This window comes from Podarcis raffonei, chromosome Z (assembly GCF_027172205.1).
Source record: "Podarcis raffonei isolate rPodRaf1 chromosome Z, rPodRaf1.pri, whole genome shotgun sequence".
Taxonomy (NCBI): Eukaryota; Metazoa; Chordata; class Lepidosauria; order Squamata; family Lacertidae; genus Podarcis; species Podarcis raffonei.
In genome coordinates, this window is record NC_070621.1 from 2,590,428 (window position 1) to 3,042,758 (window position 452,331).

Below are 452,331 nucleotides of genomic sequence, written 5' to 3' on the forward strand. Positions count from 1 at the left end.
GGCCTCAATTTAATCCTTTAATTGCAGAGCAAAATCAGTGAAGGGGAGATACTGCGTTGGCTCCTGGGTCAGTTTCAGAGCAGAAGCAAAGGGACTCCAGACCAGCTTAAAATATTTACATGGGATAGGAGATAGATGTGCGATCTCATCTGTATGTTAATAATCAATATGATAGTATTCATACCTGTTGAGAATATTAAGATCCTAATGACTAATATCAATAATATAAGCAATCACGTAATCGTTGCCGTACACTTTAAATGTTAAATTTTAACAAAACATAACACAATGTATATCTCACAACAACTTTGCTGTATTTGCACGAGGTTTCACTTATGAAAACCTAAAAATGCAACTGTCCATATTGCACTGCCAAACTATCAAAATGCAGAAGCAAATGTTCGTAAAGAGTTGGAAATTTTTGGAACTGCTCAGTTCACGACAGAAGTTCGCAAGCCATTATTCAGAGTTGTGTGTGCACTGAACATGTAGTATAGATTTTGTTAAGAATTACATAAAATATATGTATGATAGTTGGGGCCCCTTCCGGACCACCAGGCCCCAGTAATTTGTACTGGCTCCCACCCACCATAGACCATGATGCCACCAAGAGCTTTGCCGCAAACCACCTGTGGCTTCCTGCCCACTGGCTGAAGACCTACGCTTTGAAGGAAATTGAAGTTTTAAATGCTTTAAATTTGCCTTCATAATATAATTTGGTGTTTATGCATTTGTTTAGAGTTGTGACCTGTCTCGGGGGCATTCCCCCATCCCTCTTGCCTGAAAACTGATCTATAAATTAATTAAATATCTATAATCTGCCCAGTTTGAGGATTAATTTTTTGGCATAAATCTGTTATTCTTGGTGAAGCCAGAATACCTTCTTGCATTTGCTGTGAGCGTTTCTGTTATCTGGGATGTCTCCCTTAAAATGGGGCAGTCTTTGCAGATGCAAGATGCAATAATTATGGACAAATTAATGACGCATCTAAAGGGAAAAAATGGACTGGTATAAAAACCTACCTACTATACAATGTGGCATGTCTGTAAAATAGATATGCAATGTCCAATTCTGTGTCACTAGTAGGTAAAGGTAAAGGGACCCCTGACCAATTAAGTCCAGTTGTGGCCGACTCTGGGGTTGTGGCGCTCATCTCGCTTTATTGGCAGAGGAAGCCGGCATACAGCTTCTGGGTCATGTGGCCAGCATGACTAAGTCACTTCTGGCGAACCAGAGCAGCGCACAGAAACGCCGTATACTTTCCCGCCGGAGTGGTACCTATTTATCTACTTGCACTTTGATGTGCTTTCAAACTGCTAGGTTGGCAGGAGCACTGCTACTAAAAGAAAAGTAATTATTTCTTTATTACAAAGGTCACATTGCTCTTTTTAAAAAATAGTTAACAATCCCAAATTTGAGGTACATTTCACATGTTGGCCCATAATATACCATTTTTCTGTAAACACCATCAACCAGAAGCGCTTTATATGTTCTCATGCCCACTACCTGTGAAATGTGGTACCTACACTGTTGCAACCTCTCCTGATGTACAAAGTTTACTATCATATTTTGCCTTTAGTTTTTTTTTTTTAATCCCACTATTCTAGACTCTTTCCAGGATCTGGAAGTGGTTCTGTGTTTTTTTCCTGCTGTGTTCATCTCTGTAAGAAATATCAATAAAACATGTAATAATAATTATAATATTTCCAGAGCAAGACACAATCACTATAAATAAAACATATAACAAGATGCAGTGAGTTATGTGAAGCAAATAAACTTTGAAACAGCAACAGCAGTAAAACTCATGGCTCTGGTGAGGCAAGCAGATCCACCTCCACCTGGTGGAGGACTGGGAAGGAAAACACATTTTTAACTGGCTCAGCAGCTCAGCAGCACTCTTAGTAAAGATGGGGTCATCTAGTGCAACTCCCTGTAATGCAGGAATCTCAACGAAAGTATCTGTGACAGACGACCACCCAACTTCAGTTTAAAAACTTCCAAGGAAGGAGAGTCTACTACAGGCATCCCCAAGCCCAGCCCTCCAGCTGTTTTGGGACTACAACTCCCATCATCCCTGACTACTGGTCCTGTTAGCTAGGGATGGTGGGAGTTGTAGTCCCAAAACAGCTGGAAGACCGAGTTTGAGGATGCCTGGTCTACTACCTTCCAAGGGAGACTGTCCCACTTTTCCATAAATGGCTATAATTTGCCCTTTAGACCTAGTGCAGTGGTTTTGCAGGTCAACAAGCAGCTTTAAAAACCACTTTGTTGGAAAGTGATTGTGGTTCTCTGTGGCAAGGAGCAGATGCAGCAGTGCATTACATCTGTGTGTTCCTGAGGGGTTGCTGGATGTGCTAGGTCTGTTGCAGCAAAAGAGTTTAGTGGCAGCTTAAAGACCAACAGATTGATTGTGGCAGGAGATTATCCAACAAAGTGGACTCTAGTTTATGAAAGCTGAAGCCGTGATGCATCTGTTTGGCTGTTAGTTGCCACAAGAGTCGGTCACAAGGCTGGAGCCACCAGTTTTAGGGTGCCTTAACAGAGGCATAGGGTTTCACCCAACGCTAGTCCTACTCAGAGTAGACCTGCTGAAATTAATGTGACAAATCTAGGCCGGTTGATTTCAATGGGCCTACTCATGAGTAGAACTTAGTTGGAGTCAATCCATTGTGTTCATATCATGAGAGATAAGTTTCCCTGCTGCGTCCTGCTCTGGTCTGGACACCCCATCTTTTGAAGGACATTCACCAGCTAGAGTATGGCTAGAAAATACATCATGGAGTGGCTGGTCCAGCGATGAGGTGTGAACTGAGGTATGGTGATGCAGGATGATGGATTGATTGTTAAGCCGCTCTGGGAACTGTAGTTCTGGGAGCTGCATTTGAGTCATTTTAGGCTTTGTTGTTTAGTCGTTCAGTCATGTCCGACTCTTCGTGACCCCATGGACAAGAGCACGCCAGGCCCTCCTGTCTTCCACTGCCTCCCACAGTTTGGTCAAACTCATGCTGGTAGCTTCGAGAACACTGTCCAACCATCTCGGCCTCTGTCATTCCCTTCTCCTTGTGCCCTCCATCTTTCCCAACATCAGGGTCTTTTCCAGGGAGTCTTCTCTTCTCATGAGGTGGCCAAAGTACTGGAGCCTCGGCTTCAGGATCTGTCCTTCCAGTGAGCACTCAGGGCTAATTACCTTAAGAATGGATAGGTCTGATCTTCTTGCAGTCCATGGGACTCTCAAGAGTCTCCTCCCGCACCATAATTCAAAAGCATCAATTCTTCGGCGATCAGCCTTCTTGATGGCATTTTAGGCTTAGTGATCTTATAAGCAATGTGCAAGGGCACTCCAGGTTTGTGTGGGCCTTTGAGCAGCAGAGTATAATTCACCCCTCTGTTGTTCTGCTGGCCCTGCTGCTCACTGTGTTAAGTAGACCCCCACCCCAGACCCCTGCCCCAAAGCCTAGCCCTGGCAGTGCCATTCAGGGGAGTGAGGTCACTGTCCTCCATGCAGCTGTCAGGCACTAAAGTGCTTTATTTGTGTGTGGGTGGTTTTTTTTTAAAAAAATCATTTTATAATGCATATGAGTGATAACAGTGATAACAACAAAACTCAAAAGGTGAGAAATAAAACTCCAAAATACAGTGAATACAGTCACATGTGGCGTTAAAATAGCAAAGTCCAAGCAGAGACTATCAATGGGGTCTGATTATCCAATCTAGTTCCACATTTGCCAGGATTGTGATGGGGCTTGTCTTGAAAATTGTGGTTCCACTGTATGTATAATAAAGGAATGCCAAGCCAAAGCCGTCATGAGGGGCTTTCTAATTCAGAAAAACAGCCATCAAAGAAAAGAAAAAGAGAAAAAGAAGGAGGAGATTTTAGTACAGTTAATGGAGAATGAAAGACAATTAACTATTAAGCCAGGTGATGAGACTATAAAACAAAATATAAAGTTATTACAAGCCCAATTTTCTATGATAGTAAATCAGGAGATTGAGTGGAAAGTTAAAATGTTGAAACAGAAGAGTTTTGAATCTGCTAATAAAATAGGGAAATATTTGGCCTGGCAACTAAGAGAAAGGAAAAAACAAAATATGATCTGTAGGATAAAGGATGGAGATAAGATAGTGGAAGACCCAAATGAAATAAAAAGGTTGTTTCAGAAATACTATAAGGATTTATATAAAAGAGGTAAGGAGACAGGCTATGATATAGAACGCTATCTGAAAGAACATCATTTACAACAGATATCAACCGAAGAAAAAGAATTATTAAATCAGCTGATTACAGAGGAGGAGGTAAGGAAGGCAATATCAAAGATGAAAATCGGTAAAGCGCCGGGGCCAGATGGTCTGACAGCCAAATATTATAAAGTATTAAGTGATCAAATAAGCCCAACCCTATGTGAAGTGATGAACAATACTTTAAAAGAAGGGAAGACCCCGAATACCTGGAAGGAAGCCTATATTACATTAATTCCTAAAAAAGATGTGGATGCCTTAGAGGTGAAAAACTATAGGCTGATTTCATTATTAAATAACGACTATAAACTGTTTGCGGATGTAATGGCAGAAAGATTAAAAAAAGTATTAAATAACAGAATCCATAAAGATCAAACGGGCTTCTTTCCAGGGAGACAATTGAAGGACAACGTAAGAAATGTGATAGATATCATTGAATATTTGGAAACCAGAACAGACAAACAAGCCGCTTTGATTTTCATTGATGCCGAAAAGGCCTTTGATAACGTTTCTTGGTGCTTCCTGACAGAAAATCTAAAAACGATGGGGCTGGGTGAAAGATTTAGAAAAGGTATAGAAGCTATCTATAATGAACAAAAAGCTAAGCTAATAATAAATAACTCGACATCAGAATTTTTTGACATATCTAAAGGGACTAGACAAGGCTGCCCCCTGTCTCCTCTGTTATTTATAACAGTACTTGAAGTACTTACTAAGAGACTGAGAGAGGCAGCGGAAGTGAAAGGGATTAAGGTAGGGACTAAAGAACATAAGATAAATGCTTTCGCGGATGATATTGTATTAACTCTAGAAGACCCAAAAAATAGTATGAAAGAAGCCTTGCAAAAATTTGAAGAGTTTGGAGCGGAGTCAGGCCTCAAGATTAATAAAAATAAGACTAAAATGTTGACCAAAAATCTAACTAAGGAAGATATTGTAGAACTAGAGCAAAAGATGGGAATTATGACAGCAAAGAAAGTGAAATATCTTGGAGTGTGGATATCAGCGAAAAATATTAACCTATATAAGGATAATTATGAAGTCACTTGGAAGAATATTAAGAAAGATTTTGAAATCTGGGAGAGATTGAGGTTATCTTTTCTGGGGAGGATAGCAGTTATCAAAATGAACGTTCTCCCCAGAATGTTATTTTTGTTCCAAACCATTCCGGTACTAAAAGGTCTAAAGCAGTGTAAAGAGTGGCAAAGAGCTTTAGCGAGATACATCTGGCAAGGCAAAAGACCACGAATAAAAATGAAAATATTGGTGGACAAAAAAGAAAGAGGGGGATTCTCTCTACCGGATCTAAGTTTATATTATGAAGCGGCGTGTTTATTGTGGCTGAAGGATTGGATAAGATTGGAAAATAGGGACATCTTGGACTTGGAAGGTTTCGATAACAGGTACGGGTGGCACTCGTACCTGTGGTACGAAAAGGTGAAAGTTCATAGAGGCTTTCTAAATCATATTTTTAGGGGACCACTATTCCAAGTATGGGAAAGAAATAAAAATATATTGGAAAGGAAGACACCTTGGTGGATTTCACCAACAGAGGTGTTAACTATAAAAAAAATAAACATGGAAGGGAAGAATGCCACCTATGAAGAACTAACTTGGAAGACAGATCAAGGGATTAAACTTAGACCATATGAAGAGATCAAAAATTTATTTACAGGGTGGTTGCACCAAGTAAATGATCTGCTAAAAGAAGACAAAAAGAAAGTAGGATTTGAAGATAAAAAATCTAAATTTAATGTAGAAGTTATAGAAGGTAAGAACAAAACACTGTCAAGGATGTATGATATTTTGCTGGAGTGGTATACAAAAGATGAGGAGGTGAAGGAGGCTATGACTAAGTGGGCGATAGATATTGGATGTAACATCGACTTTGAGAGGTGGTTGGAACTATGGAACAAGAATATGAGATTTACGGCATGCACGGCACTAAAGGAAAACCTGTGGAAAATGATCTACAGCTGGTATCACACACCAGTGAAATTAGCGAAGATTTATAAGTTGAAAGATAAAAGATGCTGGAAATGTAGAGAGGTAGAAGGTTACCTCTACCATATGTGGTGGTCGTGTTGCAAAGTGAGAGGCTTTTGGGAATTGGTTTATAATGAACTTTAAAAAATCTTGAAATATACATTTCCCAAAAAGCCAGAAGCTTTTTTGTTAGGAATGGTCGGTAAAGAATTTAAAAAAGAAGACAAGATCTTGTTTCTATATGCTACGACAGCTGCAAGAATTATGTTAGCACAAAATTGGAAATTAGAAGTAATACCCAACATAAGTGATTGGCAGGTTAAAATGATAAATTATGCTGAGCTTGATAGAATATCAGGAAGATTAAGGGACCATGACGAACAGAAATTTCATGATAATTGGAAGAAATATTTAATGTATATGGAATCTAAATCTCAGGTGACACTGGCGGGGTTGAAATAACTCTAACAGCGGGAAAGGCCTATGTAAAAGAGTTAAAAAGTACGCGACTATATAACTTATTCGATACTTACCAAAGGAGTGGAGGGAAGTCCAAGGCTCAGTTGAGACTAACTCAGTTATGTATTTTATTTATGATTTGTGAAGTGGATATAATTTGTATAAGTTATGTGGTGGATTTTTTGTTTATGTTTTTCCTGGATATATGTGGAAATATGAATAAAAATTTATAAATGAAAAAAAAAGGAATGCCAAGCCAAAAAGAAAGTGCCTGGAGGTCCTAGTCCTTGTCGGGAAATCCTACTTTAATAATTGGAAAAGATGGTAAAAAGGTAAAGGTACCCCTGCCCGTACGGGCCAGTCATGTCTGACTCTAGGGTTGTGCGCCCATCTCACTTAAGAGGCCGGGGGCCAGCGCTGTCCAGAGACACTTCCGGGTCACGTGGCCAGTGTGACGAAGCTGAAAAGATGGTAATATGGAAAAACTAGTTACGTAATAACAGGTGTACTGATCTTGGGCTAACTGGTAGATGAGGAAGGTGAATTTTATACGCGCGATGCTCTAAGAGAAAAATACCATCCGTCAGAAGTGGCCCAATGGCAATACTTGCAGCTACAACACCTTTTAGTAACTTTGTTTGGCCTGGTGACCTTTACAGCGTTTGAGACACTTGAGATTTTGGACCAATTGGATAATTCATTTGAAACTAAAAAGCCAATAATTACTTTTTACAGATATTTATTATCAACAAATCAGTTTGCTATGCAGAGTTTAAGAAATGATTGGAATAAACAATCGGAATGTTCAGTGTTACCTAGACAGCGGGAAAATGTCTTGGCTTTGGCATCAGACGGATTGATGGAACTTAAACTAAGACTTATACAACAGAAAATACTATTGGACTGCTTACATTTGTATAAGAAAGGAATATCTAACGTATCTCATTGTTGGAGATGCAATATGGACAATGCTTCTCTGAAACATAGGCTTTTACCGTGACCCACACTTACTAAGTTTTGGGAGAAAGTTCTGGACTATATGAGCAAGATTCTATGGGGGGAAATAGGATTTTCAGAGGTAAATATGCTCTTGGACTAAGGTTACCAGATGTCCCTGTTTCCCGAGGACAGTCCCCGGATTTACAAATCAGTTCCCATATAAAAAGGGATGCGGGTGGCGCTCTGGGTTAACCACAGAGCCTAGGACTTGCTGATCAGAAGGTTGGAAGTTCGAATCCCTGCGACGGGGTGAGCTCCCGTTGCTCGGTCCCTGCTCCTGCCAACCTAGCAGTTTGAAAGCACGTCAAAGTGAAAATAGATAAATAGGTAGCGCTCTGGTGGGAAGGTAAACAGCGTTTCCGTGTGCTGCTCTGGTTCACCAGAAGCGGCTTAGTCATGCTGGCCACATGACCCGGAAGCTGTATGCCGGCTCCCTCGGCCAGTAAAGCGAGATGAGCGCCACAACCGCAGAGTTGGCCACAATTGGACCTAATGGTCAGGGGTCCCTTTACCTTTCCCTTTTACCCCATATAAAATCCTATCATTCCTACTTGAAGTTGAAAAGTGTCCCCTGATTCATTGAAAAAAATCTGGTAACCTTATCTTGGACTATACAGTATACCCATTGTATGGAAACTGACAACAGGACAGTGAAAATGGATTCCACGTGCCCTAATGGCAGCCAAGAGACTGGTATTGATGAACAGGGAGAATAGAGATCCATTTCCCCTTAATCAATATCTTGAAAACATGACAACATTGGCAACATATGAACTGACAGCTTATAGACACACTTTCTTTGGATAAATACAATGATATTTGGAATTAGTTTACACAGAGTGTATTAGATTATTGACCATTATATATGTGGATTGGGATAATAAGAATATTAATGTATGGCAATGTAGCAATATTTCTCACCCACTCTATCATTTTATAAATGATTCCCCCCCCCCAATAAAATCTGCGGCTCCTGTTCATCCTGCTGCCGAAGGCAACTGCCCCACTTTGCCCCATGATCAAAATCTTTGACTGATCAAAAACATTCAGTATCATTAATAGGCATCAAGGTTTGGGCCACCAGCCTAAGTGTGAAATACCTGAAGAAGTGTGCATGCGCACGAAAACTCATACCAATAACTAACTTAGTTGGTCTCTAAGGTGCTACTGGAAGGAATTTGTAAATTTAATTTTATTTATTTTGTAACTGTGAACTACCTGTATCAGGAGGGCTCATGGGGTCTTTGCTGCCCACTTTACCGTTTCAAGTTTTGCCAGCTCAACATGGTCCTAGGCAGAGGATGGGCTCCAGCTCCTTTGCTTCTGGTTCAGAAGACCCTTGCGAATTATTCAAAGCAGGGAGGCTTATCCCCCCCCCACCTGCACTTTGGCAACAGCTGCAGTGCCACCTGCTGGCCACGCTGGGTCATTTCCTTTCTTTATTAGGAAGACGCCTGCTTCTTGGGAGAAGGGCAATGACAGGCCTAGACAGCATCTTGAGAAGTAGAGATGTCACCTTGCCAACAAAGGTCCGTATAGTTAAAGCCATGGTTTTCCCAGTAGTGATGTATGGAAGTGAGAGCTGGACCATAAAGAAGACTGATCGCCGAAGAATTGATGCTTTTGAATTATGGTGCTGGAGGAGACTCTTGAGAGTCCCATGGACTGCAAGAAGATCAAACCTCTCCATTCTGAAGGAAATCAGCCCTGAGTGCTCACTGGAAGGACAGATCGTGAAGCTGAGGCTCCAGTACTTTGGCCACCTCATGAGAAGAGAAGACTCCCTGGAGAAGACACTGATGCTGGGAAAGATGGAGGGCACAAGGAGAAGGGGGCGACAGAGGACGAGATGGTTGGATAGTGTTTTCAAGGTTACCAGCATGAGTTTGACCAAACTGCGGGAGGTAGTGGAGGACAGAGGTGCCTGGCGTGCTCTGGTCCATGGGGTCACGAAGAGTCGGACACGACTAAACGACTAAACAACAACAACAGTTGGGAGAGTAAAAATCCATTTGTGGATGCACCCTGTACATGAATCACATGACCATCCCACCCTTCCTCAAAGGAGTCCAAGGCAGAGTGCATACCGACCCCCCCCCTTTTAATCCTCCTAACAACCCTTGGAATAGGTTAGGCTCACAGGTAGTGATGGAGTCCTGCAAAGAGCTTTATGGCCAAGTGAACCAGGGTCTTCCTAGTTTGGCCATCTAGAAGAAGAAGAAGAAGAGTTTGGATCTGATATTCCGCTTTATCACTACCCAAAGGAGTCTCAAAGCAGCTAACATTCTCCTTTCCCTTCCTCCCCCACAACAAACACTCTGTGAGGTGAGTGGGGCTGAGAGACTTCAGAGAAGTGTGACTGGCCCAAGGTCACCCAGCAGCTGCATGTGGAGGAGTGGGGAAGCAAACCTGGTTCACCAGATTACAAGTCTATTGCTCTTAACCACTACACCACACTGGCTCTCCTAGGACATCACTGTGGCTTTTCTCTTCCTTGCCTCATATTCCCATGCCCCAATGTGGTGCAGTGGTTAGAGTCAGACTAGGACCTGGAAGAGGGCAGTGTTCAAATCCCCGCTCACCTTGACCCGCTTTATTTGTAAGCTGGAACAGACCTCAACAGCAAACAGCTCAGCCGGCCTGCTTTTATAGGCAGCCGGCTGTCAACATTGTAGCAACAACAACCCAGCGTTTCCCGCCTAAATTAACTGTCGTGGACCTGAGTGAAAACTATCTACATGATATTCCTGGTGGCCAGGGTGAGAACTTCAATACATAACACCCCTCCCCACCGAGATAAGGCATTAGTTACAATCATAGTGGTTCCATTACATACAGCAATACCCTTATTGGTTTCAGTAAGGCACATAAGCATATTAATTGACCCTATTCACCATACAGTTTACATGTACAGTTTGTCCAGTGAACATATTCTCTGGGCGCTTGGAAACCCTGCTGGATTGCCGAGGGCCAAGTACCAGAGTCCGGGTGACCTTCCGATTCTGGCTGCAACCAAATGTGGCATTGACCCTGAGTTCCCTGGCTCCACTGCTGTTGAAGGAACTGCTGCAAGCGGACTCGGCAGACGGTCAGGCATGGCGGTGGTCTGAGTCTCTGGAGAGCCAGGCAGACCCACTGAAATGGCTTGGCTCGGCTCCATGCCCTCAGTTTGTGAGGAAGATGTAGGTGGAGCCTTGCCTTCCATTAACGACTGCTCTGGAGCTGGGGCCACAGTTGGGGGCACAGCGGTAGTGTGACACGAGCTGCTGGCCTTGTGGATCTCCTGGGCAGAGCGTTCGGCAGCTTCTGAGGCCAGGGCCTCCTCAATGGCTTTCTGCAGCGTGAGGTTTGGCTTGGCGAGGAGACGCCGTTGCAGACGGATGTCCCGGACCCCGCAGACGATTTGATCTATCAGGGCATCATCTAAGTCTCGAAACTCGCAGTGCATTGCAGCCTGTCGGAGGGCGGCGGTGTAGTTCTTAATTGACTCCCCCTCTGCCTGGTTCCGGTGGTAGAACGCATGGCGGGCAGCAATCTTGGACGGCTTTGGCGCATAGTGGTTGCAGAGCTTCTCTTGAATGGTGTCCCATGGTGTTGCCTGGACTGCTTCAGGCGCAACCAATGCTCGGGCCGTCTCGAACACCTCAGGCTCACAGAGGCTGAGGAATAGGCCCCGCTTACGCTCCTGTGTTACTTCCATCAGCTTGTTGGCTTGGAGGTAGCAGTTGAACCGAGCAACGTAGGAGTCCCATGATTCAGAGGCTGGGGCAAATGGCGGTAGAGGCACGAGTGAAGCCATGTTTCCGATGCCGGCGTGAAGGGCGATGGATGGAACACAGTGCTCTAGCCAGAACCGTCAGCTCTGAATTGGTTCTGCTCTGTGATTTTGCTCAGTATTTCAGCTCTATGATTCAGCTCAGCTCAGAGGGTGGCTGCCTCTGGCTGTGCTCTGATGTCCATCGATCCCACCTTCGTCGCCAGTGTTGAATAGTGAGTAGACATAGCAGACGACGCAGCAATTTCTCCAAAGCAGCTCTTTATTTGTAACCTGAAACAGACCTCAACAGCAAACAGCTCAGCCGGCCTGCTTTTATAGGCAGCCGGCTGTCAACATTGTAGCAACAACAACCCAGGGTTTCCCGCCTAAAATAACTGACTTGGACCTGAGTGAAAACTATATACACGATACCCCTGCTGGGCCAGGGTGAGAACTTCAATATATAACATAACCTAGACACCAAAAGGAGACAAAGCCCCCTCCAAGCAAAAACCTAGTAGGACCTAGGGCATTCTGTAAAAAGTTTCAGTTTACTTTTCTTGTTAGTCCAGACAAGGCAGACATCTCCTCAATTTTAAATTGCAGCGGCAAAAAGCTGCATCCTCTAGCTGGTACATTTTTGCAAGAGCTGCTTCCTCTTTGCATACCCGCCAACATTTTTCCGCTGAAAATAGGGATGTCCTATTTATTCTTATTCTTACTCTTATTACAAAGGTACCTTAGTTCTCAAAACGCCTTGGTACTCAAACAACTTGGAACCCAAACACTGCAAACCCGAAATTAAGCGTTCCAGTTTGCGAACTGTTTTTGGAAGCCAAACATGCTCTGTTTTGAGTGTTACACTTCTGATTTGAGTGCCATGCTTCCGTTTTGAGCGTTATGCTGAGGTCTGTCTGTTTTTGCTATTTATTTTGCGTTTGTGTTTTTGTGACTCTTTTTGTTTTGTTTTTGTGACTGTGTGGAACCCAGTTCAGCTACTGATTGATTGATTGTGTGACTGCAGTAAATGGTTTATTGCTTTCATTTTATGGATCAATGGTCTCATGAGATAGTAAAATTCATGTTAAATTGCTGTTTTAGGGGTTGTTTTATAATAATAATAATAATAATAATAATAATAATAATAATAATAATTTATTTATACCCCGCCCATCTGGCTGGGCTTCCCCAGCCACTCTGGGCGGCTTCCAAAAGAATATTAAAATACATCAAACATTAAAAGCTTCCCTAAACAGGGCTGCCTTCAGATGTCTTCTAAAAGCCTGGTAGTTGTTGTTCTCTTTGACATCTGGTGGGAGGGTGTTCCACAGGGAAGGCGCCACTACCGAGAAGGCCCTCTGCCTGGTTCCTTGTAACTTGGCTTCTCGGAGTGAGGGAACCCCCAGAAGGCCCTCGGTGCTGGGGGTGGAGACGCTCCTTCAGATATACTGGACCAAGGTCATTTAAAAGTCTGGAATGGCTTAATCCATTTTGCATTACTTTCTATGGGAAAGCGCGCATTGGTTTTGGAACACTTTGGTTTTGGAACGGACTTCCGGAATGGATTAAGTTTGAGAAGCAAGGTACCACTGTATTATTATTATTATTATTATTATTATTATTATTATTATTAGACTACTGCAATGCGCTCTATGTGGGGCTACCTTTGAAGGTGACCCAGAAACAGCAATTAATCCAGAATGCGGCAGCTAGACTGTTGACTGGGAGTGGCCGCCGAGACCACATAACACCGGTCTTGAAAGACCTACATTGGCTCCCAGTACATTTCCGAGCACAATTCAAAGTGTTGGTGCTGACCTTGAAAGCCCAAAACGGCCTCGGTCCAGTATACCTGAAGGAGCGTCTCCACCCCCATCATTCTGCCCGGACACTGAGATCTAGCACTGAGGGCCTTCTGGCGGTTCCCTCCCTGCGAGAAGTGAGGTTACAGGGAACCAGACAGAGGGCCTTCTCGGTAGTGGCACCTGCCCTGTGGAATGCCCTCCCTTCAGATGTCAAGGAAATAAGAAGCTATCTTATCTTTAAAGGACATCTGAAGGCAGCCCTGTTTAGGGACGATTTTAATATTTAAAGCTGTATTGTTTTTAACACTCGATTGGGAGCCGCCCAGAGTGGCTGGGGAAACTCAGGGTATAACTAATAAATTATTATTATAATTAATATATATTATTATTATTACCCCACCCATCTGACTGGGTTGCCCCAGCCACTCTGGGCAGCTTCAAGCATATATAAAAACATAATAAAAAATTAAACTTATTTAAAAACAACAACACAACTTCCCTATACAGGGCTGCCTTGAGATGTCTTCTAAAGGTTGTATAGTTATATCCTTGGCTCAGGAGTCACATAACTCCATACCCTCCAACATTTCTCTGATGGAAATAGGGACATCGTAAAGAAAAGCGGGACGTTTCAGGATCAAATCAGAAACTGGGACAGCTTTTGTAAACCCAGCACTGTCCCTGGACACTTGAAGGGTCTGTTTTGCACATAGGGGTCCAGCCTTAACAAACTCTATGGTCAGAGGCAGCGATGCTTCCAAGTGCTGGAAACGCAGGAGAGGAGAGTGTGGTTGTGCATGGGCCCTGCTTGATGGTTTCCCATTGGGGTATCTGGTTGGCCACTGTGGCAAGAACAGGGTGCCGGGCTAGATGGGCCCATTTGGCCTGATATGGACTCAGGGAGTTTTTAGTTCCCTGCAGCTATCTGTTGCCTAGGGCGCAGGAAGCTGCCTTATCGGTTAAGTATACCTGAAGGAGCGTCTCCACCCCCATCGTTCTGCCTGGACACTGAGGTCCAGCGCCGGGGGCCTTTTGATGGTTCCCTCATTGCGAGAAGCCAAGTTACAGGGAACCAGAGAGAGGGCCTTCTTGATAGTGGCACCCGCCCTGTGGAACGCCCTCCCATCAGATGTCAAAGAGAAGAAGAACTACCAGACTTTTAGAAGACATCTAAAGGCAGCCCTGTTTAGGGAAGCTTTTAATGTTTGATGCATTACTGTATTTTAATATTTTGTTGGAAGCTGCCCAGAGTGGCTGGGGAAGCCCAGCCAGATGGGTGGGGTATAAACAATAAATAATAATAATAATAATAATAATAATAATAATAATTATTATTATTATTATTATTATTATAGACGAAACCATTAGTCCAACTTGCCTAGTATTGTTTAGTCGTTTAGTTGTGTCCGACTCTTCATGACCCCATGGACCAGAGCACACCAGGCACTCCTGTCTTCCACTGCTTCCCGCAGTTTGGTCAAACTCAGTATTGGCTCACACCAATGTGGAACTCTTAAGAAACTGCTGCTATAAAATGCCCAGTTCACAGGTAATAATTGGCAGTGCTGCAAACAGACTACACCTCTCTAAATAGAACACAAGGCGGAAAAAGCAGGCAGTGATCTCCCAAAACTTGCAACTCCTTCAATCATCCAAAACCCCCCGAAATACTCCCAAAAAATGAATACATCTTTAAAATATAACAAATTGGGACAGAGGTGCTTGAGGGTGCTGTACTTTGGGGGTCCCAGGTTCACACTGACTCGATGGGGTCTGAGATGGATGTTTCTCTCAGCTGTAGAGATAGAAAGGGGGTGTTGACCCCAGGGCCTTCTGCATGTGGAGCAGGTGCTACAGCCCTCTCCCTGCTTCTGATAGGTGTTGTCTGCCTTTGCTGCAGAGCATTATGGGGTCTCAGGAAAAGCCACAGAGGCCTATTCTTGCCTGTTTTGTGGTTAGCCTGACTGACGCCATTTTGCTTCTGTAAAAAACAACAACACACTGCCTGCTTTAGAATTTAGGAGGATGAGCCATAAAACACGTGAAGACCAGATAATGTTTCTAGGAGATTTTCAGGAAAACCTCCCTATGTCTGGACACTGTCCCTTTCAAGGCAGAGTGTCCTGTTTCAATCAGCCTAACGAACCCGAACCTCATAAGGGGGGAAATGAGGGGGGGAGGGGGAGAAAAGGCTTATAAAGAAAGTAGATTTTTTTCCTCAGTGCGGCATTTTCCATTCCTTTGTTTGGAACATGTTTTTATTGGGATACTGCCGGGAAGAGGGGGCATCAGGCAGGCCCCCAGCTGGCTCCAGCCACCGGCTGGCAGCCAGTCTCCCTTGGAACAGCATCAATCAGCGACACGAGCCTCAGATATGTGCACGCTCTGTCAGCAGAGTGTGTAAATCTTCTCACAGCAGAAGAGGCGGACAGAGAAATGTGTAAGCATAATGTAAGCATTTTATTCAGCACAGTTCAGGAACAGAGGAAAACATGTCTGCTTCCCTTCGTCTCCAGCAAAACAGCAGTAACACAAAAGCTATATACAATCGGAAGTTCCCAGCAGACTGTGCTGGAAGTAAACAGGCATATGACTCACAACAGCCATGCCTATACCCTTTTAAGGTGGAACGGAACAATATCCTAACAGTTTGCCCTCTCTTTTACTCAACTGAATAAAAAAGGGTTTATTGGATCTCCCTTGTTTTTGGCTCTTACTGACTTTATGCATCAAAGACAGCTCAGGTCTGAATAGCGAACCCAACAGTACTTTGGCTTTTCATCCAGACTTGGGACATTTCCTTGTGACATCAGTCTGAAACATTTGTCGCCCTCCCCTGGGATTGTGACACAGACACAGCTCTGCCCACGGTCATTGGTGGTCACGATCTGCCCATGCGATGCCCACCCAATCAGAAGGCCACACAGAGCCAGCAGGGCAAGGAACTGAAGATGCCCTCCTCACACAGGAAAGGGTGGTGAATGGGACTTGGAGGGCCAAATAGGAGGAGAGGAGACCAGTCTAGGAGGAAGGAAAGGGCTGTTCCTCAGGCCCAGCCCAGTAGATTTATATATAGTCAGCAGCAGTTTCCACAGAGTCATGAGGTCGTGTGCCATGGAACAGAGGAAGCTGCCTTATGCTAGGTCAGACAATTGGCCCATCTAGCTCAATACTGGCTACACTGGCTGGCAGCAATGGCTCACCAGGATTTCAGGCAAAGGAATTATTTCCAGGCTTGCCTGGGCATCTTAGATAAGAGACAGTTCCTAGCATCAGCTCTTTAAGAATGTACTTAAAGATGCAACAAAAATTTTGTCCAATAAAAATTATTTATTATTCTGATGAAATGGACTGTGATCGATGAAAGCTTATAGCATAATAGATTTGCAAGTTTTTAAGGAGACACAAGACTTGGTTGCTTTTGCTGAAAAGCCTAACGCAGCTAATCCCCTGGAAATTATTGTTTTATTTCTCTTCTCCCTCCCTCCCCTGGCTAAGCACACACTAGATATTGATCAGGCATGGTGGGAAGATAAACAATACCAACGAACTATTTATTAATTGGATTTGGTTATCAGAAAAGGTATCTGCAGCATGACCCATAAATTTTAATTATTTTTTAGTTTAAGTTTTTAAATTATTTTTATTTGGGGTGCTTAACAAGAGTCCATTTTTCTGTATACTTTTCACGGTTTGAAGGAAATAGAATTATTTTTCACATTTTCATTGTCCCAACTGAACTCAGTAGGGCTTGCTCCTGACTAAAAAGAGGCACAGGTGTGCACTGGCCAGGCCCAGCGGCTGAATTTTAGGATTTTGCTAACACTGGATATTTGGGACACATCTGCTTGCATGTGAGGAGTCACCCACATCCACATTTATTTTAATTCTTAAATGAAATTATTTTAATTTGTGACAAGGGGAAGTCTACAGTTTGGGAAACTGCCAAAAAAACACACAAAAGAAAACGGGAGGAGGGCATCTTGATGGAAACTGAGGCAGAAATGAAGAAGAAAAGCAAGTGTTTTGAGGAAAATGAGGAAGAATGGAGGAAGGAAAAAAGTCCCATGAGGGAAATTGAGGTAGAAAAATGAGAAAGAGGAGGAGCTAGCCGATCTGACTGGAAGAATCCGCGATCAGAAAGAAGAGGAATATCAAGAAGCAGTGGCGTAGCGTGGGTTGTCAGCACCCGGAGCAAGGCAAGTAATTTGCGCCCCCTAACCCCTCCGCACCGCATGCCTGGCACCGCCCCCCCCTCCACAGTGGGCGGCGACCTGGCGGCTCAGATCGGATTCGCACAGCCAGCACTGCAGTGAGAGAGAGTGAGTGAGCCAGGTAGGGGCGAGTGCGCCCCCCCAGATGTTGCGCCAGGTGCGGCCGGCCCCCCCTGCACCCCCCACGCTACGCCACTGTCAAGAAGAAAGACTGGAAGAAATTGAAAGACTATTTAGCTAAATATTGTAATATAAGATAAGCAGAAGTCACTTGAAAGTATCAAATAGGCCTAGGATTAGAGTAAGAATGAACTGTAAAATACTATGGATTTAGATAATTATGAAAAGAGAAGATAGTAAATTGAAGGAGTTAATTTGAGTAGAAAGAGAATATTGGATCACAGGGTGATTCAATGAAACTCAGTAAGGGGGGATTCGAGGAAGTCAGTTAACAATGAAAATTAAATTAGGTCTTAAAGTAATAGGTGTTTATATGTTTGTTTGTTTTTAGTATTGTATTTTTTTCTTTTTGTTACAAATTTGGAAAATCAATAAAAAAATTAGGTGGAAAGAAGAAAAATGAGAAAGAGGAAAGAAAAAACTTGAGGGAAACTGAGCAAGATTTTTTTTAAAAAAATATGAATGAAACTGAAGTGGAAGCAAACTTAAGGGACGCTTAAAGCAGAGAGGGGGGAAGGCATAGGAAAACAGGCAGAAAAAAACACATGGGGAAACTGAGGCAGAAAGAAAAAAAGTAGAATGCGCGTCGAGGTAAACTGAGGCATAAACATATGGAAGAGGAGGTGATGGGGAACTGAGCTGACTAATAATATTTAATGCAGGCAGGCGCTTTAAGGGGAAAAGGTGGAGGCTGCGCTTGAGGGCGCGCAGGCTCTTCGGTTGCGCGCACGTCGCCGCAACAAAGCCACAAAGAAGGCTCCCACGGGGAGCATGCTCAGTTTCCCCAGTGCCGGCAACGGAGGAGGAGCGAGCAGCCGAAGACGCCGCCACCGCCGCTAGCCTGAGGATGGAGATGCCGGTGGGAGACGCAGACGCCGCCCCCGCGCGCGAGGAGAGGAAGGCGGCGGCGGAGGAGCAGCAGGAGCGCAAGGGGGCGGCGGGGGGTCCGCCGCCGCCGCGGCCGGAGGGTCAGCCGGTGGGCGTGGAGGGGGCGGCGGCGGCGTTTCCAAGAAGAGCCCCTGGCACTGCGCCCTCGGCTCGGGCAGGTGCCGTAGCGCGCCTGGGCTCTGCCGGGCGCCGGGGCGCAGCGCCCAAGGAGCCGCCGCCCAGGAAGAAGAAGGGTCCCGCGGCTCCGGGGCCTCGGCCGCACCCGCGCAGGAACCCGCGACCCGTAACGGTGGACAGCTCCAAGGCGCGCACCTCGCTCCAGCCGCTCAAGCGCAGCCTCAAGCTGCTGCGTTGGAAAGAGGTAAGCGGGGAAGGGCGCGGGGAGAGGACCCAGCACCCCCGTGCCTTGGCCTGGAGGGACGCCCCCTTCCCCATCGCAAGAGCAGCTCCGCAGCTGGAGCAGACCGCGGGTAGAACGGGACTCCAACTCCCATCATGCCCCGCCGTTGGCCTGGCAGGCAGGGGCTGATGGGAGTTGGAGTCCTGGCGCAGCTGGAGGGACGCAGGTTCGCCCATCCCTGAGCCGCCGCCCTAATTTTGGGGTGGGCAGGCCGCACGGCATGAGGATCTGGAGGGGGACTCTGATGTGCAACTCATTGCCCACAGGCACTAAGTTTGGCTCTTAGATGACTTTGGACGTATAATAATAATAATAAACTTTTATTTATATCCTGCCCTCCCCAGCCGAAGCCGGGCTCAGAGCGGCTAACAACGGTAAAATAATACTTGGTTGGCCATTGTGAGAACAGGATGCTGGGCTCAGAGGCGGAGCTAGCTGCTCCAGCACCTGGAGCAGTGCAAGCTGGGCACCTGGGGGCGGGGCTAGCCATCCCAGGGGGGTGGAGCGATGATGTCACCCCCTCTCAGGGGTGTCCCCCCCAGATGGGCTGCACCCCACTTACTCCGCCAGAGGCTAGGCTGCATGGGCATGATCCTGAAGCTGGGCTCTAATTAGTTTATTAAATTTCTACACCGCCCTTCATCTGAGGACCACAGGGCAGTTTGCAGTATAAAAACAGAAAACCCCCTACTATAATAGCAGAACCCCCACCCCACAATTTAAGAGGACGGAGAGTAAATTAAGCTTATCCCCACAGTTGCCCCCTCCCCCATTGTGTGTTCAGCTAACACTGACTTGGTTCGTTCCATGCTATGATTTATTAAACTATGGTTTATATGATCTTCTGAACACTGTGCAGCGACTTTTAACTATGGTTTGTTTGTTGCCAGCCAACCAACCAGGATCTGAAAACCAGAACTTGTTGTTAAAGTACAAACCTTGGTTTGTATTGACCGTGGCTTGGCAAATTCATAGTGTACGCCAGCCTTCACCAACAGCTGGAGGGCACTGGCTGGGCAAAGGCTGATGTCCACGCAGCTTTGATTATGCATCAGTTCCCTGATTCTGAAGACATGATCTGTTTTCTTTTGTGCAGCGGCAACACAGTCTAACTTTTCTGATGTGGTTTCTCTTCTTCCCAGTAAACAAATGAACTTTGCAAGGCTCCAGGCTCTTCCTGGAACACATCTCTCTCTGCATTTAAGGGGCCTGGCTAAATGTTTAGAACATCAGCCCCTTGCCACATGGCCAACGATGATGGATGCAAGCAAAAGATCTATCTCAAAACTCTGTTTTGGACTTCAGCTCCCATCAGCCCCCACCAGCATAGGAAAGTTGGGGAAGTTTAAACTGGGCACGTACCAGGACCTCCTGGTGTGTGTTGCGTTTTGCAGCTCTGTGTCAATTTCACCTTGCTTTCCTCATAATGTCTAGATGAGCACAATGCTTATTGTGACATCACTGCACCGTCCAATGCCTTTGACCTCACTGCTGGCAACCAATGAGGCAGGAATGGACCCCAGCTAAATGGTGCCTTTCTGGTTTTCTTTTTTTTTTTATAATAATATTTTATTAAGTTTAACAGTAAAAAGATACAACCAAACAGAACAGTAAAAACACAGGAAAAATATAAGACACAACAATACAAGCTTTCACAATACATAAAATACAAACATTTAACCTAACAAGGAGGAAAAAAAAATCAGTCAACACACAAAAAATAGAATAGGAAAAAACACAAATCACTCTTTTCTAATTCATCTTTTGTTCCTTATTTTCCTGACTTCCTCACGCCTCCCTTTTTTATATCCCTTTTTAACAGTTAGTTCAGCAAATTCGTATCCTACTACTTTGTCCTTATATATTTTACCTCCCAAATTTATAATTTATAATTTTTATCTCTTGTTACTAGAACCCCTTCATTTTATTTCAATGTCATCAGCATTCATACATTTTACAGTACTTCAGTAAATAAATTTTAAATTTCCTCCAATCTTCTTCCACCAACTCTTCTCCCTGATCTCGGATTCTGCCAGTCATCTCAGCCATTTCCATATAGTCAATTACTTGCATCTGCCATTCTTCCAAGGTGGGTAATTCTTGTGTCTTCCAATGCTTTGCGATGAGTATTCTTGCTGCTGCTGTAGCATACATAAAGAAAGTTCTATCCTTCTTTGGCACCAATTGGCCAACTATGCCCAGGAGAAAGGCCTCTGGTTTCTTCACAAAAGTGTATTTAAGTACCTTTTTTATTTCATTATAAATCGTCTCCCAGAAAGCCTTAATCCTCGGGCACGTCCACCAAAGGTGAAAGAATGTACCTTCAATTTCTTTACATTTCCAACATTTATTATCGGGCAAGTGGTATATTTTTGCAAGCTTGACTGGGGTCATGTACCACCTATACATCATTTTCATAATAATCTCTCTTAGGGCATTTCATGCTGTAAATTTAATCCCAGTGGTCCACAACTGCTCCCAGTCAGCAAACATGATATTGTGTCCTATATCTTGTGCCCATTTAATCATAGCAGATTTTACCATTTCTTCCTCAGTACTCCATTTCAACAGCAAATTATACATTCTTGATAATATCTTCGCATTGGGTTCTAACAATTCTGTTTCCAACTTTGATTTTTCCACCTGAAAACCAATTTTTTTATCTTGATTATAAACCTCTCTTATTTGAAAATAATGTAACCAGTCTCGCACCTTCTCTTTGAGCTTCTCATAACTCTGCAATTTCAGCTTGTCACCTTCCTGTTCCAAAATTTCACAATACTTTGGCCATTTTGCCTCCATATTAAGTTTTTTCATAGCTTTCGCTTCCATAGGTGATAACCACCTTGGGGTTTTGTTCTCTAAAAAATCTTTATATCTTGTCCAGACATTAAATAGTGCTTTCCTGACAATATGGTTTTTGAATGCTTTATGCGCTTTAACCTTGCCATACCACAAATATGCATGCCACCCAAATACATTATCATAACCTTCAAGATCTAGGATGTCAGTGTTCTCAAGAAGTAGCCATTCCTTCAACCAGCAAAAAGCTGCTGATTCATAATAAAGTTTAAAGTCCGGCAGGGCAAACCCCCCTCTGTCTTTAGCATCAGTAAGTATCTTAAATTTTATTCTGGGCTTTTTGCCCTGCCAGACAAATCTAGAGATATCTCTTTGCCACCTCTTGAAAGAGTCCATCTTGTCAATGATTTGTAATGATTGAAACAAAAACAACATTCTCGGCAGTACATTCATCTTAATGACAGCAATCCGACCCAGCAAGGAAAGCTTCAAATTCGACCAAATCTCTAAATCTTTCTTCACTTCTGACCAACATTTCTCATAATTATCTTTAAATAAATTTGCATTCTTAGCAGTCATATTCACCCCCAAGTATTTTACCTTCTTTACTAATGTCAGATCTGTCTCTTTCTGAAACCTCTCTCTCTCCATCGGTGTCAAGTTTTTCTCCAAAACTTTAGTTTTTAACTTGTTTAACTTAAAGCCTGCCACATGACTAAACTCCTGGATTAATTCTAAAGCCCTCTTGGTACTAGGTACTGGCTCTTGTAATATCAATACAAGATCATCTGCAAAGGCTTTAAGTTTATATTGTTTTGCTCCGACCTGAATACCATGAATCAGCTGGTCCCTTCTTATCATATTTAGCAAAACCTCCAGGACCAAAATAAAGAGCAGTGGGGAAATTGGGCAGCCTTGTCGTGTCCCTTTCTCAATTTTAAATTCTTCTGTCACTATGTTATTAACTATAAGTTTAGCCTTTTGTTCAGAATAAATCGCACCTGTACCATTTTCAAAATTTTGTCCAACCCCCATCCCCTGCAGATTTTTCTTCATAAAAATCCAAGAGATGTTGTCAAAGGCTTTCTCCGCATCTACGAATATCAAAACCGCTTTTGTATTAATATTCACTTGTAACTTTTCCAAAATGTTAATTACCGTATTTTTCGCACGATTGGATGCACCGGACCATAGGGCGCACCTAGTTTTTTTGGGGGGAAATAAAGGAAAAAATTTTTCCCTTTATTTCCCCCCCAAAAGCAGGTCAGGGAAACCGAACCAGGTCGAGGAACAGCGGGATAGTGGCGCTGCGCCTCCCTGCTGTCCCCCGAGCTTGTGGGGCTGGCTGATGTCTGCCCGGCGTGCGGGGCGCTCTGCTTCAGGGCGCCCCGCCCGCCGGGCGGCAGGCTGCTATCCGCAGCTTGGGGAGCCTTGCGGGGAACTCCTGCAGGGCTCCCCACGCTGCGGATGTCTGCCCGGCGCGAGGGGCGCTCTGATTCAGGGCGCCCCGCCTGCCGGGCGGCAGGCTGCTATCCGCAGCTTGGGGAGCCTTGCGGGGAACTCCTGCAGGGCTCCCCACGCTGCGGATGTCTGCCCGGCGCGAGGGGCGCTCTGATTCAGGGCGCCCCGCCCGCCGGGCGGCAGGCTGCTATCCGCAGCTTGGGGAGCCTTGCGGGGAACTCCTGCAGGGCTCCCCACCCTGCGGATGTCTGCCCGGCGCGAGGGGCGCTCTGATTCAGGGCGCCCCGCCCGCCGGGCAGCAGGCTGCTATCCGCAGCTTGGGGAGCCTTGCGGGGAACTCCTGCAGGGCTCCCCACGCTGCGGATGTATGCCCGGCGTGAGGGGCGCTCTGCTTCAGGGCGCCCTGCCCGCCCGCCGGGCGGCAGGCTGCTATCCGCAGCGTGGGGAGCCTTGCGGGGAACTCCTGCAGGGCTCCCCACCCTGCGGATGTGTTCCCGAAGCGCCGGGCGCTCTGCTTTCAGGGCGCCCGACGCTCCGGGAAGCAGGCTGCTATCCGCAGCCTAGACATCCCTGCGGGACCTCCCGCAGGGTTGCCTAGGCTGCGGATGTGTTCCCGAAGCGCCGGGCGCTCTGCTTTCAGGGCGCCCGACGCTCCGGGAAGCAGGCTGCTATCCGCAGCCTAGACATCCCTGCGGGATCTCCCGCAGGGTTGCCTAGGCTGCGGATGTGTTCCCGAAGCGCCGGGCGCTCTGCTTTCAGGGCGCCCGACGCTCCGGGAAGCAGGCTGCTATCCGCAGCCTAGACATCCCTGCGGGATCTCCCGCAGGGTTGCCTAGGCTGCGGATGTGTTCCCGAAGCGCCGGGCGCTCTGCTTTCAGGGTGCCCGACGCTCTGGGAAGCAGGCTGCTATCCGCAGCCTAGACATCCCTGCGGGATCTCCCGCAGGGTTGCCTAGGCTGCGGATGTGTTCCCGAAGCGCCGGGCGCTCTGCTTTCAGGGCGCCCGACGCTCCGGGAAGCAGGCTGCTATCCGCAGCCTAGACACGGCTAGCGGAGCGCTAATCCCGAAGCTTGGGGCTGCGGAGCTCAGCGTGCCCCAAGCTTCTGGGTGCCGGCAAGGTCTAGACAGCTAGCGGAGACCTTGCCGGCACCCAGAAGCTTGGGGCGCGCTGAGCTCCGCACGCCCCAAGCTTCGGGATTAATGCAGCGCTCCGCTAGCCGTGGGAGAGCTGGGTCTCCCACGGCTAGCGGATAGCTTCCTGAAGCCTGGAGAGCGAGAGGGGTCGGTGCGCACCGACCCCTCTCACTTTCCAGGCTTCAGCGAAAGCCTGCATTCGCTCCATAGGACGCACACACATTTTCCCTTGCTTTTTAGGAGGGAAAAAGTGCGTCCTATGGTGCGAAAAATACGGTACATTTCTCATATTATCAGATAAATGTCTAACAGGGAGAAAGCCAGCCTGGTCTTTATGTATCATTTCTGCTAAAACTTTTTTAAGTCTTTTAGCCAAAATATCAGCAAAAATTTTGTAATCCACATTAAGCAGGGATATGGGGCGATAGTTCTTGAGTTGTGTCTTCTCAGACTCATTGTTAGGTATAAGTGTGATGAAGGCTTCTTTCCACGACTCCGGCGCCTTTTTCCCCTCCATGATTTCGTTGCAAACCTCCTTTAGTGGTTGAATCAAATAGTCCTTCAAAGTTCTGTAGTATTTGGAGGTTAATCCATCAGGCCCTGGAGATTTTCCCAGTTGCATAGTCTGTATGGCACCTTCTGATATTTTAGAGTTCAACAATAATTTATTTTCTTGAGAAATTTTTTGTAATCCATTGGTTTTCAGAAATTGATCAATTTTAGTCTCTGTCTGTGGCCCTTGTGTATAAAGTTGTTTGAAATATCTCTGGAAGCAGTTTTTAATCTCCTGTGGGTTTTGTATATTCTTTCCATTCACTTCAAGGTTAGTCACAGTATTTAACTTATGTTTTTTCTTCAATTGCCATGCTAGCAATTTCCCACATTTGTTAGCAGATTCAAAAGTCTTCTGTCTCATCTGTTTAATTTTCCATTCTATCTCCTGATTTGTCATTTTCATATATTGTGCTTGGTAAAATTTGATCTCTCTCAAGATTTCCTGCGACTTTGGTTTAACTCTAAGCTTCTTCTCTCCTTCATTTATTTTTTCCAAGATCTTTCCCTTTTTCTCTTCTTGAGTTCTCTTTTTTATTGCATTGTGCTGAATCAAGAATCCTCTCATAACGGCTTTACTTGCGTCCCAGATTACCCTTTTTTCCACTGATGTCTTCAAATTTATCTCAAAATAGTCTTTCACCATTTTTTGGGCCTTCCTAATAATTTCTGGATCTCTAAACAAGGTGTCATTCATCCTCCATCTGAAGGAGCCAGTCAGTGTTAGTTTCATTTCCAGTTTCACAGGGTTATGGTCAGAGCAAGTTTTGGGGCAGATTTCCACCTTTCGAATCTTTGGAGCCATTCCTCTGGTTATCCAGATTTGGTCAATTCTTGTCCAGGTCTTTTTGGCTTCAGAAAAGAAAGTCCCTTCTTTACTTAGGGGGTTCTTAGTTCTCCAAGTATCAATTAAATCCATATTGCCTGTCATTTCAAAAAAAGATTTTGGTAGTCTTCCATCTTTTGTTAATATTTGTCTGTCTGACTTGTCTATGTTTGTCGATACCACTCCATTCATATCTCCAAGCATAATGATGTTATAATCCATAAAGTCCAACAACGTCTCATGCAGTTTCTTAAAGAATTCTGATTTCCCCTCATTTGGTGCATAAACACCTACTATCAAGAATTTCTCTCCTTGGGTCTGTATTTCAATTGCCACAAATCTTCCTTGTTCATCTTTAAAGACAAATTTTGGGGATAAACTTTCTTTCGCATAGCTCACCACTCCTCTCTTCTTAACTTTGTCTGATGAAATGAATTCTTGACCCAATCTTTTGTTAATCAATACTTTCCTATGTGTTCTAATCACGTGGGCTTCTTGCAGGCAAATCAAGTCCAAATTTTCTTTTTTCAACAAATGAAAAATTCTTTTCCTCTTGTCAGGGGAGTTCAGACCCCGGATGTTCCAACTTAGTGCTTGCAGAGACATTGTGTTGTTATTCTGTAGCCCCTCCAACTGCTCCCGTCAGTTGTTCTTGATCAGTGGGTGGTATTGCTTTCTCTGTTTTTTCCAAGCCTGATGGTGGGTTCCCTATGTCCAGGACTCCTGGTCTTAATGTCTTCAGGTCTTTTTCCGCCTCTTTCTGTAGGTCTTCCTCGTGATAGTTCAAAAATCTCACTTTGTCTTCCTCTGATCTTATCTTCACTTTTTTCTCTTTATAATTGAAGGACAGACCCTGGGGGAACTCCCACCTGAAAATAATGCTGTTTCTTCTTAACAGTTGGACTAAGTCACTGTAGTTAGCTCTCAAATCCAATAGGTGCTTTGGTATATCTTTGAAGATTTCGATTCTCAAATCTTCTATCTCCAATGGATTCTTGTAATGGAGGCTCAATATTTTGTCTCTCTCTTCTTTAGATCTAAGTGAAATCAAGCAGTCTCTCACTTTGTTCTTTCTTCCCCCTTTGCCAATTCTGAAGGCACTCACTATCTTGAAATCTTTATCTGACTCAAGGCCCCAAAATTCCTCAAACTCCTGTGTAAGAAAATCACACAAATTGCCTCCTTCCACGTCCAGTACTGCCCTGATTCTTAAATTGTTCTGTTTGTCTCTAAGTTCAATTAGAGATAGTTGGGCCTTGTGATCCTCCAATTGCTTATTAATTGGAGATATCTTTCCCTCTATCTCCGTCACCTTCTCTTTCGCTTCTTCAGCAATTTTCCTTGTCTCTTTAGATTCCTGGAGCAGCCGGTCAATAGCCTGTGTATTGGAGCTGATGGTTGTAGTGTTTAAATCAATTTTAGCTGACAATTTTTCCAAAGCTCCAAATATTTTGTCAAGTGATGCATTTAATGTCTCATCAGGGCCTACTCCCTTTGTTCCTGTCTGCCCAGTATCCTCTTTTTCTGGGAGAGATGGAACTACTATCGACTGTCTTCGTTGCTGCTGCCTAGTTTTTATCCCTGTAGATTTTTCCTGGGGTTTATCCTGATCCATAACTTTATCTTAAAGTCCCAAGGTCGTTCTCACAACTTAACTTGTTTTGTTATGAGAAAATCTCCAAGCCAGCTGCAGTGGAAATTCCCCAGTTGTATCCCAATCCTCCTCTAGGGGAGCACAATGGCAACAATGTTCTTTTCAAAGCAACTTTTGTCTAAAGGCAGCAGTATCTCTTTTTAACTTTCCAATTCTCCCATAGAATGGCAACAGTTGCAAAGGGGGTCCTTCAATTCAGTTCAAATGCAGGTTAAACACATAAAATTACAATGTCTCTAAACGGTGCAATACTTTCCACTTTCCTGGCAGGCCAATATCAGGGATTAAGTGGTGGTCTCTTCTTTCCTTCCACTTTTCCCTTCAAAAAGTACTTCTCCCCCCCCCCCCACTCTGAAGGGGGGTTCTTAGATCTGGCATTAAAATTAAGTCTTTTTAATTCAGCTTTCACGGTTCTTAGTTCCAATAGTCTTTGCTTTAATACTGTCTACAAAACTGGAAGACGGACTTCCTTTTTACGTCTTCCCCGCTTCAGAGCCAAATTCAAGTTCTTTATTCCGATCAAAGGAACAAATCCTTTGATCTTTCCAACTTTAGAAAATCTTACTCACGGGTTGTAGTTTAAAAGCCGAATTTCAAGGAAGAAAGGACAGCGCTCTCCGGCAACAGCTGCAGCGGCTTCACTCCACAGAAGTAGCGATCGACTCTCAGTGCCGCACCACCCCCGTTCCGCTCCGGAGCCCCTCGCGGGGTCCCTTTGCCACTTGGGGGGACACTTTTGGCACCCGCCGAGTCCCACGGCTGCAGGCTTCCCCCGCCTGCGGTTTTTTGAAGGGTCTCTGCTGCGCTGTAGCGGATAGACCCGATTTCTGTGGAGCTTCTCCCTCGTAGTTAGAAGGAGACCGCCATTGCCGTTGGCGCCACCTCCGGAAGCCCCCTTTCTGGTTTTCATTGTGTAGCCATTGACCAGGAGTAGAGCAGAGTCCAACCCTTGCAGAGGTACCCAGGAACAAACCTGGGCTGTTTCCCACCGCTTTTTCCTGCAAACAGAGTGGAAACAATAAAAAATTGACATTCCTCAATTTGGCTAGTACTGAAGCCATTCATCATGCCGCTGATTAGTTTTATTTATTTCTTAAGAACCTATGAAGAGCCTCTGCTGGATCAGGCCACAGGGGCCCAATGTAGCCCAGCATCATCTTCTCACAGTGGCCAACTAGATGTCCACTGTGGGAAACCTGCAAGCAGGATGCAAACACAAGAGCCCACCGAGGATGATGGGTCAAGCAGAAGGGTCTTCTCCGTCCCCCTCCATGAATTTGCTCCATAGAACTCACGGTGGCACAAAAGGTTATCACCCTCCCCTTTTTATCATTGGGCGAGGAGACCCAGGCCACACACTGAGCTTCATGACTGAGTGGAGACTTTGTTTTGTTTTTTACCATATTTTTTATTGAGTTTTCCATATCACATTTCATTTTCGTTATGTAAATCCATAACTTAAAATATTGCTCAGAAAGAGCATCAACCTCCCTCCCTCCCTCTGACTTCCACATATCTTTGACAAATCCGTCGCATTTCTATAACCACTTCTTTACCTGGTATCAATCCCCCCCCTTCCTTTGGTTTCTCCCCCCCCCATAATTTTTATTAAATTTTCCACAGTTGTAACAAATATTGCAACAAACATTGCACAACCAAAGGTCAAACCAGAACAAACACACACAAAAAATACATCAAAGAAAAACAAAAACAAACAATAAAAACGAACTTAATTGTTTAAAAAACCCAACCTTATGAACATGTTAATTGACTTCCTCTAGTCCCTCCCTTCTGAGTTTCCTTGTATCTGAATGTAACAGCTTTCCAATATCATTATTAAACAGCAATATTCCAATTATAATCAAATTTATTCACTTTTCTTACTGTTCTCAATCCCATTTATTTAATTAAATCCTAATTTAGTCCTAGGCCTATTTAGTACTTTCAAGTAATTTCTAATTTTTTTATATTACAATATTTATTCAAATAGTCCTTAAATTTCCTCCAATCTTCTTGATGTTCCTCTTCTCTCTGGTCGTGGATTCTTCCAGTCAGGTCGGCTAGCTCCAAAAAGTCCATCATCTTCATCTGCCAATCTTCCACTGTTGGTAGTTCTTGTGTTCTCCAATTTTTAGCTAGTAAAATTTGAGCAGCCGTTGTGGCTTACAAAAATAATTTAACATCTTTCTTGGGCAATTCCAAACCTGTTATTCCAAGAAGAAAGGCCTCTGGTTTCTTAATAAAGGTATATTTCAACATTTATAAATCTTCTCCCAGAAGTCTTTCACCTTGGGACAGGTCCACCACATATGAAAAAAGGTAGCTTCTTTTTCTTTACATTTCCAGCAAAGACTATCACTATTGTGATAAATCTTTGCTAATTTTACAGGGGTTAAGTACCACCTATACATCATTTTCATAATATTTTCATTTAACATCATACATGCAGTAAACTTATCCCCTTTCTTCCATACCCTCTCCCAATCCTCCAACATTATATTATGTCCCATATCTCTTGCCCAGTCAATCATTGCCAATTTAACTTGTTCATCCTTTGTATGCCACCCCAATAGCAAGTTATACATTTTAGACATATTCTTGACTTTGGTATCTAACAACTCCGTTTCCAATTTTATCTGTTGCAAAACCATTTCTCTTATCAATCTTATATAATTCATTAATTTGATAATATTGCAGCCAATTCACTTTATCTTTAATTTGTTCAAACGGTTTTAATTTAAAACCTTCCTGATCCTCTAACAATAAATCTGAGTATCTCAACCATTTATTTTCCATATTTAACTTTTTTTGGGCCTGTGCTTCCATTGGCGAAATCCATTTGAGTGTTTTTCTTACTAAGAGATCTTTATATCTGCTCCATACATTATATACCTGGTATCAATTTTTAACATTCACCCTCTTATATGTAAATTAGCTCCTTAATTTCACATTACCAAACATTTCATGTTAACGCTACAAACGTTTTCAAATGTTTACAATTTTCTTTCAAATAAAGTATAAATTTGCTCCAGTCCTTCTGAAACAGTTCATTGCGCCGATTCTGGATCTTCCCTGTCAGCTTTGCCAACTGACTGAGTGGAGACTTTAATTGCACTCCAGGATTTTGTCCCCTGGGCCATCCAGGCAACGTGTTTTAGGGAGGGTCTCCTTTCCATAGAAGAGTACAGCAAAGGGGTATTTGGTTTTGTATTTATTTATTTATTTACCCATTCTTTATGATCACACTTTCATCCAAGGATGTCGAATAACTTACAAAAAAGAAAAATCATTCAGTCGAAAATCTAACAATAACATGCATCAAAATCATCCTCCTATTAGATATATATAACAGTATATACTTTTGTCCCTACTCATTTATTCTAATTTTCCCCCTTCCTCCCTCCCCTTTAACCCCTCCCTCCAAAACTTTTTCTCTCTTCAGATCTTTAACCATGTGCACAGATTATTCATTCTAATTTGGATGCTTGGGTTGGCTTCCTCCCCTGTGCTATCCAATTCCTATAACTTGTCCATTTATTCACAATCTTTTGACATTTGTTTTCCCATGTATCTTCCGTCATTACCTGTTCAAATATATCAGATTGTATATATTCAAAAACACAGTAATTCCGTTTTTCCATTGTCCATTTATCTTTTTCTTTCCATCCTAATGCAGTAACAAGCATACCAGCTAAGATAATAATTTTATACCAAAGAGTATAGATAAAATAAAAATGGATAAATAGAAAGAATTAAGTACGAAATTCCTATTGAAATGGCATAGAACTGGCATATATAGTTAAAGGATTGAGTTCTAAGTGTTGGCATTTTGGTCAAGAGTTAGGGGTATATGCACATATGTGGTGGGAGTGTATTTGTGAAAAGGAATATTTGCAAAAGATTATAAAGGTTATTTCTGATATGTTTCAGGTTAAGATAGAAGTCAGTAGAGAAATGCTTATCTCAGGAATACTGGGGAATAGTAAAATAGAAAGGAAAGGGGTATTTGTCATCAGTGCCCTGGTCTTGTGTGTTTCTGCCAGACAGACCCTGATCTGTATGGCTCTCTGCCCTCATTCCTGGCCCCCTACCTGGGTTGTTCTTCCTCTGTGTCCCTGCCTTCCTCCTCTTGTCTGTACCTGTGTTTTTAAATATGGTTCTCATTCTAGCTGCTTTGTGGCTGGACCTCTCCAGTCTGGCTGGGCCTCAGAAGCCTGGCTGCCTTTGCTGTGGTCAGTAGATGTTGCGTCATCAGTAGCTGTGATTCCTGCGTTGCAGGAAGATGGACTATCTAGATAGCCCTTGCGAGCCCCTTCCAACTTTGCAATTCCATGAATGTAATTCCTGCTCATGTCTTTGGCAACACACAAATCGCTGGCTGCTCCCTTGAATACCCACGATTGCATGAGAACCTATACAAGTTCATAAGCAAAACTGACTTATTTATTTCAGGGGTGGGGAATCTGCAGCTCTCCCAAGTAAGATTTGGTTCCCTCTCCCTGCAGCCAGCATGGCCAGTGGTCAAGCATGAGGGCCGTCGCGACGCACAGGCCTCTGTTGGGCCACAGACTTTTTATTCTAGTTAGCTTGGCCCCGTTGTTTTAGGAAAGGGGTTTTGTTTTATTTCTTGAGCACTTTGGACCTGCCACCTGCAGAATTTCTGCACCAGAGGGAAATGCCTTGCTCCCTCTTTTCATACCTTGCCCTGCCCAAGATGGCGCCACGGTCGTGAGAAGAGCCCGGCTGCACCAGAGTTTCTCCCAGGGGCCACGCTGGGGTCCCCCCCCGGCAGGACATAGAGGAGGCAGCGGCCTTCGCCCTCTCCTGCTCCCCAGCAGCTGGCAATTGGTGGGATAAAGGCCTCTGAGCAGCCAGGCTCTCAGCAGCACCCGGCCCCACAAGTCACGGGACTCCAACTCCCATCATGCCCCACGGTTGGCAGCACTGGCTGGGGATGATGGGACTTGGAGTCCAGCAGTATCTGGAAGGCCCCTCGTTCCCTGTCTCTGCTTTATAGGGAAGCAGAACGGAGAAGGAAAGAGCAGAGGTGGAAGGCACCCCAGAGGTCATCTAGCCCAACCCCAGCAATGCAGGAATCTCGGCTAAGGTTAAAATGCAATCTCATTTTAAAAGTAGCCCATAGATCAAAACCATAAGGGGACGGAAACACAAGGGTCAGACTGAGTCCAAACCAAAGGCCAGGCGGAACAGCTCTGTCTTGCAGGCCCTGCGGAAAGATGTCAAGTCAATTTAGTTATTGCATTTACCTTTTCCTCCCATGAGCTCATGGTAGTGTACATGGGTTCTTCCCCTCATCATTTTATTCCCACAACAATCCTGTGAGGTAGGTTTAGTAGGAGAAAGAGAGAGGAGAAGGAAGACCGGCCCAAGGTCACCCAGCTGGTTCATGGCTGAGTGCGGATTTGAACTATGGTCTCCCATGCCCTAGTCCGTTACTCTAACCACTACACCACATGATTCTTCAGGTTCGTGTCATCCCTGACCTTTGGCCGTGCTGGCTGGGGGCTTGGTGAGAGCTTGGTGTTCTACAAATGTGGAAATACTCCTTTTTCTTTTTTATAATTGTTGCCACACGCTCAGCGCTGTAGAAATTCAATATGATGGTGGTGGTGATGATTGCTGCTGAGTGCTAGGTGTTGTACAAACATTGAAAATGCCATAGTGAGGTTGCATGGCGTGTTTGTGTAGGGGGCACACAGGTGCCAAAATATCTGATGGAACACATCATGAGTTCGTACAGCCATCTGCCAGGGATTCTTTATCTGTGGTTGAAGGGGGTTGGACTAGATGACCCCTGGGTCCCTTCCAACTCTACAATTCTATGATCCTTTGAGCAATAGCTACCAGTTGCCATGAAAGTTCTATTAGGAGCAACAGGACCTCTTTCTTTCACGAGTTCACACACACATAGGAGGCAACACCTTTTGTAAAATCATGCACCATCTAAAAATGAAGGAAGTGTACCTTTTTCTTCAGAATTACTGTTTTCAGTCATTTATGAGGATTAATTTAACTTAACCTACTAAAATTTCATTAATTGGGTGAGAACCCTGGTAAAAGCATCTTTTTGTCTAAAGCTATAATCTCCTACCCTCTTCAGAATTTAAGGACATACGACAAATGCTGCTGGATAAATAAATAATAAATATTTTTTTATTTATACTCCACCCTTCCCGGTTCAGAAAACCGGGCTCAGGACGGCTAACAACAAATTTAAAACACTTAATTGATGCAACAAAAAACAGCATAAAATACAGTATAAAATGTGAATAACAATAAATTCAGAATTCAAAAGTCAATTTAGGGGGAAAGTCCATCCAGTAAACATTAGATGATCACCAAGGCTAGCTGGCTAAATTAGTCCTACTTGGGCAAGGAGACCAGGGGAGAATTAGCTGTGTGATCCCAGAGCGGGTAATCTTCACAAAAAGGGGAGGGAAGGAAGGGGAATAAAAGATCAGGCTAAGTTCCAATTGAAAGCCAGGCGGAATAGATCTGTCTTACAGGCCTGGCAGAATGGATGAGACCAGTGACCTATTTGGCCCCTCCAGCATCCTTTTCTGTGAGAGGCCAACTAGGTGCCCCACTGGGAATTCCACAAACAGGGCATGAGCACAACAGCAGCACCCCCTGCCCCCCCACACCTGCTTACGACATCCAGATGCCCTCCATCTCGAACAGAGAGGCTTTGTGAGTAGTAGCTACTGGTAGCCTTATCCTTCATCTGTTCAATCCTTCCGTCGGTGCCAGTACCACTTCTGGATAACTGAACTCAGCCATTCTTCATTCAGGGCAGATCCAAAACACTGTCTAATGCATAAAGGTAAAGGGACCCCTGACCATTAGGTCCATTTGTGGCCAGCTCTGGGGTTGCAGCACTCATCTCGCTTTATTGGCCGAGGGAGCTGGTGTATAGCTTCCAGGTCATGTGGCCAGCATGACTAAGCCGCTTCTGGCAAACCAGAGCAGCGCATGGAAGCGCCGTTTACCTTCGTTCCAGAGCGGTGCCTATTTATCTACTTGCACTTTGTGCTTTCGAACTGCTAGGTTGGCAGGAGCAGGGACCGAGCAACGGGAGCTCACCCCGTCGTGGGGATTCGAACCGCCGACCTTCCGATCTGCAAGCCCAAGAGGCTCAGTGGTTGAGACCACAGCACCACCCGCGCTCCTAATGCACACTCCACACCACATTACAAACTTTGCAGGTCTTAATTGGGATGTTTGTACATTGAAAAGCCAATTTTTTAAAAAACAAAATCATAAGAGGAGCCCCTAGGAAATTATTGCCTTGCAGGGGGCTGGACTAGATGACTTGTAGCAATTCACTATTGTTGCAGGGACAGAGTTTTTGTGACAGTTTTAAGGTGCCTCTAGTGGATTGCCATTGCTGCTTGGGGGTAAAAAAATTTCTGGTGCCTAATACAGTCATACCTCGGGTTACAGACTCTTCAGGTTGCATTTTTTTGGGGGGTTATGGACCCACCGAAACCCAGAAGTGCTAAATCGCGTTTTGCACATGGGCAAAAGCGCCAAATCGCAACCCACACATGCGCAGATGCAGCGCTGCAGGTTGCAAACGCTGCGGGTTGCGAACGTGCCTCCTGAACAGATCATGTTCGCAACCTGAGTGTCCACTGTACTGAATTCCTCAGAGCAGGTACAGACTTTAACCTGAACGGACTCAAATTTGTGTTTTTTTTAAAAACCAAAAACAAAATTACGGACATAATACTTTCACCTCCTTTGGGGCAGCAGTCTGTCTATCTATCTATCTATCTATCTATCTATCTATCTATCTCTATCTTTCATTTCAGGAAAAGCCCCTGCCCCACTTTTATAGAAAAGCCATGTATTCCTCTCCACACAAATCCTGTTCTGACAACTTGAAGTGGCCCTGATCCTCAGCTCAGCTCGAACTTGTTGTAAATGGATGCTCTACGAGTAGTATTATTCACGTACTGCTGTGGAATTTGTGGGGTAGGGGCGGGATCAGGTTTTGGGATGCTGTTTTCACCAAACATTTCCCTTCAGTTTCTGATATTAATATTTGGCCAGCAAGATTCTTTTTAATATGCTTCCTAAAAAATGCCTGAAGCCATTCTTGCAACTTTACAGTGAGTGTCGGTGGGGAGACATAGCAGTAAGAACAAGGTCAGTTAAAATTGGATTTTGTGCTAACGAGATCGGTGTGTTTGCATACTGACTTGCTGAAGTCATTTGCAGAGGTGGAAACAGAAGTCTCACCGGGAATTATGTATGCCGGTGTTAATCAGAACGGATAACACTTCTGAAAAGTCTGCTGAACAAATCCCTTTTGGAACAAGATGACACCTTCATCTGCCATGTTATTTGCATAATATCAAGGAATTAGCATAATTAGCCCAGAAAGCAGAAAATGCTTTGCCCATTAGGGTCCTGTTCTGTTGTATCTGGAGCACAGAGCGTGGGGATTTAATGATGCTGACTTTTTTGGCCTGAAGGGGGAGCCCTTGACTTTCTTATGAGATGCAAGGCAGACTTTGTCCTGGTCTGGAGCCAAGAATATCAAAAATTGCAATTTTGCAACATCCTGCTTGGGCCTGGACACCATTTTTAGGTTGGTTAGGGATGTGCATGTTTGTCTGCATCCATTTTCCCCAACCGGGTGCTCTCCATATGCTTTGGACAACAGTTCCAAATAGCCTTGACCATTGACCGTTCTGGCTGCAGCTCATAGGCGTTGGCTGATGACTCTGCTGGACTAGATGGACCAGGGGATCTTCTTGTGTTCTTAAGAAGTGATTCCACATATCTGCAATGTTGTCTCTTCTGCTTTTTGGTTTTGAAAAGCTGCGTACCAGTTGCAGTATACCACAGTGGCGGCGGCAACAATGGTGATAGTAACTGAAGGCTCCTTGGGGCAGGGACCTGTCTGGGTTTTGTTTTGCCAAGGCCGCAGCGGCTGAGCATGGCTGCTTGTGGTCCCATTGTGCTTGGGCCGAGAGTTTCACCTGGTTGGGGTCTTGTGCAAAAGCTTTAAGGGAGAAGGTGGGTTTGCGGGAGGGGAGGTGAAGAGGAGGTAGGTTCTGTGAATGGCTCTCTGGTCGTAAGATGGCAGCAAGGGGCGAGGTGGAAGTGGCAGAGGATGTGTGAGAGACCAGGGTTCAAATCTGTACTCGGCACGAACCTCATGGGGTGTGTGACCTTGGGCCTCTCTCAGCCTAACCAACCTGCCAGAGTTGCTGTGAGATAAAATGAGGAGCAGGGAGGGCCATATAGACCACCTTGAGCTCATTGGAGAAAAAGGTGGCATATAATTATTCGGGAGGGGGTGAGGGTAAGTAAACAGGCAAGTGGGTGGGGCCCTGTGAGACATTTCGAAGAGCTCAGGGTGGGGGGGTCTTGGAAGACAGACGGAACAGCTGACGGCTGGGCTTCCTTTCTGGGTTTGCTGTTGCCATGGTTACAGCGGCATTGTTTCACTAACACAGCTGGGCAGCTATGCAAACAGTCAGGTCCCATAACTCCCTGATTTCCTGGTGTGCGGCTGGCTGTCCCTCCCCCCCCCCGCCTTCCTTTCCTGTTTGTTCCTTACCTTCTCTGGAAAATAGGAGATCTGTTTCACGTGTTTTTGCCTTTCGCTCTCACCTCCACGACACCCTTTCCCCCCAGGGGACCCATGCGTGAAATGTGCTGCTTTAGCTTACGGGCTGTACAGGTGCGGTGGAGAATCGGGCCGCGCTGCAACCAGGGCTTGCAAAAAAAGAAAAGAAAAAAAGACGTGGCTGGGAGCAAAAGTGCCAGTAACCAAAAGCTGCTTGCGGAGGAGCTAGCTTTATCTTCCTTGTTTATTTACAGTGGTACCTCTGGATGCGAACGGGATCCGTTCCGGAGCCCCGCTTGCATCCTGAAGTGAATGCAACCCGAGTCTGCATGTGTGCGGGTCGCGATTCGCTGCTTTCGCGCATGCGCGTGACGTCATTTTGAGCGTCTGTGCATGCGCGAGCGGCGAAACCTGGAAGTAATATGCTCCGTTACTTCCGGGTTGCCGTGGAGCGTAACCTGAAAACGCTCAACCTGAAGCACATTTAACCCGAGGTATGACTGTATTGTATTTCTAGCCTACCTTTTCACTCAAGGAATTCAAGGTGGCATATACCCCCCCTCTTCATTTAATCCCCGTAACACCCTTGTGAGCTAGGTTAGGCTGTGAGGGGCTCAAGGCCACACCCAGTCAGCTTCATAGCCAAGTGGGGGATTCAAACTCAAGTCTCCCAGTCGTCCGACTAACCACTGGCTCTCTTCCTTTATGATAGTCTTCACCAACCTGCTGGTGAGCTCTGTTTTATGCATACGTGTGTTTGTGGTGTATGCATGGCAGGGTGGGGGTTGTCGGGGGCTCTCTTTGCATGTACTCGTGCAGGGGCTCCCAAGCTCCTCCATCTCCTTTCCCCAGAACATTTGACAATTGTTGAGGGACCTGGACGACCACTTAACATTTTTCCTCTGCAAAGGCAGCCTTTCAGGAGGAGCTGGAGGAAAACCTTATTCCTGTGCCTTTTCCCAGAATGCTGGCACAGTGCAATGACAAATTCAGCTGGTGGCTGCTACACACCAGAACAAAAGCACCTGTAAGCAGGGCCTCTTTGTCAGCTGCCCCTGAAGCTCTGCAACCTTTCATCAGAAGTATGAAAACATATCCCTTTCCTTGGGGTTGAGATGTGGCTGCAGAAACTCTTCCTCTTCAGCATTCTCTCAGCTAGTTTTCTTAAATCTTGCTGCTTTTCTTTTTAATTTTGTTGTACGTCTGCCAGGGTGATTGTCATTGCTTTGAGCCTTGCAAAAAATGAATTAAAACAGAGAAGCCTACCTCCTGGCATGTGCAGAGTGCCTTTCCTTCAGCCCTGGACAACTAGCCAATAACACACCGTATTTTTCACTCTATAACATGCACCCAACCATAACACGCACGTAGTTTTTAGAGGAGGAAAATCCGTAGGCATGCCACTCGTAGGCATTCCCTCCATAACACACACAGACATTTCCCCTTACTTTCTAGGAGGAAAAAAGTGAGTATTATGGTGCAAAAAATATGGTACTCTCGTTATGGGTCAGGGAAGAAATTGTGGCTTCCTGGCAGCCTCGGCCCACCAGTTTAGGGCTTTCTTTAGCCTTTGGCTTGTGAACAAACTCATACACTCTAAAAATTATTTGCACTGTAATGAAGTCAGACAGGTTTCCCCTCCCTGCTCCCCCACCAAAAAGGTGTCTTTTGTATACCTTTAGCCAAGGTTCTTTTTTTGCCTTTAGATTTTTTTGTTTTGGAGAAAGCTGTTGTAAACAAAAACTGCTCCCTTATGGGGTACCCAAGAGCCCTTATAGAGTCCTTTGTAGATTCTCCATCGGTAGGAGAAAATAACAGAGGCCAACCAGAGAATATTGAGAAGCAAAGCAACTAGTAAGCCTGATCTTTATTAAAGCTCTTGCAACAGGGTGCTCCCCACACACGCAGGAGAGGAGAACCCTGAACCATGCGCACAAGCCCTTATATAGACTTTTGAACTGCTCACCTCTCCATACATCACCCAAACCATCCCTCCATACATCATAAATACATCACAGAAGGGGTGTAGCCCAAGACCACCTCCAGTACATCATACATACATCAGAAGCGACTGTCTAAAACAGAATCCTGAGTGTGTTGTTTATCTCCTGTCTGTCAGGTTACCTGATTGGATTACCTGGGCATCCTGGCCACTCTTTTGTTATGATAACTACCGGTACTCAATTCCTGAATCCAGGCCACAGGCTCACCCTATTCCAGGGGTCAGCAAGGCTTATCGGGCACGCTAGATCACTCCCGCAGAGATCCTCCGTGGGCTGGGCCAGCGCAGCGCAATGCCGGAAATCGCATCTGCACATGCCTGCGGCGCTGGAAATTGCTTCTGCGCATGCCCAGACGCCAGAAAGCATGCTTGCGCAGAAGCGATTTCCAGAGCCGCAGAAGAGAGTCCCTGCGCTGCGCCAGTTTAGCCCAGCATGTGGGGACTCGCCAAGCGGGTGGCTCGTGGGCCGGTTAAACCCCTATTCATATCTTATATGTGCCCTTGAGACAGGATTTGTGAGCAAAGAGACAACTGTGAGGTTCCCCATTTCTTTCGACCTTGCAGAGAAATATTTGAGGTCAATTTGGAAAAGACAAATGGTTTTAGGACTTTTTCCGTGGGTCTCTGACATGTCGTCTGTACATTTATGTGTATGCTTGCTTGGTACATTTAGGAACATTTACTTTATATATATATGTAAGACCTTGAAATTCTTGTAACAAAGCAAATGAAAAGCAGCAAACAAATGCAGAGCTTGTAGGGCAGCAGCTGAAGAAGGAACAAAAAGGGTTTTCTTGTGTGAGTTTCTTGTGGCTGATTAGCTGCTTTCTCTGTGCAAAGGTCAGAGGGGGCAGGGCTTCTGTTGAGGTAGGTGATTAGCTGTGGGAGGAGCTTGTCAGAGCTTGTAGGGCAGTGGCGCGCGCCTAGCGGCGCGCGCAGTTTGATCCATCTTTTAGATTTAGGGGAGCTAGTCTCAAACGTTTGTTGGGGGAGATATAGGTTTATTTGGGGGGATTTATTTGTCCTGTCTTCACACTTTTTATGATGGAGGACCGCTGTAGTCACCCCCAACGACACCTTCTCAAGATGGAGGGTGAGGGAACAGCTGCAGTCGCCTGTGGTTCCTGCGCAATGTTTGCCATCTTGCCAAAGGTTGCAGGCAGCTTTACCTGCAGCAATTGCATGTTGATTGCCCTCTTAAAAGACAAAGTCCAGCAACTGGAGGAACGTGTAGCTACACTCCAAAGAATTAGAGAGCTGGAGCTCTTCTTGGAAGCAACAGAGCACACCGTCTCCACCAAGGAGGAGACAGGGGACTCCCCTGAGGAGGCTAGTTCACCAACACAGGAGCCAGATATATGGAGAAACGTGACTCAAAGAAGTAAGAGGCCCAGGGTTCGCTCTGATTGTTTAGAAATACGCAATCGCTTTGAGGTCCTTTCCCCTAGCATGGAAGACGAAGAGCAGACTCCATTTGAGGATCTCTCCCTCATTACAGTCGATCAGGTATATGAAGACGAGCAGCAAAGGCAGTCCTCAGGGAATGTGCATGCGACCTTGGAACGGACAGCTCACGGAAGAACCCCGACCAGACCTAAGAGGAGGCGTGTAGTGGTGATAGGGGATTCCCTACTGAGGGGAACAGAAGCAGTGATCTGTGGGCCTGACAAGATGTCTCGGGAAGTGTGCTGTCTCCCCGGGGCCAAGATCCAAGATGTAACTGAACGACTGCAAGGAATCATAAAACCCACTGACAAATACCCCTTCCTCTTGGTTCATGTGGGAACCAATGACACCGCAAGCAATAGCCTCCAGAAGATCAAAAGAGATTACGAGGCTCTGGGCAGGAAATTGAAGCAATTAAATGCACAAATTGTCATCTCATCTGTCCTCCCAGTTGAACGACGTGGCCCAGGGAGAGAGGGAAAAATAGTGGAAGTGAACAACTGGCTTCGCAAATGGTGTAAACAGGAACGGTTTGGATTCTTAGATCACGGAATGCAGTTTCTTGAAGATGGACTTCTGGCAAGCGATGGGCTGCACCTCACAACGGTTGGGAGGAATGTTTTTGCAAAAAATCTCAGAAACCTCATCAGGAGGGCTTTAAACTGACTAATGTGGGGGAGGGAGACAGTGCTCCTGAAGGTAGGAGTCTATCAATTGATGATCATCCAAATGTCATAGACCGAATGGAGCAAACAGCATGCAGACCTAGTGGTGGGAGGAAAAAATCCTTAAATAAGAGACACGGGGGAATGATTAATGGACTTCAATGTCTGTACACTAATGCGCAAAGTATGGGAAATAAACAAGATGAGCTTGAGCTCTTGGTACAGCAAACTAAATATGACATAATAGGAATCACTGAAACCTGGTGGGATAAGTCCCACGATTGGAATGTAATAATGGAGGGATACAATCTATTTCAGAGAAACAGACCAGACAAGAAAGGAGGAGGAGTGGCATTATATGTCAGGGATGTGTATACCTGTGAAGAGATCCAAGATTTAGAACCTCAAAGCCAAAGTGAGAGCATTTGGGTCAAAATTAAGGGAGAGAAGAATAACAGTGACCTCATTGTGGGAGTTTACTATAGATCCCCAAGCCAAACGGAGGACATAGATGATGCCTTCCTGGAACAGATGGCCAAGCATGCAAAAGGAAGGGAGATAGTAGTAATGGGGGACTTCAATTACCCAGATATTTGTTGGATGTCAAACTCAGCCAAGAGCATAAGGTCAAACAGATTCCTCACTGGCCTTGCAGACAACTTCATTGTCCAGAAAGTGGGAGAAGCAACAAGAGGAACAGCCATTTTAGATCTGGTCCTAACCAATGTTGATGACCTGGTTAGTGGGGTAGAAGTGGAAGGATCATTAGGCGCGAGTGATCATGCTCTTCTGAAGTTTACTATACAGCGGAAAGGAGCAGCCAAGCATACTAGGACTCAATTTCTCGACTTTAAGAAAGCCGACTTCATAAAACTTAGGGAAGTGCTTGGTGAGATCCCATGGACAGTAATACTAAAAGGAAAGGGAGTTCATGATGGTTGGGAGTTTGTTAAGAGGGAGATAGTAAAAGCACAACTTCAGGCAATACCAATGAGACGGAAACATGGAAGGTGCCTAAAGAAGCCAGGGTGGCTATCTAAAGAACTTTTAACTGAGTTAAGATTAAAAAAGGATGTGTACAAAAAATGGAAAAGGGGGGAAACCACCAAAGAGGAATTCAAACAAATAGCCAGCACGTGTAGACACAAAGTCAGAAAAGCTAAAGCACAGAATGAACTCAGGCTTGCTAGAGAGGTTAAAAGCAACAAAAAAGGCTTTTATGGGTATGTTCGTAGCAAAAGGAAGAACAAAGAAACAGTGGGGTCACTCAGAGGAGAAGATGGTGAAATGCAAACAGGGGACACAGAAAGGGCTGAACTCCTCAATGCCTTCTTTGCCTCAGTCTTCTCCGATAAAGAAAACAATGCCCGACCTGAAGAATTTGGAGCAAATGATTCAGCAGAGGAAACACAGCCCAGAATAACTAAGGAGATAGTACAAGAATACTTGGCTAGTCTAGATGTATTCAAGTCTCCAGGGCCAGATGAACTGCATCCAAGAGTATTAAAAGAACTGGCAGATGTGATTTCAGAACCACTGGCAGTCATCTTTGAGAATTCCTGGAGAACAGGCGAAGTCCCGGCAGACTGGAGGAGGGCAAATGTTGTCCCTATTTTCAAAAAGGGGAAAAGAGAGGACCCAAATAATTACCGCCCAGTCAGTCTGACATCAATACCAGGGAAGATTCTGGAGCAGATCATTAAGCAAACAGTCTGTGAGCACCTAGAAAGGAATGCTGTGATCACCAATAGTCAGCATGGATTTCTGAAAAATAAGTCATGTCAGACTAACCTGATCTCGTTTTTTGACAGAATTACAAGCCTGGTAGATGAAGGGAACGCAGTGGATGTAGCCTACCTTGATTTCAGCAAGGCATTTGACAAGGTGCCCCATGATATTCTTGTAAAGAAGCTGGTAAAATGCGGTCTTGACTTTGCTACCACTCAGTGGATTTGTAACTGGCTGACTGACCGAACCCAAAGGGTGCTCATCAATGGTTCCTCTTCATCCTGGAGAAGAGTGACTAGTGGGGTGCCACAGGGTTCTGTCTTGGGCCCGGTCTTATTCAACATCTTTATCAACGACTTGGATGATGGACTCAAGGGCATCCTGATCAAATTTGCAGATGACACCAAACTGGGAGGGGTGGCTAACACCCCAGAGGAGAGGATCACACTTCAAAACGACCTTGACAGATTAGAGAACTGGGCCAAAACAAACAAGATGAATTTTAACAGGGAGAAATGTAAAGTATTGCACTTGGGCAAAAAAAATGAGAGGCACAAATACAAGATGGGTGACACCTGGCTTGAGAGCACTACATGTGAAAAGGATCTAGGAGTCTTGGTCGACCACAAACTTGACATGAGCCAACAGTGTGACGCGGCAGCTAAAAAAGCCAATGCAATTCTGGGCTGCATCAATAGGAGTATAGCATCTAGATCAAGGGAAGTAATAGTGCCACTGTATTCTGCTCTGGTCAGACCTCACCTGGAGTACTGTGTCCAGTTCTGGGCACCACAGTTCAAGAAGGACATTGACAAACTGGAACGTGTCCAGAGGAGGGCAACCAAAATGGTCAAAGGCCTGGAAACGATGCCTTATGAGGAACGGCTAAGGGAGCTGGGCATGTTTAGCCTGGAGAAGAGGAGGTTAAGGGGTGATATGATAGCCATGTTCAAATATATAAAAGGATGTCACATAGAGGAGGGAGAAAGGTTGTTTTCTGCTGCTCCAGAGAAGCGGACACGGAGCAATGGATCCAAACTACAAGAAAGAAGATTCCACCTAAACATTAGGAAGAACTTCCTGACAGTAAGAGCTGTTCGACAGTGGAATTTGCTGCCAAGGAGTGTGGTGGAGTCTCCTTCTTTGGAGGTCTTTAAGCAGAGGCTTGACAACCATATGTCAGGAGTGCTCTGATGGTGTTTCCTGCTTGGCAGGGGGTTGGACTCGATGGCCCTTGTGGTCTCTTCCAACTCTATGATTCTATGATTCTATGATTCTATGATTCTATGATTTCTGCCCTCACCTTTCTTCCCCCAATGCTGCTTGGATCGGCTGGTCTGCTTTGTGGTGCTCTGTCTCTGGAAGAGCCGGCGCTGTGCGGCGGATGCATTCCTTGTGCCTGTTTCAGAATTACCGTATTTTTCGCTCTATAACATGCACCCGACCATAACACGCACGTAGTTTTTAGAGGAGGAAAATCCGTAGGCATGCCACCCATAGGCATTCCCTCCATAACACGCACAGACATTTCCCATTACTTTCTAGGAGGAAAAAAGTGAGTGTTATGGTGCAAAAAATACGGTAATCAACTTGTAACTGGGATAATCTGATTTGCTATGCTGTAGTGGGAGGGGGGCTTGTGGATGCTAATATCACCGACTTCCTGCTCTGGTTTTCCTGGTGCTCAGAACTGGCTCCAACTTCCATCTTTCCATGGGGTTGTATAATATATAAATGCAAACTCTCCCACAGCCTCCTTCCCTACAAACCCTCTTAAGTGCTGAGATTGGCAGAGGGTGCCCTCTTGGTATTCCCTCTACCCTTGCAGGCTCAGGGGGGCGATTACCCAGGAGAGGGCCTACTCTGCGGTGGCCCCTAAGTCAAGACCACAGAGTTGCGCTTGGCTCCTTCATTGTGCGGCCTCCGAAGGATGCTGAAGACGCAACTCTTTGCCCTGTGTTTTAATGGTGGGACCTGAGGGCAAAGAAGGGTGTGTAACAGACAAATAAAAATTAGGAGTGAAACTCTCCCACCTCTCCACTCTCAGAGCTACAGTTCCCAGTGTGGTTTTAACAATCCCATCCCTCTTCCCAGAGAACTTTGGGAACTGTAGCTCTCAGCACCCTTTCCTTCTAAGGGAGCCTGCTCCATCCACTTCATCGTTTTGGCTGATCTTTCTTGATCCTCTTTCCAGCTCCACAGTATCACTTTTGAGATTACGCAAGTCTTCCAAAAGCAGTCACACCACAGACTTAATGATCCTGTTCGAGGGAGGGTTCTGGATTGGGGCGATAGTGTTGGGAGGGAGGGGAAGGATCTCACCCTTTCCTCCTGTAGTGCTGAAGTTTTCTGTGGGGGAAATGGTGCAAGAGTAACGGTCTAACTTGGGTCAGCAAACCTTTTCAGCAGGGGGCCTTTTCCCACTGTCCCTCAGACCTTGTGGGGGGCCGGACTATATTCTGAAGGTGGAAAATGAACGAATTCCTATGCCCCACAAATCACCCAGAGATGCATTTTAAATAAAACCACAGATTCTACTCATGTAAAAACACCCTGATTCCCTGACTTTGCACAGGCCGGGTTGAGAAGGCGATTGGGCCAGATCCGGCCCCTGGGCCTTAGTTTGCCTACCCATGGTCTAACTCTCCTGCTGTGATAGCCTGGGAATCCGATTCAGAGGCTGAACCGGAGGAATCCCAGCCTGCACAGGAGTCCCCGCCTCCAGGGCCGGCTGAACTGGGGCAGGGCCTTGGATCTGAAGCACCGGCACCTGTGCCGGATCCTCAGGAGCAGGCACCAGGTGATGGCTCCGGAGGTGATTGAAGACACAGTGCCTACAGGTGCGCCTCTCCCAGCCCTGTCAGGGGAAGGTGAGTCTCCCCCTGGGTCCAGTAACCCTCCAGCCTCTCCTGAGCTGCAGAGGCTCAGGGCAGAGAGGCGGAGGGAACTGGTTTCTCCCAGGAGGAGTGCTCTCCTTAAGGCCAGGAGAGGCGGATCCCCTGGGGGCCGGGGCCGCCCCTGGCCTCAGAGAAGATAAAGGTGAGGCAGCCCGGTCCCAGGTTGCGGGAGCAACGTCGTTGAAGAGCTGTTTCGGCCAGCACCCTGTCCTGTTCCTCGAGAGTTCCTGTCCTTGCCCTGCTCCTCGCCCTGGACCCCACTTCGCCTGTGGAGGACCGTCTGCTGACCCTCGACTCAGGTCCTGGACCTCGCCCCACGGTAACCTCCCCCAGGGACCAGCACACCTGCCCTTCCCTGCCCCAATCCTGGCACTGCCATCCTGATCCGAATCACATTTTCAGCTCAACAGTTTTCCTCAACGAAGCTGCATTGCTGGTCTCAATCAAAGTTTCTTAAAAATAAAAAAGATTTTATTGACGTAAATTAAACTGAGGCAATAAACATAACAGAAGTACAAAACAACAACAGCACACTATATATCTGGAGGAGACTTAATGTTAGGTTGGGAGAGAGAGTACAAGGGGTTGGAGTAGATCACCCTGTGGATCCCTTCCAACTCTACAATTTTATGATTAGGAAAGACAAATCTCATGCCATAGTAGGGGAAAGGGATTCCTGTGTTGCCTGAACTTTAGTATGTGAAATAAAATCCCACCAAAGAGCACAGAATTTTTCAAGGACCCACAAGCCTTTGGCAACACATAATTTATGAGGTTTTGGTTTTTATATCAAAGCAAAAGTCACAAGTCCTTTAAAGTTTTCCATTTGGGGGCAATTGAGGTTCTGGCAGCTGCTAGCGTCCCTGTAGAGAGTTCCCGAGAGCTGAAACCTTTCAGTCGATCAGTCCATAGATTTAGTAATAAAAGCTGTGGTGAAGTTGAAATAGGTTGTTTACGTATTTTGGTCACTTCTTGACAAACCGCTGTCCAAAATCTGAATACCTGTGGGGCAGTGTCACCACAGGTGGGAAAAGGTTCCTCTTTCAATTCTCCCCCCCCTTTTTTTGGGGGGGGTAAGCTCATCTGTGTAGTAATAGTGTGAAGTTTGGCTCTTAGATGACTTTGGAAGTATAATAATAATAATAATAATAATAATAATAATAATAATAATAATAATTTATTTGTATCCCGCCCTCCCCAGCCGAAGCCGGGCTCAGAGCGGCTAACAACAGTAAAATAATACAGCATTCTAAAATCTATTCATTATAAAATCAGTTCAAATCAAATTAATGGCAACCATCGGGATAGAGTTCTGTGAGGATTACAGAAGGAGGGGGTCAGACTGCACCTTGGCCAAAGGCCTGGTGGAACAGCTCTGTCTTGCAGGCTCTACAGAAAGATGTCAAGCCCCACAGGGCCCTAGTCTCTTGTGACAGAGCGTTCCACCAGATTGGGGCCACAGCCGAAAAAGCCCTGGCTCTGGTTGAGGCCAGTCTAACCTCCCTGTGGCCTGGGATCTCCAAGATGTTTTTGTTTGAAGACCGTAAGGTCCTCTGTGGGACATACCAGGAGAGGCGGTTCCGTAGGTACGAGGGTCCTAGGCCGTATAGGGCTTTAAAGGTCAAAACCAGCACCTTAAACCTGACCCTGTACCCCATCGGGAGCCAGTGCAGCTGGTATAGCACCAGGTGAATGTGATCCTGCAGAGAGGACCCCGTAAGGAGTCTCGCCGTGGCATTCTGCACCCACTGGAGTTTCTGGGTCAGTCTCAAGGGCAGCCCCGCATAGAGCGAGTTACAATAATCAAGCCTGGAGGTGACCGTCGCATGGATCACTGTGGCCAGATCAGGGTGAGAGAGGTAAGGAGCCAACTGCTTAGAGACAATTCGTTAGAAAAGGAGAGTAGGGTTCGATGAAACCTCCTGTTCAGAGGCAGTATACGTTTTGAGTACCAGCTGCTAGGTAGGAGATATCCTGTTGGGCCAATATCCTGCCTCTGGGCTTTTGGCTGACCAGGATGGGAAATGGGTTATTGGAGTAGACGGACCTTTAGGCTGCCTGCTTTTATCTATCATGTGTGTATCACATTGCCTCCCTCGTCTCTCCCAGTCTAGAATAACATTTCCCGCCCCCTGCTAACCTAAAAAGACAACCCCTGCTCTTAATTCCTTACCAAACTGTCAGTGTGAAACACTTTGACAAATGCTGTATATGAGAGGTGTCCTGCCAACATATTTTTTCTTCCTTGGTAATTTGAAATTGGCATTGATTTAAATATTAGTTATTAGTATTTTTCACTCTATAAGAAGCACCAGACCATAAGACGCACCTAGTTTTTAGAGGAGGAAAACAAGAAAAAAATATTCTGAATTTCAGAACCCAGGACAACAAGAGGGATCGCTGCGCAGCGAAAGCAGCGATCCCTCGTGCTGTTCTGGCTTCTGGGATAGCTGCACAGCCTGCATTCGCTCCATAAGACGCACACACATTTCCCCTTACTTTTTAGGAGGGAAAAAGTGAGTCCTATAGAGCAAAAAATACGGTACTTAAAAAACGAAGATTCCAGGGGTGTGGGAGAGCTACCTGATGCTTGCCTCCAAATCTGTATTCCTCGCGCATTTGAAGAGGGCGCGAAAAGGGTGGGATTCCATCCCTTGGTTGTTTTCCTGAGAATTACACATTTTTGCCTCACTCTCCCCAACCTTTCGTCTTCCTGAGTAAATCCATAACGAAACGAACCGGAGGTCCTCCTTCCTCTCTTGTTGACTGTTGTGGGTGTCATACTTGCTCCATTAAGCAGCAGAGGAAGAAAGAATTTCCCCAATTAGCGTGCTAATTAATTTCAGACACCCCTCCCCCCCTTTCCCAAAGCAAGTTGCCTTCAAAACTAAGGCTTTTTAAAAAGGCATTCTTGGAGATACGTTTGCAGAAAGGATCCTCCTTTCCCTGCAACCTCCCACCTTTGCCCACAAAATTTCCATAGTAAGGGGGGGCGGGATAACTGTAAACAGCCAGGGGGTGTTTTAAAATGTTGTTGCTCCAGTGGTGAACATGCTTTTTTGCAAAAAGGGGTGGCAGTGAGAATGAAGGTGCTCTGTGCTGCTGCCTCCTCAGAGAAGGCCTGGAAACAGCCTCTGCATTCACCCTGGGGAAACCGTTGCATCATAAGTCTGGCGTCTGTTGCAATACACCTCAGAGTGTTCCAGTCAGTCTTGGGGGCACAGGCTTCTTTGTCCCAGGGTGGGGACATGATTTCAAGCGGGGGGGGGGTGAACTGGAGGGCAGCAAGCTTGCATCAGTTTAACATTCCCCCAGGATTAAGTAGCTGCACCGGTGAGGAAGGTTTTCATTGCCAAGCCAGCGAACCGGGGCAACAAGGGGTTGCGTTTCCCTCTCTAAAACCTGGTTGGGGTTCTGGGGTGTTTCTGTAATACAGCAGAGAAGCTGAAACGCCATTGCTCTGATGGTGAGCGGTTAACTTTTGTTCCTTAAATTGGAAGTTTCTGTGCATGTCTTTATTTTGGTCTATTCCATCTTCAAGGGACACGGGTGGCCTGGTGGGTTAAACCACTGAGCCTAGGACTTGCCGATCAGAAGGTCGGCGGTTCGAATCCCCACGACGGGGTGAGCTCCCGTTGCTCAGTCCCTGCTCCTGTCAACCTAGCAGTTTGAAAGCATGTCAAAGTGCAAGTAGATAAATAGGTACCCCTCTGGTGGGAAGGTAAACAGCGTTTCCGTGCGCTGCTCTGGTTTGCCAGAAGAGGCTTAGTCATGCTGGCCACATGACCCGGAAGCTGTCTGCGGACAAACGCCGGCTCCCTCGGCCTATAGAGCGAGATGAGTGCGAAACCCCAGAGTCAGTCACGACTGGACCTAATGGTCAGGGGTCCCTTTGCCTTTACCTTTATTCCATCTTCAAGCACTCAGCTTCATTGGATATGCATAATACCAGAATTTGGGGGGCATCCAGTGAAGCTCTGGTTGGCCACTGTGCGGACAGGATGCTGGACTAGATGGGCCATTGGCCTCATCCAGCCGGGTTCTTCTTATGTTCTGTGTCCTCACAACGACCCTGTGGGGTTGGCCCAATATCACTTGGTGAGCTTATGGCTGGTGTGGCGGCGGGGTTTTTGAATGTGGGCCTCCCTAGTACAGCTTTCTCCATATGGGTGCCTAACAGGTATTTTGGATTGCACCAGGTTGGCAAGATCTGCCCAGGAGCAGCCAATGTGTTGTTGGATTCTAGCCCCAGCCACCCCTCCCCAAGCCAACATGGCCAAAAGTCAGGGAGGGTGGGAGCTGTGTGGTCCAGTGACCACGTTGGCTTTCCATGTGCTCGGCAACACAGTTACTGCAGGTTTCTTCCAGCCTATGATTAAAAAATAAATAAATGACTGCCAATGCACCAAATTTCAACCCTGCAATGAGAAAAGCTGAATTCTGAAGCCCTGTGAATTGGGCAAATGTGCGTCTCTTCCACCCTGCACTCCTGTATTTCTTCCATGAGAACTGAGCACAGTGTTGTTTCCTTTTGAGGAAACAGGCGCAGGAATCGGAGGATGAAAGTATCTCCCCGATCACAGAGAAGGGGTGATGTGCCCACCAGTCCTGTTAACTGTCTGCTCAGAAGTAAATCCTGTGTCCAATGGGGCTTCCTCCCATGTAAACGTAGGCAATAGAATTGCATACTTAAATCGTTTCTAATTTATGCATAGCATTCACTTCAAAGTTGTATGTACCTTATCTCTTCTTCCTCTTGTGCTTCGCTGCAGTTTCCTTTTGGCCGCCGCATTCCCTGTGACATCTACTGGCACGGTGTCTCGTTTCACGATAATGCCATCTACTCGGGCCAAGTCAACAAATTTCCAGGTAATAGTTTTATTTGCGTCACTCATTTAAAAGAAGCAGTTGTACAAGGGAAGAGGGGGGAGCCCTTTGTGGTGTTTTCTGTCTGAAAGGTTGTCTCATGGGAGAAGGAGCAAGCTCCTAGGACCAAAACCAGCTCCATTAATTAGATCCGCACTTCGTTTTTCCTCCATTCACCTAACGCTTCTTCAGTTGACCCTCTTCTCCCTTAAAAAGACCAAACCGTTTTATGTGTACAGTGGACGCAGCGTCCGCAACCTGCAGTGGCACTTCTGCGCACGCACGGGTTGTGATTTGGTGCTTATGCGCAAAGCATGATTTAGCGCTTCTGCGCATGCGTGACCGCTGAAACCCGGAAGTAACCCGTACCAGTACTTCGGCGGTCCGCAACCCGAAAAAACGCAACCTGAAGCATCTATAACCCGAGGTATGACTGTAACTGGAACTGTTCTGCCAGATTCCTGGCCATGTATAAAACCAACACTGAATACCAGCCTGCGAAAACTTGTCCTTTTCATGCACGATTTAGCTCCTGGCTGGCATTTACCGCCTCTTGTCCAGGGGTGCAAAACTTCAGGCCTGGGATTCCTCCCCAGGCTGTACCCCCTTTTCCCCTGGCTGCCCCTTTCACGGACCCTGATCTGCACCTTTCTTAAGCGGACGAGAATGTGTCCCTGAGCAATGTCTCTTACTTGCTGGGATAAGATGGAGCACAGGGAGGGGAGCATGGGTGCAGAGGCTAGCCTGCTGGTTGGTCAATGGTAAAATTTTCACTCATTGCCCAAAATGCTGTGGTAGCCTAAATTGGCTCTCATACTGGAAGTGGCCACACTGGTCTACCCTGGCTGCTGGTGCCCCTCAAGGTGTCAGTCATTGGAGAGGGGGTGTTTGTGTGATTTCCTAGCCAGTTTTGGTGTATTGGTTAAAGTGCCAGAGTCAGACCTGGGACAGATCAGGGTTCAAATCCCCACTTGGCTGTGAAGCTTACCTGGTGTGGCCTTGGAGGGGCCAGTCACTGCCTCTCTCAGCCCAGCCTACCTCACAAGGTAGTTGTGAGGATTAAATGAGAAAGGGGAAAAACCACATACACCACCTTGAGACAGAAACACAAAACATGTAGTAAAAGCAAGAACAGAACAGAACAAAACAAAACAATGACCACCCCCACTGAACTGAACTGCGACAATTCTAGTCTCAGAAGGAAAGCTCAGACAGGTTCCCCCCCCATAGATTATTTTTAAAGAGAAGAGGGGGGTTTTAGTCAACCTTTTCCTAATATTAGGTCTATCAAACTTCTTAAAGCTCCCTTACTTCTCCTTTAATCTCTACCTGAATCCGGTTAAGTAAGAGCTAAGCGCCCAAGATATTGATTCATCACAGCTCTCAGCTCTTTCCGTTTATTGCGTTCTGCAAAGAGCTGTCAGGCTTTGCTCCCTTGGAATAGAGTTGGCAGGAAGGCAGCTCCCCCCAGTGCCAAACTTAATGAAACTCTGAAGTTTGGTTTCTCTGCTAGCTCTGACGATCAGCCAACTTGGCTGCCTCTTCTCCCGTAGGAAAGAAAGCTCTGTGGCAGGATAGGTGTTCGGTCCCTGCTTTCGTCCTTGCATGGGGTAAGCAAGCAAGCAGCAACAAAACAGGATAGTATTGGGCAGTGTCAGCCTCTGGCCAATTGGGCAAAACCTTCCCCAATAGATGATCATGTTAGATGACTTACACTGTTGGGATGCAGCCAAGGAATCAGGGGCAATTTGCAGATCCCCAGCTGGTTCCAGCCCACTGGCCGGTATCCAGTCCTTGGATCAGCATGAAACTGCGACCTGAGCTTCAGCAGTCTTCAGAAGCTGGGCACGCACACTCAGCAGAGTAAACGCACAACAGAAGTGGCAGGAGAGGCATATGCGAGCATATTTGCAAGCAGTTTATTCAGCATACATCAGGACAAAAGGAAACATGTCTTCTCTCCTTCATGTCCAAAGCAAGACAGCAAAGCAAAAGCTATACACAAACGGAAGTTCCCAGCAAGCTGTGTTGGAGTGTAAACAGGTATGTGACACACAACAGTCATGCCTGTTCCTTAAGGTGTAACGGAAGTATTCTAACATACACTTGGGGATTCCTTAGGAAACGGTTGGCAGCTGGTGCAGAATTTGGTGACCAGGTTTCTCACCAGGGTAAGACATTCTGAGCACAGAACGCCTATTCCTGGCCTGACCGCACTGCCTGCCAATTAGTTTCCGGGCCCAAGTCAAAGTGCTGGTTTTGACCCACAAAGCCTTATGTGGCTCAGGACCCAAATATCTCAAGGACTGCCTCTCCCCATATGACCAACCAAGGCTCTGCAACAATCTTCTGAGGCTGTTCTCTGTGGACCTGATCCGTGGGAGGCCTGGAGGGCAGCAACAGTCAGTGGTGGTTCCCTTCTTGTGGAACGCTCTCCCCAGGGAGGCTAACCTGGACCCTTCACTACATATATTTTTAGGTGCCAGATAGAAACGTTTAATTTTCTCTAGACCCATTGGCTTTTAATTATCTGTGGCCTTCTTCGGTGGGTGGGATGTTTTAAACCTGCCTTTTAAAAACAGGGTTGTCGTTTCAATTTTTCTTCATTAATATGCTGGTTTTAATGTATGTGCTTGTTTCTTTTGTAAGTTGCTTCAAGTTTTATTTTATTTTTAATAAAAAAGTGACCAATACCTTTAAATAGCAACATGATCAGAGATTGGAGGGCATGAATGACAGCTGAAAAATTGAGCAGGAAAACCGTGTGGCGTTTGCTCCATTGTGGCGTCCTTTGTCATGCAATGCTGTGCATGTCTACTCAGAAGTAAGGCCTCTTTAGCTCAATGGAAAGTGTGTGCATTCTTACAGTCACTTCCTGAGAGAGAGGTTCCGCTGCATTCAGCATAATGTCTCCTGAGTGCAGCTTTTTCTAACAAGGTTTCTGCAGGCTTCCTGGATTATGTGTTTGATGAGATTGATGAGTGTTGCCCCCCCCCCAAAGCACCCAGAGGCTGCTGTGTAAGCAAAAGCTGCCTTAGCACAGCCATACCTTGGTACTCGTACACCTTGGCTCCCGAACGTCTGGAAATAAATGTCGGTTTTCAAACATTTTTTGGAAGCCGAAGATCTGACGCGGCTTCCTCTTCAGTACAGGAAGCTCTTGCAGCCAATTGGACACTGCACCTTGGTTTATGAACCGTTTTGGGAGTCGAACCGACTTCCAGAACAGATTACATTTGAGTACCAAGGTGCGACTGTAGCTGTGCATGGGCTTTGAAGCCTTTGCAAAATAAAACAGAGGTCACCATTTATTATCTTTTGATATTCTCAAATAATTATTATCAATAACTATCAAAAGTTATTATTATAAGTAATGCAAGAGGTGGTTGAAGGTAGAAGGCTCTCCGTCATTGTAAGCAGAAATTGGATGGCTACCTGTCAGGGGATTTCTTAGCCGTGATTCCTGCATTGCTGGGGTTGGGCTAGATGACCTTGGGGTGCCTTCCACCTCTGCTCTTTCCTTCTCCGTTCTGCTTCCCTATAAAGCAGAGACAGGGAACAGGGGGCCTTCCAGATCCTGTTGGACTCCAAGTCCCATCATCCCCAGCCAGCGCTGCCAACCGTGGGGGATGATGGGAGTTGGAGTCCCGTGACTTGTGGGGCCGGGTGCTGCTGAGAGCCTGGCTGCTCAGAGGCCTTGATCCCACCAATTGCCAGCTGCTGGGGAGCAGGAGAGGGCGAAGGCCGCTGCCTCCTCTATGTCCTGTCAGGGGGGGGGGGATCCCTAGCGTGGCCCCTGGGAGAAACTCTGGTGCAGCCGGGCTCTTCTCACAACCGTGGCGCCGTCTTGGGCAGGGCAAGGTGTGAAAAGAGGGAGCAAGGCATTTCCCTCTGGTGCAGAAATTCTGCAGGTGGCAGGTCCAAAGTGCTCAAGAAACAAAACAAAACCCCTTTCCTAAAACAACGGGGCCAAGCTAACTAGAATAAATAAGTCTGTGGCCCAACAGAGGCCTGTGCGCCGCGACGGCCCTCATGCCTGACCACTGGCCATGCTGGCTGCAGGGAGAGGGAACCAAATCTTACTTGGGAGAGCTGCAGATTCCCCACCCCTGAAATAAATAAGTCAGTTTTGCTTATGAACTTGTATAGGTTCTCATGCAATCGTGGGTATTCAAGGGAGCAGCCAGCGATTTGTGTGTTGCCAAAGACATGAGCAGGAATTACATTCATGGAATTGCAAAGTTGGAAGGGACTCGCAAGGGCTATCTAGATAGTCCATCTTCCTGCAACGCAGGAATCACAGCTACTGATGACGCAACATCTACTGACCACAGCAAAGGCAGCCAGGCTTCTGAGGCCCAGCCAGACTGGAGAGGTCCAGCCACAAGGCAGCTAGAATAAGAGAACAATAATTAAAATCACAGGTACAGATAAGAGGAGGAAAGTGCTCAAGAAACAAAACAAAACCACTTTCCTAAAACAATGGGGCTAAGCTAACTAGAATAATAATAATAATAATAATAAATTTTATTTATATCCCGCCCTCCCCAGCCAAAGCCGGGCTCAGGGCAGCTAACAACAATAAAGCAGTACAAAAGTACAGCACAAACAACACTCTAAAATCATTCATTATAAAATTAATTCAAATCAAGCCAATGGCAACCATTGGGCCAGAGCTCCGCGAAGATTGCCGAGGGAGGAAGTCAGGCTGTGCCCTGGCCAAAGGCCTGGCGGAACAGCTCTGTCTTGCAGGCCCTGCGGAAAGATGTCAAGTCCCGCAGGGCCCTAGTCTCTTGTGACAGAGCGTTCCACTGGATCGGGGCCACAGCCGAAAAAGCCCTGGCTCTAGTTGAGGCCAGCCTAACTTCTCTGTGGCCTGGGACCTTCAAGAAGTTTTTATTTGAAGACCGTAAGTTTCTCTGTGGGGCATACCAGGAGAGGCGGTCCCATAGGTACGAGGGTCCTAGGCCGTATAGGGCTTTAAAGGTTAAAACCAGCACCTTAAACCTGATCCTGTACTCCACCGGGAGCCAGTGCAGCTGGTATAGCACCGGGTGAATGTGATCTCGCAGCGAAGACCCCGTAAGGAGTCTCGCTGCAGCATTCTGCACCCGCTGGAGTTTCTGGGTCAGTCTCAAGGGCAGCCCCACGTAGAGCGAGTTACAATAATCAAGCTTGGAGGTGACCGTCGCGTGGTTCACAGTGGCTAGGTCAGGATGAGAGAGGTAAGGAGCCAACTGCTTAGCTTGGCGGAGATGGAAAAATGCCGCCTTTGTTATAGCTGCAATCTGCACCTCCATGGAAAGGGAGGTGTCGAAGATTACACCCAAACTCTTAACGGACGGTGCTGGCACTAATTGCGCCCCCGCAAGAGATGGGAGTTGCCCCCCCAATCCCATATCGTCCCGTCCCAGCCACAGGACCTCTGTCTTTGAAGGATTTAGCTTCAACTGGCTCCCACGTAACCATCCAGCCACAGCTTCCAAACATCTGGTCAGTGTGTCTGGGGCCGAGTCAGGATGGCCGTCCATCAACAGATAGAGTTGGGTGTCATCGGCAGACTGATGGCAACCCAGCCCAAAACTCCGGACAAGCTGGGCGAGGGGGCGCATAAAGATGTTGAAAAGCATCGGGGAGAGTATCGCACCCTGAGGTACTCCACACACCAAGGAGTGGTGCGATGACAATTCCCCCCCAAGCGCCGCCCTCTGTCCCCGACCAGAGAGAAATGAATAAATAAGTCTGTGGCCCTCCAGAGGCTTGTGCTCCGTAACGGCCCTCATGCCCGACCACTGGGCAAGCTGGCTGCAAGGAGCACATTTGGAGGAGCACCCTTGTCCTAGACCCTTGCTCACAGCTGCCCTTCTTCCTCAGGCATGACCGAAACGGTCCGGAAGATCCCCTTGACCCTTGCCATGCGGATGATGCAGGAACTGTTCCCCGCGGAGTATGACTTCTACCCACGCTCCTGGATCCTGCCAGAGGAGTTCCCCATTTTTCTCGCAGAGGTGGGCTGTCCTCGCTAAGGTCTTTGAAATTTGAAAGAAGTTGGTATTTTAGCATGGCACTGCCCAGTTTGGAACTCTCTGCCTTTTGATACCAGGCAGGTGTCTTCGTTCTACTTCATTGTTCGGCGCTTGCAAAAAGCTTCCTTTCTTCCAGCTTGCCTAGATATTTGGAATGCTGATGTTACTGTTTTTAGTTTATCACTGATTTTAATTCTTTAAAGTGTTTTAAATCATTGTTGTTAATTATTTTTATCGACAATTTTCTTGTTTTATCTTTTTCTGTGCCAGCCAGCCTGAGATTTTATTTTATGATCAAGCAGTGTGTACGTTCTTTGTCTCCCCCACCCCAAAGAATTTTGGCAGCCATGGTTTGTTTCTCATAGGGCTACAGTTCCCAGCACCCTTAGTCAGCTACAGTCCCCAGGGTGAAGCCATGTGCATTGAAGTGGTGCTTTAAATTTATTGTGTGACTGTGACCCCTTTTTTCTGGGCTTACAACTTGGAAAGGGTGGCTCTGGCACCACCTTCCCCTGGCCCTTTGCCCAGGTGCACCTGAACCAGAATGCATTGTGGAGGGAACCTTTTACTCGCCTTTCCAACTGGTGTAGCCCCCAACTAAGCACCACTGCTTCCACAACCTAAGGCCTCGTGGGCCAGATCTGGCCCAATTGCCTTCTAAATCACCTTCTTACCTCTCTCGCCCTGGTCTGGCCGCAGTGATCCATGCGACTGACACCTCCAAGCTTGATTATTGTAACTCGCTCTATGCGGGGCTGCCCTTGAAGCTGACGCAGAAGCTCCAGCAGGTGCAGAATGCCACGGCGAGGCTCCTTACAGGGTCCTTGCCGCGGGATCACATTCATTCAGTGCTTTACCAGCTGCACTGGCTCCTGGTGGAGTACAGGGTCAGGTTTAAGGTGCTGGTTTTGACCTTTAAAGCCCTATGTAGCCTAGGACCCTCGTACCTATGGGACCGCCTCTCCTGGTATGCCCCGCAGAGGACCTTACTGTCTTCAAACAAAAACACCTTGGAGATCCTGGGCCACAGGGAGGTTAGGCTGACCTCAACCAGAGCCAGGGCCTTTTTGGCTGTGGCCCCAATCTGGTGGAACGCTCTGTCACAAGAGACCAGGGCCCTGTGGGACTTGACATCTTTCTGCAGGGTCTGCAAGACAGAGGTGTTCCACCAGGCCTTTGGTTTGGACTCAGTCTGACCCTTATGTTTCTGCCCCCCTTACGGTTTTGATCCATGGGCTACTTTTAAAATGAGGCTGTATTTTAAATTGCATTTTAATCTATTTTGTTGTTGTCCCCCCCCCCTTTAAATTTTACTGACATTAGCAGCCTTGAGCCCAGCTCTGGCCAGGGAGGGCGGGGTATAAATAATAATAATAATAATAATAATAATAATAATTATTATTATTATTAAAAAAATCCGGTCCGCGGACGGTCTGGGAATCAGTGTGCTTTTACACAAGTAGAATGTGTGCTTTTATTTAAAATGCATCTCTGGGTTATTTGCGGGGTGTAGGAATTCGTTCATTTCCCCCCCTCCAAAATATAGTCCGGCCGCCCACAAGGTCTGAGGGACAGTGGACCGGCCCCCTGCTGAAAAAGTTTGCTGACTCCTGTTCTACGATATCTTCCCCACCCCCCTCACACCTGCCTTGGTAGAGGCTTTGATTTGCCTCTCTGGAAAAAAATAGGCAGATGGCTGATAAAACACTGCTGCATATGGTCCTCCGTCTGTGTTTGAGGGGAAAGTACTTCTTTGTTACTAAACATGACATTTTACGCCACATTCCTTCTCCCCCCCTTCTTTATATACTAATGCGGAGACAGTGTAATGAAACTGCCTGGAAGGTTCCTGGGGTGGGATATCCTGGGAACGGCCCTTTGCTGGTAGTTTGATGGTGCAACCCCACTTTCCACCCCACCCCTTAATAAAATAATGATTCTGGGTGATTCCCAAGAGTCCCCCCCCCCCAGTTAGCCCCACTTTCTCAAATATCATGGGGAGAAGGGGGTGGGGTGGGGGGTCCCCTGTGAAGAAAGTTTGCAGTTTTGGGGGCTTCTTAGTTTGTAGAAACGGTTAATGACAGGCGACATGAGAGTAGCTTCCATGCATGGGGTGGACAAAGTGGACAGAAATAATAATAATAATAATAATAATAATAATAATAATAATAATACTACAGTGGTATTTCTGTATGCGAATGGGATCCCTTCCGGAGCCCTGTTCGCATCCTGAAGTGAACACAACACGCGTCTGCGCGTGTGCGGGTCAAGATACGCCACTTCTGCGCATGCGCGTGATGTCATTTTGAACGTCTGCACATGCGCGAGCGGCGAAACCCGAAAGTAACGCGTTCCGTTACTTCTGGGTCGCCGTGGAGTGCAACCCGAAAATGCTTAACCTGAAGCAACTTTAACCCAAGGTATGACTGTAATAATAATTTATTTATACCCCGCCCATCTGGCTGGGTTTCCCCAGCCACTCTGGGCGGCTTCCAACCGAATATTAAAAACAATACAGCGTCAGACATTAAAAACTTCCCTAAACAGGGCTGCCTTCAGTTGTCTTTTAAAAGTAAAATAATTGAAAAAGGTTTTTCCTAACACTAGAACTCACGGGCTGCCAATGAAGCTGAATGTTGGGATATTTGGGGCAGAAGAAAGAAACTCCTTCACACAGAGAGAGTTAAACTATTATGGCATTTGGTCCCACAAGAGGCACCTGTGGCTTTAAAAGAGGACTGGGCACATTCATGGAGGAGGCGGCTATTGATGGCTACCAGCCACAATGGCTATGCTTTGCCCGCAAGAGGCAGCCATGGTTCTGAATGCCCATTGCTGGGTACCTCAGGAAGGGAGAGAGGGCTCTTGCCCTCGGGTCCTGCTTCTGGGTTTCCTGTGGTGGGCATGTGGGTGGCTGCACTAGATGGGCCCTTGGCTTGATCTGGCAGGCTCTTCTTACTTCATTTTATTTATTTCATAAAATTTACAGACCACTCGATTGTAGAAAAAACTTGAGGTTTACAAAAAAGATTAAAAGGTACAGGTAAAGGACCCCTGACAGTTAAGTCCAGTTCCAGACAACTCTGGGGTTGCGGCGCTCATCTCGCTTTACAGGCCGACGTTTGTCCGCAGACAGTTTTTCCAAGTCGTGTGGCCAGCATGACTAAGCCGCTTCTGGTGCAGCGGAACACTGAAACCAGAGCAGTGCACGGAAACGCCGTTTACCTTCCCGCTGGAGCGGTACCTATTTATCTACTTGTACTTGGACGTGCTTTCGAACTGCTAGGTGGGCAGGAGCAGGGACCGAGCAACAAGAGCTCACCCCGTCGCGGGGATTCGAACCGCCGACCTTCTGATCAGCAAGTCCTAGGCTCAGTGGCTTAGATCACAGTGCCACCCGTGTCCCTTACAAAAAAAGATAAAGCAGTGCAATTATCACAAAAAGATTTATAACCATAATTTAAAACATACAGAAAGTTTAGACAGCAGTAGAATAGATTCAAGCAGATTAAGACTCATACAAACTTTCTAAAATGTGGTTTGCGCTTGTCTAAATAAGAACGCCTTCAGCAGGCACCAAAAAGAATACAGGCAGGGAAAGTGTCAGTGCTGCCACACGAAATGATCAAGTTTTTACAGATGTTCTGTGGCCATTATGTGTCAGGGCCCATTCCCTCAGTTGAAGCGGTCAAGCGGGCAAGGCAGTCCCGTGGGTGAACTGGTCCAAAGTTAAGGGCTTTATATACTCACAGTGACACCTTAGACGCAACCTGGTTCTCATGTGCTTTCGGGGAATGTTCCCTGTGACTGCTGAAGTAGCCTCAGGTTCCACACCCCTGGATATCGTTGCAGAAATGTGTAGTGGCGCCCAGTATTCTAAGAACGGCAGCAAATGCTGTTCCCTACAGTTGCCAGCATCCCATGAGTTGCAGTGCCACGCAGTGGATAAGAGTATCTGACTTGGTTTGGGAGACACCTGGGTTCAAAGCCATGCTCTCTGCCTTGAAGGTCACCTTGGGCCTGTCACTGTCTCTCTGCATGAGTGTGGCAATCACACAGGGTCCCTGGACGTTTCACCGTCTATTGATCCCTGTGCCACCACTTGATTTCTTGCTGTCACTACCCAGGCCCCACCTGGTACAATACTGAGTCCAGTCAGGGTTAAATTGGAACAGAAACCTCTGTGTATTTATTGCAGTTTAACAAGCGTGTGGTTACATAAACGGTATCGGTCAATTACAATCATGGGGTGCCTATCCAGACCTATAACTTCCGCTATCTGCTCTTACTCACTAAACCACCTCTCAGATATTTACTTGTCTTCCTAGACCCTAACTGTTCCTGACTCAGCTTATTTCACTACACTAACTCAACCTGCCCACAGACTCTATCCCAATTCACTCCCACTCCAACCAACCACTCAACTCCCAACGAACTCAGAGCTGCTTTTATAGTCCCTCTGACTCCACCCCCCTGGGTTCTGATTGGGTAACCTGTTTAACTATTTCACCTCCAGCACTCTCATATGTTAACGTCACAATGACCTACCCCACACGGTGGTTTTGAGGATAAAGTGGGGACGGGCTGGGAGAGGCTGAAGTATATACACTCACTGGTTCCCAAGGTGGGAGTTAACTGCCTCCTAGGATTACCTGCATGTACGTGTGTGTGTGTGTGTGTGCGCGCTAAGAGGCAAGGGGGTGGCAGAGGGCGATTTAAGACTCCTGCTAAGTGACTTTAAACCAGACATTGGGAAAACAGTATCACTTCATCAAAACCCATCTGTTGCATTCAGAATTTACTGAACAGTGAAATAAGTTTCTAAAGGTGGTACGCAAGACTAAGCAACAAAGCTGGTATCACTGGACCCAGTTCATCAGTTTCATTGGCTTAATCAAACCAGATAGTTTTAATTGGATTTTGAATAAAAGTGCAATTGATTGTTTGGATTTTATAGTGTTATTATCTTCCCTAGTGGGTCGTGCAAACTGCTATTCAGAATAATGCTTTCTAAAGAGTAGGGCAGCAGGCCCTGGGGACGAGTTCATGGAACCAAGTGAGTGGGGGCCTGAGAAAGGTTTGGGAGCTACAGGTCACAGGCATGCTTTATGGGAACGAAGGAGGGGGCCTTCCCAGTGGTGGCTGCTCCCAGACTTTGGAACTCCCTCCCTAGAGAAACCAGACTGGCTCCCTACTTGCTGTCCTCCTTGTTCTAACAGGCTGAATGCTTTCAGTGAAAGGGCTGTTTGTTGGCATCTGTCTGTCTTGAGAGACAATCGAGTGCCCCTCTGGCGGTGAAGACAAACCTCTGTGTTAGCAGCACCAAAGTGACCTCTCCGGGCAGTAGGGCTGGGCAGTGTGTGTGTGGAGGTCCAGGCTGGGCTGTCCATACGACAAGACCACCCCCTTGACTTTGCTGATGTGGTCCAAAGGAAAGCAAAGCAAGATGTTTGGCACAAGCTTGGCTGCAGGAGTTGCTGGAAGGAGGCGTGCAAGGCGCCATCCAACCATTTAGGGACTGTATTCTGGATTTGTGTAAGCTTTACTCCTGAGCCCACAAGGCAGCAGAGGTTTAGGATCAGAGTTTTCTGTCTCCTAGATGGGCTACCTTCCCAGGTTGACAAGCTCCATCTGCCCCTTGGCTACTCTCACCTGGATTAGCCGGCCAGTTGAAGCCATTCCTGGGGTGTGTCCGCTGTCACAGCTTCTAGGAGCCACAGGTGAGAGCTGAGAGCAGGGTGGGGACCGAAGGGGGACAAACTGCCCAGAAGGAACATGACATGTTCCCCACCAAAGGTACTACCCCCCCTTAACACCGCACAAGCCCCAAAAGGCTGGTGCCATGCTATTTTTATTGTAATTATCTATATGGTTTTAATACAACACACACACACACACAGACAGACAGAGTAAGCCTGCAATTTATGCACATTATGTATTCAGATCCTGATCTGATTTTAGGATGTGTTTTAATTGATTGACTGATTTTATGTTAATGTGTTATACATTTGATGTTAGCCGCTCTGAGCCCAGTTTTAGCCGGGGAGGGCAGAGTATAAATTTATTTACTTATTTGTTTGTTTGTTTACAGTGGTACCTCTGGATGCAAATGGGATCCGTTCCGGAGCCCTATTTGCATCCTGAGTAGAATGTAAGACACGTGTGCGCGGGTCGCGTTTTGCTGCTTCCACTCATGCGCGTGACATCATTTTGAGCGTCTGCGCATGCGCGAGCGGCGAAACCCGGAAGTAACGCACTCTGTTACTTCCGGGTCGCCGCAGAGCGTAACCTGAAAACGCTCAACCTGAAGCACATTTAACCTGAGGTATGACTGTATTTATTTTATCACATTTAACTTGTGCATGTTCAGCTTTACGCACTTGGCAATAATATAAATAAATAAAATAAATAAATAAATGAAAGTGGGTCAGAAAGGGGTCAGGAATCAATCCCCCCCTTTTGGGAATTATAGGGACAGAACTACCTAAACTGTATAGAATAAGGTTACCAGACTTTTTTCAATGAATCCGGGTATACTTTTCAACTTCCTACTAAATAGATGGATTTTGCCAGGGGGCTGATTTGTATATCTGGGGACTGTCCCTGGGAAACGGGGACGTCTGGTAACTTTACTATAGAAACTTATTCATGTATGCTACTATAGCGGCAAGAATGCTACTCTCCCCAAAATTTAAAGAAGCAAAAGTCCTAGCAAAAGAAGAATGGGTACAAAAACTTATGGAATATGCAGAAATGGCGAAACTTACCAGAAAAATAAGAAATCAAGATAACAAACTTTTTTTATATAAAAGAATGGAAATGGTTTATTGGATGTTTACAAATAAACTGTAAGCAAATAAGAACATGGCAGGATTATTGTAATAACCTGTAGTTTCATAAGAGTATATATTTAAAGTAGATGAATAAATGAACAAATTAAGTTAATTTGGATATTCAGAAGATACTAAAAATAAATTTAAGGAACCGCAGAAAGAGGGGGAAGTCAAGTTTTGAAATGTTAAAATGATGGTGAAATTAGTGAAATGTATAAACTTGAAAATCATAAATAAAAAATTCAAAGAAAAGAAAAGGGGTCAGGAATCCATGGAAAAAGACTTTGGGAATCCCTTCCACCATTGAGCCTTATGTATTTTGAAAATACATCATTTTGGCTTCTGCAAAATCTACCATATTGGCCCGAATATAAGCCACACTTCTCCCCCAAATTCCGACCATGAAAAGTTAAAGTTTAGCTTATATTCATGCCCTTACAAAAATTGGCTTTTTGATCAGCTGTGAGGTGACGCACTGTTGCAGGGAGCCATTCAACTGATCTGCGGCAACTCGGGACCACATGAGCTCTGGGCATGCCGCAGAAGCCTATCAGCTGTGAGGTGAGCAGCGGCTGCCGCCCACGCAAGGTTTCTCCTACGCGCTGCAACCTCTGGTCAGCTGTGAGGCTGTTCCTTTACAGCTGGGCAGCATCTGATTACTGTATTTGGCAGTGGACGACCGCATGCGCTTCTGTGGTGAGAGTGTGCTTGTTTGGGAGAGGTGCTTGCTGTGACCCCCTTTTCATTTGGCCCCCCAACCCTCGCTGGGGAAGCCTTGTGTGTGAGTGTGTTCCTTGTTGTGTGATTGTGCTTTGTTGGGCGGGTGCCTTTCAGAATCCCCCCCTCCAATTTTAAGGGAGCAGCTTATATTCGGGTATTGTCTTTTTTTCTCCTCCAGTTTTAAAGGTGCGGCTTATATCCGGGTGCAGCTTATGTTTGGGCCAATATGGTACACCCCTGGAATGTCAGCCCCGAGTAAGTTGTGGACTTAGTCAGGGAGAGAGGGTAGGTGGGTAGGTAAATTCTCCACCCCCATGTTGTGAGCTGTTCTTCTATCTGTAAGCTGCCTTGAATCCTTGCCGTGGAGAAAGGCAGGGTATGTATGTATGTATTGAATAAATGAGTGAATGAAATAATTTATGCCAATCTAGGACAAAGACGTGGGTGGCGCTGTGGGTTAAACCACAGAGCCTAGGACTTGCCGATCAGAAGGTCAGCGGTTCGAATCCCCGCGACGGGGTGAGCTCCCGTTGCTCGGTCCCTGCTCCTGCCCACCAAGCAGTTCGAAAGGACATCAAAGTGCAAGTAGATAAATAGGTACCACTCCGGCGGGAAGGTAAACGGCGTTTCCGTGCACTGCTCTGGTTCGCCAGAAGCGGCTTAGCCATGCTGGCCACATGACCCGGAAGCTGTACGCCGGCTCCCTCGGCCAATAAAGCGAGATGAGCGCCGCAACCCCAGAGTCAGCCACAACTGAACCTAATGGTCAGGGGTCCCTTTACCTAGGACAAAGAAGGGATAGGCAAAATGTAACAGACATTATTTTGCCTTCTTGCTTCCTTTCAGGTCCAGATGATGAAAGAAACCAACCCCAGGTGGAAGCCCATATTCATTGTGAAACCTGACGGTGGGTGCCAGGGGGACGGAATCTACCTCATTAAAGAGCCCAGCGACATCCAGGTGACAGGGAGCACCCCTTTGCGACCTGCAGTGGTCCAGGAGTACATGTCCAAGCCCTTTCTCATTGACAATCTGAAGTTTGACATCCGCCTTTACGTCCTGCTGAAGTCTCTGGACCCGCTGGAGATCTACATTGCCAAAAACGGGCTCTGCCGGTTCTGCACGGAGCCCTACCAGGAGCCGACCCACAAGAACCTCCACCAGGTCTTTATGCATCTGACCAACTACTCCCTCAACGTCCACAGCGGGAACTTTGTCCACTCAGACAGCGCTAACACGGGCAGCAAACAGACGTTCTCCAGCATCCTGAACAGGTTGTCCTCCAACGGAGTCAACATCGAGGAGCTCACGGATGAAATCATATCGCTGGTCATCAAGACTGTTATTGCCATGGTCCCTAACTTGAAAGTTTACTACCAGTCGGATATTCCTGCCGGAAAACCAGGGCCTTCTTGCTTCCAGGTGAGCCAAGACCTAGACTAGAGGGCATTTGAGGGTGCGTAAGAACATAAATGACCTGCTGGACAGGCCCAGGGGTCCCCTGCCCTAGTGTAGCTTCCTGTTCTCATGGTGACCAGCCATATGCCTCAATTGAGAAAGCTGCAAGTAGAATTCGAGCCCTCTCCCTTCCAGTGGTTTCCAGCAACTGGCGTGCAGATCATTGCTGCCTCCAACCATGTAGGCAGAACATAGCTATCATGGCTAGTGGACATGGATGGCCTTGCCTCCTCCATGAATTTGTCCGATCTTCTTTTAAAGCCAGCCAAGGTGGTGGGCATCACTGCCTCCTGTGGAAGTGAGTTCCACAGTTTAATTCTGTAATGTGCATTTTCTTTTATCTGTCCCAAATGTTCCAAGAAAATCATTCAAGGCAACAGAAGTTCTTGCTGACATATCCCTCGTCAACAGATACTGCCTTGGTTTGTTTGTTCATTTTCAGACTTGTTATTTTTATAGAGGCTTGTTATTTTCAAGCAGACAAGATATAAGAGCATAATCAATTGCCATGATTCGAATCAATACACCCTGTCCAGAATCTATCCAGGGCACATGTTTAATGAAATGAAAACCTAAGATGAGCCTGCCATATCAGGCCACGGGGTGTGGGGTTGCGACGTTTGGCATCTAGTCCAGAATTAATCTCTCTTTTGTGCATGCATGCACATACATGTGCAGGCAGAAGGTGGCCAGTTGGTTTCCACACTTTAAAATACCAGGAGAAATAAGACGATGAGACTCTGATGGGACTGGACCGCGTATGTCGCCTCTGAGCCACAGGTTGCCTACCTGTCATCTAAATGGCTAAGATCAGCCTCCCTGAGCATGGTGCCCTCCAGATGCACAGCGCTGACGAGGACTGGTTGTAGCATGAAACATCTGGTGGTGACAACAGGATCAAACAGACCTTGCTGGCGGCTGCATCCCTCACCACAGTTGCCCAGATCCCATTGGAGAAGTGCCATGGCTGGAAGGCATGTGAGGACAACTAGGACCAGGAAAAGTTATTGGGGAGGATCTTGCAGCTGCCATATGTCCACCACTTCTGAGCTTCAGCCCGCCCCCCTCCTGGGGTGCTTGAGACAAGATTCAGAGTTGGGACTCCATCCCACACTCTTTTAACTACCCTGTTTTTACTGTTAATATTGCAGTTTGATTTATTAATCGCTTTCTAAGCTGCTGTCTGGGGACGCGGGTGGCGCTGTGGGTTAAACCACAGAGCCTAGGGCTTGCCGATCAGAAAGTCGGCAGTTCGAATCCCCGCGACGGAGTGAGCTCCTGTTGCTTGGTCCAGCTCCTGCCAACCTAGCAGTTCGAAAGCACGTCAGAGTGCAAGTAGATAAATAGGTACCACTCCGGCGGGAAGGTAAACGGCATGCGCTGCTCTGGTTCACCAGAAGCGGCTTAGTCATGCCAGCCACATGACCCAGAAGCTGAACGCCGGCTCCCTCGGCCAATAAAGCGAGATGAGCGCCACAACCCCAGAGTCAGCCACGACTGGACCTAATGGTCAGGGGTCCCTTTACCTTTACCTTTAACAGCCGCCAGAGCTGTCTCAAGGTGATCCGCACATAAGATCATTAAAAAGAGTTAAAAGAACAACATATACCGTATTTTTTGCCCTATAGGACGCACCGTCCCATAAGGCGCACCTAGTTTTTTGGGGGGGAAATAAAGGGGAAAAAATTATTTCCCCCCCAGGCGCAGGGCAGGGGCGGGGGAGGCCCACCCAAGCTTCCCCCGACCCCAGCCCCCAAACAGGCAGCTCTCTGCAAGCCGTGGGAGCCCAGCGCTGGCTCCCGCTGCTTGCGGAGCGGTCCGCGAAGCCTGGACGTGCTAAGCTCAGCGCGCGCAGGCTTCAGCATGCAGGCAACTCTCTGCAAGCAGCGGGAGCGCTCCCGCTGCTTGCGGAGAGGTCCGTGAAGCCTGGAGAGCGAGAGGGGTCGGTGTGCACTGACCCCTCTCGCTCTCCAGGCTTCACCGAAAGCCTGCATTCGCCCCATAGGACGCACACACATTTCCCCTTCATTTTTGGAGGGGAAAAAGTGCGTCCTATAGGGCGAAAAATACGGTACATTTGAAATCCCAGCAGGTGGACATCCGTGGTAAAGAACCATTTATCCAGCTGGTACAGCCTATTGGAACAAAAATGTCTTCCACTGTTTTTAAGAAGGTTCAGATAGTGCTTGTCTGTTGTATGTTTGGTTGTAAGTTGTTTTGGGTTGCCTTGGGCAAGATAAAAGTGACTAAATGAATGAATGAAGTAACAATAATATCTCGACAGGAACTCACCATTCCGCAGGACAGGGGCAGCCCCACTAAAAAGTGCTGTTCCAGGTTACTGCAGGGAGAGTTCCTGAGATCTTTGGAACTTGCAGGAGAGACTTTACTGCAGGCTGCAATGATCTCTTGGGTGTATAAGGGATAAGGCAAGTAATCCGGCCCTGAGCTGTATAGGGAGTTATATGTCAGCACTAATACCTTGAACTCAGCCTGGTACTTCTCCAGTTTGCAGACACAAGGGAACAGCAGTGGGTAAAGGCCACCAGGAGGCTTGGACTGGGCTCCTCGTTTCCAAATTGTGGAAATCCACGCCAAGGTCATCAAGAGACTCTTCCTCCAGACAAAAGGCTGCAGTCTTCTGACTCCCTCCCTCGCCCGGCTTGCTTAAATCAGAAAATACATTCATTTTCTCTTCTGTTTTCTTCTACTTGTTTTTGCCAGTGAGGGTCAGGATGAGCAGAAATCTCAGTATCTCCTCCTGACCTTTGCAAAATTGCAGTTCATGCCATCCTGACCAGAAGACAGCTGTGATTATCTGAGCAGGCTGTGTCATTAAAGCCAAGAGGAACTGCCACAGTAACCATTTGCCAATTAGTGTCTCAGAATCTGCAGTCAAAATACTGTACTGTGGAGCCTGTCTCTGAGCAATCTCTCTCTCTCCGCCCCCCTGCCCCTTAGCTTCTCCTTCCACCAGGAAACCACCTTGTTGTAACCATAGCACACCTTGCTTTTAGCAATCTATGGTAGCAATCTTTGGTGGGACACTATAGGCTACGACCGATTAACGTGCATCTGAAAGATGTGCAATCACACGCAGTGCCAAACCCAGAAGTGACACAAATTTGACACTTAACACGTCACGAAAAGGGCGGAACGGGTGGGGTGCTCTTATATGAGCTCTGCAGATACAGGTGAAACTCGAAAAATTAGAATATCGTGGAAAAGTTCCTTTATTTCAGTAATTCAACTTAAAAGGTGAAACTAATATATGAGATCGACTCATGACATGCAAAGTGAGATATGCTTCTACTTCTCAGAGGTTCAATCTTGCTTGATTTGCAATCCTTGTTTCGATGATTTCCTTGAATATTTTCATTTTCTGAGATTGTTAATTTGGGGTTTTCATCAGCTGTACGCCGTGATCATCGCAATGATAACAAATCAAGGCTTGACCAATCTCGCTTTGCATGTCACGAGTCTATCTCATATATTAGTTTCACCTTTGAAGTTGAATTAGTGAAATCAATGAACTTTTCCACGATATTCTAATTTTTCAAGTTTCACCTGTATGTGTGGGGGGCCAGGAATGGAAACCCTGTGCAAAATGGCCGCCATCTGTATAGCAGCAGAACAGCCTGCTTGTCCCTTAGGAGAGGCCTGTTGGTTGCTCTTAGCCATTACAGTTGTGCGTTGCCACCACAGTCGGAGGCAGCAAGTGCTTCTGAATGCCAGTTTCTGGAAACCGCAGGAGGGGAGAGTAGTTTCTCATGCTCAAATTCTGCTTGCAGGTTTCCCACAGACATCTGGTTGGCCACTGTGAGAACAGGATGCTGGACTCGATGGTCCTCGTTTGGCCTGATGCAGCAAATTCTTCTCTTGTTCTTATTTTATTAAAAGCGTGCCCTGGGTAGATTCTGAATAGGGTGGGTTGATTTGAATCAGGGCAATTGACTGAGCACTCACATCTTGCCTCTGTGTTAGCTTTATATCTTGTCAAGTTTGAAAATGAAGAAACAACCCAAGGTAGCGTAAATCAGCAGTTTAATCAGCGAGTGTATCAAAAAGGCTGATTCAATGGTCAAACCAAGTTTCATTTCATTCATTTAAATGGTCAAAGGTCTGGAAATGATGCCTTATGAGGAACGGCTAAGGGAGCTGGGCATGTTTAGCCTGCAGAAGAGGAGGCTAAGGGGTGATATGATAGCCATGTTCAAATATATAAAAGGATGCCACATAGAGGAGGGAGAAAGGTTGTTTTCTGCTGCTCCAGAGAAGCGGACACGGAGCAATGGATCCAAACTGCAGGAAAGAAGATTCCACCTAAACATTAGGAAGAACTTCCTGACAGTAAGAGCTGTTCGACAGTGGAATTTGCTGCCAAGGAGTGTGGTGGAGTCTCCTTCTTTGGAGGTCTTTAAGCAGAGGCTGGACAACCATATGTCAGGAGTGCTCTGATGGTGTTTCCTGCTTGGCAGGGGGTTGGACTCGATGGCCCTTGTGGTCTCTTCCAACTCTATGATTCTATTCTATGAAATTTGTATGCCACTTCACATTTCAGCAGAAAACTTAAGTGGTCTAAAAATCCCTTTACAAAGGAGTCAATACAAGACATATAATACCATCCGCATTCAAACCAAGCAATACTACATCTCCTTCTGCCAAGCATAGGAATAATTCCACTTTAAGTGACGTAATTAAATAAATCTCTAAACCATGAATATTAAGCAAAACTAAGAACTACAGAAACAAATCATATGCAAAAGATAAGAATATATCAAAGTACATCAAGATGAGCTATAGTTACAATATATAATGACATAGAATAATAGAATCATAGACATCTCCATAAATATTCCAAAAACCTGTACCATTCTCTGTTTGTGCAATGCTTCTCCCCAGTAAGGCTCGCCTGGCGGCTTCATTATACGCCTTTAGGTTCCAGGTGAAAACGTTCCTTTTCAACCATGCCTTGGGCTGATTGACATCCTATATCGTGCCATTTGTTCTTTTTGTTAGGTATTTTATGTTTTATCTTGTAATTTTATGCTGTGAACAACCGGAGATCTTTAGCTGACGGGCAGTGTACAAATTAAATAAATACAGTGGTACCTTGGGTTAAGTACTTAATTCGTTCCGGAGGTCCGTTCTTAACCCGAAACTGTTCTTAATCTGAAGCACCACTTTAGCTAATGGGGCCTCCTGCTGCCGTCACGCCGCCACTGCACGATTTCTGTTTTTATCCTGAAGCAAAGTTCTTAACCTGAAGCACTATTTCTGGGTTAGTGGAGTCTGTAACCTGAAGCGTATGTAACCCGAGGTACCACTGTACAGCTATCTTATTTCATTTATTTATTTAATAAAATGTAGGAAGAAAGCTGTTTACTAAAATATATTACAAAAATAATTTTAAACCCACTTATTGCTTTCCATTGATACTACCCTATATATATATGTACCGTATTTTTCGCTCTATAGGACGCACTTTTTCCCCTTCAAAAATGAAGGGGAAATGTGTGTGCATCCTATGGAGCGAAGACACCATAGCCCCGCGACCCTCTCCCGGCTGGAGAGGTAACGTGCGGCTATGGCAGGAGCCTCCATAGCTGCGCGTCACCTCTCCAGCCAGGAGAGCGCGCGCGGGGCTAAAGAAGCCATAGCCCCGTGATCCTCTCCCAGCTGGAGAAGTGACGCGTGACTATGGCAGCAGCCTCTCAGCTGCGCCTTTCCGCTGCTCCCTGACCTGCTCTTTGGCGCTGGTGGTGGGCTTCCCCCCGCCAGCCCCAAAGAGCAGGTCGAAAGGAACCTGAAGCCTGGAGAGCGAGAGGGGTTGGTGCACACCGACCCCTCTCGCTCTCCAGGCTTCCAAGGTAGCCGCCTGAACGCACCTTAAACGGCACCTTGTTTTAGAGTGGGAAAACAAGAGGGGGAAAATTCTACCACTCTCTGCGCAGCGCTTCCTGCCGCTTCGCTGAAGGGGCGCTGGGCAGAGAGCGGAAGAATTTTTTTTCCTTGTTCTCCCCCCTCTAAAACAAGGTGCATCCTATTGTCCGGTGCGTCCTATGGTGCAAAAAATACGGTATATATTCTTTAAATGGTGCAAACCTGATAATTAACCATATTAGAGTATTTCTTTACATTATGCCAGAACTTCCTCAGCTGGCGCCGTCCTGGTGTTTTTAGGCTCCCAACACCTTCTGCTTTGGGCTTAATGCTAAGCCACAAACCATCACGGTTTGTTGCTCATGCTAAGAGAAGATTGAGGCAGGAACCACCTGCCCATTCGGGGTAAACCATTATTAATTACGTGTGAGGTGTGAATGCAGCCATTTTATCCAGCAGAGGCAATGATTCCGTTTAGAGATTAACTGTAAGGCTGATTCTGAAAATGCTTAATGTCCAGCATAAGGGAGTTTGGAAATGTCTTTTTTTAAAAAAAAAAAAAGCTGTTGTCTCTTGTCTCAAGATTTTAGGGTTTGACATTCTTCTGATGAAAAACCTGAAGCCGATATTGATGGAAGTCAATGCTAACCCCAGCATGAGAACTGAACATGAGAAAGAGGTGAGTTTTTAACACTTGATTGGAAGCCGCCCAGAGTGCCTGGGGAAACTCAGCCAGATGGGCGGGGTATAAGTAATAAATTATTATTATAAATTATTATTTCTTTCAGCCTCAGCTGGGCTACTTTAAAGACTTTTTTTCTGAAAGGCAGAAGCTGGCTGTGGACTTCAACAGCTCCTGCCTCCCCTCAGGGTGCCACCTCGCTTCCTTCCTCATAATAATAATAATAATAATAATAATAATAATAATAATAATTTTTATTTCTACCCCGCCCTCCCCAGCCAAGACCGGGATCAGGGCGTCTAACACCAGGTAAAAACAATTGATTAAAATACAACTTAAAAACAAGATTAAGTACAACCTTAATTAAGTACTCCTTTCAGTAGGAACTCAAATCAACAACTTTTTGGGGATGAAAACGTCAAATCTTCACCACGGCCAACTATCCAGACTGGTCCTATGTGGGCCAGAAAAAAAGCCAGGGAAGTCCCCAAATAGGAGTTCCATCACAGAAGGAAAAAGGAAAAAGGAAAGAAAGAGGGGAAGGGAATCAAGTTGATCCCAAGCCAAAGGCCAGGCGGAACAATTCTGTCTTACAGGCCCTGTGGAAAGAAATCAGATCCCGCAGGGCCCTGGTCTCATGAGACAGAACGTTCCACCAGGCTGGGGCCAGTGTTGAAAAGGCCCTAGCTTTGGTTGAGGCTAATCTGACTTCCTTAGGGCCCGGGACCTCGAGGGTGTTGCTGTTTATGGACCTCAAGGTCCTCCATGGGGCATACCAGGAGAGGCGATCCTGTAAGTACGATAACAATAACAATAATAATAAAATTTATTTATACCCCGCCCTTCCCTGCCAGGGCTGGGCTCAGGGAGGCTAACACTGAATATAAATTACAATAAAACGTAATAGAAGAAAAAGGAAAATGCAGCCTCATTTTAGTAGTAGCCCATAAATCAAGACCATAAAGGGAAGAAACATCAGATATTCACCCAAGCCAGCTATCCATGCTGGTCCTACGTGGGCCAGCAAAAAAGCCAAGGGAAAATTTATATACCAAATCAATCAATCAATCTTTATTACGGTCCAGAGACCCACAAATCGTTACAAAGCAACACACAATTCATACAGCCTACCTCCAGGTTAAACAAGCATTTTGTTCAAAAGATAGGGATCATTGGTTTTTGGAACCACCGATAAAAACTTTGCCACTGCTAATGTTCTAGCGTTTGTCTGATCTTCCAATAGGAACCTGACATAGCGAGCCTCTGATTTTCCCGGGAAAGGTAATATCCAGGCAAGGGTAATATCAGTTCTACCCTGGCTTGCTCATATTTTGCACAGTGCAGCTAAACTCCAGACCAGATGTTGCAGACCTGCAGCTGGATTTCCTGCCTCTTCTCTTCAAAGCAGTCATGTGATGTTGGAGGGGAGATGGGACGGGGGGAGGTGGGTTCAGTTGGATGCTTCCCCCCAACAGGAAAGATAAGGACTTGGAAATTTGCAGCCTGATCTCTTTTGGGTTTCTGTTTGGAACAGGGGGTGGGAGGATTTGCACTGAGAAGGGGGTGCTGTGGTCCCAATCCAGTTTGCTCCCCACAGCTGCTTTTAAACAGTAACTTAGAGAGGTTGGGGGAGGGATCTGGTTTACAGATCTCTATCCCACCTGATTTGGACTCATATTCTGAACCACAACTTGTAAGTGAAGCCTTTACTACGCAGAACTGCAGCCACACTTAGGGAAGACCTTTCTGGAATTCTCACACAGGGGAGATGCACCTGGGGTCTCCCAAGTTGTTATCTTCATGCAATAGATAGAATTGTAGAGTTGGAAGTGGACAACCAAGGATGGCTAACCAAAGCCTCCAGGGAAGTAGAGTCCATCACCTTCTGAGGTAGTCTGTTCTTTCCATCAGAAAATTCTTCCTAATGTTTAGTTGGACCCATGTAATTTGTAATTTTGACCCATGGGTCTTCTGGTTTGGACCCATTATTTGGTCCTCCCTTCTGGAGCAGCAGAAAACAAGCTGTCTCTATCTTCCATGAGGCACAGTGAAAGCCATTCAGATATTTTATGATGGCTATCCTATCACCTCTCAGCCTTCTCAGTAGCAACTGAAGAGGGTTTCTTTCATTCGTTTAATTCTCCCAGGCCTTTTAAATGCACCTTTGATGTTTGCAGGTTTTTTAATTATCATTTTTGAACGCTTTATGGTGGGGTGGTGATTCTTTTAAAAAAAAAATGTTTGTAAGCTGTGTTAGGAACTTCATCATGGAAGATCTGGCATTTTGTTGATTTTAAATATTCCTGCACTGCCGTACAACCAATGGAGCGATTTACCGTAAAACCATGCCATAAAATAAAATTTCAAAACCATTTGAGGAAGACAGGCAAGAGCAGATTGGAGGCAGTAGCTTTTTAAAACTTTTAAAAGCCCAGAGAATATAAATTCCTCAAGCAATAAATACCCATCCTCTATGGCTTTTGGTTCTGTCTTCCTTCCCCATCATCCTTTTTAAAAAAATAAATAAATTGTAACCTCATTGGGACAGTGGCTGGCCATTTATTTCAGTGTGCAGCTATATTGATCAGAATACAGAACCTTTGAGGATTTGCTACTGTTAATGTTGGGATTCCTGCTAACTTTGTATTATTTTGAAGTAGTTCAAGGTCTGCTGGGTGAAATCCCACATGTTAAATGCAAACAGTTCCGTGTGCTGGCTCTGGAAAGCTAGCGATGCTTGAGCGAGATCTTGGGCGGCTCTGCGAGATCTTGCAAGAGTATCCCAGAACTGGGCCTTGTCTCCCCAGCAAGGCAGAGAGCTTGAAATCTCTTTTGGTGCCAGCGAAACCCAGTGTGAGAATAACTTTGAAGTGCACTGCCTTGCTTTCAGAATTTCAGCCAGCCAGCCAGCTGGCCAGCCTGCCTTCAACTGCATATGGTTGAATTCACACAAGTTAAGTGCAATCATATTGTACTGCCTGCCCCAGCCCTCCCACTGCGCTCCTGGTAAGGAAGAACATGGCCAGAGTGCAATCTATACAGGCTGTAACCAGCCAGGAAAGTGGTTGAATAGATCTAGTACAATGGATCAGCTACACCCAGGGAAATTATTCACCTTTCCCATAAAAGGTTGGATTTTTCTAGGCTCTGCAAAACACCACACCACACCCACACACACCATAGCTGTCAAGCGTCCCTTATTTGGCGGGACAGTCCCTTATCCCAGCGCCATGTCCCGCTGCTGTCCCTTATTGAAGATGTCCCTTAAATAAGCTACTGAAGGTAATGGGGCCCTTTCTATGTCCAGCCGTCCTTTGTCAACAACAAATTGTTGCTGTTTTTGTGTGTTGAATATATGCTATATGGTAATTAATGGACCTAATAGGTATTTAAAGCCATTTGCACACAACAAAATATGTATTTCATCAAAGTAATTGTTGATCCCTTATTTTGGCTGCTGATCCCTTATTTTCGAGGCTGCTGGTCCCTTATTTTCAAATCTGTAAGTTGACAGCTATGACACACACACACACACGCGCGCGCGCGCGTGCACACACACACACACACACACACACAGGAAGTTGAACAGGAAAAATAAGAGACAAGCAGCTTTTGCTCACAGTTGTGCAGAAGCTCCATAAAAGTGTATGAACAAAGCATGCCTCTTCCCAGCACGGAAGTAGCTTAAGGGTGTCTAATACAGAGCAGTGAGTGCGCCTCTGTTGTGTGTTTGTTTTTGTAGGCTGGGAGCAAAGCAACACTGTAGACCAGGCTAGGGAAACTCTGGCCCTCCAGAAGCTATTGGACTCCAGTTCCCATCAGCCTCAGCCAGTTGCATGGTCAGGGATGGAGGAAATTGTAGTCCATGAGCATCTGAGAATCCACAGGTTTCCCCATACCCGATACAGGGAGAATTTTGTCATTCATCAGTGTACGTTATTTGAATCCAAGGTTTCTCCGGGAGTCATTGAGTACATCCGAAGCCCTGTTGATGAAGCAGTCAAAGTCTCTGTCATCCGGGACACCCTTCGGCTAGTGGACCCACGCAAGAAAAGGAAGGAAAAGACATTGTAAGTGTGTATTGATTTCATGTCCATTATCAGATTGTATGTCTGTTATTTGCGGAAGGGAGTTGCTTTCTCATATTAGAGTTCAGTGACCAGGCAGTCAAAATTCTGCATCAGGAGCAGCTGGATTCCTCAACCTGCACAAATGACCTTCTCTGTAACCTTTGCTGTTTTGCATAATACATCCCAGTTCCGATTTTAGCAGGCCTTGCACAATGACTTTCAAGCATATCTCTGCAATCCTAATGGCTAGTAACTTTATTTTTAATGGAAACATGAGATTCATTGGGAGTCTGCAGACACCTCCAATTCTGTTGCCCCCTTCCTCCATGCTAGTGTCCCCTAAGGTGTGACATACATACCATAGCTATCAACCGTCCCCTATTTGGTGGGAAAGTCCCTTATCCCAGCGCTGTGTCCCGCTGCTGTCCCTTATTGATGATGTCCCTTAAATTTCCCGGGTTTCAAAGGAAGCAGCTCCTCTCCCTCCCTCCCTGCCAGGGAGGAGGGAGGCTCCAACTGTGTTGCTTGGCTGCGTTGCTCACCCAATAAGGAGTCTAAGAACGACTGGGGGGTGGAGCTTGCATGCCTTGTGCTGATCAAATTGGCCGCGTTGCCTGGGGACTCGCCTTTGCTCAGCGCTTCCCAGCGGAGAGGTGACGGTGGTTTTCCTTGCTGCATCCCCTTTGCCGGGTTGCTGCGCCGTGGGAACCACTGCTTGAGGGTTCGTTTGGCTGCTGGCTGGGCTTTCTGCCTTTGGCTGGGAGGGGCTCAGAAGTTGAACATACCTGTGCTCTGAAAATCCCTTATTTTGGCTGCTGATCCCTTATTTTCAAGGCTGCTGGGCCCTTATTTTCAAATCTGTAAGTTGACAGCTGTGGTACATACAAAGCTACTATAAGTATTATTGCCGTGAGCTTTATGTGGGGCTTCAATTGGTCTTAAACGCAGCAGCCAGGTTGCTCACTGGTGCAAGGTGGTTTGAGCATATTACACCACTCCTGGCCCAACTGCACTGGCTGACAGTTTTTGGGCCCAATTCAAAGTGCTGGTTTTGACCTATAAAACCTTAAACAGCTCAGGACTGCAGTACCTCAAGGACTACCTTTGTGTGCCTCTTCCATGAGAGGTCCAGAGGGTGGAACATGAGAAGGGGCCTTTTGTGGGGTGGCTCCATGTTTGTGGAATTTCTCGCCCCAGCGAGGCTTGCCTGGAGCCTTCACTACATACCTTGAGGTGCCAGGAAGAAGCAGCTCTATAACCAGGTCTTTGGCCTTTAACTATCTCTGGCCTTTAGAAGTGGGTTAGATGTTTTAAATGCATTTTTTTTTCTCTCTCTGCCTGCCTTGGTCTTAATATATCTATGTGGGGTTGTTTTTGCAAGTTGTTTTGGGTAAGATACAGCGACTAACAATGAATAATAATAATAATAATAGCAGCACCTGCATTTCAGAATGTACAGTTATGCTGTTGCTTGGGAGAAAAGGGATAGGCAAAGGGGATGGTTCCTTCTGCAGCCCTCCATTGAAATGTTTGGCGGAATGAACCCTTATCTGCCACAGCAGCAGCCTTCCTTTGGTCGCAATATTGAAATGGCTGCACGGGAGAAGGTATGGAATGTTGGTTTGAAATTCACAGCATGTTATACACCGAAAGAAATTTATTTGAAAAGGATGTACAGGTGGTATTTATCTCCTAGCAGACATGCTAAGATGTATAAATCAAAATCAAATTTGTGCTGGAAATGTAAAGAAAAGGAAGGTAATTTCTACCATATGTGGTGGTCCTGTAAGAGAACAAAAGCTTTCTGAGAAATTGTTTATAATGAATGGAAGAAAGTGTTTAAAATAACTTTTAGTAAAAAAACTAGAAACTTTTCTTTTAAGGACAGTGAGTACAGAAACAACAGCATCAACAACAACAAAAATTGAATTTTTATACCACCCTCTACCCAGAGGTCTCAGGGAGGTTCACAGAACAAAATCAAAACATAAAACCACAGAATATATAATCAAAATAAAAACAACAACCCAATAACCCCCCCAAAAAACCCCACATTTTAAATTCTGAAGAAGCTTAGAAATTTGTTTATGAATGCTACAACCATAGCCCAAATGGTATTTGCCCAGAGATGGAAAGAGGAAGCTACTCCAGCCAAGGAAGAGTGCCTGATTAAATTGATGGATTATATTGAAATGGCAAAATTAACGAGTGCAAAGAAACCAAGAGGAGAGAAAAAATATTAAGGAGTGGAGAATATTTGTGGAATATGTGAAAAACCATGGTATGCAACTAAGTGCATTGGTAGGGTCAACTTAAATCAAGCAGTTAAAAGTATTCTCAAAATTAATTGTAGAATAATTCAGAAATGGATTAAAATGGAAAATGCATGGTTAAAAATTTAAATAAGAGAAGAAACCATAAAAGTGGGGGAGGGAAATCTGATATGTATTTGTAATGGAAATACGAGATGGTAAGATGTGTATCTGTAAATTCTTGAAAACTGAAAACAAAACTTACATTAAAGGGCTGCAAATGGCCAGCTCTTTAGATGATTTTTTTTAAAGCATCAGTTTTGCTGTAGAGATTGTTTTGCGGTCCTGCTCCCCTCCTTCCTTGCCGCTCCTTCCACCCATGCTACGTTTTCATTATACTCACTCCAGCTAATATTAGAACCAAGAGTCTTTAGTAATTTGCACTTTCTGTTCTACATATTTTTGACTCTTGAAATCCCGCAGCAACAGATTTGCATACCCATTCAGTTTGAAGGCCTGACGGCAGGCTGGTGAGGAATTGCTCCTCTCATCCTGGCTAAAATGTGTGAAAATTGCATGTAGACATTACTCCCTTGCTTGGGGCAGGGGGGTGGGGAATAAACTCAGGCAGCCCTTGTGAAATCCTCCGCAATTCAGAGGCGAGCAGGCACAAAACAGTCTTGGGTGGAACTCAACAGACCATACAAAGTGAAATGTCATCCTTCCAGAAATAGCTGCCAAGAGAAGCATCTCTCTTTCTGGGTGCCCTGCTAAGACAAATTGGTTGCAGGCCAATTACTGTGTATATTTCATGCTGGTGCAGCAAAGCCCACCCCAGCTTGCCCCCCAGGATCAAACACACGTATGAAGAGCCCTGCTGGATCAAAAGTCTAGCGTCTCTTCTCCCACCATGCCGAGCCAGATGCCTCTTGGGAAGCCCATAAGCAGGGCGTGAGTTCAAGAGCTGACCCCCTCTGTCTTCCTTAGTGTTAAGGACATAAGCAGAGGCTTGTGAGAAAATGAAAAAAAATAAATTGGGATATGATTTACAACGAATTGAAAAAACTGTTTAAATATACTTCCCCCCCAAAAAACCCCAAGAAGCCTTTTTGCTGGGGTTGATAGGAGATGAAATAAGAAAAGCAGACCAGAGATTATTCATGTACGCCACAGCTGCTGCCAGAATCTTAGTAGCCCAAAAATGGAAAACTCAGGAAATACCAACATTAATGGAGTGGCAGACAAAAATGGTTGAATATGTGGAATTAGCAAAACTGACCCACAGAATCTGCAACCAAGGGGAAACAAAGTTCAGAAGTGAGTGGAGTAAATTTCTGGAGTATATACGTAATAATTGCAGAGGTTTAAAGGCTCTAGTAGGATTAAAATAAACCTTATGATATGAACAGGATGATGTTAAGAATCTGTGAAAAATGAAAGATTAATATGAAAACCTCTGAAGGGAGGGAGGGAAGTCTGTGCTCGACAGAACGTTGAGAAAATAAGTGTACATAGGATTGTAGAACATTTAGTGTATTTATTTTGTTTTGTTTGTGTTAAAGAAAACTCAATAAAAAGCATTTTTTAAAAAAGGACATAGGCAGAGGCTGCTGGATCAGGCCAGTGGCCCGTCTAGTCCAGCCCCTTGTTCTCTCAGTGGCCAACCAGATGCCTTTTCTGGGAAGTACACAGGCATGGCATGAGCCACAGGATTACTCAGCACCCCACCCAGGTGGCTTCCAGCAGATGGTATCTGGAAGCTTTCCTTCCTCTGACTTGTGAAGATGGAATGTAGTCATTGACAGCCTTCTCCATGCATTTGTCTACTCCGCATTTGAAGCCCATCCATTTTGGTGTCCACCACTGCCTCCTGTTGGAGTGAGTTCCACAGATTTACTATGCTCTGCGATAATAATAATAATAATAATAATAATAATAATAATAATAATTTATTTATGTCCCGCCCTCCCCAGCTGAAGGCGGGCTCAGAGTGGCTAACAACAATAAAAGTAACACAGCATTCTAAAATCAATTCATTCTAAAATCAATTCAGAATCAAATTAATGGCAACCATTGGGCTAGAGTTCTGTGAGGATTACAGAAGGAGGGGGTCAGACCGTGCCTTGGCCAAAGGCCTGGTGGAACAGCTCTGTTTTGCAGGCCCTGCGGAAAGATGTCAAGTCCCGCAGGGCCCTAGTCTCTTGGGACAGAACGTTCCACCAAGTCAGGGCCAGTACTGAAAAGGCCCTGGCCCTAGTTGAGACCAATCTAATCACCTTGCGACTTGGGACCTCCAAAGTGTTGTCATTTATGGACCTTAAGGTCCTCCATGGGGCATATACCAGGAGAGGCGGTCCCGTACGAGGTACTTCCTTCCTTTTATCTGTGCTGAATATTCCAGCACTCAGTTTCATTGGTGGTCCACGAGTTCCACTGCGGTGAGAGAGGGATAAAAGTCACCGTTGCCGGGAAGGTGAGTGCAAGTTAGGTCAGAAAGGACAGTCTAGCAAACTTGGAGGTTCCTCTCTCGATCTTCCTCAGGACAAGATGAATTGCATCTCAACACTTCCAGCAAAAAATCCCTTTGTACTGTTTCTTTGCCTGAAATCTCCCACCCTGCCCTCCCCCCAAACTGATTTTTCTCTTCTGGGGAATAGATACGGGTTTTAGATTCTGTTTTCCTTGATCTAATAAAGTCCTGTGGCCTGTGTTGACATTGTAGGCAGTTGATACGCCACTATCCAGTAGGTGAAGTGTGTAGATAGATTTGATTTGCCACTAATTGCCTCCTCAATTAAAACAAATGAAGCATCAGAATGAAAGTAAGGATTTTAAAGATACCACCCCTAAAGCTTTTCACAGTCGTGAGAAATTAATGGCTCAGAGAAACATTCTGATGCCCTTTATAGAAGCTGCATATTGTTCCCTAGCGATGTTTATCTTTTACATTGAGTTAATAATGCCCTGCTTTGATCTCCCCCCCCCCCCCAGTTGCACCATGCATCTCAATTCTCTCTGAAAGTGCTTCCAGATCTGTCAGGAGCTGCAGTGTGATTTATTTTTGGATCACCAATAAGGGATATAGGAATGAGAACTCGTGCGGAGAAAGTGAATAGGAATTCCCCCCCCCCGTCCCCCTTGCATAATAGTAGGACTCTGGGTTATCCGACTAGCTGAATGTTGGAAGGCGTAGGGACGGTAAGCTGTGGAATTCAGGATATAGTGATGGGTCACCAACCTGGACAACCGTGTTGTAAACAAAATCTGCCCTTTCCCCCTTATGGGGAAAGAGCCCATATAGAGTCCTTATATAGGTTCCCTATTGATAGGAGAAAATAACAGAGGCCAACCAGAGAATATTGAGAAGCAAAGCAGCTAGTAAGCCTGATCTTTATTGATCTGTTGCAACAGGGTTCTCCCCTCACACACAGGAAAGAGGAGGATCCCAGAACAAAGGTGTGCCTGCCCTGGAGCCCAAGACCACCCCTCCATACATCATACATACATCACAGAAGGGGTGGAGCTCAAGACCACTTCCCAGACACATCATACATACATTACAGAAAGGGCTGTCTACAGCAGAAATCTGAGTGCTTTGTTTACCTCCTGTGTGCCAGGTTACCTGTTTAATGGTCGCTTGATTGGATCGCCTGGGGAGCCTGGTCAGTCTTTTGTAATGATAAATACTTAGTTCCTGAGCCAGGTCACAGGCTCACACCCTATTCATGTCTTAAATGTGCCCTTAAGACAGGATTTGTGAAGGAAAAGACAACAGGGAGAAAACATTTGCTCAGTTTGGGAATCAAAATGGTTCCAGGTCGGTCTTCCTGTGCTGATCTATGTACGTGCTTGGTTGGTATATTTATGAACATTTAACATATCTAAGACCTCAAAATTCCTATCACAAACACCCCACCATCCCAGGGAAAGATGCAGGATTTTCCCTTCTGAATGAGAAAGCGTCCACTCTCCTGAAAACTCTCTTCCTTCCTGCCAGGCGGGTGAGCGATGGGTGGAGTCGCCAGCTCTGCAGGCGCAGCAAACTACCAAATTAAAACATTGCAAAAGTAGGATTTAATTGCTGGCGGTTTATTTGGAAGGCGTCTGGCGTGCGCGTACACAGAGGAGAAAATGATGCTTCAAGTTAGATTTCTGAGGCTTAAATGGGGGAGGGGAGGGGGGCTTTGCTCCCTTTCCTTCCTTTTTTTTTTTTTTGCCACCAGGCATTCTGCCTGCCTGCCTGGTCTTTAATTGGAAGCTGCGTGTATCACTTTTGCCTGCATACGCTCCAAACGGCTTTTGAAGTGCCTTCCTCCTTCTTCCCAGGCTTTTTCCCTTCAGCACTAATGATTCTGCTTCCCTGTCGCGTCAAAAGGAAATATTTGAGTCTTGCTTTATTAGTGCTAATTAGCCCAGAGAAAAATTGGGAGAGGCTTTTTCTTCTTCTTTACGAATAATAATAAGAGTAGCTTCTTTGGCCACCCATTTCTGTCACTAAAAAATGTTGCACTTCCCTTTTTTTTATTCCGTGAGACTTGTGATGAGCGTTTGGAAGTTCCTTGAGTAAATTTGGAGGCAGTGGGGAGACATATATCAAGGTTGTGGAACCACAGGCCAAATGGGATCTCCTTGTAGCTTCACACTGGGCAGAAGAAAGTGTTCCTCCTCCTCCTCCTTTCACAATGCTAGATCTGAAGCTGAATGTTGGAAGATTTGGGACAGATAACTGAAAGCCCTTCTTTGTTCAGTGCATAGTTAAACTGTGGAACTCACTTCCACAGGAGGCAGTGATAGCTGCAGCCTCCCCTCATCCCCTGCCCTGTCCTGGTTCTGGTTCACTTTGACATTTGGTCTGTGCCTCAGATAGCTTTTAAAGAATTGTTTAATAAATAATAATAATAATAAAACTTTATTTATATCCCGCCCTCCCCAGCCAAAGCCGGGCTCAGAGCGGCGAACAACAATAAAAGCAACACAGTTCACATAAAATCACAGTCAATAAATTGAAATGCATTCTAAAATCAATTCAAAATCAAACCAAAGGCAACCATTGGGCTACAGTTCTTTTTTTTCTTTTTTATTAAAGGTTTTCTTGATTTACAAAAGTGTTTGCAATGTCTCTCTTGTATCCCACCCCCATGTAACATTCTTACAAATCAGTTTCATTTGTTGAGACATTAGGAAGCAAAGGGGGAAAGAGGTGGGGGGGGGGCTAGAGTTCTTTGAGGATTACCGAAGGAGGGGGTCAGACTGTGCTTTGGCCAAAGGCCTGGTGGAACAGCTCTGTCTTGCAGGCCCTGAGGAAAGATGTGGTTTATCAATGCCTGCCAGCTATGATGGTGAATTAGAACCTCCATTGTCAGAAGCAGTCTACCTCTAAGTAGCAATTGCTTGGAGGCAAAGAGCGATGGTGGCTCCTGCCGGAATGTACCTGCTTGATGTAGCTGGCTCATTGCCGTTGGAAATCAGATGCTGGATTAGATCAGCACTGGGTTTCCTTTGGCAAGGCTTTTCCTTGGCCTCAACAGAGGAATATCTTGGAATCAGAATTTGTGCTGGGAATGTAGCCTTGTTCCATTTGCCTCTGGAGCCTGTTTGATTAGAAAAGTATTCTGCGTAGAGGGGGAGAAGCCCCTGCCTCCATGTCTCCTCCTGCAAATCCCGCCCTCTCCTGCAAATTCTGCCTTCATCTCTTTTCACAGCAAGAAACACTCAAAGGAGGAAGAATAAATGAGTAGTGGATGTTTCTTCTGCATTAAGGGGAGGCTTCCCCTCCCCGCCCCCCACCCCATTTACACAGTTAAGGCGATAATGCTGTCCCTGCCTCTTACATTTCAAGCATAATTTATTCCTTAGTTCTCAGCCTTGGATATGCAGCAACATTTTGCAGTTAATGAACCGTATTACCTCGGGGCTCCCAGTGCTGTGATCAGGCTGGCTCTTCCTGGCTCCACTCCCCGAAACTGGTGTTGCTGTTTTCTCTGCCGCAGAATATAGTTTGATCAGAATAAAGCCTGGCAGAGCAGCCCAGACCACCATACTGGCACTTCCTTCACTACAAGGGGTTGGACTAGATAACCCTTAGGGTTCCTTCCAAGGCCATAATTCTGTGGTTCCCACCTTTCTGGCAGGATGATTTAATCCAGCCTTTGCAAGCCCAGTGGCCCCCTCCAGCTGTTTCAGGCTACAGCTTCTGTCAGCTACAGCATCTTACAGTCGTTCGGGTAGCACTGCACACCTCCTCTCTTTCAGCAGAGAGTTCTTGTCCCTTCAATCTCAGATAAAGCACTCAGAATTTGCCTCCATCAATTTTATCTGTTGCGGATGCTGAACAGCTTTTCTCCTTCTCTCTTAAGACTAGAGCTTGTAAGCTTCCCATGAATCTGAACGTTGGGAGATTCAGGACAGAGAAAGGAAAGCAGGGCATCATTAAACTGCAGGTCTTGCTCCCATGGGAGGCAATGATGGCTGCCAAGAAGGATAGCTTTAAGGAGGATTGGACTATGGCTGGCGGGTGGCGCTGTGGGTTAAACCACAGAGGCTAGGACTTGCTGATTAGAAGGTTAGCGGTTCGAATCCCTGCGACGGGGTGAGCTCCCGTTGCTCGGTCCCTGCTCTTGCCAACCTAGCAGTTCGAAAGCACGTCAAAGTGCAAGTAGATAAATAGGTACCGCTCTGGCGGGAAGGTAAGCGGCATTTCCGTGCGCTTTTCTGGTTCGCCAGAAGCGGCTTAGTCCTGCTGGCCACATGACCTGGAAGCTGTACGCCGGCTCCCTCGGCCAGTAAAGCGAGATGAGCGCTGCAACCTCAGAGTCGTCTGCGACTGGACCTAATGGTCAGGGGTCCCTTTACCTTTACTAGCCGTGATGGCTGTGCTCTTCCTTCACAGTTTGAGGCAGCCATGCTTTTGAATACCAGGTGCTGGAAAACAGCTTTGGTTGGAGGTTTTTAAGTGGAGGTTGGATGAGCATCTTTGAGGCGGAATTCTTTAGCTGTTATTCCAACATTGCAGCAGGTTAGACCAGATGTTTATTAGGATTATGATTGTGATGATGATTAAATTTTATTTATACCCCGCCCTCCCCTGCCAAGACTGGGCTCAGGGCAGCTAGCACCAGGTATAAAAACAATTGATTGAAATACAACTTAAAAACAATATTAAAATACAACGTTAAAATGAAGCCTCATTTCAGTAGGAACTCAAATAAAAAACTTTTTGGGGATGAAAACGTCAAGTCTTCACCAAGGTCAACTATCCAGACTGGTCCTACATGGGCCAGAAAAAAGCCAGGGAAGTCCCCAAATAGGAGTTCCATCACAGAAGGAAAAAGGAAAAAGGAAAGGTGTGGGGATCAAGTTGATTCCAAGCCAAAGGCCAGGCGGAACAACTCTGTCTTACAGGCTGTGCGGAAAGAAATCAGATCCCGCAGGGCCCTGGTCTCAGGAAACAGAGCATTCCACCAGGCCGGGGCCAGTGTTGAAAAGGCCCTGGCTCTGGTTGAGGCTAATCTGACTTCCTTAGGGCCCGGGACCTCGAGGGTGTTACTATTGATGATGATGATTAATTAAATTTGTATGCCACCCTTCATCTGAAGATCACCGGCTGGTTCACAACATAATACAAAAAGAAAACACAGAATACATAGCATGGCAGCTGCTGAGCCTTTGAACCCTTTTGTGCTTACCACACCGATCTCAGCATAACACTTTTATAACGGAAAACACCCCCCAAGCTTGAGTTCTTCATTCTTAAGTGAGAGCCAGGACAACGATGACTTTCCCATCGCCTGAGTGGCATCACTCACTGTTCCCCGGTGTGACAAGCATCCTTCAGGTGTGAATTTAGCAACCTCTCCAGTTTTTCATTACCTCCACTTTGTAAGCGGCTTTAAAGGCCCCAAGAAATACCTTCATCAGAGGCAGCTGTCGAGGCTGCCTGGAGATTAGAGTGAGACCCTCTTCCATTAAGTATAAATTAACTTAATCACCAGGTATGGGAGATAAAGCAGCGTAAGCATGCTTTCCCCAAAGCGTTTGTCAAAATTAAAATTCTATTTTGAAAACTCGGTTTGTCTTTTAAACAACTTGGTGCTTTTCTCCCCTGCAACCCGATCAAATAATAGATTATGTATGGCTGCATTTTATTTTTATTTTTGCAGAATTGGAGTGGTGGGAATCTGGATGCATCTGGAGCAATAAAGTGCAGGGGGGGCACTTGTTTACTTTATTTCGTAAAATCTATGCACTGCTTGATGTACACCAAAAAAGTATACAGTGTGCAGTCAATAGGCAGGGAGTTCCAAAGTGCAGGCACTGCCACACTGAAAGATTTGAGTTGTTACAAATGTGGAACGGGTTTTATGTGGCACCTGTAACAGTGCAAGTTCTGCCAATCACAGTGGTCAAATTCCTCTCCCTCAGACTCACCCTTGAAAGCTTGGATGACCCCCAGGGTCCTGGTGCAGCTGGCTGGGTTCCCTCCCCAGGTCCACGATTGGGCATCTCCTAGACCTCCCCCAGACCCTCATCCTGATTAGACGAGCCCCTCCAAACACTTTCTTGAAATTCATAGCAAGTAGCACAGAGGTTCACTCTTGCCCACCTGTGACCTGTCTGTGGTCTGCATAAACATTCCCTGAGGTGTACATAGAGGCTGTCAGCAACAAGGTTTTGCCTTCAGTGCAGTCTTCTCTGCAAGAGAAGCGAAATGCTGTCTTAGCTGAAGGGGTGGGCATCAACAGGGGGCTTTAAGGGGAAGAGGATTGTGCGTTGGAAGTGAGAGCTGGACCATAAAGAAGGCTGATCGTCGAAGAATTGATGCTTTTGAATTCTGGTGCTGGAGGAGACTCTTGAGAGTCCCATGGACTGCAAGAAGATCAAACCTATCCATTCTGAAGGAAATCAGCCCTGAGTGCTCACTGGAAGGACAGATCCTGAAGCTGAGGCTCCAATACTTTGGCCTCCTCATGAGAAGAGAAGACTCCCTGGAAAAGACCCTGATGTTGGGAAAGATGGAGGGCCCAAGGAGAAGGGGACGACAAAGGACGAGATGGTGGACAGTGTTCTCAAAGCTACCAGCATGAGTCTGACCAAACTGCGGGAGGCAGTGGAAGACAGGAGTGCCTGGCGTGCTTTGCTCCAGGGGGTCAGGAAGAGTCGGACTCGACTAAACAACAACAACAAAGGGAAGGAGGGATTCAAATTAGAATGAGGGAGATTCTGACTATACATCAGGGAGAATTTTCTGTTTGACAGTGCAACAGACTCCCACGAGAGGTGGAGCATTCTCCCTCATTGGATGTGTTTAAGCGAAACTTGGGAGGCCATCTGACAGGGTTTATTTAGCTGTGGTTCCTGCATTGCTGGGGGTTGGACTAGATGGCACTTGGGTTTCCCAAATTTACAGCTCTATGATTCTCTTGGCAACAGGGTGGCGGAAGAAGTAATTTGCCCACAGTTCTTGGTGGAAGAGAAGCTCTGTGCTGTGTTCACGGAATGGGAACAGACCAAGGTCTGGAAGGACAAATGAAGAAAAAATATGAATTTGTCTGGGTTAATTAAATGATATTTTATTTAGCCCAGGAGTTCTGTGAAAGTCTATTAAAATTGTCCTTTGAGCTAGTTCCTGATGTAAGCAATTGTATTAGGATGCAAACATGATATGTCTGCTAGCTTGCTAAATGGCACTCTCTTTATTCCTGAGTACTTGTGCTTCCTGGTAGAAAAGGCAGTCTCATTTTTTAACCGGACTTGTGAGGGAGCTAGAAAAAGGTGTACATAAGTCATGAAAGGTAAGGGTTAGGGTTGTTTTTAAGAGGCCAGCTACAAATATTTTTTAAGGTTTCATAGCTGTTAAAACATGTTACAAATGGAGCAAAACAGCACTCAGCTGGAGAGTTCCATCTGCAAGATGGCAGTGAGTTGTGTCTGGCCCACAATGCATGTCCAAGGGTGTGAGCTGGTGCCCACAGTAGTCCAAAGTGTAGAAAAAAATAAGTAAGTTGATGAAGGAATTGAGCAAATGCACATCCAGTTTATAGATGACACTGAACTGGGAGGGGTAGCTAGTGCTGCAGAAGACAGAATGGGGATTCAAAATGACCTTATAACACACTGGAGAACTGGGCCCAAACTAACAAAATGAATTTCAATAGGGACAAATGTAAGGTTCTGCCCTTAGGCAGGAAGAACTGGATCCACTAATAATAAGATGGGAACACCTGGCTTACTAGTAGTATATAAGAAAAGGATCTACGGGGCTTGGTGGATCACAGACTTAACATAACAGTGTGGTGGCGGCAGCAAAAAAAGCTAATGCTATTCTAGGCTGCACCAACAGAAGTATAGTGTCCAGATCAATAGAAAAAAACAGCACTGCACTATTCTGCCTTTGTCAGACCACACCTGGAATACTGTGTCTAATTCTGGGCACCACAATATTGGAAGGATGTTGACAAGCTGGAAGGTGTGCAGAGGAGGGTAACCAAGTTGATCTGGGGTCTGGAAACCAAGCCAGGGATCTGGCACTGGTCTGTCTTGAGAGACAATGGAGTGTGCCTCTGGGGGTGTTGTCAAACCATTGCTTTAGCAGTACCAAAGTTACCTTCCCAGGGCACAAGCCTGGGCAGTGTGTGGAGGTCCTGGGCAGCCCAGGTGACAAAACCCCCTCTTTACCTTCCTGATGGGAGGAAAGCAGAGCCATACGCTTAGCATCAGCTTGGCTGCAGGAGTTGCCGGAAGGAAGCATACAAGGTGCTACCCAACCATCTTAAGGACTCCACTCTGGATTTGTTTAGGGTTTACTCTTGAGCCTTTTCTTCTGAAGATATCCCACAAGGCAGCAGAGGTTTAGGGTCAGAGTTTTCCTGCTCCCAGATAGGCTGCCTTCCCAGATGGACAAGTACCATCTGTTTTGGACTACAGTTCCCATTATCCATGGCCACTGGCCTGGGGGTGATGGGAACCGTACTCCAAAACAAATGGAGGCCACCAGGTTGCAGAAGCCTGCCTTATAGGCTGACAGTGGCAGGTAAGCCAATCTACAGAGCCCGTGCATGAAGGTGCTCCACAGGGTCAGTTGGTGCAAGCACCATGCTTTGCAAAAAGCCTCACTTTCACATAGTGCATAGGTTAAACTATGGACCTCCCTCCTGCAGGAGGCAGTGATGGCCACCAGCTTGGATAGCTTTAAAAGAGGATTGGACAAATTTGTGGAGGGGGGATAGGCTATCAAGGGCTACATTTGGAAGCAGCAAAGCCAAATGAGTGGAGCTGGCTCTTGTGCTCAGCTTCTGCTTGCCAGTTTCCCATGGGGGCATCTGACTGGCCACTTTGAGAACAGGATGGTGGACCAGAGGGGCCCTTCACCCAATCCTGCAGGCTCCTCTTGTATTATTAACTTGGCTGCTGGCGTCTCCAGGCAGCACTGGGAATTGTCCCATGTCTGAAACTCTGGAGAGCTGCTGCTGGGTAATACTGATAGTACTGAGCAAGGTGGACCAATGATCTGACTATGTATAAGACACCTAACCTAAAAAAGGTAAAGGGACCCCTGACCGTTAGATCCAGTGGTGGACGACTCTGGGGTTGCGGCGCTCATCTCACTTTATTGGCTGAGGGAGCCGGCGTACAGCTTCCGGGTCATGTGGCCAGCAGGACTAAGCCGCTTCTGGCAAACCAGTTCTGGGCACCACAGTTCAAGAAGGACACTGACAAACTGGAACGTGTCCAGAGGAGGGCAACCAAAATGGTCAAAGGCCTGGAAACGATGCCTTATGAGGAACGGCTAAGGGAGCTGGGCATGTTTAGCCTGGAGAAGAGGAGGTTAAGGGGTGATATGATAGCCATGTTCAAATATATAAAAGGATGTCACATAGAGGAGGGAGAAAGGTTGTTTTCTGCTGCTCCAGAGAAGCGGACACGGAGCAATGGATCCAAACTGCAGGAAAGAAGATTCCACCTAAACATTAGGAAGAACTTCCTGACAGTAAGAGCTGTTTGACAGTGGAATTTGCTGCCAAGGAGTGTGGTGGAGTCTCCTTCTTTGGAGGTCTTTAAGCAGAGGCTTGACAACCATATGTCAGGAGTGCTCTGATGGTGTTTCCTGCTTGGCAGGGGGTTGGACTCGATGGCCCTTGTGGTCTCTTCCAACTCTATGATTCTATGATTCTATGAAACCAGAGCAGTGCACGGAAATGCCCTTTACCTTCCCGCCGGAGCAGTACCTATTTATCTTCTTGCACTTTGATGTGCTTTCGAACTGCTAGGTTGGCAGGAGCAGGGACCGAGCAACGGGAGCTCACCCCGTCGCGGGGATTCAAACCGCCGACCTTCTGATCGGCAAGTCCTAGGTTCAGTGGTTTAGACCAGAGCGCCCCCCTAGTCCCTGGACACCTAACCTAGGTTGCCATTAATCTGAGGGGAAGTGACCATGGTCTGGTTTAAGAACCATTTTCTCTGATATGAAATATCCTAAGTGTGCTCTGCATATATGTGAGCCTGCCTCACAACAGCAGCTTGAGCCTCTGTTTGGCTTTGAACTTTACGGTTGCCGTTTGGGCATCTACCCGAGGCCCCCCCCCCCATGAAAATCTCAAAGCCTTTAATTAGCAGTTGGAAATGTAGCTGAGGGACCGAGAAAGGGGGTGGAGGAGGAAGTGCATTAGCATAAAGATTAAGGCCACTGAGACTGAAGAGGATATTGTGCAGACATGGAGTGGGGGGGGACACATTAATAAATTAGTAATCATGTATAAAAGATAAGCAGTCTTTGGGATTTTCATAAGCTTTGTTCAAATTGATATTCCTCCCTCTCCCCACTCCAACCTTCCTTTCCCTTCCTCTAAAAGTCATTAATATTTTCTCTGCTGGTGATCCCTTCTGAAGGGAGATCTGTCACAAGCTGCAAAATTAGAGAAATGAATGTATTGGGGTCAGACATTAGTATGTAAACGAAGTGCTGCTTTTTATTCCGTGTGTCGCTGCAAGCCCTTCCGTGTGGTTTGACCTTTTGCTCGCTTAATCTGACTCCGCTGTGCCAGTCAGACAATTTAATTCTATGGAGCAGACACACCCTCTCTCCCTGGCCCCCTCTCTCCACTTCCAGGCAGGTCTGCTCCAGAGGATGTGCCCTCAGTTGTTCTGCCAGAGCAAAAAGCCACCACTGATTCTCAGCAGAAGCCCCCAGAGCACAATAAGGACATAAGAAGAGCCTCTCGGATCAGGCCATGGGCCCATCAGCTCCAGCTGTCATGGTCCGGTTCACGGGTGATCAAAGTCCCGGCTGGGGACGCCAGGACCGGGGGCAAGATGGCGGGGTGGGAGCAGGAAGGGGAGTCTAGCCAAGGGTCTGAGAGCCGGGAGTCAAGAAGCCAAGGGTCCGAGGGTCAGGAAGCAGGGAGTCAAGGAACCGAACGCAGCAAGGCAGGGAACGTGTTGCTGTGGCAAAGAGCTGAAGGGAAATGCTGGCCTTATATCCCTTCCCAGCTCTTGCCACCAGGTGCTGTGAGTTACCAATCAGCCTCACCTGTGAGGCCGCGCCTTGCCTTGTCAGAACAAACTTAGGAAGGCCCCAGACCTGCAAAGTCCTATTGGTCACAGGGCCTGGCTCCTGCACGCACACCTGACACCAGCATCCTGTTCCCATAGTGGCCAACCCCAGATGCACCAGTGGAAAACCCACAAGCAGGAGCAGAGCAGAAGAGCACGCTCTCCTCCTGTGGTTTCCAGCAACTGGTATTCAGAAGGATTGTAGCTAGTAGCCTTTGATAGCCCTCTCTTCCTCCATGAATTTGCCTAGTCCTCTTTCAAAGCCATCCAAGTTGGTGGACATCCCTGCCTGCTGTGAGAGGAAGTTACACAGTTTAACTACATGCTGCATGAAAGAGGATTTTCTTTGGTCTGCCCTGTGTCTTCCAACATTCGATTTCATTGGACGACCACAAGTTCTAGCATTGTGATAGAGGGAGAAAATCCTTCTCCTCTCTACCTTCGCCATGCCATGCATATATTTTTTAAAAATAAACTTCTGTCATGTTGCCTCTTGCTTGCCTTCTCTCTCAACTAAGAAGCCCTCATGGGGCTCCATCCCCTTAGCCGTTTTGGTCTTCCAGCTCTACAGCATCCTTTGTGAGATGAGTGTACAGAGTATTCCAAATGCAGCCACACCATAGATTGGTATTTTGGGAGTTTTATTTTCAGTTCCTTTCCTAATGGTTCCCAGCATGGAATTTGCATTGAACTTCATTTGAGAAAGGTTTTCAGCTGGAACTCCCAAAAGCAGCATATGGTAAAAAATGAGTGTTCAGCAGACACAGCAAAATAGTATCAGGAAACAATAATAATAGAATTGGAAAGGGACCCCAAGGATCACCCATTCCAACCCCCTGAAATTCACTATTTACAGCTGGAAATTTCCCAGCAGATGGCCGTCCAACCTCTGCTTAAAAACCTCCAAGGAAGGAGAGCCCACCATCTTCTGAGGTTGTCCATACTGCTGTCTAACAGCTCTTGCCCTCATAAAGTTCTTCCTAAAGACTCTGTCCTCTTGCTATGGATTGTCTCCTCAGTGTGGATGTTTAACTGAACTCAGAACCAGGCCTCCTTCAGTCAAATCCTATCCTCCTCCCTATCTCTCAACCTGAAGCCTGTCTAATATCTCAAATGAAGCCTTTTCTCTTAACCTGAACCTTTTGTTGTTGTTGTTTAGTCGTTTCCGACTCTTCGTGACCCCATGGACCAGAGCACGCCAAACACTCCTGTCTTCCACTGCTTCCCACAGTTTGGTCAAACTCATGCTGGTAGCTTCAAGAACACCATCCCACCATCTCGTCCTCTGTCGTCCCCTTCTCCTTGTGCCCTCCATCTTTCCCAACATCAGGGTCTTTTCCAGGGAGTCTTCTATTCTCATGAGGAAGCCAAAGTCTTGGTGCCTCAGCTTCAGGATCTGTCCTTCCAGTGAGCACTCAGGGCTGATTTCCTTCAGAATGGAGAGGTTTGATCTTCTTGCAGTCCATGGGACTCTCAAGGGTCTCCTCCAGCACCATAATTCAAAAGCATCCATTCTTCAGCGATCAGCCTCCTTTATCGTCCAGTTCTCACCTGAACCTTAGCCCTATCTAACTCTCCCCCTCAGAACCGGCTCCTTTTATTCTCCCTCCCAAAGTGCTGCTCCTCCCCCTTCTGTGGTTGGCTGGCTTTGTAGCCAATCAAAGAGAGGTTCCAGCCCTCTGGTGGAATTTTAAGGGGAGGCTCTAGCTCATGGGTAGGCAACCTAAGGCCCAGGGGCAGGATTCAGCCCAATCACCTTCTAAATCCGGCCTGCAGACGGTCTGGGAATCAGCGTGTTTTTACATGAGTAGAATCTGTGGTTTTATTTAAAATGCATCTCTGGGTTATTTGTGGGGCATAGGAATTCGTTCATGCCCCCCCCCAATATAGTCCGGCCCCCCACCAGGTCAGTGGGACAGTGGACCGGCCCCCTGCTGAAAAAGTTTGTTGACCCCTGCAGTCTAGCTCCGCTTTCTGTCACACCCAGCCTTGCATGAAATGGCACCCAGATGTGTTCACCCCTTGTTCTCCTTGGCTGTCCCAGTCTCAACTGCATAAATACTAAATAATTCCACTATGGGGAAAGAATTAAATAAAATCAGCACCACGGTATATGATGCCTCCAGCAGAAACAGAAAATGTACAAAGCAAAAAAATAAATAAAAATGTTTTGATGAGAGTGATGAGAGTCGTAATAGGCTGACTGAAGTCTCTTGCAAAACTTTAGAACATGCTGGAGTATTCAAAGGGAATATCACTGCCTTGTTAATTTTATTCAGTGTGCAGTTCTATAGGTGCACATATTTTCAAGCCATATGTTGTCGTACCCTTATCGCACTACCCCTCTCTTCCCTGTCCAATATTGGTTTGCTGGCACCTGAGGGCAAGGGGCTGTCAATATATTTTGAGGGGGGTCTTTCTTTCATGTACTTTGGTGCCTCAGGTGCTTTACGGTTTAAAATAAAGCAATATTTGCCAATATATAAATTGCTTTATTTTAAACCATAAAGCGCCTGAGGCACCATAAATCACAGACAGACTACGAGATAAAGACAACAGTGACTTTGAAAAAGAATGGGAACCATTTATATTATATCTGCAGAAACAAAGAAAGTCTATAGACTTGATGGCAGGATTTAAATAAACATTCACATCATTAGTATTAGAAAATGTGTAGAATATAGAGAAATAACATGGTGTGCTTATTTTCATTTTTATGTTTTTAGGTTAGATGTTATTGTATAGGTATGTTATTAGTATCTTTTCTTTTAGGAGGTAGCAAGGTGGGCGAAAGGAAAAACCAACCAGAAGCGGAAGTTGGGGGAAGCCTAGGAGGGGAGGGAAGAAAGAATGAATAGAAAATGTTATGGATATGGGATGTATGTAATGAATGAAAAAGAAAACTGAATAAAAATAAAATAAAATAAAGCAATATAATTTAATTACAGGTAACATAATCATCATGTAGGGTAAGGCCAACAATGGCTGGTCCCAGGGAAGCTGGTGGAAGGGGCCTTGCTGTCTCCGCCATCTCCCTGAAGCCCATTTGTCCTCCCTCAAAATCACTCTGATAGAATTGCAGAGTTGGAAGGGGACCACGAGGGTCATCTAGTCCAACCCCCTGCTATGTAGGAATATTTTGCCCAGTGTGGGGCTCAAACCCACGACTCTGAGATTAAGAATCTCATACTCTGCTGACTGAGCTATCCCAGCTTAAATGTTTTACTGCTGAAGAGCTAAGCCTCCAAATTTCACTTTTAAGTAAACTCCACAGTACTGTAAAAGCTCTATGAACACTGATAGCACCGGTTAAACGACAATGTCTGGGTCAAAAGGAAATTAGGAGGTTGGTTTTTATCTTCTGTCTCAGAGCCACACTGAACAGGTTTGTTTTTTTAATGAGAGTTATGTTGGGACCTGGGATTCCTTGGGAAGAATGTCACCAACATGACTCAGTGGCTCCCTAAATGCCACAAGATCGAGGAGGAAATGTTTTCAGGTGGGATCTATTTTACCTAACAGTTGAGGAAAGGGTGGGGGGAATCCACATGTGTGGTTTTTAAACAGAGAATTTAAACATACCCCCCCTTTAAGAATTATTAACATCCCAATTAAAATCTGGCTTTATGGATTTGCATGGGCGCCCAGCCCTAACCTCCTTGGTTATGCAGGCTTTGCGTAATGAGCTGCGTCCAGAAAACACCTGAAGTGATGCAGCGAGTGGCCCTGCGCTTGCCAAAGCAAATTGGCTCAGGCTCCCTCCCTGGTTCAGCCTCAGCACCTGAATAGTCAGGCAGCTGTGAGATGGAACAAACCCCCCCCCCCCAAAGTGATATACAAGTGCCCTCCCTGCTCACGACAAACACACAAAGCATTTGGGAGGAAGGAAGACGTGAACATTGTGGCTCCATCTTGGTCGCTTCGAGGCTGGACTGCTGCAATGCGCTTCATGTGGGACTTCCCTTTATCAGGGGGCTTCAGTTAGGGCAGAATGCTGCAGGAGTGAGGCCTTGTCAGCATTTAACACCTGTGCCTAGAGATCCGCACTGGCTGCCCATTTGCTACCAGGCCAGGTTTAAGCTGTTCCCATTATTATTAATATTATTACAGCTACGACAGTTTTTTACCCAGCCTTCACCCAAGGCGAGTGACAACAATTAATTAATAACAGCTTTCAACTACTTAAAATCACAGAAATATTAGTATATAAAGACCTTAACAACTTGGGACCAGTTTACTTACGAGATTGCCTTACCTCACAGGCACCCGCTTGACCGCTGCCATCTGCAGGAATGGCACTATTACAGGTGCCACAGAATACTCGATCTGCATTTGTAAGAAATCCACATTTTATTATGTTGGTGCCATCGTCCTTTGGAACTCCCTGCCTATTGATATCAAGCAGGCGCCTTCACTGTACTCTTTCTGGAACCTACTGAAAGTGCTTTTGTTTAGGCAAGCCTATTCAGACATGTAGAGTGTTTATGTGTGTTTTAATATGTTTTCAGCTTATCATTGATTTTAATTATTTGACATTTTAAATAGCTGTTTTTACTGTTTAATGTTTTCTTCTTTTTTTGTAAACTGCTTTGAGGGTTTTATTTTGGGTGGGGTGTTGCAATCCAGTGGTAAATAAATTTTAGGGAAAAGCTAAATAAAATCGCTACCTGCCTTGCGGTTGGTGCTGCAAGTGAAGACCTCTCCCTTACCCTAGTCTTCTGACATGACATGTGGCACGTTGACCGCTTCCTTCCCTTTTGTACATATTCAGTGAGGAGGGGCCTATTCCATAAAGCAGCAGTACCCAGCTGTGGTTCCCTCCAGATGTTTGTTGCACTCTTAACTTCCATCCCCCCTAGTCAGTGTGGCCAATTGGTCAAGGATGGCAGACACTGTGATGCAGCTAATTGTGGAGAGTACTGTATTAGTTTCCATAAAGCATTATTAAAATATTTATAAATACTGGCCAGGCTTGTACCCCAGAGACGTCACTTCAGTGCTGCTAATGCAGCGATTTGACATCACCTCTGGAGGCACATTCCATTGTTGCTCGAGACAGATGGATGCCAGCAACAAAAGTATAACGGTAGTTGTGCATATTTATTTTCCCCAACATCAATTGTTTGGAAACCCTTTAGGTATCAAGCAGCTAATAAATTTAATAAACAAATGACTAAATACAAACATGGAAAGCAGATTTGCTACAACCTTCCCGGTGCTCCATTGGCTGGGCCTGCATTTGTGCAGGCTGACACTGGCGTAAGCCAAACAGCAGGAATCTTGACCACAAACATGCCACAGATAGCTGGAAGGCCTGATAGATGCTCACAGGTGTGTTTTTATTTTCAAGGGCCTTAGCAATGGCTGAACCGAAGGTTTCCTGCTGCCGCCACCACCCTTTTTCTATTGCATGAAATGCTTTCTGCTAAAGCCTGAGCAAATGTTTGCACCCAGCTTCTCTCCTAAGCCCTTGAAAATTAGTTTTTAGGGTACTGAACGCCGGCAAGGGTGTTAATGTATGGATATGGTCGCTTCTCGGATGGGATCATGGCAGTGGCAGCCGCGAGATGGGAAGCAATGAAGATGCATTGATGCAATCTTTGTCTTTCTGTTTGGCCTGCAGGGCTGAGGCTTCAGAGGCTGAATGGGAGAGGGAGAATGATTTGCTCGAGGAAGGGTCCGTGGAAAACCCAGAGCTGGGTGACAGCAAGACCTCAGAAGCCAAGTTCCCTTCCATTTGCCTGAGGGAGGTGTATCCGAAGTACGCAACGGAATTTGACTATCTGCGGCTGGTCGACCGGATTGCAGCTTTGTTCATCCGTTTCCTGGGCGTGAAGGGGACAACAAAATTGGGACCCACGGGCTTCCGGATGTTTATAAGGTGAGCGGGATCTTCTGGAATAATTTTCCAAAGGTAACTCTGTGTTTGAAATGCCTGGATGTGGTTCCCCTTAAGATCAGAGATAATTGTAGAGTTGGAAGGTACCCTCAGGGGTAATCTAGTCCAGCCCCCTGCAATGTAGGAATCTCACCTGAAGAATCCTTGATGGATGGCTGCCCAGACTCTGTTCAAAAGCCTCCAAGGGAGGAGAGCCCACCCCATTCCAAGGGGGCCCGTTCCACAGTCACAACAGCTCCTTCTGTCAGGAAGTCCTTCCTGAGGTTTAGCTGGAATCTTGCAGTTTGAATCCGTCATCAATAACATGGTCCACTAAGAACAGAGGGAGTGCCTGGCCAGCCACCAAGACCTGCACCCTGTTCCCGCTGGACCAACCCAGTCGTGGTCAGTTGTGGTCAGTTACGCAGCACATGGAACTCCTGCAGAAGCAATGGCTGCTGACCTAGATGACTTTAAAATAGGGTTACCAGACGTCCCCAGTTTCCCCCGGATCTGCAAATCTATCCCCGGACAAATTCCGTCCCCAGAATGTCCCCTGATTTGCAATTCTGTTCCCGGGAAACGTGGCAGCGGCAGCCTCAGCAGCCCAGAGCCAGCCTGGTAGCGCAGTTGGTTCTGGCTGGCTTCAGGAGCTGCTCACGGCTGTGGCGCCCGCCATTCTTCCTCTCCGGAAGTCCCCATATGATGTGTCTTGTCAGCCACTGCTGAAGGGGAACCGGGGACGTCCAGAGGTACAGATCTCCTTCCCCCTTCCCCCTTTGTTTTGACTGATCGGGGGAGGCTCGGGAGTCACGGCTGGTCGGCCGTTGCCCAGTTTTTAAAAAACTGCGCATTTAGTTCATGGTGCCATTGGGAGTTTGCTCTGCCCCCCTCCCCCCGGATGATTCCCTCACAGTTCTCTTTTCCTGCCACCAGGAACAGCAAGATAAGCAACAGTGACTTCAGCATGGCTTCCGCAGACATCCTGTACATTGACATCACCAAGAAGCGGTATGGCATCACTGCTGATCAGCGAGATGCAGGTAAGCCCTCTTGCATAATTCTGGGTGCAGACCTTTTGGGGGTGGTGGGGGGTAGGGCAGGGTAGTGCATGTGGATATATGTATTTACATGGAGCGTTTGTACCCTGCTCCTCTTCAGCCAAACAGCTTCCCAAGAGCAGTTTGCATACAGTCAATCAAACTTCCTCATGACTCTTGCAGAGAACCCTTTTTTTTATTGGGTTAAAAATTCACTGAAGCAATGCAGGAGGCCTCCCTATCAAAGTATTGTAGACCCAAAGTCAGTAAGAGGAAATCATAGAATTGTAGAGGGTCATCAAGGGTAATCTAGTCCAACCCCTGCAATTTTATTTTGGGTGCTGAAATGGAGGCCTGCTGAGGGTTAGTGTCCATATCAGGTTTCACTTTCTCCTCACCATCAACTCCCCACCCCTCAACTCCCCTCCCCCAGAGCTCCCCTCCCCCAGAGCTGAAATTTGGCTGAGGCAGGATCCGTATCCTGATGGCAGGAGTGAAATTGCTGCTGCAATAAGTTTAGAGCAGGGGTCAGCAACCTTTTTCAGCTGTGGCCCAGTCCACCATCTCTCAGACCATGTGGTGGGCCAGACTATATTTTGGAGGGAAAAAAACATGAACGAATTCCTGTGCCCCACAAATAAGCCAGAGGTGCATTTTAAATAAAAGCACACATTCTACTCATGTCAAAACACGCTGATTCCCGGACTGTCCGTGGGCCGGATTGAGAAGGTGATTGGGCCGGATCCTGCCCCCGGGCCTTGGGTTGCCTACCCCTGGCTTAGAGGAAATGCCCAACTTCTGAATTTCTTTAGTAACTAGTGGAATTGATGGGCAACTAGAGCAAGAGGAAGCTTTATTTCCCCCCTGCGTTTATTTCTACAAGCAAGCATTGCCATCTGGCCTGTTGTTAATTCGGGATTAGCGCTTGGTGAGAGGTTTTATTTTCCTTTCCCCTTTTTCCATCCTAAATTTTTCTGTGGATAAGCAGAATCTGTTGTTTGTGGAGTATCGCTAGCACAGATTTTTGTTTGTGCAGTATGTTTATTGGCATCATATGTCGTCTTCTTCTCTTTTTTTGCTGACTGGGACGGGTGACGAGAAAAATATTTATTTTGTGCTGCATTCAAGGTAGCAAGAGTTCCTCTCTTTCTTCCCACCCCTCGTCCTCCTCCTCTGAAATCCGAATGTTTACTCTTCAGCCACACAAAATACATCTGGTCCACAAATTGTCCTGGCTACAAGCCACTTCCAAAGCAATTTGGGGTGGGTGAAAGGGTAGAGATGAAATAATAATAATAATAATAATAATAATAATAATAATAGTGCTCTGGCACATTTCCTTCTACCAGTTGAAGTACTTTCATTGTACTGTGCGCCATTAAAACTATGGGGCTGGCTCCCAAGGGAGGCAGTGGTGGCCACCAACATGGATGGATTTAAAAGAGGATTGGACAAATTCACAGAGGAGGAGAGGGCTAGCGATGGCTCCTAGCCATGTTGGCTGTGCTCTGCCTTCCCGCTTGGAGGCAGTAAATGCTTCTGAATACCAGTTGCTGGAAAGCACACAAGGGGCGAGGACCCTGGAGGATCCTGCTTGCGGATTTCCCATAGGCATCTGGTTGGCTGCTGATAGAACCGGTGGCCTGAAGCATCAGGCTCTTCCTATGTTCTTCTCTGGCAATGCAGGTGGAGTTGTCAGGCATGAGGCAAGGGAAGTGGGGGCAACAGGTAGGTTGCCATTTGCAGCCCAAGTGCTTGCTGTACATCGGGGAGGACTGTGTAGAGAGAGTCTCTCCCTTTAAATTCCTAGGAGTTTATCTCAGTGAAGACCTTACTTGGAAAATCAATACAACCCAGATGGTTATGAAAGCCCAACAGAGACTCCATCTCCTCAGAGTATTGTGGAAGAACGATGTCAATCAACATCTGATGATCTCCTTCTACCGGTCCACAATAGAAAGTGTCCTTTCCTACTGCATCACGATGTGGTACGCTGGTTTGACATCACCTGATAGGAAGTGCCTACAGAGGGTGGTGAATACAGCACAAGATATTATGGGCTGTCCCGTGAATCTGCTGGATGAAACAGCGGAAGAACGTTGCCTCAGGAGAGGGAGGAAAATTCTCAGGGATGATTCACACCCTGGCCGGCACTTTCTTGATCTCCTGCCCTCAGGCAGAAGATATAGAAGCATGATTAGTTGCACCAACAGTGCTATTCGTGGGCTGTTAGGCTGCTGAATGAAAAGATAACAACAGGGCAACTGACTTTCGGGTTTGGTGGGTGTGCGTCAGTAAACGAGGGGAATTAAGACTAAGAGAGCTGAGTGGGGGGTGCTCGTGTAGTCTCACTGTATACAAGTTGTACAAGTGACAATAAAGTATTTCCATTTCAATTATATCCTTGCTCCGTAGGAAGACAAGCCTTGAACAGCGTCACACTGAGGGCCCATAAAAGAGGGACACGCATGAAGAGCCAAAATGAAAAACCCACATTTGGAAAATTTATTTTGCAAGGGGTTTCTCTCTCCCTCTCCCCCCCCCCCTTGTTTTTCTGTTCCCCGTCAGGTTTTTAAAATGTGCTCCGGTTACCCGATGAACGTTAACAACGGGAAGCCTTTAAATACTCCATTTTGTGTCTCTTGTGCCGATTTAATTGCCAGGTTTTATTAAAAAATGTAATGGATGGGCTTTATTTTAACATCCATGAATAAGTTTTCAGTCCAAGGAGTTGGGAATGGAAATTAAGAGTGAGTTGGGATGGGGGGGGGTTAGGTGAATACCCCTCTTTCCCCATTCCCACGTCCATGCTCTCCCTAGAAGCAGAAATAGGGGGGTGCTTTTAATCCACAGGCGCTCTGTGTGTGTGTGTGTGTGTGTGTGTGTGTGTGTGCTGAGGGTGCTAAGCCGGCAGTGGGGGAGCATTCAGTTATTCTGCAAAAATAACTTGGAATATAAGAGCCCTCCTGGATCAGGCCATTTAGTGCAGTATCCTGTTCGCACGGTGGCCAAACCCAGCAAACAGGTCCCCAGCGCAAGAACCATCTCTCCCCTCCTATAGTTTCCAGCGACTGATTTTCTGGGGAAAAGGTGAAATATAAATAAATACAGTGGTACCTCTGGATGCGAACGGGATCCGTCCCCGCAGTTGAACACTTGGACATGTATTAAGGTAATTTCTCCATAGCGGCTGCTGCTTGACTGAGGTGCTGCAATAAAACCACCAATAAGCGATATAAACCAAGACAGTGCAGAACGAAAACCTCGGGAGATTTCTGACGCTTTCTTTTCCCTTTTCCTTCCAGGGATGGACTTGCACGCTTTTGTAGAGGCGATTTGCTTCCTGGCACAGAGGAGGTACAAGTCCCTCTCCCTGCACGAGCAGGTGGAGCTCCTCATTGACTTCGCGGAGTGCAACTTGGCTGCCCAGGACAAGAAGCGCGCCAGCTGTGACCAACGCGTGGCCCTGGTGACTTGCCACCAGAACAGGCTCCACCTCCGCCCGGCCACCGACATGCTGGTCAATTACAGAAGCTCCCGCCCATGAAAGACTGCGCTTGCTGATACGGATTTAAAGGGAGGTTTAGCCCACATTCTAGTCCTTTGGGTGGAGTTAATCTCATAGCCTATCTCGTCCTCCCATTTTTTATTTATTACGTCTGGGGCGGTTTGTGGGATTTGGGATTGCAGATACCATCGCTTTGCCGTGTCCCTTTGTTGTTAGGAGGAGGTTTTTGAGGGTGCGCCGAGCCCTGGTGGCACCCTCAAACCCTACTTTGCCGGGACCGTGTCATCTTTTTACTCAGACGACATGGAGCACACCGCCATTAGCCTCCGCAGTAGACCGGAAGTCTAAGAGGGCATGTACAGTGGTGCCCCGCAAGACGAATGCCTCGCAAGACGGAAAACCCGCTAGACGAAAGGGTTTTCCATTTTGGAGGTGCTTCGCAAAATGAATTTCCTATGGTCTTGCTTCGCAAGATGGAAATGTCTTACGAGTTCCTGCGGGTTTTTTTCCCCTCCCCCCCCTTTTCCCCAAGCCGCTAAGCCGCTTATCAGCTGATCCGCTAAGCCACTTAACAGCTGATCCGCTAAGCCGCTTAACAGCTGATCGCTAAGCCGCTTATCAGCTGATCCGCTAAGCCGCTTATCCGCTAAGCCGCTTATCAGCTGATCCGCTAAGCCCGCTAATAGCGCTAATCCGCTAAGCCGCTAATGGGCTTGCTTCGCAAGACGAGAAAACCGCAAGACGAAGAGACTCGCAGAACGGATTCTTTTCGTCTTGCGAGGCACCACTGGTGGTGTGTTAGCCAGGGCATTTGGGTGTCCCCTAGTTTGTCCTGCATTTCTTGTGTTGATAGGGGTTTGTTATTTTTGTAGAAGTCTGTTAGGTGGTATAAGCCTTTGGTTTGCCAGGTTTTAAATCTGGAGGTTTTGTGTTGCGTGATGGAACAGCTGAGTCACTTTCTGACTCTCTCACAAGTTTGCTGCCTCACACTAACCAGATGCAGGTGCAAGACAAGCACACCTGAATTAACCCTTTGTTTCCCTTCTCTCTCTCTCTCTCTCTCTCTCTCTCTCTCTCTGCCATAAACAGACAGGGCTCTCTTGCACCCCGGGCTGATCACACAATGAACTGACACTGGAGGATGAAGAGTCCAGCCTTAGCCTCGCCTCGCCGGAAATTCTTCAGTTTGCCTGGAATGAGGGAGGGGAGCTGGCTGCCCTTGAACTTCACACGGTGGGAGGGGTGGGCTTTGGAATTGTGCACTAAAATTAAAAATTAAAATCCTATTTGGTTTACTCCTATTTTCTTTAAAGTAAACTGGTGTAGATGGGGAGGCTGCCTGTTCAAAGTTTTGACTTTAAACTTAATATTTATATGGAAGAAGGGCAGATGGGGTGAATAGGGCCTCACTTCCACTACCACTTTTCCCTAAATGAAAGCTTTTCATTTAGGAATGTTGCATTGTGCACTCAGCACAAACTCATGCATTTGCATGGTGCCTTCAAGGGGATGTGGGATATTCACAGACCCCAAGCACAGGGAGTTAATTGACTCCTCAGCTTCCTTGGGTGAGGATTGAAGTCCACCCTTTTATACCGGGCACCTAAGGGGTTCCAGGACTCACACAGGGGCTCTGGCTGCTCATTTTCAGTGAGAGGGACAACCACCCGCCACCTGCACAAATCTTAGAACCACAGAATGGTAGAGTTGGAATAATAATACTAGTAGTAGTAGTAGTACTCCTCAACCCATTATACTGGGCAGCTTCCAGTATATACAAAAACTTCTTAAACATTAGAAACCTCTGGATACAGGGCTGCCTTCAGATGTCTTCCAAAAGTTGTGTAGTTCTTTATTTCCTTGACATCTGAGGGGAGGGCATTCCACAGGGAGGGTGCCACCACCAAGAAGGCCCTCTGCTTGGTTCCCTGTAACCTCACTTCTCACAATGAGGAAACTGCCAGAAGGCCCTCGGCGCTGGACCTCGGTGTCCGGGCTGAACGAGGGGAGTGGAGATGCTCCTTCAGGTATACTAGGCCAAGGCCATTTAGGTCGTTAAAGGTCAACACCAACACTTTGAATTGTGTTCGGAAATGGACTGGGAGCCAGTATTGATCCTTTAGGAGCAGTGTTATATGGTCCCAGTGGCTGCTCCCAGTCACCAGTCTAGCTGCCGCATTCTGGATTAGTTGTCATTTCTGAGTCACCTTCAAAGGTAGCCCCACGTAGAGCGCATGACAGCAGTCCAAACAAGAGATAACCAAAGCATGCACCCCTCTGGCGAGACAGTCCGTGGGCAGGGAGGGTCTTAGTCTGTGGACCAGATGGAGCTGGTAAATAGCTGCCCTGGACACAGAATTGACCTGCGCCTCCATGGACGGCTGTGAGTCCAGAATGACTCCTAGGCTGTACACCTGGTCGTCTTCCCCCGTCCGCCCAAAACAGTACTTCTGTCTTGTCAGAATTCAACTTCAATCCATTAAAGACCTTCCACCCACCTCCAGACATTCACACAGGACATTCATTGCCTTCACTGGTCTCTGATTTAAAGGAGAGGGAGAGCTGGGTATCAGCCATATAAACCCAGCCCAAACCCCTTGATGATCTCTCCCAGCAGCTTCATATAGATGTCAAAAAGCATGAGGGAGAGGACAGAACCCTGAGGCACCCCACAAGTGAGAGCTCTGGGGTCTCATCCCCCAACACCACTTTCTGGACACAGCCCAGGAGGAAGAATCGTCTCCACCCCCATCATTCAGCCCGGATACTGTGGTCCAGCTCCAAGGGCCTTCTGGCAGTTCCCTCTAGGCAGAGGGCCTTCTCGGTGTTGGCCCCCATGGGATTCACTCCCATCAGATGTCAAGGAAATAAACAACTATCTGACTTTCAGAAGACATCTGAAGGCAGGCCTGTTTGGGAAGTTTTTAATGTTTTATGTTTTATCATGTTTTTAATATTCCGTTGGGAGCCGCCCAGAGTGGCTGGGGAAACCCATCAGTGCCCCCAGCTCCCAACCCCCCCTAGATACCATGGTCAATTGTATCCAAAGCCGATGAAAGATCCAGCAGAACTAGGAAACAGCTTTCACCTCTGTCCCTAGCCAGCTAGAGTTCATTAACCAGCGTAACCAAGGCAGTTTCAGTCCTGGGATGGGTCCCGAATCCCAATTGGAAGAGTTGTTCAGCAACCACCTGTTGAATCACTTTGCCCAAGAATGGAATGCTTTTTTTTAAAGAAGTGGTTGAATAATCACTTCTTTAAGGGGATCCAGGAAGACTCCCTCACAGAGGGAAGCATTCATCACCCCCACAAAGCCCATTGCCCAGCCCTTCCTGGCTTGCTGTGTACCTGCTCCTTCAGAAGGCGTGTAACCCCACCAAGAGCAGCAACCTCCCAGCTGGTCTAGGGTTTCCTGTAAAGTTCGTCTTCTGCTTTCAGTAGCGCTTCATCTGTATGACTAGTCCAATTGAAGAGTTTTGCTGCCTGATAGTATCTTATCAAGTTTGGTATTCCAGTGCTTCCATAAGGGGGTTGGGCTAGATGACCTTTGGCAGTCCCTTCCAACTCTTCCAATTCTATTATTTGTGAGCCAAATGTGGACTCTTTGAAGGCCCAGGCCAAGTGTACAAACCTGTAGCCTCCAGATGTTGCTGAACTACAACTCCCATCAGCCCCAACAAGCATAGTCAGTGCTTGTGTTGAAGTGAGCAGTGCGTGGGAATATTAGTTAGCCAAAGCTATTGACTGCTGCCCAGCTTGCCCACCCCACCTCCCCAGTTGAGACTTTCCACTTTGGATGGCTTATTGCTTCAGCATATTCTTAATTAAAATAATTTGAAGACTCTGCTCCTTTGCAGCTGGATTAAGACTGCACTGATCCTTTCATAATTGGACTTAAAGCCATTGTTGTGTATTTGGGAACCTCCCCCCCCCCACCCCAAACTGATTTGTTTCATTGTGACCACACACACCCCGCCCTGCCACCGCCTCCATGAAGATGCAGAGTGTGCTAGATGAAATCTAGTAATCCATAGAAGTAAGAGACATACAGGTGAAACTCGAAAAATTAGAATATTGTGGAAAAGTTCCTTTATTTTAGTAATTCAACTTCAAAGATGAAACTAATATATGAGATTGACTCGTGACATGCCAAGCGAGATATGTCAAGCCTTGATTTGTCATCATTGCGATGATCATGGCGTACAGCTGATGAAAACCCCAAATTAACAATCTCAGAAAATTAGAATATTCAAGGAAATCATCGAAACAAGGATTGCAAATGGAGCAAGATTGGACCTCGGAGAAGTAGAAGCATATCTCGCTTTGCATGTCATGAGTCGATCTCATATATTAGTTTCACCATTCAAGCTGAATTCCTGAAATCAATGAACTTTCCCACGATATTCTAATTTTTCGAGTTTCACCTGAATCCCAGAATTGTAGAGTTGCATGGGACCCCCAAAGGCCATCTAGTCCAAACCCCTGCAATGCAGGAATCATGGATAGAGAACCCCTGGCAGGTGGCCATCCAGCCTCTGTTTAAAAACAGCCAACCAAGGAGTACCCACCCCTTCCCGAGGGAGTCCACTCCACTGCCAAACAGCTCCTATCATCAGGAAGGTCTTCCTAAGGTTTAGTCGGAATTGCCTTTCTTGTCATTCGGATCCACTGGTTCGCGTCCCGTCCCCCCCACTCCAGAGCAGCAGAAAACAAGCTTGCTCTGCCCCCATAGGACAGCCCTTCAGGTGCCCCTTGTTCTCTTTCCAGGCTCTGTTCCTGTTTTACAGCTGGGGGGAACCCCAAATGCATCCCCCCCCTACTTTCCATGCTTTCCATGTTTGATGTATTACAGTATTTTAATATTTTTTGGAAGCCACCCAGAGTGGCTGGGGAAGCCCAGCCAGATGGGCGGGGTATAAATAAATAAATAAATAAATAAATAAATAAATAAATTAAATTATTATTATTATTATTATTATTATTATTATTATTATGCTAGGAAAAGATGTACCTGTTGGATTTTTGCCTGTTGGGCTTCAGGCCTCTCTACCTGCTGTCTGGGAGGAGGGTCCCATATTCTATATTGCAGATTGTGCAAGCACAGCTGCAGAGCCCACCAAGAAATTAGCAGGCATTTGTGCAAAGTACGGCATATGATATATATATATTGGCAATTACTATAATTAGATCAGCTAGCTAATTGGTACCTGTAAGCATGAGAAGAGGGAGGCCCATTTTGCTGTGCCAGAGGAAGGGGAGGAGAATACAAGAAATAAAGTTTTGGCTGCTGCCTGGGATCCAGGCGTTCCGATGCCTTTAAAAATGGTGGTGAGAATTTCTGCCAGCAAAACTTCTCATGACATGGTGATGCTGTGGCAGGAAAATAAGCACAGTTGCTTGCCTTCCACCCAGCTTTTTAAAGGCCCAGAGTTCTCTTGGGCCTGGACACTTGAAGACAGATCCCCTGCGTTGTCAGGGGGGTTGGTTTAGGGTTGCACTGAACCAGCTCCTAAGCATTTGGTAAGAGCTGGATTATTGTACGTCATTTTCCTGTATGGCTGTCTGGGGCTGATGGGAGCTGTCATCCAAAACATGTGGAGGGCACATGGTGAAGGCTAATCTAGGACAGTGGTTCTCAAGCTGGTTTCTTGGGGGGGTGGGGAGGGCTTTGGCTTTCATTTTGAAAAAAAGCTAGTCTCTAGTCCCTATGAATATTAATATGTGGGTGAGCAGTGCATGTTGAAATTTCAGAAGCCAGAGCTGCAAATATTTTCAGCAGCTGAAGGTGGGACATTTTCTGCCTTTCTGTGATGAGCAAAACCTGTTTCACCTAATTTATTGTTTGCTCATTTTGCAAAAATGTATACAAATTGCCTAAGGCAGCGCTTCTTGGGCCCAGAATTTCAGATTTATTTCATGTTTGAAATGCAGACACCCAGTTCTGTGAAAGTCTGTGGAAATGACATTGCCTGGAATGGATGTTTGATTTCTTGTCTGCAGTATTTCTGGCAACTGCAGCAGAAGAGAAGCCTCAGAGCTGCTGCTTAAGAGCTACATGAGAAGAGCCCCCAACCCATTTATTCTTCCCAAAATCTTGTTTCATATATTCTTAAAATGTATTTCCTTAAATGCTCACTATAACGTTTGCTAATCTGTTTTTTGACACTCGAATGCAGGACTTAGTGTGGCTTGACAGTTGATAACTGGCTGTATTTGACAGACAACACACAATGGTATTAGTACTGGGCAGCATTTAATAGAAGACATCCAATGGCAGTTAGTATTTGACAAGTTTGGACACATTGTCACATTTGACAAATGCCAGGAGCAGATTAATTGAGAAAATGCTGGCAAATCTAAAGCACTCAGCCTAGGAGGTAAAAATTTCATGTTCAAGACGGAAGTTTGAGTTTTTCAGCTTTTGCTGTTTCACTTTAAATCTTCAAACCCACACTTTTCACAGCACAATTCAGTACCGTATTTTTCGCTCGATAACACGCACCTGACCATAACACGCCCATAGTTTTTAGAGGAGGAAAACAAGAAAAAAAAATTCTGAATGAAACAGTGGGTGTATCATTTTTGTGCTTCATGCTGCGGCCACAGACATGTGATTTGACGGTGAGTTTGGGGTAGCCCAATGCAAAGATCCTGAGGATCCATGTGGATCCATGCTTTGTAACCACGTTTTTGTACCATTGCAGCCCCAGGCAACAGTGGGTGCGTGATTTTTTTGGTGCAGGCTGTAGCCATGGACATGCTATGTGATCTGATGGTGAATTTGGGGTGACCCAATGCAAAGATCCTGAGGATCCATGTGGATCCATGCTTTGTAACCACGTTTTTGTACCATTGCAGCCCCAGGCAACAGTGGGTGCGTGATTTTTTTGGTGCAGGCTGTAGCCATGGACATGCTATGTGATCTGATGGTGAATTTGGGGTGACCCAATGCAAAGATCCTGAGGATCCATGTGGATCCATGCTTTGTAACCACGTTTTTGCACCATTGCAGCCCTGTTTTTGCATCAGATCATTGCTATGTGATCTGATGGTGAATTTGGGGTGACCCAATGCAAAGATCCTGAGGATCCATGTGGATCCATGCTTTGTAACCACGTTTTTGCACCATTGCAGCCCTGTTTTTGCATCAGATCATTGCTATGTGATCTGATGGTGAATTTGGGGTGACCCAATGCAAAGATCCTGAGGATCCATGTGGATCCGTGCTTTGTAACCATGTTTTTGCACCATTGCAGCCCTGTTTTTGCATCAGATCATTGCTATGTGATCTGATGGCGAATTTGGGGTGACTCAATGCAAAGATGCTGAGGATCCATGTGGATCCGTGATTGGAACCACGTTTTAAGTAGGGAGGGAAGGAAAAACATAGAAAGGATAAGGAGCGCCGAAAGGGGTGTGCAGAGAGGCAGCTGGCTAAGAATGCAGGAGAGGGGTTTTACCGGAGGGAGGAAAGGAAGGCAAAAGTCCCCCCCCCCCAAGCCAACCAGCTCTCTCTCTCTCCCCCCCCCCACAACCTGCATGTTGCCTTCGAGTCCCAGACGCAGGCAGCTCTGCTTTCCACTCTGCTTGCCTGGAGGGGAGGGGTTTTCTCTGCTCTTTGTTCCGTTTGAGCAAACACAGTAAGGAAACAGAAGCAGGTGGGCAGTAAGACCCTGAGGCAGAGCTTCCTCCTTTCAAGGCTTCCCTTCTCCGGACGATTTGATATTTGCCTGATTTTTGCCTTCACTCGGGCTTGTCAGCTCCAGGGACCACACATTCGCTCAATAACACGCACAGACATTTCCCCTTACTTTTTAGGAGAAAAAATCTGCGTGTAATAGAGGGAAAAATACGGTATGTATGCAAACATTCTCTTAATCTCTGGCCCGCTGATAATGGGTTCCTTAACATTTAACCTATTGACCAAGCATCATCATCATCATAATAGTAGTAGTAGTAGTAGTAGTAATAGTAAATTTATTATTTGTACCCCACCCATCTGGCTGGGTCTTCCCAGCCACTCTGGGCGGCTTCCAACAAAGATTAAAAATACATTAAAATGTCACACATTACAAACTTCCCTAAACAGGGCTGCATTTAGATGTCTTCTGAATGTCAAGTAGTTGTTTATCTCTTTGACATCTGATGGGAGGGCATTCCACAAAGCGGGTGCCACTACCAAGAAGGCCCGAAAGCATGGGGAATAGAATATAATTTCTTAGCATCAAGAGCAAGAAAAAGAATGTACGTTCTACAAAACACCCTGGAATGCATTAAATTTGCCTTCTACTCAACCGTGAACTGATGGGTTCTTCCACGGTGGCCTCGTTTTGTGGTGGTTTGGCCTTTATGCAATGGATTCATATGGCAAATAAGGGGACCCTGACAAACATTAGGAAGAATTTCCTGTGGGAATTTGCAGTCAAATATAACTGGCAAGCTTAGGGCTCGTTAATAATAATAATAATAATAATAATAATAATAATAATAATAATAATATCTTTATTGTCATTGCCCCCTCTCAGGGACAACGAAATTACTCGACTGCTCCATAAAAACACTAATTAAAACAATACAGTATAGTACAGCAAGGAAGATTAGATGACTTTCAAAGTCCAGGCTTCCCATTCAGGGCTGAGATCGCTCTGGAGAAGAAGCTGTTCTTAAGACGGCTCGTTCTTGTCTTCATCGTCCTGTATCTCCGTCCCGACGGCAGGAGCTCGAAGAGACAGTGACCAGGATGCGATGGATCTTTTACTATGTCCAGTGCCTTCCTATGGCACCTTGTGGCATAAATCTGCTCTAAGGTGGAGAGTGGGCAGCCAACAATGCTCTCTGCTGCCTTAACAACTCTGCACAACCCCATCCTGTCCTGGGTAGTACAGCTTCCGTACCACACACATAAGCCATAAGTGAGCACGCTCTCAATGGCACAGTGATAGAAGGCAAGCAGCAGTTTCTGCGGAAGATGGTTTTTCCTTAGAATTCTCAAAAAGTACAGTCTCTGCTGCGCCTTCTTCACAAGCCCCCTTGTGTTGAATAAAGGGGTTAAGGCCACAGAGCTGTATTCCTAGACTCAGGTCACACCCGTCACCTCCAGTGAAGTAGAAAGTGCAGCTTCTTCCTTTACTCTCTTCCACGTGAAGCTGACCATGCAACACACGTGGGCTTGATCTCTTCAAGCCCAGACCACATGCTCAGAAGTATATTTCTGTATTTTGTAACCCAAGAATTTTCTACCTGTGTTCTTGCTGCTGCATGGAATAACACATGAACCTGGCATTTGGAGTTTGTAAGTAAAGCATTTAAACTTAATAATGGTGTGGTCTGTTCATTGTGAGACGTATAGGAACAAGGAAGCTGTCAGTGAATATTAAAAAGGCCCAACAGCCTATATTCCTAACACTTCACTGACACTACATCTTTTGTGAATGGGGTCTCTTACTGAATAGTGTGTTTAGCCCTGTCCTTTAGATACAGGGATCCAGCCAAGTCTTTCATTAATGATGGGTGATCTATAGCTACCCTCCCCACATACTTCCAACTCTGCATTTCAGTGATTCTATTATTCTTTGTGAAAATGTTTCCTATGGTTAAAAGACACAACTGGGATTGAGAGGTAGCTCTCTCCACCAATGCCAGTTGGCTATCTCTGCCACCTCATGAACACGCCACAGTAGGGCCTGCTTTACAGATAGCTTTATTAACTCGGCTTTAATTAGGTTGGAAACAATTATTAAACCATTCTAAATTCGCCAGGGGGCGGTTAGAATTCCACAGAGGAGCTTGGGGCTTAATCCACTGTGAAGCAGAAGAGGTGTGTTAAAAACACTTTCCATGGACTGAAGGGTTTGAAATATCCCCCTTGAGGGCACTTGATTTCTAAGAGCCACTGTGATGTGGTGGTTAGAGTGTCAGACTATGGCCTGGGAGAACAGGTTCAAATCCCCACCTGGCCACGAAGTTCTCAGAAACTGACTAGCAGCAGTGGCATAGCGTGGGGGTTGCAGGGGGGGCCGGGCGCAACATCTGGGGGTTAGGGTTAGGGGGCGCAAATCCACGGGTTAGGGGGCACAAATTACTTGCCTTGCCCCGGGTGTTGACAACCCATGCTACGCCACTGACTAACAGTCATTACAGTTGGGCCAGGATTTGGTTCTTGTGTGGCCAGAAAAGACAACCACTTCTTCCCCCTGGGAATGGCCTCATTCTGGCAACTGGTGAGGTGAGGGTAGCCCTGGATGTTTCCTCTTACAGGCCTCGCTCCCCACCTTGCCTTCTGCAACCCTCTCCCCTCTTTTTTGCTCCACGGTCTCTTATGTCTGGCAACAGTGGTGCTTGGGGGAGAATACGGGATTGGTGTGGGAAATGTCAGTGTGATAAATCAAAGTGAAGTGGTATGCTGTTGCGGTGCCACTTCTCATTCCTTCCCTTGCATGGCGCAGGCCAGGGCCATCCAGTTAACACCCCCCCTCCAGCAGCACCTGAGAGATGTGGGGGTGAAGGGTGGTGGGGTAAGAGGGGCTCTTAGCTTTTGTTTGTCTTCAAGAGGAGGTGAGAAGCCCACAGACCTTTGGTCTTTCTGCCTAATACAGTGGTACCTCAGGTTAAGTACTTAATTTTTTCCGGAGGTCCGTTCTTAACCCGAAACTGTTCTTAACCTGAAGCACCACTTTAGCTAATGGGGCCTCCTGCTGCCACCGCGCAGCCGGAGCACGATTTCTGTTCTCATCCTGAAGCAAAGTTCTTAACCCGAGGTACTATTTCTGGGTTAGCGGAGTCTGTAACCTGAAGCATCTGTAACCTGAAGCGTCTGTAAACTGAAGCGTATGTAACCCGAAGAAGAAGAGGAGTTTGGACTTGATATCCCGCCTTTCACTCCCCTTAAGGAGTGTCAAAGCGGCTAACATTCTCCTTTCCCTTCCTCCCCCACAACAAACACTCTGTGAGGTGAGTGGGGCTGAGAGACTTCAGAGAAGTGTGACTGGCCCAAGGTCACCCAGCAGCGGCATGTGGAGGAGCGGAGACACGAACCCGGTTCCCCAGATTACGAGTCCACTGCTCTGAACCACTATACCACACTGGCTCCCAGTGTGGAGGTACCACTGTATGCAGAAAACTACCTACCTACCTACCTACACACACACACACACACACACACACTGGCAGATGTCTCCTCCCTTCTGGACAGAGATCAATGATCCAGGAGTAAAGATGCATTGAGGGGAGACATCTTTCCCGGGAGTTGTAGAATTGGACCACATACTGCTTTGATCATAATGGAGTCAGACGCAGGCAGTAAACAGAGCGGCATCTGGATTCCAGCTAGGCTAGGCAGCCCCAGCCCCTAGACTTCATGTCTTTTTTCCAATTGGCTTTGGGGCCTGGGGCTGGCAGCCTGCCTGTTGGATATTAGCAGCCAACCTATTTCCAGTCACCCCAGGACAGGATCCTACGTGCTGAGAGCAATGATGAATTATTATGGTTCCACCCTCCCCCAACCCCCCCGCAAACACCTGCCAGATGACCGAACAGCCTGGCAAGATGTTGACATCGGAAACTGTTTTGCTACCAAGTCAGACCACAGCTCTGTCTAGTTCACTGTTGGCCACACTGGCTGGCAGAGGCTCTCCAGGTTTCAAGTGGGAGTCTCTGCTCATGCTATTGGGGGCTACAGCTGAGGCTTCCTGCTGGCGCTCTGCCCTTTCCCAAAATGGCTGACTGTGGCATAGGCACCAACTCTTAGGGGGGCCCACATGTTTTCCTAGGGCCGCCCCATGATTCAGAGGGCAAACATGTAGCTAGCTGTGGTATGGCTCAGTGGTCAGTGACTCCTGCTGATGCTGCCGCCACTGGCTGGGGGGTGGCTTCTCCCGTCTTTCCCTTGCATGGCGGCGGGGGGGGGGACAGGACAGGGGCCCCTGAGGCCAGACTGCCGCCACATTCAGCTCTGCATGATATTGCGTGCATGACATCATGACATCGCATTGGGCCTCCACAACGTTTTTGAGAAGTTGGTGCCTCTGCTCAATGGACTTTCAACAGAGGCAGACTTGGGCAATCTTTCACAATATGAATCATAGAATAGAATCATAGAATCATAGAGTTGGAAGAGACCACAAGGGCCATCGAGTCCAACCCCCTGCCAAGCAGGAAACACCATCAGAGCACTCCTGACATATGGTTGTCAAGCCTCTGCTTAAAGACCTCCAAAGAAGGAGACTCCACCACACTCCTTGGCAGCAAATTCCACTGTCAAACAGCTCTTACTGTCAGGAAGTTCTTCCTAATGTTTAGGTGGAATCTTCTTTCTTGTAGTTTGGATCCATTGCTCCGTGTCCGCTTCTCTGGAGCAGCAGAAAACCACCTTTCTCCCTCCTCTATGTGACATCCTTTTATATATTTGAACATGGCTATCATATCACCCCTAGCCTCCTCTTCTCCAGGCTAAACATGCCCAGCTCCCTGAGCCGTTCCTCATAAGGCATCGTTTCCAGGCCTTTGACCATTTTGGTTGCCCTCCTCTGGACACGTTCCAGTTTGTCAGTGTCCTTCTTGAACTGTGGTGCCCAGAACTGGACACAGTACTCCAGGTGAGGTCTGACCAGAGCAGAATACAGTGGCACTATTACTTCCCTTGATCTAGATGCTATACTCCTATTGATGCAGCCCAGAATTGCATTGGCTTTTTTAGCTGCCGCGTCACACTGTTGGCTCATGTCAAGTTTGTGGTCAACCAAGACTCCTAGATCCTTTTCACATGTACTGCTCTCAAGCCAGGTGTCACCCATCTTGTATTTGTGCCTCTCATTTTTTTTGCCCAAGTGCAATACTTTACATTTCTCCCTGTTAAAATTCATCTTGTTTGTTTTGGCCCAGTTCTCTAATCTGTCAAGGTTATGAAAGCCTTATATGAAAGCCTTATAAGGTGTCAAAATTTGGTGTCCCAAATGGATCTTCTACATTATGGATCTTCACAATCTTGCAAAACCTCGGCTCCCTGGTGGGGGGAGGGACTGCCTGCACAACCTTGAATCCGGCACTGACCTTCAACATCACAAAGAAGGGTGCAGGGAAAGGTGAACAAATATTTATGCTCTTGTATTTCAGGGTTTGCTTTTTCCTGTTTCCATCAGACTGCAACACTGCATCTCTTTGAAAGGAAATAGAGACTCCTTGCATCTTTTCCTTTCCTTTTCCTTTTTTTGAAATATTTTTATTAGTTTTTACAAGAACAAATTTAAAATAACAAAGAGAAAAAATCTCAAAATCTCATGACTTCCCCTGCATGGGTCCTTAAAATAATTTTTCTAAAACTACATATCATTACATTCTCCACAGTTTCCATCTCTCTAAATTATCCATATCTTTTGTTTTTTTACAAGTTATTTTTAAAGTCCAGCTAACTTTTTTATTTGTTTACAATGGTCTCCAATGTAAGTTATGAATTTCCCCCATTCATTATCATCTTGATTCAATGCATCTCCCAGTCAGTTTTGCCATTTCAGCACAGTCCAGCAGTTTGGCTTCCCATTCTTCCCTAGTCTGAACTGTTGGTTCTTTCCATCTTTGAGCTAGTAGCATCCTTGCAGCTGTTGTCACATACATAAACAGTCTTTTCTGGTCTTTTGGGATGTCGAAAGCTGTAATTCCCAACAGAAAAGCTTCTGGGGATTTTTTTGACAAATGTCATCTTAAACATTTTTTTTCAATTCATTGTATATCATTTCCCAAAAAGACTTTGGTATCTTACATGACCACTACATATGATAAAAGGTACCCTCCAACAAATATTGGAGCTTGCTCTATACATTTTAGATAACTTAGTAGGAGATACCATCGGCACATCATTTTCATATAATTTTCTTTCAGCGTACAATCCTTGGGTGCCAAAAAACAAAACAAAACAAAACAAGGGACCCCCTTTGCAAAGTTTAATACAGTTGCTGTTAGGTAAAGGTAAAGGTACTCCTGACTGTTAAGTCCAGTTGCGGACGACTCTCGGGTTGTGGTGCTCATCTCGCTTTACTGGCCGAGGGAGCCGGCGTTTGTTCACAGACAGCTTCCGGGGCTGGATAAATTTGGTTCAGTGCCAGTTCATGCCAAGTAGGTTATCCTGGTGTAAAACAGAGACAGGGAACCTGGTGTTGGACTTCAGCTTCTGCCAACCCCATCTGACATAGCCATGGTTGGGGATAATGGAAGATGTAATCCCAAACAGCTGGAGGGCCACAGGTTGACCCACCTCCCTCACTTCCCTGTCTAAGCAACTCACGTGCTACATTGTGCAAACCGTCTCTGCACAATGTTCATCTCAGGATTGTGCCCCAGACCTCTCTGCACCCACATTGACTCACCATACATGACATGTCTTCCCCTAAAGAAACCTGGGAGCTGCAAGTCATCTCCACAGACAGAGCTGTAATTCCCAGCACCCTTAACAAACTACAATTTCCGGGGTGGGTGGGCATTAAAATGTGTGGTGTGTTTGCATCTTAAAAGCCTCTCCTGAGCGCCAAAGACCCCTGGAGCTTTCTCTTTTCTGTTTGGCCACATCCTTGCTCTAATTGACTAATAATTTACACTAATGGCCCTGTCAATTGAGTGGGGAAGGTGTGTGTGTGGTGGGAGATAGGTATGGCAATTCAGTGTTAAGATATTTGTCTTCATTACCCAACAAAAACAGCACCTCTTTGCCTCCTCCCATTTAGATGGGGAGGGGGGAAATCCTTTCATCCATTTGCTTCTAGGCCCTGGGGTGTCCTCTTCATTTCTTTGCAGTATGCTTCTTTAATTTATTTCTAACAATGTTTTTATTTCTGGGAGTATTTCTACAATTTAATTTGCTTGTAGGACATTTCCTTTAGTGTGTGTCTGGGAATGTTTCTAGAGTGTTCATTTGTTACTCTCATGTTACTTTCATTTGTTTCTGGAACGGCCCTTTCACTAAAGATGTTTTCTAGCGTGTACCTTTCCACTTGTTTTGAGGTTTCTACAACGCACACAACAACAACAACTTTATTATTTATATCCTGCCAATCTGGCTGGGTTTCCCCAGCCACTCTGGGCAGCTTCTAGCAAGCATAAAAAGCATAAGAAAACCATATATAAAATCATTGGCTCCCAGGACGTTTCCAAGCACAATTATAAAGTCCTAAAGAGCCTCGGTCCTGTATACCTGAAGGAGCGTCTCCACCCCCATCGTTCTGCCCAGACACTGAGGTCCAGCGCCAAGGGCCTTCTGGTGGTTCCCTCATTGCGAGAAGTGAAGTTACAGGGAACCAGACAGAGGGCCTTCTTGGTAGTGGCGCCTGCCCTGTGGAATGCCCTCCCATCAGATGTCAAAGAGAAAAACAACTACCTGACATTTAGAAGACATCTGAAGGCAGCCTTGTTTAGGGAAGTTTTTAATGTGTGACGTTTTAATGTATTTTTAATCTTTGTTGGAAGCCGCCCAGAGAGGCTGGGGAAACCCAGCCAGATGAGTGGGGTACAAATAATAAATTATTATTATTATTATTATTATTATTATTATTATTGGAAAGTTTTTTATTTAAAACATCCATACAAACACAGAAAACAGACAAATAAAGAAGACACAATTCATACATACCCTAACTTCCAACACCCATAACTTCCCTCCACTGCAACTCGACATCCTTAATTCCTAGAAATTCATCTATCATTGCATCTTTTATATATTACTTCTCATATATTCCTTACTATTTATTAATTTCATTTATACTTTACATACCTAGTTCATGCATGCCAACATATTCACTTTAGAACAGTGTTTTTTCATATAATCTTCAAAACATTGCCATTCTGATTTTAGTTTTCGATTTGTCTGATGTCTTATGGCTGCTGTTAACTTTGCAAATTCTATGAATTCATTTATTCTGCATATCCAATCTTCTTTTGTAGGTATAATATCTCCTTTCCAATTCCTGGAAATAACTAATATGGTGAGAGGCTGTGCCATATAAAAAAATTGTTTTCTTTTCCTGTGGGATATATTTCCCCAATATCCCTAATAAATATGCCTCTGATTTTTTTCTATGGATATTTTAAACATCTTTTTAAGCTCTTCATGAATACTTCCCCAAAATTTCTTAATTTTATTGCAGCCTCACCAAACATGAAACATTGTCCCTTCAAGCTTCTCACATTTCCAGCATAGATTGGACTTTAACTTATAAATCTTGGCAAGTTTAGATGGTGTCAAATACAGTGGTACCTCGGGTTACATACGCTTCAGCTTACATACGCTTCAGGTTACAGACTCCGCTAACCCAGAAATAATGCTTCAGGTTAAGAACTTTGCTTCAGGATGAGAACAGAAATCGTGCTCCGGTGGTGCAGAGGCAGCAGGAGGCCACATTAGCTAAAGTGGTGCTTCAGGTTAAGAACAGTTTCAGGTTAAGTACGGACCTCCGGAACGAATTAAGTACTTAACCCGAGGTACCACTGTACCACCTATAAAACATTTTCATCATATTCTCTTTGTTGGTGTAACAGGCAGTGAACCTGATGTCTGAATTAAAAAGTCTCTCCCACTGTTCTAATTGAATTGTATAGCCGATATCTTGGGCCCATTTGACCATTACCTCCTTTACTTTACTTCCTCTTCTTTGAGGTTCCATTCTATTAGTAAGTCATAAATTTGAGATAGCAATTTCTTATTATTTTTTACCAATACCGTATATAATTTAGAATCCTCCTTTCCAAATCATCTCTGTCTATCCGAATTAAATACACTGTTTAACTGATGATACTGAAGCCAATTGGTTACATTATGCCTTATCTCTTCATTCTGGTTCAACTTTAACTGGCCTTGATCTTCCATCAGTAATTGCCTATAGGTTGCCCAATTCCTCTCCATATTTAGTTTTTTGATAGCCAAGGCTTCCAACGAGGACAGCCACCATGGAGTTTTGTGGTTCTAAATGTGTTTGATATTTGGTCCATACTTTATAAAGAGCATTTCTGAGAATGTGGTTGTTAAACCCTCTGTGGACTTTAACCTTGTTATATTCAAAGTAGGCCTGCCACGCGTATCTATTACTGTAGCTCTCCAAATCCAAAATATCCGTTTGTTCTAATAAGATCCAATCTTTTATTTGAAAATAATGCCTGAAGTGTAGGTGCGTTCCCACGAGGCAAAACACAGTGATGACAGCAAGAACCTTTATTGAACCACATGACTGGGGAACAGGGGCAAAGCAACTGCTTATATACATACCTGAAAGCCTGGGCCACTCCCACTCCCAACATGATTGGCTGTCTAAAGTTCCAAGCTGTGAATCATGACTCAAGAGCTCAAGGGCCAATGGCAGGCACCCAAATCCTAAAATGTTCTGTGATTGGACATCATGTATCAAATCAGAACACAGCAGCTCAGAATCCTTAGTCCAGACTCAAGCTCAGGCAAACACAGACCACTGAATACATAGCACCTTACATTTCTTTCTGGAATGTTTCATCCATTAGTTTCCAAGGATGTTTTTAGAATGGCCCCTATCATTTGCTACTCAAAACATTTTCTAGAATGCCCCCCCCCATCTCCTTGCTTCTCCCACCCTTTAGAATGTGTAATGGGGTCACATGAAGGACCAGATTTATGTATAGGCTAAGTAGGCTGAAGCCTAGGGCCTCTAGATCTAGGGGGCCTCGCCAGCCTGCCCGCTCCCCAGCGCCGCAGACAGTCTTCCCTTTCCCAAAATTTGAAACCCAAGACTTCATGCAAGGGCATTTCTCCCCCATTTCAATGACATTTTGCTTCAAAAGGAAAGGCGGACTTGGACATCTTCTTCCTCCATAATCCTCTAAGGGAGAGGTCACGTACTCAACTGGACACCACCCTCCCCCATAGTCCTTGGGATATACTCACATGACACACTCTGGCCATGTGGTGCTATAACCAGCACCAGGTAGTGAGAAGTGAGGTTACAGGGAACCAGGCAGAGGGCCTTCTTGGTAGTGGCGCCTGCCCTGTGGAATGCTCTCCCAGCGGATGTCAAGGCAATAAACAGCTATCTAACTTTTAAAAGACAACTGAAGGTGGCCCTGTTTAGGGAAGTTTTCAATGTCTGACACTGTATTGTTTTTAATATTTGGTTGGAAGCCACCCAGAGTGGCTGGGGAAACCCAGCCAGATGGGTGGGGTATAAACAATAAATTATTATTATTATTATTATTATTGCTGTTGTTGTTGTTGTTGTTTTATTTTATTTTATATTTTATTTTATTTTTATTATTACTACAACACAACCCACAAGCCCCACATCATGTCAGGTTGGATAAGAGGGCCATCACCCGGCTTTGCAACGCAGCCCTGCTCTCCTACCGCAGACTGTGGTGGCAGCGCTGTGTCCCAGACAGCAAAGACTTGCTCTCATGCATACGAAGTGGATTGCACATCTCAGCGAGTGAAATTAGGAAAGCATGATTGATGTTGATGAATCTGGGGCTTGGGAGGGCTCTGCAGACCCTCCCCCTGACACTCTGCCTGCTTCTCTCCTTCCAGCCACCCCTTTCTCCCTAAACATACCCCTTCTCTCCCCCCCCCCCCACTCCCTGCCTGGATCTGTCAAAATGATTTGCAACTCAGAGTCTCATTCTTCCCTGCTGACAACTCCTCTCCATATGACGTGCAGCCGGCCTGGAGACTAAGGAGGCAGGGAGGCCTCAGCTGGCAGAGAGCGCTGCTGTCAAAAGCTGAGAGCTGTGCCTGTGCCACTTAGATTTCCAAGCGTGCTGGGCTTTGTTCTAATGAACCTGTAACTGAGCCCCAGCCAAAGAGAGTTTATTCAAATCAAGGCACTCCTGAAACCCACACTTCGAGATGGCTCCATAGGATTCCCGTGTAGGATAGCAGTCAGAATTGTAGAATTCTCCCATCAGCAGCCTCAGTGTCTGCGAATCCCCTGCCCTACACCAGCTCCACTCCCTTCCTCTTCTCTCTCTCTCTCCACCTCCTTACCACTGGGTTTTGCCAGAGACCCAGCAGAGCCCAGCTGAGCCCACTGCTTTGGGGCAAAGCAGCTGGTCTGTGTGCAAACCAGAAGGCGTTTGGAATGACCTTTCTCTGCCCATTAAGAGTTAATATCCCTGGCCAAATGCACCAGCCCTTTGGCTCAGTAAAAGGCAGGTCCTCTGTGCTTGAAATTCTTTCTCGGTGGTTATTTAGCCTTCCTAGTGGGAGAAGGAGCTGTTTACAGTTTCTGGCTCTCATGAAGATTTGAAAGAAAGGACCGCATCTGAAGATAGCAGTTCCTGGAGCGAGAGACACTCACCATCAGCTTGGCCATTCCAACCCTTACATCTGTTGTCTGTCTCAAGAGCCAAAGGAGGGCGCCTCCAGGGGTGAAGTCAAGCTGCTGGGGCAGGGGTAGGCAACCTAAGGCCCACGGGCTGGATGTGGCCCAAGTGCCTTCTCAATCTGGCCCACGGATGGTTCAGGAATCAGTGTGTTTTTACATGAGTAGAATGTGTCCTTTTATTTAAAATTCACCTCTGGGTTATTTGTGGGGCCTGCCTGGTGTTTTTGCATGAGTAGAATGTGTGCTTTTATTTAAAATGCATCTCTGGGTTATTTGTGGGGTGTAGGAATTCGTTCATCCCCCCCCCAAATGTAGTCTGGCCCAACACATGGTCTGAGAGACAGTGGACCGGCCCACAGCTGAAAAAGGTTGCTGACCCGTGTAGTGGAGAATCACAGCGCCTGCTTGTGGCTGCTGAGACTCATAACTTGTAACTGCTGCCTCCCACATTGGTTTTTTACAGCCTTCCCTATGTTGCTCGGCTACAACTCTCATCTTGCTTGACCATTGGCCATGTTGGCTGGAGATTGTGAGAACGTGCTTACCGTATGTTTCACCCTATAAGACGCACTAGACCATAAGACGCACCTAGTTTTTGGAAGAGGAAAACAAGGAAAAAAATATTCTGAATCCCAGAAGCCAGGACAGCAAGCGGGATCGCTGCACAGCTTGCTGTCCTGGCTTATGGGAAAGCTGTGTTCAGCCTCTCCCGGGCTCCCCCAAGAGCCGTGCTCTCTTTAAAGAGCACGGGGAGTTTGTGTGTGCGGCTCTTGGGGGCTTTTCCCCGAGGAGGGAGAAGGGCAGCCCTTCTCCCTCTTCGGGGAAAAGCCCCCAAGAGCTGCACACATGCTCCACTTGACTCTTTAAAGGGAGCGCTGTGCAGAGCCTCCTGCCTGCATTTGCTCCATACAACACACATACATTTCCCCTTACTTTTTAGGAGGGGAAAAGTGCGTCTTATAAAGCGAAAAATACAGTACTTATTTATTACGATTCTATCCTGCTTTTTCCACCAAGAAGATCAAGGTGACATGGTCCTCCCCCTCCTCATTTAATCCCCACAACATCCCTGTGAGGTAGGTTAGGCTGAGAGGTCACCCAGTGGGAGCTTCAGGTCTGAGTGGGAATCTGAATGCAGGTCATCGTCTGGCACTCTAGCCACTACCCTGTGCTGGCTTTAAGTCCAAAAGTATATAAAGGGATATAGGTTCCCAAGCTGCGCCACAAACCATACATACTAACAGCAAACTTGTTCTCCCAGCACCATTCTGATTCAGCCAAAATGATGCCCCTCCCACACACACAAGAAAAATGGATCATCATGGACCTGGGGTACAGGGTGAGAGAGAAGAGACAGGTGGGGAAGAGGGAATGGAATAGCATCCCTTGGACCTGGAACAGGAGAATGCCCCCTGGAGAAACATTTTGTGGCTGGTCCTATTTTACTTCTTTTGTTTCTAATGTTTTGTTTTCTGCAAGCAGAACCCCAGCGCAAGAGGGGATGACCCCTCTGGGAGAGAGGGCAAACCCAGAAGTCTCCTAGTGCTTCACGTGGGCCTCACTTCCTCTCCCAACCCAAGCGCCCTTGCCAACATTTTAGGGAGTCGCAGGCAAACTTGCAGGAGGTTCATTAGATGCTGGGAAGAATTAGCACCTGTGCCTCATTACGAGTGACATAATAAGCTCCTTGTAGGGTTGCAGGAGTCAGGCTGCTGACATCAAAACAAGCCAAGCCACTGGCAGCTAGGAAGACGTTGCCTTGCTGGGCTCAGGAAGCCATGCAGAGCCTGTGCCAAGAGAGGAGCAGACGGCTTGGTTGGCACTGGTGTGTAGTTCCTGTGGCTAATGCCAGCCACCATTTGGGGTTACTCGCAGACAAGTTCCTCTCTCTCTTCTTCATTGCTTGGCTCTAGGCACATGAGTTCTGCTCCAAAGACAAGGATTTCCACCAAAGGCAGCCGCCCCTTTGCCCTCCAGTCCAGGGGAGCACCAGGACTTCTGTTGTGTCAGGAGCTGAGTGCCATAACCCAGGGGTCCCCAAACTAAGGCCTGTGGCCGGATAAGGCTTGAGGGACTCGTTTATCTGGCCTGCAGTGACCCCCACGGCCCGCTGCCCGCTCTTACTGGTGCTGTGCTGCGCAGCTGCCCACTTGCACAAGCGTTATTTCCAGTGCACATCCGGGTCAAAGGAGGCCCGTGCACATGCGCACAAGCTATTTCCGGTGCTCCTCTGACCCAGAAGTGAGCCGGAAATAGCATGTGCGCATGCATATGGGCACGCAATCCCCGCCCTCTGGCCTGCCGTGCAATCGGCGCTGGAGACACTGGCCCTAGGCGCGGTAAGTTTGCTGACTCCTGCTATAACCTGTAGAATAACAGAGTGGCAGAGCTGGAAGGAATCCCCGGAAGGGTCATCTAGCCCAACCCCCTGCTGTGCAGGAGTCACAGCTGTATGAACGACTGCAAATTTGATTGCAGCTGTTTTAAAGCAGGTGTTCAATAGCTGTCTGTCAGGGATGCTTTAGCTGTAATTCTTGCACTGCAGGGGGTTGGACTAGATGACACTCAGGGTCTCTTCCAACTTTACAATCCTATGATCAAGTAGGCTGCTGCTGCTGCTTCCCATTGTGTAGCTGCTGTGTCTTGACTGTCAGAAATCGTGTTGAAACACCCTTCCCCTGCAAATGCATATGGTTTGGTTCACTCCCAGCCGTGTGAAGAGGCTGTTAAGATCCTCAGGGGACCGAATCCTTTGCCTCTTGGCCACCTATTGTTTGAGCCCCACTTTGGTTTGGGAGGCTTCACCTGGGCTTTCCTGAAACCTTTTCAGGGTTAAGAACTAGAAACTTTGTTGCTGTGCTTCGTTTTGACATAAAAGCAAAACCTGGAAACCACGAGTTTAAATTGTGTAGCTCTCCTGTGCACATGGCATGGACTGTGAACCCCAACCTTTGGATAGTTTTAAAAAGCACAATTTGTCCTCAGCTCATGTTTGTTTCCCTTCTGTTAGTTGTTGTGGATACCTGATAACCACTCCCCCCTCCCACTCTGCCCGCCCCCTTCCTATGCAAGGTCAAGGTGGTGGAGGAGGGAGGGAAATGCCCCCATTTTTGTGTGTGGGTGTATTTGGCACCATGCCATTGACACAGTAATAGCACATCAGTGGCACATTCATACTGGGCTGTCGGTGTATCATTCGGCCTTGTAAGTTGTTTTGTGATGCTTCCCTGATGTTGCTGCACAATTGCTGTCTGGAGGGACTGTGTCGCAAGAAAAGTGGCACAAACGCTCCCAGAATATTTGAGGTACAAAAAGTTACAAGATTTCCGTAGGAATCCTGTTTGCTTGCTCCAAGCCCCTGCCTTTTCCACCATCCATGCATCTCCAACTCCATCGGCCGGGTTTTTCCAGCTGCACTAGACAGAACGGACAAACACGCTTAGGAACGTCAGCAACTAAGCAATATATCCACAGCTTGAACAAATAATATATAGAGGCAGCATCCACTTGTGTTCAGTGTTAATGTGTGAATGAAGGTACTCCTGTATGTAAGAAGAGCCTGCTGGATTGGGCCACTCGCCCATACAGTCCAGGATCCGGTTCTCACAAATGCCAACCAGGTGCCTCTATTGTAGGGTTACCAGACGTCCCTGGTTTCCGGGGACAGTCCCTGGATTTGCAAATCTGTCCCTGGACAAATTCCGTCCCCGGAATGTCCCCAGATTTGCAAATCTGTTCCCGGGAAACGTGGCAGTGGCAGCCTCAGCAGCCCAGAGCCAGCCTGGTAGCACAATTGGCTCTAGCTGGCTTCAGGAGCTGCTCGCTGCCACCGCCACTGCCGATGGGGAACTGGGGACGTCCGGCAGTACAGATCTCCTGCCCTTCCTCCCCTTTGTTTTGACAGATTGGGGGAGGCTCGGGAGTTGCGGGTGGGCAGCCATTTCCTAGGAGGGGCGCAAGGCTCGTGGTTTCTCTGTCAGGCAAGGTGCAAAGCCCTTCTTTTGCACCCTGTGAAACATAAATGCACAGCTTTTTAAAAAACTGGGTGACGGCCACCAGCCTGAGCCTCCCCCAGCCAGTCAAAACAAAGGGGAAAAGTGGCAGGAGATTGGGGGAGGCTCAGAAGTCACGGGCAGGCAGAGCACAGTTGCCCAGTTTTTAAAAACCCCAATCTCCTGCCCCCTTCCCCCTTTATTTTGACTGATCGGGAGAGGTTCAGGAGTCGCAGGTGGGCAGCCATCACCCAGTTTTTTAAAAAACTGCGTATTTATGTTTCACAGGGTGCGAAAGAAGGGCTCTGCACCTTTATACAATATGCATGTGTGCCTGGGCCCAGGGTCTTTTGCCTCACCATCCCCACTACTGACTTTTTGCTGCTTCTCAGCTAAAATAAAATAAAAAGTGTCCCCAGATCCATTGGAAAAAAATCTGGTAACCATACTCTATTGGGAAACTTGCAAGCAGAACACGAGTACATGAGAACTGCACCTAGAACTGGCTGTGGGGAGTGCAGATGAATGGGACACAGCCATGGGCAGCTTGAGGAAGCACCATCCACCTTGGGGCTGCCCATAAGAAGCATGTCTAGAGTGAAAAACTGGTGAAGCTCACTGTTTCACAGAACGTTGAAGAGTGAGAACCTGGAGGCTGAGGGGGTGTGTCAGAAGGAAAATGAATTGGTATTGATTTATATATATTGTGTATTTTAGTAATACTTTAAGTTGTCTGTTGCCGTTTCAGTTTTTTGTACACTGCTTAGAGCTAAATAATAAAATAATCAGAGTTCTCCCATGGTTTCCAGCAACTGGTATTTGGAAAAATTGCCACCTCCAACTGTGGAGGCAATGCAGAGCCAGTGTAGATAGTAGTCACCGACAGCCTTTTCTTCCTCCATGAATTACAGTGGTACCTCGGGTTAAGTACTTAATTCGTTCTGGAGGTCCATTCTTAACCTGAAACTGTTCTTAACCTGAGGTACCACTTTAGCTAATGGGGCCTCCCGCTGCTGCTGCATGATTTCTGTTCTCATCCTGAGGTAAAGTTCTTAACCCGAGGTACAATTTCTGGGTTAGCGGAGTCTGTAACCTGAAGCGTCTGTAACCCGAGGTACCACTGTAGTCCAATTCTCTTTTAAAGCCACCCAGGTGGTGGTGATCACTGCCTCCTAGGTGAAGGAGCTCCATAATTTAACTGCACCGAGGGAAGAAAAACTTTCATCTGTCTTGAATCTTCCAACACTACACACTATGCTTCATTGAGTTCCAGTATTGTGAGGGAGACAAACTTTTCTCTCTCCTCTTTTTCCATGGCATGCATAGTTATAGAAACTTCTGTCCTGTTGCCTCTTACCTGCTTTTTCTCTAAATAGAAAAGTCTCCAGCACTGCCCCTTTTCCTCACAGGGGAGTTGCTCAGTTCTGTTTATTTCTGTTGCCTTTTTCTGAACCATCCTTTTCAAGGTGAGGCAACCAGAACAGGACACAGCACTACTCCAGAAGTGGTTGCCCCATAGATTTGTGTGCTTTTCACCCCCCAAGATTGGGGTGTGGGAGTTCTTAAACCAGCCACTTCCCAATAGTCTCTGACCAACTCCCTGCGTGACAGAGAAGTCACAAAAAATCATGGGCCAAAGGCCAATCCCTCGTCCCTGCAGCTGACTTTGGCGTGAAAAAGCACCCCACAGAGAGAATCTTGGATAAAATAGCTAAATAAATCTTTAATATTTTCTAATTGCAAATGTACATAAATTGCACACTCAAATCAATTCATTATCCCCCCCCCCGACACCAACTATGTTCTCTGTACATTATTACACAGTGGTGGTTCTTTTTAAAAGAGCATGAAAGAGATTTGGCCAGCCTGGCTCCTTACGTTTCATATTATCAGCATCAATACTTTTTTTTTTTTTAAAAAAAACATACTTACAAAAATTTTATTATTATTTGCTTTGTTTCCTTTGTAAGAGGGTATAAAACATCATTTTAACTGCTTTTTGATAGGAACTAGGATTAACCTAAGCAGATATACAGAGATAAATTGAGAGAGGGGTATATTTTCAGACACAGTGATGCAGAAATGAAAGGGCAGCGGTTGCAGGGGGAACCAACCTAAACAGGTGGACGCGGAGACTTGTGAATATTGGTTGTCAAAACACAGAATGTTTACAGCTCACACAGACCTGGAAGGGTTTGTTCTGGAGTTGCTGTGTAAGACTGCTCAGTCCATCTTCCTTGCATTGGGTTCTGAACATGTATATGCAATAATTTAAAGGCTTGCCCTTTTGGTTCTTGCCCTGTTTTAGCTAATCAAGAACACCTTCCCATTTTGACTCCAATTAGAGGGCTTTCAGTTCTGGGATGCCTGCCCAGGGACTATTCAACTGGAAGCATGTGGGGGCAGAGTCCTTCCAAGCAGCTCATGTGACAAGAGACCTCACCACTTTTCTGAACTTGGCCTAAACTGGACTAAACTGTGCAGGTTAAGGACCGGCTTGTTGGGGAATCTTAAACCCAAACCATTCTGCTGTTTCCTCCTGCACTCTGGCCATGGGTGGTTCTGGCCTGTGGAATAGCTTGGGGTTTTTTTTTTGCAACAGGGGCAGACAAACCATGTTTCAATGACAAACACACAACAGTTCTGCTGGATTAGCTGCTTTCTCCAGCTGGATTTTGCAGTTTGGTGGAGCAGGTAGAGAGTAGTTGAGGCTGCCTGTGAAGCTGGATAAAGTGGCGGATGGGCACTATTTCCTGCTGCCCCCATGGAAATCAACCAGAAACAGACATGCCCCTGGCGCCTGTGGGCTTTCCACTTGTTCCAGAGCAGGTGAGATACATCTCTGTCCGGTTCCCTTTTCCAGCGTGCAGCTGTCCTTCCCCTTGAAACAAATCGGGCAATGTGCTTGTGAGCTGGGTTGTACATAGTGGCACTCAACCAGATCAGACTCTTTCTACTGTCATGATTTTTTGTTTGGTTTGGTTTTTGGTGTGTTGTTTTTTTTTACACAAATGCAACCTCCTGCCTGTTAACTGTAGTACCCAATTTATGGTGTGTGTGTGTGTGTGTGTGTGTGTGTGTGTGTGCACATTGCGGAATATCTGGCATCTCCACCAAATTCCATTGGAGCTACAGAGACAACCTGATCCATCTGCAAGTCAAGGCTTTGAAGCAGGGCTTGTGTGTGGGTAAAAGCAGATTATGAGAATCCACATTGAAAGATGCATTGCACCATACACCAGATTTACACCAGGAGTGGCTCCTGATCGAAATACGTGAATATCTAGGATATATTATTTCATGGTGGGAGTTTTGTTTTTTTGCATGTGACCTCTGAGTTTGCTTGCTCTCCCTTATCAAACCACCAGCCACAATCCCCAGGGCAAAAGCAAAGATGAGGCCAACTTGTGTGTGGCTCCTGTTTGTTCCTTGCCTCTTCCAAGCCATCCATGTCTCCACTGAGCTTGCTTAGCCCAGATGGGTGTTTATTATGGGACAAGTGCAGGAAAAGGGTGACACTCCCCTCTTTTAGGCACTACTCAAAGAGGACATAAAACGGCATTGAAACAAGATCCTGCATTTTTCTCCCATTTAATCCAGATTTCCCCTTTTGGAGGATTTCGCAGGCCAATAAATAATTAAATAATTAAGTAAATAAAATAAATAAATAAATGGTGCCATACCTCAATGATTCACCTGCAGATTAGGCCCTGCTCAGAAACCCCCCTTGATCTCTTGCAATCTGGAATTGGAGGCTGGATTGGAACAAGGAATCTCATTTCCCCTCCCCACACTCCCAAGATCCAGTGGATTCCAAAGCCAACCACTGAGGGCAAAACTAGGAGCTGGGGTTCTACCGCCCATTAAGAGCTACAATGGCAATCTGAACTTGGTTGTTGTGTGAGCCCCATTTCCACACCACTGTGTACGTAGCCAGTAACAGCAGACTGCAGATCTTGGCCAAAGCAGCCACACCAATTGGAACTGAAAATTGCTTTGTACAGTCGTTAGGCAAAAATGGCACATTTTACAATCACACACTCGAGAACAGAGAAAAGAGAACCTGTACGATTTCTAGTCATAAAGATCTGTGTATTATCATCATCATCATCATCAATAATAATAATATTAATAATAATAATAAAAAAGACTTACAGATTGTTTGCATTATATAACAAGTTCTTACAGCAGAAAGCTCGAGAACGAGGAAGAAAGGCTCCAGGGCCATGTTTCTTTTCTGCACGGTGGACGCACACTGTTGGGGGGGGGGGCAGAAATTAAGCCGAGCAGGGCAGGGGGAGTGGCGGAAGAGTGTTTGGCTGGTGGCAAGCTGCTGCCCCTTGTGCCTTTTGCACAGCTTTAGGAAGAACAACAGGATCCGCCAGTGGAAAGCCCCAAGAGAGAGGTTGCATGGAGTTTGAGATCTGTTTGCTAAGGCGCTCTGGGCCTTTCTTCTCGGGCCTGAGGGGGGGGGGCCGGGATGACTGCAAACTGCTGGGAAGAACCGACCCCCCCCCCCAAGGACCAGCTTCCTCTTCTGCAGGAAAACCAAACCTGTTAAAATGACTTCGGAGAAGGAGCAAGTAACATCTCCATTGAGCACGAGAGCTGTGTCAAAGGGGAGTGCCAGGAAGAGCGCAGGAGAGGTCATCTGTTAAGCTACCATGGGCATACACCAACGGACGTATTGACCTCTGTGTGCAAGCACAGAACTGGAAGATTTGGGTACTAGAGGTGCCCAGGCAACAGGGCCTCTCCTCCGCGAAAGACCCCCACCCTGCAAACCTAAACCAACAGTGGTGGGCCATGGGCGGGGGGAAGTAGCTGCTCCAAAAGTGCCTATAGGGACCACTCCCCACTAGAACTCCTCCCTGGCATTTTAAAAGGTGCACATTCAAAATGTTTACAAACCCCACCCCCTGCCCCCACAAAAAGTCTCTTGCAAAGAGGGGTTCCTGCCAGGGGTGGCACATCCTGCATTTAAAATCTTATACTGAGAACCTTGCAATACCTTCCACAGGACTCATTATTTGGACAGATCTCATTCCGGGACATGAACTCAGACAGTGCCCTGATCTATTAAATCTTTTCCCCATCCGTACAGGTGACTTGGTGGCATGTTTTTGGTTTTTTTTTTTGCGGGGTGGGGGGCAAGTATAAGGAGGCAGGGAATTCTTAAGGTTCACACATTCAGCGGTGCTTGTTTTATGCTAGTGGTTCATCCGCACCCCTTGCAGAGATCAGGGTGCATCAAAACAAGCTGATTGTCTGAGGCTGCAGACTGTTCGGGCCCTTATGGACTCATGGGGCATAGTAAAGTAGGGCTGCAAGTTTTCAAATTAGATTTGAAACTCCATCTCCTGTGGGGCGGGGAGAGGGGAGAAGTTCGTTCTTGTAACAGTCCACGTTTCTGAGGGCTGGGTACAAGGTTTGTGCTGGACCTATGGGCTTGGTGCGTGGCAGCTCAAAACCATGTTGGAGCCACGAGGAATTCAAGGAAGTCCCAGTTCTTCCAAGACTGTGTGTGCATGGAACACGTTCTCTTTAAGAGGGGCTCCTCGGCTCCCCTACGCTTTGATCCACCCACCGCTGTGACGGATGGGCTGATAAGGCGGTGAGGAATCCTCAGGACTAAGCACCAACAAATCAACCCACAAGCTGGTTGGAGGTTAGTAAGCACAGCACCCGCCCCCTGCCATGATGCTGCTGTGACCCCTTCCCTGGAGGGCAGGGGTTAGTTAGGAACCACTAATCCTGGGCTGATGGCGATCCTGACAGGGGGAGACATTTTTCAGAAGCTGCCGTCCTTGCTCCACTCCCCATTAAAACAGGATAGTATTCCAGAAACTGGACTGCTTGGGGTTTATTTTTTGGACTGTTTTTATTCCTAACGCAGACTGTGGAAGAAAAGAGATAACAGTTACCGATCTTCATGCTTCTGTGAGGCCGGTTCCCCACCCCTTCATTGTCCACCTCGTCCGGCTGTTTAGCGGCGATGCCATCAGCAGCAAAGGCTTCACGCAACACAACCCTTTTCACTAACAAACCTCCAGAAAGCTAAACTATGCCAGAAAAGAGAGAGAGAGAGAGAGAGAGAGAGAGAGAGAGAGAGAGAGAGAGAATGTGTGTGTGCGTGCATGAGTGCAAGTTTGGGGTATGTGGGAATGCTGCCCATCTGAAGTACAACCACCACCCTCGTTCAGGTGAAGGACCTCTGATGCTAAAGTGTAGCCGAGAGAGCTTCTTGCAAATGGGTACCTTAACCTAAGTTGGCAGATCTGCAAAGAGGAACATGGGGTGTTGTTGTTGCATCGTTTTGCATCATTAATGGCACATCATTAATGCCTTGATTTCCCCACTTGTCAAATGAAGAGATTGGGGAACAGGCAGGACGGATCTGCCTCTACATATTCTACATTGCACTTGGCCCTGCACACTTGAGTGTCTTGGGAGTCTTCATAGACATGTTTCTCTTATAGTTTATAGACAACTAGCGGCAGTGGTAAAGGCTTCCTGGTCTTCTGGCCCTGCCACATCTCAACAACCTCATGACATGCTGTACAGTGCCTTGGCCCGAGTCAGGCCATGTGCCAGTCTAGTTCAGTACTGTCTGCACTGATTGGCAGCAGCTCTCCAGGGTTTCCTTCCCAGCCCTACCTTAGAAATGTTTTCAGGGGCTGAAACGGGGTGTGCTTAACATACAAAGGAGATGTTCTGTCCACTAAGCTAAGAACTAGCTTTCCCCATCCATCTGCTGATCTGCCAGTGAATGAACCCAGAACCTCCTGCTTGCTCTGCCAGTGAGCTACAGTCCATCACCACAAGTGTTCACTGAGTTGGCACAATCTGGAGCAAGACAGGCAAATCTCTGCCACCTCCCAGACTTTTTGCTCCAGTGTCCCAGTTTTTGGTCCAGCGATTCTGGACCACAAGGGAGCCCAACTGAAGCCTCAAGCCAACTGAAGCCATGCAGAGACTCAGGTCAGACATGGGCATTGCCTGGGCAGTCAAGGCTGGCATAAACCACAATGCTAAGGAAAACTTCTGCAGTGTGCAGTTTCTCAGAAAGTTAGCCCTGTCTACAAGGATAATTTACTTTCCCAACGGTATGCAAGCCCAAGGCAGCTTAGCCAGCGAGAGGGAAAATGTACCCAAGCTGGCGAGTGAGTTTGTGTGTTTGTGGGCAGGTTATGGCTTGGTGCATAGCCTTGTCTCCAGCATGGCAAAGGGGCCCCCAAAACGAATGGCCCAGCCACCCTCCAGCAACTTTATACATATATTAGGTATGTTGCCTTAGGAATGGAGGAAGCTGCTATAAACTGAATCAGACCATTGGTCCACCTTGCTCAACACTGCCTGTTCTGACTGGCGGAGGCTGTCTCCTGGCCCTACATGAAGATGCCATCGGGATTGAATTTAGGACCTTCTGCATGCAAGAAAGATGCTCTCCCCCTAAAGCAGCAACTCTCCAGGCTCTCATGCAGAAATGGGCCTCTGGGGTCATCTATCACCTAGCCCTTTGGGAGACGCCACTGGGTGACTGGCCCGGGAACCTTCTGCATACAAAGCAGGTGCCCTGCTACTGAGCTATGAGCAGTCTGATCACTGGCTACTGCAGAGGTCATTCTGGAGCTCCTTTCAAGCTCACTGTGATGGCTGTGTGTCCCACCCCCCGCCTTGTGTGGAGGCATGGCTTGAAGGACACCTTCCGACGCCTGTGTGGCATTCCTACAGGTGGAGCATAATCTGGAGGTGGGGTTTCCATTCATCCTTCCTCTCTGCCCTCCTGGGGAATGACCTACACCTGTGAGGAGAGGCCAGGGCGAATCCCAAAGCAGAGGCGGCAACGGGCGATGGCCAGCAGCGGGACGCAGCTAGAGAGAACACCCCAGCGCGGCAGGGCGGGGCTCCCCAGTGACACAGCTGGGCCAGTGGCGGGCGGCGGTTTGGTCCTGCAACCTTTCGCACAAGTCCTGCTAGCTTGTCCCTCGGCCTCTAGCGGGCTCCTGAGGTGTGTCCTTCAGGAAGTAGAAAAGGGCGGTGACTCTCCCCCTGCAATGATCTGCTCCGCACGGTCGATGGTCTCCTCGTCCCTCGAACTCGGGTTCGGGCTGGGGGGACGTCAGGGCTCCCCGTCTTTGCCGAAAGAGGGCTGTGGGGTTCTCTCTGTCCTCCCCCGCTCAGGGAGGGCCGGTGGGCGGGGAGGAAGCACCAAGCACCCTTGCAACGTGGTGGCTCACCCTTCCTTCCTGCCGCCGCCGCCACCGCTGCTCTCTCTGCCCGGGCTCTCCTCCTCTCTTTCTCTCCTCCTCCTCCTCCTCCTCCTCCTTCCTCCTCTCCTCTCCTTCCTCTCTCCTTTCCTCTCAATCTCCCTCAGCAGCAGCCGCCAACTCCCACCGGGCTAACAATTGCTGCTGTTTCGGAATTCGCCGTTCTCGGTAATCTGCAATTTAGTTGGGTTGGTAGGGGAGATCCCGTTACGGGTCTGCGAGCTGTACCTCTCTTTCAGCTGGGTGAGGGCGCTCATGAGCCGGGCATTGGCTGCGTCCAGGGAGGCAATGCGCTTTTCCTGCAGCGGAAGGGGGAGAGAGGAAACAAAACAGAGAGAGAGGGAGAAAGAGAGAGAGAGAGAGAAAGAAAAAAAGAGACCAGCATTGGAACAGGGGGAGCTGCCTCTCGCCCAGTCAGATCTGGGGGTTGTTTTAACCATTCAAGTTACTGTCCATCACTGCCTCCTAGGGAAGCGAGTGCCATGGTTTAACTCTGCATTGCATGAAGGAGTCCTTCCTTTTCTCTGTCCTGAATCTCCCACCACTCAGCTTCATTGGATATCCACGAGTTCTAATGTTTTGAGACAGTGAGAATAGCTTGCTTCTCTCTGCTTTCTGCATGCAGTACAGTCATACCTCATGTCACGTTTGCTTCAGGCTACGCATTTTCAGGTTGCGCCCCGCGGCGACCCGGAAGTAACGGAACAGGTTACTTCCGGGTTTCGCCGCTCGCGCATCCGCGCAAAAAAATGACACCACGCGCATGCGCAGAAGCGGTGAATTGCGACCCGCGTATGTGCAGGCGCAGGTTGCGTTCTGTTCAGGTTGCAAACGGGCCTCTGGAATGGATCCCATTCGCAACCAGAGGTACCACTGTATATGATTTTATACACTTCTATAATTTTGTTCAATTTTGTTCAATTTTTCCTTTTGTTCAATTTTTCTCTAAACCAAATCCTGTGGCCTTTCCTCATTTTGGGTGTGTGTGTGTTTCCCTCCATCCCTTTGATCATTTCTGCTGTTCTTTCCCAGATCTTTCCCAGTTTTTTGAGGTGAGACCACCAGAACTGCACACAGAACTCCAAATGCAAAGGTTTTTTTTAAAAAAATAAAAATGCAGGGAGCGAGGAAGCGAAGAGGAGACTGAGCAGGCAGGATGGGGAGAGATCTGCATCTCACCTCTGTGTGTGCCTGTGCGCACACACTCCAATGTGTATATAATGGCAGCTCAGTGTGTGAATATACTTGCCAACTGGGCCACTGCTGGCATATGGCCCCTGGAGATGCTGGAAAGGTGGTAAAGCGGCCCTCAGTCTCCATCACACAGACCATTAAGAGTCTGAAAATTCTTGAACTGATGGACAACCCCAAGCTGTGTGTTTGATACTTGTTTCCTTCCTCCTCCGTTGTATAAGAGAGTTGGGGTGTGGATGTTGGTGGGGCAGGGGTGGCCCCTACCCAGGGAGCAGGAAAAGCAGAATGCTTGTGACAAGGGGCCACAACCTCCCTCCACTTTCTCTACCTGCCTGTGCACAGAGTGTGCCCAAAGCCCTTTGCCTTGGGCCAAAGCCATCTGCAACAGGCTGATGAAGATCTCCCGGAGACTTGTCTGATTTTCGATATTGAATAGTGCCCAGAGACTAATTAAAGAACCAGCCAAGCGGTGCCTTTGCATAGGCCAGCAGTTTCTCTGATTGCCTGCTAATGGCGCAGAGCAGCAAGGGAGGGCCATGTCTTCGAAATTAGAAGCTGAACAAATCCCCAGAGCCTGCTCAGATAATAGACTCTCTCTCCACCGTCCCCAGTGCTCTGCCTGCAAAACCATTCACCAATCCCCTGCGGGGAAGGTCACAGCCTCCAATCCGGGCCTCTGTGTAGCCTGGCGGGCAGAGACAGAGCAGGCAAAGATTTCTCTCTCCCGTCGCTGGCTAAATTTACAGCTGCTAAACAGCAGAGGAGCATGGCCAGGTTTGAGAAGCTGGCAACCCAGGCATGGAAACGGCCATGGAAGCGTAAGGACAACATCCTGTCCTCACAGCAGCCAGCCAGATGCCCCAATGTGAAATCTGCAAGCAGGACCAAAGCACAAGAGCAACACTGTCCCCTCCTGTGGCTTCCAGCAACTTATATACAGAAGCACCGCTGGTTAGTAGCCAGCAAGGTGTTGTGACAACTCTGGAGCTGCTTGGTGCTATAGGACCAAAATGTGTGCCTTCCTGGTAGACAGGTGCTGCAGGAGACCTGTGGCAGCTCCAGGTGAGCTTTGCTTGCAGGCACCTACCTGTGCGTCTATGATCTTCTGCTTGGAGTCCACAGCTGCCTGCATTTCTGCGTGATCTTTTTTCAACTCCTCCTCCACTGACATCAGCCTGTTGGTGGAAATTTTGCAATAGTTTCAAGTCTGACTGTCCTCCTTTGCTGGTTTTTTTTGGGCAATTTATAACCCCCACCCCAATTTGTGGCTACAAGCCTGGAGCAAACCATCGAAGCAAGGTTGGAAACTTGCTTACGGCAAAAGGGTAGGAGGCTGAGGACTTCTGGAGTGTGCTGCAGCTGGATCCAGCCAAAGGCTCACTTAGCCTGGAGCACTCGAAGTGGGGACGAAGGGAAGGGGCAACGGTAGCGGCTGAGCCAATCTGTGGATCATCAGGATGAAAGCCTGGAATTTCATCACAAACCCAGGAGGGAGGGGTGGGGGGCTGTCCCATGGCTGATGAACCCCACTGCACCTGCAGAGGGCCTTCTCAGTGGAGGCACCTGCCCTGTGGAACACCCTCCAAGCAGATGTCAAGGCAATAAACAACTATTTTACTTTTAAAAGACAACTGAAGGTGGCCCTGTTTTGGGAAGTTTTTAATGTCTGACGCTGTATTGTTTTTAATATTTGGTTGGAAGCTGCCCAGAGTGGCTGGGGAAACCCAGCCAGATGGGCGGGGCATAAATATATTGTTGTTGTTGTTGTTTGTTGTTGTTGTTTCCAGATATCCTTGGATTATTCCAAAAGCCTATACCCCGAATTTAAAAGTGAAATGAATTATCAAGGTAGCATCCAGCATAAAAAAACCTATGGACTAGAAACTTAGTTATGGTGTTCTAAATAAGGGGTGGAATTCAGTTTATGAACCCCTTCAGAGGAAGCTCCAGTGGGGGCGGTGTGGAGGTGGTGGGGTTTAGGGAGAAACACCAAACAGCAGACAGGGAGCAGTGGGGGGAGTGTGTCTGGCAAGCTGAAATGGTTGCCTGCATGGAATGAAAGCTTTAGTGTGATACTGAATTCCTCCACAAGTTTATTGCATTTGTATCTCACCTTTTTCTCCAAGGAGCTCTAGGGGGCGTACCTAGTTATCGCCCCTATTTAGTCAGGTAGGTTAGGATGAGAGATGGTAGCAAGCGGCTCAGGGTCACACTCTAGTTGATTTCACTCATGGCCAAGTAGGGATTTGAGCTCTGGTCTCCCAGGTCCTAGTCTGACACTCTAAGCACAACACTGCACTGGCTCAGGTGTGGTGCTATGACCAGTTTAAGGCTGGTGGGGCAAGAAGGCTGTTCAGTCGTGAGGCCAGGGAAGCCCCCTCAGCACTTGAGCAACGTGTTGGCTAGACTAGGGAACTGGGTGTCAAATCGGCAGCTTTATACTGCCAGGGAGAACCTGATTGGCCAAGCTGCAGGACCACTCCCGGGCCACCTGTGGTGCTGCAACACAGCAAAAACCAAGTCCTCACAGGTCCTAGTCTGACTCTAACCCAGGGGTCGGTAAGGTTTACCTCACCTGGGCCAGGTCACTCCAGTGAAGATCCCTCTGTGGGCGGGATCGTGCACCTGCAATTTCCAGCGTCTGCACAGACACGATTTCCAGAATCTGTGAATGTGCAGACGCGATTTCCGGCCCTGCAGAAGTGAGTCCCCGCGTCACGCTGGTTTAGTGCAGTGCGCAGGGACTCACTGAGTGTGCAGCTTCGTTTGGGGGCAGGTTGTGGGCCGGTTAAACAACCTCCGTAGGCCACTTGTGGCCCATGGACCTTAGGTTGACCTTAGGCCCGGGGGCTGGATCCAGCCCAATCGCCTTCTAAATCCAGCCTGCAGACCGTCCGGGAATCAGTGTGTTTTGACATGAGTAGAATGTATCCTTTTATTTAAAATGCATCTCTGGGTTATTTGTGGGGCATAGGAATGTGTTCATTCCCCCCCAAAAAAAATCTAGTCCGGCCCCCTACAAGGTCTGAGGGACAGTGGACCGGCCCCCTGCTGAAAAAGTTTGCTGACCCCTGCGTCTAACCACAACACTCAGGGCCTTTCTCCTGTGTGCATCCAGCTGGGGTCTTGAACGGTTTCACTGCCTGAGGTGAGACATGAAGCGCCTTCCCTGCTACCATTGCTTCCCTTACCTGGGTCGCACAGTAGCGCCCACGATGTAGTGATGACAATGGCGGGTTTTGGAAAGATCTCGCAGAGCGCGAGAGAGATCTTGCTAAATTTTGGCGACATGTCACAGAGCATGCACACTATCTTGCGAGATTTAGGCGAGATCACACAGAACGCATGTGAGATCTTGCAAGATCTCACAAAGTGCATGGAATATTGCAGGGTGCAAGAGATCTTGCAAGATTTCAGTGGGATCTCATGAAGCGCACGAGGCCTTGCAAGCTTTCAGTGATAGATGGCGGAACAGAGGGGGTCTCACCGGAAGCCACCAACATGGCTTTGCCCATGAGGTTCCGCATCCCAAGATGGCTGCCTCAGCCTGTCTCAGGCTGCTCCTCCTACCTGCTGATGATGCCCTTCATCTGGATCTCTTTGTCTTCCTGCTGCCGCCGCAGACGCTCCTCACTCTCCTCCAGCCGCGCCTGATACTCCAGCACCAGCTTCTGAGTATTCTCCTCCTGGCACTTGAAGCGAGCTTCGTACTCCTCCAGCTTCTTGTTCGAGATGCGCAGCTTGTCCTGCAGGACCACCACGTCCTGCTGATACTGCTGTTGTGCAGGAAACATGCAGGAGAAAGGGCTGTGAGCACCCTTGCCACCCATGGACTCCCCTGCTCCACACAGCATGGCGGGGCCCGTGCCAGCAACCACACCCACCCCGGTCAGCCGCTCAAAGCCCTTCTGTCTCTGCCCAGCCATCTCCTCCAAGCCACCACTGGAGCAGCGCCACCTGTCCACAGGTACGTGTGTGTTTTGCACATTGGAAAGACTCCGTATGGAACCGTATGGAATCATGGGATTGGAAGGGGCCTAGCGGGTCCTGTAGCCCAACTCCCTGCAATGCGGGCATTTCAGCTTAGTGTGGAGGAAGACAGGAGCAAGGCAAGTCATAGTGGGAGGTGTGTGTGTGTTTTGATTTCGGGCACTTCTTCCAACAGCGGTCTACAGTGGGTGGGTGTGGAGAGGCAACACACAACCTACACTCCTCCAGATGTTGCTGGACTACAAGAAATCTGCTTCCAGGCCAGGTTCAAGGTGTTAAAGGTAAAGGGACCCCTGACCATTAGGTCCAGTGGCGGACGACTGTACAGCTTCTGGGTCATGTGGCGAACCAGAGCAGCGCACGGAAACGCCGTTTACCTTCCCGCCAGAGCAGTGTCTATTTATCTACTTGCACTTTGATGTGCTTTCGAACTGCTAGGTTGGCAGGAGCAGGGACCAAGCAACGGGAGCTCACCCTGTCGCGGGGATTTGAACTGCCGACCTTCTGATTGGCAAGCCCTAGGCTCTGTGGTTTAACCCACAGCACCACCCATGTCCCCAAGGTGTTAGAAGTTAGTATATAAAGCCTTTAACAACTTGGGCCTAGTTTACATGCAAGATTGCCTTACCCCAAAAGGCACCCACTTCACTGCTTTGACAGGGAGAACTGGCACCACTACAGGTGTCACATAAAACCCAATTGTTTAGTGTGGCAGCACCTGCACTTTGGAACTCCCTGCCTATTGATACCAGGCAGGTGCCTTTGCTGTATTCTTTTCAGTGCCTGCTAAAAACATTCCTGTTTAGACAAGCCTTAGCCTTTTTCAGAATTTTCTCTGTGTTTTAAACTATTGTAGTAATTTTTTCTTTTTCACAAACTGCCTTGAGGCTTGTTTCTTTACAATCAAATGGGGTGCAAATTTTATGAAATACACATGCTGGCTCCTAGGAGCTGGATTCCCTTATTTACCTAGTCTTGCTTCCCCAGTGGAAACAGGGCATTAAAATGGTTCCACTAAAAAAAAAAAGAGGAGCAAATCCTAATTTTGTCCAGCACCCTGCAAACGGGCAGTTTGCTCCGGATTTTAATCTTCTCTGCCTCCCCACCCCAACAGCCCACAACTGCCCTATACAGCTGAGATATGGAGGATTGAAACCACTGCTGCTGTTTTTTTCTTATTTATGACTTTAGTGCTTCTTATCTTTTCTGGTAAACCGCTTTGAGGCAGTCATGTGGTGCGTAAATTTCATGAAATAAATGAATGGATAAACAGCATGCAGGGGTTTCCACTGACTCAAAGCCTGCAACACATGCGTGTGCACATGCCATGTGGTCGTATCAGGATTCTTTTGCTGTGGGCTTTATTTGCTGTGCTTTATTGACCCGTGCAAACGCTGTAGGAATCTCCACTGAAAGAACTTTGTGGAAGCCCTCTCAGCATTCCTTTCTTACAGGGGTTCCAGCAATGAATAGCAGGGAGGGACTGGTCAGTCTCTCTCTGTGTGTGTGTGTGTGTATGCACAAAGGAACTGAGACAGTGCACAGCCATGGCAAAGGTGCCCACGCGCATCCGTTTTACGGCGCCACCCTGGAATTCAGGAGAAGTGAAGAGCTTTAGTGGCAGTGGCTCAGCAGCAGAGCATCTGCCTGGCATGAGGCTCCAGGTTCAGCTCCTGCAAGGATCTCCAGGTAAGGCTGGAAGCGACTCCCCCCTGAAACCTCTGGAGGGCCACTGCTGCTGCCCGTCAGTGTAGGTAACGCTGAGCTAGATGAACCAAGTGCCTGACTCAGCTTCCGGCACCCTCACAAAGAAACAAATGAAGCTGCGGACGCCGCGGAGGAGAAACTTCTCACCTCTCCCTTTTAACTGGGCGGCTTCGGGAGAGGCAGGCAGGAAACAGGTGGGAGGCAGAGAAGGAGGCGAGAATTGGAAGGCACTTGTGCCAACCGGAGAGTATGGTTCCAGTGGAGACAGTGGCAATGAGGGTGGCACTGGCAGCGAGGCAACAGTGGTTGCTCCCGTGCCTGCTCTCCTCCCGTCCAGATCTTACCATGTGGCACAGCTGTGGGAGGTGTGTCTGTGGGGCAGGGAACGGGGCATGGATTATGTCAATGGCGCCAGCAAGGGAATGACAACAGCACAACAGAAATGCAGGAAATGAGCAATGCCAGGCTGGGATTATAAAAATGCTCAGAGCTGCTCTTGTCAAGGCAAGACAGGCCCCTTCTTTGGGGGTGTGGGCTGGGGAAGGAGGAGGGACATAACCTGCTGCCCAGGTTCTCTCTGTAGGAAGGACCTCTCCAGATACAGCTGGGAGTCTTCCCTGCCTGAAAGCCTGGGGAGATGCTGCCAGCCAGTGTTGACAACGCTGAGCTGGCCAGACCAATGGTGTTTATTTACCTGTTTCACTTATTTATTGCTTTTATATCCTGCCTCTCTTTCTCCAAGGAGCTCAAAGTGTCTGTGCATGGCCCTTTTCACTTAATTCCCACCACCAGCCTGCGAGGCAGGTTAGGCTGAGGGGCAGGAACTGCTCTCCTTGGAGAACAGAAAAGGGAAGAGACAAACGCAATAGGTAAAGTGGTCAGGGAGGGTGGGAGTGGCAGCCTGAGGTCATCAGGAGGGCTGCAGGACCTACACCCCCAACGCCCTGCCCTACATGAAAAGCAGTAGTGGGCAAGGAGCAAGGGCCACTGCAGCCTTCAAACGGCACAGGCGGGGGAGCGGATGTGTTTACAAAGGCAACTGTCTCTCCCTCCAGAGAGGCCACTTCTGCGTCCTGCCCGGCGTTACCTTTTCCCCTTGGCCGAACTCCTCTTTATTCCGGATCTTATCCCTGTGCTTGGGTTCTGGGTCACTGCTCTCCTCTTCTAAAAACTGCACGTTCATATTCAAAAGCCAAGCGGCTGTGCGGTCCAGGGCATTGGGGTTCACAGGAGAAGGGGCCTAAAATGAAACATAGAACCACAAGCGAAAAGAGGGAGTGGAGGGGGGGGGGAGAAAAAGAAAAAAGGGGAAACCGGAATGGACATGAAGCTAGAGAAAGACAGAGAGCACATGTCCCAAATACCCAACACTTGGGTCTTTGGTTTAGTAGGCAGTCTTCCTAGAGCCAAGCCTTTACTAAGACTTTAGACTGGAGGGAAGCTTCACCTGCCAACCTGATATGGTTTGTTTTGAGCCTGAAATGGTTCACACTACAACCGCATTCTACGCAGGCTTTCTGTTGCAAGGGTCCTGTGTACACACACAAATGCATATACACAAAACCATCCTGCCATACAAGCACCACTAGCCTTCTGGGGCCAAGTGGGCTTTGACGCTCCCCCAAGTGATGGCAGAGCGCTCAAAAGCTCTTCTCACACCAGGAAATCTCAACAGGGAAAAAAGCTCTCTCCTTTGCTTGCGTTCAGCTCATGGAATTTCTACCTGCGTATGGTTGAAATCATGTGAGTTAAATCTTCTCAAGGTGTCACCGCGCTGTGCTTTGAACATTACTTCTGGCCCAACTTCATCCCTGAATGAGAAGGCTGCCCCTCCCAAGTCTGCTCCCCATATTTGGAGGTGCTTTTTACAGAGGGACAATTTCCCCCACGACAGTGGACAGAGCTAGCAAAGTTTTATTAGGAGGGTTTTGGGGTGGGGGTGCAGCTCTCTATTGCTAGAAAGAGGTACTTTAAATGTCTCATATCCCCCCCACCCCAATGTAATGCTGTTCCAGGGCATACCTGGAAGAAATCTTGCCCCTGCGCCGCCCCCCCATGACACAATGATGGGAAAAAGAAAATGACAGATGTGTCAGAAAAATAAGGTAGCAGCGGCGCTAGCAGGTTTACTGCATAGAGACCTACTGCCAGTACCCTGAACCCATCAGGAGATTTGGGTTCTCCCTCTCCCAGATTTGCCTCTGAAATTCACCCCCCACTTCTTGAGCTGAAGAATTTTGAAATCTGTATCAACGACTTATCTTCAGCTCCCTCTACCCTTATCTCTCTGCAGCTTCCCTAAGAAAACAGCCAAATCTGTTTTGTGGCTGAGCTGACCTCTAAAGGAGAAACAACCCTGGCTCACAGCTCCTGCTTGCAACCTCCCCACTCTGGGGAGCGAGAGGCACTGTGGATGCTCCCAACCCACCAGCTACTAGCAGACCTAGAGAGAGTGGATGTGACTGAGGCCTTAATTAGCCCTCAAATAACAATTAACATGGTTGAATTTGAACAAGGAGCTTCATTATTTATTGTGTTCCCAGCTAATAGATGAGGGGATGCAGATGAGCACCAGGAGGGGGTGGTGGTGGAGGAGAGATTATGGCACCAGGCTCAGGTGCAGGTGGGGGGAGGGCTTGATCCAACCACTGACCCCTTTCCAGCTGTAGTTTCTGGTCAAATGGGGCTGTTTGGAACGACTCCAGCAGCTTGCAAGTCCCTGTTTGAGCAAAGGTCACAGCCTTGAGAGGAAAGGATACCAAGGGGTCATCTAGCTGGCTGGCCTAGCGTGGCAGCTCCTCTCACCCGCCCCTTCACCTGCTCTGGGCAACGCTTCCCAACACCCTCAACCAGTGTGCATGTGTTTCGGCTGGGGAGGGCACAGGGAACGACCAACCTGCTCTCAATTTCTCTCTAGCTTCGGTCGAACTACTCCAACCAGTGGTGCTTCTCTGCCGCACACGGAAGCAGCAAGATCGTGAGATGGCACTGGATTTGGTGTGGCGTGGGATGGGGTGGGGGAAGCCGGAACATTTATGGGCAAAAGCAGCAGCTGGATGGCAGAGCGAGATGAGGAACAGCCTCCCGCCCCGAACCACAGACCTGAGATGGTGCAGATTCTGGCTGGAGAAGCGAGGTCCTCAGCCAGGTGCCCTCTCTGCCACCTCTCCCCAACCTGCTCCTCCTGCCACGCCCGCACTGACCTGCTTATGCACCGTTCGCTGCTTCATCTCTGGGCTGTCTCCCTTGGAGGAGGACGACTGCTGCCGGAGCCGTGCCCCGCTGCCTGGCCAGTCGGGCGAGGAGGAGAGCATGCCGCCGCTGGAGGGGCGTGGGTACTGCATCGTGCTCAGCAGCGAGGGCGGCGTCCGGCCCCGAGTCACTGGCGGGGGTGGTGGGGGCGGGGGCGGCTGGTCTATCCGCCTCTGGGGCCCCCCGCTGTTCTGCCGGGGCATGGTGGGCTGGCCACCCTTGTCCGAAAGCGAGAGTTGTCGGCGGGCCAGCTCCCCTGCCCGCCGGTTGAAGTCCTCAGTTGCAGCAGCAACTACAGCGGGGTTGCCAAAGCCGTGCTTGCCCACTGCTGCCAAGTCCTCACTGTTGCTGTGGGAGCTGAGCGAGCTGTGGCACTCGGAGCCCGAGTCCGCCAGCCCACGAGGCGAGAGGGGCAGACCTGCTGCCATCTGGTACACAGGGTTCTGGAAGGAGAGGGGCGCCAGGAGCTGGGGCCGTCCGGGGGTGCCCTCTGTGCCGGGTGTCGTGGGGGTCTGGCCTGCCCGGCGCACAGTGGCCATGGCGGCCACGGCGTTCTGCTGAGTCCGCGTGCCCCAGGGACCCGGGGCCTGCCCGATGGAGGGGGGCCCATCGCCGAGTGGGTCAGCCGGCCCCGGGAGGGCAGCCACACCATCCAGAACCCGGCTGTCCTGCAAGTCCACCATGGAGAGGCTCTTGCTGCCGTTGGACATCTGGACGTCGGGCTCATTGGCCTCCGAGTAGCTGGAGCTCCGGGCGGGTGAGGGCTGGGCCCCCGCAGACCTTGTGACAAAAAACAAGTCCTTGTTTTCAGGGGTTGGAGACGGTAACCGTGTGAAATCTATCAGACTGTGGGGGAAATAAAAACGCATAAGGAGAAGAAGGAGAGGAGGAAAAGAAGGAGACAGAGAGAGAAAGAGCTGTGGTCGCTGCACGAGAGGCAGCAGCTCTTTCACAGGACAGCAAGCAAGCAAGCAAGCAAGCAAACAAAAAACACCCCAGCGCCATCAACACTCATGCGCCCACGCAGGCTGTTGGGAGGGCGGACGTCTCCTGGATGTGGCACGCCAGGTGGGAAATGCTGAAAGGGCCACGGCTTGTGGCCTGGGCACCTGCCTTGCATGCAGACGATCCTGAGCTCCATCCCCAACTGGGAATAGGGCTGGGAACTGCCCCCTGCCCGAACTCTGAGGTGCTGCTGCCAACCAGTGTAGGCAGCACTGACCCTGGTGGAAGTTTCCTATGGTCCTAGGCCTCCCCCTTCGTTATGACTCCTCCCTTATTTTTCTGGTGGCTGGCAAGTCAGCCTCCGCCCCCGTTGTGCTGTTAAGGTTCTGTGCATGGGTGCAGCATCAGAGGGGAAGGGGGCTGCCAGCACCAGGTACCGCAAAGCCCAGTCACGTCAAGGAAAAGCACTTCCAGGATTCTGCCTTCTGAGGCCACCTCCTTCCTGGGAATATACAGAGTGTGCCGGGCAGGGAGCCTCTTGGCTTTCATTGCTGGTTGTCAACTAGCTGGCGGGGCTACCTGGCCTGAGGGGGCTGCCCACAGCCCAGCTCAGGCACAGGGATGCTCAGCAGTAAAGGAGAGCCAGTGGTAGCATAGCGGTTACAGCAGTGTTTCTCAACTTGGGTCCCCAGGTGTTGCTGGACTACAACTCCCAACATCACGCCTAGCTAGCAGGACCAGTGGTCAGGGATGATGGGGGCTGTAGTCCAACCACAGCTGGAGGACTCAAAGTTGGGATGCACTGGGTTATATCCCCACTTGGATATGAAGCTTCCACTTGGGTTATAGTGTCAGCGGGAGATCAGGGTTTGAACTCCCCACTTGGGCCACTCACTGTCTTCCTCAGCCTAACTTACTTCACAGGGTTGTTGTGGGGATTAAAATGAGGAGGGGGGGCATCCTTGCCACCTTGAGCTCCTTAAGAGAAAAAATAGGCAGCGTACAGATGCAATAAGTGAGAAAATAAAATGAGACACTCTCAAAGAGGATGGAGATTCATGATTTTCATTCGTTATTAATATGTTTCGGTCCAATAAAAAGGCTTTCCTCATGGGGGAGGGCGTCATGTAAACAGCTCAGAAACAGCTGTTTTTAGAGAATCATGGAGTTGGAATGGACTCCTAAGGCTCTCTAAGAAGGAGTCTCCTTGTTTCATTCTGCCCACTGGATGCTTCCTAATGCCATGAGCCATAAAATTATTTTATTTTATTGGGGAGGCTTACAGTGTTTGTTTTACAAACCAAGTTATGTTTATCTTAATGGCATGCATATTATTTTGTGTATACAGAGAAGAACAGCACTGGGGAGCTGGAAGGGACCTCAAGGGTCATCGAGTCCAACCGCCTGCAATGCAGGAATTACAGCTAAGAAGCCGGCCTGTCTAGATGGACGCTGCCTGCCTGTGCTGGGGAGCTTGCTCTTCCCCAAAGGCATCTGGGGCTGGCTCACCCTGCAGCAACTCAGGGCTCCGGAACCATTATATTAAGAAAGCCTCTTGTTCTGCAAACCGCCATGTGGGTGAACAATTGATTTTCAACGACGGGGAAGAAAATGAGTTTTTGCAACAGCTAATGCTCTTAAGCCCAGATCAAAGGTGGGGTGGTTTTACAAGGGTGGTTAAGAGCATGCTGCTTTGAGATCCAGCCTTGTGCATCGTTTAAATCGTCCCCCTCTCCCCACTGATTACAGAGAGAATCTTGCTGCCGCCGCCACCCCTCTCCGATTGCTCATCTCTCTAATTAAACTCATAGCTTCTACCTGAAATTTATCCATTTCGATGTTTTACATTTCAAAACGAGGAGATACGCAAGGCGGCAGAAACCTTTAGCGGGCGAAGTGTCCATCCGCCATGTCCACCTTTTAGCCTCCCCCCTGCCCATGGCTGTCCCCCACCCCCAGGATCCTTCACGGCTGCCTCAGCCAGCTTTTCCACAAAATCTCTCCTCCATTCGCCTGGCAGGGCTCATCTCTGCTCCACCCCCACCCCCTGCCCTTGCCCGTCCTTACCCAGATAAGTCGTTCTCGATCACCATCTTCTGCAGCCCCACAGATATGCTGTTGCTAGCGTTGGGCGTCGAGGCAGCATGATCTGCTGTGACGGAGACTTGCACGCAGGACGGGTTGCTGAGGGCCGAATTGACGTCCCTCAGAATGCGTGGCAAGGGTCCAAGCTTTGTTGCTGTGCTCTGGAGGAGTGGGGAGAAACACAAGCAGGGTCATCACTGATCATGCCTATCCTAGCCACACAACCACATCTAGGCAACATGATGACCATATACATATACATGAAACGAGGTACCAAACTTTGTACTGTTTCGTCACTGCATACTACATTATTCCATGAGAACTGTTCCACAGCATTTGATATTTTCATTTATATACATTCATTCAAAATAAGATGGGTTTGTGAAGCATTCTATATCCACCCACTACGCTGATGAAGAATTCTACAAAACAGTAGTCAATATCCGGAATCACTGTTCAGTGCTGGACATCATTGTTGAATACACAAAGCTTCACAGCTTGTCTTCCACCGTACTAAATTTGGTACCTCACTTCATTTAAAGATTTTTCAGAGACTTTGAGACTAAAGATTTCATTTTGATTTTTTTGTGATTTGAAGGAATTCTATAAAGATTGTCTATTACGTATGTATATGGTCATCGTGTTGCCTAGACATTGTTGACGTTCTTTTTGCAACACAGGGGTTTGTTTGGATACTTATCCTAGCCACACAACAGAGAGGCTTCCAGTTCCGTCTTCAAATATTTTGTTAACTGGAGTCCACTATCAGCTTGACACAAGGGGTTCCCCATATGGGGCTTGAAGACTCTGAATGCCTTAAGATGGAAACCAGGCATTGGGGTTGGCCCTTCCCCATCCACACATGCAAGACAGATCACCCCACTCCACTGCTCCACTTCCTCCTTTCATGAGAATGTGATAAGAGTGCTGCTGGATTGGGTCCAGGGACCATCTAGTCCAGCATCCAGTTCTCACAGTGGCTGACTGAGTGCCCAATCCTCTTTTAAAGCCACCCAGGTTGATGGCCATCACTGCCTCCTGTGGGAGGGAGTTCCACAGTTCAACTATGCCCCTCATTCACCAGGCAGAGATGCACCAACCAGATGGGCATGGGAAGGCGAGTGTGGTTGGGGGAAAACAGCCTTAGGTGTCAAACTGAGACCTGTGCCATGCCTAATTATGCCAGTGGGTCAGATGACAGTGTCATGTAATAATAATAATAATAATAATAATAATAATAATAATAATAATAATATTTATACCCCGCCCTCCCAAACCAAGACCGGGCTCAGGGCAGCTAACACCCAATATAAAAACAAATTGATTGAGATACAACTTAAAAAACAAGATTAAAATACAACATCATTAAAACATTAAAATGCAGCCTCATTTCAATGGAAACTCAAATCAAAAACTTTTGGGGGAATGAAAACGTCGTCTTCACCAAGGCCAACTATCCAGACTGGTCCTACGTGGGCCAGAAAAAAGCCAGGGAAGTCCCCAAATAGGAGTTCCATCACAGAAGGAGAAAGGAAAAAAGAAAGAGGGGGAGGGGATCAAGTTGATCCCAAGCCAAAGGCCAGGCAGAACACAGGAATACAGCCTGACCACAAAACTGGTGAAATATACTCAGAGTCGCAAAGTGATTTCATGCTCTTTATTCAGCTCATAGTGGTGAGGAGGAATGAATGAAAGTCCCCTCAAAGTATCTGCTTTATATACATTATTTACACAACGGAAACATGGAAGGTGCCTAAAGAAGCCAGGGTGGCTATCTAAAGAACTTTTAACTGAGTTAAGATTAAAAAAGGATGTGTACAAAAAATGGAAAAGGGGGGAAACCACCAAAGAGGAATTCAAACAAATAGCCAGCACGTGTAGACACAAAGTCAGAAAAGCTAAAGCACAGAATGAACTCAGGCTTGCTAGAGAGGTTAAAAGCAACAAAAAAGGCTTTTATGGGTATGTTCGTAGCAAAAGGAAGAACAAAGAAACAGTGGGGTCACTCAGAGGAGAAGATGGTGAAATGCAAACAGGGGACACAGAAAGGGCTGAACTCCTCAATGCCTTCTTTGCCTCAGTCTTCTCCGATAAAGAAAACAATGCCCGACCTGAAGAATTTGGAGCAAATGATTCAGCAGAGGAAACACAGCCCAGAATAACTAAGGAGATAGTACAAGAATACTTGGCTAGTCTAGATGTATTCAAGTCTCCAGGGCCAGATGAACTGCATCCAAGAGTATTAAAAGAACTGGCAGATGTGATTTCAGAACCACTGGCAGTCATCTTTGAGAATTCCTGGAGAACAGGCGAAGTCCCGGCAGACTGGAGGAGGGCAAATGTTGTCCCTATTTTCAAAAAGGGGAAAAGAGAGGACCCAAATAATTACCGCCCAGTCAGTCTGACATCAATACCAGGGAAGATTCTGGAGCAGATCATTAAGCAAACAGTCTGTGAGCACCTGGAAAGGAATGCTGTGATCACCAATAGTCAGCATGGATTTCTGAAAAATAAGTCATGTCAGACTAACCTGATCTCGTTTTTTGACAGAATTACAAGCCTGGTAGATGAAGGGAACGCAGTGGATGTAGCCTACCTTGATTTCAGCAAGGCATTTGACAAGGTGCCCCATGATATTCTTGTAAAGAAGCTGGTAAAATGCGGTCTTGACTATGCTACCACTCAGTGGATTTGTAACTGGCTGACTGACCGAACCCAAAGGGTGCTCATCAATGGTTCCTCTTCATCCTGGAGAAGAGTGACTAGTGGGGTGCCACAGGGTTCTGTCTTGGGCCCGGTCTTATTCAACATCTTTATCAACGACTTGGATGATGGACTCAAGGGCATCCTGATCAAATTTGCAGATGACACCAAACTGGGAGGGGTGGCTAACACCCCAGAGGACAGGAACACACTTCAAAACGACCTTGACAGATTAGAGAACTGGGCCAAAACAAACAAGATGAATTTTAACAGGGAGAAATGTAAAGTATTGCACTTGGGCAAAAAAAATGAGAGGCACAAATACAAGATGGGTGACACCTGGCTTGAGAGCACTACATGTGAAAAGGATCTAGGAGTCTTGGTTGACCACAAACTTGACATGAGCCAACAGTGTGACGCGGCAGCTAAAAAAGCCAATGCAATTCTGGGCTGCATCAATAGGAGTATAGCATCTAGATCAAGGGAAGTAATAGTGCCACTGTATTCTGCTCTGGTCAGACCTCACCTGGAGTACTGTGTCCAGTTCTGGGCACCACAGTTCAAGAAGGACATTGACAAACTGGAACGTGTCCAGAGGAGGGCAACCAAAATGGTCAAAGGCCTGGAAACGATGCCTTATGAGGAACGGCTAAGGGAGCTGGGCATGTTTAGCCTGGAGAAGAGGAGGTTAAGGGGTGATATGATAGCCATGTTCAAATATATAAAAGGATGTCACATAGAGGAGGGAGAAAGGTTGTTTTCTGCTGCTCCAGAGAAGCGGACACGGAGCAATGGATCCAAACTACAAGAAAGAAGATTCCACCTAAACATTAGGAAGAACTTCCTGACAGTAAGAGCTGTTTGACAGTGGAATTTGCTGCCAAGGAGTGTGGTGGAGTCTCCTTCTTTGGAGGTCTTTAAGCAGAGGCTTGACAACCATATGTCAGGAGTGCTCTGATGGTGTTTCCTGCTTGGCAGGGGGTTGGACTCGATGGCCCTTGTGGTCTCTTCCAACTCTATGATTCTGTGATTCTGTGATTCTGTGGGCTGCACATGATTGGCTAATTCCGGAATTCTACTGTAAGCCAATCAGGTTGTGGATTCACTTCTATCTGGAGCATGATTGGGTAGTTCCTGCCAACCAATCATACTGCTGCATTGTTCTAGGACCAATCAGACTGCTGCATTCTGAATCCTATTGTTCTAGGACCAATCAGACTGCTGCCTTTTGGATCCTATTGTTCTAGGACCAATCAGACTGCTGCAGTTTGGATCCTATTCAACTCGGTACATAACAACTGGCAAGAACCAGTTAAGGAGGAACATAATGGTTGAATGTTAAGAGTGAGAATCAACTCCAGTTAAGATACAAGGAGGGTTCTGCATGTACAGTAAAAAAAATGGGTTAAGTGTTTCCAAGGAATGAAAGGCCCCCCAATCACCTGGAGGGCACTAGTTTAGGGAAGGCCTGTTTTCCAGACCGTCCTGTTTGAATAGAGGATTTTGTTTTGACTTTTTTTTTTTTAAAAAAAAGGAATATATTTACTTAACATTTAACAACAACAGCCAAGAATGTAGAACTTGAACTGGCAAAGACCAACTTAAGTTAGGTGCAAATAAGCTATGGTTTTTAAGAAGCCTGCAAACTCTGGCCATAAAAAATGCACCTAATTTTGTTCGCACAACAATGTGCCTGGAGGACGGATTTGGCATGCAAATTCTGCTGTCAAAGTCAGAACTCCTTTTCGTTCCTGAGTTTCATGTTTTCAGCTTGCCTGTCTTTGCTTATAAACATATCCACAGTTTTGTATGCTGACTGAGACTTTCCTGACAAAGAAGGAATGTTCGAATGCCGACGTACGTACTGCTCACTGTTGATTTCACATGATTATACACTGCATTTTTAAATTATTGCTTTGGTGGGGTAGTTTACTGGTGGGTGGTTATACAAATTCAACAAGCCAGCGGGTACCTGGTCCAGCTGAATCACAACTTCCCAGAGCAGAGAGTGTAAGGTGGAGAGTTCACGGCCCAGGTCAATGTACCCTTCGAAACCGGCCGTGTTGGATAGAGTCTCTGGGTTGGAAATCTCCAACAGGAACCGCTGCATGTTGGTCCACTCGTGCTCCAGGAACTGGTTCATGAAGGACATGTATTCTTCTTTGCTGCCAAACCTGTTACGAACAAAGCACATGAAGCGGTCTGGTTGGCCGCTGTGAGAACAGGGCGGTGGGAGAAGAGAAGTCTTTACATCTGACCCAGCGGCCAGGCTCCCCTGATGTTCATTAAGAATGGAACCTCCATGCCCAGAGGCTGTCTACCCATAAATACTGGTTTCTAAGGGATCAGGCAGGTTCTTGTCCTCACATCCTGCTTGGGTGCTGTGGGGCTAGAGGGGCCTTTGGTCTGTCCAGCAGTCAGGCTCTCCCAGTGTTCCTACAAGACTCAGATACAACCCACATTGAGTGGGTCAGCATGCCACGATGGCAGAGCCAACTAGCCAGAGTTTGGGGTGTTGCTAGGTACATCAGAGACTTGGAGTAAAGACGCACAGCCCAAGTGAAGACGGTGAACAGGTGTGTTTCCCATCAGAGCCGTGCTTTTGCAGACCACCCACCCACCTTGCAAGCAACGTAAACAAACTTGGTGATAGCAAGGGGAGCAGGAGAAGATCCAGTGCCTGGTGCAAAACACACACCAACAATGCACCTGGTTGAGGTGCTAATGTCTGGAAATAAAGCTACTTCTCCTGTCGAGCCAGTGATGGTGTAGTGGTTAGAGCAGCCTTTCTCAACCTTGGGTCTCCAGCTGCTGTTGGACTATACCTCCCATCACTCCTAGTTAGCAAGACCAGTGGTCAGGGATGATGGGAGCTGTAGTCCAACAACAAAAGTTGAGAATCCCTGGATTAGAGAGTGCTGTGCTATGACCTGGGGGACCAGGCTTCTAGCCCCCACTCAACCCATGAAGGTCTTGGGATCCATCTAGCTCAGTATTGTATGCACCAACTAGCAGCACTCCTCCAGGGTTTGAGACTGGGACCATTCCCAGCCCAAACTGGAGATGGCCCAGATTGAGCTTGGGTTCTTCTGCATGCAAAACAAAGCTATGATCCTTCCCCAACAGGTAGGTAGGAAGCCGCCTTATACCATGTCCAACCATTGTTCCACCTAGCTCAGTACTGCCTACACTGACTGGCAGCAGTTTCAGATGGGGATCTTTTTCCAGTACTGTCCAGAAATGCTGGGGATTGAATCTGGGGTGTCCTGGGTGCAAAGGAAGCACTCTCCCATGGAGCTGGGGCCATAACAACACAAGAAGAGCCCGCTGGATCAGGCCAATGGCCCATCTGTTCCAGCATCCTCTTCTCACCTGTGGCCAACCAGGTGCCTGTAGGACTTGAGTGCAAGAACAACTCTCCCCTTCTGTGGCTTCTAGTACCTGGGATACCAGAAGCATTGCTACCTCCAGCTGTGGCAGCAGAGCAGAGCCATCATGGCTAGTAACCCTCAATAGCCTTCTCCTCTTATATCTCTGTGCTGTTGGGCAGCAGAGAGTCTGTGGATCTGGAAGCTGATGTGGGGGCTGGGCGGGGTGGGCAGGGGCTGCCAGGAGGTGGGCTAAGAGCTGGATTTCAGCCTGAACTGCTTTACGACTGACCCAACCAAATCCAAATCACTGGCCTTCCAGATGATGTAATTTCACCCCCTTCCACAGACCAGGGACGCCCAAGGCCTTGACAAAGTCACCTTCACTGAAAAGATTATTGGGCGGGCGGACAATGCCAAATTAGACGGCCGCGTTGGCAGGGAGGATGGCTGGCCAGCAATTTGAGCAGGTGGGTGTACGAGTGAGAGAGAGATGGTGGAGGAGGGCTGATCCTGTCAACTCATGCGACACAGATGCAAGTCTCCTCTGTTCCAGCAGACCCCATCTTAAGATGCTTTTGTCAGCAAACTCACTCACTGCTGCTACTACCCTCTCTCTGTCTCTCTCTCTCTGTCTCTCTCTCTCTCTGTGTGTGTGTGCAGAGATTCTCTTTCGTTCGCTCTCTATCTCACAGCTCAGGATAAGCAGCTCAGAGCTCCTGAGCAAAGCCAGTGGGGAGATTTCTGACATCTTTCCCCCTTTGTTTCCACCAAACCTACAGGCTTAGTTTAGAAAACTGACAGCACGGCTGTTTCCCTCGCCAGAGCTGATCCTCCTGGTTTTAGGGGCTTTAAAAAATCACAGTGCAAAGAGGTGTATGTATGCAAGGGGGGGGGGAAGCCTTGTGCAGAGTGTGGGGTCCTATCCTGGCTCCATTTGTGAGCTTGTTTCTATCACAACTGGAGAGGTAACTGCAAAAAACAAACCTGGTCACCCATTTCCTCATTGAATTGTGCTAAAAAAGAAACACCGTCCCCCGCAACCCCGCTTTAAAGCTTGGGGTGATGTGGGTGATTTGCCTTACTGCAACTGTGTTGTGATCAGCCATGACTCCTGCATTGCGGGGGGCTGGACCAGATGACCCTCAGGGTGTCCCCCCCCCCAAACTCTATAATTCTATCCAGTCACTTAATAGAAAGGAAGAGGAATCCTTATCCAGCTTTCCCTCCCTGTGCAGTTCTGGGCCAAAGGGCTGGGTTGCAATAATAATAATAATAATAATAATAATAATAATAATAATAATAATAATAATTCTACCCCACCCATCTGGCTGGGTTTCCCCAGCCATTCTGGGCGGCTTTCAACAGAACATTAAAAAAAAAAGTTGCTGGAGCATCAGATGCAACTCTCACTTTTGTACAGTGGATTACATTCCAGCCGTGCAGAAGGCAGAGGCTCCCGTGCACCAAAAACCTCCCCACCCAGGCAAACAGGAGGCATTGGCACAATTCAAGGACTCAGGGTGAGCCTGGAGCAACGCTACTGAATGGGTGTGGACTAGGGAGAGGGTGTGTGTTCTGGAAGAGGGCCAAGGGCCAGAGAGAGAGAGAAAGGCCTGGATGGCCACATTCAGCTCTCTGGCCTGAGGTTCCCCACCCGAGTTATGATAAGTCACAGCCCCAAGAAGACCCCTGTTTGGTACGATCTCAGATTAGCAGAGCTGGAAAGTGTCTTTCCCAAAGGCCTTTGGAGAAGCAGATGGAGAGCAGAGCTGCTGGTCTGACCCTACAAGCTGCGGGATGAGTTACTGAGTGCAGAACGCAGCTGCCTGAGAATCTTAGCTGTTTCTTTTCCTAATTCAAGTTTCTGGTCCTTATTGTTGCCAAGCGTGGAGACAGACAGCCAGGTCGTGCAGCCACAGCAGTGACCACAGGAGGAATGACCACTGGGAGGAGTGCAGAGAGAAGGAATGCCATGGTGCATCTGCAGCAGCACAACCAGACACCTTCATCTGCCCCAGCTGCAACAAAACATGTCTCTCCTGTATTGTTCCCCACAGCCACAACAGGCGCTGCAGCCTGCCAATAAGCTGGACATCACCTGCAAAGACACACTCCTCCACTGTCTCCTGAGACAGACGGATGCCAACAACTGTTGCCAGTTGAAATTTAAGAAGCCAGAAGGGTGCCCAGATGAGATTCATAGCATTTGGGGCAGAGGGAGATGAATCTGCAGATTGGGCAGATTTATAGCCATTTATGTGGGCAAAATGGTGAACCTTGGGAGTGCTCAGCCTCCGGACCTAAGGCAGCTTCCCGGTCGTTTTTAAGAGAGAGAGAGACGGAGAGAGAGAGAGAGAGGAGTTCCTGGGGAAAGGTTTACTTTGCAAAGTTGGCCAGGTTCTGCGTGACCTTGGCGATCAGGGTCAGGGTGCGGGCTGTGCGGTCATCGGGATACTCCTGGAGGAGGCTGAAGAGGGAGGGCGACATGATGGCCGGGCAGAGGAAGCGGAGGAACAGTGAGGCGCTGATCAGGCGCTCACTGATGTCTGGGCGGCCGCGGCTGCTGCACTCCTGGCGCCACGAGGCGAAGACCTCCTTCAGCTCTCTAGGGAAGACGCTGCAAAGAGAGACAAGAGGAGTAAGGTGGGTGCACGGCCTTTTGCTTCCCCTGGAGGGAAATCTTTTTTTGGGGGGAGAAGCACCCTCTGGTGGGCTCCAGAGGGAAGGAAAAGCCCCCCTCAGTCCTCCTCTAGCACAAATCAAATCTGAGCTCCCCCAAAATATTTTAAAATTTCTTCTATTCTGGTGCTTGCATCAAAAGTATTTATTATTTATTCCCTAAAATTCATATACCCACTTTGGTGTGCAGAAAATACTTCAAAGAGGTTTATAAAACAGCATGGTTATTGGTAAAAGAAAACAAAAATATTCCAAAAATTAAAACCAACCATTAACCAAAAACCACATCAGCGATCCTATACAGTCATACCTCATGTTACGTCTACTTCATGTTACGTTCTTTCAGGTTACGTCCTGCGGCGACCCGGAAGTACCGGAAAGGGTTACTTCCGGGTTGCGCTGCTTGCGCATGCGCAGATACACAAAATGACATCATTCGCAGAAGTGGAGAATCACAACCCGTGCGTACGCAGATGCGCCGCTGACGGGTTGCGTTCTTTTCATGTTGTGAACGGGCCTCCAGAACGGATCCCGTTCACAACCAGAGGTACCACTGTATATCTTGCCAGGCTTTGCCTAAACAAAAGGAGTACAGTAGTACCTCGGATTAAGAACTTAATTTGTTCCAGAAGTCCGTTCTTAACCTGAAACTGTTCTTAACCTGAGGTACCACTTTAACTAATGGGGCCTCCTGCCGCCGCCACATGATTTCTGTTCTCATCCTGAGGCAAAGTTCTTAACCTGAGGTACTATTTCTGGGTTAGTGGAGTCTGTAACCTAAAGCGTCTATAACCTGAAGCGTCTGTAACCCGAGGTACCACTGTACAACAAAGGTGCCTGTCTGGTGCCAATAGGTAGGCAATTCCAAAGACCAACACCTTACAAACACAGAATGGGAATTACATGACATTTGTAACAGTGCAAGTTGGAATGGGAAGAAAGATTGGCTGCTAATCCACACTGGGAAACTAGCTCTGGGAGGGGAATAGAGAGTCTCCTATCAACCCCCAACACCCTTAACCAGCTGCAGCTCCCATAATTCCTGGGGGGTGGAGCCACGACTGTTCAAAGTGGTACTGAAGTGCTTTAAATCTATGGTGCTAAGGTGGCCTCAGACTTCAGTTCCCACCAGCGTCAGTCAGCACAGCTCTATGCTGGCGGGGGCTGATGGGAGATGTAGTCCAAAGTACCCAAAGAGCACCGGGCTGAACTAAGCCACAGACAGGGAACCTGCAGCCTCCAGATGATGCAGGAGCCCAACACTCGTTATCCCTGCCTACTGGCTGCTGGGAGCTGCAGTTCTACAGCATCTGCAGATTCTACATCCCTGAGCCAAAAACAGATAGCCATTAAAGCCGGATCTAAATGATATTTGCTTCCTGGTAGTTCCATCTCTGCCTCTTCATCGTGCAAAGCTCTAGGCTGCAGTTTCCCCTTGGGCTAATTTTTGAGGCTTTCTTTAGATTGACTTTGCAGTAGCCCAACCTTCTTTCTTTTTGAAAAAACCGAAACCAAAACAACAACAACAAAGCAAACAAATGCTAATTGTGTGATGGAACTCAGGGTCACCCAGATGTCCCAGAGGACCAGCTTTCTCTGTTTGGAAACTGCAGGTAAGCGCATATAGCCAAGGTGTCACGAGATGCAGCAGCAAAATCTCTTGCAGGCACTGGCTGGTCCTGCTGACTGCCCTTGCGACCAGGGCTGCTGCCAACTCTTCAAATGATCTCTGCTTCTGTGTCTTTCACAGCTACTAGCAGGGATCACCAGGTAAAGACTCATCCTTGCATAGGGGAAGGGTTAGGATTAGGACCTATCCCCCCCCCCCCGGCGTCTCAAGTTGCTGTTAAAAGTACAAGAGCAGGGCAGACTTATTTTTCTGGTCAGTTGGCAACCTACTACTCTCTCCCACATCAGGTCCTTTGGGAGCATCACACATTTACTGCCATCTCTGTAGTTGCCCTTCTTCAGAGAGAGAGAAATGTGATTACCTCTGAACATGAAGAAAACACACCCCAACCCCAGTTGTAAGCACCTAGATGTCATGGTCACACAAACACACACATTATACATCTGTGAAAACCAATACAGTCATACCTTGGGTTACAGATGCTTCAGGTTACAGACTCCGCTAACCCAGAAATAATACCTCGGGTTAAGAACTTTACCTCAGGATGAGAACAGAAATGGCGCAACGGTGGCAGCGGGAGGCCCCATTAGCTAAAGTGGTGCTTCACGTGAAGAACAGTTTCAGGTTAAGAACGGACCTCCAAAACGAATTAAGCTCTTAACCCGAGGTACCACTGTACAGTGGATGCTGGGGTTGTGAATGTGATCCGTGCAGGATGCAATTTTGTAACCCACAACATTCGCAACCCGCAGCTGTGCGTCTGCGCACGCATGGGTTGTGATTCGGCGCTTCTCCGCATGCGCGGCCGCCAAAACCCAGAAGTATCCTGTTCCAGTGCTTCCGGGTTTTGGCGGTCCGTAACCCGAAAAAACCCAACCTGAAGCATCTGTAACCCAAGGTATGACTGTAGAAGGGCAGAGTTAGTTCACAACGAAAATTAACTTGCTGATTTACCTATCTTTTGCCAGAGGGAAGGTGTTTTTTGTTTTTGTTTGGTCACAAAGCAGGGGCAAAGGGGATGTATCCCCCCCCCCGCACCAGGGCTCTCACTTCTAGCACCCCAAAGCACCCCTTTCCACCAGTCCCCGTCCACTGACCAGTACGAGTTGATAATCTTGCAGAAGGCCAGCTCACAGCACATCTTCAGGTTGCTCTGATGCTCTGGGAGGTCTGAGGAGGAGCATTTGCTGGGATCCACCTCACAGTTTTCATCCGATTCGTACAGTGCCTTGATGAACTCGCCTGAAAGCACCAGGAGGGCAAGAAATAAACAGATAGATCATAAGGAGAGCCACAAGAAAACTGAGCTTTGCAAACTTGGAATGCAGTGACCTGATCGGCGCCCTTCAAGTCAGCAGGCAGACGGGGACTTTGCTCTGCTTTGCTACTCTCAATATAATCTTAACAGGATGGATCGAGTTCAGGGTCAAAACCAACAAAACCAATCTCCGTAGCAACAAAGGTTAAGGTTCTGCACTTAGGCAGGAATAGCCAGGTGGACAAATATAGGATGGGGGATACCTTCCCCCTGTTTCTATTTTATTTTTATTAGGTATTGTAATTAGGTGGCATGGAAATACTTCCAAGAAACAAACAGAAATTCACCAGAAAAAAACAAAAGCAATGTACAAAAACATATACACAGCCATTCCATGGGAGAGCACAGAAAGCCTAAACTTCAGCAACAAAGCACAGAATTTGGCTTCCTCAAGAATCGCAGTTCAGGTTACTAGTTCTTGTGGCTGGAAAGCTGTACTTGAAAGGCTGTGGGCATCGGGACTCTTGAGATTCTGCAGCCAAACAAAGGTAAAGGAGCAGCAGTTTGTTTTTTAGATTCCCCGTTTCTTTTGTCGCTCATGCCCTTTCTTGAGAAAAACGCAACCGGCTTACGAAAAAGCTCACCCCAACTTCTAAGGTCCTTGGTGCAGAGATATTTGTTTAATAAAATGTATACACGGCTTGATTGTAAAGGATGGGGAAACCCTCATAGAAGTTAATAATAATAATAATAATAATAATAATAATAATAATAATAATAATAAAGCAATGCAATTATCAATAAATGCAATTATCAATAAAAACAATTGTGCTGCAGCATTTGGAGCAAGCGCAAGGAAAGCCCCACAAAGAGCATATTGCCTCCCTTACCCACCATTTTGCATCTGCTGAGTCTGTGAAGCACACCTTTCATCAATGATGGGATGATTGTAAACACTGCCTTGCACAGGTGTGCTCAGGCCAAGAGGTGTGGATATAACCTGGACAGGTGTGTGTGTGTGTGTGTGTGTGTGTGTGTGTGTGGAATCAGGTAGGAGATTCAACTGCAGCAAACCTCTGCAGAAAGGGTTATTTGCAGTTTTAGGCTCCTAATGACTTTTGGCTGTAGGCAAGTAAGGAGATTATAACAAAAGGCTAAAAGACCAGGAGATTACTGGGGGGGGGGGCAGAGGAGCAGAGCTTGACAACTCCTGCCCCAAACCCACCCTGTTGCCAGTCTGCAGGTCTCCTGTCTGTGGTAAAGCACACTGGTGCGTCACAAGGGCCCTGTATGGGTCTGCCTTTAAAACCTTACAAGTAAACAATGCAACCCCAGTGGTCTCTCCTTGACATGCTCCTGGGCTGCATGCAGGAGCTGACCCCCCCAAATACAAAATCAGTTAACCCTGCCATCACCCATACGGAGTCAGAAGTAGAGCGATCTAACTACTAAAGTGCATGTGCTGGCAGTCTTGAAGCTGGACTACTGCAGTGAGTTCTTTGTGGGGCTGCCCTAGGGCCTGGTTTGGAAGCTCCAGCTGGTGAAGAAGGTGGAGACCAGACTGCTGATGTGGGCATCTGGTTCACAACACGTGACACCCTTGTTAAAGCATCTGCATTCGTTTCCCACCTACTACCGAGCCAGGCTCACTGATTTGCAAGATCCTGAACAACTAAGGTCCAAGGTACCTGAGGGATGGCCTGAGCCCTTATATCCCAGCTCAGTCACCAAGATTACCTGCAGGGGGTGTTCTTTGCCATTTCCTGTGTTGATGAGGCTCATTTGACAAGAAGAAACTGAGCCTTCAGTGCAGTCCTGTGGAACTCTCTGTCACTAGACATTCAGCAGGCACCTTCTGCTTCAATCTTTTAAACGCCTGCTTAAGCCCCCCCCCCCCATTCTGTCAGGCTTGTGCAGGCAACCAAGAAGACATGTTTCCACAATAGCTAGCCAATTTATGATTTCTGAAGGAGCATCTCCACCCCTATTCTTCTGCCTGGACGCTGAGGTCCAGCGCCAAGGGCCTTCTGGCGGTTCCCTCACTGTGAGAAGCAAAGTTACAGGGAACAAGGCAGAGGGCCTTCTCGGTGGTGGTGCCCGCCCTGTGGAACGCCCTCCCATCAGATGTCAAAGAGATAAACAACTACCTGACATTTAGAAGACATATGAAGGCAGCCCTGTTCAGGGAAGTTTTTAATGTGTGACATTTTAATGTATTTTTAATCTTTGTTGGAAGCCGCCCAGAGTGGCTGGGGAAGCCCAGCCAGATGGGCTGGGTACAAATAAATAATAACAATATTATTATTATTACTACTACTACTACTACTACAACTTGTTCTCATGATTTTCATTAAACCGTTTGATATCTTTTATGAGTAAAGGTAAAGGTACCCCTGACCATTAGGTCCAGTCGTGGATGACTCTGGGGTTGCGGCGCTTATCTCGCTTTACTGGCCGAGGGAGCCGATGTGCAGCTTCCAGGTCATGTGGCCAGTAGGACTAAGCCGCTTCTGGTGAACCAGAGCAGCACACGGAAACGCCGTTTACCTAGGCTCTGTGGTTTAGACCACAGCACCACCCGCGTCTCCTTTTATGAGTCCTGGTATATTAATCTTTTAAGAAACAAAATAAATAGTCGACATGCGTTAATGTTAGGCTTTCCTCCAGCATGAACGCTCTTCTGACTGTGTCTGTTGAAAGAGGCATGTAGGTTGGATCTTAGCTGCGTAGCAAGGCAGAACACCTGGGAGTAGCTAGATAGAGCCTCCAGGCTAAGAGGAAGGCTGCCTCTTACTCTCTGGTACTGGGGCACAACAGCAGCTTGCCTTTGCACCTGGTCTGGAGGTTTTCCTTTCGGGTGACTGGCTGGCTATGGCTGAATGCTGAACCTGGTTGCAGGTCGGATCCAATAGCCAGAGGTCTTCTCAGGTTCTTTAAGTAACACGTAAACAAAACCTCCATTTACAAGGGCAGTCTCCCTCTGGATATCAACTGTTAGGCAGCAGCAACAAGAGACGGGGTCTCTTGCCTCCATCCTCTCCATGAGAGATTCCCAGTCATCAAAGTAGCAGGACTCTGGGCCACAGAAACCTTTGGTCCAATCCCCTGAAGCAAAGCGCCTCTTTCCCAGAGGAAGAAAACTACCGAAACTGGAAGGCGGATTTTGGCACACACCAATGTAAGGAATCAAAGAATTGCAGAGTTGAAAGTGAGTCCCCAAGGGCCATCTAGTCCAACCCTCTGTGACTTCTGGGTGGCTGCACTACAGCGGGCAGACGGCAAATCTGACAGCTCTGTCAGATTCAATTTCACAGAGGGTCGGGGGAAGCGCACCCCCCAAAAAACCTGAAAAGGGTCTTTGAGGTGTCGAGAAGTCCTGCAGTCCACAAACAGCATCTCTGAAGCCCCAGTCTCTGCCTCCGTGCCAAAAGGTACGGGGAGTCGGGGGGCGGGGTCACGGTGAATGCTGGCGGGTTAAGCAACAGCGCAACTCTGTGAAAGTGAAGTCTCCAAGTCAGCCTTACAGTGGTCCACTTCTCAAAAAAAAAAATAAAAAAAAAATCCAAGCTGATTGCAAAGGTGAGGAAAATTAATTTCATTAATTCGGCAAGAGCGGTAGGATTAAAAGGAATTCCACTCCTGCCTATGGCTATTATATTATGCATGTGAAATCTTACAAGTAAAGAGTCTATGGACTTCCCGGCTGGAGTTAAAGCTAGCTAATTAAAAGACTATACATAGCTTTCTTAATAACAATCTTGATATTTCTGAGCTTTTTAAATACTGAACTTGAACTAAGCCTGACCTGAACTTGAGACAGTATTTAAACTTTGACTTGAACTTGAACTAAAGACTGATTATAATTTTATAAAAATGGAAGATACGCTTTGAATCCATGATTTTAAAGACATATTTGGCTGGATTTCTTTTGAAGAGACTTTAAAGATTGATAAGATACAGACATTGTGGATTAACTGTTCTAAAAGACTCTGGATGGTCAAGATTTAAGATTAAAAGAAGAGGACTATATTATTTACATACAATGACAAGACTGCCTTGGATTTAAAACTAAATTTATACCTTTAAAGACTTATCTCTGCTGGACATTGAAAACTACCATTGTAATTAAGTCCCTGGAATTTGGATCTTTACAGGCTGATTGGAACTGCGACAAATTTGGTATTATTTTTATTTCAATCATACATACAGAAAATTAGTGTAAAAGACTTAAGTCCTTTCTTTCTTTCTTTCTTTCTTTCTTTCTTTCTTTCTTTCTCTTTTCTCTTCCTTAAAGTTATACTTTTATGATATTGTATATTCCCTGATTTAAATTAGGTTCGCACTTACTTTACTGTTGTTAACATTTGTGTAAAAGCTGGGTGTTGGGAGGGGGTAAGAACAAAGGGAAAGTGTAACGAACTTTGTAACTTTCCAAGCTCAACGTAGTGACCTTGACAGGTGGTGATTAAGATTAAAATAGCCGTTTCTGCTGGGAAAATTCTTGTTTTGAAATTTGACTGCTAGAGAGAACAGACAAGTTGCGAGGAAGTTAAATCACAGCTAAGACCTTATAAATAAAAAGTTAAGTAAAGATATGGCAGCGAAGAGGCCTCTGACCCCAATAGAAGGCAGAAAAGCCTCAATACAAGAGGGTAAATCTAAACTTGTGGAACTATTTGCAGAATTTAAAAAGGAAATGGGTAGTGAAATAAAGGAGGCTGTGGGTGCATTAGCCACCCAGATTGAAAAGAATACAAATAGGATGTTAGAAGCAATAGGCCAAATTAAAGATTTGAATGTGAGAACTACAAAGGTGCAAACGCTGTTAAAATGTATGGAAGAGAAAACAAAACGAGTGAATGAAGAGGTGAAAGGCCTGAAAAAAGATCAGGAAAATTAAAGACAGATGTAGGTGGAGTATGTACAACCCAATAAATGGTTTGGGATGCTTTAGCTCAGGCACCCCTAACCTGTGGCCCTCCAGATTTTTTTTTGCCTACAACTCCCATGATCCCTAGCTAACAGGACCAGTGGTCAGGGATGATGGGAATTGTAGTCCAAAACATCTGGAGGGCTGAAGGTTGGAGATGTCTGCTTTAGCTGCTATGGAGATGAGACAGAGAGAAAATGTGGTATGGCTGAGGGGAGTCCCGAAAGAAGATGAGCAGGATCTAAGAGAATATCTAGATGAAGTGATGGCTGAGTGGTTGGGAATTGATAAAGGAGTTCTGGATAGCTCAGTGGATAAGATTTACAGAGTTAGATCCAAAATAGCAAATATTAGGAAGGTACCAGGGGATTGCCTGGTCTTTTTAAATTCATGATATTTAAGGGATAAAAATTTCCAAACCAACTACACTAATAAACTTCAAATTGATGGAACAAATATTCTTTAATATTAAAGAAATCCCGGCTGGTCTTCTTAAAAAACGCATTAGTTATAAATATATAACCGATGCTTTAAGAAGAAATGAGATACGATACAGATGGGAATTCCCAGAAGGACTATCCTTCACTTCTAAGGATAAAAAATTCAGATCTAGGGATTTGGAAGATGCGGATAAGTTTTGGAGGAGATATAGTAAAGATCTTGGAGAAGTGGGATAATTACCTGAGGGAGCTGTAGGAGAACAAGAACCAGAAGTATCACAAGAAAGTATAGATAGCCAAGAAGAAGAAGAGGAGAACAAAAAAGAAAAAGAAAAAAGGTAAAAAAGAACAGAATGTAATAACAGAAATAAATATGGCTGATTTGAAGATATTAATTTGGAATGTAAATGGATTAAATAATAAAACAATAAAACGAAAAGGAATAGAATTGAACATGTAATATTAGATATACGGTAATTTGCTTGCAGGAAACACATGTGGCTAAAAGACATAGGAGAATTTTGATAAATAAGAGGATAGTTGGAATTTATGCCCCAAGGAAAAAAATATAAGGAATGTTATTGATATTAATTGAATACTTGGAAGTAAGAAATGAAAAACAGGCAGCCGTGATGTTTATTCACGCTGAAAAAGCATTTGATAATGTTTCATGGGCCTTTACGCGGAAAGTCCTGGAGGAAATGAATGTCGGAGAGCTATTTAAAAGAGGAATAGAAGCTATTTATTCTGAACAGCAAGCAAGATTAATAATTAACAATACTCTTACAGAAGAATGCAAAATAATGAAAGGGATTTGACAGGGATGTCCCGTTACCATTATTGTTTATTCTAGTATTTGAAGTACTGTTGAGAAATATACGGACAGATGAGACCATTAGAGGAATAACAGTAGGTAAGAAGTCATATAAGTTGAAAGCATTTGCTGATGACTTGGTGATCACGGTGGAAGACCCTATGAATTCAATATTGAAAGTGTTAGAAAAAATACAGGAATTTGGACAAGTATCAGGTTTTAAACTGAATAAAAACCAAACCAAACTCTTAGTTAAAGATATCTCAGAGCAAGATAAAAAAGAGATACAACAGAGGACTGAAATAAATGTATATAAAAAATTGAAATATCTGGGGATATGGTTAACAGCAAAAAAATATAAATTTATTTCAAGACAATTATGAAAAAAATATGGAAAGAAATTAAAAGGAATTTAGAGATTTGGGGAAGAATGAATGTGTCTTTATTGGGAAGGGTTTCAGTAATTAAGATGAACGTATTACCAAAAATGATGTTTTTATTTCAATGTGTTGTTGGAATGGGATACTAAGGATGAGGAGGTTAAATGTGTTATGATAAAATGGGCATGTGGGACTTAACATTCAAATGATTGATTGGGAAAGATTATGGAAGAATGACATGAAATTTACAGCCTGTATTTTAGGTAAAGAAAATTATATGAAAATGTTACATAGATGGTACCTAACTCTGGTTAAACTGGCAAAAATGTATAAAACAAGAGATAATAAGTGTTGGAAATGTAAAGCAGTGGAGGGCACTTTTTACCATGTGGTGGCAATGTAAGGTTATAAAGAAATTTTGGGAAATGATATATAATGAATTGAAAAAAAATGTTCAAAATAACCTTCGTTAAAAAACCAGAAGCCTTTTTATTAGGTATCATAGGACTGGACATACCAAAAAAATCCAAGACTTTGTTTATGTATGCAACAACGGCCACTCGGATATTATTAGCACAATGCTGGAAAGAAGAGGACGTCCCCACTAAAGAAGATTGGCAAACTAAGTTAATGGAATACGCAGAAATGGCAAAATTAACCGGGAGAATTAGAAACCAAGAAGACAATAAATTTTAAAAGGAATGGGGAATGTTTATTGCATATATACAAAAGCAGGGGATACAAGTTAATACATTAGCAGGATTTTGAAAAATGCTTGTAATATAAGGTATAAAATTGGAAAGTAAAATGAGGTAAAGAATTTATGGACATGCATGAACAATATAGAACAAGGGAACCAGGGGGTGGGATGGAGGGAAGTCAGGGGATTCTAGTAGCCCCATATTTTGGATTCAATGTGGATTGTCTATATAGTTGTTTTAAGATTTTGATGTATAGTATTTCTTTTTCATGGGATGTTTAGTTGTTGTAAAATTAATAAAAATATGATTAAAAAAATTAAAATAGCCCAACCCTCTGTAACGACAGGAATCACCGCTAAAGAACCGGAGGCAGGTGGCCATACCTCCAGTGAAGGAGAGCCCACTACCTTCCGAGGGTGTCTGTTCTACTGCTGAAAAGCTCTTACTCTACTTCCCAATGCTTAATCAGAATCTTCTTTCTTGTCTTGAATCCACTGGTTTGGATCCTACCCTCTGGAGCAGCAAAAAACAAGCTTGCTCCACCTGCCATCTGACAGCCCTTCAGATATTTGTCTCTCCTATCAGTCTTCTCTTCTCCAGGCTAATCATCCTCAACTCCCTCAACCTTTCCTCACAAGGCTTGGTTTCCAGGCCCTTAATCACCCTGGCCGTCGTCCTCCACACACCTTCCAGCCTGTGAACATCCTTCTTAAACTGTGATGCCCGGAATTGGACACAGGACTCCAGGTGTGGTCTGACCAAGGCAGAAGAGAGTGGTGCTATTACTTTCCATGATTTGGACCCTAGACTTCTGTTGATGCAGCCTAGAATAGCATTAGCATTTTTTGCTGCTGCATCACAGTTTGGACTCGTGTTAAGCTTGTGGTCCACCAAGACCCCTAGATGATTTCCACATGTTCTGCTAGTAAGTCAGGTGTTGCCCATCCTATATTTGTGCATCTGGTTCTTCCTGCCCAAGTGCAGGACCTTACTTCCATCTCTATTGAAACCCACCTCTTTGGTGTGGTTCCTTAAGACTATTCTTAATTATCTGTAAAGCATCGAGGCTTCCTGGATCCTGGCCCCAAACCAGAAAGCTTCTGTTGATGAAACCCAGAGAGGTACTGACACTCCCCATACCTACCTAAGGCATCTTGCAAGTACTTCTGCCCCACCAGCTTCAGGTACTCCTCGATCGCTTTCGTGGCGAGGGTGTTCTCTCGGAAAATAAGGTGCTCATTTTCGCCACATCGGTCCACCTCGGACATCATGAGATCCGTCAAGAAATCCTGGAGGAGGAGGGAAAGAAGGGTGGGTGGTAAGTTAGGTGAACAGCATCTGCAGAGCAGGAGATCTAAGGATAATGTCCCCCAAAATTCACACCCTCCTCCACTCCCTGCCTGAATTAACAAGCTCTTTACATAGAAAACTTTCAGAAGCATGAAATATCCTCACATTTCTGACTGAGTTCTGCACAGGCTTCTTGCTGGGAGGGAAACCAGTTCTAGAGCAGTAACTCATTCTGAGCTCTTCAACTCTGCAGGTGCTATTTGAACGATCCAACAACACAAAAACTCAGTAGAGTTACCCAGCAGGGTCAGGCTGGAAGACAGCAAGGCAAGTGCAGAAACTCATTCAGAGATGCAGCAGGCAGCCTCTCCATGTAGATATGTGCTTTGGGTTCACAGCTGAACACAAATCATTCACTTTGGGCATTTCTGCTCGGTGGCTTTGCTACTTGATGCAAGATCAGGCAGGAGATAAGACACTGAGAAACATGTCACAATAGCTGCCACAGGATCCCCTTTCCTGGTTTGAAAGCCTGGCAGCAGGGTTTGAGGGGCTCTCAGACGATAACAACAACACAGTGGTACCTCTGGTTGCGAACAGGATCTGTTCCGGAGCCCAGTTCGCAACCTGAAAGGAACGCAACCCGCGTCTGCACACGCGCGGGTCACAATTCGCCAATTCTGCGCATTACATCCTTTTGCGCGTCTGCGCATGCGCGAGTGGGAAAACCCTGAAGTAACCCTTTCCGGTACTTCCGGGTCACTGTGGGACGCAACCTGAAAAAACGTATCATGAAGCAAACATAACAAGAGGTATGACTGTATAATAATTTATTATTTATACCCCGCCCATCTGGCTGGGTTTCCCCAGGCACTCTGGGCGGCTTCCAACAAAATATTAAAATACAGTAATGCATCAAACATTAAATGCTTCCCTAAACAGGGGAAGTCCAGCATCCTCCTCTCACAGGGGCCAAGCGCACACCTCAATGGGATGCCCAAAAGCAGGCACCAGTCACAAGAAAGTATACGTGCAAGGGAGTGATCTCTTTGGTTCTCCATTAGGGATGTTTGCTCAGAGAGCAGCAGTTAGGCCTGTAAGGTTTCCCTGGTGTGTCCGCACAATGCAGAGAAACTCAGCAAGAGCTTATTTTTGAAATGACTTCAGAAATTCACATCCTTCACCCTCAAGCACACATTATGTTGATTCAGAGGAGGATGCGGCTACAGCAATGGGATTTCGGCCGTGCTGCATCCCCCATCCCAACCAGCCCTGTCCTTCCTCCCAGCCAAAAACTTCCAAGTGACAAGACCAGCCAAATCCTGAGTTTGAGGATATGCTGTAAAACTCCATGTTCCCAAGGTAATTAGTATGTTTGGGAAGTGACAGGGAGAGCCAAGGTTAGGGTCTTCTAACTGAGAATCAGCACCTTCCGGCAGGCTGAGCTGCGGATCAGAATTGAAATGTACACTGAGATTGGGGAGAAGGAGGTGGCCAAGCAGAGAGAAACCAGGTGAAGGTGCCCCAGAGACCATGGCAGAAGTGCCTGGAGAGAGAGCGGTTAGGCAGCATCAGGCAATGCGTTTCTCAAGAAGCTGAGAAACAGCTGGGTCAAAGCTTCCTTTTCCAAGGGAGAGCTGAACTCCCTTGACCAGCAGAGTAACTTCAAAGCTTAGTGAGCAGAGAAAGAGAAGCTCTGCTACTTTAAGGGCTGGGGGGAGAGATTAACGCTCCCCAAACTGGACTTTACCACCTCCCTAGGAAGAGATGCATGCGATGCAATTTACAAACTAGCTTGCTTCTCATTTGGCTTCCCTGTTTCCCAGGGTGTCTTTCCAACTTGCCTAGCAAAGCTAACCCTGTCTCCAAAGTTTGCATTAAGGTTTCAAATCCAGCCAAACTGAAAGCTTTTCCTTCCCTCACAGAAGCCGAATGGGAAACATTCTGACGGTTTTCTTCCCTGAGCGGCTAGGAAAGTTTGAGGAACTTTCTGCTCCATTTTGGGCCAATGTCCATGGCATTGCCCACCCCTCGTGCAATGCAGCTGCTCGATTCAAGAAGTGAGGGGCTTGTTAAACCTTTGAGCATTTCTCAAAGGACAATATGGGGAATTAACACCCAAATACTAGTACTAAGAGCCAATTTGCAAGGAAGAGACAGATGTAGAAATCCTTTGGAGGGATCCCCACTGCATTCCATTCGAAGTGTACCTCTCCCCCCCGCCAAGTTTATTTCATTTTACTATCCTGCAATTTATTGGCAGCCCATCCGCAGACATTTTCTGGTCGATTTGCAGGGATGATAAACAAATACAACTGCAATAAAACCATAACAATTTGGGGGGGGGGGTGGAACCAAACCAGCACACTAGGTCTGCAAGACCAAAGATGGAATTGGCTATCCACAGTGCTGACTGGCTCCCTCTTTCTATGCTGTCACAGAGAAGTCTACCCTGCCCCCCCACAAAGAAGATAGTCATCGACTATTGCAGCTGGAGAACCCCTGACAGAAGACCACTCAACAACCTCTGTTTAAGAAAATCCAAGGAAATAATAATAATAATAATAATAATAATAATAATAATTTTTTATTTATACCTTGCCCTTCCTGGTTCAGAAAACTGGGCTCAGGGCGGCTAACAACAAATTTAAAACACTTAATTGTAAAAGCAGCATAAAATACAGTATAAAAACATGAATAACAATAAAATTCAAAGTTCAGCAATCAATTTGGGGGAAATCCATAGAATAAGCATTAGATAGTCACCAGGGCTAGCTGGCTGAATTGGTCCTGCCTGGGCCAGCAAGGAGGCCAGGGGAGAATTAGGTGTGGGGTCTCAGAGCAAGTAATCTTCATAAAAGGGGAGGGGGAGGGAAGAGAAGGGAAGGGAAATAAAAGATCAGGCTGAATTCAAATTAAAGGTCAGGCGGAATAGCTCTGTCTTACAGGCCCGACGGAAGGAGGTTAAATCCTGAAGGGCCCTGGTCTCATGGGACAGAGCATTCCACCAGGTTGGAGCCATCACTGAGAAGGCCCTGGCCCTGGTGGAGGATAGTCTGACTTCCTTGGGGCCCAGGACCTCTAAACTATGGTTATCCATGGACCTTAAGGTCCTCTGTGGGGCAGAGCAGGAGAGGCGGTCCCGTAAATACAAGGGCCTTAAGAAAGGAGAGCCCACTACCTTGTGATGGAGTCCATTCCACTGTCCAACAAGAATTCCTTTTAGGGAAGAAGTCTGTGGGAGGGGGCAGACTGTGCATTGCACAGAGGGCTGGGCTGGATGAGACTTTGCTAGCCTACCCCCTCCAGATGTTGTTGTGACGGCAACTCCCATCATCCCTAGCCAGCACAAAGGCAGAGGCTGGACTAGACTATTTGTGGGGTCCCTGCCAACTCAACACGTGATTATTTAGTGGCTGAGACAGTGCTTGAATGCCTGCCTACCACTTTAGCTACCCTTCTCCAACCTGGTGTCATCCTGATGTTTTGGACTGTAACTCTCACTAGCTCCAGCCAGGATGGGCAAACAAGGAAGGGCAAACATCTGACCGAACTCCCATCATCAGCAACTCTTGGGCCATGCTGGCTGGGACTGATGGAAGGCCAGCAATATCTGAAAGTTCCGCATTCCTGCCCATGAAGATAGTATCTTAAATACTGTTCCATGCCACTCCAGTCTCAGAGCAGTGAGAGAATCCAGGGGTTGCCTTTGTTGCAGCTCTTGCAATGCAGCCCATCCTTTTGGGATGTGGATGAGGATACTGCAGTGGCCAGCCAAGGCCATCTTCTTACAAAGAAACTTCTCTGGCTAGTTCAACAGTAGGATCCTCTCTTTGATTCTAACCCTCCCTGGGTACAGGACCCCAAGAATTGGAAGGGACTCATGGCATCATCCAGATTGACCTCATAAGCCCAACAACAATAATGAAGGTAAATATAATAAGCTGTTTCACGCCTAAGAGGCGAGAGAGCGATGTCAGAGAGTAACGTTGCAGCAAAATTATATTCCAAAGCAAAGAACTGATCGGCCTCTGTGCATCCTCTCCCTGCATAAAGCAGTTTCTGGGCCATACATGGATCGTGACCATAGGCCCGGTGTCCTGCCTGCCTTCCTTCCCTTCACTCCACACCCCACCATGAATAGCAATGCAGGCATAAGTAAGAGGAGAAGAGTGATTGGAGCCTTCCTAAACTCAACTGCAATCCTCAGAGGCTTGGGAAGATTTGCAAAGTTAGCAGATTTTATTAGTAGCTCGGCTATTAGTGACGGAATGGGTTATTAGCACTTAAAGCGGTGGAACGTTCTTGCCTGGAACGTGGCAGCTGCAAGGCTCTGTCTCTCAGCTCAGAAAAGATTAGCAGATTCCTGATGGTGGCAGGAAAGGTGACCTCGCTCCGCCCCCCCGCCACTCCCCATCTTTCCAGTCCTTTATTAACCCCAGTTCAGCAAAGCTCAGCAACGCATTAATGGTTTGTTTACACCAATCCTGGAAGTGTGGGCTGGCGCACACCAGCAGCCTGCAAAACGAACCCTCCTATGCGCACAGAGGAGACAATGACCTTAATGGATTAGAGAATTGGGCCAAAACTAACAAAATGAATTTCAGCAGCGAGAAACAGGAAGATGGAAGGTTCTGCACTTAGGGAGGGGTAGCCGGATGCATGATGAATACAGGGTTTGGGGCACCTTGCTTGACAGCAGTATGTGTGAAAAGGACCTAGGAGGCTTTGTAGACCACAGGCTTAGTATGAGTCAGCAGTGTGATGCAGCAGCAAAAAGAAGCTAATGCTATTCTAGGCAGCATCAACAGAAGTGTCCTGATCAAGGGAAGTAATAGTCCTGCTCTATTCTGCCTTGGTCAGATCACACCTGGAGTCCTGTGTCCAGTTCTGGGTGCCACAGTTTAAGAAGAATGTTGACAAGCTGGAAGGTGTGCAGAGGAGGGAGGCCAGAATGACCCAGCATCTGGAAACCAAGCCTGATGAATTGGGTATGTCTAGCCTGGAGAAGGGGATGCGGGTGGCGCTGTGGGTTAAACCACAGAGCCTAGGACTTGCCGATCAGAAGGTCGGCGGTTCAAATTCTTGCAGTGGGGTGAGCTCCCGTTGCTCGGTCCCAGCTCCTGCCCACCTAGCAGTTCGAAAGCACGTCAAAGTGCAAGTAGATCAATGAGAGCCAGTGTGGTGTAGTGGTTAAGAGGGGTAGTCTCCTAATCTGGGGAACCGGGTTTGCGTCTCTGCTCCTCCGCATGCAGCTGCTGGGTGACCTTGGGCCAGTCACACTTCTTTGAAGTCTCTCAGCCCCACTCACCTCACAGAGTGTTTGTTGTGGGGGAGGAAGGGAAAGGAGAATGTGAGCCGCTTTGAGACTCCTTAGGGTAGTGATAAAGCGGGGAATCAAATCCAAACTCTTCTTCTCCAAACTCTTCTAGGTACCGCTCCGGTGGGAAGGTAAACAGCATTTCTGTGCACTGCTCTGGTTCACCAAAAGCGGCTTAGTTCTGCTAGCCACATGACCAGAAGCTGTACGCCGGCTCCCTCAGCCAATAAAGCGAGATGAGCGCCACAACCCCAGAGTCGGCCACGACTGGACCTAATGGTCAGGGGGTCCCTTTACCTTTAACTTTAGCCTGGAGAAGAGGAGACTGAGAGGGGATACGGTAGCTTTCTAAGAGCAGGAGCTGTTCGACAGAGGAACAGACTCTCCTTCATGGGTAGTTTTAAGCAGATATAATAATATAATAATAATTTATTATTTATACCCCACCCATCTGGCTGGGTTTCCCCTGCCACTCTTGGCGGCTCCCAACAGAATATGAAAAACCCAACAAAACATCAAACATTAAAAACTTCCCTAAATAGGGCTGCCTTCAGAAAGTCAGATAGTTGTTTATTTCCTTGGCATCTGATGGGAGGGTGTTCCACAGGGAGGGAGCCACCACCAATAAGGCCCTCTGCCTGGTTCCCTGTAACCTCACTTCTCGCAGTGAGGAAACCGCCAAAAGGCCCCCAGAGCTGGACCTCAGTGTCCAGGCAGAACGATGGGGGTGGAGACGCTCCTTCATGGCCCTTGGGGTATCTTTCAACTCTACAATTCTATTATTAAAAGGCAACATGAGAGTCATATTCAAATACCTGAAGGCCTGTCACACAGAGGATAGAGTAGATTTGCTTTCTGTTACTTGAATCGCAAGAATGGGCCTTTTCAGTCGTGGCTCCCCGACTTATGGAATACTCTCCCCAGAAAAGCATACCCGGCTCCATCACTAGCCACTCTTATGCACCACAAAAACACACATTTTTTCCAGGCAGGCTTTAAATATTGTGACCTTCTTTAGTGGGCAAGGTGCATTATGACAGCTTTTTATTTATAGCGGATGTTCGGGTTGCGATTCGGCGCTTCTGCGCAAAGCGAAATTTAGCACTTCTGCCCATGCGCGACCTCCAAAACCCGGAAGTAACCCATTCCAGTACCTCCGCGTTTCGGCGGTCCGTAACCCAAAAACAACAACCTGAAGTGTCTGTAACCCGAGGTAGGACTGTATCTGGATGTTTATAGCTTTTGTTCTGCTTTAGTTTTAATTTCTGTATTATACTGTAAGTCACTTTGTGTCTCCTTTTTCTTTTAAAAAAGCAACTAGTAAGAGGAAGAAATAATAAAATAGCATCACAAAAGGATTTTGACGAAACCTTAGGAACAACTTAGCAATGATTCGACACTGGAAGAGAATGCCAGAGATGGTGGTGGAGTTTTTAAGCACAAGTGGGATTGAATCATAGAACTGTAGACCTGTAGAGCTGGCAGGGTACCAACCGCCTACAATGCAGGAATCTCAACATGTGATCCCTTACCCAATTTGAAAGCATATTGCATGGTCACCTCACTCAGGGGCTCCCTTCTAATCCCAGGGTTCTGCTGGGTGACCCCTGAACAGTTAAGATGTGATGGACTATGCAGAATTGGATAAATTAACAGGAAGGATTCAAAACCTGCGGGCCCAGAGATTCTTAGAAGACTGGAGTAAATATACGAATTATTTGAAAAGTAATAGTAATGAACAGATTACGCTAGTTGGACTGCAAGAAGTTTTGTAAGGAGGACTATATGAAATATTTCAAGAAAGACTATGAGGAGAATTATTAGTTGATGATTATTAAGAGCAGAAAATCATCAGAGGTGAAGTCTAAAACAATGTATAAGATAAGAAGTTATGTTATGCGACTGTTGGAAATGATATGTTAAAAAACTAACTAAACATACATAATATATATCAGTTAAGATGTGCAGCAGTTATCGCATGTAAGACTATTACCAGGGAGAGACCAGGGTTTAAATCCCCACTCAGACACGTGAAGTTCAGTGGGTGGTGAGCTTGGGTGCCTCTCAGCCTAACCTACCTCACAGGGTCGTTGAGGGGATTTAAATGAGGAGAACCATGTTTGCCACCTTGACCTCCTTGGTGAAAAAAGGTGGGCAATAAATTTATGAAGGTGGGATATAAATGCAGTGAAAATGAGAAGCAGACGACGCAGGCCCTTCTGCCCCAGTAACAAGTGACCAGCCAGCAGATTGACTGTGAAGTAATAAGGTCTCTTCTCATAAGCAATCCTGATTAATGAGATTGACCTATCCTTAAGAGGCTTTCACTGATAAAGGTAATATGATTAATGTGTAATTCAAAGATCGTTCTAAAGCCCTGTGGGAGAGGAGGAGCACACTGTCTCTGCGGGCATGGGTGGGGGGTCATTACTGGCTGAAATGGGTTGCAAGCTAATCTGCAAATATGCCCCAATCGCTCCCCCCCCCCCCCCGGGATTGATGTAAATAAAATACTTAGTGTAATTCCTTGCAGACAGAACCACTCGGAGACTGAGACAGAACATTTAAAGCACTATGGTACCATTTCAAATGGCAGGGGGAAGCAATGGCCTTTGAGCCCTGCCTGCAGGTTTTTATACAGGCACCTATCCTGCTATAGGAGTTGCCCACGGGACCTCGTTCTGATCCAGTAGAACAATCCTTTTAGCCTTACGCCTTAAGCAGGTGTTGTCGCAAATGGGAGAAGGGGAAGGAAAGATGCACATCGGCCTGTGAAGAGTCCGTCAGAGCAAACAACGTGTTTGCTCCAAGATGCTCAACTAAGGAAGTCAGACTATCCTCCACCAGGGCCAGGGCCTTCTCAGTGATGGCTCCGACCTGGTGGAATGCTCTGTCCCATGAGACTAGGGTCCTTCAGGATTTAACCTCCTTATGTAGGGCCTGTAAGACAGAGCTATTCCGCCCAGCCTTTAATTTGAATTCAGCCTGATCTTTATTTCCCTTCTCTTCCCTCCCCTTCCCCTTTTATGAAGATCACCCGCTCTGAGACCCCACGGCTAATTCTCCCCTGGCCTCCTCGCTGGCCCAAGTATTCAGCCAGCTAGCCCTGGGGATTACCTAATTGATCTTTGATTTTTGAATTTTATTGTTATTCATGTTTTTTATACTGTATTTTATGCTGCTTTTATAATTAAGTGTTTTAAAGTGTTTTAAGTTTGTTGTTAGCCGCTCTGAGCCCGGTTTTTGAGCCGGGAAGGGTGGGGTATAAATAAAAAATTATTATTATTTTAATATTACTCCAATTAAGAGTTGAAACTGCTCTGGAAGGGATGCTCAGATGTTCTTCCTCGTGTGCAAAACAGCATGGATCAGGGTGGGTAGAGGAGGAGAGGCACTCACACTTATCTCTGGAGCGGCCACTCACCAGCCTGCACCCTCTTCAAACAACCTAATTATTGCCTGGAGGAGGGCAATGCTCATTTGTGTGTGCAAACTCACAAAATTGATTAAAGTCATAACTAGCTAGACTAACTACTGTTGTAAAAACAAAAAAACAAAAAGCAGATTTGTCTCTCTGGGTGGATAGGGAAGGAAGTGGCAGCAGCGATGGTGGTGGTTGTTTAGTCATTTAGTCGTGTCCGACTCTTCGTGACCCCGTGGACCAGAGCACGCTGGGCACTCCTGTCTTCCACTGTAAAACCACGTGGCAGCAGCCATGGGCATGTGGCTCAGCAAATCCGTGGACAGGCTGCTACGTGGTCAACACTCCGGGGTGGAGGGGCGGTGGGCTTCCTTGCGATGTGGAGGCTGTGTGAGAGAGCCACCATGCAGTAGCATTTAGCATCAAACAAGGACCTCAGTGAGATCCAGGTTCAAATCTCCACTGGGCCATTAACGAAGATCACTGGGTGACCTTGGGACAGTTGTGCCTTTCAGCTTAACCAACTCCATAGGGTTGCAGTGGGGATTAAATGGGGAGAACTATTTAAGCCACCTTGAGCTCCTTGGAGGAAAGGCGGCCTTTTCCCATCTCTGCCGTATTAAGCAGTTGGTCCCTTACCTTTCCCGCCCCGATCTGGCCACAGTGATCCACGTGATGGTCACCTCCAGGTTTGATTACTGTAATTCACTCCAAGTGGGGCTGCCCTTGAAGATGACTCAGAAACTCCAGCAGGTGCAGAATGCCGCGGCGAGGCTCCTTACGGGGTTTTCTCTGTGGGATCACATTCATCCAGTGCTATACCAGCTGCACTGGCTCCCGGTGGAGTACAGGGTCAGGTTTAAGGAGCTGGTTTTGACCTTTAAAGCCCTATGTTGCCTAGGAGCCACGTACCTCTGGGACTGCCTCTCCTGGTATGCCCCACGGAGGATCTTAAGGTCCACAAATAACAAGACTTTGAAAGTCCTGAGCCCCAAGGAGGTCAGATTGGCCTCGGCCAGGGCCTTTTCAGTTCTGGCCCCGGCCTGGTGGAACGCCCTACCGCAGGAGATCAGGGCCCTGCGGGATTTGACCTCTTTCCACAGGGCCTGCAAAAGGGAGCTGTTCCGCCTGGCCTTTGGGCTGGACTCAGTCTAACCCCCCCCCTCATTTTTTTTTTAATGGATATGGGATTTTGTATATAAATTTTCCCTCAGCTCTTTTGCTGTCCATGTAGGACCAGCATGGATAGTTGGCCCTGGTGAATATTTGACATTTTCTCCCCTTATGGCTTTGATCTATAGGCTACCACTAAAATGAGGCTGCATTTTAAGCTGTATTCTAACTTATATTATAATCATCTGTTTTTGGGTTGTTTTTTTTAAAAAAATGTTTTTACTGTACAGTGGTACCTTGGGTTATAGACGCTTCAGGTTACAGACTGTGCTAACCCAGAAATAGTACATCGGTTTAAGAACTTTACCTCAGGATGAGGCGGCGCGGTGGCAGCGGGAGGCCCCATTAGCTAAAGGGTACCTCAGGTTTCAGGTTAAGAACGGACCTCCAGAACAAATTGAGTTCTTAAACTGAGGTACCACTGTATTTATATTCGGTGTTAGCCGCCCTGAGCCCAGTCTTGGCTGGGGAGGGATATAAATAAATAAATAAATTTATTATTATTATTATTATTATTATTATTATTATTATTATTATTAAATGTAAACAACAGCAACAACAACATGGTTCTCCCGCAGTTGCAGCCGCCTCACGCTACTGGTACTCGTTTTCAGGGGCTCAATGTGATTTCCATGCAGCCAGGAAAGCTGGGTAATAAGGGAGGTGCCAAAGCCAGGCCCTCTCCCCCCGGCTGCTTTTCATGGTGACGCTTTAGAAAACCCACAAGAGCCCATCTCACGGTGGTTAACGAGGTGCCCCAATGCGAAGCAGAGAAATAGAAGCTAGTAGGAAAAGGACCCACATCCCAGCCAATGAACCAAAATTTAGGACAAAATACATGCATTCATAAAAGTGCACTTTGAGAGAAAGCATGCAAAAAAGATAGGTGCATTTCAAAAGATACCGTATTTTTTGCTCTATAAGACGCACCAGACCACAAGAGGCACCTAGTTTTGGGAGGAGGAAAACAAGAGAAAAAAAATATTCTGAATCTCAGAAGCCAGAACAGCAAGAGGGATCGCTGCGCAGTGAAAGCAGCAGTCCCTCTTGCTGTTCTGGCTTCTGGGATAGCTGTGCAGCCTGCATTCGCTCCATAAGACGCACACACATTTCCCCTTACTTTTTAGGAGGGAAAAAGTGAGTCTTATAGAGCAAAAAATACGGTACTTCAACACCAGGAATATAGGCGGGAGAGATACCCTTAGTGCAACACCCACCCTCAAAAGCACTAGGCGGAAAGGTTAGTGCCCCAGAGGAAATGGGGCAAGAGATCCCAAAGGACATTGAAGAACAACAGTCCTTGCCTGCAAGCTCACAAAGTGAGAAGACACAGACACAAGTGGAAAGGGAGGGAAATGGTTTGTAAGCAGCCACTTGTGTGTGGTGAGCAAATTTTGCCCCCAAGCGACCAGAAGGGAGCCTTCTTAAAACCTGTATCCTTTTTGGCCAAAAATTTCTGGGTAGAAAACAGATAGTCCTATGGTCCCCGGTGTGTGCCTTATTTTAGTGGATGCAAGGAAGACTGAAGTAACCAGTTGTGAGGTTAATGTACCGTATTCTTTGCACCATAACACTCACTTTTTTCCTCCTAGAAAGTAAGGGGAAATGTCTGTGCGTGTTATGGAGGGAATGCCTACGAGTGGCATGTCTACGGATTTTCCTCCTCTAAAAACAACGTGCGTGTTATGGTCGGGTGCGTGTTATAGAGCGAAAAATACGGTATATACAGGCAAAGGGAGGTGCCTTTTATTGAGGCTGTTTATACCTAGATCAGCATTGCTGTGGAATCATAGAATTGTAGAGCTGGAAGGGACGACGAGGGTCATCTAGTCCAACCCTCTGCAATGCAGGAATCTTCTGCCCAACGTGGAGTTTGACAGTACATCCCTGAGACTAAGTGACTCATGTTCTACCAGCTGAGCAATGTTGGGCTATGTACCATCTTTGACCAGCAGGTGTTCTTCCTTTATCTCAGGGGTGGAGAGCCTGTGGCCTTCCAGATGTGGCTGGATCCCAACTCTTCAGCAGCAGCAGCAGCAGCAGCCAGCAAGGATGATGGGAGTCACAGGCAAACCACATCTGGAAGGTCACTGGTTCCCCATCCCTACTGTCACTGCAGATGGACGCTGGGGACCTTCACTGCATGCAAAGGGTGTGCACTCTGCAAGTGACCCACCAGCCCAGCTCCACCCTCAGAGGTGCCTTACAGAGAACCACACATGTCAGCCAACATGCTCAGTCAGTGCTGCCTTGTCTTGACTAGCAGAAGTTCCCCAGGGTCTCAAGCAGGCAGGTAGTTTTTAGCCCCCCTGGCCTGCTCATTTCCCCAAAGTCACCATACCTTGAACCCATGGCTTCCTGCATGCCAAAGGCACCTTGCAATCTTCCCCTGAGTTATGGGTCCTCTCTATGACCCAGCAGTCTGTCCAGGGTCTTGGGCAGAGAAAGAAATCATCCCCATCCACGAGAAAATCTGTACTGGGGGCTTCAAATCTGGAGGTTTCAAAACCTTGAGATTTGAACCCGGGGCCTTCTGCATGCCACAGCAGGTGCTGTGCCACTGAACTGAAGGAGAAGGGAGGCTTGGTGGAAGTCTACCTGAACCCATCCCAAATGCATTTAAAAATGTGCAGTGGATACTCGGGTTGCGAACATGATCCGTGCAGAATGAAAGTTTGCAACCCGCAGCGTCCGCAACGGCGCATCTGTGCATGCACAAAGCTCAATTTAGCGCTTCTGTGCATGCACGACCGCCAAAACCCAGAAATAACCCGTTCCAATACTTCCGGGTTTCGGTGGTTCGCAACCCGAAAAAACACAACCTGAGGCGTCTGTAACCCGAGGTATGACTGTACATGACTCCTTGCAAATGGGAGTTTTCCCAAGACAGCTTACAACAGAATCTCCTTTTAAAGCCAATGTCTAAAAGAAAGAAGCTTAGATCAAAAGCAGCAGCATAAAACAATTCCTAATCCAGTATTGCAATGGGTAGCAGTTACAACCACCTCTGCAATGCATCGCGTAACCCAGAATGATGCCTTTTTGTACCACTCTGCCGTTGTGGAAACATACAGTTCCCATAAGCATGGCTTTCTGGAAGTACGTCCAGAATTGCTTCAGGAATAACTCCTCAGCAGCTCCTTCTGACCACTGGTCATGCTGGCTGGGCTGATGGGAGGTGGAGTCCAAGAACATCTCAGGGGCTACAGATGGTCTAAACCACCCATGATCTAATTAGTAACCACTGAAAGGAGGGTTCACAAGGCACCACACCACAGAACAGAACAGTGAGAGCTGGTGGTTCCCAAACTTTTTCAGTCCCCGCCCCCTTGGTTCCATAAACTCACCCTCAGTGCCCCCTACCCTACAAAAAGCCTAATTCAGAATAGCGCTTTGTGCGACCCACAAACGAAAATAGTAATAACAAAATTCAAAACAGTAAACAGTTAATTGCACATTTATTCAAAATCCAATTCAAACTATGTAGTTTAACTAATTCCACAAAACTGATGAACCTGGTCCAGTAATACCAGTTTTCAAAGTGTGATAGTTGTTTATACCTCTGCCCCCCCAACTGCTGTCCCCTTGCCTCTTAGCACGCCCCCTAGGTAATCCCACTGCCCACTTTGGGAACCACTGGTGTAAGTGGATGACGGGGGCTAAACAACTGTTGGCAAGACCGCCAAACTCAAGGTGGATCACAGCCTCAGGCATCCAGCTGCAGCACATGTATGGTTGATGAATGTGCACGAGAACCTCACGCCCGTCTCTGAGCACAAGCGCGCGAGAGCCTTACCTTGGCCTTCCCTGTGCTCTGCAGGATGTGGACAAGGGCTGAGGCCATCTCCTCCTTGTTCTTCACACTCAGGACTGGCTCCAGAACTGAGCAGAGGACCATGTAGTTGTTGGTGATGTATTCGGCAAACTCCTTGTACATTTCCATGGGGAGGATGCTCATGCTTTGGTAGCGCGACTTGATGCGGATCATGGGGCCCCCAGACTTGCCCTTGCTGGGGTTGGGTGTCACCACCGGGTACCACTTCTCCACAAACTGCCGGCCCGTGACGGAGCCCGCTGGGATGCTGACCAGCCCAATGAAGTTGGTCTTGTCCTTCTTCTTCTTCTTGTCGGTCTCCTTGTACAGGTGGACCGTGATGCCCCTCAGGGATGGAAGGTTGTTGAACTCAAAGTGCTCCCCCCAGAAGACATTGTCCGTTTTCAACTTGCATGTGGTCCGTGCGTAGAGGACCTCGTCCAGGCAGAGTTCGCAGAGGTACTTCTTCTTGGCCGGCAAGTCTTTGGCTTCGATAATCCACACCTTGAGCATATTCTCCACCCGCCGGCTGTTGTCCTAGAGAAGAGATGCAATTGGGGGGGGGGGGACACAGTCAAGAAGAGAGCAAGGATGCGCAGTAAGAGCATAAGGCTCCCAGGACATTTCCGAGCACAATTCAAAGTGTTGGTGCTGACCTTTAAAGCCCTAAACGGCCTCGGTCCAGTATAGCTGAAGGAGTGTCTCCACCCCCATCGTTCTGCTCGGACACTGAGGTCCAGCTCCGAGGGCCTTCTGGTGGTTCCCTCCCTGCGAGAAGCAAAGGTACAGGGAACCAGGCAGAGGGCCTTCTCGGTGGTGGCACCCGCCCTGTGGAACGGCCTCCCGTCAGATGTCAAAGAGAACAACAACTACCAGACATCTGAAAGCAGCCCTGTTTAGGGAAGCTTTTAAAGTATGATGCATTACTGTATTTTAATATTTTGTTGGAAGCCGCCCAGAGTGGCTGGGGAAGCCAAGCCTGATGGGTGGGGTATAAATAATAAATTATGTTTATTATGATTATTATGATTATTATGAGAGCCTGATGGATCAGGCCAAAGGGGCCCCATCTAGTCCAGCACCCTGTTCTCACAGTGGCCCCCAGTGCAAAACCAGGACCTGAGCACAAGAGCCACACTTTCCCCCTCCTGTGGTTTCTAGCATCTGGTATTCAGAAGCAGTACTGCCTCCCACTGTACAGAGCCAAGCCGTGGTGACTGCCAGCCATCAATAGCCCTCTCCTCATCCATTAACCTGTCCAATTCTTTTTAAAAGTCATCCAGGTTGGTGGCCATCACTGCAACTATAGGTTCCATAGTTTAACTACGTGCTGTGTGAAGAAGGACTTTCAGCGTGTGGGGGGGGGTGTTGGGGGGGAAGCAATTACCCGCTGCGAGAATTGGAAGAACGAACGGCTTCATTATTTGCAACGTGCTAGAACAGAAAACCAATCCTTAATTACATTTTTAACTTTTAAGGAAATTACTGGCTCTTGGGAATTTGCATAATAACCCCCGCTTATGCTCGTTTCCCAAATATCACTATGATTTCTTCTCTCGCTGGCACCAATTTGCAAGAAGAAAGGAGGGCTGAGAACCTGTCTCTCTCTCTCTGTCCTCCCCCCCCCCTAACTACACATGCTTCACTTTCTAAAAAACCTATTTCACCGCTTCCAATTTGGCAGCCAGGAGAGCCTCAAAATTAAAGGGAAAGGTTTGGGGAGGTGGGGCACCCTAAGAGAAAAGAGAACAAATCGTAGACTAAAGAAAACTGTTCTGCAGGTGTTCCCTCCGCTGTGCCACAATTTCTCCACTGGGCTTGAGCAATGGGATAGTACTGCTGGCTTTTCACATCAGGTACCAGGGACTGCAAATGCATAAACACAGCCCCAGCCCCCCAGCCAGCAAGCAAAAACCCACCCTGTTTAAAAGGGGCAGAGTTTCGAAAGAAAAGGCAATGCCTATAAATGCATGGGAGGTCATACTTAAGGATTTGCATGAGCAAAAATGGTGGGCAGGTGGGAGGGAGGACCCTCTTGTCGGGCAGAAAGTTGCCCAAGCCTTGGTGCCTTTGACAACAATAATTATCTCAGCCTCTGGCCAAGCTGGTTGGGACTTTGTGGGAGTTGGAGAACATGGTAAAGGCTGGCTCATTGCATATTGAATACCACAACTCTCCCCCAGGGGAAACTTTATGAATGTTAAATTTATGCATAATCCATGAACGACACAATTGCCCATTTTAAAAAAGAACAAGAGGAAGTAACCTACAGGACTGCCTCTCCTGATATGCCCTGTGAAGGACCTTAAGGTCCATAAATAACAACACTTTGGAGGTCCCAAGCCTAAAGGAGGTTAGATTGGTTTCAGCTAGGGCCAGGGCCTTTTCAGCACTGGCCCCGGCCTGGTGGAACGCCCTACCGCAGGAGATCAGGGCCCTGCAGGAATTGACATCTTTTCGCAGGGCCTGCAAGATGGAGCTGTTCTGCCTGGCCTTTGGGCTGGACTCAGTCTAACCCCCCACTCATTTTTATTTTTTGGTGGAACCCTTCATACGGGATTTAGTATATAAATTTCCCCTCAGCTCTTTTTGCTGGTCCATGTAGGACCAGCATGGATAGTTGGCCCCGGTGAATATTTGACATTTTCTCCCCTTATGGCTTTGATCATTTTAAACTGTACGTATTCTAACTTATATTTTAATCAACTGGTTTTTTGTTTTTTAAAATGTTTTTACTGTATTTATATTCAGTGTTAGCCACCCTGAGCCCGGTCTTAGCTGAGGAGGGCGGGGTATATATAAAATATTAATATTATTATTATTATTATTATTATTATTATTATTATTATTATTATTATTATACGCCTGCAGCCTGCACTACTCTTGGCAGTTATTTTAAGAGGAACTGGATTGGTTCTGCCATCTATGGATACGTACCTGGGAATAAGAGCATAAAAGAGCCCTGAGGCTGGAGTGGCCAGCCAGACGCCTCTTGTGAAGCCTAAAAGAAGGTCCTGAGTGCAACAGCAACTCTGCCCACCTGCAATTCTTCAGGGGAAGACTGCCTGCAACTATGGAAGCATAGCACAGCCACCAACTGAGGTCCAGGGAACCTGAGACACTGCCTGAACTTGAGTATCACTCATTCACTAAGGTCATTCACAGGAGCGTCATTGTTCGCTCCCCTAGTTGGCAAGGCTCATTTGACAGCAACAAGAAACAGGAGTTTTATGGTGTCCTCGGCCCAGTCCTGTGGAACTCTCTGCCACTGGAGATTCCGCAGGATTGCCCAATCCTCTTTTAAAGCCAAGCAAGTTGATGACCACCACTGTGTCCTGAAGTTCTACAGTTTAACTATGTGCTGCGTGAAGCTGCTGCTTAGCTGGTACCTTGTTCGGGTGCACAGCACGGCGCAGATTCTCCATCCACTTGTCCCGCTCCGCTGCAGAGCGGCAGGAAAAGCATTTGCTCCCGGATGACGTCGTCACCTGGAAGAGAGGAAAGAAGAGAGAGTTTCTTGCAAGCTGACCCAACCTTAGGAGCCACGGATCTCTGCGCCATGTGCCGTCCTTGTAAGACCCTGCCCTACATTGTCCTTAAAAAAATACATAAAAAATTAAATGTTACAGAAAAAATGAATAGAAAAAAAGAAATAGAAACAATACATAACCATACATAAAAACATTTTATCTACACAATTTTCCAGAATGCAAACTAGAAAAGAAGAAAGGCAAAAGATAAAAGAAAGAAACAAGAAAAAAATGAAAAGAAAAAATACTTTTCATAATCAATTATTCCAAATTCATACTTCAAACATTACAATATTTAAATCCTAGTTAAAATATTATAAAAGACTTCCACCGCATTCACCACACGTCTCTTGGTTATCTATTTCACCTTTACATCTGTTCTTCAGTCACTTCCTTTCCTTAAATTCTTTCATAGTCCATCTAATCTTTGTATTCTCTGTACTGTATTCTTCACAAGGTTAGTCTAAGCACAACCAAACTTTCGTGTTTGATCCCTGTTTGTGTAAATATTCATTTAAGCATTCCCATCGTTTCTGTACCATAGTTTTAGATTTATGCCTTATTATATCCGTCAATTTTGCTAACTCCAGATACTCACATAGTTTACTTAACCATAGTTTACTTAACCTACATTGTCCTATGTCGAGAAGTGGATGATCCTAGATGGCCCTGCTAATTATACCATCACAACTCAGAACTGCCCTAATGTATTGAAGCACAATTCATAGGGTCAAGCAACAACCAGCCATGTGCTTCTAGGAAGCTCAGAAGGAAGGAATAAAGGGGACAACTCTCTCTTGTTGTTTGCCTGCAGCATCAGGGGTAGAATGCCTCTGGATGGAGAGGCTCTGCTCTCACAGGGAATGATTAACTCCCCAGTATGCTTGTGATAAGAGAGCTAGATGGACTTTTGGTCAGATGCATCAGAAGGGAGTTGCTTCCCTGGATGTGTATTTTAATGAGCTGAACAGAGTGTGTATAACTTTACCAGTGCTTATCTTACATTTTGCCTGCTATTTTGTTAATGTTGTTAATATCGTTTTATAGATTATTAATGCTGTATTGATTTGTCAATCATACAAGACGACTTTTGCTTTAATTCTGACGCTTAGTTTATTTCTTCAGTTGTTGCTTTGTTAACAGTGTTTTATGGCTTGTAATTGCTTCACTGATGATTTGTTAATTATTCCATATGATTTATGCTGCGTTTGTGATGTTCTGTTATGCTCTGCCATGCTACTGTTAGCTATTGTTTGTAAGCCACTTTGGGATTTCTTAGAATGAATAGCGGCACGGGAATACAATAAATCAAATCAAATATCAAACCACTGCATGTCCCAGCTTGGGGAAAGGAAGCAGACAGCTGATCAGATGGTTAACGAAGGAGGAGTCAGGTTCTGGGGTCACGATGTAGCAAATCATGAGGCTGGCACAAAAGGAGAGCTGGTGGGAACCTGAGAACAAGACCCCCAAACCCACATGGCCAATGGGTGGCCAGTGAATGAATGAATGAACAAACGAGCTGTGAGGTGGATTAAGGCTGGGTGAATTAATGTCTGAGGGTCTTGCAGTGATTTCATAACTCAGGGTTGTGGACCTGGACCTGAGTCTCCCCAGTCCTAGCTGGACACTCTAACCCAGGTGTGGGGAACCTCAGGCCCCAGGGCCCCAAATGCAGCCCTCCTGCTCTGTCTACCAGGAACTCGAGTCTCCTCATGGGCCCCTTTGAACTTTTCATGCCTTTTCATGTCCATTAAAGCTTCTGTGGATGGAGGACAGAGAGGGGTGACTAGCAGGGAAACGGCATCTATCGCCCCACCCACTATTGCCTCTGGCCCCACCTACCCCTGGCAGGTGGCCCCAGGAAGGCTGCCCAGAAATTAATGTGGCCCTCGGGCCTGAAAAACATGGCCCCCACACTGCTCTAACCTCTGCACCATCTTCAAATATCTCAAGGGCTGTCACATGCAGCAAGCTTGTTTTCTCCTGCTCTGGAGGGTAGGATTCGAACCCATGGCTTCAAGTTAAAAGAAAGGAGATTCCAACTAAACATCAAGAGGAGTTTTCTGACAGTAAGGGTTGTACGACAGGGAATGGACTCTCTTGGGAAGTTGTGGACTTGCCATCCTTGGAGGTTTTAAAGCAGTGGGCGGATGGCCATCTGTCGTGGGTGGTTTAGCTGTGTTTCCCGCATTGTAGGGGGTTGGACTAGATGACCGCTGGGGTCCCTTCAAATTATACGATTCTATGATCCATTGATCCATTATGCTTTCAACAATGTTACCACTTTCGTGTGTGTGGTTTTGATCAATAATATACACACTTTAACTTATATTGGGATTGTGTTTTAGTCAAAAAGCTTTGGAATTTGGTTTATAAGGAAATATGTGGATTGTCTCTTGCCCGACATCAATACTATAAGATATTTTTGACAAAGGCAAAACCATCCTATCATCACAAGAAATGCTCTAACCAGCCAACAACAGTATACAAAAAAGAAGTGTAGATGAGGGGGAGTTGCACACACAAAATACATACAGAGATGAAAATAGTACCTTGCCCAAAAATTCACCTTTAAGATCACAACTTGATGTGGGAATGTGGCAGGCGGCACTTAAGCCAGGGGGAAAGAAATAGTGGGGGAGAAACAGAAATATAAATTGATCCCTGCACGGGTTGGGCTAGATGACCCTTGGGTTCCCTTCCAACTCTGCAATTCTATGACTCTTGGGTGTACAATGGAAAATCTGAAACAACAACGATGGGGGGGAGCTCTTTCACATGCCCAGGCACCACATAGATTAGGCACATTATGCAATGGGCGGGGAAGCCCCAATAAAATGTATACTGTAATGAAGCCCAGGCTGTTATGTGTGTTTTATTTATTAATAAAGTTTTTTTTTTTAATACAGGTATTAGTTTGCCAGGCCAAAATTCAATTAGTGCAGTGAGGAGGGAGGAAATCATTAGTTTCTCAAATCTAACTCATTTTGCCTCATTATCCTTGTTCCATGGGTGGGTGGCTCTTCCTACAGGAGGCAAAATCACTCTGCAATTTTTGCTTGCCGCCTGAAATGAAAGCAAGGTAGAGAGGAAGTCTGGAAGGTGTTTCTGCTGCAAGCCAAGCGCCTTATTGAAATGCAGAGCCCAGCCTCTCTCAAGGACAGTCAGGAGGGTGGCATGGAGAAGCAAGAGGCAGGGAGGCGCTAAGGGCAGTGGTGACATTATGCTTGTGATACCAGGGCGGGGGAGAGCTGTGGCGAAGCAGCGAAGCACCTGCTTGGCATGCAGAAGGAACCCGGTGTAATCCCCAGGTCTGGGAAAGACCTCTGCCTGCAACCCAGGAGACCCAGATAGGTCAAGGGCTCGTCTTGGTGGAAGGAAGGCAGGGTTTTTCAGCCGTAACTCAATGGAAATCAGTTCCGGCACCTCTCAGGTGAGCACCATTGCCATTGTAAGTAAAGATGAGTTCCACCACCTCTTTTTCTAGAAAAATAGTACGGGTGGGAGGAGGCAACTTCATTGGATGCTGCTACATCAGCCTGTTACTTGGAAGCACAAGGGCTCAAATCTTGGTCCATTTTGTGGGTGACAACCATAGCTGAATGGTATGCAGAAGGGCCCCAAGGTACAATTCCCCACTGGCATCTCCAGGTAGGCAAAGGTAAAGGGACTCCTGACCATTAGGTCCAGTCGTGGCCGACTCTGGGGTTGCGGCGCTCATCTCGCTTTGCTGGCCGAGGGAGCTGGCGTACAGCTTCCAGGTCATCTGGCCAGCATGATTAAGCCGCTTCTGGCGAACCAGAGCAGCGGACGGAAATGCCGTTTACCTTCCCGCCAGAGTGGTACCTATTTATCTACTTGCACTTTGATGTGCTTTTGAACTGCTAGGTTGGCAGGAGCAGGGACCGAGCAGCGGGAGCTCACCCCGTCGCGGGGATTCGAACCGCCGACCTTCTGATCGGCAAGTCCTAGGCTCTGTGGTTTAACCCACAGCGCCACCCACGTCCCTGCATCTCCAGTTAGGGCTGGGTAAAGACTGTTCTGAAACGCTGGAGAGTTATTGCTTCCAGCCAGTGTAAGCAAAACAGACAGAGGGATCAATGTTTGACTTCCTGTCTTCCTGTGGAGCAATGCGCTCACCTCTGGAGGTGGCAGGGGGCAGCAGGAGGCCAGGAGTGATGGGAGGGAAGGCTGGAGGCTGCTTTGTGTCCTCATAAGTCAGGGCAAGCTTGTGGATGGAAAGAGCAGGCAGAAATCCTGCACAGTTTCTGCAACCCAGATAAATTATGCAAACGGAGGCATCTGCATGGATGCGTTTTGCAAAGTTCGGAGGACAGCGGAAGGTGCAGTGCGACAAAGCTCTGCAACTGGACCTTACCTCGGAAAAGAGTTCTGCTCACTGCACCCTCCCATCACCACAAAGCTCCCCCCTCCACGCAGCCCCAAACATGCACTTTGAGCCAAACAGTCAGACTGCCTGCGCCCTCCCGGTATTGCATGCGCACTCAAGGAGATGCCAGGGCTTGAACCTGGGACCTTCCGTATGCAAAGCAGATTCTCTGTCCCTCTACATTCCTTCACCATACTGAATCAGACCACTGGCCCATCTAGGCCTACACTGCCTGCACTGACAGGCAGCAGCAGCCTACCTGGAGATGCTGGTGGTTGAACGCAGGGCCTTCTGCAAGCAAGCCTGATGATCAAACATTGAGCTATGGCCTCGGGTCAGACCATTTCTCCACCTAGCTCAGTCTTGGGGGTCAAAGGGCACATGTCGAAGACAGGCACCCAATTTCACCCTGGTGTGAGAGGATCACGCCTCCGCCCTCAAGGCAGGGAAAGCGCAGCAGCAAGATGTCCCTCCAGCCCCACTCTCCCTGGTCCTCAGAACAATTCCTGCCACCCCCATCCTGCCCAAATGTCTTTGGTGTGTCAGGTTAACTTTGATGTTTCTCCCCATGAGGTCGCTTTCCAGGACGTCAGTTCAATTTTGTCTATTCCTGATGCTTTTCCTTGAGTGTAAGACCATCAACCGGGGATGCGGGTGGCACTGTGGGTTAAACCACAGAGCCGAGGACTTGCCGATCGGAAGGTCAGCAGTTCGAATCCCCACAACGGGGTGAGCTCCCATTGCTTAAGGGAAATGTACAAGTCTGGGAGGGCAGGGACTGTCTTGTTCTGATTCTATGCAAGCTGCCCAGGCAGGCTTTTCGGATGGAAAGTGGGGTACAACCCCCCCCCCGGCCCCGTGATAAAACAAGCAATACATAAGTGATTGTCATGGCTCAAAATGAACATAAAAGCAACCCTGTTGGTTCAGGCCAAAGGTCCACTGAGTCCAACCTCCCGCTTCCCACAGGGGTCAAACTCTCAGGAGTGCACACCCACCCACCCCGAAAGCAGGGCATCCAGCCAGCAGCCTTCCTGGATGTCAATGGGTGCGCCTTACCTCAAAGCAGAAATCCTGCCCCAGGATGCTGCTATGAACAGGCTTAATGACCACTTCTTCCTCCATGCTGAGATCCAGGGCCTCCACAGCGCTACTTGGACTGAGCAGTGACTCGTGGGAGCGAGATTCCTTCAGCCTGGGCATTAGATGGGATCTGGAGGGAGAGGAAGGCAAGAACAGTGAGGATCAGAGCCACACCCTTCCAGCACCACGGAAAGGACCAAGCACCGCTTTTCACAATAGCCCTTGAAAAAAGAAGTGTCAGATTGGACCAACAGCACACCTGGATTGTATTTAGGAATGTAACAACCTGTGTCACTATTTATTTATCAAATTTCTATACTGCCCATCATCCAAGGGTCAGTTTACAATACCAAAACACAAAAACACGTACATTGTACCTGGTCAGACCATTGGCCCCATCCTGCTCAGTATTGTTTACCCCAGGCTTCCTCAATCTCGGTCCTCCAGATGTTTTGAGACTACAGTTCCCAGCATCCCTGACCACTGGTCCTGCTAGCTAGGGATCATGGGAGTTGAAGCCAAAAACATCTGGAGGGCCGAGGTTGAGGAAGCCTGGTTTACCTTGATGGGCAGTAGCTCAATATTGTCCGCCAGGCTCTCCCGGATTTCCGGCAGGGGGTCTGTCTCAGCCCCACCTGGAGAGGCTAGTGGGGCTCAAACCGGCGACCTTCCCTGATCTACAGCCCTTCCCACCCATACAGGTCGCCAAAGTAGCTCACAAGCGTAAAAAAAATGAGATAAAACAATAGGATTGGGTTAAAAAGCAATAAGGAAGAGCAACAAGCAATCAGCACCATTGTAAACCAAGACTCTGAGGATCAGAGATTTTAAATAGAATAGAGATCTTAAATAGAAGCCTGCTAACACATTAAATAGAAGCCTGCTAACTCAAAAAAAAGCTCAACAACTTTGGTTGGCCCTTTGGTTGGCCCTCACGGCCCTTCATTTCACCAAATCTGGCCCTCTTTGGAAAAAAAATTGAACACCACTGTATCTAATGAAATGCGTTGGCTATACAGTGGACGCTCGGGTTGCGAATGTGATCCGTGAGGGATGCACGTTCGCAACCCGCAGCGTTCACAACCCGCAGCACACGCGGCTTGCAATTTGACGCTTCTGTGCATGCACAAAGTGCAATTTAGCGCTTCTGTGCATGCGAGACCGCCAAAACCCGGAAGTAACCCGTTTCGGTACTTCTGGGTTTCGGCGGGTGCGTAACCTGAAAAAACGCAACTTGAAGTGGCTGTAACCCGAGGTATGACTGTATTAAGGGCTTGAGAGAGCACCTTCTCTCTTTGGAAGCCGAAGTAGGAGGGGCTGCCAAACGCAGTTGGTGGGGCTGTGTGGGGCTTGGTAGGTCACAAGCCAGGGTGGCTCACGGTGCACCCTTGCATTTAAGCATTAGCCAGGTAGCCACAGGTAACCCAGAATTGCGTATGTGCAGGTGAGTGAGCACACAGAGAAGGGAAGAGCACTACGTCCTCTCTGGCAGAAGGAAGGTGTGTGCACTCCATTGCTCCACTGGGCTAGCAAACATGTTTGCAGGCTACTAACTTTCTTGGGCTCATGGTCAAGGCTGACTGAATGGGACCTTTGGTCATGCGAGATCAAGCAGGGAATTCAGGGAAAGGAAAGGCATATTTGAGAGGATCGGCAGCAGCTGGTAGAAACTCCTTCCGGAGAGAGGTGTGTCAGGCACCTTGATTATTCGCCTTCCCGCAAATGCCTTTTGACACTTGAGGAGTGCATATTTTTTAGAACACACCTTATTTTTTGTGATTGTAGGCTGTTTTAAACAGTTTCTAATGCTGTGTTTTAGTGCTGCAACCTGCCCCGTGACCTTAAGATAAAGGGCGGGTAATTAATAATGATAATAATTTTACATTCCTGAGTTTGAATGGAAATCTGCTAAAGATAGTTGTGTGATCCTTTCCCGCCCACAGACAAGGAAAGGAAGCCGCTCCAGAACATTTCCCGCCCCTCATTTCTTTGGACAATGATGGGAATAATTTTAAGTCAGCCACAACAATGCAGCACAGACAAAATGGGCATTGTTGAGGTCCTAGAGCAGCTTAAAAGAAAACAAATACTCGGGGTGTCTTGGAAAGGAGCAAACCAACTGTTTCCCCCTCGTCCCTCTCTTGGATCATTGGAATGGGTTGTAAACTTGAAATTAGGGCTCCAGGGATGATGCAGGAAGTTGAAGGCACCCCATAAGGAGGAAGGGAACACCCGGCAAGAACAGAACTTTATGGAAGAGCCATAACTCAGTGGTGGAACACCTGTTTTGCATGCAGAAGGTCCCATACACACAAAATTAAGACGCCAAGTACCATCATCACAAATGTGTTCCTATTTTCTTATTCCCCAAATGTCTTCCATTCTATTCTATTCTATTCTATTCTATTCTATTCTATTCTATTCTATTCTATTCTATTCTATTCTATTCTATTCTATTCTACTAGTGCATTGCATTCCATTTCCACCCTACCTTTTTTCTGAAGCTGGCATATGTTAGGTAAAGGTAAAGGTAAAGGTAAAGGGACCCCTGACCATTAGGTCCAGTTGTGGCAGACTCTGGGGTTGCGCGCTCATCTCGCTTTATTGGCTGAGGGAGCCGGCGTACAGCTTCCGGGTCATGTGGCCAGCATGACTAAGTCACTTCTGGCGAACCAGAGCAGCGCACGGAAATGTCGTTTACCTTCCCCCCAGAGCGGTACCTATTTATCTACTTGCACTTTGACGTGCTTTCGAACTGCTAGGTTGGCAGGAGCAGGGACTGAGCAACGGGAGCTCGCCCCGTTGCGGGGATTCGAACCACCAACCTTCTGATTGGCAAGTCCTAGGCTCTGTGGTTTAACCCACAGCGCCACCTGCATCCCGTCCCAAGTTCTTAGGTTGGGCTAAAGTATGGCTCTCCTAGGGTGAAACCGGGCAACGCTTCTTCATCAGATGATGCAACTCTATTATTTAAACTGGGTACTGAGCAATCATTAAATATTATCATTATTATTAATTGCATTTATATCCCACCTTTTCCCCTCCAAGGCAGCTTACATGGTCCTCCCCCTCCTCAGTTTAATTCTCACAACCACCCTGTGAGGTAGGCTGGGCTGAGAAGCCAGCTCAAGGTCACACCCAGCGAACTTCACGGCCCAACAGTAATTTGAACCCGTCTCCCATGTCCTAGTCAGATACGCTAACCACTACACCATTCTGGATCGTGACGCCTCTCTATGCAGAAGGGAAAGGAGATAGCTCCCTGGCCCCAGGGAGCCTACAGTTTAAAGGCTGACAGTTAGGGGAAAGGAAATGGGGCTGAGCTCAGACATCGGGAGCTGACGCTTTGTGTGTGGAAGGTGTCGTCCCCCCCCCCATTCAATTCTCAGCAAGTCTGGGGAAGGGCTGGCAAAGACCAACCTATCTGAAATTCCCTGGAAGGCTACAGCTCAATGGCAGAGCCCATGCTTTGCCCACAGAAGGTCCCAGGACCCAATTTCTAAAATCCCCTGCCTGAAAAACCCCAGGGAACATCTGCTGTTACTGTCAGTGCAGGCAGCTACCAACGCTCCAAAAGGCCGTTGCAGGAGAGGCGCAAAGGGGTTAAGCTTTTGGGGATACTGCTTTCTCCGGAACAGAGATCAGTCCTGTCCCCCCTCCCCTCCCCTCGCCTCACCAAAATGGACTTCCATCGCTGCCCCATCTCGCAGCTGTGGCCTGGCATGGAACATCTGCTGCGGGAGAAGTCAGGCGAGAGCTGGGCACCTCCTATTCTGTGCCGAAAAAGCTTGAGAAAAGGGAAAACTGAACGGGGGGGGGTGTCTCTCCCACTGCTCCCAACCACCTGGTTCCCCCTCCTCGCCCATCCCACCTCCTTTCCCCTCCTCTGGCCCCCGCTCAGCATCGCCAAAGCAGCAGAGGCACACAAACACACACTGTGAGCTTTGAGCTTGATCTGGCTCCCGCGGCTGCTGATTGGCTGCTCTGTAGCTGGGGAAGGGAGCCACAGCTGCCGAAAATGTCAACATCCGTGCGCTTGTGAGCAAGCAAATGAGCACCCGCTGCGCACTGTGAGGAATGCGGAGGAGCGGTGCCATGGACCCCGCAGTTCAGGGCCTGGGACAAGTGGTGAGATGGTGTCAGATTGGTGGTCCAAAGAGATCTCCCCAAAAGCAGATAGATGTAAGAAGAGCCTGGCTGCTGGATCATGCCCGTGGCGCACCTCGCCCAGGATCCTGTTCTCACAACGGCCAACCAGATCATCCAGTTGTAAACTTAGGACCCCCAAAGAGTCGTCTAGTCCAACCCCTGCAATGCAGGAGTCACAGAAAAGGAATCACTGACAGGTGGCCATCCAACCTCCGTGTCAAAACCTCCAGTACGTTTCCGAGCACAATTCAAAGTGTGGGTGCTGACCTTTAAAGCCCTAAACGGCCTCGGTCCTATACACCTGAAGGAGCGTCTCCACCCCCATCGTTCTGCCTGGACACTGAGGTCCAGCACCAAGGGCCTTCTGGCGGTTCTCTCGCTGCGAGAAGCCAAGTTACAGGGAACCAGGCAGAGGGCCTTCTCGGTAGTGGCACCGGCCCTGTGGAACACCCTCCCACCAGATGTCAAAGAGAACAACTACCACCAGACTTTTAGAAGACATCTGAAGGCAGCCCTTTAAGGAAGCTTTTAATGTTTGATGCATTACTGTATTTTAATGTTTTGTTGGAAGCTGCCCAGAGTGGCTGGGGAAACCCAGCCAGATGGGCAGGGTATAAATAATAAATTATCATTATTATTATTACTCCAAGGAAGGAGAGCCCACCACCGCAGGCAGTCTGCCCTAAGGGCCTGTGGGAAAATCTCAAGCAGGACCTGAGCACAACCAGACCTCTCCCCTCCTCTGGCTTCCAGCAACTGGTGTCCAGGCAGAGCAGAGCCATCATGGCTAGTGGACACTGGTAGCCCATTCCTCCCCATGATTTCGTCATCCAAGTTGGTCACCATGACGGCCTGCTTGGGGAGGGAGTCCTGCAGTTTTAATTAGGCGCTGAGTGAAGAAGACATTCCTTTTATCTGTCCTGAATCTTACAACATTCAGCTTCATCGGATGTCCACAAAGTCTAGCGTCATATAAATTTAATGATTAAATAAATAAATAAGTAATCCTCCAAAGTGAAGGGAGGGGGGCTTTATCTGGGCTTCATGGAAGGGTCCTAATTCCTAGCTTTTGAGCAGAGGTCAGCAAACTTTTTCAGCAGGGGGCCGGTCCACTGTCCCTCAGACTTTGTGGGGGGCTGGACTATATTTTTTTGGGGGGGAATAATGAGCGAATTCCTATGCCCCATAAATAACCCAGAGATGAATTTTAAATAAAAGCACACATTCTACTCATGTAAAAACATGCTGGTTGCCGGACTGCCCAGAGGCCGGATTTAGAGGGCGGTTGGGCCGGATCCAGCCCCCGGGCCTTGGTCTGCCTATCCATGCTATTATAATAATAATAATAATAATAATAATAATAATAATAATAATAAATACCCTGCCCTCCCCTGCCAGAGCTGGGCTCAGGGTGGCTAACACCAGTAAAATTACAATAAAAACATAATGGGGGGACGACGACACCCAATTAAAAATACAGGTTAAAATACAATTTAAAATGCAGCCTCATTTTAAAAGTAGTCGATAAATCAAGACCATAAGGGGAGGGAAACATAAGGGTCAGACTGAGTCCAAACCGAAGGCCAGGCGGAACAGGTCTGCCTTGCAGGCCTTGCAGAAAGATATCAAGTCCCGCAGGGCCCTGGTCTCTTGTGACAGAGCGTTCCACCAAGTTGGGGCCAGTACTGAAAAGGCCCTGGCTGAGACCAATCCAACCCTCTTGCGACTTGGGACCTCCAAAGTGTTGTCAGTTGTGGACCTTAAGGTCCTCCTGAGGCATACCAGGAGAGGGGAGAAGCGGTCCCGTAGGTATGTGTGTCCTAGGCCACATAGGGCAGTTACTTGCTATATGCTTGCTAACAATGCCGTTTGCTTGTGACTATAACTGGAAACTGCATACACTGAGGGGTTCAAGTGAGAGCCTAGCCCAGTGCTCCAGCCAACTGAAGGGCTGATTGGATGAATGGTTTATGCCCTCTAATTTTGCTACCAGCTCTTTAAGTCTCCAAGCTGCAACCTGACCTGCTCCTTCCTCGCAGCCACATAAGTGATGCCCCCCCACTTCCCCGGCGCTGGCACCAACAATTTCCTAGGGCTTAATGAGTGACCCAGAATCTTCCAGAAATGAAAAAGCAGAGCACCCTCCCCCCCACGTGTTCAGCTCATGGAGGAGCGGAGGTTGCCAGCCAGTGGTCAGGAAAGCATTGCAGCACAGTCCTACCCATGTGTACTCAGGAGGAAGTGGGTGCAGGATTGTGGCCTTGTGCAGCAAGGTGGTGGACTGACGGGAGGTGTTTAAGCAGAGCTTGGATGGCCACCTGCCAGTGGTTCTTTAGCTATGATTCCTGCATTGCAGGGGGCTGAACGAAATGACCTTTGGGGTTACATTCCAAATCTACAATTGTATGATTCTACAGTTTATATAGCCAAAGTGACATTAAGGTCCATGAATAACCATAGCTTAGAGGTCCCGGGCCCTAAGGATGCCAGATTATCCCCCACCAGGGCCAGGGCCTTCTCAGTGATGGCTCTGACCTGGTGGAATGCTCTGTCCCAGGAGACTAGGGCCCTGCAGGATTTCACTTCCTTCCGCAGGGACTGTAAGACAGAGCTATTCCACCTGGCATTCAATTTGAACTTAGCCTGATCTTTTATTCTCCTTCCTTCCCTCCCCTTTTTATGAAGATTCCCCACTATGGGATCCCACAGCTAATTCTCTCCTGGTCTCCTCGCTGGCCCAAATAGGACTAATTTAGCCAGCTAGCCCTGGTGATCATCTAATGTTTATTGGATGGATTTCCCCCCTCAATTGATTTTTGAATTCTGAATTTATTGTTATTCACCTTTTATAGTGTATTTTATGCTGTTTTTTGTTGCATCAATTAAGTGTTTAAAATTTGTTGTTAGCCGGCCTGAGCCCGGTTTTCTGAACTGGGAAGGGCGGAGTTTAAATAAAAAATTATTTATATATATCTATATATTTATATATCTATATCTATATCATCTATATCTATCATCTATCTATCTATCTATCATCTATCTATCTATCATCTATATCTATCATCTATCTATCTATCATCTATCTATCTATCTATCTATCTATCTATCTATCATCTATATCTATCATCTATCTATCATCTATCTATCTATCTATCTATCTATCTATCTATCATCTATCTATCTATCTAATCTGTTCTCACAATGAATATATTACTTCAAAAAGTATAAGACCAGTCTTCTGGACATGTGCAGAGCACCATCACGGGGATCCTTCAGCTCAGATTCCTGCATTTGCAGGGGGTTGACTAGAGGACCCCTGAGGTCCCCACCAACTCTGCATTTCTATGGTCCAAAGCCTCTGCCCTGCCTGCAACAGCCCTTCCCCAATCCTGCATGATTACTCATAAAAGGAAAGGGCTCCGTCATAACCTAGAAACATCCATCCCTCCAAAGGCTGGAGCCTTTCCCAGCCAATCAATCAATCAGCCCCCTCCTGACACATCCGTTCTTCTCTCTGACTTCCTTCAAAGGTTCGCTCTTGATAGATGACTCTACCTGAACCCAGAGACCAGAAAGAAGTGGTGGGATGCATCCTGCTCAGGTCTCAGCGGACCGCTTAGTTGCGACCTTCATGGGTTGCTGTGAAATGACCTGGTTGCCCTCTCTCTCTCAGCAAACAATTCCGCATGCTCTTTCAAAAGATGGATGCTAATACCTGCCAACTGTGTGGGAGCACAGGGTTTAAACCAGTATTCCTGTGGATAAGAGCATAAGAAGAGCCTGCTGGATCAGACCACGGGTTCATCCAGTCCAGCATCCTCTTCTCATGATGGTCAACCAATGAGAAACCTGCAGGCATGACCTGCGCACAAGAGCAATCCTCTCTCCTCCTTCTCGCACCTGGTATTCAGAAGCCTTGCTGCCTCCAAGCCGTTGTGGCTTGCAACCATCGACAGCCCTCTCCTCCATGAAACTGTCCAGTTGCTTTTGGTGACCATCACTGCCTCCTTTGGAAGTGAGTTCCATAGTTGAACCATGCACTGAGTAAATAAATACTTTCTTTTATCCATCCTGAATAATAATAATATAATATTAATTTATTATTTACACCCCGCCCATCTGGCTGGGCTTCCCCAGCCACTCTGGGCGGCTTCCAACAAAATATTAAAATACAGTAATGCATCAAACATTAAAAGATTCCCTAAACAGGGCTTCCTTCAGATGTCTTCTAAAAGTCTGGTAGTTGTTCTTCTCTTTGACATCTGGTGGGAGGGCGTTCCACAGGGCGGGCGCCACTACCAAGAAGGCCCTCTGCCTGGTTCCCTGTAGCTTTGCTTCTCGCAATGAGGGAACCACCAGAAGGCCCCCGGCGCTGGACCTCAGTGTCCAGGCAGAACGATGGGGGGTGGAGACGCTCCTTCAGGTATACAGGACCAAGGCCGTTTAGGGCTTTAAAGGTCAGCACCAACACTTTGAATTGTGGTCGGAAACGTACTGGGAGCCAGTGTAGGTCTTTCAAGACCAGTGTGATGTGGTCTCGGCGGCCGCTCCCAGTCACCAGTCTAGCTGCCGCATTCTGGATTTGTTGTAGTTTCCAAGTCACCTTCAAAGGTAGCCCCACGTAGAGCGCATTGCAGTAATCCAAGAAAGAGATAACTAGAGCATGCACCACTCTGGCGAGACAGTCCACGGGCAGGTAGGGTCTTAGCCTGCATACCAGGTGAAGCTGGTAGACAGCTGCCCTGGACACAGAATTGACCTGCACCTCCATGGACAGCTGTGAGTCCAGAATGACTCCCAGGCTGCGCACCTGGTCCTTCAGGGTCACAGTTACCCCATTTAGGACCAGGGAGTCCTCCACACCTGCCCGCCTCCTGTCCCCCAAAAACAGTACTTCCAACTTCTATTGTATCACCTCTTTCTTGCCCTCCAGATTGAGAACCTTTCTTTGTAGGTGAGCAACTGCATCCCCTTGATCCTACTTCCTCTGTCAAAGGCAGTCTCCCTCTGAATGCCAGTCCCTGGAATCACAGGTGGGGAGAGTGGTGTTGCCCTCAGGCCAGGCTTTCCATGGGCATTTGGCTGGCCACTCTGAGGAGGGCTGGACTATGTGGAATTTTGGTCTGACCCAGAGGTTGGCTTGTTCTGATACTATTAGGGGCCCCTTGCTCTCCACTCCACAGGGGCTGCCAGCTGGAGAAAGAAAGTTACTAGCTGTTCTAGGTAGGACAGGTGCACACACCAACTTAGAATGCCCCTGGACTAGGGACTTATGTGAAACCAGAATGGGCCAATTCAATGCCAGAATCCTATGTACATGTTGTTGTTGTTGTTTAGTTGTTTAGTCGTGTCTGACTCTTCGTGACCCCCTGGACCAGAGCACGCCAGGCACTTCTGTCTTCCACCCTATGTACATAGGTACATACATAAAGCTAAAGGGACCTCTGACCATTAGGTCCAGTCGCGGACAACTCTGGGGTTGCAGAGCTCATCTCGCTCTATAGGCCGAGGGAGCCGGTGTTTGTCCGCAGACAGCTTCTGGGTCATGTGGCCAGCATGACTAAGCCGCTTCTGGCGAACCAGAGCAGCGCACGGAAACACCGCTTACCTTCCCGCCGGAGCGGTACCTATTTATCTACTTGCACTTTGATGTGCTTTCGAACTGCTAGGTTGGCAGGAGCAGGGACCGAGCAACGGGAGCTCACCCCATCGCGGGGATTCGAACCGCCGACCTTACAATCGGCAAGCCCTAGGTTCAGTGGTTTAACCCACAGCACCACCTGCGTCCCTACAATTTATACACTGCTTGACTGTAAAAAGCCTCAAAGCAGTTTATGAAAAGATGAAACAATAAAAGTACCACTAAGAAAAATTAACAGCAATAACTTCAGACATTTCAAAAGTTAAAACAACAATAGACGAAAAACAGATTAAGACGTGCATTAACTTTCTGAACACCTGGGTAGGTTTGTCTAACAAAACTGTTTTTAGCAGGTGCTGTAAAGGGTACAGTGAAGGTGCCTGCTTCATCTCAAGAGGCAGAGAGTTCCAAAGCTCCCAGTTGCCGTGTGCTCACTCAGTCTCAGCTGCTGGACATTGAGAGAGGCTATACATCTCAGCTAGGTTTGTCGTTTGTCCAGTTTTGGGCTTGCGTCTAAAGAAACCGAGCTTCCAGATCAGTGGTGAAGAACTATAAAATCCACAATGCTTGGAGACCTCTTTAGAGGGCTGAAATGCAGACACCCTGCTCCAATCAAATTAGTCCACAAGGCTGCCGGGAAGACAAGGGTGAGGGCAGAGGGGCAGGAGTCATGGAAGATCTTTCAGAGAGCTACTCATCCGCTACATGTGTCTTGTGAAATCAGGCTAATGAACAGGATTTATGGCTTGGCAGTTACGATTCAGAAAAGCAACAGCCCCTGGGCTGAAGGCTGGGCTGGAGGGTGATGTCTATCAGCCATGGCAGCCCAATGGAACCCCTTTCTTCAGAGGCAGTCTACCCGGGAATACCATGTGAGGCAAAAACAGCAGGAGAAGGGCCCCAGACTCAATGCAGAAACATCTGGGAAGAGGTTGACACTACACAAAGTAGGCTGCTGCCATCTTTCCAGGGAGAAGGGAACTCTCAGGGGTTTAACGGAGCAAAAGTGGCACTGACAAGCATTTTTATCTCCACTTTTCCCACGCAAGGTGGAAGTTTCAGCCAATGTTCAGCCTGACAGGCCTTGAACACAGCTGGGGTGCCAAAAGTTTGGGGGAGAGAAGGAGCCAAAAATGTGTCTTGTGAAACCGACTCTTAGAACTGCAAAGGAAAAACTGAGGCTGCAGAAAGGCCTTTGCTTTCAGACTCTCCCCATCCCACCGCTCCGCGGTCATCTCGACATTGACACAATAAGGCTCTTTTTGCAGTAAGGTTCCTCCAGGTGCGCTCCTGCTCACTTGCGTGCTGGTAAAATGCAGCCACCCCACCACAGAAGCACTGTGATAGAGGCAATGAATGAGAACTGCTCCAAGGTTGCGTTTTGGCAGCATGTTATCTATGTGCTAGGGGACGCGGGTGGCGCTGTGGGTAAAAGCCTCAGCGCCTAGGGCTTGCCGATCGAAAGGTTGGCAGCTCGAATCCCCACGGCGGGGTGCGCTCCCGTTGTTCGGTCCCAGCGCCTGCCAACCTAGCAGTTCGAAAGCACCCCCGGGTGCAAGTAGATAAATAGGGACCGCTTACCAGCGGGAAGGTAAACGGCGTTCCGTGTGCTGCGCTGGCTCGCCAGATGCAGCTTTGTCACGCTGGCCACGTGACCCGGAAGTGTCTCCGGACAGCGCTGGCCCTTGGCCTCTTAAGTGAGATGGGCGCACAACCCCAGAGTCTGTCAAGACTGGCCCATACGGGCAGGGGTACCTTTACCTTTATCTATGTGCTACTGTGCATCTGTTATTGCAGGGGCAAGGACAGGAAGTTGTGGACGCAGAGCACTCTGTAGAGAAGTCAGGAAGAAAAGGAAGGTTGAGGCTCAGTGGGGAGGGGGTAGTGGTTAGGGTGTTGGACCGGGATGTGGGAGAGGTCAGGGTTCAAATCCACACTTGGGGCAGTCTCTCAGCTTAGCCTACCTCACAGGGTTGTTGTTGTTGGGGAGGGGTGAAATGAGGAGGGGGAAGCAGTGTGTGCACTACCTTGAGCTCCTTGTAGGAAACATGGGGTGTAAACAAACCAAAACATGACAACTGATAATAGTATCTCTTTGACCACTGTGGGAAGCGGGACATTGGGCTCGACGGGCCCTTGGCCTAAACCGACAGGCCTCTTCTGATGCTCTTAAGCAGGGGTCAGCAAACTTTTTCAACAGGGGGCCAGTCCACTGTCTCTCAGACCTTGTGGGGGGGCCGGACTATATTTTTTGGGGGGAGGGGGAAATGAACGAATTCCTATGCCCCACAAATAACCCAGAGATGCTTTTTAAATAAAAGGACACATTCTCCTCATGTAATAACACACTGATTCCCGGACCATCCACAGGCCGGATTTAGAAGGCAATTGGGCCGGATCCGGCCCCCGGACCTCAGTTTGCCTACCCCTGCTCTTAAGCATTGAGAGGAGGCTGAAGCAGCGAATGCAACCAGCCCAGAAGGTGAGCAGAGCTGAGAGTTTCTCAAGCCCGCTCATACCTTGGGGGTGTGCTCTTAGCTCGCACACCCACCCCTCGCCTTCCTAATTTGATTGCCAGTGCCCTGCGCTTTCCCAAGTCTCCTGGCGCCGTGTCCCACCCAACGGTTGAGCACACTGGGGATGTGAGGGACCAGAAAGAAAGGGTCCATGTTCAATGCTGAAAGGCTGCTTGTCTGGAGCAGGGCTGCCGATTCCTAAACTGGTACGGCTGCTTGCACATGCATGTCAACTAGAAGTATTAATACGCCCCACGTGTTACGCTTTGAAGAGGGAGGAAAGGCCTGGAATGCAAACTTCCAGAGGGATGCGCTGGATCCGCTTCAAAGCCTCTCACTCACCTTCCATGCCTTTTTTCGTGGTGGGTGGGGAGTTCCTGCCCTTTCTTTCTATGGGCCACCAATAAGCCAGCACTGCAAATACTAAGACAAACAGAAAAAACCTCCACGACTGGATTACGCTATCCAAATCAATGAGATCTGCATACTTTAGCATCAGAGAAGATGGCCCAGGAACTCCCAGGGATCTCCTCCACTTCTGAGGTTACCAGCTGCCTTACTTGCTCTGGGGTCCCTGGTGTGATGCTTGTGGGTACCTCTCAAGTCCCCCTGTCCCTCCCAATTCACATTTATTTATTTAAGTGTGGGGTTGGGTGGCTGTTTTTTTTAAGTTCAGTAGGACTGTAAGAATGCAAGAAGAGCCCGTTGGATCAGGCCAGTGGCCTCTCTAGTCCAGCATCCTGCTCTCACAGTGGTCAGCCAGATGTCAGTGGGAAACCAGGGAGCAGGATCTAACCACAAGAGCAATATTCTCCTGCCTGCAGATTCCAGTACAGTGGTGCCTCGCAAGACGAAAAGAATCTGTTCTGCGAGTCTCTTCGTCTAGCGGTTTTTTCGTCTTGCGAAGCAAGCCCATTGACGGATTAGCAGATTAGCGCTATTAGCGGCTTTTAGCGGCTTAGCGGATAAGCGGCTTAGCGGCTTAGAAAAGGGGGGGGAGGGAAAAAAACCCGCAGGAACTCCCAAGACATTTTCGTCTTGCGAAGCAAGCCCATAGGAGCTTCGTTTTGCGAAGCACCTCCAAAACGGAAAACTCTTTCGTCTAGCGAGTTTTCCGTCTTGCGAGGCATTCGTCTTGCGGGGCACCACTGTACTCAGGGGCATCACTGCCTCCAACTTCCGATTCAGAGAAGGCTCAGCTTTCAGGTCTTTCTTGACTGGGGAAGTGGGAGGGGTACATCCTTACTTATTTATATCACAGGCCTTGTATACTGTTTAATAATAATAAATTTCTAAGCTGTTTCCATAAAATATTCATTACAAAATAGCAATAAAATAAGACTTTTAAAAACAGGAGACAAAATAATATCAAAAACATTTTTAAAAACAAATGTTTTTACATGTATGGGTCGCCTTGCCTAAACAAAACAGTTTTTGACAGGGTCTGAAAACAGTATAATGATGGCACCTGCCTAATATCAATAGGCAGGGAGTTCCATATAACTTTCTGGTTTAAAATGCTAAGGTATAAACTACTGTGCAACTCTCCCCTTCCAAAAACCCTGGCTAGTAGCCATTAAGAATGACTTTCTGCATTAAGAAAGATTGCCTTTCGCCTGCCCTGAATCTTCCACAAGTTCAAATGTTACAAGAGTGAGAGAAAACCTTTTCACTATCCACTTTCTCCACACCCTGTAGAGTCTTACAAACTTCTATCATGTCATCTCTTACCTGCCTTTTATCCAATCTAAAAATTACCAAAGGCTGCAACCTTTTCTCATAGGGGAGTCCCTCCATCCCCTTTCTGAACCTTTTTCAACTCAACAATATCGTTTTTGAGGCGAGGTGACTAGAATCGAACACAGCACCATTGACTCGTAGTACAACATTATGATATTGGCAGTTTTTAAGTATTTAATTCCCTAGTATCAAATTAAATGCATGAAGAGAGGGCTACTGGTGCCTATTGACGGCTATGGGGAAGCTCCAGATTCAGGGGCAGTCTACCTTTAAATAACAGAAGGAAAGAAAAGCAGGAGAGGGCTACTGTGCTCACATCACCTGGCTGGTCACTGCGGGGAAACAGGATGCTGAGTTGTTTGGGCCTCTGGCCTGACTCAGCAGGGCTCGGCTCAGCGCAGTGAGTCAGGTGGAAACTGAGATGGGGAGGGATGCTCCACAGAGGGCCGATTGTACTTCCTCTCTGCTCTGCTTTAAAAATAAAATATTTGCAGGCATGCAAAGAAAATGTTTTGATTTGGAAAATCAGAGAAATGTTGCTTCAGACAGTGCAAGAGAGCCCCCAAGTTGGGGAGGGGAAATCTGCTCATCCACCTCAGGGGTCAGAAGACACCCCACCTGGTGTCCTTAGCCATCCCATCTGAGGCAAAAGAGCAGGAAGCGAAGGAAGTAGCCTGCAATGCAGTGTGTGGTGACCCCACCACCCAAAGACAAGACATGAGCCCATTGGCGTGAAACTCTCCCTGTTCATTCACTTGCTAAATGCAACGCACCTTCCAGGCATTGCTCCGCTTCTACATACCATTCCCTGTCCCACCGATGTTTTGTGACTCTTCCCTCTTTGCAAACATTGCTATAGAGCTCAGTGGGTGCGAAAAAAATGACCGGTGGGAAGTCTGCATGCCCTAAGGAAATCTCAGAAGCTACCAAGTTGGGAGAAGGCCACAGTCCAGTGGCAGAACACCTGCTCAGGGTGCAGAAGTCAATCACTGCCACCTCCAAAGCATCAGGTAGAAGCTGAGGTGAAAGGAAGACCACCTGCTCCATTTACCGCCCCATAACCTTCCAAGTGCCATGGCACACTACTGCTGAGGTCCAAAGCAGCAGCAGCAGCAGCAGCAGTTTCCTGCATTGAAAAAAGTTCATCCAGCTGGATGGAAGCAAACCAAGAACAACTTGTGAAGAGGTGCAAAGGGTAGCCCCATCTCAGGACGGGAAGTTAAGAAGCATCTGTGCATTCAACCTGTCACTTGGATGCAAGAGAGGCACAGCTGAATCCCCAAGGAGAAGACGGCACAGTTGGAAGAACAGAGAATCACACAGGAACACAACAGGCAAACTCATTGCAGTTGAACAGATAAAGGCTTCTAGGAGGCCAAAGTAACTTGCAAATATCCAACCACATCACACAAGCGGTTCTGTGACACAGCACGCTATGGAAGGCCCTGGAAGTATCGCAACTATCTTCACAAAGTCCCTGCAAAGGAGGCCAGTATTAGGCAAGGACTACAAACTGAGAGAACACGATGCAGCAACTTTGCTGAAAGGCAAGCTGCCTACATGTGTCTTTAGACAGTGCCTAGATGCTACTGGTAACTCCAGCATCCAACACCAAGAGTTCAGGGCAGAAGAATAAGCAAATAACCAAAGTTCGTCAGAATCAAATAAATCTGCCAGCCAGAAGCTGCAACCAAGCCAGAGCTTTGGTTTGTAAACTATGGCTTGCAAGCAACTTCCAGCTGATGCCTGCAGTGCCATTTGGATGTCTGAGCAAACTTGTGGTTGCTGCAAGTCTGGAAAGGAAGGGTAGAACCTGCAAGAGAGGGGAGGGAGGTAAGAGAAGGATCATGCAAAGGCTTATGAAATGTTCCTGATCTTGGAGATCGGATTTTGTGATGTCTTAATTAAGTCTGAGTTGATCTAAGTCGCTGGGCTGCATCTGCTAATTGCTCCAGATACTCATCATCTCCTTAAGTGCAAAAGAGCTGTGATGGGTTAGACGGAAAGGGCAGGGAAACGGGGGCTCCCCAGGCTGAGCAGCCAGCATGGCCAATGACAATGGAAGACGCAGTCCAAAGACATCTGGATGGCCAGAGCTTCCCCACCCTCCGAATGCCAGGCCCAGAAGCCCACAACCAGGGGACAAAAGTGAGTGTCTTGCCTCGCTGTAGGCTGCTTCCCAGCAACCAGAATTCAAGAGTTAAACCAAGAAGTTCGAGGCAGCAATGCTTCTGAATGCCAGCTCCAGAAAACCATGCGAGGACAGAGTGCTACTCTTGTGCTCAAATCCTGCTTGCATCTGGTTGGCCACTGTGAGATGAGAATGCTGGACTACCTGGGCCTTGATGGCTAGATGCCAACGAGACTGATCCTCCATGAATATTGCCTCATCTGCCTTTCACAGCCATCTAAGCTTAAATAGTGACTAATGCATACAGTGGTACCTCTGGATGTGAACGGGATCTGTTCTGGAGCCCTGTCCGCATCCTGAAGCGAACACAACCCGCATCTGCACGTGCGTGATTCGCCGCTTCCACGCATGTGTGCGACGTCATTTTGAGCGTCTGTGCATGTGCGAGCAGCGAAACCCAGAAGTAACGCGTTCTGTTACTTCCGGGTCGCCATGGAGCATAACTTGAAAATGCTCAACCTGAAGCATATTTAACCTGAGGTATGACTGTATATTGTGGCAGTGAGTTCCTTAAGCCCATTAAGAACCATGGAAGAAACCCTTTGGTCTGCTCCTGAATTCCCTGCAGCTCCTTTCACTGGTCAATTCTCCCCACCCCACTGACGGAGAAAAACTCCACCCGTGCTATTACTGTATCGCACCATTTTATCACCATCATTCTTTTTCCTGTCACTTAGCTGTCTTATAGGAGCACACAAGGGGGCTCCTTCCTTTGGCCCAGAAGGGTGGCAGCTGCCTCTTCAGAACCGGTCATGAGAACATAAGAACCTAAGAAGAGCCTGCAGAATGAGGCCCAGGGTCCAATCCTAAAGCCATCCAAGTGCTTGGCCATCACTGCCTCCTGGGGGAGCAAATGCCATAGTTTTAACTGGGCATTGGGTCCATTCCGAGGACAGTACATGAACAGAACCAGCCCAGCCACCTCACCCTCAAGAAGACCCTTGATGAGCATCTCATTTCAAGTTAATTTCACAGCCATAATGGATTTTTCAGAAAGCATTTCTAGAACATATTTACTCTCCAACATCTTACTTCCTTTCGCATTTGGAGTAACGCCCCTCCCTCTCTCTTACACTTTCTATCTAATTCCCCAAGTCATCCCATTCCTTGAATAATTCCAGGTAGTTTCTTTTTTTTTAATCAATAGCTGACAGACTTGTCAAATTACTTCGGGGACCAACAAAGCAATTTTTAAACATTCATAAACCCTTGCAGAACAGTTTAAGTGCGCTGAATTTTAAGAGCGAAAAGGTGAGGGCTGAACAAAAATGATCAAGCAGGATTACGGTTTTGTAAACGAGAATTTAATTCATCATTAATGAATCATTTTGCAGAAGCTGGCTTCATCCCCCACACTCCTAACCTGTTGCAAAAAATGGGAGAGCAAGAGATGGGGAAAGCCCAGATGGGAAAAGAAAGGGGTGGGGAGCGAGGGGAACGTGCAGCAGCCCCGACCTGGTTATTTCCTTGGAAGTCCCAAATGTCTAGAGGCTCCAGCATACAATAGTGTATTAATACAATCACAGAATTGTAGAGTTGGAAGGGACCTCCGAGGGTCATCTAGTCCAACCCCTGAAGGTAGCCTGCCTGCCTGCCTGCCTTCCTTCCTTCCTTCCTCTGTTCAGTGACTAATTAAGGCACCAAAGAGGGGCTGGTGGGCCAGGTAGGAAAGCTGCAGGGGCCTGCTATTCGTGGCGTGAGGAGCTCCACTGCAGAAGCATGCAGAGGGGCTGTGACTCAAGAAACATCCCAAGGGGGTTGCAGATTAGAAAGAGAGGAAACGTTTGCAGTCAGAGGGTCCAATTCCATCAATCTCTTGAGGGCCACATGGCAGCTGTGGGCAGGGCCAGGGGCAAAAGCTGGTAAGGGGCAAAACCCCTTGCTTACAGGACTTGCAATGGCTGCCAATTTGCTACCGGGCCAAGTTCAAGGTGTTGTTACTAACATAAAAGGTAAAGGTAAAGGGACCCCTGACTGCTTGGTCCAGTCGTGGCCGACTCTGGGGTTGTGGCGCTCATCTTGCTTTATTGGCCGAGGGAGCCGGCGTACAGCTTCCGGGTCACGTGGCCAGCATGACTAAGCCGCTTCTGGCGAACCAGAGCAGCGCATGAAAATGCCGTTTACCTTCCCAGTGGAGCAGTACCTATTTATCTACTTGCACTTGGACGTGCTTTCAAACTGCTAGGTTGGCAGGAGCAGGGACCGAGCAACGGGAGCTCACCCCGTTGCGGGGATTCAAACCGCCAACCTTCTGATCGGAAAGCCCAAGAGGCTCAGTGGTTTAGACCACAGCGCCACCTGTGTCCCCTGTTACTAACATAAAAGGCCCTAAACAAATCAGGTTGCTTGAGAGAGAGCCTTATCCCTTTATGCACCCAGTGAATGGCTGTGGTCTATGGGAGAGTCTCTCCTGTAAGCTCCAAAGATCTCAGGAGCCGACTCCGCAGTAGCTTGGAGCAGGGCTTTTAGTGTGGCTGCCCCTGTCCTGTGGAACGGCATTGCTGTTTGAGATACTGCAGGTGCCCACTATCTGCACTCACTAGAAGAAGTGGGACAGATTTTTGTCCCATCAGGTTTTCATGGAGAAATGGGTCTTTACCACATATTTCCTGGTTTAAAACTATTTTATGTGTAAATCACATTGAGACTGTGGTTTAGAAGGCAATTAATAAATTAACGGCAATAACAGCAACAAGGATAACTGCAACCCTGGAATAGCTCAGTGGGTAGAGCATGAGACTCTTAATCTCAAGGTTGTGGGTTTGAGCCCCACAATGAGCAAAACGATTCCTGCATTTACAGGGGGTTGGAATAGATGACCATTGGAATCCCTTCAAACTCTACAATTCTAACATTCTATGTTGCTGCTGTTGAGCCGTCTGTATGCTCAATGTATTAACATTGGTGCAAGTGACTCTCCTGGTGGTAGGGGATGAATACATAAATTCTACTACTACTACTACTACCAATAATAATAATAAATTCTCCTCTAAAGCCAAAGGGATACCTACCTCCTGCTGTGTCCCAGGGCACTCAGAAAACACAAAACCCCTAAAACAGAGATTGCAGCTCCCTTTCATTTTAATCTTCCTCGGAGGCTGATTCATTATTGACAATGGAACCAGCAGTAAGACAGGCAAGGAGACAAGTGTGCTGGTGGGTTGGGGGGCGGAAACGGCTGTCGCACAACCCCACTCCCTTCACCCTCCAACCTGACAGCCCCAAATGGCTGTAGATCTGCAGAAAATTTGAAAAAATACCCACCCATAATGTCTTTCTTCCAAGGATTTTATTCCACCCCCCCGCCCCTCCACTTTGCCGCACCATATCCAAGTGACCTAGATATGACAGTTGTTTGCAAATATCTAATTCCAACGCAAGCTTTCCTTTTTTCTCTCTCCCTCCTCCTTTCCTTCCCAAGCATGGGAAAGGCAGCTCTCAGCTAACATCTGCCCCAATTATTTCCTCGGACTGCAAAAAGGAACATATCTGGGAGGCTGGAAATAATTAATGCAAACAGCTTTAGCCATGGATTTTTTTAAAAAGGAGAAGAAGAGAGGTGGGAGGGAGGGCAAGAGAGAGAGAAAAAGTCAGGCAATCGACTTGAGCATTTGACGTTTTCAGAGCAATGAGGACTGCTGAAAAGGGAATTTGGTGTACTTGTGGCAGAAGCAAGTAGAAAGCACCACACCGAAAAAACAACAACACCCTAGTGTGGTGCTTCACATGAGATACTGGGGAGAAAGGGGTAATCTTAGCCCTGTCTTGGCCCTGAACGCAGGAAGCAACAGCAAAAATGACAACAGCTCTGAGCACACACAAAGAGCCCAGAAAGAGGAACTATCTGTAAGATTTCGGTAATTGCCACCAATGCCCTTATCTGGTCAGGTGAAGCGCTGGGAAGTCCTGGCCCATGTGATGGGTGATGCTTTGTGTAGAAAGATCTCATTCTGTTCTCACAGTGGCCAGCCAGATGCCCGCTATGGGAAACCCTCAAGCGGGTCCTGGGCACAAGAGCATTGCTCACCCCACTCCTGTGGCTTCTGGGAACAGGGACTGAGAAGCACCACTGACCAACCTTGGAGGCAGAGATCAGTCATCAAGTAATTAATGCAAATAATGATTATTGTGGGGGCGGGGGCAGAGGGAGAGAAAGGTTTGAAGCCTACCTGCAAACACAAAAGCGCAATTAAGGGTTATTCAGACCTGATTATGAGAGCTCCAGTCTTCCCACACCCCAACGGCCTCAGAACAGCCACACTCGCCAGGGTGTGTCAGTCTCAAGAATTCAATATAATTCCTTGAGTAAACACACCTAGGACTCAGCTAAGGCAAACATGAGGATTCCTTGTTAAGTGACTTTTCTTGGAGGTAGGAAACACCTCAAGGACACCAGTATGAATGGGTAACTCAAATGGGCCAAATCATCAGAGGGGTGATATTCTGAGTCTAAACCAACTCCGGCCCTCCAGATGTTTGGGACTACAATTCCCATCATCCCTGACCACTGGTCCTGTTAGCTAGGGATGATAGGAATTGTAGTCCCAAACATCTGGAGGGTCGGAGTTTGCCTAGGCCTGGTCTAAACCTCCCCCCTCAACTATTCACTCTGGACCCCCTGAATGCTCAATGTCAGATTCCTTCAGGGATATGTGGAAGGTCACACATGGCCACTAAATCCAGAATAATTCCAGCTCCTGAGTTCCATGCTCTGTATAGAATCACAGAACCACAGAGTTGGAAAGGAACCTGCAAGGGTCATCTAGTCCAACCCCCTGCAAGGCAGAAAGCACAGCTATAGCATCCCTGGCAGGTGGCCAGCCAACTCCTGCTTAACAACCTCCAAGGAAGGAGGGTCTACCACCTCCCAAGGGAGACAACTTCACTGTCAAACAGCTCTGACCCTCAGAAAGTTATTCCTAATGTTTAGTCAAGAGTCTCATTTCTTGTCATTTGGGTCCAATGGTTTGGGTCCTGCACTGTAGAGCAGCAGCTTGCTCCATCTTCCATGTGACAGCCCTTCAGATATTTGAAGATCATAATATTAGCCATCCAGTATTATGCTACTGGATTGCCAATAGTATATGTGAAAAGCATCTAGGGGTCTTAGTAGACCACAATGCCAGCATACTGGAAGAGGCAAAGATCACCAGTGTTGAAGCAATGATTCTTCAACATCATCTTCGTTGGACGGGTCACGTTGTTTGGATGCCTGATGATCACCTTCCAATGCAACTACTCTATTCCGAACTTAAGAATGGAAGTGTAATGCTGGTGGTCAACAAAAGAGGTTTAAAGACTCTCTCAAGGCAAATCTTAAAAAATGTAAACACTGGCAACTGGGAAAAACTGGCCTGTGAGTGCTCCAATTGGAGAACAGCCTTTACCAAAGGTGTCGTGGGCTTTGAAGACACTTGAACTCAGGACGAAACGGAGAAACGTGCAAAGAGGAAGGCACGCTTGGCAAACCCTCATCCATGATCAACTCCCGCTCCAGAAACCTTTGTCACGCCTGTGGAAGGAAGTGTGGACCCAGAATTGGCCTCCACAGTCAGTTACAGACTCACTATTTAGACCACGTTCATGGAAGACAATCTTACTTGGCTACAAAGGATCGCCAAGGAAGACGAAGAGTGTTCAGATCAAGGGAAGTCATAGTCCCACGCTATTCTGCCTTGGTCAGACCACACCTGGAATACTGTGGTGTTATCAGCACCATGCTCTAACCAACTAAACTATATCAATATTTCTCCGTTTAGAAACTCCTATCCATCTTGGTCTCCCTTCTCTTTGAGTATTTCTGCCCATGGGATCTCACCCAGTAGCTCCTTCAGCTTTTTGAAACTGGCCTTCTTAAAGTCCAGAGTGCATGTCCAACTACACTCAACTTTCCCTTGCCTCTGTATCATGAAACCCAAGAGGACATGATCACTTCCTCCCAAGTTTCCCAGTACTTCTACTTCGCCAATCAGTTTCTCCCTATCGGTGAGGACCGGGTCCGATACAGATGATCCCTGTGTTGCTTCTTCCACCTTCTGGGAAATGAAATTGTCAATGAGGCTGCTGTCTCTTTGGCCCTTCAGGGCTTTCACTCTGTCCGTGAGAACTTCCCACAACCACCTGAGGCATCTCTGGTGGCACATACCAGTCTGGGTAAACGCAGCCCCAGGCACCAAAATACACTGTGGACGAGGAAACGGGAAACACTGTGCCTGCGCTTGCAAAAAAAGAAGAAAGTGGCAAAACGCAACATTTCCCCTCCTCTCCATAAATTGCACAGATTTGAGTCCTCAGGAGGAAGGCGGGGGAAACACCCTTTGCGTGAAACACAACCAGGCCGGCTATAAAAAGAGCATCCTGTTTTTGAGACACAGTTTGGTTGTTTGGAGATCTTTTCTTCTTCTAAAACCACCGTTGGAAGGAGGGGTGTAAACTGGAGTGCCAGATTGCAGCTCCAGAAGAACGAGAGGAATTTTCTTTGGGCCTGCAGGCGGAAGGAGGCGATGGTGAAAGCATGCACTAGGAGCCACCCCTGGAATGGTTTTGTTTTCTGAGCAACACAAACTCTGGACAGCAAAGCTTACAAGATCTTACTTACCATGGTGAGTTTCGCTTCCCGGTCTCTTCCAGAATTTTCCGTTTTCTGTTTTTGCAGGTGAGGACAGTGGAGGAGGGAAGAAAGGCTGGTATCTCATCTCCTCCAGCCCTCACCCACCAACCCATCAGCAGGAAGTAAGCCTCCTCTCCTCATCAGACCTCCTTGTATGGTGTGAGCAGCCGGGCTCAGCATGCTGGCTCTTGGCCCCAGCCCAGCTCCCTGCGGCCTCAGGAAACTGTTCCAGCACGCAGTCTACAGGGAACAATCCTCAGCCAGTTCGCAGACAAAGCCAATATTATTAACTCCTTCTGCAGCAGGCAGGGGCTTTTAAAGGGACAGGCAGGAGGGCTCCCACCTCCAGCACGGCAAAGAGTGCATGCTCCGAGTGCAGAAGGGGACAGATCCAAGCCTGGCAGCTGCCCCTTGTTCTTTTCCTTTTTAAGGATCAGGCAGGAGATGGTGAGAAGGACGCCGCTCTGCCTGGGAACCCTGGAGGGCTGCTGCTCCCAGCTAAAACTAACGCAGGATAGACAGGTCTCCCTGAATATCCACGAAGGAGCATTGCTAAGAACTCAAAAGCACTCTGGGCGCAGATCTGCAGGGGGGTAGCAAAATCAAGGTGGCGTGTGACACCCCAGGTGCCCCGTGAACAAAGTTTTGTGCTTTTTAAAATAAGCTTTTTAAAAAGGAAAACTGGGAGAGGCAGGCAATCTGGCAATTTGGGGTCCAGCATAGAAGAGTCGGGAGACTGAATGGTGCCCCTGTTCCTATATTCTAAGTCATGGGTAGGCAAACTAAGGCCCGGGGGCCGGATCCGGCCCAATCGCCTTCTAAATCCGGCCTGCGGACGGTCCAGGAATCAGTGTGTTTTTACATGAGTAGAATGTGTCCTTTTATTTAAAATGCGTCTCTGGGTTATTTGTGGGGCATAGGAATTCATTCATCACCCCCCCCCCCAAAATAGTTCGCCCCCTCCACAAGGTCTGAGGGAAAGTGCTGAAAAAGTTTGCTGACCCCTGTTCTAAGTGGTACCATTTATTTATTTATATCATTTATATCCCACCTCCTCATTTAACCCCCACGACAACCCTGCGAGGTAAGGTGCGCGGAGAGAGGCAATGACTCCAAGGTCACACCTGGCGAGTTTCCTGTGCCAAGCTGGCGGAATGGGGGAGGGAGAGGGACTTCCCTGATGAATTTCTGTGTGGCATCACTTAATCTGTTAACGGGCACAGGAATTATGTCAGAAACAAGAGGGGGTAACCCTGTAGGGAAGGGGCTTCTACCACTTCTGTGGGAACTTCACACAGCCACCTGGGATCGACCAGGGTCGTAGAGAACTTCGTGGGAGGATTGGGCCCTGCGCTAAGAAGTGGGAGGGTGACCCATGGGATCTGCAGCAAAATGCCTCGGCCCGATCCTCTTAAGTCATAGTCCAAAGTCCAGGAACCGTGCATTCCTCAGCATCCTTTGGAAAAGGTTTTATCTCTGCTGCCCTCGGCCCTTCAAATGTGGACTTTGTCGCTGGAGATAACAAGTCTGCTTTGCAGCGCAGGAATGAAAAATCATGGGCAGGAAAGGACTATGGCTGGAATTTAAAATTCTTGCGGCTCATATAGACTGTTTTTACCTTGGGCTGGCAATGTGCAATATATAGATACAGATATAGATACAGATATAGATATGTATATTTTGCTGACTGCTGATTATTTAAGTATTTGCACCTTCTTCATCTTGCTGCCCCACAAATGCTGGACCCACAAAGGGTGTTAGGCTATAGGCTCAGGACTGAAGCCATCTCAGTAAAAGTCTGTCTGGGCGGCTGCCCTTACTAAGCCTCTCTGTAAATTAGCATCACGTGTGCCTTACTTATAGAATGGGGATTTTAAAAAAATGTATCAGGACCATATTATTAACAGCCCAAATGACCTAGAATGGCCATTTTGTGCTCCCATCTGCTTTAATTTTATTACATAAAATTAAATTTTACATGGAGTTGTTAACATCCACCCAATATTCTCTTCCCAGGGCTACAATTCTGGGAGGGGAATAGCGGCAGGTTCTCAGCACCCTTAGCAAACTACAACTGTCAGGACTCGGGGAGGTGAACCTGCCTTAAATATATGGCCTTTATGCACACCACACCTTATTCCGAGTCAAAACGCTGGCCTGTCTAGGTCAGCACTGCCTCTCGCTCTGACTGGCAGCAGCTCTCAAGGGTCTCAGGTAGGGCTCTGCCTGCAGAACAGAACAGAGCAAAGTCTTGACATGCCTCTTGTTTATTTCACAACATTTATATGCTGCTTGATTGTAAAGCAACAAACAAACCTCAGAGCAGTTTACGAAAACCATATAGAACCATCAGATTATCTGACCAAAGGCTGATTAAACTGGCTGCAGCGCCCTAAACATCTGAGGAGGCTTGCCTGAATAAAAATGTTTATAGCAGTTGCCAAAGAGAGTACAGTGGAGCCACCTGCCGAATACCTATAGGCAGGGAGTTCCAAAGTTCAGGTGTTGCCATACTGAAGTGTTGAGTTATTTTGAGGAGGTACCAATGCTGGGTGCAACACGTTTAGTGTTTACTCTCTCTCTCTCTCTTTCTTCCACACTGCTGATCTTGCCCTGGCTTAGAAGGCCTACTGTCCCCCGTCCCCCCCCCAAATGTTGGGTGTGCCAGGAGGTAGGGGAGAAAATGCAGACACGGGTAACAGAAGCAGTAATGAGCGCGAGTGTGCGCAGCCCGCCAACTGCCTCCTCCAATCTGCCTTGCTTGCTGGAGCTCAGGAGCAGAGTAGATGAGGATTTATGAGTTCTGTCAGGAAAAGCGTGGAAAGGAGTCCGTGACAAATTAATCACCAATCTCGGCCACGCTGACGGGGTGCTTTCCGTGCCCGCCCTCACCAGCGGTGCCAGGTTGCCTGCCATGGGCCGGAGCCCTGTAGGGGGCACCTTTCTGATGCCATCACCTGTGTTCTCTGCTGACATCTGCCAGGGCCCCACAAAACCTTCCAGATGTGCGTTCCCCCTTAGGCCTTCTGCCAAGGTTCCCAACCAGCACCTGGGTCGCCCATCCTTATGATATATCATTTCATTTTATTTATTTGCTTTGTTTCATACAAAAACCACCATCACCTCAAAGCGGTTTACAAAACAGATACCACAAACAAATCAAAGAATCAACAACAGTTCCATCCTTTCACAGAGTTTTCCCAGCTCCATTACTGATGACACTACTAGGGTTGCCATATTTCAAAACGTATGTGAGACATCCGGGTACCATCGTATCTCGGGTTACATACGCTTCAGGTTACATACGCTTCAGGTTACAGACTCTGCTAACCAAGAAATAGTGCTTCAGGTTAAGAACTTTGTTTCAGGATAAGAACAGAAATTGGGCTCCAGCAGGAGGCCCCATTAGCTAAAGTGGTGCTTCAGGTTAAGAACAGTTTCAGGTTAAGAAAGGACCTCTGGAACGAATTAAGTACTTAACCTGAGGTACCACTGTATAGGGCGGTATATAAATAAATTCAATCAATCAATCAATCGACGAGAAACAGATTAAAGCTCACAGCAGCTTTCTAAATATCTAAGTTGGCTCGTCTGAACAAAAATTCAGCAGCAAAAAGTTAGCAGGTGCTAAGAAGAGGACAGCGAAAGTGTCTGCCTGGTGTCAAAGGCTGGGAGTTCCAAAGAGTGGAAGATGCAGCACTGTTGGTTACAGCATGGTGCTGATAACGCTAAGGTCGCAGGTTTGATCCCTATAGAGGAGAATTGCATTGCAGGGGGTTGGACTAAATGATCCTCAGGGTCCCATCCAACTCTACAATTCTGTGATACTACAGGTGAAACTCGAAAAATTAGAATACCACGGAAAAGTTCATTTATTTCAGTAATTCAACTGAAAAGGTGAAACTAATATATGAGATTGACTCATGACATGCAAAGCTTCTACTTCTCCGAGGTCCAATCTTGCTCGATTTGCAATCCTTGTTTTGCTGATTTCCTTGAATATTCTAATTTTCTGAGATGGTTAATTTGGGGTTTTCATCAGCTGTACGCCATGATCATCGCAATGATAACAAATCAAGGCTTAACATATCTCACTTTGCATGTCATGAGTCTATCTCATATATTAGTTTCACCTTTTAAGCTGAATGACTGAAATAAATGAACTTTTCCATGATAATCTAATTTTTTGAGTTCCACCTGTAGAACAAATCACGACTTGACATATCTCGCTTTGCATGTCATGAGTCGATCTCATATATTAGTTTCACCTTTTAAGTTGAATTGCTGAAATAAAGGAACTTTCCCACGATATTCTAATATTTCGAGTTTCACCTGTATTCTCAAGGATGGATTTCTTCTGCCGACTGAAGTGCTTGAGTGGGCACATGTGGGGCAAGGCGATCTCGTAGGTAAACTGGTCCCAAGTTATTCAGGACTTTATACGCTAACAGCAATACCCCTTGAACCTGGCCCGGAAGCAGGTCAGAAACCAGTGCAGATCTCTGAGCGCAGGTATTAGATGCTGACGAGGCCTTGCTCCTGCCAGCAACTGCGCTGCAGCATTCTGCACCAGCTGCAGCCTTAGGATCAAGAGCCAGGGAAGCCCAACATGAAATCCTTCCTCATTTTAAGGAATGTAAGAAGAGTCAAGCCAGGTCAGGCCAAAGTTCTGCTTCAGCATTCCCTGAGTTTTAGGCAAAACCGCCATTACCCCTGCCAAGAGCCTGCACTACAGGAACGCTGCTAGGCACTTAAAGAGGACTTGTGGATTGAGCCCATGACAGAAATTCACATCAACGTACAGAATTTGGCCTCTTGGTGAATGAGAACCAGGTGTGTGCGTGGAGAGGTCCTCACTTTTTAAAAGGGGTGAGGAGAAGGAGAAGGGCAAGATATTTAGAGCATGGATTAAAAGACTGAGTGCTCCACTTCCAAGCCACAGCCCTCCTACAGAGACCAGGTGCAGGGGAGTTGTAGTACAAAGTCTCTGGCTGGTCGACCACAGTATTGATTGATTGATTGATTGACTGCATTTATGCACCAACATTTTCTCCAAGGAGCTCAAGGTAGTGTGCACGCTTCTCCTTCTCCTCCCACAACAACCCTGCAAGGTGCGTTAGGCTGAGAGGCAGTGACTGGCCTTCAAGGTCACCCAGTCTGGGGTTCGAATCCTGGTTTCCCAAGCCCTAGTCTGACGCTCAGCCACTGACAACTCAGCACCCACTGCACTGGCGCTTTACACACAGCCCTGGTTAGAGCAACAAAAGGCAGCATATTTCTGCAGGGGCATCTTGAATCAACGGGAGGCGGAGTTATGGCGAAGCCTGTAAAAGTGCTGACCCCTCAAAATATGGGTGGGTGGGTTCCACTTCATCCACAAGCCTCCAGCCTTTTGCCAGCAGCGCCCAGACAACCCCAATGCCCAAGTGACGTAGCCCCGCCAAAAGAGTTATTGGCAGGTGAATCTTGCCATTCTCACTTGGGCGATGAGGCAATCCTCTTTTTAAAGGCTACTGCTGAAGTCATTTGCTTTATTACCTTGGCGCCTGCTCCCCACCCCAACCCCCAGTTGTTTGCCGTAAATCTCTTGGCAGCAGTCCATGTCTCCGGGTCCAGCTCTTTCCCCCTTCATAACCTCAGCAGAGGGCATCTGTATTCTCCAAATCTCACACTGTTCTGGCAAGGCCACTAAAAAGGTACTCCACGACCCTCTTTATTTAAAAAACAAAATCATGGCCTGGGGAGATAAAAACACAGCAAAGCTTTATGTTTGTGCAATGCAAGGATTGGGGTTTTTTGGGCGGGGGAGCAGCACTTCTGCTCCTAAGCTGCACTGGCTCCCGGTGGAGTACAGGGTCAGATTTAAGGTGCTGCTTTTGACCTTTAAAGCCCTTCACGGCCTAGGACCCTCGTACCTACGGAACCGCCTCTCCTGGTATGCCCCACGGAGAGCCTCAAGGTCCATAAATAACAACACCCTTGTGGTCCCAGGCCCTAAGGAAGTTAGATTGGCCTCAACCAGAGCCAGGGCCTTTTCAACTCTGGCTCCGGCCTGGTGGAACGCTCTGCCTCATGAGACCAGGGCCCTGCAGGATCTGATTTCTTTCCGCAGGACCTGTAAGACAGAGTTGTTCCGCCTGGCCTTTGGCTTGGAGCCAATTTGATTCCCTCCCTCCCTCTCTTTCTTTTTTCTTTTCCTTCTCCTCCTGCGATGAGGCTACATTTTAATATTTTAATGTTCCATTATTTTAATGTTGTATTTTATTTTTGTTTTTAAGTTGTAATCATTCACCTTGTTTTTATTATTGCTTGTAAGCCGCTCTGAGCCAGGCCTTGGCTGGGGAGGGCGGGGTATAAATAAAAAATTATTATGATTATTATTATTATTATTAGAATACAGTCATACCTCGGGATAAATACACTTCAGGTAGAGCACTTTTGGGTTGCGCTCTGCAGTGACCCGGAAGTAACAGAGCACGTTACTTCCGGGTTTCGCCGCTCGCGCATGTGCAAACAGTCAAAATGATGTCACGCGCATGCGCGGAAGCGGCAAAACACAACCTGTGCACGTGCTGTCGCATCTTATGTTCTGTTCGGGATGCGAACGGGGCTCCGGAACAGATCCCGTTCGCATCCCAAGGTACCACTGTATCACACTGAAGTCATCAAATCTGCAGCCATTATTGTTGCAAAGGTGTATTTCCATGAAAAACAGTTTTTAACCTGTCCTGTTTCCCCAGAGGAGGCCAGAGGCAGTATGCATGGTTCCCCCTCAGCAGTGGCACCCTGAAAATTATTTGTGCAGCTACTCTGCAAGGTAGGTTAGGCTAAGAGTGACTGAATGGCCTGGTGTCCCCTGTTGAGCTTCAGGACAGAGCAGGGGTGGGAAAGTGGGCGTCGCAACTCCTTGACCAACGCTCTAATGTTGGAAACCACAAACAGGAGCTGATGCTTAGGTGTGTGGGAAGAGCCTGGCGGAATCTCAGATGCCACAGAACAAGCAGCTTACAACAAGGAACATACAAATCTGCCTTGCTTGCGCACATCATGGGGTCAAAAAGGATATGCTGGAGCTGGAAAGGTTTCAGAAAAGGGCGGCCAAAGATGATCAAGGAGATGGAGCGATTCCCATATGAGGACCTTTTACTTTAGAGGAAAGGTGAGTAAGAGGAGACATGATTGGAGTTTATAAAATGATGCACAGCATGGGGAAAGCGCACAGAGAGAAGTTTCCCTGTCTCTTTCGTAATGCTAGAACTCCTGGGCATCCGATGGAGCTGAATGCTGGAAGGACAGATAAGAGAAAGTCCTTTTTCACGCAGTGCAAAGTCCAACTGCGGAACTCCCTCCAGCAGGAGGCAGTGCGGGCTACCAACTTGGATTGTTTTAAAAAGGGAACTGAGACAATTCATGGGGTTGGGGGAAGGCGATGGATGGCTACTATCCATGTTTGCTCTGCTCCGACAGTAAGAGGAAGCAATGCTTCTTCTTTTTGTAAAAAAACCACTTTTATTTAAGCCATTTAAAGTAGCACAGCACTTCTGCCAATAGGGGAGAAAAGTAGGCATACATTGCTGGTTTGAAAATTCAGTCAGCCCATTCCATCCCCAATGCCAAATAAGCTATACTGGAAGGGTCAGAAATCATTTGATTTTTTAAAAAATCCATTTATCAGATGATCATTAGCCCAAGTCTTCTCTGGTTACGATTACGCTGAAGTTCATCCTAAAGTGCCCCTCTTGGTTGGACATAATCAGCAATCATGCAATAGTTCATTCCTCAACTACTCAATCTGTGGAACTGCCATCCTGATATTCTCCCTTAGTCTGGACTCAGTGCTTCAATCAGTATCAGATATTTTACACATCCAGATCTTCAACATACCTGAAGGACATAACATGTTCTCTTCTGATGCCATCTGAATCTTCCCAGTTGCCAGAACCCTGATGCGATCTTAACAAACAATAAGTTCTGAATAGCAGTTGCTGGAAACCACCGGAGGGGAGAATGTTTCTATTGTGCTTTTTCTCTGCTCCCTGGTTTCCCATAATGGGCATCAGCTTGGCCAGTGTGAAAACAGGGTGCTGAACTCAATGGACCACTGGTCTGGTCCAACAGAATCTTCTTTTGCTCACCTGTCTTGGAAGATGGATTGCCAGGCTGCAGATTATTAAACTATTTTTAAAGCAGAGTGTAGACAACTCCACCCATAGCCTGGGCCACCCCACCATCCGTCCCTCAGCTTCTTATTTCTGGAATACGAAAAGTATTGAGCTCAATAAATTTAGCTTCTGAATGGAGTTTGCAGGTTTATATATTCACAAAACCACAGAACTGACCCAGAGGATTATTTAGTCCAGTGTTTCTCAAACTTGGGTCCCCAGCTGCTGTTGGACTACAACTCCCATCGTCCCTAGCTAGCAGGACTAGTGGTCAAGGATTATAGGACCCAGGGTTAAGAAACATTGATTAAGTCCAACCCCCTGCTATGCCAGCAAGTCGTGACCCTGGGAAACACTGCTAGTCTGCCATGCATGCATGCAGCTGACACCTGCCACACAATGTACACTCTGCAGAGGCTCAGAGACACTCTCTACTATGACTTCATATGACTCAGGACTAAGGCTGACAATAAAAGGTAAAGGTAAAGGTACCCCTGCCCGTACGGGCCAGTCTTTCCAGACTCTAGGGTTGTGCGCCCATCTCACTCAAGAGGCCGGGAGCCAGCGCTGTCTGGAGACACTTCCAGGTCACGTGGCCAGTGTGACAAAGCTACGCTGGCGAGGCAGAGCCGCACACGGAAACGCCGTTTACCTTCCCCCTAGTAAGTGGTCCCTATTTATCTACTTGCACCCGGGGGTGCTTTCGAACTGCTAGGTTGGCAGGCGCTGGGACCGAACGACGGGAGCGCACCCCGCTGCGGGGATTCGAACCGCCGACCATGCGATCGGCAAGTCCTAGGCGCTGAGGTTTTACCCACAGCGCCACCCGCGTCCCTAAGGCTGACAATACAAGCAGGTTATTGGCCTGGGTCCAGCTAAGCCTATGAAGATAATGCATGCAAATCGTCTGCAATTCTCTGAACAGCATTACTATCCTTGCCACCATCCACAAGCTGATTTTAGGCAAGCCGTTGCCTATGAGCCTCAAGTGAGCACCTGTGAAGGCAGCAACACACACGTGAATATTGTGCTGTTCGCTTCAAGGAATGCTGGGAGGAGGAGGAGGAGGAGGGCTGTGGAGCAGCCTGTGCAATAATAATCTGCAAACAGTAAAAGAGCGTCCTTGCCAAGCTGGCCAGGTCAGTTAAATTTTGCATGCCAAGTAAATACTGTAATCATACACAGCAGCCAACCAAAGAAAAGGCAGTCGCCGAACCTGACAGAAACCACACACACAAACAAACAAACACACAGTTTGCTTTTTACATACAAAAGAATCCCCATGTAGATAACGCTTGTGCCCGTTTGACACAGAGCTACCACATTTTTATAGGCAGAAGTTCCTGTACCAGGTTGGCAAAGCCTGCTGTAAAACATAGCCTATAAAGTAAGACCTCAAAGAAAAGTAGAATTGGGCGGGATCTCCAAGGGTCATCTAGTCCAACCCCCTGCAATGCAGGAATCAATGCAGAAACTATCTAAATAATAATATTTATTTATACATACAAACATACATACATACATACATACATACATACCCCGCCCATCTGGCTGGGCTTCCCTAGCCACTCTGGGCAGTTTCCAACAAAATACTAAAATACAGTAATCCATCAAACATTAAAAGCTTCCCTAAACAGGCCTGCCTTCAGATGTCTTCTAAAAATCTGGTAGTTGTTGTTCTCATGGACATCTGGTGGGAGGGTGTTCCACAGGGAGGGCGCCACCACAGAGAAGGCCCTCTGCCTGGTTCCCTGCAACTTGGCTTCTTGCAGGGAGGGAACCGCCAGAAGGCCCTTGGAGCTGGACCTCAGTGTCTGGGCAGAACAATGGGGGTGGAGACGCTCCTTCAGGTATACAGTCATACCTCGGGTTAAATATGCTTCGGGTTGAGCATTTTCGGGTTGCACTCCACAGCACTTACTTCCGGGTTTTGCCGCTCACGCAGACGCTCAAAATGACGTACGTGCATGCGCGGAAGCAGCAAATCGCAACCCGCGCACACGCACAGACGCAGCTTGCGTTCGCTTCAGGATGTGAACGGGGCTCCGGAACAGATCCCGTTCACATCCAGAGGTACCACTGTACTGGACCAAAGCCATTTAGGGCTTTAAAGGTCAGCACCAACACTTTGAATTGTGCTCAGAAACGTACTATATATCTCTATATAGATAGGTCATAACATTTTCCCCATTTTAACATTTGCAAAACATGAGAACTTCTCACCCTCTTCCTCCCCAACAAGCTACAAGGAGAGTTCCTTAGGACTGAGCATGAATGGAACATTATGGAATTTTTTTGGGGGGGGGGACTAGGAAGCATACAGGGGGGCAATGATAGCCTTCCCTCAGCCATGCATGGACCCCGAAGGCCTAAGATAAGCATCATTCCTTCTGCCAAATAGGTATAACAAGCACAGTCCCCCTTCATGGGGTCACTCTGAAGATTCCATCATCAAACCAGCAAGGTTTTGAAGGTCTTACCCGGAGCATCACAAGACACTGAACTGACTTGTAAAATTCTAATAAAAGCTGTGTCGCTTTTATCCAAGTCTGTGATGCTTGCAATTGGGGGGTTTTTTGAGGGGGGGGAGCAGCTGGCTGGCTCTCGCTTTTCCTCCCTTTTTTTTAAAAAAAAGGAAATTCACATCCTCTGATTTTCTGGCTGCTTGCTTTGTACACTGAGCCAAGAAACAGGAGGAATAACAGAAACGTGTCAACAAATTGACACCTCAGAAGGCAGGAAGCGCCTCCTCTACTTTCCCACCACAAACTTTCAAAGCAAAGACTAGAAGCCAGAGTGGTTATCTCAGCAGCTGCTGGAAATCTGCTTAGTTCTCTTATCATCTAGCTCAGTTTCTCACCAGCCTGGAATAATTAAGAAACGAAAGTGAAAAAAAGGGTAAGGAACAGAACATCCACCTTCTTTCCATAGCAGCAGCCAGGAGAGCAAGAGACAGAGAAATGGCAAGATGACCGCATTTTGTTTCAACGCTCAGCGCCTAGGGACATTTCCCAGATCACGAGCGATGCTAACAAAATGGTCTGCTTTTTAATATAATATTAAGAACCAAGGGAGGTTGCCTCATAAACAAGTCAGCCCCTGATCCATTGAGCTTAGCAGGGTCAACACTGATCAGTAGCAGCGCTCTAGGGTGGCAGCTTTCCCAGCCCTACCAGGTGTGGGGAGGTGCTAGGGTGGCGTGGGAATTGAGCCTATGACCTTCAGCAAACAGAGCAGGTGCTCAGACATTAAGTTTTGGTCTGCTCCTTAAAAAATTAAGCACCATTCTAGTCCTTGTGTCCCTTAATACAAAGTGGTTTAATGTCCGAAGCCTTAAACTATTCCACCCAACTCAGTATTGGCAGCCCAGACTGGCAGTGGCTCTCCTGACCCGACCTGGACTGGAGAGGTGGGAAGCTGAACCCAGGACCTTCTGCATGCAAAGCAGGTGCTCTACCATGGAGCCACAGCCCTTCCCCCAGCTATACCTCCTTTTTTGTGGGGAGGGTCTGCAGTGCTTTGTTGCATTATCAAGGCCAGTGTGAAGCATTAGGCAGAGAGCACAGAGGCTAGGCCAGGAAGTTCTGGGTTCAAAGCCTTTGGGGCAACTTTCTCCAGGTAGTCTCAGCCTAGCCATTTTAGGGCACCGTTGTTTTGTTTGTTACACAAATGCAGGGATTTCCACCTTTCGCAGGCGTGTTGAATTTTTCAACTTTCGAACTACAAAAATGAGAAATGCTAAAAAGTTGCAACATGACTTGGGAATTCAAAAGATATTTTGGTTAAATTAATATAATTTAGTTTCGCTTGGTAAGTAAATTGTATATAAAACTGCAAAGAAATAATTAAAAACGACTGCCAAGTACTTGCAGTTATAATAATAATAGTAACAACAACAACAACAACAATAATTTATTATCCTTTATCATTACCATTTAGCATTTTATACGTTGTGTGTTGTTGTTTCTCCATTTGATCTTTTTACATGGTTTTATATGCATTGTGGTATTTTAAGCATTGTGAATTGCTGTTATTTTTATTGATTATGGTTTAGTAATTACTTATTAAGAGCAAATTTCTGTTTAATTATTATTTGCTGATATTAAATTTTATTGTGTACTATTATATTCTAATGGATTATTGAATATTACTTTTTTGATACATTGTTTATTTTAAAGTTATGTTATTATGGCTTTTTGTATTGAATCAGATTGTTATAAGGTGTGTGATCTTTGTTATTTCTTCAGCTTGTAAACTGCCTTGTGTATAGTAATATAGAAAGGCAGTATACTAATTAAAAGTGAAATGAAATTTTCAGGTGGTAAAATAAAAATTATTTGGTTTTCTGAAAGCAGTTTATGTGTTTCCTCATCAGACGTAGACTTGCCAAGTTACCGTAAATGTTGTCCAATCACAAAAATAATAGCAGATTTGAATTCCTCACACCCAAAAATATATTGTTAAGACTAATCACTTAAGAAATTAGCAAAAATTGTGTTTTATTCCCGTAAAATGATATGCCCTATCTGGGCAGCATGCATGCTTCTCGAACCCCACTTTTCTCCACCCAGCAACCCTGTGAGGTTGGCCCATCATAGCTAAGTGGGGATTTGAACCCTTGCCAATCCCAGTTTGGCAATTTACAAAGAAAGTCACTGAGGGAGGATGGCCAAAGACGGGTGGAATAACCAGCAGCAACTTCAAACACAGAGAAGTTGTTTCCTCTTTCCAAAACTGCATTCCAGCCTGAGCTCCCAAACAGCCTGCACAGAACTCCTTGCACTGGATGCAAGTAAAATAAGCAGTGTGGTGTAATGGCTAGAACAGCCTTCCTGGGGTCTATGGGAGTCACAAGCTGAATTCACATGGGAGTTTCCTCCATTTTCCAGATGTTTCCCTGTTAATTTTCCAAGTTAGATTTGAAGCTTACACGTGATGTGAAAAACACTTTCTGAACGTCACTGGAATACTGTGCAAGTTTATCACTCTGTGTGATTTGCATCCAGAAAAATATCCATTTGCAAACAATACAGAAATTTATTTGGTTATTTATTGCACTTATATCCCACCATTTCTTCCAAGGAGCTCAAGATAGTGAACATAGTTCTCTGTCTCCCCATCTTTAAACCTTCACAACTCCGAGGTAGGCAGTGTTTAAAACTCCCATTGTTCTAGGCATGTTTTGCAACAGGGAATTTCATAAATGGGAGAAGTTTATGAGCTCTGGGTGCAATACTTCGCCTAAGATTTCAGATTAAAGTTGCCACTGTTACTCGGAAGTAAATCCCTACCAAGTTCAATGTGGCTTCCTCACAAGTAAAATGTGCATGGATTGGGGGCCTGAAAACTTTCTTTTCTTTTCAACCCAACATGTTTTGTTTAGGTTTTAGTTACCTTGTTTAATGTACTTTTAATATATAACGTGCTTTTAATTTGAAATATACAAGCCAGTTAGTTTTTGACGGTTTAAGTCAGTGATGGCCAAACTTGGCCCTCCAGCTGGACTACAATTCCCATCATCCCTGACCACTGGTCCTGTTAGCTAGGGATGATGGGAGTTGTAGTCCCAAAACAGCTGGAGGGCCAAGTTTGGCCATCACTGGTTTAAGTAGTGCATGTTAAAGTGTTATCTACCTCAGACTCTCACAGTGATGCTTAAAATCAAAACAAATTTTGGAGTGGGACCTTTGAAGGACATTTAAGTCCTAGGTTTGCAAACTGGACACTCAAGGTGGTGTCTCTGCCATCAGTTGTGTAGGCCTTTAATATGTGTTAATTGTGGTGCCAAAAATATCTATTTATATGAAGGAAAGGAGTTTTCAGGGAGAATCCAGGGCTTGTCTGCAGAGTGGAAAGAAAGATGATCTTTTTTCTGCCTCCCCACTTCCAGCCATTCTCTGAAGAATGGAGAAGAGATCCTCTTAAGAATATTAGGGGGGGCAGTTGGGAGGGGAAGCATGACTTTGTTTTTTGCATTCTTCAGATGAGGACTAGACCATGTGAAAAATGAACGTAAGATTCTAGCTGCAGTTCATTCATTTTCAGCTTAGTATTCTTGTTACTAAAAAACGACGACTAGACATTCCGTTGCTGTGCACAACAACCTAGGTTTAAGGTGCCATTCAGCTCCTAGCTTTCATATATCAGTTTCTAAGACTGAGAGGGGGGTCAGGCTGGAAGGCTGTGCCTGGCCCAAGGTCACCCAGTGAGCTCCAGGGCTGAGCCCCCACTTGAACCTCCCAGTTCCTAGTCCAACCCTTTAACCACTGCACCACCACTGGCTCAAAGAGAGCTAAACTTGCACATTATTTGGCAGGCATTCCAAAAAGGTGCTTCTGTGTCCTAGGGAAAGCTAAGCTATAATGCAGGAATTGAGAGGTAGGGGAATGGAGGGGAAATGAAATAAGAGGGTATGAACACAGCCACAGTCTGAAACATCTGGAGGGAACCACCTTGAAGAAGTCTGGTGTTAAATGTTGAGCTATGCAAATATGCCATTACTGCTCAAACAAGGAGCTGATAGTGGGCTGGGGCTGTTTTTTGGGGGGGGGCTACCTCACTGGATTGTTGTGAGGATATAAAAGGGACCCCCGTGAGCCCATCCAGTGCTGGATTTACGTATAAGCTAAACAAGCTATAGCTTAGGGCCCCACTCTCATGGCCCCCCAGATTCACTATTAATATACTTCTTCTTAATTGTATTTCAGTTCAACAATTACTTTGATAAAATACATATCTTGTTACGTGCAAACGGCTTGAGATACCTATTAGGTCCATCAATTACCATACATCATATATTCAACACAAAAAATAGCGACCATTTGTTGTTGACAAAGGACAGCTGGACATATAAAGGGCCCCATTACCTTCAGGAGCTCAGGGCCTCATCAAACCTAAAAACGGCCCTGCCCCATGTCACAAACAACCACTCCAGGAACTACGTTTACTCAGGAGTAGGCGACCACCCCGCTGCATCCCACGGAGCGGGAGTGTTCCCTCAGGAGGAAGCGCGTGCAACATCTGCCGCCGCTGCCAAGCGCGCCATCCCGCGCGGCACCGGTTGTTGCTCTCGAGCAAGCCCGCACCTGATTCTGCCAACGCCCATTTACTCTGGAGCAAGCCCCCCCCCCAATGCGTGCAAGAGAGCTTGCTGCCAGGACGCCTTGCCGCCGGGCAGAGCCAGCGCCGCCGCCTTCCCTGGGCCTGATTCCCGATGGAAGGAAGCGCACGATCGCCGCTGAGCCATCTCCCCATTGCAAGCTCTGAATCGCGCTTGCAACCAGAACCCCCGAGGGGCTTGCTCGTGAACAAACGAGGCGGGCGTTCATTTGATCCGGCCGTGTCGCAGCGCCCCTACCTTGGCAGCCGTCTCCGCCACTTGCGGGTCTCCTCGGAGGAGGAGGCGCCACGCCGAAAGCCCCACAGAGCAGTGTCTGGCGCTGGCCACCATTGCTCTCCAGCCTGCCTCGGCTCGGGGAGTGGAGCGGGCGCTGCTCCTCTTCCTTCTGTTCCAGGCCCCAATCCTCCTGGGGGTTCGACCTAGCAGCAGCAGCAGCAAAGGCGGACTCAGCCCGGGTGCAATCCAGCCTCCTTCTCTCGGCTGGCTCGTTCCGCGGGAAGGGAGGAGACAAAGGCGAGCCCGACCCGGCCCGGCCCCTCGCTTGCGCTGCCGGCCCGCCCTCCTCCTCGCTTCCCTTCCTTTGGGAATCGGGAAATAGGAGAGAACAGATCGTGCATGTACTCAAAACTACGGTGCGGCTTCCCCTCGCGCTGAACTGATTGCACACCGAATAGACTCTTTTTCTGCTTTCCCAGCGGTTTGAGCAACAGCAAAGTCTGGATCGAGAGGCGTTCTGGGGATGCTTAGAGACGCCCTTCTCTTGGCTTTGACCTGGTTGCCGGTGGTCTACAGGGCCAAGTTCAAACAGATTTTGTTATCCAGAGGCCACTGTGCAATGTCGCATCTAAACTGGCTGCCACATCTGCCAAAGCCCAGCCTAGGGTGCAGGATACTGTATTAGCAAGATCGTATGTTCTCTCCATGAAGGGATGTGACTACTGGGGAGATGGTAAAAGACCTGACCCAAGCAGAGAGGCTGTGGCTTTCTGGGGTCCTTATGGGCGGATTTCAGACAGATTATACAGCATCCCCTCTTAAACTAGCCTTCTTCCCGAGCACAGAGAGATTGGCAGGTCTGTGGCTCCTTAGAGGCTTCCAAGCTTTGCCTTTGAAGCTCCAGGCTGCAAGGCAAGCTCTGTCTAAATCGGATGGTCTGAGGTTGGTTGCCAATAGCCTGCACTGTATTGTCCATTAGCCTTGTTAGAAAATACAGTATTTGGGGACTCAATTATTGCCAGAACAAATCAGGGAGGGGGAGGCAATGTTTACAGGTGCTTAAAATAATCATAGAACTGTGGAGTTGGGAGGGACCATGGGGGTCATCTAGTCCAACCTCCTTTTGCCCAACGTGGAGCTCGAACCCATGACCCCAAGATTAAGAGTCTCATGCTCTACCGACTTTCCAGGCCTCTTTTAAAGCTGTCCATGGATGTGGCCATCACTGCCTCTTGTGGTAGTGAGTTCCATAGTTTAACTACGTGCTGCATGCCGAAGGACTTTATCTGTCCTTAATCTTCCAACATTTTTTCACGCTGCACGAAAAAGTCCCTCATGACAAAAATATGTTCTGAAACAAACAGAATTGGCATATATGTGTGTGTGTGTGTGTGTTTGACTTGAAGGGCAGTCCAGCAACAAAAGCCTTTTTCCACCCTGAATAATTGGGTGCACTCTTCCTACCTTAGATCAAATCTATGCTTCCAGGTATCATAAGAAACCTGCAGAAATAGTGCAGGATAGTGCGCACCCTGGAAATGATCTCTTTCAGCTTCTGCCTTCTGGAAGAAGGTACAGGGTTATAAAGACTAGGACTAGCCGCCTGAGAAACAGCTTTTATCCAAATGTGATTTTGGTTTTAAACGCAGTGTAAGGAGTCTCTATGGGAGTATATTGTACAGTGGTACCTCAGGTTACATACGCTTCAGGTTACATACGCTTCAGGTTACAGACTCCGCTAACCCAGAAATAGTGCTTCAAGTTAAGAACTTTGCTTCAGGATGAGAACAGAAATCGTGCTCTGGCAGCACAGCAGCAGCAGGAGGCCCCATTAGCTAAAGTGGTGCTTCAGGTTAAGAACACTTTCAGGTTAAGAACAGACCTCTGGAACGAATTAAGTACTTAACCCGAGGTACCACTGTATTTTAAAATGGGGTATCAGAGTTTTTAGGGGGCTAACCAGGCTGGGATAGCTGGGATAGCAGGCTTGTTGGGTTTTGAATGTTTTATGTAGATTTTTCGATTTCGTTGTTCTGTATGGGACAATGACAATAAAGATTATCGTATCAAACACTTTAGAAGAAGAAGACAAGAACACAGCAACACTTGGGGGCTCAGCATCCTTTACCATCTCTGGAGTGAAACAGCAAAGCACTTCTGCCCATCCCCTTCCCCACAAGTCTGCTTTCAAAAGCAAGCAGATAACATGCCCGAGACAATGACAGATTTTCATTCTGCCTGCCAACAGACCCCACCCCCCCTCCCCGCAGCAGTCAGGACTGAGTTTGTTCAAATTCTGCCTTCCTTGTGTTTATCGAGACTGCTGGAAGAGAGCAGACACCAATATGCAATTAATTGGCAACTGGTGAGAGCAGATTGCCGGAAGGAAAACCGAGGGGGCGAGGCATCGTGGCATCTGTGAAGTGGCTGAGAGTGGCAGATATAGAACACAGCAGCCTCGGTGGTAGGGTTTAAACACAAACACACCCCACCCCATTTTTCTAAAAAAAGGATTTTGTTTGTGGAGGTGGACTCCCTCACCAATAGACAGAAATTGACAGAGATATACTAGCTGTTAGAAAACACAGGAGGGGAGATTGCTCCTACACTCAGGTTCTGCTTGTGAGTTTCCCATTGACACACCTGGCTGGCCACACTGAGAAGAGGATGCTGGACTTGATGGACCATTGGCCTGATCTAGCCTCAGGGCTCTTCCTGTGTTCTTATATTCTTAAATGTGCACCTTTTTGGAAGTACCCTCTGGCTTCTCAAGACTTTTACTGCCTCTCCACCCCACCCTTCACCCCAAGACCTCACCTGCTGAATGCAGTGGAGAAGATTATCTTTGGAAAGTACTCTTGGAAACGAAGAGTTTACAGAGAATAGTTACCGCTGGTGCCATGGAGTGTTCCTGTGGGAGGCAGCTCCTGGCACCTGCTGGGCTGCACACCTTGCTTCAGCAAAAACAATTGAGGCGGGGGAGATGAGCTCTTGGGAAGCAAGCCCAGCTTAAAACCTTGAGATAAGGTGCTCAGGCAGCAAGCGGTGAGTTGGTGTTTGGTGGCGCTGTGTGAGGCTAGAACCTGTGTGAAATGATAATGGGAGGCTGCTAAGAGCCCTGCTGAACCTTCCCAGGAGGGAGGGTAGCAGTTGCTTCTCTGTATGATATACCTCACATTTGGTGTGATTTTCCCGAAACCAGCAGTGGGGAGTCTCTATCTGGCTGGCCCTTGCAAAATCTTTCCAGGCTACACACCTCCCTGGCTCTGCTGCATGCCCTCCTTCAGCCTCATCACAAAATTTGGAGACAGGTGGATGGAGACCGTCCACCTGGGAAGGGAGAAGGAGAAGGAAGACTCTGGTCCTCAGCCTCTGCTGCTTTGCAGGACATCTTTGGGAGAGGAAAAGGCTAAGGAGAAGGGAAACTTTTAATGTTTGATGCATTACGGTACAGTGGTACCTCGGGTTAAGTACTTAATTCGTTCTGGAGGTCCGTTCTTAACCTGAAACTGTTCTTAACCTGAAGCACCACTTTAGCTAATGGGGCCTCCTGCTGCCATTGTGCAATTTCTGTTCTCGTCCTGAAGCAAAGTTCTTCACCCGAGGTACTATTTCTGGGTTAGCGGAGTCTGTAACCTGAAGCATATGTAACCTGAGGTACCACTGTATTTTAATATTTTGTTGGAAGCCACCCAGAGTGGCAGGGAAGACCAGCCAGATGGGTGGGGTATAAATATTATTATTATTATTATTATTATTATTATTATTATTATACACAAATCTGGAGCAGAGTCCCCAAGATGGCGCCTTGTAAGCCTCCTTCTGGCAGGTGCCAGCTGGTGCCAAAGGTCTTGCTCTGCTTTCCTTTGCACCACATCAGTGTGGCCAAAAGGAGGGTCTTGTTGTCTGCGCAGCCCAGGACCTCCAGACACGCTGCCCAGACTTGTGCCCCTGGTAGGTCACTTGGTTGCTGCTAACACAGCAGTTTGGCTTCACTCCCAGAGACACACTCCATTGCTTCTCCAGACAGTTGGATGCCAACAAGATAAAGAAGACTGGCATTCAGCTGTGTCCTTAACCAAATTCCTCCCCACACACTCCTGATGTCCTGCATATCGCAAAACAGAAAAACTGAAAGGTTAGGGAATAGGTTGGTGGGTGGAAAGGAGGATCCATTCCATGAGCCTTCCCCACAAACTGACCACACCCTGCCATGCCATCCCAAGTCCCAAAAATAATTCCTGAGGAAGACAGAAGGCAGTCGAGGAAGGCTGCCTCACACAGGCCTAGAATTATTTCTTTCAGACCCACCAAATCATGTCAATGAAGCACCTTCCCCCTTGCTGCAGTCAAAAGGGATGCAGGCGAGAGAGCACATGTTGTTGTTTTATTTTAAAAATTAAGGGAACAGTCAAAGGCTGCCTGTACATTGCAGCCGGATGACCTTTTTAAATAAAACAAACCAAATCAACACTACCCCGCTGTATTATCATCCTCATCTGTTAATAATTGGACATTTTCAGAGTGGATGGAGATTAGTCACCACCCAAGCCCTGATTATAGGTTGCATCTTGTGCCTGGTCTGGAGAGAGCCTCTCAGTTTCAGAGCAAAGGACAAATTTTTCGCTGGTTGAGGGGTCGGGGTCTCCGTTCTCCCCACCCCACCCCTCCCCACTTCATAAACAAAGCCTTTAAATCAAAGGGATGTGCCCCCCATTCATTTTGCAGCTTCAGGAGCTCCCTGGATCCCATTGTGGATAGGCAAAAGATGAATAAAAAGGTGGGCGGGGATGGAGACAGCTGTTTGGATGAATCAGCCACATCCAAGCATTCACAGATTTTTTGTATTGTGTGAGGAAAGCCAGAAAACAAAACCTTACAACCACTTGATGATGTGCTCACAATCAGATGCACGCACACCCACACCCACACACCCCCTGGGTATATCTTCTAACTGAAACAAGAGGTGCAGGCCAACACAAAAGTGGTTCCATTCATTCATTCATTCATTCATTCATTTATAAAAATGTTCATATAATGCTATGCTGCAAATATCCAAACATAAAACCATGCAGTTAAAATCATATATATATATATTTACAACAGATGTACCATAAGTTACAGCCAATTATAACCATTTCCAAAAGGTGTTTAAAAGTTGGCAACTGCGGAATGGCTAGTGGTCCAGGATACTGAGGGCCTTCTGGTGGTTCCCTCCCTGCGAGACGTGAGGTTGAAGACTCTTTGTACATGCTCAAAGGCACTACTCTCTGCACGGTCCATTCCCAAGGCTGAGGAACACAGGAAGCTGTTTTATCTCATCTAGATCAGGGTGACCAGTGCAGTGCCTTCCAGGTGTTAGGCGGACTACAGTTCCCATCAGCCCCCCTTAGCATGGCCAGTGGTTAGGGATGATGGTTGTTGTAGTAGTCCAGCAGCATATGGAGGACAACATATTGGCTACCCTTGGTCTAGTGCATTGCAGGGGTTTGGGGGGGGTGTCAAATGATCTCAAAACTAGTGGAAGGGGGTCGTCCAAGGACACTGGGTTTTGTTTTGTTTTTGTTTTGAGGAAGTGGTGCAGCTTTAAAAGGACTGGCCCTCTGCAGGTTCTGCCTGCCCCCATCTGCTCGGCTGTTGTACCTTCCTAAGTACATAAATATGGAAGGCTGTCATCATGCAGCCCCCATTGGAGAATCTGTAGTACCGCATCTCAGTCCTGGATTTGAGCTTGTTTATTTGTTTCACAAGATTTAAAAAACCCCGAAAGAGGTTGCATGAACTCAGGGAATGGGGCGGAAGAGAGAAGGCAGGTTTTTAGAGAGTGATTTGAATTAAGCAGGGGTGGAAGGGCACAGAGGAGCTGCAAGGACGTGATGGGAGCTTGAAGGACATGTGAGGGGTGGGGTTGGGGTTGGGAAGCTGTAAAGGAAGTGGGGAGGGTTGGCAAGGAGGGGTTGTTGGGGGGTAAGTGGGCAGGCAGAGGGTGGCATCACAAGCAAGGGTAGCAGCCCCAAGTCTGTAAATAAGCAGACGGGGCCATAAGTAGTTACACCCCACAAGAAGGAGGTTTTCGGAGATTGGAAGAGGCTGCTTGAAACCTCCAACTGCCTTTGGGAAGCAGGGATTGTGCAACGAATTGTCTACCCAATATAGCTGAAAGCAGAAGGGGCTGTGGAAAGCTACAGGCAGCAGTGTGCCGCCCCCCCCCCCCCGGTTGGCCTTGAGCTCTGTGCACTTTCCATCACACTGCGGGTAGTACTAGCAGTGTGTGCTCTGAATAATTCAGGTGCTGATCTGCAGGGACCAGTGTAAAAGGCATGAGCAAAAGCCATCCACCGGAGCTAAAGCTTGCTGCAAAAGCCTGCTTCCCTGCCAAACGTTGTTGGCCAGAGAAAGCAGCCTGCAAACACCACCCCAGATATAAGAACATAGGAGGAGCCTGCTGGGTCAGGCCAAAGGCCCCATCTAATCCAGCATCTTCTTCTCATGGTGGCCAACCAGATGCCCCAGTGGAAAAGCCACAAGCAGGATCCAGGAGCAAATCTCCCCTCCTGTGGCTTCCGGCATTCAGGTACTGCTCTCTTTGACTGTGGGGACAAGAGCACAGCCACTGTGGCTAGGAGCCACAGACAGCCCTCTTCTCCATGAATCTATCCAACCCTATTTTAAAGGTGTTCAAGTTGGGGGCCGCCACTGCCTCCTGTGGAAGGGAGTTCCAGAGTTTAACTGCATGGTGAAAGACTTCATCAGTCCTGAATCTTCCAACATTTGTTTCATTTAATGCCCACGAGCGTTATGAGAGAGGGAGAAAAACATTTCTCTGTCCACTTTCTCCACCCCACATATAATTTTATAAATTTCTATCATGTTGCCTCTTAATTGTCTTTTCTCTAAACTCACACACACATACACACAGAGATATTCAAACATGCATGGCTTCATAGAGCAGGGGATGGCAACAGGTTGAATGAAATTTATTATTGATTGATTGCAATTATCTTTCTGCCAAGGCATCCAAAACAGTTTTCATGTGTACACCATGCAAAGGTATTGTTATAGGTTTTGGGGGGGGGTCAGTTTGGGTGGTATCTGTGGGTTCCTTCCAAATCTGTGATCCTGTTTATAATCTATATGAGGAAACTAGCCAAACCAGTTCCTTTGTTAAGCGAATGGCCTTGGATTGCCAGTTTAGTACCATCTTGTACATGTCCAAAGAGGTAACCCTCAAGATAAGTGGGTGGGCTTTTTCCCACCTCAACGGGGCTGGATGGCACCTCATCTTAGGAGGGAGAACAGTGAGGGGTGTTTTGGCTGCTGCTGGAAGCTGGGGAGACAGAGGTATGTCTTGCTCTGTGCTGTACCCCAAAGCTGTGACTTGGGGCTCCGCTGAAAACCTAAAGGAGAAGCAAGGTCTGCTGGGGTGCTGTGAACTCCCCTCAACCTATGCTCAGGTTGTATAGATGTGTAAATAAAACTATATATCCCAAAGATCCCTCAGTATCCATTGATCTTCATACTAAGGAAACCAAAACCTGGGTAAACAGTCTTCATGCCAAGGAAACTAAGGCCTGGATCCTCTCTCCACTTGGAGACTGAGGTTAAACATGAGATAGTATTTTCACAAACCCCACTCAATGCAATCCTAACCACGTCCACTCAGTGAAGTACAGTAAGTTCCATTGAATGCACTCTGGCCAGGTAACTGGGCTTAGGGTAGCAGCCTATGCATGAACCAGGAAGGCACCAGTTTAAATTGTGTCTCACTGTGTGTTTACCCTATGGGGCTTTGACAGAAGACACTTTGCACATGTTCAGAGGTCTGGGCTTCCACTTGACAAAATCTGGAGCTCTTTCCATAGCAGGTTCTAGAGGCAACACCTCAAACAGAGCTTGCTCAAGATTTGCCAGCTGTCCAAAGAACCGGCTGTCCTGGGCTCATGCCCTCGAAGGAGGAATCCAGATTTGTGCAAATTGCTAAATCAGTTCAGCTTCATCTTCAAGAAGGGAGCAGGCCTAAATTTCCATGCAAGGGTGGAAATTACAAGGCCTGGCTGTGGTCAGTGTGATGTGGGAGATTCGCCCCTTCCACTCAGGCTAAATCCAGCACCCAGAAGGAGGAAGGTTTGCCAAGGGACATCTCCAAACATGCAATTTTCTCAGAGCAGAGCAGAAATTCTAGGGCAATTCTGGACAGAAGCAGTTGTGGCAGCCTGCTGTCCCTGGCTGCAGGGGCCCTTACTAGGTTCCTCCTCAGCAATTTGCCCTTCTGTGCAACTTTTATTACAGGAGGGCACTGGCGAAATCTAAGCCACCCTCTACCTTCTCTTAGCCAGAGACACATCTGTGCCATAGGTCTGTGACCCAATAAAGCTGATTGTTCAGAGATACAGGACCAGCAAAAGAAAGTCCTTATTCACACAAAATAAAAAAATAAAAAAATCCTTCCACCTTAAAGGTAAAGGGACCCCTGACCATTAGGTCCAGTTGTGGATGACTCTGGGGTTGCGGCGCTCATCTCGCTTTACTGGCCGAGGGAGCTGGCGTACAGCTTCTGAGTCATGTGCCCAACATGACTAAGCCACTTCTGGCGAATTAGAGCAGCGCCCGGAAACACGGTTTACCTTCCTGCTGGAGTGGTACCTATTTATCTACTTGCACTTGACATGCTATCAAACTGCTAAGTTGGCAGGAGCAGGGACTGAGCAATGGGAGCTCACCCCATCGCGGGGATTTGAACCACCGACCTTCTGATTGGCAAGTCCTAGGCTCTGTGGTTTAACCCACAGCGTCACCCGTGTCCCCTTAGAGTAGCACCTTAGAGACCACCTCAGTTAGTTATTGGTATGAGCTTTTGTGTGCATGCACACTTCTTCAGATACACTGAATCAGAAGTCACCAGACCCTGATATATGGTGAGAGGGTGGGGAGGGGTATTACTCAGAAGGGTGTTGGGAATTTGCGAATCATTGGATTCTTATCTTATTATACATGATAATTTTTTTAGCCATCTCACTGCTTTTCCCTGTAAGACCAACTGCGGTCATTAACAGTCATCAACAGGTTTACCACACCTATCAGCCAATCACCCATTCCCACCACCCTTCTGAGTAATACCCTCTCACCATATATCAGGGTCTGGTGACTTCTGATTCAGTGTATCTGAAGAAGTGTGCATGCACGCGAAAGCTCATACCAGTGACAAACTTAGTTGGTCTCTAAGGTGCAACTGGAAGGAATTTTTTCCATTTTAAAATTTTGTTTCGACTACGGCAGACCAACACGGCTACCTACCTGTAACTTATTCACACAGTGCATAACTAAACTGTGGAACTCTGTCCCACAGGAGGTGGTCATGGCTGTAAATTAAAATCAGACAAATCCATGAAAGATAAGGCTATCAGTCACTACCAAGCATGAGGGCTGTGTTCTGCCTCCACAGTCAGATGCAGTAGTGCTGGAAGCCACAAAGAGCTGCACGGGGTCTTGTGCTCAGGTTGTGCTTATGAGATTCCCACTGCGGCATCTGCTTGGCCACTGCAAGAACAGGATGCTGGACTAGATGGGGTCCCCTGTGGCCTGATCTGCTAGGATTTTCTTCTGTTCTTAAGTCTCCTAAAGTTCACATTTTAATGCAAAGCAAACCGCCTTCGAAACTCACAGTTTGACAGATTTCATGATGTAGATTCTTCAGCCGGAGGAATGTGCGCAACGTTTGGGGAAACTGCATGCAGAGGTCAAAACTTGCTGCCACACACTCCTTGCAGGGTGGGATCTGCCACCCCCTTGGCAGCACACCCCTCCTCAATGCTCCTGCTGCAGCAGACCATTCCACCCACCCCTCCCTCTTCCGGCAACCCCCAGCTTGATTCCAGTTTCTGCTCCTCCTGCAAAGAAGCACAACAGCAGCAATGGTTCATAGCAGACACTCCAGGGAGTGGAGGAGAGGCTACCACGTAACTGCATGCTTGCCCTGAGTTCAGGAGGAGCCCAGCAGCAAGCAAGCCAGGAACGCCCAGAACCCTGGCTACCGTGTGTGTGTGTATACAGTGGCAAAGCTGCATGCTTCGCTACCGGGGGCAGAGAGCAGGTGGGGGTGTGGCTGGAGCCCCGGGGGGGGGGCATGACACCCCCCAGGGGGCGTGACACACTGCCACAGGGGCATGGTGTGCATCCCAGGCGCGTGGCACACTGTCAGCAGGGGGGTGGCGCACGTTCTGGGGGTGAGATGCACTGTCTGTGGGGCATGGTGCCCTGCGCGTGCAGGGGGGTGCATGGCACATGTCTGGGGGGGCCACCACGATGGCACCCTCCCGGAATAGTGCTGCCAGGGGCGGTCCGCTCCCTCCACACTCCTGTTTCTCCGCCAGTCTGTGTGCAATGCCACCTTGAGTTCACTGGAGAAAAAGGTGGGAGTATAAACACAACTTTTATATCTAATGTGATGTAATGAACTTTAATTAAGTTATCGTTCCATAAGTTGCTTGTGTCCTCAGAGGCTGCTATAACCCTCATTCAACCCTCTCAGACATGGGCTGTCAGTTTGCCCATTATTATCAAGTTACAGAGCTGGGAGATCCAGATCGCAAACAGGTATACATTTAGAGTTTTCCAGTGCCTTGAAAGACCCCCCCCCATTTAATCCCCACAACAACCCAGTGAGGTAGAGAGGCAGCGAGGTCACACCCAGTCATCTTCATGTGGCCAGATGGGGATTTGACCCCTGGTGTCTCCCAGGTCCTAGTCCAACGCTCTAACCACTGCACCACCACTGCCTCTCTGATGTGCGAAGCCTTCACATTGGGATATGAACCAGAGCACGTCTCTCTGCCACGGCTTGCTGTGCCATAAAAATCTCATGCCCCAACCCTGGATGTGTTCCATCCTTCCCACAGGTGTGAAGTCTCTGTAACACACAGCCAGCTTCTGCTTGGGAGAATTAATCTCTCTCTCTCTGACAGTCGGATCAAGGCATTATCTTCGTCGTAATTCCAGACTGCAAGCCATTTTTCCTTACACTTGTCACGATGACAGAAAACCCACATCACAGCAAGGGAAATAAAAACAAGGAGGGGGGAATCTCTCTCCCTGTGCCTCTCCCTCCACTGGGTTGCCTTTTTTAAAAAAAAGCCACTACCCTGAAGGCACTAAAAGGAACCAGTCTTTATCATGCATATTTTGTTTGTTTGTTTCTAATGAAAATAAAGGATTCCCCTCACATTACAAAACTTTTGGGTTTTTCATTTAAACTGCTTATCCCCTTCTGTACAAATACTAGTCTGGGGTAAGAACTTAACATTATCTGGTTGGTAAAAGAAGGAAAAGGGGTGGGGAGGAGCGACTCTTTTGGCCACAACACCTAAGCCATTGGTTTCCCAAACTTTTCCCAGCCCCTGTGGTTCCATAAGCTCACCCCTGGTGCTCCCTAGCCTGCCCTATGAAAAGCATTATTCAGAATAGCAGTTTGCAAGACTTAGGCTGAAAAAATTCCAAAACAATTAATTGCACATTTTATTCAAGATCCATTTTTTAAACTACTCAGTTTAACAATTTCAACAAAATTGATGAACTTGATCCAGGGATACCACCTTTCAGAGTCTTTTTCACCTTCAGTGGCCCCTGGGCCCCTTAGCATCCCACTTCAGTGATGGCCAAATTTGGCCCTCCAGCTGTTTTTGGACTACAACTCCCATCATCCCTAGCTAACAGGACCAGTGGTTAGGGATGATGGGAACTGTAGTCCCAAAACAGCTGGAGGGCCAAGTTTGGCCATCACTGCGTGACTAGGAAATCTCATCACCTCCTGGGGGCAGCACTGCCCACTTTAGGAACAAACTGATCCAAGTCAATAATAATAATAATAATAATAATAATAATAATAATAATAACAATAACAACAACAACAACAACAATTTTTTTTATTTGTACCTCGCCCATCTGGCTGGGTCTCCCCAGCCACTCAGGGCGGCTTCCACTACTGAGAAGGCCCTCTGCCTGGTTTCATGTAGCTTTGCCTCTCGCAGTGAGGGAACCGCCAGATGGCCCTCAGTGCTGGACCTCAGCGTCCAGGCAGAATGATGGGGGTGGAGAAGCTCCTTCAGGTATACTGGACCGAGGCCATTTAGGGCTTTAAAGGTCAGCACCAACACTTTGAATTGTGCTCGGAAACGTACTGGAAGCCAATGTAGGTCTTTCAAGACTGGTGTTATGTGGTCTGGTGGCCACTCCCAGTCACCAGTCTAGCTGCCACATTCTGGATTAGTTGTAGTTTCTGGGTCACCTTCAAAGGTAGCCCCATGTAGAGCGCATGACAGTAGTCCAAGCAGAAGATAACCAGAGCATGCACCACTCTGGCGAGACAGTCTGCGGGCAGGTAGGGTCTCAGCCTGCATACCAAATGAATCTGGTAGACAGCTGCCCTGGACACAGAACTGACCTGCACCTCCATGGACAGCTGTGAGTCCAAAATGACTCCCAGGCTGTGCACCTGGTCCTTCAGGGGCACAGTTACCCCATTCAGGACCAGGGAGTCCTCCACACCTGCCCGCCTCCTGTCCCCCAAGAACAGTACTTCTGTCTTGCCAGGATTCAACATGTGACCCTCCAGATGCTGGTGGACCCTGTACTCTCACAGTCTCTGGCAGCTGGTGGCAGCTGGAGTCATGAGACCATAAGAAGAGCCTGATGGATGATGCCAATGTATTTGTATTCAGAAGCATTTTCTGCCTCTGACTGTGGAGGCACAGCAGAGCCATCATGGCCAGTAGCCTTTGATTGCCCTCCCCTCCATGTATTTGTCCGATTGTCTTCTAAAGCCCTCCAAGCTGGTGGCCATTTCTGCCTCCAGTGGGAGGGAGTCCCATCATTTAGGCGCTGTGAGTCCAACGACATATGGAGGGCATATCTCTGATCCAACTCCCAGAAGGGCAAGCTGGATTTCGAAGGGGCAGAGGAACCAGAGACCAACTTGCAAACATGTGCTGGATTATGGAGAAAGCTAGAGAATTCCAGAAAAACATCTACTTCTCCTTCCTTGATTGTGTCGACCTCAGCAAACTATGACAAGTTCTTAAAGAAATGGGAGTGCCTGATCACGTCATCTGTCTCCTGAGAAATCTCTTTTGTGGGACAAGTATCTACAGTTAGAACTGGATATGGAACCTCAGATATGCAGATGACACAACCTTGATGGCAGAAAGTGAGGAGGAATTAAAGAATCTCTTAATGAGGGTGAAAGAGGAGAGCGCAAAATATGGTCTGAAGCTCAACATCAAAAAAACTAAGATCATGGCCACCGGTCCCATCACCTCCTGGCAAATAGAAGGGGAAGAAATGGAGGCCGTGAGAGATTTTACTTTCTTGGGCTCCATGATCACTGCAGATGGTGACAACAGTCATGAAATTAAAAGATGCCTGCTTCTTGGGAGAAAAGCGATGACAAATCTAGACAGCATCTTAAAAAGCAGAGACATCACTTTCCTGACAAAGGTCCATATAGTTAAAGCTCTGGTTTTCCCAGTAGTGATGCATGGAAGTGAGAGCTGGACCATAAAGAAAGCTGACCGCTGAAGAATTGATGCTTTTGAATTCTGGTGCTGGAGGAGACTCTTGAGAGTCCCATGGACTGCAAGAAGATCAAAGCTATCCATTCTGAAGGAAATCAGCCCTGAGTGCTCACTGGAAGGACAGATCCTGAAGCTGAGGCTCCAATACTTTGGCCACCTCATGAGAAGAGAAAAGACTCTGGAAAAGACCCTGATGTTGGGAAAGATGGAGGGCACAAGGAGAAGGGGACGACAGAGATGTTTGGACAGCATGAGTTTGACCAAACTGCGGGAGGCAATGGAAGACAGGAGTGCCTGGCGTGCTCTGGTCTATGGGGTCATGAAGAGTCAGGCAAGACTCAACGACAAAAACATCCCTGATCCAAATCTCTGCTCAACTACAAAGCGCACTGGGAAATATTGATCCAGTTATACTCTCTCTTAGTTTTATCTACCTTGCAGGGTTGTTGTGAAGATATTAAGGAGGAGAGGAGTCCATGCATGCATGCTCATCCCTTGGAGGGAAGGTGACATAATGTGCAGACAGCAAGCATAAATAAAAGTTTTCTAAACCCTCCAAAAAGAGCCACCCACTCTCCACAGTCACCGCTTGAAAGGTAAAGGACAGAGGGAATCTGAGTTATTTTGCTATGCTGTGATGGAATATCCACAATCACAATCCTATATTTGTTTACACACACACACACACACACACACACACACACACACACACACACTTCTGTCTCTGAATACAAGTTGATGGGAATTTCAGGTGGACAGACAATTCTAGGATTCTTAATGGTGGGTTTCTCCATTCCAGTTTAGAAACAGGATGGTGTGCAATCTGAGGCTCCAAAATCCAGGAGGAGAATTCCAGGAGCACCGCTAATATTTGAGTTGCCCCCTCTCCCTTTCCGCAGGCTGAGAGCAACTTGCTGCCAAGGTCTCTCTGCTTTTGAAGCTGGCACGGTTAATCCCTTCACCTCCACACCTGCTTTGCTAAAGGAGCACGTCTACACCTCCCATTTCAATGTGATCTTTTTCAAAAGCAGCAGATGCCTCCTGGATCCTGCTCCATGAGGAGTTATCAGAAATTCAGACACCCTGCACTTTAGAGAAGAGAAGAGGCATCTTCTCCATATATTGAAATGAAATTTGAATTCTGCCCCTCCCTCGGAAACACACACTTAAAAGCCAGGAATGACTCTTTAATGACAGTGCTAGAGAGAGAGAGAGAGAGAGAGAGAGGCAGATGAATCAGCCAAAGGCCCAGGTCTCCCCTTTCAAGTGCAGAAACTTTAGATTCCCACTCCCCTCTTTAAGAAAAAAAGAAATCTATTCCCCCCTCCCCAAGGTCGCTGAGAGTTTGCATGAAACAGATCTTTTTAAATGCATGACTTTGACTTCCAAAAATACAGACACATGTTAACCTACAACATCTGCTTGAAACTGAATGCAGTTAGCAATGGGAGAAGTTAAGAGTGAAGGGAGGACAGGAAAGAGGGAGCCACAAAGGAAGGCTGGAAGCACCAACAGGCTTTGAATGCAGAGAGAACAGGAGGGCAAGCCAGTTGCTTTGCTAATCCCAAGAGGCTCTTGCAGACTGGAATCTTCTGCTTTTTATTTAGTGAAGGGTTTCGTAAAGGGGGGAGGGGAACATCCACTGTGTTCACTTTAAATGCTTGGTTTGGATTTGCGTGGAATTCTGGGGTAGCAGATGCTTGAAACCCATCTGAGCTACTAGTCCTGCAGGTGGAGCCAGGCTTGAATAGGGTGGAGCCAATGATGACACCTGGATATCAATGAGTTTTCATGCCCAAACAAAATAAAATACCATAAATAAAAAAATAAAAAAAATCCTTCCAGTAGCACCTTAGAGACCAACTAAGTTAGTTATTGGTATTAGCTATTAGTTGGTCTCTAAGGTGCTACTGGGACATGGGTGGCACTGTGGGTTAAACCACAGAGCCTAGGACTTGCCGATCAGAAGGTCGGCGGTTCTAATCCCCGCGACGGGGCGAGCTCCTGTTGCTCAGTCCCTGCTCCTGCCAACCTAGCAGTTCGAAAGCACGTCAAAGTGCAAGTAGATAAATAGGTACCGCTCCGGCGGGAAGGTAAACGGCGTTTTGTGCGCTGCTCTGGTTCGCCAGAAGCGGCTTAGTCCTGCTGGCCACATGACCTGGAAGCTGTATGCCGGCTCCCTCGGCCAATAAAGCGAGATGAGCGCCGCAACCCCAGAGTTGTCCACGATTGGACCTAATGGTCAGGGGTCCCTTTACCTTTAAAAATAAAAAATAAATAAAAAATAAGATAGCTGCTTATTTCCTTGACATCTGATGAGAAGGCGTTCCACAGGGCGGGACCTACACCTTCACACCTGTCTCTCTCATCCTCCTACCCTCTGATTTTTGGCTGAGCCGCTTCAGGCACCTTAGATCATGGTTTCCATGTTAGCTGAGCCCTGCTGTCACCTGGGAAGGCCAAACAGATTAAGCCCCAATCCCTCCAGCCGGTGTTTAGAGAGGAACACAACAGAGTGGCTTTGAAGTGAAGGTTTGTTTAGGGAACATCATAATGTAAGAAGAAGAACTGATTGTCCGATACGGTTTGTTTATCTCACATAGCCTTTACCAGCGTGATGCTCATCCGCAAAGCATAAGCTGGCAAGGTCAGTCCTTGTTCATCCAGGCAGATGAAGTTTATGAAGGTAGGAAGAGCCATTAGCTGGATCAGGCCAATGAGCTATCTAGTCCTGTTCTCACAGTGGCTGACTAGATGCTTGTGGGAAACCAGCAAGCAGGATCCTTGCACAAGAGCAGGTCTCCTCTCCTGTGTTTTCCTGCATCTGGTATTCAGAAGCCTCGCTGCCTCTTGACCACGGAGGCACAGCGCAGTAACTGTGGCTCCTCTCCTCCTCCTCCATGGGTTTGTCCAAACCTCCATCAAGGCTCTCCAAATTGGTGGCCATCATTGCCTCCTGTTGGGACGCGGGTGGCGCTGTGGGTTAAACCACAGAGCCTAGGACTTGCTGATCAGAAGGTCGGCGGTTCGAATCCCCACGACAGGGTGAGCTCCCGTTGCTTGGTCCCTGCTCCTGCCAACCTAGCAGTTCGAAAGCACGTCAAAGTGCAAGTAGATAAATAGGTACCGCTCTGGCGGGAAGGTAAACGGCTTTCCGTGTGCTGCTCTGGTTTGCCAGAAGCGGCTTAGTCATGCTGGCCACATGACCCGGAAGCTGTACGCCGGCTCCCTCGGCCAGTAAAGCGAGATGAGCGCCACAACCCCAGAGTCGGCCATGACTGAACCTAATGGTCAGGGGTCCCTTTACTTTTAAGGTGTTACTGGAAGAAATTTTTTTTTTAAAAAAAATTGTTTCGACTACAGCAGACCAACACAGCTACCTACCTGTAACTTTTCATGTCCAGGTACTGCTTTTACCAGCCAGAGGGTCGGGCACATGACATGATTGTCTGATGTTCTTTTTCAGTGTTTCAGATTTTCAAGAGGAATTTGGTCACTTAAGAAGCACATGTTTTTGGGGTGCTCCTGGCCAATGAACCCTTTTTAGGCAGACCCCCCCTCACCAAATTTGCTGTAGTTCTTTGTGTATTTGGGGAAATTGAATTAATGTGTTCCTACCAGATTGAGATCTTTGTATGCTGTCCTAGTCCCATGACACCCAAGGCAGAAATCTTAACAAGCCACAGGACAAAATCAAACAATATTTTTAAAAACCAAGTGGAATAAAAATGCAAGCATCAATCTAAATTGCAGGTAATAATGTGTCGCCACAAAGTCAAACAATTTCAGCAGCCTCTTGAGAAAAGCCAATAGACACAAAGTAAAAATAAGAGAGAATAATAAACATATTAAACACAGGTTATTAACTTTTGTTGCTTATTGGCAAGGTTGTCTTGTAGCTTGTCTTACAACGGTGGGAGCTGATCCTTGCAGAGCAAACCTATGCATGTTTACTCACCGGACCCACAGGGCTTACTCCCAAGTAAACTTACATAGGATTGCCACCTCAGTGCTACAAAAGCCCATGCCAATTAGGAAGCACCCGCAAATTAATTAGCTAACCTTAAACCTTCCCCACTCTCCCCCCATTTCCCCACAAACCAGGTCAGCAATGGGGGTCCAGAGAAAGAAACCTGGAAAGTCTAAAAAGAGTCTACAAACAGAATGGATTGCCATATCCAAGTGTTCCCTAACAGATGCCTTTCCACAGCACCTGATGATGATCAGGAAAATTCAGTACGTCCAGAGCAGAGAAAGAGAGCACCATTGTTTTTTAAAAAAAACACAAATCAAAACTTTGCACCTGGCTAACATGTGTGCGAATTCTCCAGCCTCTTTATAAATTAAGCACACTTACCAAATTACTCTCACAGTGCCTAATTTATTCTACTTTTCTTTTTTTTTTAAAAAAAATGGTCCATTTCCCCTCCTGATTTTGTTAGTGGAAGGTTAAGAGCAGCTTAAGAACAGCCCAACATGCCATAGAACATGCAGCGTTAGGGGTATCATTAAAAGTTAGAACAAACAAATAACTGGATATGACAAAGATAAAAAGTTATGGATGTAGTAGAAAAGGCTGCAAAGTTAAAGTGGATATATGCAGCAGATGTGGCAAGAGATGACTTGGATCAATGGAATAAACTTGCAGGGATGGCCAACTCCCAAGAGACTGTGATCTATTCACAGAGTTAAAACCTGGCAGTAATCTACCCCCTTTTTGGTCAAAGTTGTTGAGCTTTTTTTAGAGAGGAGGAAAGGAAAGCCTGCTTTTTGGGGGGGAGGCAAAGTTGTTGAGCTTCTTTGGGGGGAGCCAGTGATCTACCAGTGATCTACCACAGACGTCCAGTGATCACGATCTACCTGTTAGACGTGTCTGGAATAAAGTAGTGCTGGCACTGAGACCCTACAGTCTCAAAAAGCCAAGGGGGTGACCACCTACGTGATGGGTGGAAGAACTAAAACCAACAGCTTATGTGGTTGCAAGCCACAAACAACAGAGAATGATGGAGAGACCTTGAAGAGGAGTCTATCCAATGGCAGATGGGAGACACTGGAGGAGGAAGAGGAAGAGGAGGACGAGGAGGAGGAGGTGGTGGAGGTGGAGGAGGAGGAGGAGGAGAGGGTAGGGCCAGGGTGTTATGCAGAACACAAAAGTTATGCAGAGTACCTCCAATTCTGGAGGCGTGAGCAGACCTGAGCTCAGCACAAAAAATTGCATGAAATTTGCAAATGTCATGCCTCTGGGAAATTAAGGTGGCGTTGGAGTCCTCACGCACTCAGCGCCCCCCCCCCCCCCGAGGCTCTGTAGACATTATGCGGCTGGGGGGGGGGGAGAAGAGAGGTGGGGGAGAAAGAAGGGCAGGATACTGATCCTTCATTCTGTTGCATAGTGTTTGTGCAGGGCGTTTGTGCATAGTGTTTGCCAACCCCAGCCTCCTCCAATCCAATCTGATACCTGCAAAAGGAGTCAATAGCTGCATCCCCTGCCCCCCAAAGGATTGGGTGCTATTTCCTGATGTCCCTGGAAGTGTTTTCACCATCTCTCCCCAGGTGATATTGTTAATGTCATGGAGCAGGTACCATCCCTGGACTCGGTGGTCTCTCGAAAACTGTTTTTGATGCCAGGGGAATGGTAACAATCCTCATCTGGAAATTCCTCAACAGGAAACTGGCAGGTGCACAGCCCCCCAAAACAGCCAGCCCTGTCAAATCATCCCTGTGAACTGGAAGCTCACACAAAGATTCCCCAGAAGCCCCTATGGTGCACAGAGGTTCCACAGCAGACGAGTCAAGGTAGAAAGTGGCCCCTTAAGATAGAAACAAAGCCTGTGATAGCTTCCTTATTCCAGCTCCCTTCTGGCTGCCCCCTCTGCTGACGACTGGCATTGACCCTCTGAGAACTTCCATCCAGTTCCAGCCCTGATCCTGCTAGCAGTTGCCCACCAGCTGCCTGCAGGACCAGGTTTCTTTTCCCTTATGCACCCAGTGGATCACTGGGGTCTGCAGGAGAGTCTCTCCTGCAAATTCCTAAGACCTCAGAAGCCCACTCTGCAGTAACTTGGAGCAGGGCTTTTAGTGTGGCTGCCTCTATCCTGTGGAATATGACAGCCACCTGCTATCTGCATTCGCTGGAAACAGTTGGATATATTTTTGTTCCAACAGGCTTTCCCAGCTGGATCAATGGGTCTTTTACCACAAGTGTCTACTTGTTAGGGGTCTCATAAGACCCTAAGTGAGCCAGTGTGGTGTAGTGGTTAAGAGCGGTGCACTCGTAATCTGGTGAACCGGATTCACTTCCCCGCTCCTCCACATGCAGCTGCTGGGTGACCTTGGGCTAGTCACACTTCTCTGAAGTCTCTCAGCCCCACTCACCTCACAGAGTGTTGGTTGTGGGGGAGGAAGGGAAAGGAGAATGTTAGCCGCATTGAGACTCCTTAGGGTAGTGATAAAGCGGGGTACCAAATCCAAACTCTTCTAAGAAGGCACTGCTGGATTAGGCCAGTGGCTCATTTAGCTCAGCATCCTCTTCTCACAGTGGCCAACTAGATGCTTATTATGGGGAATCTGGCAAGCAGGATTCAAGCACAGGTGCCCTCTCCCCTCTTGTAGTTTCCGGCAACTGATATTTGGAAGCACTGCTGCCTCCAACTATGGAAGCAGAACCATAGCTGTCAACTTACAGATTTGAAAATAAGGAACTAGCAGCCTTGAAAATAAGGGATCAGCAGCCAAAATAAGGGATTTTCAGAGCACAGGTATGTTCAACTTCTGAGCCCCTCCCAGCCAAAGGCAGAAAGCCCAGCCGGCAGCCAAACGAACCCTCAAGCGGTGGTTCCCACAGCGCAGCAACCCGGCAAAGGGGATGCAGCAAGGAAAACCACCGTCACCTCTCTGCTGGGAAGCGCTGAGCAAAGGCGAGTCCCCAGGCAACGCGGCCAATTTGATTAGCACAAGGCATGCAAGCTCCACCCCCAGTCGTTCTTAGACTCCTTATTGGGTGAGCAACGCAGCCAAGCAGCAGAGTTGGAGCCTCCCTCCTCCCTGGCAGGGAGGGAGGGAGAGGAGCTGCTTCCTTTGAAACCCGGGAAATTTAAGGGACATCATCAATAAGGGACAGCAGCGGGACACAGCGCTGGGATAAGGGAGTTTTCCGCCAAATAAGGGACGGTTGACAGCTATGAGCAGAACAGAGGATTAATGAGGATTAGACTAAATAATGGAGGAGAGGGCTATTGGTGGTTAGTAGCCACGAAACCACAAATAGCCCTCTCCTCCATTATTTAGTCTAATCCTCATTTAAATCCATCCTAGTTGGTAGTCATCACTGCCTCCTGCAGAAGGGAGTTCCCTAGTTTAACTATGCACTATTCTGCCCTGAATCTTCCAGCATTCAGCTTCATTGAATGTCAACAAGTTCTAGAGTTTAGCCTTGTTTTAAAGGTATTTATGTGCAAATTGCTTTGCTAGTGTGGTTTGGAAGGTGATTAGTAATTAATCGTCATCATCATAATTATCCACCAGCACTGGCTTGACCGTCAGGCCCTGTTGGAGAGCTGCTACCCTGATCAGGTGGCTTGTTATGAGTCTTTCCAAATGTTAAGTTTCCCTAACCCCAAGTTTGCTGCAGAATCTAAAGCAGGGAGGAGATGGCCATTTGATCCCTGGAATCAATAATCCCCTGTAGTTAGGCAAAGAACACTGTCTATAATAGGACCCTTAAAAAGATGAACTGTGGGGCTCAACCATAAATTTTGGTGGGCCGTGTTAACACATCAGGTTCCCAGTGGAAAGACTTAAGTGTTTGGGGAGCATTAAAAACTCGATCCATACATATCCATGTTTTAAAACAGAGAGTAACTTTATTACAGAAGATAACTTTCCCATGTAAATTTATGGGGCTCTTTCTCCCAACCAAACTTCAGCCTCTTATTCAATTTATCCTTGTTTTATTGCCTGCAGGTAAATCCCAGCTAGTGGCATTTACTAGAGTAATTCTGCTTAAGTGCAGCTATGAAAAACAGCCCAGTTTGGTTTGTGTCCAGCACCTGATCAAAAGGCATTTTTTGCGTGGGGTGGGGGGCAGAAAGGATGATGGAAGAAACTCTCCTCTACCCCTAAATATTGTGTGCTTGTGCTCTCTCTGTCAGGGATTGGTCAGCTGTGATTCCTGCATTGCAGAGTATTGGACTAGACCAGGGGTCGGCAAAAATTTTTAGCCACGGGCCGGTCCATAGCTGTCAACGTTTTCCCCTTTTTAAGGGAAATTCCCTTTTTCTGAATAGGATTCCTCACAAGAAAAGGGAAAAGTTGACAGCTATGCAGTCTACTGTCCCTCAGGCCTTGTGGCGGGCTGGAGAAGCAGTACCAGGGGGAGCTGGAAGAAGAGGTGAGGGGGGCAAGTAGTCCTCCTCCCCAGCCACTGCGCTTACTTCCCAGGGGCTACTGCCACCGCCACCACCGCCTTCTCGTGGGTAGGCAGAGGGAGCTCATCCACTCCGCTCTCTGGCCCACAGGAGCACCAGGGCGGTGAAGGCGGAGGGAAGATGAGCAGCGTGAAAGGGCTGGCTCCGGAGAGGGGCTGCTCAATATGGTGCTCAACCAGCTTAGCACAGCCTCCTTCCTCCTCTAGGCAGGGCAGGGAGAAGCCAGGAGGAGGGAGGGAGGAGGTGCTGCCGCGGTGTGTGTGTGTGGGAAATGGAACGGCGCAAGGGGGAAAATGGTGCAGCCCAAACGAACAGAATCCCCACGCCGATCCACGGACAGTCCGAGGGCCAGATCCTGAAGGCTATTGGGCCTGATCCAGCCCGCGGCCCTTAGTTTTCCGACCCCCTGGACTAGACAACCCTTGGGAGCCCTTCCAATGATACAAGATTCTGTGCTCTTTCCCCCATAGGATCCTAGGAAGCTGCCTTATACCAAGTCAGGTCATTGTTCCCTCTAGGTCAATACTGCCCACACTGACTGGCAGTGTCTCTCCGGGGTCCCAGGCAGGAGGCAGTCCCAGATGCTTTTGAACCTGGGATCTTCTGCATGTAAAGCAGATGCTGAGCTATATGCCCCCTTCTCTTTCACCCTCGGGCCTACATCTGAAGTGTATCTTCCTTTTGAAATCAATGGTGCCATCAAGGGAGGACTTTGGGTGCAGGAGTCTAGGGCCTGACTCAGCAGAGATACATCAGCAATGTCTAGGCAGCACAATGACCATATACATACGTAATAGACAAACTTTATAGAATTCCTTCAAACCATAAAAAATTCAAAATGAAATCTTTAGTCTCAAAGTCTCTGAAAATCTTTAAATGAAGCGAGGTACCAAACTCTGTGCGATGAAAGACAAGCTGTGAAGCTTTGCGTATTCAGCAAATATGATGTCCAACACTGAACAGTGATTCCGGATATTGACTACTGTTTCGCAGATCTTCGTCAGCATGGTGGGAGGATATAGAAAGCTTCATAAACTGAAAATAAAATTTTACAGACGATGACCAGTGTTGGACATCATATTTGTTGAATACACAAAGCTTCACAGCTTGTCTTTCATCGTACAAAGTTTAGTACCTCAGCATTCAAAGATTTTCAGACTTTGAGACTAAAGATTTCATTTTGAACTTTTTATGGTTTGAAGGAATTCTATAAAGTTTGTCTATTATGTATGTATATGGTCATTGTGTTGCCTAGACGTTCTCTTTGCAACACAGGGGTTTGTTTGGATACTCAGCGGAGATACAGCGGGGCTTTCTTGCCACATCGTTAATTAAGGAAAGCAATCCACATAGATATTCCCACCAGCATGCCCAGTAAGTCCATTAAGCCCAGAGTCATGGAATCCTAAACTGTAGAGTTGTAAGGGACTATCAAAGGTCATCTAGTCCAACCCCCTGCAATGCAGGAATCTCAGCTCAAGAGTACCTGACAAATAGCCATCCAACCTCTGTTTAAAAACCTCCAAGGGACAAGAATCCACCACCATCCATGGGAGTCCATCCAAAATCACCTACCAGCACCACTGTTAATTAAATAGTTTTAGCCCACTTTTATTAAAACATAACCCAAAGTGCCTTACATCAACATCATACAAAAGAACTTTAAAAAAGCAAAACAAAACTCTTGCACCAAAAGCAGAAAATATTCTTCCACCACCAGCAGTAATTCAGAGGGACAAAATATCCAGACAAGAAGCAATTGGCAATGTGGGGTTGTTATTTAAGAAAATAAAATAAGAATTCCTGGATTGTACTGCTTCAAGCTACTGGTGGGGAGACGCAGACAGAGGATGATTTCATTCGTCCGCATTTTCAAAAGTAAACTGGAGCAATAAGTGGATCACAATGTAATTATCTTTCAGCTTCCCTGCTTCAAATTATGCAGTACGCATTGGCTCAGGAACATACAAAAATGCACTTAAGAGGAATATTCTTTGGGGGGGGGGCGGAAACGACCTATTTATACATGTATAAATTATACATTTAAAGGCAAGCCAGGCACAAAAAACCAGAGCTCCATGTGTTACACTGAGCACAAGAGACATACCTACCACCACCAGGTCAGATGTGAGCAAACATCAACAGACCATCAAGTGTAAGAAGCAAGGCTCCAGGGAACACATAAAAGTTTTCTTTTTTCTTTTTTGTATTAAAATATTTATTGAATTTTCCATTATATATTATTTCTGTACTTTTATATTTTTTGTCTTGTTATTTGCTCAAAAGAGCTGTCAACTTCCCTCCCTCCCACCTCATGGTTACCTTAATTATTTCTATTTCACCGTATTTCTATTTTTTCCTGTTTACATTATATCCATCTCAATTATCAAATCTTAAATAAAAACGTAAAAAAGTACATAACATCAACATTACAAGTTTCTTAAGTCAGCCCTACTAGTGTTGTTAAATGTTTACAATTAGCCTTCAAATATTGTATCAATTTACCCCAGTCTTTTTGGAACTTTTGATCCCACTGCTTTTGGATTTTCCTGGTCAACTTTTCCAACCCTGCATATTCAATCATCTTCATTTGCCACTCTTGAATCGTCGGCATCTCCTGTTGCTTCCATTTTTGAGCTAATAAAGTCCTTGCTGTCGTCGTTGCATACCTGAAAAGTCTTTGGTCTATTTTTAGAATTTCCTCACCTATTATCACCAATAAAAATGCTTCTGGTTTTTTTAACAAATGTACTTTTGTACATTTTCTTTAACTCATTATATATCATGTCCCAGGAAGTTTTTACATTATTGCATGTCCACCACATGTGATAAAAATTCCCTTCCTTTTCTTTACATTTCCAACATTCCATATTTTTTAATTTATACATTTTGGCCAATTTGGTTAGTGTTAGGTACCACCTATACATCATTTTCATAACATTTTCTTTTAATGCAGTACGGGCGGTAAAGTTAATTCCTTCCTGCCATAATTTCCTCCATGCTTCATGTGTGACGTCATTTTGCGTCTCTGTGCATGCGCAAGTTGCAAAATCCGGAAGTAACCCGTTCCGGTACTTCTGGGTTCGGCGCAACCCGAAAATGCGCAACCCGCAACGTTCATAACCCGAGGTATGACTGTACAGTGGTACCTCGGGTTAAGTACTTAATTCGTTCCGGAAGTCCATACTTAACCTGAAACTGTTCTTAACCTGAAGCACCACTTTAGCTAATGGGGCCTCCTGCTGCTGCCGTGCCGCCGGAGCCCAATTTCTGTTCTCATCCTGAAGCAAAGTTCTTAACCTGAAGCACTATTTCTGGGTTATCAGAGTCTGTAACCTGAAGCGTATGTAACCTGAGGTACCACTGCACTTTAAAAGTCATGCCTTCCCCCAAGGAATTCTGGGAGTCCACAGAGAACTACAGTTCTTAGAGAGGTTCAGCAACTGATCCCTCTTCCCAGGGAACACTGGAAATTGCAGGTGTGGTAAAGGTGTCTCTTAACAACTCTGAGCACCCTTAACAAACGACAGCTTCCACAATTAATTGGAGGAAGCCACGACTGTTTAAAGTGGTATTGCAGTGCTTCAAATGGATGCTATGAATGTGGCCCAGCACGGACCAGTAGTCTGGCTTCCTATGTTTTGTATGCCACAATATCTATTGCAACGGGAGGCAAAGGTTTTGTATGAGGGTTTTTCTACAAATCATAATCTCACTTTTTAATTTCTCCTCATCCGTACAATCTCCCCCTACCCGCAACAGCATAACACCCCCCATAGAAGAACTAGCCAAAGCCACATTTTAACATTCTTCACAGATGTCTCTTTTTGGAACATGTATGAAACTATATTGCAAAAACCGACCTGATATTGCACCGCTGTTGAGCTATGTGCTACATCTGTGTTCACCTGACGTTGCATTTTTAAACCTCATACTGATCTGGAGTTCACTAGAGTAAGAGGGGGCGGGGCAGGCGGCAGACAGGTGGGCAGGAATGGGTGGAGAGAGAGAGAGTTCATTTATCTGTGCAGGATTAGGTCCAAAGCACCTAGGAATATTTCTCTCTGCAATATCTATGCCTACAGAAAGGCTCTGTAATCTTTGCCTGAGTCATCGCTAATATATTATGTCAGACGTGAGTCTCTCTCAATGGGGGTTTGTACAAGTTTCCAGGGAGAACCACAGCTCACAAATGGTCAGGCCCCCACTGCTCGTAAGGAGTAGCTGATGAGGAAGTCTCCCCTGCTGATAGCAATTTGAAAGCATTTTATTGAGAAGTTGGAAACTCAGACTGAGCATCCATTTAAACACACTACAGTTCATGTATTGTGCAATAAGTATCATAGCCCCTGCACCTGACGTTTATGTAGTCTGTGGAACTCTAGATTCAGCTCTGTTTGGTGGGCCAGTCTGAAAAAGCCAGGGTGTTGCAGAACTGGAAAATGTGCAGAACCTGGGAAATTTAGTTCGTTCTGGGTGCTTGGTCTTGTGCCTCTGCGAGAGGTACCCCAACAACTTGCAGCTCCCAACAAACCACATTTCCAAGGCTTCTTCAGGAACAACGGTTTAAAATGGAATAAAAGTGTTTTAAACATACCATGTGGATGCAACCTTAGAGTGATCAAGGGGATGGAATAATTTACTGGTGCCGGCCTATGGTCCAAATCTGCATAAAAGCAGCAAATGCTAATTTATACGTCTATAAATAGATGCAAATTTAGGCTGAATTTCAGAAGAGTGTTGTTGTTGTTTAGTTGTTTAGTCAGGTCCGACTCTTCGTGACCCCAAGGATAGAGCCTAGGGCTTGCCGATCAGAAGGTCGGCGGTTTGAATCCCCGTGATGGGGTGAGCTCCCATTGTTCGGTCCCAGCTCCTGCCCACCTAGCACAAGAAGAAGAGTTTGGATTTGATATCCCGCCTTTCACTCCCTTTAAGGAGTCTTAAAGCAGCTAACATTCTCCTTTCCCTTCCTCCCCCACAACAAACACTCTGTGAGGTGTCAGGGAACTGCCATCTGAGACTAAGGAGGTGAAAGGGCTCATGGAGGGTGAGAGAGACCATTCAGCGGAGGAGGGGACCAGCAGGGGGAGAAGTGGAGTTCCAAGGGAAAGTGAGTCGGAGGGAGGGCTCAGAGACACTTCAAGCGGGAGCAGCGGGGAGATTTCAGGACCTCCTGTAGGGACACCCACTCCTCGGCGGAAACTGTCACGCCGAGAGTCCAGAAGACGCGTTTCCGTTAAGGAGCTTTTATGCTGGAAGAAGTTCCGTAAACGCCCACTGTCCGATTCAACGAGCGATTGATGGAGTCATGTTTAAGGAGCTCCATCACAGACAGAGGTTTGGGGACTTAGCCAAACTCTGAGGGATTAGGATTTTACGCACAAGCAGCTCATCATCCCATCACAGCAATCGGACAGTCCCTGAAAGCAGCTTGTGCAGAGAGGCATCATGAGTAACCCAGCCGGAGCCGGAGGAGCAGCAGGAGCTGGAGAGGGTCCAAGCCTGGAAGAAAGGTACAGAGTGTTGGAACTCCAGCTAGCAATGCAAACGGCGAGGCTAGAAGAAAGGAGGGCGCAGGATGCAGAAAAGGCAAAAGGCGCTACACTAGCAAGAAAGATGCCAGGAATGGTGCAGAAGTTTGGGGGGGACCCCAGGAACTACCAAGCCTTTAGGACAGAGATGCAGTATGCTCTTGAACTGCAGTTTAATGACTTTCCCGACGAGGCATCGAGAGTGGCGTTTGTGATTGGCCATCTCGAAGGAGGGGCGAGAGATTGGGTCAGACCCCTGATGGCAGGGAATAGTGACATGCTGAAGGACGCGAGGAAGTTTTTTCGCGCCATGGATTTGATGTTTTCCAGCGAGATTGAACAGGGGCTGGTGCGCAGACAATTGATGGCGTGCAAACAGGGGAGCCGATCGGTTCGTGAGTACTGGACTGAGTTTACAATGTTGATACATAGATTGGGGTGGGACCTTTCGGCGGAACCCATTCAAATGCTCTTTGAAGAGGGGCTTTCTTCGGCGGTGAAAGATGAACTTTCCCGGGCGCCCAGGGCGGAGTCTATGGACCAGCTGACCAAATCAGCGCTGACCATTGGAGCACGCCAGGAGGCAAGAGCCTTGGAGAAGCGGGAGGGGAAAGGAGAGCGTTGGAGGGATTTCCGCATTCCAGAGATTCCAGAACCAAGTTTCCCGCCAGGAGAGCCGATGGAAGTTGGAACAGCGCGCGCGCGCTCAGTTTCAAATCCCAGTGAAGGGAGGAAGAAGGAGGGAAAGAGCGCCAAGAAATGTTATCTCTGCCAGCAGCCAGGTCACTTTGCCAGAGTCTGCCCGCAAAGAAAGGAATGGCAAGGGATGGCTGGAGCTGTTGGGGGGAAGGAGGAGGAAGTCCAGGAGCCAGTAAAAGCCAATGCCTGTCTGCCTCTGTCAGGGCACTGCAGACAGGCCAAGGAGCAGTAAAAGTGCCCACTCCGGAACCTCCAAGACCAGCCCTAGTAATAGAGGTGTTGCTAGAGCTGGCAAACGGATACCCACTAAAGACTAAGGCGCTGCTGGACTCAGGCAGCTCCTGTAATTTTATGAGCAAGGAGTTTGCAGCTGAACACCAGATACAGACACTCCCTTTAAGCAACCCCCTGCAGGTCACCACGATCGATGGGAGGGAGCTGCTGGGAGGAGAAGTCAGCCTACAAACCGTCCCAATGGTTATGAGGGTGGCCAGGCACACTGAGAGGATAGCGTTCAATGTAGCCACCCTGGGAGGGGCTCCAGTCAGTTTGGGAATGAGCTGGCTAGCGTTGCATGACCCGCTAGTGGGCTGGCATCAGAGAGTGGTCTCCTTTGGGTCAGCACATTGTCTGGAACACTGCAGAGAGGGAAAGGTGCCAGAAGGGGCAAAAGCCTCTCTAGCAGGGACGGAAGTGGCGGACAAAGGGAAGGTGCCCAAACAATACGCTGACCTGAGCAAGGTCTTCAGTGAAAGGGAAGCAGATAAATTACCACCGCACAGAGACTTTGACTGCCAAATTAATCTGGTCCCTGGGGCCCAGCTCCCCGTGGGCAAGCTGTACGCCATGTCAGACAGGGAAATGCAGGAGTTAAGGGAGTTTATTGATAAAAACCTGAAGAGGGGCTTCATCAGAGAGTCCAGAGCAGTGGGGGGGAGCCCAGTGTTTTTTGTGGACAAAAAAAACACGGATAAACCGAGATTGGTCGTGGACTACCGGGCCCTAAATGCCGTGTCAGAACCAGTGACTTTCCCCATGCCCAGGATTGATGACATTTTGACCAGGGTGAGGAAGGGAAAGATATTCACGAAACTGGACCTGAGAGGAGCATACAACCTGATACGAATAAAGAAGGGGGATGAATGGAAAACCACCATGTTCACCCCTTTGGGGGCGTTTGAATATCTCGTTATGCCATTCGGATTACAATCAGGCTCCGCCTGTTTTCAATCGCTCATGAACCACGTACTGGGACCTTTGCTCTACAAGAATTGCGTGGCCTTCCTCGATGACGTGCTGATATATTCAGAGAATGAGGAGCAGCATGTAAAGGATGTCAGGGAAGTGCTGAGCCAGCTGCAAGCAAACCAGTTGTGGGTGAAATTGGAGAAGTGTCAGTTCCACACCAAGGAGGTGGAATTCCTGGGGTACCGCTTATCAGACAAGGGATTAGCCATGGATCCAGGGAAGGTCCAGGCGGTGCTGGAATGGAAGACACCGAAAACGAAAAAAGATGTGCAAAGGTTCTTAGGGTTTGGGAACTTTTACCGTAAATTCATCAAGAACTTTGCCCACTTAACGGCTCCCATCACGGACTGTCTAAGCAGCAAGAAGAAATTCGTTTGGACGGCGGAGGCGGAGCATGCTTTTGAGGAATTGAAAAGGGCATTCGCTTCGGAAGAACAGCTCCTGCATGTGGATTTACAAAAACCCATGAGAGTGGAAACTGATGCCTCAGACCGGGCGGTGGGGGCGGTGCTGCTTCAGCCAGGGAGCAATAAGTCGGAATGGAGACCGTGTGCCTTCTTTTCGCGTAAGCTGAACAAATCCGAGAGGAACTACACGGTATATGACCGAGAACTACTCGCCATTCACGAAGCGTTCCGGAGATGGAGACACTTACTAATTGGCGCACAACATAAGGTGCAAGTGTGTACGGACCACAAGAATTTGGAGTATTGGAGAACGGCACGGGTGCTCAACCAACAACAAGTGAGATGGGCCCAGGAGTTCTCCAGATTCCATTTTGAAATTTGCTATGTGCCAGGTCCAGAAAACATCAGAGCGGACGCTCTCTCTCGCAAACCTGAATATTTGGAGGGGGAGGGAGCGCCGGAAGAGAGACATATTATCCCAGAGGACCACTGGGTGTGTGGTGCGGCCTGGGTGGGGCAAAGAGAACTGGTAGAGGGAACGGTAAATGATGAGTACGCCCAGGACAAGCTCAGAGGTCTAAGGAGAGAGGGAGAAGACCCCGGGGGTTTTGAAGAAAGAAACGGGGCATTGTATTACAGAGGGGCGCTATATATACCCGAAGGGGAATTGAGGGGGAGAGTACTCAAACAGCTGCACGACAATCCCACAGCGGGGCATTTTGGGCAACACAAGACCATGTGGTTGGTGACCAGGGAGTTTTGGTGGCCCAAGGTGAGGGAGGATGTACGGGAGTATGTGAGAAGGTGTGACCAATGCCAGAGAGCCAAAGGAGAAAGGCGGGCACCAGCGGGGTTATTAGAACCGTTACCCACACCAGAACGACCGTGGGAGGCGGTGTCGATAGATTTTATGACTGATCTGCCCAAATCCCAGGGGAAAACCGCCATACTAGTCGTAGTAGACCTGTTAACTAAGATGGGTCACTTTGTAGCTTGCTCACATGCAGTCACGGCGGAAGAAACAGCGAAATTGTTTGTAGAACATATTTTCAGACTGCATGGCGCCCCCTTGAGGGTGGTTTCCGACAGAGGGAAACAGTTCACGTCCAGATTCTGGAGGAAACTTATGAGCTTATTGCACGTAGAGGTCAACTTTTCGACTGCCAGGCACCCTGAGACCAATGGGCAGGCGGAGAGAGCAAACGGTATTCTCCAACAATACCTGAGGTGTTATGTCAATGACAGAGAGAACGATTGGGTCGAAAAGTTGGCACTAGCGGAATTTGCTTACAATAATGCTGAGAATGTGTCCACCGGGATGAGCCCCTTTTTGGCTAATTATGGGTGCCACCCCAGGGCGTTTCCAGGGGAAGGAGGGGAAAGATGGAGTGTTCCGGCCGCGGAACTTTTTGTAGAAGAAATGGAAGCGATCCATCGTCAACTCCAACTCAACTTAGAAAGGGCCAAGGAAGAATATAAGAGGCAGGCAGACAAGAGCAGAAGGGGAGGTGAAACAATTAGGGTGGGGAGTCGGGTCTGGCTATCAACCCAAGGGTTGCCGTTCAAGGGGGGTTGCAAGAAATTGAGACCCAAAAGATTGGGACCATTTGAGGTCATCCAACAGGTCAACCCAGTGGCGTTCAGACTCCGGTTACCGAACCACATGAAACTGCACCCAGTATTCCACAGGTCATTACTGTCACCATACAGGGGGGAAGGTGAAGGGGTATCCACACGGGGGCCAGCCATAGAAGAAAGGGAAAGCCGCAACCATGTGGCGGAAATCATCGACTCCAGGTGGAAGGGTAATCAGGTGGAGTATTTGGTCGCGTGGGAAGGGGAACCGGAGTCGGAAAACACCTGGGTGAAGGCAGAGGAGGTCCGTGACGAGATCTTGATCGAAACGTTTCACCAAAGGTTCCCCAGGAAACCTCAGCCAGTAGCGAGGTTTCGGAGGGAGTACTTTGGCACCACCGACGATGAGGAGGAACTGGAGGGATTCAGGGAATCGGAGTTGGAAGGAGGAACAGACTCCGATGAGGAGGAGTACTTGGAAACCGGAGACAGCAAAAGGTGGAGGGAAGTGTTCGAAACTTCGGAAGATGAGGGAGGTTCCTTCAGGGGTTTTGCTCCCTCGCCTCCCGCAGAGGAGGGGAGGGAAGGGGGTGAAGGGGGCCCTGGAGGGGAGGTGGATGTCAGGGAACTGCCATCTGAGACTAAGGAGGTGAAAGGGCTCATGGAGGGTGAGAGAGACCATTCAGCGGAGGAGGGGACCAGCAGGGGGAGAAGTGGAGTTCCAAGGGAAAGTGAGTCGGAGGGAGGGCTCAGAGACACTTCAAGCGGGAGCAGCGGGGAGATTTCAGGACCTCCTGTAGGGACACCCACTCCTCGGCGGAAACTGTCACGCCGAGAGTCCAGAAGACGCGTTTCCGTTAAGGAGCTTTTATGCTGGAAGAAGTTCCGTAAACGCCCACTGTCCGATTCAACGAGCGATTGATGGAGTCATGTTTAAGGAGCTCCATCACAGACAGAGGTTTGGGGACTTAGCCAAACTCTGAGGGATTAGGATTTTACGCACAAGCAGCTCATCATCCCATCACATGAGGTGAGTGGGGCTGAGAGACTTCAGAGAAGTGTGACTGGCCCAAGGTCACCCAGCAGCTGCATGTGGAGGAGCGGGGAAGTGAATCCGGTTCCCCAGATTACGAAACTACCGCTCTTAACCACTACACCACACTGGCTCTCAATTCAAAAGCACGTCAAAGTACAATTAGATAAATAGGTACCGCTCCGTCGGGAAGGTAAACGGCATTTCCGTGCGCTGCTCTGGTTCACCAGAAGCAGCTTAGTCATGCTGGCCACATGACCCGGAAGCTGTACACCAGCTCCCTCGGCCAGTAAAGCGAGATGAGCGCCGCAACCCCAGAGTCAGCCACGACTGGACCTAATGGTCTGGGGTACCTTTACCTTTAAAACAAAAAAAAGTATGATTGCAAATTATTCTGGATTTTGTTGTTTTATCTTTTGGTAAACCACTTTGAGAGGGTTTTTACAATCAGGCAGTGTGTACGTTTTATGAAATAAATATTTCATTAGATTTATTACACACCATAAAATTTCATAAAATTTATACACTGCCTGATAGCACCAATAATCTAAGACTTTTGAAAAGCTAAAATAGCAATAGACTAAAAACTTGCCCCAACTTTCTGAACATTTGGGAGCCTCTCTAAACAATACTGTTTTTAGCAGGTGCCGAAAAGACTGTAGCGAAGGCACCTGCTTGAAATCAATGGGAGTTGTTATCTGAAAACATCTGTGAGGCATTGAGATGGGGAAGCCTGTCCTAAAGCTCCAATGGCAATAGCCTAATTGTTAATCAGTGTATTCTGCATATCAGAGCTGAGAAGTACTGGGACACCAGGTAGCTGAGAACACCATTCTGATGAGCTGGTACATATTTGCAAAAGCAGATGGTAGAGGCAGACCGGCAGCTGGGCTTTTGAAGCATATAGAGATCGGAAGGAAGCCTCCCTCCTTCTCCTCCTCTGTGGAGCATCTCCACCCCTTTTGTCCAGCAAAGGGGATTTACAAGATGACTGAATGAGGGCAAGACAAAGGACCTCATCTCCATATGAACAAAGAGGCAAATCAAAGGCAATCTGAACGACAAAAACAAATCTCAATCTTTCTTTTTCCAAAGAAAGGGGCAGGAGGCAACACAAGGACCTCTCCTGCCCTTGCCAGGGCCTTAAGTCCCAGACTCCAAATGTAACACTCAGTCTGAACAGCACACAGCAATTTAAGAGCTGCAAACCTCTGTTGTATATTTTCGTGGGAAAGAAACACACCCAAGCGTGTGTAGTTTGACAAATTTAAGAGCTTAAACTAAGATCATGGCCACTGGTCCCATCACCTCCTGGCAAATAGAAGGGGAAGAAATGGAGGCAGTGAGAGATTTTACTTTCTTGGGCTCCATGATCACTGCAGATGGTGACAGCAGCCACGAAATTAAAAGACGGCTGCCTCTTGAGAGAAAAGCAATGACAAACCTAGACAGCATCTTAAAAAGCAGAGACATCACCTTGCCAACAAAGGCCCGTATAGTAAAAGCCATTGTTTTCCCAGTAGTGATGTATGGAAGTGAAAGCTGGACCATAAGGAAGGCTGATCGCCAAAGAATTGATGCTTTTGAATTATGGTGCTGGAGGAGACTCTTGAGAGTCCCATGGACTGCAAGAAAATCAAACCTCTTCATTCTGAAGGAAATCAGCCCTGAGTGCTCACTGGAAGGACAGATCCTAAAGCTGAGGCTCCAAGACTTTGGCCACCTCATGAGAAGAAAAGACCCCCTAGAAAAGACCCTGATGTTGGGAAAGATGGAGGGCACAAGGAGAAGGGGACGATGGAGGACGAGATGGTTGGACAGTGTTCTCGAAGCTACCAGCATGAGTTTGACCAAACTGCAGGAGGCAGTGGAAGACAGGAGTGCCTGGTGTGCTCTGGTCCATGGGTCATGAAGAGTCGGACATGACTAAATGACTCAACAACAAGAGCTTAAGAAGAGACCTGCTGATCAAGTCAGTGGCCCATCTAGTCCAGCATTGTGTTCTCACAATGGCCAACCAGATGCCTGTGGCAAACCAGCAAACAGAACCTGAGCACAAGAGCTCTCTCCCCTCATGTTGTTTCCAGCTGTGGATGCAGAGCACAACCACCATGACTAGTAGATGTCAACTGCCCTCTCTTCCATAATTTTGTTTAATCTTCTTTTATGGCCAGCTAGGCTGGTGGACACCATTGCCTCCTGTGTTCCACAGTTTAGCCATTCACTGCATGAAGAAGACATTCGTTTTACCTGTCCTGTATCTTCCAACATTTAGCTTCGTTGGATCTGCATGAGTTCTAATGTTATGAGAAAGGGAGGGAAAGTGTGCTCCCATGGCTTTCCCCATGCCAAGCATCAGTTTATGTTGCCTCTTACTCACCTGTTGGCTAAACTCAAAAGCTTTCATCCTGTGCTAAGATAGACCCCAGGGGCAAGATAGTTCCACTCTTTGCACCCAAAGACAATCACAGCTAATGCCTGCTTTTCATGTTAACCAGATATTATCTCAGTTGTGGAAGGCTCCATTCCCCCCCCCCCCGTCTCTGCAGTCGTTTGAACCACAGGGGTCCTAACAGGTGTGCTTCTGCACTCTAGTCTTGCCACAGAAACCCACCAAGGCTTCATGTTTAGGTTGCATTTCTCTTCTCTGCTCAGCCCCCTTTTGTGTTCCTCATTCCAGACAATGCCTCCCACCCCTCCAATTTTGCAATAGAGATTGTTGTTCCTGTTGGTTCTGCAAATTATGGGCTATAAAGAATTAACGACCGATTATAAATCAATTTACTGTGCTGAGGAAAAGAGAGAGAGAGAGAGAGGAAGGGAGAGGGAGGGGGGCTTTGTTGTGGGGCTTCTTTTCAAAAGAAAAGTAATTAGTTTTGTCCACATTTTATTCTTCAGGAAATTAGAGAAGAATTGGAGAGGGTTTAATTTTGCCCATCGAAAGGACGGATTTGAAACACATGTACACACACAACAGGTACATATTCATGTCCACACATAGACGCGCACAGCACTTTGCAATAGAGATGCACAGAATAATTCAGGCGGATCAATGCTGCAGATTAACTAAGGGCCTTATTCTTCAAGATGTGAAAAACCAGAGGAAAATTCTCTGCACCTAGACAGCTAAAGTGTCGGCGAGAAGGCAAAAGTTAGATTCTTCTGTTCTAAAACTAGCTATCTGTGGACAAGGATGCACAAAGAGACACAAATGTCTTGGGACACAGACCTGAACACACAACCTCCTGGATATGGATCTGCTCAAAGCCACCCTTTATGCCAATGCAGAAATGCCGGCAAAACAACTCCATGCACACTTCTGAAGCGACTCCTTCCTTCCATAAGAACTCTTTATTCAAACAAACAACAGATTCAGGTCACCAGTTTGCATCCAAGTCTGCTGGATGGAGGCTGAGCAAGGCCCCCTGCTGGTCAGTTGCTCAGTCATCTGTGCAAATTTAATTGGTCTCTTATTTTGCTCTGGTCATCTTAGAAGAAGAGTTTGTACAAGCTGCTCCCCTCCCCCCATCCCCTTTCCTTTCCCAACACTCCACCATGTCCCCCAGCGTCTTTATATTATGGATTTCCCTTCTAGCAATAAAACTCCTGGCACATTTGCAAAGCTAAACAGGGTCCGGCGTGGTTTCGAATTAGACGGGGGAAGCGTGTTGAGATTCCTGCATTGTGGGAGGTTGGGCCGGATGACCCTCAGGGTTTCTCCAACTCTACAGTTCTATGATTTTAATGCCAGCTGGCTCTGGAAAACCTGCACATACTGCCATATCCACATATCATCCACACATCCAGGCTGCCATATTCACCCCTCTTGCAGCTACCTACTGCAGCTCCTGCCTGCTCCTCAACCACCCCTCTCCCTGCTGCTGCTGCTACTGCCAGCAGTGGAATCATGGATGATCTGGCCACATTGCCTGGGGGTGGTGGGAGTTATAGGCCCCTATGAAGAAAGGCTGCAGCACTTCAGACTTTTTTAGTTTGGAGGAAAAGCAAGCAAGAGGTGACAAGACAGGTGTTTATAAGATTATGCATGGGATGGAGAGAGTTGAGAAGTTCCTCCCTTTTCTCTCCTAACACTAGAACTGGTGGGCAACCAAAGAAGCTGAATGTTGGAAGATGCAGGGCAGATAAAATAAAGTATTTCTGGTTAAACACTGGAACTCACTGCCACAGGAGGCAATGATGGCCACCAATTTGGATGCCATTAAAGTCAAGTCAAGTAACCTTTATTGGCATCACATAAGAATATTCAGAATACATTCAGAATAGATAGGCGAATCACAGTCTTTCTGCCTATCCCAGCTGCCTGGGAGTGTGCTGTTGTCAAGAAGAGAGTAACCTGAGCTCCTGTCACTGCAGCTGCAGTAGGAGTTGATAATGAGTTTTTAAGCAGGTCCCTTTCAGTGCCAGATTTACGTATAAGCTAAACAAGCTCTAGCTTAGGGCCCCACTCTCTTGCCCCCCCCCCAGATTCACTATTAATATACTTCTTCTTAATTGTATTTCAGTCCAACAATTACTTTGATAAAATACATATTTTGATATGTGCAAATGGCTTGAGATACCTATTAGATCCATAAATTACCATATAGCATATATTCAACACAAAAAAATAGCGACCATTTGTTGTCGACAAAGGACAGCTGGACATATAAAGGGCCACATTACCTTCAGTAGCTCAGGGCCTCATCAAACCTAAATCCGGCCCTGGTCCCTTTCTGCCTAGAGGAGCAGAATGGTTGATCTCCCAGCAAGTTAAAAGCTCCTGGTTAAACTGTGAAACTCACTGCCACAGGAGGCAATGATGGCCACCAATTTGGATGCCATTAAAGTCAAGTCAAGTAACCTTTATTGGCATCACATAAGAACATTCAGAATACGTTCAGCATAGATAGGCCAGTGCGATCTCGTCACCACCCCAACGGCACAGTCACCCACCAAAGGGCAGAAGAGGCGAGCAATCCACCTCATCTCTGTGGGTTTCCAGCAAGGGCAGGATCCTGTAGCATGCTTTGGTGACAAAAAATCAAATAGAGGAACTTAGCTACTGTCTTGGTGAGCTCCTGGTCTCTCCCCTGTAATAAGAAGCGCATAACCTCCGTCTCTGGTTTCCATGTTGGAATACATAGATGGTCTAGAAACTGTTGGCGGAGATCATCATACATTTTACATTTAAGGGCCATGTGAGCTAGAGCTTCCACCAGTTGGGCACCATATGGGCAGGTCCTATCTCCTTCTGCCAAACCCGCAAACCTACCCCAAATGCCACTAAAAGAGGATTGGACAAGTTCCTGGAGGAGAAGAGCTGTCAGTGGCTCCTAGCCACAGTGGCTTTGCTCTGCCTCCATGGTTGGAGAAAGAAACGCTTCTGAAAACCAGTTGCTGGAAGAAGCCACTGGAGGGGAGAAGAGGGCTCTTGCTCTTGGGTCCTGCCTGTGGGTTTCCCATTGAGGCACCCAGTCAGTCACTGTGAGAACAGGATGCTTGACTAGGTGGGTTCCCTTTGACCCGATCTAGCAGGGCTCTTTTCATGTGTTCATGAGCTGGAGTCCAACAACATATGGAATGCAAAAGCAGGGCTTACCATCTCTAGAGTTCCAACTCTCCAGAAAATAGAATGGTCAGGCCACTGTGGTGTAGTGATTAAGAATGTCACACTAGGACCTGAGAGACCAGGGTTTGAATCCCCACTCAGCCACAAAACTCACAGGATAACCCTCTATTTAAAAGGCTTCTACTCTGCAGCCTCTTATAGCTGTTTTATCTGCGAGTCTTTTAGTTCTTATGCTCTTACAGTTGTTTTAACTCCGTGTCTTTGCCGGTTTTTTAGCTCTTATCTGTTTTAATTATTAGTTTTTTATCCATCCACTATCTGTGTTTAATCTTGTATTTTATTCGGATGTTTTATGCCTGTTTCCTTGTCCTCATTTGCCCTAACAATTATCGGTCAAAAAATCCTAACTGCTATTTTATCTATATGCTTTTTTAATCCTGGTCTGTGACCGTAATAAAGTTCATTCATTCACAGGATAACCCTGGGGGGCGAATCACAGTCTTTCTGCCTATCCCAGCTGCCTGGGAGTGCCGTTGTCAAGAAGAGAGTAACCTGAGCTCCTGTCACTGCAGCTGCAGTAGGAGTTGATAATGAGTTTTTAAGCTGGTCCCTTTCAGTGCCAGATTTACGTATAAGCTAAACAAGCTCTAGCTTAGGGCCCCACTCTCTTGCCCCCCCCCCCCCCAATTTCACTATTAATATACTTCTTCTTAATTGTATTTCAGTCCAACAATTACTTTGATAAAATACATATTTTGTTATGTGCAAATGGCTTTAGATACCTATTAGGTCCATCAATTACCATATAGCATATATTCAACACAAAAAATAGCGACCATTTGTTGTTGACAAAGGACAGCTGGACATAGAAAGGACCCCATTACCTTCAGTAGCTCAGGGCCGCATCAAACCTAAATCCGGCCCTGGTCCCTTTCTGCCTAGAGGAGCAGAATGGTTGATCTCCCAGCAAGTTAAAAGCTGAAACTGCAGATATATTCTCTGAATTATAATGCAGAATGCAGAAAGAAAAGGGGAGAGAGATGGCCCAGCCCTGGGAAAGACAGCGAGCGGAAATCAAACAGCCAAGTCTCATCTGCATTGCAGGCCCTGCTGTGTGTTCACCGTCCCCTCTGCCACCACGGTAACATCAAGATGCTCTCACACTGCACAAGGACTGCATGGGGATCCCCATACAAAATGAGATGTGCACACTCCCTGCTACCAAAGTTATCAAGAGTGTGGGACGAAGGGGTGGAAGAGAGGAGAAGGCAGAGCAACAGGAGATCCAGGGCCTGGGGTCGTTCTCCTACCCTTGGGTGATGACAGCTGATCACAAAAACTGCCTCTGAGCATATGCAGAAAGGCTTTCACTTTCGTTCCAGCTGAAGCATTCCAGGAGCAGCCTCCCCACAACTCACTTAACAAACTAAGGACTTTGTTCCAAAGTTGAACACATCAGGAAACTATTTATTGCCCTAATCTGGATTCAAAGGGTTGGTCAATCAGCTGACCATTCTCCCAGTTCAGGAAGCTTGGATCTTGAAGGGAGTTGTCGCTTCAGCAGCTCAGATGGTGAGATTATGTTGAGATGGGGGCTCCACACCTTCTGGGCTCTCAGTCAGGCCCTGATCCAGCTAGCGCTTCCATGCACTTTCCCTCTCCTCAGGTAGATGACCAGTTTGGTGGCCCTGAATCTCCTGCCTGCTTGCCTGCCTTCTCTTCCTCTGAAGCTGATGGGGGTGGCCAGGTGGCCTCTGGTCTTGCAACAGAGATGTATGGACCCAAAGGCTATTCAGGATCATCTGGTGGTTTGGAAATCTGCTGAGTGAATCAGCTCTCTCTACTCTGGGAAGATCCCAGGTGCTAAGTTTGAGCAGAACTGAACGCTGATACCTTGCACGCAAATGTGCTTATAAAAACCCCCTCAAAATAAGTCTGTGGCGTAGCTTGGAATGGATGTTGTTTGGGTTATTTTGATGCCATGGCAAAGTGAGTGTGTAAGGAAAAAACCTCTCCCTCTCTGAGCTGCTGCCAGAATTATTATTTGTCAGAATTGGGGGGGCGGGGATGCATGGATAGAACACCATCCTTGAGAGAATGCATAACTAAAATCTGGAACATAGTATACATGGTTCAAGCTTACCAGAGAGGGCAGACCACATGATAGTGTCTGTATTGAGAAACTGAGTCTTTATTTAACAAAAATATTGATATACTGTAGTGTAGAACAATATTGCAACAGTTTGCAACAGTGTAAAATCATAAAACCATAAAGTAAAATCATAATAAATTAACAACAAGTCAAAAGCAAAAGAATTAAAAGCAAACATCAATAGGCCATTGTGGGAGAAGCACTCTTAATTGCCTGCAAAGGCCTGGTGGTATGGAAAAATTTCAGTGGACATTTAACACTTGGCACAGAAGGTGCCTCCTGAATCTCTAGTGGCAGAGAGTTCCACAGGCCCGGGCCACTGAGACTAAAGTCTTGGTTTCTTATTGTTGTCAAATAAGGTGCCTGCTGAATCTCTAGTGGCAGAGAGTTCCACAGGCCTGGACCACTGAGACTAAAGTCTTGGTTTCTTATTGTTGTCAAAAAAAGCTATGCCAACTTGGAGGTATTTCTAGGCACCTCTTTCTACTTTTATTTGACATTTGTTATCATAACTTGTGATGTTACAAATAAATATAATCTGGGGTTTTTTTAAAGGAAAAATCCCCTTCCAAATTCTGAGGTATTATTATTATTATTATTATTAGTAGTAGTAGTAGTAGTAATTTAGTCTGCCTTTTTCCCTGACAGGAACTTAAGGTGGCTTATAGATAAAACAGGAACAGCTTAAAAATAGAAGAAAAAGATCATTAAAAAACTATTACGGTAAGCACTAATAGAATTAAAACTATATATAAATGTGAAATATCTATTTAAAATATACAGATAATTACAATGAAAACAGCATGGCACTATCCCTTTCATTAAAACTAGTTCGTTACCAAAAGCCTGTTGCAATAACAAAGGTTTGCACCTGCCGGTGGAAAGACAGCAAGGACAGATGGATTAAATGAGATGGCCTTGTTGGTGTTTCTCCCTCCGAAGGTTCTTCAGCACCTGCAAAACTGAGCCCTCCTCGCCTTGGGCCCGTGCCCAGTCTGCCTATTGGTTCATCCGGCCGCCCCCGTGTTGTAAATTAAGTGTTGCCTTCCAAGGATACCCTGATTGTTCTGGTTCAGGGGACAACCGGCCAGCCGATCAAGAGAAGCGCCATTCTGCTGGTCCTCCTTTGTCTGGAAATGTCACCATCCATTATTAAAAATGATGCTCACTATGCACCTGTGCACCTGCCTCTCGGCCCAGAAAAGACACAACCATGGAACACAACTGTATTTCCTGGAGCAACTGTTCCGGAGATTGCTCCCCTTGTTTAACCAGATGATTTTTTTGAGAGTGAGAGGGGTGGCGGCGGCGGAGAGAGAGAGATGCCTTTGGCTCCCATTATTTTACAACCCATCATTCCATGAAAAACCTGGCATGATCATGCCCTGTTTTTGTGACAGGGCACATCTCTCTTTATCTTCTTAGGAACAGACAGGGGGTTTCCTGAGAAGGAAATCTAGTGAAAACAAGAGGTTTGTGTTCTACCCACCCACCCAAACCACACAACTTCCCTGGAGTCCTGCAAAACTATCCTAAACTTGAAATGCTCCCTCAATGATCCAGAAATCTTCCTGCACCTTCCTTCTGCAGTTCACCCACAAAGGTGCCAGGAGCAAGAAGGGGTGATGAAAGGAAAAGAGCCCCAGATGGAGCTTGCTTGTAGGAAGAGGGGCTTGGGGCTTACTGGGGAAATGGTGGCACTCAAGGCAAGGAAGAACGCTCGACAACTCGCAGTGGGCCCTGCTGTCTCGGCTTTGGATAACGTTGTCTCAGCAAAGGACCACAGTCACCTGAAGGCTGGAGGAGGCTGGCCAGGGAGTTGTCTACAAACCCTAGAACAGGGGTAGGCAACCTAAGGCCCAGGGGCCGGATCTGGCCCAATTGCCTTCTAAATCTGGCCCATGAATGGTCCGGGAATCAGCGTGTTTTTACATGAGTAGAATGTGTCCTTTTATTTAAAATGCATCTCTGGGTTATTTGTGGGGCCTGCCTGGTGTTTTTACATGAGTAGAATGCGTCCTTCTATTTAAAATGCATCTCTGATTATTTTTAGGGAGGCGGGTGGCGCTGTGGGTAAAAGCCTCAGCGCCTAGAGCTTGCCGATCGAAAGGTCGGCGGTTCGAATCCCCGCGGCGGGGTGCGCTCCCGTTGCTCGGTCCCAGCGCCTGCCAACCTAGCAGTTCGAAAGCACCCCCGGGTGCAAGTAGATAAATAGGGACCGCTTTCTAGCGGGAAGGTAAACGGCGTTTCCGTGTGTGGCTCTGGCTCGCCAGAGCAGCGATATCATGCTGGCCACGTGACCCGGAAGTGTCTCCGGACAGCGCTGGCCCCCGGCCTCTTGAGTGAGATGGGCGCACAACCCTAGAGTCTGTCAAGACGGGCCCGTACGGGCAGGGGTACCTTTACCTTACTGATTATTTGTAAGTGATAAAATGTGAAGATTTTTATGGTAAAAGTAGGTGTGATAAAAAAAATGGTCAGAAATTATGATATTGTAAACTGCTAAAGATGAGGTAAAATGAAAATCAGATAGGGGAGACTTGGGGAAGCCCACCTAACAATGTTTAGAAAAAATAAGGGTAAGACAAGAATTTGTTTGTATTGTTTGTTTTTCTGTTTGTGTTGTTTATTTGTGTTATAAAATGAATAATTTTTTTTAAAAAAATTAAAAATTAAAATAAAATGCATCTCTGGGTTATTTGTGGGGCTTAGGAATTTGCTCATTTTCTTTTCCAAAATATAGTCCAGCCCATCGCATGGTCTGAGGGGCGGTGGACCAGCTCATGGCTGAGAAAGGTTGCTGACCCCTGGCCTAGAATAACAGAATTGGAGAGTTGGAAAGGACCCAAATGATCATCTAGTCCAACCCCGGGCAATGAAGGAATCACAGCTCTTCAAGCAACACCCCTTCAAAAGGCCTGTTGCTGAATCTGCAGCCGTGTGGCTAAGCAGCCAAAGATGCTACAAGGGAGTTGCCCCCAGAATCAGAAGGTGATGGGAGAGCCATGGTGATGTACCAAGAGCATTTCCTCCCCTGAGTGTCAGTAGCCTGAATCTGAGCCCTCCATAGGGCAGGAGATAGGGCAGGGGACAGAGTAGGCAGTGGTCCGGAGAATCAAGAAACTGTAGAAGAGCTGTGGGCTAACAATGGCCAAGGAGGAAAAGAGGGGATCACTCTATAGGGAACCTCAGCTCAGTGGGTGGGGCTGCGGAGAGAAGGGGCTGTGTGGAGAACACAGTAAAAGCCTGCTGGAAAAGAGCAATGGCCCATCAAGTCCAGCATCCTGGAGGACTCTCATTATTACCCAGAAGCATTGCTGCCTCTGAATGTGGACACAGAGCATAGCCATCATGGCTAGTGTCCATCAACAGCACTCTCCTCCTCCATGATTTTGTCCAATCCTGCTTTAAAGCCATCTAGATTGGTGGCCATCATTGCCTTCCATGGGAGCAAATTCCATGCGCTGCATGAAGAAGGACCCTGTTTTGCAGGAAGAAGAGTCAGCAGACTGAAGGAAGGATCCACGGGGGGGCAGGATACAGAGCTAGCAAAACGAATGGGGCAAAGAGGAAAGCGGGCAACAGGGAACCCACAGACAGGGCCTGGGTGTAGTAGCAGGAAGGCAAGGACAGGTAACTGGGTTGGGGGCGCAGCCACAGGAGAGGGCTAATTTTGAACATCAATCTGGAAGCACCAGCCATCTTATCACGAGGCTACAGGTTGCTGGCATTAATCCATGTTGGAGCAAGAGCCCCTTGCACCAAGGACAGCAGGGGATTCATTATGCCGGGTGCCAGAGTGTTATGCAAAGCGCTTGGTAATTGCCACACAATGGCAAGCATCTTACACAGGGCTCCCTGCACCCCGGAGGGGAAAGAAGTCGAAAGGCTTACAAGCAGAGAGGCATGTAATCTCTTGCGTACAGCATGGGGGTTGCCTGCCACTCAGCTGCGCAGAGGCTCACTAAGACCCAGAGACAGTTTCCTAAGAACCAACAGGAAACGAGGGAGGGAGTCAGCGAAGACTGGGATGAATGGCGGAAGGAGGGACTCTGAAAGGAAAATGGGGTGGCGTGGGGTGCTGCGAACACTTGCGCAAAGCCCAAGGCGTGTGTTTAACTCAAATGCCCAGAGGTCAGGATTTTGTGAGTCATGCAAAGTATGAAAGCACTGACCTGCTCCCCTTCCCTTTTTAAAAAGGCTAAAGTTTCTAGTTCATTATGGTTGAGTCGCCCACCAGGGACTGGCAGGATGCTGGGGATGGTGTGGCGGAGGCCATGGGGCCAGAAGCTGACTCAGGGGAAGGGAGCAGTGATTTATGGGGTTTTGTGCCTCCCACAAGGAAGAAGGGGAACAGGCTGCGTAGGAGAAGAGGTGGGGAAGGGGCACAAGGTGTGGGGCAGGAGGTAGGGCCTGGGCGCACAGAGATGCCAGGAGCGGAGAAATAGATGGTGGCTGAGAGGGGTGGCCTAGCAGAATCCTCGCCCCCCCACTGTCCCTCCCCACTGTCTCTCCCCCCCCCCGTCCCTCAGCACCTACTCAGTCGCCAGAAAAGTGTGTGTGTGCATTTTCTGTGCCCTTTAGGAGCTGCTGTTTAAGTGTGCGCTTTGTCAAGGCGCATTCTGGAAAGTAGTAGGAATCAGATGGGCAACAGTGAGTGTTGGCAAAGGAAACCTACATCGCTTCTTTCACCATCAGGAATTCTCCTTCCCATAAATCAGAACTCCCCACACCCAAACTGGGCAGAATGGCTGAGGCATCACGTCAGTTGGAGGTCAGCCAACCAAAAGGATCAAGTCTGCCCTGAGCAGCCATATGCACACACCAATATCTTAGGACAGAAGACAGATGCTTCCGGACTCCAATTCCCGCCTTCGCTGGCTTTGGGCATACTAGACGGGGGCTGATGGGGGTTGTAGTCCAACAAGGCCTGCAGGGCACCATGCTTGCCATCCATCCCTGTTACGCAGTGAACATGGTAAGTAGAAGCTTGTTGCAAAGTCTGGGGGTTGGTTTAATACCTGGGTTGTTAACTCTGAAGGGGGAAGGCATGTCTTTGTTCTACAGCCATCATCCGTAGACAGACATTGTCACAACAGACTGTGTTCCCTGCTGTGGCAGGAGTGTTTGTTGCACAGTGTGGGTTTGTCATGAAGACAAACAGGAATCTAGATGTCACCAGGATCTAAACAAGCCCTCTCTGCTAGCATCTAATCCTTCGGGAATAAGGCCAAACAAGACTGGACAGATATAGTCACCGAAGTGTGAGATGCCAGGGAACTAAAGGTAAAGGTAAAGGTACCCCTGCCCGTACGGGCCAGTCTTGACAGACTCTGGGGTTGTGCGCCCATCTCACTCAAGAGGCCGGGGGCCAGCGCTGTCCGCAGACACTTCCGGGTCTCGTGGCCAGCGTGACATCGCTGCTCTGGCAAGCCAGAGCCGCACACGGAAACGCCGTTTACCTTCCCGCTAGTAAGCGGTCCCTATTTATCTACTTGCACCCGGGAGTGCTTTCGAACTGCTAGGTTGGCAGGCGCTGGGACCGAACAATGGGAGCGCACCCCGCCGCGGGGATTCGAACCGCCGACCTTTCGATCGAGGCTTTTACCCACAGCGCCACCTGCGTCCCATGCAAAAAAACAAAAACATGCAAAAAACAAAAACAAAAACCAACCCACAAAAACCCCCAGCCTTTGCTGACTGCTAGCTGCGGTTATGGGAATGGAGCCTCCATGCCCAGGGGCAGTCTATCTCTGTGTATCAGCTCTGTATTGGAGTGGGCAGGGGGCAAAAATTGGGGGAGTGGGGGTTAATAGCCAGTTTGGATATTGGTTTGTATGTTGGACTAGGACCTGGGGGAGACCAGGGTTCAAATCCCCCCCCCCAACTCAGCCATAAAAAACACCTTCTGGAACAATCACCTGCATCTCAGCCTAACCTGCTTCACAGGGTTGCTGTAGGGCTTATACAGGGTGGGGGAAGAACCATGTAGGCCCCCTTGAGCAAAAAGTAGGAGGCATCTGGGCTGGCTAAGACGGAAAGCAGGAGGGCCATTTCATCCAGCAAGCCGACTGAAAGATAAATCTGTGATGTCTGGGACACTGGCTCGACCCATTCTGGCCCTGCTCAAGGGACTAGTCCTGAAATAATAATAATAATAATAATAATAATAATAATAATAATAATAATAATAATAATAAATTATTTATACCCCGCCCACTCTGGGCGGCTTCCAAAAAAATATTAAAATACTGTAATACATCAAACATTAAAAGCTTCCCTAAACAGGGCTGCCTTCAGATGTCTTCTAAAAGTCTGGCAGTTGTTCTTCTCTTTGACATCTGGTGGGAGGGCGTTCCACAGGACTGGTGCCACCACCGAGAAGGCCCTCTGCCTAGTTCCCTGTAACTTGGCTCCTTGCAGTGAGGGAACCATCAGAAGGCCCTCGGTGCTGGACCTCAGTGTCTGGGCAGAACGATAGGGATGGAGACGTTCCTTAAGGTATACTGGACCAAGGCCGTTTAGGACCAGACCTTTTGCAGCAACTCCATAAGCTTCTACATTCCTCAAAGGGCAGAGCCACATACTCAAACGTTTGCAAGAGCAAATATCAGAGAGACGGGACATGAAATTAATGTTTCTCCCTCTTCTTTTCTATGAGTACCTGGTTGTGTGTGTGTGTGTGTGTGTGTGTGGAACCCACTACCACCACTTCATGCTTTATTAGTTTTGTGCTTTTGGTAGGAGACGCCTTCCCTTGTCGCAATGTCTCATCAAATTACGGCCAACAAGACGGGGGGAGTCATCTGCATCCGTGATGCGAGGCTACATTTTTGCAATTAAGCAGGACAGCCAAACAATGGCCTTGCTAGCATAGGGAAAGGTCAGGGATGGCAGCTATCTGTTTCGTGGCTAATTGCAAGACACAGAGAGCCAATTATAGCAGCACCATTTGCATATAGCTGCTCGGGGCAGACTTGATCCTTTCTGTTGGATGCCTTCCAGCTGAGGTGATGCCTCAGACATTTTGCCCAGTTTGGGGGGGGGAGGGGGGAGTCTGGCATCACTTGATTTAATTTTGAGCTGCTGGGAAACTGGGCATCAGGGAGGCAACAAATGAAAAGGCACAAATACATTTTGGAACCCAACTTCTCAAAGGCAGGGTCTTCCAGCAAACACAGCTCCAAGAAGGAGATGGAGTCACACACCTCCTGTGTCCCTCTATGTTGGCAGGCAGCAAAGTCTACCTCCTCTCCTCCAAGGAGAAGCCTCTGCTGCCAGAACCTGATGGTTGCTCCACAGACCCCTTGAGGGAGCAAGGAAAGATCTCCTCAGCTGGAAACCTCATTAACTCCAAGGAACCAATGGCTGCAGATGGCATCAGCTCTCTAAATGGCCAGGAGGAAGCACTCAGGGAGTGGAACTTCTGGTTAGTGATTAGTTAGTCATAGAACGGGATGCGGGTGGAGTGTGAGCTAAACCACAGAGCCTAGGACTTGCCGATCAGAAGGTCAGCGGTTCGAATCCCCGCGACGGGGTGAGCTCCCGTTGCTTGGTCCCTGCTCCTGCCAACCTAGCAGTTCGAAAGCACGTCAAAGTGCAAGTAGATAAATAGGTACCGCTCCGGTGGGAAGGTAAACGGCATTTCTGTGTGCTGCTCTGGTTCTTAGTCATGCTGGCCACATGACCCGGAAGCTGTACACCGGCTCCCTCGGCAAATAAAGCGAGATGAGCGCTGCAACCCCAGAGTCGGTCACGACTGGACCTAATGGTCCCTTTACCTTTACCTTAGTCATAGAACCATATATCTGTAGAATGGAAAGGGGCCATCAAGGGCCATCTAGTCCAGCTCCCTGTAATGCAGGAATCCCTGACAGATGGCCACCCAACCTCTATTTAGAAACTTCAAATAAAGGAGAGTCAATCACTTTCCTTAGTAGTCTGTTCCACTGTCAAACAGCTCTTGCCACCAGAAAGTTCTTCCTAATGTTTAGTCCTGCTATAGAACCCAAGTTGCTCCAGGACCTTGCTGAAACAACTTGGGTGCCTGGCCTCAGCTATGGGAGCACTGTCTATGGTCTTGAACTCAGACCTGGGTCTCTCTCCAAGGTGCTGACTTTTGCCTTTGCTGGCCTCACTGTCTTCCCTAGAGAACCAGGAATTGCTGACCTCCCATTGCTGCCATAGGTCAATACCTCTCCTTGCTGGTGGGTATCTTAGTGGAACACCTTGCTGTGTGCCTATCACACCAGTGCATGCAATTAGCTGTGAAATGCATGCAATTAGCTGTGAGCTAATTGACTTCTAATGCTTTGAACATCTTAGGGCTATGCTACCTGAGAGAGCACCCGAATTTACCCTTTGCTGAGGCCATCTGAGAAGGCCCTTTTAATCATGCCACATCTATAAGAGATATTGTGGAGATTTGAAGGAAGGCCTTTGTGCAATGGCCCTGTTGGATAATTTCTTTTATCTGTTTCACAAAATTTACACATCGCTTGATTGTAAAAACAAACAAACAAATGAAAACCTCAAAGTAGTTTGCCAGAGAATCAAGCACTAAAATTATTTATAACAGTTAAAAACTATTTAAATCATTCCAAAAAATTAAAATCATTGCCGGGGAACTGATTTAAACACACACCAACCTTTATTAATTTTTTCCTCCACCTTTCACCTGAAGATCATAGGGCGGTTCACAACAAAAGCTTACAAAACGAGGACACAAAATACATAATGAAACAAAAATAAAGACTAATGAATAATACCCACCCCCCACAAACACTTCTGCAGGTCTTCTGCTGGTTAGTAAAAATTATGGGCACTGATCCTTAGTATGCAACGCTATATAGTTTATGCTTTATAATGTGCTGGTGTTCTTTTCTAAACTGCCTTGTAATTTTCAGCAGTGAAAGGCTGCCTCAACACAATTTTAAATAAATAAAAAATTGTTGTGTGCCCGCTTCTGCTGCTCTTCCTGGCAAGGTCTCAGGGTGGTCGTCCAAAGGCATCGGAGACCACCACTTTGCTGAAGCTAAGCAGGTCTGGGACTGGTAAGTGGGGAACCACACGTACCCCACCTTTAGTTCCAAGGTGGAAGAAAGGAGGAGAAGGCTAATGTATGGCAAGGTAAACAATTTAATAAAAGATTCTGCCAGTGGCAACGGGGCACAGATTGGACCATGTACGCCGAGTGCAAAGCCTCTGTGTACATTCAAGGCTATGAATGGACACAAGCCGCTACGGCTGTGCTCTGCCTCCCAAGTCAGAGGCTGCAATGCTTCTGAATGCCAGCTGCCAGAAGCTACAGGAGGGGAGAAGGCTCTTGTGCTCAGGTCCTCCTTGCAGGTTTCCCGGGGGGGGGGTGCATCTGGTTGGCCACTGTGAGAACAGGGTGCTGGACCAGATGGGCCATTCGCCCAGTCCAGCATTTGGTTCTCTCTCTTCTTTGGTTCTCAGCGCATTCATTTTGAGAAGAAAAGTTTTGGAACGAAGTTGTGGATCTTTTTTCCCCCCCACTTGTAATTCTTTATGTCCCTTAGAAAAAGAAAAACTTTTTTACATATAAAAACACATGCATTCAAATACAGAAACACATATAAAAACACATACATATACAGAAATACAAATACAGAAATACATATAAAAACACATAGAAATACAGAAATACAAATACAGAAATACATATAAAAACACATACATTCAAATACAGAAACACATACATTCAAATACAGAGGAGCGGCTCCCTTCTCTAGCAGGACGAAGGACAGCCACAATCCTCTCCCAACCACCATTAAAAAAACCCACACACCCACACACCCAGGGAGATCCTACCCGCTGGTTTCTGCTTGTTAAAACTAACCCAAATTCAGCACCCAAAAAATAGGCAGCCTGGCCCTGCCAAAGCAATTTGGGGGGCAGTGGAACTCCACTATTTATTTCTGCAGCGATTGGGGACGGTGTTCTCCCCCAAGTCCTTTGGTGCGTCAGGTTGTAAAAGCAACAAACTGCTCCTTTTTGCCTTGGTAGAGTTATCTGGGCACCAGGAAAGTTAACAGTCAAAGCAGAGGGAACAAGTTTCTCTTTACTCCCCAAACTCTGAAGAGAAACGCAAGTATTTCGCTTGACCGAGTCCTCCAGGCTGTGGCTCAGGTGTCGGTGGGGCCCCACGCCGTCCCAACCCGCTTTCCAGTCTCTCCGGACATTTGGGAAATGGGCACAGCCAGCACTGTGGTTCAAAGTCTTGACCCTAAACCGAGCACCCCAATAACCCCACATCCCAAACTCAGTCCCAACACCGCTGGTGAGCTCTCTGTCTTGGCCCATGGAAGTCTTTACTGTCCACCACGTGCAGAACGGCAATCGGGGGGGGGGGGTTTCCACCACATCCGCCACGCCAATAAATAAACTTAGTGGTGCAAAAACCAGCCGGCCCCTTCCAAAAGGCCCCTGGTGCTCTTCCAGTAGCATACCTGGCTGAATAAATTAAATAGCAGAGTCCCGGGGGAGCCAAGGCAGCCCCCATCTCAACGTGTCGGCTGCATCTTCCTGGCTCACTCCCCCAACATCCTCTCCCAGATGGCGATGAGGTTGTCCAGGCCCCAGAGGTATCCGTCCTCGCGTTTGCCTTCCTGCCAGGGCAGGCGGTGAGTCAGAGTCTGCTTCTCGGGCAGCGGCACCGTCTTGCCAAAGTCGATCATCCACACCCGCGCCAGACCCCTCCGGTCGTGGACGAAGAGAAGAGAGCTGCCCACTACCTCGTGTGTCTTGAAGAACTCAGACTGTTCGAGCGCCAGCCTGACTTCCTTCAGTCGCTCCAGGTAGCTGGTCAGGACTCTCCTGTCTCCGTCCACAAAGTTCCAGAAGGCCTGGGTCACCTCCTCCGGCTGGCGGGTCTTCTTGAAGCTGGTGTTGAAGGTGCCATCAGCTTTCTTGATGCCTTCGATGCGGAAGCCCAGCGTGGTCGTGGAGCTGAGGGTCTCCCTCCACTGCATGTAGCGGGGCTTCAGGATGGCACTCTGCGCATGCTCTTCCGCCGTGGGAGCCGCCGGGTCCACAGCCACCATCTTGTCGTACAGGTCTCTGCGCGGACAGGGCTGCTGCCTTGCCTTCTCCAGTTCCTCCTCGAGGTAAGTCCTGACTCCCATCTTGCAGTCCATGATGGAGGGCTTGTCAAAGCCGGACAGAAGGTCCTGCATCTGGATGTAGGTCTCCCCATCGCGCTCCACCACCCCATAATAGGCCGGGACGTAGGGCTGCAGCGCGTCGCACACCAGGCGCTCCAGGCATTGCTGCTCGCCGGGGCAGTACTTCTTCAGGATGCGGCCCAAACCCCCGGCTCTGAAGTTGCCTGCATGGCCCGCCAGCTGGACCCAGGGGCAGCGCATGCGAAGAGAAACCACACAGGGCGAACATTGCACCATGTACCCCAGGTTCTTCCAGGGCTTGTTCTGGACGTCTCCGGAGCCGACGGGACCTCCGCTGCTGCTGGGACCGGAACAGGGGGGCGCGGCCGGCCCGGCAGGGGCCGAGGGCGTCGGGGGTGCCGAAGGCATCGCGCGCTCCGTCCGGCCGGCCGCGATGCTGATGCGCCCGAACTGCCCGGCTGGCTCCGCCGTCTGCGCTCGCCGTCTGCGCTCCGCCCCGGGAGGTGGAGCCGCCGCCCTGGGCGCGCCCCGCGGGAGGAGCGAAGGTGTGCATCTTGTATTACAATCCCACAGTCAGAGCAGAAGCATTCTCCACACACACACGCACGCGCACGCGCGCGCACAAACAAACAACAATTGCTGCAGGCCTCTAGAAAGTTGGCCGCTTTTGTTCATGCAAAGCACAGTTCCTGCAGACATGCTTCTGCTTACAAATGAGACCCACTGACTGCATTTTGCCTCCAAGGCTGTCCTGGTTTATTTCCTTGGCACAGGCGGCAGCACTGGCGGAGGGTGGCTGTGTACTGCCAGAGGGGTGCCTTGTTAAAAACCTGTCTCCGACTCCGAGCTCACAATGGGGAAAATCTGTGTTCCCAGAAGCCTTTGCTTCTGTGACTCGAAAATGATCCAAGTGTGTGTGAAGTAGAGGCAAATTGCCATCTGATTATATTGTCCAATAACTCTGCAAAAGAAGGCATGCCTGCTTCATGCGAAGTCAGCCAATGCGGCACGTGGTTCACTGAGCTGGAGGCAGCTCCCCAGCCACACCTTGTGGCCTGTACACGGCAGCAATGCGCCCCCCCCATTTCTTTTCCTGCTCCCCCCGCCCCCATCAGCAGTCAAAGCAGGCACCAAAACCCAGAACATCCAGCAATCGGGGCTGCATTGTGCTCAATGAGCCACAGGCTTGATTTTATCATAATGGGACAGGAGAATGGGAAGCTTGTGCTCACGGCCTAGGACCCTCGTTCCTACGGGACCGCCTCTCCCGGTCTGCCCCACGGAGGACCTTAAGGTCCACAAATAGCAACACCCTCAAGGTCCCAGGTCCTAAGGAAGTTAGATTAGCTTCAACCAGAGGCAGGGCCATCTCAACACTGGCTCCAGCCTGGTGGAACGCTCTGTCTTCTGAGACCGGGGCCCTGATTTCTTTCCGCAGGGCCTGTAAGACAGAGTTATTCCTCCTGGCCTTTGGCTTGGAATCAACTTGATCACCCCGCCTTTCCTTTTTCCTTTCTCCTTCTGTGATGGAACTCCTAATTGGGGACTTCCCTGGCTTTTTTCTGGCCCATGTAGGACCAGTCTGGATAGTTGGCCTTGGTGAAGACTTGATGTTTTCAACCCCAAAAAGTTTTTGATTTGAGTTTCTACTGAAAGGAGGCTGCATTTTAATGTTGTACTTCATCTTGTTTTTAAGTTGTATTTTAATCAGTTGTTTTTATACCTGGTGTTAGCCGCCCTGAGCCCGGTCTTGGCTGGGGAGGGTGGGGTATAAATAAAACATTATTATTATTATTATTATTATTATTATTATTATTATTATTATGAACTCCAGAAAATGAGCTAGCTCTTCCGGGTGAACTTTGCCTCTTCTGCAAACCCAGTGAAGCTAAACAATCCCCTAGATCTTAATAAGGAAGATGTAAGTCCCATAGGTCCATCAAGTCCAGGGTGGCCTGGCTCCAGGAAGCCAACAAGCAAAACATAGAGGCAACATCCCTCTTCCCTGCACCCCTAGCACCATCTGGTCCTCAAGGGTAGACTGCCACTTCACATGGATGTTCCATTCCTGACTATCATATAATAATAATAATAATAATAATAATAATAATAATAATAATATAAGTAGAACCCTGCTAGGCCAAGCCAAAGGGCTCTCCGGTCTAGCCCCCTCTGTGCCTCCCTCAATGCCCAGTAAAGATAACTTCAACAGCCAGTAGGTGTTTGTGTATGTGTGTGATATGGTGCTTTTGAACACAACTCTTAAATCTAGCTACCATTTCCAAAGAGCCATTGGGAGACCTCTCTCCCACGAGCAATATGCCTCATCGCCATTTCAATGCCAGCTCACCCAATGCCTATTTTAGACTGTAAGCTCCTTGGGCTCAGGGACAGAGGTCATTTATTAATTAAGATATTTCTATACCACGCTTCACCAGAAATGGTCACAAGGCAGTTTACATTTTTTAAATATATTTTTTATTTTAGAGGTAAAGACAAAACCAACATATTAAAATAGATTACATAAGTACCCAACTCATCAGTCTCTTCTGCAGAACCCTGTAGTGTGCCCTTCGTTCCTGCAGGAACCACCGGCAGAGTCTTCTGCACTGATCTTAACATAAAGGCACCTATGTAAAGCATCAGCTATACAGAAGGCTCAGCAGCAATTGCAGTTATTATTACTGCTATTATTGCAATGGATTTCTGAACCACCAGTCTCAAGGTGGTTTACACACAGGATAATTTAAAATAGTTCAGTGCCGGAAAGCGACCAGTACATTTAACCCTAACAAGTGCACACTTGTGAAAAAGACACACTCAGCTAGAAAAGCCTGTTGGAAACCTTCTTCAACTGTTTCTGGAAAGTGCAGATTGTGGGCGTCTAGGGAACCTCAAACAGGAATGCCATTCCACAGAACAGGGGCAGATGCACTAAAAGCCCTGCTCTGAGTTACTGTGGATAATGATGATGATGTTTGTCCCTGAGGTATAATTGGCATTCAGTGTTCTTAGATTTAATGCAAACCAGAGAGCCAATCTCTTACCAGGAAGGAAATCCCACTCCACTCGGTGAATTTTGCTTTGAAGTAAACATGCTTTAGGCTGGCACTGCAAATTGCAAGGCAGCTATGCAGACAGCATTGCTTGACTGACATTCCCTCTCAACAAGGAATAGCCATCTTTCCAAATAAGGCTGGGTAGGACCCCTGCCAGACCACAGTTCCCAGGATTCTTTGCGGGCAGCCATGACAGTTAAACTGGCACAACAAAACCAAATAAATGCCAATATATCCTACCTGAGTCACATTGTTTTCACCCTTTGACAGCCTCAAAAGAGGATGGGCAATGAGGTTTTGTATCATATTTACATTTCATTTGTTCATTAGCTCAGGGTGGGGCAATTAATGGCTTTGAAAGCATTAAATATAACTGACTTGCAGCCCATAACGATTATGGAAGCTCTAGACATAGAGAGACAGCAGGCAATTTCCAGACGTTTCCTCACACCAAGCTGCCCTCTTCCCTCACCTTCCTTGACAATCACCTTTTAAGACAGTCATTAATTAGAGACCAGTAATTAAGCTCCCTGGTTTGAGAAGTGTTACATTAAAAGCGGCAGATCTGCAGATGCCTCAGCAAGGTGAAAGGAAATACAGGTGTGATGGGGACAGGGAGCAACCTTCAGGGTGCCCTTGAATCTTCCACACGTGCTCCCTCCCCACCCCACAAGGCCCATCCTTTCCCTTTTTGGCCTAAGGGCTCAGGCACTTTAAGAACTGATAGATTGCCCCTCCAAACATTTCCCCACCTGCCTTTGGCTTGGCTGCTTACTTTTGCTTTCAAAAAATTGGGTTGCTCAAGATTGCATGCAAATCCCACACCCTGATCTTAACACTGTTCTCTTTAATGCCATGTACGCAGCAGCTGATTTTGGTTACTCAGTGGGGAGAAAGTGCAATCTGCCCATGCTCAGGAGGCACACAGTTCTTTGCAATTGCCTGTTCATTTGCAGAGCTAATCCCTTAAAGTTTAAAGGTCTTGTGGTCTGACTCAGTACAGTGGAACCTCTACCTGCGACCATAATCTGTTCTGGAGGTCCGTCCAGAGGTTGAAACGGGTCGCTGGGAGAGGTGCCATTGTGCGCAGGCGCGGGCAGCAATTACTTGCTTCTGTGCATGTATGAACGGCAATTGCCGCTTCTGCACATGCGCAAACGGTGATCGCCGCTCCTGTGAATGTGTGAATGGTGGCAAACCTGCTGGGTACTTCTGGGTTTGCTGTGGACGTTGGGCGAAATGGACGCAAGCAGAGGCGGACATAAGAAGAGGTTTGAGGCATGTGTCCTGCCCCTTTGGATGCAGCTGACACACACCCAAACACAGACGTGGGGTCATTGCTAGATCCTCAAAAGCCTAGGTGGGGCACAGATCCAGGGCACAAATTCCCATGTGCTAATTTAAACATTGGGACATGGGTGGCACTGTGGGTTAAACCACAGAGCCTAGGACTTGCCGATCGGAAGGTCAGCGGTTTGAATTCCCGCAACGGGGTGAGCTCCCGTTGCTTGATCCCTGCTCCTGCCAACCTAGCAGTTCGAAAGCACGTCAAAGTGCAAGTAGATAAATAGGTAGCACTCCAGCGGGAAGGTAAAGGGCGTTTCCGTGTGCTGCTCTGGTTCGCCAGATGTGGCTTAGTCATGCTGGCCACATGACCCGGAAGCTGTCTGCGGACAAATGCTGGCTCCCTCAGCCAGTAAAGCGAGATGAGCGCCGCAACACCAGAGTTGTCCGCGACTGGACCTAATGGTCAGGGGTCCCTTTACCTTTAAAAATAAAAAATAAATAAAAAATAAGATAGCTGCTTATTTCCTTGACATCTGATGAGAAGGCGTTCCACAGGGCGGGACCTACACCTTCACAGCTGTCTCTCTCATCCTCCTGCCCTCTGATTTTTGGCTGAGCTGCTTCAGGCACCTTGGATCATGGTTTCCATGTTAGCTGAGCCCTTCTGTCACCTGGGAAGGCCAAACAGATTAAGCCCCAATCCCTCCAGCCGGTGTTTAGAGAGGAACACAACAGAGTGGCTTTGAAGTGAAGGTTTGTTTAGGGAACACCATAATGCAAGAAGAAGAACTGATTCTCCGATACGGTTTGTTTATCTCGCATAGCCTTTACCAGCCTGATGCTCATCCGCAAAGCATTAGGCTGGCAAGGTCAGTCCTTGTTCATCCAGGCAGATGAAGCTTATGAAGGTAGGAAGAGCCATTAGCTGGATCAGGCCAATGAGCTATCTAGTCCTGTTCTCACAGTGGCTGACTAGATGCTTGTGGGAAACCAGCAAGCAGGATCCTTGCACAAGAGCAGGTCTCCTCTCCTGTGTTTTCCTGCATCTGGTATTCAGAAGCCTCACTGCCTCTTGACCACGGAGGCACAGCGCAGTAACTGTGGCTCCTCTCCTCCTCCTCCATGGATTTGTCCAAACCTCCATCAAGGCTCTCCAAATTGGTGGCCATCATTGCCTCCTGTTGGGACGCGGGTGGCGCTGTGGGTTAAACCACAGAGCCTAGGGCTTGCCGATCAGAAGGTCGGGGGTTCAAATCCCTGCGACGGGGTGAGCTCCCGTTGCTCAGTCCCTGCTCCTGCCAACCTAGCAGTTCAAAAGCACGTCAAAGTGCAAGTAGATCAATAGGTACCGCTCCGGCGGGAAGGTAAACGGCGTTTCCGTGTGCTGCTCTGGTTTGCCAGAAGCGGCTTAGTCATGCTGGCCACATGACCCGAAGCTGTACGCCAGTTCCCTCGGCCAATAAAGCGAGATGAGCGCCGCAACCCCAGAGTCAGCCACGACTGGACCAAATGGACAGGGTTCTCTTTACCTTTACCTAATTTAAACATTGTAGATGCAAATTTACATATGCATCTGCAGGCGTACAACTGGACTCCTTTCTCTGCCCCAGCTGCAACAAAACACGTCTCCTGTGTATCGTTCTCCACAACCACAGCAGGTGCTGTAATCTTCCAACAGTTTGACTTCACCTGCAAAGCTGCACTCCTCCATGGTCTCCCGAGACAGATGGATGCCAGCTAGGTGCAAATTTATATTGTGAACAAATCTAAATTTGGGTGGTTGGTTGGGGTCTCGCTGCTCCAGCAGGCAGCATGTTAGAATTCCTGCTCCATGATTTGCAGTCATGGGATATTTGTCTATCACATGACGGGTCCTACTCGAGTGTAGGCTGAGCTCCTGACACAGCATGCCCAACAGCCCTGGAAGTAGAATAACCTCAGATGACCCCTGCTGGATCAGGCCAGTGGCTCATCTAGTCCAGCACCCTGTTCTCACAGCAGCCAACCAGATTCCTGTGGGAAGCTCACAAGCAGGATCAGAGCACAAGAGATCTCTCCCCTCCTGTGATTTCAACTGACAGCCTTATCCTCCATGAAAAAGTGTTTTAGAAGAAAACAACAAGAAGGGGACTTCCGGTTTCTGCAGATGGCGGAAAGGAGCACGAGTCCAATCGTCTGGCGGATTTGAGTCCAGCGGAGAAACCGGGGGAAGCACCAAGGGAAGGCGCACCTCCCAAAAAAGTCCTGAGAGGGTGCTCAGGGTGTTGAGAGGTCCAGCAGACCACAAAAGGGCTCTCCTGCAACCCCAAAACTCCTTTTGTGCTGGAAAGTATGGGGGAAAGCGGCGATCGAGCCTGCGGTCATGGCAGTATTGCAAGGAGTGAAGCGTCAGCTCAAGCCTGAAGAAGAGATCTTCCAAAAATTTCTACTAAGCTGATGGAAAGGTAAAGAAGATTTACTTTCGGAATTAATTAGGTGGAATTCGGCACCAGACAGAGGAGTAAAAAGGAAGTCCACCCCCATCTTATTGGTAACTATTACTGCATGGAAACAATTTGCAAGTGAAAAGGTTAGTGTGGTGTAGTGGTTAAGAGCAGTAGTCTCGTAATCTGGTGAACTGGGTTCGCGTCTCCGCTCCTCCACATGCAGCTGCTGGGTGACCTTGGGCCAGTCACACTTCTCTGAAGTCTCTCAGCCCCACTCACCTCACAGAGTGTTGGTTGTGGGGGAGGAAGGGAAAGGAGAATGTTAGCCGCTTTGAGACTCCTTTGGGTAGTGATAAAGTGGGATATCAAATCCAAACTCCTCCTCCTCCTCCTCCTCCTCCTCCTCCTCTTCTACTACTACTACTACTAAATCTTTTTTATGATACTTATGGATACTGTCTGCTGATGGGGAAGTTGGAGTAAAAACAACTGAAACCCATTCTTTATTGCTTTTTATTGGAGTTACTGACTTATCAGATTTACAATTGTGGACTTGACTTTGAACTACAGCCCTTGGTGAATTTCAACCAAGCAGAGAAAACCTGGAACAAACTTATTGTGCACTCTGTTGGGGGAATGTATGGAATTATATATCTGGGTTGCAGTGACTTATAGAAGTCTGAACTTGTTTTTCTAAAGACAAACTGGAGCTCTAAAGTGGAACTGAAAAAAGCAAGAGGCTGGAATTTTGGAAGGATTGGATCTGTTAGAAACCCCTTCAAAGGAGGAAATCATAAGGATTTTTAACTGCTTGCAATCTCTCACATCATTCTGAGACATTTTATGAAAATAGGTCTAATAAGAAGCAAGTACTCTCCCCTGGATAATTAAGCTGAATTCTTTTTGGACATACTGCTCTTCGTTTTCTTTTTAAAGTAAATATCTGTAAAAACTAGAATTAATTTGAAGCGTCGACTTTATGTTAAATTGTATAACTGTACTAGGTAAACGTACCTGGACGCGGGTAGCGCTGTGGGTTAAACCACAGAGCCTATGACTTGCCGATCAGAAGATCGGCGGTTCGAATCCCCGCGGCGGGGTGAGCTCCATTTGCTCGGTCCCTGCTCCTGCCAACCTAGCAGTTCGAAAGCATGTCAAAAGTGCAAGTAGATAAATAGGTACCACTGCAGTGGGAAGGTAAACGCCGTTTCCGTGCGCTGCTCTGGTTTGCCAGAAGCGGCTTAGTCATGCTGGCCACATGACCCAGAAGCTGTACGCCGGCTCCCTCTGCCAATAAAGCGAGATGAGAGCGCAACCCCAGAATCTGTCACGACTGGACCTAATGGTCAGGGGTCCTTTACTAGGTAATACAGCTGGAGGGGAAAGGGTTAGGAGGGTGGGAAAGTACAGGAAAAGTTGTTTACTGAGAAAACGCTGTTTGATTACCTTTGATGACTTTAAGTTCGGACAGAAGGGTCTCCGAACAGGACATAAGCCCCATTTTGAATGGGTGGAGCTTTCTTCAGAATTGAAAAGACAGCTGATAAAAGAGATGAAGGAAAATTTAGAAAATCTAACAGACGAATTACTAGTTCGAATGGATAAAAATACTAAAATGATGACAGAACTGATTATTAAGATAGCACCATCAACAAAGGAAACAGAAGCGGAATAGGTGGCCATGCAAGGATCTGATATGAAGAAAGAGCAGGAGATGTCTAGCGTACAGGTGGATGGCTTGGGGGACAGGCAGGAATCAGTTGGGGGTGCCTCGGGAGTTAGAACAAGGCTGAAACTACAGCCTCTGAGACTGAGAAAAGCCTGGAAGGAAGGGGAGCAGGATTTCAAATCTGACTCAACAGATAGTCGCCTTCCGGTGAAATTTAAGTATGCTAAAGTTAGGAAAAAGAATGGGAAATGTTTATTGTTCGATTGCAGGGTATTGCAAATAGGTTGAAACATCAGTAGGACTTAAGTAAACTCCTTGCAATCAGTAGAAATTTGGATAAATTAAGAGAAATAATAATTGGCTAAGCATGAATATGGAAATGCAGAATAATTTTGTCTATATAAAGAACCAAGAAGAGGGAATGGAGGGAAGTCATGAGGTCTAAAGAACCTCAAAGATAAGGTTTTGAAAAAGGTATTTGTGAATTTGGGGGTTGGGGTAGGGAAAAAAAGTACTATTGTCATTAAATGTGGAATTCAATTGTGAAAATCAATAAAAATTATTTACAAAAAAGAGAAGAAAACAAGAAGAAGGGAGAGTAGGAAATTTAGGAATCAGCTCAAAAGAACTGGGGCTCAGCTAATAAGGCTTTTGTGTGGGATAGTAACATGATGTTGTGGGTTTGGGAGGTGAGTCTGGATGATGCCATGTCTCCCTTCCAATTCTTAGGATCCTGTACCTGGGGAGCGTTAGATTCAAAGAGAGGATCCTACTGCTGAACTAGCCAGGCAAGTTTCTTTGTAAGACGATGGCCTTGGCTGGCCACTGCAGTGTCTCATCCGCATCCCAAAAGGATGGGCTCCATTGCAAGAGCTACAGTGAAGGGAGGAGGCCCTCCAGGCTGATGGCTGGGCCTTTCCTCTCCCTCCTCACCTGGCTGCTAGGTAGGAGAACAAGAGCCAGGGTGGTGTGTGGGAGATGAGCTGGAAAAAGCAGGCTGGAAGCTGGAGACCCAGAGACACGCTTGCTCTGTGCTGGATCCAAAGCTGTGACTGATGGAGAAGCAAGACCCGATGGGGTGTTGATGCTGTGAGCCCCTCCATCTCATGTTCAGGTTGTATAGATGTGTAAATAAAACCACATATCCTAAAGACACCACAATCTCTGATGACCTTCGTCGCAAGGAAACTGAACCTGGGGTAGCAGACATGCCAGATTCTAAAAGAATTCTCACTGAGTCCCTAATTCTCACATTCCACTGTGAGCTGATCCAGTGTTGAGAAACTGTACCTTGTGCACTATGGCGTGAATCAGCTAGAGATGCTCTGGCTTTGAGCTACAGCCTCCCCATCTGCATATTCAGGTCAGTGCTGGAAACCGCAGCCAGCGAGGGCTGAAGATGCAAGCCTGTGTGTGAATCGACTGGCGCTCTGTGAGCTCCTGCCTCGCAGTATCTCTTTCAGTTGCGAGAAGAAGATGAGAAGCGCTGAGAGAGAAAGGGAACAGATTGCTCTAAGGCATCCAGCAGCTCCCTAGACCAGCGTTCTCTGCTGCCGTTCCAGGCATTTGAAATGGCTCTTTGATAGGAGAGGGGAAAGGTCAGAGGCCTGAGGAATAAAAACCTGCTAGGAAAAGCATTCATTGCTATTAATTAATTCACCGCTGTATTCTTTCCAAGATCCATTTAACAACTGGCTACATGCTCAGAGGACATTTGTCGCGCCTAGAATGATATCTGCGAGTAGAACTTGAGAAGGGGAGCAAGGGGGGCGGCGGTGAGAACTGCACAGCTTCATAATAATTAAGGACCTCTTCCTTCCAAATTAAATCTCGGCAGCCCAGCAGCCCAGCAGCCTTGGCGAAAGAGGTCGATACAGTAAATTAAATCACCCAGGTATTATTTCTTTCTTTTAAAAGAGATTAGTTGCATTTGGACAAATGTGGAGGAGATGGTGGCCCCAGGGATAATGGGGGGAACAAACGAAGTTGCAGGGGCCAGGGGAAAGAAAGAAAGATAGATAGAAAGAAAGAGGATGGGTGGCGAGTTTGGAAGCAAATCCCATTTTTCTGAAAGGAAGTTCAAGCATAAATTGCAAGCAAAGGGATGGCAAGATGTTTTTGTTACCAGCCGCTAAGGGAGGTCAGAGTTCTTGCTAAGGTGTGCCCAGCGGCAGCACACCAGTGGGTACCCTTGCCATGAGATGCATGGCTGTGAGAACACTGGGAGGTTGTGGCTGAGGAACTGTGGCTCTCTAGATGTTGGTGGACTCCCACCAATCACACTGCCAGCATGACCAATGGTCACCCTGCTCTAAGAGGATGTCCAGCTGATCCTGAACCCAAAGAAGCAGAAAGCTGTTACAGTGGTACCTCAGGTTAAGAACTTAATTTGTTCTGGAAGTCCGTTCTTAACCTGAAACTGTTCTTAACCTGAAGCACCACGTTAGCTAATGGGGCCTCCTGCTGCTGCTGTGCCGCTGCTGCTCCATTTCTGTTCTCATCCTGAAGCAAAGTTCTTAACCTGAGGTACTATTTCTGGGTTAGCACAGTCTGTAACCTGAAGCGTCTGTAACCTGAAGTGTATGTAACCCGAGGTACCTCTGTATTCGTATGCCTAAATTGCAACGGAACCAGGGCCCTCTGCTGAAAGCCACATGCCCTGAACATTGCTTGCTTCTTTATTACCTCTGCTCATTTAGCTCACCAACACTCCCCCAGCCTCGCCATGCCTCCCATATTAGCCCCCTGGAGCTTTCCCTTGCCACCCCATGGAACTACAAGCTCACTTCTCACCTTCCCAAGTCAATTTCTTTCTGTAGATCCAGGACTGTGATGCGGTACTACAGGTCCCCCAGTGGTGGCTGTGTGACAACATCCTCACATTTTTCTACGCATGGGAAGTTGTACAGAGCACCATCCATGTGCGCAGTGGCACTACAAAGAGCAGAGGCCCCTTGCCCCACAGAGCTTACAATCCAACATTTGGTTCAGAGTGGCAAAAGAGAATGGAGGGTGAGGAGGGAGGGAGGTAAAGAAAGGAAGGAAATGTTTTCATTTCTGTGAGAGGTGTTGAAGCTTGGTTTTGGCAAAGGATGTGGAGTTAAGGGTTGTTACAAAGGTTTTCAGAGAGAGAGAGAGGAGTCATCTGACTTCTGCACCACAGGGGGTTGGACTAGATGTCCCTTGGGTCCTTTCCAACACTGCACTTCTATGATTCTGTGTGAGCATTTAGGTGAGCAGCTCTAGGCCTGGGGGGTGGGGAGAAGAGGACCAAGTCCTCTGAGGAAGCTGGAGAATCCCAGAGGGCAGAGGGTGGGGGAGATGGAGGAGCAAATATCTTGAGGATGGATACATCAATGCATAATGTATTTTACGCTGCTTTTATAATTAAGCATTTTAAAGTGTTTGAAATTTGTTGTTATCCACCCTGAGCCTGGTTTTTGAACCAGGAAGGGTGGGGTATATAAAAATTATTATTATTATTATTATTATTATTATTATTATTATTATTATTAGCTTGTGTTTGAACATTTCTGAGAAGACAATTCTTTTTCTGAGGAATTTTGGAGGTTTTTCTGCCCGGCCCAGAGGGAGTGTAACCCCAACAGGACAGGCAGGTGTCACTGGAACCACTTAGAGTTCAAGCACAGTTTATTAGCCCATATCCACTGCCCAACTGCTTCTAGACAACGTTCCAGACCAGACGTAGCCTCTGCTGACTCAGATGCTATGGAGAAGCAGAGAATGGGTATCACCAATGTATTGATGAGACTTTGCCCCCAAATTCCCAGTGACTGCTCCTAAAGGCTACCCATAGATGCTATAAGCACACCGATGACAGGATTGTGCCCTGGAGCTGAGGCACAATTAATAGAATTGTAAAGTTGGAAGGGACCCTCCTGCAATGCAGGAATCACAGCTCAAGAACCCATGACAGATGGCCACCCAACCTCTGCTTGGAAACCCCCAAGGAAGGAGAGCCCACCATCTCACAAAGAAGAAGAAAAAGAAGAAGAAGAGTTTGGATTTGATATCCCACTTTATCACTACCCTAAGGAGTTTCAAAGCGGCTAACCATCTCCTTTCCCTTCCTCCCCCACAACAAACACTCTGTGGGTTGAGTGGGGCTGAGAGACTTCAGAGGAGTGTGACTGGCCCAAGGTCACCCAGCAGCTGCATGTGGAGGAGCGGGGAAGCGAACCCAGTTCACCAGATTACGAGACTACCGCTCTTAACCACTACACCACACTGGCTCTCAATATGACTTTCAAAGGAGTCCAGTTCTCCCAGTGCTATTCTCTGGATGCTGCCTTGCCAGTATCTCTCAGCCAGTCACTCACCTGTCTGCCCAGCCTACCTCACAGGGTTGTCGCAGGAGAAAATTACAGTGGTACCTCTGGTTATGAACTTAATTTGTTCTGGAGGTCCACTTTTAACCTGAAACTGTTCTTAAGCTGAGGTACCACTTTAGCTAATGGGACCTCCCGCTGCCACCGTGCGATGTCTGTTCTCATCCTGAGGTAAAGTTCTTAACCTGAAGTACTACTTCCAAGTTAGTGGAGTCTGTAACCCAAGGTGTTTGTAACCCGAGGTACCACTGTATCTTGTTGACTAACCTACCTCACAGAGTTGCTGTGAGGGGGAAAAAATGGGGCTTAGAAAATATTTTGAGTACCCTGTAGGACAGGTGGAATATAAATGCAATAATAATAATAATAATAATAATAATAATAATAATAATATACATCTGAAGTGAGAGATACAGGGTTTTTGGATGCAGCTCCTCTTTTACATCTCAGTTGCATTGCTGATCTCTAGTGTGAGTCGCTCTCCTTTTATTGCTTAATTGATTGCCATTGATCATCCGCCGTTCTTGCTTTTATTGACCAGGCTTACTGAATTTACGAAATGGGCTCCAAAAGCTTTGGCTAAAGACTAGCCGCACAGGGGTCAGCAAACTTTTTCACCAGGGGGCCGATCCACTGTCCCTCAGACCTTGTGGAGGGCAGGACTACATTTTGAAAAATATATATGAACGAATTCCTATGCCCCACAAATAACCCAGAGATGCATTTTAAATAAACGGAAACATTCTACTCATATAAAAACATGCTTATTCCTGGACCGTCCACGGATTGAGAAGGCAATTTGTTCAGATCCGGCCCCCGGACCTTAGGCTGCCTACCCAAGGACTAGCGTAAGCAAATATACAGTGGTACCTCAGGTTACATACACTTCCGGTTACATACACTTCAGGTTACTTTGCTTCAGGATGAGAACAGAAATCGCGCAGCAGCGGCATGGTGGCAGCAGGAGGCCCCATTAGCTAAAGTGATGCTTCAGGTTAAGAACAGTTTCAGGTTAAGAACAGACCTCCAAAACGAATTAAGTACTTAACCTGAGGTACTACTGTATATCTGAAACAGGATCTGGATCTGGAAGGTTAGCGGAAGACCAGAGGCTGGTTGCCTCCATGGCGGCAACCAATACAACCCACTGTAATTGAACAGGACCAATTATAAGGATGTTACCACTTCACTACTTAATGCTCTACTCATTGTTTATGGCTGACACTTAGTTTTATCACACTAGGACCCAACAAGGCATGGCACTATGCACATAATCTGTGCCTTCCTTTTCTTTCTCTCTGTGTACATTTATTTATCTAAAAGAGTCTACCTCTGATAACCAGCCCATACACAGTTTGGCATGTGAGTTTCCACGGACAACTTTGCTGGCAACTGAATGCTGATGGACCTTTGGCCCAAACCAACGAAACAGCTCTTACGTTCTTCTGCTCATGTGCAGAGACAGGACTCAAACTTAGGATGCCAAGCTACGCATGCTCTCCCCTGAGATGCATGCAAAACTCTCCATGCTGACTGTTTACTTAAGGACATAGGAAGCTGCATTTTTTTTTAAAAAAAGGTAAAGGACCCCTGGACGGTTAAGTCCAGTCCATCCATGGTCCACAGAGCTTAGTATTCTCTACAGAGCCAGTGGTGGTGTACTGGTTAGAGCATCAAGCTAGGACCTGGGAGGTAAAGGTAAAAGTAAAGGGACCCCTGACCATTAGGTCCAGTTGCAGATGACTCTGGGGTTGCGGCGCTCATCTCGCTTTACTGGCCAAGGGAGCCGGTGTACAGCTTCTGGGTCATGTGGCCAGCATGACTAAGCCGCTTCTGGCAAACCAGAGCAGCGCACGGAAATGCCGTTTACCTTCCTGCCGGAGCGGTACCTATTTATCTACTTGCACTTTGACGTGCTTTCGAACTGCTAGGTTGGCAGGAGCTGGGACCGAGCAATAGGAGTTCACCCCATCGCGGGCATTCGAACCGTCAACCTTCTGATCGGCAAGTCATAGGCTTTGTGATTTAACCCACAGTGCCACCTCAGCCACATAAAGTTTGCTTGGTGATCTTGAGGGCCAGTCACTGCTTCTCAATCTATCCTACCTCAAAGGGTTGTTAAGGGGGTTAAATGAGGAAGGGGTATACCACCTTGTGCCCCTTGGAGGAAAAGTTGAGATATAAATGCATTAAATGAATTGAAGAAAATGTTCCATTTAACATTTGTTTAAAAACCCGAGGAATTTTTGCTGGGGATTGTAGGGAAAGACCTGCCAAAAAAGCTGAAAAACATCTTCATGTATGCAACAACGGCTGCGAGAGTTTGGGTAGCACAAGGATGGAAGACTGAAGAAACCCCAACTAAAGAATCATGGCAAGAAAAATTGATGGACTATGCAGAACTGGCAAAACTGACATATAAGCTACAGGACAAGCATAACTGTGACTTTAAAGATGAATGGGAACCCTTCACAAAGTATCTGAAGACGCAACAAAGTGAACTGGACTCCTTGGTAGGTCTTGAATAAACATTCACAAACTTTGTATTGATAATAATCACCTAAATAGTCTGAGCATCAATACAACTTTGTAACATGCAGAAAACAGCATTCTTAGAGAAACCAAAGACTGGAACTGAGGGAACTCGGGGGTGGGGGTGGGTGGGGTTTGTGTGGGAGGGTGAGGAGAGGGAGGAAAAATGGGGAAAAAACAAGGATGATATGTTTTTGGATAATATGTCTTGTTTTAATTTTGAATAAAAAAACTTTTTTTAAAAAAGTTGGGATATAAATGCAATACAACAAGATAAGAGTTAACAACCGTAATTGAGTAGTAGATAAAGATATAATGCAGCAGAAAAGGTGTGAGTAAAAACACTGCAAGGGTGGGGAATCAACTTATGAAACCGTGTAATCATTTGACCGTGAAAATGTTTGAAAAAATTAATTAAAAAATTATACAACAGAAAATAATAATAAGATGGTGAGTTATCAAGTTTTGATCTGCATTCAGAAAAGAGATTAATCTCGTCAGAAAAGATGCTGCAGCTGCTACCAAAAGGTCAGTTTAGCACAATCCGTTGGCCTTGGCTAATTAAGCCCTTCCCCCTTGCTCCTTCGCTATGGTAGTTGAGTCAGTTCCAAGCTTGGCCTTGAGATCCAATGTCTCTCCTCCACATGCATTTCACGGAAGAAATGTTCTCCCAATTAAGCCTGCACACTGCTGCCAAGGGGGCTTGATTTGCAGCCTGGTATTGAAGTGGCCGAGAGCAGAGATGAACCATCTAGCGCGGCCTGATAAGAGCTCCACGCCAGCACCGGCCATCAATCAGTGTGCCAGGAAGCTTGTTAACAAACAGCCGCTCTCGTAACACCACCCTCTGCTCGCTCTTAACGAGCCATTTGACCGGGCAAAGGATTGACGGGGAGTGGCGGACGAGGAGGCGGCTCTCAGTTCCAGAAATCTGGCTTGCACAGCAAAAAAACCAGCCGCCGCAACCCCCTTCTCCTGGTGCAAACAGAGAGCTCATAAGAAGAGCTCTGTTGGATCAGGTCAAAGGGGGTCCAAAAAAAAAATGAGAGGCACAAATACAGATGCACAAAAAAATACAAATACAAGATGGGTGACACATGGCTTGAGAGCAGTACATGTGAAAAGGATCTAGGAGTCTTGGTTGACCACAAACTAGACATGAGCCAACAGTGTGATGCGGCAGCTAAAAAAGCCAATGCAATTCTGGGCTGCATCAATAGGAGTATAGCATCTAGATCAAGGGAAGTAATAGTGCCACGGTATTCTGCTCTGGTCAGACCTCACCTGGAGTACTGTGTCCAGTTCTGGGCACCACAGTTCAAGAAGGACACTGACAAACTGGAACGTGTCCAGAGGAGGGCAACCAAAATGGTCAAAGGCCTGGAAACGATGCCTTATGAGGAACGGCTAAGGGAGCTGGGCATGTTTAGCCTGGAGAAGAGAAGGTTAAGGGGTGATATGATAGCCATGTTCAAATATATAAAAGGATGTCACATAGAGGAGGGAGAAAGGTTGTGTTCTGCTGCTCCAGAGAAGCGGACACGGAGCGATGGTTCCAAACTACAAGAAAGAAGATTCCACCTAAACATTAGGAAGAACTTCCTGACAGTAAGAGCTGTTCGACAGTGGAATTTGCTGCCAAGGAGTGTGGTGGAGTCTCCTTCTTTGGAGGTCTTTAAGCAGAGGCTTGACAACCATATGTCAGGAGTGCTCTGATGGTGTTTCCTGCTTGGCAGGGGGTTGGACTCGATGGCCCTTGTGGTCTCTTCCAACTCTATGATTCTATGATTCTATGATCTAGCCTAGCATCCTGTTCTCACGGTGGTCGCCCAGATGCCAGTGGGAAGTCGGCAAGCAGGGCCTGAGCACAAGAGCAACCCTCTCCCTTCCTGTGACTTTTAGCAATTGGGAAGCATTGCAGCCTCCCTCTGTAGAGGCAGAGCCAAGTTATGGTGACTGCCAGCCATCAATAGCCCTCTCCTCCTCCATTAACTTGTCCAATCCTCTTTCAAAGCCATCCAGGTTGGTGGCCATCACTGCCTCCTGACGGAGGAAGCTAACTCTGAGCTACATGAAGAAAACCCACAAAGAACACCCAGCTCCACCACCTGCTCAAAGTTGGGACCAGCCTTGTGCCCACCCTCTTCCCCCATCAACCCTCTTCCCCCATCAAGCTGTAATGTCCTCCAGAACAGACTCTGATATGAGAGAGTTGTAACCCACCAACATCTGAAGGGCACCATGTTAGTGAGGTTTGGTCTACAGCAGATGGAGGGAACCTTTAACACCCCCTCCAGATGTTGCTGAACTACCACTCCCATCATCCCTGTCCATTGGCTGTGCTTGCTGGAACTGATGGGAGTTGCAGCCAACCAACATTGGGAGGGCCACCTGGTCTAGACCATACCCTTCATGGGAGAAAAGAGGAATATTCTTGAAAACTCCCACAAACTACAGATTAAGCAGATGCATCCCCACCAGTTATTAGACAGCACAATATGGCATATGCAATGTATATGCCAGGCAATCTGTATCTGGTGTAGCTCCAGGAAAAATGAATTGATTCCTATTTTACAGATTAGGAAACTGAGGCAGAGGTCACAAGTTGGCTGCCAATCCAGTTCTTCTTGGCCCACCTCCCACACACTATTCCCTTGGCTCAATATTATATCTACCCCTCTGACTGGTCCCTGAATCTGTTAGGCTCTATGGCTGTCTACCTCCCACTGAGTTGTAAGGCCAAATTGGGAAGGGGGGCGGAACCTAATCATACATCAATAGGTTTGAAAAATACTTCAGCAACTGCAGGGTATAAAAGAGTGAGACCCTGTCAGCATATAAGTCGTGTGCTCAGAGACCCGCACTGCTTGCTGATTTGCTACAGGACCAAGTTCACAGGGTTACTCTGACTATAAAAAGTCCTTTGCAGCTTGGGACCAATAGACCTGTGAGATTGCTTCACCCACATGCCCACAGGATCATTTCAGTCTGCAGAAGTAGCACTGTTATGGCCCCCATAATGCTTGCTCCACATTTGTGAGAAATTGTTCTCTACACCTGCGCAGTGGATGTCTCTGCCTGTTGACACCAGGCAGGTTCCTTCACTGTGCTCTTCTTAGTGCCTGCTAAAAACACGTGTGCTTGTGCCAGCCTACCCAGATATATAGAATGCTGACAGCTGTTTTTAGTTTATTGTCAGTTTTAATTGTTTTTCTGATTGTTTTAAACTGGCTTCATTGATACAATTTTTATCGCTTTATTCTCTTTTGCAAACTGCTTTGAGGTTCTTGTTTCACAGTCAAGTAGTATACAAATTTCACAACATGAAATCATAAATAAATAAACGCAATGGCAAGCTATGCCTGGCATGGAGCTTTAGCATTTGTGTGCACCCACTGACATGAATGCGCACTATTGGAGCAATATGCAACCACTTCAGGTGTTGAATTCCTGGAGAAGGAAACTCAGGATGGAGGTGAACTCTGCAGGACAACAACTCACACTGACAAGGTACACAGGAACCTGCCAGGTGAGATCATTTCTCCCTCCAGCCTGGTAATGTCGATTCCAGCCTTCCCTACCCTGTTGCCCTCTAGGCTGGGCTACCATCACTGGTGCAGGCTGGTCCACTAGGGCAAATGGAGCCCTGCCTCAATCTGCAATCAGCCATTCCCACCTGTTTGCCTTTTTGCTTATAACCAGTTCAGGGAGTGGCCCTGGATGCCAGCTGCCTCCTCCTTGGCCTCACTGTGGCCCTTGCATAATTCAGAAGGGAGGAGGATGATCAGACCAGCGACTCATACAGAGACGTACTGGAAGGGCTCATCTGTGGGCAGGTGTTTATGCTGCATCTCTGCTGGACTGAATGAGTCAATGACACCTCCCACAGAGACTTGCCCTGAGCTGAACCTTCTGCAGAGAGGGACCAAATGGCCTGTCTTTATTCTTTTCTCCCGATACCATAGTTGCTAGGGGAAGGAAAACCACATAGGGTCTTTTTGATCAAACCATATGCACTGTGCAGCTGTTTCCTTTTCAGCCCCTTAAAACCATTCCTCTTCATTATACAGGATTTTGATTCCCCCCACCCCCCTTTTCTTTGACCAGATGCAGAATTCACCCTATGTGATATTCTTAGCTTCTTTTTAAATGAGCAAGCAAATCAACCAAGATTCTAGTCCTTAAGACTGAAAAGGCAAATTTCCAAGTGTTACATGAGGGCAATGCTTGGTGACATGTCCAAAGTTGTGAAGCTGAGCAGCATGTTCAGGGGCTAAGAGACAGAGGTCCAGTGCCACACCCACTTCTCCACCCCTCCCCATTTATAATTTTGTGTAAATTATGCATCAGTGAGAAATGAAATGCACACAATGTCCTCTTTGGGTTCTCAAAGTTGAAAAGCAGGTGATACATTTCCCCAAATATCTAAGCAAACCAACTAACCACCCAGTGTGCTTAATTTGCATATAAGGCATACAGGTTGCAAAACCCAGGTTTTCTCTGTGCATAGACATCACAAAACACCTTTTGTTTTGTTTGTTGCATTGTTCCCCAGCTTGCTCCTCAAGACGCATCCACAACACTATTAGTCTACACTGTGCTTCTGAATGCTCAGCAGACAAGAGCAAAAATTAGCTCACCCGAGATTCTGAAGGAGCTTACTCAATAATCAACAAGATGGTGGCTGCAGCCAGATTTCCAAAAGGTGAGCTGGGAAAGTGTGTGTGTGTGTGTGTGTGTGTGTGGGGTGTGTGTGTGTTTGGGAGGTGGTGAGAATCAAGACACAGTCAATGCAAAAGGTGGATGTGTGTGCACTCAGGTGGGCTGCCTGTTCCCAGTGTAAAGACCAGTTCTATTGCAGACAGCTCTTCATGTTGCAAAAGATTTAAGCCAACCGTGGATAAGGGAAGCTGGGCGTGGTCAAAGCAGGCAGGCAGAAAAAAGGAGGGGGGAGAAATCTGTGAAATCTGTGAAGGAATATACACGACTGCCTTTGTGGGAACAACACGGCTGGCGACAGAGAAAGCTCACCCTTGATGAATGGGGTCTGCAGTCAGTGGGACAGGACTGAAGGCAGGTGTTTATGAGAAGTGATTGATTGTTTAAAAGGAAGAGAAGTGTCAGGGGAGAACGCTACTGAAAGCTGGGCTGGAAGTCCTGCTCCTGTCCCCAGATGCACGGGGGGGGGGTGGCCCTCCACACTCCAATTTTCAAATTATTATTTAGAAATGAACAGAAACAAATGAAATTGACTTAAAATACCAGATGTGCTTTGACACTGGCCGGTTGCTCCCCCAAAAGGAGCAAAGTGGTTCTTTCCTGCCTCCCTCCAGTTCACATGGAGATCAAAGTTGTGCATTTCTGCATAGGCACCCCATAGTTACTATTTCAACAGCACCTTCCTCTCCAGCATCATCCATCATCCTAACGATCTGCCTGGCATGCTGCTGCTGATATCCCAAATAACACAGGCAAATATGACACGCACACCCAACTGCTGCATTGGATCTTTCCTCCCTGTCCCAGATGCCAACTCAGAAACCTTGCCTGCACACTGACCATAACAACCCACCATATATTCAGCTTACAAGAGGTCATGTTCTCTTAGGCACAGACCAAGGTGCCCTTTCAGAGGTTCCTACACTGATGCCACACCTCAGATGCCCCTAAAATAGACACAGGTTGTGCAGCTGCTGTTTTTAAAAGGGCACTTTGCAGGGCACCCAGATGAAATTTTGGAACAATGCTCAGAGTCAGACCATGTTTGCTTGGAAGCACCCTGGATAATTAAGCATCCCTGATAGGAAAACCCACAGATTAGCACCAGATTCTGTGGACAAGGTAGGACTAGGATATTGTGCTCCTCTTCCCAGAAATATTTTCAGCAAATCTTTGCAAGCAAGTCTTCTCCCCTTCCCTTTAAAATAAAAATGGAGAATAGGGTCACTCTGAACAACTCTCTTGGACCTCACCCCCCCCAAGTTGAAAAACAAAGTCACTCAAGGTATTGGGGTGGTTGTGGCAGGTATACATATGCCCACAATCCGAAAACAATCCAATAAGCTCCCAAACAAGGTGATACGAGACCTGTCACAACTTGCCCAATATTTCATCACGTGCCTCACCTGGTGCACGCAAAACGCATCCCTTTGGATCTAACCACAACACACCCTTCTAGATACAGTGGTACCTCGGTTTAAGAACAGTCCTGTTTACGAACTATTCGGTTTACGAACTCCGCAAAACCAGAAGTAGTGTTCCGGTTAGCGAACTTTTCCTCAGTCTAAGAATGGAATCCAAACAGTGGAAGGGCACTGGTGGCAGCAGGCCTCATTAGGGAAGCACGCCTTGGTTTAAGAACGGATTCGGTTTAAGAACGGACTTCTGGAATGGATCAAGTTCATAAACTGAGGTATCACTGAACAAAAATCCACATTGCCCTTCTGTTCTGGTACATCAAGGGAGCGGGGAAGAGTCTCAATGACCCTTGGCACCACATACCAAGACCCCAACCCACCACACAGTAGTTGTCTGTGGGAGATGTGCGCCTCATTGCTAATCAAACACATCCATCAGTAGGAAAGGGCGATTCTTAATGCACCGTAAATCTCCTGCACTCTTGCATTTCCAGTGCCAGTTCAACAAGCTGGTCGGAAACCGAGTGTTTCATTTTGCCTCTCCCCGACCGCGCCATAGGCAGGTTCCCCATCACACTGGACGTATTTCTGCAACACGCGCATACGCAAAAGCATAAAACAAAATATTCGCAGCCACCACCGCGAAGGAAGCGGGAGGTAAGAACGAATCTAAACCATCATTTGGTGTAATTAAATGAGCCGCCACCAGCTAATCAGCCCGGCCCTTCGCTCTGGCTTGGCCTGAGGTGAGCGCACGACCCAGGCAGCAGCGAAAGGAAATCAATGCCCTCGTTTGGGCGTCCACAGATGCACGCGCCGCCGGTCCCCTCACCTTTCATTGTCCACGTTCTTGAAGCCAGGTAGAATGTGCCGGAAGCTGCTGTTCCTGTCGAGCTTGGGTTGGCTCTTTGTCCTTTTGATGGAGCCTTTAAGGCGCCGGCTCAGGAACCCCTGCGGGGAGACAGAGGGAGGCGGAAATTACCGGGACGGTCAGGGGACAGATGCGCATCCGTTCGGGCGAGTTCTGAGCCCTGGCTCTCCCGCGGCAGCAGTGGCACCGTGAGGGCGGGGGGTGGGTGGGTTGGGGGGAGGAATGCTGGCTTCTGCCGAGATGCCGCGGCACAAATATTCCATCCAGCCCCTGCTCTGAGAAGCCGGCGCTGCTACGTTGGCGCGAGACTCCCCTAAGCCTCGGTTGCCTTAGCAACCACCCGCTCTCACACACCCCTTTTTCAAAAAATGCCACCGAGATACAAGACAAGCATATTGCAACTCCTGGCACATCGAAGAAACGCTCTCGTGTGGGAGGTAGTGTGGGGGGGGGCAGAAGGGAGTTTGATCTGTCACTATGACCGAGAGACCCCGTGCCCACCGCGGGAGGGGGGGGCGGAGGCAGGCAAAGGTGAGAGACCTTGTGGCAATGGAAAGGTGGGCATGTTGACCAACGTTCAGCTGGGAATGTGAGTTGAGATCAAACACACACACAAAAGCATATGAGATCACCTTTGAAATGAAACCTTGCGGGAAAGGTAGCTGCAGAATTGAATGCGGCTTTAGAGATGATAGATAGATAGATATAGATATGAGATTAACCCTTCGAATGCAAACCTTGGGGAAGAGGTACCTGCAAAACTGAATGGGGCTCCTGACTTAAGCCAACTCCATGGGGTCCCACCCACTGATAGTCCAAAGAGGGATGGAAAAGCAAAAAGCCATTTTCAGATAGAGGCACATATTCCATTGCTCTGTTTCCACTAACAGGCTGAGCTGTGTGGTTCTAGAGTGCCACCTAGAGAGGCAATACCAGCCCACCTGAACCCTGAGTGTTCCATCAGCTGACCCCCCCCTAAAGGGCCAATCGCAGCCTACCAGACCCCATTAAAGACCCAAGTTCAGAGCTTTCCTCTCAGTAAGAGCAACTCATCTCTAGTGTGAGGACCTAGTGTAAGCTCCTGCTCCCTTAGGTCTAGCACACCTGATTTCAGCTATGCATTTCCCTCTGGCCCCTTGCATCCTTGTTTGGTGGTCTGAGATTTGGGCCTCCTTGGGACCACATACCTTAAAAGGTAAAGGTACCCCTGACCTTTAGGTCCAGTCGTGGATGTCTCTGTGGTTGCGGTGCTCATCTCGCTTTGTTGGCCAAAGGAGCTGGTGTACAGCTTCCGGGTCATGTGCCCAGCATGACTCAGCCACTTCTGGCGAACCAGAGCAGCGCACAGAAACACCGTTTGCCTTCCCGCCAGAGCAGTAGCTATTTATTTACTTGCACTTTGACATGCTTTCGAACTGCTAGGTTGGCAGGAGCAGGGACCGAGCAACGGATGTTCACCCCGTCGCGGGGATTCGAACCGCTGACCTTCTGATGAGCAAGTCCTAGGCTCTGTGGTTTAACCCACAGCACCACATACCTTACTATATAATAAAATTGTAAAGTCTTTTAATCACCATGTTAATTTATTTATTTGCCTAAAAGCATTCCTAACCCACTTAATATTTTAAATCTCCAAGCAGTGTGCAGGATACAAACATAAAAACTGTAGCTAGGAATGGAGCCCCTCTATCCATAGGCAATCTACCTCAGAGTGCAAGGCACCTTCAACATAAAACCAGGGAGACTTATTGCCTCTGTGCCTAGCTTGTGGGCTTCCCAGAAGCACCTGAGTAGCCAGGTATGAAACCAGGATGCTAGAGAGGAAAACCTTTGGATCTCCTCAATGCTCCAAGCTCTTGTCGCATAGCTCTTTTCATGCAAAGTTCATATCTTGGTGCAAAGTCCATATCTGGATTTGAAGCAACATTAAGGGTAGAAGGCTTGACTTGAGAGAACAGGATGGGTCTTGAAGAGGCAACTGGAAGGATATCAGACTCTATCTCATTATCCAGCTTTAGCCAAACAAGAGAACTGCAATTAACAGACTGTAGCCAGAATATGTCAGGGTAACCCCTGATCTCCATAAATGAGACTTCACCAAGACAGTAACTTCCACATGTTTTGTGTAGTAGCAAATTTAAAAGTGCAGAGTCCCTTCATGACAATCACAGCCACCTCCACTTCTCAGATTATACAACCTCATTAGTTTATATAATAATTTTATAATTATGCAATAATTAGGAATGCATTGCGACAATCAATGCATTGCCTTTCAGCTGGATCCAGTATTTTCTGTGCACATCAATGGGCAAATGATTTGGAGAGCCCAATGACATATTCTGGAGTGACTTTGTTCCATTTTATGTAACCTCAGAACTTGCACCCCGTTCTCTTGCCTTGTGTTTTCCGTGTTCCAAGATGCTTAGCTTTGAAGCACACAGGATGCCTTCTCCTCAGTGTTCTTCCCATGCGTTTTCTCTGGGGAGACCGTGGGAGCCCATCCTCAGTGGCCGACTCACCTCTTTTCACTCTGATTGACTCCAGTTGACACACAGCATGAGAAGACTTCAGCAGCTCGAAAGCTCCTTTTTCCATGCTGATTGGGCGGCCTGAGGATGCTGGTGGCAGGGACCCCTCCAAAGGCTCTGCCACAGAAATAGCAGCAGGTCTTTGACCTCCTACAGCCCCTGATTGCTACAACTCTGGACTACAACTCCCATCAGTCACAGGGGCTGATGGGAGGTGTAATCACAAACATCTGGCCTGCATCACACTTTGCCTACATGGCACACTGCGTAATCCTCAATGCGCACCATGCTTGGACCTCCCATACATCTTTGGGGTCACTGTCACAGTGTGCTCATCCACGGCTGGACACCCCTGGCAACACATTGATAACAGCGGTGTGCCTTCCATGAAAACCGCAGTGGCCTTAAAATATGCAGATTGCTATCTTCATAACTATAGCTATGCCCCCATGGTCAGATGCAGCAATGCTCCTGAATGCCAGTTGCTGGAGCGTTCCGTGCTCTTGTACTCAAGTCCTGCTTACAGGTTTCCCAAGGCATCTGGCTGGCAACTGTGAGAACAGGATGCTGGACTAGGTGGGATTCCTTTGGCCCAATCCAGCAGGCTCTTCTCGTGTTCTTTTCCCAGGTGCTCAGTTCCTGGTACTGGCCTGCGCTCTGTGCAATGACAGATATTGTGGGCAGATTATTGGAAAGTGGCGCACAAGAAACTCAAGGTCTTCAGCGACACTTTTTCCTTTTTGAAAGACAGGAGAACATACCAGCTGACTCTATTCCTTTATCTGTCTGCCTTCTCCATTCAGGTAATTGTACCTTCCTTATCACCATGGCTACAGAGAACCTGAGGAAATCATATACCGGCATTGTTCAGTGTGAGGGGAAGTGTCTGTGTTTACGTGTGTGTGCTTGCGTGCTGTCCAGGGAGAAATCCACACAGGCATCTTTGATCCTCACCTGACCACCTTTATCCAACCAACCGGAAATTTCTGGCAGCCCCCTCCCCATTCCTTTAATGCAAGTCAGGCTGGAATTCAACAGGCAAAGCCCTTTCTTTTCTGACTCTCACCTGCCCCTCCTGGTTCCACATCACAATCAAAATAGAGAGCATCATGGAAAAAAGTGGGGAAGCTGTGACCTTCCAGTTGTTGTGGGATACAAATCCCATGAGCCCCAGCCAGCAATGCCAATGACCAGGGATGATGAGAGTTGTAGTCCAGCAACATTTGGCAGGGCACAGGTTCCCCATCCCTCTGTGGGTTAAATGGACTGGCAACTGGATCCAGCAGGAATCTTCATGTGGCTCCCCTCTACCCATGGTACAAGGCATACAGTGATACCTTTGGTGAAAAACCTAATTCGTTCTGGAGGTCTGTTCTTAACCTGAAACTGTTCTTAACCTGAAGCACCACTTTAGCTAATGGGGCCTCCTGCTGCCGTTGCACGGTTTCTCTTCTCATCCTGAAGCAAAGTTCTTAACCCGAGGTCCTATTTCTGGGTTAGCGGAGTCTGTAACCTGAAGAATATGTAACCTGAGGCGTATGTAACCTGAGGTACCACTGTATTGGCATATTGTTGTGCACACCCCAATCTCCAAGTGGTCAATGGAGACTGTACTGTTTTCGGAAGACATGGCTTTATTTACACATCTGTACAACCTAAGCATAGGATGGAGGGACTCATAGCATTTATTCCCTGACAGATCTTGCTTGCCTATTACGGTTCATGGGACGCCCCAAGTTTTGGGTCCAGCACAAAACAGACAGGTCTCGGTGTATCCAGCTTCCAGCAGCAGCCCAACTATCTCACACCGCTCTCTTAGGCACAGCTCATCTGGTCTATTGCTCTATGGTATTCAGAAGCATTGCTGCCTCTGATCATTGAGGCAGAGTATAGCCACCATGACTAGGAAGAAGAAGAAGAAGAAGAAGAAGAAGAAGAAGAAGAAGAAGAAGAAGAAGAAGAAGAAATTTTATTTATACCCCGCCCTCCCCAGCCAAGACCGGGCTCAGGGCGGCTAACACCAGGTAAAAACAATTGATTAAAATACAACTTAAAAACAGGATTAATATACAACATTAAAATGCAGCCTCATTTCAGTAGAAACTCAAATCAACAACTTTTTGGTGATGAAAACATCAAATCCTCACCAAGGCCAACTATCCAGACTGGTCCTACGTGGGCCAGAAAAAAGCCAGGGAAGTCCCCAAATAGGGGTTCCATCACAGAAGGAGAAAGGAAAAAGGAAAGAGGGGGAGGGGATCAAGTTGATCCCAAGCCAAAGGCCAGGCGGAACACTGATGGCCTTATCCTCCTCTGTGAATCTGTCCAATCCCCTTTTAAAGCCATCCAAGCTTTGGCCATTGCTGCTTCCTGTGGGACAGAGTTCCATTGTTAATGCTGGGACCCCCTGCAGCCTATGCTCAGGTTGTATAGATGCGAAAATAAAACCATGTAGCAGACAAAACACCACAGTCTCCACCAATGCTTATTCCAAGGAAACCAAAGCTTGGGTAAGCATCTGGAACCACTAAATTCTCTCACCAGTCAAAGACTGGGTGTGTGCAACAATATTTTAAGCATGCATAAAGTACATGGTTGGGATTCTTCCCTCCCCCTGCAAACCAACAAACCAACCAACAAACAAAAACAAACAAACCTGTCGGTAGATTTCTGACAATTCATGCACTTCTAGGGCATTACAAAGTTTGGAGCCTTTTCCAAATCAATCTAATAATGTTCATGTTTAAGCATCTTCAGCTTGCCTTGTATAAAATGTGGGAGATTTATTTTCCGATGGAGAGCACTAGATCCCAATCAGAAACACGCTTTTGAAACCCCAGACACAGGCACGAGAGTGGGAAGACGAGTGTCTTTGAGATTAAAGGAGATAATAATCGCCAACTGACAGAAATTTATTCACCCTCCTATAAATCTAAACTTCGACATCACTTTCTTCAAGCATAATCATCCTGGCTTGAGTACTTGCTATCAGCAGCAAATCATAACGCGTGCCCTGTTTTTTCCCTTCCTCTCGTCTGCCTTTCATAGGGCAGAGGCAGCTTTGAGAGGGGATGAAAGGAAATAATTTACAGCAGACCTTGACGATGTCCCCTGTGATTCAAGGGGACCCCTTTGAGCCCACAAGCAGGGCAAGAAAGTAAAAGCCCCCTCTTGTTGCTGCTCCGGGTGTTCAGAGGTAGACTGCCCCTGAAAAAGGAGGCTCCATGCATAAGGGCATCTGAAGAGCCTTGTTGTTGGAGCAGATCATCTTGACCAGGGCCAAGTTCAAGGTGCTACAATTTTTATTTTTCCAATTCATCAATACCTCTATTTTTGCAATAATAAGAGCACAAAGAGTCCATTCATATTGTCCCTTTGTTAGATTCCATGTGCTGAGTATATAATTCAAAATGATATTTTCCTCTGCAAATTTAAGATTATTCCATACAGTCATGTTGATTGTCTCTATTACTTTCTGCCAAAAATTAATCAATATAGGACATTGTACAAACATATGTTTTAGAGAAGCATTATCTCTGTTCCATCTCCAGTAGTTAGATGTCTTAGCTAGTCCTTTCATAAACAAGTGTAATGGGTCCAATTAGTTCTAAATATTATTTTTCATTGAATGAGTCCTATTCTGAGGTCCAGAGACACCCTTATTATAGAACTTACCCAATCTTCAACAATTTAACAATATTGGGAATTCATTTTTATAAATACCGTATTAGGTTAGTGTCTGGTTAACTGCAATAACAATTTTTGTTGTTGTTGTTGTAATGCATACAATTTTTTGTTGCAGTTCTGTTTTGTTTTCCAAATGGGTACTATTTCTTTTCTTCTTCTTCTTTGTGTCATCTTACTCTGTGCGCTTGTACAGTGGTACCTCGCAAGACGAAATTAATTCGTTCTGCGAGTTTCTTCGTCTTGCGAATTTTTCGTCTTGCGAAGCACGGATTCCCATAGTATTAACGGTTTTAAGAAAAAGGAAGCAAACTCACAAGACGTTTTCGTCTTGCAAAGCAAGCCCATAGGGAAATTCGTCTTGCGAAGCAACTCAAAAAACGAAAAACTCTTTCGTCTTGCGAGTTTTTCGTCTTACGAGGCATTCATCTTGCGAGGTACCACTGTAATCATGTACAGTCATACCTCGGGTTACAGACGCTTCAGGCTGCATTTTTTTGGGTTGCGGACCGCCGAAATCCGGAAGTACCGGAACGGATTACTTCCAGTTTTCAGTGGTCGCGCATGCACAGAAGCGCTAAATCACACTTTGCGCATGCACAGAAGTGCCGAATCACAAGGGCGCCCCTGAGAGGCTGGCGCCCTGGCGCAATGAACCACTAAGACCAATGGGAAAGACAGCTCTGGCTACCATCTCTTTTTAGCTGGTGGGTGCCGGGAGGATTTAATCTGCCACCTTCTGCAGGCAAAGCATATATTCCATCCCTGTGCCATAACCCCTTCTTGCTAATACTGCTGAATCCAAACGAATTAATATTAGTAGCCAATCCCAATACGATAAGATGCCAAAGTGGACTCTGCACCTGTTGCCTCTTTTTCTGAATTTTGGGGAAGTGTGCTTAGAGTTGGACGTGCAAGACTGTACATCCTTACTGTGTCCCCTTCTGCTGATGGGGAGAAGGATAAGTGATAAACACCAGACTCCAGCATAAGTGCAACCATTATAACCAGAAAAGTCAAAGCGCCTATAATGACATTGGCTAGCATTCACTTCTCCCCGTTTTCTTCTCTCATGCTAGACATTATACCATGAGCTTCTTGGGACAGGAGCTTGTCCCTTCTGATACATGCTAGATAGCACTAAGAGCAAGGAAGGCTCTGAATAAATCATAGAATTGCAGAGCAGGAATGGATGCCTGAGGTCATCTAGTCCAACCCCCTGCAATGCAAGAATCACAACTAAATAATCCTTGGCCAATGGCTATCCAACCTCTGCTTTAAAACCTCAAGTAGAGGAGAGTCTGCCAGCTGTTGAGGCAATCTGTTCCACCTAATAATAATAATAATAATAATAATAATAATAATAATAATAATTTATTTGTACCACACACATCTGGCTGGGCTTCCCCAGCCACTCTGGGTGGCTTCCAACAGAATATTAAAAACACAATAAAACATCAAACATTAAAAGCTTCCCTAAACAGGGCTGCCTTCAGATGTCTTCTGAATGTCAGGTAGTTGTTCTTCTCTTTGACATCTGGTGGGAGGGCGTTCCACGGGGCGGGTGCCACTACTGAGAAGGCCCTCTGCCTGGTTCCCTGTAACTTGGCTTCTTGCAGTGAGGGAACTACCAGAAGGCCTTCGGAGCTGGACCTCAGTGTCTGGACGGAACAATGGGGATGGAGACGCTCCTTCAGGTATACTGGACCGAGGCCGTTTAGGTCTTTAAAGGTCAGCACCAACACTTTGAATTGTGCTCGGAAACGTACTGGGAGCCAACATAGGTCTTTCAAGACCTGTGTTATGTGGTCTTGGCAGCTGCATAGCTCTTACCCTCAGAAAGATATTCCTAATGTTTAGTTGGAGTCTTTCTTCTTGTCATTTGAATCCATTGGTTCAGGTTCTACCCTCCAGAGCAGCAGAAAACAAACTTGCTCCATCTTCCATGTGATACCCCTTCAGAAATTTGAAGATGGCTTTCTTATCACCTCTCAGTCTCCTCTTTTCTAAGCTAAACATATCCAACTCTCTCAACTGTTACTCCTAAGGCGTAGTTTCCAGACCCCAGATCATCTTGGTCGCCCTCCTCTGCACACCTTCCAGCTTGTCAATATCCTCCTTAAACTGTGGCAACCAAAACTGGACACAGGACTCCAGGTGGGGTACGACCAAGGCAGAATAGAGCGGTACTATGACTTCCCTTGAGCTGGACATTCTACTTCTGTTGATGCAGCCTAGAATTAGCTTTTATTTTTCCTGCAGCATCACACTGTTGAGCTTGTGGTCAGAGCTTGTGGTCTACTTAAGACCCCTAGATCCTTTTCACATGCATTGCTGGCAAGATAGCTGTCCCCAATCTTATATTTGTGTATCTGTTTATTCCTAAATAACAGTAAACTTCACTGCATTTCATGCTTTTCCAAAGCTTGAAAGGATAGGAAGTTTATTGAAAAATTCACTATATATATGGTTTCATATATGTATTTAAAAATCATGCTTATCTATCATAATTTCCAGGATAGTTTGACATTAAGCAAAACCCCAGTCTCTCCAAGCAATGCAAAATGCCTTTGCTGCATCTATATCCAACCATTCTGATGACTGTTAATAATGGGGCACTATGGGTTTTTCTTTTTTTAATACGATAAGGAAGCATAGACAGACCCCTGCCCTTTCTACAATTGCATAAGTATTGAACAATCTCCTCTCGAAGAAGCTGGAGAAGATGGCAACAAGATCCGCATATTGTTTTCAATAATTTAATTGCAAAGCCCCCAAGACAGTACGTATGTTCAAAACACATCCTGAATATGTGGAGATCTGCTTGGCAATCCATCAATCTTCTGCTCACCCCGATGGCTTCCCTCCCTCCTTCCCTCCCTCCACATCTTTCCCTTAGCATCTAAACATTTGTATTTTTGTATCTGTGAGTGAGCAGCATAGATTTTGTGGCAATTAGGATTAGTAATGATTTTGTACCTACTTGTTTAGCACTGGAATTAATGCACTATTTTAATTTGTCCCTCCAACTCTTAACAAACAAGAAATGATTCTAAAAACACCACTCTGGCCATTGGAAGCTATAGTGGTAAAGAAAAAGAATATGACAACTTGTAGAAATTTATTAAAACAAGAGGGAGGAGAGTATAAATTAAAAGAATTTAAGGAATTCTTGGGGTACAAAGCAGAGACATCTCACTGGAAGGACAGATCCTGAAGCTGAGGCTCCAGTACTTTGGCCACCTCAGGAGAAGAGAAGACTCCCTGGAAAAGACCCTGATGTTGGGAAAGATGGAGGGCACAAGGAGAAGGGGACGACAGAGGACGAGATGGTTGGACAGTGTTCTCGAAGCTACCAGCATGAGTCTGACCAAACTGTGGGAGGCAGTGGAAGACAGGAGGGCCTGGCGTGCTCTGGTCCATGGGGTCACGAAGAGTCAGACACAACTAAACAACTGAACAACAACAACAAGGAATTATCAGGAAAATTAACATACAATATCATCATTTGAACAAAGTATTTAAGAAAGATAAGATATGAGGGTTTGGGGAAGAAATATCACAGTTGGAGAGAGACCTGTTGGAATGTAATGTAAAAGTGTATAAAATATAATTGGAATGGGAGACAAAGCAAGCAAAATCCTCAATGATACATTGGGCAATAGATATCGGTCTTAATATGGATATGGAAGCATGGGAACGATTGTGGAATATGGATATAAAATTTACAGCATGTTATGGTCCAAGAGAAAATTATATGAAAATGATATATCGATGGTACCTAACAATGAGTAAATTGGCAAAAATGTATAAATCCAAATCAAATAAGTGTTGGAAATGTAAAGTGAAAGAAGATTCTTTTTATCATATGTGATGGTTTTGTATAGGGTTACCTGATGTCCCCGGTTCCTGGGGCAGTCCCCGGATTTGCAAATCTGTCCCCGGGAAACGTGGCAGTGGCAGCCTCAGCAGACCGGTGCCAGCCTGGTAGCGCAGTTGGCTCTGCCTGGCTTCAGGAGCTGTTCGCTGCTGTTGCGCCAGCCATTTTTCCTGCGCCATGGCAGCGAACAGCTCCTGAAGCCAGCCAGAGCCAACTGCACTACCAGGCTGGCCCCTCCTGGGCAACGGCCGCCCGCCCATGACTCTTGAGCCTCCCCTGATCTGCCAAAACGAAGGAGGAAGGGGGCAGGGGATCAGGGAAGGCTCGGGAGTCATGGGCAGGTGGTGCACAGTTTCCCAGTTTTTAAAAAAACTCATTTATGTTTCACAGGGTGCGAAAGAAGGGCTCTGCACCTTTATACAATATGCATGTGTGCTTGGGCCCAGGGTCTTTTGCCTCACCATCCCCACTACTGACTCCCTGTTGCTACTCAGCTTCCTAAATAAATAAATAAATAAATAAATAAATAAATAAATAAATAGTCCCCGGATTCATTGGAAAAAATCTGGTAACGATAGTCTTGTAGTAAGGTTAAAGAAATATGTTTTCTTTTTCTTTTGTTTTAATAAGGTTTAAGTTACAATAATTTAAGAAGCTGAATAGAAAATAAAGGGTTAATTAATTGTGAAGTTAGGAGATTAGGATTTGCTGGATAAATAATTTGATCTAGAAAACAAGAAGGGGAGGTTCGAGGAAGTCAAAGGACGATGGTTTGGAAACTAGGTTTTGGAAACTATGTGTTTTTAATATTGTCTTTTTTTTGTGTGTGTGTGTTTTTATCTTTTTTTTTCTTTGTTGTTTGTATAAAATGGAAAACCTTAATAAATATTTATATATATAAAAAAGTAAGGTTAAAGCTTACTGGGAAATGATATACATAGTGAATTGAAATGATGTTTAAAATAACGTTTGTAAAACAAACAAACCCAGAAGCTTTTCTTTTGGGAATTATAGGGACAGAACTACTCAAACTATATAGAAATTTATTCATATATGTGACTACAGTGGCAAGAATGCTACTTGCCCCAAAATGGAAAGAAGCAGAAGTCCCAGCAAAAGAAGAATGGATACAAAAACTTATGGAATATGCAGAAATGACAAAACTTACCAGAAAAATAAGAAATCAAGATAACAAACTTTTTAAATAAAATAATGGAAATGGTTTATTGAATATCTACAAATAAACTGTAAACAGATAAGAACATTGGCAGGATTATTGTAATAACCTGCAGTTTTGTAAGAGTATATATTTAAAGTTGATGAATAAATGAGCAAATTAAGTTAATTTGGATATGCAGAAAATATTAAAAATAAATTTAAGGAACCGCAGAAAGAGAGGAAAGGAAGTCAAGTTTTGAAATGTTAAAATGATTATAAAATTATTGAAATGTATAAAATTGAAAATCATAAATGAAATAATTAAAACAAAAAAAATTAAAAAATGATTCATAACCAGGGTGTTAATCTCATTTGCTTTCCATAACTATTTCCACTTCTTTAACTAATATGAACACTTAGCACTGATATAGCACTTCCCAAATTCATGCAGTATTCTAACAACTCTTAACACCAAACTTGCAAGGTAGGTCAATAGTATCATCTTCCCCCCCCTCCATGTGTGGTGTACTCTAGTGGTTAGATTAGAGTGTCAGACTAGGACCAGGAAAACCAGGGTTCAAATCCCCCACCCATCCATGAAGCTCACAAGGTGACCTTTGACCTTTGGGTCACTGCCTCTCAGCCTAATCTACTGCACAGGTTTGGTGTTGGGATTAAATCAGGAGGGGCGGGGAGAGTCATATATACACCACTTTGAACTCCTTGGAGAGAAGGTGGGATATACATGCAATAAATAATAAATAAAAACCTTATAGCGTAGGGACTGGCAGGAGTTTATGGCAGGGATTGGGAACTTGTGGCTCTTTGGATATGGCTAGACAAATAGCCACTGGCATGACCACTAGCCATGCTGGCTGCAGCTGATGGGAGCTGGGACACCTGTGGAACTACAGTTCCTCCACCCTTATTCTTTGCAGAGGTAAGATTTTAAGTTTGCGTGTGTGTTCTGGTTCACCACTCAGGGCTAGTTTCCCAAAATACCAGCAGGAGTGATAGAACTGTTTCTGGACAGCACTGCATCAGAACAGGGGGAGTTCATTTGTTGAACCAAATGGGAACCATTTAGCTCAGTTTCCATTTGTTCCAGAAAACAGCAGAGAGAGGAATGTATGTGTTAAGTTGTGGGTGAACATATCAGACGACACAGAGATTCTGTAAATAACAGCTCTTGTTTATTCACAGGTCCAGAACAGAACTGGGCTGAAGGGTTCAGCCAGCTTGCTTATATAGAGCTCAACTACAAAGCAACAGTAACAACTTTCTGTAACTATCCAATCACTGAACGTCACTTTCAATTCCTTATTTGCATATGTGGACCTGAGTGAAAACTATCTACAGTATCCCCCTGCTGGCCCAGGGTGAGAACTTCAGTACATAACAGTATGGGATTTCCACTTGTACTAATCTCTACCATTTGGAGTGGGTGGTTCCTTTGTCTCTGGCAGGAATGAATTGGGCAGCTACTCCTTGATGCCCTCCCAGCCAAATCCCCTTGATATTGTGTTGTGTTGGGCATTCCCCCCACCCCACCCGTGTGTGTGTGTGTGTCTGTGTGAAGCAACCGCAAGAGCTGTATGATTGCTTTTTAATTATCGTTTTTGGTGTGTGTTTGGTTCTTTAGGTCCCTGAGGCCTAAGAACCCAAGAAGAGACCTCTGGCCAGGTCAGAGCAAAGGTGTGTCTTGCCCAGCAACCTCTTCTCCCAGCTGCTCAGAGAGTCTGTTGTGGGTCTCACGCTGGATTGGGCACCAGCAGAGGGAAGGTCTTGGGCCCTGAGCGAGATGAATAACACAAGAAGACGACAGACTGCTAGCTCTGGTCAAGGGCCACTGCCCAGCATTGCAAAAGAGAAAGAGATTCCAGTGCCTTCCTGACATCGTTTTGTCAAATTACCCATGACACTGCCACTGACATTATCAACAGTGGCCACCAGGAGAAAGCGATGCCAGACACACACTCCGCCTGCTTGCTGCTGAACGGTTTCTCTCTCTCTCTCTCTCTCTCTCTCTCTCTCTCTCTCTCTCTCTCTCCCCAGAGCACGCTGAACTGGAGGAAAAAAGCCCAGCACAGCGGAGAAACTGAATCTGTCACCATGGCAACCCAAGTTGGAAAGAGTAGACAGAAATCAATGTCACCTCAGCGCAAGGAGGCGTGGCAAGGCAGAGAGATGAAGAGATGTGGCTGGAAGCGCAAAAAGGAAAAAAGGCTGGCCCTGAGTCCAGCAGTGTGCCAATGCCCTAGACAGAAGAGCAGAGCTAGGATGGATTGAGACAGGTGCATGCATGCAGCCTCTCAAGAGAAGTTGGGGAAAGGTGCCAAAAAGGAGAGCCCACATGCTCAGGGGACAGGAACAGCTTCCCTGTGCGGAAAGACTGAATTAAGGACTTAAGAAGAAGCTGTCCTGTATCAGGCCAGTGGCCTGTCCAGCCCAGCATCCTGTTCTCACAGTGGTCAACCCGATGCCCCCGTGGTGAACCAGCAAGCAGGACTCTCCTGTGGGGATCATTCACCAAAACTGAGTGTTAGAGGAGATTCTGGACATACCAATGGAAGGACTTCTTCACAAAGCAAATGTTGTTAAACCATGGGATTTGCTGTCACCAGGTACATGGTGAATAGCTACTAACTGAGGTTCCTTAGACAGAATCATGGAGGGGAAATGGGTCACAAAGGCTGCTTGGAATCTCCAGTAGCAGCGGCAATCTATATTTGGACACCAGCCACTGAGTAGCAAGAGCAAAAGAGGGCTGCTGTTCTATGCCTAGGCATGTCCTGGTTTTCGGGTGTAAAAACGGCATCAGGGGGGAAATGTCAGGGAAAATCCGGGTGTATGGCAGAAACAGCTCATAAAGATTAAAATCACTATTTTGGGGTTGTTGTTGTTTAGTTGTTTAGTCGTGTCCGACTCTTCGTGACCCCCTGGACCAGAGCACGCCAGGCACTCCTGTCTTCCACTGCCTCCTGCAGTTTGGTCAAACTCATGTTAGTAGCTTCAGTAACACTGTCCCACCATCTTGTCCTCTGTCGTCCCCTTCTCCTTGTGCCCTCCAACTTTCCCAACATCAGGGTCTTTTCCAGGGAGTCTTCTCTTCTCATGAGGTGGCCAAAGTATAGGAGCCTCAGCTTTAGGATCTGTCCTTCCAGTGAGCACTCAGGGCTGATTTCCTTCAGAATGGATAGCTTTGATCTTCTTGCAGTCCATGGGACTCTCAAGAGTCTCCTCCAGCACCATAATTCAAAAGCATCAATTCTTCAGTGATCAGCCTTCTTTATGGTCCAGCTCTCATTTCCATACATCACTACTGGGAAAACCATCGCTTGAAATATACCGACCTTTGTCGGCAAGGTGATGTCTCTGCTTTTAAAGATGCTGTCTAGGTTTTTCATCACTTTTCTTCCAAGAAGCAGGCGTCTTTTAATTTTGTGACTGATGTCACCATCTGCAGTGGTCATGGAGCCCAAGAAAGTAAAATCTCTCACTGCCTCCATTTCTTCCCCTTCTATTTGCCAGGAGGTGATGGGACCAGTGGCCATGATCTTAGTTTTTTTGATGTTGAGCTTCAGACCATATTTTGCGCTCTTCTCTTTCACCCTCATGAAGAGGTTCTTTAATTCCTCCTCACTTTCTGCCATCAAGGTTGTGTCATCTGCATATCTGAGGTTGTTGATATTTCTTCTGGGAATCTTAATTCTGTTTTGGGATTTTTCAGTTTAAAGGTAAAGGTAAAGGTACCCCTGCCCATATGGGCCAGTCGTGTCCGACTCTGGGGTTGTGTGCTCATCTCACTCTATAGGCCGGAAGCCAGCGCTGTCCGCAGACACTTCCGGGTCACGTGGCCAGCATGACAAAGCTGCATCTGGCGAGCCAGTGCAGCACACGGAACGCCGTTTACCTTCCCGCTGGTAAGCGGTCCCTATTTATCTACTTGCACCCGAAGGAGCTCAACAATTTTGCGGGTGTCAGGAATTTTGTTTTTTTGAAATAAGGCAACCATATCCCTTGTCTGTCATATGGGTCCAGAGTGCAGTTCTCTAGACAGCAATATTTAAACAGTCTCCTGGCAGGTTGTCATATTAAATCCAGGCCGACGTGCAGATCGCCTAGCCAGCCTTCACTGAAAGGTGCTGAGGAAATGTCAAGCGCTATTACTGCAATTATGATTCCACACACACTGATCAAAATGGGTAAAATGAGGATTAATATTCCCTATTAGGTTTCCTTACAGCCTTGCTTTTGAACTGTCTTTCCCTGTGGGCTCTAGGAAATGAGAGATAATTTAATACTTCTGGCATGGCAGCATGGGGTGGAGTGGGGACGGCAGGGAGCGGTGCTCTCTGGAGTGTGAGGATGCTTCTTAAGCTCTCCCCAAGGAGGGTCCCAGGCCCAGGGCCAGCCCTACAATGAGGCAAAGTGAGGCACCTGCCTCATTCAGGAGATGTTGAAGTGCAGGGAGTGGCCAGAGCTGTGTGTGCCATGTGGCCTGCCCTGTACCTATGTCAGGCTGCTCCCCTCAAGTGCAGTGGAAGATGTTTCACCAGTACTGGGGTAATATTCAACTACCAGTGTTGAATCTTGTCCTTTGCCTCAGGTAACAAAATGTCTTGAGCCGGCGCTGCCAAGGCCCTCCCTGAAATTGTGCCTGAATACAAAGCAGCATTTGGGAGTGTGAGGTGCAGATTTATCAGGTCAGGAACATCACAGATTCTGAGACTTCAGGGTCCAAATCTTGCCGGGTCTTCTCCCAGCAAGGTCACAGGAGCAGGCCCTAGAGGTGGAAACTAGAGTCTGCCTTTCCTTAGAAACCTGCCTGCCTCCAATCCAGGGTGCAGCACAGAAGAATAGCAAGGGAGGGAAAAATGAATTCAGTTCACATTAAAGGGGAAACCTACCAAATTTGCACTTTCTGAAAACAATACATGAACTGAAACATAGCTGTCATTTGAAATTTGCGCTTCCCTGAATTTTGCAATGCAATGCAATTCTCCAGCCAAGTGTTGTTGCATTTTTGTAAATAATGGCTTCCCCAAGATCTTTCAAAAATTTATTAGCATAACTCTCATTTTCTCATTCTTAAGAGGTTCTTATATGCACTCTGCTGTGCTGAGAAACTCCTAATTTGATCATCAGATTTGTCTGCATTTATTAGTATTATTAGTATCATCATCATCATCATCATCATCATCATCATCATCAATTTATTACATGCCTTCACCCTAATGGCCCAGCTCTGGTTGCAGCATAAAAACACATTGGAAACAGTTTTGAACAAGTTGCGGTTATACAAAAATGCATCACATTGGGGGGGGGGATTGCTTTGCAAAATTATGTACATTGGGCAAAAATGCATTTTTAAAAATGGATACGGGATGTGGGTGGCGCTGTGGGTTAAAGCCTCAGCGCCTAGGGCTTGCCGATCGAAAGGTCGGCAGTTCGAATCCCCACGGCAGGGTGCACTCCCGTCACTCGGTCCCAGCGCCTGCCAACCTTGCAGTTTGAAAGCACCTCCGGGTGCAAGTAGATAAATAGGGACCGCTTACCAGCGGGAAGGTAAACAGCGTTTCCGTGTGCTGTGCTGGGTCGCCAGATGCAGCTTTGTCACGCTGGCCACGTGACCCGGAAGTGTCTGCGGACAGCACTGGCTCCCGGCCTATAGAGTGAGATGAGCGCACAACCCTAGAGTCTGGCAAGACTGGCCTGTACGGGCAGGGGTACCTTTACCTTTTAAAAATGGATACATTGGAAGAAATTCCTACCAAGATGCTGCTGACTTTTTTGTGAGGACTTTTTGTTGGGTTGGCAGGGGAAGGAATTACAAAATGATATGGCAATGTGGAGAACAGACTTTAAGCATGGAAAAATGAGAAACTACATTTGACCGGTTCACCCGTCTCTAGGGAGACAACCGGACATGCAGCCCAAAGTATCCAAAAGAGCATTTTCCCAATTTGCACTGTGCATCTAAAAGGCCCTTTCCTTTCTATAAATGGAAGGTGAGATTATGTCTCTGCTCTTCCCGTTTCCTAACACGGCAGCCCAGATGAGAAATAGAGCAGAAAAAAAGGGTGGAGGAGAATCAAATCCTTCCTTCATGCCTCTGCTTGCAACATAAGCTAGCCCTGCCAATAAAATCCACTCCACTGTCATTTTCTCCTTCCATGCAGGAACCTTCTCGACAGCCAGAAGCCCCAGTGACAAGATCTTGGGGGGAGGGTGAAAAGAAAAAGATCCATAATTCTGCCGTGCCCTATCCATTCAGCAAAAGCAGGTCACCGCTCCGAGTGCTGTAGCCTGTCATTGCAGTCTCCAGCCCAAAGTACATGATGAACCCAGAGAGGGTTCCCACAGCACAGTCCAGTGTTCAGATCCGTCAAGCTCAAATCTCTGCAACCACATGCCAGCTGATGGCAGCTGCTGCATGCTGGGAAATGGCTGTCAAAATTGGTGGAAATTTAAAAGCCACGCAGCTGGGCGAATATGAAACCACAGCTCTAAGCTCTGGGATAAACTTCCCCCGCTATGGAAATTCCACATAGCAATCAATATTTATCCGAGGCCAACTAGATGGCTCAAGTTTTGCACTAGCTTGCGGAGGGATCATAATTCAGTGCCAGGATACCTGCTTGGTGTGCAGAAGGTCCTAGGGACCACCCCTTGCACCCTCACCCAAAAGGACCAAGTGGAAGAAGACCTTTCTCTCTGCAGTAGGTAATTCAGAACAGCCTCTGGGTTAGAGGGAAAATTGAAAGCATCTTTGTTTAGACAAGCTTTTGCTTACATTTTAGGGAAATTTTTTTTAGACTGCACTGCTCATTTTCTGCTTTATATTTTATTGCCATTTTACTGTGTTACTTTGAAATTCTTATGGTACTTTCATGTCTGTTTTCACTGGGGCTTTTTTTGTATGCTCTTTTCATATAGTATGTTCATTCATATAGGCAGTGCTTTTTTTCTAAAAAATATGTTTAGGGGTACTCTCATTTTCCTACTCATATTGAAACACTGCCCCTCAATGAGGCCAAACGTAGATTCACAAAATGTTTAGGGGTATGCGTACCCCCCAGGAAAAAAGCACTGCATATAGCAGAGGCTATATGAATGAGTAAATACATATAAATAGTTTGCCCTCCTACAGGGCTACTTCTGATGCTGGAATTTAAGGGTATACTGTCATGGAGTATGGAGGCTTGATTTAGATGGTGTAGGTAATATGGAATGATAGGTCTGTCTCTTTTAATAATAAGAAGAAATTTTTATTATACCTCGATCTTCCCGGTTCAGAAAACTGGGCTCAGGGCAGCTAACAACAAATTTAAAACACTTAATTGTAGAAGCAGCATAAAATACAGTATAAAAACATGAATAACAATAAAATTCAAAGTTCAGAAATCAATTTGGGGGAAATCCATCCAATAAGCATTAGATAGTCACCAGGGCTAGCTGGCTGAATTGGTCCCACTTGGGCCAGCGAGGAGTCCCAGGGGAGAATTAGGTGTGGGGTCCCAGAGCAGGTAATCTTCATAAAATGGAAGGGGGGTGGAAGAGAAGGGAAATAAAAGATCAGGCTGAATTCAAATTAAAGGCTAGGCAGAATAGCTCTGTCTTACAGGCCCGACATAAGGAGGTTAAATCCTGAAGGGCCCTAGTCTCCTGGGACAGAGCATTCCATCAGGTCGGAGCCATCACTGAGAAGGCCCTGGCCCTGGTGGAGGATAGTCTGATTTCCTTAGGGACCTCTAAACTATGGTTATTCATGGACCTTAAGGTCCTCTGCGGGGCAGACCTGGAGAGGTGGTCTCATACATTCGAGGGCCCTAAGAGTTGTTTAACAATCCATCTACCCAGGGAACTCTGAGAACTGCAGCTGTGGGAATTGAAGCAAATTGGGGTCTCCCAACAACTCCCAGCCACCTTAACAAACTCCAGCTCCCAGAATGCTTTGGGAGAAGCCGTGCCTGTTTAAAGTGGTATCACTGTGATTTAAATGTATAGGGCAGACAGGACCTGAGAAACCAGAGGCTGTGGTTATGCAGATGAGGAAGTGGGGCCAGGCAGAAGAGAACAGGAGAGTGGGTTTGGGGGTGGCCTTGAGAAGGGCTCAGAAAAGAGTGGGACTAAAACTCTGGACCCATGTATCTCTGTTGATCGCACTGGATCTCAGATAACGAAAGATGCCCCACATACGGTAATGGAGAGCAATAAGAATTGTTGCAGGAATTTATGTATGGGGGGGGTTGCCCCTCCAGAAGATATCATGCACATGCAGCCCACTACCAAGATCAGCACAATCACTTTTGCGACTTTTAGTTACAGAAAGGTAGCCGTGTTGGTCTGCCATAGTCAAAACAAAAAAAATTTTTTTCCTTCCAGTAGCACCTTAAAGACCAACTAAGTTAGTTCTTGGTATGAGCTTTCGTGTGCATGCACACGAAAAGTGTATCTGAAGAAGTGTGCATGCACACGAAAGCTCATACCAAGAACTAACTTAGTTGGTCTTTAAGGTGCTACTGGAAGGAAAAAAAATTTTTTTGTTTTGCGACTTTTGTGATTTGTTCCCACAAAACACTTCATCACAGTTTCTTCCTGCCTATTCAAAGGGCCTTTGCTGCACAATACCAAATGTAAGAATTCACTGATCAATGTAAGAATTCACTTGCTCACTGGAAAACTTCAGAAATTCCTATAGACATGTGAATTCAGCTACTCAGCAGCCCCTATGCTTGAGTGATAATCCCTGGCATCCTGATACCTGAGTGCCAGACAGGTAGCCATTCCAGAAATAACAAACCCAGATGAAGACAAAAGGGTGTGATTAACTTGGCTGGGAAACAGGGAAATGTAAATATCTCTTTTGTTACACTTGATGGGTGTTTGGTGGAGGGCAAGGGGAACCATGGGGCAGGGTCCAGGATGCTCAGATTACGGCCACCAGACCTCCCCTTTCATGATGCAACCATGATGTATGAGTGATGTAGTTTGGGGGGGGTGTAACATGGGGATTAGCAGCTAATAAAAGTTTGGGGGCTCTTTTGTTCGGGGCTCCCCACATGCAGGTGGCACTGTGGGTTAAACCACAAAGCCTAGGACTTGCCGATCAGAAGGGCGGCGGTTTGAATCCCTGCGACGGGGTGAGCTCCCGTTGCTCAGTCCCTGCTCCTGCCAATTTAGCAGTTCGAAAGCACATCAAAGTGCAAGTAGATAAATAGGTACTGCTCCGGCGGGAAGGTAAACGGCATTTCCGTGCACTGCTCTGGTTCACCTGAAGCGGCTTAGTCCTGCTGGCCACATGACCCAGAAGCTGTATGCCGGCTCCCTCGGCCAATAAAGCGAGATGAGCGCCGCAACCCCAGAGTCGGTCACGACTGGACCTAATGGTCAGGGGTCCCTTTACCTTTAACATGGGGTTTAGCAGCTAATAAAAGTTTGGGGGCTCTTTTGTTCGGGGCTTCCATCTTGTTCCACCTGGTGGCAGGTGGGAGTCCTGTCACGACAGTCTTCAATAAAGACCAAGCCTACTGGCTGCTGTTTTGCTCTGGTATTCCTGGCTGGTGTCCTTGATTTTTGTCCAACGGATCCCTCAGAATTCTCCGTTAACAGAATGTAAGAAGAGTTCTGAGGCTGGAACAGGCCATTGGCTCATCCAGCCCAGAATCCTGTTCTCACAGTGGCCAGCCTGGTGCCCCAAATGGGAAACCCGCAAGCAGCACCTGAGTGAAAGAGCACTCTCCCCTCCTGGGGTATTCAGAAGCAGCAGATCTACGCACCCGTGGCTACCTTGCGAAAAGGTGACGCCACCAGCCTCACCACTTTCACCAAGAAAAAGCACCGCCACTCCTTTCCCCTTCACATAGCAGTGACTGAACCCACTGATAAATCCTCCCAAAACCATTTGCATATAATTTCTTGCTGGCATCAAGACTCGTTATCTAAATCCAGTTGCCGTTGACAGTTTAATGATAATCGCTTTCTGTTTATGTATCATTGAGGATAATGTTCCTATTCTCCTTAAAATTCAATCCCCACTTCTTCCCCTTCTTTTGCAGCCAGGGGGGTTGAAGGGAGTCACCCACAGACCAAAATTATAGTAATTTCCTCTTCTGGTTTGAGTGGTTTAGTAAACAATTAGGTTTCAATTAAAGATTGGGTGCTCCTGCTGGGGTAGGGGTTGGGGCGGGGAGAGGCAGCGCCAGCTGACACAGGGTTCCAGCTCTCCTTGTGAGCCACATGAGGCAGCTGCTACCCACCCAGGCAAACCTGGCTATTAAAACATAATTTACTTGAGTGTGTTTTGTTTGCCGGTGGGGGTGGGGGTAGTGACTTGAGACGAAGTGGCAAAAATTTGTCTATGTTATATGATGATAAAATTGCTTTAAAAGCCACCTCTTAATATGCCATGTGAGTTGGGACCATCATTGCTAGATAGGTAGATTCAGGGGAGGATAAATATAAAAAGCAGAGACATCACCTTGCTGACAAAGGTCCGTATAGTTAAAGCCATGGTTTTCCCAGTAGTGATGTATGGAAGAGAGAGCTGGACCATAAAGAAGGCTGATCGCCAAAGAATGGATGCTTTTGAATTCTGGTGCTGGAGGAGACTCTTGAGAGTCCCATGGACTGCAAGAAGATCAAACCTCTCCATTCTTAAGGAAATTAGCCCTGAGTGCTCATTGGAAGGACAGATCCTGAAGCTGAGGCTCCAAGACTTTGGCCACCTCATGAGAAGAGAAGACTCCCTGGAAAAGACCCTGATGTTGGGAAAGATGGAGGGCACAAGGAGAAGGGGACGACAGAGGACGAGATGGTTGGACAGTGTTCTCGAAACTACCAGCATGAGTTTGACCAAACTGTGGGAGGCAGTGGAAGACAGGAGTGCCTGATGTGCTCTGCTCCATGGGGTCACGAAGAGTCGGACACGACTAAACAACAACAATATAGAGCAGAGCAGAGCAGGATCTCATGGGAAGGTCTTCTCCAGGAGCCATCCCAGAAAAACTAATTTTGGGGAGCAAAGAGGAGGTGGCTTATGAGTGAAATTGGGGGGAAGAGAGGAGGCAAAGGAAAAAATGCCTCAGTGACTGGAAGGTAACTTAGATTCACTTTGTGTATAAAGATAGTCAAGAAGAATCTAAGGTATGTGTGTGTATGCGCTGCCATTGGAGATCATCAGTTCAGTTCCCGGTGTCTCTGGCTAGAAGGATTGGTTAGGAGTTGATGGGAGGTGAGTGCCAGCCAGAGTAGGTAACAGTGGTGTGGGGATAAATTTTGAAGTGCAGGAGTTCGTCATTATAGTGTTATAAGAATTTTAAGGTCTTAAAGGTAAAGGTAAAGGGACCCCTGACCATTAGGTCCAGTTGCGGAGGACTCTGGGGTTGTGGCGCTCATCTCGCTTTACTGGCCGAGGAAGCCGGCGTACAGCTTCCTTGTGCAAGGATCCTGCTTACTGGTTTCCCACAAGCATCAAGTCAGCCGCTGTGAAAACAGGACTAGATAGCTCATTGGCCTGATCCAGCTAATGGCTCTTCCTACCTTCATAAGCTTCATCTGCCTGGATGAACAAGGACTGACCTTGACAGCTTATGCTTTGCGGATGAGCATCAGGCTGGTAAAGGCTATACGAGGTAAACAAACTGTATCGGACAATCAGTTCTTCTTCTTGCATTATGGTGTTCCCTAAACAAACCTTCACTTCAAAGCCTCTCTGTTGTGTTCCTCTCTAAACACCGGCTGGAGGGATTGAGGCTTAATCTGTTTGGCCTTCCCAGGTGACAGCAGGGCTCAGCTAACATGGAAACCATGATCTAAGGTGCCTGAAGCAGCTCAGCCAAAAATCAGAGGGCAGGAGGATGAGAGAGACAGGTGTGATAGGTGGTACATGACCCCAGTCAAGCTTGCAAAAATTTACCACTTGCCTGATAATAAATGTTGGAAATGTAAAGAAAATGAAGGTACATTCTTTCACCTTTGGTGGACGTGCCCAAAGATTAAGGCGTTCTGGGAAATGATATATAAGGAACTGAAAAAGGTATTTAAATATACCTTTCTGAAGAAACCAGAGGCCTTTCTCTTGGGTATTGTCGGCCAATTGGTGCCAAAGAAGGATAGAACATTCTTTATGTACGCTACAACAGCAGCAAGAATACTTATCGCGAAGTATTGGAAGACACAAGACCTACCCACCCTGGAAGAATGGCAGATGAAGGTGATAGACTATATGGGACTGGCAGAAATGACTGGCAGAATCCGAGACCAGGGGAGAGAGACAGCGGAAGAAGATTGGAAGAAATTTAAGGACTATCTTAAGAAACATTGCAAAATTAATGAATGTTATAATGACGCTGGTTTAGAATTTACGTGGTTTCCAGCTGTAATGGATAAGCAAAAAGAAAAGAAAGGTTAAAAATTAAATGAAAATTAAGGGAAAGGATTTGCTGAATTAATAAATTAGAAATTGGAATACAGAAAGGGGAGGTATGAGGAAGTCGGGGAAGTAAGTTATAAGAAAATAAGGGATTGAAAGTATACTTGTTTTTACTCTTGTCTGTTTGTATTTTTGTTTTGTTTTTATATGATTTTTGAAACTTTAATAAAAATCTTTTTTTTAAAAAAAAAAAGAGAGACAGGTGTGAAGGTGTAGGTCCCGCCCTGTGGAACGCGTTTTCATCAGATGTCAAGGAAATAAGCAGCTATCTTATTTTTTATTTATTTTTTATTTTTAAAGGTAAAGGGACCCCTGACCATTAGGTCCAATCGTGGACAACTCTGGGGTTGCGGCGCTCATCTCGCTTTACTGGCCAAGGGAGCCGGCATTTGTCCGCAGACAGCTTTCTGGGTCATGTGGCCAGCATGACTAAGCTGCTTCTGGTGAACCAGAGGAGCGCACGGAAATGCCGTTTACCTTCCTGCCTATTTATCTACTTGCACTTCGTGCTTTCGAACTGCTAGGTTGGCAGGAGCAGGGACCGAGCAACGGGAGCTCATCCCATCGCGGGGTTTCGAACTGCCAACCTTCTGATTGGCAAGTCCTAGGCTATGTGGTTTAACCCACAGCGCCACCCGCGTCCCTTAGATATGTAATAAGGTAAAGGTACCCCTGCCTGTACGGGCCGGTCTTGACAGACTCTAGGGTTGTGCGCTCATCTCACTCTTTAGGCCGGGAGCCAGCGCTGTCCGCAGACACTTCCGGGTCATGTGGCCAGTGTGACAAGCTGCATCAGGCGAGCCAGCGCAGCACACGGAACGCCGTTTACCTTCCCGCTGGTAAGCGGTCCCTATTTATCTACTTGCACCCAGGGGTGCTTTCAAACTGCTAGGTTGGCAGGCGCTGGGGACCGAACGACGGAAGCGCACCCCGCCGCGGGGATTCGAACCGCCGACCATGCGATCGGCAAGTCCTAGGCGCTGAGGTTTTACCCACAGCGCCACCCGCGTCCCCATAAGTAATAAATGTTCATAAATGTACCAAGCAAACATGTACATAAATATATAAACCACATGTCTGGAGCAGCAGAGGAAGACTGTCCTGAAACGATTTTGACTCCCAAATGTTTGACTGACCAAATGTTTTCTCTGCATGGAGGGAGGAGGTGAGGGAACCTTCCCATTGTCTCAGGAATTGGGAATTCACCATCTCAAAGGAATGGGCAGACTACCAGGAAAGGCAATCAGATAAGGCATTATCAGATAACCTGGCAGACAGGAAAAACAACAACATTCAGATTTCTGTTGTAGACCGCCTTTTCTGTGATGTAGGTATGATGTATCTGGGGGTGGTCTTTGGTTATACCCCTTCTGTGGTGTATGTATGATGTGTTGAGGGGTAGTCTTAAGATCCAGGGGAGAGAATTTAAAATGTCTATATAAGGGCAGGCACACCTTGGTTCTGGGTCCTCCTCCTTTCCGGCGTGTGAGGGGAGCACCCTGTTGCAAGAGCTTTAATAAAGATCAGGCTTGCTAGCTGCTTTGCTTCTCAATATTCTCTGGTTGGCCTCTGTTATTTTCTCCGACCGATGGAGAACCTACAAAGGACTCTATAAGGGCTCTTGTGTCCCCCATAAGGGAATAAGGGCAGATTTTCGTTTATTACACCGGCATCTCTGGCTATAAGGATACAGTAGGTTAGAAGCTGATGGGAGGTGGGTGCCAGCCAGAGTAGGTAACAGTGGTGTGGGGGTAAATTTTAAAGTGCAGGAGTTCATCATTATAGCCCCCACAGTTTCTTGGAAATCAGCTTCATTAAACTCAGGGGTGCTGAATGCTGACTTACAGACATATAGGTTCAACTTGGAGAAACACTTTGAACAATAAAAATAATACACACGTCAGCCTTTAGCTTCAACTGAAAATGCAAACAATCTTGCAAACAAGTGTTGCCCATTTAAACTGCTAGCATGAAATAAGAACAAAGAAAAGAAAAAAAGTATCTGCATGGTTTTCTTCATCTTCTCTGAGCAAATCTGTCACAAACAAACTTGAAAGTCTCACTGTCACCTCATTCACGTGCCAGACCAGGGGAGCAGTTCTGCTCACTACCCTGGTCCTCGCTACTCTTGCTCTGCAAACACAGCTGAAGTTGTGTTCCCCGCCACATCACTGCTGGTCAATACTATCGGATGAGATAGAGATGTGGTTTGCCCTGGAAGAAGGCAGCTTGATGTAATCTTATCTTCGGGAGTCAATCCATATCTTGGCGTTAGAGATTATGACCCGCATGCAGAAGTTTCCAAGTTAATGGATGCCAGGCAAGCTGCATGTTAACATCTGATGGATCAATAGTCTGACTCGGTTTAAGGCAATCCCACTATCCAAAAAGACCTCTGAGAAATGTAAGTGGATAGGAATTGCCTCCAAATCAGGACCTGTAAAACTCTGCAGAGAAAGCTACAGCCACTCATGAACCTCAGCTTGATAGCCTGAAACTCAAACACATTCATCCTCACATATCTTGCAGAAGTATTGTAAAGCTAAAATAATCTCCAGGTATGCAGACTCTTCTTTTAAGAAAAAATTCTTCCTGCAGCACATAGTTAAACTATGGAGCTCTCTCCCACAGGAGGCAGCGATGACCCCCAACCTAGATGCCTTTAGAAGAGGATTAGACAAATTCTTGGAGGAGGGGAGGGCTATTGATGGCTACCTCTCTTTCAAATCAGAACCAGTGAAGGCGGTGAAGGGCCTGTGTGAGTGCCTGGAGGCGGTTGGAGGATGGATGGTGGCTAATGGATTGAGGTCGAATCCTGACAAGATAGAAGTACTGTTTTTGGGCGACAGGGGGCAGGCAGGTGTGGGGGACTCCCTGGTCCTGAATGGTGTAACTGTGCCTCTGAAGGAGTAAGTGCACAGCCTGGGAGTCATTTTGGACTCACAGCTGTCCATGGAGGCACAGGTCAATTCTGTGTCCAGGGCAGCTGTCTACCAGCTCCATCTGGTATGCAGGATGAGACCCTCCCTGCCCGTGGACTGTCTCGCCAGAGTGGTGCATGCTCTAGTTATCTGCCGCTTGGACTACTGCAATGCACTCTCCATGGGGCTACTTTTGAAGATGACCCAGAAACTACAACTAATCCAGAATGTGGCAGCTAGACTGCTGACTGGGGGCAGCCGCCGAGACCACATAACACCGGTCTTGAAAGACCTACATTGGCTCCCAGTACATTTCCGAGCACAATTCAAATTGTTGGATACCTTTAAAGCCCCAAACTGGCCTCAGTCCTGTATACCTAAAGGAGCGTCTCCACCTCCATCGTTCAGCCCGGACGCTGAGGTCCAGCGCCGAGGGCCTTCAGGCGGTTCCCTCATTGCAAGAAGCAAAGCTACAGGAAACCAGGCAGAGGGCCTTCTCGGTAGGGGCGCCCGCCCTGTGGAACGCCCCCCCCCCATCAGATGTCAAAGAGATAAACAACTACCTGACATTTAGAAGACATCTGAAGGCAGCCCTGTTCAGGGAAGTTTTTAATATGTGACATTTTGATGTATTTTTAATCCTTGTTGGAAGCCACCCAGAGTAGCTGGGGAAGCCCGGCCAGATGGGCAGGGTACAAATAGTAAATTATTATTATTATTATTATTATTATTATTATTATTATTATTAGCCAGGATGGCTATGTTCTGCCTCCACAGACAGAGGCAGGAATGCTTCTGAATACCAGTTTGTGGGAACCACAGGAGAGGAGAACCGTCTAGTGCTCAGGTCCTTCTTGCCAGTTTCTCTTGGGAATGCCTGGTTGGCCACTGTGAGAACAGAGTGCTGGACTAGGTGGGCCACTGGCCTGATCCAGCAGTATTTCTTAGGAAGGACAGGCTACAAAATGTCAGTTTTTAAGAGCCAGAGAGCAGTAAAATGTCAACATACCTAGTTGACCAGCCTGAAAAGTCTGATTGAGGTCTATCTCAGCCCTTGAAGGAGGTAGTTCTAGGCCTTTAAAACAGGCCAACTCCAAAACCATGAAGCTCTATTTCCTGCAGATGAGTTCTCCATTGCCCGCAGAAGAATAGCAATTCTATTTAACGATAAATTTTCCGTGTGATTTGCTATTCCCAGCAGGACAGGGGAGCAGAGTGATGATCAATGTCCCTTTCCTCGTTAATGAGAGGAGGTTCGCTCCCACCCCCACCAGCCTAATATTTGCCAGAATCCAGGCTGTTCTAGAGCTTGCACAAATAGCAAAGGCGTCTCCTCTTAAGAGAAGCAGCTCTCTTGAGACTAAAGGGAAATAACAGCTGGACCAAGCCTCCCTCGCCAAAGACAAATGCTGTCTTCTCTTATTAAATCTTCCTCTGGGCAATCCTTTACGGATTATTTCTTCAAGCAGAAGGCCGCAAAAACTCACTACTGCAGAAAAGAGAAAGGGCCGGGAGGGGCCAAGGAAAGAGGCCTGTTCTGATGCAGCCTTCAGATTTATTTATTTTTTTATTCCCCTCCCCAAAGCAGAGATGAGCCTGAATCAGCATAGAGAACATTCTGGAAAGAGGCCCAATCTGGAACCATCCTCCCTTGCCCTCCTCTTCACCTGACGAGACTGGTTCCTGTTGTGTTGCCCTACCCTTCGAAGTCAGGGCCATGGCTGGTTTGGGAGTGTACAGTGGTACCTCGTGTTACAGACGCTTCAGGTTACAGACGCTTCAGGTTACAGACTCTGCTAACCCAGAAATAATACCTCGGGTTAAGAACTTTGCTTCAGGATGAGAACAGAAATCGTGTGGTGGTGGCACAGTGGCAGCAGGAGGCCCCATTAGCTAAAGTGGTACCTCAGGTTAAGAACAGTTTCAGGTTAAGAACGGACCTCCAGAACGAATTAAGTACTTAACCCGAGGTACCACTGTACTTGAAGGTCTACGGCTTGAAGGTCTGTACTTGAAAGTCTACAACTACAGCTGATTTGCACTTTCTGAAGCAATATGAGGACCAAGACATAGCCATTCTTCAAGATCTGCGCTGATCCATATTTTGCAATGCAGTTCTCTGACCAACTGGTGCTTCAAAAAAAAAAAAAAAAAGATGGCTATACAAGGGGAAAGTATGCATAAGAAGGACAGTCTTAGTGAAAATAACATATAAATGCATTATATTATGAATATAATATAATTTTATGAATATAATATAATGGACGGGGGGATGTTTGGGTGAACTGGCAGTCTTATGACTTCTGAAAGCCATCTAACGTCTTAATAAGCACAGGAAGTAAGCTTTGTAATGCTCTGCTCATTTCTGCTTCACTGGCTTTCCTGATGGCTACATTTCTACTTGCATGAGGACAAAAAGCAGAAACAAAAGATACTCAACACAGGAGTTGTCTGTTATCTCATGGCATAAGAATTGTGTGTTGTAACAGCGGGTGATCTGTTGCACGTTTGTCCCCTTTTCAAGAAAAATAAATAAATAATGAAGTTCACATTCTCTCTCTCTGAAAAATGGAAAACTTCGTTGCAAAAATGCGCACATTAGTCAAAACTAAATACAAAAATGTGCTTATTAGGAGAAATTCACCCCAAACTGCTGTGTGAATTTTCAGTTTTATTTTTTTATTCTTTGCAAATGGCTGTAGAAATCTAGAGAACTGAATTTAAGGCTGAGAAAGGGAGAAAGGGAGAAAAATAAAACTGACAGGTGCTTCCAACCCTTCCTCCTGGGTTTATCAGGAATGGAGGGAGTTGTAATCCCAGCAGGCTCTGGAAGGCATCAGGCTGGGGTCAGTGCCCTACACCCTACGCCCTCCGTCCAACTCAATGTGCCATATGCAATCGAAAAGGAAATCTGAGAGCAGAAGCAAGAATTTATATTGACAGAACAGACCCATACACAGAATTATACACCATGACACCTTCTTCCGTCTGCGCCAGTGACACACACTTATCTTGACAAATTCAAAAAAAGCTTGAAATATTTGTGCCTGGTGAAGAGCATGCTCAGGGCAACCATCTAAATGCTGAGCCTGACTTGGAATGCCAGAAGCAAGAATCCACTTGTATGAAGAGTGGATTGTATGGTTATATAAGATCCCTGACTGCCCAGAGCTGTCCTTCACTGGAAACAGGATATTCAAAAACGGGGACAATGGTGCCTGGCTTTGGGGAGGCTCTAGGCTGTCAATGAAGGGGATCTATGTCACTGCAGGTGTTGTTGTGCTCCCAGGAACCCGCCTGGTTAGGGAACATGGGAGTTGTAGTCCAGGGACCACATGTTCCCCCGTCCAGGGATCAAAATCCAAGATGGCAACTGGGGACAGGAAGCAGGCACTTAAGAAAGAGTTGGAAAAGTTTCAGAAAAGAGCCTCCAGAATGATTGAGGTCATGCAGCGAGTCCCCTATGGAGAAAGGTTGTGGTGTTTGGGACTTTTTAGTTTAGAGAAATGGCAAGAGGAGATACGGTGGAAGTTTGTAAAATTATGTCTACCAGCTCCACCTGGTACGCAGGCTGAGACCCTTCCTGCCCGCAGACTGTCTTGCCAGAGTGGTGCATGCTGTAGTTATCTCCCGCTTGGACTAACTGCAATGCGCTCTACGTGGGGCTACCTTTGAAGGTGAGCCGGAAACTGCAATTAATCCAGAATGCGGCAGCTAGACTGGTGACTGGGAGCAGCCGCCGAGACCATATAATACCGGTCTTGAAAGATCTACATTGGCTCCCAGTACATTTCCGAGCACAATTCAAAGTGTTGGTGCTGACCTTTAAAGCCCTAAACGACCTCGGCCCAGGATACCTGAAGGAGCATCTCCACCCCCATCGTTCAGCTGAGATCCAGCGCCGAGGGCCTTATGGCGGTTGCCTCATTGCGAGAAGTGAGGTTACAGGGAACCAGACAGAGGGCCTTCTCGGTAGTGGCGCCCACCCTGTGGAACACCCTCCCTTCAGATAGGAAGGAAATAAGCAGTTATCCTATCTTTAAAAGACATCTGAAGGCAGCCCTGTTTAGGGAAGTTTTTAATATTTAATGCTGTACTGTTTTTAACATTTGATTGGGAGCCGCCCAGAGTGGCTGGGGAGACTCAGCCAGATGGGCGGGGTATAAATAAATAAATGATGATGATGATGATGATGCACGGTAATGGAGAAAGTGAATAGAGAAGTTTTCCTTTCTCTATCGTAACACTAGAAGCCATGGGCATCTGATGAAGCTGAATGTTGGAAGATTCAAGACAAATAAAAGGAAGTCCTATGGAACTCCCTCCCACAGGAGGCAGTGATGGCTATTAACCTGGATAGCTTTGAAAGAGCATTAGAGAAATTAACAGAAGAGAAGGCTGTCAAATGCTACTACTCATGATGACCGCAATGCTTCTGAACACTGGTTGCTAGAAACCACAAGAGGGGAGAGTGTTTCTCATGTGCTAGAATCCTGCTCGCTGGTTTCCCACAGGCATCTATTTGGCCTCTTTGAGAAGAGAGTCCTGGGCTAGATGGTCCACTGGCCTGATCCAGCAGGGCTCTTCTTACTTTCTTATGAGGTGTCCTCAAAGCATGAAATGCTTGCTCTGAGGCTAAGGCTTTATAGAGCCTGTTGTGCTGGGATTGGCTCTTGGGGAGCAGCTGACTGGTGGATCAGGAAGTCTAGTATTGCAACCAAGGTGGCAGCCCTGAGGCACAGAACTGCAAGCTAAGGAAACAGCTGTGTTAGAACCCAGTCTGCTCTTCCACCTAAGGTTTTTCTCAAGGCTTGTTGGTGGTGCCAGGAAAGGGCCAAAGCTCAGTGGCAGAGGACTTGCTTTGCATGCAGAGGTTCTGTCCTCTCTTGCATCTCCAGGTGAGGTGGGAAAGCCCCCTTTTATGAAAATCTGGAGAGCCATCGTGTCATGAGTCCCAATGAGATGTCAGACCAGGGCGAGGGCTGGGAAGAGTTACCAGTTGACAACCTAGGGGAAGAACCTTAGCAGCTTGAGATGGGTTGAGAACCAAGCCTTGAAAGACCAACACTGGCTCCCAGTACGTTTCCGAGCACAATTCAAAGTGTTGGGGCTGACCTTTAAAGCTCTAAACGGCCTCAGTCCAGTATACCTGAAGGAGCATCTCCACCTCCATCGTTCAGCCCGGACACTGAGGTCCAGCGCCGAGGGCCTTCTGGCAGTTCCCTCCCTGCGAGAAGCGAAGTTACAGGGAACCAGGCAGAGGGCCTTCTCGGTAGTAGCACCTGCCCTGTGGAACACCCTCCCATCAGATGTCAAAAAGAAGAACAACTACCAGACTTTTAGAAGACATCTGAAGGCAGCCCTGTTTAGGGAAGCTTTTAATGTTTAATAGACTATTGTATTTTAATATTCTGTTGGAAGCAGCCCAGAGTGGCTGGGGGGGCCCGGCCAGAGGGGCGAGGCATAAATAATAAATTATTGTTGTTGTTGTTGCTGCTGTTATAGTGTCAGACTGTGACTCAATAGACCAGTATTGAAATCCCCATTCTGACATGGAGCTCACTGGGTGCCCTTGGGCCAGCTGCTGCCTCTCAGCCTAACTTACCTTGCAAGGTTGTTGTAGGGTTTACTGTATTTTTCGCTCTATAAGATGCACCCGACCATAAGAAGCACCTAGTTTTAGAGGAGGAGAACAAGAAATATTCTCTCCCTCTCTGCGCAGCGCCTCTCCAGCGAAGCGAAGTCAGAACAGCAAGAAGGATTGCTGCGCAGCGAAAGCAGCGATCCCTCTTGCTGTTCTGGCTTTTGGGATAGCCGTGCCAAGCCTCTTCAGGGCAGGGGGAGCGTTCCTCCCGCACCGATCCCTCTTGCTCTCCTGGCTTCAGCAATAGCTGTGCAGCCTGCATTTGCTCCATAACACACTCACACATTTCCCCTTACTTTTTAGGAGGGGGAAAGTGCGTCTTATAGAGCAAAAAATACGGTAAATGAGGAGGGTGAGAACCAACCACGGATGCCACCTTGAGCTCTTTGGAGAAAAGGGTGGGATATAAATGCAGTAAACAAATGATGATAATAAATAATAAATGAGCCTTGAGTGAAAAAGGGCGCTTGGGGGAAGTTGGGATGAGGCATCAGATTCCAGGGAGGGCAGCGTATCAGCTTGGCACTCTGCTCTGATCCCTCTCACATCACCCAGACACTATGTGCCCGCTTCACCCCCTGATCCCATGCCAGCCTCACCTCCAGTTCTGGCACCGCCCTGGTACTGCCAGAGCCTGCCTTGCAAACAGAATCCATCTCCCAGTCTGCTTTTGAGCTGCCACCGATGCCTTCTCCATTGCCCATGTCACAGAGGTGCCAGTGCTGGCAGACATAGGCAGCTGGGTCCAGCCCTCCAGAAGGACTCCCTGTTTGCTTGCCCACTCCAACATTCTTGCCATACTGAAGTTGTGCCCGCCCCCTTCCTTTATAAGGGGACTCAAGAGTTTGTGCCACCTGTGGGACCAACGTCTTAGCTCGGTCAGCTGTGCAGAGCACCTGTTGCACCTTTGATCTTTACTTTGCCTATTTGCCACAACAACCATTTGGGCATTGAAAATATTGGAAGAAACCCTGTTGCGAGTTTTGAGTTCATCCTGCAGCGAGATCCAGAACATGCTGCCAGGCAGTGACACCAATGATGGGCCAACGATCTAAGGCAGCTTTCTATGGCACCACAGCCCTGAAGGAGCACCAAAGTTAGTGTTCCGTGGAGTTAAGCAGAATTCAGACAAATTGTCATGTTCTGGTTCACGGGTGATCATAGTCCCGGCTGGGGACGCCGGGACCGGGGGCAAGATGGCGGCGTGGGAGCAGGAAGGGGAGTCCAGAAGGCAGGAGTCAGGAAGCCAAGAGTTCAAGGGTCAGAGCTGGGAATCAAGAAGCCAAGAGTCTGAGGGTCAGGAAGCAAGGAGTCACGAAGTCAGGGGTCCGAGGATCAAGAAGCAAGGAGTTATGAAGTCAGGGGTCCGAGGATCAAGAAGCAAGAAGTCACGAAGTCAAGGGTCCGAGGATCAAGAAGCAGGGAGTCAAGGAACCAAACGCAGCAAGGCAGGGAACGTGTTGCTGTGGCAAAGACCCGAAGGGAAAATGCTGACCTTATATCCCTTCCCAGCTCTTGCCACCAGGTGCTGTGAGTTACCAATCAGCCTCATCTGTGTGGCCGCGCCTTGCGGCTTCAGAACAAGCTTAGGAAGGCCCCAGTCCTGCAGAGTCCTATTGGTCACAGGACCTGGCTCCTGCACGCACAACTGACACAAATCCACCCAAAGATCCCTACTGTTGCAGAGGTCTGTGCCCAGGAGGAAATACCTCCAGGCTGCTCCTCTACAATCCTTGCTGGTCTGCATCTCCTAGTTTGTTTTGTTCCTCTAAAAAGTTTCCAGACTAAGACCCCTCATGTGAATATGAACAAGAGCTTACAAACGAGCCACATTACTGTAGAGTTGGAAAGAACCCCAACTTATGGCAAGGAATCACAGCTTGGGCTGGGAAACAGACAGACAGACAGAGACAGGGGGACTTACCGTGACACGAAACGGCGTCGTGGCAGCCGGCTCCATGCTGGGGTTCTTCTCTGCCCCCCCGCTGGGCAGACCACGCCGCTGCCCTGTCCTCTCTGGTGGGGACTCTGTGAAAAGCAGAGAAAAGGAGAATGTTGGGGACCACCTCAGAAAGAGGAGCTGCGTGTGCGCATGCAAGAATCACAAGAACGGCACATCGCTGCAGGTGGGCTATGCCACAGGTAGTGGGTCCCCGTGGGAAAAGCCACTTGAAAGTTTGTCTCTTTCAGCCCGTCACTCGAGGATGTTTTGTTTTGCTGACAACTTCCCATGCAAACAGAGTTTAAAGTCAAGAGACCTTCCAAGTGCATTTCATAATTGCTAGGTGACTTTGTTGCTCAGTTCAATCTTTTTACATGGTATTTTATGCTTTGCGGTACTTCTTACACAAAGGACACAAGGACACAAGAAGCGCCTGCAAGTGAAATGTGAAATCAAATGGGAACATGAGATAGGGAACACATAGCAACAGACCTTCCAGGGCCTTATTTGTAACAGAGCCATTCAGACGGGGTTTAAAAAAGTGTTACAAGCAAACATAGATAAAAAACCAACTTCTTGATTTCACACAGAATTTGAAAAAAATTGATGCAGTATTTGAAGATGCAACCTGCCATCTTGATTTTAGCTAGATGGACCAATGGACTAACACAATGTAAGGCAAAGCCCTGTGTTCCTAACAAGGAACAATAATGGACTGCAATGGAGAGGAAGGAGTAGGGCAAAATGAAACACAACTCGCATCAACCCTGACTGACCACTGGCTGTGCTGGCCTCCCATTCCTGGGACCCCCATGAGCGCATGTGAAGTAGGTTGTCTGGATCAGGGCTCATAAGTCAGCTAAGGCAAGTGTCAATTGTGAAGCGAGCCAGACCCAAGGAAAAGCACCTGCAAGCTCAGAGAGAATTCAGGCTCTTGAACGAATAAGTACCCTTCAGTTTCCAAGACAATCAATATGCAAAAGGCGGAGAGAGAGAAAGGGAGGGAGGGAAGGAGACAGTCAGAAGGCATTACTAATCACTGCACTTAGCCAAACATTCAAGAACATCATTCAAGTACAATATTTCACCAACGGGCGTGCCTGATCACAAATATTACGACATTGCAACGACCCACAGCTGGGAGCTCACCGTCAAGAGAACAAGGCTCGCTTCTGCAGTGCGGGGTGGGCATGGGTGATTAAAGCACAAAAGACCTTGCTTTTTGGAGGAGTGTGAGGGTAAATAGGCACCTTGGGGAACAGAATCAGGTTCTTGACACAAGAGGTGCAAAGCTCACACAGAGTCAGATATGAGAAATTCCATTTATAACTCCATCACTAAGTTGTGGGGTTCCCTCCCTGCAGAGGTGCCTCTGGCTTCTTCATAGTGCAGCTTTTAGGTAAAGGTAAAGGGACCCCTCACCGTTAGGTCCAGTCGTGGCCGACTCTGGGGTTGCAGCGCTCATCTCGCTTTATTGGCTGAGGGAGCCGCCGTACAGCTTCCGGGTCATGTGGCCAGCATGACTAAGCCGCTTCTGGCGAACCAGAGCAGCGCACGGAAACGCCGTTTACCTTCCCACTGGAGCGGTACCTAGTTACCTACTTGCACTTTGACGTGCTTTCAAACTGCTAGGTTGGCAGGAGCAGGGACCGAGCAACAGGAACTCACCCCGTTGCGGGGATTCAAACCGCCGACCTTCTGATCAGCAAGCCCTAGGCTCTGTGGTTTAACCCACAGCGCCACCCACATGCAGCTTTTGGTAAATGCTAAAGACAGGCCTCTTTGCCTTGGCCTTTGGCACCTGAAATGTATATTCTTGGGTTTGCGATGCAGAAATCTCAGCTAAAGCACTGGCGGAGGAAGAGGCGGGCAGGGGAGCGCACCGCCCTGGCTGCGCAATCCTGCTGGGGTTCCATTGTGTTACTACTGCTAAATAATCCTGACACACAGTATCTGAAGCTCTTCAGCCACCCTCAAAGATCCCTTCCTTTCTTTCTGGTTGACACTTATACCTGCGACTCCCTACTCAGACACCAGCAGGTTCTCCCCTCTCCAGATTCTTGCCAGGCTCTCCTCAAAACCTTTGGCATAACGCCACTACCACTCGAGTTATTATGCTCTGCTGTGACTCTGCCTAACCCCATGCATCCAAAATATCCATTCTTTATATATCTGAATGACTCCCCTCCCCTGGACAGTGAGCGGGCGGGGAGGGGGGGAGGACTGAAATAGTTAAAATCACAATGCAGAGGATTAAAGCAAAAACATTTAAATGTTCAAAGCACCACAGTTCAGAAGAACAGTTTAAGTAGCATCAGCGTAATTCAGAAATAAAAGCAAAGTCGCATAAAAGCTGCAATATACAGAAGGGGAGGTCTTGTTGTTGTTGTTGTTGTTGTTAAGAAATGCAATAAAAAACATAGGAGAAAAATGGCGTGGCAGATGAGCTGTGGGTGGGGTCGACATTAGATTCAGTTCACAGAGAAAGGTTGTTGTTGTTGTTTAGTCGTTTAGTCGTGTCCGCCTCTTCATGACCCCATGGACCAGAGCATGCCAGGCACTCCTGTCTTCCACTGCCTCCCGCAGTTTGGTGAGACTCATGTTGGTAGCTTTGAGAACACTGTCCCACCATCTCGTCCTCTGTCGCCCCCTTCTCCTTGTGCCCTCCATCTTTCCCAACATCAGGGTCTTTTCCAGGGAATCTTCTCTTCTCATGAGGTGGCCAAAGTATTGGAGCCTCAGCTTCAGGATCTGTCCTTCCAGTGAGCGCTCAGGGCTGATTTCCTTCAGAATGGAGAGGTTTGATCTTCTTGCAGTCCATGGGACTCTCAAGAGTCTCCTTCAGCACCATAATTCAAAAGCATCAATTCTTCGGCGATCAGCCTTCTTTATGGTCCAGCTCTCACTTCCCTACATCACTACAGCGAAAGATAAACCTATCTAATTTGCACTTTCTGGAATGAAATACAAAAGCCTCAAAATTTGTACTTTTCTGATTTTTGAATTTTGCAATGCAGTTCTCCATTCAAATGGTGGGTAGAAGAATGCATACACTGGGGCAAAGTGTCCATAAAATGCATCCATTTGCAAAAACAATATCAGAGAAACACAAATTATTAGGGTAAACGACTTCTCAAAAAGTTGGGTATTAGGCAAAATTACATACAAGCACCTGTGCATTAGGAGGTATTTGCCTCAAAATGCTGGCGAATTTTAATGAAGACTTTAAAAGCCATTTCCAAGTCGTGGAAATATTTAGAACTGAACTTCAGTGTGAGAACCTGAAATTGGCAGATTCACCCATCTCTAAGGGGTGAAACCTCCCTAAGAAGAGTAGTTTACCAGTGCTATACATGACTACTCAGGACTAAGTCCCACTGAGTTCAATGATACTTACTCCTAGGTAGGTGTACATAGGTTTGGTCAGGATAGATCCAGATGTGCTCCAGAGGTATATAGACAAAGCAGTGCATAACTTTTGAAAAAAAGTTGGTGCTGGAGCTCAGGTATTTATGTAAGTCCTGGCACATGTTCTGGAAGGAGAAACTACTCTTCCATTCCTAGAACATGGGCACAGCCTGAGATACTGTGGAAGTCTGAAATGCTACATTTGGAGGACTGTGTATAAGCAGTGGGGGGGGGGGCGTGGCATGGAGGGAGCCTGCTGTGTCCCCCTAGGTCATGGTTGACCTGGGGTTGGAGCTGCAGCTGGGTGCGAGAAAGTTGCCTTGGCAGGGGTGGTGAATATGCCACCGATTCGCCTCTCTCCTGCCCCGGGTCAGGCTTGACCTGGGAGTGGAGCTGTGGCTGGTGGCATTGGGCCATCACGCAAGGAAGCTGTCTCCACAGCTCCCTCACACGCCAGAGCCAGCCTCCGATGAGGAAGCCTGTTGTGGGGGCACCTTGCCACAGCCCCTCAAAAAAATATGCCCAGGGCCCACTACCCATACCCACCCCATGGTACTCCACTGTTTGCAGACAGTTTGTGTGGCTTTCCATCAAAAAAGGATATTCCATCAAAAAATTATATTCTATAAGGTGCAGAAATTAATAATAATAATAATAATAATAATAATAATAATAATAATTTATTATTTATACCCCACCCATATAGCTGCGCTTCCCCAGCCATTCTGGGCGGGTTCCAGAAAATATTAAAATACACCAAACATTAAAAGCTTCCCTAAACAGGGCTTCCTTCATATGTCTTCTAAAAGTCTGGTAGTTGTTCTTCTCTTTGACATCTGGTGGGAGGGCCTTTCACAGGGTGGGTGCCACAACTGAGAAGGTCCTCTGCTTGGTTCCCTGTAACTTGGCTTCTTGCAGGGAAAGAACCGCCAGAAGGCCCTCGGCGCTGGACCTCAGTATCCAGGCAGAATGATGGGGGTGGAGATGCTCCTTCGGGTATATTGGACAGAGGCCGTTTAGGGCTTTAAAGATCAGCAAAAGGGGGGGGGGGCAAAACTGAAGGCCCACGCCTTCTCACCACTTCCTAAAGCTCCTCCTCTCCAGAAGTGAGTGTTCCAGTTTGTGAACGTTCTTTTGGAAGTTGAACATCCGGTGGCACTTTTGCGGCTTCCAACTGGCTGCAGGAAGCTCCTGCAGCCAATCAGAAGCCACGCCTTGGAAGGCAAATGTTTTGAAAGTCGAACGGACTTCTGGAACGGATTCCATTCAGCTTCCAAGGTACGTCTGTACTTCTTCACACAGTGCATAGTTAAACTATGAGACCGAATTCCACAGGATGCTGTGATGGACACCGATTTGGATGGCTTTGGAAGAGGACCACCTGGGAACCCCATGGATGAGCCTGCCTTGAATTCCAGCTTAGAAGATAGGAGGAGCATAAATTATTGCTGAGCCCAAAGCTCTCAGCCAAAGCCAAAAACTTTTGGTACAAAATGGGGAGGGGAGAGAGCGTAAAATTGCCTTCATGCCTATGCCTTCCTCTGCTTCAAGTTTTACGAATCAAACAATATTTTATTATTCAGCTAAAGACCCATTAAAAGCAAGATACAGTATAACCCAAAACCACACCATTCCTAGCATAAAGTGTAATACACATATATAAAGCAAGAACATGATTTTTTAAAAAAACACACACACAGTTAAACTGATAGACTCCCTTTGTGAATTTTTGAAGCAACAAAGAGAAACTGTGCAACTCCATTATTGCTACAAGTCTAGCAAATTCTGTCATTACATTATTTTCCATCAGGCAATAAGTCAGCCAAATAGCACTCAGGCGTCTTTCCTGGTATTTTCATAGCATAGATGTAAACCATCTATTTGGTCATCTCTGTAAAAGTTGCATACAAAAAGAACATGAATTGAAGTTCCCATTTCTCTGTCAGCACAGAAGCAGAGTGGCTCATTTTGCAGCAGCAGGAAGAGGCCTTACTGGGAGATGACGTCCCCACCCAAGGGCTGAAACTGGAACAAAGTGGTGGTATTTTCATTCAATCCTCATATAAATTTATTTTTAAAATGTATAAACTGCCATACATCTGAAGATGGACACCAAGTTTTTTGAAATGGCAATAGCTATTAACCCAACAATTAAGAGGAATAATAAAAACCAGTCAACTACCGTAGTTGAAAAATGCCATAATTTAAAATCCTTGGGCAATAATAATAAAAAATAGGTCAGAGGCAGCAATGTCTCTGGATGTCAGTTGCTGAAAACCACTGGAGGGGAGAGGGCTCTTGTGCTCAGGTTTCCCATAATGGGCGTCTGGTTGGCCACTGTGAGAAAAGGACGCTGGACTAGATAGGCCATTGGCTGATCCAGCAGACTGTTCTGATGTCCTTATATTTGTAAAGCCATCCAAGTTGGTGGCCATCACCACATCAAGCTGATCTGCAAGTTCTGCCTCGCTGTCTGGTCCTCATGAGTCTGGGGAGTGAGAATGGACTGGGCTGTGCTGCACTGGTGAGATTTCCTTTGAAGGACAGCACACTGAGCAATTATCTCAGGTCCCATGTTGGCTCTGGATCCCAGGCTCTGGAATTCCCTCCCTTGAGAAGCCAGGCTGGTTCCCTCCTTGCTGTCCCTCCACCAACAGGGGAAGACTGTTTTGTTCTGACAGGCCTTTGTTATAGAAAAATAAGGTTTGTGAACTTTATGTGTTTTTAAACTTTTTTGTTTTTTCTTTTTTGATTTTTAATGTACTAAAGTTGAAAATTTCAATAAATATCTTTAAAAAAAAAGAAATAACAACAATTTGATTGGCTAGAACATGACCCAACAGTACCATGAGCAAACATTGGTTTGCTGGCATCCTCCCAACTGTTCTGCTGCATCACCGTGCCCCTAAGTGGCATGCTCAAGTCTCAAAAGCCTTGCAAAAACAACTCTCCGCTCCAGAAATACATTTTGGCTCTGCCCCTTGAAAGCAAGTGGTGTGAATCTTCCAGAGGCTCGCCTTAATCAGAAGAGTGCAGGTGAGCTGGCTGAGAGGCTTGGAAGCCTCAGCCAGAGCCCTGGCTCCCAGCGGCCCGCTCATTCTGCCCAGCTGGCATTTGTGCCATTTGTGCCATGTGCTAATAAAGCCCCTTCCTCCTCTTTTAAACCCGGAACGGGATCTCCTTTCATATCTCAACCCCATGCCACTAATCCCTCCTTTACAGACTGTTAACTTCTCTGGATTCTGAGGCGACTTGTATCATTACTGAGAGATTTGGAGGGTTTTAAGTTAATAACATGCCATCGACTCGCTGGATGGCAAATGCCATCCCAGAGTGCTAAACCCCTGAATCTGCTGTGATCTCAAGCCAATAAGTGGACAAATGAAGGTATAATCTGCAAATTGCTGGGAGGACTGTCTGCTTGTGCAGGACATGGAAACATCCCCTAATGAATACCTTGGAAAGGGCAACTCCTCCTGCAAGAACAAGCTCCCTTGCCGACGGCGTCTTGTACCTGGGATATAGTTGCTAATAAACACAGTCCCAAAAAACAAGGGAGTGAGAATGAGGCCCTGAAGCTCAAGCAAGGCAGACTCACAGACTCATTTGCTCTCTCCGCAACCCATGAGAGAACAGCTGGGGCTGGTCCCCAGGAAAAACTGCCAGGGAATGCAGAGTTGAATTTACTTGATTTTGGCTCCCTGCATCCTGCCTCACATCCCGGGATCCCTGGGCGGGTCCCAACATAACAACGAAGACTCAGTTTAAACCTCAGAGAAAATGCAATCAAAATAATGCAGCAGCATCAGATAACAGTAGCAGTCATGCCCAAAGGCCTGAACAAGCAGCCAGCTTCTTACCAGGCACCCGAATGGCACTACCAGAGGTGCCAACTGAATTTCAGGGTGGGAGAGGGCATTCCAGAGTGGGGGAGCCACCACAGAAAAGGCCCACCCCTGCCTTATTACCAAGGTACAGTTCCTAGCACTGTGGCATTAATGAGGGCATCCCCAGAAGATCTGAACTCACAGGCAGACATGTGCAGAGAGGCGATCCCTTAAGTATTCAAGGTCCAGGTTGTTTGGGACTCTATATATCAGAAGAATGTAAGTAGAGTCTATTGTATATCAAAGCACCAGAACTCATGGACATTCAATGAAGATGAATGTTAGAGGATTCAGGACAGAGAAAAGCAAACAATTGTTCATGAAGCACAAACTATGGAAGTTGCTCCCTCAGTAGGCAGTGCTGGCCACCAACTTAGATGGCTTTAAAATGGAATTAACAGCAATTTATGGAGGAGAGAACTATCAATGGCCATAATGGCTATGCTCTACAGTTGGGAGACAGCAATACTTCCAAATGCCAGCTGGTGGAAACCACTGGAGGGGAGAGTGATGCTCTTGTGCTTGAATCCTGCTTGCTGTTTTCCCACTGTGCTGGGCCCAGGTAACCCGTGAAACGCAGTCCAGGACTGGTCCAGAATCTGAAGGTTCTGCTGGGAGTCAGTCCGACAGGGCCAAGGCAGGACACGAGGCAGGAAACCAGGCAAGGACAGGTACAGGATCTCAGGCAGGATCTAGCATACAGCAACGTTGCTCCCGCAACCTGGGGCAGGGTCCGACAGTCTTTTATCTTTGTCGGGGTAGCGGCCAGTCCTGATCACCTCCCTTTGTTGCCTGAAGGTGAGTACTCCTCCTGCAAGTACTCAGGTCTCTCCTTCTTTCAGACCTCGATCTCTGCAGCTCGGGAGATGTCGGTGGGTTACTGGACCCAGGGGCCGCCTCAGCCTCCCCTGACCCAACTGGTGGTGGAGCAGCTGTAAGTGATGGCCCAGCTGAAGGCAATGAGGTAATCCCCGCATCTGGAGCCAGGACAGGCTTAGGCCCCTGACTTGGCCCAGCTGGTGTTTGTTGCAGGGGAACCTGTGCAGACTGGGGCTTTCAGAATCAGGCCCCAGACTTGGTTCAGGTGATGCCTGATGCAAAGGATCTGGTGCAGACTGAGTCTCCTCTGGTTCCGAGTCTGAGCCCCAGTCCCAGGCCATCACACCCACGGGATCTGGCTGGTCATTGTGAGAACAGGATGGGCAACTGGCCTGATCCAGCAGGGCCCTTCTTCTTAGGACTTTTCTGATGGCAAGAGTTCAACAGTGGAACGGATGACCTTGGAGGTGGGGACTCACCTTTGTTGGAGGTTTTTAAACAAAGGTTGGATGGCCATCTATCGGGGGTTCCTTAGGTGTGATTTCTGCATTGCAGAAGTTTGGGCTAGATGGTCCTTGGGTGGCCCTTCCAACTCTACAATTCTAGGTTGGCTACTCCTGGTGTAGACAGTACTGAGCTCAATGGACCAATGTCAAACTCTGGACAAGGCAGCTTACTATCGTCCAGACTTTGCCTGTTTCTGCTTGAGACTGTACAGAACCTGGCAGAATGGAGCTAAGGCCCATGTCTGGGGTACTGCCGCTGCTATAAACACCTGAATGCATACATATTTGCATAGTAGCACTGCAAATTTAGGGAAGCGGGTGGCGCTGTGGGTTAAACCACAGAGCCTAGGACTTGCTGATCAGAAGGTCGGCGGTTCGAATCCCCGCGACGGGGTGAGCTCCCATTGCTTGGTCCCTGCTCCTGCCAACCCAGCAGTTTGAAAGCACGTCAAAGTGCAAGTAGATAAATAGGTACGCTCCAATGGGAAGGTAAATGGCGTTTCTGTGCACTGCTCTGGTTTGCTAGAAGCGGCTTAGTCATGCTGGTCACATGACCCAGAAGCTGTACGGCGGTTCCCTCGGCCAGTAAAGTGAGATGAGCGCCGCAACCCCAGAGTCGGCCACGACTGGACCTAATGGCCAGGGGTCCCTTTACCTTTCCTGCAAATTTCTCCCATAGAGAAAACAGCCCCAAAAGCAAAGGGTTAAGTCTATGTGCTCACATTTCAGGTTTTAAGGGGAGGAAACATTTCAGCTTCTAGGGAAATGGCAGGCTGGGGAAATGCTACTGCAGAGCACTTTTAAATGCTGTTATGCCCCATTGGCACCTATTAATGGTAACAATTAGCACTTTCCATACCTTTTTTTTTTGCTTTCCTGAGACATGTGTCCAATGCTCTGAAAGGTTAATTTCCTGCATCTTAAATGCAAGTGCTGTGCATTTACCTCATTACCCCAGGCAAGACCGGCTCCTTCCTGACAGAGTAAACCCTCCTTGTAAAGGGATTACACAGAGAAGGGAGGGCTACATCGGCTGCTGCTTGGACCTCCTGATATGGAGGCAGTAGACCAGATGCTGAAGATTGAGAGGCAGTGGGAGGCAGCCAGGCTTATGGGCATCCCAAAGGGCACGTATTTAGCCTGGAGATGAGGAGACTGAGAGCTGAAATGGTGGCCATCTTTAAATGCCTGAAGGATTGTTACGTGGGAGATGGAGCGTGCTTGTTTTGTGTCGCTCCACAGGCCAGGACCAAACCAATGGATTCAAATGACAACAAAGGAGATCCTGACTAAACGGAAGACTTTTCTTATGGTAAGAGCCATTCGGCAGTGGAAAGCGATGGAGCCGCCTGCGTTGGAGGTTTTAAAAACAAGCTTGGCTGGCCATTTCTCATGGATGCTTTAGTTGTGGTTCCTGCATTGCAGGGGGTTGGACTAGATGACCCTTGGGGCCCCATTCCAACTCTGCAATTCTAAAGTGTGAAGCAATAGAGATTAAAAATGAGGGACCCACAGAGATGGGCTGGGGTGCCAAATGCATCCCCAAGGCCTCTTCCCTGAGCCCTTGGGACTGAGTCCACGGAAACAGCCTTTACCAGCTCTGCATTGCACTTTCCTTGAGTTCTCTTCTGGCCTCATTGGAATGTGTTCTTCATCCGTGGTAGTGCCTCTTGCATGTCTGGATGGAAAACATTGTGCTTGAGAATGTTTGCCTGTACAGTCATTCCTCAGGTTACAGATGCTTCGGGTTGCATATTTTCGGGTTCTGAACCCGGAAATACAGGAAGAGGTTACTTCCTGGTTTTGGTGCTCACGCATGTGCAGAAGCACTAAATCACGCCTTGTGCATGCACAGAAGTGCTGAATCACAACCCGTGCATGCGCAGATGCACCGCTGCAGGTTGCGAACGCTGCGGGTTGTGAGCATGCCTTCCACACGGATCACGTTCGCAACCCGAGCGTCCACTGTATAGGCATCCACCTGTCTTGGGAAAGTGAAGTCAAGCTGTTGGGAGGTTGCAGGGCCTGCGGTGGCTGTAGAGACCAATGCAGGAGAGACATGTTTTGTTGCAGCTGGGGCAGAGGAAAGCGTATGGTTGTGCTGCTGCAGATGCACCCTGGCATTTCTTCTTTCTGTGTTCCTCCCAGTGCTCGTTCCTCCTCTGGTCACTGCTACGGATGCAAGACCTGACTATGTCTCCAGGCACTGCGGTCACCTGCAAGGGATTCCCACACGGCAGGGTTGATGATGCTGCCAGCCTTCATGACATGTTCACAGATATATTTGTAACCAGTGCTTTTTCAGGGGTACTCAGGGGTACTCAGTACCAGTACCTCTTTTGGGTTGTTGTTTAAAAGCATGGCACTTACTGTAAGAGCTTCCAAGATGAGTACTGGCACCTATTTTTTTTCCAGAAGAAAAGGCACTGTTTGTAACACAGAGTTGGTCTGCCAACAGGCCTAGTGCCTGAAGCCAGCTCCCCATTGAGCACTGTATGGGAGACTTATTCTGGAAGATTACTGTGATTTCGAGGAGATAGTGATCTCACATGGTCATCTCTTCCTGCCTGTGTTTAACTATCTATCCCTTCCTGGCCTCTGTTTATTTCCTCTCTATCCCTTGTAAAATGTCTTTGATGGTTGCTTTTGACGTATGGTCTGGTGGCAAATGGCTAAAACCTGCACTGGCTGGTATCTACCTTTGATTTGTGGTGTGGTGGAGGGCCTTTTGACCGTCTTTGATGTAGAGCAGATAAATTAGATGGCTTTTGAGCATGGCAGTGGAAGTTCGCGCACAGGCTGTTGGCCGCAGAGCTATGCAGATGAAGACTACCTGGCGGTCACTTCGCCACTTCTTCAGGTCTTCCCAGTGGCAGGTTGAAGTGCTTGCTTTGTAATGTATATACAGGTGAAACTCGAAAAATTAGAATATCGAGGAAAAGTTCCTTTCTTTCAGGAATTCAACTTCAAAGGTGAAACTCATATATGAGATAGACTCATGACATGCAAAGTGAGATCTGCTTCTCAGAGGTCCAATCTTGCTCCATTTGCAATCCTTGTTTTGCTGATTTCCTTGAATATTTTCATTTTCTGAGATTGTTAATTTGGGGTTTTCATCAACTGTATGCCACGGTCATCACAATGATCACAAATCAAGGCTTGACACATCTCACTTGGCATATCATGAGTCTATCTCATATATTAGTTTCACCTTTCAAGTTGAATTATGGAAATAAATGAACTTTTCCACGATATTCTAATTTTTCAAGTTTCACCTGTATTGCTTGTTGTTTGGGAATAAAATCTGTAATGTTCTCACACTCACATGTGTTTGTATTGCTTCTGGATCTAATTTTAAAAGAAACATCTTGCATTTGGCAAGACAAGAACATCCTTAAGGGTCCTGCCATCTTCCATTCTGTGGACATGGCCATGCCAGCGTTGACGTCGCTGAGACAGAAGTGCCAACATGCTTTGAATATGGACTTGGGACAGCACCCTTTTTTTGAGGCTCTGTCTTGCCATGTGATGCCCAAAATTTTCCTTACATAGCACATGTAGAGGGCAATGAGGCATCACTCCTGGCTGTGTGTATATGTTTGTCTGTGTGCATATGTAGAAACTTCTGTGTCTTTTATGGAATGAAGCCTGCTGTGATAAGGTAAGGGTTACAGCCATTGCTCTCCCTTCTTTTCCCTTTGCCTTGTCCCTCAAGCTGAATGTGGGCCCTGGAAAGTTGCTCACGAGGGAGTATAGCCCTCATGCCGGAAGGTTTTCTCTCCTTCTAACCCACAGAATGGCCACAACTGGGCAAAGAAAACAGGAAACCAGGCTGGCAAAAGCACAGGGCAAAAACCCTCACAAAAAACAGTGAATTTGCCACCCAGAATTTGGCCCCCGCCAGCTGCTTTTGAATAACCCCCTTGTCCTAGTTTCTGAGCAAACTACTGTTCTAAGCAACATCCACCTATGTATTATTTACTGTTATTTTTACTTGTATTTCCGTCAAGTTACAGCAATGCCGTGATATGTTCTCCATAAGGTGACCAGCTGGGTCTAATGCAGAGCACCCATGGTCAAAACCTTGCTCTTTAAGGAAGCCTTTTGGGTTGGCCAAGCTTGTGGCCATCTCTCAATATGCAGCTTTCCAGGGCTGCTTGGGGGATTTGGTGAAAGCAAATTCTTATGAGAACTGACCTGAATCCACCCTCACAGACAGAACACAAAGATCAGGGTGCATTCTTTCTTGGTTTTATCACTTTCCTGAATTCTGAGGTGCAGTTTTCGGTTTAAAAACTACCAAACTGCATCTTAAAGAACCAAGAAGAACCTGCTGGATCAGGTCCATACCCTGATGCTTGTGGGGAACCAGCAAGCAGGACCTGAGTGCAGGAGCCTTCTTCTCCCCTGCTGTGGTTTCCAGCAACTGATGTTCAGAAGTACAGTGGTACCTCACGTTAAGAACTTAATTCGTTCCAGAGGTTCGTTCTTAACCTAAAAGTGTTCTTAACCTGAGGTACCACTTTAGCTAATGGAGCCTCCCGCTGCCACTACGCAATTTCTGCTCTCATCCTGAAGCAAAGTTCTTAACTTGAGGTACTATTTCTGGGTTAGCAGAGTCTGTAACCTGAAGCGTCTGTAACCTGAAGTGTCTGTAACCCGAGGTACCACTGTACAGGTGCCTCTGACCTTAGAGGCAGAGCACAGCCATTATGGCTAGCAGCCATCGATATCCCTCCTTCACGAATTTTTCCCAATCCTCTTTTAAAGCCCTAAGTTGATGACCATCACTACCTCCTGCAGGAAGAAGAAGAAGAAGAGTTTGGATTTGATATCCTGCTTTATCACTATCCTAAGGAGTCTCAAAGCGGCCAACATTCTCCTTTCCCTTCCTCCCCCACAACAAACATTCTGTGAGGTGAGTGGGGCTGAGAGACTTCAGAGAAGTGTGACTGGCCCAAGGTCACCCAGCAGCCGCATGTGGAGGAGCCGGGAAGCGAACCCGGTTCCCCAGATTACGAGTCCACCGCTCTTAACCACTACACCACACTGGCTCTCTCACACTGGTTCCACAGTATGCAGTGTCTCAAGAAATCCTTTCTATTATCTGTCCTAAATGTCACATATTCTAGTGCTAAGAAAGAGGGAGAGAAACTTTCCTCTATCCACTTTCTCTATGACGTGCATAATTAAAAAAAAAACTTCTATCATGTTGCCTCTTACTCGCCTCTTCTCTAAGCTAAAAAAGTCCCAAATGCTACATTCCTCCCCCCCACCCACCCACTTGATCATTTTGGCTGCCCCTTTCTGAACCTTTCTGAGCTCTACAATTTAGAAATATGTTCAGAATGTGTTTAGAAATGTGCATTTAGGGAGAAATTATGCGTTGAAACACTAATTTAATATGGAGGTTTCATGCAAATTATTATTTATTGTCATGATTATTTGAAGGGTGGTGCAGTAATGAGACAGAACAGACACATGCAAAAGCAATGTGAGCCAGATATATATTGTTCATCCCTCATTATTTTCCCTCACTCCTTTTTCTGAGTATTATTGGTTTGGGAGTTCTGTTGAAATGTTTATATATTTGCCCTGCATTAGTATGTTTTCTCACCCTCAGTTTAATTCTTATTGTGTTTGATCATTTTACAGTCAGCCACCTTGTTTTTTTAAAAATTTATTTAAAACAAGTACCTATCACTATGGGACACAGGTGGCGCTGTGGGTTAAACCACAGAGCCTAGGGCTTGCCGATCAGAAGGACGGCGGTTCGAATCCCCGCAACGGGGTGAGCTCCCATTGCTCGGTCCCTGCTCCTGCCAACCTAGTAGTTTGAAAGCACGTCTAAGTGCAAGTAGATAAATAGGTACCGCTCTGGCGGGAAGGTAAACGGCATTTCTGTGCGCTGCTCTGGTTCGCCAGAAGCGGCTTAGTCATGCTGGCCACATGACCGGGAAGCTGGACGCCGGCTCCCTTGGCAAATAAAGCGAGATGAGCACCGCAACGCCAGAGTCGGCCACGACTGGACCTAATGGTCAGGGTTCCCTTTACCTTTACCTATCACTATTTTCAAAAAACCAATAATTTCTGTACGTTTAACAAACATTAAAAGAAATAAAGTCCAAACAAGCATCTATAAGGAAAGCAGGATATAGCACTTAAATAAAACAATAAAGGAAAAGAAAGATTATTCAAGGTACTGATTATGTTTCTTGCTTGCCTACTTGCCTATTGGTCTGCCCACAGCGACTCTGGAAACAGAGAAAATGGGAAAAGCTGGGCCAATCAGGGTAGATCAGAGGTGACATGAGGTCACAGGCTAAGATTTGACCAGAACTGGAAAAGCTCGCAGGTATGACCAGCTTCCAGCCAATCAGAAGGCCAAGCTGGGAAGGCCAATCAGGGATGGCATTGTCCTTCAAAATGGCAGAGACGGGGCAGGCTGACAGGCCTGCAGACTTGACAAAATCAAGTTCTAATTCATTCAGATATGAGCCGGCATCAGCTGTGCTGCTCCTCCAGCTGAAAATCCAGGTCAACAACCATCCCAGGCAGCTCAGGTAGAAGTGTGCAGCAGCAGCAGCAATAGCCGAAAGAGAAAAGAAAAGAAAAGAAAAGGGAGAGGGAGAGGGAGAGACAAAGGCCTGGCATGGGGGGGGGGTCTGTGGGAGCCAGCTGGAGCTGGTTAGCAAAAGCAGTGGAGGAATCTCCTACGGGCACCTCGGCAGGAAACTTAAGCCAGGGACGGGGAGCAGAAGGAGGAGGCTGGGTTGCACAGAGTGTACATCTGCAAAAGTTAAAGCCTGACCAAACATTCCTGAGAGACAACTCACCTAAGAGGAGAAGCAGCGGTGGCCGTCAGAGACCCCCATGCCATGGCACCCTGGACAGCTCTGAAGCCGAGCAGCGGGAGGGGGTGACTTCATCGGGCGCTGGAATGGAATTTGGTACCTGGCGCTGGAATGCCGTTTGAGCCAGGAAAGGTGGAAAGCCGCCCAGGGTAGGCAGCAAAGGGGCTGCCGGTACGCTCCTTGCTGTAAGGGGGAGCGCAGCCCAGAAGCAGCCTCCAGGCAGAGAGGCTCCCCAAGTGAATCTGGCTGCCGTCAGTTCAGGTGGAAGTCAGGGAGTGACCGAGGAAGCTCTGGCAAGGCTAGAAAGACTTGTCTGCATGCCAAGCCAGGAGAACAGCAAGGGAGCACAGAACTTTGCAGATGAACCTCATTTCTCCTCAAAAGTGAACACGGCCAATGAAAGACCGGTTCCCTCATCACCTGACACTCCAGTGCTGTGCAGCCCATTGGCAGGGAGATTTTGACACCTCCTGGTTCTCCAAAAGGGGTGGTGTTTTTCTGCAGAGTGAGGTGGAACTGGATTTACCTGTCCCTTCCCTGCTTTGCATCTGCCAAAGAACTCTCATTATCTTAATGAGCTCAGGTGTTTCCCATCCAGCTATCATCTAAGCAGCTTTAATTGCAGTTTTATCCAGAGCAAACCGCAAGAAAGGGAGAAGGAAGTTCGCAAACTAGCGATGGGCCCCTTGCAAGGAATCTGCGTTCTCTGGCTGTACGTTATCTTTGAAAACTGAGCTGTGAGGAGGAAGCGGGGAAGGAGGCCACAGATATTCCTCTCCTTGTTCTACTGCCTCCTCCCACTGTCAAATTTTAGACTGTAGGCCTCTTGGAGCTGGGACTTGACTTTATATGTTCATATAACTACAAAGCACCTTGTCCATTGCTGGGGGCTAAGAATGGACTAAGAATTAGAGAAGGAAAGCACACAGTGGCTTCTGTCATGGGCTGGGGGCCAGGGAATGCCAGGAGACTGCACCAATTGCCTCTGAGGGAAAGCAAAAGAATGCCCACCTGGCCCAATACATCAGAAGCTCCAGGGAGCTCCTTGCCAGTAAGGACACTTGGCGTCAACAGCCAACTGTCCTGGGGCTGCAAGTAAAGGACATAAGAACATATGAAGATCCTACTAGATCAGGCCAACAACCTATGTAGTCCAGCAACCTGTCCTCTTGGTTTTTTCGCCTACCTTGTAGCAACTCGTCACAACTTTCTGGTATTAGTGGCTAGGCATTGGAATATGTGTGCTGTGTTGGAGGATTGGGTATGGCCATCATCTACCCCTCCTCTTTTGGGTATTCCGTTACAGGAACCCGGTGGTCGTGGATCCTGTCCGATGCCCTGCTGGTGGCTAGGGCCATGGCACGACGCTTGGTGATGTCATGGGGAAGCTTCCAGTTGTATTTGCATCAACAAGCTCCTCCCACTGGTTGTCCACGCTGAAATGACTCCCTGCTGAGCGAGGTGGAGTCATGTATTGCTGTTTTAACCAATACCTAAGCCAATACTGGGACATGGGTTAAACCACAGAGCCTAGGACTTGCCGATCAGAAGGTTGGTGGTTCAAATCCCAACAATGGGGTGAGCACCCGTTGCTCGGTTCCTGCTCCCGCCATCCTAGCAGTTCAAAAGCACGTCAAAGTGCAAGTAGATAAATAGGTAGCACTCCGGCGGGAAGGTAAACTGCATTTCCATGCGCTGCTCTGGTTCACCAGAAGTGGCTTAGTCATGCTGGCCACATGACCCAGAAGCTGTCCGCCGACTCCCTCGGCCAATAAAGCGAGATGAGCGCTGCAACCCCAGAGTCAGCCATGACTGGACCTAACGGTCAGGGGTCCCTTTACCTTTTAAGCCAATACTACTCACATGCTGTAACCAATAAAGTTGCGGCCTTATTTTGCCCATTTACCAAAAATAATGTGTCTTTGTGTCTTATTATAATCCTATGCGGGTGGCGGGTCCTCCACTCACAACCTGTTCTCATGGTGGCCAAGCAGGTTCTCCAATGGGAAACTCACAAGCAGGACCTGAACACAAGAGCAACACTCCCCTCCTGTAGTTTCTAGCAACTTACATTCAGAAGCATTTCCTGACCTCGACTATGGAAGCAGAGCAGAGCTTGTAGGCACCAATAGTCTTGTCCTCCATGGATATGTCCAATCCTATATTTATAAGCATGAAATCCATGTTGGTGACCATCACTGCCATCTATGGGATGTGAGTTTGCTGTGCTGTGTGAAGAAACCCTTTTTTTTAATCCATCCTGAATCTTATGAGAGAGGGAGAAAAGCTGTCCTCTAGCCACTTTTTCCATAGATGCATCATTTTCTAAACTTCTATCATGCCACGTCTTTCTCACAAAATCTCCACACTGAAAAGTCCCAAACATTGTAGCCTTTCTTCAGCGGGGCCACGCCATTATGATCTCATCCACCAGCCAGAGGAAAACAGAGCTATTCAAGCCAGGAAACCAGCACTGGAAGATCTGCCTGGCCCCAACGGGGCATCAATGGCCCCTTGCGGATCCCCACTTGCTTCTAGCCATGAAGTCCAATTTCTCCTGCTTCTCTCCCTTTCCCCTCCACTCTCTTTTCCTTGAGGGAGGTCAACCTCTCCTTCTCCCTCTATCTGGGAGCCGCTTTGGAAGACGACAAACTGTCTGAAAAGTGGGATAAAAATATAGCAAACAAGGGAAGAAAGCTTCTTCTGTGGCAATCACTTGTAGCCGAGTAAGATTGTTTTCTATAAACACAGTTTTAACAATGAGTGCGTAGGTGACTGTGGAGGCCAATTCTGGATCCACACGTCCTTCCACAGTGGGGACATTGGTTTCCGGGCAGGAGCTGATCACGGTGTGGATTTGCCAAGCGTGCCTTCCTCTTAGCACGTTTCTCCCTTGTGTCCTGAGTTCGAGTGTCTTCTGTGCCCATGACACCTTTGGCAAAGGCTGCTCTCCAATAGTGGAGGAAGGGGGTGGGGTGGATATGGGCACCAAGGGCAGCAGAGCACCCTAGGGCAGCCCAGCCACCACCTTCCTCTCAGCCGCGGCTGCCCTGTGGCGGGCTCAGCGCTGCCAGAAAATGTTAGATGCTTCGCTCACAGGAGGGTGCATTTACTTGGACGGCGTGCCCTGCCCACTTGGGTGCTCTGACCCTTTCATGTGGGTGTGCGTGTACCCCCCCTTCCACCGCAAGTGCCGACGGGGGTTGCTATGCCGGTGGAAGGCAGAGAAGGATACACCTGCAATTCTTGCCATCCAAATATCTTCTAGGGATTGCAGAAGTTCCCAATTGCCCAGTCTTGGGTTTGAAAGTGGAACCAAAACATTTAAGAATTTCTCATTATTCCAGTTTGTATTTCAGAGTTCTGCAGGACATACGATACGATAAACTTTATTGTCCTTGTCCCATACAGAACAACAAAATTGAAAATTCTACATCAGACATTCAAAAACCAACAAGCCTGCTATCCCAGCTATCCCAGCCTGGTTAGCCCCCTAAAAACTCTGATACCCCTTAATTACCGTAAATACAATATACTCCCACAGAGACTACCTTACACTGCGTTTAAAACCAAAATCGCCTTTGGATAGAAACTGTTTCTCAGGCGGCTAGTCCTAGTCTTTATAACCCTGTACCTTCTTCCAGAAGGCAGAAGCTGGAAGAGATCATTTCCGGGGTGGGCACTATCCTGCGCTATCTCTGCAGCTTTCTTATGATACCTGGAAGCATAGATTTGATCCAAGGTGGGAAGAGGGCACCCAATTGTTCTCTCCGCAGTCTTTACAACCCTGGACAGCGTTGTTTTTTTCCTGACTGTGCAGCTCCCAAACCACACACAGAGACCATAAGTTAAGACACTCTCCACAGTACAATGATAAAATGCCATCAACAGGTCCTTGGAAAGATTATTTTTTCCGGAGGATTCTCAGAAAGTATAACCTCTGCTGTGCTCTCTTCACCAGGTCTTTACTGTTTTCTAACCAGGTTAGGTCATCTCTCAACTCCACCAGGGCCGTCTTACCCATAGAGGCTAGTGGCGTGGGGCACCAGGGCGCCAAGTTCTGGAGGGTGCCAGGGAAGAAGCGGAGTCTGGGCGCGGCGCCTCCTGGCATCAGCTCACTGCCCTCGCCTGCCTCCACTATGCCACACCGAAGCAGCGCTGTGCCCGGAGCCTCTGTCTGCCATGGCCACCGCGGCACGAAGCTGCCAGCTGAGCCGGGAGGCACTGTGTCCAGCCTCAGCCTCTTCCCCACTGGAGGAGCTGCCCTCCATCCGCTGCCCGCCTCCTCCAGCCCCGCCGGCAGCACCATCCTCCCTAAAAAAAACTCTGGGAAACGGGTTGGGGGGCGCCGGAGGGAGCTTTGCACCACGGCGCCGGATATGCTTAAGACGGCCCTGCAGGACATGTGCAGTTTGCCAGAGATCTGCATCTCCCCGACACCTCTTGCATTACAGTCACACTCAGCCCTGTCTCACCAGTGTGCATTGATCTAAACAAACAACAGAAAACACTGCAAGAAGCTGTTTTGTGTGTGTGACAGAATCAAAAGCCCTTTTCTGCAGTTTTATTGCAGACTGATGAAAAACAAATCCACCAAAAAGCAAGCTTATTATTTGTTTGTTGCATTTACATAGTTTTTCTTCAAGGAGCTCAAGGTGGCCTACATGGTTCTCCTTACAACAACCCTGTGAGGTAGGCAGGGCCGAGAGGCAATGACTGGGCCAAAGTCACATCCTGTAAGCTTCATGGCAAAGTGGGGATTTGAACCCTGGTCTCCCAGGTCCTTGTTTAGCACTCTAGCCACAACCCCACACTGGCTGTCTCTTAGTGTGACTGTACATGTGGTACGTATGACTGTATTGATTGCATTAGGTTCTTTCTGTGCAGTGTCTCAACAATAGCCCAAACAGGAAGAAAAATATCCTGGAAAAAAGTGACTGGAAAAAGTGCAGAGCTGCAGGGTTCTTCAACATCCTTATAAATGCCTTGGATGAAGGAATTGAGGGGGTGCTCCTCAAATTTGCAGATGACACCAAGTTGGGAGGGGTAGCTCAACATCAAGGGGCCTGGCCCCTGCCAGCAAATATTGAGGGGTCCGAAGACCCCTCCACCCTGGTATGCCTGCTCTAGGTCATGGATTTCTTCACAAGTGTACATATAATGATGCTCCCACTTCCTTTCTCTTTGGTTTTTTCCTTTTGAACATTTTATACCCTTCAATTCCTACATTCCAGTCATGGGTCTCATCCCATGATGTTTCAGGAATGCCCACCAGGTCATATTTGCTATCCTGTATTAAAAGCTCCAATTCGTCTTGCTTGGTTCCCATACTCTGTGTATTTGTGTAGAGACACACATTAGAAGTGCAACAGGAATGACGGGGATGCAAATTCATGGTGCAACAGGAAACACAAGGGGGGGTGCAAATCAGTGGCAGAACAGGAAATATAGGGGGACGCAAATCAGTGGTGCAACAGGAAACGGGGGACACAAATTCGTGTTTGTCCCTTTTCTCTTGAACAGGTCATACCCCTCAATTCCTACATTCCAGTCATCGGTCTCATACCACAATATTTCAGTAATGCCTACCAGGCACTGGCAAAGGAACAGGGGGCGGGGGGAGCGAACCGCCCCCGTCACCATCGGGGAGGGGGGTATCATCGCGGCCACCCCCGGATACGCGTCGTGCACCCCCCACCATGCCAGGCGTCACGCCCCCACGGGTAGCACACCACGCTCCCGTGGGCTGCACGCCACGCCCCCAGGACGCACACCATACCCCTGCAGGTGACATGCCACGCCCCCAGGATGCGCACCAGCCCCACCCCCACCTGCTCTCTGCCCCCGGTGCTGGAGCATGCAGCTTCGCCACTGCTACCAGGTCATATTTGCCATCCTGAATTAAAAGCTGCAATTAGTCTGGCTTGGTTCCCATACTCTGTGCATTTGTGTAGAGACAACTGAAACCACGAGTCCTTCCCTCCAGCTGCTTCCTTCTTGTACTTTTTTGCCCTTTAGCAGGTTTCTGGAACATCACCTCAGTTTGCTGAGCATCAATGTAGCTATTATCCCCAGTTCCATGTGTTCTTCTGTTGTCTGTAATGTTGTCTCCTTCCCCCTAAAGTTCTAGTTTAAAGCTCTCCTGACCACCTTCATGAGACTCTTAGCAAACACATTCTTGCCAACCGCTGTGAGGTGCAGCCCATCTCTTGCCAAAAGTCCTTCCTCAAGGAAGCGGGGACTATGATCGAAGAAATGAAACGCTTCCTGACAACACTACCTGTGTAGCCAGTGGTTTACCTTCAGGATTTCCCTCTCTCTTCCTGGCCACGACCTTCAACAGGAAGGAGTGATGAAAAGACCACCTGTGCCCCAAAGCTCTTCAGCTCCAGAGTCTCATAGTCCCTTGCTATATGTTAAAGGCTGTGTGTGGCAGTATCATTTGTACCCACATGAGTCTGAAGGAAGGGGTAGTGCTCAGTGGGCTTGATAACACTTGGCAACTTCTCCACCGCATTGTCAATCTTTGCACCTGGAAGACAGCACACCTCCTGGGACATCCTGTTTCCTCCGCACACTGCTGCCTCTGTTCCCCTCAGTTGGGAGTTACCTATCACCACCACTCGTCTCCTCCTCCTCTGGGGAGGGCCAGGAATCGTTCTATGCGCTGTGCCTTCCAAAGCCTGTTTGGAGTGCTCTAAGGTCTGCACCTGCTGCTCTTGGGTCTTCCCCTCTTGTCTTTGTTGTTGTTTAGTCGTTTAGTCGTGTCCGCCTCTTCGTGACCCCATGGACCAGAGCACACCAGGCACTTCTGTCTTCCACTGCCTCCCGCAGTTTGGTCAGACTCATGTTTGTAGCTTCGAGAACACTGTCCAACCATCTCTTTTATATGCCTGTTTCTTGGCAGGGATACTGGAGTGGCTTGCCGGTTCCTGCTCCAGGTGGATCACGTTTGGTCAAAACTCTCCACTATGACCTGTCCATCTTGGGTGGCCCTGCACGGCATAGCTCATAGCTTCTCTGAGTTATTCAGGCCCCTTCGCCACGGCAAGGCAGTGATCCATGAAGGGGACCCCCTTGTCTACTGGAGCTTATTTTGATATCGTGGGGGTAAGTTACAAAGGCAGGAACCTTATGGCTCGAGTATTTCCTTCTCCTTCCTTATTGAAAGGATAAAATGGGGAGGAGGAGAAGTATCTATGCCACCCTGAGCTCCTTGGAGGAAAGGCGGGATATAAATGTCAAAAAGAAGCAAATAGGTAATAAAACCAAGTAACCACACTCAATCTTGTGGACGGCAGAATTTACACTCAACTTAGGTTGAAAGCAGCACACTGAGGACTAGCACAAACAATTCTGGATTGGGAGAAAACCTGAATTTTTGCGCTACAAACAGATTGTTGTTATTCAGCTTCTATCCTGCTCTTCCTCTTGCAGTGTATGCAGTGTGTAACTGTATCTGGAATGTTTTAACCAGTGCTAAGAAAAGAGGTGCCGGAACTCACCATGAACACCTCCCTTGTTCTCTTATAATATCAATGGTACCCACTGGAACTTTGTTCTGGTAAGTTCCAGCTGAAATAAAGCCCTGGTTTTAACTATTTTTGGAATGGTGGGTTTTCAAAAACCATTTTCCTGCGGATGCGTTTGCTGCCATGGGCTCTTTAGGGAAGATGGTGGGGGATATAAATCCAATAAATTAATATATGTACCCCTCCTCCCTTTTCCTTTTCATAAAAGGTCAAGCTCCAACAGCACGGAACAGGCTTTCCTTTTATGTCCAGCATCACATTTAAACCAGGCTCCAGACACGATTCCTTAGACGACTCAACAGCCCTGCTCTCCTCTTTTGCCTCCGGCACCCATATTCTGCTCATCAGATTTGTGTTTCTTGGTTGCCATTGCATCAGCATCCTTTGAGGAAGGCAGAGCTGAGCCCGCACAGCTCCAAGTGAAATTAAGCAATTGCATCGCTAGAGGGCACTAACGCTTCTTCAGCAACTCATTCAAGAAGGAATGGGGGAAGGGCTAAGATGTAGGCCCGGGGTGTGTGATCTACAGACACAGGAACACACAGGAACACCCAGAGTGAAATTTCACTAGCATTATAAGCATTCATTTTGCTATCTCCCATAACAATCCCCACCCAAGAAGGAACTTTCAAAATTTGTCCACCGTTCTGCTTCAGTTGAAAGTTGGTGGCAACTTCAGTACTAATGGGATGACTAACGAGGCATCACCCAATCAATCTCTTCATTATGGTCAATGGTCAGTGTTCAAGGGTGCCCCATCCAAGCAGTGTCAAGGGTCAAGGAGGAAGCTACCCAGTGCAGCATCCCGAAAAGAAAATAGTAAGCTTGTAATCATGAGGAATGTTTGAAAATGTGTAAGAAACGCTTGCCGAAATCTTGGAAGCCAGGATAGCTCATATCCTGTGTAGAAGAGGGGATTTTAGTAGATGCAGGTTCTCTTATTCCCTCTGTGGGGATCTACACATCCCCTCTTTTCTACGCAGGAGTCAACTCATCCCACCTGTGGACTTCCTACAATAGTATTTCAAATCAAATCTGGACTTATGAAGCTGCCTTAGATGAGGTCTGGCTATTTGTCTATCTAAGCCAGTATTGTCTTGTCTACTCTGACTGACAGTAGGGCTTCAGGCCTACTACCTGATTTTATTTTATTTTTAAGAAAAACCTGAGGATGTCGGGGATTGAACTTGGGACATTCTATGTTCGAAGCTAATGCTCCTTCGCTGAGTTTGGTTGTTCCACATTGCCACCAGCCCATTTGGGCTCTGCCCCTCCAGACATTACATCATCTTCACACCCACCCACCCACCCACAAACTCTCAGTAATAATGAACCCCCTCCCAGACTTTTACCTCCCCCAAATGTCAGGTCTTAATGGTATGGCCTGTTATGTAAATGAACATGAGCCACAATTGCACCAGCGACCTCATTCATCTTGCTAATGAAGCACCATCAGCACAACATCTGTTTCCCCCTTGCAACAGGCGGGAAAATGTTTTCAAAAAGAGCTGCTTCTATTTTTTAAGAGAGTTTCTTCTTGCTCTACAATTATGTGATTCTAATTCTCTCAATGAGCAACACTTCTACTAGCTGTTATTTATCTATCTGCTGCCCTGCGTGAACTCCCAGAACTGTCATCGCCATCAGGCTTGACAGCAAGAAACCAGCCCGGTAATTAAACTGCTCGAAGGGTCTTGTTCGGCTCTTGTTGCTACAAAGTTGGCAGACCCCTGCCCGTAAACAGTTTCCATTGATTATCTGTTCCTAGAGGGCTGCCATTTTATTCCCAGAGCAGAGGCTTACTGTTCCCATCGTGCAACCTAGTGATCAGGACTAGCAGGGCAAATCGTGCAACCTAGTCATCAGGACTAGCAGGGCAAATGCAGAGGACCCTGCATGGGGGTAGCCAGGATTTTTTAGGGGGGGCAGGCCTTTTGTTGGGGGGGCAAGTCTTTTGTTAGGGGGGCAGAACCTCAGTTTGCTATATATTTTGATTTATTATAATTTATTTAGGGGGCAGCTGCCCCTCCTTGGCTACACCCATGGGTCCTGATAGGATTTGCACCCTGGACATACTCCAGTTTCAGAACCCAAGAAATCCACACACACAACACAGTGATTAGTACAATGGAAGATTATAGAGGTCTTGTCCTGTACTGAAATTATATCCTCAGATTCAGAAATATTAGCCTCTGATCTCAGATAATTGCTGGTTGAGTGGTGTTGTGGCGGCACTTTGGACGTGCTCAGAGGCACTGCAACATTCTCAACCGTCGCTTCAGTGGTGGCTGGTGCCTATTGGGACAGGTAGGGTGAAAGGCAATAAACCAACAGCAGGTGGCGCCAGAGCCAATGGATGGCGGAATTCAGTAATTCTGGTTTTGTACCCAATCTTCCTCATCTACAAGTGCAAAACTGAGATGGAAGAGGAGGAGGAAACTGGAAGACAAGGCCACCCCCTGGACAGGATGTAGGAAGGTAGGCTGGTAGGGGCTGAATAAGGGCAGAATGAGGTTGGTGGGGGCAAGGGCCCAGTCATGCTCATGGACCAGCATGCGTTGGTGCTGAAACCTGAACTCAAACAGGGCTCCTGCTTTTAGCTCCCCAGGGGGTCCTTTTTTACACAATTATCTCAGACTGAAGGACAGCTTTAAAAGAGGGGCCACTGCTATCATCCATGAAGGAGTGTCTCCACCCCCATTGTTCAGCCCGGACACTGAGATCCAGCGCCAAGGGCCTTCTGGCGGTTCCCTCATTGCGAGAAGTGAGGTTACAGGGAACCAGGCAGAGGGCCTTCTCGGTGGTGGCGCCTGCCTTGTGGAACGCCCTATCTTCAGATGTGAAGGAAATAAGCAGCTATCTTATCTTTAAAAGGCAGCCCTGTTTAGGGAAGCTTTTAATATTTAATGCTGTATTGTTTTTAAAACTCCATTGGGAGCCGCCCAGAGTGGCTGGGGAAACTGAGCCAGATGGGCAGGGTACAAATAATAAATTATTATTATTACTATTAACCATGGCCCGTTTCCATTCTATACCCACGGCCTTCTTGCAGGGGATTTACTTTAAGACCCCCATTACTCAGCGTCTATGTCCATGCACAATGAATGAAGTAGAGGACTTCATACACTTCTTTTTCTACTGCCCTATTTATGAGCTAATAAGAACTAAGCTCCTCCTCTTGATCCCGCCCACCATCACATCTAAGGAAGACTGTTTGCTTCTTGTGGACGCAAATCCCCAAATTTCACGTGGGGTGGCAATCTTTATAGTGCAGGCTTTGAAACTCAGGGCTACACTGACTGGGTAGTGTGTCCCAGACCTGGACCTGTTTTAATTCTTTGTATTACCTTTTTTAACCTAATGTGCCGATCCTATTTTGGGGCCATTATATGTTTTATATACATCTGCATTTTAGATTCCCGGCGCTGGCAACTAAATTTTTACATTATTGTTTTAGGGTAATTTAAATGTCACAATGCCAGTAATATCGTTTGAATTTTGTTAGGTTGCTTCTCTCTAGCATTTTTGTCTTATCCTGCTATGGCTGTATGCTAATGCAATAAAGGTTTGATGATGATTATTATTACTATTATATAAAATGCCAAAAAGGAGGGAGCTACATGGGCCTCCAAAGGAAATCTATAGAACTGTAGAGGTGGAAAGGGCTTCAAGGATCTTGTAGTCAAACCCCTGGCAGTCAAGAGAATCTCTGAGAGAGGAACATCCAACCTCTGCTTAAAAACCTCCAATGAAGGAGAATCCAACACCTTCTGAGTTAGTCCATTCCACAATTGAATGGCTCTTACCCTCAGAAATGTTTAGTCGGAAACTCCTTTCTTGTAATTTGAATCTATTGGCTTGGGTCCTCCCTTCCAGAGCAGGAGAAAACTAGCTTGCACCATCTTCTATGTGAAGGTCGTTTGGGTATATCCTGTCTCTTCTGAGCCTCCTCTTCTCCAGTCTAAACATACCCAGCTCCTTCAGCCACTCCTCATAGGGCCTGGTTTCCAGACCGGTCGCCCTCCTCTGCACACTTCCCAGCTTGTCAACATCCTTCTAAAATGGTGGTGTCCAGAACTAAAGGACAGCTTTAAAAGAAATGCTGCCACTTTCTTCCCCTTCCTTCCCCTCTATGGCAGGGGGGGCAGAGCTGGTTCCTGAGGCTGCACCACTCTCGGCTCTGGGCTTGCCACCCTTTTTTTTACATTGGGGGCCTTGACCCCCTCCCGCAAAAGGGTTGGGTCCCCTGGAGTTGGCACTCCTGAACAGGACTATTACTGTACAGTCATACCTTGGGTTATAGATGCTTCAGGTTGTGTTTTTTCGGGTTATGGACCTGCCGAAACCTGGAAGTACCAGAACGGGTTACTTCCGGGTTTTGGCGGTTGCACATGCGCAGAAGCGCTAAATCACGCTTTGCACATGTGCAGATGCACCGAATCACAACCCGCGCGTGCGCAGACGCACTGCTGTGGGTTGCGAAAGTGCATCCCACATGGATCACGTTCGCAACCCAAGCATCCACTGTACTTCCCTTGATCTGGACTCTACCCATGGCCACCTTGGTCATTTCTGATTTTTTTGTGTTTTGTTTGTGGTTATATCTTCTGCATTACAGTGGGTTGGGTTTAATAACCCTCCAACTCTACAATTCTATGATGGAATACAGTGGTACCTTGGGTTAAGTACTTAACTTGTTCCGGAGGTCCGTTCTTAACCTGAAACTGTTCTTAACCTGAAGCACTACTTTAGCTAATGGGGCCTCCCGCTGCCACCGCACAATTACTGAAGTCTGTAACCTGGAGCATCTGTAACCTGAAGCGTCTGTAACCAGAAGTACCACTGTAAAAGAAAACTAAACAGCAGAAAGGCCACTTGCTGGTCTCCACGAGCTTTGAGAGGGTGCACCTGCCCCCACTGGGAGGCGGCAAAAACACAGTTCCAAGCCCTGCACCAGCCTCTTGGAGAATGACAAATGGGTCTAATTTTAAACCTCCCCAGAGCTGCCTCCGTCTTTGTCAGAGAGCCACGTGGCAGGGAGTAGATGAAGCTGGCTCTTCTCTTCCACTCCATCATCCTGTTCAACTGAGGTGTAGGAGAGCTGTCTCTTTGTCTGCTCCGCCCCCCACTACCCTCTGAAACCGAACTCAAATTTTTATCTCACTCTCATTTTTTAATTCATCTTTCAACTTTGCCCCAGAGAGGCAGAAAGAGGAGGAGGAAGAAGAAGAAGGGCGTAGGCATGGGCTGTCGACAAGCGGCGAATTTGTTCACCCAGCGCTGCATCAAGATAAATATCATACTTATTTTATTGGTGGAGTTTAATAAATAAGTCATTTTGGGAAGAAAAGAAACTCTGGGGGTTTTGTATATTCAGGAGCAGGGAGGGAGAGAGAGAAAAAGCATGTCTGTTTACAGCAAAGTCACCGCAAAATAGGTTTTGAGTGGGAGGGCTTCTCATACCAGCATTATTGTTATTTTTTGAAAGAAAATAAAGGTTTATATATTCCCCCTTCAAACATAATATTCAGCTACACTATAAGAGGGTGAAAAATCTTCACAATCTTTCTGCCTGCTTTGCCTCTTCCCTGCTCCATCAAGCCAGGGCCTCCCTAAAAGACCTACATTTTGCTGCTTTCAACCTCATTTATCTAAAGGAGGGGTGGGAAGCCCCAGGGCTGCGGAACAAAGATAGCCCCCCAGGCATGTCCACGTGGCCTGCAGATCTCTCGCTGGGCCTCACACCCCACTCTGGACGTAGCCCTCACTGGTGGGTATGTCTAGAGCAGGGGTCAGCAAACTTTTTCAGCAGGGGGCTGGTCCACTGTCCCTCAGACTTGGGGGGGGGGGGCAGACTCTATTTTTTGAGGTGTGTGGAAGGAACGCATTCCTATGCCCCACAAATAACCCAGAGAGGTTTTTAAATAAAAGGACACATTCTACTCATGTAAAAACACGCTGATTCTCGGACCATCCGCGGGCCGAATTGAGAAGGCAATTGGGCCGGATCTGGCCCCCGGGCTTTAGGTTGCCTACCCATCGCCTAGAGCAGCCTTTCTCAACCTGTGGGTCCCCAGATGTTGTTGAACTACAACTCCCATCACCCCTAGCTAGCAAGGCCAGAGCTCAGGGATGATGGGAGTTGTAGTCCAACAACATCTGGGGACCACAGCTTGAGAACTGCTGGCCTAGAGGATCAGGGAGAGTGTCTGCTTGGCATGCAGAATGTCCGAGGTTCAGTCTCTGGTGGCACATCGGGTTAACAAGGATATGAGGTAGAAGGCATCCCTTCTCTGGCTGGGACTGCGCCAGAATGCTAGTAAGGTAAAGAGACCCCTGACCATTAGGTCCAGTTGTGGCTGACTCTGGGGTTGCGGCGCTCATCTCACTTTATTGGCCAAGGGAGCCGGAGTACAGCTTCTGGATTACGTGGCCAGCATGACTAAGCTGCTTCTGGCAAACCAGAGCAGTGCATGGAAACGCCGTTTACCTTCCCGCTGGAGCGGTACCTATTTATCTACTTGCACTTTGACGTGCTTTCAAACTGCTAGGTTGGCAGGAGCAGGGACCGAGCAACGGGAGCTCACCCCGTCGCGGGGATTCGAACCGCCGACCTTCTGATCGGCAAGTCCTAGGCTCTGTGGTTTAACCCACAGTGCCACCCGCATCCCTAGTACCGTAGGCCTAATAGAAAAGGCAGCTTACTCTGCTTCCCTAAAAAGGAGATAAAGCAGAGAAGCAGGTGAAGAGCAATTTTGAGAGGGAGATGAAAGCCAGAGGGAAGGCAGAATCAGGCTAGGACATTTGTAGATAATTACAGGATTGGGGGGTACAGAGACAAGTTTGCATATGCTAACTGCATATGTATAGATGCCTTTGGGCAAATTAAGATGGCAGGTAGTTTTTTTGGGGGGGGCTGCGGGTCGGGGTGTCTCACCAGCAGTGCCCTTCACTGTGCCCCGCTGCCCTGCAAAACACAAGCGGAAATACATTCTTTGAAGTTCAAAAAGTGAGTAGTGGAAGAAGCAGGAGATGAAGGGACCTGGTGCAAAAAGTGCAGGCCACCTGCTAGCAGTGCCTCTCAGGCAGAGTGGCTGGAAGCAGTGTGGATAGGGCCATGGAAAAGCCTTTAGGGCTGGGGGTGGAGCTGAGAAGAACCAATTGGGAAAGGCAGGGGAGCAGAGCCCACCCAGCTACCCATGTTGGGTGCTTCACTGCACCAGCTCAAGTGCAAGTGTGGTGTTATGGTTAGGGTGTTGGACTGAGACCTGGGAAACCAGGGTTTGAACCCCTGCTCAGTTCACTGGGTGAGACAGAGGGCCAACCATGCCTTTGTTGTTGTTGTTTAGTCGTTTAGTCGTGTCCGACTCTTGGTGACCCCCTGGACCAGAGCACGCCAGGCACCTCTGTCCTCCACTGCCTCCTGCAGTTTGGTCAAACTCATGCTGGTAACCTCGAAAACACTATCCAACCATCTCGTCCTCTGTCGCCCCCTTCTCCTTGTGCCCTCCATCTTTCCCAACATCAGGGTCTTTTCCAGGGAGTCTTCTCTTCTCATGAGGTGGCCAAAGTCTTGGAGCCTCAGCTTCAGGATCTGTCCTTCCAGTGAGCACTCAGGGCTGAATTCCTTCAGAATGGATGTGTTTGATCTTCTTGCAGTCCATGGGACTCTCAAGAGTCTCCTCCAGCACCATAATTCAAAAGCATCAATTCTTCGGCGATCAGCCTTCTTTATGGTCCAGCTCTCACTTCCATACATCACTACTGGGAAAACCATGGCTTTAACTATACGGACCTTTGTTGGCAAGGTGATGTCTCTGCTTTTAAGATGCTACCTCAAAGGAGAGGGAGAAAAACCGTGTATGCCAGCCTGAGTTCCTTGGTGGTATACAGATAAAATTAATAAATGAATGAATGAATATAGGCTATCTGTGCATGCAGCAGATGTTGAAGCCATTAGCATTGCTCATGCAAGCTCTAATAATAATAATAATAATAAAAAACAGGCCAAACTTTCATCTCACCCAAGAAGCCACAGGCCACCTCCACGGCATGCACTTAAACGTTACACTGCCACTTTAAACTTTAAACAGTGAGGGTTCCCCCCAAAGAATTCTGGGAGTTGTAGTTTGTTAAGGGAGCTGAGTGTTGTTAGGCGCCCCCTCTCAGAGCTACGATTTCCAGTGTTCCTTGTGAAGAGGGGTTGATTGTTAAACCACTCTGGGAGGAGAATGAAGGGGGTGTCTCAGCACCCTTGATAAACTACAGCTCCCAGAATTCTTTTGGGGAAGCTACAAGTGTCTTAAGTGGTGTGAACGTGGCCAGAAATCCTCCCAGTGGAACCAGTTCCACGCCTTCAGTTGCCCCACATCAAGGAACCCCAGAGTAATCAAGCCACATCTATACACATAGAGGAAGGCAGCCAGAGTTCATCCACAGGAAGGGGAAGGCTATGAAATAAAATCAGGAAAGGGCAGTGTCCACTCACAGCAGGGGAGGCTGGAGCAAGGCAGAGCAAGAGCCTGGCTGAGCTTTTCTGCAGCCATTTATTTTATTTATTCGTTTTATGTAAGGGATTGTATATAATGCCCCTCTTAAGGCATGCCAGAGCGGTTTGCCGCATTTGTTTAGTCGTTTAGTCGTGTCCGACTCTTCGTGACCCCATGGACCAGAGCACGCCAGGCACCTCTGTCCTCCACTACCTCCTGCAGTTTGGTCAAACTCATGCTGGTAACCTCGAAAACACTATCCAACCATCTCATCCTCTGTCGCCCCCTTCTCCTTGTGCCCTCCATCTTTCCCAGCATCAGTGTCTTCTCCAGGGAGTCTTCTCTTCTCATGAGGTGGCCAAAGTACTGGAGCCTCAGCTTCACGATCTGTCCTTCCAGTGAGCACTCAGGGCTGATTTCCTTCAGAATGGATAGCTTTGATCTTCTTGCAGTCCATGGGACTCTCAAGAGTCTCCTCCAGCACCAGAATTCAAAAGCATCAATTCTTCGGCGATCAGCCTTCTTTATGGTCCAGCTCTCACTTCCATACATCACTACTGGGAAAACCATGGCTTTAACTATACGGACCTTTGTTGTCAAGGTGACGTCTCTACTTCTCAAGATGCTATCTAGGCCTGTCATTGCCCTTCTCCCAAGAAGCAGGCGTCTTTTAATTTCGTGGCTGCTGTCACCATCTGCAGTGATCATGGAGCCCAAGAAAGTAAAATCTCTCACTGCCTCCATTTCTTCCCCTTCTATTTGCCAGGAGGTGATGGGACCAGTGGCCATGATCTTCGTTTTTTTTGATGTTTGCCGCATAGAGTTCAACAAAAATAAAAACAATTGGAATCCATCGGCACACTGCACAATTAAAACAGCAGTTGAAAAGAAAAGAAAAACCACTAAGTGGAAACTTTCAGTGTTTAAAGATAGCATCCACCCACCACTTAAAATACAAATCACTGACATGCATAAGAGAAGGTGTCTGTCCTAAACTGATCCCTGAAAGATAATAAAGCAGGTACCAGGTGCGCCACAATTTGATGCGGCCACAGATGAGAGCTCAGTTGTTATATGATCTCTGTGATCACTGTGAGCCTCAGTGGAAGGTCTTGGCCTCTGGGTGTGTTGACAGAGGAGATGTTCCTGAAGGGAATTTGAAGGTCTAAGCCAGCATCTTGAGTTGGGCTTAGAAGCACACTGTGGAACCAGAGTAGATCCTTTGCAGACTGGTGAGATATATTGCCAATGAACTACAGATATTGCATCCTCTGAACAACCTTCAAGGGCAGCCCCTTATTTGATGCACTGCAGTAACCTAGATGGCATGTTTCCAGCGTGTGACTCAGCATTTCTGGACTATCCTTGTCCAGAAGAGGCTGTAGCTGATGAAGACACCTATCCAGGTTAGAAAGCACTCTGCGCTACTGGGGAGTCAGGCTTCTCAAGTGATAAAGCCAGATCAAGCAATATTCCCAAACACTGAACTTTCCAAGGGAGTGCACCTTATCCAAACAGATTTAATGCTGCCCCTCCTTCCTGGATTAGGGGACCACCCATCACAGCACCTCCATTTCACCAGGAGTGAGTTTCAGTTTACTGGCCCTCATCCAGCCCATTAGCAAGCTCAGACAACAATCCAGCTCTTCACGGGAATGCAAAATAGCACAGGGGACAAGACGGAAGGCCATGGAACCCTGTCACACAAATGCCAAGCCATGCAGGCAGGAGTGGAACCACTAGGTAAAGGTAAAGGGACCCCTGACCATTAGGTCCAGTCATGGCCAACGCTGGGGTTGCGGCGCTCATCTTGCTCTATAGGCCGAGGGAGCCAGTGTTTGTCCGCAGACAGCTTCCAGGTCATGTGGCTAGCATGACTAAGCCGCTTCTGGTGAACCAGAGCAGCTCAGGGAAACGCTGTTTGCCTTCCCTCCGGAGCGGTACCTATTGATCTACTTGCACTTTGAGGTGCTTTCAAACTGCTAGGTTGGCAGGAGCAGGGACCGAGCAACGGGAGCTCACCCCATTGTGGGGATCTGAACCGCCGACCTTCTGATCGGCAAGCCCTAGGCTCTGTGGTTTAACCCACAACGCCACCCGCATCCCTTAGTGGAACCACTACTGTACCCCAAATCCTGAGTCACACAACTGCCCTCAGAGACCGCCCTGGTCAAAGGTTTCAGAAGTTTCCAGAAGAACTAAAAGGTCCATGCTCCCATCTCTCTCCTGAAAGAGACCATCCCATGCCAGAATTGGGTCTGAAAGCCAACTTAAATGGGTCACTAGATTTAGTGGCTTAGTAATGATGGCCACAGACCCTCTAAGTGTCCCTATTTTCCAGGGACGTTCCTGATTTAGAGAAGCCGTCTGATTTGATCCCGAAATGTTCCGCTTTTCCTTAGGATGTCCCTATTTTCATTTGAGAAATATTGGAGGGTATCAAGTCATCTGGCCCCCAAGCCGTCTGAAGGCAACTCTGTATAGGGAAGGGTTTTTTAAGGTTTAATGTTTTATTATGTTTTTTATATATTTTGGAAGCTGCCCAGAGTGGCTAGGGCAACCCAGTAAGATGTGTGGGGCATAAATAGTAAGGAATGGGACGTCCCTATTTTCATCTGAGAAATGTTGGAGGGCATGTGGGGATGAGTGGTTGGGTGGGTCCTGAACTGGGGCTCAGCTTAACCACCACAAGCAACACCATCAGGGCAGAATTTTAGAGCAGGAATCTTGAGCCCCCCAGTGCAGAATGAGCAGGGGGTGGCAGCCCATATGCAGCAGGGCTGTCTCAAACACATTACTACCTAAAGAATGCCCCATAGGACCAGGAATTCCAGAATCTAAAATCCCCACTTCCTATACCACTGCCCAGTGGCTTGTCACTCATCCTCCTGCTGCACCAGTGCTGAGTTCTCATTTCTAACCCTGAGCTCCAGTCTTCAAGGGATACACTGGCCCCCCTCAGAATTCCATCAGCTGACCCCCGCCCAAGGGCCAATCCCAGCACACCAGGCCTTAGAAAAGTGGAGTCTGTTTGCCTTGCCCTCTCTGAGAAACTCAGGCCACACTCAAACCATGCATTTAAAGCAGGGGCAAAACTAGGCTTCATTTCACTCGGATCAAAGGCCCTGTTTGCCTCTGCCATGTGCAGTTGTGTAGACAGAGAGAGAGAGAGAGGCTGGGAGCCTCATTGGTGTGCTTCTGGCCCATGCTGAGGTCCGGTGTCCATTAAGTCAGTCTCCAAACTCTGCCCTTGAAATGCCTCCAGGGTCCACCCTCATTCTCCTGGGAAAATGCCCCTCCATCTACAGGGGGGAGACAGTCCATAATGTGGACAAGGAGGTGAGCTGGAGGCCCTTAACTTATCTAGGCTTGTTCCTCTGCCCTGCATGATGAAATGGTGAAGGTTTATCTACAATTGGAAAGATGGAACGGCTGGAGGGGGAAAAGAGAAAAACCAGGTTAGCTCCAGAACTGTTTGCTGGGGTTGCCATGGATACCGTTTAATCATCAGGGATGAAGGCTACTGGTTGCCATGGCAACCCACAGGCCCAGAGAGCATCCCGATGCAATAATGTCATCAGTCGGGCTACAGTAACCTTCGTATACTCCAGAACAAGGCTGGGCCTGAACTATGGCACCCTGAGGTGGCCATCATGACAGAAGACGGAGGCTGTACACTAATCGTGGACTCTGGCTCCAGGGTCTGAGCATGGCCGGCTGCCTTGACAGGAGTGACCAGAGCAATGAGTAAAAAGGACTGACAGGGCAACGTGCCCCTAGCTTCTTGTTCTGCCACAACTTTGCTTAGTTTAAAGCCACTCTCTCACACAGTACATTTAAAGAACTATGATACCACTTTAAACAGCTGTGGCTTCCCCTAGAGAATTCCAGGAGCTGTAGTTTGTTAAGGGTGCTGAGCACTCTTAGGAGGCCTCCCTGTTCCGCTCCCAGAGCTACAGTTCCTAGCAAACCCTGGGAAGAGGATTGCTTTAACAAAAAGTTAAAGGGGGATTGTCTTCTAGAATCCCTCAAACCACTAACAAACTACAGTTGCCATGATTCTTTGGGGGAAACCATGGTTGTTTAAAGCGGTATGATACTGCTGTAAACATATCAATCAATCAATCCATCCATCTTTATTGCGGTCCAGAGACTCAACAAATTGTTACAAAGCAATGCACAATTCTCCAGGTTGGTGGGGACGCTTTAACGGGTGGAGACCACCCAGGTGAGAATGCAGAGATGACCGCTCATGAATTATCCCATGAACTACTACCCGAGAGGGCACCATTCTATGCGGAAATACTCGTGGACCACTGTCTGCTGATTGCAAGAGCAGTGGAGGAAATTAACACCAAACTAGAAAAGGTAATGTCTCTTCTGATGGAGTTGGTCTTCTGGAGGCCAGAAATAGCTTCCTCAATACTAAAGAGGCTGACCACAGTGTTGCCCTCCCCCAAGACCATCCTGTACAGGGGTGTAACCGGTCTGGACTTGATAACCGAGAGACTACAAATAGTAAAAATAACAAAAGCGAAAGTAGGGACCTGATCCTACAAAGCACTCAAGTAGCTCTTGATATACAATGGTAAACATATAGTGCAGATGTAGCAGGGTAGGAGAGCTGAAAATAATGCCAATATATTTCACATCTGGCAGCCAATGTGCTGCTTTAGTTTCAAATAGTACATGAGGAGGCGAGTCCAAAAAGCCAGGGGCACAGATTTTCACGGCTATCTATTGGCTATGGTGGCTCATTTGCCAGAATTAATGTATTTTGGTTTTTTGGGAGGGCGTTTTTTGACAATAATTTTTATTAATTTTCAATTACAATGATCCAATGGTAGCCTCATTATAACAATGCCAAATTACAACACAATTACTAATCCCAATCATTCAGATGCCAAATTATATAATTTAGGTGGCCTCCCGCATGCTAGAATTGATGGTTTGATGATTTACTTAGTTTCTGCATTCCAAGATCTTACTCCTCTCAATTACATTCCATTCAAAATAACCATCCCTTATATAATGTCTGCAACATTAATGACATCCATTCGTCTTGACACATTAAATGATTTATAAACTTATAGGTGTAGCTATATCCTTATTCCTCCTGTTTGTGACACTTATTCTGTCCATTGTGTTCCTTCCTTGTTAAAACTTATGTCTATCTTTTCCCTGCCAATGCTTCCATCATGCCTTCGGCAGAGCTAACATCCCAGTGTTGTTTCAGAAGTTCTCCATCACTCTGTCATGTGGTTCATTGTTTTACAACTTTTACCAAAAAGCTCCCCAAAATCCCTGTTCACATTGTTTTACAACTTCAACAGCAGCTCAGAAAATCACATTGTCCCAGTATAAGTCCTGTTTTCAACATTTCCCCCTCCCTCTACCTAGGAAAGGAGTGATCTAATGTACTTCAGATAGCTCAGTGATGAACCTTCTTTGGCAAGCAGGCAGATTCCATTCATCCCCCCTCCTCCATTCAGCCGAAGATAAGCAAATGTACTTCCAATTAAATTAAATTCCGAGTCCTTTTAGCATTATTCAGTCCACAGATAGTAGAGAATAGGGAAGGGCCTGGGAGAGATTGCCTGCTGGAAATCCTGAAGAGTCTCTGCCGGTGAGTGTAGACAAGCTTGAGCCAGGTGGACCAAGTCAGTACAAGACAACTAGTTGTGTTCCTAAGTCAAGGGCACCACCTAGACTGCAGTACCGGCTGACCTGAACATTTCTTTGGCTGACCCCCACAAGGACATCAATCTCAGCCTCAGAGGCTTCTTCTAAGTTACCGAGCAACTCACCTCTGGTGTGAGGACACCCCCAGCTCCCTTGGATCATGGCCCATGCCTGTTGCTCTTGTTCTTATATGCCTCTGGCCTACGTGTGTTCATAGCCAGTTCTCCCTAGGGCACTGGGTCCCACCTTCCCAGAGTTTGGACCATTTCCAAAGCGTGTGATAAATGGCAAAGCAGTGGTCACCTACAATTCTCATCACTGAAATGTCCAGACCAGGAAGCAAGAAGAAATAACGACGAAAGAAGAATGGCAGGCGAAATTAATGGACTACGCAGAACTGGATAAGATGACAGGAAGGATTTGAAACCTGCAGGAGCAGAGATTCACAGAAGATTGGAAGAAATAGACGAACTATTTGAAGAGCAACTGTAATCAACAAATTAAGCTAGTAGGACTACAAGAAGTTTTGTAAGGAGGAATATGTGAAATATTGCAAAGAAGATAAAGAAGAGAGACATTAGTTATGATACTTAAATGTAATAGTGAAAGTAAGAAATGTAAATTAAGTGGAAAAGATTGGAAAATTTTCAGATGTGATTGATGGAAGTAAAAAAAATTGTATAAGATATAAAAGTATGTTTAATAATTGTTGGAAATGATATGTTAAAAAACTAATAAATATATATATATGAAAGGTCCAGGCCAAGGAAGGTCAAATTTCTGTAGCCAGCTTTTCTTTCCAAGCTTAGAAAGAGAGGAATATGCCTCCATTCTGCCTCACACAACAACGCAGAGCTGGCCAAGCATCTTCTGGGTGCAACATATGTACTACCCCCTACCCCCCACTTTCCTCTCCTACATGCCCACCCTCACCCCATCAAATCTCACCCCAGCATCTCTGCAAAGTTTCCTCCTTTCACCTTGGTGTTGGTACCACTATCCCAAACCTTTGCTGTGATATGGGGGGTCTTCAGTGGATGTGATTATTGCTGTGTATATTTTTATTTTATGTCTTACCTGTAAGCTACCCAGAGAAAATTGTGTTATGGGGAGACATCTAAATAATGATTTTTAAATAAAAGTAATCAAACAAATTATGAGCATCATTTGTGGTTACATCTGCAAGGAAAAATCTTTTGTTTGAACCGCCCTGAGACCTCTGGGTATAGGGTGGTATATAAATTCGAAGAAGAAGAAGAAGAAGAAGAAGAAGAAGAAGAAGAAGAAGAAGAAGAAGAAGAAGAAGAAGAAATAATTGCTCCAAATCTGAAAATTCAGATCCCCAAAAGTTGTGGCTGTAGATCTATAAGCTTTCCCCCTACAATTAACATTATGTACCCTGTCACATTGCCTCTTACTCACCTTTTCTCTAAATGAAAAAAGTCCCAAGCACTGCAATCTTGCCTCAAAGGAGATTTGCTCCACGCCACTAACATATTCCTGGAAACAGCTTTGTGTCTATGAAACGAATCCTCCTGCTTAGAAGAAATTATTGACCAAAGCAAACAGCGCCTGCCCCTGCCAACATTCCAGGGCTCCCCTCCCTGCTCATAGCCAATATTTCTCATGATTAAACTCTCAGTTTGAGCTTCTCTTCAGCCCCATGAGTCACATTGCCTCAGAAATGAATAACTCTAAGGGAAGGATCAGTGGGAATGAGAATGAATTTCCTTGTGTTGTCAGATTTTAGGTAAGGCATGACTCAGAAAAGAGCAGAGAAAGGGGAGCCCCTGGAGTGGTCTCGCCCCCACAGCTAGAAGGTGGTGAACTGAAGAAGCTGCATGTCTGGAAAGAGCAGAGAAGGTTCTCTCATGGAGTTCATAAATACCCTCATATTATGGTTTATAAATAGGGCCAGGCCAGCCCTTTCAGGTAGCAAACTGAGCCAATTATCTGAGGCAATTTCTGATTGGAAACTGACCCCGGCCCCTGGCCCCCAGTTGTTTGCCTGGCAACGTCACTAATGCCATCAAAGACTGCCTGGCAAGGCTTTCCATCCCACATCTTTATCTTGGAAGTGCCAATGGGGTTCTTCCTCACTGCGAGGCATTTTTGGCAAGGCGGTCAGGAAAGTCCCTCCACCACAGGTGCCATTTGCCGCAAGTGGCTACCAATACTGTTGAGCCTGGGCATGTTTAGCCTGGAGAAGAGAAGACTGATAGGAGATACAATAGCCATCTTCTAATACCTGAAGAGCTGTCACATGGAAGAGGGTGCAAGTTTTCTCCTGCTCCAGAGTGGAGGACCCAAACCAATGGATTCATGTTGCAAGAATATTCCAACTAAACATCATGCAGAACTTTCTGAGGACAAGAGCTCTTTGACTGTGGAATGGATGACCACAGATGGCAATGGACTGTTTTTAAACAGAGGGTGGATGGTCATCTGTCAAGGATTGAGGTTGAATCCTGACAAGACAGAATACTGTTTTTGGGAGACAGGGCGGGCAGGTGTGGAGGACTCCCTGGTCCTGAATGGGGTAACTGTGCCCCTGAAGGACCAGGTGCGCAGCCTGGGAGTCATTTTGGACTCACAGCTGTCCATGGAGGCGCAGGTCAATTCTGTGTCCAGGGCACCTGTCTACCAGACTCATCTGGTATGAAGGCTGAGACCCTACCTGCCCGCGGACTGTCTCCCCAGAGTGATGCATTCTCTGGTTATCTCCCACTTGGACTACTGCAATGTGCTCTATGTGGGGCTACCTTTGAAGGTGACCCGGAAACAACAATTAATCCAGAATGCGGCAGCTAGACTGGTGACTGGGAGTGGCCGCCGGGACCATATAACACCGGTCTTGAAAGACCTACACTGGCTCCCAGTAGGTTTCCGAGCACAATTCAAAGTGCTGGTGCTGACCTTTAAAGCCCTAAACGGCCTCGGTCCAGTATACCTGAAGGAGCGTCTTCACCCCCATGGTTCTGCCCGGACACTGAGGTCCAGCGCCAATGGCCTTCTGGCAGTTCCCTCACTGTGAGAAGCCAAGTTACAGGGAACCAGGCAGAGGGCCTTCTTGGTGGTGGTGCCTGCCCTGTGGAACGCCCTCCCACCAGTTGTCAAAGAGAAAAATAGCTACCAAACTTTTAGAAGACATCTAAAGGCAGCCCTGTTTAGGGAAGCTTTTAATGTTTAATAGGTTATTGTATTTTATGTTTTGTTGGAAGCTGCCCAGAGTGGCTGAGGGGACCCAGCCAGATGGGTGGGGTATAAATAAATTGTTGTTGTTATTATTATTATTATTATTATTATTATTATTATTATTATTATTATTATTATCATTATTATTTTGCTGTGATCCCTGCATTGCAGGGGGTTAAACTAGATGGTCCTTTGGGGTGCTTTCCAACCCTACAATTCTACCATTCTCTCTGTGTGCAAATGTGCTTGCATTAATGTGTGCACTGTGGGGAAGACAGCAGGAATGAGCACTCTATGTCCTGGGAGGGAGAGTGTAAGATCTTATTTTTAACACTGCAACTGGGTCAGTAGCTGCCTGGAGTTGAATGAACGAACCGTATGAGCAAGCACATCAAGGGAAAGTAAAATAAAATCAAGCACACATCGCTTGCTGAAGCCCAGCGCAGGAGATGCTCAAGACACCACCTGCCTAGTGTACCATCCTAAAGAGCCACACTTCCAATGTCAAAAAGAGAGTCGGTGAGGTGAAATGGTTAGAGCATGGGTAGGCAAACTAAGGCCCGGAGCTCGGATGCAGCCCAATCGCCTTCTAAATCCAGCCCGTGGACGGTCCGGGAATCAGTGTGTTTTTACATTAGTAGAATATGTGCCTTTATTTAAAATGCATCTCTGGGTTATTTGTGGGGCATAGGAATTTTTTCCACACCCCCCCCCCAAAATATAGTCCAATGAAGATGGTGGACTATATGGAACTTGCCGAACTGACCGGGAGACTCCGAGACCAGAGAGAAGAGACGGTGGAAGAAGATTGGAAGAAGTTTAAGGAATATTTGAAAAAAATATGTTAATATTTAAATCTTAGAATAGCTTTGGAAGTGGATATAGGTGGTAGGGTGAGAAGTAGAAGATAGTGTATTTTATAAGTGATAAAATGTGAAGTTTTTTATGGTTAAAGTAAGTGTGGGGGGGGAGATGGTTAGAAATTATGATATATGTAAACTGCTAAAGATGAAGTAAAATGAAAATCAGATAGGTGGGACTTGGGGAAGCCCACTTAACAATGCTTAGAAAAATAAGGATATGACAAGAACTTGTTTGTAATTTTTGTCCTTTCTGTTTGTGTTTTTTATTTGTGTTACAAAATGAATAAATATATATATATAGAGAGAGAGAGAGAGGGAGAGTGCGGCCCCCCACAAGGTCTGAGGGACAGTGGACTGGCCCCCTGCTGAAAAAGTTTGCTGACCCCTGGGTTAGAGTGCCAGGCTGGCACCTGGGAGGCCAGGGTTTATATCCCCTCTCAGCCACATGAAACCTTGGGCCAATCACTGTTTCCCTCTGGCTAACACACTCCGCAGGGTTGTTGTGGAGATTAAATGAGGAGGGCGAGAACCATGTGCTGTGCCACCTTGAGCACCTAGGATGAAAAACGTTGGCGCTTATATGCAATGAATTTTTTAAAAATGGAGGGGGAGGCAGGAGATAGAATTTGCCAACCCAGTAAGTCAGGAATCCACTTTCATCAAGCATGCTTCTCATATATTGTTTTCAACCACAAATGACAAGAACTTCAGGACAAGAACGTATATTGGAAGCCTCAAGATTCCCGACCTTCCAACCAATCTGTTCAGCATCCCATTTGTTTGCAGGTATCCTTGACTTCCAGAGAAGGCTAGGATCCCCACCTCTCCCCAAGTAGCCATCAGGGAGTTTCAAATCAATGGGAATTACTGAGTTGGAACTGGGACCTCAAGGAAAAGCCCAGCATCTGGATCCAGCATCTAGTCCAGCATATTTCTCCCCCACAGTGGCCACGCAGTGGGGTATGAAAGCAACAGCCTTTTTATGCCATCAAAATGTAAAGGTAAAGGGACCCCTGACTATTAGGTCCAGTCGTGACCGACTCTGGGGTTGCGGTGCTCATCTCGCTTTATTGGCCGAGGGAGCCGGCGTACAGCTTCTGGGTCACGTGGCCAGCATGACTAAGCCTCTTCTGGCAAACCAGAGCAGCGCACGGAAACACCGTTTACCTTCCCGCCGGAGCGGTACCTATTTATCTACTTGCACTTTGACGTGCTTTCGAACTGCTAGGTGGGCAGAAGCTGGGACTGAGCAAATAGTATTCATCTATTTAATAGTCACTTGTTCTTTGGGTTGTTTTTTTTTAAGGAAATGCAGGCTGAAATCCTCCCCTCAGCCATGGAGGGTGACCACTGAATGACCTCAGCTGAACCTATTTCACAGGGAAGTTGGGAGGATAAGATTGTGCAAGGGATGGAAAAATGAGAACCATCTTGAGGTCCTGGGAGGAAAAGAAGACTATCAATATAATATGCAAATAAGTATATTTCTAAGGACGTAAGAAGATTCTGCTGGATCAGGCCCATGGCCCATCTCGTCCAGCATCCTGTCCTCAGCCCAATATACCTGAAGGAGCGTCTCCACCCCCATCGTTCTGCTCGGACACTGAGGTCCAGCACCAAGGGCCTTCTGGTGGTTCACTCATTGCGAGAGGCAAAGTTACAGGGAACCAGGCAGAGGGCCTTCTCGGTGGTGGCACCCGCCTTGCGGAACGCCCTCCCACCAGATGTCAAAGAGAAGAACAACTACCTGACATTTAGAAGACATCTGAAGGCAGCCCTATTCAGGGAAGTTTTTAATGTGTGACATTTTAATGTACAGTGGTACCTCGGGTTAAGTACTTAATTCGTTCCGGAGGTCCGTACTTAACCCGAAACTGTTCTTAACCTGAAGCACCACTTTAGCTAATGGGGCCTCCCACTGCCGCTGTGCCACCAGAGCACAATTTCTGTTCTCATCCTGAAGCAAAGTTCTTAACCTGAAGCACTATTTCTTGGTTAGCAGAGTCTGTAACCTGAAGCGTATGTAACCTGAAGCGTATGTAACCCGAGGTACCACTGTATTCTTAATCTTTGTTGGAAGCTGCCCCGAGGGGGCGGGGTACAAATTATTATTATTATTATTATTATTATTATTATTATTATTATTATCATCATCATCATCATCATCAATCATCATCATGGTCACCCAGATGCCCCAATGGGAAGTCCTAGGGGAAGGACCCAAGGACAAGAGCCCTCTCTCCTCCTGTGGTTCCTGGTATTCAGAAGCATTGCTGCCTCTGACTGTGGAGGCAGAGCATCGCCATCATGGATAGGGGCCACTGACAGCTTTCTCCTCCATGAATTTGTCTAACCCTCTTTTAAAGCCACCCAAGTTAGTGACCAGCAGTGTCTCTCTGCAGGAGAGAGATCTCTGGTTTGCAGCGGAAGAAGAATGGAAAAAATTTAAGGACTATTTAAAGAAATATTACAAAATTAATGAAAGTTAGAATGATGTTGGACTAGAAAATAAATGGTTACTATTAGTAATGGATAAGATAAGGAGAATAAGGAAGATTAAACTAAATTAAAATAAGGGAAGATTTGCTGAATAATTGATTAGAAATTGGAATACAGAAAAGGGAGGCATGAGGAAGTCGGAGAAGAAAGGTATAAGAAAATAAGATCTGAAATTGTACTTGTTTTTGTTTTTGTTTGTTTGTTTGTTGTGTTTATTGTATTGTATTGTTATGTCTTTGTGGTTATTAAAAAATTCTTTAATAAAAATTATATTAAAAAAAAAAGAGATCTCTGGTTTAACTCTGCGCTGCATCAAGAAGGACTTCCCTTTATCTGTCTTAAATCCTCCAAGATCTGACTTCATTGGATGTCCATGAGGTCTAGTGTTACGAGAGAGGTGTTGTGTCATTCACAACTGCATATGTTTTTCTCGTCACCTCTTACCTTTTCTCTAAAGCAAAAATTCCCTGAAGTCTCTAAAATATGGGAGTTTCACTGGTGTGCAGGAGAATGAGGGTCGGTGTGCAAGAAAAGATACAGCTGTTTGACCAGGACTTCCTTTTAGCAGTGTTTTAGGCACTCCACACACAAGGTTTTTGAAGAAGGAATATTGGCACTGCCCTTATTATTTAGCGATTATTTATTATAAGGTATTTCTATACCCAGGGCGGTTTACAAGAATCAGCAAAACAATTAAAATGGAAATGCCAGCACAACATTATTAATAAATGGAAAAGGCTGTGAGATCCCAGAGAGCGTCATAAAACAGTCAGCAGAATTAAAATGGCATTTAAAATGTTTGAGAAAGTAATAAAAGTCTCTGCCTGGTGCTGAAATAATAATGAGAGCAAAGCAGCCCCCTGAATCACAGAACCATAGAGCTATAGAGTCCAATCCCCTGCACTTAGGAATCTTTTGCCCAATGTGGGGATCAAACCCATTAACCTGAGATTAGGAATCTCATGCCCTACCCAAGGAAAGCTGCCCCACACTGTAACCACCCATGAGGCCCTCAGACAGCTGAGACACCCACAGGAGATCCCCTGCTGAAGATCTATGCAGACACTCAACAATACCCTGGCTCCAAGCTTTGGACATTAAGTCTATGATTCCATCAACATTGGGTTCCATCTAGCATTTTGTTGGATGTAGAGTTGTAGCCAAATAGGAGCCCTACTTAGAGTAGACCCACTAGAGTTTCTTGATGTACATGACTAACTTTGGTTCATTAATTCAGCATCTGCACTGAGGATAACTTAGTTGGATACAACTTGAAGAGGCTTAGTCAGCCTTTCTCAACCTGTGGGTCCCCAGATGTTGTTGAACTACAACTCCCATCACCCCTAGCTAGCAAGGCCAGAGCTCAGGGATGATGGGAGTTGTAGTACAACAACATCTGGGGACCCACAGGTGGAGAACCACTGGCTTAGAGGAAAGGAAATACACATGAAGTGAAGGCAGGGGCACTATAAGAGGCAAACTGGGATGGGGCTGATACTACCATGAGGCAGAGAGAGGCCACTGCCTCAGATGGCAGGTGCTGGGGGGCAGGGGGGACAGTCCTCAGCCCAGGAACTACTCTGCTGTTTTCAGGTGCAGTGGAGGACACTATGTGTGTGTGTGTTTGCATGCAAACCATTTTGTCCTTCATACCAACTTTAGAAGAGCCCTGCTGGATCAGGCCAATGACCCATCTGGTCCAACATCCTGTTCGCACAGTGGGTAACCAGCAAGCAGGACCAAAGTATAAGGGCAATCTTAGTCCATGTGCTTCCAGAAAGCAGCATTGAGAAGCATTGCTGCCTCAGAATGTGGAGTCAGAGCATAGTCATGGTGGCTAACAGCCATCAACAACCCTATCCTTCTCCATGAATTGTCTTCTAAAGCCATCCAAGTTGGTGGCCATCACTGCCTCCTGGGAAAAGGAGTTCCATAGTTTGCTGACCTTTAAAGCCCTAAACAGCCTCGGTCCTGTATACCTGAAGGAGCGTCTCCACCCTCATCGTTCTGCCCGGACACTGAGGTCCAGCGCTGAGGGCCTTCTGGCGGTTCCCTCGCTGCGAGAAGCCAAGTTACAGGGAACCAGGCAGAGGGCCTTCTCGGTGGTGGCACCTGCCCTGTGGAACGCCCTCCCACCAGATGTCAAAGAGAACAACAACTACCAGACTTCTAGAAGACATCTGAAGGCAGCCCTGTTTAGGGAAGTTTTTAATGTTTAACAGACTGCTGTATTTTAATACTTTTTTGGAAGCCGCCCAGAGTGGCTGGAGAGACCCAGCCAGATGGGCGGGGTATAAATAATAAATTATGATGATGATGATGATGATGCTTAAAGAAGCACTTCTTTTTATCTATCCTGAATCTTCCAACACTGTGTGTCCCCCACCCACCCCCGCCTTTTGCTCTTGCCCTTTCCCACTCTTTTCACACGCACACACACACTATAATTGGAAAAAGAAAAATTACCATTTGCTTATAACAAAGCTTAGGGTTAAGTTTGGACGTATGGCAACTAATGTCGGAGTGGAGATTTTGATGAATTTCCATTAAAAAAAGCTCAGAAACATCTCTCTAACATAGCTGGGAGCATTGCAAAGCTCAGAGCCATGGAGCTTTCAGACACTCACCATCTCAACTTGCCCAGAGTGACATTTTGTGCCATGGGCTTGCACCCTGAGTCATCTACGTACCTAGTGATACCCTTGACTGAAGGAATGGAAAGCCCAAGGTAAACTGACAAGCTCTGATTCCAGAACTCCAGAACCGGAGAATTGTTCTAGTCATCTAGCCATCTAGCCCAATCTCCTGCAATGCAGAAGTATCAAATAATCCAACTCTCTGCAATTGCAAGATATTCTTCTAATTGAATCAAAATTCAGGGGGAGGGGCACAACAAACCAGGGAGATAATGAGAGGAACAAAAGAGTACGTGGGAAGGGGGTAAAAGCAAAATTCACTTGTTTCTGCTTATAATCTGACAATTCTGTCGAGCCATAACAAATCTTTTTTCCCTTCAAGGTGCAACAGAGGAACCTGGCTTCCCACCTGGAAATAGTTCTCTGCTGAGCAATCCAAAAGTTTGCATCCTCCTTGCACCAACAGAGTTCCACACCATGTAGCCACTGTTGGTTAGTCCTTTCGTAAATCCCGGGACCCCAGTCTTATCCATGCGCCTTATCAACCAGCAGATTGAGAAAAGGAAAAAAGTGGTTTACCGTTTCAACCAAGGAAAACATCGGCTAGAGAAAATTACCCCGGCTGAGTGGCCTGTTCCTGCTTCTGGACCGGCTCCGCTGCCTCTGTAGACGTGACCTCCGCAGTAGACGGTAGTAGTAAGAGGGTCTCCCACAACTTCTCCTACCGTTGACCGACATGTCTTCTCGCCTCACGCTGTCTCGCTTTCTTTTTAGATCTCTCTCTTATGTGCAAGGCCAGCCCCCACCCGGATCTTTCTACCTTCTCAGTTTACAGAAGAAAGTAAATTTTTTTTAATAAAAAAAGGAGGGGGAGGAGGGAGGGGGTGGGAAGGGAAGGAGAAGAGGAGTAGGGAGAAATAACAATTTAAGAATTGGGGGTCCTCAAAGGCAGCCATGGGCTATTTCAGAAATAAAAGCCAGGAACACAGCCCATGGCTCCCCAACCAACATTCTCAGCAGCAGGCAATATAAACACAACATAACCATTCCCACCCCCTTCTCCTCTTCAAAGATAAGCTCTTTTTTCAAGAGTTGGAAAAAGGAAGCAGGAGATTGTGAGCAAGTTAAGAAGGGGGAAATCCTGGACTGGACTCCCGCCACCAGGGATGTCTGGGTCTCACTTGTTTGTCCTGATGGTTTCCAGCTGGCTAGCACTGCCTGCCTCTTCTCCACCATGAACCCCTTTGAGGTAGGGGGGTAGGAAAGAGAAGTTCAGCTCAAATCTGAACCTGAAGCTGCCCGATTTCTGCTTCCCGAAGCAATGTGCAAACTCCCTAAAATTTCATACTTCTCCAGATTTTGTTGATGCAGTTCTCTGGCCAAAATATGCACGGCAGACGCTTGCATTGAGGAAGTGTGCATCATAAAGAGGCAAAAATAACAAAGAACGGTGCTTTTAAATGTGCTCCTTAGCTTATTTTTTAAGTGTATTGTATTGTTTTGCAAATGCATGGTTTGCTGCCCTGAGGCAAGGCGGGAGATAAATGTCATAAATAAATAAATGAAACCATGTTTGCCCAGGAAGTATTTTCCTGGTGTGCTACCTCAGAAGCAAGAGTGTGGAGCCTGGCAGCTGGATCTCACTGAATCCATGATGGAATGAGAAGTTCACATACAATCGTTTTACATCATCATCACTGGATGGTACTCTGAGGTAGACTGCTTCTGAATAGGAAGGCTCTACTTCGAACAATGAAGCATTGGCGAGCCTGCCATCCTGCTTTCCACAGCAGTCACATAACCATAGAACTGTAGGGTAAGAAAGCAGCTCCCATGGAGTTCAACCGCCTGCAATGCAGCTAAAGAACCCTTGGCAGGTGGCCATCAACCCTGGTTGCCCCAGGAAGCCCCCAGTCAGGGCAGAGGCATGGTATTGCTCCTCCCCCTGTTGTTCTCCTGCAGCTGGTCTTCAGTCATCCTTCCTCCTAAGAGTCCAGGCCAGGTTTTGCAGCTCCACAAGAGGCACCCTAAAGTAACTTTCTGAAGGCCCTGTGGAGCGGGCCAATCAACACATCATGTTCAGGTCAAGCAAACACGAACACAGCTGGCTGACAGATGACTCCTGCTCTTCCTGTGGGGTGCGGATGGGGGCGGATGCCTGCGCCTTCTCTACCACCCCACCTCTGGGAGCTCCTTTTAATATTTACCTGCTGGCCGAAGAGGCTGCTCTCTCAGCAAGAGACAAGGGAGCAAGGCTCCCTCTCCCGCAAAACACAAGAAGCATTTCAAGGAGCCAATAAGTGGTGGAAGAAAATGGCCAGTCTCACAGAAGTGCTTCAAAGAAGATAAGGGCCCTTATATAAAAAGATTAATGATACTCTCCCCAACCACCACCACCACTCCCTGTTAGAGCAGAACGGAAGCACAATGCGAATGATTAATGGTGCTGGTGACAAATCATGGATGGCCAGTATGGGGGGTGCATCCCTCCTCTGCAGGTGTGAAGGCTGAGCCGGAGTCAGCTGTCAAAGGGGAGCCAAGAAAAAAGATGCCAGGGTCATGGTCATTGTTCTGACCGGTGTGGCTGGACTGCCTGGTGGGCAGCAGCTTGAGGTGAGCCATGATCAGTTGGAAGGGACTGCAAGGATCATCTAGTCCAACCCCCTGCAGTGCAGGAATATTTTACCCAAGGTGGGGTTTGAACCCCACAACCCTGAGTTTAAGGGTCTCATGCTCTACTAACTGTGCTGGGAGCTGAAATGTGGCTAAGTGGCAGAACACCTACTTTGCACACAGGAGGTCTCCAATGCAGTCCTTGGTTTGTAAGAATTCTACCTTTTGGTGTGGCAGCACCCCTGCACTTTGGAACGCCCCACCTGTTGATATCAGGCAGTTGTTAGGTGACCCCTTTCCCCTTCAAAGGGCTACAATTCCCAAAGTTTCATTTGAAGAGTGGTTGGTTGTAAAACCACTCCCAAGTCCCAACCATGATCAACACGCCATCAAGTGGTCCATGCTGAGCAAAGGGACCCCCTCAAATTTGCCAGGCCCTTTGAGGGATTCACTGGTGGCACAGACAAGAAGATCGGTAGAAAATAAGAAGTCCAAGATCCAGGATTGTTATGGTTTGAAGTTCTCACCCTAGCCACCAGGGGGATTGTGTATATACCGTAGTTTTCACTCAGGTCCACATCAGTTAATTTAGGCTGGAAACCCTGGGGTGGTGTTGTTACAATGTTGATAGCCGGCTGCCTATAAAAGCAGTCGGCTGAGCTGTTCAGTTCAGTTCAGTTCAGTTCAGTTCCAGCTTGCTATAAAGAATCACTTGGAGGAATCTCTGTGAGGTCTGCTTTGCCAACCCACTACCTAATAAGGATGATGCCAGGGTCCAAGTTTGGAGCAAGCACTCTTTGCTGGGAAAACCCCAGCAGTGATTTAAAATTGCAAAACATGCAGCTGAGTAAAGAGTGGAAATTTAGGTTGTTGGACCTTCCTTTAAAATATCCCCTTCCAAGTTCCTTCCAACATTCCCTCTTCTTATAGCATAGAAAAAGACCACATATTTTTCACATGCTAGTCTCTTCGCACACTGAGTTCATCAGGTAGACCGAGAAGGGACACGGGCTTGATTACCTGTTCCCAAAGTGACCTAAGGCTGGCAGGACATTTACAGTGGTACCTCGGGTTACAGACGCTTCAGGTTACAGACTCTGCTATCCCAGAAATAGTACCTCGGGTTAAGAACTTTGCTTCAGGTTAAGAACTGACCTCAAGAACGAATTAAGTTCTTAACCCGAGGTACCGCTGTACTCTGTCATCTTAACCCCTTCATGGGTTGATTAGATTTAAGCATGTTTGTTATATGAGGTTGGTAATCCCACAGAATTGAAGTGGGGCTCACCAGGAGAACTTTACGTGATTTTGCCCTTTTCATGTTCAGTCAGAACCATAGCTGTCAACTTTTCCCTTTTCTTGCGAGGAATCCGATTCGGAATAAGGGAATTTCCCTTAAAAAGGGGGAAACGTTGACAGCTATGGTCAGAACCGCCATTTTTGTGTGTGGTGGCTGCCATTTTGGTCCACAATGCTCTGGTGCACTCCAGGGCACTGTGGGAAAAACAAAATGGCTTCTGGGCTGTGACAATGGAACAGTGTTGTTGTAAAGGAGGAGGAGGCTGCCAGAGAGCCCCTCAAAGCTGTTTGAGAACTTCACACACACAAGCTGCTGTTTCACGATGGTCCAGAAAATCCAAACTGAATGTTCCCACTAGATAACTTTTTCCTTCGGCTTCATTCTATTACACTCATTAAAACTATACTCAGATAGAAATAGCCTGACATTCAGCAAAAATTACTTTAAGGTTCTCTGGCTCAAGAGAGATTTCTAATCACTGAACATTGCAGTTTGCTCCTGTCCCTAAAAGGCTTTGCTGCAATCCCCACCACCCCATTTTCTAGGGGGAGGGTGGAAATGTTGCTTGCAATTGGACTTTCGAGAGCTCAGATTTATTCCTCAACTTGCGGTGGTTTGTGCAAGATCGTCAGAAATTGCTGGGTCAGCACCAGAGAAAATTCTAAGATGGCTGCAGGGAGACACTAATATTGGTTTGTTTGCTTCCCGAGTGAGAACAGCCTTTCATAGCCCGAGGGCTCTGCCAGCTACAGAGAGGCCGAGATCAATCATTCACAAGAGCTGGCAGGGGACACATTGCTACCCAGTGACTGCTGATGCCCTGGGCAACCTGTGCCCCCTGCCGTGAACTCTGTTCCGACCCAAGAATCCCCAGCCAACAGAAACAAAATTGCCTGGCCCTCGTATCCATAAAAATCTGCCAAAAAAACACAACTTCACAAGCCTGCTCTCTGAATAGCTTGCTATCTTTCTGTCACAGGGCTGGATGTACATACAAGCAGACTGCTCTTTCATATTGGATAGGGTGCCAGGGTCATGGTGAACCCCACCCTAGGGCTGGCCCCTTCTAGCTATGGTTATCCCTGAACCTGATGTGCCCATATTACAATGAGAGAACACCAGCTTTGTGTTGGCACCAGGTTTCTCCCAGATCCAGTTGTGGGGGGAAATGGGCCGGGCAAAGGCCAGGCCAGAAGAGCGAGTCTCCCTTTTGGAAAGAGCCAATGGCCATGGTGGAGGGGCACACAAGCACAGGTGTTGGGAACCTGTAGCTCTACAGCCTGCATGGCTGGTGACCGGAGGTTATGAGGGTTGTGGTCAAGGAACAGCAAGTCAGAACTGTGGAGTGGGAAGGGCAGAGCCTCCAAGTGCCCCTATTTTCTAGGGACAGTCCCAGATTTACAGAAGTCGTCCCAGTTTCTGATCTGATTCCAGAATGCCACACTTTTCCATCAGAGAAATGTTGGAGGGTATGGAGTTATCTGCCCCCCCCAAGCCATCTGAAGGCAATCCTGTATAGCAGGCATGGCCAAACTTGGCCCTCCAGCTGTTTTGGGACTACAACTCCCATCATCCCTAGCTAACAGGACCAGTGGTCAGGGATGATAGGAATTGTAGTCCCAAAACAGCTGGAGTGCCAAGTTTGGTCATGCCTGCCTTATAGGGCAGGTTTTTTTAAAAAAAAAGTTTAATGTTTTATTGTTTTTATATATGTTGGAAGCCGCCCAGAGTGGCTGGGGAAACCCAGTCAGAACGGTGGGGTATAAATAGTATTAGTAGTAATAGTTATAGTAGCATTTAGGACATCCCTATTTTCATCACAGCAATGCTGGAGGGTATGGAAGGGATCCCTTAAAGGCCATCTAGTCCAGCCCCCTGCAACACAGGGATCACAGCTACACAGGGATCACAGCTGACAGGTGGCCATCCAACCTCTGTGTGAACACCTCCATCAATGGATTGCCCACCACCTCCCAAGGGAGTTTGTTCCACTGTTGAACAGCTCTTACACAGAGAAAGTTCTTCTGAATTTTTAGTTGGAATCTCTTGTCTTTTCATTTGAATCCAGCTACAGGCTCCTCACTCCAACTCTAGGTCCTGCGAGCCAAGGGATCCGCTGGTGGCTCACTACCTAAGGTGGCTGTGGACCAAGCCCCATGGGCTCCTGGTTCAAGCCCAGGCAGCGACTGACACAGAGGGAGTTAGTTGTCTGAGAGCAGGCAGGCTGCTGCATGTTAAAGGTACCCCTGCCCGTACGGGCCAGTCTTGACAGACTCTAGGGTTGTGCGCCCATCTCACTCAAGAGGCCAGGGGCCAGCGCTGTCCGGAGACACTCCCGGGTCACGTGGCCAGCATGACGAAGCTGCATCTGGCGAGCCAGGCGCAGCACACGGAAACGCCATTTACCTTCCCGCCAGTAAGCGGTCCCTATTTATCTACTTGCACCCGGGAGTGCTTTCGAACTGCTAGGTTGGCAGGCGCTGGGACCGAACAACGGGAGCGCACCCCGCCGCGGGGATTCGAACCGCCGACCTTTCGATCGGCAAGCCCTAGGCGCTGAGGCTTTTACCCACAGCGCCACCCGTGTCCCCCTGCTGCATGTTGGGGGGCCTTAATTGTAAGTATGGACAGGTGAATCTGTCAGTTTTGGTTTCTCTCAGGTCTTCATTTTTCCACATATCTACATCAGTTTGCAATTCCTCCTCCCCTTTTTTTCTCAAGTCCCCATGAGAATTCATGAGAGTATTTGTGCCATACCTTTAAAGCACTATGATACCACTTTAAACAGCCATTGCTTCCCCTAGAGAATTCCGGTTTGCTAAGGGTGCTGAGAATCATTGAGAGATCTTTATTCCTCCCACAGAAATATAATTTCCAGAGTGACTTAACAATCAAGCCCTTTCCCCAGGGAACTCTGAAAATTGTAGTTCTGGAAGACAGGGTCTCCTAAGAACTCTCACCACCTTTAACAAGAAAGCAGGTTGCAGAAGTCTTTGCAGAAAGCCATGACTGTTTGAAGTTGTAACATAGAGCCACTGTGTGAATTTCTTCCACTGCTGTATATACCTTTTTATGTGCAATTTTACCTTTGCACATTTTTCTGCAGAGCGATGTTCCCTAATATCATACATTGTTTTGTATGTTATTTTCATCAATATATGCATTCATTTGTGTGCTTCACCCTCAGCATATGCATTTTTTGTACCCCATCACTCAGCTGGAGATCTGCACTGCAAAATTCGAAGAAGTGTGAATTTTGAAGGATGGCTGTGCTTCAGTTCGCATAGTGGATTTGGTAGTAGGTAGGCCTTTAAATGTGAGCTGAATCAGATTTCTCCTACAACCTTGTCTTAATCAGATATTTATTCATTTAATTTGTATAGCGCCCTTCATCCAAAGATCTCAGGGCAGTTCACAGCATAAAAATGCAAGATAAAAACGCCAAATACAAGAACAAAACAAACTAACAACAACCCCCAACAATATACTGTCTAGTTGCAGAAAAGACCTGAAATAAAGACACATTTGAATTCCCATTTGTATCAATATCTGTTTACTTTGCTGGCCAGCAGAAATGGTTTCTTTTTTTCTTTCTCGTTGGCTTGTTTTAGAGTTCCCCAGCCAAGAGGTTGTTTTCTGAGTGCTGGATCAGGCAAAAGTTCTACCTAGACAAGCACCCTGCACCCCAGAGATTTATCCAGGAAGACCACAAGAATGCTCTGGAGAATGTAGCCCTTTCCTATCACTACACACAGCAACTAGTATGCTGAGGTAGACTGCTTCTGAACACTGAGGTTCTACTTAAGCATAATGACTGTTGATAGACCTCTCCTCCTGCTCTGTAGGTTTGCCTATTGCTCCTTTTGGCAATAGGTCCCACCAGTCCATTAAGTAATGCACGAAGATGTCCTTTTTTTGTACATCCTAAATCTCCTACGAATCATGTTCTGAGCATAAAACTTCCATGGCCCTTTGACTTTTAAATGTGAGGTTGGGGGGGGGGGGAGTTGGGGTCTGGGAGAGAGACTTCAGCTCTTAGTCTCCAAGACTCTCCAGTTTCCTTTTCAAAAACAAAAATATACCAGGAACCCTTTATGGCCCCCCAGGGTATAATTTTGCTATTTGGCAGTTAACTCAATTTACAGCCCAGTGGAATTTTCCTACTTATCTCAGGTTCTGCATATGTGTTGCAGCTCTTCGGCACACTGGAACTGCCCAAAGAAATGTTTTTAGAAGCTGCTCTCTTTGATGTATCACCTGCCCTGTTCCTTGGACTCTACAGGCAACAAGAAGCATCAATCAAGAAACCAACAACTGCATTGAAAGCAGCAGCTCCCACAGCCATCAAAATCCAACGACCTGCTTGTAGAAGGCACTCAAGCCCAGTTGGATCAGACCAGTGGCCACTTAGTCCAGCATCACGTTCCCACAGCACCAGATGCCCCCAATGGAAAACTCCCAAGCAGGATTTGAGCACAAGAGCAGCACTTTGCCCTCCTGTGGCTTCAAGCATAGGGTTACCAGATTTTCCTGGTTCCCAGGGACAGCCCCCGAACTTGCAAATCTGTTCCTGGACAAATTCCATCCCCGGAATGTCCCCAGATTTGCAAATCTGTCCCTGGGAAACGTGGCAGTGGCAGCTCTGGCTGGCTTCAGGAGCTGCTTGCTGCCTGCTGTCGTGGCACCCACAATTTTTCCTTGCTGGAACTTCTGGTGAGGAAAAATGGTGGGCACCATGGCAGCGGACAGCAAGTAGCAAGCAGCTCCTGAAGCCAGCCAGAGCTAACTGCACTACCAGGCTGGTTCCGGGCTGCTGACTGCAGCTGCTGCCACCACTGCTGAAGGGGAACCGGGGACGTCTGACGGTACAGATCTCCTTCCCCCTATGTTTTGACTGATCGGGGAAGGCTCAGGAGTTGCAGGCAGGCAACCGTTGCCCAGTTTTTTAAAAACTCTGCGCATTTATGTTTCACAGCACGCAAAATAAGGGTTTTTCGCCTTTATACAATATGCACACGTGCCTGGGCCCAAGGTCTTTTGCCTCACCATCCCCACTACTGACTCCCTGTTGCTACTCAGCTTCAAAAAAAAGGAGGGGATGTCCCTGGATTCATTGAAAAAAATCTGGTAACCATATTCTAGCAACTGGCATAGCAACGAAACTAATGCAAGGTCTAAACGCTGTGGTAATGTTGTGCATAGATTTATATTCCTTTTATGTTAACATGTTCTTTTGGGATGCTTTTCTGACTGTGAGATTTTTGCAGCTGTGAGGCCCCCCAATTTCTGCTCTTAGCAGAGGCTCCAATCCACATCACTAACTACCAAGGCACTACCGATCCAACAACCACCTTCCTGGGTTTTCAGCTGGGGGGGGGCTTTCCCCTGGCATTTTACCTTTGATCCCATTCCAAGTGATTCCACCTTAGCCATGTTGTGAGGGGGCCATTTACTCTCACTTTCCTCCATTGACCTCAAGAGTTTCTGTGATGTCACCACCTGACTTGAGCAAGTAGCAAATACAGTGGTACCTCGGGTTACAGACGCTTCAGGTTACAGACGCTTCAGGTAACAGACTCCCCTAACCCAGAAATATTACCTCGAGTTAAGAACTTTGCTTCAGGATGAGAACAGAAATCGCGTGGCGGCAGTGGGAGGCCCCATTAGCTAAAGTGGTGCTTCAGGTTAAGAACAGTCTCAGGTTAAGAACAGACCTCCAGAATGAATTAAGTTCTTAACCCGAGGTACCACTGTAAATCAGAAAAAGCAGGAGGAGCCATGCTCTTGCTTTTCACACCCACAAAATCTGCAAAAAGCTTTCTGAAATTTTAATGCACTCATACCGCAGTGTGGCTTTCCTGCAACGGTTGAACCTCACATGATTATTGCACAAAAGCTAGGAATCTATTAGAGCCAATGGAAGGCTAGATTGAACAAACAAGGCAATGTCTCTGTTTGGTGATGCCTTGCTTTCTAATTATTCAGCAATGTGGGTGAAAAGTCCCATAAATAAGCATCCCTTTAGGTAACAAATTGTCACTTTCCAAATCTACACCCCAATGTCATTGCTTGCTGATCTTTGTATTCTCAACAGTACAAGTTATAACAGTGGCTACTAGCTCTGATATGGAACCTCAATGTTCAGTAGCAATATAACTCTGGGGATACACACACACACACACACACACACACACACACACACGAGGCAACAGTAAGGGTAAGTTATCGCTTCCATGGCGGCTTGTGATAGACAGAGCTGGAGGGACAGATCCCCTCCCCACTCCCCCAGGCCTGTAGTTCCCTATCTCTTATCTAGATGAGCATTCTGCTTTTCCCACTGGCAAACTAGTGGTCACCAAGTCCAAAGTCTACAATGCAGGAAATCACAGCTGAAGCATCCAACCTCCATTTGAAAACCTCCAACCCAGGAGAGTCCACTCCTTTCCAAGGGAGTCCACTCCACCGTCAAACAGCTCTTACCCTCAAGAAGTTCTTCCTAATGTTTAGTCTCAATCTCCTTTCTTGTAATTTGAATCCATTTGGGCCCTCCCCTCTGAAGCAGCAGAAACCAAGCTTGCTAGATCTTTCACATGACAGCCCTTCAGGTATTTGAAGATGGCTATCATATCAGCTCTCAGTCATCTTATCCTCTCCAGGCTAAACATACCCAAGTCCCTCAACTGTCATGGAGGAGGAGGAGGAAACTATCAATGACTACTAGCCATGATGTTTACAGTCTAAGTCCATCGCTGGAGGCAGCGTGGCTCTGAAAGCCAGTTGCTGGGTATCTCCTGTGGGGGGAGTGCTGCAGTTGCGCTCCTGTCCTGTTTGCAGGCTTCTCATTGGGGCATCTGGTTGGCCAATGTGAGAATGGGAAGCAGGACTAGATGGGTTGCTGGCTTGATCCAGCAGCAAAGTTTTCCTCTTGTTCTTAAGCTATGGTTACCAGATTTTTTTCAATGAATCTGGGGACACTTTTTTTGGGGGGGGGGAAGCTGAGTAGCAACATGGATGGTGAGGCAAAAGACCCTGGGCCCAAGCACACATGCATATTGTATAAAGGTGCAAAGCCCTTCTTTCGCACCCTGTGAAATATAAATGCGCAAAGTTTTGGGTTAAACCACAGAGCCTAGGGTTTGCCAATCAGAAGGTTGGCTGTTCAAATCCCTGCAACGGGGTGAGCTCCTGTTGCTCGGTCCCTGCTCCTGCCAACCTAGAAGTTCAAAAGCACGTCAAAGTGCAAGTAGATAAATAGGTACTGCTCTGGTGGGAAGGTAAACAGCATTTCCATGCGCTGCTCTGGTTCGCCAGAAGAGACTTTGTAATGATGGCCACATGACCCGGAAGCTGTACGCTGTCTCCCTCAGCCAGTAAAGCAAGACGAGCCCAGAGTCGGCCACAACTGGACCTAATGGTCAGGGGTCCGTTTACCTTTTACCTGGGCAATGGCACACCGCATGCCCATGACTCCTAAGCCTTTCCTGATCCCCTTCCCTCTTCCCCCTTTGTTTTGACAGATCAGGGGAGGCTCAAGAGTCACAGGCGGGCGGCTGTTGCCCAGGAGGGGCCAGTCTGGTAGCGCAGTTGGCTCTGGCTGGCTTCAGGAGCTGCTCACTGCTTGCTGCTGTGGTGCAGGGAAAACAGCGGGCACCACGGCAGCAAGCAGCTCCTGAAGCCAGCCAGAACCAACTGCGCTACCAGGCTGGCACCGGTCTGCTGAGGCTGCCGCTGCCATATTTCCCAGGAACAGATTTGCAAATCTGGGGACATTCTGGGGATGGAATTTGTCTGGGTACAGATTTGTAACCCTATCTTAAGCGCCTCTAGTACCTTGGTCTCCACCTGCCTGGAAGACCTACATTCCTCCTCTTTCTTTGAGTGAGTCTCCCAACCCAACAAGACCAGACTAAAGCTCCTTTCAAAATGCAAAGGGCCCACCATGAAACTTGGAAGCAGCATATGGCACAAATATCAAGAATGAACATCTCTTTCTCCACCTCAAAGGCCACATGGTGGAGCTCCCCCCCCCGCCCGCCCCCCCATGCCCCAAACAAGTTTCAGTCTGGCAGACCATGAAAGAAAAAGAGTCATCTGCAAGCAATTAAGTTTCTGGCAGAGGCCCGGCTGGTGCAGAATGAAAGGAAACACTTTATTTCTGAAGCAAAACATTCACTCCTTGGGACCTCCTGCTTTCTATCCGCCCAGTCTAGGACAGGGCAAAATCCTTTTCCTGGAGGGGGCCTGCCCTAATGAATGTGAACGCCCCAACTGCCCTCATTTTCTCCAAGCCTAAAGGAGAAAATCCTAGCCTAAAGGAGAATCTCACTTGCCTTGCAGTGAGATTTTTTTAGGGGTGGCAACCTATTCAACTTGAGGGCCACATTCTGTCATAGGCAGAGGCTGTCAGAGGAGAGTGGATGGCTCTCATATCTCTTGCCAGCCCCGGAAGCAGCAAGAGCTTCCTCACTCAGGAAGGGACACTTGTAATGTCGTTTAATATCAAGGTCTCTTTAAAGATGCATTGATGGCCGGCACACTCATCCCTGTGCAATCTTTCTTTGCTCCCAGATACCAGGATCTGCACGGAGAAGGATATGGTATGGGTCATTGCTCCACCAAAACCCTCCTGCTTTTATTTCAATGATCTCAGTAGATTCAGGAGGATGGTGATGGATGCTCCAAATGACCGTCCCTCCCCATTAAGGAAGTGGGGCTGATGAACCCTGAAAAGTCCAGCAGGCAGGATGTCCAGCTAGACAAATGTATTCAGGGCATGTCAAACCCTGGATTAAGTTGTGCAGCACATTTTTGTGCAAATTTGCTCAATTGCAACCATGAATTCTCTTTCTGATTGCCGTTGTGATGGGCAATAGGGAAGACCTGCCCTCTAACCACAGAAAAATCTCTCTTGCATCTGAAGTGGCCTCCATTCCTTACAGCTTGCTGTCCCCTGGAGGAGCAATTGTGCATTGCACCTTGTCGGCTTTGAAATCACCAACAATGTTTTATTATCTGTTTTGGTTTGAGAAAAGGATCTCTCTTGGGAGCTGCTGGCAGAGAAACACAGCACAAGGGAATAGCTACTGTGCTGTGTCAAGGGAAAAGATGACCACTTGTTTGGATGCTGATGGGAAGCCATGTTTCTGTAAAGCTTGTTGAAGATGCTTCTTCCTTAGGGAAAAGAGTGTTGCTCAGCGGTGGTAGCCACATAAAAGGCAGGCAAATCTGTGAGTTTTGGGTATCTCCATTTTTCACTTTTAAGTTTGGTTTTCCAGATTACCCACACCAGTTTACTTTTCTTTTCTTTTTTTGCTTTTTTGTTTTTGCTTTTTACGTTGCCACAAAAATCCACCCGCATTTTCATGCAGCTCTCCACCCCCCACTCGCCCCCAGCATCTCCCATTCAAAGTGGCTGTTTCACTCTGCTTAATGTTAGAAACTGATTTTTCCACCCTCTCCAACACAAACAAATAACTTGCCTCCAGCTTACAAGGGTGGGTTTGTTTTGCACACCCATAAAATATTTAATTCTACAGTCTTCAGCCTAAGGACGCAGGCGCTGTGCTTCTCTGCATGCACGGGGCTGCTGTATTGCTTGCATTTATTTATTTATCTATTATTTATCTATTTATCTATTTATCTATTTATCTATTTATCTATTTAATTTTCAGCTCCTTTAAAAAAAATGGCTGCACCCCAAATATACAGCGGTTGCATCCAGCCAAGTCAGACTGTGCCCCCCCATCTAAATCAATGGGTCCAACTAACCTAACCTAAGCGTGTTGATTTCAATGAGTCTACCCTTAGTCTACCCATGCAGGTGGAGCTGTGGTCTAAACCATAGAGCCTAGGGCTTGCCGATCAGAAGGTCAGTGGTTCGAATCCCCACAACGGGGTAAGCTCCCGTTGCTCAGTCCCTGCTCCTGCCAACCTAAGCAGTTCAAAAGCACGTCACAGTGCAAGTAGATAAATAGGTACTGCTCCGGCGGGAAGGTAAACGGCGTTTCCGTGCGCTGCTCTGGTTCTCCAGAAGCGGCTTAGTCAGCTGGCCACATGACCCGGAAGCTGTACGCCGGCTCCCTCGGCCAATAAAGCGAGATGAGCGCCGCAACCCCAGAGTCGGTCACGACTGGACCTAATGGTCAGGGGTCCCTTTACCTTTACTCTTAGTACTGCTGAGTTGCAATAAAATTGGAATGATTGCTGGCAAGAGGCAGTGACTCTATTCAGCAAGACGTAAAAGCATTGCAGAGGGTTGGACCAGTTGACCCATTGGATACTTTCCAATTCTATGATTTTATGAAAAGTGCCTAGAAGTATAGCTGTAGTGACATTATGTGGTGGAAACAAGCAGATAAGCTGAAGGGAAGGAGGGAGCTGGACCCCCACTTTGCTTAAAGGGGCTTTTAACCATTTATGTTTGTGTTGGGGACAGCCCCCTTGCACACTGTCCATGCTACTACTAGTTGTACCTTCAAAGGACAGGAAGATGAGGAGCAAAGGAGAATTCCCACTCCATCATAGGATTGTCCCCACTCTCAGTCCCTTGAGCAAAATCCAAGAGCTCATTCATGCACAGATCACAGGCTACCTCTGACTCATCATAACAGCTCTCTATCCCCCCCCCCTTATCTGCAGTCTGCTGCTGCCCCACTAACAGAGCCCCCTTGCAACAAGAGCTGGGTGAATCAGTCAGTTTCACTTTCTGTCGGCTTCTCTGTTTTTCCTGTCTGCAATTTCTCTATTTAATTTTAATGAAAGCCCACATGAAGGGCCTCCAGGTTCAGTTCTCCATATTAACCCTTCAGTTTCTGATTTTGTTTTGAAACAATTCCTAGTGAAAATTCCCTAAATGCTAATGTGAATTTCCTCTCTTATATAATAATAATAATTTATTATTTATACCTCGCCCATCTGGCTGGGCCTCCCCAGCCACTCTGGGCGGCTTCCATAAAAACCAAAAATACAGTAAAATTCTCACACGTTAAAAACTTCCCTGAACAGGGCTGCCTTAAGATGTCTTCTGAATGTCAGGTAGTTGTTTATCTCTTTGACATCTGCTGGAAGGGCGTTCCACAGGGCGGGCGCCACTACCGAGAAGGCCCTCTGCCTGGTTCCCTGTAGCTTTGCTTCTCGCAGTGAGGGAACCGCCAGAAGGCCCTCGGCGCTGGACCTCAGCGTCCGGGCAGAATGATGGAGGTGGAGACGCTCCTTCAGGTATACTGGACCGAGGCCGTTTAGGGCTTTAAAGGTCAGCACCAACACTTTGAATTGTGCTCGGAAACGTACTGGCAGCCAATGTAGGTCTTTCAAGACCGGTGTTATATGGTCTCGGCGGCCGCCCCCAGTCACCAGTCTAGCTGCTGCATTCTGGATTAGTTGTAGTTTCCGAGTCACCTTCAAAGGTAGCCCCACGTAGAGCGCATTGCAGTAGTCCAAGCGGGAGATAACCAGAGCATGTACCACTCTGGCGAGACAGTCCGCAGGCAGATAGGGTCTCAGCCTACGTACCTGATGGAGCTGGTAAACAGCTGCCCTGGACACAGATTTGACCTGTGCCTCCATGGACAGCTGTGAGTCCAAAATGACTCCCAGGCTGCGCACCTGGTCCTTCAGGGGCACAGTTACCCCATTCAGGACCAGGGAATCACATTTCTTCTAAGCATTCCCTCCAACTTAAAATGATGTATTTCTCTATGTTATCTTCAGTAATGCATGCATTTCCTGCACACTTCAACCTTGGGCATGCATGTGTGTACACATTGCATGGCAGAAGAGCCACACTGAAAATTTGGAGAAGTGCAAATTTCAAAAGATGACCATGTTCTGCTTCAGATACTTTTTGGAAATTGGTAGTTCTCATCCTTATATATCAATTGAATCTCTCTTCCCATTCCCTAGCTGCAACCCCAAAGCACCAACCTGCCAATCTTCAAGAGCTTACTAACATTTAGCTCCCTGACACCCACCCAGTGGCCTGGAAATCCCCCAAACCAGCAGCCTTGGAAAGACACAATAGACCTGCAGATGCCTCTCCAGACCAGCTCCCATATCCCAAAGCCCTGGCAAAGCCCCCTCTTTGTTCCTCTTTGAGACTTTTGCAGCAAGCAATTGGATACATACACCAGGCCCCCTGACTGCTACCTCCGGCCGACCCTTCCACGGCAGGCTCCATCTTCGTCTCAAAGCTGTTTCTCATTCACAGCAGCCAACAGGACAGAAAAGCTCAGAGACCAAGGATAGACAGAGGGGTGTGTGTGAGGGGGTTGTTGCAACAGTCTCACCCAAGTTTTCCTGCTTCACCCCCTCCCCACAAACACTGGTTTCCAGGGCAACTTGTGCTTCCTGCTTTTCTCCTTCACTATTACTACTTCCACCTCCAAAGTGTTGCTCCTTTTCCAAAATCCACAGCTTCTCCTTCCCCTCCTATCCCAGCCCAGCCTCCAGCCCACCACAACCCCACCGCCTTCTCTAAGCAGAAGTTAATTGTTGCTTTCCCTGGCAGTAAAATTGAAGCTTTTGCATTAAAAACAAAAAGGAGGTGAAATGGAAAGCGAGGTTTGCTAGGCGGTGGCAGTTCCAGACAACAGGTTGTAGGGCTCCAGAAATATGAGGAGCAAGACCAAGTTGTAGAGGAACTAAGCTCTCCCCCTCCTACACCACCCCATCGCGCCAGAGCCCTGGATTAATTTGTGATACATTCCCGACTGAACAAGTTGAAGAGTCCAGCATCTGGCTCAGGCTAAAGGCCCACCTAATCCAGCATCTTTTCCCCCACAGTGACCTAGCAGATGTCTCCAGGAAGCTCCTGAGCTCAGCTCAAAAGCAACAGTCTTTTCCTACCATTGGTGCACTGCCTCTGGGCACCCAGCCTAACCTACCTCACAGGGATGTTGTGAGGATAAAATTGGGCAGGGGAAGAAGAAGTGAGAACCACCTTGAGCTCCTGAGAGGAAAAGTGGGATACAAGTATAATAAGTAATATTATATTACAAATGACAGGACTTCCCTCTTGGCCTCGCTGAAGTGTTCCAAAGGAAACAGAGCAATATGTTTGGCACCAGCGAGGCTGCAGGAGGTGCTGGAAGGAGATGTAGCGTGGTACCTCAAGTTAAGAACTTAATTCATTCTGGAAGTCCGTTCTTAACCTGAAACTGTTCTTAACCTGAAGCACCACTGTAGCTAATGGGGCCTCCTCCCGCTGCTGCAGCACAATTTCTGTTCTCATCCTGAAGCAAAGTTCTTAACCCGAGGTAATATTTCTGGGTTAGCGGAGTCTGTAACCTGAAGAGTATGTAACCCGTGGTACCACTGTACAAAGTCCCACCCAAGCGCCCTAGGGATTCCACTGTGGATTTGTGTAGGGTTTACTGCTTAGACTTATCTTCTCCCAAAGATGTCCTGCAAGGTAGAGGGTACAGATTTTTCCTCCATGTTTAGTGCACCCCAAGGCCTAGTGCACAAATGTGTATAGGTGCAAAGCAGCAGAGGTTTAAGATCAAAGCTTTCATTTTCCTAGATAGGCTACCTACCCTCTGCCCCTCACTTCCCTCTACAGCCTGGGCAGAAACCGCTTTCTTGACTGTTGGACTCACTGTTATTTTCGCCTGCTCTATCCACTGCAGCCTGCTTTCACAAACTGAAGTTTTGAGACCCCTTGGCTCCCCTCTCCTAGTTTAGCTGGCCAGACAAAGCCATTCCCAAGGTGCAGCCGCTGTCACATGGCTTCTGGGAGCCACAGGTTCGCAGGTGGTGCCTCTGATTCACAGTCATACCTTGGGTTGCGTTTTTTCGAGTTACGGACCCGCCGAAACCCCGGAAGTACCGGAACAGGTTACTTCCAGGTTTCGGCGGTCGCACATGCGCAGAAGTACTAAATCATGCTTTGCGCATGCTCAGAATCACAACCCGCATGTGCGCAGACACGCCGCTGCAGGTTGCAAATGCTGCAGGTTGTGCACATGCATCCCGCACGGGTCACATTTGCAACCCGAGTGTCCACTGTACATAAAATGGAAAAAAGGAACAGGACACCTTCCTGCTATGAAGGGTGGGAGAGTTAAGGGAACAAAATACACAGAAGGACTGAAGCTCAGTAACAGAGCAACTTCTTTGTTTGCAGAAGGACCCAGGTTTAGTCCCTGCAGGCGTCTTCAGGCTGGGCTGGGAGAGATCAGTGTAGCTAATACTGAGCTAGATGGGCCAAAGGTCTGGTTGAATATAAGCAAGGGAGTAGCATGGGGGGCTGCAGCCCTGGAGCATTTTTGAGAGGGGATGTGGCCAGAGAGGGCATGACACAGAAGCTCCCTCACAGGAGCTCATGCCCAGCCAGGTCAGGTCTGGGGTGGAGAGGAGAAGAGTCACAGCAGCCTTGCCACCCCTCTCCTTGGCTGGGTGGCGCTGTGTGAGGATGCTGCCAAGGCGCAGCAGGCTCCCTCCACATCCCTCCACACTCTGCTCCACAGTGCTCCTGGCCCACTGAATATAAGGTTCTCATTCCAGGTGAAGGGGCATCTATCTGCCTTGCATGCAGAGTGTCCCAGCTTCTTTCCCTGATGGCATCTCCAGGTAAGGTTGGGAACGTCCCCTGCTTTGAAACCCCGGAAAATAACTGCCTGTCAGTGTAAGACGGTATTGAGTTAGATGCACCAAGAGTCTAACTGGGTGTGAGGCAGTTTCCTTGGTTTTACTAGCAGGGATGCCTTGGGGCAAACTCAGGGAGAAGATCCCAAGGGTTCAAGGGTGGGCCTTTACAGCAGCCCAGCTAAGCACATGGGCATTAGCAAGAGGAGATTTGTTCCCGCAGGTTTTCTCGCCAGACCGTGGTGGGAAGAGCGGCACTTTCCCCAAGATGTAGTAACAGGGGCTTTTGGGCCGCCATTGGCCAAATACCAATAAACTTGTTTTACACAGTGAATAAGCAACTCTGGCAGGCGATAAATCGCAGAAGTAATGTTATGCTCCGCTTTTTTTTACTGTCTGCAGAGTCACACTTTACTGCACCAGCATTTGTACAAAACAAGCCCGGCTTTCATTGCTAATAAAACATGGCATTAATTACGCGGCAGAAGAACATGGGGATGTCTTGAAATGGTGCCCAGCGGGGGGGGGGGGCTGCTGTTTTCTCTACTGGTGGTTTCTCTTGTCTTAAAGGAGACTGAGCGAAGGAATGATTCTTCAGGATGTGGAAAACTTTCCAGGAAAATATTCCATCCCTGAAGCAGAAGATTAAATAACCAAATGCCTCATTGATACCAAGGTGCATCTGAACAGACAGCAGAACTGCAAATGTTAAAGCCAGAATAGTTGTTGTTGTTGTTTTAAAAAGCAGTGGTTTAATTGTGCAAGGTAGTGAACGTTTATTTAATTCAATTGTGCAAACTACTGAATGTTTAGTTCAACTGTGTGTGCAATGTGCAGCAATTGTGGTCTAGGTTGGTACCATAGCTGTCAACTTTCCGATTTGAAAATAAGGGATCAGCAACCTCACCTGTCCCGGGGACAGTCTACAGGATATCTAACAATCCAGGATAGCAGTGGGAAACAGCGGGAAACAGCGCTGGAATAAGGGAATTTCCAAAAAAAAAAAAAAAAGGAAGGTTGACAGCTATCGTTGGTACAGAAAGATGTAGCAGTTTATGCTTTAGAATGGGGTCTGACACATAAGTGAATGAGCTGGTTTAGTTCTGCGCTGCTGTCTGAATGGAGAATCCGAATGTGTAATCTTCTTTGAGAAAACCACTCGCACTGCAACCCCATACGTGCTTTCATGTGCACAGATGGAGCTGACTGGGGTGGGTTTTTCCTTCTGAATAGCCTTGGATGGGGTCCCATACTGGGGGGGAGACACGACACCCACACAGCTTTTGCTTCATGAAGAAATACACAGGAGGAGAAATAAATGCTGTGTCCTGCCTGGTAGCAAGAGGAAGGTTCACAATGTCCTTTCCCATGCTTGCTTCCAGGGGTTCTGTGCCTGCCTCAGCCCATCTGGTTTGAGACTCACTGACTTAACCCAAATATCTGAAGCAAATGTGGAGTAGTTTGCTCAAGGAAGACATTAAAAAGAACAAGGAGAAAAGGCTCAAAGGATGTTCCAGTGAGCATGTCTCTTAGAGTTCATATTTGGAACTCCTTGCCTACTGACATCAAGCAGCTGCCCTCACTGTACTCTTTTAAGTAGGTGGTGCTGTGGGTTAAACCACAGAGCCTAGGACTTGCCGATCAGTAGGTTGGTGGTTCGAATCCCCACAATGACGGGGTGAGCTCCCGTTGCTCGGTCCCTGCTCCTGCCAACCTTGCAGTTCGAAAGCATGTCAAAGTGCAAGTAGATAAATAGGTACCGTTCCAGCGGAAAGGTAAACGGCGTTTCCGTGCGCTGCTCTGGTTCGCCAGAAGCGGCTTAGTCATGCTGGCCACATGACCCGGAAGCTGTACGCCAGCTCCCTCGGCCAATAAAGCGAGATGAGCGCCGCAACCCCAGAGTCGGTCACGACTGGACCTTTACCTAAAAACATTTTTGTCTAGACTAGCCTACCCAGATGTTTAGAAAGTGGGTGTGAGTTTTAATCTGTTTTTAGTCTACAGTGGATGCTCGGGTTGCAAATGTGATCCATGCAGGATGCACTTTCGCAACCCACAGTGCCGCGTCTGCACACATGTGGGTTGCAATTCGGCACTTCTGCGCATGCGCGACCGTCGAAACCCAGAAGTAACCCGTTCCGGTACTTCTAGGTTTCGGTGGTCCATATCCCGAAAAAACGCAACCTGAAGTGTCCGTAACCCAAGGTATGACTGTATTGTTATTTTAACTTTCTGAAAGTCTTTGATTATGGTTGTTAATGTTTCTTGGCACTAATTTTATTGTTTTATCTGTTTTGTAAACACTTTGAGGATTGTTGTTGTTTTAAAGAAAAGTCAACTGGTGTATAAATTTTATGAAACAAATAAATCTTCCTCCCAAGTGTCTGAAAGGTGGGGTGGATGCATGCATGTCAGTGGATATACATAAATACTAAAGCACCATGCAAGGTACAATATGTCATTTTACATGCTTGGTGGGACGGGAGACCTGGAACTAGGGAGAGGTAGAGCTGTCAATTTGGGTTTCTCTCAGTTTCTCTTTTCTGCAGTCTTAATTTCAGTTCCCCACATTTCCACATCACTGTGTGATTTATTTATTTTAAAAGTTCTTTTGAAAACCCACCAGCATTTTAGTGTGCACACATTTGTACAATTTTGTCTACAAAATCATTTATTCGCACTAATACACTATTGCCGTCATTTATAAAAAAAATTGTATGCCACCCTCTACCCGCAGGGCAGTTCACAATATAAAATCACAAAATACATAATCAAAACAAAAATAACCCCAATAACACCTCCATGTGCTTATATGCACACTTTCGTACCCGTAAATGCACATTTATTTACGTATGCATCCATTGGCTGAAGAACTGCATTGCAAAATTTGGAGAAGTGTGAATTTCCAATGATGGTTCTGTTTCAGTTTGAGTATTGCTTTGGAAAGTGCAAGTTGGGTTGAATTGAATTGAATTTCAGGGGGCTGGACTACATGAGCCTCTGGGTCCCTTCCAACTCTACCATTCTATAATTCTCCCCACTCCCAACCTCTCTCACACACACATCACTTTAAAACAGATAATGCCAGGGCATTAGAAAGACAAACCCGACTAGGTGAGAGGGCTGGAGGAAGAACCAGAGCCTCTGCAGGGACTGGCCTTTGCAAATTGCTACACATCACTGTTTGCACTGGTTGCCAAGGCATAAATGACATGCTCAGTGCTAAATTCCTATTAGTGGAGCAAAAAGAGGCTTCCGAAGAAATGACTCGTGGTGGCTGGTGGCTGCCATTTGTATAATGTGCAGGCAGGTAATGCAGCTGGGCAATCAGGAAAGAGTGTTATATAGGAAAGGTTATCAAATATGATAGCTGGTTATGAAATGGCTTACGGTCCTGAACAGCAATTACTTCCAAAAGCTTAGAGATGGATAGATGATAGATGATAGATAGATAGATAGATAGATAGATGATAGATAGATAGATAGATAGATAGATAGATGATAGATATAGATAGATGATAGATAGATGATAGATAGATAGATAGATAGATAGATAGACAGACAGACAGACAGACAGCAGTGGCAGAGCTTCATACGCTGGCACAGGGGGTGGAGAGCAGGTGGGGGTGTGGCTGGCACACATCCCAGGGGGCGTGGTGCACATCCTGGGGCATGGTGCACCACCTGCGGGGGTAGGGTGCCCAGCACGGGGGGGGGCAGCCGCGATGGCACCCCACTAGGATTGTGTTGCCTGGGGCAGTGCGCTCCCCCTGCCCCCCTCTTCCTCCGCCAGTGATAGATAGATGGATAGATAGATAGATAGATAGATAGATGATAGATAGAGATGATAGATAGATGATAGATAGATAGATGATAGATAGATAGATAGATAGATAGATAGATGATAGATAGATAGATAGTTGATAGATAGATGATAGCTAGACAGATGATGATAGATAGAGAGATAGATGATAGATAGATGATATAGATATAGATGATAGATAGATAGATAGATAGATATAGATATAGATAGATAGATATAGATATAGATAGATGATAGATAGATAGATGATAGATAGATGACAGATAGATATAGATAGATAGATAGATGATAGATAGATGATAGATAGATAAATAGATATAGATAGATAGATAGATAGATAGATAGATAGATAGATATAGATGATAGACAGATAGATAGATATAGATGATATACAGTGGTGCCCCGCAAGACGAATGCCTCGCAAGACGAAAAACTCACTAGACAAAAGGGTTTTCCGTTTTTCGAGCTGCTTCGCAAGACGAATTTCCCTATGGGCTTGCTTCGCAAGACGAAAACGTCTTGCAAGTTTGTTTCCTTTTTCTTAAAACCGTTAATACTGTACAGTTGCGACTTGACTTCGAGGAGCAACTCATAGCAAGCGGTGTAGTAGCCTTTTTTGAGGTTTTTGAAGACTTTGGTGATTTTTGAAGCTTTTCCAAAACTTCTTTTGCAGCCATTTGGTAAGTTAAACTTTTAAAACTTTTTTTGGGGGGGTTGGATTTTGGGTTGGGGTGTTTGGAATTCAAGGACTTGGTGTTGGGGAGGGGTTTGCAAGAATCTGGAAGCTTGTGTGGTTTTTTTCTGCATTTTTATGATTTTCTGTGACCATTGGGCGACTGCTGTTTTTAAAAAAAATTTCTGAGTTTGAATTTTGAAATGCTCTTTACAGTATGTGTGACTTTAAAGAGCACTTAATAAACTTGTTGTGCCAAATTTGGCTTTGTTTGGACTTTTTTTTACCATAGGAACGCATTAATTGAATTTCAATGCATTCCTATGGGATTTCGTGCTTCGCAAGACGAAAAATTCGCTAGACGAAAAAACTCGCGGAACGAATTAATTTTGTCTTGCGAGGCACCACTGTAGATGATAGATAGATGGTAGATATACCTTAGATAGATATAGACATAGATAGATAGATAGATGATAGATGATAGATAGATAGATAGATAGATAGATGATAGATAGATAAGATAGATAGATAGATAAATAGATAGATGATAGATGATAGATAGATAGATAGATAGATAGATAGATAGATAGATAGATATAGATGATAGATGATAGATGATAGATAGATGATAGATAGATAGATAGATAGATGATAGATGATAGATGATAGATAGATAGATAGATAGATAGATGATAGATGATAGATAGATGATAGATAGATGATAGATAGATGATAGATGATAGATGATAGATGATAGATGATAGATGATCTCACACATATACATAGAAACACAGAATTGCAAGTTAAAAGCAACACCCAGAGTCATGTAGTCCAACCCCCTGCATTGCATGAATCACAATTTAAGCATCCCTGATTCAGATGGCCATCCAGCCTCTGCTTAAAAACCTCCAATGAAGCAGTGTTGTCCCCCTTTCCAAGGGAGGCCATTCCACTTTCAAATGGCTCCTGCCATCAGGATGTTCTTTCTAATGTTTAGTAAGAATCTCCTTCTGTTGGTTTGGGTCCCACCTTCTGGAGCAGAAGAAAACAAGCCTGCTCCATCTTCCATGGGTCAGATATGCCTTCTCCCACTCTCCTCTTCTGCAGGCTGAACATAGCCTGCAGCTCCCTCAACCATTGCTCTTGAGGCTTGGTTTCCAGACTCTTTATCATCCTAGTCACCCTCTTCTGCACACAATCCAGCACATCAATATCCTCCTTAAACTGTGGTGCCCAGAACTGGACATAAACTTGTCACCTCCCACACTCTGAAAAATGGAATTCTGAGGCTTATTCAGCACCGCCTTCAATTTCCACTTGACACATTTCTGCTCAGATGTGTCCTCCACCTCACCATTGCAGCCTGCTTGTGCATTTGCCTCTCACTCTGGAACAGGTAACTGTGGTAGCTAAGATGCTGGTGCCTGCCTGCTCACTGGCTGGTTGCCTAGCAAGCAGGTAGGTAGAAGCCATGCTCTGGAAGAAGAGCAGCACAAGCTGACAATAATGGAAATTGGGGTGAAGACCCTGCGAGGGAAAGGGATGCATGGGAGGGCCCTCCAAAAATTCTATGTGGACCATAAATCCCTAGAGACACAGTCCTCCTATGACAGCAGTGCCAGGGAGGAGATTGAGCTACTTCCTGGTGGTCCACCTCATGTGGTCACCAGAGTGTACATCTCCTTCCCTGAACCCCAAGGGGAAGGCTTGGCTACCAAACTCTGATGGTCGGTCCTGTCTTGACTGCTGTTGGATGTTGGTCTCAAATTCAGACATGGCTTCCACTGAAAACTTAAATGCTTGAATCATATGGAAGGCGAGGGTCAAACACACAGCAGGTGCAAGGGATGGCTAAACAAGCTAAGACAGTTGAAATGCCCCCTTGACTTCTGTTGTAAAGGAGTGGGGAGACCATGACTTCAGTGTGGGAAGGGGAATGCATCTCTGAGCTGGGCAAAAACTTTCTCCTCCTCCTCTTCTTCTTCTTCTTCTTCTTCTTCTTCTTCTTCTTCTTCTATCCTGCCTTTTCCCCAGGGGGATTTGTGGAGGCTTCCACAAATGAAAATGACATAGATAAAATACAAAAAGCTAAAATCATGTAAAAGATAATTGTTTAAAAGGAATTAAGCTATAATAGAATCAAAACTACATAAAAAACAAATCTATTAAAATCCAGATAATAAGGCCTTTCCTTAATAAACCGCCCCCCAAACCCAGCCATTTCCCAAAAGTGGTGTTCCATTGCGCCAGAAGCAGCTTAGTCATGCTGGCCACATGACCCGGAAAAACCTTAATAAAGCACACATACCCCCAAAAAACCCAGCCAGTTCCCAAAAGCATCTTGGAACAAGGTGTTCACCTGCGGGCAGAAGGACAACAAACAGAGCCCCAGTTTTGCCTCTCCAGGGAGAGAGTTCCAAAGCCTGGGAATAGCCACTGAGAAGGTCCTTTCCCACATCCCCACCAAGTTTTCCTGTGATGGTGGTAGGACTGAGAGAAGATCTCATCGCGTGGACAGGTTCGTTTGCGAGAATACGATCCTTCAGATACCCTAGGCCTGAGAATTCCTTCTGGTAGGCTGGGCCCAAGCCATCTCTTCACACCTGTGCTGGTGTTAATACGTCCTAGGTAGCAGCTGCCCATCTTTCTAGAGGTGCTACATAGAAATATTCCAAAGCAGTCCAATTTGGACAGTTGTTTTCAGTTATGGGTCTCCAGAATTGTGTACCTGGCATGAATATGTTGGGTTTTCTTAATATTAATGTGGTCAATGGTGCTACTCAGAGGTTGTGTTTGTAATTATAACCTGCGCACATCTGTGATCTCTTGACAATTCAGCACACCTGAGGTATCTTAACAATTTAACTAATTAGCAGGGGGAGTTTACCTACTGCACCAAATGCAGCAATGTGATAGGGTAATTATTTGAAAACTGTATTTAAGTTGACCAAATGCTTTGTATGGTACTGGCTGGTGTAGAGTAGTGAGTTGCAGCTGTTTGATTATTATTTAAAAATAAAAAGGAAGCAAAGATATTGCAGGCAAGTTTTTATTCCTTCGCCCCAGTTGCTGAGCAAACTCAGTTGGCAAAGAAAGTCCAACAAAATATGCTTGGTGATACAAGTCTGGGATCCCAAATCCTCCTCCTTTTATTGGTATTTTCTTTCTTTTTTTGCATAGATATTCTCGGAACTCAAGAGCCCCAAAGGCATTTTCTAAACAAAGAATTAATTTTGTATTTGCTTGGTATGTGAATTGGAATTCTTCTTGTGATATAAACTAGTCTAGGTATTATGTTCATTTTAGAACAGAATTTTAGGAACTGGTTGTTAATCACAGTTGAAGTATGCACTTCACCTGATTCACCTCTAATTTGTGAGATTATTGACTTTTCTTTCACAAGAATCACAAGAATCTTACCTGCCCTTTCAACTTGTTGGACAATATATTATTTAGCTCAAATTTCTTTTTTGTATCTTACTATACAATTCATCAGTTGGCTTCTTAACTATTAATGTCCATAAGTCATTTAATTCCTCTTTCAATTTCCCCCCCTAAGTTTTAGTTAATGTGATGAGTACACTATAATTCGACTTCTAATAAAAGCTTTATATGCTTCCCATTCATATATCTTAGTGGTCGAAGTCTCAGTATTTATATCGAAGAATTGTTCAGTCTCAGTCTTCATTTGTTTTACAAAGTGGTCTTCATTAAGTAGTGAGATGTTAAATTACCAGTTTCTTGATATCTCAGCTGTATTATAATACTTCCAATCCAAGCTAATTGCACTGTGATCAGATACACAACATACATCAATATCACAGTCTTGAATTTGATGGTACAAGGATGCTGATATTAAGAAAAAATCCAACTTAAAACAATTTTTATGTACTTGACTATGAAACATAAATTTCCTTTCAGTAGGATGCCTTAAGTGCCAAGGGTCAACCAAATTCAACTCTTGCATGTACTTTCTGAGAGTTTCCTGTTTGGCACGGGGTTGGACTCGATGGCCCTTGTGGTCTCTTCCAACTCTATGATTCTATGATTCTAATGAATCTTTTTTCATGGAGGCGTGTTTCTATCCAGGTTAGGATCAATTATTTCATTGAAATCATCTCCTATTATAAGTTTATTGTATGTACTTTGACTCAGGTGACTAAAACATTGATAAAACATATCTGGGGAATCTACATTTGGCCTATATATATTAATCAACATTATTACCATTTCAGCAATTTTCACACACAAAATTAAATAGTGTTCATTTTCATCACTAATAACTTGTTGTATATCCACCCTAAATCCTTTTCATATCAAGATAGCGAGGCCTCTAGCATTGGAAGTATAATTTGTGGTATATACCTTTCCTACCCAATCCTTCATTAACACTTTTTTGTCTTGTTCCAACAAATGTGTCTCTTGTAAATAAGCGATATCAGTATGGAAAGATGTTAAGTATTGCAGAATTACTCTCTCTTTTTGAAATATCTCAGCCCTTTTACATGTAGACTAACTAACTTCATATTGTATTATTAAGTTCCCTTTGGCCCCTCTTATCTTGGTCGTAAATCCAATATTCATTGTTACAAGGTTTCTTGTGTACACACACATATATATAACCTGCCATTCATACCCCTCAAATACCTTACATGTGTCTCTCTCTCTATAATTTAGCTTTATATACATAATAATAACCATAACCAAGCAATTTCATTATTATTGTTGTTGAAAGGGGGGGGGGAATAAAGAATAAAAAAGTGAAGATAAAAAACAGAACAAAAATAAGAAGAGACAGAAAAAAAATCCCCTACTACATTAGTGTTTAATAACCGGGGGGGGGCAGCTTATCCAACTTAATCAGTTTTGAAAATGTAAGAAAAATAAAGGCAGAAAAACTAATCCAAAGGGAAACAGAAAAAGGGAAATCATGACTTCCAGAGTGGGCTGAGCTCGCAGTCTCCTCCTCCTCCTTCCCTATCAGCTTGACTGTGACTTGTTAATATTTTTATTCAAAAGGTGGTGGTGACTTTTGCTGCTTCACTAGTTGATAAACAGGTAATAGAAAATGTTCTTTTGTTGCTGATTTTCAATGCTGACTGTTTACACTCCAATCTATTGGCAGAACGCCCAGATTGGCAAAACAATGTCTTCAACAGTGTATCGTTAATTAGTTTATGGAGTCACCCAAAGCTTCAGTTCCAAGGTGTTCACCAATTTTAGTGAGGAATGCATCTGCAAAGTCTGGCTAGTCAAATCTGTGAGTTTCACCTGAATACAGTGGTACCTCGGGTTAAGTACTTAATTCGATCCGGAGGTCCGTTCTTAACCTGAAACTGTTCTTAACCTGAAGCACCACTTTAGCTAATGGGGCCTCCTGATGCTGCCGCGCTGCTGGAGCACGATTTCTGTTCTTATCCTGAAGCAAAGTTCTTAACCTGAAGCACTATTTCTGGGTTAGCGGAGTCTGTAACCTGAAGCGTATGTAACCTGAAGCGTATGTAACCCGAGGTACCACTGTACTGAATACAAAACTTTGCCGGGAACTGAATGTAGTATTCCACATTCTTTGCCCTAGCAAAGTTTTTAACAAACTTAGAGCACGCTTGAATCATATCCTTGGAGAAATCTGGAAAGAGAGAAATATTCTTCTGTTCCTACTTCACTGGGGCTTCTACTGATTTTTGGCTTAATTTGCATAAGAGCTCATCTCCATCTTGAAAAGGCACAAACTTGACAATTACTATACTTGAGGAACCCCTGGTCTTTTGCCTTTCCACTGGGATTTTGAAAATGTGTTCTATGTCAAGCTGACCTTGAGCAGGCAGAGAGAGCACCTCTTTGAATACCTGTTGCAAGTAATTTGCCATCTCTGTTTGGCTTTGCAGGTTTTCAAGGCCAGTAATTTACAAGTTCTTTAGTCTGTGCTGAGATTCTAAGTCGTTAAGGCAATGATTAAGAGTGCCGTGAGAGGTCTCTGGAAATGTCTCAGATGAGCCCAATCTGCCTTCACAGTTTGCCAATTGCACCCAGAACTCATTAAAGACTTTTGTTAGAGTTTTCAGCTGGTCTGGTACAGTCATACCTCATGTTAGGTTTGCTTCATGTTACGTTCTTTCATGTTATGTCCCGTGGCAACCCAGAAGTACAAGAAAAGGGTTACATCTGGGTTTTGCCACTCGTGCATGTGCAAAAGCGCTAAATCACGCTTCGCACATGTGCACAAGCTCCAAATCGCACCGCACACCTATGCAGATACGGCGCTTCAGGTTGCGCTCTTTTCATGTTGCGAACGGGCCTCCGGAATGGATCCAGTTCACAACCAGAACGTCCAAATTGGCAAAACAATGTCTTCAACAGTGTATCATTAATTAGTTTATGGAGTCACCCAAAGCTTCAGTTCCAGGGTGTTCACCAATTTTAGTGAGGAATGCCTCTGCAAAGTCTGGCTAGTTGAATCCATGAGTTTCACCTGAATATTGAATACAAAACTTTGCCAGGAACTGAATGTAGTATTCCACATTCTTTGCCCTAGCCAGGGGCTTTTGTTTTTAACAAATTTAGAGCACGCTTGAATCACATCCTTGGAGAAGTCCGGAAAGAGAGAAATATTCTTCTGTTCCTACTTCACTGGGGCTTCTACTGATTTTTGGCTTAATTTGCATAAGAGCTCATCTCCATCTTGAAAAGGCACAAACTTGACAATTACTATACTTGAGGAACCCCTGGTCTTTTCCTTTCCACTGGGATTTTGAAAATGTGTTCTATGTCAAGCTGACCTTGAGCAGGCAGAGAGAGCACCTCTTTGAATACCTGTTGCAAGTAATTTGCCATCTCTGTTTGGCTTTGCAGGTTTTCAAGGCCAGTAATTTACAAGTTCTTTAGTCTGTGCTGAGATTCTAAGTCGTTAAGGCAATGATTAAGAGTGCCGTGAGAGGTCTCTGGAAATGTCTCAGATGAGCCCAATCTGCCTTCACAGTTTGCCAATTGCACCCAGAACTCATTAAAGACTTTTGTTAGAGTTTTCAGCTGGTCTGGTATATGGTTTAGGGTTTGAAGCCAGGCCAGGATACTTTGTAAAATACAGTCATACCTCATGTTACATTTGCTTCATGTTACATTTTTTCAGGTTGCGTCCCATGGCGACCCGGAACTACCGGAAAGGGTTACTTACGGGTTTCGCCGCTCACGCATGCGCACAAGCACCTGTGCAGATACGGCGTTTCAGGTTGCACTCTTTTCATGTTGCGCACAGGCCTCCAGAACGGATCCAGTTTGCAACCAGAGGCACCACTGTAGCTGTATTTGGGCCTGCCTGTTTATGCTCAATAGCAGGGGTCAGCAAACTTTTTTAGGAGGGGGCTGGTTCACTGCCCCTCAAGCCTTGTGGTGGGCTGGACTGCGTGCATGTGGCGGGGGGGGGCTTTTCTCTCTCTCCCTCTCTCCCCCAGCCGCCTTACCTCCTCCTCCTTCCTCCAGCAGGTGTGCCAAGCTCCAGCCGAAGCCATGCGATGTGCCTGTCATGACGCCCACAGCGCGGCCACAGACAGAGAGGCTGGTGGGCGGGTGGTGAGTTTGAGCCGCACTGCAGCACGCGGGCGGCGAGGTTTTGGATTGGCTGGCACCAATCAAAGACCAGCTCCCTTCCTCCACAGGATGGAGAGAAGCCAGGAGGAAGGAGGGAGGAGGCACTGCTGCAGTGTGTGGGGGGGCAGGAAACAGTGCCCGGGAGAAAATTGCAAAAAAAAATGGTGCAGCGATTCCAGGACCGTCTGCGGGGCCAGATCCAGAGAGCAATTGGGCCTCATCTGGCCTGTGGGCCTTAGTTTGCTGACCCATGCTCAATAGCCTCTGAGTCAGCTTTTCTTGCATCAGCCATGCTTTTTTCAGTGTTAGCTTCTGCCACTTTTTTCTTTCAGCAGCTCGTGTGTTGGTAGCTTTATCTTAATTAGTCTTGTAAAGAGATAGTAGGAAGTTTATTTACCCTTTAATGTTAGTCTCATGGCCGCACAGAGCTGCTTTCCAAGTATTTTAAGGCCTTTTAGTCGGAGAGATCAGAAGGTCACGGCTCCATTCCTGGTCACACTGCTAAGGCAACTTGCATGATTGTCTCAGCTGTGGGTGTTGCCAACCATGGTCCTGAAACCTGCACTTAAGTCTCTCTCCAAGGTGCTAATACTGTCTTGCCTTGCCTTGCCTCCCAGTCTACTGGGACTACTGAAAACACACACACAAACGGTTGGGACATCACATGTTCATGGTAGTAAACATTTCCATGCATCAGGACAGTGTGCAGGTATCAAGTGTGGAAACACCCCAGAATTTGTAGTTTGACATAAAAACATCAGAATCTAAGTAGAGCCTGCTGGATCAAGCCAATGGCCCCTCTAGTCCAGCATCCTGTTCTCACAGTGGCCAGGAAGATGCCCGCAAGCAGAATCCAATGACAAGAGCCCTCTTCCCTTCTGTGGCTTCTTCCAGCAATTGCTATTCAGAAGCAACTGTGGAGGCAGAGCAGAGCCATTGTTGCCAGGAGCCATTGGTGACTCTCCTCCATGAATTTGTCCACTCCTCTTTTAAAGTTATCCAAGCCAGTGGCCAGCCCTGTCTCCTGTGGGAAGGTGTTCTGTAGTTTAACTATGTGCGGTGGGAAGAAATACAGTCATACCTCATGTTACATCTCCTTCATGTTATGTTCTTTCAGGTTATGTCCCACGGCGACCCGCGAGTACCGGAAAGGGTTACTTCCGGGTTTCACCACTCGCTCATGCGCAGAAGCGCAAAATGATGTCACGCGCATGCACAGAAGCAACAAATCGCAACCCACGCATGCGCAGATACGGCACTTCAGGTTGCGCTCTTTTCATGTTGTGAACGGGCCTCCAGAACAGATCCTGTTCGCAACCAGAGGTACCACTGTACTTTATTGGATTTTGATGGGTTACTAGCATTATGGGGGGGGGACTTTTCTTGTCCACTTTCTCCATGCCATGGATGGACATCTACCATGTCACCACTTATATAAAGGTAAAGGGACCCCTGACCATTAGGTCCAGTGGTGGACGACTCTGGGGTTGCGACGCTCATCTCACTCTATAGGCCGAGGGAGCCGGCATACAGCTTCCGGGTCATGTGGCCAGCAGGACTAAGCCGCTTCTGGCGAACCAGAGCAGTGCACGGAAACGCCATTTACCTTCCCACCGGAGCGCTACCTATTTATCTACTTGCACTTTGACATGCTTTCGAACTGCTAGGTTGGCAGGAGCAGGGACTGAGCAACGGGAGCTCACCCCGTGGCGGGGATTCGAACCGCCGACCTTCTGATCGGCAAGTCCTAGGCTCTGCGGTTTAACCCACAGCGCCACCCGCGTCCCTCACCACTTATATGCCTTATCTCTAACCTAAAATTTTCCCAAGGCTTCATTTCCTTAACCATTTTGGTTGCCCTTTTCCGAACCTTTTCCCTTTTTATATATAATTTTCTTAAAATATATATATATCTATTCAACAAACAGTTTGACATTTCAAACAGTTTGACATTTAGCAATCAATCATTCCACCTACTTTTCCAACTCCACAATATCATTTCTGAGGTGAGGTGAATAGAACAGTATTGCAAATGAGGTCACTGCGTAGATTTGTATAAGAGCATTAGAATATTGGCAGTTTTATTTCCAATTCTTTACCTAATTGTCCCTAGCATGGAATGTGCCTTCTTGTTGAAGTTTTGTGAGGGTGTAGGGAAGTTTTTTTCCATTCCCATGTCCTTGGTGAGAGAGGATGACTGTCCAGCCAGCTGGAATCTGGAACACAGAAATGTCCGCAGCAATGTGACCCAGTTGAAGTCAGCCCTGGACAGCTACGAACTATTTCGTTATTGCATGATTGGCTGTAATGCATCACTAGCAAATTGCAGCTCAAAGAACCAAAGTTTCTGCGTGATTCCCTCGCGGGAAAATCCAGAGGCAGCTTAAATTTCAATCAAAGCCTTTGCTTCTCTCCCTCTCCTCATTTTTTTTCTTTTAAAAGATGAATTAAACATTAAAGTTAAGTGGAAAATCCTGTATTTATTTGGTGCAAGAACATTTTGCTCCAAAATCCCAAACAGTTTATGAGAGATTGGAGGAGCCAGTGCATTTTGCCTCTGCCTCCCTTCCCTCTCTCCCAAGAAGAAAAGCTCAGGCTATTTTGGAAACAATGTGAGCCATCAACTCAGGAATGGTGTGGGCTTGACGATCTCTGAATACAGTGGTACCTCGGTTTATGAACTTAATCCATTCCTGAAGTCTGTTCTTAAACTGAATCCGTTCTTAAACCGAGGTGCGCTTTCCCTAATGAGGCCTCCATGCCCTTCTACCGTTCAGCTTCTGTTCTTAGACCGAGGCAAAGTTCACAAACTGGAACACTACTTCCAGTTTTGCGGAGTTCGTAAACTGAATGGTTCACAAACAGGGCTGTTCTTAAACCGAGGTACCACTGTACAGTGGTACCTCGGGGTACAGACGCTCCAGGTTACAGATGCTTCAGGTTACAGACTCTGCTAACCCAGAAATAGTACCTCAGGATAAGAACTTTGCTTCAGGATGAGAACAGAAATTGTGCGGCGGCAGCAGGAGGCCCCATTAGCTAAAGTGGTACCTCAGGTTAAGAACAGTTTCAGGTTAAGAACGGACCTTTGGAATGAATTAAGTTCTTAACCTGAGGTACCACTGTATTCTAATAATTTTATATTCTAATAATTCTAATAATTTTGATGATTGTGTTACTGAATCTTGTTTGATTGGGTATGATTTTGCTTTTACAGTGGTATCTCAGGTTACAGACGCTTCAGGTTACAGACTCCACTAACCCAGAAATAGTACCTCGGGTTAAGAACTTTGCTTCAGGATGAGAACAGAAATTGCATGGCGGCAGCATGGTGGCAGCGGGAGGCCCCCTTAGCTAAAGTGGTGCTTCAGGTTAAGAACAGTTTCAGGTTAAGAACGGACCTCCAGAACGAATTAAGTTCTTAACCTGATGTACCACTGTATACACTGCTAACCGATGCAAGATCCCTGTGGTCTCCTAGAAAGCTTGCTTCCTAGTTTTGTTCTTAAACAAAATGGTGTCTTGCTATATGAATTTCATATAGTAAAACATTTCTTATGTGCTGACCACACTTCTGCTGACCTGTCAAAATGTGCTCCATTCTAATCTATGCCCTGTTCTATAATTGAAGAACACTACCACCAAATTCCCCATGAAGAGAGAGTCTGTACATATGGAGGTCATGGGTCTGAAAATTTACCCCGCTATTTGTTTGACCTATCATTGAGGACTTAGGAGCTGCCTTGTTCAATTATTTAAATTCCTCAACTGACAGATCAGCTGGGTACTTGACTAACTTTCTATTGAGGAACAGGTCTGAAAAGCTGGTCTGTTTTGCCTTTCGAACAATAACTTCAAGAAGGAAACTGTGGGGGTGAAAAATTAAATTATTCAATGTAGATATTCTCTATTTGACAGTATGCCTAGTTTTAATAACTGTGTAATGTATTCTATCTTGCTTCTATGTGTTTTGTTTTGCATGCAAATAAACAAACAACTATCAGTGACCACCCAGATGCCTGTGGAAAACCAGCAAACAGGACTCATGAGCAACACTCTCCCATCCTGTGGCTTCTTCCAGAAACTGGTATTCAGAAGTATTGCAGCCTCTGACCATGGAAGCAGAACAGAGCCATCATGGATTGGGGCCATTGATAGCCTTCTCTTCCATGAATTTGTTGATCCCTCTTTTGATGCTGATGTAAGAATTAGAGAACCCAAGGTGCAGATTTTTTATTTTATTTTAAACATGTTCCGTTATTAATTATATTGAACATTTGGCTAGAATGTGTCAGGCTTGATTTTGTGTGCCTGCATTTTATGACTCCTACGCTGCATTCCTTTACTGCACAAATGGCCCTCCAGGATGTTATTCTAAGTATATCATGAGTTAGCACTGGAGTGTAAAACCAGCAAACTAAATCTGCTGAAGCTTGCTCTAATTCTCTTGGTTCCATGTTTTTTATTTAAGGGTGTTCCCTCAGCTGGGTACAAACAAAGTAGTGTCCAAGCTTTCTAAGTTGGTGGCCATCACAGTCTCCTTTGGGAGCGAGTTCCATAGCTTATGCACTGTGCTGAATCTTCCAACACTTAGTTCCATCGGATGTCCCTCAGTTCTGACCTTATGAGGGAGGGAGAGAAACGTTTTTCTATCCACCTTCACCATGCTGTGTATAATTTCATAAAATCTCCACCTCTTATTCCCTTTTTCTCTAAAGAGTCCTAAGCATCTCAAAAGGTCATGGAGGGACAGGTCTCTCAATGGCGGGTGACCACAACAGCTGGGAGTAGATCCACCATGACTACAAGATGAGCAACCGTTATTACCGTGCTGGGGATTAATCCTCCGTGTCTGTTTTAGTGCCACAGGGGACACTGTTCCAAGCTTAATTCCAGAGGCCTAGCACTGTTACCAAGGATGTTTGGCCAGCTGTCCAGAGCTCATATCAGTTATGGCATCAGGGAAAAGGGGAGGGCTTAAGGATGCTTCCAAATTTATCAGTGCAGAGTTCCAAGTAACCAGGTCTTGCTTCCAAGGTGAACCTAACAAGAGCCCTGAGGCTGGATCAGGCCCATGCATCCTGGTCCTGCATCCTGTTCTCAAAGTGGCCAACCAGGAGACTCCGTTGGGAAATCATCAAGCAAGCCTTGAGCACAAGAGCTCTCTCTGCTCCTGTGGCCTCCAGACACATTAGAAATTCTCTTGTCATTCCAAATACATGTTCCCAAATTTTGTACAATCTGACAACAAGAAGAGCCAGTGTGGTGTAGTGGTTAAGAGCAGTAGACTCGTAATCTGGGGAACCGGGTTTGCGTCTCCGCTCCTCCACATGCAGCTGCTGGGTGACCTTGGGCCAGTCACACTTCTTTGAAGTCTCTCAGCCCCACTCACCTCACAGAGTGTTTGTTGTGGGGGAGGAAGGGAAAGGAGAATGTTAGCCGCTTTGAGACTCCTTCGGGTAGTGATAAAGCGAGATATCAAATCCAAACTCCTCTTCTTCTTCTTCTTCTTCTTCTTCTTCTTCTTCTTCTTCTTCTGCTTTTTTTTCTGTTTCACCCTCCCTGCTTTTGCACAGCAATTCCCTTTGGCCCAAGGGATGCAGGTGGCGCTGTGGGTTAAACCACAGAGCCTAGGACTTGCCGCTCAGAAGGTCGGCGGTTTGAATCCCTGCGACGGGGTGAGCTCCCGTTGCTCGGTCCCAGCTCCTGCCAACCTAGCAGTTCGAAAGCACAAAGTGCAAGTAGATAAATAGGTACCGCTCCGGCAGGGAGATAAACGGTGTTTCCGTGTGCTGCTCTGGTTCGCCAGAAGCGGCTTCGTCAGGCTGGCCACATGACCTGGAAGCTGTACGCCGGCTCCTCAGCCAATAAAGCGAGATGAGTGCCACAACCCCAGAGTTGGTCACGACTGGACCTAATGGTCAGGGGTCCCTTTACCTTTGCCTTTTATCCCTTCGGCCCTAGCATGCTGGAGTCAGGACCTGCCCATGAAGTGGGCTGAGACAGCTGCTTCAGGTGGCACAACACCAAGAGGTGGCACCTCCACGAGTGCCTCACCCACCCCAACCCCTCTGCTTCTGGAGTAGAAGCAGTGGCAGCAGCAGTGGCAGCTTCCAGCAAGATTTCACTGAAATCTCATGAGATCACACCAGGACCAGTCATCATTGCTGCTTCATGGGTGCCACAAGACAAACCCAAGTAAAAGAGGCTTTGACAGGGCAGGCGGTGGGCAGTGCCAGAGCAGTGAGATTAGGATGGCACATTCCTATTCCCCCTCAGACAGTGAAACAGGATTCACCGCCCCTGGCTAGAGTAGACAGTACAGCCATTCTGGTAGGGGCTGGTGCGAGTTGCTGCGTAAAACCAGTGCTTTTTTCTGGAGGTATGCAGGGGTACGCATACCCCTAAACATTTTGTAAATCTAACGGGAGAAGAAACTAAAATTGCAAATTGAACCGACTGAATCGTCAGTTCCGTTGCTACCCCCGATGGCAGCCTCATTCCCTGTCATGGTGTTTCCTGAGTCTCAGACGGAAGTGGGCGTTTAATATGTGAAGTAGGAGGTGGAATCTAGCACCGTGATTGGGTAGTTTCGTTGTTACCACCTCCAATGGCGGCTTCCTTTCCTTTCCCAGTGTTTCTTGAGCGGTGGACACCGACAACAAGCAGAGGAATCGGAAAGATGTTAGTGCATACAACCTCATGCCAATGTGGAAGTTACTGTCACCCATGGAAGCAGGGAGCAGGAAAAAACTCAAACACGTACAGCAGAGTTCCAAAAAATAGACCAGAGGCAATTGTACTTCACCTAGCAGAGCTTTACTGCTACCGAAGGCAAGTGAGCATAATGGTCACAAATCCAGTACATTCAGGATTGGCACTGTCCATAAAAAATCCAGTTGCAGCACTTAAAATAAAACTTACACTTAAAATACTAAACCGTAACACTAAGCAAACAGAAACAGAACACTAGAACAAAGAAAGAGAAAGAGTGAGTGAGCGAGCAAGCGAGACCCAGGCTCCTCCTGACCTGACTATTATGGTCAGTATGACCTTGTCAGAAAGGGAACAGAACCGGTTTAAACCAGCTGCACACAGCTTCCCAGAGAAATAACCGAAAACATCACACCCCTCTGCTTGCTTCTTTCACAAAGAAAGAAACATTCTAGAATGGTCCTGAACGAATCAGAATAGGAAAAATCTCTACACAGCCGATCAATAATTTCTGTACTAAGAAATGAAAACTGAGTTACTGTCAGCTGTCAGCCATGTAATACATGTTCTTTGTACTTTTGTCCATTTAACGTATATACTCAAGTATAAGCCGACCCAAATATAAGCCGAGGCACCTAATTTTACCACAAAAAGCTGGGAAAACTTATTGACCCGAGTATAAGCCGGTTCACCACACCACAAACCTCCTGGTGGGCCGAAGTGCGTGTGCGCACACGCGCATGTGCACAAAGCAGAGGGGGCTCCTCTCCCCCCCAACCCCTCCAGTCGCCCCCGCCTACCTAGGGTGCTCCTGAGAGGCAGAGGCTGGTGGCAGCAGCGGAGGAGGAGGAAGGACTGCTTTTGGGCTGCTCGTTATTCCACTGCCACCGCCACCAGCAGCAAAGGGGACTCTCACTCGAGTATAAGCCGAGGGGGGCTTTTTAAGCATAAAAAATGTGCTGAAAAAATCAGCTTATACTCAAGTATATACGGTACTGTGTTTATTTTCCCTGGTTTGAACTATAAAATGGTGCTTTTCTTAAGTCAAAATGAGAGTACAGTCATACCTCGGGTTACAGACGCTTTGGGTTGCGCGATTTTGGGTTGCGCACTGCACCAAACCTGGAAGTACCGGAACAGGTTACTTCCAGGTTTCAGCACATGCACAGAAGCGCTAGATCACACTTTGCGCATGCGCAGAAGCACCAAATCGCAACCCATGTGTGAGCACATGCAGCGCTGCAGGTTGCGAATGCTGCGGGTTTCGAACGTGCTTCCCGCCTGGATCACGTTCGCAACCCAAGCGTCCACTGTACCCCTAAACATTTTTTAAGGAAAAAAAGCACTGTGTAAAACAACTGAAGCACCAGGCTGGCAAAGGCTGGACTAAGGAAAGTGTGTCTTGGCTGGAGTGTGGGCACCAAAACCTGGACCTCACCTGTGTTGGTGTGTTCTGGGTATCAAGTAGTTAGTTCTCTGTGTTAAGTGGAAATGCCAAATCATGAGGTACAAGTCAGCATCACGAGTGGTGGCAAGTTGGCTAATTGGTCTATAGCCAGTTAGTAGTAGAAAGAGGTATGGTTGACTCTCCTCAATGGCTTCTCACCTGTATGTGATCCCACACTACCTGTGTATTTTGGTAGTGTAAGAAGACTGCTTTATGATGATCAGAGGGCCAACTTGCACCAAAGATTGAGGGAGGGTGTGTTGTGTGCATGTGACTGTGTGTCATGCGCAGTGCCTGTTTGTGCACAATGTTACATCACTGGGAGAAGGCTGAATGTGGCGTGGCCTCAATGGGCAGCCGCTCCTCCTCTCTCACACCTGGCCTACTTCCATGGCAGGAGGAGGAACAGCCGGCCACTGAAGCCATGCCACGCTTGGCTCTGCACTTGGCTCCACGCCTAGCCTCCTCTGCCCCCTCAACATTTGGGGGGCGACCCCCTCCTAAAGAATATTGGAGGGGGCTAAAAGCAGCTTGGCCCCCATGAGCTAGCACCCCTGGCGATTATGCAAGACTGAAACTGGAATAACTGGAAGACACCCTAGAACAAAGTTTGACTCCTGAGGGCTTCATGGTGCTTCCACAGCTAACAATAACTCAGCAAACTGCCTTATGCAAGTTTTTTTGTGAATGGTGATCTTGTCCTTTGGTAATAACACATTTTAAGATTTAGGAACGTAGTGAGATGGGAACACAGGAAGCTGCCATATACTGACTATTGCTCCATCCAGTTCAATATTGTCTACACTGACTGGCGGTGGCTGTCCAAGGTTTCAGATGCCACTGGGGACTGAACTAGGAGCCTTCTGCATGCAAAGCAGATACACTACCCCGAGCAACAGCCCTTTTGTGAATTCCAGTCCTGCGGGTGTCTGTTAGATCTTTCTTAATATACTTCTGCAGCCCACAAGCTTAGGCTGGGCTGTAAACATCACAAAAACTAGAGTTTTGCAGACTTAAAGAAGTTCTCCTCTTGGCAGAGCTTGTTCTGCAACTGAACTGAATATCAAGGGAGGACCTTAAATATTTAATGCCAACTTACACATCAACATGTTATCTTATTTTGTTTCTTGGGTGTTTTTTTTTTTTTCCTTTTCAGATGGGAGCTAGAGATGAAAAACCTAAATGGAAAACCAACAGATGGATGCCAACATGGCTAACTAATTAATAATGATCAACATCTTCATACTGGAAGGAAGCAGAATGCACATGGGAACATGGTGGGGCTTACACTAGGTCATGCTGTTAGGAAGCCCCACTAAAGTTAGCGAGTTGAGGTTTGTAAGGGCTCAAAAGCAAGACAAGATGGATTTTGCAAAATCATCTTTTTTTATCCCCACAATCTGATAATTGTTTTAATTAATATTAATAAGGGACTTTGTAGTATTGCTAAAGCCTGCCCAGAGGCCTTACTGTGACAGGCACATAAAAAAACATCCCACTTGTGGCACTAAAGTCAAGCAGACTGCATTCTTTATAATGGGAGCCTGAGAAGGGTGGGGGCGGGGAAAATACAATATAAAACCTAGAAAATTGGGGGAGGGGTGCAGAAACAGGACCACTGCAATATACAAGGCACATCATTACCTCCTCAAATAACAAACAGTTCCACAGTTTACTTTAAATGCATTAAAATTGCCAAATGTCCATAACAGCTGTTGCATGTTTTAGTAAGTCTTTGCTGGATGTGCATGTGATAAAGTTCTGCTAGGTGCCATAAAATGATTGCGGTTTTCCTTTTCCTTGCATAACCCAGATTTTCTGCCTCACTTTCTCTGCTGCTGCTAAAGTCCAAATCATTCTGTACCAGGATGGTAAGTTCAGATTATTCAAATCTTCCCTGTGACAAGCGTTGGCTTGTCTAGTTGATGATAGCAAATGCGAAATCCTTGCTATGTTCTGTAAACACAGACAGAAAAATTAATTCCAGGGTAAATTAGCACCTGTAATGCTGATCAGTTCCTCATGTATATCAGATACAAGCCCACATATAGAAGTGCATTCCTACAGGGGGTCATGTGTGCCTTAACCCCATATCCTCTCCTGAACACAGAATTGATTGTGGAGGTTGTGTTCTGTACTGATTTGAGCATCACTTTTTTTTGGCAGAAAGCATAATCTGAGTCCAGTTCCTTATCCAGAACAGTCGCCAATCAGGCGAATAAGCCCCAGTGGACATGGTTAAGGTGATGTAGGACCCTGGTGTCCCTTTTTATTAAAAGGGGGGGTATTCTTCTCCCTACCCCACTCTTGACCTCTTTGTCCCTCTGAAATCCTCATCCAAAACCACCTGTGCCTCCAGACCTCCACCCTCTCCAGGCAGTTCTGCTTCCCACTGCAACCACCAATTTTGCAACATGGCTCCCTTTGTCATTTCCCACCAGGGGTGTGGGACAAGGCAGAGCAGGATGAAAGCCAGGCCCTTAGAAAGAGTCACAGGACAAGAGGCATGAAATTTGCATCCCGCACCACGAAAGCTTCTCACCCACACTTGCTCACAATGCAGCCAGCATTTAATAATAATGATACTGTAATAATGATAAAAATATAACATGAAGTGCCTTCATTAAAAAAAGCAACAGCTTCTGTTGTTGTTTTTGAGGAAATGCACTCTATGTAGACACTTAGCAACCTCCGTTAACAGCAGAAAATTACTTTTCACACAACCGCTTCTGCCTGAAGCTGTTTTCATTCATAGCTAACACTTGGCTGCTGCTGCCGCCGCCAAACAAACAAACAAGAGAGATGAAAGAAAGAGGAAGAAGATACCTTTTTCTGCCTAAGGGCCACATTCTCTCCTGGACACTTTCCAGGGGCCACATGCCACAAAGAGAAAGGGGGAGGGAGCAAAATACACTGGCTTACCTTTGGGCAAAGAGAGGGTGGCCACCAACTTGGACGGCTTTAAAAGAGAATTAGACAAATTCACAGAGGAAACGGCGATCAATGGCTGCTAGCCAGGATGGCCATGATCCACCTCCTCTGTCAGAGGCAGTGCACGGCAGTGAGGATGTGGGGGCGCAGGCCTGGATCCATAGCTGTCAAGCGTCCCTTATTTGGCAGGACAGTCCCTTATCCCAGGGCCATGTCCCGCTGCTGTCCCTTATTGATGATGTCCCTTAAATAAGCTACTGAAGGTAACGGGGCCCTTTCTATGTCCAGCTGTGCTTTGTCAACAACAAATTGTTGCTGTTTTTTTGTGTTGAATATATGCTATATGGTAATTTATGGATCTAATAGGTATCTAAAGCCATTTGCACGCAACAAAATATGTATTTCATCAAAGTAATTGTTGATCCCTTATTTTGGCTGCTGATCCCTTATTTTCGAGGCTGCTGGTCCCTTATTTTCAAATCTGTAAGTTGACAGCTATGCCTGGATCTGCTGGGGGAGACAGCATGTTTTGCCTCAAGCAGAATATCCTGGGCTGGCTCTTCCTAGCGAGGCAGTAAGGGGATGGCAAGGGGGCACAGCAGGTATAAATGACCACCTTTTCGTTGGCATCCATCTGTCTCAATAGACAATGGAGTGTGCCCGTCAGGATGAAGTGCTGTGTTGGCAGCACCCAAATGACCTCCCAGGGGTGCAAGTCTGGGCTGTGTGTCTGGAGGTCTTGGGCTGCCCAGACAACAAGAGCTCCCTCTCTGCCTCACTGATATGGTCCAAGGGAAAGCAGAGCAAGATGTTTGGCACCTGCTTGCCTGCAGGAGATGCTGGAAGGAGGCGTACAAGGAGTCATCTAACCACCTTAGGGACTCTGCTCTGGACTTGTGTAAAGTTTACTTCTTAGCCTTTTCGTCTTGAACTCCTTGAAAGAACAAGGTGATATATAAATTTAATAAATAAAAATAAAATGACAGCACAAAGCAGTGTCTGCACAGGAGATTTCAGCCAACCCCAAAGGAACCTTCATGCAGAGCAAGACCACTTTGTGCATTCTTCATGGTCCAGACAAGGCAGTGAAATTCGAAGCATCCTCAGCCGCCTAGCATCTCTGAGTCATAGGATCTCTGATACATGCATGCATATCAGGCATACGGCATCTGAGTTGTGCCAAGCATGGCGCTGAAGGAAAAGTCTGCTCTTCTCATGTATTGAAGTCCCATCCTTAAAAATAACTGACCACCAGTCCAGTGCCAAGGGTCAAGATTCTCTCTCTTGAATGGTGAGCCTCCGAATGGATACCAGCAATAGCTGTTGCTCCCTCTCTACCCCACCCACAGCACTTAACCCTCTTAATAAGCAACAACAACAACTTCTGGCCTTATCCATAAACAAAAGGTCTGGAGTCTTAGCGTCCATCCTTCTCATCTCTGGGTCTTTCCAGACTTGCTGCCTTCTCATCTTGGAGAGCGGAATGGGATAACAAAGCTCGCATTTGGAAACAAAGCCCTCGTCACATAACAGTTCATTTTATATTTGTCCCTACCACCAGTAGAAGCCCACTGGGGCCCTCCCAACTCTACAGTTCTGTGAACCAACGCTGTGATGCCAGCATATCAGGGCAACAGACCAGATGGTCCTTTGGGTCCCTTCCAAATCTATGATTCTGCAAATTTGGCTGAATCTCAATGACATTTCAGACTTCCATGCAGCTCTTCAGCTTTCCTTTTCAGAGCTTGAAAGAAGAAGAGGTTGTGGGCAAAGCAGCTGTTTCCTCTTCCACCTCCCCACCTCCCCTCCCCCAGTGCTGCTTCCCCATCTGAAGCCCCCAAAATCCCCCTGTCCCCATGTGAGACTTTTCCTCTGGGCGAAGCAGCCATTCCTTCAGGCTGGCTTCCACTGAGTACCAACATTCCACAACAGGTCCTACACCCTCAGAATGTTTGTAGACATTCTGTGAATTCTGTGGCAGCACAGGCACCTTGATCAATGGCCTTAAAAGAAACCTAAGGATTTTCTAATTTCTGTTTGTTTGCTAATTACTACCGAACATGTAAGGAGGTAGTTTACAAATCACGAACCTTTTCCAACGTTTCCAAAGTCACTTAAGGTTTTTTGTGTGGCATGGTGGTGGTGGAAAGAGTATAAATTGTTCCATAGTAGTGCTCTTTTGATGCCTTCCCCAGCTTCATCACATCCCTGAAAGTTCAGCTCCCTTTACCTCATGCTAAGTCCCACCAAAGTGAGGAACATTATTCAGAGATGTTTTAAACCTGCAGATTCAGTGCCAGGTAGAGTTGGCACCAAACCTGCACGTTTAAAAGGTTTCCTATGAAGCAGGCCAGCATTACTGATCTGCTGGAGTCACCCATTTCAGACACAACTATTCAAAATCCAAAAGGCCAAAAAGGATTTATCATTTGCTATTGTGTTCTCCAGTTGAAATATAGGGATGCTAAAAGGTAAAGGGTAAAGGGACCCCTGACCGTTAAGCCCAGTCACCAACGACTCTGGGGTTGTGGTGCTCATCTCACTTTACTGGCCGAGGGAGTCGGTGTTTGTCCACAGGCAGCTTCCGGGTCATGTGGCCAGCATGACTAAGCCACTTCTGGCGAACCAGAGCAGCGCACAGAAACGCCGTTTACCTTCCCGCCGGAGTGGTACCTATTTATCTACTTGCACTGGTATGCTTTTGAACTACTAGGTTGGCAGGAGCTGGGACCGAGGAATAGGAGCTCATCCTGTCATGGGGATTCAAACCGCCAACCTTCTGATTGGCAAGCCCAAGAGGCTCTGTGGTTTAGACCACAGCGCCATCTGTGTCCCTTCCCCAAATCAGTGCTGTCCAGATGTTTTGGACCACATCACCCCCAGCCAGCCTGACCAATGGTTCGTGGTGGTGGGAGCTGTAGTTCAAAACATCTGGGTGCCACCCAGCAGGAGCAGGTGGGCCATACAAGTTCTTTGACTGATGCCTAGAGATGAGATGGTTTTGCCCTTTCCATACCATGTGTTCTTTTCCTCTAGAATCTTTGTTTAATCAGAATACCTTCCAAGACTGAAGCATCATGTTGAGTTCAGCAGCAATGGAAGCTTCCATGGGCTATGTTCTGCCTCCATGGCCAGAGGCAGCAGTGTTTATGAATGCCAGTTTCTGGAAATGGCAGGAGAGTAGAATGCTGTTGCACTCAGATGGGCACCAACTTGGACGGCTTTAAAAGAGGATTACACAAATTTGTGGAGGAGGAGAGAGCTATCCATGGCTACCAGCCATGATGGCTCTGCTCTGCCTCACCAGTCAGAGTCAATGACACTTCTGAATACCACTCTGGAAACCACAGGTGCAGAGAGTGTTCTATCGCTTGGGTCCTGGTTGTTGGTTCCCCATAGACATCTCATTGGCTACTGTGAGAACAGGAGTCTGGGCTGGATGGGCAAGTTCTCACAGTGGTCAATCAGATGTCCATGGGAAACCCTCATGCAAAATCTGAGCACTGTTCCATACTGTTGTGTCCAGCAACTGGAATTCGGAAGCACTACTGCTAGATCTCCAAGAAGGGAGATTCTGACTATAATAATAATAATTTATTATTTATACCCCGCCCATCTGTCTAGGTTTCCCCAGCCACTCTGGGCGGCTTGCAACAGAATATTAAAATACAATAGTCTATTAAACATTAAACGCTTCCCTAAACAGGGCTGCCTTCAGATGTCTTCTAAAAGTCTGGTAGTTGTTCTTCTCTTTGACATCTGATGGGAGGGCATTCCACAGGGCGGGTGCCACTACCGAGAAGGCCCTCTGCCTGGTTCCCTGTAACCTCACTTCTCGCAATGAGGGAACCGCCAGAAGGCCCTTGGCGCTGGACCTCAGTGTCCGGGCGGAACAATGGGGGTGGAGACGCTCCTTCAGATATACAGGACTGAGGTTGTTTAGGACTGAACATTAGGAGGAAATTTCTGACAGTAAGAGCTGTTCAACAGTAAAACAGACTACCTCAGATAGTTTCCTTCATTTGACGTTTTTAAACAGTGGTTCGATGGCCATCTGTCAGGGATTCTTTGTTGTGATTCCTGTATTGCAGGATTCTATGATCAATCTCTTCCGGAACCCCAGCTCAGAGCATGTTGGGATGTCAGATAGATTCCTTCTAAAGCTTCCCCTAGAATCTTCCAAGGCTCTTCTTACTCCTTTGCAAATGTTCCATAGCTGAACCTTTTCTTACAGAAATTTCTCTGAAGCCAGCTGAGCAACAATAATCTTGAAAATACTTATTCTATATATAGTTGGCAATTATATAAGTATGCCATGATTGACATTATATGTGAGGGATGGGGGAGGAGCAATGAGTGCACACATTTGGAGTGCAAAGTTGGTTTCTCCTGCAAAAGCCAAACCTGATACCGTATTCTGCAGCGCCCTGGGGAGTGCAAAGCAGGGGTGGCTACCAGCAGCTGGGGAACATTTTTCTGGCCCTCCATATCACAGAATCATATCGTAAAGTTGGAAGGTTCCCCTAAGGGTCATCTAGTCCAACCCACGACTATGCAGGAATTACAGCTAAAGAATTCCTGGCAGGTGGCCATGCAAGTTCTTCCTAATGCTTAGTCAGAATCACATTCCTTGTCATTCTAATCCATTGGTTTGGGTCCTCACCTCTGGAACATCAGGAAGCAAGCTTGCTCAATCTTCCATGTGGCAGACTCTCAGGCATTTGAAGACAGTTATCTGTATAGTCAAAGCTATGGTTTTCCCAGTAGTGATGTATGGAAGTGAGAGCTGGACCATAAAGAAGGCTGATCGCCGAAGAATTGATGCTTTTGAATTATGGTGCTGGAGGAGACTCTTGAGAGTCCCATGGACTGCAAGAAGATCAAACCTATCCATTCTGAAGGAAATCAGCCCTGAGTGCTCACTGGAAGGACAGATCCTGAAGCTGAGGCTCCAGTACTTTGGCCACCTCATGAGAAGAGAAGACTCCCCGGAAAAGACCCTGACGCTGGGAAAGATGGAGGGCACAAGGAGAAGGGGACGACAGAGGACGAGGTGGCTGGACAGTGTCCTCAAAGCTACCAGCATGAGTTTGACCAAACTGCAGGAGACAGTGGAAGACAGGAGTGCCTGGCATGCTCTGGTCCATGGGGTCACGAAGAGTTGGACACGACTAAATGACTAAACAACAACAACAACAAATCCTATCCCCTCTCAGTCTTCTCTCTCCAGGCTAAACTTACCCCTCAACTGCTCTTCATTAGGCTTGGTTTCCAGACCCTTGATCATCCTGACCTCTCACTCCTCTGCACATGGTCCAGCTTATCAATATCCTTAAACTGTAATGTCCAGAAGTAGACACAGTATTCCAGGTATAGGCAGAAGAGAGTGATATGATTACTTCCCTTGATTAGGACACTAGACTTCAGTTGATGCAACCTAGAACTACATTAGATTTTTTTGCTGCTGCATCACACTGTAAACGCATGCTAAGCCTGTGATCTCCTAAGCCCCCTAGATCCTTTTCACAAGTACTGCTATCAAGCAAGGTGCCCCCATCCTGTATTTGTGCATTCAGCTATTCCTACCTAAGTGTTTAACGTCATTATTTAGTGAAGCATTAAGTAACGGACCAGGAGTTTTGTTCAAACTGCCTTTTTTTTCATAGCCAGTAGGGCTTTGTACCTAAGCATACATTAGTCCCTGTTGAAATTTGTTTTGTTAGTTTTGATCAAGTGATGGGAAAGATCTCCCAGGTCCTGGAGCTAAGAGAGTTGGGCAAAGAATCAGATCTGCTATCAGGCAGCTCCCAGCATTTTTCCAGCCATTCCAACCAATCCATGGAAAGGGCAATAAGGAAGACTTTTCTTTATGATTGCCGCTTGGTGGATCAGAGGAACGCTGTTGACATAGTCCATCTTGATTTCAGTAAAGCATTTGACAAGGTCTCCCATGATATTCTTGCAAAGAAGCTGGCAAAATGTGGGTTGAATGAGGTGGATTTTTAGCTGGTTGACTGACCGAACCCAAAGAGTTCTCATTAATGATTTGGTCAAGTAGCAGGTTTTAAGTTGAACAAACAGAAAACGAAAGTACTGGACAAAAATTTAACAGCGGTTGAAAGGGAAAAGTTTCAGAGTGAAACGGGGTTAATGGTAGCAAAGAAGGTGAAATACCTGGGGATTAATTTGACATCTAAGAATGTGAATTTATTTAAAGATAACTATGAGAAATGCTGGTCAGAAATTAAGAAAGATCTAGAAGTATGGTCAAATTTGAGACTTTCCTTGTTAGGCCGTACTGCTGTCATTAAGATGAATGTCTTGCCTAGAATGTTGTTTTTATTTCAAACATTGCAGATTGTAGACAAAATGGATTGTTTCAAGAAGTGGCAAAAAGACATATCTAGATTTGTCTGGCAGGGCAAAAAGCCCAGAATAAAATTTAAGATACTAACTGATGCAAAAGAAAGAGGGGGGTTTGCCCTGCCGGACTTAAAGTTGTACTATGAATCAGCGGCGTTTTGCTGGCTGAAAAGCTGGCTGCTTCTTGAAGACACAGACATTTTGGATTTGGAAGGGTTTAACAACAGATTTGGCTGGCATGCATATATATGGTACGACAAGGTAAAAATTCATCAAGGTTTCAAGAACCATATTGTTAGGAAAGCATTGTATAAGGTTTGGATTCGATATAAAGATTTGTTGGAAAATAAAACCCCCAGGTGGTTGTCACCAATGGAGGCTAAGGAAGTGAAAAAACTTAATATGGAATCCAAATGGCCAAAGTACTGGGAAATTATAGAACAGGAGGAGGGAAAAGTGAAATTGCAGAGCTATGAGAAACTGAAGTCAAAAGTAAGAGACTGGCTTCATTATTATCAGATAAATGAAGTCTTCAAACAGGACAGGAAAATGGGCTTCCAGGTGGAGAGGTCAAAATTAGAAACAGAGCTATTGGAACCCAATACTAAGAATTTGTCAAGAATGTATAACCTGCTGTTGAAATGGAATACACAGGATGAGACGGTTAAATCAGCTATGATTAAATGGGCGCAAGATATTGGTCATAACATTATGTTTGCTGACTGGGAACAGTTATGGACCACCGGTATAAAGTTTACGGCATGTAATGCCTTGAGAGAGAACATTATGAAAATGATTTACAGGTGGTACATGACCCCAGTCAAGCTTGCAAAAATTTATCACATGCCCGATAATAAATGTTGGAAATGTAAGGAAACTGAAGGTACTTTCTACCACCTTTGGTGGACGTGCCCAAGGATCAAGGTATTCTGGGAAATGATTTATAATGAAATGAAAAAGGTGCTTAAATGCACGTTTGTGAAGAAACCAGAAGCCTTCCTCCTAGGCATGGTAGGCCAATTGGTGTCAAGGAAAGATAGGACGTTTTTTATGTACGCTACAACAGCAGCAAGAGTACTATTAGCGAAGTATTGGAAGACACAAGAACTACCCACACTGGAAGAATGGCAGACTAAGGTAATAGACTATATGGGACTGGCTGAGATGACCGGCAGAATCCGTGACCAAGGGAAAGAGACGGTGGAAGAAGATTGGAAGAAGTTTAAAATTTATCTCAAGAACTGTTGTAAAATTAATGAATGTTAAAATGTCTTGGGTAATGCAAAAAAGAATTGCAGTAATTAGTAATTGGATATGAGAAATAAGATCGAAAGAAAGTATTATACTGAAATTAGGGGATGCTGAAAAAATTGATAACAGGGATGCAGAAAGGGGAGGTATGGGGAAGTCGCTGAAAGAAGGCTTAAGAAATGAAAGGTTAAGAAATTATACGTGTTTATATGTTTGTATGTCTTGTATTGTGTTGTATTGTCTTGTATTATGTGTGGAAAAAACCAATAAAAATCTATTTAAAAAAAAAAACAAAGAGTTCTCATTAATGGTTCCCCGTCACCCTGGGGAAAAGTGACAAGTGGGGTGCTGGAGGGTTCTGTCCTGGGCCCATTGTTGTCATCTTTATAAATGACTTGGATGAAGGAATTGGAGGACTGGGTCCAAGCTAACAAAATGCTTTACAGTAGGGACAAATGTAAGGTTCTGAACGTAGGCAGGAAGAACCACCTGCACAAATATAGAATAGGGAAAACGTGGCTTACTAGCAGTACTTGAGAAAAGGATCTAGGAGTCTTGGTGGACCACAAACTTAACAGTGTGATGCAGCAGCAAAAAAACTAATGCTTTTCTAGGCTGCATCAACAGAAGTATAGTGTCCAGATCAAGGGAAATAAGAGTACTACTCTATTCTGCCTTGGTCAGACCACACCTGGAATAGTGTGTCTAATTCTGGGCACCACAATTTAGGATGGATGTTGGCAAGCTGGAAGGTGTGCAATGGAGGGCACATAAGATGATCAAGGATCTAGAAGCCAAGCCTTATGAGGAACAGTTGAAGGAGCTGGGTAGGTTTAGCCTGGAAAAGAGGAGCTTGAGAGGAGATATCATAGCCATCTTCAAATATCTCAAGGGCTGTCAGATGGAAGAGGGAGCGTGCTTGTTTCCTCCTGCTCTGGAGGGTAGGACCTGAACCAAGGGCTTCAAGTTACAAGAAAACAGATTCCAGCTAGACATCAGGAAGAACTTTCTGACAGTAAGAGCTGTTCAACTGTGGAATAGTCTCCTTGGAGGTTTTTAAGTAGATGACCCTTGGGTCCCTTCCCACTCTAAATTCTATGATTCCCATAAAAGCTCTGCACAGCTTACAAAATATTCACACCTCACCAAATAACTACCAATAGCAACACAGTACGAATCTGCTGGTCTCCTCCCCACTTCTGACAATCCATCAGAAATTTAAACAGAAATCATGTATTTACTCCACAGTGGGGGACCCCACACAACCATACCATATTAATATTCTGCCTCCAGACAATCCATGTTCTCTGCCAAAAAAATTGCTAAATTCTACAACTTGCATAAATTATGCAAATTAAGACAATTGTGTAATTTATTCAACTTTTGCTAGTCATGGGACATTAAATCCTGTCCCCCACAACTTGGAATCTCTTCCAGCTGTCTTTCTAGCATAAGAGCAGACATGGGGAATCCTTTTTAACCTGAGGTCCACATTCTGTTCTGGGGGACCTTCCTGGGGCCACATGCCAGTTTGTGGGCAGGAGCAGACGTAAAAGTTGGCAGAACAACAGGCATTAATTTTGCCTTCGTACCTTAGGCTGTTTTATACACTCACATGCACACCCCTCTCTCTATTCTCCATCCAGACAAGCAAGGAGTATTATTCCACATTCCAGCCAGGCAAAAATGCATGGGGGGGGGCAAGGAGGGCCACAGAGAGGTGTGGGGAGAATTCCAAGGGCCAGACAGAGAGTCCTGGGGGAAGCTGGCAGCCTAGTGGCCCCCAGTGCAGTTTTAGGCATTTCAGGTGCTGTCACCCACCCATATCCAAGCACAGTGCCATGAGGTCTAGAAACTTAATTTTTAAGAGAAAGGAGGAGGAAGAGCTCAAGAAGTCCCGACTCTCACATGATGCTCTCTTGTAGAATCATTATATACACATCAGCATCCTGAATATAACATTTGCCAGCCTGTGAGATCAGGTTGTCAGCTCTGAACAGAAACCAGTCACTTTGCTCCTGATGGTAGCTAATGGGACTCTTTATCTCACGGTTGTGGGTTCGAACTCCATGTTGGGCCAAAGATTCCTACATTGCAGGGGATTGGACAAGATGACCTTCATGGCCTTTTCCAACTCTACAATTCTATGATGCCACAAGATCAATATTTTTATCCCTCCCAGGAAGGCTCCCAGAACGTCCACAACCTCTGCCTAACTCAGCTTCTTTCCGAATTACAAAACCGACCAGAGCCAGAACCATCCTAAGCACCAGAGGAAAGCAAGCAACCCAAAACTTTGAGCTGGGGATGAAATGCTTCTGTGCGTGTGAACTTTTGTTCACTTGCTGTTTGTTGAATGTATATCCCAAAGGAGTCCAGGGCAGCACTTCCTGAAGAAGAAGCTGGTGAAGCCCGGAAGCCTGCACATTCCGAAACCAAATCCATCCAGCTGCCTCCCAAATTCTTATCCCTTTTTGCACTTTTGGTGCCACCTATTCCTTTTGCGGAGGCACAAACTGATCCCAGCCCAGGACTAGAAATAGGACAGGTCGCACCTGAAAAGTTACTTTTTTAAAAAAAAGTCCCCTCCGGTGGCTCCTTACCCCGAGAGTCGTCCTCTTGGTCCGATGGGTTGTTGGGATCCATTACTTCCGGGAGAAGCTCCCACCGCGCCTTGTCTCCATGCAGCGAAGCGAGAGGAAAGGTTATCTTAAAAGGAAAACTTGGAGGGGGGGGAGCAGGAAAAGCGAAGCCCAGCTGCTGCTCACACCAATTCACCTGCCTGACGAGCTAGCGCCACATCCAAAAGGGGACATCGGAAGGCGCCTCCCTTGGCTTGACACGGCCTGGCCGGCTTCCCAATTCGCCGGCTGACCCTCGCGGCTCGCGGGTCCTTCTCCAACATCTCGAGCAAAAGGCATACCGCTCTTTCTCCCCCCACTGTGCGCGAGCCTTTCAAACTCTCGGCTCCTCTCCCGAAATCGCCAGCTCTCTCGGACGAAAGTTCAGAAGCCGTGCGGAGGTGGGGGGGGAGGTGTGCGGTGGGGGGACACGAGGTTGGCAGAGGAGGATGAAGACAGAGCTCCTTGCAAGCGGTAAGGTTGCGGGGGGGGGGGTGGAAAGAGAGAAGACCAGCCTCCAAGCCACACTGTTGCATAACGCAAAGGGTTGCTATAATAATAACACATATAAAGTGGTGTGTTCCTTGGGGAGGAAGGAGGGAGGGAGAAAGAGCGTGGGGGGGGGGGGGGAGAGAGACGGAGAAGGAGAGGGAAAGGGAGAGAGAGAGTCGGCAGGAAGAATCAACGCTTAGGAAGGGGAAGGAAAACCCACCCCAAACATCTCAGGAAATACAGAATTGACTGAACCCCAGGAAGGCCCACAGGCGTCTCTCTCCTGATCATGGCTGGCTTACTTTCTGAGCATCCTCACACACCCTGGCTGCATTTGAGTCCCTTGTTGGCCAGAGAGGGGTCTTCCCCCCCAATAAAATAAAATAAAATCAGATCCTGGCAGGAATGGACTTGGGTGACTCTGCACTAGGGCACCAGCTGCACCTTCCTTGCTGCAGTGCCTTGTCCTATATTTACCTCCTTTTGGCAAGCCTCTGCTGCTGCTGGCGGGTTTGCATGGGCTCCAAGAGCAGCAGAGCTCCTGCCAGGAGCTGCACTGTTGTCATTTGCCCTTAACAGAGCTGCTGAGGAATCTAGAGGCTGCAGTGGGGGTGGGGGGAAGCAGGGGGGGTGCCTAAAAGGATGCAGGAATAATTTCTTGCCCTTGCCCTGTCAAGCCCACTGAACAGACCATAGAGGGATTAGCACTGTGATTCAACTGAGCCCCCTAGCAGTAGTTGCATCCACTCACCTAACCCCCCCTACCCCGCCATTGAGGTCCGGTTGCAAACAAACTGCTCTGAGGGGAAAGTGTCAGCTATGGAATGCCCACAAACACCACTGATTTCTCCCACAAATGCAGGGAAGAGCCGTTGGAGCCAGATGCTACTACAACCACATTCATGTGGCAGGAAATTCCATACGGTAGGTTTTTGGGGGAGGGGCGTGTCCCAGAGGGAATTTGGGGAGTGCAGGTTTCTCCTTGCATGGCGAGTTGCCCCGCTGCTGACTTCCCCTCCTTTGGTGGATAGATCCAGCAAGCTAAAATGGAATCTCCCTGACACACCTTTTGCATTGAAATCCTGCAGGGGCTGGCCCTTATGTTTGGGCAGAGGGAGGCAAATGGGTATGAAAGCAGGGAGAGCACTCCCCAGGCATGACCCAGAGACAGGGAAGGTTGCGCATTTGGCAACCCTGCAAACATTTGGCCAGGAGACTGACAAGGAGAGCTTGTCCATATCATAATCGTACATGCACAGGCCCTGATTTGAATGAATCAGCCAAACCTTCCAGGACTGTAAAAGGGGGGGGGGGTTGCAGGCAGATTGGCATTTCCAGCCACAGCGCCAATGGCAGTGGTGGGCGGACAAATGATGGAGAGTCGGAGAAGTTCACAAGCACTGCATGGGGGAGAGGGGGGTGGCATGAAACTACGGTGACTGTACCACAATTGCAGCCAGCACTCAGAGAGAGAGGGAGGGAAGGGGAGGGAGGGTGGGAGAAGGAGAGAGGCAAATTTCTAGGCTGCTGTTCTGGCCTTAAGAACTTAAGAAAAGGCTGCTGGGTCAGGTTAGTGGTCTAGCCCACAGTGGCCAAGCAGATGCCCCAATGGGAAACCCACAAAGAGGCGCCATTCACATGAGCAATCTCCCCTCCTGCAGCTTTTCCCAGCAACTGGTAAAAAGGTAAAGGTAAAGGGACCCCTGACCATTAGGTCCAGTCGTAACCGACTCTGGGGAGCTGGCGTACAGCTTCCGGGTCATGTGGCCAGCATGACCAAGCCGCTTCTGGCAAACCAGAGCAGTGCACGGAAACACCGTTTACCTTCCCGCTGGAGCGGTACCTATTTATCTACTTGCACTCTGACGTGCTTTCGAACTGCTAGGTTGGCAGGATCAGGGACCGAGCAACGGGAGCTCACTCCGTCATGGGGATTTGAACCACCGACCTTCTGATTAGCAAGTCCTAGGCTCTGTGGTTTAACCCACAGCGCCACCTGCATCCCCCAGCAACTGGTACTCAGAAGCATATACTGCCTCCAATCATTGTTCTTGTTTAGTCATTTAGTCGTGTCCGACTCTTCGTGACCCCCTGGACCAGAGCACGCCAGGCCCTCCTGTCTTCCACTGCCTCCCACAGTTTGGTCAAACTCATGCTGGTAGCTTCGAGAACACTGTCCCACCATCTCGTCCTCTGTTGTCCCCTTCTCCTTGTGCCTCCATCTTTCCCAACATCAGGGTCTTTCCCAGGGAGTCTTCTCTTCTCGTGAGGTGGCCAAAGTATTGGAGCCTCAGCTTCAGGATCTGTCCTTCCAGTGAGCACTCAGGGCTGATTTCCTTCAGATTGGGCAGGTTTGATCTTCTTGCAGTACATGGGAAACTCCAATTATAGAGACATAGTATATAGGCATTGTTGGTAGTAGGCATTGATAAGCCTTTCTCTCCATGGTTTTGTCTAAATTCTCTTTTAAAGCCATCCAAGTTTGTGGCCAATAAGAGTCCTGCTGGATCAGGCCAATGGCCTCTCCAGCCCGGCATGCTGTCCTCACTTTGAATATCCAAATGCCTCAATGGGAAACCTGCAAACAGGACCCAAGCACATATGCATGAACTGAGAAGGCCCTCACTGATAGTCCCACCAGTTGGGCTTTGGGTGATGGTGGGACAGAAAGATGGATCTCTCCTGTATCTCTTAAGCTGGCAGGCTCACATGGGAGAGGACCATCTTCCAAGTCAGCTGGTTCTGAGCTGTGTCTGGGACTTTGTGGACCTTAACCAGCCCTTTGAATTATGCCTGGAAATGGACCTGCCACCAAGGAAGCTGTTGTGACACAAGAGTCACTTGCTTGTTTTAATTGGCACCAGTCAATAGCCTGGCTGCAGAGGAGAGCAGCAGCCATGGAGGAAGGGAGGAGAGCCAGGTGGGGGACGTGGGAGGAGGCCGGAGACCCGAAGATGAAGAAGAAGGTTGTCAGGAGATACTGGGGAAATGTGGGGGGCGGATAGCCTGGCTGCAGCATTCTGAGCCAGCTGACATTTCTGAACACCCTTCAAAGGCAGCCCCCCAGATAGCATGTTGCAGCAGTTCAAATGAGATGTAACTAAGGCATGTGTCACAGTAGCAAGATCTGGCATCTCCAGGAATGGCTGCAGTTGGCACACCAGCCTCAGCTGTGCCAAAGTAGTTATCCAGATTTAGGGCAGGATCCCCACCACGAGGGAAAGCAGACCTCCCATGTTCAAAAGCACTATACCGCTGATTACAAGGACTAGCAACAGAAAGGGGTCGCCTTCATCCGCTGCTTGTGAGGATCCAGTTAGAGACAGAATAATGGATGAGACGGACCTTTGATTGGTCTGATCTAGCAGGGTAGAGGCAACTGAAGCGTATCCAGTACCCATGAACATTATCAAATTATCTGAAACAAGGCAGGTATTAATTGTGGAGGAAGGAAAGACCTGTGCAGATGGACTGAATATCACAGTGGTGGCATTTGAAAGGAAGGCTCCAGCGGCTCTCATTGTATTCCGAAATGGTTGCAACAGAATGATTGTGCTGATTTCTTAGCTCCTTTTAAATATATTCTTCAAGAGCTGTGGGGGAATGTTTTGAATCTGTAAAGAGCTGTCTGCCAGAGAGAGAGGGGGGGGGACTTTTGCATGCTTTTGCCAAAAGCTCAAAAGGAATCAGCTGGAGGAGGAGGAGGAGGGTGGGTTTGTCCCACTAAGAAGGGTGACGAGATAGGGAGGGAAGCAGGGGTTCTTGGAAAAACACATTTTTACTGAATTCAGGGCCACTTCAGTGCAATACAGCAGTGGACTGGGTGTAGGATTCCAGCTCAAGAACTGCTGTTCCCATTTTGTGGCAGGCTAGCGTGGGAGCAGATCTGTAGGTTGGGGAGTGTCAAGATGGCCAATGGGTAGATTAAGATGCCTGACAAGAGGAGACCCACAGCTTGCCCTGGAAAGAAAGTAGTCTAGGACGGGAACACAACTTGAGTGGGATGTCAAGGGCTGCATGCAATCAAGGCTTCAGCACCCCCTTCAGGCACTGCAGGGAAATGTCATGTTGGCCCGTTTGATTGCTAAGTGATATGGAGTCTCACCTTAACCCCAGCCTGATATGAACATGAGGGGTCATTGCCAATACCTGGACTCAGGACCTCTTCCTCTTTAGAAGAAGAAGGCTGCCCTGCTCAGCCCCAAAATGTTCTAGCACAAACTTCCCACTGTATTCTGCTCTGGTCAGACCTCACCTGGAGTACTGTGTCCAGTTCTGGGCGCCACAGTTCAAGAAGGACACTGACAAACTGGAACGTGTCCAGAGGAGGGCAACCAAAATGGTCAAAGGCCTGGAAACGATGCCTTATGAGGAACGGCTAAGGGAGCTGGGCATGTTTAGCCTGGAGAAAAGGAGGTTAAGGGGTGATATGATAGCCATGTTCAAATATATAAAAGGATGTCACATAGAGGAGGGAGAAAGGTTGTTTTCTGCTGCTCCAGAGAAGCGGACACGGAGCAATGGATCCAAACTGCAGGAAAGAAGATTCCACCTAAACATTAGGAAGAACTTCCTGACAGTAAGAGCTGTTCGACAGTGGAATTTGCTGCCAAGGAGTGTGGTGGAGTCTCCTTCTTTGGAGGTCTTTAAGCAGAGGCTTGACAACCATATGTCAGGAGTGCTCTGATGGTGTTTCCTGCTTGGCAGGGGGTTGGACTCGATGGCCCTTGTGGTCTCTTCCAACTCTATGATTCTATGATTCCCCAACCTGGTGCTCCTCAAATCTTGGTGAACTGAGTAGGAACAAGGAAGCTTCCTATGTAACTCATGTAACTCCCCTCTGCTCCAGGCAGCGTGGCTAATGGTTAGACATGATTGGCACTGTAATCTTGCAATATCTGGCAGGTCACAGGTTCTTCATCCCTGCTCCAGATGATGCTCCCAAACAGCATTCTCCTTGCTTGCGATTCCCAGCAACTTGTACATGCTTCTTCCATCAGCAGAGGTGAAGCCTAGACATTGTGACCAGTAGTCACCAACAGTGCCGGATTACCAAATAGGCAGAGTAAACAACGTCCTATGGGCCCCAGGAAAGAATTGAAGTGGGAAGAACAGAGGAAACTTCCATGCAGGTGTGTGGCTTTTGGGGGGAAGACAGTGCTTTTTTGCTTTTTTGAAAAAAATGTTTAGGGGTACTCTCATTTTCCTACTCATATTGAAATACTGCCCCTCAGTGAGGCCAAACTTAGATTCACAGAATGTTTAGGGGTATGTTTTAACCTTTAAAGCCTTTAAAGCCCTATACGGCCTAGGACCCTCATACCTACGGGACCGCCTCTCCTGGTATGTCCCACGGAGGACCTTACAGTCTTCAAACTAAAACATATTGGAGGTCCCAGGCCACAGGGAGGTTAGGCTGGCCTCAACTAGAGCCAGGGCTTTTTCGGCTGTGGCCCTGATCTGGTGGAATGCTCTATCACAAGAGACTAGGGCCCTGCGGGACTAGACATCTTTCAGCAGGGCCTGCAAGACAGAGAGAGTTGTTCCACCAGGTCTTTGGCCAAGGCACAGTCTGATCCCCTCCTTTGGTAATCCTCACAGAACTCTAGCCCAACAGTTGCCATTAATTTGATTTTGAAATGATTTTAGAATGAATTGATTTTAGAATGCTGTGTTACTTTTATTGTTGCTAGCCACTCTGAGCCCGGCTTCGGCTGGGGAGGGCAGGATATAAATAAAAATTTATTATTATTATTATTTGCACCCCTGTGTCCCCCAAGAAAAAAGCACTGCATAAGCTGGTGGAAGGGGTGTCAGTTTTGACAATGAGGAGTTAACTATCTGCCATGTGCATTCCTTTGGCTGGGGAGCACCCTTGACATCCTAGCAGCTGTCTGCTGTAGAGTTGTCGAACACGCCACATGAATGCACATCCAGAAATGTATGGTTATCCTGGCTTTGAGTCCTGTAATTCCAGGACCCAGCCACAGCAGCAGTGGTGGGTCCAGGCCACAGGCATATAGTGATCTCCATCTCTTGTACTTGGGGTGTGAAATCAAGTGTGTGGGAGGTGGGAGATGCAGCCAGCCTTCAAGGCAGCTCTATTAAGTCCTGCATATGAGAGGCCAGCCTCTTCCTGACTGCAGGAAACTAAGAACCTGCTCACACGTGTTGCTTAGCAATTGAGCGTGGGAAGAGGCAAGGGCAGGCTGGCCTGCTGGAAAGGCTGTGAATTTCATCCGTGCCGATGGATGCTTCATTTTCTCAGACAGTTGAAAACCGAACAGGGGCAGTAGACAAGGAAATATTAATATTAATATTAATAATTTTATTATTTGTACCTCACCTGTCTGACTGGGTTCCTGTTCTGAGATAACAGAGGGCACTTTGCTCCTACTCACTTTAACATCCTGCAACATTCTTTTTTTTAAAAAAAAAATTATTAGGAATTTAAATACAACATATTAGCTTACAACATATCATCCTTAGTTTTTTCCCCCATCCCCCCCCATAAAACAACCCACCCTCCCCTCCCCCCCCAGACTTCCCTCAGTTCCAATCTCTGGTTTCTCTATAGATGCTATTCTCTGCATGTTACAAAATTGTATAAATCCTTAATTTATCTGACTAGTTATTATCAATAAAGAGTTTGTGAGTGTTTGTGAGCATCAATAAAGAGTTTGTGAGTGTTTATTCAAAGCCTGCCAAGGAGTCCAGTTCACTTTTTTGCTTCTTTAAATACTTTGTAAAAGGTTCCCATTCATCTTTAAAGTCACAGTTGTCCTTGTCCCGTAATTTGAGTGTCAATTTTGCCAGTTCTGCATAGTCCATCAGTTTCTCTTGCCATAGTTCTTTAGTTGGGGGACATCCTGCAACATTCAATGGCGACTAGCCATAATGGCTAAGCCTTCCCTGCATGGTTTGAGCAAGCAATGCTTCCTAATGCCACTTGCTGAAAACTGCAGGAGGGGAGAAGATTGCTCTTGTGCTCAGGTGCTGCTTGTCAGTTCAGAATATAAAAACATAAGAGGAGCCTTCTGGGTCCAGACAATGGCCCACTCAGTACAGTATCCTGTTCTCACAGTGGCCAGCCTGATGCTTCAGTGGGAAGCCCATAGGACCCAAGCACAAGAGCAACTCTCCCCTCCAACTGTTGCAAGATCCCGCATTGCAGATACTTCACTAATCCAGGGGTTGGACTAGCCCTCTCCTCCATGAATTTCCCTAACCCTCTTCTAAAGCCATCTAGGTTGAAGACCAACACTGCTTTTCCACTGGTATCTGGATGCCAGTGTGGTGTAGTGGTTAAGAGCAGTGGACTCGTAATCTGGGGAACTGGGTTTGTGTCTCCGCTCCTCCACATGCAGCTGCTGGGTGACCTTGGGCCAGTCACACTTCTCTGAAGTCTCTCAGCCTCACTCACCTCACAGAGTGTTTGTTGTGGGGGAGGAAGGGAAAGGAGAATGTGAGCCGCTTTGAGACTCCTTCAGGTAATGATAAAGCGGGATATCAAATCCAAACTACTACTCTTCTTCTTCTTCTTCTTCTTCTTCTTCTTCTTCTTCTTCTTCTTCTTCTTCTTCCTCTTCTATTATGCCTCCTAGCAATGCACACCAAGACACCCCCCTCCATGACATTTTGCACAAGGCTGTCCTCTGACTGTTGCATGTGGTCTGATCTCCACCTGCATCTGAAGGAGGATGTTGAATTATCTGACGGACCTAAGGGATCATCTAGTCCAGGGATAGATGTCTTTTAGAAGACATCTAAAGGCAGCCCTCTTTAGGGAAGCTTTTAATGTTTCATAGGTTATTGTATTTTAGTGTTTTGTTGGAAGCCGCCCAGAGTGGCTGGGGAAACCTAGCCAGATGGGCGGGGTATAAATAAATTATTATTATTATTATTATTATTATTATTATTATTATTATTATTATTATTATTACCTAAGACCTGTGGGCCCAATCGCCTTCTAAATGTGGCCCGCGGACGGTCTGGGAATCAGCATGTTTTTACATGAGTAGAATGTGTCCTTTTATTTAAAATGCATCTCTGGGTTATTTGTGGGGCATAGGAATTCATTCATCCCCCCCCCCAAAAAATATATATAGTCCGCCCCACCACATGGTCTGAGGGACGGTGGACTGGCCCATAGCTGAAAAAGGTTGCTGACCCCTGGTCTAGTCTAACCCCTGGATTAGTGAAGTAACTTCAATGTGGGATCTTGCAACTGTAGTCTGTACTTAAATATTTCCAGTGAAGGAGACTCCATCCATCTCCAAAGGCAGGCTGCTCCACTATGAGACAGCCCTTGCCATCAGAAACTCCCCCTAATGTTTAGCCCAAAATCTGCTTCTCTGCAGTCTCCCTCCTGATTTCTCTGCAGCAACAAACAACAAGCCTGCTCCAGTTTCTGCATGACAGTCAGCCCTTCAGAAATTTGAAGGCAGCTCTCATCATGTCTCCCCTTAATCCTCTTCCCTCTGGGCCAAACACATCCAACTTTTCCAGCTACTTCTCTTAAGACTTGGTTTCTAGACATCTTGCCATCCTAGTGCTCCTCTCCTGGACATGTTCCAGTCTGTTAATGTCCTTCTTAAAATGTGATACGCAGAACTGGACCCAGCACTCAGGTTGTCAGATCAGTTTGATATGAAGAAAAGAGTTCTTCTGGTCATGTGCACTATACCTTCCATTTACCACCAAAATATCACAACTGTTCGCCACATCAACTGGCAGTGGGGAAGGACATTTTGGAAGGCTGAAACAAATGTTCATAGACTCAAAGAATTATAGAATTGTAGAGCTGGAAGGGACCTTGAGGGTCATCTAGTCCAACTCCCTGCAATGCAGGAATCTCAGCTGAAGCATCCATGATGATGGCCATCCAACCTCTGCTTCAAAACCTCCAAGGAAGGAGAGTCCACCACCTCCCAAGGGAGACCATTCCACAGTTGAACAGCTCTTACTATCAGAAAGTTCTTCCTGATGTTTAGCTAGAATCCTTTTTCTTGTAACTTGAAGCCCTTGGTTCAGGTCCTACCCTCCAGAGCAGGAGAAAACAAGCTTATTCCCTCTTCCGTGTGATTGCTGTCATATCTCCTCTCAGTCTCCTCTTTTCCAGGCTAAACCTACCCAGCTCCTTCAACCGTTCCTCATAAGGCTTGGTTTCCACACCCTTGATCACCTTGGGTGCTTTCCTCTGTACATGATCCAGCTTGTCAACATCCTTCTTAAATTGTGGTGCCCAAAATTGGACACAGTATTCCAGGTGTGGTCTGATCAAGGCAGAATAAGGTAAAAGGTAAAGGACCCCTGGACAGTTAACTCCAGTCAAAGGCGACTATGGGGTTGTGGTGCTCATCTCACTTTCAAGGCTGAGGGAGCCAGCATTTGTCCACAGACAGCTTTCCGGGTCATGTGGCCAGCAGGACTAAATCACTTCTGGTGCAACAGGACACTGTGATGGAAGCCAGAGCACACGGAAACATGTTTACCTTCATAGCGCGATCCCGGTGGGGTGCCATCGCAGCTGCCCCCCACCCCGCGCTGGGCACCCAGCCCCACAGGCGGCATGCCCCACCCCCCAGGATGTGTGCCAGCCCTGCCCCCGCCTGCTCTCTGCTCCCCGGTGCTCGAGTATGAAGCTCCACCACTGTGCAGTGGTACCTATTTATCTACTTGCACTGGTATGCTTTCAAACTGCTAGGTTGGCAGAAGCTGGGACGTCACAAGATTCAAACCGCTGACCTTCTGATCAGCAAGCCCAAGAGGCTCAGTGGTTTAGACCACAGTGCCACCCGCTTTTTTGTTGCTGCACCACACTGTTGACTCAAATTAAGCTTGTGGTCCACCAAAACCCCTAGATCCTTTTCTCATGTACTGCTAATAAACCAGGTGTCCCCCATCTTATATTTATGCAGCTGGTTCTTCCTGCCTAAATGCAGAACCTTACATTTGTCCCAACTGAAATTCATTTTGTTACCTTGGGCGCAGTTCTCCAATCTGTTAAGATCATTTTTGTATTCTCATTCTGTGTTCTGTGGCATTAGCTACCCCTCCCACTTCGGTGTCATCTGCAAATTTAATGAGCACCCTCTCAATTTCTTCATCCAAGTCATTTATGAAGACACTGAAAAACAACGGGCCCAAGACTTGACCTGTTATCACCCTGCTATCATTCTGAACCAAGTAGCTAGTAGAGCTGAAATGGAACTGCATCAAATTTCAAAATCTACCATATGTTATTGTATTTTGCAGTTTGGGCATTGATGTCAGTGTCAGATATTAACATCTTACTTTGACACCGGAGTTCCAAACGTATATATTTCCAACTGAATGGATGGAGCTAATTTAAAACTGTCTAGCAGCCCAATCCTGGATATATTTACTCAAATGTAAGTCCTAAACCAACTGTTTTCAATGAAACTTACCCTCCCCCTGCTGCCGTGGGGCTGCAATAGCACCTATCAGATGCCATCAAATATAATCCCGAATGCTATTGCACAGCCTTTGGATATTATGCAGTGATGCTGAATAATGGAATATTCACTGATTAGCTGCATGCCCGGAGAAACCGAAGAGGATGTGCACCCTCAAATTTTGCAGAGGGGTGTCATGGGGGAGGGAAGAAAATTCAGTGCAGCTTGAGTGCCATCAACCCCCCCACCCCACCCCATTCTCCTTGCTGTTTAGGCGCATCAAGGGACATGGCAACAAGCAGTCACAAATGACTCTGAGTGAGGAGCTCAGAGAGGGCTCAAAGGCCTCTCTGAGGAACAATTCTGCAGTCCCATTTATAGCGCTTGGCACAAACACGCCGCAAGTTTATTCAGCTTGAATGAGCTAAAACGGATTTAAAGTGTCTGTCTCCCTTAGCTATGAGGGAGGGTGCTGAGCTGCATCTGACCGCAGGGGTCGCAAAGCATTTTGGACAAGCTTTCATGCACTATGATTTGCGGGGGGGGGGCACACACACGCACACACTTTTGCTGGAAGAGAAAGGAGGGGATCTGCAGTGCTCTGGAAATCTTGACCTAAACTGAACTTTAGAAGTTCTCCTGCAATGAAATATGTGAATAAATTTGAAGGGAGGGGAAATCACAACAATGATGGTTGATTGCGCTGTTAATAAAGACCAGTAAACTTTCTCAAAGTTGGAGGGACTGTAGGAATAATATTAATATTAATGATTAACATTAATAATAAAGCAAATTACATACAGGTGAAACTCGAAAAATTAGAATATAATGGGAAAGTTCATTGATTTCAGGAATTCAACTTGAATGGTGAAACTAATATATGAGATCGACTCATGACATGCCAAGCAAGATCTGCTTCTGCTTCTCAGAGGTCCAATCCTGCTCCATTTGCAATCCTTGTTTTGCTGATTTCCTTGAATATTCTAATTTTCTGAGATGGTTAATTTGGGGTTTTCATCATCTGTACGCCATGATCATCTCAATGATAATAAATCAAGGCTTGACATATCTCGCTTTGCATGTCACGAGTCTATCTCATATATTAGTTTCACCTTTGAAGTTGAATTACTGAAATAAAGGAACTTTTCCACGATATTCTAATTTTTCAAGTTTCACCTGTATCATGTGGGGGAAAGTGGATAAACCCTCTCATAATACAAGAACCCACATGGGGTCATTTACAAAGCTGAATGTTGGAAGATTCAGGACAGACAAAAGAATGACCTTTCTTTTGGTATGTAGTTAAAACTATGAAGCTATCATAAAACCATAAAAGGCTATCAACCTGCATGGATTTAAAATAGGATTTGACATCCATTGAAAATAAGGTGAATCAATGGCTACTAACCCTGTGGGCTACATTCTATAGTGGTACCTCTGGTTACGTACTTAATTCGTTCCGGAGGTTCGTTCTTAACCTGAAACTGTTCTTAACCTGAAGCACCACTTTAGCTAATGGGGCCTCCCGCTGCTGCCGCACGTTTTATGTTCTCATCCTGAAGCAAAGTTCTTAACCTGAGGTACTATTTCTGGGTTAGCGGAGTCTGTAACTTGAAGCGTATGTAACCTGAAGCGTATGTAACCTGAGGTACCACTGTATCTCCGCAATTGCCTCTGAGGTCCAGTTGTTGGGAATCACAAGTTGAGGCCATTGCTGTTGCACTCAGGTCCTGCTTGAAAGCTTCCCATCGGAGTATCTGGTTGACCACAGTGAGACTGGTCACCTTCAGCCTGACCTAAAGGTAAAGGTAAAGGACCCCTGACAGTTAAGTTCAGTCGCAGACGACTCTGGGGTTGTGGCCCTCATCTCGCTTTACTGGCCGAGGGAGCCGGCATGCAGCTTCCGGGTCATGTGGCCAGCATGACTAAGCCACTTCTGGCGAACCAGAGCAGCGCACAGAAACGCTGTTTACCTTCCCGCTAGAGCGGTACCTATTTATCCACTTGCACTTTTTGGCGTGCTTTTGAACTGCTAGGTTGGCAGGAGCAGGGACCGAGCAACGGGAGCTCACCCCGTCGCAGGGATTCAAACCGCCGACCTTCTGATCAGCAAGCCCAAGAGGCTCAGTGGTTTAGACCACAGCACCACCCGCTTCCCCTTCGACCTGACCTAGCAGCACTCTTTTTATATTCTTAATGCAAGATCTATATTGTGCCCATCTCTTGCCTCTAATGGATCTTCCATTCAAAGATGAATAATGATATAATTCACCCAGAAGCTCACACACTCCAGCCCCCTTCCTATCAGCAGAGGCCCTTAGGACAGATTGAGTAGTTCCTTTCTATTAATGCAGCCGCCTTCTCAGGTCCAGCACTTCAGAAGACTTGGTGACAGCAAGCAGACCTCTCTCATTTAGAGCTCCCTTTTATCTTGTGGCAGAGAGAACACCATTCTGACTGAGAATTGCCTTTGTGAGATCTGTGTTGCTCTGTTTTCTATTTCCAGTTGCAACTGCATGAGGTTCCAAAACCAGATAATGTCCTGACATTCTTCTTCCTTGCCAGCTAGTTATAAATGTGCAAATAGATTGCATTTTAATAATCTTGCTTCTGAATGGCCATACCCATCAAACCACGCTCCCCACCCAGTGAACCCACTTGCAGTAAGAGAGCAACCAGATCTATGTGACTGGTTTTGAGCAAAAGCAACAATTTCTGTCAACAGACAGCTCTCAGGTGCTTGCCCTACTTGTGAACATTAAAACCTTATTGAAGAGAACAAGGAATTCGTTGCAAAGTGCGTTTTGAAACTCACCTTTTGCACATTGGATAGGAATCGCCACAGCTCAGCTCAATTGCAAAGGAACAAGCTTGTGAACACACACTGAATATCAGGAAGCCCTTGCCAAATTCTTGCTACTCAAGGTGAACAGAACTCTAAGCAACTGCTTTGCAAATTGATTGAGATTGATCTTGTTCCGTAGCTCAGATCTAAAATCCAGCCTTTGCAGAGTTCACTTGGCTCAAGAAGTACACAAGAAGGTAATAACAGACACACAAATCTGCTGTTCAGCCTTTGCAAGTCTGAAGACATTGCTTTCCGCATATGCACAAGAACACAATTGGGAAAGAAAGGAAATAAATTGCAAATACGAATGTCTGGTCTGGTTTTGATCTTTGATCAGAAGTGATAAGCAAAAACCCTTTCAAGCTTCAAAAGTTGCCTTCCTAGCATGACCTCTCTTATTGCCAATGAATATTTCCCAGAGGTTGTAAACAGCACATGTATGTATGTATGTATGTATGTATGTATGTATGTATTATACTGCTCTTCATTTAAGGGCCACAGGATGGTTTACAATATAGAAACACAAAAATGCATAACATAATAACAAATCAAAAACAATACTCCCCTACACAGATTAAAAGGCCACAGATGGTTTGATTAGCTAAAGGCCTGGGAGAAGAGGAATGTTTTGCCTGGTGCATAAAGATATGTAGAGAAGGTGCCAAGCGGGCCTCCTTGGGGGGAGCATTCCACAAATGGGGAACCACTGCAGAAAAGGCCTATTCTCATGTTGCCACCCTCCAGATCTCTTGCAGTGGAGGCACACGGAGAAGGGCCTCAGGTGATGATCACAGGGTCTGGGGCAGTTCCTTTGGAGAGAGGCGATCCTTGCGGTATTGCAGTCCTGAGCTGTTTAAGCCTATATAGGTCAAAACTAGTGCTTTGGATTGGGCGTGGAAACTGATTTGCAGCCAGTGAAGTCAGGACAAGATCGGTGTAATATGCTCAAACCATCTTGCCCCATTGAGCAACCTGGCCGCTGAATTCTGCAACAGCTGTTTCCGAACCATTGACAGAGGCAGCCCTACCTATAGTGCAATGCACAACTCTAACACAGAGGTCACCAGAGCATGGTCAACAGAAGTTAAGCTATCCCTGCTCAGCTGACCACCAGCTGAAGCTGATAGAAAGCATCATCCCTGACCATTTCTGCTGTGTGTATGTGAGTGTGTACCAACAACAAGTTTTGCAGGCTAAGCTCAGTGCTTTAAAGGCACCACCTAGGCTGCAACTGTAGCCCTGCCAGCTAGCTTAGCAGTCCATCAGATGACCCACAAAAGCCAAGCCCTGTCCCTAAAAATGTCCCACTCCAAGCCCCACCAGCTTCTGATGGCCAATATGGCTTCTCTCCCTGTCTCACAGTGGCCAGAGGTGTCAGGGGCACCCAGCCCAACATTCCCAATTCCCATAGAATCATAGAATTGTAGAGCTGGAGGGGACCCTGAGGCCACCTGGTCCAACCCCCTGCAATGCAGGAATCTCAGCATCTGGCCCCCCATCCAATTTGAAACCATGCCGGACCCTGCTTAGCTTTGCAAAGGTGCTAGCAGGTTGTTTTTTTAATCACTGCACCACTTGTTTGGGACTTGGTACACTCTAGACTTGTGTCTAAGCAGTCTGAGTCTTCATGCCAGATGAACATCATGCCCACTGATGCCTCAGAAACTTCTCAGCCTGAGCAAGTCACCTCATCAGAATAGATGACTTTGCCTGGCTAAGCTGAGCTCCTTTCTTCCATACTGAAAAGTTCCTTCCCTCCTTGTTTTGGATTGTGTCAGCCTTCCACAAGCTGGTGCCCTCCAGAACTTTTGGCCTACAACTCCCATCAGCCACACAGCCAGTGTTGAAGGGAGCTGGATGATACTCCTGGCTCTGGCACTTCAGATTTTCAACCCCTGTCTCTGGGGTGTGACTCCCTGCATGTCTGGGACACCATTACACACACCCCCCCGTGCCCCTCTGTGGTTAGAAGTCGACCCCTGCCTGTTTTGGTCCATCTAGTCCAACACCCTGTTTTCACAGTGGCCAAACAGGTGCCCCAATAAGAAACCACCAAGCAGGAGCCAAACACAAGAGCATTCTCCACTCTTTGGCTCCAAGCAACTGTTATTCAGAAACTTTTCTGCCTCTGACCATAGAGGTAAAACATAACCATCATGACAAGTACCTATTAATAGCTTTATCACAGAAACTCAGAATTGTTGGAAGAGACCTCAAGGGTCATCTAGTCCAACCCCCTGCAATGCAGGAATATTTTTTTGCCCAGAATGGAGCTCAAAACCACGACCCTGAAGCCCTGTTCTACCAACTGAGCTATAGAAGTTCCTTTCCATGGATTTGTCCAGTCCTCTTTTACAGCCATCCAGGTTGGTGGCCATCACTGCCTCACACTGGAATGAGTTCCATAGTTTAACTGTGTGCCACATGAAAAAGTCCTTCCTTTTATCTGTCCCAAATCTTTCAACATTCAGCTTCACTGGGTGTCCATTAGTCCTGGTGCTTTGAGAGACGGAGAAAAGCTTTTCTCTGTCTGCTTTCTCCATGCCTAACACATAATGTCATGAATTTCTATCATTTCACTTGTTACAGTGGACGCTCAGGTTGTGAACATGATCTGTGTGGGAGGCACATTCGCCACCTGCAGCGTCTGCAACCCGCAGTGCCGTGTCTGCGCATGCGCAGGTTGGAATTTGGCGCTTCTGCGCAAAGCACGATATAGCGCTTCTGCGCATGTGCGAGTGCCGAAACCCGGAAGTAACCCGTTCTGGTACTTCTGGGCTTCGGCGCGTCTGTAACCCGAAAACACGCAAACTGAAGCATCTGTAACCACTGTACTTGCCTTTTCTCCAAACTAAAAGGCCTCAAAGGGGTCATGAAGAGTCAGACATGACTAAATGACTAAACAACAACAAAAGGCCTCCAATACTGCAGGCTTTTGTCATAGAAGAGTCACTCTTTCCCCTTGCTTGCCCTTTTCCGGCCATGCTTTTCTGATTTGAGGCATTGATAGAAAGTGAGAAAAAGCAGCTCCTTTCTTCCTGAAAATAGGTTTTGGCTCCCTCTGCTGGTTAACCTCTGCTGATACTGCTGGATACTGTACTGCAGGGGAGTTAGGGAAGCACATTGTGACTGATAAGCACGCCAACCTCTGAGTGCTGAGACGTCTCAGAGATCCCAGTGCATACCCCAGCTTTGGTTTCCTTGGAATAAAGTTACCAGACGTCCCCGTTTCCCAGGGACAGTCCCCGGATTTACAAATCAGTCCCCTGACAAAATCCATCTATTTAGTAGGAAGTTGAAAAGTGTCCCTGGATTCAATGGAAAAAATCTGGTAACCTTAGAATAAAGGTCACTGGAGGCTTGTAATGGATGCTTTTATTTGCACACAATATACACAGACTGAACATAACGCCAGTGGTGGTGCATGCTTTAACCACACCCAGGGCGCGCACCTGCGCATGTGCCGGGGGCAGGGTGTGGAGGGGGAAAGGAGCCCATTGTGTCCCAGCCCAGTTCTTGTTGCCAGTGTGACACCATTGCCAAGCTGCTTTGAAAGGCTTGCAAAGTGGCTAGGGAAGGGTGGCGTGAGGAGGACACTGTGTGCCCTTCTCATTCCAACTGCCCAGAGTCAGCCCTGCTTTGCTATGAGAAGGACATGACAGCCATGCACTCTTTGATACCAGCCCTCTGGGAGTGATGCCGTGATCAAAGAGTGTGTGGCAGTGTGAGAAGATCAGATCCCAACCTCACAAAGCAGCACAGGGCTGGCATGGGGAGGGTGGGGTGAGCACTGCCTTCTCCCCACCTGGGAAGTGTGCCAGGGTGACTGCCGCTGCAGGGGCCCCACCCACACACCCCTGCATAAGGTGGAAAGCAGGAGCGAGTGTTTTAGACTTAGAATTTACTATATTGTCCCAATAGTGATGTATGGAA

The 452,331-nt window shown here is 47.1% G+C and overlaps 3 protein-coding genes across 16 annotated transcripts; 1 reads left to right on the plus strand and 2 right to left on the minus strand.

The window, feature by feature from the left end:
- The first annotated feature begins 18,393 nt into the window (after nucleotides 1-18,393).
- Nucleotides 18,394-103,746, plus strand: TTLL11 (tubulin tyrosine ligase like 11). The gene is made up of 10 exons (XM_053373663.1): nucleotides 18,394-18,886; nucleotides 50,469-50,565; nucleotides 56,437-56,570; nucleotides 64,988-65,563; nucleotides 72,066-72,161; nucleotides 76,116-76,234; nucleotides 97,658-97,915; nucleotides 98,849-98,955; nucleotides 102,258-102,533; nucleotides 103,554-103,746. Exons 1-9 carry the CDS (start codon nucleotides 18,485-18,487, stop codon nucleotides 102,497-102,499), a joined length of 2,031 nt encoding a protein of 676 aa, XP_053229638.1. The 5' UTR covers nucleotides 18,394-18,484; the 3' UTR covers nucleotides 102,500-102,533; nucleotides 103,554-103,746.
- A 26,490-nt stretch (nucleotides 103,747-130,236) lies between these two features.
- Nucleotides 130,237-435,113, minus strand: DAB2IP (DAB2 interacting protein). Of its 14 annotated transcripts, XM_053373755.1 has the most exons (17): nucleotides 383,144-383,287; nucleotides 336,347-336,450; nucleotides 302,133-302,251; nucleotides 190,124-190,277; nucleotides 184,531-184,629; nucleotides 181,124-181,678; nucleotides 167,268-167,412; nucleotides 158,698-158,842; nucleotides 155,672-155,908; nucleotides 151,893-152,094; nucleotides 147,200-147,378; nucleotides 144,139-145,033; nucleotides 142,023-142,175; nucleotides 138,809-139,014; nucleotides 136,326-136,413; nucleotides 134,273-134,343; nucleotides 130,237-131,671 (listed from the first exon to the last, which is right to left on the minus strand). In XM_053373755.1, exons 1-17 carry the CDS (start codon nucleotides 383,265-383,267, stop codon nucleotides 131,662-131,664), a joined length of 3,486 nt encoding a protein of 1,161 aa, XP_053229730.1. In that variant the 5' UTR covers nucleotides 383,268-383,287; the 3' UTR covers nucleotides 130,237-131,661. The 14 variants fall into 14 exon arrangements, with proteins under 14 accessions (XP_053229730.1, XP_053229729.1, XP_053229725.1 ...); XM_053373754.1 differs by lacking the exon at nucleotides 383,144-383,287 and adding an exon at nucleotides 434,623-435,113 and having other exon boundaries at nucleotides 130,237-134,343; XM_053373750.1 differs by lacking the exon at nucleotides 383,144-383,287 and adding an exon at nucleotides 383,352-383,597 and having other exon boundaries at nucleotides 130,237-134,343.
- LOC128406402 (inositol-trisphosphate 3-kinase C-like) lies at nucleotides 279,159-280,865 on the minus strand. Its single transcript, XM_053373774.1, has one exon. It carries the CDS (start codon nucleotides 280,247-280,249, stop codon nucleotides 279,248-279,250), a length of 1,002 nt encoding a protein of 333 aa, XP_053229749.1. The 5' UTR covers nucleotides 280,250-280,865; the 3' UTR covers nucleotides 279,159-279,247.
- Nucleotides 435,114-452,331: the final 17,218 nt, after the last annotated feature.

Bases quoted from the DNA above. Each gene is read 5' to 3' on its own strand.
- TTLL11 (XM_053373663.1), top strand. From the start codon at position 18,485: ATGGAGATGCCGGTGGGAGACGCAGACGCCGCCCCCGCGCGCGAGGAG. The intron at 18,887-50,468 runs GTAAGCGGGGAA...GCTTCGCTGCAG, and splicing joins AGCTGCTGCGTTGGAAAGAG to TTTCCTTTTGGCCGCCGCAT. The intron at 65,564-72,065 runs GTGAGCCAAGAC...TCTTGTCTCAAG, and splicing joins CAGGGCCTTCTTGCTTCCAG to ATTTTAGGGTTTGACATTCT.
- LOC128406402 (XM_053373774.1), bottom strand. From the start codon at position 280,249: ATGCCTTCGGCACCCCCGACGCCCTCGGCCCCTGCCGGGCCGGCCGCG.
- DAB2IP (XM_053373749.1), bottom strand. From the start codon at position 383,267: ATGGATAAGACTGGGGTCCCGGGATTTACGAAAGGACTAACCAACAGT. The intron at 184,630-190,123 runs GTAAGGCGCACC...CCTCTCTTCCAG, and splicing joins GGCAGGATTTCTGCTTTGAG to GTGACGACGTCATCCGGGAG. The intron at 155,909-158,697 runs GTCAGTGGACGG...CTCTCTTTGCAG, and splicing joins AAGATTATCAACTCGTACTG to CGTCTTCCCTAGAGAGCTGA.